Source organism: Excalfactoria chinensis, chromosome 10 (genome assembly GCF_039878825.1).
Source record: "Excalfactoria chinensis isolate bCotChi1 chromosome 10, bCotChi1.hap2, whole genome shotgun sequence".
NCBI classification, from domain to species: Eukaryota; Metazoa; Chordata; class Aves; order Galliformes; family Phasianidae; genus Excalfactoria; species Excalfactoria chinensis.
This window is the reverse complement of record NC_092834.1, coordinates 18,452,504-18,938,561: the sequence shown is the minus strand read 5'-3', so window position 1 is coordinate 18,938,561 and position 486,058 is coordinate 18,452,504. Positions and strand designations below refer to the sequence as shown.

General features: G+C 48.5%; 17 protein-coding genes, 1 long non-coding RNA gene, 11 other non-coding genes and 2 pseudogenes across 54 annotated transcripts; 16 read left to right on the top strand and 15 right to left on the bottom strand.

Annotated features, from left to right (window-relative positions):
- The first annotated feature begins 21,133 nt into the window (after positions 1 to 21,133).
- Positions 21,134 to 25,213, top strand: LOC140256787 (uncharacterized). The gene is made up of 5 exons (XR_011904856.1): positions 21,134 to 21,513; positions 21,888 to 21,943; positions 23,834 to 23,908; positions 24,250 to 24,402; positions 24,876 to 25,213. It is a non-coding gene; the product is annotated as an uncharacterized lncRNA (long non-coding RNA).
- A 1,834-nt stretch (positions 25,214 to 27,047) lies between these two features.
- LOC140256750 (ciliary microtubule associated protein 1A-like) lies at positions 27,048 to 32,760 on the bottom strand. 7 transcript variants are annotated; one of them, XM_072345530.1, is made up of 11 exons: positions 32,463 to 32,760; positions 31,322 to 31,459; positions 30,769 to 30,906; positions 30,492 to 30,644; positions 29,842 to 30,147; positions 29,547 to 29,676; positions 29,096 to 29,296; positions 28,613 to 28,714; positions 28,162 to 28,283; positions 27,854 to 27,994; positions 27,048 to 27,316 (listed from the first exon to the last, which is right to left on the bottom strand). In XM_072345530.1, the coding sequence occupies exons 6-11, from the start codon at positions 29,662 to 29,664 to the stop codon at positions 27,233 to 27,235; spliced, it is 768 nt and encodes a 255-aa protein (XP_072201631.1). In that variant the 5' UTR covers positions 29,665 to 29,676; positions 29,842 to 30,147; positions 30,492 to 30,644; positions 30,769 to 30,906; positions 31,322 to 31,459; positions 32,463 to 32,760; the 3' UTR covers positions 27,048 to 27,232. The 7 variants fall into 7 exon arrangements, with proteins under 7 accessions (XP_072201631.1, XP_072201630.1, XP_072201632.1 ...); XM_072345529.1 differs by having other exon boundaries at positions 30,781 to 30,906; XM_072345531.1 differs by lacking the exon at positions 30,492 to 30,644.
- A 19,795-nt stretch (positions 32,761 to 52,555) lies between these two features.
- Positions 52,556 to 71,648, top strand: LOC140257017 (uncharacterized; annotated as a pseudogene).
- Positions 71,649 to 81,355: 9,707 nt separating this feature from the next.
- On the bottom strand, positions 81,356 to 81,427 carry TRNAQ-CUG (transfer RNA glutamine (anticodon CUG)). The gene has a single exon. It is a non-coding gene; the product is annotated as a tRNA-Gln (tRNA).
- A 19,921-nt stretch (positions 81,428 to 101,348) lies between these two features.
- On the top strand, positions 101,349 to 101,420 carry TRNAQ-CUG (transfer RNA glutamine (anticodon CUG)). The gene has a single exon. It is a non-coding gene; the product is annotated as a tRNA-Gln (tRNA).
- A 3,242-nt stretch (positions 101,421 to 104,662) lies between these two features.
- Positions 104,663 to 104,734, bottom strand: TRNAQ-CUG (transfer RNA glutamine (anticodon CUG)). The gene has a single exon. It is a non-coding gene; the product is annotated as a tRNA-Gln (tRNA).
- A 14,322-nt stretch (positions 104,735 to 119,056) lies between these two features.
- TRNAQ-CUG (transfer RNA glutamine (anticodon CUG)) lies at positions 119,057 to 119,128 on the bottom strand. The gene has a single exon. It is a non-coding gene; the product is annotated as a tRNA-Gln (tRNA).
- Positions 119,129 to 130,492: 11,364 nt separating this feature from the next.
- TRNAQ-CUG (transfer RNA glutamine (anticodon CUG)) lies at positions 130,493 to 130,564 on the top strand. The gene has a single exon. It is a non-coding gene; the product is annotated as a tRNA-Gln (tRNA).
- A 3,242-nt stretch (positions 130,565 to 133,806) lies between these two features.
- Positions 133,807 to 133,878, bottom strand: TRNAQ-CUG (transfer RNA glutamine (anticodon CUG)). The gene has a single exon. It is a non-coding gene; the product is annotated as a tRNA-Gln (tRNA).
- Positions 133,879 to 148,203: 14,325 nt separating this feature from the next.
- TRNAQ-CUG (transfer RNA glutamine (anticodon CUG)) lies at positions 148,204 to 148,275 on the bottom strand. The gene has a single exon. It is a non-coding gene; the product is annotated as a tRNA-Gln (tRNA).
- A 9,782-nt stretch (positions 148,276 to 158,057) lies between these two features.
- LOC140256907 (olfactory receptor 6B1-like) lies at positions 158,058 to 159,020 on the top strand. Its single transcript, XM_072345794.1, has one exon. It carries the CDS (start codon positions 158,058 to 158,060, stop codon positions 159,018 to 159,020), a length of 963 nt encoding a protein of 320 aa, XP_072201895.1.
- A 2,509-nt stretch (positions 159,021 to 161,529) lies between these two features.
- Positions 161,530 to 168,456, bottom strand: LOC140256844 (olfactory receptor 12D2-like; annotated as a pseudogene).
- Positions 168,457 to 176,652: 8,196 nt separating this feature from the next.
- Positions 176,653 to 177,600, top strand: LOC140256970 (olfactory receptor 5F1-like). Its single transcript, XM_072345907.1, has one exon. The coding sequence runs from the start codon at positions 176,653 to 176,655 to the stop codon at positions 177,598 to 177,600; it is 948 nt and encodes a 315-aa protein (XP_072202008.1).
- Positions 177,601 to 182,538: 4,938 nt separating this feature from the next.
- Positions 182,539 to 183,432, top strand: LOC140256613 (olfactory receptor 10A7-like). Its single transcript, XM_072345233.1, has one exon. The coding sequence runs from the start codon at positions 182,539 to 182,541 to the stop codon at positions 183,430 to 183,432; it is 894 nt and encodes a 297-aa protein (XP_072201334.1).
- A 6,787-nt stretch (positions 183,433 to 190,219) lies between these two features.
- TRNAI-AAU (transfer RNA isoleucine (anticodon AAU)) lies at positions 190,220 to 190,293 on the top strand. The gene has a single exon. It is a non-coding gene; the product is annotated as a tRNA-Ile (tRNA).
- Positions 190,294 to 190,485: 192 nt separating this feature from the next.
- On the bottom strand, positions 190,486 to 190,557 carry TRNAM-CAU (transfer RNA methionine (anticodon CAU)). The gene has a single exon. It is a non-coding gene; the product is annotated as a tRNA-Met (tRNA).
- Positions 190,558 to 192,570: 2,013 nt separating this feature from the next.
- LOC140256977 (mitotic-spindle organizing protein 2-like) lies at positions 192,571 to 199,829 on the bottom strand. 2 transcript variants are annotated; one of them, XR_011904894.1, is made up of 4 exons: positions 199,653 to 199,829; positions 199,447 to 199,583; positions 197,003 to 197,193; positions 192,698 to 192,834 (listed from the first exon to the last, which is right to left on the bottom strand). XR_011904894.1 is itself a non-coding variant. In XM_072345925.1 (3 exons), the coding sequence occupies exons 1-3, from the start codon at positions 199,784 to 199,786 to the stop codon at positions 192,677 to 192,679; spliced, it is 429 nt and encodes a 142-aa protein (XP_072202026.1). In that variant the 5' UTR covers positions 199,787 to 199,829; the 3' UTR covers positions 192,571 to 192,676. The 2 variants fall into 2 exon arrangements, 1 of the variants encoding a protein (XP_072202026.1); XM_072345925.1 differs by lacking the exon at positions 197,003 to 197,193 and having other exon boundaries at positions 192,571 to 192,834.
- Positions 199,830 to 203,580: 3,751 nt separating this feature from the next.
- SHF (Src homology 2 domain containing F) lies at positions 203,581 to 220,067 on the bottom strand. Of its 3 annotated transcripts, XM_072345470.1 has the most exons (7): positions 219,343 to 220,056; positions 216,053 to 216,182; positions 214,958 to 215,176; positions 213,452 to 213,589; positions 210,922 to 211,093; positions 210,552 to 210,671; positions 203,581 to 207,638 (listed from the first exon to the last, which is right to left on the bottom strand). In XM_072345470.1, exons 1-7 carry the CDS (start codon positions 219,808 to 219,810, stop codon positions 207,452 to 207,454), a joined length of 1,434 nt encoding a protein of 477 aa, XP_072201571.1. In that variant the 5' UTR covers positions 219,811 to 220,056; the 3' UTR covers positions 203,581 to 207,451. The 3 variants fall into 3 exon arrangements, with proteins under 3 accessions (XP_072201571.1, XP_072201572.1, XP_072201573.1); XM_072345471.1 differs by lacking the exon at positions 213,452 to 213,589 and having other exon boundaries at positions 219,343 to 220,067; XM_072345472.1 differs by lacking the exons at positions 210,552 to 210,671; positions 210,922 to 211,093 and having other exon boundaries at positions 207,481 to 207,638; positions 219,343 to 220,067.
- A 9,645-nt stretch (positions 220,068 to 229,712) lies between these two features.
- On the top strand, positions 229,713 to 229,784 carry TRNAH-GUG (transfer RNA histidin (anticodon GUG)). The gene has a single exon. It is a non-coding gene; the product is annotated as a tRNA-His (tRNA).
- Positions 229,785 to 230,280: 496 nt separating this feature from the next.
- TRNAH-GUG (transfer RNA histidin (anticodon GUG)) lies at positions 230,281 to 230,352 on the bottom strand. Its single transcript has one exon. It is a non-coding gene; the product is annotated as a tRNA-His (tRNA).
- A 179-nt stretch (positions 230,353 to 230,531) lies between these two features.
- Positions 230,532 to 238,425, top strand: LOC140256736 (sodium/nucleoside cotransporter 1-like). Of its 5 annotated transcripts, none has more exons than XM_072345500.1 (18): positions 230,532 to 230,808; positions 231,672 to 231,793; positions 231,886 to 231,980; positions 232,095 to 232,186; positions 232,439 to 232,628; positions 232,737 to 232,878; positions 233,511 to 233,624; positions 233,985 to 234,062; positions 234,333 to 234,413; positions 234,697 to 234,777; positions 234,923 to 235,048; positions 235,844 to 235,974; positions 236,139 to 236,307; positions 236,439 to 236,636; positions 237,079 to 237,160; positions 237,519 to 237,617; positions 237,974 to 238,085; positions 238,228 to 238,425. In XM_072345500.1, the coding sequence occupies exons 2-18, from the start codon at positions 231,725 to 231,727 to the stop codon at positions 238,343 to 238,345; spliced, it is 1,977 nt and encodes a 658-aa protein (XP_072201601.1). In that variant the 5' UTR covers positions 230,532 to 230,808; positions 231,672 to 231,724; the 3' UTR covers positions 238,346 to 238,425. The 5 variants fall into 5 exon arrangements, with proteins under 5 accessions (XP_072201601.1, XP_072201600.1, XP_072201603.1 ...); XM_072345499.1 differs by having other exon boundaries at positions 231,668 to 231,793; XM_072345501.1 differs by having other exon boundaries at positions 230,788 to 230,804; positions 231,668 to 231,793.
- Positions 238,426 to 238,811: 386 nt separating this feature from the next.
- On the bottom strand, positions 238,812 to 268,833 carry ALPK3 (alpha kinase 3). The gene is given in 15 exon segments (XM_072345404.1): positions 238,812 to 240,276; positions 240,436 to 240,484; positions 240,695 to 240,912; positions 241,150 to 241,238; positions 241,566 to 241,840; positions 241,948 to 241,983; positions 242,102 to 242,229; positions 242,936 to 243,083; positions 243,757 to 245,590; positions 248,427 to 249,450; positions 250,549 to 250,666; positions 256,579 to 256,700; positions 259,790 to 259,828; positions 268,597 to 268,769; positions 268,771 to 268,833. Coding segments are annotated over 15 exon segments (4,638 nt in total). The 3' UTR covers positions 238,812 to 239,954.
- Positions 268,834 to 274,767: 5,934 nt separating this feature from the next.
- LOC140256991 (mucosa-associated lymphoid tissue lymphoma translocation protein 1-like) lies at positions 274,768 to 300,447 on the top strand. 6 transcript variants are annotated; one of them, XR_011904900.1, is made up of 16 exons: positions 275,350 to 275,720; positions 275,881 to 275,969; positions 276,694 to 276,812; positions 277,107 to 277,260; positions 277,950 to 278,170; positions 279,427 to 279,523; positions 282,389 to 282,415; positions 283,211 to 283,414; positions 288,025 to 288,202; positions 291,510 to 291,584; positions 292,177 to 292,304; positions 292,575 to 292,706; positions 292,848 to 292,999; positions 296,975 to 297,100; positions 297,612 to 297,719; positions 298,473 to 298,591. XR_011904900.1 is itself a non-coding variant. In XM_072345945.1 (16 exons), exons 3-16 carry the CDS (start codon positions 275,960 to 275,962, stop codon positions 298,788 to 298,790), a joined length of 1,941 nt encoding a protein of 646 aa, XP_072202046.1. In that variant the 5' UTR covers positions 275,351 to 275,504; positions 275,626 to 275,720; positions 275,881 to 275,959; the 3' UTR covers positions 298,791 to 300,446. The 6 variants fall into 6 exon arrangements, 5 of the variants coding, with proteins under 5 accessions (XP_072202047.1, XP_072202049.1, XP_072202050.1 ...); XM_072345945.1 differs by lacking the exon at positions 297,612 to 297,719 and having other exon boundaries at positions 275,351 to 275,504; positions 275,626 to 275,720; positions 298,473 to 300,446; XM_072345946.1 differs by lacking the exons at positions 275,350 to 275,720; positions 297,612 to 297,719 and adding an exon at positions 274,768 to 274,852 and having other exon boundaries at positions 298,473 to 300,446.
- A 13,645-nt stretch (positions 300,448 to 314,092) lies between these two features.
- ZNF592 (zinc finger protein 592) lies at positions 314,093 to 349,973 on the top strand. Its single transcript, XM_072345340.1, has 10 exons — positions 314,093 to 314,188; positions 314,940 to 315,051; positions 318,800 to 321,147; positions 331,688 to 331,866; positions 335,446 to 335,622; positions 336,420 to 336,579; positions 341,759 to 342,037; positions 343,312 to 343,424; positions 346,727 to 346,862; positions 348,177 to 349,973. Exons 3-10 carry the CDS (start codon positions 318,808 to 318,810, stop codon positions 348,690 to 348,692), a joined length of 3,900 nt encoding a protein of 1,299 aa, XP_072201441.1. The 5' UTR covers positions 314,093 to 314,188; positions 314,940 to 315,051; positions 318,800 to 318,807; the 3' UTR covers positions 348,693 to 349,973.
- A 518-nt stretch (positions 349,974 to 350,491) lies between these two features.
- Positions 350,492 to 364,385, top strand: SEC11A (SEC11 homolog A, signal peptidase complex subunit). Its single transcript, XM_072345342.1, has 6 exons — positions 350,492 to 350,754; positions 350,843 to 350,952; positions 355,130 to 355,279; positions 359,896 to 360,015; positions 360,870 to 360,927; positions 361,103 to 364,385. Exons 1-6 carry the CDS (start codon positions 350,704 to 350,706, stop codon positions 361,151 to 361,153), a joined length of 540 nt encoding a protein of 179 aa, XP_072201443.1. The 5' UTR covers positions 350,492 to 350,703; the 3' UTR covers positions 361,154 to 364,385.
- Positions 364,386 to 371,555: 7,170 nt separating this feature from the next.
- Positions 371,556 to 374,835, top strand: NMB (neuromedin B). 2 transcript variants are annotated; one of them, XM_072345835.1, is made up of 3 exons: positions 371,556 to 371,713; positions 372,149 to 372,351; positions 374,559 to 374,835. In XM_072345835.1, exons 1-3 carry the CDS (start codon positions 371,578 to 371,580, stop codon positions 374,604 to 374,606), a joined length of 387 nt encoding a protein of 128 aa, XP_072201936.1. In that variant the 5' UTR covers positions 371,556 to 371,577; the 3' UTR covers positions 374,607 to 374,835. The 2 variants fall into 2 exon arrangements, with proteins under 2 accessions (XP_072201936.1, XP_072201937.1); XM_072345836.1 differs by lacking the exon at positions 374,559 to 374,835 and adding an exon at positions 372,444 to 372,861 and having other exon boundaries at positions 371,560 to 371,713.
- Positions 374,836 to 380,063: 5,228 nt separating this feature from the next.
- DUOXA1 (dual oxidase maturation factor 1) lies at positions 380,064 to 385,356 on the top strand. Of its 2 annotated transcripts, none has more exons than XM_072345498.1 (7): positions 380,064 to 380,147; positions 380,618 to 380,771; positions 381,493 to 381,550; positions 382,248 to 382,382; positions 382,515 to 382,728; positions 383,499 to 383,588; positions 384,232 to 385,356. In XM_072345498.1, the coding sequence occupies exons 2-7, from the start codon at positions 380,625 to 380,627 to the stop codon at positions 384,383 to 384,385; spliced, it is 798 nt and encodes a 265-aa protein (XP_072201599.1). In that variant the 5' UTR covers positions 380,064 to 380,147; positions 380,618 to 380,624; the 3' UTR covers positions 384,386 to 385,356. The 2 variants fall into 2 exon arrangements, with proteins under 2 accessions (XP_072201599.1, XP_072201598.1); XM_072345497.1 differs by having other exon boundaries at positions 383,374 to 383,588.
- A 2,112-nt stretch (positions 385,357 to 387,468) lies between these two features.
- Positions 387,469 to 392,481, bottom strand: DUOXA2 (dual oxidase maturation factor 2). Its single transcript, XM_072345732.1, has 6 exons — positions 392,335 to 392,481; positions 392,138 to 392,195; positions 389,296 to 389,430; positions 388,889 to 389,102; positions 388,129 to 388,343; positions 387,469 to 387,674 (listed from the first exon to the last, which is right to left on the bottom strand). Exons 1-6 carry the CDS (start codon positions 392,479 to 392,481, stop codon positions 387,469 to 387,471), a joined length of 975 nt encoding a protein of 324 aa, XP_072201833.1.
- Positions 392,482 to 399,248: 6,767 nt separating this feature from the next.
- DUOX2 (dual oxidase 2) lies at positions 399,249 to 416,249 on the top strand. Of its 2 annotated transcripts, none has more exons than XM_072345522.1 (33): positions 399,249 to 399,312; positions 399,837 to 399,920; positions 400,369 to 400,533; positions 401,380 to 401,567; positions 402,536 to 402,737; positions 403,198 to 403,364; positions 403,437 to 403,497; positions 403,601 to 403,697; positions 403,830 to 403,917; positions 404,606 to 404,705; positions 405,602 to 405,765; positions 405,983 to 406,146; positions 406,334 to 406,452; positions 407,147 to 407,284; positions 407,386 to 407,499; positions 408,335 to 408,537; positions 408,653 to 408,838; positions 409,198 to 409,423; positions 409,896 to 409,989; positions 410,217 to 410,392; positions 410,555 to 410,621; positions 410,938 to 411,030; positions 411,894 to 412,072; positions 412,825 to 413,055; positions 413,242 to 413,341; positions 413,468 to 413,517; positions 413,598 to 413,725; positions 413,902 to 414,055; positions 414,630 to 414,862; positions 415,200 to 415,358; positions 415,519 to 415,674; positions 415,756 to 415,884; positions 416,127 to 416,249. In XM_072345522.1, the coding sequence occupies exons 1-33, from the start codon at positions 399,249 to 399,251 to the stop codon at positions 416,247 to 416,249; spliced, it is 4,602 nt and encodes a 1,533-aa protein (XP_072201623.1). The 2 variants fall into 2 exon arrangements, with proteins under 2 accessions (XP_072201623.1, XP_072201624.1); XM_072345523.1 differs by having other exon boundaries at positions 399,264 to 399,312; positions 410,555 to 410,612.
- A 989-nt stretch (positions 416,250 to 417,238) lies between these two features.
- SORD (sorbitol dehydrogenase) lies at positions 417,239 to 433,721 on the bottom strand. Of its 5 annotated transcripts, none has more exons than XM_072345963.1 (9): positions 433,535 to 433,721; positions 429,848 to 429,881; positions 428,998 to 429,162; positions 427,329 to 427,488; positions 425,025 to 425,143; positions 424,514 to 424,579; positions 419,141 to 419,316; positions 418,441 to 418,562; positions 417,239 to 418,176 (listed from the first exon to the last, which is right to left on the bottom strand). In XM_072345963.1, exons 3-9 carry the CDS (start codon positions 429,146 to 429,148, stop codon positions 418,011 to 418,013), a joined length of 960 nt encoding a protein of 319 aa, XP_072202064.1. In that variant the 5' UTR covers positions 429,149 to 429,162; positions 429,848 to 429,881; positions 433,535 to 433,721; the 3' UTR covers positions 417,239 to 418,010. The 5 variants fall into 5 exon arrangements, with proteins under 5 accessions (XP_072202064.1, XP_072202062.1, XP_072202063.1 ...); XM_072345961.1 differs by lacking the exon at positions 433,535 to 433,721 and adding an exon at positions 433,225 to 433,400; XM_072345962.1 differs by lacking the exon at positions 433,535 to 433,721 and adding an exon at positions 433,225 to 433,320 and having other exon boundaries at positions 429,838 to 429,881.
- Positions 433,722 to 449,023: 15,302 nt separating this feature from the next.
- Positions 449,024 to 469,708, bottom strand: RBPMS2 (RNA binding protein, mRNA processing factor 2). The gene is made up of 8 exons (XM_072345595.1): positions 469,398 to 469,708; positions 461,873 to 461,950; positions 461,187 to 461,225; positions 460,725 to 460,787; positions 459,831 to 459,981; positions 459,257 to 459,405; positions 449,559 to 449,628; positions 449,024 to 449,334 (listed from the first exon to the last, which is right to left on the bottom strand). Exons 1-7 carry the CDS (start codon positions 469,455 to 469,457, stop codon positions 449,566 to 449,568), a joined length of 603 nt encoding a protein of 200 aa, XP_072201696.1. The 5' UTR covers positions 469,458 to 469,708; the 3' UTR covers positions 449,024 to 449,334; positions 449,559 to 449,565.
- Between the last annotated feature and the right edge of the window lie 16,350 nt (positions 469,709 to 486,058).

The window sequence follows — 486,058 nt, the reverse complement described above, 5'->3', positions numbered from 1 at the left end:
TTGCTCACCTGGATACCTCACAAAATAATAAATCCCCTTGCGGTGGGCTTCCCCGGGCTCTGACAGCTCTGTGAAGAATGAGAGAAAGGCAAAGTCTCAGCACGGTGCAGGCACAGAGGAGGCAGAAGGACGAGGAGGCTCCCTCTATGCCACTGCGCCATCTGTGAGTCAGCGCATCTCTCTGGGCCTCAGTTTGCAGGAGGGACCCCGCTCCGGGCTGCTGGTGTGCCTGGAGCCTCAAGGGAGGCACAGCAAGCTCTGGAATGCAGGGACTGTGTGAGGGAGGTAAGTTGAAGGCTCCTATTCCCTCTCATCTCTGCTGAATGTGGTTTTGGTGGCCTTGTTCCCAAAAGGACAAAGTTCCTAAGTCCCTGGGAACTGGGTGCAGTGGGAGGGGAGCAGCCTCTAAGCATGGCCATGGAGCTCTACCGGCGGCCCTTACCTGGAGTGACAGCTGCGTGCGTGGCCTCTCTTTCTCCCAGAGGGATGGGCAGTGTGCGATGTCTGCCTTGCTGAAATGCATCCCTGTGAGCAGGCTCTCCGTCAGTCCCTTTAGAAAGGAGGGAAGAGAGCAGGGCTGTAAGTAACTGCTTCTCATCAGGAAGATGGGATCTTCAGGAGGAAGGTGATGCCGCAAGCCAGTTCAGACACAGCTCTGATCCGTCCTTTCCCGCTGTGCACGCTGCAGTTGCTCCACGTACACATCTAGAAACTCAGCTTCCCAGGTCTTTCAGTGGAAAGACTGAAATACACGCACCGTGTGCCGCCTTCTCCTTTGTGATTTTCTTTAGCATATGGGAAAGTCCCTGCGGGTATCTTCCTCTTCCCAACGCCTCTTTCTGTCTCTCAGGACCTTAACAGAAAGTATTGAGATCCATTTCAGACAAACAAGGTATTGAATTCAGCGAAGTCAATGGAGACAGCAGCCACTCCTGGGATGCCTGTGGGGCTCCAGCACAGGAGGCAGCCAAGTGTTTGGCACGGCCTTCCCCGGAGGCACTTCAGCACCCAAAGAATGGGAACTTTCCATCGCACACTGCAACCTGCACAACTGCATCACTGAGGAGCAGATGGTGCCAGGGGGTCGTGCGAGGACAGGGCACGCGCACACAGGTGTGCGTTCTCACTCACAGCTGCAAACATGCCTGGCTGACATGAGGGCCGTTAGCTGGCATCTCTCACAGGAAGCAAAAACTCACAGCATACCCTTAGGAGTTGCTGGGGCTTCTGTCCTGGAGTTCAGCAGGGAAGCTGGATCCCATCCAATGCTACCCACACCTGTCAGCAAACACAGACAGAGCAGCTCCTGTCAGATGTGGCCGGATGGTTGTTTAACCTGGAATGGCAGCACTGCTGCACAGCACACTCCTTTCACTGCTGCACTGCAGCATCTGGCTCACAGTTGCTGGGTGCCTGCAGAGGCACCGTGCCCGTCCAAAAAGGAACCGTGTGTGGAACTGTCTGGAGAAGAAAAGGGGGTGGAAGGAGAAGGGGAAGATCTAAAGGCCCTTTCCTGTGGGATTGCCCTGAGGCTTATGGACCAGATTACTCTGAGGCTTTGGCAAGGCACTGCTTATAGGCACAGCTGTAATCAAGCAGCGATGAGAAACATTCCCACTGTGCGTTGTGATCTCTCTCTTCCTTAGGGACCTGCAGTGACTGGAAGGGGCTCAGGTGATGTGGCACCCAGACCTGGATTGCAGGTTGCAGAGGGGCCAGGTGGGCAGTTGGCTGGCAGTTGGCTGGCACTCAGCAGCTTTGCAGATACTCTCTCCAGGCCACGTGAAACAATCCTCAGAGACAGCATGGAAGAACATTTGGGTTTTCTTACTAGAGCGATCTCCGATGGGCGGAGAGAAAGCCAACGGGACAGCGGGAGCACACAGCACCCAAGGAACAGTGCCTACCCAAGCTTCTCATGGAGAAGAATCCAGCAGGCAGCCAAAAGCTGAACCCTTCCTGAACTTCCACAACCAAATATGAGCAAAGATGATGAGATGAAGACTGGTGACTTACCTCTGGCATCCACCCCAGGCTCAGGGACAGGACTCCACTCTGGTAATCCACCAAGAGGGCCTGCAGGCACAAGCGTGATCAGACACAGGTGAGGAGAGCTTCCACTGCACACTGGGGTCTGGTTTTTCTGCAGTGACCTGCAAAGACTGGCAGCAGGTCGGGGAATGATATGGCCCAAACAGAAAAGCCAAAGGTTCTCTCCTCCAAAGAGTGGCAAGGGCTGCCTTCCCACTGCAATGTGACAACTCTCCAAGTAAAGAACTACTCACAGCTGATCTGTGTACGGCCTTTAAGGAACAAAGAGACTTGAAAGACCTTTGGAAGTTCTTAAGTACCTGAACAAACTATTACAGCGCTCATTTTTCTGCCTTCAGGGAAACAGACACAACTTACCTCTGGGTTTCCCCTGAGGCACAAAGTCAGTATCCACCAAAACATCTGGATAAGGAACTCCAACATCATCACCTAAAATCAAGAACAGATGAGAGATGTTCCCACTGCATGTTGCGCCTCCTCCCTTTAGTGACTGGGGACTGGTCAGGTAATGGGATGGGAGACTCAGGCTGTGATTGCCAAAGCTACAGAATGACCGTGGTGACCTGGAGCCTGGCACTCAGCAGCCTTTCAGATGCCCTCTCCAGGCCACTTGCAACACACCTCTGGGACCGCACGGAAGGGTATACAGCCCGTCAGGGCTTTCTTACTGGGAGCTCCCTGCTGGATCTCCCACTTAAGCACCAGAGGAAACGATGCCTGTTTCTTCCTCTGGGCTCCAGCTGGGTGTCTGTCACGGAGTTCTCTCTAGAGCTCGCTCCGTGACAGGGGAACAAACCCAGGGGAGCAGGAACAAAAGTGCCTCCCTTCTCTAACAGCGCGGTGCGGCGCGGCGCGGCCCGGCCACGTGCGCTCCGGGAGAGGGGAAGGGAAGGGAGACCGCGAATGGGTCTGGGAGGAAAAAAAATGAAGAAAGAAAGGATGATCTGAGAACGAACGGCAGTTTAATAAACCCAGTAACACTAAACAACAACGAGAGAGTTTCAACAAGGAGAAAACCAAATCCCGATCTCACCGACGGGCTGCGGGAGGCGGGAAGCTCCGACCACGCTGTCTCCTGGCAGGGAGCCGGGCCAGAAACCCCGTCCCCTTCCCGACCTCCCCTCCGGTGCCGCTCCCCACATGCCCATTTAAGGCAGTCCGCAGAAACAAAACAAAACAAAACAAAACTTGTCCCCTTAACTCCCATTATCCTGCATGGTGTTTTGATGTGGAATACCGACACCAACCAGATTACAAAACCATAATAGTGTCTCTGATGGGAACTGGGATTTGCCTGTGGGGAGCACCAGCACTCTCCCATAGGACATCTCCAGGGTGAAGGCCGGGCTCAGTCAGCCCTGGGGGAAGCGGTGCTTCCACAACCCACATCCTGCTCCTGGGGTGCTGCCTGGCCCCCTTCCCAACAAACCCCCGTGGAAAGGCAGCCCCGGGGCAGCGTGGCATGGGGCCACAGGGACAACAGCCTGGGCCTCTGGCCTGTGGTGCCGCTTGGTCCCATCTCTGCCCACCCACCTGCTGCTGGAGCTCGCCACGGTGCAGCACAAGTCTCCTTGGAACACATGGCCATCAGAAGGAGGAGGAGAGCAAGGCGGGCTGGGGACACGGCCCCCCACACCCGTGCCATGCTGCCACTACCACCGCTGTAGCCACAGCAAGTGCTGGGGCCAGCACGGAACACCTGGGGTGCACACACTGAGCACTGTGACCTCATCGAGCACAGCAGGCGTTGTGACCTCACGTCCCCCCCAGGATGCAGATCTGTTCCGCTGCCAGGGCCAGGTTCCCCCTGGGCTTGTGTGCGCTGTCGTGGTGGGAGGGGATCGGCACTCATCTGGAGCAGCAGGAGGCCACAGCTGAGGTTTCCACATTTACAGCATGGAAACAGAATCGTGGAAAGGCTTGGCTGGGAAGGGATGCTGGAGACCCAGAGATGCTGTCAAAGGATAAAGAAAATCACTGTAATGTTGCTTTTATTGCTTCATACAGGTCCAGAGATTTACTTTTGACTTTCAAGGGCACCAAAGAAGCTGTTTCTTCAGTGACGCTATATTTGTTATCAGAACCTCTAACCAAAATGGCAAATTGAGCTGTATCTGTAGCACCAACAGTTCCATCGATTGCCAGAGCATTCTGATGGGTTGATTGACAGATTTTCCTATTTCTTCAGTCTGCCTGGATCTAGTTTGTTGTAACAGAGCAATTTTAGAAAAACCCATTTGTTTTTTCACGACAAATGATATCTGCCATGCCGATTTTGGTCAAAATATATCATAAACTCAATTTCAGAGTGAGAGTGTGTCACAATTTCTGTTAGAATATGTCAATAACTCTATTTTGGAGTGTAAGAATGTCGCCTCCTGATCCGACGACAAGTCAAGGCTGCCGTGTGAAAGTACCGTGCCTCAGTGCACGGGGAACAGACGGGACTCACACACAGTGCGTAACGCCGAAAGTACCAGTTTAATGCCTAGCAACAAACCCTATGTAGTGGTACAGGTGACCTCCCTGACTCCACCCCAGGTGCACGCAGGCACCACCTACCCAATACCCAACATCTCCCCCATCTTTATCATCTGCAAGCCCCTGTAAAGGTTCCCCCGCATACTCCCTGTTACCCCAAAGGTGATTCTCACATTTAAGGCTATTCCGCAAACAAATCAAACATATTGCAAAAAACAATTAAGCCGTCACAATAACATACCAAAGAGATGCAGCTGCAGTGCCTACAAACCTGAAAACACATAACAACAGCTATCTGCCTAACAGTTTTTGAAATGCTGTATGGCAACACCTAGTCAACTTGAAAAGAACAATGCATTCAAGTTCAAGATAACAGCACAGTACACATCGGAGTTACAGTTTTTCCAAGTTCAGTGTAACACTATTGTACAGAATCCTCATGACATTCCAGTTCAGTCCAGTGTGCATTACAGATATCACACTCCATAACCAAATAACAAGACAAAATCATATTGGTTGTGCAGAATCGTTCCGAATGTCCACTGCTGGGGGATTATCCAGGACAAGGTCTCCCCCGCTCACGAACTATCAGTCCGGCATGAAGGCTAGATACCTAGTTCGTACTGACTTGCGGAAACAAGCTCTATAATCTAGAGATTGGTTATAAAGCAGGTATGTTTATTCCAGCGTTGCGCAGCGCCAGGTGCAAGGGGATAGCTCCTCCAAACTTGCACACCGACTTGTAAAATCGTGACACAGATAGAGGTACACCTCATACATAGTCAATGATTTCCTGGAATTCTAATACATATTCAATAGTTCTTTAGCATGCAGACCCCCTCTTGTTATCACCCATCTTATCAGGGAGATGCAACTCCTCTTCTGATATTTCAACTTCTAATCCCCTCCTCGACAGTTGTCTCAGGGAGATCTCACTCCTTATCTGCATCCTTCCTGCTCTCACAGACCCGTTGTCTCCATTCCTTGTTATTCTAACTAACTAGATCATTCCTTTTCCCACCTACAAACTACATTTAACTATCCCCCTTTATTCTAAATTCCAACAGAGCCTCTGCTTCTTGCTTCACTGTTCAGTTCGTCTATTACATTATCTTGATTGCTCCGTTTTTCACTCACTTTTGCAATGGCTGAACCGCAAGCTCGTAGAAGGGTTAAATGTAACTTGAAGTCTTGAAGTCTATTATAGTCAGTTTGTTTGTAAGGGGTCTTCTTTCCCCTCTGCCATACATTGCTGCAAATGTACTGACATACCTTTCTGGTGCAGTCTTTGTGAAAATATGCCACATATTTGGTGTACACATGACTCTCTCAGGATCATGCTCTTGGGAACAATAAACAGCAGAGGAGGAGTGAAGATGCGGGTAAAAGAGCGGTGAAGAAAAGCAATAGAAGAAGATCATAAATGGTGGGCAGAGGCAGAAGAAACAGGAGTGAGGAAACAAGGATGGAGAAAGAAAAGCAGAAGAGGAGTGTAGGTGCAGAAAAAAGATGAGGGAGGATACAAGGAGGAAAGGACAGCAGAAGAGGACTGCAGCCGAAGGTGAATGAGCAGTGAGAATACAGGGATGAATAATTATGAGTGCAGATGTGTCATGGGTTACCTAGATTTATCTGTGCCTGTGACAGGGGGCAGCCACCCCGTAGGGCCCCCGGCCTGAAAGGGAAGGGAAAAGGGGAATGGGAAAAGAGAACAGCGGTGGCAATCTGAGGAGGAAAACTTATTTTATTAAATATGATATCGGAATACAAGATAACACAATATAATACAATATAATTGAGGCCAATAAATCAAACAAAACAGAGAGGGCCTGGCAATGTCTTCTGCTGTCCGATGGCGACAATTAATTCTGTTCTCTGCAGCTCGTGCTGGAAGCAGACGGTATCCTTGTGTGAATGAAGGTCAGTGTAGCAGCAGCTGCTGATGGAAGGAAGGAAGTCAAGGCTAATGAACTCTGCAGCATCTCCCGGTATGATACCAGAGGAGGCAGGAATGACATTGCAAAAGAGTGTGAGGAGCTCCCCAGCAGGAAGTCACAGACCCTGCAGAAAGCTGCAGGAGAGTTGGAGCATGTGTGGATGCCCAGGAGGAAATGCAGCCCCAGTGTCTGAGCAGCGCCTGGCCACGGTGCGCTGCGGCCCAAGAACAGAGCTGTTGTGCCTCTGCCGAGCCGATGTGCCAAGAAAGACTTGTCTGTCCTTGTAGAAAGCAGAGGGCTGGTTTGTCCGAATGCTTGCTGGTTGCTTGGGAGCTCAAATCCTTCTGGCCTCCAAGCTGGAGGCAGCCTGGGGGCAATGCCTCCTTGGTCTGACGGTGCAGTAGCCAAGCAAGCGCTGGCTGCACAAGAGTCATCTGAATTTCTCTCTTAGTTTACCTCAAGTAAGCCCATTTGGTAACCCTGCTGTTGGTTTCTTAGAATTTGGTTCTAGGAGGTGACTGTTCTTTTTGCCTATGATGAAAGCCCAGAAGTGATGCGGGCACAGGCTGAGGTCACAGTCACCACTGGGGTGGGAGCGTTTGTCCCACAGCTGGCAAGCAGAGCTGGTGCTCTGGTGAGCATGCTGCACGCAGAGACTGAGCTGTGAGCCATCCTTGAGAGAGATCACCCTGTGAGAGCCCATCAGAAGCAACGCCGCGTGTGTGTGAGCTGGGCACAGCTTGGGCTGAGCAGGCCGAAGAGGTGAGCTGGGTTTGGTGCTGGGTGGTTGCTGGGAGATGTCTCAGCAGAAAATCTGGGCCGGGATGGCACGCTGCATCTGCCCTCGTACAGGCTGGCGGTGAGACCAAGGGAGTTTGCTTCATGACAGCAACAGCAGCCATGAGCTTCAAGGTGTATGGCTGTTGAGGGGATGCAGAGGGACTCTCGCTGTCAGAAATGGTGGCAACTGTCTTTTGGAGATGTGTTTTGGGGTTGGTTCTTTTAACTGGCTGGTTTGGAGACATTGCTTTGTTGAAGAGTCTGACTGCTTAATAGAAGAAAGCTGAGGAAATGCTTCTTCCTCACTATTTTTCACTTGCAGCTTCTTTCCTCAGGAAAAGAAGCTTTTATTCCTCTCTCTGGTTTGAAGGGGAAGGGGTGGAGCAGGGGGAGCCCTCCTCGTCCTCTGTTGCCTCAGTAAGCGGTTGGGTTGTGTGCATGCTGCAACAGGACAGCATTGCTAGGCTCCTTGAGCTGCTGGGGCAGGCTGGGAGCAAAGAGCAGGCACTGCCCTCTTGCCAGCTGCGCCTGGTTATGGTTTGCCAGGGCCCTGCTGCCCTGTGTTTCTCCTGAGAAGTTTGTTCCAGCTGCTTGCAGTAGTAAAGGGTGGGGAAGAAATGGTGGTCAAGAGCTAAGGCTCTGCACAGTGGTTTTGCGTGGACTGAGCTGTGACATCTGAAGACACTGTTTCCCTTGGAATAATTATGGCATCTTGCAGCTGTGTTGGTTTAACCCCCTGAACTGATGTCTGAGAGCACCTGTCTTCCCCACTGGAACAATAAGCAAGCTGAATTTCATCTTTTTTCCGTAATGTGATGCTTTCTCCCCAAAATACACTTTTTTGTCTCAAATACAGGACTATTTCTCCCCTTAATATCAATTTATGTAATAATTTCAACAACTATTCCTATTGAATGTCACAATTTATCCTAGAAATAAGACATTTTCTCAAATATCACACTTGAACCCACCAAAATGACATTTCCTTCCCAAAACTGCTTTTCATCATGAAAAAAAGACAATTTTTACAAAAATATTCTCTATTTAGCACAGTAAGTCACTTTCTCCCCAAAATAATATTTTTGACCCGATAATATGACAATTTCTCCATTTCATATCAATTTATGTCAAAATTTAAACATTTTTTCCTTGAATATCACTACTTATCCCATATATAAATGATCTCACTAAAATGTCACACTTTATCTTAGGAAAAAGAATTCTTCTCCCCAGAACACTGCTTTTCATCTCCAAATGAAGACCATTTCTAAACAAATTTCATCTTTTCAGTGCAATATGACGCTTTGTCCCCAAAATACACTTTTTTGTCTCCCTTAATTCTACCCTTAATATCAATTTATGTCCAAATTTAGATATTTTTCCCCAGAATATCACTATTTCTCCCAAAAATAAATAATTTTCTCTGTTAAATATCACACTTGATCCCACCAAAATGAAATTTTCTTCCAAAAACACTGCTTTTCATCCCCCCTAAATACACGTTTTCTACACAAAATTCTTCTTTTTAGCAAACTATGTCAATTTCTCCTCAATATAATATTTATGCCTTGAAAATGTGACAATTTCACCATTTAATATTAATTTATGACAAAATTTACAAATTTCCCTCCCAAATATCTCTCTTTACCCCAGAAATAAAACATTTGCTCTGACAAATATCACACATGATCCCACCAAAAAGACATTTTCTCCCAAAAATACTGCTTTACATCCCCCAAAGAAGGCATTTTTTTACGAAAAATTGCTCTTTTTAGCACATTACGACAATTTCTCCCCAAAAGTAATATTTTTGTCTCAAAATTGCCACAATTTCACCATTTAAGATCAATTTATGTCAAAATTCAGGCATGTTCCCTCCAAATACCACGATTTATACCAGAAATAATGCGATCTCACACTTTATCCCTGGAAAAAGACTTTTTCTCCCGAAACACAGCTGTTCATCCCCAAATGAAGACATTTTCTACACAAATTCCATCTTCTTAGCATAATATGACGCCTTTTCCCCAGAAAGAGATATTTTGGTGATGAAAAGCAGTATTTTGGGGAGCTCAAGTGTGATATTTAGCAGAGAAAATGTTTTATTTCTGGGATACATTGTAGTATTTGGGTAAAAATGTCCGAATTTTTTTATATATTAAGTGGTGAAAGCGTCATATATTGGAGACAAAAAAAATGGTATTTAGGGGAGAAAGCGACATATTATGCAAAGACGATGAAATTTGTGTAGAAATGGTCTTCATTTGGGATGAACAGCTGTGTTTTCAGGAGAAAAAGTCTTTTTCCTGGGATAAAGTGTGATACTTTAGTGAGATCGTATTATTTCTGGGATAAATAGTAATATTCAAGGGAAAACTGTCTAAATTTTGACATAAATTGATATTAAATGGTGAAATAGTCGCATTTTCAAGACAAAAATACAATTTTAGGGAGAAACCGTAATATTGTGTTAAAAAGAGATTTTTTTTGTGTATAAAATGTCCTTCTTTGGGGATGAAAAGCAGTGTTTTGGGGAGAAAATGTCTTTTTGGTAGGATTGAGTGTGATATTTGTCAGAGCAAATTTGTTATTTCTGGGATAAAAAGTGATATTCGAGGGAAAAATGTCTAAATTTTGACATAAATTGATGCTAAGGAGAGAAACTGTCATATTTTGGAGACAAAAATGTGCATTTTGGGGTGAAAGCGCCATATTATGTTAAAAAGAATAACTTGGAGTAGAAAAATGTCTTCTTTTGGGGATGAAAAGCTATACTCTGGGGAGAAAATGTCTTTTTGGTGTTATTTTTAACAGATAAAATGCTTTATTTCTGGGATAAATTGTGATATTTGGGAAAAAAAATGACAAATATTTCTGATAAATTGATAAACTGACATAAATTGATATTAAGTGGAGAAATTGTCATATATTGGAGAAAAAATGGTATTCTGGGGAGAAAGCATCATCTTACGCAGAAAAGATGAAATTTGTGTAGAAATGGTCTTCATTTGGGGATGAAAAGTGGTGTTCTGGGGGGAAAAAGTCTTTTTCCTGGGATAAAATGAGGTACTTTAGAGAGATCATAATTATTTCTGGGATAAATAGTAGTATTCGGAGGGAACATGCCCAAATCTTAACATAAATTGATATTAAATGGTGAAATTGTGGCACTTTCAAGACAAAAACATAATTTTAGGGAAAAATGTTCATATTGTGCAAAAAAGAGGAAATTTGTGTAGAAAATGTCTTCTCTGGGGGGATGAAAGGCAATATTTTGAGGAGAAAATGACACTTTGGTTAGGTGAAGAGTGATATTTGACAGAGCAAATTTGTTATTTCTGAGATAAAAAGTGATATTCGGGGGAAAACTGTCTAAGTTTTGACATAAATGATATTAAATGGTGAAATTGTCTTATTTTCAAGACAAAAAAACAATTTTGGGGAGAAATGGTAATATCGTGTTAAAAAGAGAATTTTTTTGTGTATAAAATGTCTTCGTTTGGGGATGAAAAGCAGTGCTTTGGGGAGTGTTTCCCTCTACAAAATAAAGACATTTCCACCCTAATGAAGTATAATTTTCATTCAAAAAAATCAAGCTTTTCATCCCTAAAAATAGCATTAACTCCACAAAATGCTGGTTTTCATCTCCAAAAGAGGACATTTCCTCATCAAAATGATGCTTTGTAGAATAATATGACGCATTGTTTCCAGAATATATTTTCCTCTACAAAATAAGCGCATTTCCATCCGAAATATCAATTTCTGTCAAAATTTGAAGATTTTCACACAAACATCACTTCTTATCCCAGAAATAAGAAGTTCTCTCTTAAGTATCACTCTTTATCCTTGCAATAATATAATTTTCACAGCAAAATATTGGTTTTCATCCTGAAAAATAGAATTTTTCCCCAAAATACTGGTTTTCATCCCCAAAAGAAGACATTTTCTCTATGAAATCATGCTTTTTAGCATAATATGACACATTGTTTCCAGAATACCTGTTTTCCTCTACAGTGGCAGCCATTGTATGCTGTCATGCTCTGCCTGGACAAGCAGGCTTCGCTTGCCTCGGTCATTCTGCGGCAGCGGCCAAGGTTCTCTGCCGTGCCATGCTGGTATGCGCAGGCACGGTCCACCCGGCCTTATCGGGCTCTGCTCAGCTTGATAGCTCTGCAATAGCAGCCAGTGGTTGCTCCCATGACAGCTTAGCTACACCAGCACGGTCTAACCAACTCTGCGGTGGACACTAGTGGTCAATGCCCGACCGCCTCGGCTGTGCCAATTAGATCTGCCAGGCTCCGAGCAACAGTTTGCCATATGTGCCAGGCAGCTGACAGTGCTGGGCAGCTTGCTGCTTACGATCTGCCCAGCCCCAGCAGGCTCCAATCCTCTTGGTCATTCTGCGGCAGGGCAGCAACCAGGGGATGTCGCTATGATGGCTCGGATGGACTGGCACAGTCTTCCTGTATCCAAGCGTCAGGCACGATTTGCAGCAGCAGCAAGGGGTCACCGCCCAGGTGGCTGGTGTATGTTACCACAGTCTACACGGCTCCGCTGTGGATGCTATATGTAGGTGACTGACTGGTTTGGCTGCACCGGCGTGTCTAGAAAGCCCAAGCGGAATATGTGCAGCTCGGTAGCTCTGCAGCAGCGGAAAGGGGTCTCAGCCGTGGCAGCTTGTTTGCACCAGCACAGTCCACTAATCTATGGCAGGCTCCGCTCAACTTGATTGTTAAGTGATGGTGGCCTGGTGTTGCTGCTGTGGCAAATCGGCTGCGTCAGCTCAGTCTACCTGGCTACGTCGCGGGTGCTAGAGATCGCTGACTGACTGTCTTGGTTGCACTGTTACAGTCTACCAAGCTCCAAGCTACCGGTGCATTTTGTGGCCGTGGCCAGGGTTCACTGCCCAAGTGACTAGCATAAGTCAGCAAGGTCTACCCGGCTCCACCGCGGATGCTGGAGATTGCTTCCTGACTTTCTCGGCCGTGCTGGTATGGTCTGTTAAGCAGTGAGCGAGCGGCACGCTCAGCGGTGGAGACCAGGGGTCTCTGCCCGGGCGACTAATGTTAGTCAGTGCAGTCTACCCAGCTCTGAGCGACTGGCGAGCTGAACCTTGGCTGCTTGAAATCTGTGCCCAGGCAGCCCACGTGCACTGGCACCATCAACCAGGTCCGGGCAGGCTCCACTCTGCTCGATGGCCGTTCCGCAGTGGTTGTCAGAGGTCACTTCCGTGGCATCTCAGATGTGCCAGCACAGGCTATCTAGCTCTGAGTGTCTAGCACTCCGCGACTCGGAGACCAGGGGTCTCTGCCTGGGTGGCTGGCATACATTGGCACAGAATACCCGGCTCTGCCACAGATGCTAGAGTTTGATGTCTGAGTGGCTCGGTTGCACCAGCCCGGTCTAATGGGCTCTGAGCAACCAGCGACCTTTACCGCTGCCGCTTGCGGTCTGTGCCTGGGTGTCTCATGTGCAGTGGCACTGTCTAGCCAACCCAAGCAGAATCCGCTCAGCTCAGTGGTTCCGTGGCTGCAAACAGATTTCTCTACCATGGCAGTTCAGGTGAGCAGGCACGGTTTGCTTGGGCCTGGCTTCTTCCGCTGAGCTTGGTTGTTTCGCTGCAGGGGCCAGGGGTCTTGGCCATATCGGCTCGGTTGTGCTGGTACGCTACACTCGATCCAGGCAGGCTCTGCTTGGCTTGGTCATTGCGTGGCGGCTCGGGTGCACCAGCATGGTTCACTTGATCGGCTGGGCTCGGCTCAGCACTGTTTCCATGGCAGTAGCTAGGGGTCTCATCGGTTGCAGCTGGCGTGTGCCGATAAGGTTTGCCTGGCACAGTGGGTGCTGCGCAACTTGGTCATTCCGTGGCAGTGGCCAGGGGTCTCAGCCATGGCAGCTTGTTTGCACCAGCACAGTCCGCCCAACCGCGACAGGCTCTGCTCAACTTGATGGTTCCGCACTGGCAGCCTGGTGTCACTGCTGTGGCAGCTCAACTGTGCCAGCTCGGTCTATCAAGCTCCACCATGGGCACAAGAAATTGCTGAATGACCATCTTGGCTGCGCTGTTATGGTCTACCGAGCTCAGAGCTACTGGTGCGTTTCGTGGTGGTGGCCAGTGGTCACGGCCCAGGTGACTAGAGTAAGTCAGCAAGGTCTACCCAGCTCCACCACGGATGCTGGAGGTCGCTTTCTGACTATCACGGCTGTGCCGGTACGGTCTGTTAAGCAGTGAACGAGAGGCATGCTTTGTGGCGACAGCCAGGGCTCTCTGCCTGGGTGACTAGCATTAGTCAGTACGATCTACCCGGCTCCAAGGGACTGGTGAGCTCGACCATGGCTGCTTGAGGTCTGTGCCCAGGCGGCCCACGTGTGCCAGCAGGGTCAACCCGGTCCAGGCAGGCCCTGCTCTGCTCAGTTGTTCCACAATGGTTGCCTGGGGTCACTTCCGTGGCGTCTTGGATGTGCCAGAACAGCCTATCCGGCACTGAGCGCCTGGCGTACTGCACCTCGGAGGCCAGGGGTCTCTGTCCAGGCAGCTGGCATACCTTGGCATGGAATACCCGGCTCTGCCGCGGATGCTGGAGGTTGCTGTCTGAGTGGCTCGGTTGCGCCTGCCGTTTGCAGTCTGTGCCTGGGCGGCTCATGTGCAACGGCACTGTCTAGTCCACTGAAGCGGAATTCACCCAGCTCAGTAGTTCCTTGGCAGTGCCACTGTGGAACCAGAAAGTTGAGTGGAGGCCGCCGCGGTTCTGTGGACTGTGTGGGTGCAAATAAGCTGCCATGGCCTGGACCCCTGGCCGCTGCCATGGAACGACCAAGGTGAGCAGGGCCCATTATGGCAGGCCAACCTTAGTAATGAACACCATCTGCAACTGAAAAGACCCCTATCTATAGCTGCGGAACCAGCAAGCTGAGCAGTGCCCACCTGATGAAGTGAACCATGCTGGTGCACCCAAGCCACCACACCCAAGAAACCTGTCTGCCACCGCGGTATGACCGAGACAAGCGGAACTTGCCAGGACCAAGAGTGACGTGCCAGCGCAACCAAGCCGGCATAAACAAGCTGCCACAGCCAAGAACCCTGTCCGCTGCAACAGAACGTCCAATGCAAGCAGTGGCCGCTATGCATGGGAACCCTGACCTGCGCACGCCAGCTGCAACTGACGAGACCCCTAGCTAGCTCCGTGGAACCATCAAATTGAGCGGAGCCAACCTGATCAAGTGAACCATACTGGTGACCCGAGCCACCACACCCGAAAAAACTGCCCACCACCACGGAACAACCAAGCCCAGTGCAGCTCGCCAAGACCGAGAGTAACATGCTGGTGCAACCGAGCCGATATGGAGAAACCTGTCCACCACCACAGAACGACCAAGCAACGCAGAGCTCACAAGAACCAAGAGTAACGTGCTACTGCATCCAAGCCGACACGGCCAAGACCCCTGGCCCCTGCAGCGGAACAACTGAACTGAGCGGAATAAGCTAGGCCCGGGCGGACTGTGCCTGCACACCTGAACCACCATGGTAGAGAAATCTGTCTGCCGACACGAAACTACTGAGACAAGCAAATTCCGCTCAGGTGGGCTAGACAGTGCCATTGCACATGAGACACCCAGGCACAGGCCACAAACGGTAGTGGTAAAGCTCACTGGTCACTCAGAGCCTGTTAGACTGGGCCGGCGCAACCGAGCCACTCAGACAGCAACCTCCAACATCTGCGGCGGAGCTGGGTATGCCATGATGGTGTATGCCAGCTGCCTGGGCAGAGACACCTATCCTCCAAGGCGCAGTGCACCAGTCGCTCAGAGACGGATAGACTGTGCTAGCACATCTGAGACGCCACGGAAGTGACCCCTGGAACCTTCATGGAACTACCCAGCAGAGCGGAAACTGCCGGGACCAGGTTGACCCTGCCGGCGCACGTGGGATGCCTGGGCACAGACCTCAAGCAGCCACTGTCGAACTCACCAGTCACTCAGAGCTGGGTAGACTGTACTCACTAACACTAGTCACCTGGCAGAGAACCCTGGCCGTCACTGCAAAGCGTGCCGGTGGCTCACTGCTTAACAGACCATACCAGCACAGCCAAGAAAGTGAGGAAGCAACCTCACAACCAGTCGGTTGGAGCTGGGCAGACCACAAAAGTTGCCACAGCTGAGACCACTGGCTGGCGTTGTGGAGCAATCGAGCCGAGCGGAGCCCTCCAGGGCTGGGCAGACCCTGCCAGTGCACAGAAGTTGCCACGGCCAAGACCTCTGGCCAGCATCATGGAACGACTGAGCCGAACAGACCACGTAGGGGCCAGCTAGACCGTGCCAGCTGTCATGGGTTTATAATTTTTGCTATTGGTATTCCACATCATAACATCATGTGGAGCACAGAGAAGAACTACACATCCCAGAGGACCTCATGGTTGGAGTGGGAAACACATCATGGAATTGACGCTCGCTCTCTCTTTCACAGCCTGGCAGTGGGTATGGCTGTGCTTCCAAGCCATAGCACCTTCAGTTTCAAAGTAGGCTTCTCGGTCTTTGGAAACCACTCTTTCTCTCTCTCATTTTACTTAAGTTATTAGCCTCAATTCCAATTAGATTGTATGATATTGTGTTATCTAGTATTCCAATATCATAGTTGGTAAACTAAGTTTTCCTCCTTAGATCATTTGCGCTTCTCTGCTTCCTAGAGCCCAGCTCTCCCTACCCCTTTCCCTTTTTCCCTTTGCATTTGCCAGAAGCCAGGGGGTCCATGGGCCTACTGCTCCTCCTGTCACAGACACAGACTGATGTAGATAACTCTGAGACAGTTGTTTGGTGACGAATGCGGGCATAAACATAAGATTTGAACATTACTTCGAAGTTAGGAAAAAAAAAAGGGCCAAGGGGCAGGGCCACGGTGCCAAGGGGCAGAACTGGAACATTAACGGTTTAACTCCTGGTGCACTACATGATGTTATGATGTGGAAAACCAGTAACAAAAAATCATCCAGCTATGACATTCCACTCCTTATTCTACATCACTATGTCGTGCTTAATATACACAAAGAAACCACAATTAACAAGGGTTAAACACATGCACACAGAAACCTATACGTATTTACATGCAATTACTGACTGCACTCCCCCAACATCAAATTCCCTTGTGGTACACACTGACTATCCCCATTTTTCTGCATCACCCACCAAGTGGACCCAGGTCCCTGGACAAAAACAGTTCCACGAAGAGGCTTACCCTTTCCAGAAGCTGGAAAGACCCAAATTGCTTTTCCCAAAATGTTCTTTGCATGTACTACAGGGACCTTATCTCCCTTGACAGAGTGTAGGGAGCTGGCACGACCGTTGCGATTGATAGATCCTCGGGTGTTGACCCACCAGGTGGCTTCCACCAAATGCTTCTCCCAAGGTTAAAGTGTTCCACCACCCATTGCTTTCAACATGGCTTTCAACAACCGATTGTATCATTCAGTTTTACCAGAAGCTGGTGCATGGTAGGGGATATGATAAATCCATTCAATGCCATGCTCTTTTGCTCAAGTGTTATTAAGGGGATTTTTGAAATGAGCCCCATTGTCTGACTAAGTTCTTTCTGGGATGCCATGTCGCCCCAGGACTTGTTTCTCAAGACCCAATATGGTGTTTTGGGTGGTAGCATGGGGGACTGCGTATGTTTCAAGCCACCCAGTGATTGCCTCCACCATGGTAAGCACATCACACTTACCATTGTGAGAGTGTGGCAAGGTGATATAATTGACCAGCCATGCCTGCCCATATTTGTATTTTTGCCACCACCCTTCCTCCGAGAGAGGTTTCATCCTCTTGGCTTCTTTAATTGTGGCGCATGTGTCGCAGTCATGAATAACCAGTGCAATAGCATCCATAGCTGAGTCCAGCCATCTGTCTCTAGCTCGCTTGTATGTTGCATCTCTTCCTTGATGGCCTGAAGTCTCATGGGCCCATTGAGCTGGAAATAATTCACTCTTATGTTGCCAGTCCAAGTCTATTTGAGCCACCTCAATTCTGGCAGCTCAATCTATCTGATGGTTGTTTTGTTGTCCTCTAATAGCCCGACTCTTGGGCACGTGTGCATCCACATGATGCACCTTTACAACCATATCTTTTGTTTAGGCAGCACTGTCTTTCCCTAGTCCAGCAGCCCAAATATGTTTACCCCTTGCTGCCAGTTATTTTGTTCCCACAGCTGTAACCACCCCCATAAGGCATTTGCCATCATCCATGAGTCAGTATAAAGATACAGCATTGGCCACCTCTCCCGTTCAGCAACATCTAAGGCCAGCTGGACAGCCTTTGCCTCTGCAAACTGACTTGATTTCTTCTTTACCTTCACTGGAAGGACAGTCTCCCTCATTATATTTATTAGCTTCAGTTCTAATTATACTGTATTATAGTGAGTTATCTTGCATTCCGATACCATATTTAATCAATTAGTTTGTATGTACTCAGATCTTTGCTGCTGTCTTTAATTATTTTGTAGACCCCTGTTTCCCTTTCCTGGACGCATGGATTTTGCAAAATCCCTCTGCCCCACTAGTCACAGAACTGAGCAGGACCAGACCGTAAACCATCGACATTCAGCCAACGGTACCCATAAAACAAAAACAAAGACAAACCGCGCCTTCCTCCTAAGCACCACCATTCCTGCACAGACTCCCATCACTCCACACATACCAACTGCCATTCTCAGCTTGACTAAAGCACGAGGAACTGGGCCCAGGCAGTCCACAGGGGATGAAGCCAGAGAGACCTCCTTACAACCAGCCCACAACCCCTCAAGTGCAACCCTCAACCCAAAATGGCCACTGTAGGCAACACAAGAGCAGACACAGTTTTAAATAACCCAAGAAACACTAAGGACTCACCCAGTAAATAACCACAGAACTGCTTACCCCTTTCTGAGGAACAGGACACACAAAACACCACCCAGGAGCAGACCTCCAAGCACAGCTCCCTCCCTGCGGGCAGCCAGCCCTGAAATGAGGCTCCGGAGGGCTGGAACCAGGCCACACGCCTTTCTCATGCAAGTGAATTGCTGCCACCTGCTCTCTGCAGCACGACAGGGTTTGGTGAAGATTCAAGCCTGCAAAGTCTAAAGGAGAACTGCCACGGTGCTTTCTCCTTTGTGTTATCCAACTGCTGTTTGACCCAGGTGCACTTCCTATGTCTTGCTCACAGAAAATAATAATAATAATAAAACCTCCCAAAGGAGCAATCTCCAGAAATAGATCCTTCCTTGAGAGCTGCAGCCAGGCTGCACCCCTTCCAGTCACACAGAGGAACTGCCTTTCTCCTGCGCTCCCACAGCTGACTCAGGGCTTGCCTCAGCTGGTCAATCAGAGGTTCAGGCCATAATTCAGCAGTTCCCATACACCTGACTTTTAAGTTGTACCCACTTTCTGTTGTGTGAAAAGCTCCCCTTTGTTTTGCAGCTTTCTGTAGAACACTTGGCTTTGTTAATTCTAGGATGGCCTTCATGAGGCTGTGATTCTATCAGACAACTATCTTTGCAGAGATCTTGCTTATGAGGACACCTGGATGTGGATGTCTCACTGTAAACATTCTGCTACAATGCAAACGTTCTTATTGTTTTGTTTGTTTTCTTTGTTTTATATATATATGAAAAATGGATATCCCTACCTAACTGAGAGGTTACTTCTGCTATTTGAGGCTAGGAAGCCCATTCCATGTTAAGCTTGTCATAGTGTAATGTAAGAGGCAAGAAATGTAAAGGAAATTGAACAGCTATTGATTTTCCTTTCAGCGTTTGGAAGAGGCTGGGCTTGAGGTCCAAACTCTAGGAAGAGAGTCCCTAGAAGTTGTGGGAACGTTGTATAGGATCTGCAGAGGAGAGAATAAATTCTCCTGCGTTGGTCTAGGATATGGTGTGATCTCTAGGGACTAAGCACCATCAGTGAATGTTGCTGCTGCCCCAGTGCACCAGCTGCACTGCATTGAACTTAATTTGCTATCTGATAGCTAGTGATAGAAACAAAGCCAAAGTTGGAGGCAAAGCCCTACTGTACAGGAAAAAAGAAACTCCTATAACGTGCCTATGACTCTTCTGAGTCAGAGAGAAGTTGTTCACTGAGGGGGAGCTGAGGCCCTGGCACTGCTGCCCAGAGAGGCTGTGGGTGCCACATCCCCACAGGTGCACTCAACTCAGCTCCTATTGCAGTGAATGGAGGCACGGGGAGGGATGTGGCTGATGACACTCAAACACGTGCTGGCATTGCAGGGCTGTGGTGCTTTGGCTCCAGAAAGCCACCCAACATCCCCCAGCTCGCTGTCTCCCTTCACACATCCACCTGACACAGGAGCACAGGGGCTGGCAGGGAGCTCTGCAGATGAGCACAGTACAGCCTCCCCACAGAGCAGCTTCCCTGCTGCAGTCGCACAGGGGAGTCTGCCTTGAGCTGGGGAGCCCAGAACCGACCCAGCATTCCACACGTGCCCAGTGCTTCTGCGGCCCTCAATAGCCTCACAGGGCCACCAGTCTTGCCAAGTGTCCCCACGTCAACACACCCGATGCTTAGTACGTGACCATCTCCTTCCCCAGTGTCACGGTTTAACTGAAAATCTACCTGTGCCTGTGACAGGGGGACAGCCGGCCTGCAGGCCGCTATCCCAAAAGGAAAAGGGAAAAAGAAAATAAATACAGTGGCAACGATCTAAGGAGGCACACTTATTTACTAAATACTATATTGAAATACAGGATAACACAATATAATACAATATAATTGAAATTAGTGCTAATGAATCAGGTAAAATAAGAGAGAGAGTGAGTCCCGAAACCGAGAGGCCTACTGAAACTCTAGGCAAAACAGCTGGAATGCTCCCACACGGCTCACCCCTGGCTGGCAAGATCCAAGAGAAAGTCTGGCCCCAAAGTCAGATTATATAGCGTCCTTGTCATATGACTTATCCCTGACCGTGATGTTCTCTGGGATATGTAGTCTTCTTCTGTGAGCTGCACATTTAGTTAACATTATTCATTCTCACATGATGTTATGATGTGGAACACCAATAGCAAAATTACAAAATTGCAAAATCATGACACCCAGGCACAAAACAAGGCAACAGGGACAACGGCAGCAGCAGCCGTGATGGCAGACTGTCAGTGAGGAAGAGCTTGAGGAGCTGCAGCTCCTGGTTCACCGCAACCAGCCCAACATCCCCCAGCCGCTGAACACACTGTACGGGACAGGCACCTCTGGGCGTGCGCTGTATGGACGTGCTCTGCAGCCTGCCTAGCGCACGGCAGGGGAAGAAGCACGGTGGTGGCAGCGCTACGGGGAGACCTGCCGTGCTGCAGCGCGTGCCTCCGGTCCCGCTGCCGGGCACCACCGGGTGCGGTCTGGCTCCGTCCTCTCTGCACCTCCCTGCGGGCGCCCGCCTGATTCTCTGCCAGGCTTTCACACGTCTCGATCCGTGGGATCGGTCCCTCTCTTTCGGGGCTGCCCGGCTCAGCCAGGAGCTGCTCCTCGAGACCGGGCGCGTTCCGCCGCTCGCGGTCAGCCGCCGCTTCTCACCGCCCAGCAGCGCCCCACCGCCACGCTGACTCCGGAGGACGGCTCAGTTCTGCCCCTGCGCTGGCTTCGCCTGACCGCCCGGCGTCCCCCGAGGCACGGCACAGGCGGCGGCGGCGGGGACGCGGGGCGGCGGAGCAGCGCTCGACCCGCGCGGAGCTCCGCAACTCCGGCATCGCGGACCGGCGCCGTCATAGCGGACCGGCGCCCGCAAGCGCTATTGGCGGAGAAGCCGCGCTCGGCCCCGCCTCCTCTGCGCTCCCATTGGTCGGTCCGCCGAATGGGGCGAGCGCTCCCTGCTGGGGTCTTTCCCTTTCGCCGGTGAGGTCGTCGCGCCCTCGTGACGTCATCACCGAGGCGCCGCCCCGCGCCATGCGCCTGCTCTGCAGCTGCTGTCGTTGAACCTCATGCTATTGGTGGGCATCGGTCGTCGACCAGCCCGTCCGGATCCCTCCGCAGGGTCTTTGCGTCCTTAGGCAGATCGTAGGAGGATGCGAGAGCTGAGGGGCGATGGGGGGGAGGAGCATCCTGCCGTGGCACCGGGAGCCTGGGGACAACGTGCTTTGGGTGCCGGCACGAAACTCCTCCATCCGTCAGCACAGGATCAGCAGTTCTTGCTGCAGCTGCGGGAACTCAGCGCAGCCCTGCAGAGAGTGGCCCAGAGGCACAAGAAGAAGATGACATGCATCGAGTGTGAGCGCCCAGCAGTGTCTGTAGCCTGCGAGGTGAGCGGGGCTGGGAAGAGGAAGCTGTAGGAGTCCTGGGGAGGGACGCACAATGGCAGCGTTAGTGGCAGGATGAGCTGCTTCCTCCTCCCCTCCTGACACCGTGCGTTGGTTTCCTTGGAGAAGCACCCCACAAGCCAGACCCCGCTGTCACATCTGTGACATGGGGACGCCGTGTGCTGGGCTCATGGCAGCAGCACTCAGGCACTGTGGGCAGGACGAGGGTGGCGGTCTGCTTCTCTTTGTAACCTCTGCCAGGCTGTCACTCTCGGGATAGAAAAAGCATTTCTTAGCCATTATCTGCTTGTGCACCCCATCCTTCTCTCACGTAGAGCTTTGCTAAAAACTCCTTCTCTTTCTGTCTTTTATTGCAGTTGCCAGCTGCTGGCGGACCTGAGCCACAAGAGACTGAGCAAAACCTCGAGTGATGGTGAGTGTGCTTGTTTGCTGTACCACGCTGTGCCAGGCATTTGCTCCATTCAGATAAACATAGGACGTGTAGATGGGGCAGGATTAGTCTGTCTTTTTTTTTTTTTGAGTGGTGAATTTATAACTTCTTTCCATTTCCTCCTTCTAGAAGATATTGCCCCACACATCTGTGCTTCTCCTGCTTGAGAGTGAATGGAAAACGCAACTGAATGTCAGTTCACAGAGGAAGTATTTTTCCAGATAAGCTCTCTGGGCGTACTGCTCCCTCCTGGTTCAACCCACAAGGTTCCACCCATGCAGTGGTTATTCCTGTGCCTGTTTTCCAAAGCCCAGGCTCCATGAAGGTCAGCGCTGCGTTGGTGTTGACCTTGACTGGAACAGAGTTGGATCGTAGGAGGCAGTGTGATCCCACAGAGATGGCACTGAGCAAGAGGCAGGAGAAAGCTGTTTGTGAATGGCCAGTTTGAGCCAAACACAGCATGTCGTGGTGTGTTGCAGAAGCACGGAATGATTGGTGTTGGAAAGGACCTCTGGGCCCATCTGGTCCAGGCTCTGCTGCAACAGGGCCAGCAGAATTGGTGCCCGGGGCCACATCCTGGGCTTGGAGATCACCTAGAGGAAACTCTGCAGCCTCTGTGGGTCTCTGTGCCAGTGCTGCAGCACTTACACAGTGCAGGAGTGCTCCTGATGTTTGGTGGCAAGCTCTGGTCCTGGCACTGGGCTCCACTGGATGCAGCCTGGCTACATTCTCTCTGTTCCTCCCTGCATGGATTGATGGCCATGGGTGGGATCCTCCTGAACTCCCCTTCTCCAGACTGAGCAGCCACTTCTCTCAGGCTGTTGTCATAGAAGACGTCTTCCAATCCCTTCACCATCTTGGTAGCCCTCCATTTCCAGTGTGTTGTCACGGGGTTCTCTCTAGAGCTCCCTCGTGACAAGGGAACAAACCCAGGGGGGCAGGAACAAAAGTACCTCTCTTCCCTAACAGCGCGGTGCGGCCACGTGCACTCCGGCTGAGGGGACGGGAAGGGAGACCGCGAATGGGTCTAGGAGGAAAAAAAAAATGAAGAAAGGATGATCTGAGTACGAACGGGAGTTTAAGAAACCCAGTAACACTAAACAACAACAAGCGAGTTTCAACAAGGAGAAAACCAAATCCCGATCTCACCGACAGGCTGCGGGAGGCAGGAAGTCCCGACCACGCTGTCTCCTGGCAGGGAGCCGGGCCAGGGCCAGAAACCCCGTCCCCTTCCCGACCTCCCCTCCGGTGCCGCTCCCCACGTGCCCATTTAAGGCAGTCCGCAGAAAAAAAACTTGTCCCCTTAACTCCCATTCTCCTACATGATGTTTTGATGTGGAATACCAACACCAACCAGATTACAAAACCATAACATGTGTCCAGCTGTCTCTTGTACTGGGAGCCCAGACCTGGACACTGTTCTCCAGGTGCAGCCTCACCAGTGCCGAGTAGAGCAAAAGTAATGGTGCTGAGTAATGTTCCTTACCTGCTACAAGAGAAGTAGCTAGGGCTATGATGGGAGCACACTGCTTTATGATTGACATGGAGAACTGCTAGGAAGAAGGCCTGGTGGGACTGAACACAGATGCAAGGTGGTCCAGCTTTTGTTTCACTGCAGACTCTGTGGGCAGCAACATGGAGATATGTTCTCCATATAGTTGTGCCCCTGTGGCTTCTTTCTGATGTGCCTGGGAAGTCCCCCTAGAATAGACTGCTGCATGAGACAGAAGTCTGATACAACATCACTTGTGTGGGTGGAGTTTTACTATCTCTGTGTTCACATCTTTTATGTGCTTTGTTTTGTTTTAATTCAACTCTCTGTGTGCACGGGTGCAAGTCTGCCTTTGCTAAATCCTTTTCTTGTGGCCATAGGCAACAATCAAGGGGATCTCGAGTTTCAGCGCTGAGCAAGAAGCACAGCACTCAGGAAGGCCATGAAGAGCTTTGGTAAGTTGATCTCCCTCCGCAGGTCAAGTTTATTTGTTGTTTTTTTTCCCAGCACTGGGAATGGCTGCTCTGGTGGCTTGTTCGAGGGAAGCGCAGATGCTTGTATTGCTCTGCTGCACAACTGCCCTAAAAATAGTTGGGAAGAGGAAACACAGCTGCCTTTCTGATGTCCTGAAATACGGCTCCTCTGGTGGAGTGGGTCCTGGCAGCTTTGTGTGCATGGATGTAGTCCTGGGGCTGTTGAAAACTGGCTGTGGAGGGGACTTGGGGCGGCACAAGACCAGAGGGCAGTTCTGATTCTTGTGCAAGCAGCCTGACTGGCTTCCATTTGTTTCTTGCAGGCACGGATGAAGATATCATCGACATCTTGACCAAACTAAATGTTTCCCAACGTCAGCAAGTTCTGATCACCTAAAAGATCTACAGAGATGTGTGAAGGTGGTTGTGTCACTTGGGTGAAAAGTGACAAAGGACCCAATCTCCATAAGAGAAAGGTCGGTGGAGAATTTCCTTGACCAAGGAAGTTTTGTTTTTGTTCAGTTCAGAGCAATTGTTGATGCAAGGAGGGTTAGAGCCTAAAGAGAAGTGGTGAACAGCTCGGTTCTGTCTGTCCTGGAAGGCCGTACCTTCTGCCACCTCCTTCCTCCTCTCTTGGCTTTCTAGGATTTGATTGGTGACTTGATGTGGTTGCTGAGTGGGAATTTTGAGAGAGTGATGGTTGGGATGATGACTCCCACCGCCACGTCTGATGTGCTTGAACTGAGGAGGGCTGTGAAGGTTTGGAAATCTTTCTTTTGTATTGTTGAAGTTCAGGCCAAGGACTTACTGCTTCACTATGAATGTCATCTTAATTTATTATTAACTCTTAAAGAAACCTGATTGCATGTCTGGAGCTGCTGTTGGTATCCAGTGTTGCTTCCAGTAGATGCTGTGGTGAGCTGTGTCTTCTGTCCTTGTACCTTTGCAGGGTAACAGAGATGAGGGAATGTATGTGGATGATGCCCTTGCTCAGCAGGATGCTCAGGTGTGTAGGAATGTGCTTCTTTGCAAGAGCAATCTATTCTTGTGCATGTGATGTGTGGTGAAAAGAAGCCAACCCGTGAAATGGGAATAAATGGGTTCTGGTCTCGTTTGCAAGTCTCTAATGAGAAGCCTGTAGGTAGACTGGTTACTTGGCAGGGGCAATGACATTTCAGCTGTGAGTTGCCGTGCCTGGTTGGTGCTTGTTGGAAAATACCCATGATCTGGACAAGTATGTTCCATCAGTTCTCTAGCACCAATGAATTAAAGATCTCATGTATACCCAGTCTTCTCCATGAGCCTTACTTTGTCATCCATAATAAGTGCCTGTACGAAGCGAGGGAGAAGAAATGGGGAACAGATGAGGTGCAATTTATGTCTGTCCTCTATACATGGAACAGGCATCACCTCCTGAGAGGTAGGACCCCTCCACAGCGTCCTGGGTTTTTCTTCCCTTCCTTGTTTGTGTGTGATGCTTGTGTAGGAGCTTCATAGGTGTTGAGTAAGTGCAAGCTCTTCTGGGTCAACAGGTGTCTTAGCGAGAGCCCCATTGCATCCATTCCCTTCGGTCTGTTTTATTCCCTTCTGAGACTGGAAGGGATTTCAGAAACCTAAGTACAATTTGCTGCTGCTCTAGCATGGAAAGCAGAGATCGTGGAGTGTGACCACCATTGGGGCGGGGGGGGAGGAGCTGAGAAATTCATCTGCCAGGCCTTGAAAATGGGAACAGTTGTAGGCCAATTAGTAAGCATGTTAGCAATGGAAATGAATTATTCTAGTGGGAAGGTCCTGATTTAGCTGGCAGTGCTGCAGGAATGATAGGATGTTCATGCAGCACGTGAGGAGCTTGTTCTTGCAAAGTGGTCCTTTGGATCTCTCTGACTCACTACCATGGACTCTTCCTCCTAGTTTTTGATGTGTACAGAGGCATTGCTAACAAGGACATAACAGACAGTATTAAATCTGGGAGGTCAGGAGACCTGGAAGATGCTTTGCTGGTTGTGGGTGAGCGCTCTGCTTTTAAACCTTGCACGCAGAGTAATGAAATGATGAGAGGTGCTGTGTGTCCCCTTGAGTGGCTGTTACAGGTTTCAGGGGGTAGACGTGGTTTGTCTTTGTTTATGTGCACAAAGCCAGGCTGGGTGGGACTTGGAGCTCCCTGGTGTAGAGGGAGGTGTCCCTGCCTACTGCAGGTGGTTGGAACTGTGTGATCTTCGAGGTCTCTTTATACCCAAACCATTCTCTGCTCCCAGCTTCACACCTACTGCCTGCCCTTCTCTGTTCCCTGCTCATGCTCTCCAGGCTTTTCCTCCCCTTGCTGAGCAAGGCCATGCCCGGTAGCTACCCTGGATCCTCCTCCACTCTTTGCCTTCCTCCACACGGATGCTTGCTTCTGGCCAGCACTTCAGCCACTGCCAAGCCTATGCACCTCATCTCTTGGGGAGACAGCAAGGTGGCCTGGAGCGGCCCACAGCTCCTCCCGGGCATGGCTTCTCAGCTGTGCTTCAAACCCAGAACCCAAAGGAGTTCCTCTTACATTCTGGCCCAGGTTCTTTTCCTCCCATGCAGCTCCTGTGGCAAGCAGGGGCACAGCTCTTCCCCCATTCCTCCATTCCTGCAAGTTTGCTTTTTTCCATTCTTTGCCTTGCTTTGCTTTGCTTTCCTTTGTTGTGCTGTGGTTAGTTTTCCTACTTGCTTTCTCTGTCTTTGTTGCTATCCATTACATTTTATTCTCTTTTTGCCTCCGTGTTTCATTATTTTCCCTTCAGCCTTTGTTCCAGGAATGTCTTTATGGCCAAGCCAGGTGTTGTCACAGGTACAGGAAATGCTGCCCATCCTGTAAGCTGGCAGGTGATCACCAGCAGGTGTTTAAGTCACCCAGCCCCAGGCATCTCACTGACATCTACCTGATGGCGCTGGAAGGGCTGCACTGCCCACGGCCGGCCTCCCTTTGCTATTTGCTGCATTGATTCCTTACTTCAGCTCATGGCAGACCTCAGTACTGCAAATGGCTGATAAAGCATCAGTGGTTTGCAATGCGCTGATGTTAGAAAGGCTTCAGGGAGCGGCAGTGCATTTCTGTGTGCAGCGGTGAGGAAAAAGGAGTAACAAGAAGGTATACATAAAGGTACTAAATTAATTTATTAATGACTTACTCCTAACACTGACATTAACAGTATAGTGGGCAAAAGCCCAACTGGATGAAGGGAAATGGAATCAGAAGGAAACCGGCAGTTGGCTGCTCTTTCTTCTCCTCCCCTCCCGTTCCAGGAAAGCAATCACAGCCTTCCAGACTTTGCTGTCTTATTCCACGATGAGAGGGGTTGTGTAGAGGGAATGCCGGATCCCAAAAGTGGAGGCAGGTGCCTGGGGCTTGATCAGCGTCACCTGGAAGGGCAGGCAGAAAGGCAGATCAGCAAGGGCCCTTCTTTGCTGCCCTTGCTCCCTGCTGTCCTGCACCCCTCCCAATCCCAGACAGTCCGTGGTGCCTCACTGGGAAGGGCTGAGCGCCAGTGCAGAGCCGGTGTGGTTCCCTGCTAGAGCAGAGCTGGCTCAGGGAGGTGTGCTGGCCTTACATGTGCTCTTATGGGCCCCTCATGTGCACCTGGGACCTCACAGCTAACTCTCCTATGCTGGGGGTGTGCTGCTTGGAGCCCCTCTGAGCTGCATCCCCCCCGAAGAGCTTGTGAAGGACCAGCACAGCCCATTGAAGGGAAATGGAGCAGAGGGAGGAAAAGCTGCTTGCTGTGCTGTTCCTCACTTCCTCTACTTGGAGGTGGCACGAGGGCAAGGAGCAGGCCTGCTGTCCTGCACTTGGTTCCTGCAGCCAGAAGCTGTTTGGCTGGATGAAGCCTCAGAGAAAGGGGGAGAGGCATGAAGGCTGTGCTTGTGAAGCAGAGGGGAAGAGCTGAGCAGCTGCCTTACCCGGCCTACGCTGTAGTCTGCTGGCCCGGGCTTCACTGCTTTGCCCTCTCCCTGTTTTGGTCGGGCTGGCATCGTGTATGCGGGCGCCCTGGTTTTGTACACATCCACAGCCACTTTGGGGAGCGCCGCAGGACCTGGAGTCTGCAAGAGAGGCATGGCCACACGGGGCTGGGGTCACATTCAAGGCTCTCTCTTTCCCTGGAAGGCTGCATTAAGCAAAGTTGCAGCAGGGTTGGAAGCCCCTGTGGCTCAGGGAGAGCAGCCCAGGTTCAGACACTAACATGGAAAAGAGGAGCAGCGGAGCTCACCTTGGCAAGGTCCTCATCAAAGCGACCGCGCTGGCTCCTTCCCCTCATGGAGTAGCAGGGGCTGGCCGATGTGTAGGCTGTGTTGGGCCCCATCAGCCTGGGCAGTGTGTAAGTGCCAGGACCTGCAGAGAGTGTGTGCGTGAAGGGATGGAGGAAATGGAAGCAGCAGCGAGGGGCAGCCTGCCCAGCCCGCTGGTGGGAAGTGGAGGGACATCTTGCCCCTCTGCCAGTTCCTGCCTCTCCTCTGACACAGGGCCAGTGCCAGCAGCTTCGAGCATGAGCAGCTGGAGACGCTGCTGGCCGAGAGGTGGTGGTCATGTAAGAAAGCTTGTGGCCCGGCACCACATCTTGCAGCACAGGCCATGCAGTAGGCCCTCTGCTGGTGCTGAGCAGCAGCCCATTCCTGGAGGATGCTCAGGCTGAAGGGTCTGCCTTTGCCAGGGTCACGTACCTGGAGGGCGGTCTGTCCGGAGGGGCTCCCGCCGGAAGGCCATGGACTGCACCGGTGGGCACTTGAAGACGTGCCTGTTGGCAGCTTCGGTGCGGTAGTCACCTGGGACAGAGGAGAGGAGGAAGAAAGCTGTGAAGGGCTGGTCTCCTTCTGCAGCCAGAAAGGGTCCTCTGAGGAGCTGCAGAATTGCTGGGGGACACAGGCAGCACGGCGGGGACACTTCTCTGTGCCCCGCCACTATGTCCTGCCTTGCTGTCCCTCCTGTCAGCTCCCTGCTCCTTGTTCTTTTCAAACATGGGGGCCTTGTGCCCTGGGCCCATGGTGCTGGGCAGCTGTCCTTCTCCGAGGGCATTTATCGCTGCTCAGAGCAGCTCATGCTCTCTCAAAAAAGACCTACAGCTCCATCAGGGCATGAGCTGACCCCAGGCAAACGTGCTGCGTGCTCGTGTTGTCTGGGAGAAGTGCTGCAGCAGTGCTACTCACTCGGTCCGGGGGTGACGGTGGTCTTTGTCGTGGGTCGTCCCCGGAGGTGGGTGCCTGGAACCACGTACTTGCCATTCCTAGTGATGGCCGGCTCCACAAAGTAGCAGGGACCTGGCCCACAGCTCTCTGCCGCAGGCCGTTTGGTCCCTCTAAAGGTGTACGCGGGGGCACGGTTTTTGGTGGGGCTGTGGCCCACGTAACCTAGGAGGAAAAGCAGAAGAGAGCACACCCCTGTGCAGCTGCATGTTTTGAGCTCCTCTGGACCCAGACCAGAAGCAGGCCCCTTTGTCCTCGGGTCACAAGGAGCAGCGCCAGCAGCATTGGCCTTCCTCGGCCAGGCCTGGCTTGCAGCTGTGCCAGAGCCAGGAGGCTCTGACAGAACAGGGCAAGGCTGGGGAGCTGCTTTGCCCCGTGATGTCCCCAATGCGCCTCACAGGGATGGTCGCTGTACCTGTTGTCCCCGGGATGGAGTACTGGGGCCCGGGGCTGGGGAACTGGGCCGAGATGAGGCCACGTGGACGATGAGGTCTCCAGGTCCCCACCCAAGCTCCGTCCATGCTGGCAGGCATGTGCCTCCAAACCTAAAGGCAAGAGCACAGCAGTTACTGACGGGAGTTCCTGAACAGGAAGGTGTTCACTGCCAGTCCTGCCAGTCTCGTGCTACACGCCCCTCACACACACTGCAGCCAAGCCCGCATCCTGCAGCTGGGCTCTGCAGCCTGAAGTGTGCAGGAGCTCTCCCTCACCTCTCTGAGCCTTGGAGGACGAGCGCGATGAGGCTGAGCTGCTCTGCTGCTGGGGCTGCTCTCAGGCACAGGGCACGGCGAGCGGCTGCGGACAGCACAGCTCACAAATGAGGTGCCTGGAGCCAGTGGCCGGCTGTCCTTGGGGAGGGCCCGGCGTCGTCATGGCAGCGCACTGTGACAGCACACAGGCTCCGGGTGATGCCATCCGTGCTGTGACATCTCCTGGCTGGCCTGGAGCCGCGCCCTCCACGCCTTCTCGGCCTCGCACCCCAACCAGTAAGAAGTCGTAGCTCACGCTGCCGACACCTGCAGATGGACCGAGCTCTTAGTTAGATCACACAGCAGAGCTCAGCTAGGTCCTGCTGGCTGTTCAGATTGGTAGTTTTTCTCTCGTTTTCTTTTTAATTGACGGAATAACACGTGTGAATGGGAACTGCTGTGCAGTCAGGATTGGTCAGTTATGGAAATGTCACATGCCCAGAAGTGTTATGAAAACGTTTGTCCAGGCAGTGAGAGGTCCTGGTGGGACAGAAGGTGCAGCAGAGATGAGAATTTCCTTTAGTGAGGCTGGAAAGGAGGAAAAGAGGAAAGAATGCAGCAAGAACAGGGGATAGATTTATCTCCAAAAAATTCAGTAATCTATGCATAACCTGTCACGTGTGATGTCTGCATATTCCCCTAGAACATGCAACAATTTTCTGCTTCTTGTTGTTTGGAGCTCTCCTATGGCTTGATCAAGTTAGTCTTGATGCCAGCCACGGGTGCACCTTTAGCCATTCTCAGCAGAATGGTAACAGAGGTTGCTGAAAGGGAGAGAGGAAAGGAGGAGCTAAACTGAAGCCAACACTTAGTTGCAAAGAGCTCTGCCTGCATTCCATGTCAGCACCCAGACATGAGCCGTACAGCCCTTGCTCTCAGCACACACACCTCTTCTCTTACCAGCTGCTTGCATTCCTGCGCAGCGCTGCTCAAAGCCCTCCTCCAGCTCTCCCTTCACAAAGCAATACGCAGTCTCTCCCCAGCCATGAGCTCTGGGCTGTTTGATGCCTGTGCCATCAGCGGGACCTACAGAACAAACCTTGGCTTCAGAGCTTGAAGGAGACAAGCGCTCTGTCTAGGAACATTCACCATCTGAAGCACTTGAAAGCAGCGGCTTCTTGAAAGCCCTGGATCTGTGTGACACACCAGGAGATGCTCAACTCAAGCCGCAGCCCTCTCCACAATGGAAGGGCTCTTCACAACCGGCTGGAGGGGGAGCAAAGACGTACAGAGGTCTGACAGTTTTGAACCAAAGCAGGGCAGCTGCTGCTGCTGCAGGCAGGGCTTCCCGTGCCTGCCCAGCCTGCAGTCAGCAGACAGCGTTGGCGGCCGCCTGCTGCTCAGATAGAAGCACAAGTGCTGCTGGAGAAGCAGCGCAAAGCACAGCCTGAATCGCTGCTACCTTGCACTGAGGAAAGGCTGAGATGCACCACAGCCTCACCTGCTGCCTTCTTGGAAGGGGAGGTTCAGCAGCAGCTCTACTTGTCTGCAAGTTCTCCAGAAACTTCCTTCTTTCTTCCTGAGCAGGAGACTGGATGCTGAAACCTTCTCCACAGTCATTATTAAACAGTACCTGGACCTGAAGCCCCAGGAGAAAACGCAGTTCAGATCCAAGACCACAAAACAGTCATATTCTAGTCCAATACAATTCCAATTCTGATTTAAATTTCGGGACTAGCTTTTCACCCACCCTGCTATGGAAGGGGGAAGGGAGGGGGAAAGGGAAAGGGGAAGCGAGGGAGAGCCTTCTAGCCCCACATGCCCCTATAACCCACTTTGTAGCCCCATATCACCCTATAGCCCCATACATCCCCTATAGCCCCGTATCCCACTAGAATCCTCCTATTGCCCACCCACAGCTCCCTAGAGACACATATCCCCCATAATCCTCCTATAACCCACCCAGAGCACCCTACAGGCCCCTTTTAGAACCTTATAGCTCTCCCACAGCCCTATATAATATTGCAGCCCCCCAGCTCCCTATAACCCCATGATCCCTTGTAGCCCCCCACAGCCCAGCATCAGCCCTGTATCCCCTCCACAGTCCTCTATATCCTCCCCAGAGCCCCTGCTGTCCCATATCCTCCTATACCGCGTCAGAAGTTCCAGACAACTTTCTATAACCCCATATCCCTCCTATGGCCACTGTGAAGCTCCCCATAGCCCCATATACACCTACATCTACCCCTGCAGTCCCCCTAGCTCCCTACAGCCCCATATCCTCCTATAAACCCCGCACTGCTCTATATCCCTCTATAGCCCCCCAAAAGCTCCCTATAGCCCCAGATCTCTCCCAATAGCCCCTCCATACCTCCACACCCCCCTACATTCCCACAACAGCTACCTACATCCCCACATCCCCCGACAGCCCCCATATTCCTCTCAGAGCAACCCAATTCCTCATATCCCTTGGTATCCCCCCACAGCCCACTACAACCATATATCCCCCACTATTCACCCCTAGATCCCTCCCACTGCCCCCCACAGCCCCGTATTACCCTATTCCCCGCCCCCTCCCCCCCCCCCGTACCTGCATATTACTCTATACCCTCCCTATAGCCCCACATTACCCCACAGCCCACCTCAGCCCCGGGAGGCACCGGGAGCAGCTCTGGACGGCTCGGGGGGGACGGCCCGGACGCGGGCAGCGGCGCTGCGGCGGTGGGGGCCCCGAGTCCTTCAGCCGCCCCAAATCCCCGCATCCCACGCCGGAGGGCAGGGCGGGCCGCTTCGGGCCGCGCACGGTTCCTCTCCCCGGCCCCGGCCCGGAGCCGTTCTCCCGCACACCTCCGGCGCCGCCGTGCTCAGCACCGCTCCCGTCGTGCCGCGGTTCCGCCTCGGGGCTGCCCGGGCAGCCTCAGCCAATCGGAGCCGGCGGTGCTGCCGCTGACCAATGAGAAGTACGATCGGGACGGAACTGCCTCTGACCAAAGAGTGGCCGGGGGCGGGCCGGAGCTGCCCATGACCAATGAGAGAGCGGGGGCGGGGCGGAGCGGCGGCAGGGGCGGGGCTTGGGATGCGTTCGGATTTGACCGGGGACGGGATGGGGGATTGGGATTAGGAATGAGGGATTGGGATTAGGAATGAGGGATTGGGATTGACAGGTGGGAGGTGGGTTGGAGATGAGGGACTGGGAATGAGATTGGGATTGGGCTGTGAGATTTGGGATTGGCACGTGGGCTGTGGGGATGTGGATATGCGATGGATACGGGATGGGATATCGGAAATGGGATAGATATGGGCTGGGCTCTGGATATGGGATGGACTTGGGATGCATTTGGGATCATGGAATCCTAGAATTGCTCCACCTGGGGAAGAGCTTCGAGGTCCTGCAGTCCAACTGCAGCCCAACCATCGAATCAATGCGGTCTCTCCAGCTCCTTTCTCCCCTCCAGCAGATCAGCACTCCGTCCCAGCTCGGTGCTGTCTGTGAACTTACTGAGGGTGCACTCGATGTCCTGGCCGAGATCCCTGATCAAGGTGTTCAATAGGAGCGGCCCCGGTGCCGAGCCCTGGGGGACACCACTGGTGACCGGCCGCCAGCTGGAAAAGGCTGCTCTGGGTGTCCAGGCTTGTCTGAGTGCCTGTCTGAAGACAGACCTGCCAGGCCCCGAACGAGGCAGAGGAGCCACGATGCCATGTGAGGTATCTTTATGCCTGTCTGTGTATCTGCACGGCAGGCCCAGCTGCCCCTGCTTCCCCCCTCCATGGGAGCTGCCCCTACTGCTGCTCCTGGAGCCTCTTCTGGCCGCAGTGACCCGATGCGATTCCCCTCAGCTGCCCGTGCCCTGCCTGGTGCCCATCCCCACAGCGGTTCACGGTTCCGGCACGGGCAGCACGGGTGAGCTGTGCTGAATGCCCGCTGCATCCGGCTGCACAAAGGACTGCAGGGAGAGAGGAGGGCTGGGGCTGGTGGTAGCAGCTGAGAAACACGGCCAGCTCGGAGGTGGGCACGGGGAGCTGGAGGGCTGTGACACGGCACAAATGGCTGCAGGCAGAGGGATACGGCAAAGGGAACACAAAGCGTTTAATGACCCATCATTTAAAATGAGTAACAGAAACAACAGTATGTCATAGTTTTGTGGTGCTGCTGTCAATATTCCACATCATAACATCATGTGCAGTATAGATCATCCATACTCCAGTTCCATAGAATAGTAGCATCCCAGGTGCTCAGCTCTCGGAGAAGAACTACATATCCCAGAGGATGCCACGGCAGAGATAAGTCACGGGAGGAGGACATATATAATCTCACTCTCAGGCTGGAACTCTCTCTCTCTCGGACTCTCAGGGAGTGAGAAGCATTCCTGCCGTGTCGCCTAGACTTCACAGTAGGCCTCTCGGTTTTCGGGGACTCTCTCTCTCTCTGTTTTGTTCGATTTATTAGCCTCAATCATTGTATTCCAATATCATATTTAGTAAAATAAGTTTTCCTCCTTAGATTGCTGCCACTGTTTTATTTTCCCTTCCTTTCCGGGGCCCCGGGAGGGGAGGGAGGGGAGGCCCTACGGGGCGGCTGCCCTGTCACGGATACAGGTAAATCTAGGTAATCCGTGACAGATTATTGGTGGAGAATGCGGGCAGATTGCCAGCAAAAGTGGGCATAATTTGGGCAAAAGTGGGCAGGAGCTGCTGTTTTTCTGCTTTTTCCTTTTGGCTTTTACAGAGCTACGAGTTTTTTCTCCTTTAAGGAGCTATCTAAAGTTTACGTTTCTGCGCCTGGGAGCTTGACCTTGAAATTCCAGGCGAACTGTCAACATTCAGGAGTAGCTGTACACTCTGAGCATTGCTATCTTGCTTTCGTAAAGAAAACAAAGAGATTCTCTTGCTCTCTAAGAGCACAGCTAGCTGGCTCTGACTTTCACAGTGTCTGCTAGCCACTACCAGCTATGAATCTACTCTCCATTCCAGCTGCTCTGTTTAAGGGATTCAAAGCAATTATGATCTTCTCAACATATTGGCCATTTGTCCATCCCATGATTTTTTGTTGTGGAATTATGTATATATATAACCTAATAAGGGCACTGATGGAGACACCTGCCTGGTATTTATATGTGATATGGTATAATTTGAATGTTGGCACTTACATCCCAGATGGAATGGTCAATTTTTCAAGCACGTGCTTCCCAGATGGAATAGACAATTTTACAGACACCAAGATTCTCAATCCAGTGTACAGGCTGTACTCTCAGATTGCCGCACATTTTTCAATAGCCGAGTTAGTGCTCATACTCCTGTTCATGTTATCAATATCAATGAATGTAATCCTATGCATTCGTTCTATACGGAAGTCTCCTCCAAAACCAGAGAATGCTGACTGGCAGGGAATATGGAAAGGTTTAGGAAAAATCTTAGAAGCGTGGGGACCCGCAGTGTCGTGGGATTTCACTCTTGAACACCTGAGGGACCCTGAGAAATTAAGTGAGTACTTGGGTCAGAAATCTAAGGAGGTAAACATTATTTGGGGTTTGGCTTATGCATACCGTGCTCTGTATAATACTATTCTGGAGAGAGAGAGTTTCCGATCTGAGATTCAAGCCAAAAAAGGAAAATCCCAAGTCAACTCTGATCAGTCACAGGAGGCACCAGTAACAATGTCAGTTGCCCCTGTGGAAGGCAAGAAATGGAAACGGGTGTCCACGCGTCTAGAACGAAGAGAAGGGGTCTGAAGAGTGCTACACTCCAACTGAGAAGGAGATCTTAGCCGCATATGAGGGGGTTCGGGCTGCTTCCGAAGTAGTTGGTACTGAAACGCAGCTCCTCCTGGCACCTCGGCTACCAGTGCTGAACTGGATTACTAGGATTCCCATCCCACAACAGTTGAGCACCCAGACAGCGTCCCATCCCACGGCAGTGCTGACTTTAGAGGACGGCTCTGTTCTGCAGGGTAGGAATGGGGCCGCTGCTGGTGCCCCTGGAACGCTGTTGCTGCTGCCTGGTGCTGCGGGGCAGGCGAGGAGCACAGGGTTACGGGTAGCCATACTTGTGGGCTATGGCCATGTCTACCTCCCGCTGCACCAGGAACTGCACGGGGCTGATCTTCATCTGCTGGGCCGCCCGCTGCTGCTCCTCCTGGGCCAGCCTCTTCATGCACTCCCACTCGGGCCGCTGCTCGGCTGTGATGGGCAGCAACTCCTCCAGCACTATGGGTGCCGCACTGCCACCCACCTTGGGCCCTACACAGGGCACAAAGTCCACGGGATGCTGTGGCCGAGGCTGCTGCTGGTGCAGCTGTGGCAGTGGGTCCCTGCACAGCACTGAGCTCCTCCATGACAATGGGCGCAGACAGCTCGGCGCCGTCTTCTTGGTAGCGTCCTCCTCTCGCTCTGTGCTGCCTGGAGGTGCCGGCGCTGCCTTGTCTGGGCCTCTGTCTTGGGGCTGGAGGGCAGCAGGGCCGGCGCTGGGTGTGGGTTGGGGCTGCACAGAGGGTGGCTGGTGCACCAGCCCTGCCCTGCAGTCACTCTCTGCCCCAGCGGGTGCACGGCCTGGATGGATTTATTGCCACTGGTCTGGAAGGCTGTTGTTGGCATGAGATCTGCAGACAGTGAAGAGCCTCAAGGCAGGTGGGGGGATCAAGCCAGTGGGAAACTCCCTTCTCTAACGGACTTGGTTGAATTTCCTTGTAGCTTGCCTGTGCAGTCTGCATGGTAGTGGTCGGGCTGCCGGTAGAGGAGAGGATCCAGCAGATGCTTCCTCACCTCCTTCCAGGCCTTCTGTGTCAGATCAGGAAGGTGCTGGGGGAGGAGATGCTGCTGCCTGCCCTGGGATGTCAGAGACAGTTCTGCCACAGTGTGCCAAGGAGCGCAGCCAGACCACACAGGTGAGGGGACCCAGAATGGAGGAGGAAGTTGGGGAGGCTGTCCTTCCCCAGCTTGGTCTGTTCATTAATGATTAGACGAGGGCTACAGCCTTCCCATTTTCCCCATGCATAGGCACAGGTTGCCCACATTTATTTGGCCTGGCAGTGCATCTCTTTGTGTTGTTTTTTTTCCAGGCCATACTGTGAGGCTCTGGAGCTGGTGCTGAGCAGGTACATGAAGAAGAGGCAGACGCTGCTGCTGTGGAGGCAGAGCATGTGAGTGTCCTTGGAAAAAGTCCAGGTTCGTGCAGATGCCATGTGTCTTCTGACCAGATGAGACCCCGGGGCTCCATCTCATCATGTTGTGGATGGCTGTGCTGAGGGAAACAGCTGCCAGGACCCTTCCCACACACCAGGGGGAGTTCTCCCATGGGGCAGAGTATCGCCTGTGTTGGAGCAAGAAAAGTTGTGAGTCATTGCCTGTGTCATTCCTGCTTGACCATATGCCTCCTGCTTGTGCTCTGTGTGCAGTGTCCTTCTCCACAACCAGCTCATCTCAAGGGCTGTGATACGGTCCCTGTTCCGGTGACAGATATTTCATTTTTTTCCTCCGTCATCTGAGAAACTGTAGCAATGCAGAAGAAGAAAAACGAAAACTTTCAATATGGTAGGAAAAACACTTGGAATAGTACTATGGGTTGTGCTTTCAGCAAGAATAGAAGCTGAAGTCTTTTTCTCACATAAATAACACGTTTTATCACAAAATGAGACTTCTTCCACTTTCAATATCAATTTTTATGCTAATATATTTTCTCCCTAAATGTCTCTTTTTCTCCTGAAAATAAGACAATTTCTTCCTAAAAATCATTTTTCATTTAAAAAAAAGACATTTTCTCCCCAAACACCAAATCTCTTGCAAAAAATGAGGTATTTTCCTCCAATACACACACAGAATCACAGAATGACCCGGGTTGGAAGGGACCTCAAAGATCATGTAGTTCCAACCCTACTGCCTAGCTGGGCCACCAAACATACACATTTACTAGGTCAGGTTGCCCAGGGCCCCATCCAACCTGGCCTTGAACACCTCCAAGGATGGGGCATCTACAATATCCCTGGGCAGCCTGTTCCAGGGCCTAACCACTCTCCTAGTAAACTTTCCCCTAACATCCAACCTAAATCTTCCCTCCTTCAACTTGGATCCATTTCCCCTAGTCCTGCTATTGTCAGCCCTTTCAAAGAGTTTACTCCCCTCCTGGGTGTAGGTTCCCTTCAGGTACTGAAAGGCTGCAATGAGGTCACCCCACAGCCTTCTCTTCTCCAGGCTGAACAAGCCTTACTCCCTCAGCCTGTCCTCATAGGGGAGATGCTCCATCCCCCTGATCATCTTCGTGGCCCTCCTCTGGACCCTTTCCAAAATCTCTATGTCTTTCTTGTACTGAGGGCTCCACACCTGGACACAGTACTCCAGATGGGGCCTCACAGGAGCCGAGTAGAGAGAGTGTGCCCCGGTGGCGCAGTGGTAGAAGTGCTGCTTGCAACACCGAAGTCCCCCACCAGGACAAGAGCCCGTGAGCCATTTTTGGCATAAAAGTGATATTTACAGGAGAAACTGTCTTCTTGTTGGGATAAAAAGCAGCATTCAGGTGACAATTAAGTCATTTTCTTTCCTAAAATACCTCACCTTATTCCAAAAGAACACATTTTCACTCCAAAATACAATTTTTGTCCCAAAAATCAGATATTTGCTTCCTCAAATGTCACCTTTTTACCCCAAAGTAAGACATTTCCTGCCCAAAATACTGCTGTGTCTCAAAAATATGACTTTTTCAACCCAAACCGACTGTTTATCCCAAGAGTATGACATGTTCTCCCCAAAACACTGTTATTTATCCCAAAAATAGAACACTGTCTCCCAAAATATGGCTTTGTGTAACAAAACAAGACATTTTCTACCCAAAATACTTCTTTTCATCCCCAAAATAAGACATCTTCTCCTCAAAATGTAGATTTTTATCCTAAAAATAAGAAATATTCGCCGTGAAATATCACTCTTTTTTCCCAAGAATAATACATTTGGAGATAAAAAGAGGTATTTTGGGGACAAAACTTCATATGATTGTGATAAAAAGAGATATTCAAAGGAGAAAATGTTGATGACATGAATTATATTATAGAAAGAAAATGTCTTATTATTGGAATAAAAAGCAGCATTTTGTGAAGAAAATGTCTTTCTTTTGAGATAAGTGATATTTAAGAGACAAAATGTCCTTTTGGTGGATAAAGATAGATATTATGGGGAGAAAATATTTTTTAGAAAAAAAACAGTAAAGTGGGGGGAAAATGTCTTAGTTTTGTTTCCTGACACAAACAGCTATTCCCAACACATTATTAACATGTACTACTGGGACATTATCTTGCGGTTTCAGACTTTACATGTAGATGGATGAAAAACTTTTTCTCTCAGAGTGGTCAGGGACTGGTATGGATGGCTAGGTAAGGAGTAGAGTCACCGTCCCTGGCAATTTTCAAGAGGCATCTGGATGAGAAACTATGAGATATGGTTTAGTGGCTTGTGGTAGCAGTGGTTATGGAAGGACAGGTGGACTAGATGTTCTTGTAGGTCCTTTCCAAACTTGTGATTCTATGAATCCATGTGATGTAGCAACTGCACTAGGAAGATCATGAGCCTTAGAGGCCCAATCAATGAATGCCAGGAGTTAGATTATCTGCATTTGACTCAGGGTGTATAATGGAACAGATTTCACTGACTAGGGCACGCAATTTCTCACTTGCCAGTAGTGGTCATGCTCCTATTATTGTAATAATGGATAAACTCAGTGTTTTCAGAAAGACCTTGTGTGCGTAAAAGTCTTGGACTCTGAACATTCCTCACTTAAGCACATAAGGTTTAGCATTGCATGTTTGTGGCAAGGTGATATAATCAACCTGCCACACCTCCCCACATGTATACTTCTGCCATCACCTTTTCCCCACATAGTTTTCATCCTCTTGGCTTGTTTAATTGCAGCACTTTTGTAACAGTCATGAATAACCTCTGCAATAGCATCTATAGTTCAGTCCACCCCTTGGTCCCTAGCCCACTTATATGTTACATCTTTTCCTTAATGGTCTGAGGTCTTATGGGCCCATGTCTAGCTCCAATTTCTAGGAGGGAGAGGAGAGTCATTTAATATATGTATATATGACAGTGAGATGAAGACACAACAGGTCAAGTGTTAGCCCAACCAATTAATTACAAATCCTAGTCATTTAGGGAGATAGGGAAGGGAAGACAGGCATTAGAAAAGATAGGAAAAGGAGGCTTTGTAGGAAGAAAGAGGGAGATAGTCACCACTATGGATTTCAGCACATGGTTCAGACATTGTTCTTCAGTAGTGTTGGGTCTTCATAACCCTTCACAGGTTGTTCCGCTGACAACGATTACAACAACTGAACAAATTAAAAGGCCAAAGTGGTTGAGTCAGTTATCTCTGGAATGGAATCTTCTGGCTTTGGGATCTCAGCAGAAATTCCTTTGTTCCCATCTTCTGTGCCTTGCTGGCAGATAAGAGTGAGCAGGAAAGTGCCCACCTGCATCCGGTTTTTCACAGGATACTATGGTATCATTCCCCAGTCTCCCATACCAAAAGAGTTATTTGGTCACAGGCTATTTCTTCCGCCAGTAAGCAATCATGATTTCAATGGCAAACAGATCCAAAGAAATGCTTTCAAATGTAAAACCGTGCACACAGTGATGCCACCTTCTACATGGAAACAGCCACCTCTCTTCTCCAAGATAAGTCAGAGTCTTATAGCAAGAAATGCCTCAGAAAGCAGGCTTTGAATCAAAACCATAGAGTTTCAGGCAGCCCATTGTTACCAGTCCAAGTCTATCTGAGCCACGTTAATTTTGGTGGCTTGATCTACCTGATGGTTAATCTGTTGCTCTTCAGTAGCCTGACATGAGCATCTATATGACGCACCTTCACAACCATATTCTTTGTTCAGCCAGAAATGTCTTTCCACAGTTCAGCAGCCCAAATACATGTTCCCCTTCTTTGGCAGTTGTTTTGTTCCCACTGCTGTAAACACTTCCATAAGGCACTTGCCAACACCCATGAGTCAGTATAAAGATTAAGCATCGGCCACCTCTCCTGTTCAGCAACATCTAAGGCCATTGGCTCCTTTTCCTTTAGTGGCCTCTGCAACTTGTCATGTGGGGCTCCACACAGCAGATTTCCATCTGTGATGCTTCCCTACAAAATGACACTATAACTGTCTGTGAACAGGGCAAATTTATTTTCATTTTCAGGTAGTTTGTTGTATCGTGGGGCCTCTTTAGCACACAATACTTGTGCTGCTGTTGTTACAATTTTTTTCCTTCAGGCCAGTCCATGATTACCTCTAGGATTCCTGTACGGCTGAAGTTCCCCATCTGAGCTCACTATGTAATCAATGCAATCCACTTAATCCAAGTAGCATCAGTAGGATTATGGGTGGAGAGGACCTTTCCTTTAAAACTGCCAGTTGAGATGCCAGAAGGAGCTGTGTTAGAGCCAGTTATTTCAGAAGCAGCCCAAACCACCTCACACATGGATAAGATCTCCTTTTCAGCAGCAGTGTAGCACTCTTCGGACCCTCTGTATGCTCAACTGCAGAATCCTGGGAGTCAGACTCAGGTCTCTCCTGAAGCCCTCTTTACCACAGACTCCAAGTGGGACCTTTCTCTCCAGCATCAGTGAAGAATATTCACTGTCCCATCCATACTAGCCCTGAGGCCACAGCTTGGGCTATCTCCTACTTGATTTGTTCAAAAGCCTGTTGCTAAGGGCCCCACGAAAAATTATCCTCCTTCCTCATCACCTGACAAAGTGGTCTTACAATGAGGCTATAGTTTGGGGCATGCATTCTCAAAATACCACTACATCTAGAAAAGATTGTGTTTTTGCCTTACTAGTTCTTTGAGACATGTCAGTGTTATTGTTGACCACAACCATTGGTATGTTACAACACTCATCTTGCCATTTTACTCCTAGTAATTGAATTTCTTGTGCAGGTCCTTTCACTTAGTTTCACTTAAAAGCTAAACCAGTATGCAGAAGGATCTTGATTATTCTCTCTCCTTTCTTGAAAACTTCCACTGTTGTGTTGCCCTGCACAATAATGCCATCAATGTACTTTAAGTGCACAGGAGCACCCACCCTGTTCCAGTGCAGTTTGGGTCTATCCATGGCAAATGGTTAGGCCATGTTTCCACTCCTAGAGCAAACAGTTCCAGGTGTACTGAAAGTCCCTGCAGGTAAAAGCAAACTGTGGCCTACAGTCTGGGGGCCAAAGGAAAGGAAAAGAAGGCATTAGCAATGTCAGTGGTGGCATGCCTTGGAGGAGCATGTTTTGAAGGATGACTTACAATCAGGCAACCAGTCCCAGACACAAGACAGTGCCAGGAGCTCTGGGTCAATCTCTCTATTGCAATAGAAGAGTCCTTTCTTTACTCTGGACTCATGTCGTTTAATGAACAAAGGCAAAGCCTTTTCGATTAACACCTCGACTCCATTCTGAGTCTTCATTCACCGGGATTGGGATCTGTTGGGTATTGGGTAGGTGGTGCCTGCGTGTACCTGGGGTGGAGTCAGGGAGGTCACGAGTGTCACACAGGGGCAGTCACCTGGACCACTATATAGGGTTTGTTGTGAGGCATTAAACTTGTACTTTCGGCGTTACGCACTGTGTGTGAGTCCCGTCTGTTCCCCGTGCGCTGAGGCACGGTACTTTCACACGGCAGCCTTGACTTGCCGTCGGATCAGGAGGCGACAACTGGTGACCCCGTACGTGATGTGGTGAGAGTGGTCCGGACCGGTGTGTGTGAGACAGCAACTCCATTATAGTTCTGATTATGGGACAGTGGGTGAGTATGCTGTGGGGGATGGCTTCACGGGTGTGGTGTGAAGTGGATGATGAGGACCTCGATCCGCTTATTAAGTAGATGATGTGGAGAGGTCTGGCTGACGAAGTTTCTCACTGTGTGAGTCGGCCGGCATTAGAGAAAGCAAGCAAGGAGCTCTTTGAGCGAGCTTGTGCAGGGGACGAGGAGGCGCAGAAGCTGCTACCCGCCCTTGGCGCTCTTAGAAAGTTAACTAGATCGGCCAAGGGGGAGCGGGAGCTATGGCGAGCCATTAACACCTCGTTGGGGCCTATTGATTCCGAGGGGGAGGAGGAGGAGAAGACTCAGCAACAGGAGCTAGGTGATCGAGAGGAGACAAAAGGGGGAGACTCAGTAGAAGAGGTAGAGAAACAAAGGGCCTCAATAGCTGAGGAGAAAACCCCATTATTAGCCCCATTACAGATTCCAAAAGCCCCCTCTGCTCCCCCCATGGGACATTTGAAGTGGGGGGAGGATGAGTCGGGAGGGCTCTGGGCTATGGGGGGGCGAGGGTTTATCTACTTTCCAGGGGAGAAACCGCCAGGACTGGTGGCGGACGCGGCTGCCCCTATTCAGCCGCCTGTGTTCTCCGCTATGCCACCCCCGTACCCTCAACTAAAGGTCTCTGAGGAAACAGAGAAGAGAGGGGAAGCAGAACGGAGTGGCGCCGAGGAGTCCTCGACTAGCGAGGAGGAGGCAGACTTTGAAACGGAGTTAACGCAAATAGGAAAGCTGTCAGCCTCAGGCAGTGAGGCATCCTTGCGCTGTAGGAATAAAGCCGTTAGGAGTCCGAGTGATTGGGACTTGGGGAGGGAAGCGGCAGAGGCTGCTGAACGCTGGACCATCAAAGCACAGGAATGCATTCTGACCGGGTGCAATCTGATTCCTGAGATAAATGCTCGTAGATTGTGTTATTCAGTGCTAGTAGGTTGCGGAGCTGGGGGTCTCCGGGTCTGCATACACATTGTTGGTTTGTTGACCCCATACGACCCTGGAGTTTCTGGTGCATACTGCTGCAGACGTTGCCACACTCCCATTGTGATCTTGGCCTGGAGAGTGGCCGCTGGAGCCAACGGTGCACGTCCGGGGTTGTGGGGGAGAATCAGTGTGCTGGTGCCGCTTGCTGCATGGCTGCGGTTGGTCTGTGTGCCGCTGCTGAAGTGTCACGTTGGCGGTTCCAGCAGTCAGCATGGTCACTACACAGGATGTTTTACATTTCAGTTGTTGTTGCACGTGATGTTGTACAGAATTGCCCAGGTTGCCATTCGGCTAACATGTTTCCTGCAGGGGTGAACCCCAGATGTTTCACATTTCAGTTGTTGTTGCATAGGTTTGAGACCAAATAAGGTTCGGCAGATGGATGTCACGGGTTTCCCAGAGTTTGGGTGTTTCCATCACTTGCATGTCACAGTTGACACATGTAGTGGTTTTCTCTGGGCTGTGGCACAATCTGGACAGACTGCCATGCAGTGCATAAGAGTGTTGCACATGGCTGTCGCTGTCATGGGTGCACCTCAGGAGTTAAAGACTGACAATGGCCCAGGATATAGAACTGCATGTTTTGGACACTGGTGTACAGCTTGGGGCATTAAGCATACCTTCAGCATTCCTGGCAACAGCACTAACAAATCTATTGTGGAGCATGCACATCAGACCTTGAAGGGGCGTCTTCGTGCGCTTAAAGAGGGGGGAGGGCTAGAAGGGCCTGAGCTGTGCCCACATGCTCTCCTCCTGCGTGCACTGTTTAGTTTAAATCATCTGGAGAATCAGATGGGAGACCATCAGCTGACTGAACGGACTCCAATAGGTCAGGTCCTGATCAGACCTGATGGAGGGCCATGGCTCCCAGTCTCTATGCCACTCCTTGTCATGGGCAGGGGATACGCCTGTGTCGGGACCCCAAGTGGGCCCTGCTGGCTGCCAGCACATTGGGTTAAGCCGGCACCAAACGACGAGCCATCCTGCGCACCGTGAGGATCTGAACATTTCAGCACAGGTTTTGGTCAACGTCTCCTTGGATAATGTCTGCAGTGCAGCCAGTGATTTGACGTCAACACTGGCCAGCGGCTTGCTGGTAACGGCACATGAGACAGCGTTGCTCCCATTGTGCCTGAAGGTACGAACTGGGAATCTAGTCTTCATGCCAGACTGATAGTTCGTGAGCGGGGGAGACCTTGTTCCTGGATAATCCCCCAGCAGTGGACATTTGGAACAATTCTGCACAACCAATGTTTTTGTCTTGTTATTTGGTTATGGAGTGTGATATTTGTAATGCACACTGGACTGATCTGGAATGCCATGAAGATTCTGTACAATAGTGTTACACTGAACTTGGAAAAACTGTAACTCCATTGTGTACTGTGCTGTTATCTTGAACTTGAATGCATTGTTCTTTTCAAGTTGACTAAGTGTTGCCATACAGAATTTCAAAAACTGTTAGGCAGATAGCTGTTGTTATGTGTTTTCAGGTTTGTAGGCGCTGCAGCTGCATCTCTTCGGTATGTTATTGTGATGGCTTAATTGTTTTTTGCAATATGTTTGATTTGTTTGCGGAATATCCTTAAATGTGAGAATCACCTTTGGGGTAACAGGGAGTACGTGGGGGAACCTTTACAAGGACTTGCAGATGATAAAGAGGGGGGAGATGTTGGGTATTGGGTAGGTGGTGCCTGCGTGCACCTGGGGTGGAGTCAAGGAGGTCATGAGTGTCACACATGGGCAGTCAGCTGGACCACTATATAGGGTTTGTTGTGAGGCATTAAACTTGTAATTTCGGCGTTACACACTGTGTGTGAGTCCTGTCTGTTCCCCGTGTGCTGAGGCACGGTACTTTCACACGGCAGCCTTGACTTGTCGTCGGATCGGGAGGCGACAGGATCTATATAATAAAACTACAAGACAATACAGATAGCAGTAGTATGACTTCAGGATGTATGCAGCCAAGCTCTGGGTTTGTTCCTCTTTTGTACGGCTTTGGGTTGTCTGCAGGGAGAGCTCTGCCACTATCTTGTATGATAGCAAATAATCTCTAGCATCCTGGCTGCTGCACATAATTCCAGGCCTCCTGGTTGTTGTTTTGTGATGATTTTTTACTCTCTTCAGTGGGTATCAGTGGTCATCAGAAGGTTTTGTTGAATGTCAGAAAGCCCCACTGATCATTAGAGATCTTCAATGACCATCAGAGGCCTTCACCAATCAACAGAGGGTGTAATTGGTCATCGGAGAGATTTGATGTGCCCTAGGGTGGGGATCTGGGGACACCAGTTTGAATGATGGTAGAGGGGAATGGGGACTGAAGGAAGAGGACTGAAGCAGACCCAAGTGGGGGACAACTGTTTGTAATAACTGGGGGAGGGGGAGAGCAGAAGGGTTAAAAGAGAGTGACCTAAGGACACCATGGCCATGGAGAACAGGTGAAGGGTTTGGGAATTTGGAGAGAGCAGGGAGAGGGCTGCTTGTCGGTGTGGGATACTCCATCCTTTATGCTTCTGGAGGAAATGTTGCAGAGGCAATGAAGAGGCCCATGAGTGCAGAATAAGGGGTGCAGAGCATGGAGATGGGGACCCCTCCCAGCAGTTAGGGGTGAGATCTGCCAGGCAGGGACAGACATGAGCAGTCTCTGCTGAGCATGGGGACAAAAACGCAGACACACAAATTGTGGTTTTGATTAGGGCTTTCTTGTTCATTGGAGGTTGTCACTGCCAGCAACTTCTGTCCCCTCACTGGCAAGACAGGGTGAGATGCTGGGAAACTGAAATGTCCTTGGCTCTGTGTGGCACTGCTCAGCAACAACAACAACATCAGCCTATTATCAACACAGGCTTTCTCCTCAAGCCAGATACACATCATAGCAGATACTACAATTAAAAATTTCTTTGTCCCAGATGAAGCTACGACAGACAGTAACAGGGTTTCCCCAAAGAGAAAGGAAATTTTGGAAATTGTGTGCCTCTGGTGGTGCAGTGGTGTAAGGTGCTGCTTGCAACACCAGAGGCCCAGGGTTCAAATCCCCCCTGTGGTGCAAGTGGCAGAAATGCTGCTCTGCTACACAGAGGGGCTTGAATCCCGGGAGTTGGACTCGATGATCCCTTCCAACTTCCTAAGGTCCCTTCCAACTCGCACGATACTGTAATACTGTGATACTGTGTAAATGGGACATGTACAGAAAATCCAGAATGGTATCAAGGAAAATATAATAATGAAATACCACAAAACTTCTGATAAAGAGAAAGTTGTTCCTTTCAGGAATATTTCAAAGCCCAGATACAAAGATGCATGTAAATACTCAGGCTGAACTCTCACAGCTCCTGTACCAGACACCAAGCTCACAGTCCCAGCTCATGCAAACCCACCAGAGCAGTTACTTTCCCTTCAGTTGCCATGGTCAGAGTTGTGGTCTGTTGTGGGAATTGTTCCCTGGGACCCAACTAAACATCCTCATGTCACTAGTTCACTATCAGATCAGGGAGATAATAGTTTCTGTATTAAATAAGGAAAGAGATAAAGAAATGCAAATGATAGACCCCTTTTTCTCATATCATTCTCTCACTGTGAATTTGGGTTTTTCCTATGTTTTAGTACATTTTATCCAAGACTGTCTTAAAAAAAAAAAAAAAAAAAAAAAAAAGTGCTTTTGTTCAATGTTACCTGTTGTAGTGGGAATCAGATAGTCACAGTCATCTTAGACTCTTGCTCTCAAAGTTACATAAGAACATCAACCCTCAAAGAAGAGCCACGGTCAGAAGGTGGCACTGCAGTCTCTCACCAACTCTGATTGCCGCTGTTTCTGAGGAAGGAGAGCAGTACTTTGGGTGCAGAACAGCGGGGATCAGTGCAAAATAAAGATGCTGTGTCCATCACAATATTTCTCCAGGGGGCACCAAGGGCAGGAGCGCAGCACACCATTGCTCTGACAGTAAGTTCTGTGAGTTAAACTATGTGAGCCCTGCATCATCCCCAGTGGGTCAGTGTTTTGCCACGTTATCCCAACTCTCACGTTCTCTGGACTAAATATAAATACACCGTTGTGGAGATAAACGCTCATATCCTCAATCCCTGCAGCTATTTACCTTTTAGTTGAAACATTCAAAACACAAGAGATCTGATGTCACACCTCTGAATGGTGAGCTGTGCTTTACAGCTCCCTCTAAATCTGCTTCAGTCAGTTAAATGATGTGTGTTGGGAAACTAAGTTGTCTTTGTAAGGATTTAAGAGTGCATACAGTAGTTCTGAGTAGACAGTGTTCTAGAATAGCTGAGTTACGGCCTGTAGGTTAAGAGTTAGTGGGCAGGAGGTTTAGGTAGGTGTGTGTATAGGTCCTCTCGTGTGCATCAGGTTTTGCATACTGGGTGTACGCGTCTGTGTGGGAATTAGGATGGTATATAAGGAGTATGACACAGCAATAAATTGAGAGAAGACCTCATGGCATCCATGACTACATCTCTCTCCCCCAAATGGTCGAGGTCCCGGGATAAGTTGGGTTAACTGGCAGTTACGTCAGACATGCTTAAGACACAGATTCTGATCATCAGTAAAGTTCTTCATAAACAATGCTGCTACAAGTTAATTGCTTCTGGAGACCCACATGCAAGAAAGACGTGGCTGAGTGCAGATGGCCTGCTCCACGTTCTGCTGGAAAATCCTGGAGTCCTCATCTCTCAGTATCTCACAGATAAACTCACACAACATTGATCGAAAATCAGTATTCTGCCTCCAGAGGTGGCTGGAAGCAACTGGAGTATTCAACATAGGGCATTCCTTGTGGGGAGTGCAAACAGACCATGGTCACATCAACCTTATTTCCTTAGGAAATCAGGAATCTGTGTGCCTGTATCAGATGTCTCTGGCTGCAGAGGCTCTTCCAGAAGAAGAATAAGGCAGCAGAACCTTATGTTCACACTGCAGTACAAATAATACAGAAGCAGAAACAAACTGAGAAGCTCTGGGTTCTTTCTGGGAAGGCAAAACAGCACAGAGATGCAGCAACTGTGTTTGGTAGCACCCATTCCACTCAGCTTTCCTGCTCCACCACTCCTCATCCAATCCCACTGCTGAGACAGGAATAATCTACCCAGTGCTGCAGGGCAACGGGCAAAGCCACACTGGGATCTCCCCGATTTCCTAGATGATAGGTGATCTATGCTACTAACTGACACACCCTTGCTGGTTGGCTTGGTGACTGCAGAGTGTAAATTAGAAATGGAACCAGAATCTCCATTTCAGTGGAGATTAGTTCCACTTAGTTCCACTTCTTCATAGTGTTCCAGCCACTGTTAATTGAAGACAAAGATACACTGGACCTTTTCATTTTCATTCTAGTGTCAATTTGACAAAAGTGCTTTGATAAACTTTGGTAAACTATACAACTGAAAGGTTCTCATCAGATATATCATTTATTTCAGTATAATTTGTATTAACGCTCTAATCTTCACTTTCCCATCTCTCAGGATGTTTATTGTCTCTTAGGGCTGGGATAAGCTTTTTTAAGGTTCTGTCAGTTTGTATGCATATGCTCATGTTATCCCAGTCATCATTAGTTGCTTTTAAGTATTTCCGTTGATTTTCCCCATTGCCTTCTCCTCATTGTCCCAAAGTCCTGAAGTACTTGTTGATAACCCTTGACCCACCTGTAGATGCTTCACCTCTCCTTGTATGGAAAAGCAGTAATGGGTTGTGGCCACTTTCCTATACCAAGCTAAATAGTTTTTCCCAGTGACACCCCTCACCCAAGACCCAGGAAGACAGCAGACTTCTCTAGGAAGAGGGTATGCTCGGCATATTGGACATTCAGTTTCCTGTACGGAGAAATTACATACAACCTGCCTCTTCTTCAATGATGTAGCCTTGATTTTGGGGGAATCACAGAATCACAAAACTCTAGGGTTTAGAAGGGACCTGTAGAGATCGTCGAGTCCAACCCCCTTCCAAAGAAGGTTCCCTACAGCACCCTGCACAGGTAGTTGTCCAAATGTGTCTTGAATATCTCTTCATAACTGAGACTGCACAATTTCCCTGGGCAGACTGTTCTAGTGCTCTATCATTCTCTCTGTGAAGAAGATCTTTCTCCTATTGCTGAGGAACTTCCTATGCTCCAGTTTATTGCCGTGTCCCCTTGTCCTGTCCCCACAGAACACTGAAAAGAGGTTAGCCATGTCCCTTTGTCTCCTAAACTTAAGATATTTATAAATATTAATAAGATCCCTTGTCAGTCTATTTTCCTCAGACCCAGGTCGCTCAGCCTTTTTCTCATAGGGGAGATGCTCCAGGCCCTTTATCATCTTTTTTGCCCTCTGCTGGACTCTCTCTGAGTGATCCCTGTCTGTTTTGTACTAGGAGCCCAGAATTGGATACAGTACTCCAGGTTAGGCCTGACCAGGTCAGAGTAGAGGAGGAGGAAAGCCCCAATTGCCCTACTGACCAGGAATTCATTGGCCTTCTTGGCCACAGGGGCACACTGCTGTCTCATGGCCAACTGCTGGTGAACCTGAAGGCAAAAGGTCAGAGAGCTAGGACAAACAGCCACACAACAATATGGTTAAATATAGCCACGTCCATTTATTGCCCAAAAATCCATACTTTCATGGCAGACAGACGAGGGCGTTCAAAAATCACACACACTAATTGGAGGAAAGCTACTGCAATAACAACCCTAAAACCCCCCTTCAAAGCCATGAGCCATTCATTCTTTTCCTTGAGGTGTCCTGTTGTAGATGCTAACGAGGCTGAACCTTGTAGTACAAGCATATAGGCGGTAGCGGGGCTTTTTCGGGATGTGACGGTGATAGTAAACCAGCCTCTTCCGTCCCCTATCTAGTGATGTACTTTGGGCGTGCGCATTTCAAACGTGCCCTAGGGGGCGTAGACGAAGTAGTAAGGTATATAAGGTATTGATTACTCCTAATAAACGCCATTTTGCCACCTTTCTTGATGAGTCACGGTGGTCCTTTTGGCCCTAGCAAGGGTCTCGCTAGCACCTGGGCAAGTATGGGGTTTGGATTATAATTGCGCACGGCAACAGTGTCCTTGGTTCTCATGCTGTTTATCCTGCTCTGCAGCTGCTGCTCTGTGAAGTCCTTATCTTGAACCATAGCTGCTGCTCTGTAAAATTCTTCTTGTATTACAACAGCCAACCTATCATTCACCAGGATTCCCAGGTCCTTCTCTGCAGAGCTCCTCTTCAGCCTGTACTGATACTTGTGGTTACTCCTTCCCAATTGCATGACTTTACAATTGCTTTTGTTAAACCAAACCTGGTTTATTGCAGATCAGCTGTCCAGCCTGTCTGGGTCTTGCTGAATGGCAACGCAGCCTTCAGTTGTGTCAGTCACTCCTCCCAGCTTTGTATCATCAGCGTGCTTGGTGAGGGTAGACACCTATCCCCTCATCAAGGCTGCTGATGAAGATACTGAACAAGACCAGACCCAGAACAAATACCCTGGCAAACACCGCTAGTCACAGGTCTCCAACAAGACTGCACTGCTGATCACAACACTCTGAGCTTAGCCAGTCAGCCAGTTCTCAACCTACTTCACTGTCTACTCATCTATCCCCTGCTTTCTCAGCTTTCTTATCAAGATGTTGTGGGGGACAGTATCCAGGCCCTGCTGAAGTCCCATGCTCTCCTCTACCTAAGCAGCTGGTGATGCCATCATAGAATGCTACAAGGTTCATCGAGCACCCCAAACTTCACATCCCTAACAAGCACATTCCTGTTGGAAAATCAAGGTCCAGAAGCACCCACCACCTTGTCAGCTTCTCAACCACCTGCATCAGTCAATTATCTTCAGCACATTGAAGGAAACGTCTGTGCAATGAGTGCCTGGTCGTATTGCTTACCCAACAGATATCTGGATGATTTAGAGAACCAGTGCTCAGGATTGCAAGTTTCTTTTAGAAGACCTCATCAACTTCATCCTCCTGATCTGATGACCTGTAGTTCACACCCATGATTATGTCACCCATACCTGCCCATCCCTTAAATCCCACCCACAGACTCTCTACACGTTCCTCAGCCTGCCCCAGATGGAGCTGGATATGTTCTAGTAATAAATGAAGTAATCAAGTCTTTTCCTACTTTGTTTTTGTTAGTTTATCTCGATTGAGTGGGCTTCTATCACCCACAGTTGAGCCTTCCCCATCCAGGGTACCTGTTGTACAGAAGCAACCAGGGGGAGGAACAAGCAAGGAGAATTTTCTTCTGCAGCTTTGAGCACATATTTGCCTTCATCCACTCCTTTTCTTTGTGTTTTGCCTCCAGCCTGACAAGACTTTTCCTTATCCTGGTGGGATACACGCTGTTTGTTTGGGGTTTTGTGTTTTTTTTCCTTTGAAATAACCTGTCCGTGAATGAGTGAATTGCGATTTCCCTGCTCCTTCTGTTTGTTCCCCATTACACTTTTTAATCAGTATATTTCATCCTGTAGCCTCTCCACAAGTCAAAGCAGGTCATCTACCTGCTCACACCCCACACAGCTCTTCAGACCGTTCTAACAGCTGTTTCCCATCATCCTTCTTGACCTTTACAAAGCCTTCTCTTTTCACCATGCTTTGGTGCTTGTGGCCCAGGGGTATGGCAAAAGTTTTTTATCTTTGATGGGGGAGGAAGGTTTTGATTGCATCTCACTTCCAGGAAGAAAAACACTCTCCACACTATCAGGCCTTTCCCACTTACCTGTTTAAAGGGCAATAACTTCTTACAAAGACAGCTTTGCCAGGGCCCTAGGGAGTTAACAACGGTCCATGAGTTTCCTGTGCAGACTGAGAAATGTTCAAAAGGAAATGTGGCTTCCTCTCCCCACCCAAGACACCAGTGACAAGTACCTAAAACTCCTTATTGTATAAAGTAACTGCAACTGCAAAGCAGCTGCTCAGTAGAGGCTGCAAATCTGTCTGCGGTTGGAAGGAAATCTGAGTCTTCAGCACTGGAAGGCATTGGGTGTTTCTCTTCTGCTTCAAAGAGAGGAAGTTCTGAGTCCCTTGCAGCCTTGCTTCCCTGCCTCATCTTGCACCATGACAGTTCCTCTGGAGAAGCCTGCGATGCTACTCTGGCTGCTAGTCATCACCTTTACTGCAGCCCCCAAAGGTGAGATCCCCAGTTTTCCTGGGTTAAAAACAAGGAAATGGGTTTTGTGCTCTTCCCTCATGGATGGGAACTGTTGAGTCACAGCCTGAACCACTGATTGATCACTTGAGACAAGGAGCGGTTGAGCCTTGGGAGCACATGTGAAAGTAATTAACCTGTGCAACAGGAATGGAGCATCCTAACTGTGCTACTCTACCAACTGTACACCTCACAAGGGCACATCCATAGCCCAGGACATGTATCCTTTCAGAATTAATTTTCAAAGGTGAAGGCTGGCCACTCAGCAACCTCCTTCCCCCCTACTAGATATCATGCCCTGGTTTGATGGACAGTCTATCAGTTATGACAAGGATGAGGAGCACAATAAGTGAAGTAGTAAGGGGCTTTGGGGACTCTGCTCCTGTCCCCTTGTTTGTTACTGTTTTCATGTGTCTTTGAAGAGTGAGCACTCAGGTACAGCTTGTGAAGGGTAGGGAGGGATTGTAGCCAGGGCTGGTGTTCTCAGTGGTCCTGGGGTTGCTAGAGGGACTACAGACCCTTATGGTGGGCAAGAACTGGGCTCTTTTCCTCACTGTGTCCCTTGTGGGTTAATTTCCCTCCTCTCTGTCCTCAAAGCGGTGAAATTATTGCATAGAGAATGGTGTTACTTCATCCTGCCCAGCACTGATAGGAGGAGAAAGATGAGAGACCAGGAGTGAGCAGGCCCAGGTTTCCTCTGCTAGCCTCCATTTGCCAAAATCTAAATTCCACTACATTTGATGAATACTTGCATGGAGATAATACTCCATTTTCAGGTGGGGGAATGCTACTGCAGCACAGAAGAGTGTTTTTTTCTGAGATTTTTCTAAGCATGAATTGTGAGAAAACAATGTCAGTAACTCTCCCAGGGAGCTGTGTAAAATTTCACTCTGTGCAACCTTGGGATTTTCTAGGGGTAAGCCATTTTCTGGAGATGCATAAAGAGCCCCATGCTTCTTGATCCTTTGGGATTCATGTGCTACTGGCAAACCAATTCCCCATGTGTCTATACCTGCCCCATCCCCTGTGCTCACATATGTGAATCCATATGCTGCTGGTGATAGAATATTTGGGACTCAGAGGGGCTAGGAACTCCATGCACTCCTTCTGCCAGGACTCTAGATTAATGTTTCTGCCATGTTTATCAGGCATTGCCAGACTCTAATGGTTCTCCATCCTCAACAATCCTTTGGTTCTGGAATGTCTGAGCAAACTGCTCCTAAGGGAAAACTTCTAGAGTTAAAGACCTCTTTTTTTTTTCTTTCTTTTTTTTTTTGCTCCCTGCAGCTCTGAGACAGACTACTCAGACTACTTCACATTTTCTCCATGTCTTTTCAGGTACCCTTTCCCAAATAGAAATGGTGATATCAGGTTCCAAGGTAGGGACAGCTTCTGGATCACTCCTCTTCACCTGCACTGTGAAAGGAGCACCTCTGGATAGCCCTTACTATGACTGGAACTTTGTCCGTCTGTCTTCAGGAGGGAAGCTGAAATTTCTAGGCTGGATCTATCCTTTTGGGAATAACACAGGCTATGCCCCGTCCTTCCAAGATCGTGTCACCATCTCTGCAGATAAAGCCAAAAACAAGGTTTTCTTGCAGCTGCATGCCCTTAGAGCCACAGATAGAGCCACCTACTTCTGTGCTAGACAGCACACCATAAAGCCAATGGAGGAAGTGACAACACAAAAAGTGAAAAGACTGTTGTGGTGATATGTGGGAATACAAGAAAAGCTGTTCAGAGCAGCAGCTGTGGAGCAAGATAAACTGCATGAGAACCAAGGACACCTCTGGAAGGAGAAGAAGGGACTCACAGCTCTGATTGGATATGTGCCTGCATGGACAGTTGAAAAGTGTTTGTAGAATGCTTTGTTGACATGTAAAGGTGGTTGGGAAAGTTGTAAGGGCAGATGGGAAAGTTAGAAAACAAAAACTTGTGAAGGTATATTAGGGATGTGAGAACTTGTAATAAATAATTTGGATTGTTCACATCTGAGTCTGTGCCTCAAATGCTGCAGTGACAGGACTTCTTCTCATGATGACAGTTACCTGTACAAGGTCTGTGAAACAAGGATAAGGTCTAAAAGATCTTGGAACTTCCAATCAATCCATGTGTAACTGATTTTGAAGTAAAGTTTGACATTGTAAAAGAAGTTTGAAATTAAATCTCATATATGTGTAACTCCCATAGGCATCTCAATCCCCAGGGCTTTTACACTGCATAGACTTTTTGCCTAATTCATAAAATACAGTATCTGCACTGTCCTCACCTCTACCCTGTTGTTCCTTCAATCTCAAGAGAGTAAAAAATGTAGGCCAACACTCAACTCACCACCTCAGGGCCACTCTCAAGGTGGGGATGTGTGGAGTTGCTGTAGGGGCTGCAGCACGTGATTCTTCCTGTGTGCAGCACAAATTGTCTCAAGCTACCTGTCTACCCTTTTCCTCTGAAGAGAGACTATACCCTTCCTATGGAGGTAGTTCACTGTCGTATCTCTGGGAACGTAACAGAAAAGGTAGGTGTTTGCTTTGTTGCATGCTAGATCTGGAAATTGGGCCTGAACAGTCAGTCAGTAGCTGCATGTTTAAAACCTCCAGCCTTGCTCATGATATAACTATTTGTATCAGTTTTCCCTTTCTGTAGAGAGACAGGTATCAGGACAGTGGGCCCACCTGGTACCTCTGCATGAGAGCTACCATAGCAGGACTGGATTTTCCTTCTAATTCTCAAATCTGTCCCACATCATTCCAGAAGATTTATCCATGGAAGAGCCACTGATGAAATGTTTTCTGGGAACCTACTTACCCAAAACATTTCTGAAGAGACATTTATTTTCTTTGTGACACCAAGACATTGTGAGATGAAGACTTTGTCAGTCATCTGAGAATATCTACAAGACATAGTAGAATTTGATCTAAAACCGGTTTCATATACTATTACCTATTCTTCAAAAAGACAGTTACCACTGTTACAAAGCCAAAAGCAAGGAATCTCTACAGCTGCATGGCCTTACAAACACAAAGTCATTGCACAATGGAAAAGGCTGTTGGTCTCACAACACTTTTGGAGTCAGAGGAGCTTGTGAACAAGGGACCATTAAGAGAGAGGAAGGTGCCACTGAGAGAATGGAGGTGATAGAGGAGACGAGGAAGGACAGGAGAGATTTCCTTTTTTTTCCTCTGGTTCTTGTAGAGTAAGGAAAAAACTAGCAAGAGGTTGGACAACATGGTGAGAGGAAAAGAGTCACCCTGCCCTGCAGAACACATGGAGTGAAGTGCGGATAGCAAACTCCATAACCACAAAGTAGTTATAAAGCAGGTATGTTTAATGAGTGATATGCCTACACCCTGGTGCAAGGGTGAATAGCTCCACCTCACTTGCAAACCATTAGGAGAAAGTGTGCTACAGATATAGACTGAACTAATACATAATCAATAGTTCAGAGAAATTTGGCTACAAATTCATTAAATTCCTGAGACACCATTAGTATGTGGTCCCCCCTGCCTTGCGTGTGCATAGTGAGTCATGAGGGTGGTTGTGGGATGATCTAATACAAGCCTTCTTGGTTTCCTGGTGGACACACCTGGCTCATATTAAGCTAGCTGTTTACTACCACCCTCAGATCTTTTGCTGCTTTCCAGCTACTCTACCCCAAGTTTGTAGCAGTGCATAGGGTTATTGAGACTAACATGAAGGACTCAGCATTTTGTCTTGTTGAAGCTCATACGATTGGCCTCAGCCCATTGATCCTTCCTATCCAGATCCCTCTGTAGGGCCTTCCTATCACAGAGGAATTTGACACTTCCTTTCATCTTGGTGTCATTTGCAAATTTTCTGAGGGTGCACTCAACCCCCTTTTCCAGGTCATGATTAAACATAAGAAATAGGGCCAGTCCAAATACCCCCTGAGGAACCTCTCAACCTCACTTAACACCATCATTCTCTGGGTCCGCACATCCAGCTGGTTTTCAACTCAGCATAGAGTACAGCAGTCCAAGACACAGTGTTATGGTTTTGTAATTTGGTTGGTGTTGGTATTCCACATCAGAACATCATGTGGAATAAAGAGTGTTAAGGGGACAAGTTTTTTTTTTCTTTTCTGTGAACTGCCTTAAATGGGCATGTGGGGAGCGGCACCGGAGGGGTGGTCAGGAAGGGGACGGGGTTTCTGGCCCAGCTACCAGCGAGGAGACAGCATGGTCAGAACTTCCCACCTCCCACAGCCCGTCCGTGAGATTGGGACTTGGTTTTCTACTTGTTGAAACTCTCCTGTTGTTGTTTAGTGTTATTGGGTTTATTAAACTGCCGTTCGCTCTCAGATCATTTTTCTTTTCCTTCATTTTTTCCCTCCTAGACCCATTCGCGGTCTCCCTTCCCTTCCCCTCTCCCGGAGCGTGCGTGGTTGGGCCGTGCCGTGCCGCACTGTTAGAGAAGGGAGGTACTTTTGTTCCTTCTCCCCCTGGGCTTGTTCCCACTGTCACGGAGTGAGCTCTAGAGAGAACTCTGTGACACACAGGCTATTTTCTCTAGGAGAATACTGTAGGAGACAGAGTCAAAAAAAGCTTTGCTAGAGTCTAGTTAGATTACATCCCCAGTGTTTTCCTCATAGAGTAGGTGAGTCACCTGGCCAGCAAAGGTGATGATATTGGCCAAGAAAGACCTGCCTTTCATGAACCTATGCTGGCTAGACCCGATTGCCTGATTGTCCCACACATGCTTTGTGATCTCACTTAAGATGACCTGCACCATGACCTTCCTCAGTACTGATGTCAGGCTGACATGCTTGCAGTTCCCAATATCCTCCATTCAGCACTTCTTTTAAATAGGTGTGACATTCACGAGCCACCACTCATCTGGGACCACCCAGGTTAACCAGGATTGCTGATAGATGTTGGGAAGTGGCTTGGCAGTCACTTCTGCCAGCTTCCTCAGTACTCTTGGGTGAACCACATCAGGTCTCATGGGCCTACATTAATTCATTTTTTGTTAACATTTGCAATTCTGGCCTAATTAAGATCTGACTTGCTTTCTGCATTTCCTAGTAATATCCTTCTGCTTTTCCTGAGCTGTCTGCCCCGGTGGTGAACCTTTTTTTTTTTTTTTTCCCCGGAGTCTCAGGGAAAATTTCTCTTCAGCTATTCCAGTCTTCTTTCCTAACAGCTCATCCTGCAGCACACACAAGTGGTCTTCTCCTGCACCTTTATGATATCCTTCTTGAGGAATGTCCATCTTTCCTGGATTCCTTTGCCCTTCAGGACTGACTCCCAAGAGCCTCTCCCAAACACTATCTTTAAAAGTCCAAAGTCTGCCCTCCAGAAGTTGAAGGTAGCTGTCCCTCTTCCTAACTTCAAGAACACAGAAGTCTGTCATTTAGTGGTTGCTATGCCCAATATGGCTTTCAGCAGCTATAACTCCCTCAGCAAGTTCAACAGGGCACCTTACCGGATATGACAGGAAGTTATCTCCCACATATTCCAGGAACCTCCTAGACTTTTTCCTCGCTGTTAACATTGTGTTTCTGGCAAACGGCTGTCAAGTTGAAGTCCCCTTTGAGAAAAAGGGCTAGCAATTGTGTGCCCCGGTGGTGCACGTGGTAGAAGTGCTGCTTGCAGCACTAGAGGCCCAGGGTTCAAATCCCCCCTGTGGCACAAGTGGTACAAGTGCTGCTCTGCTACACAGATGGCTCGAATCCCAGGAGTTGGACTCGATGATCTCTAAGGTCCCTTCCAACTCGCACAACACTGTGATCCTGTGACTTCTGCCAGCTGCTTATAGAATTCTTTGTCTGTCTGTTTTTCTTGCTTGAATATCTTTCTATAACAGTCTCCAACCAAGATACCACTCTTAGCCTGCCCTTGATCCACACCCATAAGGACTTGACTATATCACTACCAGCATTTATCTCAACAACATCAAAATGCTCCCTAACAATGAGAGCATGTACACGCCACTACCCCACCTCTCCTTCTTTGTCTATCCCTCCTAAAGAGCTTTTGGCCCTCCATTGCATCACTCCAGGCATGAGAATGATCTCACCATGTTCCAATGACAGTGACCAAACCATACTTTTCCTGCTGCACAGTTTCTAGTTCCTCCTGTTTGTTGCCTAAGTTACATGCACTGGTTTACTTGCACTTCATCTGGGCTGTCAATCTCACCCCTGACCCTGGAATGCTGCCCCTGGTTTCACTTCTTTTGTGACTGCTTTCATCTCCTGCCTCCTTCAGATCTGGTTTAAAGACCTGTCAATGAGTCCCACCAACTCCTGGCCTAGAATTCTTTTTCCCATTTGAGAAAGGTGAATCCCACCTGTTGTCAGTAGGCCTGGTGCTGTATGAAACATCCCATGACAGAAAAACAAAATTCCACTGATTGAGCTAGCCTGTTAGCCATGAATTTATCAGGTGGATTTTCCTGTTCCTTACTAGAATAGTCCTGATATGTAAGACATAGTCCTGATATGTAAGACAAAATTAAGCTGACAGACAATGTGTCTGGATACAGCTGGTCTCTGGCATAAATACCCTAATTAAAGCTCTAGAAGTTTATTAAAAATTTGTCAAGAATCTATTTCTTTGAGTGAAAAGGGTTATGACAATCTAATGCAATTTCACAAACTCGGGACAACATTTCATTACAAGAAGCATATTATTACCTTAACTACCATAAAAGGAATACTGACATTATTATTTTAATTTATAGCAATTGCTCTGTGGTTTGACTATTCAGGAACAAAAGAACAGAAAGTAAAAACACAGCATTCTAAAGACATCAAACAGGGGATGTCAGATGGTACTGAAATGAAAACCAAGGTTTTTGTATTATTGTTCATTACTGTGTGGTCTAGGTATCACAGTGATTGAAGGGAGCTGAACCACCAAACACAAAGTGACTTCCTGAAGAGTCCAATTATCACAGAATCACAGAATTGTAGGGGTTGGAAGGGACCTCTAGAGATCATCGAGTCCAACCCCCCTGCCAAAGCAGGTTTCCTACACCACGTCACACAGGTAGGCGTCCAGGTGGGTCTTGAATATCTCCAGAGACAGAGACTCCACCACCTCCCTGGGCAGCCTGTTCCAGTGCTCCGTCACCCTCACCCTAAAGAAGTTATTGCACACATTTGTGCGGAACTTCCTATGCTGAAGTTTCAGCCCATTTCCCCTAGTCCTTTCCCCACACACTACTGAAAAGAAACAAGCCTCACCACTATGGCTCCCACACTTCAGGTAAAACCTGGATCAAATCCCCTCTCAGCCTTCTTTTCTCAAGGCTAAATTATGTAACATATTCCACTTCACAGTCTTGAAGAACAAATTTGGTTCTGATAATGTTTCAAGCCTGAACCTCTGATTAATCATCTGAGGTGAGCAATGAGTCAGCTGTGGGAGCACAGGTGAAGGTAATCCAGCTGAGCTCTCAGAAGGGGTGGAGTTTGACTCCACTTCTCCTAGATCTCATTTAAGGGCTGACCACCACTAGGGCAGGCTCTCTGGAGATTGCTTCTGTGTGGAGTTTTGCAGTGAGCCTCAACATCAGTGACCATCTATCTTTACAGTGAGTCTCAACATCGGTGAGCATTTATCATTATATTGGCAATTTCCTGTTAACATCTGACTCATTGGAGGCAGTGGGACAAGCAGCAGATTTGTTAACCACCTATCAGCAAGAAAGAGGATGGGCTATAAATCCTCAGAAGGTGTAAGGTCCAGGCCTGTCTTAAATCAGGCAGAAGTCAGAGATGACAAGTTGGAAAATGAAAATCAATTATTGAAAGACCATATTGAAAAGTTAGAACAAGAACTTTGCATATTAACAAAGACCACCCTTATGTTCCCCGATGGCCCAGGTCTGTATTATTTCAATGGATAACAACCATATCTCTGAAACAATGGACCTGGTTGAACAAGAAAATAAAATCACTAAAACCAATTTAGAAGTGCCTTTTATGATGGATTCCTTGGAACTCCATCCTATCATAATTCCCCCCCCTCAAAAAAAAAAAAAAAAAAAAAAAAAAAAAAAAAAATTCAAGATAGACCAGCAAGGGTGCCTCCTGATCAATGGCCTCCTGCCCAAACACATTTTCATGTCACTGCCCTACCAAGCACAACAACAGAACTAATGGATCTGGTACAGCGGTTTTGACAGAAACCTAGAGAGAGTGTACCAACCTGGCTATTGTGCTTATGGGATTTGGGGGTGGAAAGTGTTACAGTTAGTGGACCTGAAATATCTAAGTTAGCTACTGTAACTGTTCACCCTGCCCTTAGGCAAAGATGATATGCTGGTACCCAGTTTCCAGATGAAGAACATTCTATTTTAGATTGGTTAATGGCAGCATGCCGTATGGTTTGGTTGAACAAAGCAGACATACCATTACATGCAGGGTTGTGGTCCTGCATGGAGGAGCTTCAAACTTATATTCAGGAACTGGGTATGAGGGAGGCTATCTATGAAGATACCTTTGATAGCCCTGATATGGTAAAACTCTTGGCAGGAATGAGTAGAGCCAGAGGAGTAGTCTGTCTTCATCACTGCTGAAAGAAGAATTACAGAAGATCCTGAGCCCAGTGACGTACTATAGTGATGCACCAAAAGAAACATTGGTTGCTCCACCAGAGAAGAGTCCCGTTCAGGAAGGAAAATATCCTATTCCTGAAGATGCATGGTACACAGATGAATCCAGTAAGGGCAATCTGAGCAAGTGGAGAGCAATAGCATATCACCCCTCTGCCAAGACTACTTGACTTGATGTGGGGGACAGTCAGTGCAGCCAATGGGCAGCATTGCGAGCCCTGTGGATGGTTACAACTAAGGAACCTGGTGATGGTATCCTGAATGTCTGTACAGATAGTTGGGCTGTGTACCAAGCTCATTCTTTCGATTGCACAGTGGGCCACCCAGGAATGGACTATGCACACCCAACCAAACTGGGGTAAAGATGTGGTTAGACATATGGAATGCAGTTAAACACAGGACTGTACATGTCTATCATGTCTCTGGTCACCAACCCCTACTGGGTCACTGGGAGATGATGAAGCCGAAACACTGGCCCGAGTTTGACGGATTGAGAATTCAGTCTGAGAACACTGCCCGTTGGTTACACCAGGAAACTACGGCATACTGGACAAAAGATAATGTGGGCAGCTGCTAAGGCATGGGGGCTGCCTGAACAACTGTCTGACATCACCCAGGCATGCGATGCTTGCTCTAAGGTGAGACTGAAATCATTGCCTGAAACAATGGCCCACATTGCTAGAGGACACAATCCTCTCCAGCAATGGCAAGTTGATTACATGGAGCCCCTCTCTTGGTCTGAGGGGATGAGATATGCCCTGAACTGCATTGATACTGTAAGTGAACTACTGCAGGCCTATCCAGTGCCAAAAGCAAATCAGACACTTAGTAAACTGATGTCTGCCTACAGGACACCTCAAGTTATCGAGAGCAACCAAGGAACTCATTTTACTGGTGCAACAATACAGTGCTGGGCAGAAGAAAACAACATCGTATGGCGGTTCCACCTGCCATATAATCCAACAGGAGAAGGCCAGATTGTAAGATATAATGGTATGTGAGACAAAACTGTTTTTCTTTTTTGTCTCAAAGCTTGTTTCATGAGGCCTTTCTGGTGATAAGACTCTAACTGACAACTGCTAATTATCCATAGAGGTGAATGGTGGGTGTCACCATGCCACAATACCTCTGCTTATGATTGTAAAGATAAGCAGAAGCAGGACAAGCAGTCTTTTTTCAGGGGTGCCGCTTGAAGGAGCTGACCACTGCAAAAGTAATTAATGCTTGCTCACAGCAACGGAGGCACCACTCCCTGCTCATTTATCTGTTGGGCCATGAATGTCACACTAAACTGAGAGAAAAGAAGAAGTAAACAAACAAACAAACAAACAAACACAGAAATGGGGGATAAAAGGCCTTGCTAAACTAGGGACTTTGGAGACAAACTTCCAAAGTCACCTTTGACGGAGAATTTCCTGAGGGGTAAACCGCTTCGGAAGAACCTCCCGAGGCATGCTTACTGTGGAGCTGTACTGGCTTTATTCCCCTGTGGTGATCAGATGAATTCCTGAGATCAACGGACCTCCTGTGTACCTCGCTGGACCCACAGTGGTGACTATCTCTTTTGCCCTCTACAGAGACTCCTTGCTTATATTTCCTACCTTTCCTATCACCCATCTTCCCTTCCCAATCTCCCTTAATGGCTAGGACTTGTAAAAACTGGTTGGACCAACATTTGAACCATTGTTTCTTAATCTAACGCCGGGTATACATATATCAAAGAACCTTGCCTCCCTCCTATAAATTGGAGCGAGACACCGGGGCATGCCCCAGTACAAGCTGAAGTGTTGACCCAGTATAGAAATACGGCCTGTATCTTGCCCTGGAGGGCAGACCTTCCCCTCCTAGTACCTTTGAAACATCTGTATTACTCCCCCTGAGTATCTGGGCTTCCAGGGCCACAGGAAGGAACAAGTGTGTGCCCTCGGTGTCGCACGGTGTTAGAACCGCCGCTTGCAACACCGGAGGCCTGGGTTTGTATCCCCCCTGTGGCGCAAGTGGTAGAACTGCCGCTCTGCTACACTAGAGGGCTCGAGTCCCGGGAGTTGGACTCGATGATCTCTAAGGTCCCTTCCAACTCGCATGATACTATGATACTATGATGATACCTGATGATGATCCACATGGGACTGATGAAACATAGATGAATGTTCACCTCATGATTGCTTGTCTCCAGTACTTGTCAAGCACTGGCCCACAGAAGAATGTAAACCTTCACCAATCATTTTTCGAATTGTGTCAGCATACATTATGATGGGAAACTGTATAAACGTTGCAATGTGTTGGATCTTTGTAACAAGGGAAAGCTCACCTAATCATTGGTTCACACTGTGAAGGGGTGGATTGTATGGGAAACTGTTGATCACAGCCTGAACCTCTGATTAACCTCCTGAGGCAAGCAATGAGTCGGCTGCAGGAGCACAGGTGAAGATAATTCAACTGTGTTCCTGGAAAGGGTGGAGCTCAGCTCCACCTCTCCTAGATCTCATTTAAGGGCTGACCACCACTAAGGCAGGATCTCTTTCTGGAGATTGCTCCTGTGTGGGGTTTTGCAGTGAGCCTCAACATCAGTGAGCATTTATCATTTATTCTCTCTCTATCCATAGCCTCTGTTTATCCATCAACATTATAATTGTTCAGTTGTAACCAAACATTCATTTCTTTTTGAACATGGAATTATTAGGTCCAAGTCAGCAGGCTGGGTTTCTTTCTAAGTTAGTTACTGTGCCCAAATTGTAGCCATTAGAGAGAAGAGCGTGGAGCTTGACTAGCCAGACACTTCTAGAACTACTGTGGCATTTCTGTAGGACCAGCACCCCTGTCTGGTTGCCAGTCCTGCATTGCAGCACACACAAATGTAAGAGAGTCTGAGAATACAGAGAAAGTTAAGAGAAGATTCGGTGAGAAAAAAATAAGACTATAGCAGAGACCGTAGTGTTTAGCCATAGTACCCAGTCAGACAGAGCATACCAGCTGGTGTTATTTTATGCATGCATATCTTCCTTCCTTCCTTCCTTCCTTCCTTCCTTCCTTCCTTCCTTCCTTCCTTCCTTCCTTCCTTCCTTCCTTCCTTCCTTCCTTCCTTCCTTCCTTCCTTCCTTCCTTCCTTCCTTCCTTCCTTCCTTCCTTCCTTCCTTCCTTCCTTCCTTCCTTCCTTCCTTCCTTCCTTCCTTCCTTCCTTCCTTCCTTCCTTCCTTCCTTCCTTCCTTCCTTCCTTCCTTCCTTCCTTCCTTCCTTCCTTCCTTCCTTCCTTCCTTCCTTCCTTCCTTCCTTCCTTCCTTCCTTCCTTCCTTCCTTCCTTCCTTCCTTCCTTCCTTCCTTTTTTTTATTTTTTTTAATTTTTTTTACTTTAAATCCTGCTTCCCCTTGTGCATCCCTGCAGCTTTGCAGAACTCTGCAGCATCATCACCCTCTCACTCCAGAGCTGACCTGGTTCAGCCCATCAGTGCAAGTCCAGGTTAATCTTTCTGGAAGTAATACCTGTATTTTGACCACTCATCAATTAATGTGGCTGAGAGGTACATGTCATTGTCTCCATTTATTCTTTTTACAGATTGTGTTTGGCTCATCACTAACTTTAATTTGGTATTTGGACTCATGATGCCCATTTAAGAATCTTCTCATGGAAATGTTTATGTATATCCCTACAGGGATGGTACCCACATTAGCCAAGCAAGTGAACAACTGTGGAAGAGATATTCAGTATCTAAGGGAATTAACTGTCATGGAGGTGATGTGTAATACTGACATGAGCAACAGTCAATTATCCCAAAATCCAGATAGTCACACGGATTGCATGCTCTTTACACTGAAATTAGTAAAGAGTTCGCTACTGTCATAGGACAACTCACTGTCAGTAAAGACCTGGAAAGAGTTAGAGGAGTAAACAGTGGGTGAATTGCCTGAACAACTCTGGCAATGCGAAAAGAGTCTCTCTTCTCTAAGAGCCTGTGTCATGGCTGTGGAGAAACTAGTTTAGCTGATTGAAGAGGAAGAGGTTTTCATCTACACCTGTGCAAATCAGTACCTCAGATAAGAAAATTAAGCATTCCTTTGTTCAAGACAAAGACTGTTGCAGGTACACCACTACATGCCATCCTGTGGTTTTACCTGGGTGAGCATTGTCCTAGAGGCATGGGTTGTGAGATGCAAGGGAAAACAATCACAAGAGTGAGTTCTTGTAGAAAAATGGCAGCTCCAGTTTCCAGTGGGCAGTTCCCCTGACAGAGTAGATGATCTTATTTCTGAGTTTGGTAATGAACTTTTTTGTTCACACAATTAAAAATGAGAAATGAATACAATAGCCCAGGCTAGCAGGGCCCTGCCTCAGCCAGGTGGATAAATGGATATATAGGATTGTGTGGATTTGATGGCCTGACACTTTAATGTCCTGAATTTATATAGGGCCAGACCTGTCTGTATTTCTGGAGTGATAAAGGGATCCCAAGAGCGTTGTTCCCAATTGTGTTGCCGCCTTTGTGGCAAAGGTACCCTGTTGGGACTGAATCACAGGCTCTATGCATCCCTCATATAGATTATCTCAGGACAGCATGTTTCCAGGACACAAAAGTATACTGGTGAGTTTTTGGTATTGCTGCCTTGGAGATAAAATGCATCAAGTAGTTGTCTACCTTGCCCTCAAAGAACCCTTCTATTGTGGGGCTGCTAGGAGAAGAAAAGTGGGTGCAGGATGCTAGCACAATGGTGCACTGTGGTAATATTGCACCATCAGATACCCCCTGATTCCCTCACAAGCTGATTTGTCAACTGGAGGACAAAGGACTTATCAGCAAGAATTTCCTCACTCTCTAATAGTTAGTCTCATATGACCACTAAGTTGGTAGAGATGGTGGGGAGCAGAAGTGAAAAACTGTGGTGCCTAGCTACCTGCTGGGGATCTTGTATTACAGGATTGTGACCTTCAGTCATCTGACATTATCTGATGCAAGTGTCAGTCGTGTCTCTCCAGTGTTGCTGGTCTGTGAATACAGACCATTTTTTAATGAATAGCCTATCCAAATTTCAGGGGAGGACACTGCCTGGACCATTCACGAGCAACTGAGTGGGTGAACACAGCTGTTGATCACTTGTGAACAGTTCATTGATATCTTTAAAAGCCACCATGCAATAAATCACTGATTTATTTATTTTAAACAGATTGGTTATATATTACATAAGTATTCTTCTGCTTTATTGTTTTAAGCCATACATGGGGAAGGGAGAATCTCACCATGCCTACACATTGAGGAATGTACATACATAAAGTTCATCTTTCTCTGAACACAACTCTTCAGAGGCAGGTGGTACTAAGTATGCAGAATCTGACCATCATGCAGAATTTGATTAATTTGTTTTGTACCATCCACGGTGAAACAGTTATTTAATAGCTCCTCCCATAGCACAATATAACTCTGTGGGAATACATAAAGGACTGTACGGAGCAGAAGCTGTGGAACAAGATAAACAGCATGAGAAACAAGGACACCTCTAGAAGAAGAACAAACAGCTCACGGCTCTGATTGGACAAGAGCCTGCATGAACAGTTGAAGTGTTTGTGGAATGTTCTGTTGACATGCAGGGGCGAGTGGGAAAGCCAGGAAAAGAAAACCTGTGAAGGTATATAAGTGATGTGAGAACTTGCAATAAATGATTTGGATCGTTCACATCTGAGTACATGCATCAGACACAGCATAAGTCTACCAAATAAAAAACTTCTAGCAAATACGTTGCTTCCTAATGTACTAAATCACCTTGGGCCATCCAGAAAGATAACTTTTCTAAAAGCCCAGAATGAGAACATTCCTCTTCTTTGTTGCCAAAAACAAATATAAATAAGTAAATAAATATTCCAAGGTGAGAATACAAACAAACACCAAACCCTGTATAGTTTTGCTAATTGTTGTAGAGTCATCCTTACGCACCTTTTGGTTTTTCACTAAGCTAAAATCTGTGAGTGCTCCCAGGGACCCATTACCATCCTGCAGGTCCCAATCAGCTTCAAATCCCCTCTTCTAACTCTGCTACAGGTTATTTCTTTGTGTGATACATGTGATACAAGGTACCCCCATATGGTACATGACTATCTGTCTCATCGTAATTGCTGTGAAGTAAAAGGGAAGGAAGAGGCACTTTTTGTAAACAAGTATTTCAGTGTGTGGAGAACTTGGTGTAGCACTGTGGTGCAAACACTCTAGAACTCAATGCAAAAACCTGAGACTGCAAAAGTAAGCAAACATCTCAAAGAAGAAAGAAGGAAGTATTGAAAGTATTGAAGGAGAAAACTGCACAGTTCCTGTAAGTGTTTGTTGTTGTTGTTGTTGTTTTTGGAATTATACTGCTTCTCGAGCAAGCAAAAGAGAAAAGATGGCTTTAAAAGATTTGGTTGAAATCATGCTACTACAAAAACACTGTCTTCTTCCCTCATCGATTTGTAGAGTTTTCATGGCGTTCCATTCGCAGATCCTTTGGAGTGTCTGTAATTTCATTCTCTGATTTTATATACCTTAGACATGCAGCAAGAAAAGTGGTTTTTTGACTGTACAGAAATGCTGTGGCAACAGACAAGCTCGTATTTGGAAGTGGGATCACTTTCTCAGTTGAACCAAGTAAGTTCTGCTTGTTTTTGCTACTAATTCTTCATTTTGGAGTGGATAAAATGGGTAGTGGGATACTGCGGTTTGAGTTTTCTGCCTCTCAGGATCTCTTGAACACATACTTTCCAACCAGGTGTCTGGGTCCTGACTTCAGCTTGACAAATATTTTCAGGAGCAACAATGTTGGTTTCTTAGCTCTGTAAACAAGCACTGCTCCACAGGTCTCCAACCCCAGCACTCCTCCACTCCTCCTTGCCCTTCAGTGGCTGCACTACTCAATTTAACACTATTAATTATAGCCTGGGGAGAGGTGGGGGGAGGGGGGGGGAGAGGGGGTGGAGGGTTGTGGTGGTTTTCTGTCCCAGCTTTAGTATGAGATGAAAGTTGTATAGAACCAAGGTGTATGGAAAGGAGAAGGGAAATGTTAAGTGCTTCAGGAGAAAAGAGGTCCTATGGAAAGACAGGACACAACATTTTTAGCAATAAATGTTTGAAATGTGATAAAGCACTGCATATTTGGAAATGCCACTCTCCAAAAGGTAGTCTTTGTAAGGATATTCCTCTTCCCCAGATTTTGTGTGGCAATGTAGAACTTAGGGTAATAGATAAGTTTATTGGGTTAATTTATATTGTTCTAAAATACTCATTTACCTACCATCACCCTCCACTTGCCTTCTGCCCTACCCTGATTCACATACATTGTTTCAATGGTTCCATGGTTTCCAGGTACTGAAACAACTGCCCAATGGCAGGCAGAGACTTGGTCTCTAGCACCTCCATGACTGGAGGACCCACAACTCTCTGGGCAGCAGTGTCAAAAAGGTTTTTAACATTTAAACTGAATTTCCCCTCTATTAGTTTAAACTAATAATAATAAGCCATTTCCCCATGTCCTATCACATTCAGACTGTGTAAAAAATTGGTCCTCCTCCTGCTTATAGGCTCCTGTCAAGCCCTGGAAGGCCACAGCAAGGTATCCTGGCAGCCTTCTCTAGGATGAGCACTCCCAGCTCAGCCCATCTCCATAGCAGAAGTGCTGCAGCCCTCAGAGCTTAAACATTTGAGATGTCAGGGAACAGTGGGTTTTCTGATCTTTAATGGATGAGAGCTAAGAATGACAGCAAAGCCAGAACTTGTTACGCTGCTGAATGAGTAGGTTAGGTTTGGGTGCCCAAGGTATGAATTCAAGTCAGTTCTCAAGTCAAGGCCCAGATCAACAGGGCCCATAGAAACATAGATTCACATAGAATCACAGAACTGCTTGCATTGGTAGAGACCTAAAAGATTATCTATTTCCAATGGCCATGTCAGAAAATGGACAGCTCCCACTGAATCAGGTTGCTCAGAGTCCCATTCAACTTGGTTGTAAACACCTTTCAGCATGGGGCATCCACAACTTCTCAAGGCAACCTGTTCCAGTACTTTACCATTCTTATAATGAAAATTTTCTTTGTAATATATAAGCTAAATTTACAGAGGTTTTTTTTTTTTTTTTTTTTTTTTTTTTTTTTTTTTTTTTTGTTTGTTTTGTTTGTTTGTTTGTTTGTTTTTTTAACTTTTAAGCCATTATTCCTTAGCCTATCACTACACTCTGATCTAGAGTCCTTCTCCAGCTTTCCTGTAGGTCCTCTGTAAGTGCTGGCAGGCTGCTATTTATGTCTTCCCAGGTACTTCTCTTCTAGAATAACCTCAACTCTCTCAGCCTCTCTTCATGGGAGAATTGCTCCTGCCTCCTGATCATATCACAGAATTTGATTTCTTTTTCAGAAAGACAGAAAGATTCTACACCAGAAGTCATTGCACTTAAATCAAAGGAGTGCAAACAATATGCCAGTGTTTCAAACGTAGCTTGTTTGGCAAGAACATTCTACAAGAACATCAGTCTTGATGGGCCCAAGGGTGACATTGTGTATGATCTGAAGGAACCTATTCTCACATCAGAGGGGATGTACAGTACCTTGAAAGTAGTCGGCGTAAAACCAGATACAAAAGGGACCTGCAAAGCTGTGTACAAGGGGAACAAGACTGTAGCAAGCACAATCCTGCCAGGTACAAACACAAACTGATTCTGTTAGACGGCTCTTCCAAGATACTTTTTGTTCTCTGAGCACTTAGCAGCAACAATTTAGGTACAGTCAGAAAGATTTTTTAGGCGCTTAGTCATGTGGAAACTAGATATTGAGAAGAACCCAGTGTAGATTATCTTAATTCAGCTATATAAGAATTTAGAGTTTTCTTCTCAAAACACAAAAAGGAAAAACAGCCAACCAAACAACAGTAACAACAAGGAACAACAAGCAGAAGCTAAAACCAAAACCATTAATTTTGGGCTGCCTACTTTTATTTAAGGCAAAATAGATAGTTCAAGTCATGAGTATATGTATAACAGTAGAAAGTCTGAAATAATTTTATGAAAACAAAAATAAGAAGTTTGATTTTTTTTTTCTCTAAATCTTTTGTTTATTTTTTACTTTTCTTATGGTAAAGTGCATTTCCAAAAGGAGATAAAATTCTTAGTGGAAAAATCCTGGTGGATTTTTCTAGCAATCACTTGTAAACAGCCAGTATTTCTCTTCATAATAATTTCAGAATTAGTAACCTGCCTTCCATCTGATAGTCCAATTTTACTGTTGGGAAACAGGGTATAGGTGTGCTTTGTGTAATTCTTGTTTTATCTAGTTTACAAACAGTTTATCATTCTCAATCATTCAACAGAAGATAAAGATGAAGAACTGGCAGCAGAGAATGCTTGCAACTTTACAGATGCCTCTAAAAAAGGTTAGTTACCTCAAATAGTAATACTGTCAATGCGCTTTACTGGGGATTCAGTAGCATCAAATGGAAACAGTACAGAAATGTTTGAATTGTAGATACTGGTTAAGCAATAAGTTTCACTTCAAAAGGGCATGAAGAAAATGCTTTTTCTGTTGCAAAAATGACAGATTACAGAGTAATAACATGGCATTTCAAATTAACAGGTTAAATAGATGACAAAGTTCAGTGAGAGAAATAAAAAATGGGTACTAGACTCTTCACCAGAACAGCATCTCCTCCTCCTATGAATATACATTTCTTTGCCATCTTTCCCTGTGTTCATGTTTCCCTCTTTCATCTATGATGTGTGAATTTTCATTTATTTATTCATTTATTATGGTAATGTCAAGACTGCAATCTCTTCCATCTTTTTCTTTTTCTTTAAGATGTCAAAATGGAGAAAATGAATATGCTGTTCATGGTTGTTTTGGGTTTGAGGATTCTGCTGGCAAAATGCATCGCCTTCAACACACTCATGAGTATCTGTCCATTCATATTCTGAGGTTGAAATACATCATTCAGCCCTTGGGAGCATAGTAGTCAAGTGAAGGAAGTGTAGACCAGTTGGCTTTGCATCCTTCTATAATCCCACCATGAGTGATATCTGCTCTGTTTTTCCATCTTCCACTGATTTATTCAGTGTTTCCAGTGACTAATTAATTGGCTGCTCATCAAACAGCTTATAGGTCAGGCTAGTCCAGTGTACCTCAGATTATACCAGTGGTAGAGCACAAAGTCTGGAGAAAAGTCCAGATCCACATGGACTATAAGAGAGTAATCCCCAAACACAACAAATGTGAAATCAGGAAGGAAAACTAGGGAGGGAGAATTTTGAAGAATAAGTATCCAAAATGACCAAAAAGATTATCCAGTCCAAGTCCATTCCAAATTAACAAATCTCATTAAACAAATGTTTCTCTTTCAGGTATTAGGTAAGTGAGCCAGCAGTGGGCTGAAGAAGGAGAGAATATATAGCAGTATAATTTAAATTCTATGGCTCAACTTTGCTGACAATAAGCATTTAAAAAAAAAAAAAGAAAACAAAGAAGCAACCCCCCATTCCCAATTCCTGTAGATATACATCCCATCACTTCATGATGGTGCACTTCAGTTAACATCATCTGAAAGCTATCTTAAACTGTTAATACTGTTGAACTCTTGCCTTTTTCAGTTTCATTAATTGTTAAAACAACATTTTGTTATTTCTTATTTCCATACAAAATTTCCTTCATCCTTACGCTAAGCAGGAATACATCTCTAACTTTATCCAAACATCCTAGTTTTGAAAGTGTTAAACCTGAGCTTATTTACTTACTATGCTTTAAAAATAACATCTCTCTTGTCATATTGCAATGTCATACTGCTTAGGGATCCCTAAACATAAAGAAAATATTGTATGGTCTTTTTTATTGTATTGTCTTTTTAAAAAACTTAACGAGTGGTAATTTTCTAGTGTATGTAAACTCTATTGATCTCTGCTAGATCTGAAGGAACCATCTGTAGTCAGATTTATAGTAGGACTTCCATTTGTTTCTCTTCTTCAGAACATTTTACTCTTTGTTAAGTATGTGGACCCTGAATTTTAGGTTTCCTTAATAAAGGTCAAAATAAAGTTTTATTATGTTGAAGTGTTGTATGGTTTCCACAATGTTTTTACTTTTGAAATCAGGTGGTATCATCATCATCATAGTATCATAGTATCGTGCGAGTTGGAAGGGACCTTAGAGATCATCGAGTCCAACTCCCGGGTTTCGAGCCCCCTGTGTAGCGAAGCGGCACTTCTACCCCCTGCGCCACAGGGGGGATTCGAACCCAGGCCCTTCGGTGCCACAAGCAGCACTTTATACCACTGCGCCACCGGTGGTAATTGATATTTAGTTGATAATATTTAATTGATATATAGTTGATATTCAACTGTCCTTTCCAGTGAACACTGAGAATTAGAAAATCATCTATCATGAGATACACTTACCTTAGATTTATCCTTTTTTTTTTTTTTTTTTTTTTTTTTTTTTTTAACATAGATAGCAACTGCTTACAACACCTCAGACTCTTCAGGAGGAGTAAGAAATGTGACTCTACTGGGTTTAAATTAATTTTAATTATTCATGCCTCTTTCAAATTCCACAGCTCAAAATTATGAACTGTAATAAAAAAGAGAGATTAGTTAAGACAGGAGTCAATATGACAATAAGAAATGAAAGTATAGACATCAGAACATGCAAAAACAGGATACCAATTTTCCACTCACCGATGCTGGGAAGGGGCCAACAGGAAATACTGTGGATTGGTTTGACAGATAAACTAGCATTAAAAAAAAAAACAAAACACAACAGAGACATCCCTCTGTTGACTTTTCTCTCAAGCTTCAAGTTTTTACACGCTTGAAAGAGGATACTGTGGTTAAAATGTATGACTGCATCACATTATTCAAGAAAAACAAAAAATCCTCTTTCTTTTAAAAACATCTTAACCACTTCCTGAGGGGGAAGGATATGCAGTGTTTTTCAGATGACAACTATCTGATTTCAAAACTGCTGGCTTCAAAACAGCCCCAGAAAGTAATCATGGCAAAATCTGTATAACTAACCTTGCTAAGATTTTCCTTCAGACCCTCAGTCTTGCCCAGGATGTGACCTTTCTATAGTGTCTTTATGTCCTGCAGAGCTGTGGGTTAGGTCCCAGAAGCATACAGTGAAGTGTGGAGAACCACAGTTGTCCTGACTGTTTCCTATGCATCTCAAGGACCAGGACATGTGGAGCCAGCTAGACTATGAATGTACCTCAAAACAATCTCCCTACCAGCCCGCTTAAGCGGGACATACCTCCCTTCTGCAATCTTAGTGCAATCTTAATGACTCAGTCACTCAATCACATTAGGCTAGATTACTTTTACAGCACCTAATTTCTACTTCTAATTTCTACTTCATTTCTTCCTTTCCTCTCTGGCTGGTGAGCAAGTAAGGTAGAGCCCAGCACCCCAGTCTCCTTCTCTCCCCAGACATGGTGCTTTCCTCAGCAGTTCTTTAGCATCCACCTACTAGTTGGATAGCTGCTGGATCAGAATGAACTGTGTAGCATAGACAGTGATGAAGCAGTGAGCTGCCCTGCAGCATCGCTGTGAGCAGGGATCCCTTTTTGCTTCTGTGGCTATTCTCACCTAATCCTGTTCACTGATAAGGCTGTGGACTGAAATATATGGCTAGAAGCATCTGCCCCAAAAAGTTGCCTTTAAGAGTGTCAGGCAGCAGTCCATACCATTTACATCATGCTCAGGTCTCATACTTTCCTATACATCTCAATTAATTACCATCACCTTTCCAGCTTTTTGCTATATACACACTGGGACTGATCTTTAGTATCTTCATCAGTAACAGTGACAGTGGGATCAACTGCACCCTCAGCAAGTTTGCTGATGACACCAAGCTCTGTGGCATAGTTGGCACACCAGAAGAACGGGAAGCCAACCAAAGGGACCTAGACAGGCTGAACAGTGGGCCCAGGTGAACCTCATGAGGTTCAGCAAAGCCAAGCACAAGTTCTATGTCTTGGTTGTGGCAACCTCCCACTATCAATACAAGCTGGGGGACAAAAGGAATGAATAGAGCCCTGATTAAAAGATCCTGGTGGACTGCAGCTAGATGTGAGCCAGCAATGTGCCTTTGCAGGGCAGGAAGCCAATTGTATCCTGGGCTGCATCAGCGGTGTGAGAGAGGGGATCCTGCTCCTCACCTGGACTATTCCATTCAGACGTGGAGTCCTCAGTACAGGAGAGACATCGACCTGTTGGAAAGCATCCAGAAGAAGGCCACAAAAATGATTCCAGGGGTTGAACACCCCCCTACAAGGATAGGCTGAGAGAGCTGGGACTGTTCAGCCTGGAAAGGAGAATGCTTCAGGGAGAAATGAGTGTGAGAGCAGGGAGGGGAAACATGGCAAAAGGTTCAGGGCACTGGATAACGCCCATATTTCGCAGAATCATAGAATCACAGAATCACAGAATAGTTAAAGTAGGAAACGGTCTCTGGAAGTTACCTGGTCTTGTACCCTGCTCAAACAGGGATATCTGAAGCATGTTGTCCTGGATCATTTCTCAGCATCTTTTCAAGACCTCAAGGAGAGAGATTTTCTTTATCTCTCTGGGCAGCCTTTTCCAGTGTTGAATCAGACGAATTGAACAATGCCATCCCATGCTTGAAACACAATTGCCATGGTACCACAGACAAGGCTTTTGCAGGCCTACAATGCCTGAGCATATTAGGAATGCCCTTCTCAAGTCACAGCTGCAGGCTACACTGATATCCTCTGCAGCTCATGTGCAAAGATGAAAGATCTCTGCTCCCACCTCTCCCACATTCCTTTCCCACTGCGATTTGGTACAGGCTGCTAATGTTTCTCTGGAACAGACCTGCTGGAAAGGAGCTCTGTGGAGAGCAATCTAGGTGTCCTGGTGAATGAGTTGGCTATGAACCAGCACTGTGCACTTGGGACCAAAAAAGCCTGGGCTGCATTAGGAAGATCATTGCCAGCAGCTTAAGAGAGGTAACCCTCCTTCTCCACTCAGCCCTGGCAAGGCCTCATCTGGAATACTGTCCAGTATCTGGACCCTGTAATACAAGAGAGACATGGAGCTCCTGGAATTGTGGGAGGACCTGCTGCTGGCAAAATCTTTTCTAATGAGAAATACTAGTTGGTCTTCTGTGATACCATATTTAAGAAATGGAGGAAAATGCATAGCAAAGCAGCTAGGAAAAAGAAGTGAGAAAATGTGAAACAACTCTGTAGAAACCAAGGTCAGTAAAGAAGGAGAAAGGACTAAGTGTTTCAAGTGCTGGAGTAGAGGTGATCCTGCAGCCTGTGGTGAGGACCATGGTGGAGCAGGCTGTGTCCCTGCAGTCCATTGTGTACCATCACAGAGCAGATATCTGTACTGCAGGCCTTGGAGGACCCCATGGTGGAGCATGTGGATCTGAATTCAAGGAGGTTGCAGCCAATGGAGATCTCAGGCAGAAGAAGCCTCTGGGACAGAACTGCAGACCATGGAGAGGAAACCTTGGTGGAATATGTTGCCACTCATGTGTAACCCATGCTAGAATAGTCAGTTCCTGAAAAATAGATGGTATGGCATGGACCCATACTGGAGCAGATATTGAAGAACTGCACTCTATGGGGAGCTCACAGTGTATCAGTTTGGAAAGGACTAGATTGTGTGTGATTGTGGAACAGAGAATAAAAGTGATAATGAAGAAAAAGCATTGATAAAAACATCGCTGACTGACTGCCACCCCAAGCTCCATTCACCTACACTGCTTGCAAGGAGTTAGAAGAGGGTGGATAATGGACAGGTGTTTTTTAATTTCCTTATTCTTTTTATTCTTCCATTCTGTTAGTAGTTAGCAATAACTTATCTTAATCTCCCTTATACTGAATCCATTTTGTCTGTGATCTCTCTGTTCCTGTTGTGTGTTATAACTTTTTTTAATCATCTCATATTATAGAGCCCTTCAAAGATTGAAGTCAAGCTCAGAAGTCAGATACAGAAGTGTTGTGGTTTTGTGATTTCTGTTGCTGGTATTCTACATCAGAACATCATGCAGAGCAGTGGCAGTTAAAGAATTAATGTCCTGGTTCCGTGATACCACCATTTTGGGCATTTGGGGTTCCCGGGGGGGAGGGGTGGTATCCCCGAAGAACTTGGCGCGAAGAGGAAGCGGGATGGGACTCGGGACCGGATTCCAGCTTCTCTCTGCCTCTGGCCATCTCAGCTCACCCACGGAGCAAAGCACATGCTTCCCTCTCAGTATCGTGGTTTGACCCCTACTTTGGGTACTCTTCTCTGTCTTGTTTGATTTGGTTACATTTAGTAAATTACCATTCCTCCTCAGATCGTTGCTGTTGTGTTTTCTATTTGTTAAAACTATCTGCAAATTCTCTGCCCTTCCCCCTCTCCGGGTGCTGGCCGGTGCTGGCCGGGTCCCAGCAAATCCCTTCCTTTTTTTTTTTTTTTTTTTTTTTTCCTTTGCTCCTTTGTCTCTCCTTTTTCTTTTCTCGGGGCCTGTCACGGTCTTACCTCTAGTAAGTAACCCCGTGACAAGAAGAGTTCCCTATAATTGAATGCTAGTAAAGGCATACATGGGAAGCATGAAACTTGGGGTGAACAATAGCTGAAATTCCACTTTCTGTCCTCTTCCTGTTTTGCCTATTATTTCTCCTTTCCTTCCATGTCTCCTTTTGCTCAACAATGAAATGGATGTTTACAAGAGACAACAGAATTTCCTGAAACCTTTCAGGGTGTGGCACAGCAAAAAACCAGCAGAATTGATCTGACTTAAGTTTCTTTGATCATTTGGCAGAGGTTGAAATGAGGATGCCCTAATTATCCAAAAGATGGCAGCAAGAGAGCATCCATGGAGCTTGCAGTTTATTCTACCCAAGCTGTTGACTTTGAGGTTGCTCTTAGGAACTGTTCCTCCAGGTGGTCCGCAAAAAAAATGCAGTTCTCTTCAGGACAGAAAGAACACTCAACCTATGCTTCCTGAGGCTGCTAAACCTCCATGGAAAAAGCAGAAGGAAAAGGAGACGTAGTTGCTAGGGAGTGAAAAAGTTTGTATTGGTCAAATTTGTTTATCCAGAGCTATTTCTTGTCACTGACAACAGAACTTTAATTTCTGAGTGGGTGCAGAAAAACTCCCCTCATACCTAGTTTCTATCTATGCCTCACAACCAGATACTTCAGCAAAGCTGGGAGAGCAACCTCACCTCTCTACTAAATATTGGCCACAACAATACAGAGACAAGACTCCTCTCTGCAGAGTTTAGAAAGCAAAGGTATCCTTTCTGAACTTCATTACTCAATGAGAGTGCTTCTCAACTAGCCACTCATCAGACTTGTACCCCTAATACAACATTGGAGTTAATGTGGGAAGTGATTGCCTCAGGGAGGCTGAGTGGCAATAGCGTACTGAGGAAATGGAAGGAGGAGGTTGCAGAGTTCATAACCTGCACAAGTAGGAGGTTATAATCGGTACTATATTGGTAAGTGTAGCTGCTTTCCAAGCAGCAGGGGTTTGATTACCAAATATCACAACCTGAATTTTCTTCTATCAAACTCAACGCAGTACCTTCAGTACTACTCCAAATCCACCCAGTTTCCTCCACAAACACTTCAGGGCATTAAGCCACTCACCTCATATATGGCCTTGACCTATGGCCAGACCCCTTCAGACATCTCCCAACAGATAGAGGTAAAATTAGAGTGGAGAGTCTGAAGGGGAAGTACTACTGATTTGAACTGTGCTTTCTAGGAAGAAGAGAAGCATAAAGCAGCTGCTTGGCCAGCAACTCTACTTGTCAGTGTCAAGTTGTACTTGTCAAAGGTGGGCTTATAGACAGAGCTGTGTCCTGCTCCTCCTAGTGCCTGCAGCAGCCATTCCTTCTTCTCTCTCCATGCAGCTTCTGGCAGTCATCTCAAAGTCCTCCAGTGCAAACACCTGTGTCTGTTCCCAAGCATGTGAGAAACACCCAATCTGTGCTTCTATGTACTACAAGATATCCCCAGGTTCTGTGAGTCCCCATTGTTAATACTCATGCTGGTGTGATCAGAGCATCCCAGATGGAGGGAGGGTGCTGTTTATATAGACCCATAGCTGTTAAGAGTCATCAGTCCCTGTTGCGTCCCTCTCTTCCGTCCCAGGATATCTCTTGATTTCCTAAGGCAAGGTCTATCCAGAGGCTTTCTCTTGGTCTCAGTGTAACTTAGTTTCCCGCCCAGAGCCACCAAATGAGGGTGCTGGTGAGAAGTGCTGATGCAGTGACAGCTGTCCCCAGGACAGTATTTTCTGACTACTGGGACATTTGTAGGTTGGGCTTCTCAGTGGTACAGGGGTCAGAGGAGACAGATTTTTGACTTGGCCAAGAGCTGAATCTTCTGCTAATGCTGTTTGTGCTGTCTGAAAATCTGGTTGTTTGACATTTTTTTTCTGGCTGAGGTATTTTGCTCAAGGTTGAGATTCTGCTGCAAGTTCCATATGTCCTTCTTATCTAGGATAAACAACCTTCCTGAGATGGAATGTTTCTAAGGATGGTGTATGGGAAACTGCTGATCACAGCCTGAACCTCTGATTAACTGCCTGAGGCAAGTAATGAGTCAGATGCAAGAGCACAGGTGAAGTTAATTCAGCTGTGCTACCGCAAGGGGTGGAGCAGATTTAAGGGATGACCACCACTAAGGCAGGTTCACTTTCTCTGGAGATTGCTCCTTTGTGAAGTTTACTGTGAACCTTCAACACTGATGAGCATTTTCCATTTACCATAGATTATCTTTCTATCACGATAAACTTTCATGTGAAACCTCTGTATGGTTATACCTATGTTTATCTATTGACTGTATAATTGTATAACTGTCATAAATGAGAAACAACAAGGACAGTTATCCATGAGATGAGGCACAGGTCCAAAACAGCAACAAATCAGAAGAGATTAAGTGTCTTTGTGCCCAAATTCAGATAGCATAATAAGCATAGAGAAGCAAGGAGTGGGATACCTCCCCAAACAACAAACCAAGACCCCCATACAAGTGGAAAAGATTCAAATATGTTATGAAACCTTGTACTTACATGATGCAGTGCTGATGAACATAAGCCAAAGCCTGAACTCATCCCAAAGTCTGTTGTGTCACTACAATGATCAAAGGTAAAAATATCCACCTCACAAAATGAGCCTGAGTGCCTTCACTTAGAGCACATGAGAGGTAAGTTTTAGTGTTCTTCATGGATTAATTTAACTGTGACCAAGTGCTTTAGAATACAATCCACTTCATGGTGAGCATAGCTACCAGACACAGCAACATCACCATTGCTGCCAGAAATTCCAATCCAGTCTGTAGGTGAGATGTCACAACTGCTGTCTATGCCAGCAAAATAAGATGCAGAGTCTTTCATAGCATGGACCTAGAAACAAAATGGAAAAGCATCAAAGTATGTCAACTGAGATATTGAAGAGAAACACAGAATAGTCTCTTGCTCTGTGTTTCAGCTTTGCCTCCCTCAGCAGGGAGACATGGGAAGGCCATTAGAGAGAGCCCCACATTAGTTGTGGTGTCCAACACGTCAGTCCCTTCTCAGGTGGAAGTGTTCCTATTTGGCAGGCACGTGCTTCTTACCTCACAAAAGCAGCTAATAGATAAATCTGTCATCAGGGGAAATTGACTAAGTGACTTGTATGTGATTGCACTTCAGGGTTTGCCCCAACTCTTCTGGATCACATTGACTGATAGGTGCACTGGGAGGCTGATCACATGTGCCTTTGTACTTGGAAATGTGTGGAATGGGATGTTGCATCCCTGGCCCACAACAAAGAGCCTTCAGGGTTTGGCTCCCTGCCCTCTTCCCTTCTCAAAAGCAGGCCGTTCAGGCCTCTGGACAGTGGGATCAGTGTGCTGAGCAAAACAGGTCAGTTTGAGCGTGGGTCAGTTTTGGGGACGGACGCCGGCATCCCTTTGATCTCACTTCTGTACCACGATTTGATGGCTTCCAACAGCCTCTACACTGCGCAGCCCAAGCTCCCTTCCCACGCTGGAAGAAGCACCACTACGTGGTCAGTTTCACCAAAGCGCATGGTCATGGACGTCTAACTCAGGAACTTTGTGAGATAGAAGAGCAAAGAGCCTTCAGGGTATGGAACACTGCCCTCAGTCCCTCCTCAGTAGAGTGCATCCAAGGCCTCAGGACAGGGAGAAAAGCTGGCCAGCCTGAGAGTGAGTAAACCTCAGGGAAAGATCATAGGATCATATACCCATGCAATATCCCAAGTTGGACGGGACCCGAAAGGATCATCGAGTCCAGCTCCTAGCTCTACACAGGACCGTCTGTAAATCAGATCATCCATCTGAGACTGTAATCCAAAATCGTGAAATGGTGCCTACTCTGCTAGACGTGCCCTCTACGGGGTCACTCCTGTAAAAACACTAACCATTTACTGACAGGAGACAACTGCGGGCATCAGGTTGATCACACGCCTCCAGCTGTGCCTGAAACTTCTTTACTCCACGTATACAGCCTGTATACATAACGGTGAGTGTGATGTGCATAGAAAATTTGTGTTTAATGCCTACAGAGGGAGCAGGGACAAGTGGAAGAAGCACGAGACAGGCGGTCTCTTCTCATTGGTGCCCCTGTGAGGGGACAAAAAGCAATGCGCATCAGTGGAAATCCACAGAACACAACACACGGTATTCCTCGTGTTCTGTGAAGATGGTCGAAGGTGGGAATGGGCTTTCCAGGCATGTTGAGGAGTCTGTCTCATTGGAATAAACTACATACTCCCCAACATGGCTCTGAACAGCCTCCTCTTCTCGACCATGCCGTGAGCAGTCCTTGCACTGCAGGGTCTGCATCTCATCTGCTGTGGGATAGAGTGACCTACAGCTGGTTTCCCTCACAAGGGAGCAGCCATCAATCAGAAGGCTCCAAAGAAGGGTCAGGGCCTGTGCTCACTAAGCTAGACAGGTGTGGAGGGACCATGTCAGGGGAAGGCAGTTGCGTGGCTAAAAGCTCGGAGAAGGATGGACAGCAAGAAGGATGACTGGAATGCACATTCATGCAAGTTCAGTTTCAGACCTAGGTGAATGTCAGCTGTGGGCAAAGGTTTGGGAGCCCAAAAGTAGAGGTCTCACTGAGATTTGAACTCAGATCGCTGGATTCAGAGTCCAGAGTGCTCACCTTTACACCATGAGACCAGCTGCATACTTGCTCTGTGCCTTCTCAGCAACAGAACGGACAGACAGGAGACTTCAGCGGAACGCTGAGCTTGCAGGAAGACACAACACATCTTCTCATGGTTCCCACAGCATGCAATGGCTGCCTCTGATGGCACTCAAGAGGAGGATGTGAAGCCTTCCTGAGGGACCTCAACAAACCGGAAAGGCGAGCTCACGTGAACCTCCTATGATTCAACACATTGTCCTATCACTATCTGGCTGAGTAAAAAGTTGATTCCCCTCCTGATTAATTAACGAAAATAATAAGAAAACAGAGGTTATTCCCTTTTAAATACTGGAAGGCTGCAATGAGCTTCCCTCTCAGCCTTCTCTTCTCCTGGTTGAACAAGTCCAGCTCCATCAGACTGTCTCCACAGGGGTGGTTCTCCAGACCTTGGATCATCTCCTTGACCTTCTCTGGACTCTCCAACAGCTCCTGTACTGGGGGCCCCAGACCTGGATGCAGTACTCCAGATTGGACCTCACAGGGGCAGAGTAGAGAGGGATGGTCACCTCCGTGTCCTGGCTGGCCACCTCTTCTGATGGAGCTCAGGATACAATTGGCCTTCTGAGCTGCAAAGCACACTTCTGGCTCATGAACAGATTTTCATCTTCCTGGGCTCCGAGATCCTTCTCCTCATTGCCTCTCTCAAGGAGGTCTTCTCCCTGACTGCATATACATCTGGGCTTAGTCCAACCTAGATGCAGAATCTTGCACTTTGCTATGGTGAATCTTAGGAGGTTCACGCGGGCTCGCCTTTCCAGTTTGCTGAGGTCCCTCAGGATGGCTTCACATCATCTTAATGTGCCAACCAAACCGCTCAGCTTGGTGTGACTGGCAAACTTGCTAGGGCTGCACTTAAGCCCATCATCAGTGTCACTGATAAAAATGTTGAAGACCCCTAAGGAAAACTGCCCGTCACCAGCCTCCACCTGGACAGACTGCAATGATGGACACCAGTGGTTAGCTCTCAAGTGCGTTCGCTGTAAGTTCTCTGTCTAAATCTGTGAGACGTTTCTCTCTGTGCGTCATCAGAGATGTGCTGTAGATGGTGCTGGAAGCTCCATTAAAACATTAAGGCTGCACAGTCCCAAACGGAAAAGTTAGGCCCAGATTAGCAGGGCTGCAGCAGGGGTAGAGGCAGAAGTGAAGACCTTAAAGGCATTGCTTGTACTCAACATATGCTTGCAAAAAATACACTGCTTGGTTTTTGGTTTGTTTTCTGCAAAAGGAATGGCAACAAAGTCTGATTCATAACAAGGAAAAGTATCACTGGGAATGAGATGCTCCTCTCGCAAGAGGCTGCTGACGGGGAATGTCTACAGGCATGTCACATGTTCCCTGTCATCTCTGAAGCATCACTCTGTGCTTGGTTGAGCATGCCATCATGCTTTTACCAACCAAATGCGTACTGCCAGCAGCCTCATTGAAAGTGATCAATGAAATATAGCAGAGGTCGCCTCTGAAATGCTCTCCATGCAGAGACATGCAGGATGTGGTGTGCTGTGCTCAGTCAGAATGTCAAGATTGAACAGTCCCAAATGAGAGAAAAGACCCACGTGTCTATAGATGTTTTCAAGCTCAATGGCATGGAAACACTGTCTGGAGCTAGAGGAAATCCCCCGGTAACCAGCACTGAGGATAAGAAGTATGTTTCCTATACTCATCATGCTAATGTTCATGCTCTCCCAACATCTTGATCAGCAACGTAGTCAATAGAATTGGGTGTGCCCTGGGTAGGTATGCTGATGACTCTAAGCTGAGTCTGATGGTGAAAAGAGAAGCCCTCTTTAAACCAACTTTAAACCAGAAGAGGGGAGATTTAGGTTTGATGTTAGATAGCACATCTGAGAGTGGTGAGGTGCTAGACCATATTGCCCAAAAAGCATGTGAAATAATGAAAACAAGGAAGAGTAACTTGAAGAGTTAGGCACTTCTCTCTCAAGCGGATCCAGAATTGTAGCGTTTCTCAGTGTTCCAAAAGTTCCTTGCCTCATGCAGAGAGAAGGACATTTTGTACATTCTTTTATCATTTCCTAATGACAATGAGGGGCAGGGATGGAATAGTCCACCTCTTGCACTTCAAAGCACCAAGTAGCAGAGCATATTGTCAGCCTCCCAGTGCACCTGTCTGTCTGTCGTCATGATGCTGAAAATGTGGGAACAGCCCTGAACTGCAGGCACACATGAGTCACGCAGCTGTAGAGGACATTGGAAACAGTGCCCCGGCCTCAGGCATGCCAGGAATAGCAGAGCTCTTCAGATCATTCCTCCCAGAGTGTCACTTGACATTAGTAAATGACATTACTAAAGGGCTTTGAAACTTTCCTGAAACAAGAGGTACTTTCAGACAGTCCAGTGCTGCTTCCATTGAAAGCACTGCCTTTGTGTGACTAGTGCAGATCCTATGTGACTCGGCTTGTCTTGGACAGGATATGATCCACTCCAACCCAGTGTATGATGAAAGCTCACCCAGGTGGTGCACAGATGGTCCTCACTGTTAATGCTTAAAGGAGGACATCTGACAGCAGTGGGTCCCCATGGATCTTCCCTGAGGCCATGGGGCTTTGCTGGCTGACCTGTTCCCAGACCTTGCACACAGAGTGATGGAGGTTGTGTCCATCCTCTATTCTCCTCTGGAGAGGAAGAGCAAAATGACATGTGGTGGAGTTAGTGGTTTCTGGTGACTATTTTATACTGCCTAAGGTACTTACAAGTGTTCTGGAAAGGAGGAGGGGGCTCCTCAGTGCCTTCTTTCAGTCCCGTGTCTACCAGCCTAAGCAGTAAAGTTCCTGTGGAGAACATGGTACCTGACTGTATTGGGTGAAGTGAGAAAAGGAAAAGGGATGCCTGGAGGGTACCTGATGAGAGAGTGAGGACTAAGAGGATGTGTGGTATACCCGTGCTGGTACATGGTTTGTCCCCTGGAGTAGTGCTACTGAAAAGAACAGAGCAGCAGAAGGAGATGCACAAGTGCTCACCCCCAGGCTAGAGACCTTGAAGAAGGCAGGTCATGTCCCCTGCACATCCTACTAAAAGTGTCCTGTTTTTCATTTGTCTTATGTGCCTGGCTCATGTGTGGAGACAGGGTGTGTGGATGGCCCAGGGAAGCCACAGGCAGATTCCAAAACATGCAGGTCTCAGCAGGTCTCAGCTAGCTCTTGTTCTCCCCAAACAGGCTCTACCAGCTCAGCCTTCCCCACACCTTCCTCGGCCTGCTGCCAGCAGCTGAGTCTGGTCCCCACCCATGGCAGGTAAACTGGGGCTGCCCTGGGAGCCCTCACCCCCAACAGAGCTGGGTAGGGCAGGCACCGCTGCAGCATCAGGAGTTTTCCCTGGCTCTCTGCCTCTGCCTGTCCTAGCTGCTCGCTGAGAGCTGGAGGGTAGCAGCAGTCATTCATTGTGTCTGGGGCTGTCCCCTTCAATCTGCTCCATTCTGCTCTCATTTGTCCCTTCCTTGCCCAGCACCACTACTCAAATGCTGTGGAGCAGCACTTGCAGCACAGCACTCAGCTCTGCCTGGGAAGGCCGGTAGTTCAGGGGGAAAGGGGCTTGTGCTAGCCAGGCTGACGCCACAACGGGTGCACACAAACTTTCACACAAGCATGGGCGTGCACAGGGAGCACAGGTCTGAGATGGATGGAGAGCAGCACCAGTGGGAGCGTTCAACAGGCAGTTGAAGAAGGCTTCAATTCCAGACGGTAAACTTAAAATCTCTGAACCCAAGTCAAAACCTGTCCTAAAGAGAACAGGAGTCTAATTCATGATTTAGAAGGGAAGAGAGCAAGCTGACAGGTGGGTGCACACCCAGATGGACACGTTTTCATGCCCATTAGTATTTTATGAAAATTGGTTACAGGGGAAGAGAATATATTGGGCAAACCAACATTATAAAGAACAATAAAGAATAAAATAATCTAGCAGGTGGAAGTCCTGCTAGATTAAAAAAAAAAAAGGGGGGGGGGGAGGGGAGGAGGGGGGAGAGGGGAGAATTGAAGGATGATAGAAGGCCCCAACAGTAAGGGAGAGAAAGGGACTTCACAGAAACTGGGACAGGGGTAGTGAAAAGATAGTTTATGTAGAAGTTGTTAGAAGAATGGGGATTGCAGGCACTGGTTCTGGAATAACAAGGGGGATGATGGCCATAAAGATAAGAGTGCAACAGTCCAAGAACAGTGGGGTGATTAGATGTCCACAGCACTAGCAGGAACCAGTCTGAGGGGTGCCCCTCCAGCAGGGTTGAAAGTTTACAGTGAAGAAGATGATGAGCCTTCATCCCACAACCAGCCCCATGATTCACTGCGCACACGCAAGGGGGGAGGGACCGCATGCAAATGGGGTCTCAGGAATGTAATGAACATGTATCCAAATTCCTGCCAACTATTGATTATGTATTAGTTCAGCCTAAATCTGTAGCAGGCTTTCTCCTAACAATGTGCAAGTGAGGTGGAGCTATCCCCCTTGCACCAGGGTGTATGCACTTCACTCATTAAACATATTTCTTCATAACTAATTTGTGGTTATGGAGTTTGATTCCACAAGTCAGTCCCAGATGTAGGGAGGAGGAAGGATTAATTCCCAATTCTGCTGTCTCCATCTCCTCCATCTGTGGTGATAACTACACAACCCTAGGAGCTGCTCAGCACCACTCTTGGTATCCTCACTTGCAAGCACAGGAAAGTCATCAGACAGAGACTGGTGTCCAACACATCTGCCCCTTCTCAGGTGGAAGTGTTCCTATTTGGTGGGCATGTGCCTCTTACCTCACAAAAGTAGCCAGTAGCTGAACCAGTCATCAGGAGAAATTAAGGGAGTCCAGTTATGGCCAGGACTTCAGGAGAAATGACTCCAGAGCTCTGTTTACCCCAGTTATGAGTATCATGTGTGCTTGCAGTTCAGGGTTTTTCCCAAGTCTTTCACAAGAAGATGACTGATAGGTGCATCCCTGGCCCACAGCAAAGAGCCTTCAGGGTTTGCTGCCTGCTCTGTTCCTCTCCTCAAAAGCAGGCCATTCAGGCCTCTGGCCAGTGGGATCAATGTGCTGAGTAAAGCAGGTCACTTTGACTGTGAGTCAGTTTCAGGGAAGGATGATGGTATCCCTTCGATCACACACAAAGCCACGCACCAGGAAAGGGGGAAGGGGAAAAGGAGAATGGGTATGGAGATGGGCCTAAAACCAGAACAGCGGCAACAATCTGAGGATGGAAGTTAATTTACTAGATGATATTGGAATGCAAGATAACACAATGCCATACAACATATAATTGGAATTGAGGCTAATCAATCAAATAAAATGAGAATACAAAGGCCTTGCTCTGAATTGAAGGCAAAACGTCTGGGGAGCAACCCACACACTGCCAGGCAGTGAGAAGTGTCGTGACTTGACAGGAGCTTTACTTTTCCCTCTGAATGTAAAGACCTCTGGGGTATGTAGTTCTTCTCTTCCAAGAGCCAGGTATTCAGAAAATCTGTGATCCCCGGAAGTGGGGCATTAACTCTTTAACTCCCAGTGCTTTACATGCTGTTCTGACGTGGATAAGAAAATACCAATAAGAAAAATCATAAAACCATGACAGTGGCCTATTGTCCAGGACACGCTGCATGGCAGCACAGCTGCTCTCTTTGTATGCTACATCATCTGCTTCTCCCAGATTTGCTTCAGCTGAAAACATGATCAGATTTTTATACCCTACCCCATCATCCAGATCATCAGCAACAACGTTAAAGAGGATGGGACCCACAGCTGAATCCTGAGATAAATCACCAGTGACTGGCCTCCAATCAGATTTTGAGCTACCGATAACCACACTCAGGTGGCGAACCATTCAGGCAGTTTTCAGTCCACCTCAATGTCTGACAACTCAAGCCATTGCCATGGTTTTGTGCTGTTGCTGTCAATATTCTACATCATGACATCATGTGCAGTATGAATCATTAACTGAGGATCCAATGAGACAGACTCCTCAACATGCCTGGAAAGCCCATTCCCACCTTCGACCATCTTCACAGAACACGAGGAATACCGTGTGTTGTGTTCTGTGGATTTCCACTGATGCGCATTGCTTTTTGTCCCCTCACAGGGGCACCAATGAGAGGAGACCGCCTGTCTCGTGCTTCTTCCACTTGTCCCTGCTCCCTCTGTAGGCATTAAACACAAATTTTCTATGCACATCACACTCACCGTTATGTATACAGGCTGTATACGTGGAGTAAAGAAGTTTCAGGCACAGCTGGAGGCGTGTGATCAACCTGATGCCCGCAGTTGTCTCCTGTCAGTAAATGGTTAGTGTTTTTACAGGAGTGACCCCGTAGAGGGCACGTCTAGCAGAGTAGGCACCATTTCACGATTTTGGATTACAGTCTCAGATGGATGATCTGATTTACAGACGGTCCTGTGTAGAGCTAGGAGCTGGACTCGATGATCCTTTCGGGTCCGGTCCAACTTGGGATATTGCATGGGTATATGATCCTATGATCTTTCCCTGAGGTTTACTCACTCTCAGGCTGGCCAGCTTTTCTCCCTGTCCTGAGGCCTTGGATGCACTCTACTGAGGAGGGACTGAGGGCAGTGTTCCATACCCCGAAGGCTCTTTGCTCTTCTATCTCACAAAGTTCCTGAGTTAGACGTCCATGACCATGCGCTTTGGTGAAACTGACCACGTAGTGGTGCTTCTTCCAGCGTGGGAAGGGAGCTTGGGCTGCGCAGTGTAGAGGCTGTTGGAAGCCATCAAATCGTGGTACAGAAGTGAGATCAAAGGGATGCCGGCATCCGTCCCCAAAACTGACCCACGCTCAAACTGACCTGTTTTGCTCAGCACACTGATCCCACTGTCCAGAGGCCTGAACGGCCTGCTTTTGAGAAGGGAAGAGGGCAGGGAGCCAAACCCTGAAGGCTCTTTGCTGTGGGCCAGGGATGCAACATCCCATTCCACACATTTCAAAGTACAAAGGCACATGGGGTCAGCCTCCCAATGCACCTGTCAGTCACCGTGATGCGGAAGAGCTGGGGAAAACCCTGAAGTGCAGTCACACACTAGTCACGTAGCTGTGGAGTGCAGAGCTTCTGGACTCGTTTCTCCCACAGCGCTGCTTTCCTCATCAAGGTCATTTCAAAGGTTCTGTGTGCCGTTCTTGAAACAAAGAGCATCTTACACACTCTGGTCCTGCTGCCACCCAAAGCCTTTCCTTTTCATTGCTGGTGCAGAGCTTGAGTTACTCACGTTGGATTGGAAAGGGCCTTTGGAGATGATCTACTCCAACCCACTGTGTGTTGCAGGCACACCTAGATGAGGTTTCTAGGTGGGATACGTCACCCTTTGTTGATCTCACCCACTACATGGGTGTTTTCACGTAAGTCCTGGCCCTAACTGCACTCTACTCCTTCAATTTCCCCTGCTGACGCGTTTACCTATTGGCCGCTTTTGTGAAGTAAGAGGCACGTGCCCACCAAATAGGAACTCAGTCACCTGAGAAGGGGCTGATGTACTGATGCCACAACTAACGCGGGGCTCTCTCTGATGACCTTTACATGCCCACAGGTGAGGATTCCTGTGCAGCTCCTCCTGCTCCCAAAGCGGCCATCTTCCTCCCCCAGCACTTCAGTTCCAGCTGCCAGGGGACATTAAAGCATTCGCTCTCCTCCTCAGAGCCACAGTGCCGCTTGGTTTCTTTCCCAGGACACCCACGTGAGGGCGATGCTGAGAACTACCGGGGGAGATCTGTCTTCTCTGGTCAAAGGCTTCAAGACCAGTCTGTCTGATCTAGTCTCTCTCTGTCTCAAGTGAATATTCTCTCCATTCTCCCCCATGCTTTCCACCTCTCTATGCTGGCTGGCCAAAGGAGCAGATTCTGCTTTGGAGAGGATGCTGATGTGTATCATGCTCTGTATGCAGAGCACAGTGTTATTTCCTGAGAAGTAGTGTGGCTTGGCAACAGACCATACAAGACGATGTCACTAGCTGCCACGGCACAAGGAAGGTCTCCCTCCTCTGTTTCCAAAGATAAGAGGGAATCTGCATTTATTAGTTGCCTGCGTGGGTAACGGAGGCAGGAGGAAAACAAGGCAGACAGCCTCCAGCTGTGCCACACAACGTTTTTAATGAGAAGAAACAAAGGGTCTTTAATACAGATGGGAAGGAAACTGCTGACAGTCTTCAGAGGGGTAGAGGCAACGATGCGCCCATATACGCTTTTGCTTCTTCCTCCCATGCACCCTCTCTGTGCAGCTATTAAATACACAGACGGGAAGCCCCCCGAGCCATCTGTTCTTCACGCAAGCAATTCCCTGCTCTTCCTGCCTCTCCTGATAGAATACATCACAGAAGCACAGTGCGGTTGCGACTGGGAGGGACCACAGCAGGACATGTTATCTTTCTCTTGCCTGGGAATGGCCTCGCTGCCATGGGAGACGGCAGGTTCTCCCTCTACTGTTTCCAGTGATATCAGGCAAGCTGAGGGCAGTGCGCACTGCTTTACTTATCAGAGCAGGTGACCAATGGCATCAGGAAGAAAAGAAATCACAAGTCCCAAGCTGTGCTGCACAGTCTTTAATGAGAAGGAAAAAACAAAGTGGCTCAGTACAGATGGGAAGAAGATTGTTTGCAGTCTTCAGAGAGGTAGAAGCAACGATCCACCCATATCCGGGATGTGTTCTTCAAATGGAATGATCCATTGGCTTCAGCAGTTAAAAGTGCAGCGTGGGCGAGGCAGACACAGCCCTGAGCCCCCCAGACCAAGGGAGCCCCCAGAAGAGATGGGAACGCCCGCGGTGCTGAGGGAGCTGCCAACTGCAGCTGACAGAGAGGATCCCACGGCTGTGCTCTGAGGGAAGGAGGTGAGGATGGGGCCCGGCAGCGTCACCACCACAGGGGAGGCCTCGATAACCACAGTCGAGTCAGCGCAGCGGGCGACACATGGCTCACTGCAGCTGCTTGCCAGTGGGGTTGGCCCACAGGTACCGCAGGAGGATGGGACACAGGGTCTGCAGCACGACATCTCTTGCTGAGGGAGGCAAAGCTGAAACACAGAGCAGGGAGGGAACATGGACCCTAAAGTCGGTCAGGCTTTCTTTTCTCCTGCTCTCTCACCCGCACCCCTTGCTCCGCTCCGGCTCTGTTTTTACTTCCATGCTCAGAAAGAGGCTGCAGCTGATTTTGCTAACAAACATAATAGCTGTGCCATCTCACCTCTAGGCTGTACTGGACAGACTGGCAGAAAATCTCTGATTTATAAGATGCTTGTTGCACCAGGGCAGCCTCCTGCGTATCCGCGTGCCAAGACTGCACTTCGCTGTCTGGTCAGTGCCATCTGCTGCAGGCAATAACTCTGGAGGGCATGCACCCTCGCAGCTGACCTCCGTTAATCTGACTTTCCTTGAAAGATCCCACGTCTTCCCACCTCTACACCCCCATCACTCTTCCACAGGAAAAGAGTTTGCAGTCCTGAAACGTTTGGATTGCCACGCCATACTGAGGCAGCCTATATCGCAACCAAACTGAGGAGCTAGCGTGACAGCAGTCAAGCCCACGGGGGGAGTTTGGGTGAAGGGAGGCTTACCTCGTTCCTGGAGGAAAGCGAGGGAAGCAAAGACGATGCTGAGCCTGCTGCAGCACGAGCTTTTATGCTGTGTTCCTGACGCACGTGAGGACAGAAACATTCCATGGTCATGAAACATCAAAGCAGCTAGCGGTTGGTGATTGCATAGGCCTTGCTAGTAATTAATATCTTGCTTCTTTCTCCTGAAAATTTTTGCTGCAGATTCATACTGCCTCCCATCAAATTAGTTCATCTGTATTCCTTTGTCCTAAGGCCAATTGACTGAGTTGGAGTTCTCCGTTTAGGTTCTCGGGGATTTCCATCGAATTTCCGTCATACGGATGTCATTTGTTGCATTACTTTGTTCCTGGTGAGCACGGCCAGCAGTCACTGTGAACGTCATCCATGAAGGACACCAGTGGTTAGCTCTCAAGTGTGTTTGGTGCAAGCTCTCCGGCTAAATCTGTGCGACATTTCTCCCTGTGCGTCATCAGAGATGTGCTGTAGATGGTGGAGGAAGCTCCATCAAGACATCAAGGCAGCACAATCCCAAATGAAAAAAGAGGCCCAGATCAACAGGGATGTTGAAGGGATGCAGGCTGCAGGAAAGACTCTAAAGGCATTGCCTGTACTCTGTATGCACTTACACAAACTGCACTGTTTTTTCGCTTTTGTTTTACCAAATGAAAGGCAATGAATGCAGATGTATAACAAGGAAGAACAGAGATGAGAGCAAAATGCTTCTCTCAAGAGGTTGCTGACCGTGAAACTTGTAGCCACGTCACATGTTCCCCGTCATCTCTGAAGCATCATTCCTTGGGGATTGTCCTCGTGCTTTTACCAACAAGAAGAGCACGGGCAGCTGTCCTGACAAAATTCCGTGATGAAGTGCAAGAGAATTCACCTCTGAAATGCTCTCTGTGCAGGCAGTCTGAAAGTAACGCTATGAGACTTTTCTCCTTGTGGGCAATCAGAGACATGCAGGAGGTGGTCCAGTGCATTCAGACAGAACATCAAGATTGTACAGTCCCAAATGAGAGAAAAGACCCACGTGTCTATGGATGTTTTCAAACTCAGTGGCATGGTATAAATGCTTGGAGCTAGAGAAAAATCCCTGTAAGCTGCACTGAGGTCTGCCAGTCCATTTCCTGCACTCATCGTTCTAATGTTTGTACTTTCCGACAACTTGATCAGCAACATAGTCAGTAGAACTGAGCATGCCCAGAGTATGTATGCTGATGGCTCAAGGCTGAGTCTGGTGGTGAAAAGAGAAGGGGGAACAACTTTAATCCAAAAGAGGGGAGATCTAGGTTTTATGTCATAAAGAAGTGTTCTACTCTGAGGGTAGCGGGGCGCTGGACCGGGTTGCGCCAAGAGCGTGTTAGGTAATGAAAGCCAAGAAGGGTAACTTCTGTCTCAAGTGGATTCTGACTAGGATGTCTGTAGCCGTGTTCCGTGGCATTCCAAAGGTTTCTCTTTCAGGCAGAGGACTGCTTGTACACTCATCATTCTTTTATCTTCCTGCCGTCTTCCTTGGAGACTTGACTATGTTGTCCTACTTATTCCAACCAGGAACAGATATCAGTTTGAGCAGTGGAAAAGCTGTTGGAACTCACCAAATCTGCCTGTGGGAGTCAGATCAAAGCAAAACCAGCGTCCTTCCCTGAAACTGACCCGTACTCAAACTAACCTGCTTTGCTCAGCAACACATTAATCTCTTTGACCACAGTCCTGCATAGCCTCCTTTTGAGGAGAGGCTCAGGGCTGGGAGTCCACTCGATGCATTTCAAAGGTCAAAGTGACAGAACAGCAGCCACCCTGCCATCATGTCATCATGATGGGGAAGAGTTGGGAAAAACCCTGAACCGCATACACACACGAGTCATGCGGCTGTGGAAAGCTGTGGAAATGATGTCTTGGCCTCAGGTATGCCAGGAATAGCAGATCTCCAAGTGTCATTCCTCCCAAGTGCCACTTTCCTCATCACAGACATTACTGAAGGTCTTTGAACCATTCCTGAGACCAGTGGAATATCTAGTGCTGCTTGCTTTGAAAGCGCTGCCTTTGTGTGACTAGTGCAGATCCTGTGTGACTTGGCTTGTCTTGGAAAGAACTTCTGGATATGATCCACTCCAACCTGGCTTATGGTGAAAGCTCACCCAGGTGAGATTTCTCAGCTGCTCACCAGCGAACAACTTCTTGGTGCTCCCCGGTGGTCCAAGCTTGTGTGTGTCCCGTCTTCCTGACAGCACTACTTGATGGCTGAAGAGGAGAAAATGTGAGCCAGTGTCAGAAATGGGGAAGAAAGCCAGACTGGAGAAGCAAGGAAAAGGCAATGATCATGTGGAGCGTATTCACAGTGTGACCCCTGGGATGATCAGAGGCCTGGTGCTCCAGCCCTGTGAGGATAGTGTGACATTGCGACAGAGAGTCTGAGGAACCAGGGTTTTCTTAGCTACAAGGCAAAATGTTTCTGCAGCGCCTTGCAGTGCCTAAAAAGAGGATGGAGTTGGCAAAGGATTGCAGAGGAATGATTGAGCCCCAGTGCCAGTGGGAAAGAGGCTGGTGTGCAGCCCATGCTGTGGACGAGGGTGACGAACGGTGCCATCTCTGAGAATTGCAACTTTGTGGAAGGAGCCTGAGTTCAGGGCATCTCAGGTCGACTGGCAGTCCAAGAAAGAGTTACAAGTGTGGCTAGTGCAGAGCAAGGGCGCGCTGCTCATTAAGTGGCCCTGCTGAAACTGCAGTTTGAGAAAGCAAGTGGGAAGATTCCTAAACTTCTTTCTGCTTTTTTGTGTGCAGTTCCTGTGGTCCTCAAGCAGCCCGTTATGTCTTTGTTTAGCACTCTTCAGCCCAGGGAGGAGTTCACAGTGCATCATATGGATCTGGACTGAAGGAGGCTGCAGGCCATGCAGAGCAGACTCTGGGCCAGAACTGCAGCCCTTGGAGAGAGAACCCCATGGATGAGCATCTGACCTGGCAGGAGCTGCCACGAAGCCGTCATTTTGCTGCACTCCTTTCCCTCTCTTACCCCCACGGTCCTGGATTCCTGAGGGGCAGTCTAAGCTTTGAGACCTGAAGCAAAGAATGCGTTCTGCATCTCTGCCTTCTCAGTGTTCCCTGTTACCACATCACCCGCCTCATTCAGAAGTGGACCCACATTTTCCCTGCTGTTACTTCTGCTATTGAGATACTTTAAAAATCTTTTCTTATTATTCTTGATTTCCTTTGCTAGACTGAATTCCAAGTGGGCCTTAACTTTCCCTGTTGCATCCTTGCAGGCTCTGTCAGCACTCCTATCTTCCTCCCATGTGACGAGGCCCTTTTTCCACATTCCATAGATTTTCTTCTTGCCCTCGAGTATATCCTCGAGTACCTTGCTCATCCACGCAGGCCTCCTGCCACCTTTCTTGACTTCTTACTCTTAGGGATGCATAGATGATATTATGTTCTATTTTTCTCCACAGACAGCCAGTATGTGATGTTGTCTACGACTTTACTATCTGACTAATTTCAATTCTTTCAGCATGAACAGTCAACTGAAGTTGCCTATTCCCACTTTCTCAGCATGCATCCACTCTTTTAGGTTCTAAGTTTGTGCTCGGTTTCCTTTGTTGTCCCAATCTTCAGGCTAGCTTTTGTTCTCAGGTGTCTTCTTCAAGGACACCAGCTGCTTTAGTCACAATTTCTGCCAATTCTCAGGACAGATTACCTGGCCAAATTCCAAGGCTAGCAGCTTCCAGGCTGAGAATCGTTACCACTGTTACTGTTCAGCAGCCATTTGATGCCAGTTTGTTGGCATGGTCTGATAATATGCATAACCACTCTCATCACAGAAAAGGACACAGACACGCTGGTGGTATGGTGAGCACAGCTGCTGTCAAAGCAGTTAACATGGATCTGGGGGGTCCTGACCAACACAAACAATTTCTTCTGCTAAGTGTCCCTTGCATCTCCTGCAGGTCATCTGTCCTTGCCTCCCTTCAGCCTTGCTGTATGGCCAGGCTCCATGGCTTTAGCCATGTTAAATGAAGACTTACAGGGATGCTTAGTGACCATAAGGATTTTCTTAAAGAAATCTGAAGCACTGAGCAGGTGCCCAAAGAAGTTTGGGTAACTGGTTCTTGGCCTAACAAACTAACCTCCTGAGATGCCTTCCACTCAAGATCCTTCCACTCAAGCTCCTTCCATGAAGCAACAAGTCTCATAAGCATCTGTGTTCTCTTTCCTCTGCAGCACCGTCTGCACATAAGCCTCTTCCCCACTGGCTCTGGAGCTCAGTCGTTCCTCAGCACTTGGCATATCCTCTGCTATCTCTCCCTGGCTCTAGACCCATTCCCATGCACTGACTCCTTGAGAGTGACACAGTCTTATCCCAAGGGTTCATGTGGCAGAGCCCTCACTGCCAGCATGCTGGATCTCATGGTGGAAATAACTGTTCCCATAGAAATGAGCCACACAGTAGCACAACAGGCCAAGTGTTTGTCTTTTCATCTCCTCTATGCTGTGGGGAGAAACTAAAGGATTCAGAGGAAGAGTACGCTGTGCCTTAAGCCCCTTGGCAGCACACTGGCATGTGCAGAGCTACCACTCGCTAACAATTTCTTTGATTCCTTCCATGAAGTATGTACATGCTCCCCTGTGAGCTCTGCTCTGCAGCCTGCACACCCCATGTCTTAATTCCTGGGGAAAGAGCGTAAAGAGCTCAGCTCAGGAAATGCCCTCGCTCAGGCCAAGAGGGACAAGGAAGGTCCAATGACGTGACCCCGTGGCCAATCCACTGACACTTTTCATTCTTAAACTCACATTCTGCATTATCATAGTATCATAGTATCATAGTATCGTGCGAGTTGGAAGGGACCTTAGAGATCATCGAGTCCAACTCCCGGGATTCGAGCCCTCTAGAGTAGCAGAGCGGCAGTTCTACCACTTGCGCCACAGGGTGGATTCGAACCCGGGCCTCCAGTGTTGCAAGCGGTGGTTCTAACACCGTGATATTGCTTTGGCAGTCAGCAAATGGCTTGCCTAAAATGATCATCTTTTTTAGACTCATCTGAATACCTCCCACGAGATCTCCTTCTCTTAGGGAGAACGTATAGCAAGGGGTGTTTTCAGGAAGAATGGACACACATAGGCTGGGAAATGTTCAAATATCTGGATGTCTTGAAGCTAGAGGAGAGATGACAAGGGGGCTCACTGTCTTCCACTGCCTAATGCATGCTCTGGTGAGTGGACAGCAGCTTCTGGTTGGAGATACTCAAGAGAAGATGAAACTGAAGTTCCATACAGTACCAGGAGACTAAAAATCTCAGTGAGACTGGGTTTTTGTTTGTTTATTTATTTATTTATTTATTTATTTATTTATTTTCCTCAGGGACACACTGATTCTCCATCTACAGCTTTTTCAAAAGTCAGATGGGCAAAGCTCCCACTAACCCCTATCTTGGCAGTCAGCCCTGCACTCAACTGGAGGCTGAATTACATTCCTGCACTCTGCCTTCCAACCTCCGCTTTACTTTGTTGTGCTTTATGGTTTGGGCTTGTGGGATTTTTCTGTTTGCTTATTTATTTGTTTGTGGGTTTTTGTTTTGTTTTGCTTTGCACTTGTTGCAGTTTTAAGTAAAAGCCCGTGATTCCCTGTGAGAATCATAATTTGAGATGATGAGGATTCATTTGAGATGAATTATTGTTCCTATGTGGTTTTGGTGGGTGATGGTTATTCACTGCAGACAGACCACTCTGTTCCAGTGATGACATGGAGTTCAGTATATGATCTTTTCAGAAACGCCTTTGCTCATGGGTTTTTTGTTAGACAGAGGATGGTTTGAATGCACACATCCCCATGGTCCATATGATGACACCCCAAAACACCCATTCTCTCATGTTGAGCTCTGTTGCTTCATCTAGGTGTGAAAACCCACACCTAGTTATTTCTAGGAGTGATCACCACGAGCCAAAGGGCCGGACTGTGCTCCACGGCAACACAAAGAGCATGAGAGCTGGACACTGAACACCACTAGTTCTGCATTACACTTGTGTGCCACTGACTGGAAAGCTCATCTGGGAAGAAATGATGGACTGAAAAAGAAAAGTCTGCTCCAACAGAACTTTCCCAGCCAGTGCTGGAGTTCTGAATTCCGCTACTTAATTCCCTTTACACCCAAGACCTTACCCCACATCCACAACCCTGGGGATTGCTCACCACCACTGCTTTCATCCTCACTGCCACTTCCTGGTGTCCGACTTGTGGCTCTAGGAAGGTCAGCTGAGAGAGCCACTGGATAGTTGTGGAGTCCAGCACTACATCCCCTTCTCAAATTGAAGTGTTTCTATCTGGTGGGCACGTGCCTCTTACCTCACAAAAGCAGTCAATAGCCGAACTATTCAGGAGGAAAAATAAAAGTAAGTAAAACGTTAGGGGCAGGGTGGAAGGAAGGGATGCCATTCAGTGGGACCTCGACAGACTTGAAAGATGGGCCCAGGTGAACCTAATGAGGTTCAACACAATGAAGTGCAACGTTTTGCACTTGGGCTGGAGGAATCCCAGGCATTTATACAGACTGGAAGGACCAGCCCCTGAGAGTGGCCCTGTGGAGAAGGACCTTGGGGTCCTGGTGGATGAAAAACTTTACAAGACCCAGCAGTGTGCTCTTGCAGCTTGGAAAGCAAATGGTATCCTGGGCTCCATCAGAAGAGGTGTGGCCAACAGGGACAGGCAGGTGATTGTCCCTCCCTGAGAGCTGTTTGTGCTAGGCAAGATCTAGAATGGGTGATGTGTGCCACACAGAAACCTCATCTAGGTGAGCCTGCAACACACAGGGTGTTGGAGTGGATCATCTGTAAAAGTCATTTCCAATCCAGCATTGTGTAAGGTAGGCTGTGCACCAGCCACCCAAAGGCATTGCCTTGAAAGACAGCAGAAGAAGAACGTGTAAAAGCACCAAGAAATATCAAAAACTCTTTAGAAAAGGCCTTGATGAGGAAAGCAACACTCTGGGAGGAATGACACAAGGAGCCTGAGGCCAGGACACCATTTCCACTGCTTTCCACAGCTTCATGATTCGTGAGTGCCCGCAGTTCAGGGTTTTTCCCAACTCTTCCACACTGTGATGACAGACAGGTGCTCTGGGAGGCTGATGCTATGTCCCTTTGAACTCTGAAATGCGTGGAATGGGCTGTTCTAGGCAAAGTCCTCTAAGAAGAGCCTTCCAGGACTGTCTCCCTGCTCTGAGCCCCTCTTCAAGAGAAGGCCATGCAGGACATTGGTCAGTGAGATGAATGTGCTGAGCAAAGCAGGTAAATGTTAGTGTGGTTCAGGTTCAGAGAAGGATGCCAGCATTACTCTGATCACAGGTCCACAGCAAGACTTGTTGATTTCCAGGAGCTTCTCCATTGTACAATCTGAGCTCTGTTCCCTGGTTAAAAGAAGCAGGACAACACATTTAGGACACCGAGGAGGATGGCTGTGGACATTCTAATCAGGAGCCATGAGAGAGAGAAGTGCCTAAGTCTCCAAAACGTTCTTCCTTGTTTCATTACTACCTCTTTGGGCATAAAAGTCATCAGTATGAGTAGCAAAGATTCAAAGCACTCAGTGCTGCATACAGGGGGCTTCCCTCGAGCTCAAAGCACTATTTCTATGCCAATGAGTCTGAAAAGAAATGTGGAGATATAGGTCTATTAGGTCATTTGAAAGCACACAGTCTTGGTGTTCTGTCTGAATGCACTGGACCACCTCCTGCATGTCTCTGATTGCCCACAAGGAGAAACGTCTCATAGCGTTACTTTCAGACTGCCTGCACAGAGAGCATTTCAGAGGTGAATTCTCTTGCACTTCATCACGGAATTTTGTCAGGACAGCTGTCCGTGCTCTTCTTGTTGGTAAAAGCACGAGGACAATCCCCAAGGAATGATGCTTCAGAGATGACGGGGAACATGTGACGTGGCTACAAGTTTCACGGTCAGCAACCTCTTGAGAGAAGCATTTTGCTCTCATCTCTGTTCTTCCTTGTTATACATCTGCATTCATTGCCTTTCATTTGGTAAAACAAAAGCGAAAAAACAGTGCAGTTTGTGTAAGTGCATACAGAGTACAGGCAATGCCTTTAGAGTCTTTCCTGCAGCCTGCATCCCTTCAACATCCCTGTTGATCTGGGCCTCTTTTTTCATTTGGGATTGTGCTGCCTTGATGTCTTGATGGAGCTTCCTCCACCATCTACAGCACATCTCTGATGACGCACAGGGAGAAATGTCGCACAGATTTAGCCGGAGAGCTTGCACCAAACACACTTGAGAGCTAACCACTGGTGTCCTTCATGGATGACGTTCACAGTGACTGCTGGCCGTGCTCACCAGGAACAAAGTAATGCAACAAATGACATCCGTATGACGGAAATTCGATGGAAATCCCCGAGAACCTAAACGGAGAACTCCAACTCAGTCAATTGGCCTTAGGACAAAGGAATACAGATGAACTAATTTGATGGGAGGCAGTATGAATCTGCAGCAAAAATTTTCAGGAGAAAGAAGCAAGATATTAATTACTAGCAAGGCCTATGCAATCACCAACCGCTAGCTGCTTTGATGTTTCATGACCATGGAATGTTTCTGTCCTCACGTGCGTCAGGAACACAGCATAAAAGCTCGTGCTGCAGCAGGCTCAGCATCGTCTTTGCTTCCCTCGCTTTCCTCCAGGAACGAGGTAAGCCTCCCTTCACCCAAACTCCCCCCGTGGGCTTGACTGCTGTCACGCTAGCTCCTCAGTTTGGTTGCGATATAGGCTGCCTCAGTATGGCGTGGCAATCCAAACGTTTCAGGACTGCAAACTCTTTTCCTGTGGAAGAGTGATGGGGGTGTAGAGGTGGGAAGACGTGGGATCTTTCAAGGAAAGTCAGATTAACGGAGGTCAGCTGCGAGGGTGCGTGCCCTCCAGAGTTATTGCCTGCAGCAGATGGCACTGACCAGACAGCGAAGTGCAGTCTTGGCACGCGGATACGCAGGAGGCTGCCCTGGTGCAACAAGCATCTTATAAATCAGAGATTTTCTGCCAGTCTGTCCAGTACAGCCTAGAGGTGAGATGGCACAGCTATTATGTTTGTTAGCAAAATCAGCTGCAGCCTCTTTCTGAGCATGGAAGTAAAAACAGAGCCGGAGCGGAGCAAGGGGTGCGGGTGAGAGAGCAGGAGAAAAGAAAGCCTGACCGACTTTAGGGTCCATGTTCCCTCCCTGCTCTGTGTTTCAGCTTTGCCTCCCTCAGCAAGAGATGTCGTGCTGCAGACCCTGTGTTCCATCCTCCTGCGGTACCTGTGGGCCAACCCCACTGGCAAGCAGCTGCAGTGAGCCATGTGTCGCCCGCTGCGCTGACTCGACTGTGGTTATCGAGGCCTCCCCTGTGGTGGTGACGCTGCCGGGCCCCATCCTCACCTCCTTCCCTCAGAGCACAGCCGTGGGATCCTCTCTGTCAGCTGCAGTTGGCAGCTCCCTCAGCACCGCGGGCGTTCCCATCTCTTCTGGGGGCTCCCTTGGTCTGGGGGGCTCAGGGCTGTGTCTGCCTCGCCCACGCTGCACTTTTAACTGCTGAAGCCAATGGATCATTCCATTTGAAGAACACATCCCGGATATGGGTGGATCGTTGCTTCTACCTCTCTGAAGACTGCAAACAATCTTCTTCCCATCTGTACTGAGCCACTTTGTTTTTTCCTTCTCATTAAAGACTTTGTGCAGCACAGCTTGGGACTTGTGATTTCTTTTCTTCCTGATGCCATTGGTCACCTGCTCTGATAAGTAAAGCAGTGCGCACTGCCCTCAGCTTGCCTGATATCATTGGAAACAGTAGAGGGAGAACCTGCACCCTCCCATGGCAGCGAGGCCATTCCCAGGCAAGAGAAAGGTAACATGTCCTGCTGTGGTCCCTCCCAGTCGCAACCGCACTGTGCTTCTGTGATGTATTCTATCAGGAGAGGCAGGAAGAGCAGGGAATTGCTTGCGTGAAGGACAGACGGCTCGGGGGGCTTCCCGTCTGTGTATTTAATAGCTGCACAGAGAGGGTGCATGGGAGGAAGAAGCAAGTGAGTAGCAGCCTCTTCTCAGCATTGGAATGAGGTCAGGGATCAGCATGCAGATATGTCTGTAGCCAAGGCACAGGAAAGTATTCAGACACATGAGAGTGGTAGGCTTTCCTGATTGGCCTGCAGGGTAAGGAGTTAACCACAGGAGAGTGTTGTCTTGAGTGCCATCAGAGGCAGCCATTGCATGCTGTGGGAACCATGAGAAGATGTGTTGTGTCTTCCTGCAAGCTCAGCGTTCCGCTGAAGTCTCCTGTCTGTCTGTTCTGTTGCTGAGAAGGCACAGAGCAAGTATGCAGCTGGTCTCATGGTGTAAAGGTGAGCACTCTGGACTCTGAATCCAGCGATCTGAGTTCAAATCTCAGTGAGACCTCTACTTTTGGGCTCCCAAACCTTTGCCCACAGCTGACATTCACCTAGGTCTGAAGCTGAACTTGCATGAACGTGCATTCCAGTCATCCTTCTTGCTGTCCATCCTTCTCCGAGCTTTTAGCCACGCAACTGCCTTCCCCTGACATAGTCCCTCCACACCTGTCTAGCTTAGTGAGCACAGGCCCTGACCCTTCTTTGGAGCCTTCTGATTGATGGCTGCTCCCTTGTGAGGGAAACCAGCTGTAGGTCACTCTATCCCACAGCAGATGAAATGCAGACCCTGCAGTGCAAGGACTGCTCACGGCATGGTCGAGAAGAGGAGGCTGTTCAGAGCCATGTTGGGGAGTATGTAGTTTATTCCAATGAGACAGACTCCTCAACATGCCTGGAAAGCCCATTCCCACCTTCGACCATCTTCACAGAACACGAGGAATACCGTGTGTTGTGTTCTGTGGATTTCCACTGATGCGCATTGCTTTTTGTCCCCTCACAGGGGCACCAATGAGAAGAGACCGCCTGTCTCGTGCTTCTTCCACTTGTCCCTGCTCCCTCTGTAGGCATTAAACACAAATTTTCTATGCACATCACACTCACCATTATGTATACAGGCTGTATACGTGGAGTAAAGAAGTTTCAGGCACAGCTGGAGGCGTGTGATCAACCTGATGCCCGCAGTTGTCTCCTGTCAGTAAATGGTTAGTGTTTTTACAGGAGTGACCCCGTAGAGGGCACGTCTAGCAGAGTAGGCACCATCTCACGATTTTGGATTACAGTCTCAGATGGATGATCTGATTTACAGACGGTCCTGTGTAGAGCTAGGAGCTGGACTCGATGATCCTTTCGGGTCCGGTCCAACTTGGGATATTGCATGGGTATATGATCCTATGATCTTTCCCTGAGGTTTACTCACTCTCAGGCTGGCCAGCTTTTCTCCCTGTCCTGAGGCCTTGGATGCACTCTACTGAGGAGGGACTGAGGGCAGTGTTCCATACCCCGAAGGCTCTTTGCTCTTCTATCTCACAAAGTTCCTGAGTTAGACGTCCATGACCATGCGCTTTGGTGAAACTGACCACGTAGTGGTGCTTCTTCCAGCGTGGGAAGGGAGCTTGGGCTGCGCAGTGTAGAGGCTGTTGGAAGCCATCAAATCGTGGTACAGAAGTGAGATCAAAGGGATGCCGGCGTCCGTCCCCAAAACTGACCCACGCTCAAACTGACCTGTTTTGCTCAGCACACTGATCCCACTGTCCAGAGGCCTGAACGGCCTGCTTTTGAGAAGGGAAGAGGGCAGGGAGCCAAACCCTGAAGGCTCTTTGCTGTGGGCCAGGGATGCAACATCCCATTCCACACATTTCAAAGTACAAAGGCACATGGGGTCAGCCTCCCAATGCACCTGTCAGTCACCGTGATGCGGAAGAGCTGGGGAAAACCCTGAAGTGCAGTCACACACTAGTCACGTAGCTGTGGAGTGCAGAGCTTCTGGACTCGTTTCTCCCACAGCGCTGCTTTCCTCATCAAGGTCATTTCAAAGGTTCTGTGTGCCGTTCTTGAAACAAAGAGCATCTTACACACTCTGGTCCTGCTGCCACCCAAAGCCTTTCCTTTTCATTGCTGGTGCAGAGCTTGAGTTACTCACGTTGGATTGGAAAGGGCCTTTGGAGATGATCTACTCCAACCCACTGTGTGTTGCAGGCACACCTAGATGAGGTTTCTAGGTGGGATACGTCACCCTTTGTTGATCTCACCCACTACATGGGTGTTTTCACGTAAGTCCTGGCCCTAACTGCACTCTACTCCTTCAATTTCCCCTGCTGACGCGTTTACCTATTGGCCGCTTTTGTGAAGTAAGAGGCACGTGCCCACCAAATAGGAACTCATTCACCTGAGAAGGGGCTGATGTACTGGACACCACAACTAACGCGGGGCTCTCTCTGATGACCTTTACATGCCCACAGGTGAGGATTCCTGTGCAGCTCCTCCTGCTCCCAAAGCGGCCATCTTCCTCCCCCAGCACTTCAGTTCCAGCTGCCAGGGGACATTAAAGCATTCGCTCTCCTCCTCAGAGCCACAGTGCCGCTTGGTTTCTTTCCCAGGACACCCACGTGAGGGCGATGCTGAGAACTACCGGGGGAGATCTGTCTTCTCTGGTCAAAGGCTTCAAGACCAGTCTGTCTGATCTAGTCTCTCTCTGTCTCAAGTGAATATTCTCTCCATTCTCCCCCATGCTTTCCACCTCTCTATGCTGGCTGGCCAAAGGAGCAGATTCTGCTTTGGAGAGGATGCTGATGTGTATCATGCTCTGTATGCAGAGCACAGTATTATTTCCTGAGAATTAGTATGGCTTGGCAACAGACCATACAAGACGATGTCACTAGCTGCCACGGCACAAGGAAGGTCTCCCTCCTCTGTTTCCAAAGATAAGAGGGAATCTGCATTTATTAGTTGCATGCGTGGGTAACAGAGGCAGGAGGAAAACAAGGCAGACAGCCTCCAGCTATGCCACACAACGTTTTTAATGAGAAGAAACAAAGGGTCTTTAATACAGATGGGAAGAAAACTGCTGACAGTCTTCAGAGGGGTAGAGGCAACGATGCGCCCATATACGCTTTTGCTTCTTCCTCCCATGCACCCTCTCTGTGCAGCTATTAAATACACAGACGGGAAGCCCCCCGAGCCGTCTGTCCTTCACGCAAACAATTCCCTGCTCTTCCTGCCTCTCCTGATAGAATACATCATAGAAGCACAGTGCGGTTGCGACTGGGAGGGACCACAGCAGGACATGTTATCTTTCTCTTGCCTGGGAATGGCCTCGCTGCCATGGGAGAGGGCAGGTTCTCTGCAATTATATTGTATCATATTGTGTCATCCTGTATTCCAGTATTATTCGTATTTAGTAATATAAGTTTTCTCCTTAGATTGCTGCCACTGTTTTTGTTCATTACCCTCCTTCCAGGGCCAGCAGCCTCTATCACAGGTAAATCTAGATAACCCGATTACAGACCTACAGCTGGTTTCCCTCACAAGGGAGCAGCCATCAATCAGAAGGATCCAAAGAAGGGTCAGGGCCTGTGCTCACTAAGCTGGACAGGTGTGGAGGGACCATGTCAGGGGAAGGCAGTTGCGTGGCTAAAAGCTCGGAGAAGGATGGACAGCAAGAAGGATGACTGGAATGCACGTTCATGCAAGTTCAGTTTCAGACCTAGGTGAATGTCAGCTGTGGGCAAAGGTTTGGGAGCCCAAAAGTAGAGGTCTCACTGAGATTTGAACTCAGATCGCTGGATTCAGAGTCCAGAGTGCTCACCTTTACACCATGAGACCAGCTGCATACTTGCTCTGTGCCTTCTCAGCAACAGAACGGACAGACAGGAGACTTCAGCAGAACGCTGAGCTTGCAGGAAGACACAACACATCTTCTCATGGTTCCCACAGCATGCAATGGCTGCCTCTGATGGCACTCAAGACAACACTCTCCTGTGGTTAACTCCTTACCCTGCAGGCCAATCAGGAAAGCCTACCACTCTCATGTGTCTGAATACTTTCCTGTGCCTTGGCTACAGACATATCTGCATGCTGATCCCTGACCTCATTCCAATGCTGAGAAGAGGCTGCTACTCACTTGCTTCTTCCTCCCATGCACCCTCTCTGTGCAGCTATTAAATACACAGACGGGAAGCCCCCCGAGCCGTCTGTCCTTCACGCAAGCAATTCCCTGCTCTTCCTGCCTCTCCTGATAGAATACATCACAGAAGCACAGTGCGGTTGCGACTGGGAGGGACCACAGCAGGACATGTTACCTTTCTCTTGCCTGGGAATGGCCTCGCTGCCATGGGAGGGTGCAGGTTCTCCCTCTACTGTTTCCAATGATATCAGGCAAGCTGAGGGCAGTGCGCACTGCTTTACTTATCAGAGCAGGTGACCAATGGCATCAGGAAGAAAAGAAATCACAAGTCCCAAGCTGTGCTGCACAAAGTCTTTAATGAGAAGGAAAAAACAAAGTGGCTCAGTACAGATGGGAAGAAGATTGTTTGCAGTCTTCAGAGAGGTAGAAGCAACGATCCACCCATATCCGGGATGTGTTCTTCAAATGGAATGATCCATTGGCTTCAGCAGTTAAAAGTGCAGCGTGGGCGAGGCAGACACAGCCCTGAGCCCCCCAGACCAAGGGAGCCCCCAGAAGAGATGGGAACGCCCGCGGTGCTGAGGGAGCTGCCAACTGCAGCTGACAGAGAGGATCCCACGGCTGTGCTCTGAGGGAAGGAGGTGAGGATGGGGCCCGGCAGCGTCACCACCACAGGGGAGGCCTCGATAACCACAGTCGAGTCAGCGCAGCGGGCGACACATGGCTCACTGCAGCTGCTTGCCAGTGGGGTTGGCCCACAGGTACCGCAGGAGGATGGGACACAGGGTCTGCAGCACGACATCTCTTGCTGAGGGAGGCAAAGCTGAAACACAGAGCAGGGAGGGAACATGGACCCTAAAGTCGGTCAGGCTTTCTTTTCTCCTGCTCTCTCACCCGCACCCCTTGCTCCGCTCCGGCTCTGTTTTTACTTCCATGCTCAGAAAGAGGCTGCAGCTGATTTTGCTAACAAACATAATAGCTGTGCCATCTCACCTCTAGGCTGTACTGGACAGACTGGCAGAAAATCTCTGATTTATAAGATGCTTGTTGCACCAGGGCAGCCTCCTGCGTATCCGCGTGCCAAGACTGCACTTCGCTGTCTGGTCAGTGCCATCTGCTGCAGGCAATAACTCTGGAGGGCATGCACCCTCGCAGCTGACCTCCGTTAATCTGACTTTCCTTGAAAGATCCCACGTCTTCCCACCTCTACACCCCCATCACTCTTCCACAGGAAAAGAGTTTGCAGTCCTGAAACGTTTGGATTGCCACGCCATACTGAGGCAGCCTATATCGCAACCAAACTGAGGAGCTAGCGTGACAGCAGTCAAGCCCACGGGAGGAGTTTGGGTGAAGGGAGGCTTACCTCGTTCCTGGAGGAAAGCGAGGGAAGCAAAGACGATGCTGAGCCTGCTGCAGCACGAGCTTTTATGCTGTGTTCCTGACGCACGTGAGGACAGAAACATTCCATGGTCATGAAACATCAAAGCAGCTAGCGGTTGGTGATTGCATAGGCCTTGCTAGTAATTAATATCTTGCTTCTTTCTCCTGAAAATTTTTGCTGCAGATTCATACTGCCTCCCATCAAATTAGTTCATCTGTATTCCTTTGTCCTAAGGCCAATTGACTGAGTTGGAGTTCTCCGTTTAGGTTCTCGGGGATTTCCATCGAATTTCCGTCATACGGATGTCATTTGTTGCATTACTTTGTTCCTGGTGAGCACGGCCAGCAGTCACTGTGAACGTCATCCATGAAGGACACCAGTGGTTAGCTCTCAAGTGTGTTTGGTGCAAGCTCTCCGGCTAAATCTGTGCGACATTTCTCCCTGTGCGTCATCAGAGATGTGCTGTAGATGGTGGAGGAAGCTCCATCAAGACATCAAGGCAGCACAATCCCAAATGAAAAAAGAGGCCCAGATCAACAGGGATGTTGAAGGGATGCAGGCTGCAGGAAAGACTCTAAAGGCATTGCCTGTACTCTGTATGCACTTACACAAACTGCACTGTTTTTTCGCTTTTGTTTTACCAAATGAAAGGCAATGAATGCAGATGTATAACAAGGAAGAACAGAGATGAGAGCAAAATGCTTCTCTCAAGAGGTTGCTGACCGTGAAACTTGTAGCCACGTCACATGTTCCCCGTCATCTCTGAAGCATCATTCCTTGGGGATTGTCCTCGTGCTTTTACCAACAAGAAGAGCACGGGCAGCTGTCCTGACAAAATTCCGTGATGAAGTGCAAGAGAATTCACCTCTGAAATGCTCTCTGTGCAGGCAGTCTGAAAGTAACGCTATGAGACGTTTCTCCTTGTGGGCAATCAGAGACATGCAGGAGGTGGTCCAGTGCATTCAGACAGAACACCAAGACTGTGCGCTTTCAAATGACCTAATAGACCTATATCTCCACATTTCTTTTCAGACTCATTGGCATAGAAATAGTGCTTTGAGCTCGAGGGAAGCCCCCTGTATGCAGCACTGAGTGCTTTGAATCTTTGCTACTCATACTGATGACTTTTATGCCCAAAGAGGTAGTAATGAAACAAGGAAGAACGTTTTGGAGACTTAGGCACTTCTCTCTCTCATGGCTCCTGATTAGAATGTCCACAGCCATCCTCCTCGGTGTCCTAAATGTGTTGTCCTGCTTCTTTTAACCAGGGAACAGAGCTCAGATTGTACAATGGAGAAGCTCCTGGAAATCAACAAGTCTTGCTGTGGACCTGTGATCAGAGTAATGCTGGCATCCTTCTCTGAACCTGAACCACACTAACATTTACCTGCTTTGCTCAGCACATTCATCTCACTGACCAATGTCCTGCATGGCCTTCTCTTGAAGAGGGGCTCAGAGCAGGGAGACAGTCCTGGAAGGCTCTTCTTAGAGGACTTTGCCTAGAACAGCCCATTCCACGCATTTCAGAGTTCAAAGGGACATAGCATCAGCCTCCCAGAGCACCTGTCTGTCATCACAGTGTGGAAGAGTTGGGAAAAACCCTGAACTGCGGGCACTCACGAATCATGAAGCTGTGGAAAGCAGTGGAAATGGTGTCCTGGCCTCAGGCTCCTTGTGTCATTCCTCCCAGAGTGTTGCTTTCCTCATCAAGGCCTTTTCTAAAGAGTTTTTGATATTTCTTGGTGCTTTTACACGTTCTTCTTCTGCTGTCTTTCAAGGCAATGCCTTTGGGTGGCTGGTGCACAGCCTACCTTACACAATGCTGGATTGGAAATGACTTTTACAGATGATCCACTCCAACACCCTGTGTGTTGCAGGCTCACCTAGATGAGGTTTCTGTGTGGCACACATCACCCATTCTAGATCTTGCCTAGCACAAACAGCTCTCAGGGAGGGACAATCACCTGCCTGTCCCTGTTGGCCACACCTCTTCTGATGGAGCCCAGGATACCATTTGCTTTCCAAGCTGCAAGAGCACACTGCTGGGTCTTGTAAAGTTTTTCATCCACCAGGACCCCAAGGTCCTTCTCCACAGGGCCACTCTCAGGGGCTGGTCCTTCCAGTCTGTATAAATGCCTGGGATTCCTCCAGCCCAAGTGCAAAACGTTGCACTTCATTGTGTTGAACCTCATTAGGTTCACCTGGGCCCATCTTTCAAGTCTGTCGAGGTCCCACTGAATGGCATCCCTTCCTTCCACCCTGCCCCTAACGTTTTACTTACTTTTATTTTTCCTCCTGAATAGTTCGGCTATTGACTGCTTTTGTGAGGTAAGAGGCACGTGCCCACCAGATAGAAACACTTCAATTTGAGAAGGGGATGTAGTGCTGGACTCCACAACTATCCAGTGGCTCTCTCAGCTGACCTTCCTAGAGCCACAAGTTGGACACCAGGAAGTGGCAGTGAGGATGAAAGCAGTGGTGGTGAGCAATCCCCAGGGTTGTGGATGTGGGGTAAGGTCTTGGGTGTAAAGGGAATTAAGTAGCGGAATTCAGAACTCCAGCACTGGCTGGGAAAGTTCTGTTGGAGCAGACTTTTCTTTTTCAGTCCATCATTTCTTCCCAGATGAGCTTTCCAGTCAGTGGCACACAAGTGTAATGCAGAACTAGTGGTGTTCAGTGTCCAGCTCTCATGCTCTTTGTGTTGCCGTGGAGCACAGTCTGGCCCTTTGGCTCGTGGTGATCACTCCTAGAAATAACTAGGTGTGGGTTTTCACACCTAGATGAAGCAACAGAGCTCAACATGAGAGAATGGGTGTTTTGGGGTGTCATCATATGGACCATGGGGATGTGTGCATTCAAACCATCCTCTGTCTAACAAAAAACCCACGAGCAAAGGCGTTTCTGAAAAGATCATATACTGAACTCCATGTCATCACTGGAACAGAGTGGTCTGTCTGCAGTGAATAACCATCACCCACCAAAACCACATAGGAACAATAATTCATCTCAAATGAATCCTCATCATCTCAAATTATGATTCTCACAGGGAATCACGGGCTTTTACTTAAAACTGCAACAAGTGCAAAGCAAAACAAAACAAAAACCCACAAACAAATAAATAAGCAAACAGAAAAATCCCACAAGCCCAAACCATAAAGCACAACAAAGTAAAGCGGAGGTTGGAAGGCAGAGTGCAGGAATGTAATTCAGCCTCCAGTTGAGTGCAGGGCTGACTGCCAAGATAGGGATTAGTGGGAGCTTTGCCCATCTGACTTTTGAAAAAGCTGTAGATGGAGAATCAGTGTGTCCCTGAGGAAAATAAATAAATAAATAAATAAATAAATAAATAAATAAATAAACAAACAAAAACCCAGTCTCACTGAGATTTTTAGTCTCCTGGTACTGTATGGAACTTCAGTTTCATCTTCTCTTGAGTATCTCCAACCAGAAGCTGCTGTCCACTCACCAGAGCATGCATTAGGCAGTGGAAGACAGTGAGCCCCCTTGTCATCTCTCCTCTAGCTTCAAGACATCCAGATATTTGAACATTTCCCAGCCTATGTGTGTCCATTCTTCCTGAAAACACCCCTTGCTATACGTTCTCCCTAAGAGAAGGAGATCTCGTGGGAGGTATTCAGATGAGTCTAAAAAAGATGATCATTTTAGGCAAGCCATTTGCTGACTGCCAAAGCAATATCACGGTGTTAGAACCACCGCTTGCAACACTGGAGGCCCGGGTTCGAATCCACCCTGTGGCGCAAGTGGTAGAACTGCCGCTCTGCTACTCTAGAGGGCTCGAATCCCGGGAGTTGGACTCGATGATCTCTAAGGTCCCTTCCAACTCGCACGATACTATGATACTATGATACTATGATAATGCAGAATGTGAGTTTAAGAATGAAAAGTGTCAGTGGATTGGCCACGGGGTCACGTCATTGGACCTTCCTTGTCCCTCTTGGCCTGAGCGAGGGCATTTCCTGAGCTGAGCTCTTTACGCTCTTTCCCCAGGAATTAAGACATGGGGTGTGCAGGCTGCAGAGCAGAGCTCACAGGGGAGCATGTACATACTTCATGGAAGGAATCAAAGAAATTGTTAGCGAGTGGTAGCTCTGCACATGCCAGTGTGCTGCCAAGGGGCTTAAGGCACAGCGTACTCTTCCTCTGAATCCTTTAGTTTCTCCCCACAGCATAGAGGAGATGAAAAGACAAACACTTGGCCTGTTGTGCTACTGTGTGGCTCATTTCTATGGGAACAGTTATTTCCACCATGAGATCCAGCATGCTGGCAGTGAGGGCTCTGCCACATGAACCCTTGGGATAAGACTGTGTCGCTCTCAAGGAGTCAGTGCATGGGAATGGGTCTAGAGCCAGGGAGAGATAGCAGAGGATATGCCAAGTGCTGAGGAACGACTGAGCTCCAGAGCCAGTGGGGAAGAGGCTTATGTGCAGACGGTGCTGCAGAGGAAAGAGTAGAACACAGATGCTTATGAGACTTGTTGCTTCATGGAAGGAGCTTGAGTGGAAGGATCTTGAGTGGAAGGCATCTCAGGAGGTTAGTTTGTTAGGCCAAGAACCAGTTACCCAAACTTCTTTGGGCACCTGCTCAGTGCTTCAGATTTCTTTAAGAAAATCCTTATGGTCACTAAGCATCCCTGTAAGTCTTCATTTAACATGGCTAAAGCCATGGAGCCTGGCCATACAGCAAGGCTGAAGGGAGGCAAGGACAGATGACCTGCAGGAGATGCAAGGGACACTTAGCAGAAGAAATTGTTTGTGTTGGTCAGGACCCCCCAGATCCATGTTAACTGCTTTGACAGCAGCTGTGCTCACCATACCACCAGCGTGTCTGTGTCCTTTTCTGTGATGAGAGTGGTTATGCATATTATCAGACCATGCCAACAAACTGGCATCAAATGGCTGCTGAACAGTAACAGTGGTAACGATTCTCAGCCTGGAAGCTGCTAGCCTTGGAATTTGGCCAGGTAATCTGTCCTGAGAATTGGCAGAAATTGTGACTAAAGCAGCTGGTGTCCTTGAAGAAGACACCTGAGAACAAAAGCTAGCCTGAAGATTGGGACAACAAAGGAAACCGAGCACAAACTTAGAACCTAAAAGAGTGGATGCATGCTGAGAAAGTGGGAATAGGCAACTTCAGTTGACTGTTCATGCTGAAAGAATTGAAATTAGTCAGATAGTAAAGTCGTAGACAACATCACATACTGGCTGTCTGTGGAGAAAAATAGAACATAATATCATCTATGCATCCCTAAGAGTAAGAAGTCAAGAAAGGTGGCAGGAGGCCTGCGTGGATGAGCAAGGTACTCGAGGATATACTCGAGGGCAAGAAGAAAATCTATGGAATGTGGAAAAAGGGCCTCGTCACATGGGAGGAAGATAGGAGTGCTGACAGAGCCTGCAAGGATGCAACAGGGAAAGTTAAGGCCCACTTGGAATTCAGTCTAGCAAAGGAAATCAAGAATAATAAGAAAAGATTTTTAAAGTATCTCAATAGCAGAAGTAACAGCAGGGAAAATGTGGGTCCACTTCTGAATGAGGCGGGTGATGTGGTAACAGGGAACACTGAGAAGGCAGAGATGCAGAACGCATTCTTTGCTTCAGGTCTCAAAGCTTAGACTGCCCCTCAGGAATCCAGGACCGTGGGGGTAAGAGAGGGAAAGGAGTGCAGCAAAATGACGGCTTCGTGGCAGCTCCTGCCAGGTCAGATGCTCATCCATGGGGTTCTCTCTCCAAGGGCTGCAGTTCTGGCCCAGAGTCTGCTCTGCATGGCCTGCAGCCTCCTTCAGTCCAGATCCATATGATGCACTGTGAACTCCTCCCTGGGCTGAAGAGTGCTAAACAAAGACATAACGGGCTGCTTGAGGACCACAGGAACTGCACACAAAAAAGCAGAAAGAAGTTTAGGAATCTTCCCACTTGCTTTCTCAAACTGCAGTTTCAGCAGGGCCACTTAATGAGCAGCGCGCCCTTGCTCTGCACTAGCCACACTTGTAACTCTTTCTTGGACTGCCAGTCGACCTGAGATGCCCTGAACTCAGGCTCCTTCCACAAAGTTGCAATTCTCAGAGATGGCACCGTTCGTCACCCTCGTCCACAGCATGGGCTGCACACCAGCCTCTTTCCCACTGGCACTGGGGCTCAATCATTCCTCTGCAATCCTTTGCCAACTCCATCCTCTTTTTAGGCACTGCAAGGCGCTGCAGAAACATTTTGCCTTGTAGCTAAGAAAACCCTGGTTCCTCAGACTCTCTGTCGCAATGTCACACTATCCTCACAGGGCTGGAGCACCAGGCCTCTGATCATCCCAGGGGTCACACTGTGAATACGCTCCACATGATCATTGCCTTTTCCTTGCTTCTCCAGTCTGGCTTTCTTCCCCATTTCTGACACTGGCTCACATTTTCTCCTCTTCAGCCATCAAGTAGTGCTGTCAGGAAGACGGGACACACACAAGCTTGGACCACCGGGGAGCACCAAGAAGTTGTTCGCTGGTGAGCAGCTGAGAAATCTCACCTGGGTGAGCTTTCACCATAAGCCAGGTTGGAGTGGATCATATCCAGAAGTTCTTTCCAAGACAAGCCAAGTCACACAGGATCTGCACTAGTCACACAAAGGCAGCGCTTTCAAAGCAAGCAGCACTAGATATTCCACTGGTCTCAGGAATGGTTCAAAGACCTTCAGTAATGTCTGTGATGAGGAAAGTGGCACTTGGGAGGAATGACACTTGGAGATCTGCTATTCCTGGCATACCTGAGGCCAAGACATCATTTCCACAGCTTTCCACAGCCGCATGACTCGTGTGTGTATGCGGTTCAGGGTTTTTCCCAACTCTTCCCCATCATGATGACATGATGGCAGGGTGGCTGCTGTTCTGTCACTTTGACCTTTGAAATGCATCGAGTGGACTCCCAGCCCTGAGCCTCTCCTCAAAAGGAGGCTATGCAGGACTGTGGTCAAAGAGATTAATGTGTTGCTGAGCAAAGCAGGTTAGTTTGAGTACGGGTCAGTTTCAGGGAAGGACGCTGGTTTTGCTTTGATCTGACTCCCACAGGCAGATTTGGTGAGTTCCAACAGCTTTTCCACTGCTCAAACTGATATCTGTTCCTGGTTGGAATAAGTAGGACAACATAGTCAAGTCTCCAAGGAAGACGGCAGGAAGATAAAAGAATGATGAGTGTACAAGCAGTCCTCTGCCTGAAAGAGAAACCTTTGGAATGCCACGGAACACGGCTACAGACATCCTAGTCAGAATCCACTTGAGACAGAAGTTACCCTTCTTGGCTTTCATTACCTAACACGCTCTTGGCGCAACCCGGTCCAGCGCCCCGCTACCCTCAGAGTAGAACACTTCTTTATGACATAAAACCTAGATCTCCCCTCTTTTGGATTAAAGTTGTTCCCCCTTCTCTTTTCACCACCAGACTCAGCCTTGAGCCATCAGCATACATACTCTGGGCATGCTCAGTTCTACTGACTATGTTGCTGATCAAGTTGTCGGAAAGTACAAACATTAGAACGATGAGTGCAGGAAATGGACTGGCAGACCTCAGTGCAGCTTACAGGGATTTTTCTCTAGCTCCAAGCATTTATACCATGCCACTGAGTTTGAAAACATCCATAGACACGTGGGTCTTTTCTCTCATTTGGGACTGTACAATCTTGATGTTCTGTCTGAATGCACTGGACCACCTCCTGCATGTCTCTGATTGCCCACAAGGAGAAAAGTCTCATAGCGTTACTTTCAGACTGCCTGCACAGAGAGCATTTCAGAGGTGAATTCTCTTGCACTTCATCACGGAATTTTGTCAGGACAGCTGCCCGTGCTCTTCTTGTTGGTAAAAGCACGAGGACAATCCCCAAGGAATGATGCTTCAGAGATGACGGGGAACATGTGACGTGGCTACAAGTTTCACGGTCAGCAACCTCTTGAGAGAAGCATTTTGCTCTCATCTCTGTTCTTCCTTGTTATACATCTGCATTCATTGCCTTTCATTTGGTAAAACAAAAGCGAAAAAACAGTGCAGTTTGTGTAAGTGCATACAGAGTACAGGCAATGCCTTTAGAGTCTTTCCTGCAGCCTGCATCCCTTCAACATCCCTGTTGATCTGGGCCTCTTTTTTCATTTGGGATTGTGCTGCCTTGATGTCTTGATGGAGCTTCCTCCACCATCTACAGCACATCTCTGATGACGCACAGGGAGAAATGTCGCACAGATTTAGCCGGAGAGCTTGCACCAAACACACTTGAGAGCTAACCACTGGTGTCCTTCATGGATGACGTTCACAGTGACTGCTGGCCGTGCTCACCAGGAACAAAGTAATGCAACAAATGACATCCGTATGACGGAAATTCGATGGAAATCCCCGAGAACCTAAACGGAGAACTCCAACTCAGTCAATTGGCCTTAGGACAAAGGAATACAGATGAACTAATTTGATGGGAGGCAGTATGAATCTGCAGCAAAAATTTTCAGGAGAAAGAAGCAAGATATTAATTACTAGCAAGGCCTATGCAATCACCAACCGCTAGCTGCTTTGATGTTTCATGACCATGGAATGTTTCTGTCCTCACGTGCGTCAGGAACACAGCATAAAAGCTCGTGCTGCAGCAGGCTCAGCATCGTCTTTGCTTCCCTCGCTTTCCTCCAGGAACGAGGTAAGCCTCCCTTCACCCAAACTCCCCCCGTGGGCTTGACTGCTGTCACGCTAGCTCCTCAGTTTGGTTGCGATATAGGCTGCCTCAGTATGGCGTGGCAATCCAAACGTTTCAGGACTGCAAACTCTTTTCCTGTGGAAGAGTGATGGGGGTGTAGAGGTGGGAAGACGTGGGATCTTTCAAGGAAAGTCAGATTAACGGAGGTCAGCTGCGAGGGTGCGTGCCCTCCAGAGTTATTGCCTGCAGCAGATGGCACTGACCAGACAGCGAAGTGCAGTCTTGGCACGCGGATACGCAGGAGGCTGCCCTGGTGCAACAAGCATCTTATAAATCAGAGATTTTCTGCCAGTCTGTCCAGTACAGCCTAGAGGTGAGATGGCACAGCTATTATGTTTGTTAGCAAAATCAGCTGCAGCCTCTTTCTGAGCATGGAAGTAAAAACAGAGCCGGAGCGGAGCAAGGGGTGCGGGTGAGAGAGCAGGAGAAAAGAAAGCCTGACCGACTTTAGGGTCCATGTTCCCTCCCTGCTCTGTGTTTCAGCTTTGCCTCCCTCAGCAAGAGATGTCGTGCTGCAGACCCTGTGTTCCATCCTCCTGCGGTACCTGTGGGCCAACCCCACTGGCAAGCAGCTGCAGTGAGCCATGTGTCGCCCGCTGCGCTGACTCGACTGTGGTTATCGAGGCCTCCCCTGTGGTGGTGACGCTGCCGGGCCCCATCCTCACCTCCTTCCCTCAGAGCACAGCCGTGGGATCCTCTCTGTCAGCTGCAGTTGGCAGCTCCCTCAGCACCGCGGGCGTTCCCATCTCTTCTGGGGGCTCCCTTGGTCTGGGGGGCTCAGGGCTGTGTCTGCCTCGCCCACGCTGCACTTTTAACTGCTGAAGCCAATGGATCATTCCATTTGAAGAACACATCCCGGATATGGGTGGATCGTTGCTTCTACCTCTCTGAAGACTGCAAACAATCTTCTTCCCATCTGTACTGAGCCACTTTGTTTTTTCCTTCTCATTAAAGACTGTGCAGCACAGCTTGGGACTTGTGATTTCTTTTCTTCCTGATGCCATTGGTCACCTGCTCTGATAAGTAAAGCAGTGCGCACTGCCCTCAGCTTGCCTGATATCACTGGAAACAGTAGAGGGAGAACCTGCCGTCTCCCATGGCAGCGAGGCCATTCCCAGGCAAGAGAAAGATAACATGTCCTGCTGTGGTCCCTCCCAGTCGCAACCGCACTGTGCTTCTGTGATGTATTCTATCAGGAGAGGCAGGAAGAGCAGGGAATTGCTTGCGTGAAGAACAGATGGCTCGGGGGGCTTCCCGTCTGTGTATTTAATAGCTGCACAGAGAGGGTGCATGGGAGGAAGAAGCAAAAGCGTATATGGGCGCATCGTTGCCTCTACCCCTCTGAAGACTGTCAGCAGTTTCCTTCCCATCTGTATTAAAGACCCTTTGTTTCTTCTCATTAAAAACGTTGTGTGGCACAGCTGGAGGCTGTCTGCCTTGTTTTCCTCCTGCCTCCGTTACCCACGCAGGCAACTAATAAATGCAGATTCCCTCTTATCTTTGGAAACAGAGGAGGGAGACCTTCCTTGTGCCGTGGCAGCTAGTGACATCGTCTTGTATGGTCTGTTGCCAAGCCACACTACTTCTCAGGAAATAACACTGTGCTCTGCATACAGAGCATGATACACATCAGCATCCTCTCCAAAGCAGAATCTGCTCCTTTGGCCAGCCAGCATAGAGAGGTGGAAAGCATGGGGGAGAATGGAGAGAATATTCACTTGAGACAGAGAGAGACTAGATCAGACAGACTGGTCTTGAAGCCTTTGACCAGAGAAGACAGATCTCCCCCGGTAGTTCTCAGCATCGCCCTCACGTGGGTGTCCTGGGAAAGAAACCAAGCGGCACTGTGGCTCTGAGGAGGAGAGCGAATGCTTTAATGTCCCCTGGCAGCTGGAACTGAAGTGCTGGGGGAGGAAGATGGCCGCTTTGGGAGCAGGAGGAGCTGCACAGGAATCCTCACCTGTGGGCATGTAAAGGTCATCAGAGAGAGCCCCGCGTTAGTTGTGGCATCAGTACATCAGCCCCTTCTCAGGTGACTGAGTTCCTATTTGGTGGGCACGTGCCTCTTACTTCACAAAAGCGGCCAATAGGTAAACGCGTCAGCAGGGGAAATTGAAGGAGTAGAGTGCAGTTAGGGCCAGGACTTACGTGAAAACACCCATGTAGTGGGTGAGATCAACAAAGGGTGACGTATCCCACCTAGAAACCTCATCTAGGTGTGCCTGCAACACACAGTGGGTTGGAGTAGATCATCTCCAAAGGCCCTTTCCAATCCAACGTGAGTAACTCAAGCTCTGCACCAGCAATGAAAAGGAAAGGCTTTGGGTGGCAGCAGGACCAGAGTGTGTAAGATGCTCTTTGTTTCAAGAACGGCACACAGAACCTTTGAAATGACCTTGATGAGGAAAGCAGCGCTGTGGGAGAAACGAGTCCAGAAGCTCTGCACTCCACAGCTACGTGACTAGTGTGTGACTGCACTTCAGGGTTTTCCCCAGCTCTTCCGCATCACGGTGACTGACAGGTGCATTGGGAGGCTGACCCCATGTGCCTTTGTACTTTGAAATGTGTGGAATGGGATGTTGCATCCCTGGCCCACAGCAAAGAGCCTTCAGGGTTTGGCTCCCTGCCCTCTTCCCTTCTCAAAAGCAGGCCGTTCAGGCCTCTGGACAGTGGGATCAGTGTGCTGAGCAAAACAGGTCAGTTTGAGCGTGGGTCAGTTTTGGGGACGGACGCCGGCATCCCTTTGATCTCACTTCTGTACCACGATTTGATGGCTTCCAACAGCCTCTACACTGCGCAGCCCAAGCTCCCTTCCCACGCTGGAAGAAGCACCACTACGTGGTCAGTTTCACCAAAGCGCATGGTCATGGACGTCTAACTCAGGAACTTTGTGAGATAGAAGAGCAAAGAGCCTTCGGGGTATGGAACACTGCCCTCAGTCCCTCCTCAGTAGAGTGCATCCAAGGCCTCAGGACAGGGAGAAAAGCTGGCCAGCCTGAGAGTGAGTAAACCTCAGGGAAAGATCATAGGATCATATACCCATGCAATATCCCAAGTTGGACGGGACCCGAAAGGATCATCGAGTCCAGCTCCTAGCTCTACACAGGACCGTCTGTAAATCAGATCATCCATCTGAGACTGTAATCCAAAATCGTGAAATGGTGCCTACTCTGCTAGACGTGCCCTCTACGGGGTCACTCCTGTAAAAACACTAACCATTTACTGACAGGAGACAACTGCGGGCATCAGGTTGATCACACGCCTCCAGCTGTGCCTGAAACTTCTTTACTCCACGTATACAGCCTGTATACATAACGGTGAGTGTGATGTGCATAGAAAATTTGTGTTTAATGCCTACAGAGGGAGCAGGGACAAGTGGAAGAAGCACGAGACAGGCGGTCTCTTCTCATTGGTGCCCCTGTGAGGGGACAAAAAGCAATGCGCATCAGTGGAAATCCACAGAACACAACACACGGTATTCCTCGTGTTCTGTGAAGATGGTCGAAGGTGGGAATGGGCTTTCCAGGCATGTTGAGGAGTCTGTCTCATTGGAATAAACTACATACTCCCCAACATGGCTCTGAACAGCCTCCTCTTCTCGACCATGCCGTGAGCAGTCCTTGCACTGCAGGGTCTGCATCTCATCTGCTGTGGGATAGAGTGACCTACAGCTGGTTTCCCTCACAAGGGAGCAGCCATCAATCAGAAGGCTCCAAAGAAGGGTCAGGGCCTGTGCTCACTAAGCTAGACAGGTGTGGAGGGACCATGTCAGGGGAAGGCAGTTGCGTGGCTAAAAGCTCGGAGAAGGATGGACAGCAAGAAGGATGACTGGAATGCACATTCATGCAAGTTCAGTTTCAGACCTAGGTGAATGTCAGCTGTGGGCAAAGGTTTGGGAGCCCAAAAGTAGAGGTCTCACTGAGATTTGAACTCAGATCGCTGGATTCAGAGTCCAGAGTGCTCACCTTTACACCATGAGACCAGCTGCATACTTGCTCTGTGCCTTCTCAGCAACAGAACGGACAGACAGGAGACTTCAGCGGAACGCTGAGCTTGCAGGAAGACACAACACATCTTCTCATGGTTCCCACAGCATGCAATGGCTGCCTCTGATGGCACTCAAGAGGAGGATGTGAAGCCTTCCTGAGGGACCTCAACAAACCGGAAAGGCGAGCTCACGTGAACCTCCTATGATTCAACACATTGTCCTATCACTATCTGGCTGAGTAAAAAGTTGATTCCCCTCCTGATTAATTAACGAAAATAATAAGAAAACAGAGGTTATTCCCTTTTAAATACTGGAAGGCTGCAATGAGCTTCCCTCTCAGCCTTCTCTTCTCCTGGTTGAACAAGTCCAGCTCCATCAGACTGTCTCCACAGGGGTGGTTCTCCAGACCTTGGATCATCTCCTTGACCTTCTCTGGTCTCTCCAACAGCTCCTGTACTGGGGGCCCCAGACCTGGATGCAGTACTCCAGATTGGACCTCACAGGGGCAGAGTAGAGAGGGATGGTCACCTCCGTGTCCTGGCTGGCCACCTCTTCTGATGGAGCTCAGGATACAATTGGCCTTCTGAGCTGCAAAGCACACTTCTGGCTCATGAACAGATTTTCATCTTCCTGGGCTCCGAGATCCTTCTCCTCATTGCCTCTCTCAAGGAGGTCTTCTCCCTGACTGCATATACATCTGGGCTTAGTCCAACCTAGATGCAGAATCTTGCACTTTGCTATGGTGAATCTTAGGAGGTTCACGCGGGCTCGCCTTTCCAGTTTGCTGAGGTCCCTCAGGATGGCTTCACATCATCTTAATGTGCCAACCAAACCGCTCAGCTTGGTGTGACTGGCAAACTTGCTAGGGCTGCACTTAAGCCCATCATCAGTGTCACTGATAAAAATGTTGAAGACCCCTAAGGAAAACTGCCCGTCACCAGCCTCCACCTGGACAGACTGCAATGATGGACACCAGTGGTTAGCTCTCAAGTGCGTTCGCTGTAAGTTCTCTGTCTAAATCTGTGAGACGTTTCTCTCTGTGCGTCATCAGAGATGTGCTGTAGATGGTGCTGGAAGCTCCATTAAAACATTAAGGCTGCACAGTCCCAAACGGAAAAGTTAGGCCCAGATTAGCAGGGCTGCAGCAGGGGTAGAGGCAGAAGTGAAGACCTTAAAGGCATTGCTTGTACTCAACATATGCTTGCAAAAAATACACTGCTTGGTTTTTGGTTTGTTTTCTGCAAAAGGAATGGCAACAAAGTCTGATTCATAACAAGGAAAAGTATCACTGGGAATGAGATGCTCCTCTCGCAAGAGGCTGCTGACGGGGAATGTCTACAGGCATGTCACATGTTCCCTGTCATCTCTGAAGCATCACTCTGTGCTTGGTTGAGCATGCCATCATGCTTTTACCAACCAAATGCGTACTGCCAGCAGCCTCATTGAAAGTGATCAATGAAATATAGCAGAGGTCGCCTCTGAAATGCTCTCCATGCAGAGACATGCAGGATGTGGTGTGCTGTGCTCAGTCAGAATGTCAAGATTGAACAGTCCCAAATGAGAGAAAAGACCCACGTGTCTATAGATGTTTTCAAGCTCAATGGCATGGAAACACTGTCTGGAGCTAGAGGAAATCCCCCGGTAACCAGCACTGAGGATAAGAAGTATGTTTCCTATACTCATCATGCTAATGTTCATGCTCTCCCAACATCTTGATCAGCAACGTAGTCAATAGAATTGGGTGTGCCCTGGGTAGGTATGCTGATGACTCTAAGCTGAGTCTGATGGTGAAAAGAGAAGCCCTCTTTAAACCAACTTTAAACCAGAAGAGGGGAGATTTAGGTTTGATGTTAGATAGCACATCTGAGAGTGGTGAGGTGCTAGACCATATTGCCCAAAAAGCATGTGAAATAATGAAAACAAGGAAGAGTAACTTGAAGAGTTAGGCACTTCTCTCTCAAGCGGATCCAGAATTGTAGCGTTTCTCAGTGTTCCAAAAGTTCCTTGCCTCATGCAGAGAGAAGGACATTTTGTACATTCTTTTATCATTTCCTAATGACAATGAGGGGCAGGGATGGAATAGTCCACCTCTTGCACTTCAAAGCACCAAGTAGCAGAGCATATTGTCAGCCTCCCAGTGCACCTGTCTGTCTGTCGTCATGATGCTGAAAATGTGGGAACAGCCCTGAACTGCAGGCACACATGAGTCACGCAGCTGTAGAGGACATTGGAAACAGTGCCCCGGCCTCAGGCATGCCAGGAATAGCAGAGCTCTTCAGATCATTCCTCCCAGAGTGTCACTTGACATTAGTAAATGACATTACTAAAGGGCTTTGAAACTTTCCTGAAACAAGAGGTACTTTCAGACAGTCCAGTGCTGCTTCCATTGAAAGCACTGCCTTTGTGTGACTAGTGCAGATCCTATGTGACTCGGCTTGTCTTGGACAGGATATGATCCACTCCAACCCAGTGTATGATGAAAGCTCACCCAGGTGGTGCACAGATGGTCCTCACTGTTAATGCTTAAAGGAGGACATCTGACAGCAGTGGGTCCCCATGGATCTTCCCTGAGGCCATGGGGCTTTGCTGGCTGACCTGTTCCCAGACCTTGCACACAGAGTGATGGAGGTTGTGTCCATCCTCTATTCTCCTCTGGAGAGGAAGAGCAAAATGACATGTGGTGGAGTTAGTGGTTTCTGGTGACTATTTTATACTGCCTAAGGTACTTACAAGTGTTCTGGAAAGGAGGAGGGGGCTCCTCAGTGCCTTCTTTCAGTCCCGTGTCTACCAGCCTAAGCAGTAAAGTTCCTGTGGAGAACATGGTACCTGACTGTATTGGGTGAAGTGAGAAAAGGAAAAGGGATGCCTGGAGGGTACCTGATGAGAGAGTGAGGACTAAGAGGATGTGTGGTATACCCGTGCTGGTACATGGTTTGTCCCCTGGAGTAGTGCTACTGAAAAGAACAGAGCAGCAGAAGGAGATGCACAAGTGCTCACCCCCAGGCTAGAGACCTTGAAGAAGGCAGGTCATGTCCCCTGCACATCCTACTAAAAGTGTCCTGTTTTTCATTTGTCTTATGTGCCTGGCTCATGTGTGGAGACAGGGTGTGTGGATGGCCCAGGGAAGCCACAGGCAGATTCCAAAACATGCAGGTCTCAGCAGGTCTCAGCTAGCTCTTGTTCTCCCCAAACAGGCTCTACCAGCTCAGCCTTCCCCACACCTTCCTCGGCCTGCTGCCAGCAGCTGAGTCTGGTCCCCACCCATGGCAGGTAAACTGGGGCTGCCCTGGGAGCCCTCACCCCCAACAGAGCTGGGTAGGGCAGGCACCGCTGCAGCATCAGGAGTTTTCCCTGGCTCTCTGCCTCTGCCTGTCCTAGCTGCTCGCTGAGAGCTGGAGGGTAGCAGCAGTCATTCATTGTGTCTGGGGCTGTCCCCTTCAATCTGCTCCATTCTGCTCTCATTTGTCCCTTCCTTGCCCAGCACCACTACTCAAATGCTGTGGAGCAGCACTTGCAGCACAGCACTCAGCTCTGCCTGGGAAGGCCGGTAGTTCAGGGGGAAAGGGGCTTGTGCTAGCCAGGCTGACGCCACAACGGGTGCACACAAACTTTCACACAAGCATGGGCGTGCACAGGGAGCACAGGTCTGAGATGGATGGAGAGCAGCACCAGTGGGAGCGTTCAACAGGCAGTTGAAGAAGGCTTCAATTCCAGACGGTAAACTTAAAATCTCTGAACCCAAGTCAAAACCTGTCCTAAAGAGAACAGGAGTCTAATTCATGATTTAGAAGGGAAGAGAGCAAGCTGACAGGTGGGTGCACACCCAGATGGACACGTTTTCATGCCCATTAGTATTTTATGAAAATTGGTTACAGGGGAAGAGAATATATTGGGCAAACCAACATTATAAAGAACAATAAAGAATAAAATAATCTAGCAGGTGGAAGTCCTGCTAGATTAAAAAAAAAAAAGGGGGGGGGGGAGGGGAGGAGGGGGGAGAGGGGAGAATTGAAGGATGATAGAAGGCCCCAACAGTAAGGGAGAGAAAGGGACTTCACAGAAACTGGGACAGGGGTAGTGAAAAGATAGTTTATGTAGAAGTTGTTAGAAGAATGGGGATTGCAGGCACTGGTTCTGGAATAACAAGGGGGATGATGGCCATAAAGATAAGAGTGCAACAGTCCAAGAACAGTGGGGTGATTAGATGTCCACAGCACTAGCAGGAACCAGTCTGAGGGGTGCCCCTCCAGCAGGGTTGAAAGTTTACAGTGAAGAAGATGATGAGCCTTCATCCCACAACCAGCCCCATGATTCACTGCGCACACGCAAGGGGGGAGGGACCGCATGCAAATGGGGTCTCAGGAATGTAATGAACATGTATCCAAATTCCTGCCAACTATTGATTATGTATTAGTTCAGCCTAAATCTGTAGCAGGCTTTCTCCTAACAATGTGCAAGTGAGGTGGAGCTATCCCCCTTGCACCAGGGTGTATGCACTTCACTCATTAAACATATTTCTTCATAACTAATTTGTGGTTATGGAGTTTGATTCCACAAGTCAGTCCCAGATGTAGGGAGGAGGAAGGATTAATTCCCAATTCTGCTGTCTCCATCTCCTCCATCTGTGGTGATAACTACACAACCCTAGGAGCTGCTCAGCACCACTCTTGGTATCCTCACTTGCAAGCACAGGAAAGTCATCAGACAGAGACTGGTGTCCAACACATCTGCCCCTTCTCAGGTGGAAGTGTTCCTATTTGGTGGGCATGTGCCTCTTACCTCACAAAAGTAGCCAGTAGCTGAACCAGTCATCAGGAGAAATTAAGGGAGTCCAGTTATGGCCAGGACTTCAGGAGAAATGACTCCAGAGCTCTGTTTACCCCAGTTATGAGTATCATGTGTGCTTGCAGTTCAGGGTTTTTCCCAAGTCTTTCACAAGAAGATGACTGATAGGTGCATCCCTGGCCCACAGCAAAGAGCCTTCAGGGTTTGCTGCCTGCTCTGTTCCTCTCCTCAAAAGCAGGCCATTCAGGCCTCTGGCCAGTGGGATCAATGTGCTGAGTAAAGCAGGTCACTTTGACTGTGAGTCAGTTTCAGGGAAGGATGATGGTATCCCTTCGATCACACACAAAGCCACGCACCAGGAAAGGGGGAAGGGGAAAAGGAGAATGGGTATGGAGATGGGCCTAAAACCAGAACAGCGGCAACAATCTGAGGATGGAAGTTAATTTACTAGATGATATTGGAATGCAAGATAACACAATGCCATACAACATATAATTGGAATTGAGGCTAATCAATCAAATAAAATGAGAATACAAAGGCCTTGCTCTGAATTGAAGGCAAAACGTCTGGGGAGCAACCCACACACTGCCAGGCAGTGAGAAGTGTCGTGACTTGACAGGAGCTTTACTTTTCCCTCTGAATGTAAAGACCTCTGGGGTATGTAGTTCTTCTCTTCCAAGAGCCAGGTATTCAGAAAATCTGTGATCCCCGGAAGTGGGGCATTAACTCTTTAACTCCCAGTGCTTTACATGCTGTTCTGACGTGGATAAGAAAATACCAATAAGAAAAATCATAAAACCATGACAGTGGCCTATTGTCCAGGACACGCTGCATGGCAGCACAGCTGCTCTCTTTGTATGCTACATCATCTGCTTCTCCCAGATTTGCTTCAGCTGAAAACATGATCAGATTTTTATACCCTACCCCATCATCCAGATCATCAGCAACAACGTTAAAGAGGATGGGACCCACAGCTGAATCCTGAGATAAATCACCAGTGACTGGCCTCCAATCAGATTTTGAGCTACCGATAACCACACTCAGGTGGCGAACCATTCAGGCAGTTTTCAGTCCACCTCAATGTCTGACAACTCAAGCCATTGCCATGGTTTTGTGCTGTTGCTGTCAATATTCTACATCATGACATCATGTGCAGTATGAATCATTAACTGAGGATCCAATGAGACAGACTCCTCAACATGCCTGGAAAGCCCATTCCCACCTTCGACCATCTTCACAGAACACGAGGAATACCGTGTGTTGTGTTCTGTGGATTTCCACTGATGCGCATTGCTTTTTGTCCCCTCACAGGGGCACCAATGAGAGGAGACCGCCTGTCTCGTGCTTCTTCCACTTGTCCCTGCTCCCTCTGTAGGCATTAAACACAAATTTTCTATGCACATCACACTCACCGTTATGTATACAGGCTGTATACGTGGAGTAAAGAAGTTTCAGGCACAGCTGGAGGCGTGTGATCAACCTGATGCCCGCAGTTGTCTCCTGTCAGTAAATGGTTAGTGTTTTTACAGGAGTGACCCCGTAGAGGGCACGTCTAGCAGAGTAGGCACCATTTCACGATTTTGGATTACAGTCTCAGATGGATGATCTGATTTACAGACGGTCCTGTGTAGAGCTAGGAGCTGGACTCGATGATCCTTTCGGGTCCGGTCCAACTTGGGATATTGCATGGGTATATGATCCTATGATCTTTCCCTGAGGTTTACTCACTCTCAGGCTGGCCAGCTTTTCTCCCTGTCCTGAGGCCTTGGATGCACTCTACTGAGGAGGGACTGAGGGCAGTGTTCCATACCCCGAAGGCTCTTTGCTCTTCTATCTCACAAAGTTCCTGAGTTAGACGTCCATGACCATGCGCTTTGGTGAAACTGACCACGTAGTGGTGCTTCTTCCAGCGTGGGAAGGGAGCTTGGGCTGCGCAGTGTAGAGGCTGTTGGAAGCCATCAAATCGTGGTACAGAAGTGAGATCAAAGGGATGCCGGCATCCGTCCCCAAAACTGACCCACGCTCAAACTGACCTGTTTTGCTCAGCACACTGATCCCACTGTCCAGAGGCCTGAACGGCCTGCTTTTGAGAAGGGAAGAGGGCAGGGAGCCAAACCCTGAAGGCTCTTTGCTGTGGGCCAGGGATGCAACATCCCATTCCACACATTTCAAAGTACAAAGGCACATGGGGTCAGCCTCCCAATGCACCTGTCAGTCACCGTGATGCGGAAGAGCTGGGGAAAACCCTGAAGTGCAGTCACACACTAGTCACGTAGCTGTGGAGTGCAGAGCTTCTGGACTCGTTTCTCCCACAGCGCTGCTTTCCTCATCAAGGTCATTTCAAAGGTTCTGTGTGCCGTTCTTGAAACAAAGAGCATCTTACACACTCTGGTCCTGCTGCCACCCAAAGCCTTTCCTTTTCATTGCTGGTGCAGAGCTTGAGTTACTCACGTTGGATTGGAAAGGGCCTTTGGAGATGATCTACTCCAACCCACTGTGTGTTGCAGGCACACCTAGATGAGGTTTCTAGGTGGGATACGTCACCCTTTGTTGATCTCACCCACTACATGGGTGTTTTCACGTAAGTCCTGGCCCTAACTGCACTCTACTCCTTCAATTTCCCCTGCTGACGCGTTTACCTATTGGCCGCTTTTGTGAAGTAAGAGGCACGTGCCCACCAAATAGGAACTCAGTCACCTGAGAAGGGGCTGATGTACTGATGCCACAACTAACGCGGGGCTCTCTCTGATGACCTTTACATGCCCACAGGTGAGGATTCCTGTGCAGCTCCTCCTGCTCCCAAAGCGGCCATCTTCCTCCCCCAGCACTTCAGTTCCAGCTGCCAGGGGACATTAAAGCATTCGCTCTCCTCCTCAGAGCCACAGTGCCGCTTGGTTTCTTTCCCAGGACACCCACGTGAGGGCGATGCTGAGAACTACCGGGGGAGATCTGTCTTCTCTGGTCAAAGGCTTAAAGACCAGTCTGTCTGATCTAGTCTCTCTCTGTCTCAAGTGAATATTCTCTCCATTCTCCCCCATGCTTTCCACCTCTCTATGCTGGCTGGCCAAAGGAGCAGATTCTGCTTTGGAGAGGATGCTGATGTGTATCATGCTCTGTATGCAGAGCACAGTGTTATTTCCTGAGAAGTAGTGTGGCTTGGCAACAGACCATACAAGACGATGTCACTAGCTGCCACGGCACAAGGAAGGTCTCCCTCCTCTGTTTCCAAACATAAGAGGGAATCTGCATTTATTAGTTGCCTGCGTGGGTAATGGAGGCAGGAGGAAAACAAGGCAGACAGCCTCCAGCTGTGCCACACAACGTTTTTAATGAGAAGAAACAAAGGGTCTTTAATACAGATGGGAAGGAAACTGCTGACAGTCTTCAGAGGGGTAGAGGCAACGATGCGCCCATATACGCTTTTGCTTCTTCCTCCCATGCACCCTCTCTGTGCAGCTATTAAATACACAGACGGGAAGCCCCCCGAGCCATCTGTTCTTCACGCAAGCAATTCCCTGCTCTTCCTGCCTCTCCTGATAGAATACATCACAGAAGCACAGTGCGGTTGCGACTGGGAGGGACCACAGCAGGACATGTTATCTTTCTCTTGCCTGGGAATGGCCTCGCTGCCATGGGAGACGGCAGGTTCTCCCTCTACAGTTTCCCATGATATCAGGCAAGCTGAGGGCAGTGCGCACTGCTTTACTTATCAGAGCAGGTGACCAATGGCACCAGGAAGATTAATGTGTTGCTGAGCAAAGCAGGTTAGTTTGAGTACGGGTCAGTTTCAGGGAAGGACGCTGGTTTTGCTTTGATCTGACTCCCACAGGCAGATTTGGTGAGTTCCAACAGCTTTTCCACTGCTCAAACTGATATCTGTTCCTGGTTGGAATAAGTAGGACAACATAGTCAAGTCTCCAAGGAAGACGGCAGGAAGATAAAAGAATGATGAGTGTACAAGCAGTCCTCTGCCTGAAAGAGAAACCTTTGGAATGCCACGGAACACAGCTACAGACATCCTAGTCAGAATCCACTTGAGACAGAAGTTACCCTTCTTGGCTTTCATTACCTAACACGCTCTTGGCGCAACCCGGTCCAGCGCCCCGCTACCCTCAGAGTAGAACACTTCTTTCTGACATAAAACCTAGATCTCCCCTCTTTTGGATTAAAGTTGTTCCCCCTTCTCTTTTCACCACCAGACTCAGCCTTGAGCCATCAGCATACATACTCTGGGCATGCTCAGTTCTACTGACTATGTTGCTGATCAAGTTGTCGGAAAGTACAAACATTAGAACGATGAGTGCAGGAAATGGACTGGCAGACCTCAGTGCAGCTTACAGGGATTTTTCTCTAGCTCCAAGCATTTATACCATGCCACTGAGTTTGAAAACATCCATAGACACGTGGGTCTTTTCTCTCATTTGGGACTGTACAATCTTGATGTTCTGTCTGAATGCACTGGACCACCTCCTGCATGTCTCTGATTGCCCACAAGGAGAAACGTCTCATAGCGTTACTTTCAGACTGCCTGCACAGAGAGCATTTCAGAGGTGAATTCTCTTGCACTTCATCATGGAATTTTGTCAGGACAGCTGTCCGTGCTCTTCTTGTTGGTAAAAGCACGAGGACAATCCCCAAGGAATGATGCTTCAGAGATGACGGGGAACATGTGACGTGGCTACAAGTTTCACAGTCAGCAACCTCTTGAGAGAAGCATTTTGCTCTCATCTCTGTTCTTCCTTGTTATACATCTGCATTCATTGCCTTTCATTTGGTAAAACAAAAGCGAAAAAACAGTGCAGTTTGTGTAAGTGCATACAGAGTACAGGCAATGCCTTTAGAGTCTTTCCTGCAGCCTGCATCCCTTCAACATCCCTGTTGATCTGGGCCTCTTTTTTCATTTGGGATTGTGCTGCCTTGATGTTTTGATGGAGCTTCCTCCACCATCTACAGCACATCTCTGATGACGCACAGGGAGAAATGTCGCACAGATTTAGCCGGAGAGCTTGCACCGAACACACTTGAGAGCTAACCACTGGTGTCCTTCATGGATGACGTTCACAGTGACTGCTGGCCGTGCTCACCAGGAACAAAGTAATGCAACAAATGACATCCGTATGACGGAAATTCGATGGAAATCCCCGAGAACCTAAACGGAGAACTCCAACTCAGTCAATTGGCCTTAGGACAAAGGAATACAGATGAACTAATTTGATGGGAGGCAGTATGAATCTGCAGCAAAAATTTTCAGGAGAAAGAAGCAAGATATTAATTACTAGCAAGGCCTATGCAATCACCAACCGCTAGCTGCTTTGATGTTTCATGACCATGGAATGTTTCTGTCCTCACGTGCGTCAGGAACACAGCATAAAAGCTCGTGCTGCAGCAGGCTCAGCATCGTCTTTGCTTCCCTCGCTTTCCTCCAGGAACGAGGTAAGCCTCCCTTCACCCAAACTCCCCCCGTGGGCTTGACTGCTGTCACGCTAGCTCCTCAGTTTGGTTGCGATATAGGCTGCCTCAGTATGGCGTGGCAATCCAAACGTTTCAGGACTGCAAACTCTTTTCCTGTGGAAGAGTGATGGGGGTGTAGAGGTGGGAAGACGTGGGATCTTTCAAGGAAAGTCAGATTAACGGAGGTCAGCTGCGAGGGTGCATGCCCTCCAGAGTTATTGCCTGCAGCAGATGGCACTGACCAGACAGCGAAGTGCAGTCTTGGCACGCGGATACGCAGGAGGCTGCCCTGGTGCAACAAGCATCTTATAAATCAGAGATTTTCTGCCAGTCTGTCCAGTACAGCCTAGAGGTGAGATGGCACAGCTATTATGTTTGTTAGCAAAATCAGCTGCAGCCTCTTTCTGAGCATGGAAGTAAAAACAGAGCCGGAGCGGAGCAAGGGGTGCGGGTGAGAGAGCAGGAGAAAAGAAAGCCTGACCGACTTTAGGGTCCATGTTCCCTCCCTGCTCTGTGTTTCAGCTTTGCCTCCCTCAGCAAGAGATGTCGTGCTGCAGACCCTGTGTCCCATCCTCCTGCGGTACCTGTGGGCCAACCCCACTGGCAAGCAGCTGCAGTGAGCCATGTGTCGCCCGCTGCGCTGACTCGACTGTGGCGATTGAGGCCTCCCCTGTGGTGGTGACGCTGCCGGGCCCCATCCTCACCTCCTTCCCTCAGAGCACAGCCGTGGGATCCTCTCTGTCAGCTGCAGTTGGCAGCTCCCTCAGCACCGCGGGCGTTCCCATCTCTTCTGGGGGCTCCCTTGGTCTGGGGGGCTCAGGGCTGTGTCTGCATCGCCCACGCTGCACTTTTAACTGCTGAAGCCAATGGATCATTCCATTTGAAGAACACATCCCGGATATGGGTGGATCGTTGCTTCTACCTCTCTGAAGACTGCAAACAATCTTCTTCCCATCTGTACTGAGCCACTTTGTTTTTTCCTTCTCATTAAAGACTTTGTGCAGCACAGCTTGGGACTTGTGATTTCTTTTCTTCCTGATGCCATTGGTCACCTGCTCTGATAAGTAAAGCAGTGCGCACTGCCCTCAGCTTGCCTGATATCATTGGAAACAGTATGCAGCTGGTCTCATGGTGTAAAGGTGAGCACTCTGGACTCTGAATCCAGCGATCTGAGTTCAAATCTCAGTGAGACCTCTACTTTTGGGCTCCCAAACCTTTGCCCACAGCTGACATTCACCTAGGTCTGAAACTGAACTTGCATGAACGTGCATTCCAGTCATCCTTCTTGCTGTCCATCCTTCTCCGAGCTTTTAGCCACGCAACTGCCTTCCCCTGACATGGTCCCTCCACACCTGTCCAGCTTAGTGAGCACAGGCCCTGACCCTTCTTTGGATCCTTCTGATTGATGGCTGCTCCCTTGTGAGGGAAACCAGCTGTAGGTCTGTAATCGGGTTATCTAGATTTACCTGTGATAGAGGCTGCTGGCCCTGGAAGGAGGGTAATGAACAAAAACAGTGGCAGCAATCTAAGGAGAAAACTTATATTACTAAATACGAATAATACTGGAATACAGGATGACACAATATGATACAATATAATTGCAGAGAACCTGCCCTCTCCCATGGCAGCGAGGCCATTCCCAGGCAAGAGAAAGATAACATGTCCTGCTGTGGTCCCTCCCAGTCGCAACCGCACTGTGCTTCTATGATGTATTCTATCAGGAGAGGCAGGAAGAGCAGGGAATTGTTTGCGTGAAGGACAGACGGCTCGGGGGGCTTCCCGTCTGTGTATTTAATAGCTGCACAGAGAGGGTGCATGGGAGGAAGAAGCAAAAGCGTATATGGGCGCATCGTTGCCTCTACCCCTCTGAAGACTGTCAGCAGTTTTCTTCCCATCTGTATTAAAGACCCTTTGTTTCTTCTCATTAAAAACGTTGTGTGGCATAGCTGGAGGCTGTCTGCCTTGTTTTCCTCCTGCCTCTGTTACCCACGCATGCAACTAATAAATGCAGATTCCCTCTTATCTTTGGAAACAGAGGAGGGAGACCTTCCTTGTGCCGTGGCAGCTAGTGACATCGTCTTGTATGGTCTGTTGCCAAGCCATACTAATTCTCAGGAAATAATACTGTGCTCTGCATACAGAGCATGATACACATCAGCATCCTCTCCAAAGCAGAATCTGCTCCTTTGGCCAGCCAGCATAGAGAGGTGGAAAGCATGGGGGAGAATGGAGAGAATATTCACTTGAGACAGAGAGAGACTAGATCAGACAGACTGGTCTTGAAGCCTTTGACCAGAGAAGACAGATCTCCCCCGGTAGTTCTCAGCATCGCCCTCACGTGGGTGTCCTGGGAAAGAAACCAAGCGGCACTGTGGCTCTGAGGAGGAGAGCGAATGCTTTAATGTCCCCTGGCAGCTGGAACTGAAGTGCTGGGGGAGGAAGATGGCCGCTTTGGGAGCAGGAGGAGCTGCACAGGAATCCTCACCTGTGGGCATGTAAAGGTCATCAGAGAGAGCCCCGCGTTAGTTGTGGTGTCCAGTACATCAGCCCCTTCTCAGGTGAATGAGTTCCTATTTGGTGGGCACGTGCCTCTTACTTCACAAAAGCGGCCAATAGGTAAACGCGTCAGCAGGGGAAATTGAAGGAGTAGAGTGCAGTTAGGGCCAGGACTTACGTGAAAACACCCATGTAGTGGGTGAGATCAACAAAGGGTGACGTATCCCACCTAGAAACCTCATCTAGGTGTGCCTGCAACACACAGTGGGTTGGAGTAGATCATCTCCAAAGGCCCTTTCCAATCCAACGTGAGTAACTCAAGCTCTGCACCAGCAATGAAAAGGAAAGGCTTTGGGTGGCAGCAGGACCAGAGTGTGTAAGATGCTCTTTGTTTCAAGAACGGCACACAGAACCTTTGAAATGACCTTGATGAGGAAAGCAGCGCTGTGGGAGAAACGAGTCCAGAAGCTCTGCACTCCACAGCTACGTGACTAGTGTGTGACTGCACTTCAGGGTTTTCCCCAGCTCTTCCGCATCACGGTGACTGACAGGTGCATTGGGAGGCTGACCCCATGTGCCTTTGTACTTTGAAATGTGTGGAATGGGATGTTGCATCCCTGGCCCACAGCAAAGAGCCTTCAGGGTTTGGCTCCCTGCCCTCTTCCCTTCTCAAAAGCAGGCCGTTCAGGCCTCTGGACAGTGGGATCAGTGTGCTGAGCAAAACAGGTCAGTTTGAGCGTGGGTCAGTTTTGGGGACGGACGCCGGCATCCCTTTGATCTCACTTCTGTACCACGATTTGATGGCTTCCAACAGCCTCTACACTGCGCAGCCCAAGCTCCCTTCCCACGCTGGAAGAAGCACCACTACGTGGTCAGTTTCACCAAAGCGCATGGTCATGGACGTCTAACTCAGGAACTTTGTGAGATAGAAGAGCAAAGAGCCTTCGGGGTATGGAACACTGCCCTCAGTCCCTCCTCAGTAGAGTGCATCCAAGGCCTCAGGACAGGGAGAAAAGCTGGCCAGCCTGAGAGTGAGTAAACCTCAGGGAAAGATCATAGGATCATATACCCATGCAATATCCCAAGTTGGACCGGACCCGAAAGGATCATCGAGTCCAGCTCCTAGCTCTACACAGGACCGTCTGTAAATCAGATCATCCATCTGAGACTGTAATCCAAAATCGTGAGATGGTGCCTACTCTGCTAGACGTGCCCTCTACGGGGTCACTCCTGTAAAAACACTAACCATTTACTGACAGGAGACAACTGCGGGCATCAGGTTGATCACACGCCTCCAGCTGTGCCTGAAACTTCTTTACTCCACGTATACAGCCTGTATACATAACGGTGAGTGTGATGTGCATAGAAAATTTGTGTTTAATGCCTACAGAGGGAGCAGGGACAAGTGGAAGAAGCACGAGACAGGCGGTCTCTTCTCATTGGTGCCCCTGTGAGGGGACAAAAAGCAATGCGCATCAGTGGAAATCCACAGAACACAACACACGGTATTCCTCGTGTTCTGTGAAGATGGTCGAAGGTGGGAATGGGCTTTCCAGGCATGTTGAGGAGTCTGTCTCATTGGAATAAACTACATACTCCCCAACATGGCTCTGAACAGCCTCCTCTTCTCGACCATGCCGTGAGCAGTCCTTGCACTGCAGGGTCTGCATTTCATCTGCTGTGGGATAGAGTGACCTACAGCTGGTTTCCCTCACAAGGGAGCAGCCATCAATCAGAAGGCTCCAAAGAAGGGTCAGGGCCTGTGCTCACTAAGCTAGACAGGTGTGGAGGGACCATGTCAGGGGAAGGCAGTTGCGTGGCTAAAAGCTCGGAGAAGGATGGACAGCAAGAAGGATGACTGGAATGCACATTCATGCAAGTTCAGTTTCAGACCTAGGTGAATGTCAGTTGTGGGCAAAGGTTTGGGAGCCCAAAAGTAGAGGTCTCACTGAGATTTGAACTCAGATCGCTGGATTCAGAGTCCAGAGTGCTCACCTTTACACCATGAGACCAGCTGCATACTTGCTCTGTGCCTTCTCAGCAACAGAACAGACAGACAGGAGACTTCAGCGGAACGCTGAGCTTGCAGGAAGACACAACACATCTTCTCATGGTTCCCACAGCATGCAATGGCTGCCTCTGATGGCACTCAAGACAACACTCTCCTGTGGTTAACTCCTTACCCTGCAGGCCAATCAGGAAAGCCTACCACTCTCATGTGTCTGAATACTTTCCTGTGCCTTGGCTACAGACATATCTGCATGCTGATCCCTGACCTCATTCCAATGCTGAGAAGAGGCTGCTACTCACTTGCTTCTTCCTCCCATGCACCCTCTCTGTGCAGCTATTAAATACACAGACGGGAAGCCCCCCGAGCCGTCTGTCCTTCACGCAAGCAATTCCCTGCTCTTCCTGCCTCTCCTGATAGAATACATCACAGAAGCACAGTGCGGTTGCGACTGGGAGGGACCACAGCAGGACATGTTACCTTTCTCTTGCCTGGGAATGGCCTCGCTGCCATGGGAGGGTGCAGGTTCTCCCTCTACTGTTTCCAATGATATCAGGCAAGCTGAGGGCAGTGCGCACTGCTTTACTTATCAGAGCAGGTGACCAATGGCATCAGGAAGAAAAGAAATCACAAGTCCCAAGCTGTGCTGCACAAAGTCTTTAATGAGAAGGAAAAAACAAAGTGGCTCAGTACAGATGGGAAGAAGATTGTTTGCAGTCTTCAGAGAGGTAGAAGCAACGATCCACCCATATCCGGGATGTGTTCTTCAAATGGAATGATCCATTGGCTTCAGCAGTTAAAAGTGCAGCGTGGGCGAGGCAGACACAGCCCTGAGCCCCCCAGACCAAGGGAGCCCCCAGAAGAGATGGGAACGCCCGCGGTGCTGAGGGAGCTGCCAACTGCAGCTGACAGAGAGGATCCCACGGCTGTGCTCTGAGGGAAGGAGGTGAGGATGGGGCCCGGCAGCGTCACCACCACAGGGGAGGCCTCAATCGCCACAGTCGAGTCAGCGCAGCGGGCGACACATGGCTCACTGCAGCTGCTTGCCAGTGGGGTTGGCCCACAGGTACCGCAGGAGGATGGGACACAGGGTCTGCAGCACGACATCTCTTGCTGAGGGAGGCAAAGCTGAAACACAGAGCAGGGAGGGAACATGGACCCTAAAGTCAGTCAGGCTTTCTTTTCTCCTGCTCTCTCACCCGCACCCCTTGCTCCGCTCCGGCTCTGTTTTTACTTCCATGCTCAGAAAGAGGCTGCAGCTGATTTTGCTAACAAACATAATAGCTGTGCCATCTCATCTCTAGGCTGTACTGGACAGACTGGAAGAAAATCTCTGATTTATAAGATGCTTGTTGCACCAGGGCAGCCTCCTGCGTATCCGCGTGCCAAGACTGCACTTCGCTGTCTGGTCAGTGCCATCTGCTGCAGGCAATAACTCTGGAGGGCACGCACCCTCGCAGCTGACCTCCGTTAATCTGACTTTCCTTGAAAGATCCCACATCTTCCCACCTCTACACCCCCACCACTCTTCCACAGGAAAAGAGTTTGCAGTCTTGAAACGTTTGGATTGCCACGCCATACTGAGGCAGCCTATATCGCAACCAAACTGAGGAGCTAGCGTGACAGCAGTCAAGCCCACGGGGGGAGTTTGGGTGAAGGGAGGCTTACCTCGTTCCTGGAGGAAAGCGAGGGAAGCAAAGACGATGCTGAGCCTGCTGCAGCACGAGCCTTTATGCTGTGTTCCTGACGCACGTGAGGACAGAAACATTCCATGGTCATGAAACATCAAAGCAGCTAGCGGTTGGTGATTGCATAGGCCTTGCTAGTAATTAATATCTTGCTTCTTTCTCCTGAAAATTTTTGCTGCAGATTCATACTGCCTCCCATCAAATTAGTTCATCTGTATTCCTTTGTCCTAAGGCCAATTGACTGAGTTGGAGTTCTCCGTTTAGGTTCTCGGGGATTTCCATCGAATTTCCGTCATACGGATGTCATTTGTTGCATTACTTCGTTCCTGGTGAGCACGGCCAGCAGTCACTGTGAACGTCATCCATGAAGGACACCAGTGGTTAGCTCTCAAGTGTGTTCGGTGCAAGCTCTCCGGCTAAATCTGTGCGACATTTCTCCCTGTGCGTCATCAGAGATGTGCTGTAGATGGTGGAGGAAGCTCCATCAAAACATCAAGGCAGCACAATCCCAAATGAAAAAAGAAGCCCAGATCAACAGGGATGTTGAAGGGATGCAGGCTGCAGGAAAGACTCTAAAGGCATTGCCTGTACTCTGTATGCACTTACACAAACTGCACTGTTTTTTCGCTTTTGTTTTACCAAATGAAAGGCAATGAATGCAGATGTATAACAAGGAAGAACAGAGATGAGAGCAAAATGCTTCACTCAAGAGGTTGCTGACCGTGAAACTTGTAGCCATGTAACATGTTCCCCGTCATCTCTGAAGCATCATTCCTTGGGGATTGTCCTCATGCTTTTACCAACAAGAAGAGCACGGGCAGCTGTCCTGACAAAATTCCATGATGAAGTGCAAGAGAATTCACCTCTGAAATGCTCTCTGTGCAGGCAGTCTGAAAGTAACGCTATGAGACGTTTCTCCTTGTGGGCAATCAGAGACATGCAGGAGGTGGTCCAGTGCATTCAGACAGAACATCAAGACTGTGCGCTTTCAAATGACCTAATAGACCTATATCTCCACATTTCTTTTCAGACTCATTGGCATAGAAATAGTGCTTTGAGCTCGAGGGAAGCCCCCTGTATGCAGCACTGAGTGCTTTGAATCTTTGTTACTCATACTGATGACTTTTATGCCCAAAGAGGTAGTAATGAAACAAGGAAGAACGTTTTGGAGACTTAGGCACTTCTCTCTCTCATGGCTCCTGATTAGAATGTCCACAGCCATCCTCCTCGGTGTCCTAAATGTGTTGTCCTGCTTCTTTTAACCAGGGAACAGAGCTCAGATTGTACAATGGAGAAGCTCCTGGAAATCAACAAGTCTTGCTGTGGACCTGTGATCAGAGTAATGCTGGCATCCTTCTCTGAACCTGAACCACACTAACATTTACCTGCTTTGCTCAGCACATTCATCTCACTGACCAATGTCCTGCATGGCCTTCTCTTGAAGAGGGGCTCAGAGCAGGGAGACAGTCCTGGAAGGCTCTTCTTAGAGGACTTTGCCTAGAACAGCCCATTCCACGCATTTCAGAGTTCAAAGGGACATAGCATCAGCCTCCCAGAGCACCTGTCTGTCATCACAGTGTGGAAGAGTTGGGAAAAACCCTGAACTGCGGGCACTCACGAATCATGAAGCTGTGGAAAGCAGTGGAAATGGTGTCCTGGCCTCAGGCTCCTTGTGTCATTCCTCCCAGAGTGTTGCTTTCCTCATCAAGGCCTTTTCTAAAGAGTTTTTGATATTTCTTGGTGCTTTTACACGTTCTTCTTCTGCTGTCTTTCAAGGCAATGCCTTTGGGTGGCTGGTGCACAGCCTACCTTACACAATGCTGGATTGGAAATGACTTTTACAGATGATCCACTCCAACACCCTGTGTGTTGCAGGCTCACCTAGATGAGGTTTCTGTGTGGCACACATCACCCATTCTAGATCTTGCCTAGCACAAACAGCTCTCAGGGAGGGACAATCACCTGCCTGTCCCTGTTGGCCACACCTCTTCTGATGGAGCCCAGGATACCATTTGCTTTCCAAGCTGCAAGAGCACACTGCTGGGTCTTGTAAAGTTTTTCATCCACCAGGACCCCAAGGTCCTTCTCCACAGGGCCACTCTCAGGGGCTGGTCCTTCCAGTCTGTATAAATGCCTGGGATTCCTCCAGCCCAAGTGCAAAACGTTGCACTTCATTGTGTTGAACCTCATTAGGTTCACCTGGGCCCATCTTTCAAGTCTGTTGAGGTCCCACTGAATGGCATCCCTTCCTTCCACCCTGCCCCTAACGTTTTACTTACTTTTATTTTTCCTCCTGAATAGTTCGGCTATTGACTGCTTTTGTGAGGTAAGAGGCACGTGCCCACCAGATAGAAACACTTCAATTTGAGAAGGGGATGTAGTGCTGGACTCCACAACTATCCAGTGGCTCTCTCAGCTGACCTTCCTAGAGCCACAAGTCGGACACCAGGAAGTGGCAGTGAGGATGAAAGCAGTGGTGGTGAGCAATCCCCAGGGTTGTGGATGTGGGGTAAGGTCTTGGGTGTAAAGGGAATTAAGTAGCGGAATTCAGAACTCCAGCACTGGCTGGGAAAGTTCTGTTGGAGCAGACTTTTCTTTTTCAGTCCATCATTTCTTCCCAGATGAGCTTTCCAGTCAGTGGCACACAAGTGTAATGCAGAACTAGTGGTGTTCAGTGTCCAGCTCTCATGCTCTTTGTGTTGCCGTGGAGCACAGTCCGGCCCTTTGGCTCGTGGTGATCACTCCTAGAAATAACTAGGTGTGGGTTTTCACACCTAGATGAAGCAACAGAGCTCAACATGAGAGAATGGGTGTTTTGGGGTGTCATCATATGGACCATGGGGATGTGTGCATTCAAACCATCCTCTGTCTAACAAAAAACCCATGAGCAAAGGCGTTTCTGAAAAGATCATATACTGAACTCCATGTCATCACTGGAACAGAGTGGTCTGTCTGCAGTGAATAACCATCACCCACCAAAACCACATAGGAACAATAATTCATCTCAAATGAATCCTCATCATCTCAAATTATGATTCTCACAGGGAATCACGGGCTTTTACTTAAAACTGCAACAAGTGCAAAGCAAAACAAAACAAAAATCCACAAACAAATAAATAAGCAAACAGAAAAATCCCACAAGCCCAAACCATAAAGCACAACAAAGTAAAGCGGAGGTTGGAAGGCAGAGTGCAGGAATGTAATTCAGCCTCCAGTTGAGTGCAGGGCTGACTGCCAAGATAGGGGTTAGTGGGAGCTTTGCCCATCTGACTTTTGAAAAAGCTGTAGATGGAGAATCAGTGTGTCCCTGAGGAAAATAAATAAATAAATAAATAAATAAATAAATAAATAAATAAATAAACAAAAACCCAGTCTCACTGAGATTTTTAGTCTCCTGGTACTGTATGGAACTTCAGTTTCATCTTCTCTTGAGTATCTCCAACCAGAAGCTGCTGTCCACTCACCAGAGCATGCATTAGGCAGTGGAAGACAGTGAGCCCCCTTGTCATCTCTCCTCTAGCTTCAAGACATCCAGATATTTGAACATTTCCCAGCCTATGTGTGTCCATTCTTCCTGAAAACACCCCTTGCTATACGTTCTCCCTAAGAGAAGGAGATCTCGTGGGAGGTATTCAGATGAGTCTAAAAAAGATGATCATTTTAGGCAAGCCATTTGCTGACTGCCAAAGCAATATCACGGTGTTAGAACCACCGCTTGCAACACTGGAGGCCCGGGTTCGAATCCACCCTGTGGCGCAAGTGGTAGAACTGCCGCTCTGCTACTCTAGAGGGCTCGAATCCCGGGAGTTGGACTCGATGATCTCTAAGGTCCCTTCCATCTCGCACGATACTATGATACTATGATACTATGATAATGCAGAATGTGAGTTTAAGAATGAAAAGTGTCAGTGGATTGGCCACGGGGTCACGTCATTGGACCTTCCTTGTCCCTCTTGGCCTGAGCGAGGGCATTTCCTGAGCTGAGCTCTTTACGCTCTTTCCCCAGGAATTAAGACATGGGGTGTGCAGGCTGCAGAGCAGAGCTCACAGGGGAGCATGTACATACTTCATGGAAGGAATCAAAGAAATTGTTAGCGAGTGGTAGCTCTGCACATGCCAGTGTGCTGCCAAGGGGCTTAAGGCACAGCGTACTCTTCCTCTGAATCCTTTAGTTTCTCCCCACAGCATAGAGGAGATGAAAAGACAAACACTTGGCCTGTTGTGCTACTGTGTGGCTCATTTCTATGGGAACAGTTATTTCCACCATGAGATCCAGCATGCTGGCAGTGAGGGCTCTGCCACATGAACCCTTGGGATAAGACTGTGTCGCTCTCAAGGAGTCAGTGCATGGGAATGGGTCTAGAGCCAGGGAGAGATAGCAGAGGATATGCCAAGTGCTGAGGAACGACTGAGCTCCAGAGCCAGTGGGGAAGAGGCTTATGTGCAGACGGTGCTGCAGAGGAAAGAGTAGAACACAGATGCTTATGAGACTTGTTGCTTCATGGAAGGAGCTTGAGTGGAAGGATCTTGAGTGGAAGGCATCTCAGGAGGTTAGTTTGTTAGGCCAAGAACCAGTTACCCAAACTTCTTTGGGCACCTGCTCAGTGCTTCAGATTTCTTTAAGAAAATCCTTATGGTCACTAAGCATCCCTGTAAGTCTTCATTTAACATGGCTAAAGCCATGGAGCCTGGCCATACAGCAAGGCTGAAGGGAGGCAAGGACAGATGACCTGCAGGAGATGCAAGGGACACTTAGCAGAAGAAATTGTTTGTGTTGGTCAGGACCCCCCAGATCCATGTTAACTGCTTTGACAGCAGCTGTGCTCACCATACCACCAGCGTGTCTGTGTCCTTTTCTGTGATGAGAGTGGTTATGCATATTATCAGACCATGCCAACAAACTGGCATCAAATGGCTGCTGAACAGTAACAGTGGTAACGATTCTCAGCCTGGAAGCTGCTAGCCTTGGAATTTGGCCAGGTAATCTGTCCTGAGAATTGGCAGAAATTGTGACTAAAGCAGCTGGTGTCCTTGAAGAAGACACCTGAGAACAAAAGCTAGCCTGAAGATTGGGACAACAAAGGAAACCGAGCACAAACTTAGAACCTAAAAGAGTGGATGCATGCTGAGAAAGTGGGAATAGGCAACTTCAGTTGACTGTTCATGCTGAAAGAATTGAAATTAGTCAGATAGTAAAGTCGTAGACAACATCACATACTGGCTGTCTGTGGAGAAAAATAGAACATAATATCATCTATGCATCCCTAAGAGTAAGAAGTCAAGAAAGGTGGCAGGAGGCCTGCGTGGATGAGCAAGGTACTCGAGGATATACTCGAGGGCAAGAAGAAAATCTATGGAATGTGGAAAAAGGGCCTCGTCACATGGGAGGAAGATAGGAGTGCTGACAGAGCCTGCAAGGATGCAACAGGGAAAGTTAAGGCCCACTTGGAATTCAGTCTAGCAAAGGAAATCAAGAATAATAAGAAAAGATTTTTAAAGTATCTCAATAGCAGAAGTAACAGCAGGGAAAATGTGGGTCCACTTCTGAATGAGGCGGGTGATGTGGTAACAGGGAACACTGAGAAGGCAGAGATGCAGAACGCATTCTTTGCTTCAGGTCTCAAAGCTTAGACTGCCCCTCAGGAATCCAGGACCGTGGGGGTAAGAGAGGGAAAGGAGTGCAGCAAAATGACGGCTTCGTGGCAGCTCCTGCCAGGTCAGATGCTCATCCATGGGGTTCTCTCTCCAAGGGCTGCAGTTCTGGCCCAGAGTCTGCTCTGCATGGCCTGCAGCCTCCTTCAGTCCAGATCCATATGATGCACTGTGAACTCCTCCCTGGGCTGAAGAGTGCTAAACAAAGACATAACGGGCTGCTTGAGGACCACAGGAACTGCACACAAAAAAGCAGAAAGAAGTTTAGGAATCTTCCCACTTGCTTTCTCAAACTGCAGTTTCAGCAGGGCCACTTAATGAGCAGCGCGCCCTTGCTCTGCACTAGCCACACTTGTAACTCTTTCTTGGACTGCCAGTCGACCTGAGATGCCCTGAACTCAGGCTCCTTCCACAAAGTTGCAATTCTCAGAGATGGCACCGTTCGTCACCCTCGTCCACAGCATGGGCTGCACACCAGCCTCTTTCCCACTGGCACTGGGGCTCAATCATTCCTCTGCAATCCTTTGCCAACTCCATCCTCTTTTTAGGCACTGCAAGGCGCTGCAGAAACATTTTGCCTTGTAGCTAAGAAAACCCTGGTTCCTCAGACTCTCTGTCGCAATGTCACACTATCCTCACAGGGCTGGAGCACCAGGCCTCTGATCATCCCAGGGGTCACACTGTGAATACGCTCCACATGATCATCGCCTTTTCCTTGCTTCTCCAGTCTGGCTTTCTTCCCCATTTCTGACACTGGCTCACATTTTCTCCTCTTCAGCCATCAAGTAGTGCTGTCAGGAAGACGGGACACACACAAGCTTGGACCACCGGGGAGCACCAAGAAGTTGTTCGCTGGTGAGCAGCTGAGAAATCTCACCTGGGTGAGCTTTCACCATAAGCCAGGTTGGAGTGGATCATATCCAGAAGTTCTTTCCAAGACAAGCCAAGTCACACAGGATCTGCACTAGTCACACAAAGGCAGCGCTTTCAAAGCAAGCAGCACTAGATATTCCACTGGTCTCAGGAATGGTTCAAAGACCTTCAGTAATGTCTGTGATGAGGAAAGTGGCACTTGGGAGGAATGACACTTGGAGATCTGCTATTCCTGGCATACCTGAGGCCAAGACATCATTTCCACAGCTTTCCACAGCCGCATGACTCGTGTGTGTATGCGGTTCAGGGTTTTTCCCAACTCTTCCCCATCATGATGACATGATGGCAGGGTGGCTGCTGTTCTGTCACTTTGACCTTTGAAATGCATCGAGTGGACTCCCAGCCCTGAGCCTCTCCTCAAAAGGAGGCTATGCAGGACTGTGGTCAAAGAGATTAATGTGTTGCTGAGCAAAGCAGGTTAGTTTGAGTACGGGTCAGTTTCAGGGAAGGACGCTGGTTTTGCTTTGATCTGACTCCCACAGGCAGATTTGGTGAGTTCCAACAGCTTTTCCACTGCTCAAACTGATATCTGTTCCTGGTTGGAATAAGTAGGACAACATAGTCAAGTCTCCAAGGAAGACGGCAGGAAGATAAAAGAATGATGAGTGTACAAGCAGTCCTCTGCCTGAAAGAGAAACCTTTGGAATGCCACGGAACACGGCTACAGACATCCTAGTCAGAATCCACTTGAGACAGAAGTTACCCTTCTTGGCTTTCATTACCTAACACGCTCTTGGCGCAACCCGGTCCAGCGCCCCGCTACCCTCAGAGTAGAACACTTCTTTATGACATAAAACCTAGATCTCCCCTCTTTTGGATTAAAGTTGTTCCCCCTTCTCTTTTCACCACCAGACTCAGCCTTGAGCCATCAGCATACATACTCTGGGCATGCTCAGTTCTACTGACTATGTTGCTGATCAAGTTGTCGGAAAGTACAAACATTAGAACGATGAGTGCAGGAAATGGACTGGCAGACCTCAGTGCAGCTTACAGGGATTTTTCTCTAGCTCCAAGCATTTATACCATGCCACTGAGTTTGAAAACATCCATAGACACGTGGGTCTTTTCTCTCATTTGGGACTGTACAATCTTGATGTTCTGTCTGAATGCACTGGACCACCTCCTGCATGTCTCTGATTGCCCACAAGGAGAAAAGTCTCATAGCGTTACTTTCAGACTGCCTGCACAGAGAGCATTTCAGAGGTGAATTCTCTTGCACTTCATCACGGAATTTTGTCAGGACAGCTGCCCGTGCTCTTCTTGTTGGTAAAAGCACGAGGACAATCCCCAAGGAATGATGCTTCAGAGATGACGGGGAACATGTGACGTGGCTACAAGTTTCACGGTCAGCAACCTCTTGAGAGAAGCATTTTGCTCTCATCTCTGTTCTTCCTTGTTATACATCTGCATTCATTGCCTTTCATTTGGTAAAACAAAAGCGAAAAAACAGTGCAGTTTGTGTAAGTGCATACAGAGTACAGGCAATGCCTTTAGAGTCTTTCCTGCAGCCTGCATCCCTTCAACATCCCTGTTGATCTGGGCCTCTTTTTTCATTTGGGATTGTGCTGCCTTGATGTTTTGATGGAGCTTCCTCCACCATCTACAGCACATCTCTGATGACGCACAGGGAGAAATGTCGCACAGATTTAGCCGGAGAGCTTGCACCGAACACACTTGAGAGCTAACCACTGGTGTCCTTCATGGATGACGTTCACAGTGACTGCTGGCCGTGCTCACCAGGAACGAAGTAATGCAACAAATGACATCCGTATGACGGAAATTCGATGGAAATCCCCGAGAACCTAAACGGAGAACTCCAACTCAGTCAATTGGCCTTAGGACAAAGGAATACAGATGAACTAATTTGATGGGAGGCAGTATGAATCTGCAGCAAAAATTTTCAGGAGAAAGAAGCAAGATATTAATTACTAGCAAGGCCTATGCAATCACCAACCGCTAGCTGCTTTGATGCTTTATGACCATGGAATGTTTCTGTCCTCACGTGCGTCAGGAACACAGCATAAAAGCTCGTGCTGCAGCAGGCTCAGCATCGTCTTTGCTTCCCTCGCTTTCCTCCAGGAACAAGGTAAGCCTCCCTTCACCCAAACTCCCCCCGTGGGCTTGACTGCTGTCACGCTAGCTCCTCCGTTTGGTTGCGATATAGGCTGCCTCAGTATGGCGTGGCAATCCAAACGTTTCAAGACTGCAAACTCTTTTCCTGTGGAAGAGTGGTGGGGGTGTAGAGGTGGGAAGATGTGGGATCTTTCAAGGAAAGTCAGATTAACGGAGGTCAGCTGCGAGGGTGCATGCCCTCCAGAGTTATTGCCTGCAGCAGATGGCACTGACCAGACAGCGAAGTGCAGTCTTGGCACGCGGATACGCAGGAGGCTGCCCTGGTGCAACAAGCATCTTATAAATCAGAGATTTTCTGCCAGTCTGTCCAGTACAGCCTAGAGGTGAGATGGCACAGCTATTATGTTTGTTAGCAAAATCAGCTGCAGCCTCTTTCTGAGCATGGAAGTAAAAACAGAGCCGGAGCGGAGCAAGGGGTGCGGGTGAGAGAGCAGGAGAAAAGAAAGCCTGACCGACTTTAGGGTCCATGTTCCCTCCCTGCTCTGTGTTTCAGCTTTGCCTCCCTCAGCAAGAGATGTCGTGCTGCAGACCCTGTGTCCCATCCTCCTGCGGTACCTGTGGGCCAACCCCACTGGCAAGCAGCTGCAGTGAGCCATGTGTCGCCCGCTGCGCTGACTCGACTGTGGCGATTGAGGCCTCCCCTGTGGTGGTGACGCTGCCGGGCCCCATCCTCACCTCCTTCCCTCAGAGCACAGCCGTGGGATCCTCTCTGTCAGCTGCAGTTGGCAGCTCCCTCAGCACCGCGGGCGTTCCCATCTCTTCTGGGGGCTCCCTTGGTCTGGGGGGCTCAGGGCTGTGTCTGCCTCGCCCACGCTGCACTTTTAACTGCTGAAGCCAATGGATCATTCCATTTGAAGAACACATCCCGGATATGGGTGGATCGTTGCTTCTACCTCTCTGAAGACTGCAAACAATCTTCTTCCCATCTGTACTGAGCCACTTTGTTTTTTCCTTCTCATTAAAGACTTTGTGCAGCACAGCTTGGGACTTGTGATTTCTTTTCTTCCTGATGCCATTGGTCACCTGCTCTGATAAGTAAAGCAGTGCGCACTGCCCTCAGCTTGCCTGATATCATGGGAAACTGTAGAGGGAGAACCTGCCGTCTCCCATGGCAGCGAGGCCATTCCCAGGCAAGAGAAAGATAACATGTCCTGCTGTGGTCCCTCCCAGTCGCAACCGCACTGTGCTTCTGTGATGTATTCTATCAGGAGAGGCAGGAAGAGCAGGGAATTGTTTGAGTGAAGGACAGATGGCTTGGGGGGCTTCCCGTCTGTGTATTTAATAGCTGCACAGAGAGGGTACATGGGAGGAAGAAGCAAAAGCGTATATGGGCGCATCGTTGCCTCTACCCCTCTGAAGACTGTCAGCAGTTTCCTTCACATCTGTATTAAAGACCCTTTGTTTCTTCTCATTAAAAACGTTGTGTGGCACAGCTGGAGGCTGTCTGCCTTGTTTTCCTCCTGCCTCCATTACCCACGCAGGCAACTAATAAATGCAGATTCCCTCTTATCTTTGGAAACAGAGGAGGGAGACCTTCCTTGTGCCGTGGCAGCTAGTGGCATCGTCTTGTATGGTCTGTTGCCAAGCCACACTACTTCTCAGGAAATAACACTGTGCTCTGCATACAGAGCATGATACACATCAGCATCCTCTCCAAAGCAGAATCTGCTCCTTTGGCCAGCCAGCATAGAGAGGTGGAAAGCATGGGGGAGAATGGAGAGAATATTCACTTGAGACAGAGAGAGACTAGATCAGACAGACTGGTCTTGAAGCCTTTGACCAGAGAAGACAGATCTCCCCCGGTAGTTCTCAGCATCGCCCTCACGTGGGTGTCCTGGGAAAGAAACCAAGCGGCACTGTGGCTCTGAGGAGGAGGGCGAATGCTTTAATGTCCCCTGGCAGCTGGAACTGAAGTGCTGGGGGAGGAAGATGGCCGCTTTGGGAGCAGGAGGAGCTGCACAGGAATCCTCACCTGTGGGCATGTAAAGGTCATCAGAGAGAGCCCCGCGTTAGTTGTGGTGTCCAGTACATCAGCCCCTTCTCAGGTGAATGAGTTCCTATTTGGTGGGCACGTGCCTCTTACTTCACAAAAGCGGCCAATAGGTAAACGCGTCAGCAGGGGAAATTGAAGGAGTAGAGTGCAGTTAGGGCCAGGACTTACGTGAAAACACCCATGTAGTGGGTGAGATCAACAAAGGGTGACGTATCCCACCTAGAAACCTCATCTAGGTGTGCCTGCAACACACAGTGGGTTGGAGTAGATCATCTCCAAAGGCCCTTTCCAATCCAACGTGAGTAACTCAAGCTCTGCACCAGCAATGAAAAGGAAAGGCTTTGGGTGGCAGCAGGACCAGAGTGTGTAAGATGCTCTTTGTTTCAAGAACGGCACACAGAACCTTTGAAATGACCTTGATGAGGAAAGCAGCGCTGTGGGAGAAACGAGTCCAGAAGCTCTGCACTCCACAGCTACGTGACTAGTGTGTGACTGCACTTCAGGGTTTTCCCCAGCTCTTCCGCATCACGGTGACTGACAGGTGCATTGGGAGGCTGACCCCATGTGCCTTTGTACTTTGAAATGTGTGGAATGGGATGTTGCATCCCTGGCCCACAGCAAAGAGCCTTCAGGGTTTGGCTCCCTGCCCTCTTCCCTTCTCAAAAGCAGGCCGTTCAGGCCTCTGGACAGTGGGATCAGTGTGCTGAGCAAAACAGGTCAGTTTGAGCGTGGGTCAGTTTTGGGGACGGACGCCGGCATCCCTTTGATCTCACTTCTGTACCACGATTTGATGGCTTCCAACAGCCTCTACACTGCGCAGCCCAAGCTCCCTTCCCACGCTGGAAGAAGCACCACTACGTGGTCAGTTTCACCAAAGCGCATGGTCATGGACGTCTAACTCAGGAACTTTGTGAGATAGAAGAGCAAAGAGCCTTCGGGGTATGGAACACTGCCCTCAGTCCCTCCTCAGTAGAGTGCATCCAAGGCCTCAGGACAGGGAGAAAAGCTGGCCAGCCTGAGAGTGAGTAAACCTCAGGGAAAGATCATAGGATCATATACCCATGCAATATCCCAAGTTGGACGGGACCCGAAAGGATCATCGAGTCCAGCTCCTAGCTCTACACAGGACCGTCTGTAAATCAGATCATCCATCTGAGACTGTAATCCAAAATCGTGAAATGGTGCCTACTCTGCTAGACGTGCCCTCTACGGGGTCACTCCTGTAAAAACACTAACCATTTACTGACAGGAGACAACTGCGGGCATCAGGTTGATCACACGCCTCCAGCTGTGCCTGAAACTTCTTTACTCCACGTATACAGCCTGTATACATAACGGTGAGTGTGATGTGCATAGAAAATTTGTGTTTAATGCCTACAGAGGGAGCAGGGACAAGTGGAAGAAGCACGAGACAGGCGGTCTCTTCTCATTGGTGCCCCTGTGAGGGGACAAAAAGCAATGCGCATCAGTGGAAATCCACAGAACACAACACACGGTATTCCTCGTGTTCTGTGAAGATGGTCGAAGGTGGGAATGGGCTTTCCAGGCATGTTGAGGAGTCTGTCTCATTGGAATAAACTACATACTCCCCAACATGGCTCTGAACAGCCTCCTCTTCTCGACCATGCCGTGAGCAGTCCTTGCACTGCAGGGTCTGCATCTCATCTGCTGTGGGATAGAGTGACCTACAGCTGGTTTCCCTCACAAGGGAGCAGCCATCAATCAGAAGGCTCCAAAGAAGGGTCAGGGCCTGTGCTCACTAAGCTAGACAGGTGTGGAGGGACCATGTCAGGGGAAAGCAGTTGCGTGGCTAAAAGATCGGAGAAGGATGGACAGCAAGAAGGATGACTGGAATGCACGTTCATGCAAGTTCAGTTTCAGACCTAGGTGAATGTCAGCTGTGGGCAAAGGTTTGGGAGCCCAAAAGTAGAGGTCTCACTGAGATTTGAACTCAGATTGCTGGATTCAGAGTCCAGAGTGCTCACCTTTACACCATGAGACCAGCTGCATACTTGCTCTGTGCCTTCTCAGCAACAGAACGGACAGACAGGAGACTTCAGCGGAACGCTGAGCTTGCAGGAAGACACAACACATCTTCTCATGGTTCCCACAGCATGCAATGGCTGCCTCTGATGGCACTCAAGAGGAGGATGTGAAGCCTTCCTGAGGGACCTCAACAAACCGGAAAGGCGAGCTCACGTGAACCTCCTATGATTCAACACATTGTCCTATCACTATCTGGCTGAGTAAAAAGTTGATTCCCCTCCTGATTAATTAACGAAAATAATAAGAAAACAGAGGTTATTCCTTTTTAAATATAGGAAGGCTGCAAACAATCTTATTCCTATCTGTACTGAGCCACTTTGTTTTTTCCTTCTCATTAAAGACTTTGTGCAGTACAGCTTGGGACTTGTGATTTCTTTTCTTCCTGATGCCTTTGGTCACCTGCTCTGATAAGTAAAGCAGTGCGCACTGCCCTCAGCTTGCCTGTTATCATGGGAAACAGTAGAGGGAGAACCTGCCGTCTCCCATGGCAGCGAGTCCATTCCCTGGCAAGAGAATGACTGGTCTCTCCCAGTCTCAACCGCACTGTGCTTCTGTGATGTATTCTAACAAGAAAGGCAGGAAGAGAAGGGAATTGTTTGCAAGAAGGATAGATGGCTCAGGGGCTTCCCGTCTGTGTATTTAATACCTGCACAGGGATGGTGGATGGGTTGAAGAAGCATGAGAACGGCACCCTCTTCTTATTAGTGCCCCTGTGAGAAGTCAAAAAGCAATGCACATCAGTGGTAATCCTCAGAACACCACACACATTATTCCTTGTGTTCTGTGATGATGGTCAAAGATGGGAATGGACTTTCCAGCGATATTCTGTCCAATTGGAATAAGCTACATACACCCAGACATGGCTCTGAACAGCCTCCTCAGGAAAAGACATTACGTCCCATGCCTGAGATTTCTTACCCTATCACTTGGAGTTTACACATCTGTAAACCACATTATGCTGTGTTACCTTGCAGAAAAGTATTGAGTGTTCCATCCCTTCAACCTGAGAAATAAATGCCTAACTCTCCACTCTCCTCTCCTTCTAATTAATCTCCCTATATTGCCTTAGCATTTTGCAAAAGCACACATGATCGTGATGAGAGTAGGAAATGGCTTCGTGGCTCTAACTCCTGTCTGCAATGGACTTTCCCTTAGCTCATATCATTCTGTAATTACTGTTGAGCTTGGAACCAGCCATGCGGATATGGGTGCTCTCTATTCTTAGGAATTGCTCTGTGTTGATCCTACACCCAAATTTAAGCCATCATCTCTCAAATTTCTCTGTTACCCCAAAGGAATGAATCATTCTCTCAGCCTCACTAAGTCCTGCATTTTTTTAATTTCTCTCCTTACTGTGCCACTACATTTTTTTCTTCTCATTAAAAACTTTTGTGGGAATTTGTGATTTCTTTTCCACCTTCATTCATTAGGGACCAGCTCCTCAAGGAAAGTGTGTGGTAGTAATCTGCCAAGTCTTTAGAAAGCGTGGGACTCTGTCTCCCACTGCATTCCCATAGAAAAGAAGACAGGTACTCTTTCCTATGTATAAATCATAGAAGTAAAGAATCACCACCTTTGGAGAACACAGATATGGTTGGATCGTTCTCTCGGTGTCACAAGATCAAACAACTATTTTACTTCCTCTCTGTACTGAACCCCTACATTTTCCTTCTCATTGAAGACATTCTGTAACATAGCTAGGGACTTGTGATGTTTTTTTACTCCTGCTGCCATTGGTCACCTGCTCTGATTAGAAAAAGCAGTGCCCACTGCCCTAGGCTCACCTCATATCTTTGGAAACAGAGAAGGGAGAACCTGTCCTCTCACACAGCAGTGAGTCCATCCCCAGGCAAGAGAAGGATAATGTCCTGCTGTGGCTCCTCCCAAGCTCTACCACTTTGTGATTCTGCAATGTGTTATAACAGCAGAATCTGGAAGAGCAAGGAATGGTTTCTGTGGAGGACAGAAGGCTCAGGGGGCATCCTGCCCATGTGTCTAATACCTGCAGAGGTAGGGTGGACAGGTGGAAGAATCTCAAGAGACTCAGCCTTTTCATAGTGGTACCCTTGTGAGAGGACAAAAGGCAACGCACATCAGTGGGAATCCACAGAACGCCACCCAGTATTCACTGAATTTAAGACAGACAAGATGGCAATCAGCTTCCCAGGTGGAATCTGTCTCACTGAAATCAGTTACATACACCCAGATGTAGCTCTGAACAGACTCCTCTTCTTGACTATGCAATGAGCAGGCTTTGCACTGCCGGGTTTGCAACTCATCTGCTGTGGGATGCAGTGACCTACTGCTGGTTTCCCTCACAAGGGAGCAGCCATCAATCTGAAGGGAACAAGGAAGAGTCAAGGGCCTGTGCTAACGAAGCTAGAGAGATGTGGAGAGACCATGTCAGGGGAAGGCCATTGTTTGTCTAAAAGCACAGAGAAGGAAGAATGGCAATATGGAAGATTGCTGTGAATAAAGAAATGTATACCACAAGACAGCATCTGCTGTGGAAAACTGAATGGGAACCCAGAAGTAGAGGTCAAACTGAGATTTCAACCTCAAGCACTGGATTCAGAAGCACTCGCTTACCTTTACTGGATAGGACTGGCTGCACGCCTGCTCTATGCACTCTGTGAGCAGCAGAACAGACAGACAAGAGGATTCAACAGAAGGAAGAGTTGGCAGAAAGGCAGAATACACCTGCCCACAACTCATGGTATCTTCCCCTGTTGGCAGACAGTTCTCTTCACAATGGAAACAGAGCAGGAAAACACTGCTTTCCCATGCCTATGAGTTGCTACCCAACCATCAGGCCCTGACACATCTGTAAACCAAGTTATGCTGTGCTACCACACAGAAAAACAGTGAGTGCCCCACCCCTGCAGGTTATCCAGGACAATAGGATGGGGCCCTGGGCAGCCGGACCTGGTGGGAGTAAATCCTGCCTATAGCAGTGCAGTTAGAACCTTCACCTCTCAGCCACAACTACTTACTGCAGCCAGTTATGCTGGGTTCATCACAAGCCCTGAGCAGTGGCTGACACTCAGGGATAGGTAGCACTTAAAGCCCAATGAATGGGACCAGCACTTGTGGGGGTTCAAGAGAACATTCAGAAAAGAGACTGAAAAACAAATTTGATAGGGTGTGGGAGAAGACACTGAGAACAAAGGCTGTCTCCAGGAGACAGGAGCAGAAGGCAAGTGCAAAATCTTCCTGTGGTGATGACCCTGACTGGAGAAATAGTTCACAAAAGCAACTTGTTGCTCTGATAAGATGAGCACTTAAACGGTCAGTTAGGGTCTAGACATGAAGGAGACTTGTTAAGTGTTCCATTGACATGTTGAGGGGGGTGGAAAGTTACAAGAGAGAACTTGGATATAAGGGATGTTAGAACCTGCAATAAAGAATATGAATCGTTCATGCATCTGAGGCTGTGCCTTCAGACATTGCATGCACTGACCAAATCAGACACTTAATTGTAGGATTACATAGGCACTGAGAGAGCGAACAGCTAGGCTGCACCTGCACCTCTCAGCATCTTAGCATCACACTGCCATCTGGCTTATCTTGCCAGAGAAGCTGGTTTCACTCTTGTTACATTTTTACAATTTTTGTTATCCGTATTTCACATCATAACATCATGAAGAGCTCTGGGAGGTAAAGAGTTAGTGCTCCAGTTCTATTGACTGCCAATTTTATGTGTACCTGGTTTTCAGAAGCGAAGAACTACATACCCCAGAGGACTTTGCTTATCCATTTTCCGTTCAAAAGAAAAGATAAAACTGCTTGCAACTCATGAGACAGCCCTTGCTTTTGCTGCTCATCTCAGCAGTTCATGCTCCCCAGCCATTTCACCTTCAGATTTAGACTAAGGACTTCAGTTTGGGACATTCTCTCTCACATTTTATTTGATTTATAAGCCTCAATTCCAATTACATTGTACTATATTGTGTTATCTTGCATTCCAATATCATATTTTGTTGAACCGGGGCTACACGTTCTTCATGCTCTGCTTTGTGTAACTGACCAATCACCAGGTCAGGACCAATAACTGCATATGGACACCAATTTGGTGAGCAGTAAAAATTGGCTTTTATTGTCTCGTGGTGTTTGTTTATATACAGGCTCTTCTTCATCTACACCCCTTAAGCTATGCGTAATATTAGCTAGTCACAGAGAAGGGGAGGTCCTGTCACATCACAGCCGGAGTGTTTGTACACGCCTACTACAACAATGTTTTGTTTTTAGGTCCATCTCCCATCTCCCTATCCTTGCCCATTATCCCTCTTCTCCTTACCTAGGGTGTGGTTCTGTGGGTCCCCCTGCCCCATTAGTCACAGAACCAGGCCAAACCGGTTTGTAAACCATCAACAACACCTTCCCCCATCACCCCCCACCAGCCCCATCCCCCTTTTTCAGGACAGAAGGCCTGAGGGCCTGCTGTTCCCCTGTCAAAGACACAGATAGATCTAGAGATAACTCTGTGAGGACTCCAAAGATAACCTCACTGCTGCTACCAAGAAAACAAGGGCAAGGGCAGCTCTGTGGAGACAAAAACTGATGGTGGTGTTTGGCAGCTGGAATTTTAGTCCCACTTTGCCTCTTCCCTACAACTACCATGCCAGTTCTTGCTGTGACTGTTGCAAAAGTGAGAGAAGTCTATGGAAAATGCAAAATGGAGACACAATAGACAGTGCTCATTGGCTGAGTCTTGGAGAGGGACAGGTCTATTTTTCAGAACTGGCTTTTGTTGATTATTGAAAGCTTTTGTGAACACCTCTCACAGTATCCATCCCTGCTATCAAAACCTTGCCACACAAACCCAATACAGGGACTGGGATTGAGACCAGAGGGAATAGGCTTGTTTAGAGTTTTTTGCCACCACTGCAAGGGATGCCCAGGGCCTGAGAAAGGTCCAAAAAGCCAGATGATGTACAAAAGCACTTGGTGCAACAATATTTGGATGGTGCTGTTGAGCAGTCAGTGTGGAGGTGGTGGTGATCCTGGCACTGGCTGAGCCTATAGCAATGCTAAGAAGTGGTCACAGTTGAGAAGGTGAGCAGGAGGGTTGTGACAACTGTCACCAATTGGAAGTGCACTATGATAAATAAGACCAATATGCAGAAATGATAGATGACAATTTATTTAAGAGTTTTCCATCTGTTACCTACAGGTTATCAGTAGCAAGGACATGGAGCCTGTCCTAGAAGTGGAGGAGAAGCAACATCAAAAAGGTGCGTTTAAGATAACCAGCAAAGTTTTGACCCACCTAAGATCATAGAATGATGGAAGTATCTGCAACACCTCAGAGAGAGAAGCACTGTTGAGGTTAAAAAACACAAGATTCGTATATCATGTGCCACCTGTCATATTCTGTCACAGGTAAGGTATTTCAGTCACCACCTCTCTCTCTCTGTTGCTTCCAGGGAAGAATCAAAGGCAGTTTTGTGTTGGTAATACTCAGGAGAGACGTTAGTCTCCAAATGCTTTCCCTTATATATAAGAAAACATCATGGTTTTATGATTTTTGGTTACTGGTATTCCACATCATAACATCATGTAGTGCACTGGGAGTTAAAGTGTTAATACTCCAGTTCTGGGTACCTGCCTGGAGGAGAAAAACTATGTTCTCCAGGGGGCTTTGTGGTCAGAGAGAAGATAGAACTCCTGGCAAGGTCACCTGATTAGACTTTTCATCTTGACGGTCTTCTGCTGCCTGTCCGGAATGCACGCATCGCTTCAGTATCAGTGTAAGGCCGTCATGGCTCTATGTCTGGGTGGAGGTCAGTAACGAGCGGTGTCTCCCAGGGGTCTGTCTTGGGACCAGTGCTCTTTAACATCTTTATCAATGACATCTATGATGGAATTGAGTGCACCATCAGCAAGTTTGCTGACAACACAAAGCTGAATGGTGCGATTGATACGGAGGGAGGAAGGGATGCCATTCAGAGGGACCCCAACAGACTTGAAAGGTGGGCCTGGGTGAACCTAATGAGGTTCAACATGGCAAAGTGCAAGGTTTTACACTTGGGCCGGAAGAACCCCAGGCATCTGTATGGACTGGGAGGAGTGATTCTTGAGAGCAGCTCAGCAGAGAAGGACCTGGGGGTACTGATGGACAATAAACTTAACATGAGCCAGCAGTGCTCTTGCAGCTCAGAAGGCAAGCAGTATCCTGGGCTCCATCAGGAGAGGGGTGGCCAGCAGGGACAGGAAGGTGATTTTGAATAGTGAAAAAGGACACCATAGTAGATGAAATGGGAACACTTTGCTACAGAAAGGGAAAAGGGGCCTCATTAAGGCAAAGGGTAGTTACAGATAGATAGTTTATGTTAAGGGGGGGCAGAGAGAGGGGAATTGCAGACACTAAGTTTGAGAAAACAAGGGGATGAAGGCCATGAAGATAAGAGTGGAACAGCCCGAGAACAGTGTGGTGATTAGATGTCCACAGAGCAAGCTGGAACCAGTTTGGGGGGTGCCCCTCCAGCAGGGTCGAAAGTTTACAGTGAGGAAGATGATGAACCTACGTGAGGAAGATGATGAGCCTTCATCCCACGACCACCTCCACAACTCACTACGCACGCGCAAGGGGGGAGGGACTGCATGCTTAATGGGGTCTCAGGAATGTAATGAATATGTATCCAAATTCCTGAAAACTATTGATTATGTATTAGTTCAGCCTATGTCTGTTGCACGCTTTCTCCTAACGGTGTGCAAGTGAGGTGGAGTTATCCCCCTTGCTCCAGGGTGTATGCGCATCACTCATTAAACATACCTGCTTTATAACTACTTCGTGGTTATGGAGTTTGATTCCGCAAGTCAATTCTCCCTCTTTACTCTGCTCTTGTGAGGCCATCTGGAGTACTGTGTCCAGGTGTGGAGCCCTCAGTACAAGAAAGACGTGGAGCTGTTGGAAAGGGTCCAGAAGAGAGCAACGAAGATGATCAGGGGACTGGAGCACCTCCCCTATGAAGACAGGCTGAGGGAGGTGGGCTTGTTCAGCCTGGAGAAAAGAAGGATGCAGGGTGACCTCATTGCAGCCTTCCAGTACCTGAAGGGAACCTATATCCAGGAGGGGGGAAAACTCTTCAAAAGGACTGTTAATACCAAGACAAGGGGAAATAGATTTAAGTTGACAGAGGGTAGATTTAGGTTGGATGTTAGGGGGAAGTTCTTTACTAGGAGAGTGGTAAGGTCCTGGAACAGGCTGCCCAGGGAGGTTGTGGATGCCCCATCCTTGGAGGTGTTCAAAGCCAGGTTGGATGGGGCCCTGGGCAACCTATCTAGTAATTGTGGAAGTTTGGTGGCCCTGACAGGCAGGGGGGTTGGAACTTCATGATCCTTGAGGTCCCTTCCAACCTGGGTAATTCTGTGATTCTGTGATTCAGCTTTTTGGACAGTCTCACTCTCATTATATTTGATTTATTAGCTTCAATTCTAATTATATTGTATTATAGTGTGTTATCTTGCATTCCAATCCATATTCAGTAAATTAATTTGTTTCTCCTCAGATAATTGCCGCTGTTTTTAATTACTTTTGGGGTCCCCTGTTTCCCTTTTCTGGAGGCACAGATTTTGCAAAATCCCTTCACCCCACTCATCACGGAACCAGGCCGGACCAGCCTGTAAACCGTTGACAGAAAAGATTAATAATCTGCTGTGAGCAGTGGGGTGGGGACTCATGCTAGAGAGATGGTAGCACATCCAGATTCTTTGGAATGTAAGGTGGTAATAACTTTTGATAAAAGCCTACATTTGCCATGTAAGATCCTGGTGCAGAACTGGAATAGCATGGGAACACTGGAGAGATAATACAGAATAGATAGATTTGGACAGACAGCACCTGAAATTCGAACAGTGCCACTGTGTATTGAACAAAGACCTGTCACTGATTCAAGCATTTTGTTTTCCATCTCATTAAACAGCTACTGGGCCTCTCGGATCTTAGAACTGCCTACAAACACAAATGTGGTGATTAACACAACAGGGGAAGTTAAAAAGTCACACTTGCTGCCATCTCTCCAGAGACCAAATCCTTCAGGGAATGGTCTGAAAGCTTGCTGACTAAGTCTCAAGAGCCTCTGTGTAGAACTGTGCTCCTGTATACAAAAAGCAGTCACAGCCTGGTCTAGACTGCCTGAGATTTAACAAAGATTGTAGAGCCATGACTATTTTAAGACATTTCCAATTTCTCTTCCATGTATGATTTCAAGAACAAGGGAACACAAAGACTTGGAGATGAATCAAAAGATGGATCCAATGAACAGCTGACTGATTCTTAGACAACAAGTCTCAAGTTTTGGCTTCCTTCCACCCTGCTTCCGTACTTCACCAAGACTAAGTCTGGTAAGCTACTGCACACAGTTACCATGGTTTCATTTTGGAGAAATGGTTTACGTATACTCCTACCAGGCACAAATGAGGAGATGGGTTGGTTTGTTGAATGCATTTACAGAAAGATGCTAAATCCTGTTTTGTAATTTCCATGCTTATCAGTTACACATCTGAGATACATTTTGATATAGAAGCTTATACCACATGGATGATATTCAAGCAAAACTGTGAAGTGAAAACAGGAATATTATCCATGTTTCGATGTTAATGTTAAAATGTTCAAACAGACTTTATAAGTTAACAGAAATTATTGTAATGTGAATTGTGCTGAGGCTGCTCCTACCTTTCTGGAAATAAAATGATGACAATGCAATCACTGGAGCTGCTAATGGTCTAATTGTTATTGGGCCCTTTTAAAAGCAATTCACCTGATCGGAAAAGTGAAAATGTCTACATTTCAGCTGAAAGTCTAAAAATTGTACTATTTGGTAAATGGGGAGAAAAATCATAATTAAATATTAATTTAATGGACCAAAAAGTAGGTAGGAGTGAATCCTGATCTACTGAGTAACCCAGCCCCTGGATATATACAGCTTCCAGATGCGGGTTTGAACTTTGGAGTCCAGCAGATCTTTGTGAAGCAAGTGTACCATCCATTGAGAGATTTCAAGTCAAGCTTCTTCGGTCATATGCTTTTGGTTGCTTTTTTTTTTAATCGGCAAAATCTGTTTTTCCACAGAATTGCTTTTCCCAAATGAACTAACAGGATTCTAATTATAGTTCTCATGAAAGTAAATTATGATGAAAAAGAGACAAAATACAAACCTGTGGTCAGTATCCACAAAGAATAATGTTTGTGTCATTGTTTAACTTTTGCAAATATTATTAAATGTTATTTAACTTTGCAAATTGTTTCAACAGACAAAAATAATGACGGAGGATGATCGATTCTTACGTTCAAATACCTTCAAGATCACCATTCTGAGATGGGAGAATCCCAAAAACTAAGTGGTTGGGTTAGCTGCTTCTCGTTAACGCCTTTGAAAAACTGACCAACAATTTAGGCAACAACTGGAATGAAGATGAACTGTGGAATCTGGGTCTGGATGCATTTGAATTTACTTTAGATGGCTTCTGCATAGATTCCTACACCTATATCAGCCATGTACATTCTCCTTCTTGTTATTGAACCTCTATTATGGATGTTCTTAATGTCAGGCCAAAGACGATAGGTCTCCTTGTTTTCATTAACTAAGAGAGGGAAACAACAAGGCAGGCTTATAAAGCTTAATCACAAAATTCCCATTCCTACTCCTATTCACGCAATTCCCCTTTTTGCTTTATTCATTTTCTTTTTTCCTGGTCTGTATTTAATCTACAATGCTTAGCTCTACACTTCGCTGAATGGAGAAGAATTCCACCCAAATCAACATCTTTCACTTGCAAGGATTCCCAGGCCGTATGGACTGGAAGGTATCGCTTTTCATAGTATTGCTGCTGACGTACATTATAACGATTGCAGAGAACGTGCTCATCATTTCCCTGATCAAGGCAAACCATGAACTCTGCAAACCCATGTATTACTTTCTTGGTCAGCTGTCCTTCATTGAGGTCTGGTACATCTCCGTCACTGTCCCCAAACTCTTGGCAGACTTAGTTGCGGAAGATGGGAGCATTTCCTTTGCCGGATGCATGACCCAAGTCTTTTTCTTCAGTTCTTTCTTGTGCACTGAATGTGTCCTCCTCTCTGCCATGGCGTACGATCGCTATGTGGCCATCTGTCAACCACTGCGCTATCTCTTCATCATGACGTACCAAATGTGTGTATGCCTAATAACTCTCTCCTGGTTCACTGGGTTCACTGTGTCCTTGATCAAGATTTCCTTCATCTCTCAGTTGGAGTTTTGTGGTTCCCGTGTTATTAACCATTTCTTCTGTGATATCAGCCCAGTGCTAAACCTTGCCTGCACTGATATGTCAGTGGCAGAGATGGTGGACTTTGTGTTGGCCTTGATTATCCTGCTCATTCCCCTCTTCATCACTGTTGTTTCCTACCTATTAATTATCACTACAATCCTGCACATCCCCACCACTGAAAGTAAGAAGAAAGCCTTCTCCACGTGTGCTTCCCACTTAACTGTGGTCATCATTTTCTTCTCAACCACTCTCTTCATGTATGCACGGCCCAAGAAAATCACTTCTTATGACATGAATAAATTTGTGTCAGCTGTGTATACTATTGTCACACCCATGTTAAACCCTTTCATTTACTGCCTGAGGAATCAGGAACTGAAGAGAGTATTTAAAAAAACTATCTCAGTAAAAATCACTGAGTTCTCCAGAACCATTCCTTCTCTTCAAATGTAAGGATAAACTCTACATGGTCTGGAGCTGATAAGCAGCATACTGTACAGATATCTGACCAGTGGCAGGACTGGTCAACCACTGCATCTGATTACCACATCCTGTCCTACTTTCTGTTTAATTATTTTCCCTCCACAGAATCACAGCATCCTTGAGGTTAAAAGGGGTCTCTTGAGTTTGACTGGTCCAACTTCCACTTACCCAAGAAGGCCCATCTAGTATCAGTTATCCAGGATCATGACCAGATGGCTTTTGAATATCACTGAGGAGGGAGATTCTGGGTATCTCTTCAGCAATCCATCATTGCTCACTGTCAGTAATGAAGTGTTTCCTGACAGACCCTTCTTTGTTTCAGTTGATGCCTCTTGCCTACCTTCCTGTCTCTGGGCATTGCTAGAAAAAGCCTGGTACCAACTTCTTTGCACAATGTCCTGCCTTGAAATAGGTTGTCTATTTCCTGGCATAAGTTTTTCCCTTTGATCTGTGCATATGCATATGTAAGTAGTGTGGTAGTGAACATAAGGCCATTGTTTATGACAAGAGGCCTGAAAACCAGACTCTGGAGTGACAGACTTGTAGGGGACAAGAACTGGAGCAACCAGTGGGAAAATGAGTCACTGGTGAGGCCATGAGTCCAATGTCCAGCTACCAAATACATGGGAAGGACTCTGCAAGACAGACCTTGAAAAGATCAGTGGCTTGGGAGACCATAATTGCAGAGACCCAAGGTCTAGACTGATAAGCTCGTAAAGGGTATTTTCTCTTAGTAAAGATAGGCATTCACACTGTCTGTGTTATGTGGAAGTTTGTAAATAGTGTGTCCTTCTGTCCATGATGATCTGTTTGTGGCTCTGTGTGTGTGTGTATATGCAGGCACCCACTGGGAATTCATGGTCATGTTCACCACTAGCAAGGAAGGGAGATGCGGATAAACAGCAATCATTCCACTCACCTGCCCAGGACTGCAGGAACTGCCTATTTCTTCTAGTACACTGAAATGAGCTACTCCTAACACACACTGGACCACAGCTCTCGGAATCTCTTGAAATACAACCAAGGTGAAGTTGGCTATGTCAGACGCAACAGATAAACCAACAGCCATTGACTACAGTGCAACAATATTGTCATTAGAAGTGCAAAAGTCACAAGCTCTGTTAGGTGACATAAGCTCAGATAATTTGGTTCTAAGTACCCCTACTTAGAAAGTGACTTTTTTCCAACCACTTTAGTGTGCCCATGGCATAGCATCAGCAAAAAGCAAACTGAATGTGAACTTCAGGTAGGTGGAAACTGTTCCACAAAATAAACAAAACCTAGGTCGTTCTAAACTTCCATCTTCTATCTCTGTTCTTATCCACTCCATTCCTACTACAGCCTAATAAATTCTTAGATACTCATTAAGAATCTCACTCAATTTATTTTTTTTTATTATTATTATTATTTTTTTTAACGAATTCTCAAACACTCTTCATTTCTTCATGTTACACACAGGGACACAGGACACAGATGCTGGATGACATGTAGTAGAAAACTGAAAATCACCTTCCTCTTTTGTATTGAAATGAGTATTATACAAAAAGCATTCACATTTTTTTGGTTGTACTCAGTGTTTGCATACAAGATGGGACCTGAAAGAAATCCAATATAGGCAGTGGCAGTTTAATCCCGTGGGCACCTGAGTATCACCCAGTCATTCACTCACTCTGCCCACAGGAGGACTGGGGAGAGAACTAGAAAAAGAGCAACTCATGGGGTTGAGATTAAGACAGTTTAATAGCACTGAAAATAAAGGGTAAATAATAATAACAAAAGAATATACAGAAGAAGTGATACACAATGCAATTTTTCTATCCCCACAGCGGGGGGGTGGGGTGGAGTGTTTCAGCAGTGGTAATGTTAACAGTTGGTCACTCACGCTGGTGCCAACTTTTACAAGGAGGACAGCACACAGGCTCTTGATCGTCGTCATCGAGAATGAATAGCTAGTGGTGATGACGATGAAAAACAATGCTTCATAGCTGAGAATTTACTCTATCAAATAGTGTTAACATGCTCGTTCTATTTGTTGCACTTGTCACAAGAAGAAGCAGGAGGCTTTACTTTCAGAGCAACCTACCTGTCTTTCAGTGGGCAACAGCCATTTTGCACACCAAGTGAGAAAGAGAGATAACTGTCGTGTTTGGACCACAAAGAAAGCATATATATAGCCTGGTGTTACTTTTGGAATTGCCTTCACTGTTGTCTAAACATGTGCTGTACATGCTCCCCTCTGTTTTTACCTTTACATTTAAAAATGGATTCATTAGTAAGGCTCCCCTTACACTCAATGAAAAGATACAGATGCCTCAAAAGGGTTGACTCAAGTCAAATGTAGACAACATCTTTCCCAGTCTAGGCAAGCAACATGCTTGCTTACTTGGGATATCCAGTGTTTGGATGGAAGGAGATTTCATTCGGCTTCCTAAACAAAGCTATCAGGTAATAGTTCAATTCCTTATTTTATCCAGAACAACTACACGGGCTGTCTGCTTTTGCTCAGGTTCTGCAAGAGATACACATCCTTCTCTGGAGGCTAGGGATCAGATTGGTTGCAACAGGACATCTAAAATGACAGAAGAAACATCAAAGTCTTGACTATCTCCCAGCTTAGATCTCAGCAATAAACTCTTAATTAATTTCTACGTGAGATAATGAGTATTCTTCAGTCTCTTGTAAAACAGAGTCTTTTTGACCTCTTCTCTTGTAAATATTGGAAGTGGAGTAACCACGTTATGAGTCTTGTCCTTGCCAATTTCCACCAGAAAAAAAGCTTTCTTCCTAACTTTTTGTTCAAAGTAGATCTCACCTCCTGATTCGTAAGAGTGTAGATCAGGTGGCTGAGAGCTGGAGTGATGGCACAGCACATGATAGACACTTGCATGTCCCTTTTAGTGGAGCTGGATGAAGACGGAGGTGTATAATTAAGAACAGTGGTACGTGCAATAGTGTCACAACAGTAAGATGATAGGCACAGGTGGAGAAGGGTTTCCATCTACATTCCTGGGACCTGACCCAGAGGTCAGAGAAGAGGAAGATGGTGATGTAGAGGTAGGAGAGGACAATGAGAATGAACGGGCCTACAGCAATTGACAACACTGAGGAGAGTCATGTTCAGGCTGGTACTAGTGCAGGCCAAGTGGCTTGACATTGCAGAAAAAGTGATGAACACGGCTGTGCCCACGGAAACTCTGTTGAGAAATCATGATTGAATGCATCATGGCATGTGCAAAACCAACAGACCAGCTGGCCATAGCCAGCAGCCGACAGGTCCTTGGGCTTATGACAGGGGTGTAGCACACAGGCAGCAAATGGCCATGGTGGCCAGGATCACAGCTTCAGTACTGCCCAGGAACTGGAAGTATTGCCGGGCCAAGCACCTGCCAAAAGAAATGGGCCGACGCCCAAAGAGAAAACCAGTCTGCATCTTGGGAACAGTAACTGTAGAGTAGGAAGGAAAGGTTCCCCAGGAAGAAATATATTGGTGAACTTGAAGGCAAAAGGTCAGAGTGCTAGGACAAACAGCCACACACCAAGATGGCTAAACATAGCTGTGTCCATTTATTGCCTGAAAAGCCATACTTTTATATCAGACAGACAAGGGCGTTCAAAAATCACACACGCTAATTGGAGGAAAGCTACTGAAAAACAACCCTAGAGCCCTCCTTCGAAGCCGGGAGCTATTCATTCTTTTCCTAGAGGTGTCCTTGGTTCTCATGCTGTTTATCCTGCTCCGCAGCTGCTGCTCTGTGAAGTCCTTATCTTGATCCATGGCTGCTGCTCTGTAAAATTCTTCTTGTATTACAACAGAAATACATCGGTGTGTGGAAAGATATCACTGTGGTCACAATGACACCATTTTCCAGAACACTAGTCAGGTAGAATAACAGGAAGGAGATGAAGAGAAAATACTGTAGCCCTTGGATGTCATTGAGGCCCAAAAGGCCCAAAAGTCGCTCACCTCTATGTGGTTCAGCATTGCTAAAACAAGAAAAACAAGAAAGATCAAAGGCAAAATTCAAGGTTTTACAGCGTGAGGAATACTGGTATTGCAATGTTTTGTTTTGTTTTGTTTTTTTTTTATCTTTTAATACAAAAATTGCAGAAAAGAGGAAAACATAGCACATGTAATCCACGATAAGTTCACGTAGAAACATGAGAAATTAAAAACAAAAGTAAGTAACTATATTTTGTTCTTTCTGTCTAGAACCAAGAATGAAGAAGTTGCAGGAAGTAAGTATTAAAGCGTATTAAAGTCTTCCATCTGTGCAGAGTGGAAGAATATGTAAGATAGGAAACACTGCTGCTTCTTCATTTTTGGCCACACTTCTAGTTCAATTATACACAACATCCAAAGGAGAGCATTTTCTTTTTCCCCCACTGAGCATTTCAGGTGCTTCCAAACCAGTTCACAGCTGTGGCAAATTAAGGGGAGATGTTTTCTTTCAAATGGATTAACTCAAAGAAGTAATTTGTTCTTTACTATAAGGGTGGTGAGGCAGTGGCACGGGTTGCCCTGATAGGTAGTGGATGCCCCATCCCTGCAGACACTGAGGATCAGGCTGGATGGGGCTCTGAGCACCTGATGGAGCTGCAGGTGTTCCTGCTCACTGCAGGGCAGTTGGACCAGATGGTCTTTAAGCATTTCTTCCAACACAAATGATTCTGTGAAGTGAGACACATCCTATACCTACAGAAAGTCCAGAATGACACTGTTGATTAAAACACAGACTCCATTATATGTTCATTTTATAGGGATACAATTATAAATTATATCTCCCAACTTGGTGTTTTCTGCAAGCTTACTGAGGGTGCCCTCAGTCCCCTCATCAAGATCATCAACGAAGATGTTAAACAGAAGCAGTCCCAACACTGAGCCCTGGGGGACGCCACTCATGACTATCTGCCAACTAGATTAAATGCCATTGGGCCCAGTCATCCAGCCAGTGCTTCACCCAGCAGAGTGGGCCAGACCATGGGCAGCCAGCTTCTCCACGAGAATGTTATGGGGGCCTGTGTGAAAGGCCTTACCGAAGTCCAGGTAGGTCACATCGACAGCCTTACAATGACCGTATGGGGTTATGTTGTCTATCCAGCTTCTTCTATCTTCTTTGTCTCTCTTGTCAATTCTTGGGATTTCTCATTTGGGTCCAGTGATCAAATGCAACAAACTCTTCAGCTGCCTAAATGGTTCACAAATATATAAGTTTTTTCAAAGTAACCTTTTATTTGAAATACAGTTATTGACTCACTTCTAAGAGAGAATTGTCTTGGAAATGTCAAAATACACAAAAGGAATAAACATCAATATCTTCCCTGAATTTTAAATTTTAATTTTGCTGTCCAGAATGATTTTCCAAAATTGACCAAAATCTTGAAAATATTCTCCTTGCTTCTCTATTTTTTAGTTTTAAAAAGGAAGACCATGCACACATGGTACGTGTTTGTATTCTTAATACTTTCTATGGATAAATATCCACTGAATTTTCTTCTACTCTCTTCTCCATTCGTACAAATGCCTACTTCTTGACTGATTACCTACCAAACTTTTTTTTTCTATCAGCTTGATATTTGTACTACCTAATCGTTGTCTGTTTAATTCTTGGACAAGGATCAGCTGTAATTCCCATCTCTAATTTCTCTGTCATATTATGGAGCTTGTATCTACATACTGGTTCACATGTCTTCTGATCACACACCTGTTTCTAGCAGTGCAGCTTGCGTTCACTGTGTTGGTGTATCTTGCAGTCAGTGTTCCAAAGGTTTCTGAGTAATTTTACACATAGCATGAGTTTTGGCAGTGTTGTTTCTTCTAAAGAAGGGAAAGTCAGCAGGGGCGTTACTGAGAGCTTTATGCTCCAGAGAAACCACTGAAGACATGCAGTCCACAAGATACTTCACAAAGGTAATGTTCACTTGAACAAAGATAATGTTCAGTTTGTGTTGCTAGCATCAGCCTCTACCAGAAATGGACACTTAATAAGTTCACTTGGAACTCATTAATTTTAAATACAAAAAAAGAAGTACTGTGTTGCAACATGTGCTTGTTAAAAGCCTTTAAGTCTAGCAACACTTTTCCTCAGAGATTGTTTCACCTGTCAACTCCCTCATGACTGTACAGAAAATTAGCAACAATAAATAAAAATAAAAATAAAATAAAAAATCTTGTTATACATTGCTTGGTCTAACGAGCCTAACAAGTTTGAAATTATAGTGCAAAGAGCAAACTCAGAATTGAAGATTCCTGGTGTTTTAATGGGGCCTTCGGAGACTATTAGTGATGGAGCTGTTGCAGGAGATCTAAGTGGTCCTCTGGAGAGGAGCTGATTAGAAGTAGAAAATCAGAGCATGTCTAGAGGCAAAGAAAGGAAGGAACAATGCATTTACAAAGTGACCCCATGATGTGCCCTGTCATGGAAAAGGGGCAAGGTGCTGATGCCCAGCATTACCTTTGCAGCCCTAGCTTGAATGAAGTTTCATTACAGTCAGTATGGGGCATACAGAACAGGTTGTCTCCACATACATATGCTCCTGGAAGGGGGGCAGAGGAGGACAGAAAAGCTGCCTGAGCAAAGGTTCCCTCCTGCTCTCCTTGTTACTGCAGCAAAAGCTAGCCAAGGCTCTGGTAAAGGGACAAAACTCCCTGTCACAGACCCAGTGTTATCTTCTCTTTGAGAATCATAGAATCATATAATTGCTCAGATTGGGAAAGACCTTAAAGATGATCAAGTCCAACAGCAGCCTAACCATAGTGCCCTAACTCTAACAACCCTCTGCTAAATCACATCTCCGAGCACCACATCCAAATGGCTCTTAAACACATACAGGGACAGTGACTCAACCACCTCCCCGGGGAGCCTATTGCAGTGTTCAACTACCCTTTCTGTAAAGAAGTGTTTCCTAATGTCCATCCTAAACTTACCTTGGCACAACTTGAGGCCATTTCCCCTTGTCCTGTCACCTGTCAACAGTGAGAGGAAACTTACCCCACTCTCACTGTAAGCATCTCTCAGATACTGGAAGACAGCAATAAGGTCTCCCCTCAGCCTCCTTTTTCCCAGATTAAACAGCCCCAGCTTCCTCAGCCTCTCCTCATAGGGCTGATTCTCCAAGCCCTTAATGAGCCTCATTGCCCTTCTCTGGACCTGCTCCAGTACCTCCATGTCTTTCTTGTACCAAGGTGCCCAAACCTGTACACAGGACTCGAGGTGAGGCCTCACCAATGCTGACTACAGGGGCAGGATAACTTCCCTAGTCCTGCTCACCACACCATTCCTGATACAAGCCAGGATGCCATTGGCCTTCTTGGCCACCTGGGCACACTGCTGGCTCATATTCAGCCGACTGTCCATCAGCACACCAAGGTCCCTTTCCATCAGGCAACTTTCCAGCCACACCTCCCCAAGCCTGTAGGGTTGCATGGGGTTGTTGTGACCAAAATGCAGGACCCAACACTTGGCCCTATTGAAACTCATGCCGTTAGCCTTGGCCCATCGATCCAGTCTATCCAGGTCCCCCTGTAGTGCCCTTCTTCCCTCTGGCAGATCAACACTCCCTCCCAACTTGGTGTTGTCTGCAAGCTTACTGAGGGTGCACTCAGTCCCCTCATCAAGATCATCAACAAAGATGTTAAACAGAAGCAGTCCCAACACTGAGCCCTGGGGGACGCCGCTCATGACTGGCTGCCAACTAGATTAAATGCCATTGGGCCCAGCCATCCAGCCAGTGCTTCACCCAGCAGAGTGTATGCCCATCCAGACCATGGGCAGCCATTTTCTCCACGAGAATGTTATGGGGGCCATTGTCAAAGGCCTTACCGAAGTCCAGGTAGGTCACATCAACAGCCTTACCCTCATCCAATGAGTGGGTCACCTTGTCATAGCATTAAATCAGGTTTCTCAGACAGGATCTACCATTCATAAACCCATGCAGACTGGACCTGATCCCCTGGTTGACCTTTAATTAGTCCATGATGGCTCCCAAGATTATTCTTTCCATAACCTTCCTGGGCACCAAGGTGAGACTGACATGCCTGTAGCTACCAGGATCGTCTTTCCAGCCCGTTTGAAGGTGGGCATCACATTTGCCAGCCTCCAATCTACCAGGACATCCCCGGTTAGCCAGGACTGCCAAAAAATGATGGAGAGTGGTTTGGCAACCACATCCACCAACTCCCTCAGCACTCTAGGGTGCAATTCATCCGGCCCCATGGACTTGTCAGAATCCAGATTTCAGAGCAGGTCCAAAACCATCTCATCATGGATCATGCAGGGCTTATTCTGTTCCCCATCCCTACCAGTGCAGGGAGCTGTGTACCCAGGGAGTAACAAGTCTTAACTATTAAAGACTGAGGTAAAAAAGTCATTAAGTACCTCAGCCTTATCCTGCTCCTTGGTGACCAAGGTGCCCTTGGCATCCCTCAAGGGATGGAGATTGTCCCTAGCCTTCCTCTTGCTGTTGATGTGTTTATAAAAATATTTACTGTTCTCCTTTACCTTAGCGGCCAAGCTCGGTTCTAGCTGCGCTTCGGCTTTTCTAATTTTCTCCCTGCACAGCTTCACTGCTACACACCTGTAATCATCATAAGTAGCTGGCACGCTCTTCCAGAGACTGTAAACTTGCCTTTTGTTCTTGAGATCCAGCCAAAGGTCTCTGTTCAGTCAGCCTGGCCTCCTTGCCCATCAACTTGTCTGCCATGACTTGGGGATGGTTTGCTCCTTCACCTTTAAAACAGTTTCCTCAAAGTATTCTTAGCCTTCCTGGGCTCCCACGCTCTCCAAAGTTACCTTCCAAGGGACCCTCTCAACCATGACCCTGAAGAGGTTGAAGTCAGCCCTCCGGAAGTCCAAGGTGGCAGTTCTGCTGACTTCCCTCCATGGTTCAACAAGGATCAAGAAATCTAGCATCTTGTGATCACATTGCTCCAGACGGCCTCCAACTTTTACATCCCCCAACAGACCTTCTCTGTTAACAAACAGCAGGTCTAGGATTTTGTTTCCCCTCATCGGCTCCCTCACCAGCTGTGTCACACACTCTCGAGGAACCTCCAGGACTGTTCCTTGTCAGCTGTATTATAATTCCAGCAGATGTCTGGGAAGTTGAAGTCCCCCACCAGAACATGGGGGAGTGACCTTGAGACCTCACCCAACCGTTTATAAAGCATCTCGTCCACCTCTTCATACTGGGTGGGTGGCATGTAGCAGACTCCCACAATAACGTTATTCTTGTTGGCCTTAGCTTTTATTCTGAGCCATAAGTTCTCAACCCTAGCATCACCATCAATGATTTCCACACATTCACAGACCTTTTTAGCATAGAGAGCTACACCACTGCCTTTCCTACCTAGCCTGTCTCTTTTGAAAAGTTGATCACAGCAGTCCAGCTGTGGGAGTTGTTCCACCATGTTTCCATGATGGCAACAATATCAAAACTACCCAAACACACAATGGCCTCCAGCTCCTCTTGTTTATTACCCTTGCGGCATGCATTAGTGCACAGGCACCTGAGCTTGGCCTCCTTGTGAGTGGCAGTAACCCTAATATCTTCATGACCATACTCAGGTGCTTCCACAGCCACCAACCTCACACCAGCCCTCGTGTTCTTCCTACAAAGGGGTAGAGAACAACCTCTGTCCCATATCTGCCATGTCTGCAGGCACACCATTGGTATCAGTGTGGCCTACACATCACTGCTGTCCCAGCCTTGGGACTACTCTCCTCTCCTGTGCTCATATGCCTCATACACTGTTGCTCAGTCCTGAAACACAGCCCTTAACCTCAGTGTTCCTCTCCCCAGGCCCCCAGCAGCCCAGCCTCACAGAGGCAGTAACCAACTTTTCCACTTGGTCTCTCCTGCCTGTGACAAGATCCCCACCCCAGCAGATGCCCTTATTTTAGTGGTGTTTCACAGACTGCTCTTGCAGCTCCTGAACTTCCACTTGCCACAGACTGTTCCCCTGGCTTTCAGGGAACAGACGGCTGAAGAGCATCTTCTCCCAGGTGATGTGACATTTCTCCATCTCATTCTGCAGTTCACAGTAGTCCCAGCCCTGCCCTTCAGCTCTGCTCAGTGGATATACAATCTCCCATTCCCAGTGTCGTACCCTCTCCCCCATCCCAAGGCTTCAACCTGAAATACCACCCCCTCCAAGTCCACCCACCTCAGCAGTGCACAGTTCACCCACTGCCTTCATCAAACTGACTCCAGTAGCTGGCACTACTCCTTATGGCATCCAGCAGCTCCTCACAGCAACCTGCAGCTCCTCACAGCTCAGCACTGATCTCTGCTCTGTGGTGACCATGACAAGACCCACATCAGCGGCATGAAGCTGCATCAGGGGAGGATCAGGGTGGACATGAAGAAAAGGCTAGGATGGCATGTGGGAAAGACGTTTGTGGCACTGCACTGACTTCTGAGGAGTCCTGGATTCTTGTAAGAGGCTTAATTCAACACAGAACATATACTCTTCTTGTGGCTTTTGATTCCCAAGTAACTTAAATAATGAGGAAATGTGACAAATACGTTTTCAGTTCATTCAGAATTATTTTTTAGATTGTTTTTGTCTTGATTTTCCAGATCGTTGTTGGTTTGTTTGCTTTGTTCTTTTTTAATAGGCCAATTTGAGTATTAACAACCACTCATCTCTCCTTGTGACATGGTATATCACCGCATCAGTACCATATGCTTGCTGTAGAAACCACCTCCAATAGCTCATATCTTCATAGCCCAGCCTCAGAAAGTCACACAAACCATAGTTCTTGATATGTCATCTATATAAACATGCAAAAAAATCTGAGTTGCTTTTGCCAGGGCTTTTTTTGACTTCCTTATTCCTTAACATGTAGATAAATGAATTTATCATTAGAGTCACCCCAGTGTAGAAAATGGAGAATAACCTTTTAAAAGCTTTGAGGCTGTAAGTTTTTGGTTGTCATGGTTTTGTGCTGTCAATATTCTACATCATGACATCATGTGCGGTATGAATCATTAACTGAGGGTACAAATAGTGGTAAACCGTTTTGGTGGTATAAGAAAGTGTAACAGAGGGTATGTGGAAGTGTAACAGAGGGTATGTGGAAGTGTAACAGAGGGTATGTGGAAATGTAACAGAGGGTATGCGGAAGTGTAACAGAGGGTATGTGGAAATGTAACAGAGGGTATGCGGAAGTGTAACAGAGGGTATGCGGAAGTGTGGAAGGTTCATGCTCCAGATCTGTGGAATGGCAGCATCCCGAGTACTCAGCTCTTGGAGGAAACTACATATCCCAGGGGACAACGCGGCCAGAGACGAATCACCAGAGGAGGAGGACACATATATAATCTCGCTCCCAGGCTGGAACGTCCTTCTTTTCGCCCTGTCTATCGCTTTGGAGCGCTCCATCCCTGCCGTCTCCCTCTATCAGCAACGTTCCAGCCTGTCGCCTAGAGATTGCAGTAGGCCCCCAGTTCTCAGGGACTCTTTTTCTCTCTTTCTTTTTCTCTGCCTTGTTTGATATAGTAGTTGTAGTTATATTGTATCATATTGTGTCTCGTATTTAGTAAAATAAGTTCTTTCCTTAGATTGCTGCCGTTGTTTTTGTTCATTTCCCCCCTTCTAGGGGCAGCAGCCTCTATCACGGGTAAATCTAGATAACCCGATTACATTGGTATTGAATGTGTAAATGGGTCTGGTAACATGAAAGGAATGCAGGAATGCTGTCAGGGCATGCAAGGATGCATCAGGGAAGGCTAAGGCCTGTTTGGAATTTAACTTGTCAAGAGAAGTCAAGAAAAACAAGAACTTCTTTAAGTATATAATCAGCAAAAAGATGGCTAGGGCCTGATGCTGAATAAGTTGAGTGCCCTGATGACAGAGGATACTCAGAAGACAGAGTTACTGAATGCTGCCTTTTCTCAGCCTGTACTTTTAGAACTGCCTGTTGGCAATCCCAGGCACTGCAGTTAATAGAGAGAGTCAGGAGAAAAGACTACACCATGGTTGAGGAGGTTCTGGTCAGAGATCATCTAGGCAAACCAGAGACACACAAATCCATGAACTTCAACGGGATGCACTCACGTGTGCTGAGGGAGCTGGCATACATAAATCCAACTAGTGGGATTCAGTACTCCAGATCATGGAACACAGATAAGAAATGTGCTGGAAATTAGTGCAAGATCTGAATAGGAGAGAACACAAAGAGGATTTTTAATGATCTCTTTGAAGCCTCCAGAGTGATAAGTTATCAACAGAGAGTGTCTGTGTGACAAAGATGTAAAACAAGATGTACTTTGTGACTGCCAAACCACTCTATCATTTTTCAGAAAGGTCACAGAGAACAAAAGAGTTACCTGAAGACTTGAAAAAAGCCAGTGTTACTCCAGTCTTCAAAAATGTTAAGTACTTGGGTCCAGGTAACTACAGGCCAGTCAGTCTCACCTCTGTCCTTCAGAAGGTAAAGGAACAATTTATTCTCTATGCTTATCTCCAAGCTCCTGGAAGAAAAGAAGATTATCAGGAGTGGTCAACATGGATTCACTGAGAGGACATAATGCATGACCAGTCTGGTGGTCTTCTATTTGTTGGAGCACATCCAGAGGAGGGCCAGAAAAACAACCCAAGGGATAGAAATCTCCCCTATGAGGACAGGCTGAGAGACCTGGGGCTCCTTAGACTGAAGAAGGCTCCAAGGAAACCTGATAGCAGCCCTTCAGTATATAAAGGGGAGCTATAAGAAAGAAGGGGACAGACTCTTTAGCAAGGCCTGTTGTGATAGGACAAGGAAAAATAGTTTCAAACTAGAACAAGGGACATTTAGATTGGACATGAGGAAAAAGTTCTTCATGGTAAGGGTAGTGAAGTACTGGAACGAGTTGCCCAGAGATGGGCTCAGAGCCCCATCCCTTGAGATTTTCAAGATCAGTTGATCGGTCTAGACAGGACTCCGAGCAACCTGGTCTGGCTGTAGATGTTCCTGTTCACTGCAGGGGATTTGGATTACATGATCTTTAAGGGACTTTTCCAACTCAAACAACTATATGACGACTAAGATTCTCATGACCAATTGGATAGATAAGGTTAGAGCATTGGATGCTGCCTACCTTGATATCAGCAAAACTTCTGACACCATTTCCCATGACGTCTTCATAGCTGAGCTTAGGAAGTGCAGGACAGAGGAATGGACAGTGAGGTGAATTGAGAATTGGCTGGCTGGCAGAGCTCAGAGAGCTGTGATCACTGGCACAGTGTCTAGTTAGAGGCCTGAGGATAGCAGTGTTCCCATGGGTTCATAGTGCATCCACTCTTGTTTAACATACTCATTAACGCTCTAGATGAAGGGGTACACCCTCCACAAGTTTGCTGATGGTACAAAGCTGGGAGGAGTGGCTGACATGCCAGAAGGTTGTGTTGAATTCAGTGTGACCAGGGCAGACTGGAGAGTTAGAAGAAGTACCATATGAGATTCAATAAGGGTGAGTGTAGAGTCCTGCACCTGGGAAGTAATAACTGCATGAATCAGTATAGGTTAGGGGCTGACCTGATGGAAAGGAGCTTTGCATAGAAGGACCTAGATGTTCTGGTGGAAAACAGGGTGATCATGAGCCAGCACTGGACCCCTGTGGCCAAGAAGGCCAGTGGTAATCTGGAATGCATATAAGGACATCATGGCCAGCAGATTGATGGAGATGATCCTCCCCCTCTGCATGCCCTGGTGAGACCACGTATGGAGTAATGTGTCTGGCTCTGGGCTCCTCAGTTCAAGGAAGACAGGGAACTACTCAAGAGTGTTCAGCAGAAGGCTACAAAGATTATTAGGGGCCTATAGCATCTCCCTTAAGAGGAAAGGCTGAGAGACCATGTTTGGACTGGAGAAGAGAGGACTGAGAGGGATCTTATGAACACTGACAGATATCTAAAGGGTCAAGAGCACAAGGTGGTACCCAGTGACAGGATAGGGGGAACAGGCTCAACCTGCAACACAGGAAATTCCATCTGAACATGAGGAAAAACTTCTTTCCTTGGAGGGTCACAGAGCACTGGAACATATTGCTCAGATAGGCAGTGGAGCCTCCTCCACTGGAGATATTCAAAACCCGGGTGCAAACTTTCAATTCAAACTGCACTCAGGAACCTTCTGAAGTAGGAGGGTTGGACTAGGTCATGGCTGCTCAACCTTTTGGCTAGCTTGGGCCACGCAGAGTGAAGAGGAATTGTCTTGGGCCACATATAAATTATATAGTATATTTAATGTACATTAGACACAAAACTTATTTTTAATATTTTTAGTATTTTATATAATATTTAAAATATTTAGTATATTTTGATAATTAGACACATTTTTATTTTTAATATTAAAATATTTTTGTATTTTTTAATATTTTTAACAGTGAGAAAAAGAGAGCAATAAAAATTTTAAACTAGCAAGGTGGACATGTATTGACTAGACAATCTTCAGAGGTCCCTATATCAACCCCTATGATTCTAGCATTCCTTCATATTCTGGACTATTTTGATTACACTTCCATCTAGTGGTGTTTGAGTGGTATCACTTCTCTTTCTATGTTCGGAGAATTTCACTTTTTGGTTGTATTTCTGTGTTTCCACACATGCTTTTTTTTCTTTTCACAGCTTAACAAGCAGATGCAAAGCAGTGCTAGTCTCCCCATAAATTCAACCGTCCTTCAGGCATTTCCACAAAGATATCTGAAAAGCTGTCAGAGAAATTACAAACATATAAAGGTAGACATTGCCTTTTAAAGATACCTAGCCTGATCACTGTAGTCATTTTTCCATCTGGAAGGAAAGTGTAGACTAGTGCTTGTTTTTAGCTGCCTACCCACCACATTTCCCTTATTACAATTTTTTTGCTGGCAAAATGTGAATTTTCATAGAATAATAGAACCACTTGAGTTGGAAGGGACCCCAGGAATCACCAAGTTCCAACCCCACTGCCACAGGCAGAGCCACCAACCTCCAGATCTGGTACTAGAACAGGTCGTCCAGGGCCCCATCCAACCTGGTCTTGAACACCTACAGGGATGGAGCATCCACAGCCTTCCTGAACAGCCGCTTCTAGCACCTCACCTCTCTCTCTGTAAAAAATTTTCCTCTGACATCCAGCCTAACCCTTCCCTCCTTGAGCTTAAAATGTTGTTTCTGTTTTGAGATAGCACTCACCAAAAGAAATTCAATGAATTCTTGGTGATGATTAAATGAATATTGAATAAATTTCATTTGGCCACTGTCTGTTTCCTAGAGAGTACATGTATGAACATAAAAAATGACAGTGCCAAGAGGCATTTATTCATTAGCTTCTTTCTGTCTGACCCTGAAGACTAAGTAGCCTGAACCTTGACTAACAAACTAGAGTATTAAATGCAAGGTAGGAGGTTGAGATTAAAAAAGAGGACCTGGATCAATCTCACTCCTTTGTGATAACAGTTAAGAAAACAGTCAAACTATAGGGGAAAAAAAAAAAAAAACAAAAAACAAACAAACAAACAAAAAAAACCAACAAACAGTAGAGTAGAATCTTCAGACTGAAATGGCTGGCATTCAGGTAGGCTGTCTGGCACTGAATGCAGGTCATAGTGAGTTCTAGACTTAAACACTTGTATAGTGCAGTGGGAGCACTGACTACAGAGAATGGTGATCATCCTAGAAATCTTTCACTCCAAAATAAACAAACTATATGCTAACAAGATACTAATTCCAACCAAAGTGTGAAGAAAAAGAATAGCTGTTTATGTACATTCAAGGTGGATGAGAACAACCTCCCTAAGGCTTTTGTTTAGTCAATTACCCCTGGAGTGGTTCATTAGTCTCCACTCTGAAAAGGCTTTTAAGGAATGAGGTGAAGGAAGGAACATTTTGAACTGACAGAACAGAAAACAAGAGTTGATATGTACTGGTTAAATAGAGGAAAACATTAAAACATTAAAATTATTGGGCATGGAGAAGTCCTTGCCAAGCAGAGAGCTGTAATTCTTTTTTTTTTTTTTTTTTTTTTCATGTGAAAATAAAATTCCTGGGGGGGGGGGGAAATAGTTGGATGCCGAATCTTGAGAAATGGGAGGCTGTTGAACTGTATTTCAACATTCCTGACCTTTCAGGTAAGAAACAATACTGGTCCAGAAACTGTGGTAGTTGGCACAGAAATGAGACACGCTTTCCACAGTTTGAATTGTCAGAAGTTAAGTATCAGGGTTTTGAATTATGATTTTAATAGGAAATTTTATATTAAATATGTGGAAAGAAATGTTCAGTCTTAAAAAGATATGCCATCGTAAGTATTCTAGATTTAAGTTACTAGATGGGTGTCTTCACATAGCCTATAATGCTATAGTACCTAGTAATCTCTCTGTAGCGCCTGCAGGTGATAAGTAATATCAGAAAGGAAGTGCTGACTTCTGAACTAACATCTAAATTCCTATTCTTACCAGTGGAAAGAAACAGACAATGTCAGTAAATGAATTTGTTCATACAAAGTAGACTTAGAAAACATGCTGAATGGATTACAGTCCAAAGCACTCTCTTCTCTCTGTAGACTAGAAACGGAGACAAAATCTGATGGCATGAATAAGGAGTGATTGTGAAGCCAGGGATACTTTTCTCTGGTATATTAGAGAAGCCTAGTAAAGAGACATACTCAAATTTTTGAGTTGAATATCTCATTGCAACTCTACACATTCCATTTGAAAATTCACAAATAATGAATGTATTTATGTTGACTGAAGCAGACATTGGTGGCATAGTGGTAGATTGAACTTTCCCACCAATAGTCCATTGTGTTTTCTTGCCATGTAACAGATGGCAACAGAAGGGCACTCTGACAAAATGGTGTCTAACATGGTGTCTTAGTTTCAGCTGGGATGGATTTTTCTTCAGAGTCTCTGGAATGATGTTATGTTTTGGTTCTAGTAAAAAAATGGTGTTAATAACATACCAATTCTAAGCAGTGTTGTACTGAGTCAAGGCCATTCTCAGCAAAGGGACTAAGGAGCTGGAAGGGAATGGAATTAGGACAGCTGACTTAAACTGGCCAAAGGGGTATTCCTTATATATTACATCACATGGAAAGAGTTTTGAAAAGAGTGAAAGTTCATCTGGCTCTTGTGCTGCTCAGCGGCTTAGCTGGGCAATGATCAAGGGGTGGTAAGGAATTGCTTGTGTGTCAATTGTTACGTGCATTTATATATATATAAGTATATATAATTATAACTATTATCTTTTTCCTTTTATCTTAGAAAACAATTTTATATCAAACCATTTTTACTTTTGTTCTTTTCCAACTCTCTGCTCCATCCCACTGAGAAGCGGGAGTGTGAGTGAACAACTGTGTGGTACTGAGCCACCCACCAGGTTAAACCACAACACATGGAAGTGTATTCAAAGCAAAAGTGTATCACTGAGTTCCTCCATACAGAAAAAAAAAAAAATTACCCACTGACATTCATCAATGCGTCCTGAACACTTATGGAGACCAAACAGCAGATGTGAGGACTGTGAGGCAGTGAGTGGTGCGTTTCAGAAGCAGCAGCATCAACAGTGATTCACCTCTGCTGGTGCAGATTTTCACAAGCACAGCATGCAGCATTTCCTTTGTCATCACTAAAAAAAGTTATGTCACAGCTAGAATGGAAAAACAAAACATTTGTTACAGAGTTTATTCTCCTTGGATTTGGAAATGGTCCTGAGCTGGATTGCCTTCTCTTCCTAATGCTCCTGATGACCTATATTATGACCATAACAGGGAACATCTTCATCATTGTGCTGGTGGTGACTGAACAGTCTCTTCACACCCCAATGTACTTTTTCCTGGGCAATCTGTCTTGCCTGGATATCTGCTGCAGCTCAAACATCTTGCCAAGGGTGTTGCTCAGTTATCTGAGTGGAGACAGAAGCATATCATTTGTCAGTTGTTTTACACAGTACTATTTCTTCGGTTGCTTGGCAGCTGCAGAATGTTATCTTCTAGCAGTCATGTCTTATGATAGGTACCTAGCAGTGTGCAAACCCCTGAACTATTTATTCCTTATGAACCACAAATTCTGTCTCCAGCTAGGTGCTGCATCTTGGGTAAGTGGTTTTCTGTCTAATTCTATATTAACATTCCTGATCTCAAACTTAGATTTCTGTGGCCCTAATGAAATTGAACATTTCTTCTGTGACTCCTTTCCAATGATGAAACTATCCTGCAGTGACACTCACATGTTGGGACTTGTCACTTCTTTTGTGGCAGGTGTATGCTCCCTGCCTCCGTTTCTCTTGACCTTCTCATCCTATCTCTACATCATTATCACAGTCATGAGAATTCCTTCTTCCACTGGAAGGAAAAAGGCCATTTCCACCTGTTCTTCACATCTTCTTGTGGTGTTACTTTTTTACTGGTCCATATTGGCTGTCTATGTCCTTCCTCATCACAGTATTCAAATATCTCCAAAGAAATTCTTGTCTATTTTTTATACTATTCTCACTCCCCTGGTCAATCCTCTTATCTATAGCCTGAGGAACAAAGAAGTAAAGAAAGCTCTGCGAAAAAAGACAAGTACATTACTGAGTTTCAGATAGTTGATTTGAACTTTAAAAATAAAATGAGGTAGTCCTTGATGACTTAAAGGTACAACTTCATGGCATATGGATAAAGTTATTTTTTAGTACAACTTGAGAATACATCACTGTATATCTAAAAAATAAATAAGATACAAAATGTGTGGATAGTCATGCTATCAGTTTGGGGTGACAGGTATTACCAAGAAAGAGAGAATATGTAGTGAACTCTGTAAAGTAAGCAAAAATAAAGCTATGAATCAATAGATTATTGCACATAGTATCTTCTTGCCTACCTATCTTCTTTTCATCTCATTACAGCTGAAATTCAGAATAAGCTGAAACTCAATTTATAGTCGAAAAAAAACAGTTCTTTACTAATGTTATGTTCTAGATTACTTTTACTTTTTTCGTCTGTGTTGTCAGTGTTTACAACCCAGAGAGTTATCTAGACTCTCTCAACTGCAAATAATAAAGTGAGAAAATTTGTTTGAGGGTGGTTTGTTTGATCCATTCTGTATGCCTAGTTTTCAGATATATAAAACATCAGGGTTTGTAACTCAAGAACTCTGTCACATTTGCAGTAGGTCAGATTAGCTGGACTGGGTGCCAGCTACTGGAGTCAGATCAGGGTATGGGAAGCTCCAGCCTATGATGTCTACTACTCAAGTGGAGTACCCCCCTTTCTGGCAGGAAAGGTGTGTGCTTCCAAACCAGCTGCTGAAGGGGATCAGCACAAATGAGGCAAGTGTGGGGGTCAAACCAGTGGCTGAAGCTGGGCTGTTGGTCACACCCCTTGTGCATGGTGCCAGCTGCTGGGGGACAAGTGTCTGTATCTTCTCCTGTCCAGCATGCAAAGAATACATGTGTGTATTCAGTAGCAAAATTCTAAGCTGAAATAGCCAGCAAAGCATACAATAGAATCATTAAATTGCTCAGGTTGGAAAAGACCTTAAAGATCATCAATTCCAGCCACAACCTAACCATAGTACCTTAACTAACAACCCTCCGCTAAATTATGTCCCTGAGCACCACATCCAAACAGTTTTTAAACACATTCAGGGATGGCGACTCAACCACCTCCCTGGTGAGCTCATTCCAGTGTTTAATGTTTCTGTAAAGAAGTTTTTAACAATATCCAATCTAAACCTCCCCTGATGCAACTTGAGGCCATTTCCCCTCATCTTGTCACCTGTCACCAGTGAGAAGAGACCAACCCCGCTCTCACCATGAGCACCTTTCAGATATTGGAAGAGAGCAATAATGTCCCCCCTTAGCCTCCTTTTCCCCAGACTAAACAGTCCAAATTGCTTCAGTCTCTTCTCATAGGGAGTATTCTCAGTCCTTCATAAGCATTGTTGCCCTTCTTTGGACCTGCTCCAGCACCTCCTTGTCCCTGTACTGACGTGTCTAAAACTGAACACCCTACTTGAGGTGAGACATCACCAGTGCTGAGTACAGGGGCAGCATTACTTCCCCAGTCCTGCTGACTGGACCTGATCCCCTGATTGACCTTTAGTTGATCCATGATGTCCCCTGAGATTATCCATTCCATAACCTTCCCTGGCACCGAGGAGAGACTGTAGCTACCAGGATCATCTTTCCAGCCCTTTTTGAAGGTGGGCATTTGCCAGCCTCCAATCTACCAGGACATTCCCGGTTAGCCAGGACTGTCAAAAGCTGATGGAGAATTACTTGGCTACCAGATCCACCAACTCCCTCAGCACTCTAGGATGTGAGAATGTGTGTGGTTGTGAACCTAGAGAGTGCTATGTGTGTGTCTTCACTAGTGAACTTCTACCACTACCAGCCATAGAGGAAATGTCTACATTTACATAAGTCCAGTGCATAAGTGTTGTTGAAGGCAGCTCTTCTCCAGGGCAGCCTTTCTGGCTGGTCGTGTTAGCATCCCCTCTATGTCTGCCAGCCTGTATGACACGTGCTCAGCTTTGCTGTCAACTGAACATTCAGAAGGAGAAGTGGCAGACAGCCTGAGCAGAGTCTGGTTTCTGGTCCTATCTGCTGGACAGGAGCAGTTCTGGGCCAGAGCAGCCAGGTGAAGCCACCACACTCACATCACTCTTTACCTCCCTTAACAAACTTTGTTATTTCTATACGTTAAAAAAAAAAAAAAAAAAAAAAAAAAAAAAAAAAAAAAAAAAAAGACTCACACAACTTTCACTAAGTTATGTGGTTCGTAGTCTACTTCAATACCAGGGGAGATGCTTTGTCTTCTGAGTATACTCAGTAATTAATCCAGAGAGGAGTTCAAATCTCAGAAAACAATGTAAGACACCATTCAGAACAGCCAAAACTCTCCTTCTCTACAGGATCCATCACAAAACTATTCACAAATCTGATGTGTTGCCTGAAAGACTGAAGAAGGTGTCCCAGAAGCTAAAATCATGAATGGAGGCATCATATCATAAGCTTCAGATGACTTCTCAAAAAAATTGAGGTATACTAGTATTTTATTTCCTAGCCTTTCTGATAGCAAAAACTGTCAAGAAAATTTTTACTAGTATAGATGACTCAGGAAAGAACAGTTTACATTTTAAAGAGCAGAATACTATGCATCTGAACACTACATACAAATATATTCAATGCATACACTAATGACCAAGCAATATTTATTATTTTATTTATATTACTAAATCTATTATTTTCTATATATTACTAACATATACATTATATAATTAATAAGATTTTACTTTGAGATGGAAGCTAATCAAGTATATCTGACAATTAGCATATTTTAAATTACTTCTGAAGGACGATCAAAATAACACCTGAGTGTTCTTGTTCTTATTCATAGATTGTAAAGGAAATTCAGATTCTGCTGGTTAGTCATATGAATGCTTGCAGAAATAATACAAAAGCATTTCTCAGTCATTCAGATAGTGAGTGTGGTAGTGATGAGCAGCCACAGGGGAGAGTGATGATTCTTGACACAATAGCCTTGTGGCCAAAATGAGAAGATAGAAGCTGGATGAGAAAAATAATACATGAGTGAAAATACTGCCTGGACCATCAAGCTTTCACAGGTAGATTCAATAGCCTAGTCTAGGTACTATCTGGCTGTGAGAGGCATTCATCATGGGTTGATCTGGAGTAATGCTGCTTCCCATCTCCATCAGTGACTGGGAAGATGTGATGGAGAACATCTTCAGGAGTTTCCAGAATACAACAATTGGAAGATAGGGGATAGTCCATATGCAGGAACTTTATGAAGCTAGAGCAAGACAAATGCCAAATTGTGGCTCTGGCACAAGAGGTGAATCAGATTGATGTTGGCAGTCTGGGGAATAGCTATTCAGAAATAAATGTGGAAATCTCAGTAAAGCTGAGCATGAGCCTACAGAGTGTCCCTGCAGAGGAGAACAATAAACTTTTCTGCAGCCGAAACAGCTGTTGAAGGGAAGTACTCATTTCCTTCTGCTTTTCATTTGCTAGGTCACCCATGGAGAAAGGTATCATAGTATCGTGCGAGTTGGGAGGGACCTTAGAGATCATCGAGTCCAACTCCCGGGATTCGAGCCCTCTGTGTAGCAGAGCGGCAGTTCTACCACTTGCGCCACAGGGGGGATTCGAACCCGGGTCTCCGGTGTTGCAAGCGGCAGTTCTTCCACCGTGCGCCACCGGGGGCACACACAAAAAAAGGAAGTGATGACAGGGAACGCGGACAACGCCGTGTGGAGGCCTCAGCGGGCGCCGAACGAAAAGGGTGTTCCATTCTGGTGTCCCTCCATACATAAAAGAGACCGTTAAATGGAAGAGTTCAGAATAGGGCCACTGAGATGATCAAAGGAAATAAGGTGGTAATATCCTGAAGGGGTATAATTTGTATAATTTGACTGTGAAGATACAAAAGAAGTTCAGTCAGTGCCGATAATCAAAGTTGATGTTGCAAATTGTCAGGTATAGACTTCCTCAGGTAATTTTGCTTTCTGCAATTCAGAGAGGTGCACCTTTCTGTCCTAATGAATAGAGATAGGCATTCCCAGGCAGTGATTCCAATGAAGATAATTAGACTTGATGAGAAATACAGTATAGGTTTCTGACTTACTTTCCAGCTGGTGCAAATGAGAAGGTGCTTCAAATTTCTATACTGAATGTGGACATCTACATTTTAGATAGTTGAATACAGGCTGGTAGGTTGCAGATGATCTAAAAGAGAAAAATGTCTTACAACAATGAATTCATTAAAAAAATGTACAATGGAACTGAAAAAAGAGCAATGCTATATTTAAGATAAATAAATAAATAAGCAGGTCATTGTTTTGTATGTTAGTAATGATGAGGGTAAATAGTAACATACAAAACTTTGTACATTCAACAATTTTATTTGTCCTCGTTTATTTGAAATCTACGTATGTATATATATGTGCTTATGTATGAGAACAGGGAAAATAGATTTTCAAAAAAAAAAAAAAGAAAAATTTGAAGCAGAGAATTTAGTTGGATTGCAGGTCAGCATGAAATAAACTCTTATTTCACACACTGAAAATGAAAAACACTAATTGTTGAGAAAATTACGTTTGAGAAAATACCAGTAGAATTGAAATATGAAGTAGAGGTGGCAATATTTAGGCTTAATTTAGAAGGAAAGCAGGCAGACATTAGGGGAAATCCTAGCTCTTCTGCTTATTGTTTCTCTTGTTACCTTGTTTCCATGACAAGTTACTTTTCTAGTGTACCTCTCAAAATGTTATATGTCCATTTAGAATTGTTTCTCCCACATAATAATGGAATTGATTTCAGAGAAGCTCACTGCTTTATATTCATCTTCATAAAGAGTTTTCTTCTTCATCTCTTTTTCATTGGCTGATGCAGGCTGGGTTCCTCTTTGACATGGAAGCTGATGAAGAACTGGGGCTCAAAAACCAGACATACTTCACCTTGCAGGGGTTCTCCTGCATCGCTTCTCTTCAGGTTCTTCTCTTTCAGGGAATCCTCCTCATGTTCCTAATCACAATGACAGGGAACTTTCTCATAATTTTAGTAGCAACTGCTGATCCTGCCTTACACACCCCAATGTATTATTTTCTCAAAAACCTGGCGCTGATCGAAATTTGCTTTACATTAAACATAGTGCCCAGGATGCTTATGGATTTGTTGTTGGAGAGAAGACAGATCTCCTTTTCTTCCTGTGCCCTGCAACTTTACTTTGTCATATTCTTTGTCACTTCTGAGTGCTTCCTCTTGAGTGCCATGGCATATGACAGATACGTGGCTATATGCCATCCCCTGCACTACACCACCAGCATGAACAGGCGAGTGTGTTTTCATATGGTCGTAGCATGCTGGATTGCTGGTATTCCATTTTCCGCAGGACTCACTGGCTGGCTATTCAGCTATCCCTTTTGTGGCTCTAGAGAGATTGAGCACTTCTTTTGTGATATTGCTCCTGTTCTAGATTTGGTCTGTTCAGACACGTACTTATTTGAGCTTATTGTGTTTGTCGCTACTGTTACAATTGTTTTGATCCCGTTTATCTTGATAGCAGCCTCTTACATCCAGATAATCCACACCATCCTCCAAATGCCATCTTCCAGAGGAAGAGGCAAAACTTTCTTCACCTGCTTTGCTCACCTGGTGGTGGTGACGCTGTTCTACTGTACAACTGGCTTGATACATTTAAGACCAAGGTCCAGATTCTTGGTAAAGAGGAAACTGGTGGCTCTTTCTTATACAGTAGTAACTCCTATGCTGAACCCAATCATCTACAGCTTACGAAACAAAGAAGTAAAGCATGCTCTAAGGAAGATATTTGGAAGGAGACAGTTCAGCAAGATGCCTCTGCCCAGAGGGTTTCACTTATTTTCTAAAAGTCGCTCACAGTTTAAAGGTTGAAACAGGACAATTAACGCTTTCCTCAAAGTCTGGACATTTCTCAAAGTTTGGAGATTTTACTTCTTACTGGAAAATACTGAGAAATGTACATCATCTATGTACTGAATAAATAGGTTTCATGAAACTGTCCAAAATATTACAGAAACTACAGAAATGAGCCACAAAGTCAGTGTATTAAATATGATATGCTTAAGCCTTTGTCCTTTTTCTACATACTGGTTTGCTCTCAAGCTAGTACAAAATAAATCACTGTCATAAGAACGCTTGACTCCAATATACAGAAATCTAACATGTAGCAAAATTCCAGTTAAGTCAGGAAAAAATAAAATAAAATAAAATAAAATAAAATAAAATAAAATAAAATAAAATAAAATAAAATAAAATAAAATAAAATAAAATTGACAGATTCAGTAAGAAGATGCCAACAGATGGCTGGCATAGTAACGTGATGTGTTCCAGAGAAATCATTTCTTCCCACCACAGTGTAAACATGAACCAGATAAATTCAGCTGACTAGGTAGCTGGATGGAACTGAGTTCAAGATTATGTCATCTGACTGTAGGTATCTATAGGTAAGTCAGTATCCAGTCAATTCAATTATTGATATTTCAGGAGTGATTTGGTTGAACAGTTGAAAGAAGCTTGATTTGGTGGCTTGAAGACAGATCTAGCATTTCTATAAAATTCTTACTTCACCCTATTTTGGTTCCAACATAAAAAGATGTAACTTTTCCATAAGCCCAAATGAGGTAAGAAGTCATAAAAACACAGAATGGCTGAGGTTAGAAGGGATCTCTGGAGGCTGTTTGGTTCAACCCACCTACTTGTGCTGGGCCACCTGTATGTGCTTGCCCACCATGTGCAGATGGCTTTTGAATCAAGGTGATGCCACAGGCTGTCAGAAGAGAGTATTGCTGTATCACAGAATTACAAACCAACACCAGGAAGAATTACTCAAGACCAGTTCACAGCTGCATCAGAGATGAAATGCAGCTCTAGGCACATCTGTGTAGTAAGGGAATATGGAAATGAAGGAAAATGGTGTTTTGGAGTGTAGCAATAGAGTGATAAATCACAAGGCATCACCAGGAAGATTTGTCTTAAAAAGGACTTCTTAATGAGGAGGGCTTCCCTGGGTTCTCAGACTGTGCAGTGGGAGGGACATGATGATCAGAGGGCTGGAGCACCTATCCTATGAAGAAAGGTAGATAGAACAGGGCTTGTTTAGCTTGGGTAAGAGAGGGATCCAAGGAGACCTCATTGTGGCCTTCCAGTACTTGAAGGCAATGTATAAACAGGAGTGGGAATGACTGTTTCTATGGCTTGATAGTGACAGGACAAGGGGGAATGCTTTTAAACTGAGACAGGGGAGGTTTAGGTTGGATCTTAGCAGGAAGTTTTTCACCCAGAGGGTGGTGACTCACTGGAACAGGCTGCCCAAGGAGGCTGTGAATGCCCCATCCCTGCAGGCATTTCAAGGCCAGGCTGGATGTGGCTCTGGGCAGCCTGGTCTGGTGGCTGAATGCCAATGGCAGAGGGGTTGAAACTAGATGATCTTCGAGGTTCTTTTTAACCAGGCCATTCTACGATTCTATGACATGGTGCAGACATGAGGATGTCTGCATTTGACTTGCCTGTCTGACAAAATATTGGAAGAGCACCCTGGCAAAGTGATGGGTAGAAGGTACAGTGGACAGAGTCTTGCCATGGCTTACATTCTGCACTTGATGCAAGAACTGCGTCTTCCCATGGACATGTAGAGGGCCATTGTGGTAATACAAGAAGGATTTTACAGAGCAGCAGCTATGGTTCAAGATAAGGACTTCACAGAGCAGCAGCTGCGGAGCAGGATAAACAGCATGAGAACCAAGGACACCTCTAGGAAAAGAATGAATGCCTCGTGGCTTTGAAGGGGGGTTCTAGGGTTGTTATTGCAATTGCTTTCCTACAACTAGTGTGTGTGATTTTCTAACACCCTCGTCTGTCTGCTATAAAAGTACGGTTTTTGGGGCAATAAGTTGACTCAGCTATATCTAACCATATTGGTGTGTGGCTGTTTGTCCTAGCGCTCTGACCTTTTGCCTTCAGGTTCACCGACAGGCCATATTTCATAGGAGTTCTACAGCTCTCTCTGACATCAAGTGCTACCAGAGGGTTGAAAGATTGCTGTCAGTGGACACTTGATTTGGAAATAGTAGAATTGCTGCTTGCAACACCAGAGGCCCAGGGTTCGAATCCCCCCTGTGGTGCAAGTGGCAGAAATGCTGCTCTGCTACACAGAGGGGCTCGAATCCCGGGAGTTGGACTCGATGATCTCTAAGGTCCCTTCCAACTCACACGATACTATGATACTATGATATGATGATACCTCTTTTGTGCATCCCTGCCTCTATTTTTTCTGGCCTCAACAATGTGAGAATCGAGGAACAAGTACTAGGAAATGCTTGAGACTGGACAAAAAAAAGTTAGGCAGATAAATTGGCTGGATGCTTGCATCCAGAGAGCTGTGGTCAAAGGACTTACATCCAGGTGGAGAGTCTATACTGGGACTGGTAATATTTAACATCATTAATAATGAGGCAGACAGTGGGATCAAGTGCAGTCTCAGCATGTTTGCACACAGCTCCAAGCTGAGTGGTGCAGCTGATATGATAAAAGGAAGGGATGCATGCAAAGAGTTTGCACAGTCTGGAGAAGTGGACCCACATGAATCTCACAGAGCCTAACAGAGCCAAGTGTGAAGTGCACACATCAGCACAGACTGAGGGATGAACAAACTGAGAGCAGAGAGAAGGACTTGTAGGGTCTGGTGGATGAAAACTTGTACATGAGCTGGCAGTAAACGCCCTGCAGCCCACAAGGCCAATTGTACCCTGAGCTGCATAAAAACAAGCATGGCCAGCGGGGCAACTCTGCTCTCCTGAAATCTCCCCCAGGAGTACCGCATCCATGCCTGGAGCCCTCAGCACGTGTACAGATATAGGCTTGTTTGTGCAGGTTCAGGAAAGGGGATGAAGGATGATCAGATGGCTGGAGCATCTCTTCTGCAGGGAAAGACTAAGGGAGTTGAGCATGTCAGCATGAAGAAGGTTCTGAGAGGATTTCATTATGGCCTTTTCATACCTAAAAAGGGTTATAAGAAAGATGGAAAGACTTTTCATGAGAGCACATAGCAATAGGACAAGGGGTAACACATTTTTAAACTAAAAGAGGGCAAATCAAGATCAGATATTAGGAAGAAATTTTTTGCTGTGGTGAGTGGTGAGGTCTTTGAACAGTGTGACTGGAGAAGCTGTGTGTGTCCCATCTCTAGAAGTGTTCAAGGCCAGGTTGGGTGCATCTTTCGTCAACCTGACCTAGTGGGAAGTGGTCATGCCCACGTAGAGGGGTTGAAACTAGATTATCTTTAAAGACCCCTCAGAGACCAAACCATTACATGTTTTTATGCATTTTTCTCTCTGCTGAACAGCCACTACCTTTGAGAGACAAGAAGAAGAGATAGATTAGCCAGAACATCTGTGTATCACAGATGCAACACCAATCCCTAAGAGGTCCCTCCACTTCCCTGCACCCATTTGAAGTGAGATATGGAAGCAAGGGTGTATGGGAAATCAGTAATCACAGCCTGATTAATCAGCTCTGATTAATCAGCTGAGGCAAATGTTGGGTCAGCTATGGGAGCATAGGTGAGAGTGATGTAGCTGTGCTCCTGGAAGGGGTGGAGCTCAACTCCACCTCCTCTAAGACCTCATTTAAGGGCTGACCACCACCGACTCATCCTTCTCACCAACAAGGAAGGACTCATTAAGGAAGTAAAAGTCGGGGGTAACTTGGGTTGTAGCAACCATGAGATGGTGGAGTTCGAGATCCTGAGTGGAGGTAGCAAAACAAAAAGTAGGATTGCTACCCTGGACTTCAGGAGAGCCAACTTTGATCTCCTCCAGGACCTACTTGGGGCTATCCCGTGGGCCAGGGTGCTAGAAGGCAAGGGGGCCTGTGAGAGCTGGCTAGCATTCAAACAGCTCCTCTTCCAGGCTCAGAATTGGCGCATCCCTGTAACTAAGAAGTTGGGAAAAGGTGCCAGGAGACCTGCGTGGATGAGTAAGGAACTCATGTGCAAGCTCCACAGAAAGAAGAAAGTACACGATATGTGGAAAAAGGGTCTGGCCACTTGGGAACAATATAAGAATGTAGTCAGGGACTGCAGAGATGCGACCAGGAAGGCTAAAGCCCACCTGGAGCTGAATCTAGCTAAGGAGATAAAGGATAATAAAAAAGGCTTTTTTAAGTACGTTAACAGCAAAAGGAAGGCTAGGGAGAATGTGGGCCCCATACTAAGTGAGGGGGGTGTTCTGGTAACGGGGGATGCTGAGAAGGCGGAAATACTGAACACCTTCTTTGCCTCTGTCTTTAGTGAAAGGGCTCTCCCCCAGGAATCCCAGACCCTGGTGGTTGATGAGAGAATCTGGGGAATGGGAGATTTCCCTTTAGTCAGGGAAGAGGTGGTCCGTGAGTGCTTAGGAAACATTAATGTCCATAAATCCGTGGGACCTGATGGGGTGCACCCGCGGGTGCTGAGATAGCTGGCGGAGGTTATTGCTAAGCCGCTCTCTGTAATTTTTCAGAGGTCTTGGAGAACTGGGGAGGTGCCTGAAGACTGGAGGATGGCCAATGTCACCCCGGTCTTCAAAAAGGGCAAGAAGGATGACCCGGGTAATTATAGGCCAGTCAGCCTCACCTCTGTCCCAGGGAAGGTGATGGAACAGCTTGTGCTGGATGCCATCTCCAGGCAACTGGGAGTAAAGGAGGTTATCAGGAGTACTCAGCATGGGTTCACCAAGGGGAGGTCGTGCTCGACCAACCTGGTGGCCTTTTATGAAGATGTCACTAGCTGGGTGGACAGGGGGAGAGCGGTAGATGTAGTCTACCTTGATTTCAGTAAGGCTTTTGATACGGTCCCCCATGACAACCTTATAACAAAGCTGAGGAAGTGTGGGATAGATGAGTGGACGGTGAAGTGGATCGAGAATTGGCTGACTGGCAGAGTGCAGAGGGTTGTCGTTGGTGGTGCGGTGTCTGGCTGGAGGCCTGTGACTAGCGGTGTCCCCCAGGGGTCTGTGCTGGGTCCAGTCTTGTTCAACATCTTCATCAACGACCTTGATGAGGGGATAGTGACCACCCTCAGCAAGTTTGCTGATGACACGAAGCTGGGAGGATTGGCTGACACACCTGAAGGCTGTGCGGCCATTCAGAGAGACCTGGACAGGCTGGAGAGCTGGGCAGTAAGAAACCGGATGAGGTTTAACATAAGCAAGTGTAGAGTCTTGCACCTAGGTAGAAATAATTGCATGCACCAGGACAGGTTGGGGGAAGACCTGCTGGAGAGGAGCTCTGCTGAGAGGGACCTGGGCGTCCTGGTGGACGACAGGTTGGCCATGAGCCAGCAGTGTGCCCTTGTAGCCAAAAAGGCCAATGGCATTCTGGGGTGCATTAAAAAGAGCATAGCCAGCAGGTCGAGGGAGGTGATCCTCCCCCTCTACTCTGCCCTGGTGAGGCCTCATCTGGAATACTGTGTCCAGTTCTGGGCTCCCCAGTACAAAAAAGACAGGGATCTCTTGGAAAGAGTCCAGCGGAGGGCCACAAAGATGGTGAAGGGCCTGGAGCATCTCCCCTATGAGGAGAGACTTAGGGAACTGGGTCTGTTTAGCCTTAAGAAAAGAAGGCTGAGAGGGGACTTGATCCAGGTTTATAAATACCTGAAGTGTGGGAGCCATAGTGGCGAGGCTGGTCTGTTTTCAGTAGTGCATGAGGACAGGACTAGGGGAAATGGGCTGAAACTTCAGCATAGGAAGTTCCGCACGAATGTGCGCAAGAACTTCTTTAGGGTGAGGGTGACGGAGCACTGGAACAGGCTGCCCAGGGAGGTGGTGGAGTCTCCTTCTCTGGAGATATTCAAGACCTGCCTGGACGCCGAGCTGTGTGATGTGGTGTAGGGAGCCTGCTTTGGCAGGTGGGTTGGACTCGATGATCTCAAGAGATCTCAATCTCTTCCAACCCCTACAATACTGTGATTCTGTGATTCTGTGATCTCTTGGAGATTGCTCCCCAGTGAAGACTGCCCCAGCTTTTCCAGCTAAGGCGTCGACATTGGTGAGTTTTCCTTTGCAAATAACCTTTGAATATTTACCATCATCTTTGTTAACATCTTTATATTCACCACCCTTCCAAAGGGGGAAGGAAGACAGGCAGTCAGTGCAAGAAACCCAGTATAAGGCCAAAACCAAGCCCCCACATTTTTAAGAAACTTGTGTATAAATGCACCTGTCCCCATTCTTTAACATTCTGCACAATTTTCTATTTTCCTGAGCTCCTACACAAAGACAAATTTCAGTAGCAGAATGGCAGCTAACACCAGATGGCCAAAAACACAAGAACATCTGAGATAGGTGTTTCTGGTGTTTAGCTTTTGGAAATATGGCAGATAAGTCTTGTTCTAGTCCCCAGGAGAAGTTCAAAGAAGTTCATGCAGCAAATGGGACAGTCATATGACGAACAGCATAGGAGTACTTTGCTGCAGCATCATATTGCATCTCACGGGGACATCCAGCGGGCAGAGCAGTGAGGCAGGGCCATGGATGAGAGGGTGAGCAGGGAGTAGCTCCCATTAGAACAGCAGAGTCGTGCAAGGGAAGCGCGCAGGACTCACGACCCAGAGATGCAAGACGTCTTCTGCTGGTATGCAGCTCTTCTTCCTATAAGGAGGGCAACAAGGTAAGCCACGCTAAGGGGCCGGTTAGCTCAGTTGGTTAGAGCGTGGTGCTAATAACGCCAAGGTCGCGGGTTCGATCCCCGTACGGGCCAGACAATAAGTTTTTTTTGTTGATTTTTTTTTTTCCCCTCCCCCCGTTTTTTCGCCGTTGCTCAGCCGGCGGGCGGCCTCGATTCGCACTACCCTACACCAGTTCCTCGCAATCAAGGGTGTGCAGGGAAGAAGAACATGGTGAAGCAGTTCTTTAAACTAAAACTGCGGGGGAAAAAAAAAAGGAAAACCTTTAGCAGAGGATGGTTTCGATCCATCGACCTCTGGGTTATGGGCCCAGCACGCTTCCGCTGCGCCACTCTGCTGCTCGGGTACTGCTTATAGCCTTTTATCTAGAGATTACTATTTCCTGCCTGCACTTCACGCTGTTTTGTTAACTGCTTTCTAGGCCACCCTACTCCACCAGCTGCTTCATCACAAGCACACACACACGTGTGCACATACAGCAGGTCTCGCAACTGACCCCAAAACTCCCTCAGAACAAGCCCTTCTGGTCCTCCTAGCACCCAGACAGGAACTGGGTATGAGTACTGACTGACTTAGGGTATATGCAATACCCAGCCCACAAGCCCCTATCCCACTCAACAGCCGACCAAGCTTGACGTTCACAACCAAGCACACATGGACATCATCCCTCAGCAGTAATCCTCCTCAGTCCAAATGGTGAAGAGCCACTTCCATTGACCATCATGACAGGTGTCCATGGGATAGGCATGAATGCAGCCAGGTAGGCAATTTGCTGGCACTGAGATGATTCCCGGTGTCCACTTGCTTATACTTCTTCCTCCACTCCTCTTCAGTCTGGAGATGAGCCATTAATCATGTCACCAAACATGTCCCATGCAGGGAAGCCCATCTGCAACCCACTTCCAAGGGGATCCTTGCCTTCCCACACAAACACAGTTTCCAAGGAATGCTCCCCTGTGGGGGGGGAGGTCTGCAAAGCTTATACCACAGACATCTATTACCATGCCTCCTTGCAGCCTCAGGATTGTGATTCCCCAAAACACCCCTTATTTCTGCAACAAGGACAGCCCCAGTCCTTCCACTTCCCCCAGTGCCACAGTTCTGGAAGAGAAAAAGTCAAGAAAGACCAGCATTAGCTCTTGTCACTACCACCCCAGCCTTCCTTGCTCCTCTCCATGCTAGTCCTTTCCAACCATAACACTTTTCATCCCTCATGTGGTCCTGGCCCTCCTAGCATACCCCATGCACCAGCTTCAGGAATAAACATACTGAGTAAACACATACTTAGGACTGATCCTTTCCTACCAGTCTCCTCTGTTCCTCCCTCTCCACCTCTCCCTGCACACCTCCACGGCTTTGCAGAGCTCTGCAGTTTCTTTACCCTCACAGTCTGTTCCCCCTTGTTTTACAGTCAACACTGAGCATTAATAAATCCACTTAGCTGGACCTTACACTAAGTGATGAAGGTTTCTTTTCACTGAATCACAGAATTTTCAAGGTTGGAAAAGACCTAGAAGATCATCTAGTCCAACCATCACCAATACTTCCCAGCTAAACCATATTCCTCAACGAAACATCCAAACGTTTCTTGAACACCCGCATGGTCAGTGACTCCACCACCTCCCCGGGCAGTGCATTCCAATGCCTGACTACCCTTTCCGAGAAGTAATACTTCCGAATGTCCAGCCTGAACCTCCCCTGTCGCAGCTTGAAACCATTCCCTCTAGTTCTATCACTAATTACATGAGAGAAGAGGCCAACCCCCAGCTCACCACAACCTGGCATAATACTTCTTTAGCCTCACTCATCAGGCAATGAGTTCAGTAACAATGAGTAATCACATTAGCATCATTAGGACTACTGTATCACCATGCTGTGTGAGGGGCCAAAGTGGTTTTCAGGGTAAGATGCTAAAATCCACCTGAACATACACATGAAGTGATGCTAAAACCCACCTGAACATACACATGAAGTGACAAGGCCATCATCAACTAAAGAACAAGAAAACATCCCCATTGGACAGTCAGGTTTCCAGTGCAAGCTACCATCACTGCAAGGCTCTTTATTTAACAATAAATGACCTACTGTGACATTACCCCACTCTTCACGCAGCCCAACAGACCATAAAACTAGAAGGAATATATTAAACTGAGTCTTAGGGAATGAGGCAGTGAGAAGCACCAGGTTGTAAATGAGTTATGACCACTCCAGAGCAACTTCAGCACTATTTCAGGTATTTCTAGGTGTCCTGCATCTTTCTTCATACCAGGAACCTTCACAGAGCACCAAGTAGCCTGCATTGTCAACAGAATTTTTGGAAATAAGAATAAATAAAAAAACAGCCATAATCAATGAGTTACAAATAATGTTTGCCAGTTTAATAGATACAACATAAACAATTTCATAGGCACAGCTCATATACACCTTCAAACATCAAAATTAATTGTTTCCAAGGTCTTAGCTACTGTTGCCTCCGCTGTTCTTTCCAGAAGCTCCCGCTTTCTGCAGCCGACTTGCACTTGGCTGCCGAGGCATCCTCTGGGCAGATCCTTCCTGGCCACTCCTTTCCATGAGAACCTGGGTCCCGCTGACAGCAGAACTGCTTTTATTTCTCCCTGAATGAATAAAAGCATACATTAGCATCAGCCCTGCGTGTCACCCATACAGCACCTAAGCTGCAAGCATCCTTTAAGAAATCATGCAAAAGGCTAATTAGATTAGATGTATTAGATGTCACAGCATCCAACATAGAAAGCAAAATTGTGAAATCAGGGCCACAACAACAAAATGAGTTGCAGTAGGAGCATTAGAAATTCAAGTTTTAATCTACAAAGTAACGAGCCACTTTGTTCTTTAAATACTTGCTTTCATTTGGCACAGGAAGACCAGCACTGCAAGCAGCAATTCAAGAACAGGAAGAGCATCAAACACCTCAAGTCTGGGATAAGTGAAATGATGTGCCACTGCTCACTTCTTTCTGAAGCCTGTAGTCACAAAAATTCTGGAGGTAAGGAACCCTTCTGCTCACATCACTTGTGACTTGATGCACAAGTTCAGGTTTCCTATCACTGCAGTTTCCAGGAGCCCAGATGCCTCTATGATGAGCTACTCTCATCTTTTCTTACTGTGTTAGGAAGAGCTGCCCTTCCATATACAAAAATGACCATCTCTGTCTTCTGTGTAATGTGACAGAACAGAGAAGCAAATGGCTAGAAAAGTCAAAGTTGAAGAAAGCAAGGGCCACACAGTCCACCCTGCCAGATTCAGCAAGAGGGAAAAGACTGCAAACCAAAGGTGTGCTGCAAACCAAAGGCACAAGGGGGTAAGTGAGGAAGACAAACATTTGCTGACATCAGAGGGAATTACTTCAGATGAGAAGTGATACTTGCATTAAGAAAGATAAAAACAAAAGAACAAAGAAACATAATGCAGAGGGCTACAAGAGCTACACAGCTTTTATTAAGGACAGTAAGTTCCCAAAAGCATCACTAAACATGAACAAAATCAGGAGGAAACAAGCACAGGAATCCAGTCGGCTGTTTTCCTCTCAGTATCCACAGTTACATGCATGTAATGAAAATGAAGAGCAACATTTAAGTAATTCTATCAGAGCAACTTCCAGAATGCCACTTCCAGAATGTGTAGCTTCTGCACACACAGGAGTCTCCATGTCTATCTGGATCATCCTGGAACATCTGTGCTACCAAAGGGCACAGACTGGAGGTACATCTTCTTTACTTACCCAACTGTCCTATCTCCTTGGAGTAGCTGAGAACAGCACTCACATCAATACCACAAGCTAACACCTCACAGTACAGGAAAGAAAACCTGAGAACTTCCAAGCAAAGAGTATATGGCCCCAACTTATCTGTAAAATTTAATGGATTACAGTAGCAAAAGAAATAAATTCACTTATCCCAGCTAAATCAGGTGTTCTATAATGTCTCTTATTGTAAATCCCACTAGTGATCTACCAGCAGTTATCAGCCCAAGCCAGCCAACCAGACTTGCATTTTTTCTTTGTACAGCTCAAGCTTGTAAGCATGTCAGCAGTTTGAGTAATGTGAGTACTGTCAATGGAAATAAACAAATTGCACAAAGGCAATACATGATCTCATGGTATTTAAGAGAAAAACTGGCACAACGGATTGGAGTTCACTGTGATGCTTTTAGCAGTCTAGTACATCTCTATGTAAATAAGGGTTCTCCCCTTCCTCATATGCATACATTCAGACTCTAACCACATCTGTGTACAAACGATTGTACCATTAGCACCACCAGAAGCCAGGCCCTGGATCTTCTGACCTAGCTGAAAAAACTTGGGGAGAAAGAATCTCTTTGTAAAAGAAAGCTATTCTCAGACAACACACACGCTGCCTTCCATTCTCTTAGCCTTGAAATCACAATAAAACAAATCAGTTACTTCAACAGCATAAGAACCAACTGTATTTTTGGAAGCATCAACTCTAGAAATGTGCACCAAACCAGAGCAGCCCATAAAGTACGCAACAACAGACGTGGTTGGTGAACCTGCCAGTTAAAACACTATAGGTGATACCAGAAGAAGTTTACTACCAAAAACTCCGCAACTCAAGTACGACAGACTAGCAAAAGGATTCCACTGATAGGTAGCTCGCTGACACAAGATGCCCTCATCCTGAATGTGTCTCACCATCCTGCAACAACAGTAAACCAAATAATGAATGCAAGCCATGCCAAATGCGAGACAAGTCAAACATGTCTGCCCAAATACAATCCCCAAAAAAGCAGCTGTATTTGCACCTTCTCAAGAACCTGACACAGTACGAGAAGATGTGTGTGCCCCATTTAGTTCAGTGCTAGCTCTCTCCCATTCAAAAAGGCCAGAGCAAACTCTGCTTGGGCTTTAAACTCCCCCAAATTCTGCTCCTGTTCTTGTCTCACAGTAGGGCTTTCATGGGACCCAGCAAGCAAGCTGGTCTTCCTCAAAAATTAAGTGTGGATGAAAAAACAGCTTGTAAGAGTGGAAATCCCTCTTTCTTGCAATCACGATGGACTCAACCAGGTACCAGGACTCAACTTTTGCCCACCCACTGGAGGTGGGAATAGTGATGAGACTTATACAGCTATCCCTCATTCTTCAAAGCAGTTTTAGTATATTGCTATGGCTCTTCATTCTTGATCTGCTGGGTTTTCAGGTCTCCAAAGCTGCTGAAATATTCCTAACAGCTCATACTTGTGTGTCGTGCGGGGCTTTTTCCAGAGCCAAGACAGCATCCCTGTTGAAGCAGCCTCCCTGTAAAGACACAGTCAGGAAGCCAGGAAAGATTGGTAGAGTATGTTTCAACTAATCCATTGGAACAGTCTTGAAATCAAGGAAGAGGAAATATAGTTATCAAATACACCTGCTAAAACAGTTATCTAAGACAGCATGCATTAAGCTAAATGGAGGAGTGGGTTTTTAACACATTTAAACACATGCCTTCTCTTGCACGCACACACATCTGAAAAGAAGTTGGAGAGGTAACACAAAGCTGACCTACATAGGCCACAAAAGACCTGAAGAAAGCTTACAACTTCAAGCCAGGTATTCAACTGGACTATTAGACAGCACTACAATTGCAAGCTTAAATTAACATACCAAGTGCCAACTTCTGTTCAACAACCTTCAAGGAATAGGATTTTAGAGCATTTCTTACTGAACAGTAGCCTGTTCAAAACCATTAGCTTCTGTTTCTCTCACTGGGGGTCCTTACAACAACAGTGGTCATCCTAAAATGCCAAGCACAGCTGGAAAAAAATCCAGAAGCCTTGGGACAAAAAAGCAACCTCATGTTAATAGCTCATTTGGTACTAAAAATGAATTAGGCAAAGCCCTGGAAAGCCACTTTACAAAATACACTTGGACTGGAGAGAGGGGAAATGCAGAAAACTAGATGAAAAGACTGTGAGGGTCATCAAAAAATATTCATTAATCTAAGGGAAAGAAAGAAAAGAGCAGGGCATTGACAAATGCCTGTCAATAGAGGTAGAAAATCGCAGAGAAACCACCGGTGGCTTGAGGGTAAGGTGGCACAATGTGAAAAGCAGCCATGGAAACAACATATAAGGAAAATTACATTTAAATAAATAGTAAATTATACACAGACTAAAACCAGTGCCACTGTCCTTACAGGTGTGTACACATCTCCCTGCATGAATAGGAAGAAACTGCCCAAAGCACATCCTTCCCCTTTAAAATAAGCACCAAGTCAGTTACAGTGACAAAGCTCTGAATGCAGCCTGCAGGAGGCTGTACCTAGCAAAACACATCAGACAGATGCTCCAGTATTCAGTTATTTTGAGACAGCTATGAATTGTCACCAATGAACAATTCCAAGCAGAACACCACAGTTTAAAGCGGTTATATTCTATGGGAAAACACAATACAAAGTCATTTGTACTAGATTCCCAGCTGCTTAAGAGCAAGAAAGCTGAAATAACTACTACAAAGACGACAGGAAGGAAGCAATGCACCTTCTCACCCCTATTCCAGTCACACTGAGCAGCAAAACAATCTTGACCTGCTTTGAAAAACCTCCCTGCATCATGATGAGCTGAGAAGCCTATGCCAGTACCTTGCTGCTACTGATAAAACTCGGAGGGAGCAGCCTCAGTGCATGTTTACAGGACCTCGGTTACTGCAGCTGCATGTCTGTCTTCTGACCAAAGAGGAAGCACAGCAGAAAGGGCAGACAGGCAGCACCAAAGAACACTGTGCAAAGCAGCTTGGCAAGCTTATAGAGGACAATCACTGCACTCTACATCAGCGCAAGGAGCTCTGGCTTGGTCAGCAGACAAGCCTCAGCTAAGCAGTGGGCATCTCCCATTTCCCAATGCCTTGTCCTGTGCAGAAGCCACACCATCCTCTTCTTAAACAGAAGGAGCATCTTCTAACAGGAGCTGGCAGGGCACGCAGCAGATACAGCTTTGGTTCCATTTCCCCGCAGCAGTTCCTAAAGGGAGAGGAGGCAAGGCAAACCAAACGCTCCTGCAGAACTGACCCAGCAAAGAGGATACCCCCAGTCACCCTGTTAGCACTTACCCCAAACTCTTGAACTGGGCCACTGATGATGGACTGTGCCCAGAACCAGAAAGCTCATGGAATGAGGAAGCCTGATTCCGCCTCCTCTTCAGTTTGAGCTAACTAGTTGCTTCCCCAGTTTAAGGAGAGAAAATTAGTAAAGGTCAAAGGTGCAGTAAAAGACACACAAGGCTGGCACTGTCGGCCTACTTCTGCATTACACCATCACAAATCAAGACCCTGTCTCTGGAAGTCTGTTTTCATGACCTTCAACCAGAAGTATTAAACATCTTCCTCTGACACTACAGGCACATTGCTCCAAGTATGGACATCACCTGTGGTGTCTGACACAAGTCATACAGAAGTGCAACTGTGTCTGAGGTCAGGGTGAGCACTGAGCTAAGGCAGCCCCTTTGTGGCTGAGTGGCAGTAAGGACAGACATCTCCTACCTGAGCAGCTGCATAAATACATCCTCAAAAGGAGGTCCTGAAGGGGGGGGGGGGCGGCAGGTAAAAGAAAAATAAGAAAGAACTATGTCCACTTTTCTCAATGTTAAGGAGATTTTCTAGTCACAGAAATAAGGGTGCTTGCAACAAAACGCTGCCATGACAAGTTCTGCCCAAAGAATTTTCTGAGGGCTAGCCTGTCAGTGGTGATTTTAGTCACAAAGAAATTAGCTGTTGTTCATCATCATTATGTCTGGCTGTTGGCAACCTTGCTTGGGCTGACAGAAACCAGAAAGAGTTCTCATTCAAAGTTAGCTCCTGCTCTGAGTTCTGATGCAGCAAAGCCTCCCAGAAAACTAAAAAACAAAAACCAACCAACCAACAAAAAAACCTAAAATCCAGATGCAGCTGGTAAAACCGAGCCTTCCAGCAGCACAAGCGCTGCCTACCAGCATTTGTGGTGGTGAGGCAGGAGACCAAAGCATTCCTCTGCCAGAAGCACTGAGCCCAGCATTCACTGCAGATACACAACAAAACACTGGAACAGTGGCTTGATGGGCACAATCCTTCTGTGTTAGTAAGCTGCGTGAGATCCAGTGATGCAGCGCATCAACTAGCCCTGCAGGTATGTTCCAGCCTCATGAAATAACGCAGAAATATGAAATAAAGCAGCAATGAGACACAAAAGACCAATTTAATGCTGTATTTCCCCCAAGTAACAGAGCTAGTGCCATCTCGCCCTGAGCTTCCCCTGCACTGGAAGGCAGGTAGCATAGGGACACGGAGACCAGGCAGCACCTGAACAGGAGATGCTCCTGCATCGATGGAGAAGGAACTGACTGAAGGCCCTGACACTAACCCCTGGAAGTTTGCTATTTCTTTAATACATTTCAGCACCTCGGGCTGACAGGAGGCAAGTGATAAGGGCAGACCAAGTTTATCCTCGCAGCACTGGCCCGGCACTAGAAGAACATCCAAGTGCTGTACCTCCCTCACTTTGCTCAAGAAGTCGTCCTCTTTTTCCCCTGTGTATATTAAAGTCACCCCGCAGCCACACACAGGAGGCTGTTAAGTGTCCTCTCACCGGGCAGCCTGCAACCGAGAGCATCTTCTCCAGCAGGAAGGAGGTACCCATCTGCAGGGCACAGGCCACACCTGGCAGTTCTCTCTCAGAAACACCGAGAGCGAGGGAGAACAGAACGCAAGGACAGCATCCAGCTTGGCCTCCTCCGTCCGCGCAGCCGAGCGCTCGAGCCCGGCCCCAGAGCGGAGGCCGCAGCGCCGAGCAGCGAAGCGCACCGTGCTATTTCCCAGCGCACACACCGCTTCTCGGCCTCGCCACCAGCCGGCCGGGCCCGCGCCCCTCCGTGCTACGCCCTTCAGCACAAGAGGAGCGAGGGCTCCGCCACTGCGGATCCGGGCACAGCCCGAGGAGCCGCGGCGGGGCCGGGCCCGACGCCTCACACGGAGCGGGCGCCCCGCGCCCCCCTCGGGGCCGCCTCCCGAGCCGGCAGCCGCAGCCCCCGCCGCGCGGCCCTGACCCCCCGGCCCTGCGGAACGGCCGCCGGAGCGCCGAGGGGCGGCCCCGGGGCGGCGCGGGTGACGGGCGGCGCCGAGAGGCAGCGGGGCGGCCGGTGGGCGAAGCGCGGAGGCCGCAGGGCGGAGAAGAAGGCGGGCGGGTCCCCGGGGGACTCCGAGGGAGACGCGGAGAGGAGAGGGCCCGCCGCTCGGCCCCTACCTCGGCTGTCGGCGAGCGGCGCGGCGGGTGGAGCGCTCTCGGAGCCCGCCGGCAGCCGCTGCCCCGCGCACATGGACTTCAGCACCTGGAAGACGGCGAGCGGCGCCACGTTCATGCGCAGCAGGTCCAACAGCACCCTGCGGGCGGGGCGGGATCAGCGCGGGGCCAGGAGGCTCATTCGCTCCTCGCCCCGCACCGCCGCTCACTTGAACACCTCCGGGTCCAGCCCGCTGCCCGCCGCCTGAGCCAGCTCGAACAGCTCCGCCTCCTCCGCGCTCAGCACCTTCCGCCGCGGCCGCGCCGCCGCCGCCGCCGCCTTCCCGAGCGCCGCTCCCGACATGGCCGCCCCGCGCTGCCGACAGACCCGCGAACCGGATCCAGAAGCCCCGCCCTTCTCAGCGCAGCCGTGCCCCTCCATCGCCCGGCCCCATCCCGGCCCGGCCCTCCCGCAGCCGGCAGGCGGCAGCCGAGTCTCGCCCGGCTGGTGCGGCGGTCTTTGCTCCGTTTCCTTCGATCCCCGCTGAAGGGAGCTGGAAGGTTTCTGTCTGTGACTTTGGAATTCCCTTTGGTCTCCTTTGCAGCGGGCTCTGAGCTGGCATACCGTCTTCTCCTGGACTTTGCCTCCCCTCGGTGGCAGATGCCACCTTGTTCCTGAGCAGCGCCTTTAATAAAACCACAGAATCACAGGACTGTTTGAGTTGGAAGGGACCTTTAAACATCATCTGGTCCAACTCCGTGCAGTGCGCAGGGAAACTCACAGCACATCGGGTGCTCAGAACCCTCCAGCCTGGTGCTGGGTGTCTGCAGGGATGGGACACCACCACCTTCCTGGACACCCTGTGCAAGTGCCTCGCTGCCCTTAGTGTAAAAAACTTCTTATATCCAATCTAAATCTGCCCTCTCCTAGTTTAAAACCACTTCCCCTCATTCTGTCACAACAGACCCTGATGAAGAGTCTGTCTCTTCCTTTCTTACAACCCCTTCAGATACATTAGTGACAGGCCACTCTCAGGTCTCCTCAGAGCCTTCTCCTCTCCAGGCTGCACAGCCCCAGCTCTCAACCTGTCCTTGTATGGAGGTTTTCCATCCCTTGGAGCATTTTTGTGGCCCTCCTCTGGGTGTGCTCCAGCAGTTCCATGTTCTTCCTGTGCTGAGGACTCCCCATCTGGATGCAGAACTCCAGGTGAGGCCTCAGAGCGCAGAGCAGAGGGGCAGATTCCCCTCCCCCCCCCCCCCCCAACTCTGATGGCCACATTTCATTTGATGTAGTCTAGGATATACAGATACCCAGAAAGGCTGTGAGGGCACAGTGCTGGCTCATGTCCAGCAGCCTTTTTGGCAGGACTGCTCTCAATCCTTTCACCCCCCAGTCTGTATTGGTAGTGGGGGTTGCAAGGTGCAGATCTTGCACTTGGCTTTGTTGAACCTCATGAGGTTCTCCTGATCCCACTGCTCAGCCTTTCTGGGTACCTCTGGATGGCATCCCACCCCTTGGGCTCATAACCATGCCACACATCTTGGTGTTATCCACAAACTGATGAGGGTGCACTTGATTCTGTTGTCAGTGTCATTGAGGAAGATACTAAACAGCACTGGTCCCAGGACTGACTGCTGAGGCAGGGCAGTGGATGTCAGCGTGTGTCAGGATCCATGCAGCCACATGTGCAAGCTGCCCCGGGGAGCTAAAAATGGATAAACAGCTGTTGACTGTCGGGGGGTTGGAGATTCGTGATCCTTGAGGTCCCTTTCAACCCAGGCCATTCTGTGATTCTGTGATCATTCTTGTGCTAGCACCTTAAACGTGTCTCAATTCCCAAGCCAGCAGAGAGCATCTGGCTTCACACAATGAAGCAAATTGGAAATTCGGGTCTTGAGTTGCAAGGAGACATCAAGCTGAGATTGAAATTCCTCTATCTAAATGGAAATCAGCATCACTTCTGCCATCAGGGAGGGATCACCTGCTCCACTCTCCATGTGGCAGAGACTGCTGGCATAGCAGCTGCACTGCCGAATGGATGGCAGAGCTGCGGGGAGCACATTCCACATGCCAAGAACCCTGCAAGCTATCAAAATCAGCCCCCACTGCAGAGGTGCCGCTACAGACGTTCAGCCTCAGTAACAGACATTTACCAGAGCTGCCAAGACAGGAATGAGATACTTTGATAAAAGGATCTTGCTGTTAATGGTCCTGGGCAGGACCAGCCCAGTGGGGACAATTATCACAGCATTGATAGCAGGAGTAGCAACTGCAAACGTGAATTACCATTCAGTCTGCAGGCAGACAGGGCCACCGCCACAGGGCCTGAAGATGGATTTTGGAGAGATCTTCCACAAAGAGGGGCACTTTGGGGGACTGCACTGAGGACATCCCCTCAGCTTAGTCTCCTGCCTGCTCTGGAATATGACGTACCACTTTCTGGAGTAAAACCAGAATCCACATTCTCTGCACCAAACTGCAGGAGACACAGCTCCTCCTCTCCTCATCCACTCATCAGCTCCCCTCCAGCTGGCAGCTCTCCACACACGCTGTCCACCATTATCACAACCAGGACTACAAACCTTCCCGGGGCAAGTGATAGGAGACCCCGACTCTCCCATGCTTCCTTAACAAGCAGTTGTATGCCATGGCTGGGAGTCACACCATCCTCACTTTCCCTGGAGTGAGCCTGACTGGCACATTCTGCAAGTCTTCAAGTGACAGCAGTTAACATTGTTGAACATGCGTATGGTCCATTCTGCCCTCTGAAGCATTTCTGTGTGTTCTGATAGGACACTTTCCCTTTTGTTCTCCCAAGCCAAGGGTGCTCATTGGCAGCCTATTAATATCCTCTGAAAAGACTTCACTTTCTGGTGCTGCAATCTATGGCACCTGGTGCTCTGGAATCTGAATCCGACATTCACAGGACACCACATCTTGCTGCCCCTCTGGAGACTGGACTGTAACACCTTTGCAGCCCACAGTTTCCAGAGCAGGCCATCAGCCAGGGTAGCTCAGGGTGGTGGTGTAAGGCTTGTGAGGCATGGTTACAAGGGGCAGAGCAGATGGCCATGGGCAGAGGAGGGTCAGACAGGCGCCATGTGTAGAAAGTAAAGGGAATTCCATGCAGCACAGAGCCCGCAGTCTGTACCATAAATTAGGAAGTGGGGGGGGGGGGGGGGGGGGATGCTCAGATGTCAGAACACAATGACAGTGCTTGCACACATGCAGATAACAGCACCACACTGCACCTGTGTAGGGGCTGCACAGCACTCCATGAGAAACCAGGACCTGCCACTAAGACAAGTGCAACAGATCAGGATGTCGTGAGCACACAGAGGCCATGCTACACCACGTGGAGTGCCCATCCATTGCAAGGTGGTAAATTGGAGACCACCTTGTGCACAAGTGGCCAGTTGGGCAGACTGTGCCTCTTGGAGAGAGGCAAAGGCACACGTGAGCAGCGAGTCAGCCAAAGAGGTGGAAGAGCCAACATTATAAATAGGGCCACGCTGTGCACTGCCAGAGAGGCTGCACTGAGCACAGGCATAAAACCAGACGAGCTGCGAATGTGCAGAGAGGTAAGCATTAATGCCTGCAGTAAATCATGACATGCTGTGCATGCGCAGAGAGGACGTAATGCTGCATATGGGCAGTAAATCACAGTGCACCATATCTGCACAGCAAGCCTACCCCGAACACACAGCGAGGACGTGCATGTGCAAAGAGCCACTGGTCCCATGCTGGCACAAAGCAGGGCTTGCTGTGCACTGCCATTTAATGGAGAAAAATTCAGCATGCATACTCTTATCCTGGAAACAAAACGTTGGTAGCTGTGCAGGTCACCAGGCTGAGCAGGGCATGAGGGACGGCACCCCAGGCACAGCCATCAGGTGAAGACACGCTGCCAGTGCATGAGATGAGGGTCAGGCAGGAGGTACTGCATGAGATAAAGGAGGAAAGGAGCAAGGTCACCTCACAGTGAGAAAAGGACCAAATTTAGGATAACCTGAAAAGACCTTAAACAGCAAGCAAATTCAGCTGACATGCACCCCAGAACAGAAAGAGATTCAAACATATCGACTTCAGAGGCTCTGAGAAGGTTCTGAAGGAAACCCAGCTTAAAGATTGGAAGGCGAACGAAAATAATTTATCACAAATACATTCTGTCCGTTTAATTTAATGATTTTATCTCATAAGTAACTTCTCAGACAAGATTATGCAGCACATTTAGGCTGGTTGGAGAAACAGGAACCAGTTTCCAATGATAGGAGTACTGGGTATGGTTACAGTGGAGGAACCAGCTAATCAAGTAAACAATGGTTTGTATTAACAAGGGTGTCTCTGAACAAAGAGGTATTTCTAGGACTTTTTCTCCACCCCTAGTATTAGAGTGACTCAGGGATGAGAGCAAGGCTGAGTTTTCAAGAGGGAGAGCTGCATCAGTAGCAAGGCACTGGGAAGATCTCGCCCAACAGATCTGCCCAAGCACACTGCTTTAGAGACAGCCCTCCAAAAATCTGCACAGGAGAGAACTGTAGACTGAAATCTAGGTGGAAGCATACGAGCACAGATGTTTTGGGACACTTTTCAAAGAGGACACCAGGAGCAAGTAGCTGCTTCGAGATGATGCTGGGGAAGTACACCAAAGGAACTGAGCAAGGGTGGCCTCTCAGTCAGGAGCTGAAGCTGCCCCTTGCGTCAAACACGTTGGTATCCACAAGATTTGAAAGGAGGTATTCAGCCACACCATGTGCAGGCCATGTGTGCACAACACGTGCTACACTGCACGTTTTGCTGGTAGCCTGCAGGGGTTGGGAACAAATTTCTCCACTTTGCTATAAACTTTGGCAGCTGAGGTTTTTGTTTGATCCTTCTCCTGCAGCACTGAAGACTGCTGTGGCTGAAACAGGACACTGTTCTCAGAAACATCCAAGCAACTCAGGCATCACTTGTAGAGCTGGGGTTTAAACTAATCACTAGTCTTAGGTTTAACAGGACTTCTACAGGCCAGAGGGGCAGGGAGGGGGCACTGCTGATGGACAACTGCCTGCATGGGTTTTACCCAAACCCACAAGGAGCAGCTGTTGGTGTTCAGGAGCTGTGAGGACTCACGCTAGGAGGGGTCATCACCCTTCCCAGGCTCACATCGGGCTTGACCCTAACCAAAGCACTTAATTCCTAGCAAGCAAGGGACACTGCAGATGCTAACTCAGCTTCAGCAAACATTCCCATGTCCAAGGAAGGCAGGCTCAAATTCAGGCCTGAATCAGCCCTCCACTCCTCTGGGATGCCTTCCTCCTGCAGCACTGTGTCTTTTGGCCAGCAAAGTCCTGTGCAGGAGTGAGCACAGACCCAAGCTAGCACACAACCAGGGAGAGCAGCATGGGCCTCAGGGCACTGCAGCTCTAACCTGACCTCCGTGCAAGAGCACACTCCTAGCAGCACTAATCCAATTACAAAACAAACTTCTTTCCTTCATTATCACGGCCTGCAGTATGCTAAATCAGTCTGGCAATTATGGAGGGCTTAGCAAGGAATTAGAAATCAGACAATAAATGGCAAAGGTCCTCACTGACAGAGAAGGGATGGAGAACAGGCAGCTGGGGCTTATGGGGGATTGCTGGGACAACAAGTGGGTTGGGAATTGCTACAAAGAAAGGTCTCTTGACTACCTTCATGCCTTCAGTGGGGTTAATCTCAAAGCCACATAAGGCTGTCAGGTCTTCATCCATCCTAGAGTCAAGCTCACTCATGAATGCGGATCTCCTGCCAGAACACTAGCCCCGTTACACACCCGCCCTTCTGTTATTTCCCAGCAACACTCATTTCACTCACAGGAGAGCAAACACAGCAGTGAAGTACCATTCAAAGAGAGATTCAATCCATCTCAATTTTAGGGGAAGCCCTTGAGCATCACAAGGAGGGGATGCAACAGTACTCCAGACCCAGAGTCATGCTCAGAGCAATATGCTTTCTGTGGGAATTCCTAAAGGATACCCCAGATGCTCAGGGCCTGCATGGATCTGCTTGATTTGAGAAGCTCAGGCCCAACCCCTGACTGAGCACGCTTGGGGAAACTGAGCATCTCCTTCCAGCACATCAGGCCAAACAATGCAGGTGAAATCCCCCACCAAAATCAGGCTTTTGAAGTAAGGGCCAAAAATCCCCAAGGAAAACAAAAGGAGGGGAGTGCCAGGAGCTACCAGTGAATGTCCATAGAACACCAGCCTAGTCACACCTTGTCCCTATTTTTAAACTAGATCCAGGTGCTCACTGTTTGGCAGGGACACCTAATATGCAGCCAGGCTGCATAGGCAGGATTACACTGACAGCACACAAGCTCGCTGGTACAGGCAGCTGCCAGTCACTTTGCTCTTTGCAGCTATTTCTCAAGGGAGAAAAACAACCCAGAACCCAGGTGAAGCTCTCTTGTGCCTTTCTTCCCTGGCTGCATGGACTCAAGTGGCCTCTGCTTTCCTTGCCAGCCACTAGGAAGGCAGTAGCAAGACAAAGAAAGAGCCTGTTAAAGCCTTTTCAATGTAGCAAGGACATCTAAGAGCATCTCTGCAGATGCATTCCAGCACCTCCAACCATTTTTGCATGCTCTGGTATCCGCAGAAGCAGCACCGGGAAAAAAAACCCTCCAGCCAGTTGCTCCATCCCCACTGGTCAAGATGCCTTTCTGGGCTGGGGAGAGGCAGCCAGGGCTGCCAGCAGCCAAACGCTGCTGTAAGGAGACACCGAGCACCCGAGATGAGCTCAAACAGCAGCCTTTTAAGGAGTGGTGGAGGCTGAACATTGGGGAACAAAGTACCACGGCTTTTGCAACTCCATGCAGCATGCAGCCTGTGCATAATGGCCCCCACACCAGCCCAAAGCCATGATGGGCCACTGAAGCAGCAGTTCCTCAGCTATGGACTGAGTATAGAAAATTTCAAGAGCCTGCATAAAGTCCTCATGGTCTCACAGACCACCTCCATCATCCCACCAGAGCAGCAGGATCAGCTTTGTCCTGGGAGCACATAACTTCAGACATTGGAAGAGGAGAAACAATCTGCCCCAGAGACAATGTGTCCAGAAGAAAAAGAACACGGCTAGAGCCACTGGACATCCAGGGCAAGAGGGAAATTCATGTGATTTCACCTAAGGTTTACAAGATGTAAAGCAAAACAAGCCAAAGAACCTCAAGAACATCCCCCTCAGCAAGAAGTAACAGGCAGACCCAGCTTATTGCTGTCCACAAAGGATCTCAAAGACATACTTAGGACATGAAAGCTATCTTTTGTCCCATGTCACTGATGACTGTGTTGAACAACTCAGTTCTCTGCATGTGAGAGTGAAAAAAGAAATGATTTTGCTTAATAAAATCCCCTTTCTGCTGTTTAGCAGGGTTTTGCCATGCGAGCCTACCACCCAAGCTTTTGGGATGAGGGCAGAGTCCCTGCAGAGCAGGTGACTGTGCATCCATTGCTTTATTAGGCAGTGGTGCTGCATGCACGGCTCTGACTGGTTACTATGTACATTTGGCAAATGAAAGTGAGGAGCACCAAGCACCCACACGAGTGGGAGCCCCAGCAGTCTACCCCTCTGTGCCTCACTGTGACAGCACTGGCCTCCTTGCCAGAGGGTGCAGGGGTGTTCTTCTCTGTCACGCAGGACATGGACAGAGCCAGGTGCTCTCAGGAGACATCCCAGGATGCTTCCTCCCTCCTTTCCTGCACCTCGCTCCCCCCATGTCCTCTCCGAGGCCTCAGTTTCAGTCCTTTCTTCCCAAGGGGGTGAGGGCAGCAAATGGCTGCTCCCACTCAGCTCCTTTTCCCTGTTGCTATCCCAGCAGGCACACAGGAATCCCACGAGAGAGCATGATGAGCAGTCTAGCTGCCAAAGTCCCCAGCAGCACTGCCCGTGCCCAGCTCACTGCTCCAGTGCCCATTCACTACACCAGCAGTACTGTCTGCACAGGCCCTGCAGACAGGCCACCTTCAGGTCCACACAGCCCCGAGCTCGGCTTGTGCACGGTGACAGCTATAGAGTGCGGATAGCCACTGGGTAAAGCAAGGACATGTGTTCAGCCCCCTTGATGGGCAGCTTGCGGCTGGCGTAGTGATGAATGATCTCTGGCACGCTGTCAAAGGGTGGGCTGTGCTGACCTAGCACATACTTGTTCTCCTGGGTCCGGGATAGTTTCATGTGCATGAAGCCCTGGCTGCTCCTGTGAGGAAAGACAGAGGCAGGGTTAGAGGAGACAGTGGGCCCTAGACCACCACCCCCACAGCCACAGCCCTTCTCATTTGGCCCTCTAATCCTGCATCTCTCAACCCAGTGGGGGTGAAGCCCTTATTACAGCCACCCCAGCTCACACAGCAGCTATGCCAGGAGGAGTCAGGCTGGTGCATCCCCAGCCTTGCTGATGCAAAGCAGGATTTTCTCCTTCAGCCTGGGACCAGCCACAAGTGGGCTCATGCCCCCCTCCCTGCACCACCACTGCAGGCCCCATAAAAACCGCTCAGCACAGCAAGGCTGTTTCCCGGCACAGTACAGGCACTGAGCCACACGCGGCTGCGCAGGCACATACTGCCATGAGCGCTGATTCCAAGTGACGGGCTAATGGCCCTGTTGCTATTAATTTGCGTCTCTGAGGAGAGCCACAGCCTGTCTGCAGCGTCTGGAATGCACATTACGGCAAAATATTGATGGCTTAAAAGCCGACAGGACCTCATCAGCAATGCTGAGCAGTATCCAGTGCTGTGCAGGCTGGTCCCATCCCCCCCAGCTGGAGACAGTGCTCATAATGGACAGAGCAGCTGCATTAGCAGAATGGGTCTGCAATCCATTTAGGAGCTGAGAAGCAGGGAGCCAACTCTGCTGGGAAAGGGCTCTCTGGGAGCACACAGAGGGATCCAGTGCAGGATTAGTGCTGGATCCAGAGCAGGAGGACAGCACCACACAAAGTCCATAGCAAGGTGGGTTTTGCCTGAATTGCTCCCTGGGTTTATACTGCAAGCTCAGGGATGTGACTGAGACCGGAAATACCAAGGGAGGACACTGAAAACCTGGCAGACACAGCCAGCAGCTGCTGCAACCTCTGCACCATGCAATGGGCACCTACAGCCTCCAACCACAGCCTCAGCTGCCCCCAGGAAGGAATAAGCCACCACTGTCTCATCCTCCAGGCAGTTAATGCAGCACAATCCTGCCCACAGCACTCAGAGGGGAAGCACAGCTAGAGTGGTTTAAACCTCCCAGCTACCTGGCAGGCTCCTGCTGCTCTCTTTTGTGCACATTTTCCTTTAAGGCTATACAAAATAACTGGGCATCAGTACCAGAGCTCCGCTTTCAGACCATCTCCTCAGCCACTCCTCCTTCCTCAAGAAAGAGCTAAAAAAAATTAATAAAAAATAATAATAATAAAAGAAAAGAGATGCAGGCAAGCGGCTTAGAGCTTGATAAAAAGTATCCCAAGGGATCTTCCTTGAAAAGACTCTAGAGAGAAAGGTAAGAGTAAACATCACATTCCTGAAGCTATGCGCTCTCTGCAGGTGAAGACCTTGGACACTGCCTGAGCAGCTCTTGGATGGGATGCAGCCCCCTCTGGGCAGAAGCACACTGCTGCGAGGCTAAGTCCCACTCACGTGTGGCATTTGAGAAGGGGACTTGGCTATTCTTGCCATGCGGCTCAGGAAAAAAAATCCAAACAGATGACTGCATTGTAGGGAAGCAGTGAAAATGGGGAACTATGCAGCATCACATTTCCAGCTGACCTGTGGGGTAGCCACACTGGAGAGGGAGGGAGCCCCACCAACCCTGATGCCACCTCTCAGACACATGTAACAGCTTACTGGTGGCTGAGAGGACATCTCATGGCCTCCAACATGACTCACTGATCAGCAGAAGCTTTTGCTTCAGAACAGCTCATGCCCGAAGGCAAGGAAATATTACTGTGAAAGCTCAAGCATCAGTAAAAATTTCAACAAAGAAATGAAAGCGAGGAGCTTTTGCAAGAGGTTTGCTGTCTAATCTAAAGGCTACAAGCACAGGAGGAAGGCTGTTTGTTGGTTTTTTTCAGCTTAACATCTGCCCCACTTTGGTGCTGAAGGCAGCAATAAAATGAGAAGGAAAAAAAAAAACAAAAAAAGAAAAGAAGAAAAGTGAGATGGAGCAATCTAATTATCTAATTTGCAATTGTAGGAAATAAATGGGGGCAGGATGAATCTGCCAGAGAGCAATGCAGGTACAGAGACCGCTGGAAAAATATTGGGTATATTGAGAAAAGGACACCTGGGCTGTTGTCAGGCAGAAATGACTGAAGTGTTCAATACTTTTTCCTCTGTGTCAGAAAGAAAGTTAATGTACTAGCCTTGCAGAAGGACAAGAAAGTATTTGCTAATCCATCATCATCCTCAGGACAGAATCAGCTTTGTTTTTGCAGTCTCAGACTTCCCTGAGACTCCCCAAGGGGCTGGGCAAGGAGCTCTGCACACGTACCTCAATGCTTCACACGGCTTTGGCTCTCAGGGAAGGTGGAAAATTTGGGGGAGGTGCAAAGATCCCCCCAAGACCCAAGCAGAAACCCAGCCATGCTGTGGGAGTGAGGCTTCTCTGCTGAGAAATCAAAGCAGCACAGTGCCTTCTCTACCACGCAGCTGAGGAACAGCTTCAGTGGCTAAGAGGGCTGGAGAAGAAGGGATGGGTACATTTCCATAAATAACAGGATTGTAAGGACTTTATTTTCTCATGAATTTCAGCTACAAAAAGGGGCAGCAATAAGCCAGAGCTGGAAGCTGTAATCACACACATTCAAATGAGTAATAGGGCATATCATTTTATCCGTCTGAGGGATTATGAGCACTGCCAAGGGGAAAGCAGCGTGCCTCTAGCTCTGCAAGTCTTCCCAAGAGACGCTTCTGCCAGACAGCAAACCAAACGTCAAAAGCCTGTGCCACCCCACACAAAGAAATGCAGATCTCATATTCCAAAGCCCTGCCATTGTCTCTGAGCAGCCCTGTGGAACACGGTGTTCCAAGACCCCAAAGCACCGGGGGTACATGCATGGCACCACCTCCACTGCAAAGACAGCGCAGCCCAGCCCCAGCTGCAGCCCCCCAGTTTGCACAGGCTCACTCACTTCAAGGAGAGGGAGAAGTCATTCTTGCTGGTCTCGCTGTTGCGCACCAAGTAGCTGGCTTCCTTGCAGAGCCTCAGCAGCGTCTCTGCATCTGTCCGGCTGATGGCCCCATGGTACCAGCTGCGGAGATGAGAGGGATTTGGCTACATGCATGCTCTAAGCAGCACAGAGCCTCATGGCAGTAGCAATGCCAATCTCCATGCCAGGGGTAAGGGATGTGGTTGGGAAAGGGTGGCAGGGGACAGGAGGAGCCTAAGGAGGGCAGTAGGGACAAGTAGCAGGTGGCAGAAACACGGTGCCAGGGAAGAAAGTGAAGGCAAGAAGACAGCAATGGGGATACAGAAGAGCTGCTTGAGCAGATGGAACTCACCACTGGCTCTCCAGGGGCAGTGCAGGGTCAATCCTCTCCCCAAGGAAGGGACCAGGCTCTGTGATCAATGTCTTGGTGCTCTTGAGGCTGCTGGCACCATGTTTAAGAGCTGCCCTGGCCTTCTCCTCCCTGCAGGGTGAGGTGCGGCCATAGCCCAGACCCTCTGATGGCCCTGCAAGACAGACAAACATCACAGCAGTGGCAGGGACAGGGCAGGGACAGACTGTGAACAAACCCAGCTCTCCCCATGCAGAGGGAGGCTGCAGAGACAGCGAGAGTCATGCTGCATCACACTGGTTCCCCTCTCACTGCCACATCCCCTTTCTCTAAGCAAGGACAGCGCAGCACAGCTCCCTGCAGCACCCACCACCAGGACTCAGTGTAGACCAGGGTGCTCACCATGCCCCAGCCCCTGGAAATATTTTCCAGGGAGGTTTCATAAGCTCTGAGAGCTTACATGTGCTGCTAATATAACAAGATTTGGTGGTTGCAGCATACAATTAGGCATCTCCATCAAGAGAATTAGTACTGAGAGGCTCTCCAATCTTGAAAAGAAGAAAAGAGGAGTGAAGAAGATGGAGTTGAAGGAAGAAGCAGGATTAACTGAGATGTGTCCTGGGGACCCAGCCTCCCACCGAATGTTATTTCCGTGCAAGATGATTTCAGCATTAATAATATTGTTTCTCCCTCCTCCAGAGAGTTCATTATTGCTCCCCTGCCAAGCGAGCACCCTCGCACAAATTACTTATCGATCAGCAGAGCTGCTGGCAGCAGCTGCTGCAGAGCACAACTGCCCCAAGGGTGTGTGTGCTGAACCTGGCCCTCGGGATGAGCAGCTTCCTGTTCCTTGGGAAAGTTTTTTCAGTCCTCTGCAAATACCACAGCTCAAATTCCCCCAGGAGGAGCAGGGGGATGAGGTGCTCAAGCCATGCCTCAGCAGAGGTTCAGCTTTTACACAGGCTCGCCCTCGACTCTAACAGCCAGGCTTCAATTTCAACTCATAAGCTTAAAAAATTGGGTCAATCATTAAAAAGTCATACAATCAGAAGGCTGAAGTGTTTGCTAGCAGCACAAAGTCATCATATTAGAGGCTCAAAGAACTGACAGAGAACAGCAGAGGCATGTATATGATTAAACAGGATATTAAAAACAAGCTCCCAGGATGGAGAAGACATCCTTCAAGAAGTTCAAGGCACCCCAGACAGGGACAGTAGAAAATAACACAAAACTCCGTTGAGATAAACTTAACACAACAAAGCAAGTCAAAATGAAAATGAGCGTTTGTGTTGCTAAAGTCAGGAAAAATGACAAACTGATGTCTTCAGAGAGACCGCAGGGATAACAAACGACAGGGGAAGGAGGAGGCTGTGCAGTAAATTAATTCTGCATGACACCTGCATTCGTTGTACAAAGAGAAGCAGGAAGTTTCCCATTAGGTCCTTCTCCTTCTGGGATAAGCTCAACTTGTGGCCTCACCAGGACGGCACGGGGGGCAGTTGCACTGCTGCAGGCTGTCCCTACGAAGCAACATTGGCCGTCACACACAGCCTCGTGAGGAGCCACTGGGGTCTGCACAAAGCCCTGCAGGGATCTGGGTAACTGCAGATAAGGAAATCAAATGTCTGCAGCTGGCATGTCGCAGCATCCATCAGGAACAGCGTTTGTGATGCACGGGTGGGCACAGCAAGCTGCAAAGTCATGTCTCACAGACTGGTCTCATGTGAGCAAGGCCAGTCCAGCTCAGACAGCCTGTGCGGGTTCTGACAGAAGCCCTCTAGATGATGCTCTTGTAAAAAAACCTTACTACAGAGCAAGGTCCTTAAAAAATTAATAATGGGTCAAAAGAGAAGCCACAGTCATCAGCTTCCGTATGTGAAATGGCCAACAGAGCTCAAAGAGAATTTAGCATGGGCTCTGCCTCCCAACATGCACAAAAAGGGCTCTGCAGCAAGGCAAACCTGAGATGATAAAGCGTGCCTGGGAGATGGAACTCTTCAGGATAGCGAAAGTGAGAGCTGGAAATCCAGAGGGATCTCCTGCCACTGAACAGCAAGGCAGGGAAACAGCAGATGAAACAGAGTGGTGCTAAATGACAAAGCAATCCACTTAGGGAAAAAATATCCCCAAATTTCAGTGGTGGGATCTGAATTACCTGGTACTGTGCCAATAAGGGACTTGTGTATTAGGAGTCACAAGAAAACATCAACTAAATGCTCAAAAAGAAAAGGTAAAAGCAGCCATCAAACACTGGGAATTTGGAGGCAAAGAGGAGGGAACAAAATAGCCAATAATAACTCTGCCTCTGAAAAACCCCCTGGTGCAGCTCAACCACTGCAGGCACAAAGGTATCATGTAATGGGAAATGTGGAAGAGGCAAGGACAAACATCTGCGTCATGCCCAGGACAGGCAAGTAAAGATGGAAAAGGAGGAAGCGGAGGATGGGGTGCAAAAAGGGACCTGCAGTGCGTGGCAGTCCCAGCAGCCATCGGCCACAGCCCCCCCAGGCCCTTGCTGTCATGCGACACCCACCGTTGGCGTCTTCATAGCTGTGCAGGCTGTGCTGCAGGGGGACAGAGGCACTGGCCTCACCGTCCGGGGGGGTTTCGCCGCTGTCGAGCTGTCCCACTGGTGGCGGCCATGGCAGGTCTTTAATGACCTTGATTTCAACTGGATGTGAGGAGGGGTGTGGGAGAAGCAGGAAGAGAGAGAAAAAGAAAGAGAGAAAGAGAAGGCTTAGAAAAAAATATCAGCAACACCAGACCTTGTGAGAAGAACAGCAGCTGTAGGGGTAGAGACTGAATTCCCAGGAGCCCTGTGCTGGTCAAGGGGACCCACAGCCACCACCAGCAGAGACTGGGCTAAGGGAGGTGGCAGGAGGAAGAGGGGCAGAAGGGGGAAGGGTGCTGGGTGCCCAGACAAGCATCCAGAACCAACAGAGTTCCTGGTGACAGCCAGGTTCCTGGAGTACAAGAAGACTATGATGAAGTGGCTACAGGCAGTCTGCAGCAGCAGGGAAGGGGGTGCAGACACGGCTCACAGTGGATTAGCCTACTGCCAGTACCACTGTGTCTCAATGGGGGGACTAGCAGGGAGATTCCAGCATCTCAGGATGCTCCTGAGATCCTACAGGCAAGCCACAGCACCACAACTGGCTTTGCCATGCATTAATTCCCTCCAGACTCAGAGACAACCTGGAGCATCCTGGGCAGCATCCATTCATGAGCCAGATGTGTGAATGTACCTCCTCCACCCAAGGGCCATGAGCAAATCCCCTACACAGCCACCTCAGCACAAACCCAGCCCAACTGAATCCTCAGCTCAGGATGCTGCTGACATTGGTCCCACAGCCAGCATGCCAGGACCCAAATCCCAGCCACCCACAGGGACAACCAGACACCACAGTGTCACATTCACCCAAAAGGTGAATCACTCCCAAGCCCCAATCTCCATGCCTCTCCAGTGCCATCACAGGCTCATGCCTTGTGCACACCAACAGCAGCATGGACACACACTGCTGTAATTCAGATTCATCCTAGATAAGGGCGTGGCAATTAGCCATTGCTGGCAGAAGAGCCAGCACTAATGCACAGCATGGATTTCCTCATTAACAAACACAAACACAATCGATCCTGCAGCATGAATAAATATGTCAGGAGGATGGACATTTGCCTGGACAAAGCCCGTCAGGGACAGCCCAGCCCTCGTTCCTGCAAAAGGAGGTCCCAAGGAAGGAGAGTTCTTCCTGAGCTGGGGATGGAGCCCTAGCCCTGCAACTTGGGGTGGGAGACAGGAGTCACCTGGCACAAGAGATGATGATCAGTCAGGCAGCTGGAGATGGCACTGGACAGACTGCCAAGGCAGCTCCATTGCCAGCCCACCCAGCCTGGCTGCCACAAGCCCTGCTGAAGAGAAACATCACTCCCTGACACACAGAAATGCAAAAGCTGACACCGCCATCCCAGCTTTCCCACTGCAAAACACTACACAGCATCAGCAAGCACTTCTCAAAACTCAGCTGCCTCCATCCCAGCTCACCTGCAAAGGCTTTGGAGATCCTCTCCTTCTTCCACTCCCAGGGCTGGTCATACTCCTCTGGTGGCCGCTCATCATCCTCGGGCAACCGAGATTCCCTAGGCCTGGGGCAGGCAGGACGGTCAGTGTCCACATCCAGCCCTCCAGAGATGGGCTCGTAGGGAGTGTCGTAGAGGTGAAGCGGCTGGGTTGGAGCCTCCCGTAAGCCTTTCTGGCGAATCTCTAGCAGAAAATGGAATGGAATGTGAGCTTCTCGCTTGGCCACGGTCCTCAAAGCCAGACAAAAGAGCTTGGTTTCACCTCAGGGTGATGTAGGGTGGAAAGCATGAGGGCCCCAAACCTCCAGCAAGTGCCTGTCACAAGAAGCTCAGCTGCTGGACAGCAGGGTCCTGAACAGTTCCCAGCATCAGGATACCCTTCCCCCAGCGCAGCGTTTCACTAAATGCCTTTCCCTTGAGCAGAACAAAAATCTCTCCACAGACACAAGAAAACTCCTTGTCACCTGCTGATTTTTCCAAGAAAGCAGCAATGCCCTCCAAAAGCTGAGTGAGCTTTACAGAAACCATTTGCTCCAGGAAAACTACAGGAGCAGAAAGCAGAGCCAGAGCCTGGAACATGCAGCCCTGTGTGCACTGCAGCAGTCAGAGTAATGCCTCTGGGAGCACGTGCTCTCACCTCGCCTGCTTTCAAGCCATAAACAAAACCATGGGGGACCCTGCTGCTGCACAGACAATGGCATGCTCTGCGCCAGCCATAACAAAATTAAAAAGCTTCCACATCCATCTTGCTCTATGCCAGATGCATCGAATGTCATGACTCTCCTGGCTCAGCCTCATGGGAAGCACTGCAAGCAGAAATACTGAGGAGCCCTTAATACTCATGTAGCCTTTGCAAGTGCTCTGTCTGCGGCCAACTCATCACACATGTAAATCTGAGAAAATTTGGCTCCTCTGCAGCCATCCATCTGGATTTGTTGTTCACCCCTGGGAGATCTGGTGCTATCACAGGCTGCAAGGAACAGAGCAGAGGCCACCAAATTCACACAGCAGCAGGGAATGGAAGAGTGCAGTGGCCCTTGCACAGAGCTTTCCACCTTACCAGCCATCATCTTCTGGGCTTCATATGGTTCCATATACCCATCATTCTCTGCCACCTTCTCCATCCCTGCCTGGCTACCAGCCACCTGCGCGGCATCAAAGGGGTCTGCGTAATCCTCCAGGACAGCCAGCTGGAAAAGGGAAGGACAAGAGAAAGGTTAGGCCATTCCCTGTCTTTCCAGTTAGATAGGGACTGGCTGACGCCCCTTGAAATGCCACCACCTCACCATGAGGAATACCCGGAGCAGCAGCAGGGACCTCAGACCCCATGGGGACAGATGAGCATCCAAGACCTGGAAGCAGGAGCCCTGGGTTGCTGCCACTCCACCTGTCCCTTTTGTATATCCTTTTGGAGGAAGCCTCCAAGTGGGCACTGCAACCCTGCACAGCAGGTGCTGGCAGCCCACAGCTTTCCAGGCACCCGCACAAGGCTCTCAGCAGTGGAAACACTCCAGCCTTTGTCCCAGAAGCTGGGCCAGAGCCAAGCAGAGCAGAAGGCAGCCTGGCCTCTTCTGTTAGCACCAGCCTGGGACCAGCAAAGCCACTGGTGCCCACGCAGATGCCCCAGCAAGGTTGTTTCCAAAAGCAGGGCTCTCAGCTCGGCCGTGTTTTCTGAGGCAGCCTCAGTCCCAGTTCAGGGACACTGGCAGACACTGATGAAACTGGGAGCTCACTGGTTATCTGTCAGGGCCCCTGCAGGCACATCTATAGACATATCTTAGCAAAAGGACTATGAACAGCTTGTAGCTTCCTCTCAGCAGGAAAAAGGGACAGGAACTGCAACACCCCAGCAGCTCCTCAGTGCCTTGTCCATCACCCATCTCCCTCCAGGGCCCACTGGGCAGCTCCTGTTCATCCAGAGGCAACACTCCCACAACCAGCAGAGCAATCACCCCCAGAGCAAACCCCAGCAGTCATCAGGAAATGTGCAGTTGCTGGGCTGCCCGCAGTCCCTGGGAGGTTTTCTACCACCAGAGGCACCATGCCCAGCACTCCCTCACCCCCTGCAGTGAGCTCTCTGGCTCTGTAAAGGCAACAGAGTCAAGAAGGGGTTGCCTGCTTGCTCTTCTGCCAAACCTGCCTGCATTATAGCCTGCCACAAAGCCCATTTCCTAGATGTGTTTTACTAGACAGTCTAACACCTGGCTTGCTGCTGGTACTGCTCCCAGAGCCTCCCTCTCCCACTCCATCAGTGCAGAGCAGACTCAGACGAAATGGGACACCAGCACAGCAGCTCAGATGCTCCTCCACATGCAGCACCTTACACTGGAGCCACTACAAGTTATAACTTCACCCAGTTCATTCTCTCCTTTGGGTGTAACATTTCTCTAATTTTACCTCTGGGACCTTTTCCCCAAGGAAATCACCCAACAGCTCAATTTTGGCAGACACCAAAGCCAAACCCAAAAGCAAAACAAACGTTGGCCATTGGAGAAGGGCCTGGTTCCCTGCCCCAGTAGCCAGACACAGCTGCACCCAGGGCACAGGAGGTGCGGGGAGCCCAGGACAGACAGCACAGCATCTCGCAGGATGACTCAGTTAGGAGGCTCTGGCAGGAAACACACGCCCAGGAGCTTCCTGGCCAGGCGTTCCCACACGCCGCGATGTTGACCCTGCACTCCCAGCAAAAGCTTCATATCAGGAGCTTCGCATCTCAGGGCTGGCCCTAAGCATGTTGGCAAACCCGGAGCCACACGTGCCTGTGTGGCAGTCTCTTGTCCCCATTGGGACAGCCCAAAGAGGAGATCTCACAGCAGGCAAGGACAAGGTATCACCTGGGCTTAGGCACAGCAGTGTCAGGAAGGGATCCCTCAGTAAGGACAGGCTGGATCTGTCCCACGTGCATCAAGGGAAATCCTGGCAGTGCTGTTCCTCACATGGCAGAAGACACATCTCAAGAGCCTGTCCCTCGCTCAGGCCGTGGAGGATGGAGCACAGGGACCAAGCAGAGGGAGGACCTGTGCCAGTCCCCAGCACCCCCAGAACACTTTTATAATGCAACACGAGCTGCTGCAGAGCGTGCCCTAAACACGTCATCACAGGATGCTGCCCATCCCACAGACTGCTCCAAACTGTGACAGTTCACCCGGTGCCACGTGCTCCAGGACACCCCGACACAGGCAACGCAAGCGTGAGTAAGCTTCCAGTGACCATCCTTGGTCCTCCTGGGCCACTTCCACAAAGGACACCGTGAACAACCCAGCCATGCTGTAGGCAGGGAACCCTCCCACTGCCCAGCCCAGCAGACAGGAGCTGGAAAGGGTGCCCAAGCTCTGCAGAAGAGCTCCCTATCTATGGTGGATGCTCCACTGCTCCTCCAGGGAAATGGCTTTAGCTTTAATGGGCTCACCTAGCCCTTGGAGCACTACTTCGTCCATCATGAGAACCCTAAAGAATGGGAAACCTCCTCATCAATGGGGAGGTCTGGAGATAACTTCACCACTGCCTGCCTGGACGATGATGAAGGGCCTCCTTTGGACCCATGCTGTTACCTGGGCTTCCCCAGCCACCTTCAAGCCCTTGGCTCTTCACCACACTTTCCAGCTTCTCACTGCACTCCAATGGATACAGCCCAGTCCCTGTGCTGCAGCACCACGTGCCCCCCTGCCATCAGTAGGAAGAAACCTCCGAAGGCCCCAACAAACCGAACCCCTGCTCTGCTGCACTGCTGAACGGGCCCCGCTACAAACCTTCCAACAGCAATTATGCACTAAGAGCAACTTCCCGAGATCCACTGGCGACAAGTTGCATGCCTGCATCCAGCATTCCCTGACCGGGTTTTGTTCAGCGTGCGTTTCCCAGGACCGTCAAGCGACACCAAGCCCGAGCCTGCGACTTCTGTATCAACAACTCCCTCCTTTCCTTCAGCAGGCCCATCTGCAAGGAGTTCGCCCAGCAAGCCCCATCTTGCAGCACCGCCGGGCGCCCGCGAGCTCTCCTGCCTTAATTTGCGAGGTCCCCCGTTGGACTCTCGCCCGCGGCCACGGGTTCGTCCCTGGCAGCGTCTGCGTGCCATCGGCCCGGGAACCGCTCTGTCCTCCTCTCCGTCCCCAGCTCGGGGGCGGCAGACAAAGAGGCACGGCCGCTTCCCGACAAAGCAGCTGGCAGAGGCCGGGCAGGCCCCGGCAGACTCACCGCGCTGCGGGGAAGGAGGCCCGGGGAGGGCGACCCGGCCCTGGGGAAACGTCCCGAGCTCAGCCTGTCGCCTCCGCGGAGAGCGCAGCGCTAGGAGGCGCGGGGAAGCCGTCGGAGACGCGCCGGCAGCCCTCGGGTTACCGCCGCGGCACTCACCTCCTGCGGCGGCTCGTCGGGCGGCTCGTGGCCGGCGGGGGGCGAGCCGGGGGCGGCGGGGGGCGGCGCGGGGCTGGCGGGCGGCTTCTCGGCGGCCTCCACTTTGATGAGCCGGTGCTTGGGCGAGACGTAGCGGGGCCCGTCGGGGGCGGCGGGAGGAGGCGCCCCGCTATAGGGGTCCTCGAAGTCGCGCTCCTTCTGCAGGCGGTACGCGGCCACGATGTCGGGCTGGGCCGAGGCCAGCGGCTCGGCGGCGCCTCCCGGCGGCGGGGGCGGCTGCGGCGGCCCGGCTCGGTAGTCGGGTTTGGGCGGCGCGGGCGGCGCGGGCTTGGCGCTGCGGAAGCCGAGGTGCTCGCGGAGCCAGCGGGCCATGGTGCCCACGCACTGCGGCGCCCCGGGCCCGGGCCCGGCCCCAGCCCCGGCCCCGCCGCCGCGCTCTGAGCCGGCCGCCGCTCCGCTCAGCAGCATCGGCGCGGGCGGACTGAGTGCAGCGGCGGAGACCGGGCCGGGGCGGGGGGGGGAGAGCGGGGGAGGCAGCCGAGGGAGGCGGCCAGTGCCACCTGCTGGAGCTGTGGTGCCGGCTCGCCGAGCGGGGCTCCGAGCTGCGCGCCCGACTCGTCCCCCGCCCCCCCCGAGCCCGGCTCCCACCACGCCCCGCTCGCTTCGCCCGGGTCCGCCCCGCTCCCCCGGCGTCCGACCCGCCCTCCGCGGGGCCCGTCCCGCCGCCACCCGACCTGCCTTGGCGCCTTGGGCTCCCCCCCCCGGTGCGGGATTCATCTCCACCGGGTTATCCGCGCTCCCCTCCGCACGGGGGGGGAGGTCCGCTGGGGGAGCGAGGAGTGGGAGCAGCCTGAATGTATGGGAAGGCTGCGCTGAGTGGTGCCTGCTGTCTGGTGAGGCTGTTAGGAAAGCAGTAGCACACGCTGCTTAGTTCTACCCGAGAAATCCTGCCAGATTCCTAACCAGACAGCACCCAGCAATCAAGACTAGGGAATTCAAAGTGTACCGGGTACAAAATACTTCAACAGGAGAAAAGCTGCCTGCCACACACAGGTTGAGCACTAGGCAGCATTTGAGATTGGGCAGCCGCTGAATCCTGGCTGATGGAGATGATGAAATAGTTATTAAAATGCAGAAAAGACAGAGGTTCTCAATCTGTCTGTCTAGCAGTGGGAAGGAAGCAGGATGCAGGGCTGATGGCACATGAGTGACAGTGCTTCCACTGCCTGTCAGTAGCCAAGGAGGATGTTCAGCAACATCTGCTACCAGAGGCTCTTGTTCAGTCCTCAGGCTGGCAAAGCACACTGCATCCTCTGGGAGGTGGACAAGGAGGGACCAGCTTTTAAAAAAATACCTCCATGCTGGAGGAATGGTAGTGGCTGTTCCTTCCTGTCCTGCCCTGTTGCATCCCTCCTTGGTGAGGCAGCCACAGGAGCATCGAAGAGGAACATCCTGGGATCCACCTGAGCCTTCAGTTTGGGGCAGTGTTGGCTTCCCCTTCTTAAGAGAGGAGCCACGAGCAGCTCGACAGCAGTGTGGTGTGCAGGGTGAGTAGGGCAGAGCACGGTGGGAGCCCCTCGGGAGATGCCTTTGTGCTGGAAGAGGTCTGAAGGGTGCTCTGAGCTCTGCACCTCACGTGGCTCAGTACAGGCATGGGCTGTTCATATTTTTTCTGCAGTCATGACAAGACACAGGTGACATCTCTCCATTCTTGGCAGGCTGTTTCATGCTCTAAGAAGCAGCTACTGCCTGCATTCACACTGCAAAACTGAGCTCCATCTGCATCTCGCTGCAGCTGGTGTTGCTCCAGTGCCCAAAGTCCTTATATCCGTCGTCTCTGATGCACATTGGTACTCAGGGTTGATGCCTGCACCACAGCAAGCAGCCCTGGTGCCACATCCGTGGCCTCAGTGCCACTCCATCTGCGAGGCCACATGTCCAGGCCCTGCGGCAGATGGCTGTCATGTAGCATTGCCCATGCAGGACTTGGCAGGGGTCACAGAGCTGACAGATGGGAGAGGACCAAGAGCAAGCATGTGTGCGAGACTCAACATTTTGTCTGCTCCCTGCAAGCAGCCTCTGGCAGGATGCTGTCCTGGGCCACAGGGAAGGTGGCAGTGAAGCCACCATTTGCAGCCTTTGGCTGGGAGGTGAGCACGCTGTGACCGCGCAGAAGTGACGTTTGGTACACGGGGTACTAAAAGAGGTGAGATGGAAGGTCATCCTAGAGAGGCCTTGGTAGGAGCTCTGCTCCCATCCTCCATCTCCTGCCATCTGCCCCCATCTCAATAGGATCCAGGAGCTTTTCCCTGTTGCCTTTGGGCCGAGACTCACTGAATGGCCCTTTCTCTTACCATTTCCTTTGTAAATGCTTCCCAAGCAGGTTTGAGCATGCACCAGGAAGAGAAAGCCAGGTAAAGCCTTCTGGGCCCCTGCCAGCCCTGTGCATGCCCTCCTGGCTGATGGGAGGAGCTGCTTCAGCCGATCTGAGTGCTCCTCAGGCTCATCTGCAGCTGGGGAAGGGAGCCCTGTTCTGCTTCCCAGGCCAAAAAACAGGACGTAGGACCTTGTCTGGGGTCTGGAAGGGCCCAGGCTGCACAGTCCTCATAGTTTCCTTGGTGCCCTTCCAGTTTAAGTGGCTGTAGCTCAGCATCCTGCAGGTTCCACAGGCAGCAGAGGCCTGGGTTTAAGTGCCCAATTCATGACTGTGGGTTTTTGGTGATTCAGAGGGGAACATCTCTGCCCGCATGATGTGGAGGAGACACAAGAAGAGGATTTGTCTGCAGGTAATGCAAGGCCTGGATTTAGTATTTTACACTTGCCACCATCATCACTTGAATCAGGCACTGAGACCAGCACCTCCATGGATTGCAGGGGGGCATGTGGTCCTGTAAACCTTCAGGTGCATCTTCCACAGCTTTGAATAAAAGCCCGTGAATGTCTGTAGCATCTCCAGCTCCATTTGTCCTTGGAGACACCATATACAAGCAGAGATGACTGTGTATTTGCCAGCCATACAGAGCTTGCCCTGAGCTCTGGGTACAGCAGGGGACACGAGGACTGGGAGGGGAAAACTACGACACAAAAAATGCTTCCTAGGAGGCAGCCAGGGAGCCACAGACTGAGAAATGACACATCTGTTCTCTGCAAATGAACAAAAACTGGCATAAGGAGCAGGAAACTGGCATTGCCAGGGGACAGATGGGTAAATATGACATACTGGGGAAGAGTCAGCACAGCTCTTTTAAAGGAGGTTTCTTGCTTCCAAAGCTAGCGGCTTTCATGGAAAAAGCAGCAGGCGCCTGAGAGAGATCCAGCTGAGAGGTCACCTGCATTTCCATGAGCCAATCCTCTGACGATAGATCAGTGGAGAAGTGACACAATCTGCTAATAATACTGAATTATTCTGGGTACTGCCGACGAGTGCAAAGAATGGTAGGAAAACTTTGGAGAGCCTGAGCAGCTTGGCAATAGAGTCAGATGAAAGCCAGTGTCAGTGAAGTGACACGTGGGGAAACCAAGCCTGACCTCAGTGTCTAAAGTGATGGGCTCTGAGGCCAGGAGATCTGACAGCTGTGAAAATGTCCCCTCAGCACTCAGTGAAGGCCAAAACTGCAAAACTTCTCAGTCAAAACTGATTTGGGAAGAGAGAAGAAAAGGGAGAGGATGTGTCAGAGGCATCACTATTCTCTGGGTCAGACCCAGCTCCCCTTGTGTGGTCCTAGTCCTCCCCTTCCAAGAGTACAGCAAAGTGTGCAGAGAAGGGCAACAGGTTCTATGCAAGGGGTGTGTGATGGATTGAGGCTCTTTGGCATGGAAAAGAGAAAAACAGGGGCACAGGGCAGAGACCTGCACAGCTCGGGGGGGTGAGGAGAGAGTGGAAGATGAGGGGTAAGCATGAGGAGATTAGTCTGCGCTCAGATGCCCTCCTTCCATGGGCTGCTGCAGGTGCTACATGGTTTAGGAACAAAATCAGACAAAATTTAAGAACAAGTCTACAGAAAGAAATCTCTCAGTCACAGAATCACAGAATCACAGAATCACAAAATTGTAGGGGTTGGAAGGGACCTCCAGAGATCATCGAGTCCGACCCCCCTGCCAAAGCAGGCTCCCTACAACACGTCACACAGCTCGGCGTCCAGGCGGGTCTTGAATATCTCCAGAGAAGGAGACTCCACCACCTCCCTGGGCAGCCTGTTCCAGTGCTCCGTCACCCTCACCCTAAAGAAGTTCTTGCGCACATTCATGCGGAACTTCCTATGCTGAAGTTTCAGCCCATTTCCCCTAGTCCTATCCCCACGCACTACTGAAAACAGACCAGCCTCACCACTATAGCTCCCACACCTCAGGTATTTATAAACCTGGATCAAGTCCCCTCTCAGCCTTCTTTTATCAAGGCTAAACAGACCCAGTTCCCTAAGTCTCTCCTCATAGGGGAGATGCTCCAGGCCCTTCACCATCTTTGTGGCCCTCCGCTGGACTCTTTCCAAGAGATCCCTGTCTTTTTTGTACTGGGGAGCCCAGAACTGGACACAGTATTCCAGATGAGGCCTCACCAGGGCAGAGTAGAGGGGGAGGATCACCTCCCTTGACCTGCTGGCCATGCTCTTTTTAATGCACCCCAGAATGCCATTGGCCTTTTTGGCTACAAGGGCACACTGCTGGCTCATGGCCAACCTGTCGTCCACCAGGACGCCCAGGTCCCTCTCAGCAGAGCTCCTCTCCAGCAGGTCTTCCCCCAACCTGTCCTGGTGCATGCAATTATTTCTACCTAGGTGCAAGACTCTACACTTGCTTATGTTAAACCTCATCCGGTTTCTTACTGCCCAGCTCTCCAGCCTGTCCAGGTCTCTCTGAATGGCCGCACAGCCTTCAGGTGTGTCAGCCAATCCTCCCAGCTTCGTGTCATCAGCAAACTTGCTGAGGGTGGTCACTATCCCCTCATCAAGGTCGTTGATGAAGATGTTGAACAAGACCGGACCCAGCACAGACCCCTGGGGGACACCACTAGTCACAGGCCTCCAGCCAGACACCGCACCGCCAACGACAACCCTCTGCACTCTGCCAGTCAGCCAATTCTCGATCCACTTCACCGTCCACTCATCTATCCCACACTTCCTCAGCTTTGTTATAAGGTTGTCATGGGGGACCGTATCAAAAGCCTTACTGAAATCAAGGTAGACTACATCTACCGCTCTCCCCCCATCCACCCCGCGAGTGACATCTTCATAAAAGGCCACCAGGTTGGTCGAGCACGACCTCCCCTTGGTGAACCCATGCTGAGTACTCCTGATAACCTCCTTTACTCCCAGTTGCCTGGAGATGGCATCCAGCACAAGCTGTTCCATCACCTTCCCTGGGACAGAGGTGAGGCTGACTGGCCTATAATTACCCGGGTCATCCTTCTTGCCCTTTTTGAAGACCGGGGTGACATTGGCCATCCTCCAGTCTTCAGGCACCTCCCCAGTTCTCCAAGACCTCTGAAAAATTACAGAGAGCGGCTTAGCAATAACCTCCGCCAGCTATCTCAGCACCCGCGGGTGCACCCCATCAGGTCCCACGGATTTATGGACATTAATGTTTCCTAAGCACTCACGGACCACCTCTTCCCTGACTAAAGGGAAATCTCCCATTCCCCAGATTCTCTCATCAACCACCAGGGTCTGGGATTCCTGGGGGAGAGCCCTTTCACTAAAGACAGAGGCAAAGAAGGTGTTCAGTATTTCCGCCTTCTCAGCATCCCCCGTTACCAGAACACCCCCCTCACTTAGTATGGGGCCCACATTCTCCCTAGCCTTCCTTTTGCTGTTAATGTACTTTAAAAAGCCTTTTTTATTATCCTTTATCTCCTTAGCTAGATTCAGCTCCAGGTGGGCTTTAGCCTTCCTGGTCGCATCTCTGCAGTCCCTGACTATATTCTTATATTTTTCCCAAGTGGCCAGACCCTTTTTCCACATATCATGTACTTTCTTCTTTCCGCAGAGCTTGCACATGAGTTCCTTACTCGTCCACGCAGGTCTCCTGCACCTTTTCCCGACTTCTTAGTTACAGGGATGCACCGATCCTGAGCCTGGAAGAGGAGCCGTTTGAATGCTAGCCAGCCAGCCAGTCCTGCAAGTCTTTGTATTTAGACCAAAATATTTGTTGGGAGAAGGCAGCAGACAACATGGGCCCACACCAGGTCCCTTATCTGATCGGATGCGTTGCTCCTCCAAAGCAGCATGACACAGACATCTCTGCACCTATGCTCACACAAGCAATGCAGGCTTGTGTTTTCTAAGTGCATTCAGATGCTGTCTGTCCAGGCATGCAGGATATGCCCAAAACAGTCACATTTAGTAAGTGGAGCAAATCTGTGCAGATGTTTTTTGCAGCTCCCCAACCTTTCTGTCAAAATAAATCATTAAGCAGTTGATAATACCATTGAAACGATGCTAATTGACCAAAAGAAGTGTCAACAACTCATTGACAGACATCTGCCAGCAAGGCACATTGCTCTCGCCCCACCACACATGTTCACCGCCTCTGCTTACAGCATGGACAGCCCCCGGCACATCCACAGCTGAGAGCTTCACAGCTGTGCTCTGGTGTGCCCAGTTATTTCATTAGCACTGGATGAGGTGTGGAGAGCCATGGGGAGATTTCATTTCTGCAGATCTGGGTGCTGCACCCTGGAAACTGGCCAGAAAGAGAGCTAGGTGAGAATGGCAGGAGAAAGATGCCATGGGAGCAATGGACGCTGTGCAAAACACTTCTCTCATCACCAGGTGTGGGTCTGAGGGAAATTTCTGAACATCCTCTATGTAAACTCTTCGACATTATTGTTTTCCTGTAAAATCATCATGCAGGGGCTCAAGCCCTGGAGGGCTGCAGCTGCATTCGCTGCCAGTGGGGTTGGGAAGTCAAGCCATGGGAGCATTCTGCAGCTACCTTTGGTATTTCCCCAGCAAAACGAGGCTTATGACAGGAAAACTTCTTGGCAGATGCTGGCTATGTGACAACAACCATCGTGCTGACACTTTGGTGCTCTGAGTCCTGGCGCAAATTCAGGCCCTTCAGCGCCAGGTCCTGAGTGTGGCAGGGTGGGCAGGGAGAAACAGCTGTATTTGCAGAGCTAGCTCTGCAAAGGCATAGCAGTCTCCAAGTGGGATGGACTGCCCAAATTCCTCACCTGAATGAACAAAGGAAGGTGGGAGAGTGTGGATCTGAACCTGATATCAAGCGGTAAAGTGAAATTGATCAGAGCTGCCCGCACTCATCGATCCAAGGCAGGGCAAACCAAGGCAGAGCATTTGCAGCTCAATCAGCATGATATGCTGGGTGGAGGATGGTGCTCAGGAGCTGCCAGGGGACCTGAGCACCCCAGAAAGTATTAATGATGTTGAGCACGGGGCAGTGGCTGCACTCATAAATCTGAGTCCATCCGCACACAGATGCTCCCTGGCTTTATATTGCATAGGAGCTGTGAACTACCTTTGGCATCTTCCCTGTATCTCTTAAAGGGGCCGTCATCAGCCATCAGGGATGGGCATGGTGCACAAGGGCAAAACAGGGACCTTTCCCCCAGTGCAGGTGATTTTGCCACCAGTCAGTCCTATGTTTCCAAAAGGCAGAAAATGAAGGTGAACTCAGAGGGGAATGCAAGTGGCGGGGAGGTGAGTGCAGGGCAGGCTGCCTGGCAGCAGATGCCTGCCTGTTTTCTGCCCTCTCAGCACCAGAAAGAGGGATGAAAAGGTGGCTGTGTGAAGGCTGTACATCCGTGCTGCAGGAGGAGGCTCCCGCTTGTGATGCAGACAAAGGCAGAGCGAGAGCTCAGGCTGGCAGCTGGAGCCAAGCAGACATGTGGCAGCATTTATATAGTGCTGGGGCACAGCTCATTCTCCCCTGGGGTACTTTTATCACGTTCCATCTACAGCTGGATGTTGAACCCACCAGGAAACAGCTCAGTGTGCTTTGTGTTCCCTGCAGGTCAGAAGTGACAGCTTTAGGTAATCTCTGCTCCGTGCATTTTGGGCATCATTTTCCTTTATCTCTGGAGGCTGGAGACAGGCAAGAAGATCCCAGAACATAAAAAAAGCATAAAATCCACCTGTTATAACCTGTGTGTTTGCCCTAAGTAGTGCTGGCAGATGGGGAAAAGAGCCAGGAGAACATATACCCTGCTGTGGGCTCATAAAGCCTCTTGAGAGCGTCACAGCTGAAAATTCATGTCAAGAAAAGCTTGAGTGTTTATCCTTCAGTCCCTGGCATGCATCACAGAACAGCTGAAGTTGGAAGAGACCTCTGGAGGCCACCAGGTCCAACCCCCTGCACGAGCAGGACTCCTAGAGCACTGCCCAGGTCCATGCCCAGATGGATTTTAACGGCCAGAAAAAGAGTCCTGATCATGTCAAACATGTAACCTTTGCCTGAAACAAATCTAAATTATACAGACAAGAATCTCTGAAAGCAATCAGATCTAACGTGAAGATATTATCCAACCGTAGGGAACAAAAGTCTTGATTTCATGAGGTAGAAGAGGATGGGAAGAAGGATGGAAGGGCCAGAGCCGTGTCAGGTTGCTTGTGCCATACCACACAGCTCAGATGTGCTTTCTTTCACCCCAGATACCACCTTAACCTTTTCCTTTAAAGTCAACCCAGACCTTTCTCCTTGCCCCTGCATCCTGCCCAGCAGTGGCCATAGGTATGGAAACATGGGATATAGGCCTACGTGGTAGAAGTCAGTGGAGATACTCTGATTTCCCCAGGAAAGAAGGTGGGCTGGCAGCAGCAGAGCAAATTTCTGCATCTATGGCCTCTGAGTATGGTGGTGCTGGCCTGTACAAGTGCACAGTTTTGTATCACCAGTAGAAGCCAGAGTGCCTGCTTGCAGCCATGAGCATCCATCCTGCCCTCATAGATACCAGCACCTTTCCCAGGGAAGTTTTAGGAACCCAAGACAGCACCAGGACTGAAAGAGGCAGCCGTGGGGATGGCTTTGCCTCCCTGAGGTGGAGAAGTGAAGCTGGGAGCTGCCCCATTGAGAGCTGGAGAGGCTGCTCAAGGGGCTGAGCAGCTAAGACAGCAGCACAGTGATGAATTGCTCCTGACCCTGTGCCAGCCACAAGATTTATGCACACACTACAAAGTGGCAATGTCTGGGCTCAGCTGCACTCTCTGCCTTGCTGCCCCAGCACACACTCTTACAATTCCACTGAACAATCCACAGGCTAGGAGGAAAGCCACCAGAGGACACAGAGGGTGGAAAGAGCAGAGGAGCTCAGCATCCTGTCCAGGTGCTGAGTAGAGCCCAGAGGGATCAGACCACCCAAAAGATGGACATGATACCACACATCCCTTCTCCCTCACACATCCTTGCAGGTCCAAACTACCAGAAACACCTTGTGGACAAAACCATGCAGGAAAAGACTGCTGGGGTCCTGAAAGCTGGGAGTGATTTCAATTAGGAATAATCACATCCAAATCCCATTGGGGAAGGCAGCCCACTGTTAGGAAGCAGTGCTGGGACAGGACCAGCAATGCAGGCAGTGGATCACAGCAGCTCCAAGCCTCTTCTTTACACACCAGCCAGGCCCTCAGAACTTTTATCTCTGCATCCACTTGTCACCTCTCTGCTCTCTTCCATGTTAGGCCAGATCATCCTTATCACCACAATGTTTATCTTCACAGTTCCTGTTCCAGCAGCTGAGGTCATTGCTATTCTGATGGCTAAGCATCCAAAGCACGATCCCCATCGTGCATACCTAAAGAGAAAGCAGCTCCGTGTGCACTCAACGTGCAGTGCCCAGCACACAGTCAGGCAAACACCGTGCTGAGCTAAGAACCAGGATCAAGGCTATGGCAGGCACTGAGCTCAGCCTGCGAATCACAGAAACATAAAATGGCTTAAGTTAGAAGGGACCTTACAAGTTCCAAAATCCCATCTGCCCTGACCAGGATTGCCACTCTTCAGATCAGGCTGTGCAGGGCTTCATGGGACACCCACAGCTCTTTGGGCAACCTAAAGGGCCGAGGGAAGGAAGAGATGGATGCAGGAGAAGAGAGGTCAGGAAATGTCCTTCGCACCTCCGAGCCCCCCGGGACCCGCTGCGGGCGAGGTGAGGAGCGGAAGCGGCAGCAGGATACAGAGGCGGAGGGCAGATGTCTGGGAAGGGTCAGACCGGGTCCCGCGACGGAGCCCGCGCAGGTCGGCGGCCGATTGGCGGACGGAGCTGCCAATCACTCTGCATCGCCATGGAGACAGCGCACGACCCTCCTCTGTCAAAACACCACGGAGCTGGAGCAAGGCGATGACGTCACGATGACAGCAGCCTGACTTTCCCGTAAGGGCTGTGCAAAGCGCGGCTGAGCGCAGAGCCCCGGTAGCGCGCCGTGATCGTATAGTGGTTAGTACTCTGCGTTGTGGCCGCAGCAACCTCGGTTCGAATCCGAGTCACGGCATCGCCTCCGCACGGCGGTACCACGGCACACGGGCTTCTCTTTTTTTTTTTGGTCGTGCACTCGCCCCGCGGATCCCGCTTCGCTCCCTCCTCGTCTCAACCTTTTTCATTTCATTCTCCCCTTCCTCGCAGCACACCACACCCTGCTTGCCCACCCGCTGCGGCTCTCGGCAGGCGCCGTGCGGAGTTAAAAGGAGAAGAAGGGATGAAAAAAAGAGCAGCGAAAGAGGAAAAGAAAGGGAATTTAACAAAACGAAAACGAACAGCAAAACAAACAAACGAAAATCAGAGGAGGAAAAAGAAGAAACAAAGAAAGAAGGAAAAGAGATAAGAAACAGGGAAAAAAAAAAAAAAAAAAAAAAAAAAGGAACTAGATAAGGAAAATGGGAAAAAAAGGAAAAGAAAAAAAGGAGGAAAAGAAAAAGAAAGAGGAGAAAACAAGAGGGAAGAAAAGAAAAGAGGAGCCCGTATGCCGTGGTACCGCCGTGCGGAGGCGATGCCGTGACTCGGATTCGAACCGAGGTTGCTGCGGCCACAACGCAGAGTACTAACCACTATACGATCACGGCGCGCTACCGGGGCTCTGGGCGCTGCCGGCGCCAGCGGCGCTCTTAAGGGCTGTAGGAGGACCGTCCGCACGGCTCCGCGCGGAGCAGAGCCGCAGTGTCGTGTGGCAGCGCGGTGTGTGACCCCCGAACATCCACACGGCGCTGCTCGTCGCGCTTCCGCTGAACAAACACTGCCGGACTTTGCTCGCGTCCGTCCCGCATCCATCTGCGTGGTGCAGCTTTGCACCACCACGTCCCTTTGCATTGTGCAGTTTTGCTCCGCTGAGGCGTTCCCCCAGTTTTATTTCTTCTTGCAGCGCTTTTTTCTTTCTTTTTTTTTTTTTTTGTTTGTTTGTTTTTTTTCAGCGGGGCGGGAGTACACGTGCGGTGCTCCAGGGCCGGGCGCCCGGCATAGCTCTTTGGACCCAGAGGTTAACCGATAACTGCGGGACCGGGCCGGGTGCTGCGGGACGGTGTGTGAGTGCGGGGACGGGACGTGGGGGGCGAGGGGGCAGCGAGTGGCCGTGCTCGGGGGAGGGGAGTGCCACCAGGTTGGTGATGGGGCGCTGGGGGGTGCCCAGGGGGCTGCTGGGTAGTGGATGCTGTTCGGGGGTTCTGAGCGCTAGGACTGCTCGAGGGGCTCTGCTGCCCACAGTGGACCCTCACTGCAACAAAGTGAGTCCCCGCGTGAGGATCCTTCATGCTCCCCTCTGTCCTCCCGCTGTTACCCATTGCTTTCCCTGAGGCTGCTCTGCTCTTCTCCCATCCTTCTCCAGGCACAGGTATTGCAACAGAATGCTCCAGGAGCTCTGCGCTCGGCTATCGCTGCTTTTTCTTGCTTTGCTGGACCAGTTCTCCCATCATGATCCTACTTTAAGACCGTCCCCATGCAAATCTCTGCTTATTCCTACATGTTCCTCCTGCTCTCTTCCACTTACCAGCATGAAAAGTCTTTCTTCCTTATTCTCAACTGAAGGGCACTTGGTTTCACTGGGAGCTCTTGGTGAAGGAGGCAGCCAATTCTAGTTTGTACAAAATCTCCCATTTTTGTAAAGGACTCTGCCCTGGAGGAGGGGTGCTGGCTCTCCTCATTGCATCACTTGGGTCTGATACTTTCCTGTAATCCTTAAGAAGCTGGGGAGAGCAAAGACCCTTCCAGATGGCAGGGAACACCCAGCCCTGCGGATGGAGGACCCTACAGGACGGCCCCTTGATGTACTGGCAGAGGAGCTGTCTGAATCTCTCCTGCAATGGCTGTTCTCCCCGGAGACCCCAGACCCAAAGCTGGGGGCAGACATTTGTCCATCTGGCACTGACCCAGGCTCTGTCTCTCCAGGCAGTGGGTCTCTCGCCATGCCATGTCTAACAAAGTGAAGCATCGGCACGCCTAGAGATGGAAGGAAACCAGATAACCCTGGACAGCCTCGAGAAGGGCACAGACAACCCTGCTTTCAGCTCCCTGGTAAACCTCCCCATTCAATCCCTCCTTCTCTCCCCTCCTCCCTCTGGGGCACAAGAGCTGCTTGGGGCACTCCAGCTAATGATGTTTTCCAGGATGAGGAGGAGATCTGTGAGGAACATGATGGGCCGCGTGGTGGGAATGAGAAGAACAGACGAGAAGTGAATGGGAGAGTTGCTTCGTACTGCAGGTAGGGTAATCCCCTGGAGATGCATGCATGGAAATATCTCCAATGGTCACAGCAAGCTCAAACTTGGGCTGATCTTCAGGATCCACCTGCACCACTCATGTCCACTCTCCTCAGGAAGGCCCTGCAGCCAGCCTCCATGGCAAAGAACTTCTGCAAGGTTCATGCCAAGGCATTGAGGAAGGTCTTCTGGGGGATCCTTGGAGCAGGTGAGGACTTCCCACCACCTCCACACCCCTTTGGCTGCCCATGCAGCATCCAAGCATTGCCACCTGCATGGAAGCTGTGTCTCACCAGCCCACGGTCTGCTTCCTTCTCAACCCACACACAAAGGAGAGCCTCTAGGGTGGCCAGGGGAAGGATGTTTGGAGGAAGAAGACCTCATTGTTGTCCCCAGTTAGTGTTGTGAATCCCCGATCCCACGATCCTCGTGTTTCTGACCCCCTGCATGCCTTCCCCAGCCTACCTGTGCTACTTCATTGTGGCATGTTGGCTCAACTTCCAGCGAGCCCTCGCCTTGGTGGTTATCACTGCTGTGGTCATCTTCTTCGCGTGCTGGAGCCTCTTCAAGAAGTACTGTGGGGCGAAGGTGTTGATGCTCCTCAGCCCCCTTCGGAAATGCTTGCTGAAGTCCTGGCCATGGCTCAAGTGGTGAGTGGGGAGGAGGCAGGACATCTCCCACACAGTCAACTCCTGCTCTCTCCGAGCTGCTCCCTGTGGGGACTGCCTCTCTGTGACAGTTTGGGAGTTCCTTTGCAGGCTGCTGTATGTGCTCCTCCTGGGAGGCCTGGTGGCGTGGCTGTCTTTGGACACGGCCAAGAATCCAGAGCAGCTCATCTCCTTAGCCGGCTTCTGCGTTCTGGTGCTCTTCCTGTTTGCCTTCTCCAAGCACCACAGCGCAGTACGTTTTTCAGGTGTGGCTTGGCCATTGCTCCCCTCACAGGAGGTGGCAGAGGAGAAATCCATGGGCTCTCTGCAGGAAGTAGAAGCTTCCAGGGCAGATCTGGATGCAGCATGGGGAGCAGAGCTGGTTGCTGCAGCCCCAACACCACTCCTCTCCTTCCCAATGCTCAACCCAAGGCTCCCCCATGGTACTTCTGTCCTATTTTCCACCACACTTCTCATACCCAGACCCACGACTGTGCTTCAGATGCCTGTGGGCTGAGGAACATCCTGGTGGGCTGAGCAGAAGTGACTGAAGTCCCAGTGGCTTTCAGTCCAACCTTTTCCAATGTTTTGGACAGCATCTCCAGCCCTTTCCTCCAAAGGGTTGGTGAGCATGCAGTAGGGGATTTGTACTACTAGTCATGCCACCAGAAGGTCTTTGTGCTCTTCTCCTCCATTTCACCAGCCGTTTCCTGACTCCCACCAATTTGTCTTCCTCCCCTATTATTTACCCCAAGTTTGTGGGTTTCTGTGATGTTTTATTAGCATGACTGTCACCCAAGAGCCACTGAATGGGCAGGAATCCAGAGAGGTAAGTCTGAAGGCTCTGCTAAACACCTCAGTCACCATTCTGCTGTTGGTCTCCAGGTGTCCTGGAGAGCTGTTTTCTGGGGTCTTGGCTTGGAGTTTTTAATCGGACTCTTCATCCTTCGAACAACTCCCGGCATCCAAGCTTTCCAGTGGCTGGGTGACCAGATCCAGGTACTAATCCTGTTCAACTCATCCCATGCTTCAGCCCTCCATGTAGGTTCTGAGACCAGTAAAAGGAACTGAGGGTGGTACAGTCTGGAGGAACAGCCATCCCCTTGTATAGCACTAGAGAAAAGCCAGCTCTTTCCTGGTTTTCTGGCACAGCCCAGGCCCCTTGGTGTGGGATCACTTGCAGGAGCTGGAGCAGTGTCCCATTATTCAGAAACACCATACTAGGTATTCCAAGCTTAGGTTGTCTGCTGGGGCGAGGGAGCTGTGGGGTGAAAGGGCACTCCACTGCTAGGAAAAAGAGATACTGGGGCAAGAGCTCATGGAGATCTCCCTCCTACCATGTAATATCTCCATTTGCAGGTCTTCCTGGGCTATACCAAAGCTGGCTCTGGCTTCGTTTTTGGGACTACACTCATTGAAGATGTCTTTGCATTTCAGGTCAGTCTGTGGAATGGGGTGTTGGGAAGGAGAGATAGCGTCTAGTTTTCTTCTGGCCTTGCCCAGAGTTTGACCAGCTCAAGAATGCTTTGTGTGCTCCCATGGACCTTTTGCATGCCCTGGGGTATTTGCACTGGCCCCTGTCCCTCTACAGTGTTGTAGCACCCCAGTAGTGTGGGGTGGCTGTGCAACATCATACCATGCCCAAGTGTACTCTAGGTGTGCTGCTCAACATCCGTTTAATCTCATACCCCGGTGCCTTGTCTGCAGAGTCTGCCCATCATCGTTTTCTTCAGCTGTGTGATGTCCATCCTCTATTACCTTGGTGTCATGCAGTGGCTCATCCTCAAGGTAGGGCCTTGCTTTTTGATGGTGGTGGAAAGGAGATGGTAGTTCCTATGAAAAGCTGAGGGATGTCCCAAGAAAACTGGGGTGGTACTAATTTGTGCTGATTTGTCTTGCTAAAGTGATAAGACACAACCTCCTTTTTCTTACCCAAACCTGGGGCCGATGATACTCCCTGGTCTGTGGGCTCTTGGACATCACCTCCATGCAGCTTCGAAAGGGCAGGCTGGAGTGACCAGCCCTGTGGGGCGGATGCCTTTGTGAACACAGTGTCTTTGTGTTCCCCCAGATCTCCTGGCTCCTCCAGGTCTCATTGGGCACCACCCCTACTGAGACATTGAGCGTGGCAGGGAATATCTTTGTGGGACAGGTAAGGCTTGTGGTAGGTGACATGCCACAGCTCCTAAATGGCTCCTGATCGCAGCGGAGTGTGCTGCAGAAAAAGGGTATTCTCCTTCCTTCCTAGGAGGCCTGCAGCCCTGTGTGGTGCTAGCAGAGGCTTTTCTTTCTCACAGACTGAAGCCCCACTGCTCATCCGCCCATACCTTGCAGACATGACCCATTCTGAAATCCACGCCGTGATGGCTGGTGGCTTCTCCACCATTGCAGGCAGTGTGATGGGAGCCTACATATCCTTTGGGGTGAGAACACAAGCAGCTATATGCTTCATTTTCCCTGCTCAAGGGTCCTGGCATGCCAGAACTGCCCTGGGCATGTGGTATAAGAAGCCCCACTGTGGCTCTCCTTCCATAAATGAGATGAGGGCAGCTCCATGCCCTCATACTGGCCTGGCCAAAACCCCAGACTCCTTCCACAGCAATCAGGGCAAATTTCACTGCACCATGGAATAATGTAGCCTGGAAGGGCCCTCTGGGGTGGGGTCTGCGGTCCACCCTTTTGCCTGAGCCCTTAGTGATGCTCTCACCGGTTCCTCAGAACTGTGATATCTGGGCGTGCCTCAACCTGCTGGCTGAGCTCCTGCTATTTAAACATTAATTAGTCTCCTTAAACAGGGAGGCAAGGGTGAAAGGACAGAGAAATGAGAAACTGCAGTGCAGAGGGCAGGGGAGGGGTGATGAGGTTATGGCTGTGATACACTGCTCCCACTGGGAGCTCAGCTGCTCGTCACCAGGTAGAAGTCAGCAATGTTCTTGCTCTGATACTGATAAAAGGGACAAAGAGGGGGCAAGGATCATCAAGTTGGGGTCAGACAAGAGAGATTAACATCTCTGAGGTTATGACTGCTATGGCTCTAGCAATGTCTCCATCCAGATGAGCTACCCTACACATCCTCGGTGGCTAAGATGGGAAAAGCAGGCACATCTTCCCACTATGAGCAAGCAGAGCGCCCTGGATTGCTCCAAGCATTGCTGGCCATGTGCTTGGGCACCCTGTGCAGCCTCACACAGGGTCTGAGCCCAGTCTGCCTGTTGCAGATAGATGCATCATCGCTGATCGCAGCCTCTGTGATGGCTGCACCCTGTGCCCTTGCCATGTCCAAACTGGTCTACCCTGAAGTGGAAGAGTCCAAGTTCAAGGGCAAAGAAAGCGTTCGCATTGCCAGTGGGTGAGTGGGAACAGAGGGGATGGCACAGGGCAGCTGTGGGTGCATTTTGGGCACTGCAGGTGGCACAAATTTGGGAGACTCTGTAGTGAGGTCTGCAGAGTGGGACCTGCTTTACATGGGAGATGCTCGGTCACATCATCCTGGCAGGGTTTCTTTCCTCCCAGGGAAGAGCGGAACATCCTGGAAGCTGCCAGCAATGGGGCTGCCGCCTCCGTGGGACTTGTGGCCAACATTGCAGCCAACCTCATTGCCTTCTTGGCTGTGCTGGAGTTCATCAATGCTGCATTGCACTGGTTTGGGGAGATGGTGGAAATCAAAGACCTCTCTTTCCAGGTACCCCCAAGTTCCCCACCCATCTCCACCTCTACCTGTTACCTCCTTAGACCCCTGGCAGTAGATGCCCAAGCTAGGGGTTATACAGAGGTTCAGCTCTCAACTTTTTCCTCCCGGGATGCTCTTCCCAGATGATCTGCTCCTATGTCCTCATGCCCATCGCCTTTCTCATGGGGGCAGATTGGGCAGACTCACCGGTGGTGGCCGAGCTGCTGGGGATCAAGATCTTCCTGAATGAGTTTGTGGCATACCAGCAGCTAGCCACGTACAAGAAGAACCGGCTGTCAGGCCTGGAGGAGTGGAGTGAGGGCAGGAAGCAGTGGATATCTGTGAGGGCAATCACCACCTTGCTGGGTGTAGGGCAGGGATGGAACTGAAATGGGGCACGGAACCCGGCCAAGCAGGGTGGCCAGGCACCAGGGGGAGGGGCATCATTATTCTGAGGATGGGGGGTCAGCTGTGGCCATCTGGATTGGGACATCACTGGTAGGTGTGGGGTCATTCTGAAGGTGATGGTGAAATTATGTCCCACTGTCCCTGTTCTCCAGAGGGCCAGACTGTGATGCTCTAGGGCCTCTGCCATGCTGCCAGTCCATCTTCTCTCATGGGAAAACTTCCCCTCGCTTGTCTCTTGCTCCTATTAAAGCTGAAGGAGAAAGGATTGGGATGGGACATTTCTCCATCTCAGCTGGCTGGATTGGGAGTTACAACCTGGTGCTATGGGGCTGCTGTGGGGCCAAGGTGACCATCCCCTGCATCTGTGCCCTCCAGGAGCGTGCTGAGAGCATCACCACCTTTGCACTCTGTGGATTTGCCAACCTAAGCTCCATTGGGATCATGCTGGGAGGCCTGAGTGAGTGTGACCCATGTCCTGGGCACCTGGGTATAGGGCAGAGGGATCTAACGAGCGGGAGGGATTTGCTGTCTTCAGGCTCCAGTGTTCAGTCTCTTACTAGCATGCAGGTAAGAAATGGGGCTTGCACAAGGTGATGTGGATGATTTTGCCCCACATCCATGGGCAAGGTCACCTGTACATCCCACACACTCACCAACTGAGCCACAGGGCACAGAACGGAGGCTCCAGAGGGCTCTCTGAGCAGTAGATGGCAGAGCCACCTTGGGACCTGGGACTTGTCTCTTATCTGTCCCTACCCCCAGGTGGAGCCAAAGCAAGGATCTGACTTGCCCCAGCCTCTGTTTTGTCCCTGCAGCCTCCATGGTTCCTCACCGCAAGAGCGAGCTGGCCTCCATTGTGCTGCGAGCCTTGCTCACGGGCATCTGTGTCTCCATGCTCAACTCCTGCCTGGCAGGTAGGTCCCTGTCCACTGCCACGGGGCAAAGAGCTGAACACACCTGTAAGTGCTGCTGTAGGGATGGGGAGGGCTGGCTGTCCTCCCCATGGCTCTGTTAGGGTCTCCAAAAGCTCTGCTCTCCATCAGAACTCCCTGGATCCCATTGCTCTGCTGAGGCTTCTCACCCTCATCTGTGCTGCAACTGGGACATTTTGAGGGTGGCTGTTAAAGCTTTGGGAGGAGCTCCCTGGCGTCACTGCTGCAACTGGCAGGAGTGTGGGACCTGCAAGCACAGTGTGGGGATGGCACTGGCCGGGTATGGGATCGCAGTGCCCTATTCCTCAGAGCCCCAACCAGGATGGCTTGTCCCCTAGGCCTCCTCTATGTACCAACAGAGATAGGCGACTGCATGACCATCCTTAGCACTGCCAACTTCACCTCTACCAACTATGCCATATACATGTGCTGCAAGCAGCTGTTTGCGAGGTGGGTGTGTAGCAGGGAGACGGGAAGGCTCTGGAGCTATGCCATCCTGCCTGGGGACTGAGGTGCACAAGCATCTGAACCATCACTTTTGGTGTGGGGTTGGCAAGGCAGCTCTTGCCCTAACTGTGCCTCTCCCCTCCAGCACAGTGCTGGAGAACGGAACGCTCTCCTTCACTGGAGCCTGGGCCAGCGTGCCAGAGAGTGTGATGCGCCTGACACAGTGCTGCGGGCATTACAACCACACGTCTTGCACAGCATGAACCCAGAGACACTAGCCCCAAGGAGCACTGCGGTCTGCACAAGCTGGCCTCAAAGGCAGAAAAATCCCCATCAGATTGACAGAAAGCACTACGTACCTTGCAACCAGCATCCCTGGGTGCTGGCCTCATGGACAGAGGGGAATCGATCCCAAATAAACTACAGAAATCCTCATGCACGTGCTCTGCCTCCTCTCTGGTCTTGACTTCAACTGCTCTATAGGCACAAGATGTGGGATGTCTTGTTGGGGCTGCACCCCACTGCTGGAGCTCCCCATAGCCACTATTTGTTAGCTACCTTGCAAGCCAAGCCTCAATCAGGTGCCTCCTTAAAATTGGCCACCCTCTTCTCCCTATGGCAGGCACGGATGGGGTAGAGATGTCACTTGAAGCCAGTTCCTTTCCCAAAAATAAGCTGTCCTATCCTGCCATGCTTCAATGCATCTCTTCCACAGGAACCACAGGGGGGAACAGGCCAGTCCTTGCTTTATTGCACTCAAGCACCCCCAGTCACCAAGGTGGACACATACGTACCCTGTTATTTTACAATGGCCCAACAACAAAGCACCAGGGCCCCAGAGTACACCATGCTCCCTTCCCTCCTTTGCCAGGCTGCAGCAAGCCAGTTTTAGATTCCATCACTGCTGCCATGCTTAGAGTGGCAATGGTGTTACCCGTGTTCTGCGGCGAGACAAAAGAGGCTAGACCCAATGCAGGGAGCTTTACTTCACAGTGTGAGCACCACTGCCTGACAATTGCTGACTCCAGAACTGGCCTCCATCCTGCACCAGGGATATACCACTGGGGTACATGTGACAAGTGGGGAGGTGACACTCGTGTGACAGCGGTGCCCCACTCCTGTGCACCCTGTGTGAGGTAGAGCATTCTTACCCATAGCAGCACTGCAGCCCTCAGCATCCACCTGGGCAGGGGAGGCTGGGAGGACAGGTATGCAAGCCCCCACCCCATGCAGCCACCAACACTCTGCCATGGGGCCGACCCACACCCCAGAAGCCCAAGCAATAGCAGCAGGCAAGCACAAGTGCTGTAGCTCTCTACTGAGCCTCATTGCAGTGAAATGTTTGCGATCAGCATGCAAGGGACCAGTGGGACTCTGCTTTGGTTCACATCTTGGAGACCAAGCACTGGTTGGGCTTTATAGAGGACATGAAGAGGGACAGGAGTAGCAGCATGTGTCAGGGCAGCATAAAAAAAGCTGTGAGGAAGGAGACCCCATGCTCCCAGTCAGCTCAGGGAAGTTCTGGGACACTGGCAGGAATGGGGCATGGTGCTGTCAAAGCCCAAGGAGCCAGTCTGATGGCTCATGCTTCAAGTGCTCAAGCAAGACAGACAGAAGGAGGTGGGAGAGGAAAAAAAAGCCCCACTGCAGGGGTGTGCACGGCTCCATGGTCTGCACAGCTGGCAGCAGCTTCTGTAGAGAGGCCTGTGAGAGACCCCCACAAGAAGGCACCTCGATGCCCATGGCTGTGCTGGCTCTGCTGCAAAGGCAGCTGGGTGGCTCGCACTAGCACACATCACACAATGCAAACGTCAAGAGGAGTGCTTCCGGCCTGTTTGGGCACAGCAAGGGTCCCTGCTGACGTAGCTCCAGCTATTGTGGGCAAGTAGGCCTGCTGGCCTCACCAGGCCTGATTTTGGAGGCTGCCTGGGCCTCCGCAGCTTCTGCCATTCTGCGGGCACTCCTGGGGCTCACGGTAGTCTTGCGGGTGCCCTGGGGACTTGCTGTCCCCTTCTTCTGAAGTTGGGGGCTGGACTGGGCCGACTTCCTGCCCATGGAGGGGCTCTTGGAGCCTTTGGGCTTGACTGGTTCCAGAGTCTTCAGGCCCAGGATGTCACAGTAATGGTTGCACTGGTGAGTCGCAGCAAACTGCTCCAACAGGGAGGGGAACCAGCTTTCCTTCAGCCCCTGGTACCTGCAACACAGCCACACTCAGCTCCCCTTCATACAAGGAGGTGTCCTACCAGCTGGCGAGGACATCGGCCAGCTGCACTCAGTTGTGCCCCATCACACAAGCAGCAGAGCTGGGGTTGACGCAGGGACAACCCACACTAGCAGTTGGAGGGTCACTCACCCTTTGAGGTTGGTAGCTATCCGCACATTGGTCATCTTCCAGCCCACTCCTGCAAAGAAAGAGAGGACAACCAGTTCCTGCCCAGGCAAGGATGAGCACCATAACCACAGGCTGACTTCACTCTTGGAGCAGGGCTCCAAGGCACATGGGGAAACAGGCAGGAGGGCAAGGATGGAGGTATTTCTCATCCTTCTGCAAGAGTGGTGAAGAGCCATGGCTATCAGGTGGGAATTATAGAATCATTGGAGTATCCTTTTACCTTCCATGTCAGTCACAAGGATGTTTCCATTCGTCCACTGGTAGACCCAATGCTGGAAGGTGCAGCATTTAAGCACAATCTCTGAGGTGCCTCGAGCCACCAAGCTGCCATCTCTCTCAGTGACACAGTACTGCTCACAGGGCCCACCCAGGTCCTCCTCCATCGTGGCGTAAGGGATGTTGTTGGCTGGTCGGTAAATCAGGTACAGAGGAACTATCCTGTGTGGCAGCACACAGCTGGGGTCAGCTGCTAAGCTTTTCCATCTCAGCAGAGATCTGCACCTTGGTCTGAACACTATTTTTTGCCTTCCTCCCCATATCCCTCCTCCATGAAAGTGGGAGAAGAAAGTGTTGCCCTTTGGGATGTCCCCAGTGCCCCACAGGGGAGCCCTCCCACCATCTCCCTAAATTCCCTGCTCCACTGTCAAGCCAGCAGAGCTTCAGCACCCTACTTACTCAGGCACTGCTCCAAAACCAGGGACAGCACGGGCCTCAGCAGCAAAGATCTTGCAGTACTCACGACTGGAGTTTTGGATTTTACATTCCTGGAGATTCAAGCAGGAGAGTCAGAACCTTGTCCTGCTTTCTGTCAACAAGCCCACACCAAAGTTGTGAGACCCCCCTCACTAGAGAAAGCAACCATCGGGATCACTGCCAACTGTTCCTCTGTCCCAGCAGCCAAAGGACAAGAGAAAGATCTGAGCAGCTCTGCACTGCTCAGAGAGAAGGGCTGAAGAACATGGATATTGCCAGGGACATGGCTTAACTCAATCAGAGCATTCACAAAGTGGAAAGAAATTAAGAAAGCTATGATACAGACAGATGGAGAAAACCGGGGAAGACCCACAAGGGCTACAGCCCACAGTGCCCACCTGGATGGTGATATCATAGTTCTTCTCGATGAGGCTGTTCTCGTTCTTGGTCCCAAAGACAATGAAATTGTGCACTTTGATGATGCAGGTGCAGCCAGACTCAAAGACAGGCTCCAGGCCATAGATGGCTCTGGCACGGCAGGCTTTGCGCAGGAAGCCAGCACCCAATTCCATGTCCTCACTCATCACACGCCCGAAGAACTTATCTCCCCAGTAGCCCGCATCAGCCAAGCCCTTTGCGAACACCATGGGTGTCATCTCGATCTCCTCTCCAACTGATGGAGGGAAGAGCTGGTGAGGAGGGACAGCACAGGCACATCCTGCCCATCCCACAGCAAAGCCGGGTGGCCAGGGCAGCAACTCATCAGCACGTCATCCTTACCTTCGATCTCTTCCCGCAAGATAAATCCTGACAACACTGGAGGAGACACAAAGCAGGAGAAGAGTCAGAGTTCTGCCAAGATCTCGCCCTGCCTCAGGGCCAATCGCACAATCACACAGCTGCAAGAGCCACCAGGTAGCTGAAGGCACCTCACCTTCTGGGCTGAGCAGGAAATCGGTGGAGTCTGTGCCATACTCATTGCTGATCACACACCGGTAAACTCCACAGTCCTTCTGGGACGCCTGCACAATGGCCAAGGCTGCCTGGCCTTCATCGCCAGCACTGGAAGAAATCAGAGTATGGGGTCAGCCCTGTGCAGCTTGCAGAGGCACTTGGGGCCCTGGAGCTTTTGGAGTGCAGGCATGAAAAGGAAGCCAGCCCATGGGCATGCGGGAAGGCAGGAGCACCCCAGCTGCAATCCTGGCACCTTGCAGCAGCTCTACTGTTCACGTTCTTAGAGGTGCAAAATCTCTAGCCCTGCAAACTCAGGCTGGGGTTGGGCTACATGCTGATAAAGGTAGTTGTCTCTAAGGGCAGCGGGGTCAGGGTCGTAGCTGCACCTTGTTTGGGTGGGATGGCTGGAAGCCAAGGAGTCACAAAGGTGTCCTGCTTCCTGCTACGTTTTCAGGCTGTCTACAAAACCACGACACAGGCATTCAGGGGTGAGGGCACACACTCTTCAATGAACCAGTAAAGCACAAACTGTGCATCAGCAGAATGCCAGACTTCTCTAGCCTGCAGCTCTGGGCTGGAGGTTCCTCTGGTCAAGGTAGCAGACAAGGCACAGTCAGAGCTTTTTTGTTGTTGTGATGACAACACAACCAGAGTCCCAGTTCTGTGGTTTGCTCCCAGCTCTCAAGCTTTGAGTTGGGCACAGCACCTTCCCTGCCCTCTCCAGGTCTCTACTAGTCAAAGCATCAGCCCTTGAGCCAGACACAAACTCAGGGCAATGCACAAGAATTACAACAAAGTAGAGCTGGAAGATTACCTCCTTTGTGCTTCTGCTACAGGGATCTCATCCTTGTACCACATCAGCTTAGAATCCCTCAAAATATTGAAGAACTGGCACCAAAGTTTCAGGTTTCCTGATGCATCAGAAAATTGTTCAGCCCTGATCTTACGAATCACCTGCGGAGCTAAGAAGAGGGTGCAAAGAGATGGATGGTGAGAAACATGATGCTGGCTGCAGCTCTGAGGACAGGCCAACCTTCCCCAGTGCTGCAGCTTAGGACTTTGGTGTTAAGTATCATGAGTACATCAGCACAGTGTCACCTGGTACAACATCACCTTCCCAGGGAAGGTCTTAGAACTCTAAATACGATGGGATGTAAGTGGTACAAACTTTCTCAATGGCTCAGCACTGCACTGCTTAGAGGGGCTCAGCCAGAAGCAATTCAGAACAACACTAGGCAATGTAGCAGGAAATGTGGATCTACTGTATTAGGGATTTACCAAGATGATGTTTACTTTTGCGTGAGTGCTGATTTCTGTGTGACTGGCTCCAGTAAGCACCTCAACACCAGAATGAAGTCTCTTCTAAGTCATTATAACCATGGCTCAAATTAGCAATGTGAGGTCTAGTGGTTTTGCTACAGGAGACGTGTTTGTGCATCTCTTGCACTTGGACAGATGAGCGTCTGGCTCAACTTACCCAGCACATGCTTGGGATAGACTATTAGTTTTCACATTGCTAAAGGGAGATGCTGAAAACCTTGCAAATTTACAAAACTCATATGACCCCAATTGGCTCTTACTGGCCAGGGACCAGGGACTTTTTGTAAGCATCACGGGGCTTACATCTTCCCTTACCTTTGAATGGGTTACTTGCTTTCTTGGACTCTGCTGGTTGCTCTTCCAGCTTAGCATCTTCAGGGACTTCATGGTCTCTGCTGCTGTTACCTGTGGGCTCCTCGTACAACTTAGGAACCTCCAGTGTGGCCATCTTCTTCGTGAGTGTAGGTGAGTGCTTCTCTGTGGGAGGGAATGAAGCTAGGGCAGGTGTCTGCAACAGGGCTGCACTCTTTTTGGATTGCCGTGGTGAAACAGTAGGGCTTCTTGCATGCCCCTGGCTCTCCGGGTTTACTTCTTCTTCCTCCCCAACTTGCTTGGTTTTTGGCAGGTATATTTTGCGCCGGGCCCCGGAAGCAAGTTCCTCTGGCGTGGCACAAGGGAGCACTGCCTGAGGGTCAGCAGGGCTCTCTTTCTCGGAGATCACAGGAGGCAAACTGGGTACACTGTGAGGAGGCTGCCCCACTGCTGCTACTGGCACACTTCCCACCACGATGGAGGGCACAGACAGCTGAAGTGACCCCTCTGCCTCAACAGCCATCTTGGTACGTCTCTTCGGTGGCACAGGCCTGCAAGCCAGCATCTCCTTGCTGGTAATGAATTCCTCATTAATCATGCCTGTGATCCGCCTGGATGTTCTGGGGGTCAGAGGCAAGTTCTCTGCTGTCTGGAAGAGCTGATTGTTTTGTACCTTTTCCAAAACCCTCCTTGAGGTGTGGGGGCTCAGGCCTGCGATGCCTATTGCTGGGAGTGGGGCTTCCTCTGCAGTGGATGGTTCCTCAACCTTGGTCTCAGCATCTTCTTTCATGGCATCCTTACTGCTATCTGACAACTGTAAAAGCAGCAGGAGATAGTTCTTCAAGGAGGAAACAAGGTTTTTGTGCTGCGTTTTCTCCTCCAAAGTCATTTCTTGAGGTCTCTCAGGGCTAGGCAAGATGAGTGGTGCTTGTGGCTGGACCTCAGCACCTCTTTCAGAAATACCCAAAGGTGCTGCTGGTTGCTGGCTTGGAGCTGTGGCCAGCTGCATTCCCCCTTCTTCCCTCTGAGGTACCACAGACACCGGTTTGGCATCTGCCTCCCCCGAAGTGCTGGTTGGAAACATCTGCATGGCAGCTCCATCTGCCTTTTTCATTTCTGTGTCTCTGCTTGCAGGAGGCAGCAGCTGGATCCCAGATGGAGCCTCCCCTGCTACAGTCTCCGTTTCTTGGTTGCTGCAAGTTGCAGGTCGTGCCTCCTGCACCACCAGCGTCCCCTCTGCAGCAGTAGGAATTGGCTTTTCCCCAGCCACACAAAATGAAGCAGTAGCTGGTGTTTCAGTCTCCTGAAGCCCCAAAGGTGTCCCTACCATCTCAGGAGACAACTCTGCTACACCACTTCCTCCTGCCTCTGCACAGGTCTTGCTCCCAGATGGCTCTACACCTTCCTCTTTGCTCTTCTCATACTTTACTGCTGCCTGATGTGTGCTTTTCTCATGAGGAGTATCTTCTCCAGGCTCTGAAGGGCTCGATTTCATGGGCAACGGCTCTTTAGTACCTTGGCTCTCGACTTCTTGATTTGACAGTCTTCGCTGGGTCTCTCTGTCCTCAAGAGTATGGGAATGTCCTTCTGCCTGTGCCCTGGAGTCAGGCTGCTCCCTGCTGGTCTGAGCATGGTCTGCAGAAGGAGCTGGTGGCTTCGGTGTCTCCTGAAACCTCAGCCTGGGATTTGTTCTTTTCCCAGTCCCCCTGGTTTCCTGGGAGACAGATGTCTCTTTCCTGAGCTTCTCTAACTTGTCAGCTTGCTGACTGCTGTCTATCGCTGGGCCAGACACTGGATGTTTTATGTCACTTGCAGATGGTCCTGCTGTTGCTTCAACCTAGTCAAAAAAGAAAACTGGAAGTGAAATACTACTTCACTACCTGTGTCTGTTTAGTGGTGGTGCTTACAGCCCATCTATACCATGCAGCACTGCTCAGCTTCTGCCTGAATCACAAGTCTTCATCATTCAAATCCAGCATCACTGGCACTCATTCATCCAGGGCCTCATGGTTTTGCCATCATCCCACAGCAGCACCCTGTCACACTGCACAAAATGGTTTTCCATTCCATTTCATCCACTAACTCTGATGCCTTTCAGTGCCTTGCTTGTGTACAGCTAAGAAGCAGGACATTCAGTGGCTTCAAATACAACCTCCTCCGACATGGTGACTTTCTGAGGAGTAAAACCTTCCTATTTTCACCAGCCATTGCTGAGGCCTTGTGTGAAACTCATCATGCTCCTTTTGAAGAGTCAGTACCCTCCTGACACTATATCCATTCTGAGATGGGGCAAGTGGCATGTTGCACAGGATCTGGATGAGGTTGCCCAAATGATTTGCAACAAAATTGTACATCCCGACGTTACCTGTGCTATTTGACCATCCTGTTCCTTTGGCATTCAGGAAGCTCAGATGTCTCTGACTGCAGCTGCACAGCAGCAGACATTTCAGCAAGCTGCCTGCTGCTACTGCTGAGCTTTATCCTGAGGAAAAAAACTGGTGAAATCTTCCAGACAAGAGTCACTGTCTATTTTTGTAGGATAAGGCTCACAGGAGCCAGTGATAACACCGATACATGCTGTGCCTGACCAATGCTCAGCTCAACATCAGAACACACACATAGGAACAGGTTGTGCACAGTCTCCACCTACCCTAAGCAAAAGAATCTACAGGTAGGAGATCCCAGAGGACCTGCTGCTTAAGTTTTTTTCCCCAAAGGTCTCTACTGGTTCACAGACAGACACACAGAGTGAGCTCTGTGCCATGCTGCTGGCCAGCAGGGACATCTCTTTGGGCTGAAGAGGAATTGAGGTTTTGGGGTGCAAGAACTAAAGCTTATTCAAAAGAGCTTTTTGGAAAAGTGCCTTTCCTAAAGCAGCAGTGAAGCAGTCTGTCCTGGTTTCAGCCGGCACACAGTTAATTTTCTTCGCAAAGGCTGTCATGATGCCACGTTTTGGACTTAGAGAGAAAACAAAGGCTGATAACACACCCAATCTGAAGGTATGTAAAAGAAATATGATAAAAACACTGTTTTCAACATTATGCAAGAACTACTCCAAGGGTAACCTTCATTCAAATCCACTTCTACTGCTACCCTTGTGCACAGGCAGTTTCAGAGCCTAGCAACTGGCTCACGTTTTGGTAAGTCCTTCTGCTGAAGAACCCAAAGAGAAGTCCTAACCACAAGGCCCAGCTATACCCCAAGAACGGGAAAAAAACGCTGCTAAGACTGTCTGGTTTACAGGAAAGATTAGAGCGAAAAAAATAATCGTTGTCCTAGAGAGTATAAATAACACACTTGGAGTCAGCTTCAAAAGGTTTTTATATGACTCATTTGGTAACACAAAAGCCTGAGTACTTCCCCAGCACCACCAACTAGCTGAAGCATTCAAATTCAAATCTGAAGCGTTCCCTTTCGACTACTCAAAAAACACACTGGCTGACAAGTTACAGGTTTCCCTCTGTGAGCAGATTTTTTGTAAAAGGAAAATACCTTGATATATGTCAAATGCTCGGGGATGCCACACACCAACAAATTCCACCCTCCTTCAGAGCAAGGGGCAGAATAAGACAGGAGAGACAGAAAAAGAATGACTTGTCCCTGGGTGTGCACCACAGTGATAATTTATGCTCCTGCATGTGTTGCTGACGTGTCATGTTAAAGATGGGTTCGGTGGGGTGCACTGCTTTAAGCCCAGGTCCCAGTCTGTGTCACACAGCAGGATTCTTACCAGCAAAGGGTGCTCCTAGCTATGGCTAAAGAAACCTAGAAGAGAAAGAAAGGATATTCCTCCCTGGAGCAGCCAGTAGTCCCACTTTCTTTATCATGGCTATTTCCAAATGCATAGGCACTTCCTCTCATACTGACACTGTACACCTACCCTTGCTCAAATGCCAAATGCTGATGGCAACTGCAGATTGGACTCAGAGAACCTTTTGTCTGAGAAGGTGTCATTAAAGGGGAAAAAAAGAGAGACCCGTAGCTTCCAGTCTGATATTTTGATGGAAAAATGCTTCAGGTTAAGTGACAAAAATAGAAGTTGACTAAAAGATGCAGTGAGGGTCAGGAGCAGGTGCAGCACTCTGGCTCTGCATTGCCACTGCAAAGAGATTTGCAAGACTTTTTCCAAGAGAGAAGAGCCAAAAAATAGCCCAGGTCTACTGTATACACGTTGCACTGTAAACAAAATTCAGTGCCCTGCCCAGAGTGGCTCACGTGGTGTACCTGGCACACTGCGCTCATTTGCATAGGGGGCTCATTAAACACCAGCTGAAGCTCAGGCTCAATTGCTAAACTGGACAGATGTCATCAGCCTCAAGTACACACAAGGCATCCACCCCCAGCTACAAATAACCATTCACTGCTCCCTGCTGAACTAATTTGGGAACATTCTGCATGAGGTCAGCTTGCCAATTAAACTGGAGGGCTTGCAGCACGCCCTGGACTGCTCACAGCCCAGCTGTCCGGCTGCACGGTCTGACGTACATCTCTCCTCACCACCTCATCTGACATTTATTTAGAGACTGAAGCTCAGCTCTTTGGGCACAACAAACCCAGGCAGGCTGTTTTCCAGGTGCTTTTGCTGGAGGAGACCTGCAAAGCCAGCGGCAGCTTCCTTGGGGTATACACAGTGATGCAATGCTGCCACATCGGCTGTGATCTGTTCTAGTTACCTCTGGACCAATGACTTTGTGCCCCTCAGACTTCTGTGCTGTGTGCTGGTCATTCTGGCCCTCGGACATCTCAGGTACTGCATTTGAGGATGATGAAGCATCCTCCGTCTGCCTGCTGACACTCACAGGCCGTGGGGCAGCCTCACTCGCAGCCTCTTCCTTGGTTCCCACCTCACCTTTCCCCGCTGTCTCTTTCACTTGATTATCAAAATACAATTCTTTCAAAGAGAAGTGCATGTCACCATTAACTTTAGTGTCCTGATTGACAGCTTTCACAGGCTCATTCATCTTTGGAATATTTTCCTCTTCTTGATTGCTTGCCACCCTCATATGCGCACTCCTGCGTAATGGGACAGGAGGGGCAAACCTTGGATTTGTTGAGGGCTTCACCCTGTCTCTCCCACTTTCTTCTCGCTTTGAAACTTCCTGCTTTGCTGCTGGAACATCCTCCACTTTCTTTTTCTTTTTAGCTGCAGAGTCTTTGGCGAATGGCTTAGACACGAGATCCTCCACTGTCTCATAGATGTAGGCAAGAAAGCCATTCCCATTCTCTTCTACAGTCTCCAAAGAGGCGTCTCCATTGGTGGTCACCTCTGCTTTCAAAGGTGTTATCAGTTTGCTTGGTAAGCCTGTCATCGCATTTATCGACTTTTCCTCTGAGTCAGCTACGTCCTCTCGTAATCTGGACTTAGAATCAGTGACATGCACTTTTGCTGCATCCTCTTTCTCCCACAGAGAGACTCCTGATCGGAGATTCAGATCTCTGGCCAGCCTCCGCTTTCTCTGCAGCCGATCTGGGCTCATTCCCCGCAAACACTCCACCTCCACATTCTCTTTCCCTCGTTTCTTGCTCTGTTCTATCTCTTTTAGTTTTTCTTCAGCCTTTCTCTTAATTTTGGCAAACCATTTCTGATGAATTTTGAATTCCGTCATGGTTCCAACTTCCAGCACACCAGAGCAGGACACGATGCCTTTGGTATTTCTAGCAGAGGCCTGGTAAATGCCTGCATCTTCCTCTTGGCACCTGGAAACCAAAAGCTCTGCATGAGACCTGCCCATCCTCCCCAGTCCCTGTAGCTCTACACATGTGCCCTTTCCTACTACTTGTTCTGAGGGTCCAGAAGATGAAGATGCTGGCCCCCATCCCTGGGCTCTTCCTGCTCTCTGCACTACCAGATAAGCAATTCACATGTAAATCAGTGCCTGGTTCCCTCTGGGCTGCAACTCTGATAACAGCACCAGGCTTTTTGACTGTTCTCAACCACAGTCCTTTATGGGATCTTCTCCTCTCAGCCTGTCATAGCCTAACTTTGCTTCTTACATTCCTGTTCCACCTTTACCCTACTGCCTTACCAAAGCCTTCCTATCTTGTTTCAAAGGCACAAAGCACATGGATGCCATTTCTGCCTTCACCCCTGGACTCCCGGCCCACAGAGCTCCATGCAAGAGTTGAGTCAGTCCCCCATGCAAACCTGGAGCAGCAGAAAAGTCCTCACTGGAACCACAAGGATCACAGGACTGTGAGCAATACTGGTTTCTGTTTGACATCCCAAATCCAAGACTCGAGATGCAGCCAATCTCTGCTCTCTGGGGACAAGGTGTGCCTGGCTCTCCAGAAACACAGCCCTCATTTAAAGATAAAGGAAGCTGGCAGTCTGGGCATCCCTTCCCTTCCCTAACCTTGCAGTGGAAGCTACCAAAGAGCAAGGGCTGCATCCCTTTCCCCTCTTTTATCCTTGCTCAGGACATTGCTATGGACTACTTCTGTCCTTGTACTGCCTGATTCCTGAACGCAGCCAGTGCTTTCCCTCTGCTCACTTTTGGTCAGTCTTATCATTCTGCTCGTGACTCTCACTGTGATAGCACACACTGTTACAGCACTGGGAGACTCCAGGGAGAGGAATTTCTCCTGACCTTCCTCTTGCCTCCAGCACGGCTGCTATCCCTGTGTTCAAATCTCATCCTGATGTGATCTGGAGAGAAAAGCTGACAGGGGAGAGACAGTCAGGAACACTGCAACAAGAAGCACTGGCACTGGTTCGCTACTGACAGCCAGCTTCTCCAAGTAATGAAAATGCACTCCCAACAGCAAATCCAACTACTCTCCAGTTTCTTTACTCACTTGTACAGCTGCAGGGTGTGGCGATTTCCATGATGGAAAATCTGGTACTTGGGTAAGCCACAGTAGCGGTCCATCTCTTCATTATCCTTATACCATGTCACCTCTGGCTGTGGGTAACCTGGGGAGGGGAAGGATGGACATCAGCATAAGGAATGCTGGACCAAAGAGCACAGCAAGGGACAAGGAATTAGCAGCAAAACAAAACACTCTGGCAGAACAGGATACATGTTATTCTGGGCTCATCACATTCTTTAAATCATACAGCAGAGAAAGTACTGTGAGTGGAAACCTGAGGGGCTTATCCAAAGCTTTTATTGCTCCTAGGAAGAGAGCTATTTTTGAGAAAAAAATCCCAGCACTTCATTCCTGAACAGAGGAGAGTGAATTACATGGCCGTCTCCTGTAACGCTGGCTGGGTGTAGAAAGTGAGCACACTGTCACTTTTATGTGAAGAGGCATGTTTTGCTGAGATTAAGGATTAGGTTAGAAAACAGGCATTTGTTCCGCCATGGAGCTCACAACATTTTGCTAAGTGCCACAGCCTGTAAACCGATAGCAAAGTTTCCACTGAACACAACCGACCTTGATTGCATCACAGCCAGCTTGATGTCCTACAAATGTCACTTGACAAGAGATGTCACCTGCCTTTTCAGTAGAATGACATCATGATGTGTGTGACTGGCTGGCCAGTGAGCTGGGCACAAGGCCACACATTGCCCACCACACTTGGTGGTGGTAGATCAGCAGAAGGGCATACAGGGATCAGAGCTCTGGTCTCTCACCCACAGCAGTTCCAGCTCAGAGCAGCCGATTTTTCAGGGGAAAACTGCCTAAGCAAGCAGTCACCATTCATCTCTCTGCTTCACACATGGCTCCTGGCACAGCCCAGCTGACCCTAAGGGCATGGGATAAAAGTTTCAATGATCATGTCATGTCCCAGTTTAAGTAAGTGCAGTCAGCAGCTGCTCAGAGCCCCAGGATGGGTATCTAAAGCTTATCCCCTGCCAACAACCCTGTGCTACTGTTGCGAAGGAGGCCAGCACACTGATCTCCACCAGCACCCCCAAATGTGGTCTGCACATCAATCTGCTCCCACAAACAGCACTGGCCAGGACCCAGGTTATGCAGGAACACCCAAAATGCCCAGCCCCAATGGCTATGATGTATGGAGTGGGCAGGGACAGGACACCAACAGCCTACCCAAGATACTTCCCAGTTGCTAGCCCACTGATTTCAGGGCTGGCAATCAAAATGTTTAATTGAAAAGCTCCAGGAGCCACCTGCTTGCATCAGACTGAAGTGCCAGGAGCCATCAGCAATGCCCAAGTCCAGCGTACATCTGTCTCTGTAAAGAAGGCCCCACAGCAGGAGTAAAGCAGCAGGAGTGAAGATTCTTCGGTAGGAATCGGCCCTGGTGTTGGCTGGTATGTAATGCCTTTGACCAGAAGGAGCTAAAGCAGCACATGTTGAACCTCCTCCCCTGACCAAGGGGAGATAAAGGACTACTCCAGCAAAGGGATCACCACAGACTGACCCTGCTGCTTTTATTTTCCATACATATTAGCTACTGATTACACTTCACAGCAGGACCCTGAGCCAAAATGAGCGTGCAGTGATTTTCTGCTGCTCCAGGGACAAGGAACAAAACAGTTTTCATGTACAGCTCACACTTCATTCAGAGCAGTCCTACCCTTCCTCAGAGCTGTCTGCACACAAGACCTTCAAAGGCCCCAAAGCTATTACTACAGCTAGCTGGCAGGTAGATTTTCCTAATACTCTGTGAACAGCCATCACAGTACTTCATTCTGGGAAATGCAAGCATACCATTTCCAAGAAACCCTGCAATGTCCCCCCCTGGCCTCTGCATCTGATGCCAATGCCCAGCTGACATCTGCTGGAAAGAGCTGTAATTCCTACAGCTGCTCAGTGCCTTGACAAAAGGCTTTTTTTCTTATTAAGCCTGAAATCTCTCTGGCATGTTGCATTTTTATACCTGCTCCCCATCAGACAAGTGGTGGTGGCTGCAAATAGCATATTTCAGAACAGAGCAGCCATTCATAAAACTAAGCATTCACCTTTCCTAAGCCTGCCCCTCCTGCAGCCCCCCTTGCAGCTGGTGCAGAGAGGGATCTGCTGGCAGCTGGTCTCCTGCATTTAATCAGCAAGCACCCCACTTTTACAGACATGCATTCCTGTGGAGGAGGACAGGCTCCTGTTGCATTCCCTAAGCACCTTCAGGATCAGCAAAAGCTTTTGGGAAGTCCAGCAGCATTGCTCTACCATGACAGCCGAGCACTGCATGGTACAGGAGACCTTCTAAGCCCAGGTTTTTCATAGAGAAATTGCCAAGTTTAGATCAAATACTCTTTTTTTTTTTTTTTTTTTCCTGAAGCCTGAGAAGCTTTTGTGAACTCATCCAGAAACATTTGCATTAAGCACTTTTAAAGCATTAAACATTAAAGGTGTTTACAGCAATTTCAGCTTTGATTTTATGGGGCAGTAAACGGGGAAGTTGAGCTTCTGAAGCTTGGTAAGGTGAAAAGAGTTTGAAAACATCTTCATATGATCTCTTTGGTTTGCCATTTCTCCTCTACACAAGCTGTCTCGGGGCTTGAGGCAGTTTTAGGAGGAAAAGTCACGGTAAGATCTGATCCCGTCTGGCCCATGGACTCAGCAATGCTGACAGAAGGGCCAGACACTCACTGAGAGCAGCATCTCTCCATGCCACTGGCCTTCAAGTGACACTCACTTCTCTTTCCTCACTCCCTGGCTGCCCCAAACTTAGGCACTGCCATCTTCTACCACCCTGCTCATGACCTGCCCCATCCCTAAAGCCACAGCCTCTGTGTCCCCCCACACATTCTCCATCCAAGGAATTCACTCTCTTGATTCAAACATTCCCAGAGGTATTGTCCGAATTTCTGGTGGCCCTGTGTGGAGCTGGGAGTCACTCTCAGTGATCCTTGTCAGTCTCTTCCTAAGGAGGGCTGAAATGGTGCTGAACAAAACTGCCTGTAAACTGGTAATACCTGATACTGATGCAATAGCCCTGGCTAGATACAGTCACCACCTCTCAGAGCTAGCCTCACTCCCGGAAAAGCAAACACAGACCCATGCCCCTTCATCCAAGCCCCTGTGATTCATCAGCCTGCATCTTCCCTCCCCAGCCAACACTATATGGAGATGACTGAGAAGTTGTGAAATCCTTACAGCACCTCCAATAAGAGCTGCTCACTGTCAAGAGCCCTATAACCCCTCACAGGAGAGGCTCTGAAGGATGAGACCCCTGAGGTCTCTAAGTCCAGTCAGACCCACCAAGGAAGCAACTTGGTGCAAAGAAGCTGAGTGTGCTCCTCTCCTCTTTGAGAAACAAAGAGGAAACACAACACAAAGAGGAAACAAACACAACAAAATCGTATCTTGCTGTTTTCTTCATTCTCAGAAAATAAAGGCTAAACTAGTTTTGCCTAAAAATGAAAACATGTCATCACTGATGCACGACTTGACCCAAAACAATCAAATAAGATGTATTAGGCACTCCAGCAGCAGGCAGAACAAAGCTGCAGAACCAGAAGACGGGAAAAAAGCAGCGGTTGTGGAGCTACCCAAGAGCATCAGGAGGCCTGCCTCAGACTTTCTTTCCCGCTGCTCCCAGAACATTCTGGAGGCTGGCTCTTCAAATGCTTGCATTGTGTTGCTTTCCTAGGACAAGACCAATGAGTCTCTGGTATTCACAGATAAGGTGCTGCACTGGAACTCATTATCAGTCAAGAAGCAGCAAAAGAATGTCATCGTAAATCATGTAACTGCATATGGGGCTTGGGAGTAACAACAAGAGTAACTGACAGTCTTGCCCTTTGCCTCCTGTAAGGCTATGAACCAAAGTGCCCCTGGATTCCAACCAGAGCAGCAAGACTGAGCTAGTACCACACTGGCCACCGGCCAGGGATGCAATCATTACTTCTCCCTTCACTACCTCCTATTTGAATATAAACATCATGGCAAGGGGGAGATATCTGAAAGCCTGATTAGACTTTAGAAATGGACTTTACTCTGCACTTCATGCCCCGTGTCCCAAAGAAATCTTCAGCTCCTACAGCAGGCCACAGGACCACAGCATATTCATACTGATCACATGGCACAGGTGTTCCAGGCTGTTTAAGGACTTTACTATGAAAATTCCTAATTCTGGGAGGAGTCTTTTAATCTAAATGCACAAATATATCCTCCTGTCTAGCTTATTAAGTGTGAAAATAACTACATGCTGAAGACGCTCATTTGAAGCTCTCCTTCACTTCATTAGAAGTGACACCAGTATCAGTTTTTCAACACGGTGTAAGACATCAGGTTGTGCTACCCAGTACCAACAGCTGGAAGGTAGCCTTCTGCCTACAAACAGCTAGGAATGGCTACAAATTGGATAGAGAGCGAATCTGTCTCTAGATATACTCTGACATGTACAAGCAGAGGCATTCCTTGTCTGCATGTCTCCTTCACAGTGAGTAGTTTCTCTTTTCTCCAGGAGAGATGTTGGCCCTTATAAGGCTGACTGAAGTACCCTGGCCCTCTTACATAGAGCTGATGGTACTGTTTGGAGTCTGGAAGAGAAGAGGCCTTTCAAAAGAAACTATCCACCCCAAGGTGCATCTGGGGATGTCTTAAGCCAGGACTAGGCACTGTAAAAGAAAATTTGAAAGGGAAAGCAGTGCTTTTGTATGCTTCCATGCAAAGCAGTCACACTCTGGGCTCACACCGCCATGACACTTTCAGGTGAGGAGGAGAGAATGGCATCTGATGTTACTCGAGATCTCATAACATATCCGAACAGAACTCATTTTTTGACCTCCAACACTCTCAGCTTGTAAAATGATGAGTTACATGCCATTGCACAACATGTAAAGCTTTTCCTCTTAATAAATATGATCAGGAAAGCCCTTTTAATGAAAGGGTATGGCTTGGAGGCAACCCTAGAAGCCCAGTTTTACCACAGAAGCAGGAAGTCATTTGCTAAAGATAAGTACCAATGAAGTCAAGGTACCAGCTGTGGCCCAACAAGTTCAGAAAGCCAGACCTGTAAAACCTGTGAATCATATGACAAGAGCCAAGAATTCAAAGTAGGAGGCTTTCAGAAAAGAGGTTCAGTATGTTCTTCTTTGCATACAACTTATTTACAGCATCTTTATAATGCCAAACTGGATTCTCTAAATCTTAGGAAAGTCTTGGTACTAGAGGTATGAGGCTCATTGGAAGTACTCTCCTCATTAGAAAGGTAACAAGCTTTTTCAGTGAATCTCACTAAGTTGTCAGTATAAGTAACTTACACAATAACAGGAAGGATCAGTGTTCTAAACAGATAATTACTACGAAAAAAAAAAAAAGAAAAAGACGAGAGAGAAATTTTAGCATTCCTATATTTAAGAGGCAAAAGCTCATCAGCAAAGGAGTTGCTGGCCTTTCCATCAATGCTTTGCCATGCCTCTTCACCACAACACCTCTGCACTAGCAGTCTTTCAGTCTTCTCAATCTCTCTCTGTACTCCTTGGCCTAAATCTTTCCTGCTCATGGTTAGATTTTAGCTCACTGGGCAGAAACTGGTCTTTATTTCAGATACTGACAGGTACATGTTTATCACTGATGCAAATCGATAGTCAGCAGTGAGAGCTAAGGTTGGTTCCAGTGTGACAGTCTTCAAAACTGCATATTCTTGAGGCGTGGAATCCAGGATTAGAGAAGCACGGATTAGGACAATAAAGTATCACTTGCCCAAGCAGTAATCAGCATATTCCCCTTCCTGGTCTTTAATCTGTATTGCTTGAGATGTTTGGTTAGGCCCTTGCTTCTTCACAATGTCAAACGTTTTCCCCTCATTTCCCCCATCAAATTAAAGCTGAAACTGTCATGCAATTGATGAATCTTTACTTGTCAGTATGACAATGTTGGACTTGTTCTGTTATTGTTTGCTCCAGACTTTAACTAGCACAAGTCCAGCAAGAGAGACAGGACCAGGTTATTCACTGAAGGCACTGTTACCTGTCACTATGCACGTGAATTTAGCATCAGAGTCCTCGGACACAGAACGAGATTCGATAGTGGTTTCAAATAGTGGCTGGGTTTCCTCCGTCAGCTGGGAAATGATTGCGCAGAAGGTGCTCCTGGAAGATTCAAGAAGCATTTCTTAGAGATCAAAGTACTAGAAAGAAATCAAAGGGTTCCCTTCCTATCTCATCTCAAAAGCCTACCTGTGCTGTGTTCTTGTTAGACATGCCCCCCTTCCCTCCCATCATCTCTACCACAGGTTTTTCACAAGTCAAGTCAAGAGCTGTGGTATTTGACTGTTTTTTCATCCCTAAGATGATTATGTCAATTTAAAGTGTCATTTGGGACACATCTCCTTTGTCTATGAAGCTGTTAGGATAATGAATGTCAGGAATAATTTTAGTTCTGGGTCACATTTGAACATGTCTTTGATCAGCCAGGAGGCTCAAAACATGACACTAACAAAGCAGCTTTGCTCTCCTGGTACTGCGCTATCAGTTAATTCTCTCCACTGAGATTTTATTTTATTTGTGAAGATTTCACATTGCAGTTTCAGGCCAAGTGTGAACTGAACATAGCTCATAAGCATATGGCCCTTGAGCCTGGCTTGCACCTTTCTGTGCTCAGGAATTACATGACATCTGCTTCACCTCTTACTACTGCAAGTAGGCACTCACAGTACACACTCCACGAGTCCATGCACTGACCCCCCAAGTTCAGGCTGCAAGGTCCAAACAGAAAAGACCACCCAAATGGCCAGTGCTATCTACAAATCTCATAAAAAAATGGATCTTAGAGTCTCCAGGTACTTTTTTTTTTTTTTTTTTTTTTTTTTCTTTTAAAGAAAAGAAAGGGGGAAAAGGATTTAATTCCAAGTACAATCTTCATTTGGGTAGTGCTCTGGCACTCTTGGAAGGGAAGAACTTCTTTCATTTTCTCCTCTGCAATTAAAACACTACATGTTCACACTGGGAGAGAGGATCCCAAGGTCTCAAGTGCTAGGACCTTAGGAGAAACAGCAAGGATTGCAATGGAACTAGTGGACAGCAGCTCTGCTTAAAACACTTTCAGCAGTGGAAGACACATTCCTTAAACAAGTGATCAGCTTTTAGAGACATGCAAGAGGTGAAACAAACCCCGAGACCACTCCTGACACAGTACCACTATGAGCAGAAGGGCTCTCAGCGTATGGTGATGGCTGAGAGGAGGACACCAGCCTCACAAGCAGCCCCCACCTCGCAGGCAGGAAGCTGGCACTGCTGCTGCTCATGCTCTACCTGCTGAGGAAGCACTCTGGTTCAGGAAATACCAAAATCCACGCTTAGCATGAAGCCAGCTAGGTCAGGCACTGCAGCAAGGACTGAACCACACACAGCTGAAGGCACCAGAAGAGCTCCAGCCACAGCAACTGCTTGTTTCATCCATCCAAAAAAACTTACCTGGGGGCTGCAGTCCTACAGCTTTCACTCCAGCTTCCCATCAGCCTCAGTTTATGAGAGATGCAGGGAGGTGGATCCCTGAGTTACAAAGGGCTGGGGGGCAGCACGAGCCTCACCCAGCTCCCAGGCACTTGGCATCAGGGAAGGGGATGGAAGATGGGCCTGTTGCAAACTTGACTTATCTACTGAACAAGGGTTATGAGCTATAGGCAAACAGGTATGGGACAGGAGGTAAAAAGTAGATGCCATGGCTTGGGCTCCTTTCTGTGGAAAGCAGTGGTCCCCGGGAGACTGGTCCTGGAAGTCACCCCTCCCAACAGCCACAGGGCCAGGAAAGGGCTGTGTATACTAATAACTGTCAAAGCAGAGAAACCTTCCCATACGCCAAACCCAGGAGACAAAAAACTCCCATTTCCAATGAGCAGGGCAGAAAATCCAGTGCTGAGGCAGTTGCTGGTGGGGTTCTGATGTACCTTTCATTAAGGTTCCCCAGTCCTAGATGAGTAAATGCCTTACAGATCCACATGGTGAAGTCACAACTCCCCAATCAATGACCATTTCATAACCCAGTAAGAGAGCAACAAGTTCAGCATCTTCAACAATAAAAACAAGTGATGTGCACAAACACAGTGACACTCAGGACCGAGTTTAATCCCAGTGCCACATCACTGCAGCACTGGGAGTGAGTCTGATCCTTTCAGTGCAAACCCCAGAGCCAGGAGAAATACCACAAAGGCTACTGAATGCTTCAAGAAAGCAGCAGCACCAGAAGCTGGGGACTCCACAGGCACAGCAGATGAATGTGACGAGACATGCTCAAGGAACACTTGGCAGTGAGCCCTGGAAAGTCTCTTTAATCTTTCAAAGTAACTATTGTATTAGTCACAGGCAGGTTTTAGAGACTGCAGTGCTGTGGGGCTCTCAGCTGACTCATTCCAGCTGCAATGCGATTTCTCCAATTCAAATTGTTTTCTAAACCAGTAACTCAGAGCTTTCAAGAAATCTGATACAAGGCAGCAGCCTCTCTTCCTATGGGCCTTCCTGAAGGTGCATCTTTGTTGCAGAAAAAGCCCTACAGATCAGGAAGAGGACACTAGCAATTCAGTAGCCTTTTTAAAATTAAAGAGGGATTTCCATACAAAAGCAGTCTGCAAGAAAAGGAGATTTGAGAATTGATTTGCTTATTCTTAATCATGATTTGCTCTTCCTGACGTTTTGGTTAACAATCCCAGAGCTACCAAGGTGTTCTGGAGAGGCTTCTCCTTCTACCATCCTCTACCTGCTTCTGTGGCAAACCAGTAATGCCCACTGACTTCAGGATGTGCTCTTTTGCCAGAGGCAAGGTCCAACCATGCAAGTGCACATCGTGGCAGAGTCCAAATGAAGGAGGATCCTCATAGTAAAGCACAGGATGGTGGGAAAGGAGAAAATTTCTTCTTTGATAGCTTCAGGGCGGGCACATTTAATTTTTAATGTCTCTGTATGGAAGTCTCACTTTAATATCACTCAGTAGCTGAACAAACTGTACACCCATCCTTTGGCCACAAAAGGTGAATATTTCTTGCACCTTACCACAGGAACTACAACTAACATTCACTACGCTGTCTGCAGTTCAGGCAAGTATTAGGAACGCAATCATGCAGAATAAGTTTGTTAGATCACCCCAAGGCTCTCTTTAATTAGTACCTAAACATTACAGATTAATCATATGCAGTCAGATTCAGCAAAGTGTTTGGTCAGAGAAGTTTAATGCAATGTAGTTTTACCTTCCTAAACTGGAGAGAGAGAATCTGCTGCTTGGTAAGCTAAGCAAAAAAACAGCATAAAAAACATTAGATAAAGAAGCATGAAAAGGAGCTGAAATAAACTGTTATAGAGACGTATTAATATGAGCTGTTTTGCGCAGGTCATAGGTCCTATTAAAAGAAGGTACAGCTGCCTTACTCAGGCTGACTGCCAGGATGAGCAAGCTACATTGTAAATTGAAGTCAAAGGCTGTAAAAATGAAACAGTCGTTAACCACAGAGAATAAGTGTAAGGAGACTTATACAAGTAGGTTTCCAAGAAGCAGCACCTGGGCCTTCCATGCACTGCCCACAGCACTGTGCTCAAAGCAGGCAATTCCACTGGGGAGCTACTTGGTTAAATGGTACTTGAGAGTACAGTTCACTGCATGCCCATGTCTCTGGAGGTGGCCCCAGCTTGTCACCTCTGTTTTGCTCAGGACGGAGATACCAGCTTTTCTGAGAAGCTGAAAATGCTACAGTCATTATATGCTGCTTTCCAGTTTGCTAGCCAAATCACTAGGATCAGGCAAAACAAACAAACAAAAACCAAAACAACAAAAACCACTGAACACTGGAATTTACAGGTATCTACACTTTATTTTCTCTGCAGAAATGTGGTGTAGCATTAACCATTTCAGGGAATAAAAATCAAATACAAATCCTACACAAGGCACCTGGATGAGTTACTTACCAGCAGCAGTCCCAGAGGAGCATCTTCAGGGACCCACATCCGCCATGCTGTCATTTTGTGGCAGCAGCTCCTGAGGGCTGTAGGACCCTTAGCAGTCAGGAGGGTTTCACCAACCTGCCCTGATCTCATCAACAAGGGAATCAGAAGTCCAACTAAGTAGCTAACAGATAGCCAGCACCATGCAAGCTTAGTGTGACCCAGTAGGATTGTTACATACACTACAGCCTCAACATACTGCCTCAGAGGTGACTGCAGCACAGGCAAGTTGTCTTTTGGGATGTAAGAAGTCATACTCCAATACTGGTACGTGCAGATGGACCAGACCTTCTAAGCCTGAGGACCACTGCTGAACAACCAAACTTTAGTGCTTTACAACGCTGCTACAGGAGGAGATGCAGAACTAAGAAAGGCACAAATCTTCAAGTCTTCTACCTAAATGACCTCATCCCAGCTCCGTGCAAGTACTAATTGCACAGATGTCAGCATGACACAGAATCTCACCCCTACAAGTGACTATAGAGGGTCTCAGAAAACTCTTGCTGCCAGCCCTGTAGCACTTCCACCTGTAGCACTTCTCCATACCCACAGAGAAAAGAACTGAAGAGGTAGTTCTGCAAAGGCGGATTAGGTAGAAGTCTGAGGCAGTTGCTCAGGAGCAGCTCTAACCCCAAAAACACTGGGTGGCACTTGCCCTTTTGGCAGCAGCTTCACTCTCGGTTCTCAGGCACATGATATTGATCCCTCCCCAAAGCCAACACTGCTGCTCATGCATCAGATCAGGAACTACCCAGCAGAAAAGAATCACACAGCAGCCAAAAAAGGCTGACGTTCGGCTACCCGATCCATTTTGCAAGCACTGAGCTGCTCCTTGGGGAAGTCTGAGGAACCGCACTTTTGTCTTTCCAGCTGAGCCCCAGCATCTGAGACATCCCTTTAAGCCCCAGGCCAGACCTGTCCTTATATTACCAGTTTTACTGACATCCTGACAGCTTAAGAGAGCTGCAATTCCACTTTAGCTGCTCACTACCAGAGGGATCAAGCTCCCTCCCACCCACAATTATCCTACTAGTCCCAGGTGACCTCACACCACAACCCCACAATGCCCCTAATTCATAGGCATACATAGGCTCACCTCCCCTCTTTTTCAACAGTAAAATTGAACGTTGCATCTCATTACAAGTGAAAATGTCTCCTTATGAGGAATATAAAGGACACAGGCATCACTTGAGGAGCCAGAAGGGAAGATCCTAAAATATCCACTGGAGAACATGAGCATAGGTGGAACAATATTTTAAACATGCTTTATTTGCCTGAGACAAATGCAGAGGTGTCTTTTCTCTTAATCACAGAAAAGACTAGAGCCAGAATGAAGAATGCCTGTGCCCCAACTCCTTGTGTTCACACATGCGATCAAGTGGTGAACACAGTCAATGCTTTGAATTCCCGGCGCTGAGCATGCAGCCCAGGCTTTATTCACTGCATGTCCTGAAACATTATGCTGAACAGTAGACTGCTGGTCTCCTGAGGATCCTTCGTAATATCAAAAGAAAAAAGTCACATGTGTTAACTAAAGTTTAACCTCAATATGCTAAAGAAGTAAGGAAGTCTTTTTTAAACAAACTAGTGATTTAAGGACAGAGAAAGTAAGATCACATTCCGAAAGCTACAGCTACAACAGCCCTGCCTGCAGGCAGCTGGCATTTCACTTCATTTTAATTAAGTTTACAGCATACCCACACAGAGCTGCACCAGCATAACTACATCAGACTCTAAACCAAACCTATTAACTTGGAAATGTGGAACTCCTGCACAAAGCATGACAGATGCCCCAGCATGCCTAGTCTGATACGCCTTGGGATTGGACCATCCATATCCTCAGCTCTCCAGAGACTTGTTAGTGTACACAGTATGGGATTCTGCTAATTAAATGCAGCATCTACAGTGGATGTGTATCCTCTGAGCAAGCTCAGGGGCTGATGGATATAGGCAGAAGCTTAGTTTATCCTTACACATCTAAAGCAGGCGAATCAAGGGCTAAATGTGCAGGAGAAAGGGGATTCTGCATGCTTAGGTTGGAGAGTTCTGCTCTCCACAAATCCAACCACGGTGGTAGGAAATCCTCTGCAGGTATCTCACTTATGAAATAAGGGACAGCTTGTTAAAAGCTAGCCCTGAAAATACAGATCTGGTTGTTAACCACTGTTGCACTGGCCCATGGGAATTACACCCCTCTGTTGTTCTTCCATGTGGCTTCTACCTGCCTCAGCTCTTCTTCTTTAAATGCCAGTTCATCAGATGCTTTCAACATTTTTCATCCTCTCAAAGCTTTTAGCCCTTCAAATACTCATAATTTCCTTTGGAAGTGAAGATGGTCTTCCCCATTTTTCATGCATTTGCCTAATTTCAGTCTTGCTGCAAGGACAGGAGGCAGAACTGTCAACAACACTCATTTCCTAATCACTAAAAATATCACTCAAGCTGATGGTCTGGGCTCGTACATCACCCCACTGGGACTGAGAAGGCAACTGCTTTAAAAACTTATGTTAAATGATATTAAATCCTGCATCTTTCCTAATCCCTTTCATGCAGTTATTGCTCAAAATTCTTCTTTATTTCTTGCTAGAGAAATAATTTTCCTTCCAGCTCAGTACCCCACGTGGCAGTTGGCAGGAGCTTAGAAGATGAAATACGTTTTACATTGGTTCCTTCCTCACACATCCAAGTGTATGGACTCGATCTACTTGAGCTGCAACAGTCATTAATATATTTCAGTGCTTTTCCACAGCACAAAAACTGAGCTGCACTAGCTGTCCAGTGCAGCAAGTAAACAGAGAAATGCATCAATGACACCAAGTCTGAGACCTCCAAGTTATGCTGTGATGGAAATAGCACCACAGAAAAACTCCACAGAAGAACCCCAGAAGAGGGGAGCAGAACATCCCCAGGACAGAAGGACTGCTCCAACAGTCCTGTGCAGACATTCCTGCCTGCTGTCACTCTGCCCGTGCAATTATTGGGCTTGTTTTGTACATACAGGCTTCTAAGTATAACATTCCATCTGAGCTTTTCTGCCTGCAAGGTTAATGCAGCCTGAGAAAAACACAACCCACTCAGAGTATTTTCTTAGCTGTCGGTAGCCACTCATTTCATATTTTTCAAAGCCAGCAACTAAGTCTTCATGTCCATGTGATTATGTTTAAGGCCTCTTTCCTGCCATGCGTCCTGCTTCTTATCAAGCACTTCATGCACACATGGAAAAAGTCTGTGTTTCATGTACCGCTGAAGTAATTATCAGCAACCTGGTGATAAAGTAGCTGCAAGTGCTATGGAACTGCACAAGACACATTCTTATTTTACTGACTGGAAAATAGAGTCTCTACTTGTCAAGGTCACAGAGTAAATTGTTGCTAGGCTGAAGAACTGTGGTGTTTTTCAGCAGGTAATTCATGCTGAGTTTAAATGAACATGGACTTGCATGTAACCATTTAGAGCTAGATGCCAACACAAGAGAAGATGGAAAACAAACTATGTTACGTGTTCCTCCATCAGCCACAGTAACACTCAGGAGGATGATTCAGATCTTGCACTTTAACTCCGCAGTATAACTGCCTCTATTGTCCAAATTAACTAGTCACAAGTTGAAAAACAACAAGGAACGTGGAAGGACAAAGAGCAGAACAAGTGTTGAACAACAAGACACCCAGCTAAGCTGACGTCTCTCTGGTGTGTAGATTTCTGTGTGTGTGTAGATTTTCATTGTGTGAAGATTTCTGTGACTGTGGGTTGGAAAAGAAGAAACGTGAAAGTAGAGGTTTTTTGTAACTTCTCTTCTAACTTCCCCCTTGGGGAGCAGCTGATGCTGTGGGATACAAGGCACAGTCAGTGGGAGAGAACAGCCTCATCCATCCAAGAGCTTCCTTCCCTAGTTGAGGTAGGAGGAGGATGGAGCACATTTTAATTCTATCTCCTGGAAACTGCCTCTGTCTTCAAGGAAACCATGCTACTACCCATTGAAATATGATATATTTTGCTTTTTTACACTGCTCTTGAAAGGCGCTGTTTGTCCAGCTCAGTGTCCTGATCTCCCAGCCTGGGCTATTAGTTCACCTCTACTTGACTTCCAGCAGATATCAACTGATTGCTGTAGAAAGGGTTGGAGAAAAAAAATAAAAAATAAAAAATAATAATAAAAAAAAAATCTTGGGATTATTATTCATAGTGTACTACTGACAAGGAGCCCTACCCAAACAGGGCCCTATTGCTCATATAGGGGAATAAGCCTATGGACTGGAGATCAGCCCATCAACATCTTTGCTTTTGTCTTTTGAGTAAGCACTGGATGCGTCTCCTTTCAAAATCCATCAGACAAGATAGATGTACTGAATTCCCTCAGATGCCACAGCTGGTCTCTTATTGGGGATTAGCACTGTTTACTGCCAAAAACAAGGTGCCACAAGAAGTTACAGATGCCCAGGTGCTAAGGAGAGAACTCCTCTGAACTAAGAAAGCTAGCCATGCTTTTTGGGAATTAAGCAGCCCTGAGTTTACAGCTCTCATTATTACAGCAACCGACCTTTTCACTTTCATTTAATATAAAGTACAAAGCAAGAGATACAAGACTGGGAACTGTTCCAAGCCAGAAAAGCCAGATGCATAGAAAAATTATGGCAAGGCACTCTCCTGAGCTCACTTGCCACCACAATCAGAAAAAGCCATCCAAGAAAACATTGGTGGCAATGTCGATATGCTCTATAAATATCTGCATATGACAAAGCTCTGACAGTGAAAAGATATTTAAGCAAGGAGGCAATGCATCAACAAGACCTAGAAGCAGTTATTTGCATTAGATGAGAGGTACTGATTGCTTCCAACAGAAGAGAAGGCCTCAAATGCAGATGAAGCATTTGCCATTTGTTTTTACAAAAGAAATTGTATCCTAAGGTATAAGACATTCTCCAAAGTTGTCTTGTTCTTACAGAAAGGGAAAGCCTCTTCCTAAAGAACAGTTCCCAAGTGCACAGAAAGTAAATATCCCAAATACTCAGTCTGATAAGGGGATAGTGTTCTTTACCCTGTGGTGCATCAGGTCAAGGGAAGGAATTGGCCTGCTCTGTTCTGGTTTGGTCTCACCTCCAGCACTGCATGTGCTTTTGAGCACTGCAGTATAACAACATAAAGTTATTAGAGAGCATCCAAGGGGGAGCTATAAAGGTGGTGAAGGCTCTAGAGAGCAAGACACGCAAGCAGCAGCTGGACAGTCAGGTGGGGCTAGAAAAGCTCTGCCCCAAGCTGCTGAGCTTAGGGAGCCTCAGAGCACTGCTCTCAGCCACAGGGTTTGAGTGGTACTGTGTGGAGACAGGAAGTGGAGCTGACGGTCCTTGTGGGTCCTTTCAAACTCAGGTTATTCTATGACTTTATGAATATACAGCCATTTTTAACAGCCCTGATCTTCTGGCCTTTGTAACACTACTCCCAACAATTTCTCCCATGTAAGAAATGGAAAAAGCATATCCCAGACTCCAAATTAGTATCCTTCAATTTGCACGACAGCCCTTTCCTGCTGTAGGCTCAGGGAAGCCAAGAAAGACTATCCATGTTCTCTACATAGCTCATTAATGCATGCATACAGTTGAAATTTCTCCATGAGCTGTCCCAGAAGTGTTCCTAACCCCTGTTTCTTTCCATGAGGATATTCTATCATGAAGATATTTGCCACATCACTATTCCTTCTAGTCCTTTTCTTTGAGAAAGAGAGAAGAGAGCAGGCAAGTAATCAGCTAAATGCTCTACAAGTACATACAGAGACACAGCAAAAGATAAATCTGAGAAAAAAATACCACACTCTCTTCGGATTTGAATATCCATTTTCGTTTTCCAACCACCACAGCAGCCTCCCTCTGCAGTTGTGTCTGTATCACTTGCCCCATGTTGGCCAGCTTTAAAGCCACCACATTCAAGTACCTCTGTGTTAAAGAGAACTGCTGAATGTTATCACTCATCTTGCTTTTCCAGTTCTCCCAGGTAAGCTTTCCAGATGTTTCTGGATTTAATTAAACTCTTAATTGCTTTCAGAAAGTCTCCTTACTACACCATCCCACTCATCCACTTTCCAGAAGTGGAAGTTCTAATTACTTAATTACAGGACAAAAGGCCCCACTTCATTCAAACCTTTGCCCTGCATCATAGACAGCAACGCAATTTTATTGTTTGTTTCCACACATCTTCTCTCAAATCTGCACTCAAGGCAGTGCAGGAAACAGGATTTTTATCTCATTTATTCCTTAGAGAACCTGAAAGATGCCCTGAATACAGGGAAAGGTGAGTCTCACTATTTAGCATATCTCTCTTACAACAGAAGGAATAGCCACTGAAGTCAAACAGCAAAATGAAATCACTTTGTCATACGCTGATAACCAAGCTTTTGAATGGGTTGAAAAGGGCACTGTGGGATTTGTGGAAAATGAATCCACTGCCACTTTAAGCACTGCAATACAGCATTACTTTGTATGCAAAGGTGTAAGACTCCTACCTACAAAACAGGAGTGCAGACAACATGAAGTTCTAGTGTGCCAAGTTCAAGGTGTTTAAGGCTTGGAGCTTAGAAGATGTGGGCTGGAGTCACTGTGCTTGAGATGCAGAACTCATGCATCCAGAGGACACCGGGCTTACATCACACCACTGTGCATCTTTCTCAATGGCTTTAAACAAAACTTCAATCTGGGGAGGTCAGCTGAGAACACTGGAAGTATTACTTGAGGACTGATGAAGCCTCTTTCAAGCCAAACAGATTAAAGCTGCAAGTTGAATGTATCTGGCAGTGAGGGAAATAGGGAGTCAAGCTCTAGGCAACCAAAAGGCCTCAGAATCTTATTTACTAAAGATTCTCTATCTGTGATCTCTAGAACAGAAGTGCTGGATGCAATTACAGCTTTCCTTTGCACCACTAAGCACAGTCTGAGGTCATAGATTGGCTGTGAATGCTGTATCTACATTCCTGGTACTGATGATGCTATGGTACGCAGCCAGATTGCAACTAGATCACACACTACGATAGAAGCACAAAGCAACTGAACTAAGGCAACTTAACTTTGTCACTACACAGTTTTAACATCTGACCATCAGGCAGCACATTTCTCTCTCTTTTGGTGTCATATTTATTTTCACAAAACTCAGCTTTTTTCAGGTCTCAACCCTTGACCTGCTGGAAATGGATTATTTATAACTCATCAGTAAGGAAAGATGCACACTCGTTTCAAGGGCTTACAGGTTGAAGAGCACTCCAAGAGAATTCAAAGTAATTTAGAAGCTTTCTTTTGAACGACTATTGCTATAACCAACACCTTTGCCTTCCCTGGCATGTTGCCTTGTATTCATTAACCTCAACCACTCTGAGTTGACAGCATGTTTATCGTACCATCCTCCCTCCCCCCTCTCCCCGAGAACAAAGCCTCATTCCTATCCCAGACCTCCCGCCTCAGGCCGTTTCTAACCCAGGAATGTAGTTCTCGTCACTCCTCAGCCCGTATCTACATTGTAGAAATACCTTTTTGGCAATAAGATAAGGCACTCGCACAGCGGGCCCCTTGCTCGGAGCCTGGTGTAGATAACACAGGCAGCTTCATTGTAGGGAAAGGGCAGAAAGGGCAGGGCAGTATCCTGCAGGCAACTTTAACTCAAGGATTAAAAAAAAAAAAAAAAAAAAAAAAAAAAAAAAAAAAAAAAAGACAGAAGCTCGTGTCTGTCAGGATTTCACAGCAAGACAGTCAGCTCAGCCCTGTTATAAAAAGACGCACGACGCCGACAGCCCCTGCAACAGCCACAGAAAAACTGTCCTTCCTCAGCGAAGCAAGGAGCTGGCCCCTCCTGCCTTGTAGAGGACTGCTCCGATAGCCCGAGCACATCCGATAGCCCGAGCACATATTTCCACCGCTGTGCATCGCTCGCCTTCAGCAAGGACGGGGCCCCGCTGCCAGACGGCTGGGCTGCCGCCGTGCTCCGTCGGGGTTCCCCACCGCCCTCCGACGCCCACCCCGAGCGCTGCCCGCTCGGCACGGGGCTCTGCCGGCTCGCACTGCCGCCCCCCGGTCCGCCTCACCTGTTCTGGGGCCGGATGCTGAGCAGATAGCTGCGCCGATCGGGCCGCGAGGCCCAGGCCGCGCTTTCCGCCTCCTCCGCCCCCTCCACGCTGCCCCTCCGCTGGGGCGGCGACGTCCGCCCGTTGCCCGTGTAAGAGTCGCTGAGCCCCCGGCGCGGCGAGCCCATGACGGCCGGCCGGGCTGCGGCTGCCCCTGCCCGCCGCGCCGCTGCCGACCCTGCCAATCACCGCCGGCATTTATAGCCGCCCCACACATGCCGCTGTCACTCGGCGGCGGGGCTGTGACGCGGCCCGGGCCCGGGGGCCTCCTCCCCACGGCACGGAGCCCTGCGGGCAGCGGGAAGGTGTGCTCGGCCCGGCCCTGAGCCGCTCGGCGGCTATCAGAACGTAACGACGCTGAAGCAAGTTTGCTTCGTGATATCCTCAGGGGCACAACTGGGGATCTGGGACTCCTTGAAGTTCTCTCGAGATGGGCTGTAACATTCCCAGCTGCCCCAGAGGTGCAGTATTAGTGCTTTGCCAGCAGCATTATCAGTGCCACCAGAGCAGTTGCATCCCAGTGTCTGCCCCAGGAGCACTTCTTAGGATCACAAGATCGTTTTAATTGGAAGGGACCTTTAAACATCATCTGGTCCAACTCTGTGCAGTGTGCAGGGAAACTCACAGCACATCGGGTGCTCAGAGCCCCCCAGCCTGGTGCTGTGTGTCTGCAGGGATGGGACACCACCACCTCTCTGGTCACCCTGTGCCAGTGCCTCGCTGCCTTTAGTGTAAGAAACTTCTTATATCCAACCTAAATCTGCCCTCTCCTAATTTAAAACCATTTCCCCTCATCTGATCATAGTAGACCCTGATAAAGAGTCTGTCTCCTCCTTTCTTACAGTCCCTTTAGATACCTTAGCAACAGGCCACTCTTAGGTTTCCCTGGGTCCTTCTCCAGACTGAACAGACCAAATATCCCCTTGGCAGCTATTTTTCTCCAGGATTCCCAAAGAAAGCCCTGTGCTGGCAGTTACTTGTTCTCCCTGAAGAGGACAGCACAAAACAGGGCTGTAAGAGGTGAGCATGTGTCACAAAAGATTACCAAGAGCGACTTAATACCAGATGAAAACATAACCCATAATAGAATCGAATTTCCTCTTGTTCCACCTTCATCTTGCCGTCAAGCTGTTGTATCGCATGCCGCAGGCACATCGCCAGGGACAACGCAATGCTCCATGAAGGACTGATGGATGGAGCAGCCTTGCTGTGCATCGGCTGCCTGCCCATGGCTGCGTGCCAGCAGTCTGTGAGAAGAGAACAACAGCAGGTGTTGCTGCAAAAGAGATGAGACTCTGCTAGAGAGCTCCCAAGTGGGAAAACAACGGGGCTTTGTGCTGATCCCTGCCTGAAGAGGAGAGAGAATGACTACGACAGCAAGCAGCAATGCAGGTGATGGCTGCACACATCACCTGCATCACAGAGGACTTCTTACCAAACCACGTGGTTAGAAATGGTGTTTAATTAGAACACTGCTGAGGCATGACTATACTGGTTTAGGTGCAGCCACCCCCTTTCACCCTCTTACTACCCTATGTTTTCCTATACTTGCCCCTTCTCAGACCACCCTGATCTCTCCATTCCCCAGCCTTTGGTTCCTCCCTAGGCATCCCATACAAAGTTTTGCACAGTGCCCATATATTTCTCCCTTGCATCCCATGAGGAGTCTCCTACCTCTCTGCTTACTTGCTGCCACCCCCAGTCCATGAGATAGGTGGCTGCCCCGTGACAACTCTGAGAGGAACCAGGTCGAGGGCTCCTGGCTGGCTGATTGGGGCAGAAAAGATCGTGCTCTGTAGCCCTGTGCTGGAATGCTATGGATGATTGACTGCTCCAGAGGTCTGCAGTAGAAACACAACACTGGTGTGCATGGCATGTGAAAGACAGAAGTAAACAGGCCTAAATCAGCCATGAGCCCCAGAAAGGACCTAGTAAACAGCGAAAAGTGCTGGGAGACACCAGGGCACAAGGCCACAGCACAGACAAGCAGATACAGATTGATACAACTCAACTCAAAACTTTAGCTACTTGTTAGCACTGATGTACCAAACCTTGGAAAACAAGTGGAAAGGGAGATTTGTGTGAGGAGAAATTGATGTCCACCAAGAAAGCAGTCAAATTCAGCAGATTCCCAAGCCCATGTAGAAGGGAAGACAGTGAAATCTGTGGAGCATAAGGCTGGGGGGAAGGGTGCAAAGGAACACAGTGACTGTGGGGAATCCAGAATGCAGTCCAGCAGAGCAGCCCAGTAGACAACACTAATTTGAAAGCCAGTCCCCCTGCTTTCATATAAAGCTTGTTGGATCCTGCTGGCCTGTCAGAGTCAATGTATAATGGATCAACAACTTAAACTTGCATAAGATGTACTAGTCCAAAGCAATTGAGCTTTGGATGTATCCAGTTGCTTGACAGTGTCCTGATCAGACTTGCTGCTCTTCCACCCAAGATCCAGTAAAATGCTTATTTTAGCTCTCAGGGCAGTGTTTTGGAAGGGGTCCTACATCATTTCACATGTAGGTATTGGAGTTTATTTGCTTTTTGCGGATCACTATCACAGGTGATTGTACTGGCAAGCATGCAAGTAGCTGAAACTGTGATATCAGAGAGGATACTTTGTCTTGGTGAATGCAGAGATGGAACTCATAGGGCCTCTGGGTTTGTTACTAGGAAATATGGGGAGGATCACCGCAGAGACTGAAGATCCCACCTGACCAAAAGATCTCACCTGACCAAGCAGTAAAATAGCAACAAAAGTCCATGATTATGAATGTAACACAATTGATAGAGGAAGTAACAACACTCCTTTTCCATATGAAGCAACAGAGTCACAGGAGAGCAGCAAGAATGATCAGAGGCCAGGACAGCTGTCACATGGTGAATAACTGGGACTCCTCAGCCTGGAAGGAACAGAGGTATACACAGTCCTGAGGGACAGGGAAAGAATGTCTTTCAAAATAATACCAGGGGCCTTAAGTGATGTTAGAAGATGGTACACTCAGCAAAATGGAGGTGCTTGCTCAGACCCTTTGGCATTAAGATGCTTCTACTCATTGTTGCTGCTGCTGTGTGTCAGCAGAAGTTGAAAAACAAAAAACAAAAAACAAAAAACAAAAAACAAACAAACAAACAAACAAAAAAGAAACATAGGAGAAATTGGTGGAAGGAAAGTTTACTGAGGCTTCCTCAGGACAAATATATTAGTTTTGCTTTAAGAAGCCTCCGAGCTACAAAAGGATACATATTCTGTGCATGCCCCAATCTCATGCCTTGTGCTGTTGCCCTCTGTGAGAGGCAGGATGCTGGGAGGACCTGTTGTGGCATACCTGACATACAATCTTTATAACAGGACTAAATAGAGACTTTCCTGCTGTGTTCAGTACCTCACTGGTTGCAATCAAGACAGAGCCAGCCATGTCCCGGAGGCACAGAGTGACAGGCAACAAAGACAAGTTGCAGTGAGGAAAATTCAGATCAGATCTGAGGAGAGAAAAAAAAAAGTGTCCTGTCAGGGGGATGAAACAATGCAACAGGGACCAGGAGGTGGGCAATCTCTGCCTGTGGAGATGGTAACATGTGGATGGACAAGCAGCTGAACAAGTGGTTCAGATCCTGCCTGGACTGGGTGGCTGGACTAGAGATTTTCAGATTCCTTTCACACCCCATTCACACTGTGGTTCTGCTTCTCCCCCCACTACTGACGGGAAAACTGGAGGGCCAGAGCAGGCTTAGCACTACCAGCTTCAGTGCAATGGGGTGAATCCTGCTGTAGTGTTTGAGCCTTCCCTCAGACACATGATGTCTTTTTTTCCTGACCTTTCAGGCTCTCAGTTGGTTCATGTGCCTAGTTATCCCGCTGAGGCAGAGATTACTTTTGCAGCATGTCTGTTTGCAGAGTGACAGTGCCCTCTGCTTCTGTCTCCATTTGGAAACTTGCTCTCTCACCATTTTGTTTTTGAAGTCTAAGCCAGTCAGCCACAAGGCTTCAATCCTTGTTAGCAAAGCTTTCATCCTCTGCCTGCAAATCCAGTGCTGACTCGCAGTGAGTCACAGATATTTGCTCACTCCTCTAACACAACCCTTTCTTTTCCCATCCTGTCCATATACATGCAAGTTCCTCCCTTTCTAAACAATAAGCTTTTTCCTGCTCTCCAATGCAATATCAACAAATAAACACCACTGGCTTGGAGAAATAAATAAATAAGTAAAACAAAGCGTACTCTTTGCCACATGTTCACATAGAAGGGCTCATATTGATCTGAGGCAAGCTCAGTGGACTTCTGACAAGGTACATAATAGAAATGCAGAGGACTCTAGCTGATTAAAAAGCTGCTGCATCAAGCAGAAGTGTCATCTTTAGCTCCTGGAAAGTGTTGGGGTTAATTTAATGATCATTTTTATTAGCTACCTGCACTGCATTTATAGCTACTCAACATCAGAGATGTGACAGAACTACTGGAAAACATTCAGACAGAACCTTCATTTGCAATCTATTAATATGTTTATTAACAGATGTAGGAGTATATTTCAAAATGCTTGGCTGGACCCTGAGTTCTGTGCTAAGTCTGTGTGTTCTTAGAGACAGCTTGGAAGGTGAGCAGAAATGAAGTACCTGTGACTGTGCTGAGCATCCTATTCCTGAATCCCCTCTGCTCACAAAGACCATGTGAAAGGTTGCCAACTTTGCAGGAGCAGAGCATGACTGTCCCATTCTGCACAGAGAAAATGATGTGGAGGAAGAAAATCCTTCCTCCATCCTTCTCCTGTTCTGGTTTCTGCTTTTTCTATAGTCTGCACACTCATCACTTTTAAGAGAAAAGCACTGAGGTGTGAGGGGGGGGGGGGGGGGAACTAAGCGGTGCTGTGTTCTGCCAGCCTTGTGCCATGACTCAGCAGTGTCCCTTGCCTGGGGAAGTATATGGAAGTGGTTCTGCTTGCACCATTTCATACATCCTGCCCACCCCTTTACTCTCAACCATAACTGCTTCTCTCTGCCATTCAGGGTCTGTCTGTATCCTGAAGGTAACTGACATATGTGTGGAGGGAGAGAAAATAGTAGAAATTTGTCCCCACTGGTCCTAAGCCCAGACCTGCTTCAGCCCCATTGGTTTAGTGTCACGTTCTTTGCCTGCTCATGTCAAAGAGTAATGTAAGGTTCTCTGGGAATTATGGTCACTCCTTCTTCACCCTCTGCTCAATCCATTCTCAATTTTGTGGGCCACCAGCTGCGACCTCTGGCTGCTTTCCGCTTGGTCTGGTCTTTTGAAAGTTCGTAAGTGTGGATTCAGTGAGTCTGTTCTTAGATAGGCCACTGCAGATCTCACATTATCTCCCTCATCCCTTGGGTACCCTCTCTAACACTACACTTCTGCCTACAAAGAAAGGGCAACTAGCCCTGATGTGGATGTGCCATAGAGCCACATAGCAAAATTAAATGTAATGATGGTGAATACTGAACATTTCATTGCCCCAGACACACTTAAGGCCTCACCTGAGATGCTGGTGGCAGAGAATACTCTGCCTTTTGTGCTCTGCAGATGGAAGTCACGGTGCAGTGATAATGAATCCTTATATTCACCACTCTGTTGTTTCTAAAAGCGCAGCCCGTGTGCGAGCGTAATTAATTTCATTAAGCTGTAGCTCCAGAAGTGCCCAAAGGATCTCTCATCCTGGCATAAAGGACTGTTTGCGATAGAAATCCGACAGGCACAAGTGTTCTGCTCCCAGAAGATCTCTCTGAAATTAACTCCTAAATCAATTGGCCGACTTATTAATGAATACTCAGACCCATTTCCGCATCCGGCAAGGGAAATTTCAGGAACCGGGGGAGCAACTTCACACTTCTCCTTCATATCAGAAAGGTTAAGTTTGGACTTTGAGTAGAAAATCAAATGACTCAGAGCATGCCGTTAGGGCCTGCTCCAGGGCTTATGGTGCTGTCCCAACAGCTGGGCTGCGTGAGCAGGCTGTCCCCAGCTGTCACCCTTCTGCCATCCCAAAGGGGCTTGTGCAACCTTGAGGCGGGCTGGCCCTGAGCCACTTCCCCTGTAGCCCTTGTGATGCCTGGCCCAACTGGCAGGGGATTTCTTGGCGGAAGCAGCCTGACAGGTTGTCACCACCTCGTGCTGGGGCTCACCTCACTACTCCCAGATAAGGAAAAGGGGACAACACAGCTGGGGCTCCACCATGAGCCTTGGAGCTTCAGCCCCGCAGACAAGAGGTGAGCAGTGAAGGATGGAGGGAAGGGTGGCATCACAGTGATGGGGAGGAGGGTGGCTGTGGGGTTGGGGATGAGAGCAAGGGTGGTCGTGGGGATGGGCAGGGGAACCCACAGGGATAATGGTGAAGACTTGTGTGGGTGTGAGGATGTGGACGCTCACAGGGACATGGTGAGGACACCTATAGAGATAGCGGTGAGGATGCTCACAAGCATGGAGGTGAGGATGGCCGTGGGGATGAGGTGAGGACAGCCACGGAGGTGACGGTGAGGTCAGCTGTGGGGATGGAGCGATGACCCTTGAGGGGATGAGGCAGGGACGCCCATAGCGCTGCTCAGAACATCAGGAACAGGGGTGAGGATGCCTATGGGGATGTGGGAAGCACAGCAATGCAGACAGAGGCCACCGGTGGGGCCGGGTCTGAGGCTGCCGCTGGGGCCGCTGTACAGACACCCGCAGGCACCGGGCCGAGGACGCTCAGAGCAGCGGCGGACACGCCGGGGCCCCGCGGAGCAGGCCGTGCCCGGCCGCACAGGCGGCCCGAACCCCGGGCGGAGTCGCTTTCGGAGCGGGGCGACGGGGCGGGTCCGGCGGCACGGAAGTGCGGCGCTGAGCGCCGGCGGGGCTTTCCCCGGGCGGCGGGGCCGGCGGCAGGTGAGTCCGGGCGCAGACTCCGGGCCCGAGGGGAGACGTCCGACCGGCCCCGGGAACAAGCCGGAAGAGCTCGGGGCCCGCGGCAGGTCGAGCCCCGGTGAGCGCCTCCGCCTCTTCGCAGGGCCTGCGGGCTGCCGGAGCCCGGCGCTGCCCCCCGAGGACGGCGGCTCCCCGCAGGCGACCATGGCGGCCCGCAGTCGCCTCCTCCGCCGCCAGGTGAGAGCCCCGCACCGCGGCGCGGCCAGGCCCGGCCCGGCCCGGGGCAGCCGCCGTGGGAGCGGGGAGAGACGGTGGCTTGGGCTCCGCCACGCTGCCCGGGGCCTGGGCGGGCCGGGGACTCCTCACGATCCCCGGCCGCTGCTTTATCCTCTTGCAGGTGCTCGGCGGGGCCAGGAGCCGCCGGCTGAGGGCGGCCGGGGCGAGCGAGCCACGGCGATCGGAGCGCCGGTAGAGCGATGCAGACAGGTGAGCCGAGGCGGACTCCTTGTGGTCCTCGTGGTGTTCGCGCTGCTCGGCGATTCTCGGTGAGCCGTGCAGGAGGGCGAGTCTGGCGCATCGGCAGCGGTGATGCTCAGGAGCAAGAGCGACCCGACCCGATCGGGGATGTATGTGCTCGTCCCAATGTACTCGGTGCTAGTGAGGCAGTAGTGCTGCGTTCATTGTTGGTCACCTCACTGCCAGAAAGACATCGAGGTCCTCCAGTGTATCCAGAGAAGGGCAATGGAACAGTGAGGTGTCTGGAGCACAAGTATTAAGGGGAGCGGCTCAGGGGGCTGGGATGGGTCAGTCTGGAGAGAAGGGGGGTCAGGAGAAACCTTATCACTCTCTATAACTCCCTGATAGGAGGTTGTGGTGGGGTGGGAGGGGTTGGCCTCTGCTCCCAGGTGAGAGGATAAGAGGCGATGGCCTTAGATTGCATCAGGGGAGGTTCAGGTTGGATATTAGGAAAAAATTATTCTCTGAAAGAGCGGTGGTTCATTGGAACAGGCTGCCCGGGGAGGTGGTGGAGTCACCATTCCTGGAGGATGGTGGATCCATGGAAATGTAGTGGGAGATATTGGTGGTAAATGGATGGTTGGACTAGAACTAGATCTTTGAGGTCTTTTCCAACCTTAATGATTCCATGATTGTGTGACCCATTCAGTGCCACCCTTGCTTGTGTTGAAAACCCACACCTGTTTCCCAACAGCCATTGTGATCACCGAGCAGCCAGTCTCTGTCTCCGTTCCTGTTGGGTACACTTTCACTCTGCACTGCAGAGCTGAGGCCCGCACCTCCCTGCAGTACCAGTGGTTTTGTCAGTGCCAGGTAATGTTGTGAGCAGGGTGACTTTCCTTGTTGCACTGGGCCAGCTCCATGCCAAGCGGTGAGGGGAGCTGGCCCTCTGTGAGTAGTGTGGGTGGGCTGAGGGAGGCTGGAAAAGAAGAGATGTGATAATACAGATGTGCTTACCAAGGGTTTCCACTGGTTTGTTCTCCCTTGTGAGGAGGTGACACAACCAGGGATTCTAGCTTTTCCTGCCTTTAAAGGGGCTTGCTGGTGCCTTCTGCTATCAGCAGTGATGGGGGGACTTGCTGTCCAATGCCTGTGTTTTCCCTGTAGTCTGTCCGCTATCAGATTCCTGGTGCCACCAAGCAAGATTTGCCCATCACTGCACAGCAGACCCAACTCTACACTTGCAGAATTAATGACCTCTACAGAAATGTGGTCTTCTCTGACTGGGTGAAGGTGGAGGTTCATCCATGTGTTGGCAGAGGTACGAACACATCTTCTAGCTTTGCTCTGCTCTCTGCTTTGCACAGACATTACTGGATATCACACCAGTGGTCCTTTGTGGTTTCTGGGGCATTGTATCCTCCAAGCTCAGGTCATTATATGGGAGAATTGCTCCAGTGGTACGGGTCTAAGCAAAACCACTGTGTCTGTGCTCCAGGTATTCCAGATCCCTGTCACGATCCTGGTAACCCCAGCTGTATTTATGCTCTTGCCCTGCTGACCGCTCACTGTGGGTTTACCAGAAGGAGGTTATACTGGGTGTTTGTTGCTAGGTATTTGCACAGGGCAGAGGGACTGGATGAAACAGTCTGTTTTTTTCATAGCTGGGCAAGGTGACTTAGGGTGTGCCTGACCTCAGAATGTTGGCTGCACCCTTAGCAGGAAAGAGTGGACATCAACAGGAGTCAAGGCACGTTTGGGGGAAGCAAGAGGGCAGTGTTTTGTTGTGTCATATACCGTCGTGGTTATTGCTTTCAAGGATTCCCTGCTCCTGGAGCAGAAAGGTGCATCAGTGACACTGTGAGCACAGCCATCCTGTGGAATGGCATCTCCTGGTGTGGGTGGAAAAAGTTGACTTCTCTGTCAAAGCACGCAGACTGCACAGAGAAAAAGAAATATTGTTTTCTGTCCTTACGGAGGGAGTACTAATTCCTTGCCACTGTTTCACAGAACTGCTCCCTCAGCTCTGGCAAGGAGAACCAATCATCATCCTCAACCCCACTGAGCAAAAGGTGGAAGTTGGGAAACCACTACAGCTGCAGTGTGCTGCCATTGGGGTCCCAGCCCCCAGCTACCAGTGGTACCAAAACGGGAACCTGCTGGAACGCCAGAAGAAAAAAAAACTCTGGGTAACATTACGTTGGGATGGTTCAGAAACTTTGGCTACTGAGGTGGGTGATGGGAGAAGCCCAATGGGATGGTGTGCATGGGAGAGCTTCAGAAGCCTTGGAGAGACTGCTGAAAAATTTATGCTGTTGTCGTTCTCAATGTGAGGATGACACAGTCCTTCGCTCTAGCTCTTATCTGTGTGCCTCTGTTCAGGAGTGCTTTGATCTGTGTGATCAGGTGAATGCCAGCGGAAAGCTGTCTCTCCTTGCCTGTCTCCCTCTCTCTTCTGCCCTAGAGAAGCAGCCTTGTGCTCAGCCAGTTGCCTGCGCTGCACAGATCCCCCCTGTTACTTTGATAGCCCTGACTGAAGGACTAGGGTTGAAGAGGGAATACATTTTATGGGCTTCCTTAAAAGCTGTGGATGTTTCTCCAGGAAGTAAGAGATTCACAGATGTGCCAATGTTAAGGGCTCTCAGCAGGCCTCTCATACCTTCTTGTAGAGGCATAAGAAGAGCTTATTGTATGAATATGCAAGGTATTGTGGGCATGGAGTGATGAAGCTACGGGAATGGTGTGTGCCTGCAGGAAAGCTAGAAGGAAAAGCAGTTATTCACAGCAGGAGAGAGTCAGAGAGTCAGCAAAAGGTCTGATTTTATGGTGGTTCATTGGCTGAGCGTAAGTCAGCACTGTCTTCTTGTTGCAAAAAAAGGCAGATTTCTTCCTGGGATGTCACTTGAAGGGTGATAAAGGCAAGAGATCCAAGCTCTTCTCAGATGGTGTTATGAGACAATTGAGACAATGGTCTCAAACAGCACTTTTCCCAGGGAAGCTCAGTCTGATGACTAGGAAAAGATTCTTCCTTTGGGGGGTGGATGGCGTAACAGTGGAGTACAGACCCAGAGAGGCAGTGAGATCTCTGTTATCAGAGATTTTCAAGACCTGTCTTCACAAAGCTGCAGCTGACTTGACGCAGTTGTGGCTTTAGTTCCTCTCTGAATAGGAGGCTGGGCTGGAGAACCACAGAAGTCTTTGCCAGCCAGGGCTGCTGGGGTGCTTGACTTCCTTCAGGAGGGTTGGATACAGATGGGAAACATACTACATGATAGAAATCTAGAAAACGTCACTCAGGAGGAAAATTGGAAACCTTCTGGTGTTGGCAACGTGCTGTCCTGCTTGTGTGGCTCTCAGGGGCAGAGTTTGGCTGTGACAGTTTCAGGGCTGCTGGATAAAGAAAGGAGAGCATTTGGGCAGAGCACTTTTGCTCTTTAGAAGAAAACTGTCACCATAAATAATGTAATTTAACTTTTGGTCTATCTAGATCACCCACACCAAAGTCAGCGACTCTGGCACGTACCTCTGCTGTGCCTCCAACGGCCGTGGAGAGCACTGGACCAGCGCAGTGGATGTTCACATTGGTGAGCAATGCTAAACCATGTCTGCTTTGCAGTAAATAATTTTCTAGCATGAAAAGGAACTAGACAATTTTAGTGAACTTGCATGGAAATACCAGGCTGGTAGATCTTCGAAGTGCTGAGTTGTTATCTTAGGGCTCACTTTCTGCATGGGAAACTGGGTTCAGGGTTGTGGGATTAGGAGAGCTAGAATGCATAGCCTTCCACAGCTTTAACAGACTTTGTAACAAGAGAAAAAGAAAGCCACTGGTTCTAAAGACCGCTTCTGTGGGGAGCCAAACGTGAGAGTGGAGCAGAGTTCTCAGAGTTGCAGGAGTATCCTGGTAGTCCTGCAGCAGGTGTCATGGGAACAGCCTGCAGAGCACAAATTCACACTCTGGATATACTGGATGATCTCAGCAGAGCTGCACGTGCACCCCTGAGCTGGGGACACAGGAATCAGTCAGCACTGTGATAACTTTGGGAAGGTTCAGATCCATTGGACTGGCAGCCCAGGGTTGATTCTGCATGTGCTGTGCAACCTGATGGATCCTGGGGAGTAGATGGATCTCAGGAGCATTGGGCATGCTCTGCCTCCAGTGTGACGGCTGCTTTGGCTGTGTGCCTTTGTGGTGCTGTGAGATGAGAATAGTTTTGTGGGCTCTTTACTCCACCTAGAGAATTTTCTATGCCATAAGCTTTTCATCTGGAGTTTTTCAGTGGCATTAAAATCTCGCCAGGGCGCAAAATGATCCTGTGTAATCTGAGAGCCTTGTGTACTCTCCTTGCCTCTTTGCAACTTGCAAAGCAGTGCCCTGGAGTAACAGACAGCATGAACAGACGGGGTCGGTTTCCAGATGTTATGGCAGGACAGCTTTAAAATGAGACAAGCAGCTCTGTCAGAAAAAAGACAAACAGGTTTATTCTGGTGGCTTTCCAGGCATTCCTGGAACACCTAGGCTGTCACAAACCCATGGGGCCAGATGGGATCCACTTGAGGGTGCTGAGGGAGCTGTTGGAAGTGCTCATAAAGCTGCTTTGGACCATCTATCAGCAATCCTGGCCAACAGGGGAGGTCCCAGGAGACAGGAGACTGCCAGTGTGACTCCCATCTACAAGAAGGGTTGGAAAGGGGATCTGGGGAACTCCAGGCCTGTGAGCCTGTCCTCGGTAAGGGGAAGGTCATGGAGCAGATTATATTGAGCACAATCACTCAGCATGTGCAGAACTGAATGCAAGTGTGATAATCCAAGTTGGGAGAAGTGCTGATGTGCGGTGAGGTCAGGAAGGCCCTCCAGAGGGATCTGGGCAGGCTGCATCAAGGGCCATTGCTGAGGCCAATGGGATAAGGTTTAACAAGACCACGTACCAGGTTGTAACCACCTTGGTTACAACAAGCCCATGCATCGCTACAGGCTTGGGGCAAGCTGTGCCGAGGAAAAAGGGTCTGGGAGTGCTAGTCAAGATCCATGAGCCAGTGGAGTGCCCAGGTGGGCAAGAAGGCAAATGGCATCTTGGCTTGTATCAGAAATAGCGCAGCCAGCAGGAACAGGGAAGTGATTGTCCCTCTGTACTTGGCACCAGTGAGGCTGCATCTCTAGTGCTGTGTTTATATTTGGGCACCTCACTGCCAGAAAGATATTGAGATCCTGCAGTGTGTCCAGAGAAGGGTAATGGAGCAGTGAGGAGTCTGGAGCACAAGTGTTACGGGGAGCAGCTGAGGGAGCTGGGATGGGTCAGTCTGGAGAGGAGAAGGCCCAGGGGAGACCTTATCACTCCCTACAACACCCTGAAAGGAGGTTGTGTTAAGGCTGAGATCAGCCTCTTTTCCTGGGTAAGAGCGATAGGATGAGAAGTAATGGCCTTAAATTACACCAGGGAATGCTCATGTTGGAAAATTGGAAAAATTTCTTAACATGATGCCCAGGGAGGTGGTGGAGTCATCATCCCTGGAGGTGTTTGGGACATGGTTTAGTGGCCATGGTGATGATGGGTCCACAGTTAGACTAAATGATACTAGAGGTCTTATCCAGCCCTAAAGATTCTGTGATTCTTTAATTTGCAATACAGTCATTGCCGTGTATTCAGATGCTGAAGGTCTTCCAGACCTCTAAGATTTATGCAATTAAAATATGCCCTTACTTTTTTCTTTTTTTTTTTTTTTTTTTTTTTTCATTTAAAGCCTGTAGAGTTTCAGGTTTTTCACTGAGCTGTATTGGTTTTTATGGTAATGATGATTTTCTGAGGCTTCATGCTGGGTATGCTTAGGGGTGGGATTTCTGCATGGATAACCTGCTGCTCTTTGGTAGGGCAGCTGATGGAGTTCACAGATGTTTGGTGTGGCCTTTTTGAGCTGGAACAGCTGAAATTCAGGAGAAGGCAAACTAGGGTGTTGAAGATGGTGGGAATGTTATCACCACCAAGAGCAAACAGTCAGCCTCCTTCCTGCTTGTAGGGAGTAGCTCTCTATTTTGAAGCTTATGTTGACTTTGTGGAGGCATTCTGTTTCCTCTGCCTGGCCTTTCTCCCAGCTCTGCTTCCCAGCCACTTGCACATAGTCACTCTTCTCTCCTGCAACCCCTGGCCTTCATCCCCAACCACTTGCTGTTCCCCTTCGCTGCCAAAATGGGATTTCAGATAAATTCCAGAGGCCCACGCAGATAGGCTCCTTGAATGAGCAGACTGTAGAGTTAACAAGGAAGTGGCAAAAAACTTGATTGAGGAGCAGCTTGTTTTACTTCTGCAGTTGCAGAAGGGAAGCAAATGCACATGTGATCCAACTTAGCATTGCCAGGGGCCATGGGAACAGGTTCCAGATCTGCCATGGGAGCTGGCACTGGAATGCTGCATGCTGGGCACTGACTTATCATTCCCCTCTTTCTTTTCCAGGCACCTGTCGCTCTGAGAAGTTTTTTGGTGAGTACTGTCTTCTCTTCTTGAGAAATTATTCCCTTAATTAAAAGTCAGGCTCCAAAGTGGATGGGAGGGGAGGGCATGGATGTGTTTTTCCTGCTCAGGACATTTCAAGCTTTTATGGCCATGCTGCCACAGGCTCTACTGGCTCTTTGCTTTGTGGATCTGATCTGTGAGGCACAGGCTGAGTCTCGGCCTGTGCCAAGACCTCATCTGTCTCGCCCAGTGGAGTAAGATTAATTCCTAATGAGTAACCCAACCTTAGCCTCCATGCCAGCCAAATGACAATGAAGTCTGCTTTGCACAACTCCTTTTCCTTCTTTGAAACTCCTTGTGCCAGGTCAAAGCACAGCTGAAACACACTAATCTGATTTTCCCACAGGGGTAGCTGGGGGTTAAAATGAAAGCAGGAGATGGAGTTTCCTTCCTTCAGCCCCTTGGGGAAAGGTCTTTCTGAAACTAGCTCAGAGCTTTCCTCTCCCACGCGCCACCAGTATGCGAGACAGACATGACAGGACCTGTGCCAAAAATCCTCAGTAGCGCTGATCCTCTTCTGCTCCTGAAGCTTTGCTTCCTGAGTGGAAACTTTTCAGGTCTTTCTTTCAAAATGATGCCTTGTGTATTTTATTCAAGTGTTGAAAAAGCTGAGGGCTTTCTGGAGGGTGCTTCAGGCTCGTGGCAGGTTTAACCTTCCTTCCTAAAAGTGAGAAAGGATTTCCCCTGTCCTCATGCCAACCAAAGGAAGTTAGATCTTGCCATCTGCTGAGCACTTACAACTTTGTCACTTGTTTCTGTTAGCTACAGGCAAGCTAGCACTTTTAGTGGGCAACAACCATTACCAGCATCATCCAAACCTGATGGCTCCTGTCACAGATGTGTTTGAGCTGAGTCTTCTTCTAAAGCAGCTGGGCTTCCAAGTTGTCTCTCTCCTGGACCTGAACAAGGCTGAGATGGTGGCAGCAGTCAGTCGGTTCCTGCAGCTCCTGGAGAAGGGAGTCTATGGTAAGGCAGCAGTTTATGTACCAGTGGCAGCAGTCAGAGAAAGGGAGGAGCAGAGATTTGGCAATTTTCCTAACAGCTATTGTATTAAAATAACAAAAATAAATTAGGGGCTCTGCTAACCTGCTTGTCTTTATGTGGGTTAGGGTATCCCTGCTGCGCAGTCTGCAGTAGTGCCAGGCTTGGCAGAAATCCCAGGTAAACACGAGGTTACACGTAGTCAAAATAGGTTTTTCTCCATCATGTGGCTAACCTCTGACTTGATTAGCATGGTTTTGTGCTGGGGTTTGGGGAAGCCAGTGCTTCTGATGGTGAAAGGGAGAGGGTGTTGAAATTCTTCCTTAGATGACAACGTTTAAGAGGTTAGTTGCGGATGCCCCATGCACTCTTTTGTCAGGACAGGATCTCTGATTGGCATACAGCTGACCATGATCTGATTTGCTTATTTCTCATTCCTGATGTTTGAGCCTCTGACGGGCTTTTTGCAGAAGTACATATTCCCAGCTGCAGACAGGTGGCTTTTGGGGTTTAACTTCCACGGGAAGTGTTCCGTAAACACAAAACCAAAGGGTGGATCTTGTGGGTCTTAAAGCAGGTGTTCAGATTTTTGCGGTGGAAGTAGCTTCCTTGGGGTTTCTGGGATTCTTCCAGCATGATGGATACCCCAAAAGCACCTGGCAGATGTTTGTTGGCTTTTTGTTGTTTGTTTTTTTTGTTTGTTTGTTTGTTTTTTTTTTCCATGCTTTGAAACCTCAACATGAGGCACAGCCTGCTTTGAGCAGTGCTTATCTTCACCACCCTCTCAGCTAAGTGGCATACTAAGGGAGTAAGGCAATAAAAGTCAACACAGGGCCAATTTTATTGCTTACTGTGAGGTTAGGAGTTGTGCAATGGATAGGGATGAGGCCCCAAGTGAAACACTGCAAAGATCCCTCATTCCCAGAGGCTCTGACTCACCCAGGGAGGCTGAGTTAGCAGGAAAAGGCAGCAGGCAGTGCCTGCTGCTCCAGCCCTGTATCATCTGACAACAGCATATTCCTGTGACTTTACCTGCAGATTCTTTTTCTGGTTGCTCTCTGAAATCCCTTTGCATCTCAGGCTTTGTCCCCTCCTCTGGATGAGAGAATTCCATGGGGAGCTGCTGTGCTTTATCCACATCTGTGTAAGGCACCGCTGCTCTGCCTTGTATGTGTAGTGCCTTGAAGACCAAATGGTGTTTTTTTTTTTCTCCATGGTAATTCCCCTGTTTTCATAAGCAGTGGAGAGGAAGAAGATTGGGAAGTGGCAAACCTTTCATGCTGTCGTGCCTTATTTAAACTTCTAGTACTTTTCTGCTTTTGTGGCCATTGATCCTTCCTGGCAAAATTGGTTTTGTGAGCTGGCAAGGAAAACATAAACAGCTGAACTACTGAACCTTGATAAGCCTCAAGTGTTTGCTTGGCATAGCCTGCCTCAAATAATGGTTTTCTTTACAGCTTTCTAAGCTGAGCAGTCTGTTATTTGGAGGCAGTGAACCTTGGCATGGGCCATTCTCAGCACTGTGATCAAGTGGAAGATGTTTGCTGTCATTGTGTGGCATCCAGACTTAGGGTGGAGTGTTCAGTCTGTCTGCCTGCTTATTGCCTCGGGTCTTCTGAATGATGCTGCCTCTCACTGTGATGCATCTTCTAGCAATTTTTCACCTGTTTCCTTGCATGAGATTTAAAGGACCAGGTGAAGCGCAAATCCTTGAAATTAACTTGTTTTTTTAATAGAAATGCATGTTTAGAGGAAGCCAACAACTCCTTCTAAACACTAAACACTGTATATCCATGTTTTCAAGGCAGTAGCTCCAGGATAAACATGTAAAGCTGATTGAGAGATTCAGTTTTGACATAACTCACACAGATGGTGGTGAGACAGCAGCTTGTTGCCTCATGTCTTATGGTCTTTGCTGATGAAGGGAGCTGGGCTTTGTTGTCTCCCATCTCTGCCCCTTCTTCTTCTAGGCCCTGGAACCCAACAGCTCAGTAGCTTCTACTGGCCTTTTTCTTGCTTCTTGAAATGAAGCCCCTAAAACTGGACATAGGACCTAAGTGGAGTCTCCTTAGGGTTAATGGCAGTGCTGACAACTTCCCTTGCTATGCCATTCCTGTGTCTGCTAAGGTAGCTCTGTTCCCAGGTGCTGGCTTATCTTTAGCACAGTGGCTGCTGTATTTCCTCTTCCTTATCTCTAACGTTACTGTTCAACCAGTGCTCAGCCCCAATCAAAATGTTGCCTGGTGTTACCTGTCCGAGTTCAGGAATTCATGCTTTTTGTTATTCAGCCTCATCACAGGCTTCTCAAACCCAGAGCAAAAAAGGTTTCATTTCAGGCAGATTGGTATTGCATGTGTGGATGTTTGAGGTGATCCAAGGGCTTCTGTGGCTGCAGTGGCTCATCTGACTGCTTTTCCTACAGCTTTCCTCTTACAAAAGGTGCAATGCATTTTGAAAGCCCCAGACATTCCCTGAATAATCTAATTATACAGACAAACAAGGAATCTCCCCAGTTGTTATTTCAAGTGTCCTAAAAAGTCCCGAGTCAAAAATGTCAGAAATGCAACAAAAGCAAAAACTTACAAGTGAAATAGTAGGAATATGCCGTCATGCGTTAATTAAGCTGCATGTTGACATTTCCTGTACTATAAGCAGTGCCCGGAGCTTCCCCTTTTTAATTTGGTACTCGGAAGCTTGCCTACGATCAGCAGTTTTTGACTCACAAGATGTGGGCAGAGTGTTGAAATGTAACTCGGAAAAAAAAAAAGCCAAAACGCCTTTTCCCCTCTGGGCAAAATGTTGACATTCCTGTTCAGGAAGAGCCATTCAATCCAGAAGAGATTTGCAGCAGAGTTGTTCAGTTCCATGTGAAGTTCCTGTCTTTCTCTTTGAACTCAAGTCACAGCGGCTTAAATAGCATAGGGAGCATTCAGAGGTACAAAACGAGCCCCCCAAAGTTAGGAAATTTGATAATTTAAGGATTCTTTGTGGGTTTTTCTGTAATATTTCAGTGCTTTACTACTTTAGGATCCAAACCTGAAAGACCTGTATCTGTTTTTTCCACAAGTCTTCCCATTTTATACTCTTTTATATTCTCGGAGGAAGCTTTTGTGGCTTTGATTTTCTAGTTAGGAAAGTTTCAAACTTGTGCAAATCTGAATCCTCTGTTTCTGGCTGTTGATCCCTAAGAAGAGGAATCCAAACCTCATGGGCACCTGTGAAAGCAGCCATTTGAGTAACTTTCCATTGTCCCCTGAGAACGGAAGCTCAAGATGACTTTAGGCCTCATTTACTATGAGGTCATGGTTTCACTCCTTATGATGAGGTCATGCTTTCCATCCTTCAGCTCCTGCCTCATTCACTGCATCCCTTCCAGCAGCAGAGATCAAAGTGAGTTTCTTGCAAACTACGGGGGCAGGAAGAGTAGAAGAAAATAAATATGAGATTATTCAATGAAACATGGGCTTTGGCAGAGAATCTGACTTAAGAATTTCTTCTACTTTTGCCTCATAGCCACTTGTTCCCATTTCTGACCTCTCATTCTTCTCTGTAGCTCAGCTGCAGTAGTGCAACTGCTTGCATTGCCTCACAGAGCTATTTTTAACAGATTTCAGTTCCCCAAGTTGTCTTTCAGCAGCATCCCCCAGGCAATTCTATCAGTGCTGGGAAACCAACACACAGCTTCCTTTTGGAAAGCTACAGCCCACCCAGGGATCCTTGTGCAGAAGGGAAACCCTTCAGTGAACACGTGTAGGGGTTGGAAAAGCACCAGCTTTGGTCATGCCATGCTTGTCTGTGCTGGCTTTCCAGAGTGGATGTTCCCACATTGCTGTCTCTTGTGAAGTTAGAATCCACTGTTGTTTCTTGTGCTCCAAATCAAAATTGACATTGGATGTTGGACTTGCCACCAACACTTGGATGAGTCTGTCTCTTCTCCCACCTTACAGGGCTGGTGTCTGTTTTGAGATTTTGAAGCACATGGTCCACATGTTCTGGACATCTTTCATCTCTCTCTGTTTTTCTCAATGCCATTTTTCACTGTCTCATAGATGTATAAATACTAGCAGACCTTTGTAATGCAGAGAATATTTCCCATCATCTGAGCCTCTGTGAGTCTATTCTGAACTAGGTAGCTGAGAAGCTTCTTCTTTAAAAGGTTGTTAAAGTATTGTTGGTCAGGGCGAAATGCTTTGTCTATTGTCACATTCTTGCAAAGAGATCACTTTTTAGCCACATATTTGTTCAGAGGTGGTATTCAGCCTGGCAGATACCAAGCCTGGATATTGTTTCACAAATTATTATGGGTTAGCAAACCTATAAACCTGGTGACTTTGGTGTCTCTTAAGGAGCTGCTGGAAACAATGGGTACAAGAGAGCCTCTCAGGGCTTCTGCCTGCTCCACTGAAGGGCATGGATTTGAAAAAAATGAAATCTTTGAGGTCAGGGTAGCTCAAGTTGTGTGCCTGGAATTGCTCCTAGTGTAAGTGTCCAACCCAGTATCCCTACAGGGCAAGAGGTGGGAGATGGCCATGGAGAACTGGCTACAGACCTGCAAGCTTGCATCATGACTCATCCTCTCCTCTCCATGTTCCCAGCTATATTCTACTATGCCGGACATGGGTATGAACATTTGGGGAGGAACTACATGGTCCCTGTTGATGCTCCACAACTGTATGCCCCTGAGAACTGCATCAGCGTGCAGAGGATCCTTCAGAAGATGCAGCAGCAGCAGACAGCCCTGAACCTGATCCTGTTGGACACCTGCAGGAAGTGGTAGGTGCTCTTCTCCCTTCCTCTCCGGGATGGGCGGAGCGTGGCATTTCAAGGGGTTGGGGAAACCCTTCAGCAGTGGGTTCCTGCACAGCTACGTGAGATGCTCTTACGGATTTTCAAGGACACACACATCCTCTGTTGCGCTGCCAAGGTCTCTGTGAAGGGTTATCCATCTGCGTCATGAAATCAACAGGGCTGTCAGGTTTTGCAGGATCTCCTGGGAAGCCCAGTTGGTCACATGTTAGATGCAGCTTTGTAAGCATCAGATCCTGTCTGATACGTGCTGGAGAGAAGGGAGATGAAAAAGCCTGCCAAATGCAGGCTATTTGGGCAGGTCACCTGGAGTGACTCATCTCTTTCTGTCATCTGTGTTTTCGTTACCATCTCAGTGAGAAGTATGCAACACTCAGGAAAAATATTTCAAGCCATGCTAGTTGGTTTTACTTCCTTAAAGGCTACTGAAATCACACTGTGAAGTGGGACCAAGGCTGGTGCTGAGGGCAGGGATCAGCTTTTCCCCTCTTAGTGTGGAAAGCCCATTCTTCCATCCTGCAAGCTTGTGAGTTGCAGAAAATTGCTAGTTGCCCATTTTCAGCAGAGGTAGTTAGGCTTATCCAGTAGAAGTTGTCATCATTTATTTATTTGGGGCTCCTGAGATTAATTTACAGGACAGGAAGGATGTGGAAGCTGAAGGAAGAAGATTGTCCTTCTTCTTTCTGTGGTTCTTCAGTGAGCAAAGGAAGGACAACTTTTGATACCACTGCCCTGGAAGAGCTGCCAGGTCCTGCAGAGACTCTTTGGCATCTTTTAGCTGCAGAGGTTGGAACAGGAGCTTTGAATAGCTTACAAGCTATTCTGCGTAGCACTGAGACTTCTCTGCCTTCTGCAGCTCTGAACTATCAACAGTGGTGGAGCCTGCTCTCCTTTGATACCTGCCCCAAATGCTGTGCTCCCTCTGCAGCTCATTGCTGTTGCATGGAGGAGAGAGCTTTGGTTCCCTGTACCAAGGCTGCAGAGAGCCATTGCTGAGCAGAGCTGCTGAATCATCAGCACAGCTCCTGCCAGATCTGGTGGCAGAGGTTAGCCTAGGAGCTTGTCCAGATGCCAAATTTTGTGCCTGAAAATAGCCGGGCAGTATGTGATATGGAGGCAGCTTTGCTACATGGAGGCTGTCCTGGGAATTCTAACACAAACAGAGGCAATCTATAAAATAGTTCTGAGCTGATGCCTCCTTCCTTGTTGTTGCTGGCCATTTATGTGCTCAGTGAATTTTACTGTGCTTTGGAACATGATGTGATGTTAGAACTGCTCTGATGTTATGTGGCTGTTTTTTTTCTCTTCTTCCCCCAGTCTCACACTTCTTCCCTCCCCTTTCCCACAGCAAGCACAGCACAGCACTTTGTGCCGTAGGTGTTATCACTGTGCACACGAGCGGTAGCTGTGGAAGCTCTCTGCTTGGGCTTGTTTTTCTCAAGAAGTCACTGCGCTTTAGCTCAGCAAACTGTTTGGATTTCTTAGTTGTGTGTGTTCACAACACCCAGTAAAACAGGGCTCCTGGGGCCTCCTTCCCTTTCTGTTAAATTGCTGTTGTGAATTGCAGATGGCTGTTGCCTTTCCATGGCTTGCCCAACTGTGCATGGACCAGAAGGAGCACTCTGTGTGCTAAGGGGGATTTCACACCAAGTATCTCTTTTCCCCATGTGTTGGCATCAGAAATACCAAGGAAATGAGGAAGGCCTTCTTCCTTTGCCAAGTGGTAGCAGATGTTCAGCTTCAGCACAGGAGGAACCAGGAACATAGAGCCTGTGCGTAACCTAGTACATTCATGTGCTGATTTTGGGTGGATACGATTGCCTCTTCTAGGAATTCCCTGATTTATGAGGGCTTCTGGTGTGTGCTGCTTAGGGCAGGAAAAGGATACCATCTTCTGTCTGGGATGCAGATGAGAAGTGGACTGCATGAATGCAATGTGAGTGCAGTACGAACGAACCTTTACTGGAGCTCTGCCACGCTCTCTGATATCAAACTTCTCCCTGCATTTGGTCACGGTCTGGAAATGCCCTGCTGAACTTTGTCTTCTTCTAGGGCAGAGGACTGTGGCCATTATTTCCACTGCATGCTTTAATGGTGCCATCACAAAAGGTTTGCACCAGCCTCTGTCTGTTCAGCCTCAGGTCACTGTCTCCAGTCAATAGTACCTCAGATCATTTGGAGATCTGATCTCTCGTTCCTCCTTGGACTTGGAATTTCAGATTTCTACACTCATTTAGTAACATCTAAGGGGCAGATAAATCTCTCTGATCACTGTTCGTATTTAGATACACGTCTGCTTTCCAACATTTTCTCTTTTCTTGGTCTTTAGAAAATTTACACAAGCCAGATTAATGCTGCCATTAAACATCTTCTGCAGACTGTTGCACCTGTATTAGGTAACTTTCTGGGTGCTGGCAATGCATTGGTCCCTTCTGCTCTTCTTAGTGTGCCAACTTCAGCCCCAGCAAGCTATTCTAGAATTGAATAACACCGAGTAATACCACCTCTGTGCTCTTTTCTGTTTGCAATTGGGAACATATCCATATTACTGGCATAGGTCTCCTGCCTCAGAAGCAACCATTCCCCATGTTCTTCTGTCTGTCTGGAGTCAGATTTGCTCCTAGGCAAGGCTTGCCATGAGTGTTACCATGACATCTGCTTTAGTGGAAACTCAGACTATCACTCCTGATATACCCGACCTTGGAAATAACAGGTCTGTGCTCACTGAGCTGGATTTAGACCAGGGTTTCAGAACCAATATTAAGCTCTGAGATGTTATTGCATATATTGATCCCACCTGGCCATGTATCAGCTTCAATTTCCTAGGGCACGAGGTATATGCATGGGCTAAAAGGGAGCTGTGGGGCACCCCAGAGCTTTGGGACAGACAGTCAAGGTGTAACAACAAGCTGTGCTTCTGTGCACACCTCTGAGTCCCCTTGAATTTCTGAAAAATTAGCCTCAGGTGGGGGAAGGCAGGGTTGTGCCCACAGCTCTAGGTTCATATGCTGTGTAGAGAGGAGATCACTGGTGCAGATAGGTCAGAGGTGGCCCTATCTGCTCATTTGCCCCTGGTTTTATGTTCCTGGGACTCCTAGCTTTAGCCTGTTGCTGCCCTGCTAACATGAGTGCTTGTTTGTTTTTTTTTTTAATGAAGGCTGTTGTTATTGTCATCCACAGGAGGTGAATTTCATGGAGCACACTGTCTCTGCACTCCAGGCATGCTCTGATAGATGCTCTCAGTACTGAGTGGTACCTTTGTCTCCTCTTACAGGTACAACCCAGAGTGTGCCCTCTCCCAGGTACAGCCACTGGAGCCCTGGGGCAATACTGTTTATGGCTATGCCACGTAAGTGTATTTTGCTGTGCTCACATCATGACACAGGAATAAATACTGACTATTTGCATACCTTCATGCTTGGGGACTTTAGAGGACTGAGAATGCCTTTCTTATGTTTTCTCCATCTCTCACCCTTTTATCTCTAGTATTTCCCATTCATACACTTCTTTTTTTCCTCCTAACTTTGCCATTGGCAGCTGTTCATCAGTTATAGGCTACTTGTGAAGGTGACATCAGCTCCTGTCATCTTTCCCAGGCCTGAACCCGATTCCCAAAGTATGTGTGCCACAGGCATGACATCTGGAACCTCCTGAGTCAAGAATAAGCATTGCTTACCGCTCCAGCTCTAGTTCCATAGGCTGTTCAGCTGTTGTCACCCAACAAGGCTGGCAAAAAAAGCAATACTCTCCTCTTCTGACCCCTTTCTCTACTTTTTTCCCATCCTATTCCCCTCCTACCTTCTCTTGAGCTAACATGAAGCACTTTGCACCGTTGCATGAGAGGCTAATTCACACTCAGCTGGCACAGCCTGAATGGAGTCAGCAAGCCCTGACTCACTCCCAGGACTTCCTCCCGTCTCAGAAAGTCATTCCCCTTGCAGGTGCGAAGATGCAGAAGCCTATGAGTTGCAGGATGGTGAGTTCAGCGCTGGGATCTTCATGAAATATTTGAAGAAACATATTTTGCAGGAGAAGAAAGTTACACACATGCTGGAAGATGTACTAGAAGGTAAAGGAGTGGTTTGTACCCAAGCTGGAAATGTATTTCCCTATGAAAAAATGAGGAAAAAAAATATCAGCAGAAACCAAATCCCAGCAAAGGAGAGAGGAAAGATCAGCAGCCCTATTCTTCCTCCCCAGAAATGAAGTTGCAGACTGTACCCCACTCAAGGGTTTAGTGATCTGGCAGCATGGAGCAGTATGTTGATGTAGTGTGAAAGGCAGGATGGTAAATAAGGAACCTGGAGTGACACTTGTGCCACTAAAATGTCTTTTCCAGACCTCGGCCAGGATCCGATGGTCACTGGGAAGCAGGTGATGGAGATCAAGCACACTCTGAAGGAAGCCCGTTCCCTGACAGACCCCGTCTGCCCCACAGGAGCAGCCGCAGAGCGCTGGGGATGCAGCCACGGTGAGCTGTGTGGGGAGCTGCCAGGCAAGGCAGGAGGGAGCAGGGGGACCACATGCTTCTCACAGGCACCACTCTGCAGGGAGGTGGCAGCGGGACTCCCACAGGAGCTGAGCACTCACCCCGCTCTGGTTTCCCTTGCAGAGCCCCCAAGCGAAACAGTGACGTTCCCCTGTGGGGTGCAGGCAGAGCTTCACTTCCACCGGCTTTTCTCCAACGTGCTGTCTGTCTGCGCCAAGCTGCAGGACCTCCCGGCCCTCATCACTGATGCCCAGCTCATGCTCCGCCAGCCCACTGTGAGTCCTTTGTAGGGGGATGCTGGGCCCATTCCCCTTGATTGCCTCTGCAGCAGCAAAGGGAGGGAGATTATAGTGAGCCTGAAGAGTCTCGGGGACCAGAAAGGGCTGAACCTGCAAAAGGATCTTAATGCTGTCACTGCCTTTCTGCAAGTGCTCTGTGCCTTTTAATTGCTCCCTCCATGTCTCAGTGGCCTGCCTTGCTCCAAATGCATTGTGAAAAGGATTTAGTGCTGGTTTCAGTGCTTTTAACCAGTTATTCCTCAGGATGCTTTCTGGCCTGCCTGATTGAACTATTGCATTTAATCTGATTGAGATGAAAAGCCTGTCTGTTTTCTGTGCTTGGAAGCAGATCTGGCTTTTTGAACGATGATGTTTTAACCCACTGTGCTAAAATAACTCCATGCAACAGTACATCCTCTTGCATTTGTTCTGTGTTGAGGGGTACCAGCTTCCATGAATCTTTTCTGTAAGAGCTCTGGTGGCCTCCACACTGTCTCTAAGGATTTAATCCTCTTTGCTGCTCCTTTTTTGCTAACAGTCTTCCTCATTATCTGTAGTTCCTTTGCTGAAGGATAGCATGGTTATGACTGGATATTTCCACCCTTGTTGCTTGTGGAAGGATGCTGCCCTCAGATATGTTCTTGTCGTTGGTGTGGAGCAGTGCGTCCAGCGGAGGTCAGGAGTCTGATCCTACCTATCACCAAGCTGAAGCATCATTTTTCCTTGTGAGCACCCCTTAACATGCATGAAAATTGTGTACATGTGTATGCACATCCACTCCACAGCAGCACATGTGGGGAAGGGAGGGACCCATATGCTTGCTTCTGCATCCAGGGCTGGCACAGGAGAAACTCGGTGCAGACCAGAACGGGACCCAAGAGAGCAGGTGGGATCAATCCCGTGTTCTTGTCCTTTTCCACGGCAGTGATAGCTCACACTGACCTCCAGTGGTGTGTGCTGACATGGCAGCACATCCTGGCACTGGCTTGCAATTTGTCTGCCCCACTAGACACTAGAGCTAAGGCATCCCCATTCTTTAGTCTGTACTCTTTGAATGTCTACTTTCTGTGTTGGATCTCCATATTTTGAACTTAAGTCACTTGCTTCGGAGCTGTTGGACCTAATGGCCTCCCCAGTCACATTCCTTCCATTTTTGTAGAATCGTAGAATCACTGAATTTGGAAAAGGTTTCTAAGGTCACCTAGTCCAGCTATCAGCTCCGTCCCCATCGTGGCCACTGAACCATGTCCCTCAGTGCCACATATCCAGAGTTCTTGAACACCTCCAGGGACAGTGGCTCCACCACATCTCTGTGCAGGTACATGTGGATAACAAGTTGCTGTCAGCAAAGGAGCTTTGAATCACACATGTCAAGACTTCAACTGATTCCTTGAGATGAGATTGGTCCTTGCCCAGATAACTGTCTTGAAGGTCACTGATCTCAAGAGCTGTTTGTTTTTTGTGAGTGTCAGCCCTGGGGAGATGAGAGGTCCAGGAAAGCTGGTGGATTATTAAGGATCTCCCTCTTGGGTCAGGGATCCCATCGAGCAGGAAAGCAGGCAAAGGCAGAGGGAGGCCTGCATGAGTGTTCTGGGAGCTCCTGCTTGATCCCAGACATAAACAAGTCTGTGGAACCTGACAGAGTGTACCCTCAGGTGCTGAAGGAGCTGGCAGATGTCACTGCGAGGCTACTTACTTTTGTGGCGGCCAGGGGAGGTATCTGAACTGGGGCAAGAGAGACCTGAAAGTGTCCAACAGAGGGCTGTGCAGGTGCTGAAGGGCTTGGAGCATCTCTGCTACAAGGAGAGGCTGAGAGAGCTGGGACTTCAGACTGGAGAAGGGGAGGCTCAGGGGGATCCCATCCATGTCCATAAACACCTGCAGGATCCTGTAAAGTGGCACGGCAGTGCAGGGTGCTGAAAGATGGGACTGGATTTTAGAAAGATGCAATCTGATGGCGAGGCTGTTACTTAGCAGGTGGCCTGCACATGGGCAGGAGCAAGCAGTAGTTATGCTGTGCATAATGGGGGAAATAACTGGGTCATTATGGTCAGTTCACAACCACTGGTGCAACCAGAGCAGGGCAGAAAACTGCTGAGATTACAAGCAAGATCTTCCAGATTTGTGTGAGCTCTCCTGTGTTGCTGAGGCTAAAGTTCTGAGTTTGGGACCATTTGCTCCCCATATCTGTGCCAGAGAAGCAGCACATCTCTTTGGGATATCCAGCTTTTGGGACTGGCTAGGTACCACTCAGGGACACTATGTGGTTAATGCAGTCTAGATTCCTGGTGCTGCCTGGCTTTCCATGCACCATGTTCTGTCTTGTAATGGAGTATTGCTATATTCATGCTAGTCATGCCCATAATATGTTGATTTTTTTCTTGGGATAAAAATGGGGTATCACAGTTCAATTGCAAACCAATAGACCGACACTCAGGAGAAGAGTGTAGTTTGCTAGAACAGATCTGAGCATCCCTGCCCTGCTAGCTGGAACCAAACTGTGATGTTAATATCTGAAGGTTCACAGTGGCTGGTAATGCCATTGCAAAAGGAGGCACTTAGAAGTCATCTGATCCATGGCCTATCAGTGCTTGCAAGGAGAAAAAAGGGGACGCAGCCCAACCCCAGCTTCAACTGGCACTTTCCTAACGCTACTGAAAGCTCAGGCACCACCTTTAACCCAAAGAGTTGATGATTTGCTTGTTGCAGGGACTGGCAGGCTGCATGCTCATCCTGTCTTCACCTAAGTGCATACTGCAGCACAAGGTCAGCAGTGCTGGGTGAGATGGAGCTGGCTGGGTGCTGTCGGAGCACTCTGCTCCTTTTTGCAGGAGTCCTGCTGAAGCTCTGCATCAATGATGTCCAGGCTGATTTTCCTTATGCTTCTGTTTTGTCAGCAGGTTTAGTTTAACCCAGCTGTTGGGCTGGGCATAGAAATGTCCATCCATGTTTGGAATCTGGAGCAGATACCTGATGCAGTGAGCTAAGCAAGGAGAGGGCAGGAGAGGGCAGTGTTTGTTTGCAGAAAGTGCTCTGCTTTGCACTCCCATTTCAGTTCTGGCTGGCCAAAGACTCCTTGTGCAGGACAGCTGCTCCACCCCCCTATGAGGTGTGTCTGCCCTTTGTTGGCACATCCACCTCTCTTTTTGCCAACTCTATTTGCTGCCATGATCTATCCTAAATGCTTTCCAGTTTTTCTTTCCAGTAACAAGTTGCCAGGCATGGAGATGGAATTTGACTTTGCTTTATGCGGAGATAAGTGCTTTTCTTCTGCCTGCCTCTAATGAACGTGCTGGATCAGCAGCAGTGGGACAACTTTTACTCCCATTCTGCCAGCCTTGCAGGCAAAAGTGACTCTGATGCCTGCAAATCCCAGCCAGCATTTAGGATCCAGCATTTTAGCTTCCACTGCCAGTATTCTCCTGGCCAGAAGCAAATTGCTTTGTGCTTCTGCAGGCAGCAGTTCAGGGGAGGTTCCTGGAGATGAATGTTATTGTTGAGGATCTTAGAGAGAGGGAGCTGTTCTGGGAAAGTTTGAGTAATTAGGCAGGAAATGGCAGGGGCTAACTCATAACCCAGCACAACTCAGATCTCCCTCCATCTATGCTCCTGGGAAGCTCCTTGCTCCCTCCTCTACAGGTCTCACACTACAGATCATTGTGATACTGGCTTTTGCTCCTATCTACACTACCAGAAATCCCATAACACAGATTTCCTGACTTCAGAGGCTGTTTGGCTAGGTTTTGCCACCGATCTACTTGAGATAAGTATGTAAAATCTGTATTCCTGCTGCTTGCATTCTTTAGTACTTCAGTTAGAGTACACCACACTGCCACCAGACCAAGTGTCAATAGCACAGGCCAGCCTCAGGCACTGCTGTGTAGGGAGGCAGCATGTTTGATGAGCAGTTGTGCCTCCAGGCCCAGGCAGATACTGAGATTTCCTCACATTTCCTTTGTTTTCCTGACCTAGGAAGTGGATGATGTGACTAATCTGGAAGAGCGCCACCCAGACCAAATGGATTCTCTGCTCACCTCTGTTTACAGGCAGGAGAAGCTGGACTGTGTCTTCCAACTCTGTGGACTACAGAAAATCCAGGTAGAGTACAAGTACAGTTTCCTGTGGTCTCGCACAAGCAGTACTTCCCAGTGCTGCTGGCTGTACCCCTCTGACCATGCAACTTTTGGCTCCATGCAGAACATGCCTAGCATCTGAGGTGTCAGCGTCTTGCCCAGATCCATGTTAGCAGAGCTTGCTGGTGGGCACAAAAGCTTGCTTTTCTCTTGCCTCACTCTGTATTTCCACTGCCTGCCCAGAGAGGCTGTTCCTTGCCTGTGGCAGCTTTACAGAGGTCTGAGTAGCCCACATGTTGTGAGTGCAGGATGTCTCACTAAGCACTGTGCTTGTCTGAGCAGCAGAAGAGATGATTTCCTGCTGTCAGAGAGCCTGAGCCAGACTGCCTCCTTGGCACTCTTCAAAAGACTATTTAAAGACCACATGAGACACAGTAGTACTGTTCCCCTGGCTTGGATCTTCCAGCAGATCCTTTCTCTGCAAATAGCAGCATGGACCTTGTTTCTCCCTTAGTTTTTTCTCCTCTAGCACCCAGCCAGTGAGTCTTGAAAGGTGCTTATCTGCTGGGCTCCACACAAGCTCACCCTGAACACTGCTCTCAAACTGCTGTGTGAATTTTCCTACAGCAAGCAGCATTAGCCAGGTAGGATACGTGCATCAGCATATGACAGCTCTTTCGGCACTTGATTGTTTCCGAAGTTCTTTCCTTGAACCCTTCCCAAGCTTTTAAATGCAGATATGTGAGCTGGACCCTGTTGCCTGCCAGGCATGTAGGAAAAATCTCCTTTGTGCTGCATGTGCCATCTCCCTGCTTTGTACAGCCAGGCATCTTGGGCACAGCCCCACGCTGGGGCTCCATATTCGGGAGGCAGCTGCCACAAGCCTGTTATTTTCTGAGTCCTTCACCATATACTATAGAATCCAAATGGATCTTTGCAGAGTGCTGTTTGTCCTTGCTGTTTGAAACTGTTTTGTTTTTTTGTACTGTGGCATGTGTGCTTTAAGTGGTTTACATCCCTGCTCTTGTATGCCTTCCTCTTGTGTGAGCAGTGCTGTGCTTTGGCAAGGATGGACATGACTGGGATGAATATCATGGCATTCCCGCTGCCTTGAGGCCTCAGTGCTCTCAGTGACCTAGTCAGTGAGGTCTCCGGTGAGGTGGCCTGGTCTCAGGACAAGTCCTGAAATCCATAAACTGTGGCTCAAGCCCATAGATGCTGTGAAGGTACATAGCAGCTCACTTCCTGAGGCAGCAGCACTGCCCTGGCACACCACAGCATGGGGCTGTGAGCCTGCAGAATGGCGGCTGAGCCCATTGAGTGTTCTGACGGAGCAAACAGCCCTGCTTCAGCTCTTCTACCCATTTCACTTTGTGTCCTCTGTTGTTCCATTCCAGATGGATGTGGTCCTGCAGTTGGATTTGCATTACACCCAGCTGAGCACAAAGCAGAGGACTTCTGAAAGCCTACAGAAAATCATCCCAAAACAGCTGCTGGGGCGGTTTTTCACCCAAAGGAACTACACCTGGGCCAGCTCTGATGGCACTCCAGCCCAGGCAGAATCCGGGGGGGCCCTGAGGACAGGCACTGGCCGCAGCTTGCCCAGCAGCAACCCCTCCAAGTCCAGGAGTGAGCCAGAGGAGAACGATGAGCGCAGCATGAGTGAGCTCTGCTCAGCCCTGCTGCAGGCTGGCCCGGGGCAAGAGCACAGCTGACTCCATGAGCTGGTATGCACAGCCTTCAGATGTTAATGCAGCAGAACTGAGCTGCTTTCCAGCCTCAGCGATCACCCTGTCCAAATGAAATTTCTGCCGACATCACCAAGGTGTCATTGTCATGCCTGGCAGAGGACCTGGCCTCTCGACAAGTCATAATATTGGCAGGTGGCACCCAGCAGTGCTTATATTCAAGGGCACAGGCTGATATTTTCTGCAAATCAGGGTTTGCTAAGCAAGTGCCTGAAAGCAGGATTTGCAGTATTAACTGTGTTGAGAAAGCCACAAACACTACAGTCCTGCGCTTCAGAACAGGCACCGTTTCAAAACCCTCAACTCCTGACTGTTACTGCTTGTGCAAGAGGCACAAGGAGTGACCAAGGGACCCAGATCAGACTGGGTCAATGTGTAAGCTTTCCCCTGGGGTTGCACTAGAGTTTTCCTTCCTTGCAAGTTCTGTCTGTGTCAAAGCAGGTTTTAAATTGCATGTTTATGTATTCTACTGAATGTATTTATACTTGGGGCAAGAAAATTGTTTGCTCAGAAAAGCATGCCCCTTCTAGTCTATTACATGGGGGCATAACATGGAGTTAGATCCTATGTGGTCTTGAGTTCCTCTGACACAGATTCCCCTATGTGTAGGGGATGGAAAAGACCAAGAAGGAGGGAAAAACCTCAAAAAAAAATCATTATTAGTGCAACTGTTTTTTTCCAAACTCCTGCCTTGGTGTGCGTTCACTGCAGGCAACTCGAAGCACTACCTTCTGTAGAGAACCAGCTGTCTGGGGAGAGCCATGGGTGAGGAGGGCCAGCCTGATTGCTGTTGAGTAGTGACTTAGGCGGAACTCTGCAGGGGAGGGCAATCCAACGGTGCCTGGGAGAACAGTGACCCCATTGAGGTGTTGGATCTCCATCCTCCATCTTGGAGGTCAAAGACTCCTTGAGAAGTCAAGGTTGATGGGATGGGGAATAAGTTCCTGAGCTCTAAAAGAGGGTTGGAGTGAATGTTTTGTAAGTTTTGGTTCTTCTTCAGCAGTGTATATCCACAGTGGGGACTGTCTGTTGCAGCATGGAAAAATATGAAGTGCTCCTTCCAGATAAACCATCCTACAAATGCTGGAAGCCAGTCCAAAGAGAACAGAGGAGGCTTTTATTCTTGCAGTGAGTAGAGCCAAGAGAAAGAAGAGAGGCCCCATCTGGCTGAAGTTGAAAAAGTCTCCTAGGAAAAAATGTAAAGCTCCAATAATAATAATAATAACAACAACAACACAGGATGTAGTTTAAATAAGATGGACTGATAGAGAAACCAAACCAGAAAATAATAAACTAATTGAAGGGAGAACTGAAGATTAAGTCAACATCAGCAGAAACTTAAGACAGGTCAGTGGTCAGTGGGAATTGCTGTGCAGGCATTTGGGAGGAGTAGGGTACTCAAAGGGAAGGATTATACACACCCTTCTGTACCACTGGGGCAAAATGTGTCTCTGGCTCTTATAATCATAGCAAGTGTCATCTACTGTAATTAGTAATCTAATTCATAGGAAAACTTTTTTTTTTTTTTTTTTTTTCCTAAATAAAACACTACTGGTGTTTTTGGATGCATAGTTTCATGTGTCTCTAAGTTAACAGTTTTTGTTTTTCCTTCTAATTGCCAGGGTGTGATTTAATATTGCTCTAAAGCTCTTAATGCTTTGAACTCTAGATTCTTGGCTTTTACTCCTGAGGATTGTTTCTTTTAAGCAACTATGTACTTAAGTGAGGATTTAGAAGGTGGATCAAATGGCGTTAACTAGGCTGAAATAATGTCCAGCAAAATGTATAGATAAAATAATGCCAGCATTCATTGTGAACTACCCACAGTGTAAAGGTCCTTGGGTGGCTGGACCAGGCTTAGGAGGTCTCCTTCCTGTTCCCAGCTGCCAAATAGGACCTGTCCCTCTCAGCAGCATTTCTGAATCTTCGAGGAGACCCAAGCCCAGCTCTTCCACCACATTTCTATGTACCTCAATTGACCTTGTGTTTCTGCTGAGACAGCAACCATTTGCAAAGCTGAATTGCAAAAGCCAAGTTTCACTGCATCCTGGGCCTGTCTACAGTAGCTTGCTGCCCTGCCACCAGTTCTGATAGCAATCAGCCTCAGCAACCTGAAGATCCTTCCAGTCTACCTATTCTTGCCTACACTGGGAGCTGAATTTTGTGAGCAGCTTTTTCAGGTCTGCCAGCGCTTTGCACTTGCCCTCAAAGAGCTACTTCATCTGTTAGCCCAGATACCAAGGTTTGATGGTGACTCCTTCTTGGTCATGGGTTCATTGTAAGAAGGGATGAAGGTGTTTATGCCTTCATTGCCTTACCTCACATAGGAAATCCCGTGGTGGGATAAATGTTAAGTGCCAGTAATTTTCCCTTGAATTGGTACTTCTATCACCCAGCACAGAATAGACAACTCATCCAAGACAGCTGTGCTTCTCTTGACTATGCGTGTCTGATCTTCAGCAGTCGTCCTTGGCCTCTCCAAGGAGAGGAAGGAAGGATCACCCATCTCCATGAATGCACCCACATTTCAGACACTGCTCGTGGTATGGCCATGCAGAGTAGTGGATGATACCTCCAAGCTTAGAAACGAGGGAATTTTATGTTACCCCAATGCATTTCTTCACAGAGTCAAAGCCTGGACAGATCCTATGGCTAGGCAGTACAGATAGGCTCATGTTATTTTATGCTACTAAGAAAACCACCCCAGTAGACTGATCCTTCCAGAAGGACTACAAAACCCATTGAAGGCTGAGACTCCTTCATTAGCTGCACAGTTGCAGGCAAGGTGGGGCTACAAAAACTCAGCTCCAGTTAACTTCCCTGCCTTTGACAAGCACCAGATTAACAGAAGCTTTAAACATTAATCTCTGATGAAAACAGTAATATCTAAATATTTGGTATTTTGGGGTTCAGTCTTCGCTTTTTAATTTCCTCTCTGCTAATGGAAACCTGTTAAGAGGAAGGACCATGGCCAACAGCCCAGTGTGCTCAGCTTGTTCTGCAGAGTCTGAGACTAATGCTCAGCTCCTTGGCTGCTGCTGGGCAGTTTCTGACAAAGCAAGGAAACTCACCCAAACTGGCAGTGCAAGTTAAGGAAAATGCCACTGTGTCTGTTTTATTTAGTGGCTAGAATATCACTGGCCTGGTGTGAAGCTGAGAATTATGTTACATGTAGGCTGGCATATATACCCAAACCTGGCACACTTCCATTGGCTGTAGATTCTTCAAGATCTGGTCTCTGGTAAGTTATTAACTTACTTATAACTATCAAACTTACAGGCTGAAACTCTCCATGCCACGTGCCAACCCCATGCTACTTTCTGGCCTTTCCTACCATAACAGCATTGGAAACACAGTTCTGACAGACTGCCCCTCTGCTGCCCTCTGTCACACAGCAACAGTATGTTACGGGATACTGCTGAAAAGGTTCGGTCTCAGCTGCTCTACCATCAACATGCACCTCTGACATCTTGGGCCAACATCATAAAACAGGAGATGTTACTTTTGGAGCAACTCTCATAAAACATAAAATTAACAAACAAACAAACAAAAAATACAAACAAAAAACCCCAACAAAAAACAAGGACATTGCTTCAGCTCAACTGGTTTTAAACTTCTCTTGTACAGATTCAGTTGTTCCATGCTTCCCCAAGAAGACTGTTCAGTAATGAAGCCAGGAGAGTGGGTTTAAGTAAAAAGAGTGAGTGAGGTCATCCAACATGAAGGCAATAAATGTAAGATTGCTCAGATTAAGAGGGTCAAGCTGTGCTCCATCAAGCTCCCTTTCTGCTGACTGCCTGGATAGATCGTTGGAAAGCAAAGATAGGAGTAGGAGTGGTGGTGTGGTGAAGCTGGCAGGCTCAGACTATTAACACTGAGAAAATGACTGATAGCCTCTTCATACGGTTGCAGAGTTCTCTCTTCTATCAAAGATTATTTCAGTGACTGCTTTGCTGCTGTTACTAATCACTTGAAATTGGGCCGATGACATCATGTAACATTGAGGAGAACATATCGCCGAACAAATGAGACTCCTTGAAATGCTTGAAGTTGCTTCTTATCTTCACAGTTTGGATAACCTTTTGCATAATAATCAACAACTTCAAATGTCTTGGTCATATCACCTCCTAAAAGAAATGGAAGGCACTCTTTGAAATTACAGGCCAGACTGCGTATACACGAGAAGCACTGACGTGGTGTCACATAGTGACGATGAGCAAATGTCTCTTTGATAAAGCTGTCTTCACCAAGTTGGATTTTCTTGCCACACTGTCAGGAATGGTTGATGAGACAGACGTGTTATTAAGTGGTAGAAATAAACAGATGGAAGAAGCAAGTGAGAGATTTCAGCAATGACTTTCCAGAATGTTTCAGCAAAGAATGACCTAATTTCCATTCTTTAACGGAAATAAAAAACATGAGGTACTTATGCAAGCAGTTGTAGATCTCATACGTGAGTATACCTGGCACCCACTGCAGCGTCTTTGCTGGAAGACTGATCCTCAGCTGAGGAGCAAAGAGGGTCCTGCCAGGTAGAGATACAAGTCCCATCAATTCCAACCTGACCGCGACCATGAGACTGAGCAGTAAATAGACACGGAGAAGGTGTTCTGGCCCAGACTTGCTGCTCCTCTGGGTGTTAAGCCATGCTAGTGGGGTACCAATGAATGCTGACGTGTGCTGGCTGCCTTGTTTTCCACTGGGTGTCACCACCTAATTTTGAGCCTCCTGCCTCTTTTCTTGCTCATCTACATATATCCACGGCATCTCGTCTCATCAGTATTCCACTTTGTCTCACCCTTTCCCACCGTGGAGGACATTGAAGCTGGGCTGTTGCTCAATCTGCCCTCCAAGGGGAGGACAGACGACCACAGGCAGGCTGAAGGCATTTCCTTCCTTTGGACTGCAATGGTTGGAGCATTGTCTCCTGCAGAGATGTGGCACTGTAACAGCACTCAGTAGCAGCATGGTGAGCATGGAGGAGCCTGCCTTTGCAGAGAAGAACAGCTGTGCTCTGACCTGGACATCACACTGCTGGAAAAGCAGAGCAGTTTCTGCCACATCACCACATCTGTCTCCTGCCTGCCTGTCACATCCTTTCTGTTGCTTAATATCAAGTATAAAATATTAAATCAGATAAATACCTTTGGCCTTTCTGGATGATAAGAAAATACATTGTTCTCCCTCCTATAATGCTGTTGTTTTCACTGGAAATGCTAATGGGATTGTGTAAAGGTTATTTCTGCCTCCTCTCCAGTTCAGAGATGTGGCAAAATGTTCACGATGCCCTTTGTTTATGTCTTTTTAATGGCAGCTTTTATCTCCAGGAATCTGAGGTGTCTCCATCTTTCCAGCTGCTCACCTGCAGGGTCCTTGGGCTCCTTTTGGGGAAAACTTCCTGGAGAAGATAAATGGACCTGCGCTGCCGTAGGCGGCTCTGCTGGAGGAGAGATGGTGCGGCAGAGACCTGGGGGTCTGATAACAGAGAAGAGCAGAGCATCAAGATAAATGACCATAATTTCTAGCTCCAGAAATATCAGGAAATGATGGGTTTTCACTGGAGAATCTCCAACCCATACTTCTGCATGGGCTGATAGATGCATTTCTGTGCACTGGTACTGCTGTGAGGGCTGGAATCACAAACCTTCCAACATCAGGCTTTGAGCTTTGAGCAGGAAGTTGGCATGGGGACTTCCAGAGGGTCCTGCATCCTAAATCCTTTAAGGAATCAACAGGAATTACCTCAGAAATCAGTTTGGCTGCTGTCTTCTGCCATTATATGCTCTTCTGGAAGCTCATTTTTAATGAGGGGTTAGATAAAACCAAAAATGTGGCCAATGCAGGGATACCCTTCCCTGCCCACACCAGCACAGGCTTCACATCATTTTGGTCTTTTGCACCATTGGAGGCAGGGGACAGACATCGTGCTGATACCCCAAGGGCTGCTGGAGCAGTTGGATGAGAATTCATATCTTCTCCTAAATATCTTGTAGCTCCCATGGTACAGCTGGTAGAGGGGAAGAATGGTACTTTGGGAGCTGCGGTTCTTAGTGCGTTAGCAGACTAATTTGAAGGGAATATGAGGTGGTCCCTAGAGAGCAGAGGGACACATCAGAACAGCCAGGACTGCATCTTTCAGAGTTAGAGGATGGAGAGAATTGAATGCTACATGTTGAATGCTATGGCATTCAGCAGAGGGCCTGGGCAGAAATATGAGTGCATCCCTGGGGTTCAGCAGAGAAACGAGTTGTAAATCCTGCTGCTAAAAGCTGTAATTATCTCTTTCTTAGTTATTTTGCAGGTGTCCTTGGGGGATTGTGCCTGAGAGGTCAGAGGCAACCAAGAGCAGTTGTGCTGGGAAGACAGACCTCTGACTGTGGATGGGGATTTCTGCTGCACATTGGTTATGCAGATCCACACAGCAGCTTTGGTTTTCTCACCTCATTTCAGTGGGAGCATTCAAATCCTCCCATGCTGGAGAATGTCACAGTGTGGGAGGCACACAGAGAAGTCTGATCACAGCGTGACATGGTAATTGTGGCCATAGCTGCAGAGATGGATGTACTGGGCTCACAGGCTATGATCTGGTTTGGGTGACTGCTTTGGTGACATTTGGAGGCTTCAGGGGACAGCTCTTTTTCCAACACCTGCGGCATCTGCATAATGTATTTCTGGTAAGGACCCAGCTGAAGGTGGCACAGGACAAGCAGATGTGGTTCAAGAGAGGAGTTTGTACTTTCCCCAGCGCTATCAGCCTGTCTACTGAAATTCATGCTAAATTGATAATATCATTCATCACACTGTTCCCCAGAGTCTCTCTGCTGTTGAGTTTCTCTCATCCTCTCACTTTCTATACATCTTTCGTAAGAGTCTCATTGGTACCTGCATTAATTCAAGAAAACCTGACATTTAATTTCTAGCACAACTTTTTTGCAGTCATCTTTAGACTCTGTGACCCTTGTTGGTCCCTTCCAACTCAGGGTATTCTATGATTCTATGATTTCCCTGTGCACTGATGACATAGCAGAACCTCTGGATTCCCTCCAAAGGGAAGCAGTGATGGTAGAAGTGTTAGCAACAACATACTCAGAAAGAACTCAGTGGAGTTTGGGAGGAGTTGTCACAGGGAAATGAGATTTGGCAATGGGAAGGGCATTCACCCTCCATTCCTCCATCTCAGTTGTCAACTACAGCACAGTGACAGTGACAGGGCAAGATGCTCCAGGAGAAGACCTGAGAAACCTGCCACCTCCCACACGGACAAATTCCCCTATTGCTCGCTTCATTCCTACCCCAGAGCTGTAGGTTATAATTTTACCCTGTTTATTCCATCATAACTTCTACTCTTTGTCTTAATCAAAACTTTAATGAGTCCTATTCGGCCCTCTTGTAGGAAGAGGGTTATTGGTTTTCGTTGTGGTTGTGTGATTTCTGTTGTCGCTATTCCACATCAGAACACCATGCAGAACAGTGGCAGTTAGAGAGTTCATGTCCTGGTTCCGTCTTACTGCCACCGGGGGCATTTTGGGTTCACAGAGGGGAGGAGAGTTCCCAGTGGACTTAGTGCAAAGAGGAAGCAGGGTGGCTGTCTCAGCTCTCAGCACATGCTGCCCTCGCACTGCCGTAGTTGACTCATACTTTGTGTGCTCTCATCTCTCTCGTTGTGTTTGATTTGGTTACATTCGGTCAATTCCTGTTCCTCCTCAGATCACTGCCGTTGTGTTTTCCCTTTGTTAAAACGATCTGCTGGCTCTCCACCCTTCCCCATTTCCTAGAGCTCATGGCCAGGGCTGGCCAGGTCACACGACAAACACCTTCCTTTTTTCTTCGTTCCTTTGTCTCTCCTTCTCTTGTCCTTTTCCCAGACCCTGTGCCCCCCTGTCACAGACTGACATCTGGTGATAACCCTGTGACAGCTTTCTTTAATCCAGCAATGAAATAAGGCTGCTTCTTCATTCCTGGCTCCTGTCCACAATTCTCTTGCAGGAAACACTTCTGCTTCCAAGTAGTCTGCAGTAAGAGTGTGCAGCACATCTTTCTGCTGCACTGCTATGAGTCAACGTGAGTTCAACCTTTGGAAAATCATGTCTTGAAGGCCAGAGGCATTTGTTTGTCCTCTCCTTAAATGTCTTTCAGTGACCCATCACAGCACTGCAGCCCATCACTGAGCACCCTGATGGCCCGGTGAGCACCTAACAGGATAAAAAAGAACACAAAATACTGCGATGTCCACAGCAATGGGGTCAAAGGAGGTCTGCTGGAGACAGCTTCATCTTCAGATGACTTTTGACTGTGCTAGTACAGTGCTTTGTTATTATCACAGGCCCTAATATTAAGGTGTAAATGATAATAATAATTTTTCATGGTGAATTCTACAATTGTTTGGTTTTGGTTTTCTTTTTGCTGTTGTTGATAGGTTGTAGATTTTTTTTGCTGTTTTTTTTTGTTGTTTTTTTTTGTTTGTTTGTTTGTTTGTTTTTTTTTCCTGAAAAGACTGTTTGTCACGGACTCTTGTAGTTTCCCGTCTTTCTTAATCTTCATGGTTTGAGGCCTTTGACTCTGTCCCCCATAACATTCTCATGGAGAAACTGTCTGCCCATGGTCTGGATGGGCGTACACTCCACTGGGTACTGCCCAAAGAGTTGTGGTCAATGGAGTTGAATCCAGTTGGCAGCCAGTCACGAGTGGTGTCTCCCAGGGCTCAGTACTGGGACCGCTTCTGTTTAACATCTTCATTGATGATCTTGATGGGGGGACTGAGTGCACCCTCAGTAAGCTCGCAGACAACACCAAGTTGGAAGGTAGCGTTGATCTGCCAGAGGGAAGAAGGGCACTACAGAGGGACCTGGATAGACTGGATTGATGGGCCAAGGTTAACGGCATGAGTTTCAATAGGGCCAAGTGTCGGGTCCTGCATTTTGGTCACAACAACCCCAGGCAACACTACAGGCTTGGGGAGGTGTGGCTGGAAAGTTGCCTGATGGAAAGGGACCTTGGTGTGCTGATGGACAGTCAGCTGAATATGAGCCAGCAGTGTGCCCAGGTGGCCAAGAAGGCCAATGGCATCATGGCTTGTATCAGGAATGGTGTGGTGAGCAGGACTAGGGAAGTTATCCTGCCCCTGTACTCAGCATTGGTGAGGCCTCACCTCGAGTACTGTGTTCAGGTTTGGGCACCTTGGTATGAAAAAGACATGGAGGTACTGGAGCAGGTCCAGAGAAGGGCAATGAAGCTTGTGAAGGGCTTGGAAAATCAGCCCTATTCGGAGAGGCTAAGGGAGCTGGGGCTGTTTAGTCTGGGAAAAAGGAGGCTGAAGGGAGACCTTATCGCTGTCTTCCAGTATCTGAGAGGTGCTTACAGTGAGAGTGGGGCAGGTCTCTTCTCACTGGTGATGGGTGACAGGATGAGGGGAAATTGCCTCAAGTTGTGCCAAGGTAAGTTTAGGTTGGAGATTAGGAAACACTTCTTTACAGAAAGGGTTGTTAAGCACTGGAATGGGCTCCTCAGGAAGGTGGTTGAGTCATTGTCCATGAATGTGTTTAAGAGTCGTTTGGATGTGGTGCTCAGAGATATGATTTAGCAGAGGGTTGTTAGAGTTAGGGTACTATGGTTAGGCTGCAGTTGGACTTGATGATCTTCAAGGTCTTTTCCAACCTGAGTAATTCTATGATTCTTAAACAAAAACAGCAAATAATCAGCCTCCTGCTTCTGTACGAGATTTTCACTTTAGCATGTCAAGCATGATGCCAGAAGTGGTAGGTTCACTTCAACATTATGAGGGAAGGGACAGATAATTCAGGAAGAGCACAAGGATGTTGCTGGAGTATGCAGAGGAAAAATTAAAAAGGCAAAAGCTCAGCAAGGACTTCATCTGGCCACCATCATAGTGTTTTTACAAATATATTCACAGCAAGAGAGGGACAAGGAAAATCTCCATCCTCTATAGGACATGGTAAGGAGTATTATCACTGAAGATTAGAAAAAGACAGAGGTGCCCTCTTCTATCTTTAATGGTCAGAATAGTTATCCTCAGGGAATTCAGCCCCCTGAACTGGGAGGCAGCAACAGGGAGCAGAACAACCTCCACACCGCTCAGGAGGAAACAGCAACCTGCTGCTCCCATCTGGGCTGCCACAAGTCCATGGGGCCGGATGGGACCCACCCAAGGGTGCAGAGGGTGCTTTTGGAAGCATTCACCAAGCCACTCTTCATCATACATCAGCAGTCCTGGTCAGTGAGGGAGATCCCAGGAGATAGGAGACTGTTGCCTATGAGACACCCATTTACAAGAAGCATTGAAAGGAGGATCCAGGGAAATCCATGCCTGTCAGCCTGGCCTCGGTAAGGGGAAGGTCATGAAGCAGATCATCTTGTGCATGATCACTCAGCATGTGCAGGACTGAATGCAAGTGATAATCCAAGCTGGGAGAAGTGTTGGTGTGCATGAGGGCAGGAAGGCCCTCCAGAGAGATCTGGGCAGGCTGCATCGAGGGGCTGAGGCCAATGGGATGAAGTTTAACAAGACCACGTACCAGGTCCTGCACCTTGGTCACAACAAGCCCATGCATTGCTACAATGGCTGGCAAGCTGTGCAGAGGAAAAGGATCTGGGGGACTTTATGTAGAAAACCCAGTCTGCGAGTCACACTGAGCCACCCTGTTGCTGCCCAACCTGTGGTTCTTACCCACAGGCCACCTCAAGCCCAAAATGCACTGCTTACTGAACACCTATGCGAGCAACACATTCATCTACATCTCTTTGTGATGGTGTGAAACAGTTTTTTGAAGTTTCTTGGGGATGCTTTTTGAGGTACAACCACATTGAAATGGCTGCAAGGGTGCTACAGCCTATTTAGGACATGAAGCCTTCTAGTAGCTTTTCAAGCTTTGGTTAAAACTTCCAGCAAAGCTCATGAGAGCTTTCAGGAGTGATGTGGGCCATGGCTTGATGTTGCTGGTCTTTCTGCCCCAACAGATGGTTCCCACCTACTTGTCAGTCACCCCACTCATTTTTGCCCACACAGCTGTATATGGGGCTAAGTGAAAGCCAGTGAGGGAAGCACTGAAGTTTAATTTCTTCCCCAAAGAGGTTTATGGTGTCTGGATCAGATCTCTCCAGGCCACAGTGTGATTGCATATGGTGACTGTGGGCAAAGGGATAAGAGCATACCACAACCCTAGGGTCTCCGTAGGAAACATGGAGAAACTATGATGGCCCCTGGACACCTCAACCAGAACTGCAAGCACAGGAAACGTTCCAGCAGCAAACACCTTGAGAAGCTCCTCTTGCCCCAGCTGCCTGCTTCCCGTCATGCTGAAACCTGGAGCGTGGATGTGAGCCTACCTGGAGCCAAGACAAGAAGAAAGGGGTCATCCTGAACCTGCTTCAGCAATCAGGGTACTGCTATCAGCATGGAAGATTGTGCAAAGGACCTTGCTTGCCCAGGCTTTGGAGCATGTCTGTGCTGCACTGGAGTCTGCAGATCTTGGGGTGAAGAAAACTGGTTCTCTGGAAGTCATTTCTCCATTTCCCATTGCATAGTAAAATGGATTTGCTGTTGCTCGAGTGAAAGCTGGTTGGAGAATGCTGCAGTGGTGCCATTGCAGCAGCAGATCTTATCACATCTCCAGCCCCAGCAAACAGGAATCAGAAGAACAGCAGGGCACAGACTAATTATTCCCTAACCCTAAAATTGAAGGATTTTACCAAATTAGGGTTCTCACTGCAATTCCCAACCTCCCTGGGACACAGAGCTTTGTTGTGTTCAATCTGATGCAAGGATGGATGTGGGCATCTAGAAGGATGCAACGATGGAAACGTTGCAAGAACAGAATTTTGTTGGATCAATGGTCATATAGGTGAATCTTTGTTGAAGAGTCATGTTGGCTTATTGACTTACATGCCAATAAGCCAAAGGGGGGGAAATCTGTTTGGAGCAATGCAGAGGGCATGACCTTGGAGGCAGGGAGCCCAAACAGCCAGAGAGAGGTGCAAGTGGTTTTAAACGTATACAGATGGCATCTGTGTAATTAACTACTCAGATTTAAGTTACACCCTTTTTGTGTGTGTGTGTAGATAATGCCGACGGCTACACTGTTATCTTAGAAGAATGTTTGTGTCTGGGGATTCATTCTCATCCTGCCAATAATAAACCTTCCCCGCAGTTTCTGAAACATTAATTACAGTTTTGTAACACGCAAGTTTTGCAACCAGCTCAAGGTAATTCTCCGTAACAACCAAGCTCCGACAGAAACAAATTAATTGCTGATTTGAGAACTGGCAGTTGCCTAGGCATGAGCACTCAGGGCTTTCTTACGTTTGTTATGCGTAAATAACATCGGTCTCACCATGCTTGCCAGCTCGCCTGCCTGCATACACACACTGTCTGACACAACTAGTGCCTGGGAAGAACCCATTTCCCCCAGCTAAAAGCAAGCTCGAACAGCCCCATACAGGAGGAAGAGTTGAAAGCAAGGATCTCAGGCACAGCTCCACAATGCTTGCAAGTATTTAATAAAACTGGGTTGGAAGACTGCTTGATTCATGAGTCCACATCCTCCAAGTGCAAAAAAACCCATCCCAAATCTTCCTCCTCGTCTTGCCCTCTCCAACCAGCTCACACTGCTGTGGGAAGGATCATTCCCTGGGGCAGGACATTACCCATGTCCAGCAGCTCCCATCCAGGGGCCACCAGAGCACCTCACCCAGCTGCTACCCTACAGGCACTGCTTCTTGCAGCATCTGTTGAGCCTTTTTGCAGCTCTACTGACTTGTGGAGGGGAATTACCTCCCAGCCAGGCACTCAAAGGCTGCCGTTCCTCCTTGGCCATTTGAGATGGAGCTAAATTCCCACTGGCATTATATTTCTTAATTAGCACAATCATTCAAATTACAGTGGCTTTCCTGCAAGCCACAACGTGTTTTGGACTGTGGCAGGTCTTCATAAACACATGAAAAATGTCAGCTATCCTAGAAGTTACAGCCTGCAGCTCACAAACAGCTTTTCAGAGAGGCATGCTACAAATACAGGTACAGGTTGTGATTTTGGAATTGTTTCCTCTGTACAACTTGCCTTGTCCTTTCCTTCCTCTTGGACCATCATGTCCTGCGCTCCAGTTCATGCTCAGCACCTCTGGTCCTGGTGCTGTTTCAGCTGACAGGAGCCTAGCTCTGTCTTCCCTGCACCTCCCTGCAGGCATCTATGGACATGGATGGGATCTCCTTGAGCTGATCTATGGACATGGATGAGATCCCCTTCCAGGCTGAAGGCACAGTCCCTCCTCACAGCAATCAGGCTCTAGTTCTTCCATCATCCCCATCGCCCTTTGCTGGGCTTGCACCAGGGAGCAGACCAGGCATGGCCTCACCAGTGCTTATGAACACATCAGCAATCACAGACAACACCAAGCACAAGCCATTACAATCGACTTCTTTTTATTTTTGTATTTCTTATTTGCAGGAGTTAAGAATGTGTACCCAAGTGTTTTATAGTTAAGAAAGCCACTGAGCATCAGTAGTCAAGGAATCCTACAGAAGCTCCAGAGAACCAGGGGAATAAATCTAACACCTTACTTACATTTGTGAAAAGAAAGCTTGAAGATGGGAAGTCCATATCCTGTAATATAACAGAGTCGTAAATAAAATTATATAAATGGTGCTGTGGGATATGATAGTTAAAAGAGAATTAAGAACTAATTAGCAGTGGGCCTTCTGAGCGTACAGGTTTTTTGCACAGAAAAATTAAAGAGATGCAAGGCAAGAAGTGGAGATAGGGATGCTCACAGCTGGGTCACAGTGTAGTGCTGCCAGATGTGTTGTCAGAACCACCAAGTCCTTCTCTGCTGTGCTGCTCTCAAGGAGTTCTATCTGTACTCATAACCTGGGATTGCCCCAACCCAAGTGCAGCACCCCCACTTGGCCTTGTTGAACCTCATTGGGTTCACCTGATCCCACCCTGTGAGCCCACGCAGGTCCATCCGGCTGGCATCCCTTCCTTCTGTTGTACCAACTGCAGCACTCAGCTCAATGCCATCAGCAAGCTGATGAGGATGCACTCAGTGCCATCATCTGTGTTGCCAATGAAGATGATGAACAGCACCAGTCCTGAGACAGACCTCTGGGGGACACTACTCATCACCAGCCTCCACCTATATATATGGGGGACGTAGAGCTGCTGAGCACAGCCTTCCAGCTGCAACCATCCCACAGAATCACAGAATCACAGAATGACCCGGGTTGGAAGGGACCTCAAGGATCATGTAGTTCCAACCCCCCTGCCTAGCAGGGCCACCAAACATACGCCTATACTAGATCAGGTTGCCCAGAGCCCCGTCCAACCTGGTCTTGAACACCTCCAAGGACGGGGCATCCACAACCTCCCTGGGCAGCCTGTTCCAGGACCTAACCACTCTCCTAGTAAAGAACTTCCCCCTAACATCCAACCTAAATCTTCCCTCTTTTAACTTAAAACCATTTCCCCTAGTCCTGCTGTTATCAGCCCTTTCGAAGAGTTTGCTCCCCTCCTGGGAGTAAGTTCCCTTCAGGTATTGAAAGGCTGCAATGAGGTCACCCCGCAACCTTCTCTTCTCCAGGCTGAACAAACCCAACTCCCTCAGCCTGTCCTCATAGGGGAGGTGCTCCAGCCCCCTGATCATCTTCGTGGCCCTCCTCTGGACCCTTTCCAAAATCTCATCCCACCTTCATATCACAGAATCAGAGAATGGTCTGGGTTGAAAAGGGCCACAGTGACCATCCAGTTCCAACCCCCTGCTGTGTGCAGGGTCACCAACCAGCAGCCCAGGCTGCCCAGAGCCACATCCAGCCTGGCCTTGAATGCCTGCAGGGATGGGGCATCCACAGCCTCCCTGGGCAGCCTGTTCCAGTGCGTCACCAGCCTCTGGGTGAAAAAGTCTTATTCACTGACTAAGGAATTATAAGAGTCCACCTTTCAAATTCACCTTTCTCCAATGTACAAGCAAGTCGCTGCCTTGCAGGTCCCGTCCGCCCCGGGATCCGCCGCGCCTCGGTGCCTGAGGTGACGCAGGGAGGGAGCAGCGCCCGCGGGCCGGCAGAGCACGCAGAGCGGAGGCAGGCCCTCTTTCAGGCCCGGCCCGCTCGGGCTTCGGGAACCCCCGGCGCTCCCTGCGGAACCCTCGCGCTCGGCCCGCCCCGTTCACCCCGCCGGGCCGAACGGGGGCGGCGGCGGCGGCGGCAGCTCCCGGAGCTGAGGGGGGAGAGGCGGCGCCGCCGAGCCCCGGTCCCGCCTCCGGCCCCGCCCGCCGCCGCCATGTTGCGGCCGTTGGTGCCCGGTGCGGGGTGAGGCCTGCGTGGGGCCGCGGCGGGGCCCGCCGAGAAGCGCTGCGTGGGTGAGTGCCGCCCGGCCGCGCCCCGGCCCGCCTCCCTGTGCTCGCCTTCCGCCCTTCCCGCGGGCACCGCAGTCGCGCGCTGCCGCCCCGCAGGCAGGGCGGGCGGCCCCGCCGCCGGCAGCCGGAGCCCCGTGTTCCGCCCGGCGCCCCGCCGGCGGCAGTTTCGGGCCGCGCCGCCGGTTCGTCGGGGCGGCCTCGACGGGGAACGGCTCCCGGCGGGCGAACTTCGGCGGGGCCTCCCACGTGCGGCCGCGGGGCCGGGGCCGAGCTGACAGCGCGGGGGCGGCGGGTCGGGGCCGCGCCTTTGTGTCGGGTGGGCCCGCGCGTGGGGCGGCTGTCAGCGGGCGGGCGGCGGAGCGGGGCTGGGCGCGGGCCTTCGCGTAGTGCCACGAGTGACCCCGCTCCCCGCGCCGCGTTCCTCCGCAGGGCTGCGAAAAGTTAGGCGCCTTGCGAGCGCTCTGCTGCGCGGGTGGGAACACGGCCGGAGGCCCCGCGGCTGGCCGCGCTCCTTCTGACAGCCCGCGGCCGGCCACGCTCCCCTTTTTCCACCCGGCGGTCTGCGTCTGGCCTGCTCCATCCCCAGCGCTCCCCGCACCTCTCCAGGAGATCCCTGCCTTCCCTCGGCCCGTGGAGCCCTCAGTAGAGCTCTTCCGTTGCACCTAACTGTTTTCTTGCAGCTCTATAAATATTTATTGCGTTCTTTCAAGGCGCCCAACCTTGGTGTAATTGCAGTTTCATGCTCTCCTATTAGGTGGCAATCTTGAACTTCCTCCTCGAGCAGTATGTTACACACTGGTGTGAAGTCTGTAGAGGAGCTGCTGCGGATCTCCCAAAGCCCACAGGAATAGCACTGCGAGCAGAAGGTCTGTACAACGTGGGACTCTGGGCTTATGGAGAGGTCAAGCTCTTATATTGTGACTGGGAGAGCTCCTTTAGAGCAGCACTGCAGGGAAGGACTTGGTGGTTCTGTTGGATGAAAAGCCGCACATGAGGCAGCAGTGTCCATTTGGGTCCTGGAAGGTCCAACGGCACCCTGGGCTGCAGCAAGAGGGCTGGCAGCGGGCAGGGAGGGGACTGTCCCCTCTGCTCTGCCCTCATGATGCCCCACCTGCAGGACTGAGTCCAGGCCTGGGGTCCCAGCACAGGAAGGGTGTGGAGCTGCTGGAGCGGGGCCAGAGGAGGGCACGGAGATGCTCCGAGGGCTGCAGCACCTCTGCTATGGAGACGGGCTGAGGAGCTGGGGGTGTTCAGCCTGGGGAAGAGAAGGCTGCGGGGAGACCTCGCTGTGGCCTTCCAGTATTTATAGGGAGATTATAAGCAGGAGAGAAATCAGCTTTTTACAGTAGGTGGTGTTAGGACAGGGGGGCATAGAGGGGGATGTAGATGAGATGCCAGGGGAAGTTTTTCTCTGAGAGGGCAATGAGGCCGTGGCACAGGCTGCCCTGAGAGGCTGTAGATGCCTCAGCCTTGGAGGTGCTCAAGGCCAGGTTGGTTGGGCATCCTGATCTGGTGCTTGATCTAGTGATTTGCAGCCTTCCCTATGGCAGGGTGGATAGGTCTAGGTGATCTTTGAAGTCCTCCCTCCAATCCAAACTGCTCTCTGAAGCTTGGCTGAAGCAGAAGGCATTGGGCTTTGCCATGACAACCAGAGCAAGTTTGCAGGTTTCTGTGATGGCGTGGAGATCTCTAGGTTCTCTGCCTCCTGAAGAAATGTACTGTTCTGAGGTTGTACCATGAAATATATGTACTTTCTTCTGTGAGTCCTACATCACTGCTTCCTTTAGTGATCTGTCCCATTGCCTTGCAAGTCTTGGAGCACATCCATGTCTTTTATAGGCAAATAGAGAGAGAAAGCTGGCTTCTGAGCTTTGTTGTTAAGGCGAGTCTTTAGCAATGGAAGGATGGAGTAAGGATGGGAGTCCTTACTTCCTGCTTTTCACGTAAGCCAGTTTGTGGAAGGTTTGGGCAGAATTTCTTCAATGTACTTTTTCTATCTAAGAGAAGTCTTAGACAAAGTAGTCTCTTAATGGGCCTTAAATATGCCATGCAGAGCCTGAAAGTGCAGTTTCTTCCAAGAAAACCTTATTTTGTAATGCTGCAGATACGTCAGGTTTGTTTTGTCTTGTGTTTTAACATACTAATTCATCCAGAGACGTGGTTAGGTATGTGCGGGTGAGAAGGGAAAGGTCAAAAGTCATTGGCAAGCTGATTTTATTTTTATTTTTTCAGCATATAAAACTTGGGTGTTCCTGGTTACAGAATGAAATGTCTTCCTCATACAGGGATGTGGTGCCAGAAATCCCAGCAGCTGAGCGATGCCCAGCTCTTGCCCAACTCACACGTTTTCCCACCCAAAGAAAAGGGAAGTTTCAGATCCATTCTCTTTGCCAACTGCAATAATGTGTGCTGTTTCTGAACTCATTATCAACTGCTGATGTTTGGAAGCACATGGATAATCTTCTGAGTTTCAGGGGCTTAACTGTAAGCACTGTTGCCCTACCTTGCTGCAGGGTGTGACTTGTAAATTGCTGCAGAGCCCTCTATGGACATTCATATTTGTGGTTTAATTTAAGAATGAGAACAAGTTTAAGCTAAACCACAGCGAGCTACTTTTAAGCCAAGTAAATCTCCGTAGAGTGTTTTGGAGTGGATTAACCTAAGCAGCACCTCCAAGGCTTGTCTGTAGGCATGGCTGAACTAACGCTCCAGGACCAGCAAGCCTTCCTGTTCTGTACTGTAGTGATTTCTCCTGTTCCTGTTCTAGAAATTGTTCCCAGCACTAGCAGCCTGCCAGGTAGAATTACGTTTTGTTTGGTTTCCATGTGCTGTTTGACAAATGTTATTTGTGACTGAGTTTATTTAAAAAAAAATAAAAATAAATTGAAATTTATTGTGTGCCCCGGTGGCGCAGCGGTAGAATTCCCGTCTGCAACACCAGGGGGCCCGGGTTCGAATCCCCCCTGTGGAGCAGGGGGTAGAAGTGCCGCTCTGCTACACAGAGGGCTCGAATCCCGGGAGTTGGACTCGATGATCTCTAAGGTCCCTTCCAACTCGCACAATACTATGATACTATGATGATGATGATGAAATCAGTGACTTCCAGCCTTTTGGAAAGGTATCAACAGCTGCTTTTCTCCCCCCTGCCTTGTCCAGGCCCTGCTTTCTGCCTGTACCTCTGCTCCCAGCTCTTCCCCTTCTTTTGGGCTCTTGTCCACCCCCTCCATCTCCCACACTTGCTACTGGCTTTGGTGGTGCTGATGCAACACAAATCAAGTGAGTGTGGCAGGAGTTACTATGTCCGTGGGTGCTCCTTGACTTTTTTCCTCCTTGTATACGTCAGCTCATACAAATACGGTTTTAAAATGAAATGTCTTAAAATAATAACTTATTAAATGTTCAGGAAGTCTATATATTGCACCAATATTTTGGTTAGGTGTGCATACAAATCCAGTATTCCTTACAGTAATGAAATGTTCAAGCGATTCTGTGCTGTCAGTCTTCATCATGGATCTGCTCAGAGCTTGATTATTGTTGTCACAGGTCTCTGTGGCCAGTGTTTAAGCTTCACTCCCTTCTGGAGGACTTGTGATGAGAGCTGTCTGCAAATGTAATTTCTTGTTATGTTTTGGATAGTATCTTTTACTCTGTCTGTGGGCAGTTTTGTCCGGTGGCATCATTACCTAATTAAGGATTGCTTCCTTGTTCAGGTAACCTCTGCTTGGTTTACAGTGCTTTGAGCTGTAGTCTTGTTTTACTTAAATCACCCTGGGTAGGAAGTAATCTCACCTTTCAGGATTATTTCTTATGGGTCACCTGTTTACTTCCTGCTTTCTTCCTCAAAAGAGGACTGAGTTCTTCACATACAACAATCTCTTGAGAAATCAGAAGTCACTGTTGCTTTCCCTTCCTTTCCTGCCCCTTCTCCCCCCTCCCCCCCCCCAAAAAAAAAAACCTAAGACAACCCCAAATGCAGTAATGCACTTTAGAATCTTTTCTTTTGAAGTTTATGATGACAGTTCTTGGAGCTGTAAGGTATGGGTGAAAGAATAGAGCCATAAGGGTGGAAGAATTTCCTCTGCACGGACTTGATGTACATGGGTTGGTGAGGTGCTACTGTCTCCCACTGTTTTGCTTGCAGTGCCTTGAACAGCTCTGGAGGAAACAAGTTGTGTTGCAGGACAGGATTTGAACAGCTCCTGTCACTTGTCACCTGCCTCTGCAACTTCAGGGTGAGGACAAAGGCAGCAGTTCAAAACTGAAGCTAGTGGGAGACCCTTGGTTGGGTGAAAATAGTCTGATGGCTGCAGCTTGAATCGGTACCAGCTGTTGGTAGGCCTGCAGAAGACAGAATGTGATTTTCCCCATCCCTAGCGAGCTTTCTTGCCCTGAATACCTCTGTGCTAAGGCCCCACAGAACTGGTATCTTTGTGTGTAAACTGTCAGTCTTGGAGTAGCTGAAATGGAATCTGAAGTGTCTGCAGCAGATGTCCCTGCATGTGTTAATGTTTTGGGTACTTGTGGTTTTTATGTTTGACTTACTTGCATCAGCACCTTACAAAGTTTGTCCTTGAGAGAAATATACCTGACAAAGTATTTTGCTTTTAATTGTAGCTTTCATCATGGGGGACATGAAAACCCCAGACTTTGATGACCTCTTGGCTGCTTTTGACATCCCTGATCCTACTAGCCTTGATGCCAAGGAGACCATTCCATCAACTGGGGAGGAGAACGAGAATCACCTGAAGTCATCAGGAATCTGCATAGATGAGAACGTGTCCTTATCCCACTCCTTGCCCCCCTCTGATGCTCCTGTTGTGAGTGTTATTGTGAAGAACACAAGTCGCCAGGAGTCCTTTGAGGCAGAAAAGGAGGGGAATCACCTCGGGACTGGACTGCTACACAATGGGTTTCGTGGGTCTGATCTGCCATCAGAGGCTCATGCTTTGGTGCATAATTATGGGAAGTTTGAGTCGACTTTTATTAATGGTGATAGCTCAAGAAGTTACTCTGAAAAACTGGACCAGTCCAAGTCAGAGCCTTTGCCAACTTTTAGTCAGTTTAGCCCAATTTCCAGCCCTGAGCCAGAGGATACATTCAAAGAGAATAGTATTGGTGATAAACCCAAACATGCCCAAACTCCGTATTTTCCACCTCCTTCAATGTACATGCCAACAGGAGCTTCAGTATTGGATCACTTCAGGAAGGTACCAGAGCCTGAGTTAAGCATGTTTGATCAATATTGTAAAAAGGAACAAAAGATGGAGATCCACTTCCAGCCAGAGAGCAGGCTGGAAATGGGCAGGAGAGAGCAAGACAAAGCAACTGAGAGGTTTGTGGAGTCAGGCAAGGACTTGGTAGATACCAGTAGCTTCCTTGCAGAAGGCTTGGTGTTTGGAGAGCTCCCTCACAGTAATTTAGGAGACGATAAAGGGTCTGTGCCTGAGCTGAACTTGCCTTCATCAGTACCACCTCGCCAGAGGTTAAAGCCAACTCACTCAAAGTTGTCATCCTGCGTGGCTGCGTTGGTAGCTCTTCAGGCCAAAAAGGTTGCATGTATTCCCAAAGGCGATCAGCCAAACCTTATAAAGGATCCTGGTCCTTTTAAAGATGGGACGAAGGGAAGTCCAAAAATGCCCAAGTCACCAAAGAGTCCACGGAGCCCCTTAGAGGTTGTGAGGAAGGCCAGCAAACAGCCTGAGAGTCCTCGAAGTGTGTGCAGTGACAGCAGTGGGAAGGGCTCTCCTTCCATGGCAGCCAGCTCTCCACCAGCTATTCCCAAAGTTAGGATCAAGACTATCAAGACATCCTCTGGTGAAATTAAAAGAACTGTAACTAGAATTTTGCCAGAAAGCGATGAGTTGGGCAAGTCTTTGGAAGAATCGTCTCTGGAAACTTCATCTGCTGAAGAATTTATCAAATCCTTCCCTTCCCCTGACACTAGTGCAGTTATGGAAAGCGAGGCTAGCAAGAATTCAACCAAAAATGGGGCTGCCGTAGCTATCCAGCTGTCAAACATAGTGAGCCCTTACACAGATGGCTTGAAAGCAGATCTTGCTGCAAATAGCACGTCTCTTGTGTCTTTATCTCCACTGCCAAACTGCAGTGGTGGTGCCATAAAAGTTGGTGTTGTGGGACAGCAGCTGAACAAGAAGCAGCACCAGCAGCAGGGTATCGTGGTGCAGCCATCCAATGTGACCACCTCCTCCAGCCTCCTTCCCAAAGCTGTGCACTTGGCAAATCTCAATTTAGTTCCCCACAGTGTTGCTGCTTCTGTTACAGCAAAGACATCTGCACAGAGGCGAAATCAGCCTCAGGTGACGCAGATGTCTGTGCCGCTGGTGCATCAAGTAAAGAAAGCTGCTCCCATCATCGTGGAGGCATTCAACAAAGTGCTGCACAGTGCCAATCCGGTGCCAATATATACTCCAAACCTTAGCCCTCCACCTGACACCAGTATTAATTTACCTGCCTCTGGGTACTGTTGCCTGGAATGTGGGGATTCATTTGCCTTAGAGAAAAGCCTGACTCAACACTATAGTAGGCGAAGTGTTCATATTGAAGTTATGTGCACTCAGTGTTCAACTATGCTACTTTTTTTTAATAAGTGTAGCTTGCTTAAACATGCAAGAGATCACAAGAGCAAAGGCTTTATCATGCAGTGTTCTCAGCTGGTGATGAAACCAATTTCCTTAGACCAAATGTTTTCACCTTCTGCGAGCTCTTCAGCATCTTCTACTCCTCAGACTTTGCACTTATCCTCTCCTTCACGTAAACCCAATGCTACTTCAGGAAACGGGGTAGGAATTTCTACTAACACACAGCCAGCCTTGCCTCTTTACCCGGACCCATTGAGACTAATCCGTCAAGGACTTAAGTGTTTAGAATGTAACAAGCAAGCGCAGGATTATGTTGCTTTAGCCGCTCATTACCAGAGAACCTCAGAAGATAATGAGAGACTGGTAAGTTGTCATTTTAATGTTATTAGTTAAATCTCCTAAGTATAAAGATACTGTCCTCTAGGGTAAAAATAGGAATGGTAGTGGCAAGTGAGTTGGACTGCCTAAAAGAAGTGCTTGTGCGAAACATTTGAGGTATGTGCAGGCCCAGGTGTGTGCATCTTGAAGAGGTGTTTTAGCATTGTTTGCTTTCCTTCTTTGTACTCTTTGCCAGCAAAAAGGGTGTCTTTTATTATGGGAATGACAGGAAAAAGATAGCAGGGAGACAGTGTAGACCCTTGAACATAAGGGAAGTTGTTGTTGGAGATCAGAGACCCCATGAATGAGTTGTATAAGAGTACCAAGTGGTGTTCTAAGATTGGCTGGAGGAAATCTGGCACAACAGAGTTTTCCCTTCCCTAGAACCTTCACCAAAGTCTTCATGTAACGCTTTGAACATTGGGTGCTGTTCTAAAGACTGATAAAATATATATGGGAATAGCTGAGAGGATGACAGCATGGTATGTGTGGTGGGAGGCTATTTTTGGTGTTTTTTTCTCTCCTTTTGGATGGTAGAGGAACGAGCTGGTGTTGTGTTACAGTAAGAAGTGTCTGCTCATTGGCTCATGAGCACCACCAAGGTGGTATCCTTGCTCTAGTGAATACTGCACTGTTATGGCCTCTATCAATCATCTTCCCATTCCCTTGGAGGTACAAATGGATCTGGGTCCCCTCTGAAAATCCATCTGATGAATAGGAAGGGGATGATCTTCATTATGTACCAAGACCACCAGACTCTGCCATGGCCGCTGTAGTTCTGCACCCTCCAGAGCCGCCCTTTACTTGTTAAATGCCTACCAGGAGTATCAAGGCCATTGGCATGGGTGTACAGTGGCCCTTTATCTTTCTCTTAAATTCAGCAGTGGCAAAAATAGATTGTGGCTGAATGGGTTCTGTGGTGAAAAATAGGAAGGCCGGAAGGGTATATGTGCTGTGGTATAATCACATTTCTTACCTTAGGCCAGTGAGCTCTGTGCTCTGTCAACACCATAACTTGGTTTTGCACTGTGATGCATTTCTAGGAAATGTCTGCAGTTTGGAATGAAATACTTTCAGGTGAGGGAATACTGAGTGCTCCTAAGTAAGCTAAAATGTTAATCAGTCACATTAAAAATTTATTTCCAGGTTTCATTGTGGGATTATCAATTTAAGAGCTCCGTGAAGAGAAATGTCTGATTGTATTTTTAGACTAGTCTAATAATTTATTCTGTAACTTAACCAAGAATAGAGTTTTGCCTTTCACTTCAAGTTAGGTTTGCTGGATGCAGCATGACTTTTGAAGGATTTTTCTGAATATAACTGTTGGGGGGGGGAGGGGAAGAAAAAGGGAATATTAAAGCTTGCAAAGCCATCTCCTCCCTTTTTTATCTTAAACTCAAAGGTGTGTTCTCACTACAGCATTGTGCTGAGTCCTTTTTCTGTGTATCTGCTCTCCTACCAAACACATTCTCCTGAAATTGGGTGGTGTTGGGGGGAGTCCATGCTCAGCTTTTCTGAGGTGTTAAGCACGTTTCTGAGGTCACAACTTTCATTTTGGTTAAAAGAGGAGCACTGATAGGAGTTTCACAAACACTTCCTTAGGTAGTAAGAGAGGTTAGGAAATACTCATGTGAAATTCTTGCCCCTCTTGCAGGTAGTGCAGAAGCATAAATCCAACATAAATTCCATATCGTTCACTCAAGCAAATTCAGCACAGTCGTAGTGATGTGCTCCAGAACAAGAATCTCAGTTGCAGGGCGGTCCACTGGGGTGGTACTAACAGTTGTGAACAGCCTCAGATGCAGACCACATCCCCACATCTCAACAGACTTATTATCTAGAAGATAACTCTAGAAGAGTTTGCTTCTGAGTTCTGGAATGGAGAATCTTGATAAATTGAAAGTAAAGCTGTGTTTTGGATTGCATGTTCTAAAGTGCTTTGAAAAGTACTAAATTGTTGTAACTTTGGTTGTAGCAGAGCAGATCCCCAGTGGGTTGTTGCCTGAAGGTTATCTTCAGTGACTTTTTTGATGTCTGCTTCTGGATTATTTCAGGAAGATGGATTCTTGAGCAAGGTTGGTGGAAGCAGAAGGGAAAGAGTGTTGTTAGCTGACAATGAGGGGTAAATGTGGAGTATTTGCAGCTTCTACGTCTATACTAGAAGATGGAGACCCCTTACCCATGAAAGATAAGCTATGTTAGTTTTTGTTTTTGTTTTTTTTATTATACTAAATCTATAATATTAACTGTGAAATATGCACACCTAGTGTGAACAAAGCCTGAGAAAACGAGCAGGCTTTGAAGTACTCAGTTATGGTGCTTTTACCTCAGATGAAAAAACTTACAAAAATAATTAAAGAAAAACAACAACAACAAAACACTTTCCAGAGAGCACAGAACAGAAATGCCACATTGTTTGGAATTTACTCATTCAGTTGGTTCCAGGTTGCAGTGATATGACCAAAGGGTGAGCAACCTGCAGTGAGAGGCAGTAGTGATTGAACTGGAGGAACAGCTTAAGCTGGCTTTGTTTCACATAGAACTTATCCTATTTATCCATACTTAAGACTTCTCACCTTAATTGGAATTTCTTACCATGACTTGGTGAATTACTTTGATGTACTTGAGTTTCCTCTGTCTGTTTACAGGGGAAGTAAGGTGATTGAGTTTACTGTTTGTTCCTGTCAGTGGTTTGGAACAACCTTCGTATTATCTCTCTGAATGGCCTTGGGTAAAGTCCATGTTAATGGGACTGATAACAGGTAAATGAGTTTCCTAGGTGGGGCAAAAATGGGAATGACCTCAATGTATCCCAGCTCTTTTGGAAGAAGGAGGGGTGATGGATGTGGTCTGGACAGTAGAGGAAGGAGGAGATGAGGAGCAGCTATGAGGTAGAGAGGGTGACCATGCTTGTGAAGGTGGAGTGGAAAGACCTTTAGAGAAATGGTTGAGAGCTTTACCATAATGTTATGTTTTAGGCCTTTGGTAGTTACATTGTGTTTTCAGTGGATCAAATCAGTGGATCATTATCATTTCACCTTTTTTGGGGACTTGTAAGACTTGGAATTTTCGAGAGCTTGATGGATCTGTTTACTGCTCTGCTGTTCTTTTGCAGAATCACAAGAAATGGTATTTCTGGTATATATAAAGTTCAGTATTTGGTAGGTTGGATGTTGTTCATCAGATGCCGTACGGCCGTTAGATATTATGTTGGTTCAGATGTTCAAAAGATGATGGCAGATGTTTCTCGTAACTTCAGATCTGTTTGATCTGACTACTGCAGTGTTATGTCTGAGAGCAAGATTTTGTTTTTTTTTTTGTATATACAAAAAAAAAAAATATTAAAAAAATATATATTTTTATGTTAGATTATGCCAAATTAAGCTGATTAACCAGCAAGATAGGAAGCTATCATGGAAAGCTGGAAATATTTTACAGGAGGATTTAGATGACCATGAAGACAGAGCAGTAACAGGATGAAGCAATTGAGAATCAGGATGTTTGGTCTGAAGAAGACTCTGGATGACCAATACCATGCAAGGGATTTGTGTAAACCTGCAGTACCAGCTGGAGTCTCATTCATGGTCCCTGTTCAGTGTTTACCAGAAATAAAGTGGAATAAGAGAAAAATGACCAAGGAAATGGAATTATGATGTTATGAGGGGAAATTAAAAGACTTGGAAAAGACATGATAAATTATGATGGCTCTCTTTCAGCACCATATTACGCACAATGTTAAGGTGAGGGTTGGGACTTATTTTCTTCTAGAAATTAAATCTTCAAAAATGAAGAATTTTCTCTACTCGCAGGGATCGCCAGAAGTGGCTTATTAGCATCAGACATCTCCTGTAGCCTGTTCAGAACTGATCTCAAACTCCAGTTGAAGAGAAAAGAAATCATGCAGCTCTTGATGTGCTCAGTATAGATTTGCTTTTCCTTACAGCAGCCTCATGCACACTTGCACTGTGTATTCAATGCGATGCTTAAATAGCGGAGCTTTTTTAAACCTATGGGCTACATTGATATGAGAATGGACTCACATCACAGAATAATCTGTGCAGCAATTCAAGGTGATTATCTTGACCATCATAATCCATCTACTGGTAACCAGAGAAGGTTCATACGCATTGTTTTTCTTTTGTGAATTCACTACCCAAAATCCACTGAGGTAGCTAAGTACAAAATGTGAACTAAGGACCTCTGAATTTTCTTTCACCTTTGTGCTTTTCTTCTTTTTTTTTTTTTTTTTTTGCATTTTATTTTGTCCAATAAGATTTTTTCACTGAGTCATGATGTATCCTGTTTATGCACCACCTACACTGTAGTTACTTAAAGAAATTTTATTGCTGCCTTTTTTGTTTCTCCTTCCTTCCCCCCTCTTAAATCAATGTTTTATAATTTATTGGCTAAAATGTGCCAGAAACTAGTGAAACCACTTGCTGCAATGGTAATTCCTCAGCAGCAAAGGAACATGTAAGAAAGCAGCCATATCTCTGCTATTTATTGTTTTTCTTTTTCTCCCTTGGTGCTCATGTTTTAATTTGGAAAGCAAGAGGATTGAAAGTCAATAAAAATTCCAATGGTTCTGGGAAGCACTGCTTTTTCCATCTCCCAAACAAAAGGCAGCGAATGCAATTGTTAGGTACTGATTTTTGTTTTATATTGATGTTTTTCCTCTGTTTTTTATGGACGCAAAGGGCTGGAGGATGCTATGATGAAAGCATGTTGAGGGAAGGAAGCAGAGAAAGATGAAATGTCAGGATAGGAGTGAGACTCTGTGCCCGGAGGCTAAGGCAGTGCATTGGGATGAGGAGGAGAGGCTGGGGGAGAAGAGGAAGTCCGGAAGCCGGTGTATTATCCCTCTCAACTCTGCTCTTATGAGGCCTCATCTGGAGTACTGTGTCCAGGTATGGAGCCCTCAGTACAAGAAAGACATAGAGCTGTTGGAGAGGGTCCAGAGGAAGGCTGTGAGGATGGTCAAGGGTCTGGAGCACCTGCCCAATGAGGACAGGCTGAGGGAGCTGGGCTTGTTCAGCCTGGAGAAAAGAAGGCTGCAGGGTGACCTCATTGCAGCCTTTCAGTACCTGAAGGGTACCTATAATGAGGAGGGGTGTAAACTCTTCGAAAGGGCCGATAATAGCAGGATGACGGGAAATGGTTTTAAGTTGCAAGAGGGAAGATTTAGGTTGGATGTTAGGGGGAAGCTCTTTACTAGGAGAGTGGTGAGGTCCTGGAACAGGCTCCTCAGGGACATTGTGGATGCCCCATCCCTGGAGGTGTTCAAGGCCAGGTTGGATGGGGCCCCGGGCAATCTGATCTAGTAAACATGGAAGTTTGGTGGCCCTGCCAGGCAGGGGGGTTGGAGCTTCATGATCCTTGAGGTCCCTTCCAACCCGGGTCATTCTGTGATTCTGTATTCTGGCAACATAAAGAAGGCTTCCAATGACTGGAGTCCTGTGATGGAGGGGTGTGGGCCCTTTTGGAAGGACAGGGTGGCAAGACAAAATGAAGGAGTCTTCTTTTGTGAATACATGAAAGCTCTGCCTGGTGGTGGGTTAAGACTAACAGGAAGACTGGTAGGGATGATATGGTAGTGGCTCTTTGCGATAGGTTGATTGGAAGAACAAGCAGACCCTGTACCAAGTGTTAGAAGTAGCCTCACATTCACAGGACCTGGGCCTTGTGAGGTACTGCAGCTACCTGAAGTCCCTGGGTAGCATCAGTGACAATCACCTGGCTTGAAAGAAAGGGGAGCTGGTGAGGAGAAACACTCTGGATTTCATAATCATGAATGATGTGGAAATATAAAGGTTGCTGGAAGCCTTGGCTGCAACATCTGCCAGATGGTGGAGTTCAGGATCCTGAGGGCAGAGGGAAGGGTGAAGGACAAACTTGTTGGACTTCATGAGAGAAGACTTAGGCCTCCTCAGGGATCTGCTTCAAAGAGTCACAAATCATTTGGTCTGAAAGGAACCACTGGCTCACTGTTCCTGCCCCAGCAGGTACCCTAGAGCAGGGTGTCCAGGCCCATGTCCTGGCTTTTGAAGGTCTCCGAGGAGACTCCACAATCTCTCTGGGTACCCTGTGCCAGTGCTCCATCATCCACATGGCAGAGGAGTGCTCCCTGATGGTCAGATGGCACCTCTGCTCCCATGTGCATCCAGTGCCTCTTGCCCTGGCACTGGGCACCATGGTAGAGAGCCTGGCTCTTCCTTCTCTGTACCTTTCTGCAGGTGTTTATAGATGAGACCCCTCTGAGCCTTCTTTTCCAGGCTGAAGTTGCAGCTCGCTCAGCCACTCCTCACAGCTGAAGTACTCCATGCCTTCTGTCATCTTGAGGGAGAAGAGTGCATCTACTTTCTGGAGGGAGGGCTTAAGTCTTATTGCTGGGATTAGCAACTACTTGACTGGTCATGGATGAAGGGAGTTGGTGAAAAAGCAAGGTAATTGATAAAGATGCTAGCAGAAGTGACATTTGGACAGCTGTGTCTTTGATAGGATGCAAGGTGTAAGGAAAGGTGAGAAAATAGAAGCAGAGCTTAGAGTCTGGTAGGCATCTCTGCAAAAGATGGGCAGGGTGGAGGGCTGTCATTAGAAGAGAGAGGGGACGTGTGCTGTGTAACCTTAGGGGTTGTAGAAGTGATTGGAAAGTGAGGATGTGAAAGCCCAGTGTCATCCAGTAAGGGATGATTTTAGCAACTGCGAGTTCAGGTTTTGCAACACAAGGGGCACAGGAGGCAGATGGTTTGTGAGTCAAAATAAATGACGTAGAAACTGAAATTCTTAAAATTATGGCTGAGGTTGTAAGGAGAGAAGATTATAGACTGAGAAAGTTGAGAATTGATTTACTTGATGCAGCACTGTCTATATATGGGATATTATGCCTGGACTTGATGCATGTTCCCTTATTAAAACTTGATTGGTTTTAGGTATCTGTTTGGATCTGTATTTTTCTTTTAACTAATAACTGAGTTTTTATTATTATTTTTCATCTGTAAGTTTCTGCTAGTGAAATGATGCATGTATTTAGAGAGAGCCTTGGGAAGGGAGCTTAGCTATCGTGAAGCCCACTGAAGAAATTTTTTGCTGGCCATTTCTGCGCACACTGGTTATCAAAATAATCCAAGCCAAAATAGCTAAGCAGACTGGTTGGCTGTAGGGTAGGACAGCAAAGAGATGTGCCAGTGGATGATGGGCAGGAGGTGCAGAGCTGGTGTGCTGGGGCTGCACATTGCTGAAAGCTGTGCTGCCAAAGCTGTGTCACCCAGCTCCACACTGAACGTGCTGGAGGGTGCAGGCTGCTGGTCCTTGTTCTAGTGGGGTATTAAGGGAAAGCTAATGCAGAGATTAAGGTGAGCTTTTGAAGCAGTAATTCCTTGATGATTTTTCTTAGAGCAGAAGCATCCTGGTAATCTCCATCCCAGTCCTGTAACTGGGATGCCTCGGGTGCCCTTTCTGTATAAAAGCTTTCAAAAGGCTGGGTGTGGGAAGGGCTGGGGCTTGGGGGGGGGCTCTGGTGGGGGATTTTGGTTTGAATATATGAAGAACAAGGGCTCTTTAAAACATTTGCTTTCCAAAAATATCACTTCTGTTCTTCTTGTGTTTCAGTCTGAGGCCTCAATCTTTTTTTATTTATATATATATTTTGTTGTTGTTGTTGTTGTTGTTAGCCTCTTTCAGTTTCTGTAGTCCAGGTTCCGTGCCTTACTGTCAGCATAGCTCCATGTTCTCTGCTGCAGCTCTGCGGTGGTTGTGTTCAGGACGACTTCTGTAGTCTGGGGACATCTCTTAAATGTGAATTTTGCCTACATCCCTTAACTTTCTGTAGCAGTGAAGAGGATCTAAAGCTAATGTAAATCACCTCTACTTGCGCTGAAGCTGGTTCCCTTTCAGTTTGTATCAGCAGTAAGTGAAAGCGAAGGGTTTTGTGCCCCAAGTTCAGCTTCCAGTGCGGTGTTAATGGGGATCCTGTCATAGCTGGATGCAGCTGAGCGAGAAAATTGGCTGTGGGCATTTCATGGTGATGCCTGTATGTGAGAAGGGAAATTGCTCTGAATTTCTGCTCCAGTGTGCTGTGCACAGCTGGGCTGGAACTCTTGTAAATGGATCTGCTTTGGCTCAGAGTTCATTCTGCAATTGTTTTAGGGCAGCGGAAGGGTCAGTGGTGTAATCTCTTTGCAGGCACTTTTCTGAGCCAAACTGGGCCTTAACTCCAGTCTTTGTGATTCACAAACACCTCCATGTTCTCTGGGGTTGTGCTTACCACTCCAGAAGGGTTGGGTTAATGTGGCTTTCTGTCCTTCATTCTGCTTCAGCTGCTGTTGGTTTTGTTGGCTTCCCCCCCAACCCTTCTGAAGAAGCTAATAAATAGAAATGGGAATAAAATGAAGTGTTCTGAAGTAGGAGAGCTTCTGAGTGTTTTTCTGTCTGTGTGAATGTGACTTCTGGAAGAAGAAAAAGCCTGAGTGTTGTGTGGCAGGCAAAGTGGAGTTACATAAAACTTGCAGCAAATAACTCTTGATTAAAGTGTAGGTTATGGGAGCATATGAGAAACACAGACATTACACAATTCAAATCATATCCTCGTAACATGCTTTAGAAATAACTGACTAATGAATGTCTCAAATTGCTGCCAGACTTCTTTGAAGGATCACGGAAGACTCAGGGAGAGATAAAAATGTGACATCTGGAACCAAGTTACAACTTCTCGTACAAAGCAGGAGTGTTGCAAAAGGAAGAAAAAGCCGCACAGTCTCCAAGATGACGATGATGTTTTGGTGTTTGTTTTTAAATGTTATTAATTCCTGACATCTGATTTGCTGGATGTGATTCTGCTGAGTCCTCTGATGCTTCTCTCAGAAGCACAGGATCTGTTCCTTGTGGTGGCAGCACTCAGCAGGCGGGCTGTCACTTGGTGCGTGCCATGATGACTGCTCTTTCCTGTGTACATCACTTGGGCTCTATAGACAAGTAAATACAACCTGCTGTTGTGTTGCCTGGCCACTTCGTGCAGTTCTTAGTGGTCAGCCCCTGCTTGTAATACAGAGGATTGGTGTTCCGTGCCCCTGTGGAGTGCTGTGTTGAGGCAGGTGTTTCTCCAGCTGCACCTTATTCTCCCTGTGTCTTCCTTTTTATTCTCACGTTGCGTGCTTCTTGCAGAGCCTGAAGAAGTTAACAGTTGGTGTTGATGCCCCTTGCTAGCTGAAATCAAAATATAACCAGCCTCAACGTGGTGATTTTTTTGGATCTGGTGAGAAAGTACTTCTTGCTCTGCTACAAGGGCAAAGGTGCCTTCTCCTCCTGTTTGTGCTGAGTCTGCTTTAAATACTGGGAGGGATCAAAGTTGAGAAGTTCTCTTCTAGCCATGCCAAAAAGCTTCATTTCCCAGCACAAATCAGTTAGGAAAAAATGCCATAAAAGACAACAACGACAGCTCAGACTGCCCTGAATGTTAATTCCTACTTGTAGCTCACCCTTTAACTGCTGACCAAAGCGCTCTCAAAATATTCCTTGCCTAGAAGTCCTGGAGATGCTTTAATTTCCTATTTATGGGTTCAAATGATGGTTCACTGGTGCTGAAGTTCCTTGTTGGAATCAGGGGCTCCTCCAGCATTTGGGAAGGGCTGAGGTTGTCCTGACATCAGTGTGTGTCCTGCAGCAGTTTCTTCTAGCCAGTTTCTTCTCTCCTACAGAAACTTTTTCTGCTTCAGATTCAATCTGCAGCACTTCAGATCATGGCTTTCAGATTGCTTGGCAGGTTCTGAAGTTTTCTCCTTCCTCTGGAGCCTGATTTCTTAATCTCTCCTCTGCTCACAGTGAACCTTCTTGGACTTGTTATAGCTTTGTGTTTTATTATAAATGATGTTTTCTATTACTCACAGTATTTTGGACAGTGCAGAAGAAATTATGCAGTTCAGTTTCACACTTTGATAATCCGTCATTAGCTGCTTGCTGCAGCTCGTTCTTATGGTCAGATTAGGAGCAGTGGAGCATTTACTGATGGCAGAGCTATCCACGTGTGTACTGATGTGGTGCTGAACTTTACGTATTAAGTAAATGAGGCTTCTGCAAATCTGTACTGCTGTTAAGAGCAGCCCTTTCAACAGCAAGATAAAAAAGGGCACTGAAATGGAGAGAAAGCATCTTTGCATTGTTTGTAATGGCAGATTATCAAGAAGTGTCTCTAAGGACATCACTGAACGTGTGGCCTGTGCTCCTCAGAAGTTGAGATTCAGTCTGGTTCAGAGAAATATTGTGAAAGGCAGGAATGTGGTTTTGGGGAGAAGGCTGCCACGCATCAGTGCTGCGCTGAGTTCATCAGCATGCGTTTTGAGTTTTAGGACAGGAAGGTTTTTCTGATTGTTGATGATTTTGATGCAGTTTGGTGGTACTTTCCATCTCAAATGTCTCGTTGATAGAATGAAAGCAGTGACTGAAGGGCAGGTGGGCAGGAGAAGGAGCTGGGTGCTCCTCTAAACTGGGTAGATTCCTGGAGAGTAACTAACTAATGCAGCCTTTCTTTCAGACGTGTCAGGTGTGCCAGATGATGTTGCCCAACCAGTGCAGCTACTGCGCCCACCAGAGGATCCATGCTCACAAATCACCGTACTGCTGCCCCGAGTGTGGGGCTGTCTGCCGCTCTGCCTATTTCCAAACTCACGTCAAAGAGAACTGCCTGCATTACTCCCGCAAAGTCGGCTTCAGGTTTGTGCAAATTAAATGCTGAAGGGGCAGGAGGGAGTGGGAAACTGGATATAGGTTTTGGAAATCTTAAAGCAGAAACTGAAGAGAATGTAACACAGAATTGGTGTAGTTTTCTGTGGAATGAAGCGCATTTGAAATGGGAAATGACTAAGTGAATTTAAGGGGAGGTTTCAGAGAGTAGACATGATTTTGAGGCAACTTTAAGTTGAAAGGTGCTGGCATTACCTCCAGGTCACAAGCGGTCCCCTTGAGATTACTCTTCACAGCCAAAAGATGGCAGATCTTGATCCTCCACATCTCTCTGAGGACTCAGCGTATGTCAGTTGTCACGGACCGAGGGATGCACTTTGTAGATTATTTTATCTCCAAACTCTTCTTATGAGCTGAGAGAAATGGGGGAAGGCTCCCAAGGCTCTGGATGTGCTGGTATATCTGCACTTGCGTTGTCATTGCTGCAGCCAAACTGATTGCTTTAATAAAAGATATTATGTTTTCCCACATGCTTTTCCTCATTTTTATGTGTAGATGAAGATGATTTACTTGGGAGATGAGTGATGGACTAGCTGACCTTTTAGGTTTCCTTAGAATTCAGCTTTTTCTTCGTTTGCCATTAAATACCATGATGTATAAAGGGAATGGGACAATTTCTGCTTTGGAGCTGTTCTTTTAAAATGTTTGCCATTTGAGGAAGCCTGCACCGTGTGGTTTCTTCTGAATTTTTCAAGGGCCGTTTCTTTCAGTCACAGAGAAAAGAGACATATCCATCTGATTTTGAATTTAATTATATACAGACAGAGTTTTTGGGTATTTTTAATGTGGGATCTGATTAGAGGAGGCATAGCACACAACAAAGAATTAATTCTGTTTCAAATTAAATGGCTGTGATACTGTGGCTGTTTGAAAATGGAATTAATGTTGGAAAAGGAGGAATGCTGAAAAAGAGGGATGGGAGAAGATGTCAGAAAACGAGCCCTGGCCAGCTGATGGGCTCTCAGTCTACAGCAGAGGCTGGTCCTGCTTCTTAAGTGTGTGCCCTTGCATTTTTTTTTGAAAGCATGATTAATTCCAGATTTATAGCATCTTTATAATGCCTCCTTAATCCTTATCAGCAATGTCAGCTTCCATCCATCCACAGATGTCTAGCAAATATTTGCTTTTTGTGCTGGGAGAAGTAATGAATGTCTGAAACAAGGCAGGGTTTTAGCTTTTACCGGCTTCTCCAAAAGTTACATTTCTCTTCTTTAATAAGCTGGTGCTTATCTTTGGCAACTGAACCCACCACGTAGGGGAGCACTGGCTGTGCCTTCCCTGTCGTCCTTCCTGTCTCTGCTGCCAGTCTGGCATTATTGCATTCCTTCAAAACAGAAGAAATAAATTCAAGTTGTAGAATCAAATCTAGATAATCCATGGCATCTGTCCTATGGTCACGTAGCGACTTTTGTTCTTTCCTTTCCTTTTCGTTATTTGCAGAGCTGAAAAGCCAAGGGTTTATTTTAAATCCTGTCCAGGGTCAGCTCAGCTTTTCCTTCTCCATGGTATATCTCTGCTTTCCTTGAATTTCTGACTCGTGTTTTGCTTTGTTTTTCTGATCAGCCCTTGTTCCATCTCCTTTTCTTCTAATATCTCAGCATGTCCCAGGTTTGGGGTAGGATTGTTTGAGTTCAGGTTTTAGTCATGCCTAGCAGTTGCATTGCAGTTGAGAAGGGTCTTCTACATTTTAACATGAAAATCAACAAGCCTGCCCAAAATGCTGTCAGGTTCCAAGTGTCACCTCCCCATCTTTCCCACACTGACCATGTGGCACACGTTTTCCTGCTTGCTGCTGTTTGGAGAGTTCAGGAGCTGGATGCTGGCAGAGGGTTAAGACAATGTCTTGTAGCCTTATCTTATCTCGTAGGATTCTTTCCAAGACTCATACAGCACCCTTCCTTGCCCTGAGGCTATCCTGGACTCTTCTCCTGCAAATTATCCCCTTGTGCTTGGATTATAGTGGGATTCACAATTTACAAAAGTTACATGGCAAGCCTGTGACATCCTCCATCCACTTTGCTCTGCTAATTAGTTTACTTTATTGAAGTTCATCTTTCTGGCCCTGAGATTCTTGATTACAAAGTGTCTTTTGTTTAAACTTCCATTTTACTATAAATTAAATTAACCTGTGATCATTTGACCCTGAGATAGTAATTATTTCATCCCCTAAATATTTATAAAGTGTTTCATGCTTGCCAAAACGGAGTGTAATGCAGAGCTGTCTCTGGTTGATTTGAGAAGTGTTTATGGGGGAAGCCTATTGAGTATTCCTGGTTGTACTGTCTGTACCTTCCTGCCAGGATTAGGGCTTTCTCTCCCATTTATTCTTGGAGATCTGTTCTTCCTGATAACGGAGTTCTTGGTGCAACCCTAATGGAAGTCTCTCTCCCCAGCTGACATGGCTGAGGTTCGGGCTCCAAGGCTGAGCAGAATATTTTCATGTTTTCCCAAGGATGACACTGGCTGTTGTCACTGCTTCCCTCTTGAAAATGAAGAAAGGAGCATTTCTGTGCATGTTTTGGGGGAGAGGGTTTGTCTCCTTTGGGCTGACTTTTGCCTAATGAGCTTTTGAACTATAACTTCAAAGCACAGACTTGTTTCCTAAGTGCTGTCAGGAGGCTCATTTGGAGGGAAGGATAATCTAGCAAACGTCAGAACAAAGGGAAAAGCAGTCCTACAGCTTAACTCCAGCCCCACTGGGGGAAACCATCTCTCACAGCTATTCCAGTCCCAGGCCAGAGGAGCACTGGTAAGGAGATGGAGCCTCATTTTCCCTCTCCATGCTGGTGCGTGGCTTCCCGTGAGTTGAGCTGTTGGATGTGTGCTTGGGAGAAGTATTCAAGTTAAATATAGGACAGCCTCAATCAGATGTTGCTATCATGGGAGAGGGCTGTTGGGAAGAGAGGGGTCACCCTGGCTTTGTTTGGGGCTACAGGGAGGAATCCTTTAGCTCCACCTGCAAGCTCTTCTTCCCATCTGTTTTTATGGAGCATCCCCAGACAAACACTATCCAGGCAACACCTGTGTCTTAATAGTTGCAGTGAGTGTAATTGCTTTCTGTTGCTGTTTTCAGTATCTTTGCTGCTTCTGTCATTATCGTCCTTTGCTTGGTATGGTATGGTGCAGGGTTGCTGAAAATTTCCTAGCTGAGTGTTCTTTTTTAGTACATCTGTTATGCTGCTTGGTACTACCTGGAGACCTCTTCAAATACCTTTATTTCAGTTCTTCGCTTGCACCTCTGATAGAATTGGCTTTCAGGGGTACAAGGCAGCATTTTTATATAGCATATTTTGCCTTCTTCATTCTGGGTCATTTTGGTCTCTGTAAATTTCCCTTATAAATGTGCTCCCTTGCTGATCTGATTCTGCCCAGATGATGAATTCCTGTATCACGTTCCTCCTTGATTCCTCTGCATTGTTACTGAAGAGACTAAACAAGGACCTGCTGTAGCATGGTGCTTGTCTCCTGCCATGCTGTCTTCCATTGGTATGTGCATCTTGGAAGCAGTATTGCAGCTCTGATTCAGCTCTCTCCTTCTGCATCCCCTAGGTGCATTCATTGTGGAGTTGTCTTCATGACCCTGGCATTACTGAAAGTGCACATTCACGAGAAGCACTGCGAAGTCTTCCACAAGTGTTCTTTTTGCCCAATGGCCTTCAAGTCAGCAGACAGCACCGTGGCTCACATGACCAGCCAGCACCCAGCAGAGCCTCACAAGACTACTCAGTAAGTATTTCATTATTATCTGCTCTTCTCCTTTGCTGGGTAGCTCCACAACTGCCTCTGCTTTCCATCTCAGTTGGTTTTTCTTCTTTCCTTTTTTTTGTTGTTGTTTGATTCTGTCCTCATATCAGAAGAGCTGCCCCTTTGTCTGCTGGCAGAGGTTCGTTCCTAACCATGGCGTGCTCTCCTTGATACAAATACTGCCTCCTTGGGTAGGAGAAGAGGAGTTTGGGCAGGGAATAGTGAAACATCTGCAAACCGATCTTAATTGTCACCTTCTGGTCTAGCTGGAGCCGGAGTGGCACCTCTTGATAGGTAGCCTCAGGGTAACTGCTGATTTTGGCACTCCAAAGCAAGGGGAGAGTTGTGCTGTGCAGTATTGCCCCAGAGAAAATCACTAGAGAGAAACCTTTTGTTGTTTCCACTCTGCTGAGCCCTGAGCTAATGCCAAAAATGCGTGCTGTAAGGGAGGGACCATGGAAAAGTGGAACCGAAAGGAATACATAGCAAGTGTACTCTGAGTCTGCACTTAATGTCACACACGTAGGTGGTTATGCATATGCATGTAAGTAAACTTATTTTTAGCAAGTTGTGGTATGTGCCGGGGGCTTTTTTTTTGTTTTTCCCAGTTGAGATAATAGTTCAGTGGTCCACGTGGTTGTATGTTGTCAATGCATTGAGAGAGCACAGCCCTCATCAGAAGCCCATCCCTTTTCGAAGTTCCTGAGATGACTTCTTCCACTGCCTTCTCAAGATAACTAATGAAGAGAGAGTGAGTTTTCTTTTTTAAATTGTTCCAGGGTGATCTACAAATGTTCTTGTGAGACTGTCTTTAACAAGAAGAAGCTGCTCCAAGAGCACTTCCAGCAGAATACCAACAAGTTGTTAGTGGGCGTGTTTAAGTGTCCACAGTGTCAGCTGGTGTATATGCAGAAACAGCAGTTAATGCAGCACGTTAAGGTAGGTAACTCCCACCACTTAATGATATGAGGTCCTAGTTTCTGAGTTCACAGAGAGTTTGCTTTGACTAAAGAAATAGAATGTTCTTGAGCAATACGTTAATAGAAAAACAGACAGCAAAAATTTATGTTATTATCTGGAAAAATCAGTTGAGCACTTTGGATTACTTGGTAACACTGCAGGTGGTTACTCTCCTCCTTGTCTAATTTAACCTTGTGACAAAGGCTTACTTTCTACAGATAAATCTTTCTGATTGTTAACTGTTTTGTATTAAACCCAAGGAAGTGATTAAGCTTTGGGAAGCAGGGAGAAGTGTTCTCTGCCCACAGTACTACTGAATTTGTGTAAGGAAGGCTGGATCTCCCTCTTCTGTGTGCATGCATAAAAAAGGAGGGCTTTGGTTCCTTGTCCCTTTTGCAGCTGCCTCCAAGAGAGGCGGCACAGAATTTGACACCTGCTTCCCTAACTTGCCTGCAGAACCAAAGGAGATTGCTAGAGGAGAATGACTGAGGCAGAAGGTTCTGCCCTGGAGGTGCCAGCCTTCAGGAGGTAGCTATGTTAAACTGTCACGTGAAGTTTCTAAGCCACTACCAATCATACTTGAGAAGTTGTGGCAGTACAGTGAAGCTCTGAGTGACTGGAAAAGGGAAAATATAACCTTGTTTTTAAAAATGGAAGACCCAGGGGACTACAAGGCAGTCATTCTCATATTGTATCCAGCAAGATCATGGAACAAATCCTCTTACAAAGTATGGTAATGTACATGGAAAACAGAATGGCTTCACTAAGGGAAAATTGTGCCTGAAAATGTGGTCTTCTATAACATCTTTACAATAATGGTGGAGAAGGGAAGAGCAAATTATGTCATTTATGTGGAGGTTTGCAAAGCATTTGACAGTGTCTCATGTGACATCCTGATCTCTACAGTAGTCGTGCATTTGACAGATGGAACACTCAGGTCACTGGCTTGATGTCTGCATGCAGAGCAGTGATGACTGATGATCGTCCTGGGTCATTAATGAAACCATTGTTATTTAACATCATGTCAGTGACATGGACAGTGGGTCGGAATGCACCCTCAGCAAGTTTACTGGCAACACCATGCAGTGTGGTGCGATCAACACCCTGGAGGGATGGGCCAGAGGACCTCAGCAGACCTGACAGGTGGGCCTGTAAGAACCTTATGAGGTTCAGCACGGCCAGATGCAAGGTCCTGGGTCAGGACAATCCCAAGTACAAATGCAAGCTGAGCAGTAAGTGAATACAGAGCAGCCTTATAGGGAAGGACTTGGGTGTCCTGGTGGATGGAAAGCTCAACATGAGCCAGCAGTGTTCACTCATAGCCCAGAGAGCCAACTATATCCTGAGCTGCACCCAGAAATATAGCTGGCAGGTTGAAGGAGGTGATTCTCCTCCTCTGCTCTGCTCTTCAGAGACCCCACTGCAGCACTGTGTTCAACTCTTGGACACCCAGCACACAAATAACGTGGAGCTGTTGGTGCAAATTCAGAGGAGAGCCACAAAGGTGCTCCAGACCTCTGAGCATCCCTGCTATGAAGACAGGCTGAGAGAGCTGGGGGTTATTGAGAGACCCTGGGAGTGTAGTGACAGGGCGAAGGGGGAATGGCTTTAAACCTAAAAGGGGAGATTTAGATTAGATAGTGTATGAAAATTCTTTACTCAGAGGGCAGTGAGGTGCTGGCACTGCTGCCCAGAGCTGTGGGTGCCCCATCTCTGGAGGTGACAAGGACACAGGTGGGCCCTGGGCAGCCAAATCTGGGGGCAGCCAGTCTGTGCAGTGGTGGAACTGGGTGGGCTTGAGGGTCCCTTTCAACCCAACCTTTTCTATGGTTCTGTGAAACATATGGAAAGCCTGTTGTCCATTTGGTGGATGTTCTTGGCAGAATGTGTCTGTGGGCTTGCAGATCTGATTGTCTTGTAACGTGTGAACGCCACGTTTTCCAGTTGCTTCAGTCAGTATATTTCTGTGCACACTAACCACACTTCTGCAGAAATCCTCTTAGATTTCCTGGTTGCATTCTGAAGAAAGGGCATGCAAGCCTTAGTTCTCTTTGATCAGAAAAAACAGTGACATGATTTTGTTTTTTAAAAAACAGTGCTGTTTGTTTTGTTTCTATGTAAAAGGCCAGGAGTTTCAGTAGCTCACTCCTAAAAGAGGAAAAAGTCACAACTACTACTTCGCTCTTTCCCTCCATGCCTTTAAATTGTAAATCTGGAAATGCTCTGCATGCGTTAATGAATTAAAATTTGAAACCCTCCTGTGAAGCTGATGATTGGTAATCTTACTGTATTATCGCTGGGAAAACAGAGTTGAGATTAAGACTGGGACCTTCAAAGCCCCAGTGCTTGTAGCTGGGCTTCAGCTGAAGCCAACCTCATTTGCAGGTTCCAATCCCAATAACTTGTCCATAGCAGTTTCTGCACAGGCTGACTGATGTTGGCACAACAGAACTTTCTACATTTTAATCACTGGGCTGTATTTGGCCATCAATTGAGATTGTAATAGAAGGCGGCTTTTTGGCCGTGGCAAGGTGATAATTGCATTAACCCATCCATTTTCCTATCAGATAGCACTGCTTTATGCCATATGGAGTTTATAGGAGTTGCTGTCTGAAAGTCAGCTCACTTTCTGTGCTCCGTTATTCTTTTTTCCTTCCAGTGGTGTAATAACAGCAGGCATGGAGTAATGGGTGATAATGTACTCTCCACTTATATAACACTTGAGATTTCCAGATAAGGAGAAAGGGGAAGTGTTTGTGTAACCCTAAATAGCGAGCGGTGCTGTGCCCTGCTATTACGTCAGAGCTTCTGTAGGCATCAGTTGGCTCAGGTGCAAAGCACAAGCTTCTCACATCAGACCTTGTGTTTTGAACCTTGTTTTGTGCCTAACCCAAGGAAAGGCTTCCAAGTGCCCCGGGGCCTTTGTGTGTTGAAACTTTACCCGGTATTAATTACTATGCACAATTAAACCTCTAAATTATCCTTTTGTGTGGATGAACTATTGTTGTTGCTAGGGGAATTTCCTAAGGTTTTTTTCATATGTTGTTGTTTTATTTGTTTTTGCTTTCCCACAGCTCTTCAATTCTTATTATTTTCTTTATGTTGATTTTTCTTTGTTAAAATAACTTTTTGGGGGACAGGGATTTTGGCCTGTTGAACAAGCAAAGAGCCTGAAGACACGTTCCATATAAGGCTGATATCTGGCTTTGTGCTTGCTTTTATTTCTCAAGCTTTTAATTCTGAAAATGTGAATAGCAGTAGTCATTGAATCATAGAATCACAAGGTTGGAATGGACCTACAAGATCATCTAGTCCAACTGTTCTGCCATTACTGATGTGACCACAAGCTACTAAACCAGCTCTCATAGCTCCTCATCCAGACATGATCATGAAATTGTAGAATTCTCTGTTCTTGGAGATGTCAGAAGGGAGACCAGCACAACTTGAATGTCCAGAGGGTGGACTTTGACCAGCTCAGGACGCTTCTTGCAGGGGTCTCTTGGGAGTTGCTCCTTAAGGGTAAGAGGGTCCAGGAAGCCTGAACACTCCTCAAAGTAGAAATCTTAAAGGCACAAGAACCAGGCTGTCCCTGAATGCCACAAGGTGAGATGTATCACAGTATCACAGTATCATGTGAGTTGGAAGGGACCTTAGAGATCATCGAGTCCAGCTCCCGGGATTCGAGCCCTCTGTGTAGCAGAGAGGCAGTTCTACCACTTGTGCCACAGGGGGGATTCGAACCCCAGGCCTCCAGTGTTGCAAGCAGCAACTTATACCACTACCAACGGGTAGTGGTTAATGGAGTTAAGTCCAGCTGGTGACCCATTACAAGTGGTGTCCCCCAGGGGTCGGTACTGGGGCCCATCTTGTTTAATATCCTCATTAATGACCTAGATGAGAGATTGAGTGTACTCTCAGTAAGTCTGCAGATGACACCAAGCTGGGAGGTGGTGTTGATCTGCCTGAGGGTAGTGAGGCCCTTCTGAGGGATCTGGACAGGCTGGATTGCTGGGCTGAGTTGAATGGGATGAGGTTAGCAAGGACAAGTGCTGGATCCTGCACTTTGGCCACAATAACCCCATGCAGCTCTATAGGCTTAGGGTTGAGTGGTTGGATGACTGTGAAGAGGAAAGGGACCTGGGAGTGTTGGTTGATGCTTGGCTGGACATGAGCCGACAGTGTGCCCAGGTGGCCAAGAGGGCCAATGGCATCCTGGCCTGTATTAGAAATAGTGTGACCAGCAGCAGGGAGGTGATCATCCTTCTGTATTCAGCACTGGTGAGGCAGCACCTCAAGTTTGTGTTCAGTTTTGGGGTCCTCACTCCAATAAAGACATTGAGGCCCTGGAACGTGTCCAGTGAAGGGCAGTGAAACTGGTGAGGGGTCTGGAGCACAAGTCTTATGAGGAGCGGCTGAGGGAGCTGGGATTGTTTAGTTTGGAGAAGAGGAGGCTCAGGGGAGACCTCATTGCACTCTACAACTTCCTGAAGGCAGGTTGTGGTGAGGAGGGGCTTGGCCTCTTCTCCCAGGCAACGAACAGGACCTGAGGAAATGCCCAAAAGTTGTACCAGAAGAGGTTTAGTCTAGACATGAGGATAAGCTTTTTATTCTCAGAGGGTGGTCAGGCACTGGAATGGCTGCCTATGGAGTTGGTGGAGTCATAGTCCCTGGCAGTGTTCGAGAGTTATCTGGATGAGGAGTGACCATGACAGGAGCTACAAGTGCTGGTTTAGTGGCTTGTGGTAGCAATGGTAATGGGAGGACAGTTGGACTGGATGATCTTGTAGGTCCTTTCCAAACTTGTGATTCTCTTGATTCTTGAAGTAATGACAGTTAGCATTTCTCTCTCACTTTGTCTTCCCTTTTTATCTTGAGTGCTCAGGTCTCATACAAAATGTTAAACAGATAGCGCTGAGGAGTTCCTGTTGTCACACAGGGAACATAAATAGAAGCTTCATGTTTATTGGGAATGTCTCTTACTGAGGGAAGTGCTGTGGTCAGATTCGAGGAGAAATGGGAGGGTGCACAGGGGCCAGATGTTAACTTAGTGTTTGGAGGGGGCTTTTATTATCTATTTAAATGTGGTATTTATACATAACAGTATGCTTACAGATTACAAATAGGTGTTATGTTTGATGCTCTTATTTTTGTTTTCCAGGGTGTTCATGGAGTCCCCCAAAATCCTGAGGAACTCTTAAACTTTCGGCAGAAGTCTGAGAAGACGTCAAGGAACCAGGTTCATAACCCACAAAAGGAGCTGTCAGTGGCCAATGGGACTTCCCACTCACCTCTGCCAAGGAAAGACATGAGGATGGAAGGACACAATCCCGAATCCAAGTCCAAGCTGAGAAGAACTGGTTGGACTTGCAAGGAATGTTCGCAGTGGTTCCCTGATCGGGAAACCTACGTGTCCCATATGAAGAGAAGTCATGGAAGGGTAAGGACTCGCACAAAACATTTTATCTTTGTAATGAGATACTTCTAGCAAAAGAGTTTGGTGACCATTAATATCTGAGGCAAAGAGAATCTGTTGGCCAGTTGACTGAGGAGTAAGAGCAGAATGCTTTCTGTCCTTGCTTATATGCTCTTCAACCTTATGTAACTTATCCATTTTGTTGTTCCTTCTCCCACTGCGTCTAATGGCAGGCTTTCTCCTGTGCTTGTTTATGTAAGTGGACAGAAAGTCCACTTCACCAGCTGTTGGTCCAACAGGTGGTCTAAACAAAGTTTCAGGACGATGTTGAGTTCTTAATGACACTGTATTATTTGGTAGATACAACAGGTATATGGAGTGCACAGAGCTGTCATTATAGGAACTGTAAACTCTCAGTTTTTTGGTTTTATTCAATTCTGGCCTTGCCCCATGACTTAGTTCTGTCAAGTTAAGCCTTACTTGCTGACAGAACGTAGGCCAAGATGTGTGTGCCAGATTTCTCAGTACCTTGGTATCAGGACTTCTTGTTTGAGTCACCCTTCTTGAATCCCATGAGCAGACACTGTGGAAATGTGGTTCACTGGCCTCGATGCCTGCTAACCTAGTGTGGGGATTGCTGGGTTGTACACTTAAATATCAAGATGTGGGCAGGGTGAGGGTGCTGAATTTTCCCATTTGAATTCTATAGGAGGAGGAAATTTGCCAAATTTTTCAGTTTAATACATAATATGTCTTTGTTGTTTAAGATGATTCTAAGTGGACTGCACACAGGGTATACAAAGGAGAACATGAAAAGGAGAAAGCTAGCTACAGGGCAGAGTTTGGTATCATAAATGGGTAACAGGTGGTACTGTATGATGCTCTCTAACATACTGCCCTTCTATTGTGCTGAGCTAGGAGAGGGAAGCTGTACTTCACACTGGGTCCTGCCATCTCCTGGTTGAGAATAGACCTTCTCTTGAATTAATTCTGCAGAGTCCTACGGCAAAATGACTGCACAGCAAAAGCGTCTAATGCAGTTCCTATCTTCGAAAAAAAAAAAAGCAAGCATGTGGCTTAACTAGTTTAATAAGACCAGTGCTCCAGTACTGTTATTAGCCAACTGCTGGGCTGAATGTAAGTGAAACCCCAAAATTTCAGTTGCCTTTATCAGTGGAGGAGGGTTGTTTTGCACCCAAGAGGTAAGGTCCAGATGAGCAGCAGGGGAAAGTCAGAATAAGGAAGTCAGTGCCTTTTTGTCTCCATGCTACTGAAAGATGTTTCTGTTCTTCTGCTAGGCTATGAAGAGATATCCCTGTCGACAGTGTGAACGCTCTTTTAATGCCTCCAACAGTCTGCGTAGACACATCCGCAACAATCACGATACAGCAAAGAAAGTTTACACTTGCTGGTATGTACTGAATACCACATTTCAAATTTGTACTTGGTGATGGGCTAACCTTTCATGTTTGGAAGCCCTTTGTAGTATATCATGCCTACTCATCCTACACCAGGCTAGAAATGACTGAGGGAGAGTGAGAAGACAAATATTTTAAATGTAAGCAACTTGGTGGCTAAAATAAGTCCTTGGGTTGGACTCAACAACGCCCTTTTGGAAACTTAGGGTAAGGTTTGATTTGAGAACTGCAGGTCCAGCATGACATTTATAACAGCCTTATGGAACAGCCAAGAAAATACTGATCTGATCTTTGCTTCTTGGTTTCAGTAGTTATGCATTGTGCTTGTGTCTTCCCAATGGAAAAAATGGCACAGAAGGTGTATCAAATGCTAAGGGGTTGGGGCTGTAGGCCCTTTTATGCTGGTAGAAGTGTCTGCACAAGCTGCAGCGGAGAATCAAGCTCTCTGGATTTGCTTGGGAGGATGCTCCTCAGAGTAGGAGGATGGATTTGGAGATTCCAGATGAGCTGCGTGAATCAGCAGTGAATGAAAACCTTGGCTGGTGAACATATTTTAAATGAGAATACAGTGTCAGTTCAGGACAAAGCTCAGTGCTTACAAAAATACCCCTGCAACTGTTCTTATCTGCTGTTGCAGAATAAGTCATATGCTGAATGATCACACAAGCTTAGTTCCTGTCTCAGATTCTGAGGCATTTTCTTTAAACAGAATTCAAGCACATTTGTGTTTGAAAGGACGTTTGCACTAATGTAGATTAGGGGATTTTTTTGTTGTTGTTCAACTGAAATTTTGTATGAATGCAAGTGTTTCTGAGGAATGTGCTTTGGATTTTCGCACTTAGATGACCAGAAAATGGCTTTGAAGTGTACCTCTTTAGTGTGCTCTGTTCCTGTGGCCCACATGGTGAACTGCGGTAGCTTTGAGAAAATGGATGAAGTATTGGTGTCATCACCACTAGAGCCTGATACGAGCAAATTCCCAATGCATTTTCAGCCAGAATTTCTCAGCTTCCCTTTTCTTGTAACTGCACCATGACTTGCACCCTCTGGAGGAGGTGAAGCATTGGTTCCCAGTACATTTCATTTTGTTTTAACTTTGTGGGTTGTTGGAGTTACGTGCTCCTGGTGTGTATAAATCTATTCTCTTTTGGATCAATTGGTTTCAGAGTGGGGTGTATCAGAATCAAAATAGTATGGAAGGAGGATTTGTTTAGGAATAATGTCCTGGGATATGCATTAGTTTTACAGAGCCTAGGGTCCAGTTTTTCCTGTTACTTTTCAGAACAATGTGCAGCTGTAGATCTATGGTTCACCTGTGTGTTCATGGTCATGCATTATTTGCAGCAGAGAAAACTGAGCTACAAATTCCAGTGAATTGTGGTTGTGTTTAATTCTCAAGCTTGTAGTTGCTTCTTCTCAAAATCTGCTAATAAGGTCTTAATGAGAGAGTGGTTGTGCCCTCTTTAATCATTATATTTCAGTAAGTCTTTCATGAACAACACATTAAGCCTTCTTAAAACACTTGTGCCAATATCTTCAACAGCTGCTCTTTGTTTGGATCTCAGGGCTTCCGATTGGTCTTCCCTTCAGCTAGGTGACCTGAGCATGTCTCATTACTGAGCCTTCCTTTTAACAGACCCTGCAAGTATCAGTCTTGGTGTCTTAACTTTGTGTCATCCTCTTGTCTTGGATTTTCCCTTGAAGACCAGAAGCATGAGTAAAATCTGTCACAATAGTCTGGTATTTCTGTGGCTCCAGGTGTTGTGTCTTGTAGTTACCCTCTTGCATCTAACATTTGGAACTGTGATTTGCACTTCTTGCCCTGCTTAGGTCTCAGCCTTGTGTTAACTTTCTAGGGTGAAACCAGTGACAGAGGACTTGCTTAAGCTCCCTCCTGCCAAGTTTGTCACTGATGTAATTAGGAAAGCATCATTTAGCTATTCACGTGAAAAGAATTCCAAATTAGAACAAATGTATGTATTTTCTTTCATAATTCACTTGGTAATTGTGCTCAGACCTTGCTCTTATTTTCCCAGTCTTAGGTATGAACTGTCTGGTACACTTGATTTTCAGCATGTTTGTTTTTGATAAATACTGCTTAATAACCTCTCATCTTGCCTCCCTGAAGGAGAAAAATACATCATAATTAAATACTGATTTATCTTTTAAGCAATTTCTGTTTTTAAAAAATAAAATAAAATAAACCAACAGGAATAGTCAGTGAGTACATCTGTGTTTTAACATCATTACTGACCATTGCTTAATTCCTATCTAGTAGAGAAGCTGGAAGATCAGTAAGAATCTTTTTCTCTCCTGTTAAAAAAGGCCTTTTTCTCCCAGATACGCGTCACCCTCGATTTGCTGCTTTTCATCCCCTGCTGCCTGTGTTTCAGCTTGCAATTTGTGCATTGCAGAGAGATCTGATGTTAATTGCCTCATCGCTCAGGTTGATGCATAGCTTGTGGGCCTTCCCCACATCACACTGGCAAACAGCAGAAGAGTACAAAGTCAACCTTGGCTTTCCTGATTGCTTTCTGAGTGCTCTTTGCACCCGACTGTGCTACAGAGAGGTGTTTTTAGGTTCCTGCGAGACCCAGCATTTATTTCCAGTAGACCTTGGTCATCTGAGAGGGCAAGTTAATAGCTGGCTCTTCCATTTCACATCTCCTTTTGAAGCTTCAGCGTAGCTTCTGGCATCTCTTAAATCCTTCTGGGTTTTAATGTATTTACTTCCACATAAATTATGCATTTGTGAGTGCTTTTGGCCATGTGGGCTGGAAGTTCAGAGGTTTTGTAAGAATTTCAAGTGTGTCGTGATAAATGGTCCTGTGGATGTGATACTGCACTGGTTGTGGGACCTACAGGGCTCAGGGCTCCTCCTTGATACACACAAAATGAGGTTTCTCTGTGCATTGCTGTCCCGAAAGCTGCTTTTCTCCTGTTCTTCTTTCATCTTGATTACTTACCTTGTGCTTGTGCAGCATGTATCACAGCGGCCCTGATCTCCAGTCATCCCTGTATTTATTAAGTACTGTACTGTAAGTAATATATGCCCTACTTTCATCCTTGTTCATCCTTACTGCAGTAAACTTTTATTGTTTTTCTGTCAGGGATAATATTTTATTAGTAAAATGGTGATTTCCTGTCTCTTTTGGTAATCTAATAGTACATTAGTCAACAACTTCTGTCTCCTATGACACCTATTGGTTTGATGCATAATGAAGAGTTGTTTGGATGAAAGAGCAGTTGGGCATTTCCTCTAATAAATTCTCTTTGTTTTGTTTTTATTTCCAAGGTACTGCACAGATGAAAATCAGACTTTTCCTCAGCTGTTCATGCTGGAGAATCACATCAGCCTCATGCATGGCATCAAAAGCCCAGACTTATCCCAGATGGCCAAAGCAAAAGCTCCAGAGAGAGACACAGCAGAAGTAACTCATGCATTTTCATTGAAAAATAAATGTACCTGGCGAGTAGCAGTCCACATGGGGTAGTAAACAAGTGGTATTTGTGGCAGTAAAGCCCTCTCACTTTGAAATATGACAGATTTCCCCTTCTGTTCTTCAAATTCCATCTAGTTTGTTTCTAGCACTGTCATGATCTGAACTGAAAGTGCAGCTGAGCTGCAGCAGCACTGGAGCAATGCGTCTTGCATTTTTCAAGATGGTTTTGAACGTATGGCCCTGTGTTTACCGGCCTTTTTCAGTCCACTTCGCAACTAGAACTACTTTAGGTTTGGTTTTTACCCTCGTTTTCCCATGCCACTGTGCTGTTTCCTTGAGGTCTGAGAATCTGGTACACTTTTTCTGCTTTCTCCCTTTCTGCTTTTTTGTTACTACTTACACAAAGGTTTCTGGTTTAACTCATACTAGATCTGTTACATATGAGCACTGTATTCCTTCTCAGTGGGACCGTGCCATTTTTTTTTTCAGCAATGGTAGCTGTTCAACTGATGTTATTTTGGGTTGGTTTGGAGTGGAAGGTTGGCAGGTTGAGCTCCTTGTTCCATTTAGTTTAAGAATAGAAGGAATATAAAGGAAATTCTGTTACTGTTTATCCACCACCAGTACTGTAGCACTGAGGGATTGCAATGAATACCCTTCTGTATTTGTGTAGTGATCCCAGGCATGGAGAAAGGGAAACCTGGAATTCACTTCTGTGAGCTGGTGGCTGCTTCCCCAACACAGATCTATGCACCTGGGGAGCTGGCTGCACACCGCTCTAGCTGTGTTTCAGACACAAGCCAAGCTGTATGCAAAACAATGTCTGTGAAGTACTTCTGGATGAGGAGATAACAAAATGACACAAAGGGACACATGATTGAGCCATCCTCATAGGAGGAGACCGTGCTGCAGGATGATGTGGTAGAGGGCATGAGACAATGAGAGATGGTGTGAAGAAAAAGAGTAGAGGGAAAAACATTCAGCTTCTCCTTCCCATAGTTTTCCTGCCTTGCCAGCCCCTCCTAGAGCTCCCATCTCGCTTTGCAGGGCAGCAGTTGGCATCCTGTGTATTGTGATGATGGGAAGAGTTGGCATTGATGTAACCCTGAGCTGTTTGGGTTTCGATAGGAAAGACAATACAAGAGGAGCCCCTAGGCATGCTGTTGTTTAATTTGTAACAAAGTACCTATGTGTATTCACCCTCAGATGCCTTCAAGTGTATGTGTGGGATTTAGCAAACTAAGACGCTTATTATTCTGTGGGCTCAGACAGAGAAGTAACTCATTAATCTTATTTTTTAAGGCAAGATCTCCAAAGAGGATGGCAGTGAACAAGCTGGATCAGGCAGAGACCACTGCAGGTTCAGACGCACCGCCAGCCAAAAAACTGAAAGCGCATTGGAAATGTGCAAAATGTGGATTCACAACAGACATCAGTACTGAGTTTCAGGAGCACATACCTCAGCACAAGACAGACAGCTCCACATATCAGTGCTTGTTCTGTGGCTTGTGTTACACATCTCAAATCTCTCTGAACAGACACCTCTTCATTGTTCACAAAGTAAAAGATGAGGAGGAAGAAGAGGATGATGAGGAGCAAGAGGAGGGAGAAGAGGAGAGGGAGAAGCTACGAGCAGAGACGAATGAAAACGGACATGAGGGGTATAATGGCGAGATGATCACTACGGCGGAAGAAGGAGGCCTGGAATGCAAAGAGTGCAAAACTGACTCAGCTCTTTGTGAGCACAGGCAGACGTGTGGTGTGGAGGGTCCTCGCAGCACCTCTCAGAACAATCATTCGAAGTCTCTGAAGACTTAGAAGCAAAACAAAAACTTTTTGCTCTGTCGGGGTTTTTTTCTTTGGGGGTTTTTATTCAAAATACTTGGTGGGGATGGGACAAATCATCGAAACGTTCTATTGGTTTCTTGGGATGGACGTTGCTTTCCGTTAACTTCCATTTGTAAGGGAAATTTGGGAAGAAAAAAAAAAGTACCCTGCCATTGCATCCTGAGCACTAACTCTCTGCCAGCTCAGAGAGCTGAAAAGGGAAAGCAGGGCTGGAATCCTTCCTGGAGCTTGTCCAACTCCTGAGGATCAAGGAGCACTTTCTGCACCTGCAGTTCCCTAAAGATGAGCTTTCCTCCTTTGAGTGCACTGCCTCAGCCCCTGCCCACAGCCCCAGCTTTGCCTTCCCCATCTCCCTTTCTGTCTCCTTCTATTTATGACTTACGTTTCCCATTCTGCCTTTTTTTCATTCATTTTAATTCATAATGCTGTCTCAGCAGAGCACGCCTGTCAGGGCCGCACTGACTGACCTGAGATTTTCTGTGTTTAATGGGGACAGGCCTGGGTTGTACTCAAGCTTGCATTTAATTCACTATGCTGATAACAGTCATGTTTTCCAAAAGGTAATTTAATGAAGCATCCTAGTTCTTAATCACCCTGAAACAGAATAGCCCCTTCTTGGGAGAGCACAACCACAGTGAGAGGGAGGTGGATGGGTACAGCACTTCTCTGCGTTAAGGCATTATGGTCCCAAATACAAGACCTTCTCACCGGGGCCTGTGGGGTCCTGGCAGGGAGGCGGTGGGGGTTCCTACAAGGCTGGTCTACAAGCCACCATCCCATTGGCAGTGCTGCTCCCCTCCTGCCTCAGTTTTCCTTATCCCTTTGGAGACATTTATGTCCATGTAGTCATATTGACTCTGTCCGTGCCGTTTCCTCATTGTTTTCCCATCACACACGTTTCATGTAATATAATTATCTTCTAAACTTTTTTTTTTATGTTGAGTCAGAATCCTGCTCGTTATTGTTTACTATGACAATGTTTAAATAATTTAAGAACTATTTATCTTATTGCATATGAATTGCTCACTTTCTTGTCTCGATGTGTTTTGATACAAACAGTTTGGACTCTTTGTATTTTTTGATACTGTGTACATTAGCCTAGGGAATGTTTTACAAGGTAGCCTATGTAGAGTAACAATAGCAGGGGGCCCTCACTCCCAAGCCATCACATATCTATTTAACCTGCAGTGGCATTTGTGCCTTGCTATAATGTTTACTTCAAAGTATTTCAAATAAAAGCATCCAACAGTGCTCGTGGTGCCGTGTTTGCTTGCCGAGGGGAAGGCGGTGGGGCTGGAGGTGACTGGAGCTGGAGGGGCACTCCAGCCGGCGAACACAGGGCCACAGCCCGGAGATTCCTGCCTGCCTTATCCTCCGTGTCACCACGTGTTCCCTCCTCCTGCCAGCATCTCCTCCCCATCCCCTCCATCTCCTTGTTGTCATCTTCTGACCCTTCCAGCTGGGCGGCATTAACAGAGGGGGGCTGCTGGGCTGAAGGAGGGCTATGGAGACGGGCTGAGGAGCTGGGGGTGTTCAGCCTGGAGAAGGCTGCGGGAAGACCTTATTGTGGCCTTCCGGGCCTCGAGGGGAGCTTACAAGCAGCAGGGAGAGCGACTTGGTACGCAGGCAGATAGCGACAGGCACAAGGGGGGTGACGTTAAACTAACAGCGGGACGTGGAGGTGAGCAGCGAGGAGGACACCCAGAGGCGGCGAGGCGCAGGCAGTGCTGCCCAGAGCTGTGCTCCCCATCTCCGGAGGCGACGAGGACGCGGGTGGGCCCCGGGCAGCGCGGCGACAGGGCTGGGATCCCACGACTCCCCGATCCCATTTCCCTGCCCCTCCCCCCCTCCGGTTGGCTCCGCCCCCTTCCGCTGCCGCCCCCGGGGCCGCCTCGCTTTCCTCGAGCGGGGCCGGACCGGAAGCGGCTGAGCGCGCGGGCGGAAGCGGAAGCGGCGCGGGGCCGTCGCCGTAGTGCCCGCGATGTTGTCGCTGGATTTTCTGGACGATGTGCGGCGCATGAACAAGCGGCAGGTGTGCGGCGGGGCGGGCCGGGCCGAACCGGGCACCGCCAGGACCCGGCCGAGCCTGACCCCGCCGCCCCCTTCTCCTTCCCTCCCAGCTCTACTACCAGGTGCTGAACTTCGGCATGATCGTCTCGTCCGCCCTCATGATCTGGAAGGGGCTGATGGTGGTGACGGGCAGCGAGAGTCCCATCGTGGTGGTGCTGAGGTAACGGCGCGGCCGTGGCGGTGGAGGTGGGCGCGGTGCGGTTGGTGATGATGGCCGTGGCCGTGGCCGTGCTTTGGTGATGGCGGTGCCCGCCTGTCCGGCCCTCTGGGCGATGTTCTCTAGGGACGTGGCCCCTGCGAACTTCCCAGCTGGGAGGTCCTGGCTGGGCAGAGCCCATCTAAGGATCTCCAGTCTCAGTGGAAGACAAGGGAGAGGATGAATTATAGAATCATAGAATCGCAGGGTTGGAAAGGACCTACAAGATCATCTAGTCCACCTGTCCTCCCATTACCATTGCTACCACAAGCCACTAAACCATCTCTCGTAGCTCCTCATCCAGACACCTCTTGAGCACTGCCAGGGACAGCAACTCCACCACCTCCCTGAGCAGCCATTCCTCCGGTCCTGCTTGTTGCCTGGGAGAAGAGGCCAAGCCCCTCCTCACCACAACCTGCCTTCAGGAAGTTGTAGAGTGCAATGAGGTCTCCCCTGAGCCTCCTCTTCTCCAAACTAAACAATCCCAGCTCCCTCAGCCGCTCCTCATAAGACTTGTGCTCCAGACCCCTCACCAGTTTCACTGCCCTTCACTGGACACGTTCCAGGGCCTCAATGTCTTTATTGGAGTGAGGACCCCAGAACTGAACACAAACTTGAGGTGCTGCCTCACCAGTGCTGAATACAGAAGGATGATCACCTCCCTGCTGCTGGTCACACTATTTCTAATACAGGCCAGGATGCCATTGGCCCTCTTGGCCACCTGGGCACACTGTCGGCTCATGTCCAGCCAAGCATCAACCAACACTCCCAGGTCCCTTTCCTCTTCACAGTCATCCAGCCACTCAATCCTAAGCCTATAGAGCTGCATGGGGTTATTGTGGCCAAAGTGCATGACCCAGCACTTGACCTTGTTAACCTCATCCCATTCAACTCAGCCCAGCAATCCAGCCCGTCCAGATCCCACTGAAGGGCCTCCCTACCCTCAGGCAGATCAACACCACCTCCCAGCTTGGTGTCATCTGCAGACTTACTGAGAGTACACTCAATCTCTCATCTAGGTCATTAATGAGGATATTAAACAAGATGGGCCCCAGTACCGACCCCTGGGGGACACCACTTGTAATGGGTCACCAGCTGGACTTACCTCCATTAACCACTACCCGTTGGGCACGGCCCTCTAGCCAGCTCCTTACCCAAAGGAGGGTAGACCTGTCCAGGCCACGAACAGCCAGTTTCCTCAGGAGAATACTGTGAGAGACTGTGTCAAAGGCTTTGCTGAAGTCTAGGTAGACTACATCGACAGGCTTTCCCTCATCTACCAGTCTGGTCTGGTCACCAGTCGTAGAAGGAAATGAGGTTGGTCGAGCAGGACCTGCCTTTCATGAACCCGTGCTGGCTGGACCTGATCCCCCGGACACCACGCATATGCCATGTGATCTCAGCCAAGGTGATTTGTTCCATAACTTCCCCTGGTACTGAGGGCAGTCTGACAGGCCTGTAGTTCCCTGGATCCTCCTTACGGCCCTTCTTGTAGATTGGAGTCACACTGTCAAGCCTCCAACCCTCCAGCTCCCTCAGCACCCGAGGGTGGAACCCGTCCGGTCCCATGGGCCTGTGACAGTCCAGGTGGAGGAGGAGCTCTTTAACTGTCTGCACCTGAATCACTGGGGGTGTATTCTGCGTTCCATCCCAGACTACCAGGTCAGGGCGTAAAGGGCCCTGAGGATAACTGGTCTGCCAGATGTAAAGAAGGCGCTGAGGACCTCAGCCTTCTCCTTATCCTCACTGGACACTTTTCCCCACTGCATCAAGTGAAGGGTGGACACTTTCCTTGGTTCTTCTCTTACCATTGATATACTTGTAAAAGGTCTCCTTATTCTCTTTTACTGTAGAGGCCAATCTAAATTAGAGTCGGGCTTTTGCCTTCCTAACTTCCTCCCTGCACACCTTAGCAACTTCCTTATAATCTCCCCAAGTATCCTGTCCCTGCTTCCAGAGGACATAGACTCTTTTTCTTCTGGAGTCTCAACAATAGTTCCTGGTTCATCCACACCGTCTTCCCCTACATCTCACCTTGTGGCATTCAGGGACAGCCTGTTCTTGTGCCTTTAAGATTTCTACTTTGAGGAGTGTCCAGGCTTCCTGGACCCTCTTACCCTTAAGGAGCAACTCCCAAGATACCCCTGCAAGAAGCGTCCTGAGCTGGCCAAAGTCCACCCTCTGGAAGTTCAAGAGAGCAGTTTTGCTGGTCACAAAATGCCTGAAGGGATGGGACAGGTGCTGCTCAGTGGTGCTGGTGTGAGGACAAGAGGCGCTGAGCACAAACTGGAGCACAGGAGGTTCAGTTTGACCATCAACCTGCATTGTGCAGGTGATGGAGTACTGACATAGGCTGCCCAGAGGGGCTGTGGAGTCTCTGTGGGGATGTTCAGAAATCACCTTTTATGTGACCGTTTCTCTCTGGGTGTCCATGCTGGGCAGGTCTGGGCCAGATGGACACCGGGCTTCCCTCCAACCTCAGCTGTTTGGTGGTTCTGTGAAGCTTGAAGGCGAAACTTACCACCTTGTGTAAAAATAGCATCTTCTGTTTCTGTCAGCTGTTGAATATGCATATTGAAGGGGTGGTCCTGGAGGAGGGACTGAAGGAACTAGAGGACACTGAAGAGCTCAAGTGCTTCTGAGTTCTGTCCAACCTTGTGGAGAAACACTTGGCAGCATGGGTGAGGCATGGAAAAGGAAGACCTGGTATTGGCGATGGATGCACTGCTTGGGGCATTACTGCATGAAAGCAGTGTTTGTGGCAGGGACTGCCTTGTCACTGAGGCTGCAGCACATCCCACTGTAGAGGCCATAGCAGCAGAGCATTGCAGCACAGTTACTTCTTGTTGCTGCTTCGTGAATGGTTGCAGAACGCAATGACTCTTGATTAATGAACAAAGAGGTTGATGTCTTTGAGATGCTAGCAGATAAATTCTTACAGGGAAGAGGTTTTTTTTTTTAAATAGGGCCTGACTTGCCACTATGATGAGTGTTATTACATGTTATGTTGTATCCTCATTGCTATCCATTAACTGTGTTTTTCACAGCTGCTTATTTTTTTTTCCCTGGTCTTCTAGTTAGCTAGGAGAAAGGGAGCTAAGCCATACCCTCATACATGTGTGGCTGAAAATAAGGGATATCACCATAACTGGATATGTTTCAGATGTTGTGTGTTGCCTTGCAAAAGCATGATGCCATGGGTACCACCCATGGTATGCCCTACTTGTGTCTTCCTTTCTGGGTCAGATTCCTCCTGGGTGGAGTTCTTGGGCAGTGACTGGGTGCTCCATGGGTATCAGTGCGTTTTTACGTCATGGTTAATTACCGCATGCCATTTAACAAGGCTCAAAAAGAAACGACTTAAAAGCAAGTGGCAGTCTTGATGGATCCCTTGAAGCTCAGGGGAGATGTTTTGTGCTGCTCTTCCCAGTGAGTAAGATGTGGGCCGTTAGGTCACATCCTCTCTTCTTATCTCCTGAACAGCAGCTTCTCTACTGTCTTGAGATAAAACAGTTAAAGTTCATTGTTTCCTGTTGTATTGCATTATTTATTTGGAATTAGGAAGGTTAAGTATTCGGTAACAATTGCCATTTACCAGACAGGAGAAAAACAACTTGAATAGCAGTGTCTGAAATGAGATAGTTAAGCAAAGCGATGAATAAAGAATTTTTAGCACGTTCGGTCTGTTTGTTCCAGATGGGAACATAAGAGCCCATGTGTTTTCAGCGCTTTGTTCTCAAGGACTGTCTATCTACCTGTGAAAAAATAAAATGTAAAAGCTCCCTCTCCACCACTGCAGCATTGCCAGCATAGCACAATGAATTCAGTGCTTGGAGTGAAGATGCTGCTCGTTGCCAGCCCTGTTATGAAGAAGGGAGCATAAAGACTTTCCTGTTGGTATGATTTTAACCCTCACCACTGGCGGTGATCTTTTTCCACCATGTCCAAGTTGCTGCTGGTATAGAGACAGAAAATCCGAATGGAATAGGGATTATACGCATGCCAGTTCTCCAAGTCTGTGCCATTATGTTAGGCATTCTTCTTTAAGGACACTGCAAGCTTTCTCTTAATAGGCTATAAATGTTGAAGCCTGATTCTTGGTGTTTAAATACTGCTCAGTTGTTCCTCTTCTTTTTTTCAGTGGAAGCATGGAGCCTGCGTTTCACAGAGGAGATCTCCTGTTCCTAACAAACCGAATTGAAGATCCAATCAGAGTGGGAGAAATTGTGGTCTTTAGGATAGAAGGAAGGGAAATTCCTATAGTCCATCGTGTCCTGAAAATTCACGAGAAGTATGTTAAGAGTTCTGGGGGGCTTCTATTGCAGTTGTTGAATTAGTTGTCTTTTTCCTCATCTCCTTGGTTAAGTGAATGTGTGGGACTTCATTGAAGAGCTATCCAAGTGTTGTAGGAAGCAGCAGTCCAGATCTATCCCCTTTGGTTTTCTTATGAATATCAGCTGCAGAGCTCCCAAACTGGGGAGTCTGTCCCTGTATCCTGAACTCATTCTGTCATGTAGCATCTCCTGTCATTTCCATCCCAAATTGCCTCTTAACTTTGCTGTGTTGTCTCCTCTAGGTATGGATACAGTGGGTGTGTTAAGTGACTATCAAAGTAAAACTTTATGTATAAAGAGCATTTTCAGTGCAGCATGCACCATTTTAAATTTTGAGTGACCTAACCAGGGGCAGGGTGATTTTTGTACAGAGTTTTCTTCTCTGTAGGAATCATTGTAGCACCATTATGCTCAGAGTATCTAGATGGACTGCTCTATCCTTTGTATTCAAAATCTTGAGCAGGGTGCATGTCTGAAGGATTGAAAGAAACAGTCATTCAGTTTGATTACTGAACAGGGTATGGTTTTCCAAGCAAGACTTTCTCTTCAGTTGTGAGCCTTCTTATTTGTCTGTTTTGAAGTACCTGGGACTGCTCAAGGTCAGCAGTCAGTGAGGATGAGATCCCTGTGAGAGATGTGAGCAAAAGCTACTCCTTGAACTGAATCCCTGTTCCTTCAGGCCAGCTCTGAGAAGAGATCTGAATGTGTAACCCTATTTGAATGGGGTCCCAGCATCTTTTTGCTGAGTAAATGCCTACTGCATTAGGAATGAACTGGAGCTGTACCAAGGCTCAGAGATCCATTTTTAGATTTAATGTATCACTTGCATTATATGTAAAGGTGGCATTCAAGGGTTATCATAGAATAGAATGGCTTAGATTGGAAAGGACCTCAAGGACCACAAACTCCAACCCTCCTGCTGCAGGCAGGGCCACCAACCTTCATATCTAATACTAGACCAGGCTGCCCAGGGCCCCATCCAACCTGGCCTTCCAGGGACAGGACATCCACAGCCTCTCTGGGTTGCTGTAAACCAATGAGGTTGAAGTGATAGAGGTTCTCCCTCAAGCATTTGTGGCAGCCACAGCTGCTGGCACATCTAGACTGCTCTCTTGGCCAAACTCAAGCTCAACCAGCTTCATGCACATAAATAGTTTGGCTAAAATCTTGACTGCGAGAGTGTTGTAGGCATAGCAGATTGTTTGCTGTACATATTGATTCTACCCCCAAAACCTATAGTGGGTTAATTGTTTTTCAAAGTATTGGTTCTTGATAGCATTAATTTAAAAAATAAGGTTGGTATAGGCAGTTAATCTGCTATCTAACACTGCTCACACACTTTTTGAGATGTCTTGGGAACTCTTTTAAGTGAAATACTACTTTCCTTCTCCCTTATTGCATGCAAAAGTCTCATCTGGGCTCCAGTGCTGCTGCTTGGACTGGTGATTGAAGAGGTAAGAAAAGTCAGGGTATTCTCTGTCTGCTTTCAGCCACTTTTTGGGAAGGAGAAGCAGAAACATGCTCTCAGTGTAACAGTTTGTCTCCAGACATTCTTCACCCTGTTTTTTGCCTGGCTTTATCTAGGCACTAGGTATCGAGTGCTTTTTTGTTTTTATTTTTTAAAGTGGAACCGTAGTACAAATCCTAGGTTTTTTTGAAGTCAAGCCATTCTTCAGTATTTTTGATTGCATTAAAACAAACAAACAAACAAAAACACACAAATTTGATCCTTATGTTAGTAAGAATAAAACCGAAAAATGAGTACTGTGGCCTGAAGCTGAGCATTGGAGGCAACTCATACTTTGAGGTATCAGTTGCTTCTCTCATTAGTTGAAGAATATTTTTCTGGTGATGGTTGTGAATTTAGGAATTTCCTCTGGATGGCTGGAGTCCAGTTTGTCTCTGTAGTTATGGGCTGAGAATGAAAATAATGAACAGACTCTGTGAAAGCTAACAAGAGCGTCAAAATGAAGAAAAACAGAATACCCTGTTGTCTGCTGTTTTGTGGCAACTGGGGTTCCAGTTCATGTCAGTATTGTTTCAATGATAAAAGCTTTTTCTACTTGCTAGATTTTTCTTCATTGTTCAGCATGAAATTCAGTTCGTTCCTTATCACTAAACGCAGTCTGCCATCAAAACTGACACAGTGGTTGTGCAGGAGGGCCAGCCTGGCTTTCTTTTCTTTCCAACAGCAGAACAACTCTGCTGTGGGCTTCTCACACAGGTTCGTGATACAGCACAGAAGCGATTCAGTAAGATGGTGTGCTCCTACACCGTCAGTCTTCACAAATGAAACTCTATTATCTGTGTGAATGGGAACTGTTGAGTCGCAGCCTGAGCCTCTGATTGACCACCTGAGGTGAGCAGTGGGTCAGCTGTGGGAGCACAGGTGAAGGTGATTCAGCTGTGTGACCAGAAGGGGTGGAGCCTGGCTGTACCTCTCCTAGACCCCATTTAATGGCTGACTGCCACTGGGGATGGCTCTCTTTCTGGAGATTGCTCCCTGTAGAGTTTTCTCTGAGAACCTACAACACCAGTAAGCATTTCATTTATCTTCGATTATCTCTTTCCACCACAATAATCTTTCTAATTACACAACCTGTAAAATACCATCCTAACCACACCACTCTGCTAACTGTACGTTTGTTGATTGTAAACTGTGCCTTTGGGTATCTTTGGTTTTTTCCAGACTCTGTAAGTAAGCTGATGGGTTTTTGCTATTTCCGTACTGTGAGCCAGATGTGCTTTGAAGAAAGATCTGTTCTATTTTTTCCCTCTTTTCCCTTCCAAGGCTCTCCTATCATGTAACACAGATTGTTGTTTGGCTGTGATGAAAACAGCAGGGGCTCGAGGATCCACGTGCTTTCCTGTACAATTCTTGACCTGTTGTTTCTCTGAGGAAGCCAACAGAATTGACAGCAGGAATGCTCCTGCTTGGCATCTGCCTCCACATACCACAGGGAGGCAGTGGGGATGGCCAGTACCCAAGCAGTGGCACCGACCGCTGCTTTGAAACAGGTGTTGCTGGCTGTCCATCTAGCCAGGTGGAAATGCTTGGAGAAGGGAGTAAAACAATATGTAAAGCAAGACAGCACTGTTTCCAGGTCAGAGCAACAGTTCAACTACTCTGGATCCTGGTTCTGATGAGTTAATGAAGGAAGAGTTAGTTAAAGGAAGGATTAAATTAGAAGAAATGAAAGACTAAAATGAATGGAAGAATTAAAGACCAAAGAGAACATACAGCAATAATTTCCGTGCTTTCTGTAAAATATGGTTTCAATCGAGATTTGATAGTTCTGTATTAGTAGCCCCATTTTCATTTTGATGTGGGTATCTGGTCATTTAATGATGTCATTCTTTGCCATCCCAAATACTCTGTCATTGAGATACAGTTCAGTTTGTACCTGTTACCACTGATTTTGTTGGTATCTGGGTGCTGTATGAGAAGAGGCAGTGAAAAGCTGTTTGTAGCTCTCAGTGTCACTTACATGGAACTGCTGTCATATCTCCTGTCAGTTCTGTCATTTCCAGGCTGAAGAGCCTTGGTCTTTTCTTTGCACAGAAGTGGTTCCAGACCTTATTAACCATTTCTGAACCTTCGCCAGGTCTTCTCTCCAAAAGGGATGTAGAGAGTTCAGAGCTTTCAAGATGTAGGCACATCCTGGGTTCATGTCATATCATAAAGGGATTGTTTGTTCTGTTTTGTCCCTTTTTCCTAATAATTTCTGTGTTTCAGCTTGTTCCTGACCACTGCTGAGTAGAACAGTATGCTCCAGAGCCTCTTTTTCATATAATCATAGAATGGTTCAAGTTGGAGGGGACTTTTAAGATCACCTAGTTCCAACCCCTCTGCCATGGACAGGGTTGCCAGCCACTAGATGAGGCTGCCCAGGATCCCCTCAAACCTGGCCTTGGATGCCTGTAGGGATGGGGCATCCACAACCTCTCTGAGTAATCTGTTCCGGTGCCTCAGCACCCTCTGAGTGAAAATCTCCTGTGTTTTAGTTTAAAGCCATTCCTTGCCCTATTGCTGTCAAACCATGTAAAGTCAGTCCCCTTCCTGCCTATAAGTTCCCCTCAAGTCCTGAAAGGCCACATTGAGGTCTCCCCGCAGCCTTCTCTTCTCCAAGCTGAACACCCCCAGCTCCTCAGCCTGTCTCCATAGCAGAGGTGCTGCGGCCCTCGGAGCATCTCCATGCCCTCCTCTGGCTGCACTGCATATTCTGTATGGTAGTACAGAGCCCAGAACTCAGCATTTGTATAGAATGGAAGAGGGGCACAAGAGAGGTCAAATGCATAGGCACAGTAGCTGCACCTTCACTGGAAATGGCTGGTTCTGTTCTTAAACCCAGCAGGAAAGGTTGCCTGGTGCCAGAATTCATTCTTCTGTTTGCATTTTTTTTTCCCCAAACACAGTCTTCTTTCCTTTGCGTTCAACAGTTTCCCTCTTTCATCCTGCTTGAACATCTAGGACATATTTGCTTTTAGTATCTTTGTGTTAGTCTCAATATGGTTATTCTAGTACAGCTGTAAAGAAGTTCTTTGACTTATCTTTCTGACTTATCTTTGCCAGGCAAAATGGCGACATCAAATTTTTGACAAAGGGAGACAATAATGCTGTGGATGACAGAGGGCTGTACAAACGAGGGCAGCACTGGCTGGAGAAGAAGGATGTAGTAGGAAGAGCAAGAGGGTAAGTAGAGCTGAGAAAAATGCAGCTTTTCGTAGCTCTTCCCCAGTGCTGCCTGTTAATCTCCCTCTCCCAATGAATCCCACTGGATTTTTGTGACCTGCATGAAAGCATTCCAGCTGGTACCATGGAGAGTTAAAAGACAAATGTAGTTGAGTTCTGAGCTTGGCCCAAGTGAAGGCATCAAGCTGTGAGCTGCATCATGAGATTTTGGTGCTAAACACCAATGGAAAGGCAGTGTGTGCTCAGGCCTTAAGGAACAGTGAGAATTTGTGTCAGAATTATTTTTGCAAGTCACAGTCCTTCCAGGCACAAGAGAACTGAACTTCTAATGTGGAACCCCTGTGCTCATGATAAGGTTCTCAAGTGGTGCAGGTTTTCAGCAGAGCTGTTAGAAGCCTGACAGCCTATTTGCTCAGTAATTCCTTCCTCATGGGAGGAAAAAACCACTTGTGTCCAATCTTCATATCTTGCCTGGCCCCTTTTTGTTGAAGTTCTCTTTCTTCTTAAGGACCTTCTTTCAATTAGACAGGACAGTTCAAGTACCCAGATGTAATCTGTGCTTCATCTTCCTGATAACTGCGTGTGCACACACACAAAATTCCACCATTAAGCATTTTTTTTGTATTCCAAATCATGCATAAGAATGTCACTTTAATTAATTAACTTTAATTAATCTTTTCCTAGCACTGCTGAATTAGGTTCAATTGCCACAAGGCACCACTGGGCCTTGAGCACCAAGAAGGTTGATGCTGACATAGGAACAAATCACCAGCTACACTAGCAGAGCTTATGTGTACCCTTGAATACTCTTTTTAATTATTATTTTTTTAATGATAGAATCTTTATTCTTGTAGGTTTGTGCCCTATATTGGAATAGTGACCATCTTAATGAATGATTACCCAAAATTTAAGGTAAGAGTTCTTTCATTTTCTCCCCGACCAGCTGAGAACTTTATGAGAACTCATAAAGTTACTTTATGAGAACTTTATATGCTTGGGCAGAACTGTTTGCCCAGTACTTCTGATCTTGTTGCTGCATCTTTAGAGATGAGTGTGCACTCTTTGTCTCTTCTGCTTTATCTTACAGTATGCAGTCCTCTTTCTACTGGGTTTATTTGTGCTGGTCCATCGAGAGTAGCCTGTTGCACTGAAGTACGTAGTGAAGATTCCATGGATTTTGTAGATGAATGTTTTAAGTAGAAGATGATGGTCCGATGTGCCGGGAGGAAGAAGAAAACGTACATTTCAAAGCTTCTTTCCAGTTTGGGTTTGTTTTGTTTTTTACTGCCTAAGGGTGAATGTTTGTCACAGTATTTCCAATGGTTTGTCACATTTTAGCATTTTTAGTGAGTTTTTTATATTAAAACTTTAAGCCAAACTGTTCAGTGTTTGTACTTTGAAGCTGAGCTTCCTCTCCAAGTGCCTTCAGGACTGTGTCCTTTTAGTCTGTGCCTCCGCTGGGCAAGCGTGACCTCTCCCCTAGCTGACTGAACTGTCAAAGTGATCTGTGGAGGTGATGGTTTTTTTCCAATTTAGAACTGGAATAAAGATTTTGCATCTTGCCCAGCATCTTGACACGTTCTTCGTTATTGCCCAGCCTCGTTGCCAAGTTTCCCCAGGGAAGGGGGTAGGCTTTGTCATTGCAAATGGACTCCTAGAGCCCAGTGAATTATGTTATCCTCTCCTTTAAGAGTAGCAGCTGCTCCTCTCCTTTCTTTAAGCAGTCCTGAGCTGTAGTATTCAGTTTTTCTATGTTACTGTAAATCACACTGAAATAGTCTGCTTCAGGACTGTAAGGTGATCTGGGCAGAAGATAGCAAAGAATTAGTCCTAGGTAATAGAAGATTTGGGAGGGGAAACAGCCATGGCTGTTTGGCAGGGATGAGTTTAGTAGGATGCAAGTGTTGAGTTTTTTGGTTGTTGTTTTTGCATTTTGGAAAGAGGATTAGGGTCCCCATAGCTGGTCACATCTTACAGCTCATGTCAAAGCTACTTTTTGTCTGAACCCTCACTACCCAGAGGTTTTAAAGAAGCTGCCTCTTGTCGTCACATGCAGCAGCTTGTTTTGTGAGCTTCTTGGTCTGGTTAGTGATCTTGTTTGTGTGGATGTGGTGTCAGAGGAGAATCCAAGACACAAGGCAGAAGCTCTGGAGTATCTGCCTCTATGCACTTATACTGATTGTGTGACCATTGTAACTTGCATCTGTGCTGTCTATGCTGACTACTGGAAAGATTTTACTTCCCCTTCATTAGCACAAATCTTCACAAGAACAGGCATTGGGATCGTGGTGCCTTTGCTGCCTCCAGCTGAGGCTGCCTGACCCTTCTTGTGCAGTTGTCCCTAGTTGTGTTGCTTGGCATCAGGAGCAAAGCTTTCCTTGCCTGTGTTGTCCCAGGATTGACAGCTCTCCTCTTGATCTTGCAAAACCTACCAGCAGTTCAAGGCCACTGTGTGTTACTTCAGTTGCATTTCACTGCATCCTTTATTCTCTTCTTCTGACTGCTCCCACATTGCCCAGCAACAGGGATTATTGAAGGTGATTACTGCTGTCACACACACAGCTCGTGTAGGGTAAAGCAGTCTGGAAGGGCAGACCTCATTTATGTTCTATTTTTGTTTTCTTGCATATGTACCTTGTTACGCTTGTGCAATCTATAGAGGTGTGATGTCCATGAGGCCATTTTGTGTAATGCTCAGCAGCTGTGCTGACCTGCTGTATCCCCACCTGAACAGAGCCAGTTGGTTTAACTGTGTGGTTTGTTGCCCAAGTAGAATCATAAGATCCTTAGATCTATTCCCTTTGAGAAGGGACCTCTGAAGGCCATCTAATCCAACTCCCCTGCAGTGCACAGGGACACCACAGCCAGTTCAGGCTGCCTAGGGCCTGATCCGGCCTCACCTTGAAAGTCTCCAGGAATGGGGCACAACTACAACTCAGGGCAACCTGTTCCAGCGCCTCATCGCCCTCACTGTAAAAGATTTTTTCCTTGTATCTAACCTAGATCTTTCTTCTTCGAGCTTGAAGATATTTTCCCTTGTTCTATCAAAACAGATCCTGCTAAAGAGTCTCCCCTTCTTTCCTGTAGCTCCCCTTTAGATACTGACAGGCTGCTATCAGGTCACCTCACAGCCTCCTTTTTGTGGCCTTCCTCTGGATGTACTCTAGCAGGTCCTTGTGTCTTCTGTACTGAGGGCTCCCCATCTGGATGCAGCACTCCAGGTGAGGCCTCACAGTGCAGAGTAGAGGGGCAGGATCACCTCCCTTGCCCTGCTGGCCACGCTTCTTTTGATGCAGCCCAGGATATGGTTGGCTTTCTGGGCTGTGAGGGCACATTGCTGACTCATGTCCAGCTGCCATCCACCAGTACCTTCAGGCAGGGCTGCACTCAGTGCTTTCATCCCCCAGCTTGTATCATTAGTGGGGGTTACCTTGACCCAGATGCAGACCTTGCACTTGGGTTTCTTGAACCTCATGAGGTTCTCCCGGGCCCACTGCTCAACCTGTCTAAATCCCTCTGGATGGCACCCTGTTCCTCTGGTGTGCAACCCAAAACTTGGTGTCATCAGCAAACTTGCTGAGGGCGCACTCAAACCCCGCTGTCAGTGTCACTGATAAAGATATTAGAATATCAGTACCAGAACTGACCCCTGGGGGACAGCACTCACCACCAATCTCCATCCAGACATTGAACCGCTGACTGCTGCTTTTTGGACTCAATCCTGCCACCAGTTCTTCATCCACTGAACAGTGCACCCATCAAGTCCATATCTTTACAATTTGGAGAGAAGGATGTTGTGAAGTGAAGCAAAAAAATTGTATTTGGGCACTGCATACAGTCTACAAACAGACTCAGCTGCCAGCAACAAGCCTTGTGCCTGCAGCCCTTTGAGTAATCCTAAATTACTAAGAAAAAAACAGTAATAAAAAGTTGCATTTGCCATGTGCCAGTTTTCTTGGAGCACTTGAGAAAAGAATTTGGATACAGTTTGTCAAAATATTGGAGTGAGGGATGGGATGTTTTGTCCTGTCCAGCCCGGGCAGCAGTGAGACAGGCAGAAAATGTCTTTGAGGGCTACTGCCAACATGGAGCACCTTCCCAAGGACTTTGGAGCAATGTTTCTGCATTTGAAAGTAGCACTGATGCTGGGTCTGCATTCCCTGCTTTGCTTTTGTCTTGAACTGGTTTTTGAATTCATTTAAGTTTATTTTAACTTGAGATCATATGAAGGGCTCAGTTGAGCTCTTCTGAATTCTGCTAATCAACGTCTCTCAGTGAAAACTTGCTGGAGCTGCTGCAGGTGCTGTACTCTGAGTTCTCTCACTTCCACACCTCACAGCAGCAGTTGTGTTGCTGTCACTGAGTTAATTAAACAAAACAAAACAAAACAAAAAAAAAAGGAGGGGGGTAAAACACAAAGGGTTTCTGATTGTAAGGGATGCAGAATTAGCTCTCAAAGAGCACCTGATGAACCCCAGCTCCATGAGATGAGAAACGGTCCTTTTAGATGTCTGGAAATGGAGATGTACCAAGACGTACCAGCCCTGCCTGCAGCACGGTCCCCCCGCTGGCGATGCCGGCTACTGGCAGCAGGTGTCAGCAGTCAGCGCGGCTGAGGATGCGCTCCCTGCGGATCTGGGTGTAGGAAGGCGTTTCCCGGCTTTGCACTTGCATGGTGGCCCGCAAATAAGCAGGAAGAGTTTGAAAAGTGCAGGGTGTTTTGGGTTAAGTGGGGGATAGTTCCAGCCCAGCTTTAGTGCTTGTCGGGGCTGTGGTATGATTTGGGAAATGACCTCTACAGGCCATCTGCTGCCTCTTCAAAGCTTGATGTAGCTGAGAACGTGGTTTTATGTTATCTGAAGCCATGAAACGAGGTGTTGGCTCTAATAGGAGTGAGGATTCGCACAACGAATCCACTTGCAGCTCCAACACCCACAAACTCCTGTGCTACCTCCCATATCACCTTCTGTATCCCTCTAACACCTCTCTTGCCACTGCAGGAAGGGAAGATGGTGGGGATGAGCCTGCAGAGGCTGCAAAGCGGGAGCGTGGGGGCAGGATGACAAAGAGCCGATGCTAGCTCCATTCCCCAACTCTTATTCTGCTTTGCAGAGCAGAAAAGCTATGGAGCATACAGGATCTCCGGTTCAGCTGGTTGCTAATGCTGAAAAATCTGTCGAGTGCCGCCGTGCTCCAACAGAGCCAGGGGTTTTGCTGTTTGGATGGGCCGAGGCTTTGTGTTTTATTTCAGTTTTATTCTTTTTTTAAAGGTGAAGCTGCTGCAGGAAAGCCTTCGAGGCTTAAGGATCTCTGGGTGGCTTAGGAAACACGGAGACCTTTGTGTCACAACAGGAATGGGATTTGTTTGTAAAGCATGTGGGTGTTGAAAGGTCTGGTTTATAAAGACAGAAAACAAAAAAACAACGGGGGGAAAAATTCAGCCTGGGCTAAGACTGCCACGGGCTCTGTTGTGGTTACAGCCAAACACAGCAGATTTTCTGGTAGACAATGTCATTGTCTAATTACTGCTTGATGACATCCGCAGTTCAGGGCGCAGCTCAGCATCCAGTGCACGGATTCCGTCAGGGGCAGAAGCTGCCTCAGAGCAAATCAATGCTGCAGTGTTTCTGATCATTGCTACAGTTCTGAGGCTTGACTCTTTTTTTCACATCAAAGGCATACAAGCAAGTATGATGGATGGGCAGTGAGCTGTAAGGAGTAACGTGCCGAAAATTGAAGCTCTTTGAAATTAAGGCTGTCTTTGTGTGTTTATGATGCCTGAATGCACAGTCATCGGTTAAACAGCGATGAGTATTACCTGTTTTCCTCTAGATCTGTCACTGCATATTGCTTAAGCAGGGAGTTTCTAGGGACTGCATTTGTAAGACAATTGGCTCATGCTTTCCTTAATAAAACTGGATGATCTCATGGTGGTTTTACTGCCTTTATAATCAGAACACGTCAACCTTATGTTTTCCAAGGAGAAGCTGTAAGGCAAAGCCTTATCTGTGCATGGTTAGGAGACCACTTCTTGCTGGAGAAGCACACAGTGGCAAACCCAGCATACAGCTCCCAGGATGAGCCTAACAGGGATGCCAAGGGAGGGGAGGTGGCTTAGGCAGAGGTGTCTCCTCTGCTGCAGCAGGAGAAACACAGAGCAGCCGTGTTCATCGCCCCGGCTAAAGGCCAGTACAGCACGGGTGACTCAGGGGCTGAATCAGAGGAGGGGGTGTTCTGGTTCCGGTCTTCTGACTGCCAGGTGCACCCAGGCAGCCACAAGCTTCAGCTCCCATCCGTGTCAGCAGCTCCTGGCACTGCTCAGTGCCCTGTAGATGGCTGGTCCGCTCAACTTAGCTCTGGGGAAGCAGCACCTATATTGCATCTTAAGGCAGTTTCCTGCCTCCTTTGCCTTCTGCTCTCCCTTGCAGTGATTCCATCCCTTTCTGATCATGGGGCTGTTCATGCTCGTGTTCATTTCTAATAGGTCTTCTGAATGTTTGATCAAGCAGAGTTCCCCAAGCCTTGGAGGAAATCAAAACTGCGCACAGATCTGTCTAATTAGAGACAGATTAGAAATGCACCCTGTATGATCCAGGGTGACACAACCATGCTCTCTTGCTCCTTCTCTCTCTGCCTAGCTCCACATCTCTTGACTTTTCTGCTAGTTGTCTTTAATAATTTAAAAGCACTTCTTGGAATTCTCTCTGCTGAGTATCTTGCTATCGCCTTTGCTCTCCAATTTCTCATTCTCCTATAGAACCAGCCTTGCATGGTTTCAGTTTCCAGAGAGGCCGAAGTAAAAATAATGTGGAGAAAATGAACTTCAGTTTAATTTCTCTAAGCCTCAATTCACTCAAATAGGGACGTCAGTCTTCCACCATGTAATTCTGGTTGGGACACTTCTGATCTAGGCATGAATTTGCCTGCAAGAAAACACAATTTTCTTCTCTAAGTCTTCTTACAAAGCTATTATTTGTACTGTGTCCAGCAGTGTGGAATGAGTGGGAAACCTCAGGGAAAACCACAACTCCTTTCCTGCTTCAATGAAAACTGAAAAGCAAGATGTGTGAGATTTCAAATTTTATCTTTTATAAGCAACCATTGTTACCTGTGGAAGAATGAATGTAACAGCGAGATTCAATCTTGGTAAACAAGAGGCAAATGCATCCAAGCAGATCCTGGGGCGTATGACAGGGCCTTAAGTTTGACCTGGCATTGGGGAAACAGTGAAAAGCTGAAGCAACTCAGCTGCTGCTAAGAGTTTTATTGGCACCAGGAGCTCTGTGAAAGAGAAGCACAGGGGGTTTGAGGCCTTTGCTCTTTGTGTTTGTTTTTTATTAGCGCTGTTGGTTTCGAGCATGCACTTTCCTGCCCAGTGGATACTGCAGCACTAGGAAGCATGTCCACCATGTTTCTGGAGCTCTGCAGCTCAGAGTCCCTCCCAGGCAGCTCTGGGAGATGCATCCGTCAATGTCAAGGTCTCAAAGCATAATTCAGCAGTGAGGAAACAAAATGGACCTTGTTTTAAGCCCTATGAACTACAGCATTTCCAGATTACTCTGTCAACTTTGCTCGCTCTTACCTCAGTGTTAGCAAGGCTCTCTGTGCAGAGTACGATGTGTTTATTTTGCAGAGCTAGAGGAAAGTCTGTTTTGCTTCACTTTTAGGTACGTTTGGATTTGTTAATAGTTTCACAGGTCTGTTAGTGCTCCCATCAGCCCTGCACAGGCTGGAGTTGCTCACTGATAAGGAAGGAGACACCCCCGGTGTCCTGTGGTGCCATCAGCTCCTGGAACCATCAGTATGAGAACTTGCATAAGAAACCAGTGAGTGAGAGGACAATAACAAACCCCAGGGTCTGGTTGGAGATGATGTGGGAAACAGACCTGAAAACACTGAGCTATTTGCGTGCCCTGAAACACCCACCAGAAGCACGAAGGGACTTCTGGTGAGCTGGAGATGTGGGGACCTTTCTTCACCTGGGCTGGAAAGGAGTAGGACCTAATCTACTTAATCTAATTCATCTTGGAGCTCATTGAAGGATTCAGGAAGTGTGGGGACAAGGTGAGCCTGCTGGGATCATCCAGCTGCATTTCCCAAAGGCAGTTGGCAAGGGCCCTCAGAGAAGGCTCCTAAAGAGAGGAAGGAATATGAGAGGAGGCCCCTACTGGGAGAAATCTTTTGCTACAAGGTAGAAAGAAACTGCTTCTGGAGCAGAAAACACCAAGGAGCTGTGCAGAGATGGTGTGCAGCGCACTCACAAATGATTGCAACAGGAGGCAAATGCTGAAGTTTGTTGTTGATAGAAAGTTTTTCAGGGTTGGTGTGGATGAAGGCCAACTGTGCAGAGATGAGGCAATAAAAAAGATGAAATTCAAATGTACATACATACAAAATTTTGCACAGGGGGAAAGAACAATTCTAACTCTATTTATAAAACAGTGGGTTCTGAGTTAAGCATTACCATCTGGAACGCTGGGGTTGTAACAGACTGTGCTATGAAAATGTCATTTCAGTGGTCAGTAGTCATCAAGAAAATAAATTGCAAGTGAGAATTAATAGGGAAAAATAGAGAGTAGAATGTAGCATGGCAGTTTCCTCCAACTGGAGGCATCCAGAGAAAACCAGTGGTTCAAGCTGAAAGATCCCAAGATCCTTTAGGCTGCTTTGGGTGAGAAGGATTGGTTCCTGCAGGTAGGAAGGAAGGGATCCAGCTGCAGAGAGGTGGCTGCAGGCTGCTCTGGCCCAGCCCCAGGGGTTAACTCCACTGGGAAAGGGGACTGTGGGCTCCGTGCAGACACACACTGCCTCAAGGGCAAAGCCAACTATCAGAAGTCCAGCCTATGCTGAGTCACCTCTGTCCTTCCCCGGCTCCACTGCAAGGAACAGAGTGGCTGACAGGCGACTCTGCTGTACCACCCGCAGAAGCCAACATGGTGACCTTTGCTGGCAAAAATCAATTTCTGAAATAGAATTTGTAATGCCTTTTGTAAAGCATATTAGCTGGGAAGATTCCTTTGGTGGCAACAAGCAGTTGGTAAGGTGAACTTCTGAGCTGCAGAAAGCAAGCTGTGGAGGAGCACCGTAGTGACAGTTAGTGCCCCAGGTCACTCGGGTCATTGAACCTCTCCCAAGCAGGAGAACTGAAGTGTGGGTGCCAGCTGTTTTTCCTGAATTAGGAACGTCATGTTTTTGCAGTGAAGGTATGGATTAAAAAATCTGGTGGAAATTAGGTCTCCATTTGCAAGCACGGTCACTTTTGCTGCAGCCACCTTTCAAGCTATGCTTGTTCATTCTCAGGGTGACAGTGGAGGGAGCAGCACTCTTGCATGCTCAGAGGGTAATTTGGCTGCATTGTGATCATTGCAGCAGTTGTTATTCCCAGGTGTGGTAAAACACTCTCTGGATGGACCCAGACTGTTGAGCACCCTGCCCAGGGGCTGCTTAGCACCTGTACAACATACACTAGAAATTGTGCTTGGCCGTAACTATGCCACTTAAGAGGATGAGCTGTGCTAAGCTTCATGTCTGCGGTCTGTGTTTTGGTGTTGGGAGCTCCATTTTAACAAGACCACTGCAGAGGAAAAAAACGGTATTCTCAGCCCATGCCTGCACATCTTCCTTTAGCACCAACTGTGCTGTTCAGCAAGCAGCGGGCTTGGGTCTATTTCACTGTTTTTCATACAAGCCCACCGGCTGCCCAGAATCAGGTACCCACTTCCAGCCTGCACCGAGTCCCTGAGCAGCTATTGTGTTGATTTTCCCCAGCTTGAAACTGAGGTTGTGAGCCCTTGTTAATCAAATCTCCCTGCGCCCTGCCCGGCTAAGCCTCTGTGTCCAGCAATTAAAGCAGTGTACCCTCAGCTTCTGAGCATTTGTCACAAGGCTGAGACTGAAAAGCTCCCCACTTTCCTGTTCCCAGCCTGGCTTGCAGTCCCTCATCACATCCTGGAAGACAGAAACAGCTGCAGCTGTCAGCTGAAAAAGAGGAGAGATCTGTGTTGGGTTGGTTGTGTTTCCAGCTACAGTCAGATCAGAACAAAAGTCTTTGCCCTGCTTTAAATGCTGTGCTGGCTCTTGTTGCTTGGACAGTCCTGGTCCCTGGGGCTGCCTTCTAGGAGCATTGTAGGGCCAGGCAGTAGCAGGACTTAACCCTGTCACACTTCAGTAGGTGCTGTAATTGCCCAGAACTCATTTCTTCTGCCCTCTCTGTAATTGGTATCATTTCATGTTTCCTAATCCTACAGGAAACCCTTTGCCTTGCTTATCCTCACCGCTGCTCGCATGCAGTGGCACATTGTCAAGAGCAAGACCCAGTCCTGCAGCTACTGAAAATCAGATCAGGGTGGGATCTCAGGCATCGTGTCATCTGACAGGGGTGAAACCTTCCCACAGGACCTTGTGAGCACAGGAGGTTTTATACTCCTTTTTTTCCCCCCTTGTAACATGAAAGCTATGTTTGCAGTTCAGACCCTACCCCTGGCTGAGGGAGGAGTGAACTGCCTCATGACCTTTTCTATCCACCAGCAATAAACCCTGAGAAGGGCAGGGTTTTCAGAGCTGTGGGTTGGGCAGGAGCCCTTGAAGGCACCAGTAGACCCCAGCGGCTCCCAGTTGGGCCCACAGGCCTGGGGCAGGCTGCAGCTCAGCCCCATCTCTCCTTGAGCTGTGAGCACCGGTCCCCATTGGTGCCCAGTGGTGGTTTGACGTCCTCGTTTGACCTGAGTCACTCCTTAATTGCTATCAGCATCTTGGGTCATTGATGGATTATGGTGCTGGTTACCCTCACCAGACCTCATCCTGACACAGAAGGAGACAAGCTGACTGGAAACGTGATTAATGCATGCCTGGTTTGGCCGTGGTAATGAAGGGATGGTGGTCATCAAGATCCAACCAGGAGCCAGTCATTGGTGTTTGGGCAGCTGGTCAGTGGCATCCCGTGGGAAGCAGCTCCAAGGGTGAAGGAGCTCAGGAGGATCGGCAGGTTTAAGGACAGCATCTTCCAAGGCCATCCCAGTACTGAGGTAGGTGAAGGGTACAGGGAGGATGGGAGGAGGTTCCTGGTGTGTGAGCCTGGCAATTCATGGCTGCATACCGAGCCATTTTGTGGCCTTTTGGGGTTGTTTTGGTGCCATGTGGGCCATCTGGAAGTCATTTTGTGATTATTTTGGTGCCATTTCAGGTTGTTTTGGGGTTATTTTGGGATCATTTTGTGACATTTTGGGATTGTTTCAGAGTCATTTTGATGCCATTTGGGCTGGTTGGAGATAGATTGTGGGTGGTTTGGACATCATTGGTGTCACTGTGGGCTGCACTGTGGTCACTTTGGCGTTCTTTTGGGATGATAGTATAGACAAAGCTGCAGCGTGGGAGCTGACGGTGAGACAGACTTGGGACACGGAGGGCGTGAAGGGGGGGGGGGGGGTAGGGGGGAGGCTTGAAGAGGGGGCGTGGCTTGAAGAAGCCCGGCCCCAACTCCCCCCTTTCCCCTCCGCGCGCTCTATATAAATGGAAGCGGCTGCGGCGGCCGCTCCAGGCGGGAGCGTGTCCCGCTGTGCGGCGATGTGTGCGCTGCGCTGCTTGCTGCTGTTGCTGTGCGGCGTCGCGCTGGGACCCGCCGTGCACCTCGACTTCGCCGAGCACCGCAGCCAGGCGGCCAAGATCAAGGTCAACCCCCGCGGCAACCTCTGGGCTACAGGTACCGCGGGGAAGCCGGGCGAGAGCAGGTGCTTGAGGCTGTAGGGTCAGGACCGGCACGGGGGTCCTATTAGGGGCGGCTGGGGCGGGCTGTGCTCACGCTGTCTCTTGAGGTCTCCTTTTGCCGTGAGGAGTTCGCAGACCCTTCGGAGCCGGGTTGTCCCGGCTGTGCCCGGCGCTCCTGCGGGCAGAGCTGAGGGGCACGGTGCGCTTTGCGGCTTCTGGCGCCGACCCGCTGGTCCGTTAGTCCTAAAGGTCCCATCGGCAGGAGGGCCCCTCTGAGCGAGGCCCCGGGGCCGCCGGGCTCTTCTAGGTGTTTGGTTTGCTTGGTGCTTCTTGTCTGGTTGTCAGCGTGCGGTACTGATAACAGCTTGGTCATCGGACAGCCCCGATCCAGTGCCAGGCGTGTGGGGCACACGAGCGTGCTGTGTTGCAGGTCACTTCATGGGGAAGAAGAGCGTGCCGGGCAGCCCGCAGCTGGATGCGCTGGGACAGCCGGTGGTGCCGATGGCTTTCAGCCCGTCGCTCAGAGCTTTGCTGGAGGACGTGGTGGAACTGCTTACTCGGGAGCTCCTGAAAATCCTCTTGCAAGAAAGACTTTTGGATGAGAACCAAGGAAAATATGATCTCACTGACCAGGTGAATATTGGCTGGCATGGAGGGAGATGCGGTGGAGATGGAGGCACCTGCACTGCCGCTGGAGGTTTATTTTCTGCTTCTGCTCTTTCTAGGATTGTGTCCAGCTGAATAGGGGCTTGTTGTCCTGATGTTTGGAGGGCTGAGCAGGGGATGAGGTGATCTCCAGCCCGGGGGTTGTTAAGGAGCATCTGGATCCTCCACTGATGCAAAGGAGGGTAGCTGGCTGCTACAGCTGCCGTTTATGTCCCTTTATCCAGCTGTGATGAGGACAAGGAGTTCAAATCCTGACTCTCCTCTCAGAGAAAGATCAAGGGGGTCACTGCTCTGTATGTGCAGGAAAAAGACACTGTCCTGCAAAAAGGTTTTAGTCTTTTAGTTCCCCTTTTTGGGGCTGTTTTGCTGTAGTTAGGGTGCCATGAGGGGGCACACAGTGTTGTTAGTTTGGCCTGTGGAGAGGTGAGGTGTGTGTTATTTTGCTGCAGAACAGGTCTTTGGGAGCAGTTGTGTGCTCTGTCCACAGCAAGGGCTTCTGTACCGCATCAGCAGATCCTCAGCTTCTTCTTTTTATCTCCTTGGTGTGGCTCTTCCTTCAGAGATTTCCCAGATCCTAGTGGGAAGTTAGCCCCTGGGAGCAAAGCATGCACAGATGCTCAGGCAGGAGGTGGAGATGGTACTGCTTGGGCTGTGTGTTTCTGCCCGTTTGCTGCCTCTTGTGTGTTTCCTTGGTGTCTTGCCCTTTCTGTTCACAGCAGGAAGTAATGGAGAGCCTAGAAGGGATGAAATCCTCATAGGTGTGTCCTGTGTGTGCTCCCACTGAACTGCCATGCTTGAGGAGCCATTCAGTAGCTGAACACAGGTAAAGCTGCTTCTGTCATCTAGAAGCACTTCTCAGGCAATGCTTGCTCCTGTTTGCTTTTTGGGATAGGCACAGGTGTGGAGCTGCAGGGATGTGAGCCTGAGTGGTACTGACTGCTCAAGGTCCTCCCTGATTCAATTTCACCAGGCTTAGGTAAACTGAGGAACTCCTAGCAAACTAATCCCCTTGGGACAGAAGATACAGCTGGAGATGGAGCCAGAGCTAGCACCCGGTGCTGGACATCAGCCTTTGGTGTGTGAGCTGCCCAGTGCCTATCTGGTGCCTGGGTGTGAGGTGGCACCCCATCCTGGGTGTCTGGCTCCTACCTCACACCAGCTCCTTCCAGAACCCCATAGCTCTCCTGCCGCAATCTGCAAGAGGGTACCTTGCTCACTGCTGGGTGTTAGATTTTTTTCTATCCTTCAGGCACCCTGAGCACCTCTGGACTAGCTTCTGCCTTCCTGCTCCTTTTTTTTCCCCACCACTCCCCCCTTTGGGCATCCATGCCTCTGAGCTGCTGGTTGATATTAATTCTCCGTGATGCCTTTGAGTGCTGTTGTTGTTATACTTTTCTGTGGGACCTTTACTTCTTTTGCTCATGTTGGGGTAACATGACAGCAGCATAAATTCCTTCTGCTGCTTCTGCTTTCTGTCTCCCTGTGGCTGTTGCTGGACACCTGGGGTCAGCAGCCAGCTCGTGCTTGAGCTGGTGTGTGTACTGTGTTTGCCACCTGCCTGAGAAGCTGCTTAACAGCTTTGTGCTGTGAAAACTCTGTACACCCTCTTCTAAGGGTCTGTCACTTCCATCCTGAGGCAGTTTAGAAAAGCAAAGATACTTCTCCCTTCCTTGGGGCCTGTTGGTCAGCAGGGCAAGAACTAATGTGCTAAGCGCTGTTCTGGTGCTTCGGCACAAGAGCTGTGCTTTGCTGCAGGGTAACTGTCAAGGGGATGCTGACTGCTGTTCAAAAACAGAGCAGGCCTTTTACTTTGAGGCAGTATCAGTGATCATTCATAAACTGGTTCTCCCTTTCTGTGGGCTTCTATAAACATTAAACAAATCCTTTGCTTCATGTGGTCTGGTCCTGCCTGCTGCCAAAGGGATTTGTCTCAAAACGTCCTTCCATAAAGTAGGAGCCCATGCACCATTCCATGCAAGCGACAGAAGTCTCACAGAGCAGGAGGGGGTTGCAAACGGGGATTCTTCTTCATCTTTTTAACCGTATGTAGTAGGCAGGGCTTGGTTTGCAGTGTGCTGGGGCTTCTTGGTGTCACCCCAGGGACATGCCTGCATGTGATATCAGCTGAGGTGGCACAGGGGACTCATAGCTCACTGTTGTGCTTTTTCTTGTAGGAGACTGGGCTTCTAACAAAGGTGCTGGAGAAGTATTTTTCAAACTGAAGGAGCAGAGCAGTGAAGGATGAGATCAGCGGGCTAAGTTGTGCATGGCAAATGGAGGAGAGCATCATCCTTGTGGGTTACTGTAGCAACATCACTTTTATTTATTCTTTCTGTAATACTGTTAATAGTGATTGCTTGTATGAAACGCAGATCCTCCCTGTATATTTCCTGTATGTTTTATGCTTCCTTGATGTGCCTCTGTGAATAAAACAAGCTCTTTGCAGATGCTAGCTCAGACTTTTGCTTGGGAGTGGAAAGACAGACCCCACGGCTTGTGCAGGAAGAAAGCAGAGTGGAGGGAGGCTCCTGCCTCTCATCAGCCAGGAGGCAATAGACTGTGCTCCCTGCAGCCCCTGCTCATTGATGTAAAACAAAATTACAAGCTTGAGTAAGTTCTTACAGCACTTGCTACTACAGCAATCCTCTATAAGCCCTCCTTGTTGGAGTGTACTTGCTGTAGAATGACTGTGTGATGTGCTTGCAATGTGTGCACAGGTGCAGCCCCAGGGTCCCCTGGGACAGCAGAAGAGGGCAGGTTGTCTTTTTATTAACTTTGTAATGATGTGCTTAGAACAGTGAGTGCACTGTCTTCAGTGGTGCTGAAGGCTGGGGAACAAGCAGAGAAATTTCAGAATCAGGTTCTGTACCTTCTCAAAGTGCTGTGCATGTACTGTCCCACAGCTGCCATAGGCATGTCCCCAAGCAGACTGATTAATCTGACTCTAGGTGCCTCAAGTGAAGCTGTAAGTTCTCCCCTGCATCCTTCTGATGCTGCATTCAGCATTGACCTCTGCAAGGGGCTGCTCTGAGCTCCTGCTGAGAGGAGAGCCCTTCTCCCAAGTGCATGCAGACTGTGTTGTACCAAGGCATGATCCAGCAGAGTTGTTGAAATACCCCAGTGCTGGGATCCTTTAGCCTGCAGGGGAGTGGGACCAAGTTAAGTGAAAGTTTTCCAGGCATGTCCCGCTCTTCAACTTATTTTTTCCATACACTTGTTGCTGTGTGCTGGGAGATGAACAGCCCCCAGCTTGCCTTGTTAGCCATAGCAAAGCCTTGGCTTATAAACTAATAATAAGCAAGAAAAATAATGGCACAGCCTATAATATTTGATGCTGGAGCAGACCAGATGCCTGAGAGCTGGCATTATGATGGAATGGCAGCTGTATGGGATTTCTGACCTGATACCTAGCTGTCTTATGATGTGCCATATTGTGGGACTGCCAGCTTACATCTTGCTCAGGGAGGTTTAAGGGAAGACAGACAGGTTTCTGGACGTCACAGCAGAAATCTGCTATGCAGCACCTAAGTGAGATTCTTCTTCTTTAACCCACCTAGCAAGAACTGCCTGTTTTGCCTGTCTGTCTGTCCCCATCTCCCCAAGTCCCCGAGGTAAAGATGAGTAGGTCATTTAGCAATTACTGTCATGGGCAAAACAAACTTAATTTGGGGAATTTAATTTATTGCCAATTAATATAAATATAAAGTACTGATTCAGGTGCTGAGCGGGCTCAGAGTGAAGATGGAGATGGTGATGATGCGTCCCTGCTATGTGTAAGACTGGTTATAATGGAGAAAACCATGTAGTTTAGTGCTCTTAGAGCTCAAATAGACCTCAGTCATGTCCCCATGACCACAGTTTTGCTGGGTCTGAGTGTGTTTGTAGTGTACCCACCTGCTCAAAGAAGGGTCAGTGCAGAGATTTGTCCATTTGGGTCTTAAAAACCTCTGGGGCTGAAGGCTGCAGAGCCTGGTGCACCTACAGCTCCATCACTGGGCTGTTTCGTTCTCTCTGCTATACTGCCAAACACCCACTCAAGTTGATGCCTCGAGTCCCCCGTCAATTTAAATTATCACAGACCTTTGGCAGCTGCATCAGTTCAGAACATGAGTGGCTTCGTGACGATCGTGGCAGGTATCCTGGACTTCTCTGTGGCCATGGCATGACTGCAGAGATGGGAAGAGAAAGTGAAACAACATAAGAGAAAGGGAGATAAACTACCTTCTCCACCAGCATTTGTTTCCTTTCAGTTGTGGGACAGCCTGTTGAGGAGAAGCAGATTCAGACTGATGTGGTTGAAGGTCCACTGCTACCACTTGGTGTCATTAGTGTCCCAGGGTTAGTGAAGTGCTCCCGGCCATGCTCGGTTGCGTAGGACTGACTCTCCTACGCCCTCAGCGAAGGTGTCAGCCTCAGGTTGCTGCGTTCATTCCTCTGCATCATTGTGCACCCTCTCTCGAGTAGAAGATAGCAAACAAGGCAGCGAAGTAGAGGAAGAAGGAAGCAGAAGGGAAATCGGCTTGCTGTCAGGAAGAAAAAATTAGGCTCCTAAACATCTTTGCCATCCGCCATGCTTCTCCAGGGTTCCTCTCATCCTGATATGGCCTGGTAGCTCCATGGGAAGGTCCATTTGTGTCCCTGCTGTGTGTGCACCAGGTGCTGCTGCCCAAGGCTAGGAAGACAAACCACCCACCTACAGGCCCACAGAAACTTTCTATGGATTGCACTTGCAGCATCTGTTCCCCAGCTTTCTGGCTCCAATGGATAGAAAAGATCTAGAACAGCAAAGACAAAACCAGCCCCAGAGCCAGGTAAGTGCCTACCTGCAACTGGACCCTGACATCAGACTCCAAAATCCATCACAGTGATGATGTACAGAGAGGAGAGGTCTGACATGATGTCACTTCCATTTTTTATGTGCTTATGACACAATTAACCTCCATATGGTGGTAAGAATCAAGAAGGGAAATAAAATATTCAGGGGTGAATTGGTGCTTCAAGCTTGTTTATAAAACATCATGGGTAGGATAAATGTGATGTAACAGATGATAACTGCTTTGTACAGTACTGGGAACTGCTCCACTGTTGCCTTCACTCCGCTGCTGCTGACTCCACCACCTGATGCTGAGACCTTACTGGGAGCTGTAGAGCTGGCCGAGTTACTGCATAATTGATGCTTTTTATAACATATATGTCTTTTATAAAATATATTTATCCCATTTCTACAACATCGAGATATTTTCCCAGTGCAGGAAGCCAATCAAAGCAATAGTTCAGAATTGCTTCTTCCTCAAACAACAGACAGAGGCATGTAGAGTAAGATCCCTCCTGAAAGTGAATTTAGGACATTCCTTTCTCTCGATAAGGAGACAAACAAAACTCCCAGTGGAGCAGCCCCCAGGACTTTCCACAGCTTTGGAGAGAGATGTGTGTTTCCCTATTACACCATGTGCTATTGGCCTTCATCAGAAGAGAGACCTTCATCCAAGGTTGGGTAGCACAGCTCTGTGCGTTAATTTTAAGGATGATGTGGAGAGATGTTAGGCACAGGACTCCATGGAAAAATGGGTATTGCTTTAATCAGACCTCTAAAAGCAGGGATGAAGAGAGAAAGCTTATCTCTAAATTGCAGCCTGGGACTGTTAATTATCGTGCAGTACATAAATAACAAGACCTAGAAAAGCTTGAGAAGGGTCAACTCCCTCTTCTGATGTCAAACTGAACCCCTGGAAGGGACTCTCCAAGCTGAGACAGTAAAATCTACTTCAAGGCAACACTTTACTCAATATGAACACTGTTTGCAGCTCCTATGGGGTAAGACATAGAGTCTGTGGGTAAGGACTGAGATATTAAGGAAAGCAGCCAGGTTGCTGTGATCTGGAGCTCCAAGTGCACATGCTGAGAGCCTGAATGGAGCTGAGCCTTGTGGTGATCAGGCAGCCCCAAGCATGGTGGACTTTCTGGCACGCGCCTCTAAAGGTCCCATTGGTGGCCTATTCCTCTTCTGCACAGTTTCGATGACCCTTGGAAGGAGCAAAGTGCTGGATACTCAACACAATTTCTGGATGAAGTATTCCTGATAGCATAATTGAAGTCTCTCCTGTGTCAGTTCTCACTAGGAGGATTGTGGCACCCTATGGCAATCCTACTCACTGACAGCCTTCTTTCCTATCCCATCCCTCACCCAACTTGCTAACCTTGACACTTTCCTCAAAGTAATTGAGCAAAGTAATTGTTCAGGAAGATTTTGGTGCAGTGGTTGACTTTTCCCAGGCCAAGGACACACACCTGAGCATTTGAACCTGCTCTGCTACTGGCCCTGCACAGGATAATGCTCTTGCTTCCAGAGTTTTGCACTAAGATGAACAATAAAACAACCCAACTCGGCTTGATTTACTGTTGACATTCTGGGTATTCCCAGCTCGTGAGCCAGTAGGAAATGAGCCTAGTTTATCAGACTCCTGAATGTGGAATGTAATCACAGGGATAAAGTGAAGCCCTCAGAGTGATATGTTTAATTGAGGCATTTCTCCTCTCCCTGGCCAATGACAGTACCCAAGCCAGTAAGGCCAGGCAGTGGGCAGACCTGGCAGGAGCTGCGAATGGTGGAAGAGGTGGGTGTTTACTCAAAGCTGCTCCCTGTGTCTTCAGGATTAACACCCCAGAAGTGGGTGGGGAGGGATATGACCTGTAGGATGACACAAGTTGCAGGTGCGATCGCTCTGTTCCTCAAACCAGGCTACTGGACAGCCCTGGGATAAATCTGCTGAGGATGGAGGCCTGTCAGGAGCTGAGCCAGGCAGCAGTCACAGGGAGGGGAGAGAAGTCATGCTGTGCCCTGTTCTCTCAGCCAAACTTGTTTTACAGGTCTCACATGCTGAGATGTCAGGTCTTTTCCCCCATCTTTGGATCCACAGTGTCTCTGGATTCCCATCAACTTCAGCGCCCTGTGACAGATACGCCTTTTCTTATCTGGTGGGCACCCCATCTCATTTCACATGGTCTGGAAAATGTGAAACCTTTTTCCTCTGCCACCCAGACCTCTTCCAGTGACAGGATGTTGGGTGGGGGGACACTGATTGTCTCTACCTCAAAGTGCCCTAGCTTAATGCCAGATCTATGCTCAAGAACATGACTGAGGGGCAATGGGAACAACCAGTGGAACTCCTGAACATTGACTGCATCGTTGGCACCAAGGGGATGGATATAAATCCCTATTGGAGGTCTTCTGGGCTCTGCTGATCCCCTGTCCTACTTCTGTGTCACTGTCACCTTGCCTAGTAACCAAGGGTTTGGATGGGACCTTACTGGGAAAATTTCCCTGGAGATGGACTCTGGTGCATGGTCAATGGTGGTAGGCATCCCAGCAAGGGTGCTCTGCTGGATCATGCATTTTATGGGCACAATGGCACTTATGAGGACTTTGCTGCCTTCCCAGGGAGCTTGGTAGCCCTGCTGTCTTCCTGCCATTAAAATAAATAAATAAATAAAACAAAATAAAAGAAGGCAAAGCCTCTCAGGACCTCTCACTTCTGCAGCTTTATGAGATGCCACACCACTCCTTCGCTCCTTGCATTCTGCCTGTCCTGGGGTTGGCAGCAGTGTTGGAGGAGGCGGGACACAGCGTACAAATTCAGGAAGAAACACGCCAAGCTGGCTTCTCTCCCATAGCCCTGGAGGCAGCGTGGGAAAGTAAAGGCAGCAGCTCAGAGCAGGCACTGGCCCAGGGATCGGTGGGTGCTCCGGTACTGGCCACAGCAGAGGTAGGTGCTGCATGGGGTGCAGGGCTTTCTGCTTGACTGGTCACTCACAGACAGGGGTGTTGTTGGGCAGCATCTTGGCCAAATCAAACCTGAGGCACTGCAACAGAGAGGCTCTCTCAGAGAGGCACACTGAGGCACTGCAACAGAGATCCCTGCAGTTTGGACATTGTCTGGGCAGAAGGGAGGGCTCCCAGGGGCCCCTCAGCTCACAGTGGTGGTGCTCATAGAGAGGGACTGAGGTACTTGCCCCTGTACAGACACAAAGAGGGAGGGATGGCCATTCAGAAGAACTGGCACAAACCACTGAACCCCCCACCCTCCTTAGAGGTGTGCACTGGGGGTGGTGCCCAACACCCTGGGACAGGAGATGGCTCTGTGGGGCAGGCTGGGTCAGAGGAAGTACGGGCAGATGACGTATCCATCAGTAGTGTGCTCCTGGAGGCTCTCAGTACTGACTTCCATCCCTGAAGCAACAGGATGACTCTTTGGGATGGCTCCTTCCCCTTCTACCCTGGCACCAATGCTTGCTTCCCCTTCGATACCACCTGGGCCATCATTGCCTCTGTCTTTCTCTCCGCACTGGTCACTTGCATCATCATCCTGCCAGGAATCCGGGGAAAAGGGGTAAGTGGAGGAGCTAGGGGAACTCAGCCCTGTGTTGGGTAGAGCCTGACTGCCACCTCCTTCCTCTACAGCAGGCCTGTGGACTAAATGTGCCTATGGGGCAGGGACCTGCTGATGGCTGGGGCTGAGGGATCTCAGACACAGGGATGAGTTACAGACTCTGGAGAGGCCAGAGTTCACCACCCCAAATTTTCAGTCGGCTCAGATCTGAGCTTGGCAAGCTCTTGGCTAGATTAGCCTGAATGATTTCACTGGGTGAGGCACAAAGGGCTAGCTCCACCTTTCTGAATCCCCAAAAAAACAGATGGTATGCAGTGTGCATGCCTCAGCACCACTCACTGAGCCCCCTGGGGATGCCTGGCAAACTCACCTAGCCCCAGGAGCCTGCTGGAGAGGCATTTCCCACATCAGGTTTGGATAAGTGTGGAAACTTCAACTCAGGACTATTAAAGGGAGTGTCTATATTCTTCCCAGAAAGGGGATGGGCACAGTTTTCTCAAATGGGTTGGTCTGACCTTCTTGCTCTGCCTCAGCCTCCATGCTGGCCATAACACGGAAAGGATGCCCAAGCCACAGGTCCTTCCCCTGTCCTACTCACCTGTGGAGCCCATGGGATTGCTCCCCAAGTGCAGGAGGGGTCTATTTCTGGTGGGATCTAATAATAGCTGAGTGCCCTGTCACAAAATCTGAGTGTGTTTCCAACTCTGCTTTCCACTTGCAGAGGCTCTTCTGGCTCCTGCGGGTGGTGACAAGCCTCTTCATTGGAGCAGTGATCCTCAGTGAGTATGGAGGTCTCAGTGTGTTCAGAAACAGATGGGAAAATGAAAGGACGGACAAGGAGAGCATGGAGGAGTAAGGTGGGAAGATGAACAGAACAGCTGAATCCATCTTGCAAGATGAGCTCACAGGGAAGACCAAACCACCCAGGATCTGAGCCCAGCAGGACAATCATAGTGTCATAGAATCATAGAATATCCCAAGTTGGAAGGGACCTGCAAGAGTCATCTAGTCCAGCTCCCAGCTCCACACAGAACTACCTGAAATTCTAATCTTATATCTAAAGGCTTCTTGCATTAGCAATGATAGGAAGCACAGACACTCAGCTACTTCCCTTCCAAAAGTTGGTGGACCGCTGCTGGTTTCCTGTCTGCCAGGAGACCCAGACAAGCTGGCTGCAGTTAGAGGAAGATCAGTGCCTGGATGGCACTCGCACACAAGTCCCATTGCCTCTAGGGCTGGGGACTGAGCTGAGCATGAGGAGAAAGAATCCCCAATGGGGCTTCTGGGGAAGTGGGTAGGTGTTAGGGGAGGTACATGCATGGACCATGCTTCTCTGCTCATAATCCTGCTTATTAACCAGGCCTTGCCTTTGGAATGTTGCTTGGGCCATGGAGGCGCACACAGTATGTCCTTCCAGTGTACATTGTCCCTAAGATGTCTGGCCACCAGGACAAAGCTAATCCCTCATCTTTACAGCCATGCAGTTCACGAGGGACTGGGAGAGCGGCTGGGTGACAGCAAACACCTCCTACAAATCCTTCAGCCTCACCATGGTGAATGCAGATATTGGGCTGCACATCGGCCTGGCAGGGGTGAACATCACACTGGTGGGTGAGTGCGTATTGCAACCCAAAGAGATTGGACACAAGTTTGGCCACTGTCCACTCAGGTGTGGGCATGTGTACTGGGAAACCTTGGAGTTGCCTCCAAGGCTGGGTGACCTTAGTCCTCTTCCTCTGCCAGGAAACCCAGTGAATCAGGTCAACGAGACCATCAACTACAACGAGCACTTTGCCTGGAGCTTCGATGCAGACTACGACCACAGCTATAGCGAAGGCCTGGAGAAGGGACTGCCCAGCCCCATCCTCTACGTGGCAGAGAAGTTCACCACACACAGCCCCTGCAACGTGCACAGGCAGTACCGCATCTCCAGCTGCTATGCGTCCATTATGCTGTGGTAAGGTGGAGCAAGAGGTAAGTTCTGCTAAGCTGTAGGTAGAAAGGTGTCCGAGCATCTCTAAATGTCTCAGAAGTCATGGGAAAGATGCTGCAGAGAAGAGTGGTTTGACATTCCTCACAGGTGTGTCAGTAGCCAGGCCCAGCCCACATCTCCTTTACACTCAAGAAAAATAGCTGGCCATGCCCAAACCTCCCTGTCATTGAGAAGCTGGTTATCTCAAGGCAAGGATGTTGATTTAAAATTATTCTGCCTCGTTGTTCTTGGATTCAGAACAATTTCTTAGACTCACCTCCCCAGAAGGCACTATGCAGCTGGGCTCACTCCAGCTGCTGAATCAGATGTGGGCAGGGCCCATGGTATGATTCTTCTGACAGAGGTCTCCTTGGCTGTCCTTTTCCCCTTGAATAGACAAGAAACACCTGGGGCTGGCCAATTATGAAGGACCACAGGGTCAGAGAAAGATACAATCTGAAGGAGGCCTCTGGGGGTCTCCACTTGAGCCCCCTACCCAGAATGAACATATCAGAGTCTCACGTAGTTCAGTGCTGAATGTCCCCAGGTATGAAGCGCTCTCTTCACCATTGCAGGAACTGACATGCCCACATAGAATGCTATCAGCTCAGTTTTGTGATTCTTTCCTAGGATGGCCTTATGCACCTGGCTCATTTCTATCCTGCTCTTCTCCATGCCCGTCCTCCTTTATGGCGGCTACATGCTCCTGCTCACTGCCATGTTGATGCTTTTCTCACTGCTCTTCTTCATCACAGTGAGGAACATCCCAAAGTGTCCCATCCAGTTTGGGTCAGCCTCCCTGAAAACAGATTACGGCAAATCTTTTTGGCTGACATTCACAACAGGTGAGTGTTTAACTGGGGCTTTTGGTCTTCATTCCTGCAGTAATAATCTCAGTGGTACTTCATCCACACTCATATGAGTGACCAAAATCATCTCTGTCCTGAGACATAAATCAGGAAAAGACTTGGCCTAGAAGAACCTTCTGGGATCTCTCATGAAGCAGAGTTAATGTCAAGGCCTCATCAGGTTGTCCAGGGCCTTGTAGCTGATGTCAGGCTTCTAGCTGATGTCCCCATGCATCAACCCTCTGCCTTTCAGGACCATGGAAGGTCTTCTTCACCTCTCAGGGTCTGTCCCACAACTTTTCCACTCACTGACAGAAGGTGTCAATTAGGTCCCTCTGACGGCTTCTCCTTTCCCCGCAAAACAAACGTACTTCCTCCAACCATTCCCCATACATGGTGGACTTTAGACCTAACTGTCTGGGCCCTCTGCCACAGCTTTTTGTACTGGAGAGTCTAGTTGTGTCCAGCTGTGAAGCTGCTGTAGGAAACTGGGAGCAGAAATAATCCTTTCTCTTGACCTCACATGTGATGCCACATCCCATTGGCCTCTATCCTCTCTAGTCTTCATCCCTAGGTCTGTGGCTGGATGGGCCCGGAGTGCATTTGGGGCCAATGCATCTCTCCATGCTGTGTATTTCAGGGCTGCTCTGCCTGCTGCTGGGGCTGGGTGTGATTGTTCTCAACTCTGTGCACCCGCAGAAACTGAAGCTTGTCTTCAACCTGGAGGAGGGAACGAGAGAAGAAGTAGATGGGTGGGACAAGTCCCACCTGCCAGCAGAGTCCAGCTCCTCTGAGCAGGATGTACTGATGGTGCCCCTGGGTGAGCTCTGTGAGGTGACAGCCACTAAACTGTAAGACAAAAACAACATAGTCTTGGAGGTCTCCTTGATATGGAAGCTAAACCAAAAGAAACTGGAGAGGAATCAAATCTATATAATAAACATATAAGTATGAACCAAAGGAGAAGCAACCCCTACACACATCCCAATAGCACACTCACCCAAAAGGTCCACAAGAAGCCCACTCTGCCCAACAGTGCTCTTCCCAACAACAGGTAGAGAAGAATGAGCAGAGCTCTGGACAGTACAATACCCGCAGCACCTGCTCTTGGTCTGGAGTGAAGGAGGGGTTAGCAAGGAATCCCACAAATTAGCAGGATGTTGTTTGTACCAAACTTTGGAAGTTTCTTCAGTGTTGGAAGCACCAAACGTTGGAGGCATCCTAAATGTTGGAGGCACCAAGTCTTGCAGAATTCTTGCGTGTCAGAGATACCAAACCCCAGAGACCTCCTGGATAGCAGAAATACTAAATCTTGGAGGCTTCCTGGATGTCAAAGATACATATCAGATGTCAAAGGCAGAAACATCAGTGATGATCACAAAATGTGAACTACCAAGACTCTTATGGCCTTCTGCAAGGAAGATAATCTGTTTTGGTGGGTGGGAAGGAGAGGAGAAGGAAGGAATGGAAGTGCATTCCCCAATGCCCCAGTCAGTGTCTGTAAACAATTTGCAGGAGGAGGGTACCTAGGTTTGGTTTCATGCTGCTTACTTGCCCACTTGTTATGGGGCATGCAAAGATGTAATCCTACAGACCCTCAGTGGATGTGGCCAACCACTCCTGGCTGCTGGTAGCTAGCAGGTACCTTGGTCATGCAGGGTGTGTATTTCAGGTTTGCATCCCTTTAACTCTGTGCGGCTTTGCAACACCATTTCTCTGTTTTGTACTCACTTACTGTCCCTTCTGCCTCAATAAAGTAATCTGGACCCAGTCTTTCTCCTGTATGACAGTAAAAGAATCCCTCTGAGTCCTGATAGGCTGGGGATATGCTGATCCTTTGACATGATCATAGGAAAGGGAAGAAGTGACAGCCTTGTTGTGGCCCCACATGGGACATTTGACAGTGGCTAAATAGTTCAGGGACAAATGGTAAGTAGAGTATCAGAGAATCCCCAAGTAAATAATCAACTAGGATATGGGAAGGTTTGAGTGACCCTGAACATGAGGAGGTCTTGTTGAGTGCAATCCCCAGACCAACAGAGGGAAGGCCTGGTGCAGGGCCCTTGGGGATGGGGTACTTAGCAACTTGTCCCATCCCTCTCCAGATGGAAAGTCCTTCGACAAGGACCTCAAGGCATTTAGAAATAGGTCAGAATGGAACTCCTTGGGTTTTCAAAACCTCAGCTAGGACATTCCCTATGACAACTACTAGGAGATACTACAGCCTAAAGATCCGAGGTGAAACAGAAGTCTTTTAAACATAGAATCGAATTTCAGCCCTTATAAGCCTCTGCCCTTACCAGCATGTCTCCACTTACAGCCCATCCTTCCAGCAGGGCAGTTGCCTGCTAGGTGGTGTGAAGGCTGCATGTCCCAGGGCACCGTGTGCCTTCAGGCATGAAGGCCATGATCCTTGCAGAGCCCCAGGGATACTTTGTGGTGTTTACTCCATTTGCTGGCACAGACTGTCTGGCCAGATTCCCTGTGTCCAACAGGCCAGGTCTGTGTAGTGTGGGACCAGAAAAACCTGGGCTTTGATGGCAATTACTTCATGTCTCATTGTCCAACAGCGTCTTGGCTCAGCCAGGAAACTGGGATCTGCAGTGGGTGGAAGAGGCAGAACCTGCAGCAGTACAGCCCAGGAGCCACACAACCCCAAAGTTTATCAAAGGCATCTTTATCCATGCTGAATCTCACCCTTCCTGGGGGTACCTCCATCAGGACAGTCATCCCATGGAAGGATGCTAGTGGTGGGTATTCACAGGCATTTGCCTGCAGACAAGCTCCACATCTCCCATTGAAGAAACCAGCCACAAAACGTTTCCAAGAAGTAGTTTTCAGTAAAAAATCATTAAAATCAATAATTCTTGCCTGCAACAAATCACACCAAAGTGACACAAATATCACATGAAAGGAGAAAGTAATCTAATGAAGCAGCAAGAGTCCTTCTTCAGCATCCAGATATGACTACCTCCTTGCACATAAGTCTCATGGGGCCGGTGGGTTTAGTGCCAGAGTTCATCTTTTGTTTGCAATCACATAACTTGATGCACTCAGTTTCTCACCTTGGCTACAGGCAGGCTGGGGTTGACTCAGGGATGCATTTTGTGGTAAGTTCAGCCAGTCCAAGTGTGCTCCACTTGGATGGAGCCCATCCAAGAGAATGGGTGTAATTACACTCTCCTTTCTCCCATCTTTCCCGTGGCATCTTTTTGGCTTGTGTTAGGCTACAACTCTTATCTAATAAAACCCAAGTCTGAAAGTGAAAACAATCACATCACCACATTCCCACTGACAAGCTCCTTAGAATGTTTGCTCAGTCTTTAATTTTGTAGCCATCTTTTATACCCTGGCTCACACAGCATCCAGCCTGGGTGAGTTTGGGTCTGTGCCTGGCTTTCCTAGGAACATCTAAAGGTCTACACTAGATGTCGGTGCTTGGGAAATAAATACTGTGTTTGGTTGCTGGCTGTTGGAGTAGTGGGCACCCTCAAAGAGAAAGCTTACCAGTATAGGAAATCCCACCCACTGGTATGGGAACTGGCCATCAGAAACCCCCTGCACCAAGCTGTGGCAGGGCATAGATCAGGAACAGGAGTTACTTCTCAGACAGGGATCTCCAGGTGAGTTTGCAGCTCAGGTTGCAGGTCTGAAGCAGCACAGACTGCCTGCTGCCTGCTGGCTCACTGCAAACCTGCCCTTGTCCGGCAGAGGACAATCAGGGATTGCAAAGGCAGTTCTGAGCAAGTCCTCATCCTAACATGGACTTGTGCACTCTTCAAAGGCAACTAGATGGATAGATGAGTCTCAGGAGATATCAAGAAGTGTCAGTGCTCTGCACTCTTAGGCCCACCTTCAGGTAATGAGTAGGAAAACTTTACTTTCTGATGTCGTTAAGGGTAAGTTCGGAGGGTTGAGGAGGAGAGAGTGTACTGTTCATGAATCGAAGGTTGACATGCACTTCAGTCATCTCTCGATAGTCCTCTGCTTTGTCTTCATGGAGATCAAAGAAAGTTTTCAGTAGGTGAGAGTTGAAGTAGTGCAGTGCAACAACAGTGATTCCAGCCACAAAACAGATCAAGCCTAGAAAACAATATGTTCTCCATGAGCAATCCTGTAAACATCAGTACATTTCCCACCCCATATCCTTACTACAATGGCACCCAACCAAGGGACACCTTCTCTTAAAGAAGATGGCCTTCCACTCCATGAGGTGCTTTCAGCTGCTTGTGCTGACCACCATAAAATCCAAGAACTTAAGTCTTAAAACCCAGACAACTGATCCCCAATTCTTTGCACTGCTGCAACTCAGGAGCTAAAAATCTCTTCAGCACCCTCAAGACAGTGATGCTTCTCCCAGTTCTGCCAGCCCTCTCTGTAACTCTGCTGGGAGCTGCTGCATCAAGCCACACGGTAAGCTTAAACTGGGCTGCAGTCTCAAGCTCCCTCACTTCCACTGGGGAGGAGAAAGCCCTGGGGTTCTTGCACACCCAGGGGGGACATGGTGGTGGGACCTAATGTAGCTTGATGTACTTACCTACTGCTAGTGTGAGCCAGAAAGATCCCCCATAGCCTATCTGCAGGGATGTGGTCCCAAACTGGATTGGGCACACCAGGGAGTTCCTCACAGTGGAGAAGGAGATCAGTGAAAAGATCATAAAGGCCCCTGTGACCAGGATCATGTAGCCTCCATAGAGTATAACGGGTGTGGAGAAGAGCATATTGGAGATGAGCCAAGTGCAAAAGGCCACCCTAGAGACAAGAGAAGACCAATGAACAATATGTACAAGTGCCACTGACTAGGATGCTCTACCTAAGGATTTCCAGGAGGGAGAAGAGATCTGGGGTCTTGGTTGCACTGCATGAGGTCAAGAAGCTCTGTGGGCAGGCTGGGGTGATCCCTGGTCTCCCAGGCTGAGCAGGGAGATGTGTAATGCTCACACTGCCATGTCCAGAAAGCAAAAGCACAGATAGCATATCTAAACCTCTACACCACCTCAGCTCCCTGCCCACCTAAGTGTGGTGCAGGGTAGACAACAGAGAGCAGCACATGGGACTGAGAAACCTGTAGAAGTAGGTATGAGCTGTTTGCAGTACCTTGGTAGGTTACAAGGGAAGCCTTCAGCTGTGGTCCAGGAGCTCTTGCTTCTTGCATGGGGCCAGTAGTCTAAAAGCAGACCTCAGAGAGCCCCCTCCACACACATGGCTCTCCTTATAGCAGCTTGCAATTGCCACCCACCACTCACCACCCTGACAGTCCTAGGAACAAGGCCACATCATTGTAGATAAGGGCTCACCAGAGACTGGCTGATGTGTAGTGGCTGGAGATGCGGTACTGCCTGTGCACGTTGCAGGGGCTGTGTGTGGTGAACTTCTCTGCCACGTAGAGGATGGGGCTGGGCAGTCCCTTCTCCAGGCCTTCGCTATAGCTGTGGTCGTAGTCTGCATCGAAGCTCCAGGCAAAGTGCTCGTTGTAGTTGATGGTCTCGTTGACCTGATTCACTGGGTTTCCTGGCAGAGGAAGAGGACTAAGGTCCTGCTGTGGCCCAATAGAATGGGTACTGACAGCCAAGAGCATCTCGATGACAAGAGGTTTCCCAGGATCCTCTCGTAAAACCAAGGCTATCAAAAAAGCTCTCAGAGAGCTCCTATGGCCATGGTCTCTGCAGAGCTGTGACTGAAGAGAAAGCGAAATAGCACTCACCCACCAGTGTGATGTTCACCCCTGCCAGGCTGATGTGCAGCCCGATGTCCACATTCACCACGGCGTGGCTGAAGGATTTGTAGGAGGTGTTTGCTGTCACCCAGCCGCTCTCCCAGTCCCCCGTGAACTGGACAACTGCCAGAAAGAATTTGATTAGGGTTAAAGAGGGTTCACTCCAGGGCTTTACTGAGCTCAGGGCAAGCACAAGCTGCTGCACTCCCACTGCAGCACTGCAAGGGAGTGTAAGAAGGGCAGGAGAGATGACTCAGCCACAAAGACGTGCCACAACCAGCCCCCCACGCCCTGGCACAGCTCTTGTCCTCCTCTCGCTCAGCATCCACTCCCTCGGTCCTGCAGGTGGGGAGAGCTGATCCCCACAACCTGAATCCACTTTGACCATCCTCTTCGGCACTTCCCCACACGCTCCCCACCATGGCAAGCACCACAGCGCTGGGAGACCGGGCTCAGAAATGAGCTCATTCCTCAGCCTCAGCAGCAGGGTGAGTTTGATTGCCATTATTAAGCTCTCTGTTAAGCAGCTGATCACGCTGTTAGTGAATAATAAAAATTCACTGGAGTTTTTGTCAAATAGCAATGGTGGAGAGGGGTGGTCAATGCCGCCATTTCAGCTGGGAGAGAAGGAAGAGTTGGAATCCTTTTCTATGTTTTCTTGTTGTTTTTTTTTTTTAAGTTTCTTTTCTGAAACACTTTCACTTAGTGATGGACTTAATTTTCTGGCAGTTATAATTAAGGGTGAGGACTGAACCTCAGGCTGCCAAGACCTTTCAAAGCTGCTGGGTCAACTTGTGAGAGCACTGATCCAGCAGCAGCTCTGCGGGGACATTCCCTGGCTGCAGCACTGAGTGTGCCCTGCTGCTTCTAGACAGAAATCCCGACTCTGGCTTTAAAACAATCAATTCTTCTTGCGTACCCAAGCAGCACCTGGCTGCATCCTTGTCCAGGGAGCAGTGCTGGAGGGTTCTCCAGGGCTGAGCCATGGCTGAACTACTTCAGGCTGTGGAGCAAGCTGCTGTCCCCACCCCTCTGCCAGCTGCAGCCCAACATTTCTGGTAGCATCTCCCAGAGCCTGGACATTTCCAAGCAGAGGGTGACCACTGCAGGCAGACCAGGCCCTGCAACCCACGTGTCAGACAGCAGAGTGCTGTGGCCACTCACATTCTGGCTATGTTCTTCTATCCTCGAGTTGACCTAGGGCTCATTTAGGCTGTGCCTCATCATCTTGCTCCAAGTAGCTTTTTGCTATCTGCCCTGGCCTTTAACGCCTCTCCTTAGAGGGCTCCTGGACAGTTTCCTTGATTTAGGGTCAGGACCGGTTGCACTTCTCACCCATCATCCTCCCTCCCCTCACTGCGGCTGATGCTCACACACCCCACAGCTCTGTCCAAATTTGAGATGCCCACAGCCTGGACCCTGCTGGTTCCAAGTATCAGTCCCATTAATCACAGATTTCTTGCTCTCTGCCCAATCAAATTCTCTCCTGCCTTGCTCCTTGGAAAGTCTCTACCCCCTACTTCCATCCTGACTCTATTTTGTTTTCTCTTGCTCTCTCTACATCACTGCAAGGCTCCAAATTTTCTGGCTGCAGTCCAAGCTCCTTATCCATGCTCTCTTGGCACTAGGCTGTGCAGCTGGAGGAACATGGAGCTCCTCAGTGCCATTAGAACAGGCAGAGACTCAGAAGTGCACACGGGCACAGCAAGTGCTCACAGCCCCTGTGTTGGGGTCAGTATCGGGGCCAGCCCTGTTTTACATCTTTATTGGTGATCTGGGTGAGGGGACTGAGTACACCCTCAGTAAGTCTGCTGATGACACCAAGTTGGGAGGAAGTGCAGATCTGCCTGGGGGCAGAAAGGCCCTACAGAGGGATCCAGACAGGTTGCATTGATGGGCTGAGGCCAATGGGATGAGCTTCAACACGACCAAGGGCCGGATCCTGTGTTTGGCCATAACAACCCCAAGTACTGCTACAGGCTTGGGGCAGAGTGGCTGGCAAGCTGTGAGAGGAAAAGGATCCAGGGCTGTTGTTCAACACTCAGCTGAACTTGAGCCAGCAGCATGCCCAGGTAGCTAAGAAGGCCAACAGCATTCTGGCTTGTGTCAGAAATAGCGCAGCCAGCAAGAGCAGGAAGGTGACCATCCCCCTATAGTCAGCACTGTTGAGGCTGCTCCTCCAGAGCTGTGCTCAGTGTTGGACCCCTCACTGTCAGAAAGACACAGAGGCCCTGGAATGTGTCCAGAGAAGGGCAACAGAGCTGTGAGGGGTCTGGAGCACAGGTGTTATGGGGAGCGGCTGAGGGAGATGGGATGGTTCAGGGGAGAGCTTATCGCTCCCTACAACTCCCTGAAAGGAGGTTGTGGTGAGGTGTGGGTCAGCCTCTTCTCCCAGGTAACAGTGATAGAATGAGAGCCGATGGCCTCACGTTGCACCAGGGGAGGTTCAGATTGGATATTGGGAAAAAGTTCTTCTCTGAAAGAGCAGTGCTGCACTGTAACATGCTGCCCAGGGAGGTGGTGGAGTCACCATCCCTGGAGGTGTTCAAGAACCATGCAGATATGAAAGTGAGGGACATGGTTAGTGGGCATGGTGGGGATGGGTTGATGGTTGGATGAGATGAGCCTAGTGATCTTTCCAACCGTAATGATTTTATGATTCTATGATTCAAATGGTAAGGAAGCCCACCTGAGATCTGCATTGCTGTTTTGTGCAGCAGGGGTAGGGGAACCAGCTCCTGCCAAGCCACCAATCATGCTGGACCTGGACCCTGCCCCAGGGCAAAATCTTACTCTCAGAACTGCCCTTGGAGGGGTGCGCAGCACTTACCAACAATCACTGCTCCCACCATCAGGCTGAAGAGAACACGAACCATCCAGTACAGTCTCTGTGTGGAGAGAGATGGGATGTCAGGCACGGAGAACAGCCCCTGGCTTTCCTCCTGCCTCACCCTGAGCCAGCCAGAGTCACCCTGGCATCAAAAATGAGGAGAGTGGATGCTTATCCCTGGAAGAAGGGTCACGCACCGCCCGTCCACGGATGCCTGGGATGATGAGCAGGAAGGTGGAAGCCAGTGTCAGGAAGACGATAACCACAATGATGGTGTTGACATCGAACACAAAACTCTTCCTCTGCTGTGTGTAGAAGGGGTAGATGCCATCAAAGAGAGTCATTTTGCACTTCCAGGAGATGGTGGGAGAGGTGGTGACAGCACAGGCCTCAGGCTGCCTCGTTGGCTTCTCCAGTCTGTGGTCACCAGTTCCAGCTCAGCTCTGGAAGAACCAGCTGTGAAAGGATGGCCTCAATTTCTTGTTCCAGAGGGACAAGAAAATGTAACGCTGCAAGGAAATAAGCCCAGTGAAATACTGTCCAGCAGAGGAGTACCCAAAGCCCTCAGGGGTGGAGAGGTGGCTCCTGGCTCACTACTTAGCCAGGGTTCATGGCAATGTGAGGAACCACAACCATAGTCTGTGGGGAGCAGCCCAAGCCCAGAAACCTGCTGAGCAGCTCCTCCCCAGGCAGAGCCGGGTATCCCCTTCCAGCTGATGTGGCCAGGGCCTTCCACTTTGTGGTGTGCCCTTCCAGGAAGTCTGCAAGCCAGCAGGCATTGCTCCTCTGAGCTGGCACATGCAGCATTCCTCCAAAATGATGAGGAATCACTGAGAATGTTAACTTAACGGAAGCAGAATTATCCCAGCCAGGGGCACCAACACGAAGCAGAGCAAACCCACCACCTCCATTTCTACCCCCTCTCCTCAGAGGCTTTTCCCAGGAACTGCAAAGTACAGTCCTGGGATATGGGTCCAAGAACACAAGGCACTGGAGCACGTAAGCATCAGGAACAAACTTCAGGGTGTAGCAGACTGAGCTACATGAGACCAAGCAGCAGACGACCTGTGCAATTCCCACTGATTACTTTCAACTCCCACTAACGCTTCAGTCCTAGCAATTACTGATCTTCCCCCATTTCTGAATTAGATCTTTTCCACTGAAACCAATTACATGCTTCGTCCTTTCATTTTCCTTATTTAATAGCATCTCTGTATGCTACTACCCTGGGAAGTCTTCAGAAGTCAGGGAATGCCAGAGCTAATATGACTCATGGTCAAATATAATTTCATTCTGTCCCTGCATGGAGGAGTTGATTTTATTCTTATTTTCTGAAAACAATAATAATCATATTTTTAGGTAAGATCCAACCGAAAGCAATTCAGCCACAAAAGTGTGAGTCTCAAATCCCCTGAAGTGGGAGGGAATTACACTAAGGGTCTTACATCAGTTTCTTGGGGGCAGCAATACTTTGTTTCAGAATTCCTCTCTGTCAAGAAACAGAGACCATTATAGCAAACAATTTAACAGACACTTGGTTTTGCAAGGAAATTGCCTGGCTCACATCTGCTCCAGCTCTCATCTGGACACTCAGTTCCAGAGTAACAGAGCCACCAAGCATACTTATAAAGCTCAGCTTGCGTTGTTTGGCTGTAACTGTTCCAACATATTTCCCTGGACAGCTAAGCACAGAGATGGCCAGCCTTGCAGAACGATTGCCACTAGGATTAGCTGACAAGAAGGAGCTGTAACTGAGTTCCAATATTAGGTTGAAGTCCAGTCAGAGGGTTCCATCAAACATACACACAGACAGTCTGTAGTCTGAGATAGGAGTCTAATAGAGCAGAAATAACTCATTTAGACTACAGCTAGTCAAATCCTGATATGGCTTGAATGTCACTCTTCCAACTACATCTTTGACCTGACTTCAAAAAGTGCCTGGAGGAAAGGAATGCTTTCCCTGACTGCATCCACCAAAACACAACCCTTTGCCAATTAAAATAAACTACAAGCAGCAAGTAAGAACTGAAAACCCAGCACATAATGTGGAAAATGTTTCCATTTTGATCTAACTTTAACCTTCAAACAGTATCAAAGGATGCATGCATTTCTTCTACGCTTCTGAGAGCAGTTCTGGGGGGAGTTTCCAGGGAAATGGTGCTTTCTGTTGCTGCCAGCCCAACCATTCCCACTTGAATTCCTGCAAAGACGACCAATTCCCTGGTATTTTCACATCTTTTAAGTGGAAAACTGGGACCTGCAGCTCAGGGCAGAAGAAATGGAAGTTTCTGCACCTTGGAAAGCATCATCCAGTGCAGAAGCACACATGCAGCTCCAGAGCCCCTGCCATCTCCTCTGTCATTGTGCAGAGACAAAAAGATGAAAGATTTCTTCAAGGAAGAGTTCAGTCATTTAGTAGAAATTGACATTTAAAAAAAGAGTTTATCTTTGGTTTAAAATATTCTGTACTGGCAAGGGTGAAGGGCTAGGGAGGCAGAATGTTGGAACCTTAGCAGTTTCCACTGACAGAAATCATATTTTCCTGCCATAGAATGTGTCAGGCTGGATGTCCAGTCCAAACCTTGCAGCAGAGTCAGCAGCAATCCCATATAGTTGCTGAGAGCTGCAGATTGGTATTTCCCACTAAAACTTCCAGGGCCATCCCTCACCCTTGGAAACTGAACAATTAGTGCCGCAGTTCAGGGATGGAGATATTCTTTATTTTCCCACCCTCGGAAGAGGGTCAAAACGAGATAAGGAATAACTGAATTTAGGGAAGCGATTCGTCCTTTCCTGCCCACGCTCACCTAGCCGGGAGCCATATAACCGCGCGGGGGGCACCAGCTCCCCGGAGCTGGAGAAGGGCTGCGGACGGATCAGGGCGCCCCAGCGGGGAGCGGCGGCGGCGGGCAGCGGGACTCGGGCGGGGCGGCGCGGGGCGCGGCAGTCATTTTCCAGCAACTTACCTGCTGGCGGCGGCAGTAGCGGCGGCTCTCGGGTGGCACCGTCCCGAGCACGGTTCTTATAGGCGGCGGCGGGCTCGGAGCGCTATGTAAATGCCGGCACGGCCCGCCCCGCCACACTGCCGTCTGCACCTCCGGACAGGTGAGTGCCGCGAGTCGTGTCCTCCCCTGCGTGGGGAGCCGGGGGGTGTTGGGGGTCGCTGCCTGCGCGGAGGGACGGGGATCGGTTCCACGCGTGACTCACATGCGCGGGGGGTTGGATGGTGCCGGAGCCAGGGCGGGACATGTGTGTCCAGTGCAGAGTCTGAGGGATCAGAGCTCTGCTTATCCTTGCCCGCGTGGGGTCCGAGAGATCCGGGATGCACCTGTCCCTTCTGCATGGGGGGAGATAAGCTTTATGGCTGTCTGTAGGGAGTGGCGAGGTCAAAGGGTTGTGTTACTCCTCTGTCTTCTTGCATTGAAGACACTGCCTGATGGGTACTATGCATGTCCCTGCTTGTGTGGTAAATGGAAGGGGTTGGGCCACACGTTTTGTGCCAACTCGATGGACAGGGTGGGATGGGGACATGGCTCCCCACCTCGTTGAGCTCCTAGTGGCTAGGCCACTGGTGTCATTTCCTGCTTAGGGAATGGTGAGATGGGCTTATATGTCTCTTTCTGCATGGGGGACTGAGGGATGTGGGCTAGTGCCCTGGCCTGCTTGGAGCACTCACCTGTACGGGGCACTGGGGAGGTTGGTCCCTGCCTGCATGGAGGACTTGGGATGTCAGGGTCATGAGTGTCCATACCTGTGTGAGGGCAGAGTGGGATGGGGTCAGGCATGTCTCCCTCCTGTCTCCTGTGTGGTGCAATGGAGCCACGCGTATCCCTGTATGTGAGGGTTTGCAGCCATAGAATAGGGTAGGCACAGGACATGGAGTTTGGGTTATGCATGTCTGTGTGGGCACAGGGCACTAAGTGGGCAGGTAGGAACCCCAAGGGATTTATGTCTCACCTGAGGAGAGAATGTCTCATGTACACTGTGGTGGCACTGGGGCATCTGGTCCCAAAAGTGTTTCTGGGTGGGACCAATCCCTGTGTGAATGTCATCCACAGTGTGTTCCCAGCTTTGTTGTTTTCAGGATAACATCCAAGGCCAGAGAGATGCAGCCAAACTCCAGTGCTGGATGGCTAAGTGTCAGTCCCTCAGTCTGTCCCACCAGCGTGGGAGGGGAACCAAGAAAAGAATTTGTGACTAACTGGGACCATAGGAATCAGGCTCCAGGCTTCACAGGTGCCTTGAATTTGCTCTTTTCTACCTACATGATAACACTTAGCCAAGCCACAGGGCTGCCACTTCTCCAAGATACTGATGGGCCTCACAGTCCTGGCTGACACATGGCTCTGGAAAGGCCTCCGGGGATGTTTAGAGGATAAAGATCTGACTCAGGGGGAGTCAAATCTGCTGAGATCAGGTGGAGCTGGATTCCCAGCTATGGGAGGAAGCCACATGCTTGTATTATCTGCATCAGGGTTTCAACATACTCAGAGGGACGTAAAAGTTCAGTTTTAGGCCACAGGTTTCCTCTCTGATGGGAGAAGACAGGACTGAGGAAGCTGATCTTTGCTTCCATTGGGTACAGATAGAGGGAGTAGTTTTCCCAAGGTGGTGCAGGGAATCTGTGGAACAGCAAAGCCTGGAGGGCTCATCAGACCTTGAAAACTTGCTGATATGTTTTACAAGTCTTTGGAACCAAACCTGGAAATCTTTCAACCAACAAACTGCTCCATGGGCTTCCAAGGCAGCTCTCAATTTCATTATGTCAGGGTAACCACTGGGTAGTTTGGGAGGCTTGGAGGCACTTGTGAAAAGAGGAAACTCTTTCTGGAGAAGCCAGGCAACTGGTCCTCAACTCATGGAAACCATACCAGGAAAGCATGGGAAGGGAGCTGATGGGGAAAGCTGAGTACTGCTCTTGGAAGATCCATCTTCCTTGGACATGGGGTCCCAAGCCTAGATGTGTATCTTCCCCTTTTTGAGGATATCCTGTAAGGATTGATGTCACTCAGCCTTGCCTTTGAAGGGGTTCCCAGCAATGGCTGGAGAAAGACAGACAGGAGACATGTGTCAGTGCCCCCCACGTCCGCACAGTCCAAGTTCTGTTGTGAAGAAGTGTTCCTGGGAAAGATAGATTGCACTTGAGGATTGTTTGGGAGAGACACACTCTAGATATGATAATAATTCATGGGAAAGCACAGAGGTAATGGAAAGGCATGACATGGAAGTTTCACACTGTTGGAAAAGAGTGCATGGTCCAGGATCCTATTGGCCAACCTACTGCTTGGATCAAGGCAGCCACATTGATTGTATAATACTGGCCTTGAGTCCGTCTGCCCAGGGCTCGAAGTTCTTCAAGGCCTTCCCAGAGTCTGGGATGGACTGGGTGATAAGAGATGAGAAGTGCACAAGAGCCAGCCTGTTGTCTCTTGTCTGAATCAAGAGTAATTCCTTTAGCTGAGAAAATGAGAGGTGTGCTCAGAGACAGAAGGAATTCTCAAAATTATTTTCTTCTCACACTCAGTGAGAACAAGCAAGGGGAAGGGGAACAGGTGCTGTGCTGTACCTGCGGTATTGTGCTTTGGGTCATGGCTTTATGCCACATTTTCTGACTTTGGTAGATCTTCACCTTCAGGCCTCAGCTGTAGATGAGGGTTGTGACTCTGTACACTGTGGGTGAGCAGGAGAGAAATCTCGCAGGAGACGAATCACGTGGTGATGGTGAACGGGTTCTGCTGCTCCTGGAACTCCAGAGATCTCTGATGGCAGTGCATTAATTCAGGTTTCTATGCTGCGTTCACAACCTGGAAATAAGTATCCAACTTCACAAGTGCAATTAACAACAAATGGTAAATCTCAGCCCACTTCATCAGGCACATTGATAAATATACTTACTGACATAGGCGCTATAATTGTGCCACTGATAATAATCAGTGAAAAACCTCTATTGCGATTAGCAGAAGGTCAAAAATAAAACCTGCAGAACTGCTGGCAGCCTTTCTGAAACCAAAGTTGCTCATAAATTGATTCAAGTAATTGGGGGGGGTGAAAAACAAAAAGGCTAAAAGGGACTTTTGAATTGTGATGGTGCAATGTAGGAAAATCTGGGAAATCTGCATATCTCCATATTTCTTGGTAACGCAACTCATCCAAGATGATGTTAGCCTTCGGATACTCACCCACAATGCTGTCACTTACCCATAATGCTGGACCAAGTGGACAAAGACCATATTTAGTGGAAAACTCTATTTTGGAGTCATATCCAAGTCTGGTATTCCTGTGCATGGAAAGCTGGTGGCAGCATTATATCACTTGTGATTTTTAAAAACGATAATCTTTGCTGTTTATGGCCAGGAATCCCTCTGTACAGTCAGATGTTGGCCAAGGATTTGAAGGTTCATGTCCCGTTCATGACATTTGCTCTGGACTCAAGGTCTTTGTAGGAAGTAATATAGTAAGGCGTCACAAGAAAGACTGGTCCCAAGGGTGTCATCAAGCATTTGCAAGAAGATAAGCTGAGAATTGACACAGAGTTAACTGCAAATTTAGCACATTTGGGGGTACCTGACTGCATGCTGTAGTTGTTCCCATTGTGTCCACAGCTTAGTTTTGTTTGGATAAAACAATGTGAGTGCAGAGAAACCAGTGGTTTAAATGTCTGTTTCTGTAAGGATGAGCTTATTTGTATTAGCTGAGTTGGCAGAGCTTAAGGCCGTGGATAAGGAACTGAGAACATACCGTTGGGGCTACCTGGTCCTGCTTCAGCAGAAGGACCATCTCAGGCCAGGTTGATAGGCACCCTACTTCCTTCCTACAGCCCAAACTGGGTAGTACTGATGACGGATGGCAGTAGTAGACACTACAAGAGGGAGTGGACAGTATGGTGTGTAGATCATAGGATCCCAGAATTACTTAGATTGGAGAAAACCTCTAAGGCCATCAAGTCCATCTATTAATTTAGCACTGACAAGTCTGCCACTAAACCACGTCCCTGAGCACTATATCTACGCATCTTTTGAATACTTCCAAGGATGGTGCCTCCTGGAGAAGCCAGATCTAGCTCATTTCTCATCCTATTTGCAGATTGCTTCTTCAAAGGAACCAGAGGCAGATGCAGCACACAGAGATGATGTTGAGTTTGACAATGGTTCTACTGATGTCGTGGACCTTGGGTGGTAAGAGCAGTTTCTGGGAAGGGTGTCCAAGGGTAAAGCCTGGATCCAGCAGAGTTTCAGGGGGTGCTTTATCAGAGGGAAGATGATTCATTTTGTGAGAAGCTAAGAAAATGGAGCAAGATCCTGAGTGTGTGGAGCCCGCAGTCTTGGAGACTCCTCTATTGCTCTGTTTGAGTGCACAGCTTGTTAATACACAGTGCAAAGAGGAGAGCATAACCCCAGGTGGTGAGAAGTAAGAGAGGATTTTTGGAATGGAGAGGAGAAAATGAAGATCATTTGAAAGCAGAGTGGTGGGAGCCAGAAATCATATGCATTGATTTAGAAACATCAGGATCCCAACCATTAATTTCTACTTCATACATAGATTATTCCTCAGAAGAGGGCAAAACTTCTCAAAATACCTGTTGTACAGAAGGTTTCAGAAAGAATATGGGGAAAATATAACAGCATAATATGATTTTATAGTGGAAACACTCCTTCCATGCGTTACTTTGCTGCTCACCACGTAGGTTTGTCTCTTCCAGGAGCCCAGAAGAACATCCCCTGGGAGGTGCAGCGCTATGATGGCTGGTACAACAACCTGCAGCACCACAGCCGCGGCTCAGTGGGTGCGTGCCAGGGCTGGGGATGGCAGTGGAGGGTCTTTTCGAACCCTTTGGTGTGAAGTCAGGGTGTTTCTCATCTTCTCCTTTGTCTCTGTGCCCCTCTGGCTGTTCCTTCCTTCTTCCTGCAGTGTGAGCAATCCCTGTACTTACACAGTAAGTCAACACAGGCAGCTCAGTATCACTCCAGTTACTACATGCAGCACACCACTGAGCTCTCACATAAAGCAAAGGGATTGCAGAGGGAGAGGAGAAGGACAACAGGAAGGGAACATGCCCACACAGGATCTCTCTTCATTTTATAAGGACTTGATCCCAGTGTTGCAAGAAATATTGGGAGTAGGCCTTAGTACCAAAATTGCCTGTTTCCTTCTGTCTCTTTCTTCTTGTTCCTTCACACACATGGGTGTACCCTGCTTCTGGGTGCCGTTGGACCCATGCTCTGGTGTCACAGGTTCCCGGTTGCTGCGTCTCCTGCCAGCCAACTACGCGGACGGTGTCTACCAGGCCCTGCAGGAGCCCCATGTACCCAATGCTCGCCAACTCAGCAACACGGTGGCACGGGGACCTTCTGGGCTGCCCTCCAAGAAAAACACAACTGTGCTGGCTGTATTCTTTGGTAAGAGCTGGGAACTGCCAAGCTGGGGAAGACATTTGTTTTTCATGCCCCCAGATGGTACATCAGAGCTCTCCTCACACCCGCTGATTCAGTTCAAGCCCACATTCTAAAGGCAGAACCTTGCTTGTTGCCCTACCAAAATGCTGTCCATGTGTCATATGACAGGCATGCATTTTTGGTGACCTTTGACAAATACTGATATTTGTCACTTAGAAACTTCCTCATTTGTTTTAGCAGTAGAGTTATCTGATTGTAAAACAACTGACAGATCTGATAAGAGCCGCATGGTGTGTGGTTGCTGGGCAGAAGTGCTACAAGCCAGAGCAGTTTCTGCTGTTGCTCCAGGGGGGTCTGGAGCCCCTGGGAGCTGCTGGCTCACTGAGGAACAGGCTGAACTTGTCAGAGATGTGGAGACAAATCAGCTTCACGCAGCTCAAAGTTCTTATAGGTCCCCAGATGGCTTCATGAGGGTGCTCAGTGCCGAGATGAGCCATTGGAGGGGTAGACATTGGTGTGGTACCATTTAACTTCTCCTTGGAGGCACATTTTCCCATCCCACTAAAGCTCAAACAGGCCAAGAGTCACTGAGCTCAACCTCATCAGCAGCCACTAGTCTTTACAAGGACATCAGCAAGGGGGAGTTCAGAGAAGTAATGGCTGAGCATTGCTCCTGGAAAAGTAGTGGCCTAAAGATGGTCTCTGAACTCCTGTCTGAGTTCCTCCACCCCGGTCCATGAATACCCTTTCCTTACTCATGAGGTCTAACCAGGAGTACCTGGAGCATCATCTATTCCAGGTGCTGGTGACTGTCATCCCAACAACTGCCCACGTTTGGCTCTCTGGCAGGTTTCCACGTGCTTTCAGACATCCTGGGGACAGAGAAACCTGGCTGTCCTGCTGAGTTTCTGAACATCCACATCCCAAAGGGGGACCCCGTTTTTGACCCTGCAGGCACTGGAGATGTTGTCCTACCCTTCCAGCGTATCCACTGGGCACTGGAGACGGGGCAGAGCCCCAATAGCCCCCGAGAACAGGTAAGAGACTGCATTTCCTTTTCCCTTCCTTTTTCAGCTAAATTCATCTTTATCTGGAGTTTGGGTTTATGGCATTTCCAAAGAAAAGGGCAGCACTTTCTCAGGTGTCTGAAATTGCAAATGAACCCAAAGCACAACCTGCAAGGTGCTGGTTTTCATGGAGCAATAACTGTGGTTAGTCAAGATTAGTGTTTTTTTGGCCAGAAGAAAACTTGGTTACTCTAGATCTGCCTAATTTTAATGCACATTTGAGTGCCTTGTATGCTTTAGAGAGAGCAGAAGAGAAAGTATAAAGGAGCAGTTCTAAGTCTTCCTTGTCTATTGGAATTTTTGTTGCATCAAAATAAGCGTAGATAAGTCTGCTGGTACTGGATAAGAGCAGTCTCTAGCTGGTGAAAAAATGATAACCGGGACCTTTTAATGATAAAGAATTTCAATACCAGATTTCTACACTCAGACCACTGTAGTAATCAGTTTAAGACATGTAATTTAGGCAACTCTTTAATAATTTATCATGGAAATGAGCTGGTACTGTCATAAGGCTGTAAAGCTTCTGGGTTTCCACAAATGTCTCCATGTTCTGCAGTGCTGGATGCATTCCAAAGTCAGTGTGCTGTGGGTTGTTTTTTTTTTCATTCTGGAGTGTTTCCCAACAAAAATTGCTGAAGCAAAACTGCCCTGCCCTATCTAAACCTTTCTCATGACAAAGCATGATGAGACCAGATTAGCAGGTCACGTTTTAAGCAGTTTCAAGCCTTAGAAGAATGAAAACTTCTGCATGCTTTCAAAAGATAAAGCATTCCTGCAGGAATTAGTCCATCAGATTGCATGGGGATTGGCTGTGATTGTACTTGCACCCTGGTAGTTCTTGCTAAAACAGGGGATGGGGTGGCTTGCAAGACCAGACAGGTCAGGATGTGACTTTTCAGACATCTTGCACCTTATGACACCCATTGTTCTCACCCTAGACCAATGAGGTAACGGGCTGGCTGGATGGCAGCTCCATCTATGGCCCGTCACATTCCTGGAGTGATGCCCTGCGGAACTTCTCAAATGGACGGTTGGCATCGGGACCTGGAGGGCACGTCCCCAGGGAGACAGATGGGAAGGTCCCCATGTGGAAAGCTCTGGATCCGTCCACTGGACAGGGCGGCCCTCGTGGAATCTACGGTAAGGGACAATCTGCAGCTTCCTTAGTGGTTGTCTCATGGTTACCTAGATGTGGGAGAGAAGGTATCGTCCTAGACTGAGGGGGAGAAAGATGTGCTGTGAACTGAAGTTACTGTGTCCCCTTTGGGTCATTTCCCAGAGACTGGTAGGTGCTCATGCCTCAGATTTGAAACCATCTCCTGTTGGGAAAGGGGATACAGACAATAAAAACAGTCTCAGCTTGCCTTGAATTCCTTACTCACCTTATCCCTGCTCTGTGCTTCAGGCCCATGCTGCCCACTTGCTCACAACCACAGGGAGAAACAGTGAGGGGAAAAGAGCAGGGGGTAGGGAAGGCTGGGTTTCGACCATGGGGCTGGGGGCTTCTTAGCCACAGATACGGCAAGCCCCTGGATGGTGAGCAGGAGGTGAAGGCATGGGTGTCTCCATCCCCCTCTGATGTCTCTGGTGGCTCTTGCAGACCTGGGGAATGCCTGGGGAAACGAGAACCTCTTCCTGCAGGCCATGAGCATTGCTTGGTTTCGATACCACAACTACCTGGCTGCAGAGCTAGCCAAGGATCACCCTAGATGGTCTGATGAGGATATCTTCCAGCACGCTCGCAAGAGGGTCATTGCCACCTTCCAGGTGAGGGACAGGACCTTGTGGTCCCCGGTGTTTTCCTTGATCTTGTCTCTGACCTGGTTCCCTGTGCCCTAGAGCATTGTGCTGTATGAGTGGCTGCCAGCGCTGCTGGGGACACCTGTTCAAAACTACACAGGTGAGTCACAGTGGGCAATGGGGCAAAGGAGCTTGGGGTCAGGGCTCCATCTCCTCTCCCTCCATCTTGGGTGCTGGATCCAGCCATTACTGCCTCCCTGCAGGTTACCAGCAGCACATGGACCCCAGCCTCTCACCAGAATTTGTGGCAGCAGCGAGGATTTTCCTTGCCACCATGGTGCCACCAGGTGCCTACAAGAGGTAGGAAGAGCATGAAGCCAGAAAAGGGGACACCCAAGCTTGAGTCATGGCTGGGGAGAATCCTTGCCTGGCCTCAGCCTGGGGACATCCCTGGCCAGGGTCTAAGTGTCCAGCCCTTCTCTGATGTCTTAGGGACCCCAAATGCCATTTACGAAATGTGTCCAGCTCTGGTGGTCCATTTCCAGTGGTGCGGCTCTGCAACAGCTACTGGAGCAGAGAGGTATGGAGAAGGATTCCAAGCATGTGTTAGAAGTTCTGTTTCCCCACGGACTGTCTTTTCCTTGGGAGGAGTCATTTCCCACAAAGGGAAGGAACCTATTGTCCCTTCAGCTGATGAGGTCAGGGATGTGAAGACAGAATCTGTTCTGGACACTGAGTCAGTCTGCAGAGTGGTTACTGCTGTGAGAGAGCTGGACTGGAGCTGCTCTGCCTCTTATCCCCTTCTTTGGGCTTATTTTCTAGCTTGATCTATTCTGGTTCCTGTTCAGCTCTGGTGGTGGTGGCAGGATCACTTTCATGCTAACAGCTACTGGTCTGATTGTGCCCCAAGGCTCTGCAGGAGGACACGTGCCATGGCCAGGAAAATCCACTAGTTGCTTGGGTTGGTGGTCGGCTTACCCTAGGCTTCATTCAGTGCTTTATGTTATGGAGGACTGCACAGGGGATGAAAGGGAAACTGGGCACAGTGTATGATTAGAGTAAGCAAGGAGAGTGAGATCCTCCTCATCCAGACAATACCCAGGTGCCTTCTTCAGGTTCAGCAGGCTTAGACCTCAAGGTTGAAATGATGCAGGGGAGATGAACCTGGAAGACCCATAGATCCCCTTAGTCCTTCGGGTGCTGGGTTCAGGGATGTGGGGCTTTTCTACATCCTTTGATCTGAGGGGAATCACCTAATCTTCCCTCAGAGCACTGGGATGCAGCAGGAAGATGTGGATGACCTCCTGCTGGGGATGAGCTCGCAGATTGCAGAACGGGAGGACAGCATCGTGGTGGAAGATCTCCAAGGTCTGCACTCCCATACACCCAGGTGGCACGTTGTGGGGCTGTGTGTGGGCCGAGGTGGGGAGGCTGATGCCATCACGCTCAGACCAGATTCAGCCCCGTGCAGGGCATGCTGACCACAGCCTTCTGCCCTTCATCACAAGAGCATGGTGCTGGTCCCCATGTTCATGTCCAGAGAAGGATAACAAAGCTGGTGAGGGGTCTGGAGTACAAATCCTGTGAGGAGTGGCTCAGGGAGCTGGGATTGTTTAGTCTGGAGAAGAGAAGGCTCAGAGGAGACCTCATTGCACTCTGCAACTTCCTGAAGGGAGGTTGTGATGAGGAGGAGTTTGGCCTCTTCCCACAGGCAACAAACAGGACCTGAGGAAATGCCCAAATGTTGTACCAGAAGAGGTTTAGATTGGACATAAGGAAAAGCTTTTTCTCTCAGAGAGTGGTCAGGCACTGGAATGGCTGCCCAGGGAGGTTGTGGATGCCCCGTCCTTGGAGGTGCTCAAGACCAGGTTGGACGGGGCTCTGGGCAACCTGATCTAGTAAAGGCGTATGTTTGGTGGCCCTGCTAGGCAGGGGGGTTGGAACTACATGATCCTTGAGGTCCCTTCCAACCCGGGTCATTCTGTGATTCTGTGTGTGATCTGTGTGGTGGAGTCGCTGTCCCTGGCAGTGTTCAAGCGGTGTCTGGATGAGGAGCTATGAGGGCTGGTTTAGTGGCTTTAGTGGTAGCAACGGTAATGGGAGGATAGTTGGACTAGATGATCTTGTAGGTCCTTTCCAGCCTTGTAATTCTATGATTCAGCATGGCCTATGGCAGAGAGACAAGGCCTGCCAGGCACCCAGTACAGTTGAGGCTGCCATGTTAGCTCTGCCATAGCATCACGGTGATTTGATTCCACCTGTAGATTACTGGTATGGACCTCTGAAGTACTCCCGTACCGACTATGTGGCCAGCTGGCTGCAGCGCGGGAGGGACCTCGGCCTGCCCACCTACAGCCAGGCCCGGGAGCGGTTTGGGTTGGAGCCTCTGCAGGACTGGGCAAACCTTGCCCCACACTCTCAGCAAAAGGTAATAGGAAGCTGGTTTGGATAAAGAAGCCATGTATGTTGGAGCACCTCAGGGCCTTCTAAGCAGTAGGTGGCTTCTCCAGCAGTGTAGGGAGGGGGTCAAACGCCTGGCTGAGCACCCTCCCAGCCAACTTCCCTCCCTCTTCTGGGGGCTCACAAGGATTTTCTGGTGAAGTTTTCCCTCTGCTCATCTGTGCATGGTGGGGGTTTCTGGCCAGGTCCTGGAGGTTGCTGCCTTGTACGCTAACAGCACGGCCCGGCTGGAGCTGATCCCTGGAGGCATGCTGGAAGATGACAGTTCCCTCTTCAGCACCATCATCCTGGACCAGTTTGTGCGCCTGCGTGATGGAGACAGGTTCTGGTTTGAGAACACCAAAAATGGGTAAATGCCTCTTCCTTCTTTGTGTGCAGAGCCCTTGTAACATACAGCAGAGATGGAGAAACCATCCTCCATCTCCCTATGCTCCTAAATCAGCGTGGGGAGCAAGCCCCAGCTGCTACAGATGAGGTCTGTGGGGCTGAGCATTGGCACCCCAGGGCCATCACTTGGCTCCACATCATTTCACCAGGCTGTTCACAGCAAAGGAGGTCGAGGAGATCCGTAGCACCACATTCCGTGATGTCCTGGTTGCAGTCACCTATTCACAGCAGGCAGAGCTGCAGAACAGTGTATTTGTGTGGAGCAATGGTGAGTGCTCCATCCTGCACCAAGCTGGGACATGGGAGAGAGATGCAGAACATGTGAAATGCAGTGGTTCTTTGTAAACAAGGCAGGCAGCACTGATGTTGAAAATGGGCTGAAGCCACAGCATGAGCGCTGCAGGACTCCTGCAGGGATGTTCTTGATGCCCTGAAGTGTTCTGGGGTTAAGGCTTGGCCTCTGCCTACCCTACATTGTGTCACTCTCCTCACTAGCATGTTCTTTATCTGCTTTTATATGCAAGCACACATGGGTCGGTAGAATAAATGTGAAGGACCTGAAATCATTTTATCTGGCACATATTCTAGCCCTTGCAAGATGTTTTGGTTCCTTTGGCATGCACTTCTTGCAATTGCTCCCTGGGTTTACGTCCCAGACAAGCAGAAGCTATGAACCTCAGCTTGCAAAGGGTTCTTCCTCAGCCCATCCCATGGGACAGGTGATAGTGCTGAGCTCCCCAGAGCATGAGACCAGTTCTGCTCATGGTTGATGTGATGTGCCAAGGTTCAGCCTTGAAAACAAAGCTTGTTGCTTAAGATCTCAAGCATTCCAGTTTAGCATTGCTCCCTGGGTTACTTAGCAGTGAATCCCAAGCAGCATCTCATCTGGAGGTTCATGGAGATGATGGAAGTTGGAAAGGTAAAAGCCCCATGACTTTCACAGTCTGTCTTGTCTGATGCAGGAGACCCATGCCCCCAGCCTCAGCAGCTGACAGCTCAGCTCTTGGCCAACTGCACACCCATGACTATGCTGGATTACTTTGAAGGCAGTGGTGCAGGCTTTGGCATCATCATCATTGTCCTCTGCTGCTTGCCTTTAGGTTTGCCACTCCAATTCTTTACCCATCTCCTTTTCTACAAAAGAAAGCCCAGGAAAAGAGCTTTGTGGTACCTCATGCCTCTCTCTCCCATGTGTCCCCAGTGAGTCTCTTTGTTGCTTGGATCATTGCCATTCTCCGTGAGAGAGATTTCAAGAAGCTGCAGAAGCAGAAGAAGGCCAGTGTGCGGAGGGAGGTGACCGGTGAGGCAGTACAAGGTGAAGTAGCATTTCTGATCCTTTGATGGTGCCTGGTGATGCTGCTGAAGTCAGGGCACATAACCAGGCAGCACTGGAGGTCACACTTGTCAGGCTTGGAGCTAATATCCAAACTGAATATAAGAAGAAAATGTTTGCCTGGGATGACAGGGTGCAGTCTCCATGCTGTCTGAGATCTGACTGGATAAAGCCTTGAGCAGACTGGTTATAACCGATGTTCCTACCTTGGGCAACATGAGGTTCCTTCTAACCCAAGTCATCCTGTGAGCCAGATAATACCTTACCAGAAAAATCTATGTAAAGCAATTGCACTCATAGGACAGGGTATTTACCTCCTTGCTCTGGACACTGGAGAAATCCTGTCTCCTAGCTCTGTGATCTGTATTCTTGTGTATTTGTGTACTTGAGTTCTGTGGTTGGGAGATCATTCTTCCCTTAATATGTTTGGTCTCTTGGCAGTTGTGCTGCCAGCAATTAGAGAATATCATCGAGCCTGAATAACATGCAAGTCTAGATTGAATTTCAGAAATTGGATGGGAAAGGGAGAGCTTAACTCTGGCACAGCTAAGACTCAGACACACTTGTGCTATTGCGGAAATGATGGCATAGTTATTGCAGCAAAGTCAGGCTATGCAATAGAAAACTCCAGCAACCCAGGTGACCTGTATTGTATTTTCTGTGCCCCATCTGCATTGTACAGCATCAGCAGGGAAAGAATGAAAGCTTTCCATCCCTTGTTGCAAACCCAATGCAGTCACTCCCAGGGGTGAAGGAGGTGCTGGGTTAGAACCACAGACACACATTTCCAACTGAGTGCTGTGCTATTTCCCATCAGCCATGGAGTGGCATGGTCCCAAGACAGACAGCTCCCTTGTCTACATTCAGCTCCAAGCTGACAAAGTGCTCAAAGTGCTGGATGGGAGAGGTTTGGTGCTCCGCTGTGTCAGCCTGAAAGCCCAGCAGAAGGTGGAGGTGATCCTCTCCAGCAACAAAGGGAACAAAGCTCTGCTGTTGAAAAGCCCGAAGGAGTATGACCTGGTGAGTACCATGATGCCTGGAGAGAGCCTCCTCTGGGCCTTCCAACATCCTTACATACACACCGCATCATTTGGAGCCTCTGCCACTCACAGCCATTTAATGGGGTCTTCTGCAGGTGCTGTTTTTCAGCGAGGAGGCAGAGAGGAGCAGCTTCTTTGGAAAGCTCCAAAATTACTTGAAAACAAGCTGCCTTGAGCTGCATGTGTCTGAGATGAAAGAGCAAAGCCTGCTGAAACGGGCAGTCACCCAGGAGCAGAGGAGACAAATTCTGGAGACTTTCTTCAGGCACCTGTTTGCTCAGGTATGTAGAGGTGTGGCAGACTCTGATGCATCAGGGAAGGTATTTCTGTATTGACTGAGCAATGAATGATGCTGCTGTTGGCCTCTGTAGCAGCTGGTAAGCCATGCACAAGGAAGCTGCCAATAATTTGAGGACCAAGGGACTTTTTCCCTTGTAGAAAACAAAGGGAGTTTGTAATGGTGATACAGATGTTTCGAGTTGCAAAGAAATGTTTGGATGATGGAACTGTCGTTTCCATCATGTGGAGGAGAAGCATGGGGCATCCTGTACTGAGAGCCAGCTATCTCTGTACAAGGTGAGCACCAGCCTTCTGTTCCAGAGGCACTCATGAGTTTTCTTTTGTGGGACACAACTTGTAGATGCTGGACATTGACAAGACAGATGCTGGAGAGCTCAACTTTGAGTCTTCACAGAAAGCAAAGGAGTCCCTGACATGCGAGCTGAGCAGGGCTGAGTTTGCCGAGGCCCTTGGGCTCAAAGCCAACTCCATGTTTGTGGACTCCATGTTCTCCCTGGCTGACAAGGATGGCAATGGCTACATCTCCTTCAGGGAGTTCCTGGACATCTTGGTGGTCTTCATGAAAGGTGGGAGCTGGTGGTGGTTGGTGTCTTCATCTGTTGCCCAAAGTCCTTTTTCTGGACTCACTGACAAACAAGATCCATCCAACAGGTCAACCTGTTAACACTTAACAAAATTCTCTTATGACAGCTCAGCTTGAGTTGCGAGGCAATAGCAATGTAGTGATATTTTCTGTGAGACTGTTCATGAGGGGAGCTATCTTAGAGCAGCAATTTGCTGATCTGTCACCTCCAATATACAACTATTGTTTGGTACCTATTTTTTCAACGCACCCTTGAGAAAGTCAAACAGAAGTGCAGCACAAGGATCTGGAGATGGGTTCAGTTACCATTCAGACTGAGTAGCAGTGTGAGTTCACTCTCTTCAGGGCTGGATGAGACTTCACTGGTGCATGTTCAGACTCTTGAAGACAATGTCTGAAAGCAAATGTGCTGGTGAAAGTAGATCTTGCTCTTACTTCCTCTTCTGTGCCACCAGGGTCCTCAGAGGAAAAGTCCAAGTTGATGTTCAGGATGTATGATATTGATGAGAATGGGTTCCTTTCCAAGGAGGAGTTTTTGAGGATGCTCAGGTACTTCTCCTCTGCCCAACAGACATTTTCGCAGTGTCTGCAGTTACAGGTGTCTTCACAAGTAGCTCACTGCTTCAGCAGTTCAGTCACCAAGGAAGCTATGTGAGAGCCCATGGGCTCAACACTCACAACCAGGAGCTCATTTCTACAGTGAAACTTCTCTGGGGCTCTGCCCAGTGTTATTGCAAGGACTCAAGCTATGGTCTCTTCTTTCCTTCTTGCTCCAGGTCCTTCATTGAGATCTCGAACAACTGCTTGTCAAGAGAGCAGGCGGAGCAGGTGACAGAGTCCATGTTCCATGTTTCGGGGTTTCAGGACAGGGATGAGCTGACATGGGAGGATTTCCACTACATGCTACGGGACCATGACAACGAGCTTCGTCTCACTCAGCTGTGCATCAAGGGTCAGTAGGGGGAGTGGATGAGAGCTCCAGGTCACCTCTGTTGGCCTGGAGGGGATGAGTTACACTTAATTCACAGCTTCCAAATCTTGTTCCATCCCAAATCAATTTCTCCAACAACTCAACCACTGTAAATGGCCATTTTGTTCTTTTGGCTTCTGAAAGGCGTCCCTGAGGTGTTCAAGCAAAACGTACACAACCGTGTCTCCTTCATCAAGAAAGAGCCCAGAGGGTAAGTGCTTTCGCTGATCCTGCTGACATTTCTTCATCTCTTTCTGCCCCTGGGCATGTCCATCCTTCACCTCAGCTTCTCCAGCAAATGTTCTTGAAACGCGTTGCTTTTGGAGTGAATCTGTTTACTGTACCAAGCAGATAGAGTTCATGCAGGCAGGAGGACTGGGATGGCTTCTCAACTGAGTCTGAGATGGAAAGTGTCTATGGGGCTGCAATGGGGAACATTTTGGAAGGGCCAAATTAGTTGCTGACTGACCCACAGCCCTTCCTGCAAGGACAGTTCTAGCCAGTATGTCTCTCCCTCTTTCTGGCAGAGCCATTTCAAACAGGGAGGACCCAAACCTGGGCGTGATGGCCCATTGCATGGATCGAGAAGGGCTAGAGCTGAGGAAGAGACCAGGCAGAAAGTGAGTAAGCTCATCCCCTTGTTGGGTTTCTCACATCTCTGCATAACATATAGATCAAGTGGTGCTGCTGTGAAGAGTAGCACAACATGGGGAGGGGATGCAGGAGTAGATCTGCAGGAGATGCTTGGCCCCAGCAGGCAAACCAAGCCCTGGAGGAGCACCTACAATGAGGGTGGTGCAGGGCTGGCTACTTTCCTTCTGCTGGGGTGGTGTGGATGTTTCTCTGAAGAAAAAAAATAAAATAAAAATAAAAATAAAATAATAATAATAATAATAATAATAATGCAGTGGACAAGTTTGTAGACCATGACAGTGGATTTTGGGGTGTATGCCTCACCCACGGGCAGGAGCATTACACAGCAGTCCCTACCTGTGCTCCTCTGTCCCTTGGATTCATACATGGGCTGCCTGCAGGTGTTGCAAGAGAGGCTCCAGTCCTCACTGCTTTATCACTGGCAAATATTTTCACAAGGCAGCAGTTAAATGGCTGGTTTTTATGGCTAGGAGTAATATATTTTTCTTAATATCCCAGTTTGCCTTAACAATGTCAAGGACTTTTTCTATTCTGGGATGTTTATGGAGGTTTGAATATAAAAATGCAAATTATCTTTTACGGTCCCTATCGTGGTTTTATATATGAGTCGCATGACCTGCTGAGCTGCTCTCATCTTTCAAGTAGACCAACCAAGTGACCTGAGGTCACCCACTGACAACGCATCCCATGGGTCACTGCAGCGATGGGTGTGCAGAGCTGTTTGCAGTGCTGTGCAGGGAGGAAGACCAAAATCTATAAGCACTGCAGCATGCCACACAGACCAGGAGGACCCTGTACATTAAATCTATTGTTCTTTTTTTTTCACAAGGGCCAATCAGTATCAGCTGCATCTGTACACCGAAGCACAACGGAAGAAGTACCAGCAGAACAGAGTTCAGCAGAAGATCCAGGAGTTCAAGCGCTTCATTGAGAATTACCGGCGTCACATCGTCTGCGTGGTCCTGTTCTCTGCCATCACCACTGGCTTGTTTGTGGAGAGGGCATACTGTGAGTGACCCTACGCACTCATTTTGAGGAGCTGCCCATTGTACGGGGCATGCTGCAAAAGAACGAGGACAGTGGCACTGGTCCTTGTGAGGAATCACCATAGAATCACTGAGGTCAGATGAGACCTCTGCAGGGTCAGAGCAAGGGCAGTTTCAAAGCTGAAGGTCCTATCTAGAGAAGGCCTGAAGAGCTCTGAAGTTGGGAATGGCACCACCTCATGAGCCTGGGACAATGTTTGTGACCGTCTTCCTTGTTTTATGTCCAACTTGAATATGCTTTCGTGAAAGTCATGCAGTTGCTTCTCTCCCTTTCTCTATGCAACTCTGAAAAAGAATTTGGCTCTGTCCCGTCTATAAAGCCCACCAAAGGGGACCCCCCTTCCTACTGTCCTTTAGCCTGACCAAGATTTCCTCTACCCTCCCCCTGTGTAAACATATCCCAATTCACACCTGTCCTGGTGGATTTTGCTGGACTTGGTCTAGTTGATGCCTCTTTTATGTTGGAATGTCCGACTCTGGACATAAGGTGCAGATTCACAGTGTCCCACAGAGAGCAAATGCCTCCCTTGACCTCCAAGGACACCCTGTACTCAGCAGCAGCAGCATACACAGCAAATCATGTCTCTGTGCACATGCAGCCCCATCTGGATGACATTTCCTTGGCCACACAAGTGGCTGTCCCTGTGGGGCAGAAAGGGACATGGTGTCTATCACCATGCACATGATGCCCACTCTGCTTTTTCCCCCTAACAGACTACGCCTTCGCATCCCCCAGCACTGGAATTACACAGACCACCTTTGTGGGGATCATCATCTCACGGGGATCAGCTGCCTGCATCTCCTTCATGTACTCCTACATCCTGCTCACCATGTGCCGCAACCTCATCACCATCCTGAGGGAGACGTTCCTCAATTGCTACATCCCCTTTGATGCTGCTGTGGATTTCCATCGCTGGATTGCCATGGCAGCCCTGATTTTCTCAGGTAGGTGGGCTGCTGGGGTGTAGGGCAGGAAGATCAGACAGCCATGGCATGGCAGGACAAGGTGAGAAGCCTGAAGACACCAGAGAAGATGAGGAATCACCATGTCCTTGGTCACATCAGTGAGGTCTGTCACATCTCCATCCACAGCGGTGGTGATGCTTTTCTCTCCCCATTTCTCTCCTACAGTGCTCCACACTGCAGGTCATTTAGTAAACGTCTACATCTTCTCAGTCACACCTCTCAGTGTGTTGTCCTGCCTCTTTTCCAGTGTCTTTATGAATGATGGGTAGGTGAAATTTAACATACAGTCCAGGCAGAGCATCCTGGACATAGAAAGGAATGGAAGTAGAAGCTGGGAGTTTGTTTGCTCCCAGTGTTGGCTATGCCATGGGTTAATTTCTTGTCCCTCTAGGTCACAGCTCCCTCAGAAGTATTACTGGTGGTTCTTCCAGACCATTCCAGGTGAGAAAACACAGTAGGGCCCAGCCCAATGGAGTCCCAATGGGGCAGGCTTGATCCCCTCCCAATCCTTCCTTTCACAGGCATGACAGGAGTGCTGCTGCTCATCCTTCTGGCTGTGATGTATGTCTTTGCCACCCACCATTTCCGTCGTGTTAGCTTCCAGGCCTTCTGGATCACCCACCATCTCTATGTGCTGCTCTATGTGCTGGTAGAGGTCATGGGACGGGAGAGGGGGGATGATGCCTGTGGACTTCAACCACATGAGAGGTCCCTGGGGACCTGGTGGCCTCAGTTCCAGCTCCCTGCTGCTGCTGAGCTGCCACCAACCCAGTAATGTCTGTGCTGAGTGTTGTGCTGATGGCAGCCATCCCTGTCCTTGTCTAGGTTATCATCCATGGCAGCTACGCTCTGATCCAGCAGCCCCGCTTCCACATCTACTTCATCATCCCAGCTCTCATCTATGGTGCAGACAAGCTGCTCAGCCTGAGCAGGAAGAAAGTGGAGATCAGTGTGTTGAAAGCCGAGCTCCTGCCATCAGGTACCGTATTTCTCTGGTTGTGCAGTTCCAGGTCAGCCCAGGCCCTTTACAAGAGGATGGAGGCTGCAGGGGTGGAGGAAACACATCTTCCCCAGGGCTGGATTTTATGGGGTGGTTTCGTGGTAGCAGTTTCCAACCCAGGTGGTATACAGGTACCTGTGGCCCCGGAAATTGGCTTGCTGGTGGCCCCAGCACCTCCAACAGGGAGCCATGTTCCATTGCACACAATCCTCTGCATCTTTTGCAGCACACTGTGTGGTAAGGATCTCCTGTGCTTTCCTCACAACTAGGGAAACTGAGGCAGAGAACTCAGGCCATCACACCCATAGCCCCTCCAGTTTGTTCTCAAGCTGTCCCACCTACCATTAGCAAAGCTCAAATGCTCTTTCTTTCCTTAAGCCTTTCTACCAATTGACTTATTCACTTTAACAAAGGAAAAAATGAAGTCCTAGAATGATAGACTTGTTTGAGTTGGAAGGGTCCCTTGAAGGCCATCAGTCCAACTCCCTGTGCTGAACAGGGACACCTACAGCTCCATCAGGTGCTCAGAGCCAGGTCCCTTTCCCCTCCGCAGGTGTCACTCACCTCCGGTTCCAGCGGCCACAGGACTTTGACTATAAGTCTGGGCAGTGGGTGCGCATTGCCTGCATGGCCCTGGGCACCACTGAGTACCACCCCTTCACGCTGACCTCGGCCCCTCACGAGGACACACTGAGCCTGCACATCCGTGCCGTGGGGCCCTGGACCACGCGCCTGCGGGAGCTCTACTCCCCTGAGAGCCTGGCCCTTATAGGCAAGCTGCCCAAGGTGAGCTGTTCCTCCAGGGATGGGATTAACAAAGCTGAGAGCACCTCAGTGCTGGAAGGGGAGAATTAGGCTGGGTGTTAGGAAAAGGTTCTGTACCAAGGGATGGTGGGCTTAGAATGGCCCTGAGCTGCTGGAGCTCTGAAAGCATTTGGACAGTGATTTCATACATGAGGTTTGGGTTTTGGGTGGTTCTGTGCAGAGCCAGAAGTAGGGCTTCATGATCCTTGTGGGTCCCTTCCGACTGGGGATATTCTATTATTCTGTGAGCCCTGAAGGTGAACAGCCCCTGGGCAAGTGGAGGATATAGATGCTGTACTGATGGCTGGCTCCTTCCTAGCTCTATCTGGATGGACCCTTCGGGGAGGGCCACCAGGAGTGGCACAAGTTTGAGGTGTCGGTGCTGGTGGGAGGAGGTATTGGGGTGACACCTTTTGCATCCATCCTCAAAGACCTGGTCTTCAAGTCATCCATCAACTCCAAGCTGATGTGTAAGAAGGTAAGATGAAACACCCAGAGGGCAAGAGCCCTCCTGAGATACCTTCACCTGGTGTTGGCATCTCTGGGGATAAAATCCCCCACAACCCTACTGGGAAGAGCCCCATGAATGTGTGCAGAGGTCCCAGTCCCATGCTGAGCCTCATCCCCAACTTCCACAGATCTATTTCATCTGGGTGACGCGCACACAGCGGCAGTTTGAGTGGCTGGCGGACATCATCCGTGAGGTGGAGGAGGCAGACAGGAATGAGCTGGTGTCCGTGCACATCTACATCACACAGCTGGCTGAGAAGTTCGACCTGCGCACCACCATGCTGGTGAGTCCCATGCCGGGAGCAGCTGTGGGGTGGCTGCCACGCCGTGGTGGGCTGTCTGACATGCAAAGGTCTCTCTTGCAGTACATCTGTGAGCGGCACTTCCAGAAGGTGCTGAACAAGAGTCTGTTCACGGGACTGCGCTCCATCACCCATTTTGGCCGCCCCCCTTTCGTACCCTTCTTCGATTCACTGCAGGAGGTGCACCCTGAGGTTAGTGCCACCGGGCTGCTTGGGGACAGGACGGGGACACCCACCTTCAAGCTTGAGGGACAGCGACATCCCCATCCCCAGCCTTTCCTCAAAGTCCTGGAGACCTTGGTGGCGTAAGGAAGGGCATAAACCCCCACGCTGCTGTAGCTGCTCACAGAGATGATAACCTCAGGGCCACATCCATGAGCATGTGGGCTGGGGGGAAGCTGCTGCTGACCCTTTTGGCCGCCCTTCTTGCCCAGGTGCACAAGATCGGGGTGTTCAGCTGTGGCCCTCCTGGGATGACAAAGAGCGTGGAAAAGGCTTGCCAGCAACTGAACAAGAAGGACCAGGCCTACTTTGCACATCACTATGAGAATTTCTGACCCTGCTCCCCTGCCATTTTAGTCCTGTGTGCTGCAGCATTTGTGGGAAAGGTGTATTCAACCCCAGCATCCATTCAAGCCAGGCCTTGGGTGGTCATGGTCCCATGCTCCCACCCACTGCTATTCCTAGAAATGCACCTGTGATTGTGAGCCCAGCACTCAGAGCACCACATTCCCAGTACACCCTGCCTGTCCTGCTGCAGGAAACCTAGTGCTGGATTCAAACCTGGCTCTGCAGCCTTAATCCTGCACCTCAGGGGTTGGCTCTGAACAGCTTTTGGAATGTGGCACAACCCAAATTCACAGCACTTTGCCTACAGACCCAGGTAGCAGGTCATGTGGAGGCAGCAAATGGGCTCAACTTCTCTAACGCGCTCATTCGTGCCTGCTCATTAGTGCTCTGAGCCTCCCCCAGGTCTGTTTAGGGCCTGTGTTTGCACTGACTTCTTTCAGCAGCATCACCATCCTCTGATCAGGGATTATTTATGTCTGTTTAACTAATGCCCGGCTATGCATTGTTGGGCTGCTGCTCGCCTGAGCTATGAAAAAGCAATAGGATTTTATCTTTGCTTAAATAAAGCTGACTGAAGTTTAAATCATCTTTTTGCCTTCTGTGATGAGTCTTAGTCACCTGCAGACTTGCAGTACTTGTTGCATCATGCTGGTGTTGCTCCCATTAGAGTATTTGCACCATCCCACCTAGAAATACATTCAGCAGGAGTGAATTTCCCCTCCACTCAGCATATAGAAGGGCTGAGGGCAAGAGGGACAAGGACATAAGGCTGGGCACAGCCCCCAAAACTGTGCCCTGTGGTGCCCCTGCAGTGCCAGTGCTTCCCTGAAAGACCTTGTCTAGGGGGTGCCCACAGAGGCTGTTTCATTTGGGTCACTGAGCTCCCACAGCCTGGTGAGGACCAGCAGCACAAAAGCCCAGAGGACAGCACAGTGCAATAGTCACAGACCCCTTCAAACCATCCACCACACACCTCAGAGGACACAGAGACACCAGGATTTATTATGGGAAGTCCAGTACCGGCCCAAGAAAGGGATCTCAGAGTGATCTCCTATTATTAAAATTAACACAACTGTAATCTAAGATTAGATTATCTTCAACCTGCTTCTTGGCAAGTACCTCATTCATGGCTCACTGACTCAGCAGGAAGGGCTGATATCCCAAAGAAGTTACAATTCATTCACAGTGGTATTAGTGATGCTGCTCCCCTGCTATGCTTTTCCCCATGCTTACAGTAAGCCGCACTCCCCACCAGCAGCCCCATAAAGACCAGGATCTGCTTTCCCAGCCAGAGACAAGGCAGCTTCCTTCAAACACATTCCAGCCTGCTCTGCAGCAGTCCTTTCTGCCCCACTGCTGCTGTGGGGTTGATGACAGGGAAGTTATGATCCCAGCTAGCCTCCAAGCCCAGCTTCACCAAAAACGTGCTGGGCTTTCAAACCTGCAGTTTGCTGTCTGTGAAGAGCATGGGGTGAACAATGTTCAGCAATGTTCAGATGCTCCCTGGCCAGGTTTTGTTCCACAGGCTGTTATAGTCCCTGAGCACCCCCAAGGGGATGTGCAAAATCATGTATCCCTCAGTGCCATTCACTTTCATTATCATTTGATTTCTTAGCTCTATTACAAAACACTGCCTGCATAAGGTGACTGTGTAAACATGCAACAGCCGTACATCGGCCTCTCGTGGCTTCATGCTTTGCGTCTCAGGCAGGCGGTGCAACAGGGAGAGGGCCGGGCTCTGCAGCATCTCAGGGGTTCTGGTTAGTGGGGTCACATTTCAGCATGACTTTTACCCCTTCGCCCCTCTTTGTGGTCTCAAATGCCTCAAGAGCCTTTTCCAGGGGGAAGCGGTGTGTAACCAAGGGCTTGACGTTGATCCGCTTGGATGCAAGCAAGGAAATGGCCACAGGCCACCTGTAAGGGAAACAGCAAGAAGTGAAAGCTTGGAGCCTCAAGGAAAACAGAGGGAGGAACCTGGCTTCATTACAGTAATTTGTTCAGCCCAGGCAACCAAGGGAATTCTGCCCACAATCTTCCATGTAACAGGAAGGCAAATGCAGCCAGCTTTTCACACAGCTGCTTAGGATCTCCCAGCACAAAGGGCTGAGAGCAAGTATCAATCTTCTCAAGGATGTTGGGAAGGAAAGCCATGGAGACACCACCAGTGGTGAGACTCACGTGTTGCAGTAGCGGAATATCCCCCGGATATCGACCTCCCGCACCGCAGCATTCACAATGGGCACGGTCACCATCTCAGGGCCCAGCCCCACCAGCACCAGTGTCCCTCCAGAACGAGTGGCCTGGAGAAAAGACACACTAATATATTATACTTTGCCATCTGTCTAAAAATAAAGGTGCTCTTTGTGGCTGTGATGGATTGCCTGGGCACAGTGAAAGAGCTGGGAGAGGCAGGATGCTGCCAGGAGACCCCAAGTGTGAAACACATGATAAACAAGGTACTCTTTCAAAAATCCCTGAGGGATTTTGTTATCTAAACCTCATTCTGAAAAATGACTGGCGCTTTTCTAAGTCCCTCTTTACTGGGACTTAATGAAAGATTCTGTTCTATTTGTACCAGCTACATTATGCTACTGTGTAGCCACACCTGGGTTTCACGGTGCTCCTTTAGTCTCTGTTAAGCACACCTAGCATCAAACCAGACAGTTATCTCAGTGTTGTCTGCAAAGGCTGACTTTTTAATCATCCCTTGGTGGATAATTTGTCCCCAGTTTGTGGATTTCCAGTCATCTTCTCTCCCCTGCGCTAAGCCCACTGAAACTGAGGGAACGGTACTGAAAGAACTGTCATCCATCACCAGGTCTCAGAAAGGGAAAGCAAACACCAGTACTGCTCTATCCCAGGGACAACTGGTACTCACATAAATGCCGGCCTGGATACAGGCTTGGACTCCGGTGCACTCGAGAGTTTTCTCAGGCATGCAGCCAAGCAGACTTTCCACTTTGGCAGCCACCTCCTGCGGGGTCTCATTCTTTACCTGAATGGTATAATCTGCCCCCACTTCCTTGGCAGTCTGCAGGCGAGAGGCAGATAAATCTGTGGAAGGACATAACATGTCAGCAACAGTTCAACACACAAATCAGAGGGGGAGCAAGAACCTGAGCTTGCAGTCTGCTTCCTACCCCCATCTGACATGCAGAACCATCCTGTTCAGTGTCCAGCTCTTACTACCTCAAGATGAGTTGCATGAATTTCTGTAGCCCACCCAGGCCAAAGAGTTGCCCAGCCTTGATGCAAGCAGATGACTGCCATCAAGGAGGCTGATGGAAGCACATGTGGTTGAGGCCTGAATACAGGCTCACTGTGCACAACCAGGAAAGGGTCTGCATCCCCTCTCTTGAATTCACACAGGCTTCAGTGAGGAGGTAGGGAGAAAACGTGCTCATTTTTAGGGAAGGCAGTGAAGAACAAGCAGAGGAATCTGTCAAGAAAAAGGCAAAAGGCAGCCTATTGTGAAACAAAATCCCAACACTTACTTCTTCTGTATTCTCCTTCCATGGGTTAGGTTTAGTTAAGGGCTATTGCTGACACCCCCAGGGATATCTTTCAAAGGACACCTGCAGACAGAGGCTTTGATTTGAAACCCAATGGCCCACAGATCACCCTCCTACAGACAGCACAACACCTAGAAGTGTTTCTGGTCCATGATCTGTATCTTGGACACTGAGTGTTCTCTCTTCCACATGACCCCAAGCCCCACTGAGGACAGGGACATCTCCAGACAGGAGGAGCTGGACACTAACTGTAGTAAAAAAGAAAGAGAAGCAAATGATCGAGAAGGCAGTGTGGTTGGACTTGGTGATCTTTAAGGTCTTGTCCAACCTCATCAATTTCACGATTCCATGATTTCCATTTAGGAATCATCTCTTTGCCTGCTAAAGCCATGATCTGCAGGGGCCCGTGTGTTTGCACTGGGAAAGAAGTCTGAATCAAAGGCAGAGAACAGGAGTGAGGACTGGTGAGTCCACTGCTCTGATGTGAGCCGCTATGAGTCAGCCAGAGTGCTGGAAGGATGCGAGGCCAGAGAATGTGCCCTGCCCATCATGCAGGAAACATAACCTTACTGCCAGGATAGGTGATGGACATGTCCCTGCTGGCAATGAGAAGGCTCCTAGCCAGGTGCAGGCACACCCAGAGATGAGCACCCAGGAGAGCTTCGGGGGAGTTTCAAGAAGGAAGAACAAAGGGTTATAAAACACCAGAAAATGATGAAAAGCCAAGGCTGGAAACTCAGTGCAATAGCACCCTGGAAGCCCCAAAAGGTGAGGCTGCAGGAGTCATGAATCACCTCTATCCTTCCCAAGCTCTGAGCACTATGGCCAGTGTGTACTGTCACACTTGGCACCAAGCTGCACTCAGGGACTTCCCAAACAACAAAAGCTGCTAGTTTTCAGGCACTTCAAGAGCTAAGCCTGGCAGGGCTGGTGTCTCTCAAATCTCAGTGTATGGGAGCAAAGCCCAAGGAAAAAAAACACACACTTCTCCTGCAGCCAGTGTCAGCTTCCTCATCTGCTCAAAGGAAGTCCTTGCACAGGAAAGGAATGCAGGAAGAGAAGCAATACCATCAGATTCAGGCCTCTGGTAACATCTTAGTGCACTTGGCCTGTGTGAATCACTGTTAAACATTCACTAAAGCTGCCAGAACTGCAGGTTCTCCAATCCAAAGACTACTGTTTTGTCCAGCACCTGTGAGTTTGTAGGACCAAGTTGTTTAGATTTTAAACCCCACGTAACTCTTGGAGGTAAATGCTCACTTAAAGAATTACAGGGCTGCCTCTTGCCTTTAGGCAGAAATTAATGTTCACTTCCCAGCCAGAGATAATCAGTGTTCTCACTGCCACTCTAAGTAGCCCAGTCTTGCATCTCTAATCCCACAGAAGTTAGAAAATCACACTTAAGTTTCTTATAAGCCAGTTTAACTGGGAAATGTTCTTGAAGCTCTCACGTGTTCTGTGTTGATCGACCTTCATAAAGGAGCTGAACCTGGTCAAGTTATTCACCTTCCCTGACACCAAATTCCAGGGTTTCCAGAGGCACCAGTACTCAGGACTTGAGATTTAAATAGCACAAGGGGAAGAACATCCCTTAGGCAGGAAATACCAAGTGTATTTTAAATGATAGAAAAAGGCAAGACAGTCCAACACTCTCATAGAAATATCTGACCACTGCTTCACTTGCTTGGGGCATAGGGCTGCTCTTCTACACATCTTTAAGGACAGAAGGTTATCAGAAGCACCAGTATTTTGTATCAGGTAAGCTGCCATAGTTGGTAGGAAAGCCAAGCTCTGGTGCACACGAGGAAGGGTAGAGCTGAGTGTCAGTCTCTAACTACAGTGCTGGAGTTCCTTCCGAAGCTTTCCAACACCTGTTGGCTCCAGCTCTGACAGCAGCCATAAGAGGTGAGTTCTGCCAACACTCAGGGAAAGCTCTGCTAGCAAGTTATGCACTCATGCATAGTTTTCCAAAACAAACATTTAAAGCAATGAGCTTCCAGAGTGCTGTGCAAAGTTCTCCACGGACAAACATAAAACTTGTGTGAGATGAACTAAATGAATTTGGTGGCAGACGACAAAAAGGTCTTGTTGATCAGTCATCTCACAGGTATCGGTTCCTAAAGCTGACACCAAAAGCAGTTCCTTGAGAAGCACAGCAAAATCCCCAGACACAACAAGGCAAATGGAACCCTTTGCTCAGTTCATGTCACATATAAATATTAGACAACAAGTCAAATGGAACCCTTGACTCAGCTCATGTGCACAAATATTTGACTAGAGGCAGCACCTGCGTGGGTATCTCAGAGTATCTCAGCCCCAGGCGGGCAATGTGCAGATATGTGTAGGGCAGGATCGTTACCCAGACCTCGCTCACCCTACAAAGCAGGTACCAAGAACTCCCTACGGTCACCTGGGACAGATGTTGCACAGATCTCTAGTTTACAGACAGCAGCTCCCTGAGCTACAGGGAAGACCACATTGGAGCAGGATCGGGGCACTGGGGTGATCCAGCAGCCTGAGCCCCACCAACCCCTGCCAGCTCATCAGTCTCTTCCCCACCCATGGACTGGGTCACCCACCAACCTCTGCAGTAGCTCAGCTCTGCGGCAAAGGTATGATACAAGAGATCAAGCTGACCTTCCTGTTATGGCAACCATCATCCTTGGATGACAACACTTAGCAAAATCTAAGGCCTGAATTGATTACATCCAGCAAGCACACCCTGCAGGGTGGGGCCAGCAGAGCAAAATATGCCCTTGACTCGGCAGAATGAGCATTTTGGGAGGAGAAGGCAATAAGCAGCCTCTGGTTTTGATGCAAGCTATTACTGAAGGATCCTTCCGGAAAAACAAAAGGGTGGAACCTTAATTTTGTCTCTCAACTTGAAGACTGAAAAACAATAACCAAGAAGTCAAAAAAAGCTGGTCCAAAGTGGGGAGATGAAGCAACAGCCTTCTGAAAGAACCATGTTGGGGCTTTGGCCCAGAACACTTTGGCTTGCCGCTTAGTGAGATCTCCACACTCAGAGGTTTTCCAGACCCAAACAAATAGATGTTGGATTGTATCTCTCCAGGATGCAGTTAGGCAAGGATTTCTGAAATGCAGGATTCCTGAAAATACCATTTTGGTCACTAAGAGTAATTAGTGGAGAAGGCACTCCTTAGCACAAAAGCAGCTAGACAGGCTGCAGAGGGACATGTGTCTGGACACAGAAATGACCATGACAATACTTTCTCCAGACCACCATCTAGAACTACAAGAGGGAGGAGAACAGATTGCCTGGAGCAAAGCACCAAGAAAAGCATCAAGGAGGGAATAAAATACACTGAGTTTGCTTGCCATCAGGGTAAAGATTAGAAGCAGACACAGTCAATGTTTATAAGCATTATAAGGGAAGAGAAAATCTGATAATCAGGACGCCTTGTTTTGTGAGTCAACAGCACAACTTAAACCAAAACCTGAAAGCTGAGGTCAGAAGAACTCAAAACAGAAAGAAACAAGCAGTGAACAGAGGCAGCAGAAGCAAAAAGAGCATCTGCAACTATAACACTTGTAATGCAGAAGCACTGCCTCTTCTCAAGAGACCTGCTCAAATTCCAATGGAAGCTTCTAGGGCTTGATCTGATAACCACTCATTGGCCTCTGGTTTATTCCCCCGGAAGCAATGCAGCTATTCCATTTGCACAAGCTACCTCTGCTAGGAAGCAGGTGTAATTACCCTGGTCCAAAAACCTCGCAGAGAAGCAACAGTTGCAACCTGTATGCTCTATAGATTCTAATTAGGGCAGAGATTCATAGAATCACAGAATCACCGAAGTAGAAAAGACCTACAAGATCATCCCGTTCAACTGTCCATCACCAATAGTTCTCACTAAACCATGGCCATTACAAAATGTCTAAATGCTCCCTGAACGCCTCCAGGGTCTGTGACTCCACCACCTCCCTGCGCAGCCCATTCCACTGCCTGACCACTCTTTTAGAGCAGCAGTATTTCTTAATATCCAGTCTAAATCTCCCCTGGCACAACTTGAGGCCATCTGTCTTATCACTACTGACACAAGAGAAGCTGACACCCAGCTCACTACAATCTCTCTTCAGGTAGTTATAGAGAGTGATAAGGTCTGCTCTGAGCCTCCTCTTCTCTGGACTGACCCATCCCAGCTCCCTCAGCTGCTTCCTGTAACACTTGTGCTCCAGACCCCTCACTGTTCCACTGCCCTTCTCTGGACACGCTCCAGGGCCTCAATGTCTTTCTTGCAGCAAGGTGCCCAAAACTGAACACAGCACCTAAGGTACAGCTTCACCAGTGCTGAGTACAGAGCAACAATCACTGCCCTGTTCCTGCTGGCAACACTATTTCTGATAAAAAACAGGATGCCTTTGGCCTTCTTGGCCACCCGGGCACACTGTTGGCTCATGTTCATCAATCAATACCCCCAGGTCCATTTTCTCTACACAGTCTTCCAGCCACTCTGCCCCAAGCTTGTAGTGTTGCCTGGGGTTGCTGTGGCCAAAGTGCAGGACCTGGCACATGGTCCTGTAGAACTTCATCCCATTGGCTTCAGCCCAGCAATCCAGCCTGTCTGTCCTGGAGAATGAGATATTTATTAAGATACCCTCCAAAAAAGCACACTACTAGTACATTCAGGGACAGGCATGAGGTGTCCAAGCAGCTACCCTGAAGTAAAAGCAAGGTATCATGTGAAAGAAGCATGCTTCTAAGGATTGAAAGGACTTACCTGTAACTACCACTTCTGCTGCACCCATCATCTTGGCTATAATCACACTAACAAGGCCAATTGGTCCTGGGTACAAAGGGCAGAAAAAGTACATTTACAACTGTCAGACAGCACCAGCTGCAAAATCTGAATGTGCCTAGAGCTGGGCTCTGCCTGTGCTTCCAGGTGGGCAGCTCTTGGATCACAGCGTCAACACAATCTCAGCATAGTGAGAACAGATGTGGAGAGCAGCTACTGCTAAAGGAGGACTCTGAAATGAAAACTTCACCTGGTCCTCTGCTCCCTTGAGCTGACTGGCACAGCATGCCTTGTACTTTGCATTCCGGCTTCTTGGAGTGCAGCTCTGCAGTGCAGCATGGGCAAGGACAGCCTCAAGGTCTCCCCTGGCACTGCCAACACTCTCCCATAACCCACACTTACATCTGAGTCTAGAAGCATAGCCTGCACCCTGTCCATCCCCCTCTGTGCCACTGCTGTCAAAGAACACAGGGACTGAGGATTTCTACCATACCTGAGCCACTTACGAAGACTTTGCTTCCCAGAGTGACTCCTGCTCTTTTGCAGGCATGGATTCCCACTGAAAGCGGCTCAATAAGGGCCCCTTCTTCAAAGGTAACATTATCTGGAAGCCTGCAAGAGTCAGACACAGGGCAACAGTCACCAAGGAGGTTTTTAAGAGTGATGAGAAAAGCAGTGATACTTGAAGATTAAACAATGAGTCTAATTAACCATTGCAAAATACATTCTTACCTGAGAAACGTACGACTGGAAGGCATTTCAAGAGGTTGCATTGCCTAAGTACCCAACACAGAGACCCACAAACTTCTCCACACTACCTGTAGGTTGCCCTACAGCTGCGACCCACCAGTGAAACCCCCGATCCCTCATCTAGGTAGAGCCACGTAGCCCCATCAAATCATAGAATCTTCTGAGATGACAGAGACCTTTAAAGATCATCTAGTCCAGCTCCTCCATGCTTCAGGAAACACCTTGCTACCTAGCACAAGCCAATGGTGATGCCACATAAAGCAAAGGCAGCCAGAAGCAGGGCTCGTCATCATGCCCTGGACATGATACATGAAGTGTTTCAACCAGCGGACTGGTCCCTGAAGAAAGCACGGATGCATACAAAGGGTATCAAACACCTTTTGGACAGAAACAGAAGCATAAGGCAGATAGCAAAACTGCTGGAAAAAAAAAAAAAAAAAAGCAGAGGAAGGGTGAATCCCTTCTGCACTGCTGACGGAAATAAATCCCAGACTTTCAGAAAGCCACCAGCATGGCTGCACAGCGAGTGCTGGGACAGCATTGGGAAGCTCAAGGTCAGAGCTCAGCCAGGCCACCATGAAGACAAAGCAATGGAAATGAGAGTTGTGGGAAGGCAGCTGTAGTACATCTCTATGTCTCTTATCTCCAGGAGGTATTAGGGGGCTGATTCCAAGAGTTTGGATGCCTAAGAGTATGGCATCACATCTTGCAGAAAGACGGAAAATACTTGCCCAGATGTGCAAATGCCCACTGAGCTCTGCCACCAGCTTTTCTTGGCAAATCTGTGCTGACAGAGCAACTTCATGTACAGAATCACCTTCTACATCACAAGGCCATGGTGCTGCTGATCTGAACCCAGGAGAACCAGGCTGTGTTTCAGGTTAAGCAAAAAAATAAATAAATGTAATTAACCAAAGTAATATCCCCAGATATTCAAAGCAGGAAAGAGAGCAGACCTCTCCCTAAAATAATACAGATAATACAGCCAATTCCTCCCCAACAAGAACCTGTGATTTGTTTTCAGAAAATATTATTTTAATGAAGCAGGCAAAATCAGTGATAGCAGGTCTGCATGGCAAGAAGTTAGGCCCATACAGAGCAGCATCTCATTCTGTCAGCAGCTGCTTGGGATCCAGTTTGAAAGGACCTTCCTGCCTGAGGACGCTCATGAGAAGAAAAAGCATTCAGATGCCTCCTTCAGAATGATTTATCCTGAACACTGTCTCTGCAGACACCAAAGATCAGCTCTGGTGAAGTCTTTGCTTCACACAGACTGAGAAAGAAAAGCTCCAGATAGAGACCTGTCTCAAGGGACCAGAATCTTACCCTAATTTTACCTTCTTGTGTAAATGCACTTACACGGGTATAATACCGTACAGGTTTATGCAATCTTTAGCGTAGTAATTTGCTGGAGTACTTAAACATGGGTTTGCTCTTAAGCAAACATGTCGATCCTGCCACAATTAAGAGTACACTCAAGTTTGATCAAGTGGATATGAAAACAGGTGTGTAATACTGGCAGCTCAGTGGGGCCATTCAGTGCCACATAAGAAAAAACAGCTTAGTGGGGATGCTGTTTTCTCTTCCTGTTCTGCTATAACCAGGGTGACTGTTTCAAATGCCAGAGTGAAGCGTCAGCAACTGATGTGGTGCTTCCTGAAAAGCAGCAATAATACTGGAATCAAAGACCTGCAGGCACAGTTGTAGGAAGGCAAGGATATAAAGAGACAAAAGACTCCGAGAGCAGGGACCATGCGGGGAAAGGAAATAATTATAAGGTGAAACAGCAGTGACACTGCACAAAATATGCAGGAAACGTCTGCTGATGTCTGGCGCCAGAGGGGACAGCTACACCTGCCCGATAAACACTTTGCAAAGTGGCTGCCGTCCCAGCCTTTACATGTCATTCATGGATCAGAAAGCAAAAAAACCTGTTGTGTTCAAGTAAAGAGCGCTCACTGTGATACTCAAAAGGGCCAAGGGTGACTGCTTCACCTAATCCCCCTGCAGGGACTACACGTTTGTCTGCAAAGGGTGCAGGACTGACCTGTAGCAGTAGCTGGCACTGTGCTTGTAGTAGCGGCACAGGTTCCCATCATCAGGAGGTGTTGCACAGAAGAAGATGGTTGGAGACAGGTTGTAGCGGCCAGTTTTGCAGAACTCATCGGTTTCTCTTGGGACACCAGGCTCAATGGCCACACGGTCACCTGCCAGGGGTGAAAGCAGAGTGTGTTACTGAGAGGGAAGGTGGGCACATAGTATGGGGTAGCTCAGAACAGCATGAAACCCTGGCATGGGAGAAGCATGAAAGACATCTGTTAGCTGAGAAAGATCACACTGCTCACAGCAGGCAAGTTCCCAACACTTCCTTTACAGAGGCCTCCTCCCCAAGACCTTTGCAGTTAGATGAAAAGAACTGGGGTTTCAGAGGCACAGCCACAGAGCAGATGGAGGCTCAGTCACATACAAATCTCTCTCCAGCTGCACTGAGCCTCAATAGATGAAAAGACAGTCCTCAGCCTAAGCAATCCCACACTGATCAGATCTCATTCAAAATGTCTCGCAATCAGAATAAGAGACAATTAAGACAAAGCAGGAAAATTCTGCCAGTCACTAAGCTGGAAAGGAACTCAAGATGCAGAGGTAACAACCAGGAATGAGGCAGGACATATCAGAGAACAGAGATAGCTTGATACCAATGATAGCGTATTCAGGGTGGCTGGGAAGACACACACTGCAAAACAACAAATAATAATTTAAATGTACCTATATGGTAGAACAGGCTACAAGGAAAAAAATGGTGGGATCACATTATAAATACACTAGGGACAGAAGACGGTTCCTTTTTATTTGCCAGAGAAAGTCAGTCAGTGCTAAACTCTCTCAGCTCTCCAGCAAAAGGCTCTTAATTAGGTACAGTGACAAACGAAAGGAAGGACTGATGTGAAGATCTGCTCTAGCTCACTACGACATATCTGTGATAAGGCACCCAGGGAATGTCCAGGGGAGAGCAGGACAGGACATGCTGAATGTTTTCCCAGCCTCCCATTACATTCAGTTTTGGGAATAACCAGGCTGTATGTGGTTTCTCTGCACTTCATAATCTGCAGCAATTTCTCTTCCTCCTTCATCTGCACTGAATTTCATCTGCATCCCAGCACCCATGTACCCTGCTACCTCCCTCTAGTCCTCCTCTCCAACTCTGCTTAACTCATAGTCATCAGCAAATGGCAAAGTTTGCTGCTAAGTCCATTTTCTAGGACATTTCTGCAAACTGCAGAGGTCACAACGTGAGGCCTCATACAGTTGCTCCAATAGCCCTCTCCACTGCAGGAGGCCACTTGCTCCTTCATGCACACACACACTGAAGAAACATTAACAGCAGGTTGTTGGCAAGAGCAATGCGTGCGGTTTCTGAAGCTTTCTCCAGCTTTCTCAAAAGGCACCTTTTATCAGCACACATTCTGACCTGCAATAAAAGGAAATCGGGGCAGATCAAGGTAACACAAGGTACTGAGATATTCCTAAGAAAAACACAAACCACAGCAGTCAAGTTGGGTGATACATAGCACCGTGGCACTCTCAGAGGAGGGTCAGACTGTGTGACCCACAGCCCATAAAAGCAGATGCATCACTGCAGTGGAAAAGCACAGCCTGTTATCAATTTACTCTCAGGAAAACAAAAAAACTCCAAAGACAGACTCGATTCTAATCACCTGGTTTCAGATGTGTCACTCCCGCTCCCACTTTGATGACAGTCCCGGAAGCTTCGTGCCCCAACACCATGGGGTCCTTCACAACAAAATCTCCAATTCGACCGTGCTGCCAGTAATGAACATCAGAACCACAGATCCCAACAGAATGCATCCGCAGGAGGACCTCTGCCAGGAAGGGAAGAAAGGTTCCATGAAGAAAAACACCCTCTCTGACGCCGGGAAAGAGACACATTCACTGTCCTACAACCATGGTCAAACCAGCTCTGAAATATCCAGATGTACTGGAATTAAATAGATGCGCCAGAACTGCATATAAATGCTTTAAGGGCAGATGGCACATCCATGAGACATGCTGAAATACTCCAGGATTTTCATTTCAGGAAAGCTTAAAATAGGGCGAGATCCCTGTCAATAAAAGCTAAAAACAAGCTGAGACGGGCATGCTGACTCCTGAAGCAAACACAAAAGAGCAAGTACATTTAATTTCTCCTTCTCCCGAAGTTATAATTTCAGTCCTGGAGAGAGCAGAGGATCAAATTCCCATTCACCCACACATCTGGCCTGTTACTGTTTAGCCCTTCAGTAAGATCCTCTGGTTTGTCCCAAGAGCAGCGTAATGTGAAATACATGAAATAGGATGCAACAAAAGCCAGACACTTGGCTCCTTCTGAGACTGCTCCAGCTCTTCTTTTCAAAGGGAAACACAGCGCTATCAGCTGCAGATTCTTTTTTATTATTATTACTTTATACTTTCTCAGCTGTTTATACTATCATGGAGTGACAAAAGAGAATGAGAAAAGAAAACAGAGCAGCAAAGGCGACAGGCAGAACCAGCCATACCCAGACCTACCACTGGGACCCGGTTCCGGGATCGGACGGTTTTCCTGTGGACAAACAGAAAAAGACAAGAGGGACTCAGCTGCTTGTTGCCCCGAGACATGGCGGATGCCCTGCCCCTTGAATCATCCAAGGCCATGCTGGACAGGGCTCTGAGCAACGAATGTAGCTGTGGATGTCCCTGTTCACTGCAGGGAGTTGGACTAAACAATCTTTAAAAGTCCCTTCCAACTCCAAGGATTCTATGGTTCTGTGATCATACTACAAAGAAACTATTCTTACTACAGAGCAATAACTAAATGTATAGGTCACTTGTAAATGCCACTGTAAACCATTTTTAAAGTCACATCCACCAATATGCATGAACACCTCTTCATGAGATGAGTAATAATTGCAGGCTTCTGAAAGTCACCACAAAGTGCTGGCTGTTGGCCACAGGTCATCCTTCCTCCCAAACAGTCTGTAAGCCTTTGCTGATCTCCCCCAGTTACTTCAAAAGACAAAGGAAGAGTTATGTTGGGTCTTACAACACTGAGATGGAACGATGCAGTGTCACTCCACTGCATGTTGTGCTTCCAAACATCCCTGAAGTCTGGGGTCAAGAACACAGAAAGGGCACGTGAACATCCCACCTTTAAAGAAGCTCTGCCATACATTCCTTCTCTGTGTTAAGAAAGTAAAGGAAAGAAGGTTACGTTTATTTTCCTGTTAACAATAAGAAATTCACCAAAAGCCCACCTTTAGGGTCACGCTTCTAAGAAAGCCCTCACTAAAGCAGTACGCACTAACCCTGCTCTCTGCAGATCCCACTTGCTGCTCAAATTTTCATGCATCCTAGAGCCCTTTGCCCAGAGGCCTAGACTGGGCATGTGTCCTCTGAGCAGATCTGTTCCCAGAGCTCCTGTTAAAACACAGCAGCTACTAGGAAACATTTGGTGGACATCAGAGAATAGTGAGCCCACAGCTGCTGTTTGCTGTTTGCAGTGCTTACCTCTGGCTGTATCTTCTTGCAAGAGTGCCTGCAGTATCTAGCTAGCAATGAAAGATATCCAAATTCAATGGACAAAAGGAAATTTTCCGGAAAGTTTCAGTAACAAAGTGAAATTTAATGAGTGCAAACACAGATATGGAAATCCTGAAGCTCATATGTACATAACCCCGGTCACAAAGCTGTAGGCTTACAGACTACAGGGGTACTGCATCACAGGTGGGAACTGGGGGACATGCACTGGGGCAAGGCGAAGGGAAGCTGGATAGAAGTTGACCCAGGCACACATCTCCCCCAGCATATTCAGTACACCTACTGAATAACCAGTCAACCCAAATTCTGTTGACTGCAGTGTGAAGTGTGCTGAAGTCAATTGACTGAAACTGACAATGAAAGGTATTTATTTGGGAGGGAGGCAGCTCTGTCCCACCAAGGACACATTTGTTTTTAAATAAGTTGATCTTGACACAAGCCCTAATGCAAAAAATGCCTAACATGTGCAGTCTGGTAACACATCGTCTCAGCTACCCCAAAGGGATCAAACAGTCTTTTGTCAATGGCTAGAGATAAAAACAAAGCCAACTTTCAGCTGACACTGTGTAGGTGGGGTTCCTCGGTCCAAAGAAAAACACTTCATTTTTTTTTTTTTCTTTTCAGTAACAGCTGTGCCAAATGACAGATGTTTTAGTGGAAAATGAATCCTCCAGCTTGATTTGTTAAAAACATAATGACCCAAAACTCCACATTTCTGGCCAAACATTTCTGTCCATTGCTCATGGTGAAGTCCAGTGACAGCAATAGGTCTGACTGAGGCTTTGAAGCGAGTGCAGCATTTTGTTCACTGAAATAAGATATATTAAGAGAGGAAGGATACAAACCAATATACCTTGAAGTGGCAGAAAACAGAAAGCTGCTCTAACTGTACAAGACTGAAAGAAGAATTAACAAAAATATATCAATATATTTTCACATAACATAGATCAGAATCTGAATTCACAACTGTCCCTGTGGAAGACAGGTTTGGAAGGCTACGGGTATCATGGGAAAGACTATCTCACCTAACTCTACCCATCAGTGATGCCAAAGTTTCCTATTCTATCTCTTAATATGGCCAGTGGGGCACTGCAACAAGAGTACTGGGGCAAATAAACACAGAAGTCCAACCCCCCTGCAATGAACACTGACATGTACAGCTAGGTCAGGTGCTCAGAGCCCCATCCAGCCTGACCTTGAACATCTCTGGGGACAGAGTATCCACCACCTCTGGCAGTGGGCAATCTGTTCCATCACATCAATATTCGGTAAAACACATTCTCCTTACATCCAACCTAAATCTTCTCTCTTGAAGTTTGAAACAGTTTCTCCTCAACCTATCAAAACAGACCCTGCTAAAGAGCCTGTCCTCTTCTTTCTTACAGCCCCTTTAGGTACTGAAGGCCACTGCCAGGTCACCTCAGAGTCTCCTCCAAGCTGAACAGCCTCAGCTCTCAACCTGTCCTCCTATGGAGGCTTTCCATCACCTGGAGCATTTTCATGGCCTCTGCATGCACTCCAACAGCTCCGTGTCTCTCCTGTATTAAGGACTCCCCACCTGAATGCAGCACTCCAGGTGAGGTCGCACAGCACAGAGCAGAGGGGCAGATTCCCTTGCCCTGCTGGCTGTGCTGCTTCAGATGCAGCCAAGATACAGTTGGCTTTCTGAGCTGGAAGGGCACACTGATGGCTTATGTCCAGTACCCCCAGGTCATTTTCAGATGCAGGATTAGAGCCCAGACATAAAAATGGGATGAGCCAGCATCTACCCTCACAAGCCTCGTGCACCTTTCTGAATGACGGGACCTTGGGAACACGTTCTTGAACCAGAGACACCAGCTTGCTCCTCACTCACTCCGGGCAGCAGACAGGCTGTTGCTGCATGCCCTCGCAGCGAAGGCAGCATCAGGGCCGAGCTGCAGGGAGCCACGCAGGACTCCCCCACGTGAGCACCGCCCGGCCTTCGGTGTGCGCTCCGTGTGCTGCGCAGGATCGGCCCCGCTCCACCCCGCGATCCCACACCAGCACCTCCCGCAGGTCTGACGCCCTCCCGATGGTGACGGCTCTCCTGCCAGGCCTGTTTGTGCAGACAGCCACCCAGCACAGCACTCTGCCCACACAGCGATCCGCCCGGCACAAGGCCGGCACGGATGGGTTTGAAGCGCCGCTTAAAAGCCGGCACCTGCAGGGGCACGCAGACTGATGCACGTGTCCCGTTCGGCGCTCTCAGCGCTCCTTCCCAGCCATTAAGCAAAGCGTCACCTGCAACTGCCGCTTTCTGGGAACGCCTTGTCTCGGCAATCCCCGCCGGCTGCGCGGCCCTCCCGCCTGCTTCCCGCTCCCTCCGGCCCCCCTCCCCCGGCCCGTACCAGCCGCAGGTCCCCGGCTCGGTGCACTACCACGGCCAGGTTCTGCCCCAGCTCCGCCATGGCTCGGCTCGGCTCTCGGGTCCAAGGGCCGACGGCGGAGCCTCCCCCCGCCGCAGGGCCGCCCTCTGCCCCCAGCCGGCCCGGCGCCGCCCCGCAGGCCTCGCTCCCCCCGGCCCCGCCGCGGCCGGCAGCGGCCCGGCCCAGCCCACCGCCTGGCAGCCCCGCTCCGCCCTCCCGGTGCCCGCGGAGCCAGCCGGCCGGGGGCTGCGGGCCCGGTTCCCTCTTGGCCCCGTCCCCGCTCTGCGCGCACCGTAAACACAGCAACGTCTGCCGCGCAGCGTGGGGAGCGGGCGGCAGGCCTGGGGCCTTGCAGCCACACGGCGCCTGCTCATCGTTTCCCCGCAGGGAGGTGGGATTCGGGACCAAAGCTTGAGATTTCAGGCCTTCGAGGTGGCAGGTGTGCTTTCTGTCTGAGATCCCGTGCGGCCAGAGGTGTCTAAGATCTCCACCTCATTCACCCCTGTGTTTCCCCGAGCAGCCTGAAGCTGAGAGTTTTTGAGCCTTCGAAAACTCTTCCTTTGAAAAACAAAACAAACCAGTCAGGATGTGTCATGCAAGAGTTGCCAGAACCACTTAAAAATAGCTTCAACTCCGCATGTTGCTACTTCTTCCTGCTGCATTTGTTTGCTTGCATGAATGGGAGGCCCGAACTTCCTTTTCTTTTTTTACCTCGCAGCCAGGCGTGGGCTGAGGCATTTCTCTGCATCGGGGTCAGCTGCATCTGTTGTTCCCAGTGATGTTTGTCGGAGGCAGGGTGGAATTAGTGGCCGCAAGCTGACCTGTGGTTACAAGGGCAGGGGAAGGAGCTATGAGAGGGAAGCTGTGACAGGACTTGTTACTCAGTGTTTACACAGCAGTACACCTCCCTTGATGAAGCCCCAGTGTTTACACTTGTGCAAGTTGCAGGACAGTGAGTGGCTTGTCTCCTGAATGTGCTAATTTGCTGGAGGCACCTGCTTGTGGCTCTCCTTTATGGGACATGTCGCAGCCAGCCTTCAAGCCATCCGACAGGGCAGGCCGTCCTGCGTTCCAGAAATGTTTAGATGTGGTACTGAGGGATGTGGGTTAGTGGGGAAATATGGGCGGTAGGTGGACAGTTGGACTGGATGATCTTGGATGTATTTTCTGACTTTGGTGATTCTGTGATTTTATCTGCTGATTTTCAAGGAAAGCCCTAAGTATGCAGAGTTGCCCAGAATTAAGCCTCTCTGGGGATGCTAATGATTCCCATGCAGTCTAAGCTGTGCTTTGAATAACCCAGCAGACCGAAAGCTTGTTCTTCCAGCAGAAACTGGTGGTGCTGTCTCTTCTCAAGGCACAGCAATGCCCTTGGCCAGCACAGCCACGTGGCTGGACAGCTTCTGCTCCCTGCCCCGCTGAAGGAAGGCAGTTCCTTGGCAGCATTACGGCAGACAAACAGCTTTTTGTTGAGGCAGAACTGGTCCCTTCAGCTCTTCCACCCCTCCCTGCCAGGACTGCCAGCACTCCAACTTCCTCTCCTTCTCTTTTCAGCTTTTCTTCTGATTCCACTTCATGTTTTCCATCTGTATTTTCTCTGACAGTACTTGCTGTACAATGTGGGTCTAATCCTTAAATATCACAAGGTCTTGGCCAGCTGCTATAAAGTTCCTCTGAGACTCTGGTTTAGAAGAAGCTTTGGAGCTCCTATCATGGTTTATTTCTCATTGTTTGCCTTTCAGTGCTACCTGGCAAACACTTTTGACCACCAACCAAAGAAAGCTACAAATAAAAACTACTTAGGACCTGATCGTTTCTTTTTTGTTTCTTTTCCATGCAAGCTGGTAGGCCTCAACAACTTCTGACCACAGAGTGCGTGCATATTTCCCTCAAGCGTGGTAGTAGCAGTACTGTAAATGTCATGTCATAGTCATTAGTTTACAGTGCAAAATAGTCCGTGTTGGCAGACCAGCTTCACTTTACATCAGCTCAACAAAAATGTGTTTACCTAAAAAGCTGATGATCAGGATTGTTGTTCCCTTGCTAAGTGAGAGGACAGGTGCCTTGCTGACACGGATGTAGCTCAGTTTACTTCTATCAGGCAGACTCAGCATGCATTTTCAAGACATTCACCTATCTCTGTGCCTACGTGCCACCACTCAACCTGCCTTCTCCACCTATTACATAATTGAATTAATAAGAAATCTCCTAAACTGGTGGTTATTTGCATAGCTTACTATTACGGTTTCTTCAGAATCAATCCTCAGTTGCTTGCTTCATTTTTCCTGCTCAAAGGGCATCACGCTTTGGGTACTCCCATCAATTTGTATCTTATTTAATTTTCTTCGCAACAGTGATGCTTAGTTGATCATTCACCATCTGCTTATGAGAAAAGCATCCGGAGATCTTTCATCAGATTTTCAAGAGCATGGAGCACTTCCTCCTGTCCAGGGAGAGGTGGCTGTACCTTTTGTGTTGCTCACTGGGGCTGTCCTGTCCCTTGGTTCCATGTTTACTCTCAGAAATACAGAACTCACCACCAGCCTTTGTTACCAATGACTTTTGTGCAGATGGGGCATTTGTCCACACTTTCGTGCCATTGCCTGGAGCACTCCAAGCCCATGTACACTGCAGTGTGAGTCACTTGTTCTGCTCAAGAACAGGGGCCGAACTGCCCAGGAGTCACTCAAGGTAATTAGGTGACATGTAGGGGTCCAGGCAGGGCTGCTACTCGGAGAAACTCTACTCCACACCTGTCTCCTGCATCATGTATCAAGAAACACCTCTCTTCAGCCAGATTTCTCCTGAGCCTCTGGGTGGTGGCAAATCTGTCTACATTAACGTCAGTGACGGGTGGTTGAAGCTCTGGCTCAGGTACAGGAAAGTAGGGGTTTAAACCCCAGGTTCTATTCTCAGTACCTTAGAACAAAATGTTCTTTGGGGCATCTGCAGTTGCAAAACAGCTTTCCAAGCAGCAAGATATGTTTGCTGGTGCATTTCAAAGACTCTTGTACTTCTTTCCTTGCTCTGACATTGTCATAACAAAAACATTTCCGTACAACAGCATGTGTAGGTATCTGACCCACTGCTCCAATCTCCTGCTTTCTGAAGTACAGTTTTACTGACTTCACAGTCATTTTTTTTCACACAGGGAACTGCTAAATCTCCTCTAGCCATTGACCCCCCACCTCAATACCATGTGTGGGAGTTAAAGGTGGGAGCCTTGTCCAGCATGTGACTCTTGGGCTGCAAGTCCAGTGGAGTCATCTGGATTAACTGGTAACGTTTAAGCCATGGCTCCTCACATGCTATGGCCACACAGTGCCCTACTGAAATTCCTGCATGAATTCAATTCTGATATTAACCCTGCAAAGTTGTGCAGTCAAGTTGTTTGTACCCTGTGAACCCAGTGGCCTCTGCCCAGATCCTCCTCTCTAGTCTGCAACACATCAAAGTAACAAAATGAAACCTAGGTATTTGATTTTTTCTGAGCCTTATTCACTGAATTAAGATGAAGTAAGCAGGGCAGAGAAGTGCCATCATCAAAGGTTAGCATCATATAACAACAGATAGATGTAACGTAGTGGGAACAACTGTGAGTCTTATATCCAGCTCCTGTCCAAAGAAGGATTAACTGTGAAGTTAACCTAATCAGGCTGATCGGAGCCTTATCCAGTCTGGCTGGTGATATGTTCATGGCTGACGATCCCTTAACATATCTTTGTGCCTGTCCCATGGCTACACTGTACATGGAGTGTACATTATTTTCCTCAAGTCCAACTGGTGTGTTTCTAGTGCAATTTGAGCAATCGCTCGTTGTCTTTTCTATGGGCACCTCTGAAACGAGAAAAGTCTGATTCTATCTTCATAGTATCATAGTATCATAGTATCGTGCAATTGGAAGGGACCTTAGAGATCATCGAGTCCAACTCCCGGGATTCGAGCCCTCTAGTGTAGCAGAGCAGCACTTGTACCACTTTGCGCCACAGGGGGGATTCGAACCCGGGCCCTCCAGTGTTGCAAGCGGTGTTTCTTCTCTATATCCAGCCTCTACATAACAGAAGACAGCAATAACATTCCCCAGAAACCTTCTGTTTTCCAGGTGAAACAAGCCCAGCTGCTTCAGCATCTTTTCTTATGCCATGTTCTCCAGCTTTAACCAGGTCGGTGACCCTCTGCTGGACTTTGCAGTCAACCAGTCTTTCCTCTGGAAGGATTTACCCAAAGCTTCCATGAACACAGGCAAAATCTAGCAGTCACTGGAATTACTTCCCCTCTCTTGTGGCGTCTCTTTCTTTGTGTAGCACCCTGAAGCTACGTGTCTTTATAAGTATAGTTATTGTGCACCTTTCCTCTGTATCTTCTGTTCATACACCATTGGCACCTGAATGGTTTGAACTCACCATGTGGTACTTGGAGGTACCCATAGAGAAACAGCTTGGCACAGGCTTGGCAGTACAGTCAGCAGCCTAAGTTTTGGGCTGTTTATGTCATCATCTTTTTTGCCTAAGAAAGTATTTTTTCTAGAATGGCCTGGGTTGAAAAAGTCCACAGTGACCATCTAGTTTCAATCCCCCTGATATTTGCAGGGTCATCAGCCATCAGACCAGGCTGCCCAGAGCCACATCCAGCCTGGCCTTGAATGCCTCCAGACTTCTAGTGATGGAAGGATACAGAAGATTCCTGTATGCTTTTCAGAGCTTTTCCCATACTCATGGCACAAACCTTTCTGAAATCACCATTAAGTCTTCATAGGCAGCTGGGTATGATCCATGCAGGAGAGATGAGGCTGGCTTTAGGGCAAGAACTTTCATTTCTAGAGGACTGGCTGGTGGAGCAGGAAGATGGCAAGTGGAGCAGAGGTATGGGGTATCAGACCACCAGATGAACATGGCTTGATGAGAGATGCAGAGAGGTACCCAGAGAATGAATAGCTACAAGGAGGCTCTGAAGACAAGGAGGGAACCATCAGCCATACTGTGCTGAAGACAGTAAGCGTGGTAAGGAACAGCAATGGAGCTTGGATAATGCATAAGGAAGTTAGCATACTGAGGAACCAGGCTATGCAAAAAGTCAAGCTATTTGTTGTCAGGGATCAATACCCCAAGACAGACTGTGTGTGGGAGCAGATTTTGCATGTTGTATCTTCCTCATTCTGGGTCATTCACCGCAGTGTGTCACTGCAAGAACCTGGCCTTTCTTATCATGTGTGGCACTGGACTGGAACCAGTTGTTTGCTTTGATTTGCACTCACCTCAAATCTATGCCATCACCATTTGTGGTGAAGACTGATGCCATTACAAAGAGATTCTATTTTCTTAAAAAATCACTTATTTAAACACATCTCATATAACTAAGTGCTGTGGAATGACTTGCAAACCACACAGATGAGGAAACAGACAGGAATAAAAACACCAAGAGTATCACGGAAGGTTGGTACCGGTTTATTGCTCTGCCTCTCAGGATTTGCCTCAAAAGTGTTTTTTTTTTTAAGTGTTGACATTACATCTTCTTAAACAAAGTGAGCTATGTGCAATGAACTCAGCCACCCAGGGCTAGAAATGAATCCTGCATCTCACAAGAGAGTGAATAACTTCCTCTTCTCAAGAAGTGAAGGTCTTCTGTCTAACCTGGCATGGGAACCCATGTTCTGAGACCAATATGAACAGGACAGTAAGTATTGGCCCCAGTGGAAGACCCGTATTTTGGCCATATGGACAAAATAGGTTGACACTTCAAGAAAACAAATTAAGAGTACGTAGGTAAATGTCCAGCAAAGCAACAATGAAGAAAGAAATAAGCTCTGCATTGTGAGCAGATGAGGTGAATATAAATGGCCTGTGCTATGAACATCCCCAGGAGCAGGGGGCTGGATACTGCCTAGTGTTGGGTCTGAACACCTGCCAACTAATGGGAAGTGACGTATGAATTCCTTTGCTTGATGGCTTTGATTTACCTGGTAAACTGTCTTTAACTCAACCTGTGAGTTCTGGCACTTCTACCCTTTCATCCTCTCCCACTTCCAGGAAGCACGAGAACTTCCTTTTCAGTGGTGTTCCAGGAAACTTGGAGAGCCCAGCAGTAAGTATTCCAGGAAGGTTTTCCATCCTGTTAATTTCAGATGCGGCACTCTTTCTTTCTCTGCTCTTCCAGGGAAAAGATTAACCAAATGCCACCTACGGTAACCATTAGGGTGGGCTGCAGTGGTCCTAACCTCTGCTTCAGTCAGAGGCTACACATTACTTTCATGTAAGGTATGTAGGACTTGCATACTCACCTTGATACTGTGAGAACCTGGCATGATCTGGAGCATCATTTTTGGACCAAACAACTGAAAGTTGGGTGTGGCTGGAAAAACAAGCTGGGCTTGGTGCACACAGCTCATGGTCCATGTCTTTTCAAGGTCTTTTCCAACCTGGGTAATTCTATGATTCTATGATTCTATGTACAAATGGCATTCCTTCAGGAGTGCAGTGGAAAAACAGCTTCTGGAGTAGGAGGCTGAGCATAGGAAAACCAGCTTGAACTGAACTGGGAAGGAAAACCTAGCATGCTAGGATGTTAAAAGTCCCCAGTGCAGAGAGCCAAAGAGGGTATGGGATGACAGGCTGGAATACGTGGTAGTCCTTCTGCACACATCCAAAAGCAAGTGGGACTCTAACTGATGAATGCTCAGCTTTTTGCAGTGTGTGGGCTTCTGAATTCCTTTCAGTAGCAGAAGACATCCATGGGTTATGACTCCTCTGCTGCTGTATAACTGAACTCCTACACGAGCAGAGTGATGCATCCTACTCCCAACCTTGCCCTGTAGGTCAATACAACAGCATACATCTGCAAGGCTTCCTCCAGGCAACACAGAGCACTGTGTGATTTCTTATTCTCATTTTTCACATCATGTCCTTTTTCAATTTCAGCCTTTCTACTTTGATTCCCTTTAGTTGGACAGTTATACCCATATCTTCATGGGATGCTGGGAGCTCTGAGATCCACCCCAGTGGTTTGGCTGACTCAGAATTTCAGCATGTCTTGGCAAGAAGTAGAAGCCCAGAGCCTAGAAAGAAATAGGGTGATGCTCAAGAAACCCAGCAAAGAACTTGTGTGGTGGATTGGTGACACGGGATGGAGGCTGCTCTTTTAACCCTTGGCAGATGGCCGACTTTTATATCCCTGGATGGAAAGAGGCCAGGAAGATCTGGCCCTAACTTGCAGGCTGTTGGTAACTGGTTGGGCTTTAGGATACCACATATGACCTGTTCATTCCCTTCATCTTTCCAGCATAGCTTATACATTAGAAGATTCCAGAACTGACTCACTCATGTATTTCCTTGTCTTCTAAAACAGTGACTGAGTTGGAAGTTGCTGCTGTTTTCTACTGAAATGCTTGGCATGTCTTTTTGCAAGACTGTGGGCTGTTGTGACAGAGTCCACCTCTGCTTATCACTACCACATCTGTAACTAGCAAACTAGAAATCATTACCTCTTTCTCACAAGCACATTGACGGACACAACTGTTAAAAAGCTAATAATCACTAACAGTGTGCACTGCCAACCCATTTTGGCACAGCCGTGCAACTCCTTTGCTAGAGCTGCTCATTTATGCGCTCTCACAACATTAACCATGTAGGAGAGGAAAAAAACTCTCTGACCATAATCTTGGGGGAAATGTATTTTTCTGACCCTTTGGCATTATGTTGTCTGTTGGGTTTTTTTTATAGTACTGAATAAAAGTGTACTTTCATGTTCTTTGGGATGAATATCGGTGGCAGAGAAAGCGTAGTTTTAGCCTTGACTGTAGTAGGATTAAAATCTCAGTCAAAATGAGCACATCTAGATTCATCTATCCTGCTTTGGATTCTTCATGACATTGGCAGCAGCTCCAGCTGTACAGTGCTTTTGGCAATTGGCTTCAAAAACCTGCACTGAGCCTCTGAAGGAATTGTAACTTGAGATTTATTTAGCTTTTTCTAGTGTAGAAAATTGTTTTTAATTTCCCTGCCAGGAATCCTCTTGGATTTCACAGAATCATAGAATGGCTTGGGTTGAGCACAGTCCAACAGTTCCACATCTCGCTTGTGCTGGGGGCCCCTGGCCTAAGTGTAGCACCCTGCACATGGCCATTTGGAACCTCATCAGATTTACATGTGACCATTTTTCAAGCCTGTCCAGGTCCCTCTAGATGGTGTCCCTTCCTTGTAGAGTATCAACTGCACCACTCAGCTTGGTGCCATCAGCAGACTGCTGAGGGTGCACTTAATCCCATCATCTGTGTCACTGATGAAGATGCATGGAAAGCACTGGTCCTGCGATGGTCCCTTGGGGAGCATTGCTCATCACCGCCTCCAGCTGGACCACGATGTTCTGGCTGTGACCATCCAACCAATTTCTTACCCACTGAATAGTTCATATCTTTCCAATTTATAGATGAGGTTGTTGTGTATGGATGTGGCTTTGCACAAGACCAGGTCGACAACATCAGTTGCCCTCCCTTTCTCCTCTGATGCCATTAGTCCATCACAGAAGGCCACTGATTGGGTCTGGCACAACGTTCCCTTGGTGAAGCTGTGCCGGCTGACTTAAAACACCTATTTTTCTCACATGCACCTGAACGTGTCTTCCATGATCTTCCCAGGCACAGAAGTGAATGTCACTGATCTATAGTTCCCTCAGTCTTTCTTCCTCTCTTTCTTATACATGGAAGTAATGTTTCTCTTTTTCTAGTCACTGGGGGCTTCACCTGACAGTCTTGACTTTTCAGATATGACAGAGAGTGGTCTGGTGACCAAATCAGTTCCTTCACATTGTCCAGCTTCATAGGCTTGTACATATTCAGCCTCATAAGAAGGTCTCAATCCTGCATTTCTCTAACACTTGGAAGGTTCTGCTCCCTAAACCCCTGCTTGAAGATTTGGATCCCCACATACCGCTGACCAGCTGAGAGGTGGAAGAAGATTGCAACAGGACAATAAAAAAGAATTTCACAAACAATGAAACCTGGAATGCCACAGGACAAGCTTTGTTTTCTGTTCAAGACTTTATGCACTGATGCTTCTTGCCTAAACAGATTGACACAGACATATCCAGGGTTGTGGTTCTTAGCTGGGAAGCAGCTGATGGGGAGGGGGAACCATGAGTTTCTGGAGGAGCAAGGGGCAAGGTGAGGAAGGATCTCAGAATGCAAATGAGCTGCTGTGTCGGAAGAAAATGAGATCTCAGAGCCATGAATCAGCCTAGGGCCCTCCCTGCTGCTGGAATAATACAGAAGACTTCAGCTGAGGAAAGCAAGAGGATTCCAGTTTTGTTGTTGGCAAATATGACTCAAAGGGAAAGGCATGGTGTGGCTCCATGGGTGGAGGATGGTGCTTCCCTTTCAAGATGAGAGCAGAGAGTTTGTGGTTTCTTCGTGATTTCTTTTCTTCGTGTTACTGTAAATTGGACTGAGTTACTCCTTGTTTTTGTTGGACTGAAAATGAAAGGTGGTTTTTGGGCCACAGAATCACAGAATGACCCAGGTTGGAAGGGACCTCAAGGATCATGAAGCACCAACTCCCCTGCCTGGCAGGGCCACCAAACTTCCACGTTTACTAGATCAGGTTGCCCAGGGCCCCATCCAACCTGGCCTTGAACACCTCCAGGAACGGGGCCACGTGAAGAGCAAAGCTACACAGAAACATGCTGAATCACCTGCAGCACTCAGAGTGCTCCTCTGGGGCAAACGAAACCCAGTCCTTTAGTTTCATGGGGTTTTCTACTGAGAGACATCTGTAGTAGCCACTTCTGTGTGTTGAGTGTGACCTGGGTCCAATACAATGTGCCAGGGCAGCCAGTTCAGATTCTTCTCTCTACTTGAGATCCTGGTGCAATTCTTAGGAGAAATCTGATTTCAGCACACAATGAATAAAATGCATTCTGTGCTTTTGATTTTACTTTTCTATATTTGTCTTTTTACAGGATCAGTTTAATGAGCTTATTTAGCAACAGGTTGCCCATGTAGTGTTTCTTTACCTGTTTTCCTGCACAGCAACACTGATTTGTTCTTTAGCCTAGGCTTTGCTCCCAGCAATCTCTGTCACAAAAGCACCAGTGCTGATATAAACTCTTTATTAACAGTTTCCTAAAAGAATATTATTAAAACCATTTAATACTACTGACATCATTTTCTCCCTGCAGAGAGTTAATACACATTTTAACAGGGACCAGAAGCAACTTACATTATTATCCATACAAAAAGATTCTACTGGGATAACATCAGGATCCTCATTTGTGTTGCAGCTTTACACTGATCCAATATGCAAACAAATGCTTATGGGAGATCACCTTTCTCTTAACCACAGAATATTTTCCTTGGACACCCAAGGCACTTGCTGGCTTTGGATTGGTGTGTGCACATGTAATGATCTTTTTTAAGAACACAAACAGTTTGAAAAGCTTCTAGCTTCCATTTTTCCTTCGTACAGTGCTTTCTTAAGGGCACACACGATGAGAAACAAACACTAAGAAATGAGATCTATTAAAAAGAAGTGGTATTAAGTGATAAATGGCTTCCTACTGAATGTGACCAGAGTGAACTTCTTAACCAGACGTCTTCCTTCTCCTATTCAACGTCCACAAAAATTGCAAGAATCAGAAGAAGTGTGAGGGCTCAAACCACCCTCCTGCTCCAAGTTATGGTGGGATGCCCAAGTGCTTCTCCAGACATGAAAGTCTTCTAGGTTGGCAATCCCTTTCTACTACTTTGTCCCTTGTCCAGCAGCTCCACCACACTCCGTGTCATCTTTTTCACTTATATCCAACCAGAATTTTCCCCCTTTCTCAAAGGGGATTGGTTTTTCAGGCAACATGACCAGTTTGTTTTAAAGATACAGGTTTTCCTGTGTCTGTTTAACAAAATCAAATCCATCATAGGAACTCCATGCTTCCTCCCAAGTTATTTTCCATTCTTTAACTATTTTTTTCTTTAACCATTTTTTTTTTTTAAACTATTTTTTTAGACGAGAAACAAGGACAATAGGCCCAGGGGTCCCTGGGATTTCCAAGTGAGCCTTTTGTAGGGGCACAAGATGTCCACGTCACAGCGCTCAGCTCAAGCCAAGAGATGGCTATTTTAAGATGCAGCAGTTGGAAAATCCAGAGGTTGCATTTCAGAAAGACACCACCACACTGAGTCTGGTCTGCATGAGATAAATGGTTTATTTTAGGTCCTCCTGCCTGCCCCAAAACCACCTTTATAAAAGAGATGTTCTTACAAGTGGTAATTTCCATGGAAAATCAGGGTTTTGTTACTGATTCCCAGCCCACCAGAGGGGTAACCCAAAAATATGGCAAGGAAATTAAAATGTAATAAGGTTTTCCCCTTTTGTCAGCATTTTGATGTGCATGGGACACAAACACAAGGAAATAGGATAGTCGTGACTTGTGGTCAGTGATTTACTTGGGAATGTTTTCCTTGCAGAAATGAGCTCTTGGGATTGGAGATACTCTTGTTGATGAACATCCCCATAAAGACTCAGCTATTGGGCACAGGGTGGTGGTGGTGAGGGTGATAAATGCATTATTTCTTGAGGAATAGCTTTGTTCCATTTGTGGGTGAAGGCAGTGATGTGCTTATCAGGCTCTCTATCAAACCATTAGATGCCCTATCAAGCCAAGCACACTGAAGCAGTGCTGCTTGATGTTGATTTTGGCCAAAAATGATGCTTAGAACTGCAGCACCAGAACCTGTTCCCAAAGCAAGGTGCTGGGATGAATCAGCTGGCATCTACCAACAGGGACCTTATACAATGCCATGTGTAGGCTGAGTGACCCCTCCTTTGCATACATCCTTGCATTGGTTTTCACGTGAAGGACTCTGTGAGAACAGATGAGAGTTTTTAGAGGTTGCTCCTGTTATGCTTTGCCTCTGTACATTTGCAATCCGGTCAGCTGACCTACTTGGTGTGGTACTCTTTGATAAATAGGTGTTCTTTCAAATACAGCCTTGGCCATTCTCAAGATATTTCCATCCCAAACCCTCTGAGCTTACTCGTTCCCTTCCGCTTTCTCTTCTCTTTCTTGGGCAAACAGCAGGGACATTTGGTTCCCAGTAGGTTTCCACTCACTCCTGGGAGCCAGAGGATGCTATAAGGAGAGTGTCTATCCCAGCAGCATGAAGCCCACCAGATGAAACCCAGCGCATGAAACCAAACAGAAAAAGCTTTAGAGTGAGTCTACTGTGCCCAGAGAGTGTAGACAATAGGGAACCTCCTTCCTAGTGGCACTAAGGTTTGTACTGGGCTGATACTTGCACAGGCTGCCCAGGGAGGTGGTGGAGTCACCGTCCCTGCAAGTGTTCAAGAAACATGCAGATGTGGCACTGAGGGACATGGTTAGTGGGCAGTATTGGTGGTGGGTGGATGACCTCTAGATGATCTTAGAGGTCTTTTCCAAACGTATGATTCTATGATTCTACAATCCCAAAGATAGCTTCCTATCCGTCCATGCATCCTGAACCACTCAGTTCTTCTTGAGATGGTCTTCTAGTGCCATCTGCTGCCTCATCCCAACACTGTTGTAGATTGGTGGCTTCCCCACCTGCTCCATATTAGGATGGTTAGCATCACACTCCTCATCCTCGGTTGCCGGAAGCCCAGACCCCCTCAGCAAGCCCGTTGGGATGCAGTGGGGTTTTTCTATGTGGATGCTATAGCTGATGAAAAGATGGGATCTCCCTCTACTAACACAGAATGACTTTGACTGAAGTGCCTACACTTTACATTTGTTTACATCCCGATAAAGAGAAAGGTGCATAGCAAAATCCAGATATGTTTCATCTGCTATCCCCAGCTGCAACCTCCTCCTAAGCTGCTGCTTGGGAAACCACCCTGGATCTGTGTGCTCAGGTCTTGGATGCCACCTCCTGGCTTTCCCACTGTACTGTGCAGCCCGTCTCAAAGCACACTGCAATGAGCCTTCATTCAGAGCAGCTTCTATTTCCCAAGGCTCTGATCTGAGGTATTTCCCCATATAATAACTTTCACCGGTTGTGCAGGGTGCAATTGTCCCTACACACTTGGATCACACCTGTGTCTTTTATATGTCTCCCATGTCTTTCTTCACTCCCTCTCTGGGATATTGGGTTGCTGTTTCCAAGTGCCTTTAGGTGGATTTGGGGAATCATTTCAGAAGTGGGTGGTTGGGGGGAATAGCAAACCGGGGATTTGTTGAGGTCTGATCACTATAAACTCCCATGGAGTTTGGCTTTGTGGGCAGCCACCTGGGAAGGGTCTTTCTGCAAAGGACTGGAAGAAGCAACGCAAAGCTCAAGCTGGAGCCATCCATCCTCTCCTCAGAGATGCACAGCAATTGTCCTCCAGCCTGAGATCACACCTTCAACCATGGAAGACTTCAGCCTGAGTGAGAAGGGATGCTCTGGGGAGACGAGGCCGTAGCAGAGGCCCTTCTGCCTGCACTGCTGCCACAGACCAGCAGGTGGAAGCTGCTGGGCTTTGCAGGAGCCATTTTAATCGTCTGCAGAAGCTGCCTGAGTCGCTTTCATCCACAAGGATAGGATGAAGGTCCCCGATTCTGCAACCTGCACTGCTGAGCAGCACCCGGGCATCCTCCATAACCAGCAAAAGTGTGGGACCAAGAGAGCCTTGCCTCTATGGGATGTCCTGATCTCTGATCTCCATGCTCCAGCTGGTCCTGGGGGAACACAGCATTAAGCACTTGGTCTCCTGGCCTACAGTTTCCATTTTGAGTAAGGACTGAGTTTTGTATCTGGGCTTCCCACTGGCTTCCCTTGCTCGCTGCTTGCCCAACCTGTCCAAACAGGGGCTGGGATCCATATCTATCTGTGGATCTACAGACATCTAGGTATGGATATAGACATGTATGTAGATATCTGTATAGTTACAGATGTACCACTATAAATAGATGTATCTACAGACACCTACATGGAGAGACATACGTATATACAGACAGATAAACAGATCTGTTGGTAGATATAGATGACTGGATAGATATACATTTTATATAGACATATAGATACGTAGGTACATCACCCCTGGCTGCTCCCTGCCCCCAGGGGCCCCTTTGCATGGTGATGATCAGCCGTGGGAGGTGGGCAGGGTCAAGGCAGGACTGCAGCTCTGCACCCCTTACACCACAGCTGCCCGCAGTGGTTTTTGGGAGCAGACGTGACCTACTTCAGCTCCACTGCGCCCGCTCCCGGTGTAAAAGCTTAATAGAGCCGAGCATCAATTATTCATCACCTGGCCATGTTAATGCATGTGCTAAAGGCCTCTTTTTTGTGGGTTTTGTTTTTTGGTTGTTTTTTTTTTTTCTTAACAACGGAAAAAGTCTCCTCTATAATTTAAAGCCTCACACACTCCCATCACTGCGGATGCTCTCAGAGGTGTTTCTGCTCTGGTGAACAGCAAGCAGGAACCAGGAGGGGGCCCTCAGCCCCACTGCTATACCCCACGTCAGCTCCCATCCCAGGCCATAGGGAATTCAGGGTGACCCCACACCCTCATCTGTGCCCAGACCACTACCCCAGTGGGACTGCAGCACCCAAGGGCCCCGTGCTGGGGTGGATGGGCATGTGGAGATAAGGGCACAGCAGCCGCTCACACTCACAGTCATGAAAGAGCTGGGCCACAGTGCAGCTCCAGCATGTTTTGCCTTCTATGGACATCTCTGCTGCACAAGGAACAGTGCTGGCACAGATGTGAGGCCACCCCAAGCCCAGGAGAGGGGGGGGGGGGGCAAAAAGCAGAGAGCCTTCCTGGCAAAAAGCTCCACGTCCTCCTCAGGGGGGTGACCCATACCACCCCCAGCCCCACAAGAACACAGCACACAGCAGCAGAAAGAGTCACAGCAGCCTCCGGGTATATATATATTTTTTCCTTTTGTTGCATTTCATATATTATCCAGTTTCACATTCTCATAGGATCAGCAAGTATAGAGCAACTTATTCTCAAATCTTTTAATACAAGCGAGACAGCCATGGTCATATAATACTTAAAGCACTTCAATACCAAGCAATAAGATGCTAAAACAAAAATTGCACAATTTCTCATTTACGATGCCTGAATCATTAGTACAGAAGACAAATCTTCTCTTTTCAAGCTTTTAACTAAACATTAACTTATTTTACAGGATTACAATTTCTCTTTTAATAATAATAATAATAATAATTAATTGCACACAAACACACAAGAAATTCTTTATGATGCATAAATATTTCCTTATTACACATGGTACAAAAATACTCATACTTTTTTTTTTTTTCTCTTTTTGTTCGGTATTCCCATAAGGATGGCTGATTATTTGGCAGGACTGGATGCTCTCCAATCAGAAGGATGTGGAAAAAGAAAAAAAAAAAAAACAACAAAAAACAAAAACAAAAAAAAAAAAATCAACCAAGAAAACAAACAGAAAAAAAAAATGTTAGATAGCTTGCAGCCTTTCTATATATAGAAGTCTGAAAAAAGAAATAATATAATAACCCTGATTTTAAAACCAGAGGATGGATGAGAACAGAAACCCAGTGCATCATACTTGGAGGAAAGGGGGGGGGGGGGGCAGGGAAAAAAAGAAAGAAAAAACATTTTTCAAATTCTTCTGGTCGTACTGGGAAGGGGGAGGGCAGAGGTGGGGAAGGGGTGAGGCAAGGACAGTGCGTATTTCTCAGAGCCAAGTCTTCACCGACGCAAGATGAAAACCTCGATGGATCAGTCCGTAGGACCAGTTGCTAACGGTTACACAAACGCTAGAACAAACAAACTTACACTCACACATACACAAGTTAAGTGTTTTAATTCATGCCAGAAAACATGCAAAACCCGATTTGCCTTTCGTTTCCTTCAGCTGAGCCTGGGACCGAGCCCCCACTGGGTGTCGGCACGGACGGATGGTGAAGCTCAGCATGGACAGATGGATGGAGGGATGGAGGTGGCGTGCGGCAGCTTCACAGTCCAGAGAGGAGGGGATGCGCCGGGGCTGGGCGCCTTGTCCGCTGGCCGCAAACCAAAGCAAGAGGTGGGAGCCATCATCCCTGGCACGTCCCTCCACGGAGAGGCAGGGAGGAGGAACAGGAGCCCAGGAGAGACGCTGCAGGAAAGAGGACAGTGAGCAGGGCTGGTAGGATCTGTGGCTCACCCTGCTCCCCCTGCGCCCACCAGGGTGGATGTGATCCCACTGCCCATCAGCCAAAGCCAACGTTATCCTACATGGGGTGTACGGTGTGGGTAACAGCTCCCATCCTTCACCCCCGCAGGAGCTCAGGGAGCCCAAGGACAGATAAGACAAGGCTCCAGGAGTAATTAGTTACTTACTAACAAACTAACAAAACTGACGAGACTTCCATCCTTGCTGGGTAGCTTCAGAAGGAGGATACCAGCGCATCTGGAAAAAAAGAAAGCCACGCCAGAGGTCCGTGATCCAGGATTATTTCAGCTTGAGCCCAGCTCCTTTAAGCCACCTATGAGCAGAGATGGCTCCAGTACTGGAAAGGAGGCACCAGGATATACCCCAAAGTAGCACCCTAAGTGCTGGCACCACCCAGCCCTGCACTGGTGGCTCATGAACGTACAGACTGAGGGTCACCAGGCACTGGGACCTGGGCAGGTTCTCCCTTAAGGAGGGCAGAAGGATCCCACACACTTGAAGGGAGCCAGCTCCCCATCCCAGGGCTTATCTCAACACCCCAAGTATGTTCCATAACCAGCAGACAGCATCCAAATTCACACCCAACTCACTACCATACATTGAGCATCACCATCCAAGCTGTGTGTGAAGCATGTCACTTTGGAGGTGTGCAGATAGAGGGACTGCTCCCCCAGCCACACTCACACACTCCCAAACATCCCATATTTACAGTTTTCCCTTCCTTAAGGCTCAGGTAGGGAAGAGGAGGTTCACACCAGGCAGCCATCACCTCTACATGGTGACAAGTCTGCCCTCAGCCAACAAAGAAGATGTCACAAGCCCACACACTTAAACCAGAACTCTTCCACTTGACTGAAGTAAAACCTACCTCCTTCAACACAAAAAAGACCCAAAAATGCTTTCTAAAAAACTAACCCAGCCTTCAGAACAGGTTCTGGGCAAACCATGCCACAGAGACAAGCAGCAGAGTTACAAACCAGCAAGCACCTCTACCACCCAGGGCTGCTGTGCAGCAAGGAAGGAACCAACAAGCAGGTATTGGTACAGTAACCAAAGCAAGCACTGTCCAGGGACTGTGAGCAAGGTTTTCTTGAATGCAAGCCTCCTTTGTAGTGAAGAAAGAGCCACAGCTGCTAAGATGGATGCTTTGGTAGCAGAAGCTTCATGGTTCATCCAACTCGTAGGTGGCCATGCAGTATTGTCACGTCACCAATGATCAACATCTGGCCTTGCCACAGGCTGTAAGCAGACAGTAGACATGCCAGGCTGCTCTCCATCATATTTGAGAAAATACTGCTGTCAAGTGAAGTCCCCAGTGAAAAAGGGAATCACTCCTAGTTATAAGAAAGATCTGGGGAGCTACATGCCGGTGAGCTTCATCTCTGTGCCTGGGACGATCAAGGAACAAATCCTTCTGGAAGAAATGACATGTGCAAGCAGAATAGGTGATCCCACACAGCCAGCATGTCTTCACCAGGGGCAGGTCAAGTCTGACCTATATGATGGCTTGCTGTAACAGCAAAACATCATTGGAGGACAAAAAGAAGGCGACTGATGTCATCTATCAGGACTTGTACATGGCATTTGGCATGATCCTGCCCCACATCCTTATTTCTAACTTAGAGAGAGACAGGTTTCATGGCTGACCCATTCAGTGGATAAGGAATAGGTTGGATGGTTGCAGCCAGTTAGTGATGAGTGGTGCTGCCAAGTGGTCCATCTCAGGACTGGTGCTGTCCAACATCTTCATCAACGACCAGATGACAGCATTGAGTGCACTCTCACCAGCTTGCTGATGGCACTGAGCTGAGTGCTTCAGTTGATAGGACAGAAGGAAGGGACGCCATTCAGAGGGACTTGGGTGGGCTCACAGGGTGGGACCACATGAACCCAATGAGGTTCAACAAGGCCAAGTGGGGGTGCTGCACTTGGGTTGGAGCAAGCCCAGATACGAGGACAGACAGAACTCCCTGAGAGCAGCACCGCAGAGGACTTGGTGGTTCTGGTAGATGAAAAACCGCAAACAAGACAGCAGTGTGCTGGAAGGTCCAACAGTATCCAGGGCTGCAGCAAGAGGGCTGGCAGCGGGCAGGGAGGGGACTGTCCCCTCTGCTCTGCCCTCATGATGCCCCACCTGCAGGACTGAGTCCAGGCCTGGGGTCCCAGCACAGGAAGGGTGTGGAGCTGCTGGAGCAGGACCAGAGGAGGGCACGGAGATGCTCCGAGGGCTGCAGCACCTCTGCTATGGAGACGGGCTGAGGAGCTGGGGGTGTTCAGCCTGGGGAGGAGAAGGCTGCGGGGAGACCTCAATGCGGCCTTCCAGGACTTGAGGGGAGCAGGAGGGAGAGCGACTTCGTACACAGGCAGGTAGTGATAGATAGGACAAGGGGAAATGACATTAACAGAGAGGATACTGAGGTGAGATGTGAGGAAGAAATTGTTAATCTGAAGGCAGTGATGTGCTGGCAATGCTTCCCAGAGCTGTGTGTGTCCTGTCCTTGGAGATGCCCTAGGTAGCCTGAGCTGAGGGGAAGCACCTAGCCCACAGCAGTGGTGGGAGAGTGCTGGAACTAAATGCTCTTTAAGGTCCCTTCAAATTTAAGCCACCAAGAAGGCCACTTTGGGTTGAGATAGCAGCTGGCAATGCCAGGGAACTACGGGTGGCTGTTCTCTAAGCACCTTGCACACTGCTCTATAGTACACTGCATCACACATGCAGCAGTAGTCCTGCTGCAAAGTCACCCAGCAGTCCTGTAGTCCGACCTCCAAAGGACATCCACAGGTGTTCAGAGGAAACAGAGCTGAAAGCTCATTTATCCAGAGCCAGTGATAGCCTCAGCACTGTACTCCAAGCTAGACACATCCCTGTTCTAACCCTACTTCCTTTGCCCCTGGAAGAAGGAGATGTCTGTCACTTGGCAGAAAGGCCAGTCTTCATAATGAAAACAGACAGCAAGTGCCAGGACCTTGAGACAGCAACCTCCTGCCAGGAGCTGGAAGGGACACCAAGGTCACACCTCCCAGAAAACACAGCTGCCTGTGACAGCTGCATCCTCCTTCTTCCAGTACAAGACCTGGGAAGCCACAAACTGAACAACCCCAAGGTAGAACTGGAGGGCTGAGATCCTTCTTGTGATGCTTCCCACAGGGAGAGCCCTGCCAGCTCAATCAGCTACGCAGAGCTGCCGGATCCCAGCCATCCAAACCCTACAGCTGGGAGGTGCTTGCTCAGCACAGCCACATCACCACATCTTCTCATCCAGCACCCCTCCCCTTGACAGCTGGAAGCAGTTTCCTCCTGCCCTGCAGCAACAGGAAACTCCCCCTTCCTTCACAAGGCCAGGCACTTAACCCAGCAGCAGCCTCCATCCCACGCACTGAGCCCTTGGCGTGATCAGGCAAGGCAGCAGGGCACGTGCACCCAGCCCAGCCTCCAGCCATGTCCCCAAACCTGCAGGCTCTTCTCTCCTTCTCACAGGGTCTGAGCCACCTCCTGGCCCAGATGTGCACTCCAGAGCTTCTAGCACCTCTGTTTGCCAACAGAAATCCCATTCTCCTTCTGAAGAATGGAATCATCTAGCCAAGAAAACATGCTCTTTAAGAAACTGGCATTGTCAAGGCTCTGTTTTCTATTATTATCTTAACATCCCTCAAAATGCCTTGCTTTTCCCAGGCACTGGGAGCAGATGGCTCTCGGAGCTGCCTGGAAGGAGAGCAGCTAGGCAGGAGGATCTGTAGGGCTTTCTCTAGAGGACCACAAGGCAGCAGGTCTGCCAATACAACCATCAAGGATGGGAGCTGAGAAAGACTGGATGGGGCCATCCAACACTGGAATGGGAAAGCAGAGCAAGAGAGGCTTTTACTGAAAGACACATCATTGCTTCTAGAGCTTTATTAACTCACAGCTGGAAAGGAGTTCAATGTCAACTAGCATTTCTGTTGCTTGCCTTCTGTATTGAGGTCCTGCCACCTCCCTGCTGCCAGAAAGCCCTCCCTACACACGACAGGACAAAGCAGCCCTTCCCTCCGTTTCTGGGAGCTGGTAGGACCCCAGCAGCACATTCCAGAGCTGGAAACAGCTGATGGCAGCACAGCCCACAGAAGGATAGGTCAGACAGGAAGACACTACCATCACCCAGCAGCACTCTCTAGATACACATTCCCAGTTCCAACAGCAGGCACCTCACTCACAACTCCTGCTTCCAGGGCCCTGAGCTGAGCTGGTAAGCAGGCAAACCCTAGCACAACATGCAAGACCTAAGCAGCCCAGCACCAAGGAAATCTCAGAGGAACTGAAGCAAGCACTCCCTAGCCAGCAAGAGAGCAGCACATCCTATGCCATAAGCATGCAGAAGAAGATAGGATCCACTCCCATTTCTCAAAAGGAGGGCTTCAGGAAGCATCCAGTGCCTTGAACTGCTCGGCTTTGAGGCAGCTCATGGAGATGCTCAGCTCACAGACCTCAGCTTGCAAGTTGGGAAGTCACTGTTGATGGCATCTTGGTCCAGGTCACTCATCCAGTGATGCTGGGAGAATGGGTGATCCCCAAGGAGCAGAGAGAATCTCATATCTGCTTTTTTCTGCTAACAAGAACTTGTGGAGAGCCTGCCTTAGTCAGCCTGTGCCAGCACTATGCCTCTGGAGATTAGGTAAACACCACAGCCATGGAAGCCTTTGAGAATCATAGAATCATAGAATTACCCATGTTGGAAAAGACCTTGAAGATCATCAAGTCCAACTGCAGCCCAACCAGTACCCCATCTCTAAAAAACCTCTGCTACATCATATCCCTGAGTACCACATCCAAACGGCTCTTAAACACATCCAGGGATGGCGATTCAACCACCTCCCTGGGGAGCCCATTCCAGTACCTAACCACCCTTTCTGTAAAGAAGTTCTTTCTAATATCCAACCTGAACTTGCCCTGGCGCAACTTGAGGCCATTTCCCCTCATCCTGTCACTTGTCACTAGTGAGAAGAGACCTGCCCCACTCTCACTGTAAGAACCTTTCAGGTACTGGCAGACGGCAATAAGGTCTCCCCTCAGCCTCCTCTTCCTCAGACTAAACAGCCCCAGCTTCCTTAGCCTCTCCTCGTAGGGCTGATTCTCCAAGCCCTTCATGCTTCACACTGCTAAGGACATATGCCCTGAAAAAACAATCTTGGTGAGTCCTATGTGACAGCCCCAGGGAACAGGCAACAAGTTACAACAACACACATCTGCTGTCTCCAGACTCCCACCTCAGGGAGTTCCGTCAGCCGCCACAACGTGAAATGCAGGAGATCTTGCAGATAGGACCCCAAGGCTGCGCCAAAACTCAGTACTATACAGAGGTAGGATCCTCATGGTCCTACAGGTCATTGGGGTGCTTCAAAACTGCCCATTAGTGGCACCCAGCTGATCCCATCCCAACAGGAGGCAGGTTCTTGAGGAGGAACGTTCATCTGAGCATACCCTGTACGCCCAATTATTTAGGGCCAGCAGCAGGTCACACCCATCAGCACCAGCCTTATGTCCAGCCACTACAGCACAAGACACCCAAACTGTCTCAAGCAAGCTCAGGCAGCTCACCAGAAGGAAAGGTGAGAGATTTAGCAGAGCACTGACCTCCCTTTCCATCGATGGGCTCTGCCTCAGCTTGGTGTTGGGAATCCTTTGTGTCCTGACAGCCTTTGCCATGAAGCAGAGCTTGATTGCTCCTTCCACTTCCTTGGGCTGATCCCAGATTCAGAACCCCACCCTCACCATTCCCAGCAAAGCCCCCAAACTACATTTCTGCTGCTGGCAACCGTCTGAAGGCTCTGGGAGCACCTTGGGCAGACAACCCACCAGGATGGGCAGCTGGAAGCTTCCAGTCCATGATCCACTCCCTGCCTTGGGAACATCAGTCACCGCCTTCTGGGTCCTGGCTACTCAGCCTGGTCTCCTACATGCACCATATAGTGACTACCACCAGCTTCATCCATTCCTCTATCCCAGCTGCCAAAGAAAGTGCAACCCTCAGGTGCAGAGACACCTTGAAAGCATCCCTTTATAGAGGTGCACTAATAGTATGATAGGAACCCCATTGTCTCCTACTGCACACCCAAAGCCTGGCTTAGAGATGCTCCAGAACACACAGTTTCACAGCAGAGACACAACACAGCCCAACTTGATCACACAGATGCTAGTTGAAACATTTCATGAAGGTCTAGAGGGCTCAAGACAAGCTGTTTCCATCTTTGTACCAATTCCCTCTCTTCCAAACTCACACATTTGTGCAGTCCAGAGTCTTCCAAGGAAAAAGGCAGACCCAGGCCCCCATCTTTGATGACTTCTCTCCCCAGCATCACTACCCACTACAAGGAGAAGCGATCCCAGACTCAATTACTTCACTTAGAGCTGAACATGCAACCATTCTTCCACATTCCCTCTTCCCAAATTCCTGGTTTCCTACACAGCTCCCTTCCATCCCCAGTCAGATGCCCTTCAGTACAGCTCACAAGAGCTGCATCCTGCCTGTGGTTTCAGGCTGCAAAGAGTAGACAAGCTCCAGACAGGAACTTGCTCCATTTCCAGTAACTGGAGAGAAAGAGGTGAGTTTAGACCCATGACTAAGGGCATGGTCTGTCCCGATATGCAATTCTGGAATAAAGTGACCGCCAAGTGCTGTTGTCTAAACGTGCCCGATAGAATTTAGTTGTGTGCTATCGCTATCACATCACTCACTTCCCCCATAGTGTGCTAGGAGTGAGGTCAAGGTGTATTTCTGGACACCCTTGAAGGGTTGTGGATGGGGAGAAACCAGGTTTCTGTCACACCAAGTGGCAGGGTCATCCCTGCCCCAGCTTAACCAGGCTGCTCCCCTCCCGCCAGCAGAACCTGGCCAAGCCTGGCTCAGCTGGGAGGAGTTGATGTAAGATGGTGCCATGCTGTGTGCGCCATGTCATGTGCTGCCAAGTTGGAGATGTGGGTTAGAAAGAAGGCCTGGTATCTCATTCTCCAGGCTCTGGTGGGTGGGTAGCGTGAGGCCCATGCACTGGGTGGGCAAGGAAATATGGGCTACAGAGATGGGCAGAAGCTTGCAAATCCCATGGTGCACCTTGGAGGAGAGATGGTTACCTTACCAGTCTTTCCAGACGGGGCTGCCATCATGCTTAACACTTCTAGGAATGGAGCTGTAGCACAGCCACTCCACTAGCTGCAATAAGGCATCACTAGGGTGTCCCATCTCCAGGGACAGCTCTGAGCTTCAGGGCTAGCCTGCGCTGGCATCATGGCTGGAGTTCACTAGGGACATCAAAGGAGGGATTTGAGAGAAGGTGGGAGGAAGGGAAGGCACATGGGACAGTCTTAAAGTCAGTGGAATCCCCACACAGAGAGGCTTTTAGCAGTGCAGGCTCGGGCCACAGTCACACCTATGGCAGCCTGGTGCCTGGAGGGCCCCAACCTCCGTGGCATAGCGGCTCAGCAGTGCCAGAACAGCTGTCATCCTTTTCTGCGAGCAGCTCACCAAGACCTCCTGGCACCTGAGCCAAGGCCAGGCCAGCCTCCTGCCACCTCTTGCCAGCCCTCCAGCATGGCAGACACCTACTCACCTACTTTCTACCTGGATTGAGCACAGAGCTGTGCGAGGATGAGTGCTTCAAGTTTCAAGCTTTTGCAGCAAGCTCTCTGTTCATCTACCACCTCCAACTACATGCTCCCTGCAGGGCAAATGGCTCATAGAGCTGCTCCAGCCATCCCCATGAACATCCTCCAGCCAAGAAGAATCCCAGGATTAGGAGCTGCTGCTGTTCTGGAGAACAGCTCGTATGTCCACCACACCGCCAAGCCATACCAGTGAGAATGAGGGCTCAGCACACCAAAACCAAGGTTACAGCTTTTAGCCCAGTTCGAGAGCAAAAGTCACTTCATACTGCCTTAACTCCACCCTGCCTCAGCTCTGAGAGGAAAAGGGCTCCAGCCTAGAGATGAGGCAGAACAGAACTGCCATCCTGAGTAATGTTTAACCCCATAAAACTTTATTGGTAATGTACGCTGCACCAGAATGTCTCCCTGTGAAATCACTGCCAACTCAAGCACAATACAGCAAGGAGCAGCTGTAACTGCCCAGCCAGCCCAGCCACTCTTCATCAGCATGGCCACAGCTCAGAAGGGCCACGCTAACTCCCCTGGACATACAGGAGCATCACCCATTAAGGACCTTCTCGGGCAGGGCATCCCGTGTCCTCCCAGGATCTCCCTGGAGCCAAAGAGTCTCTCTCCAAGCTACAAGTCCTCTGAGAGTTAAGCTGTCTGTCCAGCACAAGTAGCTTGCCAGCTGGAGGGCTTAAAACTAAAAACCCAGATGGAGAGAATCTGACTGAAGGCTTCCTTTTATCCTGGGAGAACAGTTTTTCTTCTTCCCACCCTACACACCATAATGTTCTGGTGTCTGACCCTGCTACTCTGGATCCCTGTACAGTCACTTTGAGTGTGGAACCACAGTAATGGTTCCACGCTCCTCAGTTTTCCCAGCCAGGATGGAGAGGGCATTCCTGGCTCTTACTACTAGGGGCAGCAACAGCCCATGGCTCCACCACCCTACATAAGGGAAGGACAGATATCTGCTCTCCTGGGCTGCACAGTCAGATGCTCCTGTATTTGTGGGCACCACTGCTAGCTCCTGGAGAACATCAATACACACAGCTCTCAAACTGGAAGCAACCCAGTGAAGGATCAGCATATCAGCCTACCTAGAAGACCAGGCCAGTGCCTGATCCTGTCCTGAGCCCCACGTGCCTCTTGCCTACCCTGCAGGAGCATCAGCCCAATGCTAGGTCACCAGCAGGACAAAAGCCGCAGAGGACAAGTCTGTGCAGACTAGAAGCTTGCATCTCCTTCACACTGCATTTGGACACAAGCTTGGCTTGAAGCCATTAAGCTATGGTCAAAACACTTGCAGGAGCAAGAAGAGGCTAAAGGGACAACTCAACTGTTAGCCAAGTGGGTAAGGTGTTGGGACATTGTTCTTCTTCCTCCCAGGCTAAGCAGGAAAGAGCAGAACACCCTGCTCAGTGGGGCAGTAGTTAAGTCCTGACACTCTGGGAACAAAGCCCAGGGCCCCACTGCCCTGGCCCCCCAGCACTACTATGAGAGCAGAGACTGAAACAGGCAGAGCCCTTGGTGACATCAAGCAGGGTATGTTCTCCTACACAAGTGCTCCAAAACAAGCACCTTTGCATGGAATTCAGACATAACCTGTACTTCAGCTTTCTTTTTGCATTTCTGTCATTTCAGGGGTGGTTATGCTCAGCAGGGGTTTGTGGCCTCAGAAGAAAATCATGCTTTTAAGTACTAGAATTCCTAGCATGAGTAGAGGTATCCCTACACCTCCAACTGTCAGGAAGCACAGCCCCTGGGACAGCAGGCAGTGGGATGCACCACCAGCATCTCCATAGCCTATAGCAAGTGGCTGTGCTGCACCCATGGGGTCCAACACCTTTGTTTCAAGGAGGATGTTTCATAGTTACACTTGCTGGCACATAGCATATCCTCCCTGCAGGCACACAAGAAGCTTCTCTGGCAATGGGGACCAATGCCAGCCAAAAGCTGAGCACTCATCCCAACCCTCCCCTTTCCCCAGCCCAAGAGGCAAGCTGGGCCTGCAGGGTAGGAGAGCAGCAGAGTCCCAGCTACACTCATGTCACCCACTTATTCCATACCCAGCAGCTCCGCCACCTGCCCTGCAGCCCACACAGGGCCTGGAGCAGTGGGAAGAGCTCTGCCCAGGAGCAAGGTGCAGAGGACGGGGGAGAACCAGCTGAGTGGAGACCCGAGGGAGGAAGTTCCAGGGGAAGGAGAGAGTGCAGCTCTTGGCAGGGGCTGCAGGGAGAGACTCACCTGAGCGTGAAGAGCAGCAGCCGCAGCAGCAGCTGCTGGGTACGTGAAGGCGGCATGGGGGATGGCAGGGGTGAGCTCCGTGGTGTACAGTGGGTAGGGAGCCCATGCTTCTGGGGACGCTGGAATTAGAGCCGCTCCAGTCAGGTCATCTAGACAAGGAGACAAGGGGACAGCAAGCTCAGAGCTGGAGCAACAGCCTGCTTTCAGGGACAGGTTCTGCATTTTCCACCCCAAGCTAAAACTCTGAGGTTTAAGGTAGAACATCACTGCTCTGCACCCCACCAAGGCATGTCAAGGCTGCAATGGCACAGCACTGCCCCTTCTTGCTTTGCATCTAGTGATGATTTAAAGCCTTTAGTGATACCACTCCACCTCCTCAGCACTTACAGGGCCAGAAGCCTTAGCAGATGCCTACTGTTCTCCTGCAACCCCAACCTGCTGCCAGATGTCAGCCAGAAGACAGCTTTCCTTCCCACCCTGGCTGCAGGCTTAGCTGCACCAAGCCCTGCCACCAGCATTCCCAGTGCCAGATACCTCCCAGGCTGGCCCTCAAGTTGTGTCCCTGAATACTCACAGGGGTCCCGTGCAATGAAGTGTGCGCCCAGGGCAGGGTGGATATTGGTGGGGTTTGGTGTGGCCATCAGCTTGCTCTTGGCCATCTTGGTGTTGGCTTTAGCAAACTCTAACCGCAAGGTCTGAGGGTTCTCTGGGTCAAAGCGTATGCCCTGTGACAGGAAAAAGCAAAGGAGTCTCTCAGAGAGGCTTCCTTTCCTAGCACTGCCTGCAGCTATTCATGTAGCAAAGCCCAACAGGGGAACAAGGGCCATCACCCTGCAGTCACATACCCAGGGTGTCACCTCATGCTTGTGTTTCCCCATTTAGCTAACCTAGGACCCACTGCTTCCATGTTGAGGGGGCACTGCTTTGCTCATTGTGTGCAGTTCACCAGCCAGCAAAGCACTGACAGCGGTCAGGAAATATCCATCAGCTGGAACTAAGACGTCCTGTCTACCCTGGACCACTTATCTGTGGTGCTTCTACATCTATACCAGCCTGGGCTGGATGAGAACACACCCTGAGACTCAAGGTGAGCTCTGCAGCAGTTCAGAAATGCTACAAGTGCATTCTGTTACCTGTATCAGACAGCTCTGGCCATGGGAGCAGCAGCATGGGAAGGCTGCTTCCCCTACACTGCATCTTTCTGGAGCAGGTTCATCTGGCAGCAGAACTCCTGGAAGGTCAGAGCCAAGGAGAAGGACCTGCCCAGACTTATAGCACCCTTAAATACAGCCAGCTCTCCTGCATGGCTGTTGGGAAATGACTAGATAACTATCATCCATGTTTGAGGGTACAGCTGGGACTCCTTGACTCTACCTATGCTAGGGACAAGCCAAGCATTGCTCACGCTCCAGACCAAGTGACATCAGCGTATATGGCCCCCAGCCCTCCCAGTACCTCCAATACTCACATTTAAGGCATTCTTTGCTGCTTCAGCACCAGCCCGGCTGTCAAACGTCACAAAACCAACCGGCTACAAGAAACAACACTGATTTCACTTTGGAAATACCTTCCAGATCCACTACCTAACCTGCCACCCTTTCTGTCCCAGATAGCTTACAGCAAGCAGAAGAGGTCAAAGTTGCACTGAGCCTTCAAGCAGAGCTTGCTGCTAGATTCAGACTAGGGGACTCTGTTGCAGGGCTGAAGCACCTGTTCTCATCCAGCCCCCACAACCCCAGCCAGTCACAGGCAACAAGGAGACATCCAGCACCTACTGAGAGCTTCCAGCCACCAGGACAGGGGCAATGAGCTGAACCCCGGTGACTACCTGATGCTGAACACTGTGAAATGGCATCTGTCCCCACTTCCCATTGAGCGAGAGGGAGAAGTACCCAAGTACTAGAAAAAGAAAAAAAAAAAAAAAAGGTACCTGCTTTGATGTAAGCTTGATCAGTGACCCTTCATAACCCTAGAGAAGGGAAGAAAGCAAGACAACATCAGGTTCCTGAAGGAGCCTAACTAAAACTTGGCTGTGATGCAACAGCTCTAGGAGCTCCTGCAGCACCAAACCCTACAACACAAGACAGGCTTTGCAGCAGAGGGAGATCTATTAACCCATCTCCAAGGGTGCCAGTTTTCTCTTTCCCGCCTAAAGAGAAGACAGCCACAAAGCAAAAAAGGCATCTCATCTCAACTAGTCTATTCTGCCTCCCTGTGAAGAAATCCAGATCTTTGCCAAGCTGTTAAAAGATGAGTTCCCCACTCGAGTGCTCGAGGGCTCCAGGGAAGAAGTTCATTTTGATGATCCACCCATGCCCTCTTCCTGCACCACAACTAGGAACAGCAGGTTGACTTATGTGCATCACATTACTTAATCAGTACAACACATCTCCTAGCCCAGGTACATCAAGCTTACCTAAACACTTAAAATCAACCTCCTCTCAACACATGCTGTATACTGCAGAAAGGCTTCCAGGACATTAGGACCAGACCACCCAGGATCCCCAGAGCTTTAACAGAAAGCTTAGCTCCTCACTTCATTCTTGCTTCCATCAGAGAGTTTTGCCACAAGAGAGCATCTTTCCCACTAGAGACAAAACACAAAGACTTTCTTACCTTGAATGGTCGGAAGAGTAGGTAGAGCTCTCTGGGTTTGATGTCCACAGGAAGGCCACTGACAAACAGTGTCCGTACCTAGGAAAGAGGTCAATGAAGTCTACTGAAAGGAGACACTCAGTACTGTGGTGGGAATACAGCACAGTTCAAAAGCAAGGTGCAATAGGGATTAGGACATCCTGAACCAATGGTGGCCTTGCAGGCACTAACATTTCCATGTGTTAGAGGAGTGTTGTCCTGGTTAAGATGCAATCAGGCCTTTTCTCCTTCCCACAGTGGGATTTAGACCTTCACAAAAGATTCAGGCTCTACGAGAAGAGCTTGGGTTGAATAGGGCAGCCCCACAGTCTTTTAACAGACCATGATGCCAAAGACTTGAAGTCTGCTAGATGACCATATGCTATCAAAAGCACTAAAGGAAAGTTTGACACATCACAGCTCCAGAAGAGGCAACCTCAGCTATCTCTCTAACTCCCTCTAGAGATACGAAGTGTTTGATCACTGAATGTCTTACCCCTAGCCCATTCTGGTACCTCAGTTCAGCCACTAAATCAAAAGACAGCCCTCAGCTTTCAGAGCCTCATAACTACACAAGTATCTTTGACTTCAGAACCCCCAGAACATCACCACAAGGATGATTTAGTATCCATCCCAGCTTCTTCCCCAACACATCACATCTTTCAGGAGTCACTCTCAAACCACACCAAACCAAGTCTAAGGATGCAACTGCTCTTCCAAGCCACAGAATTCATAAAACAAAACTAACATACATACACTAACTAACATAGCACCAGAAGACAACTTCAACAGGTAGTGGTAGAATGCACACAAATAGCCAGAAATGTGAACCAGTGCTAAAGGCTGGAAGAACACTGCTGGGCTGCTCTGGGAGATGCTGGCTGCCAGCCTATTTCCATAGGAAGCAGCATGATGAAGCTGCCAAGACTTCTTGTAAGTCAGCATAGAGCTAGAATAGGAAGTTATGTGCTACACAGGTGACCAAGACACCAGTTGTCATTGAAAAGGACTGGGAGAAAATGAGTTCAGCTTGATCAGGAGTGAGAAGCACGAGAAGATGGAAAAAAAGGCTATAGGAACAAGATGGAAATATTTGTTCCTTGCTTTCAAGTCACCTGGGCATCCCTTCCACTGAACTAACCCCAAACATGCCTATGGAACACTGCAAGTACGGAAGGACAGCACCAACACCCAAAAGCCCACCGGCAACAAACCACACTAGCTACATTTAAGAAGGACACACAGCAGGTCCAAGAGCATGGAACCCATCTCCTGACCCACTTCCAGCCCACATCCCTATCACACTTCCATGGCATAAGCATTTTGAACCCACACTTTAGCCTTGCTTGGCCATCTCCCCTTCCTTAGAAGAAGCGGGTTGCACCTGACACCTCATTAAATCACTTTTCCCACTCAAGTGAGAAGAAGCACAAATGTTTCTGTTGTGGCATCCTTATTCTCTCCCCATGTCCTCCCCACCAAGCCCAGCACCTCATTTCATGCTACAGTGCATCACTCCAGAACCATCTCATGCCCAAGCAGAGCGAGCAGTGGCAGCCAGAAGCCAACACCACCTTGATAACTTCAGGCTTCAGCATGGGCTATATGGAGCAGCTGCCACGCATTCCCAGAAGACACACAGCCATTTCTTGCAGGGAAATGCTGCATGGAGTGCAACGGCACATGTGCCTGAGCCACGTGAAAGCACCATCCCTTTTCAATATTTCAGGATTTGAGTGCGCTCAGACCCCAGAAATGGATGTTTCTTCCAAGCAGATAGAAATCTGCATCCCTGTTGGGTCTCTAAATGGTCCCATGATGTGCAGCACAGTAAGTCCTTGCGACAGGCATGACAGAATGGAAGACATGCAGTTGCTTGGGGAGGGAGAAAGCCAGCTATCCAAAGCCCTTACAACAGCCTGAACAGAGCAATGCAGGTGCCCATGAAAGCTCTTTGTTGGAGGGAACAAGCCCCTAATGCTAGACAGGAACAGGAGACATTACTCCAAAGCTTAAAAGCTTTCCTTGGCCTCCAGGTACAGTTTGTAACAACACACAGATCTAGAAATGGGGATTCCAGTTAACCCACAGCAGCTGGCAAGGATGTGCATCACCCCAAGAAAGCCCAGGCAATCCCCAGTGCCACCAGTAAGGATCTCCAAACAATACATGCCCAAGGATCACCAGACAGACTAAGGAAGGTCCTGACTCAGAAGAACTCATTAGGAGAGGAGGTGGGAGCTTGGGCCAGCCTCCTACATCCAAAAAGAGCAATTACAGGAGAGAAACAGTAAGGGATCTGGGAAAGCATCTTCCAGTGGGTTAACTTCCACGGGGCTCTCCAAGAACCTTAAAACCTTCAGGAGGCCACCAGAACCAACTCATACACTTTTCTGCCTTCGTCAACTTGTCCCTCTTCAATTCCCTGCCACCCAGCACCAGATCCACTTAAACATTCAGCTTCCCCACAGAGGCAGCTAGAAAAGCCAAAGGACAAAAAAAAAAAAAAAGAAAGAAAGAAAGAAAAAAGGTTATATAGATGACTTATATATTCCCCTCCCTGTCCCAGCCCCCTCAGGGGATGTCCCTGGTGCAAACACCCGGCAGAGATGGAGGAGAGCCATGGAAAACAGGATTTGTGCCAGGGCGGACAGGACCATCTAGGCCATCGCTTGAAGAGGGAGGATCCCAGCATAGCTTCCCACACAGGAGCAGGGACGGACAAGGATGAAGCCATTAGTGCTGAGATCCACAGTGGCTCTAAATCCTTCCTTACACTCCTGAGTGCCCCAGAAGAGACATCTGGTACGAGCACAGCCAGGTTCTCAGAATCAAAGCTTCAGGTCCACATCTCCTGGCCATGTTTGCTTCAAATAAGCTTGAAGGGGAGTCTTAAGAGCAAGCAGATACTGCCCTGCAGCCCAGCAAGGGTCAAGTTATGTCAAAAATGCAAAGGCACAAGCACACATCTCCTGCAAGGCTGCTCTGGGAGGTCTCCAGGCTTTCGTCAAGAGATGGCTCCGAATCCTCCCACAAGTGAGCAAGGCACAGCCTCCCCTTCTGTAGGACGCAGCTTTGACATCCATTTCCCTCCCTGCTCTCACAAAGCTGAGACCCCACAAAGTCAGTCAGGTCCCAAATGCAGCCCCTGCTGAAGACAGCCAGGTCCATTATCTGTCCCCAAAGGGTACTGCCACCCCGTAGCCCCCACAGCAGCTCCTACAGAAACACATCCCACCAGCACTCTGCCTGCGTACGCAGCACCCCAAAGATTGGAGCTCTCGGGACGCAGCCACTTGACATGAGGCTGCTGGAATGCAGCAAGGCTGCAGACAGCCCCAGGAGCCGGGACTTATAAGGCATGGATGGGAAAGGCGGGGAGCCAAGCGTGCAAAATGTGGCTGCAAAGAGGGAAAGGCTCAGGAACACCACTGCCAGAGCTAAAAACCCAATGAGGCCACTCCAGATGGGCTACAGGGCTCTTGTTCCTGTGGTCAGGGCAGGAAGAAGCTCGAGCAAAGGGGGAAGGAGGGAGAGGTAGCAACAGCTGCCTGAAGCAGTAGGAAGCACATGGTCGCCGATAAGCCCTGGCACAAGGCAGCACCCAAGAATAGGACATGGTTGGGGCAGAGGAAGCTTTGCTAGCTTTTATCCCAGTGGGGCAGCTCCACAGCAGTTGTTCTGGTGGGAGATGAGTTCCAACCTACCAATTCTTCCCTGAGCATAGGATGCAGGTCTGGATGCAGGACCCTCTCCAAGTATGCCACCCTCTTGGGTCCTCATCCAAGATCACAAGCTAAGTGACAGCAAGCTGAAAGTTTGCAGCAGCTCTCTGCTGTAGCACTAGTTACAAGCGTCACTTCAAATTACACCTTTGGGGACACTGGTAGGATGCCAAGCAACCACAAGACTGAACCACCATTGCATTAGACCAGTTCCAGGCAAGACAGAACTACAACAAAGTGCTACACAAAAACAGACCCTAAATGCCAACTCTAACCAGCACCAAGCCCTGATCCTCCTCTGCACCATATGGCACTCTTCCCAAGCACACAATTCAGCCCAGAGGACAGGGGCAGGGCAGATGTAAGCTCATCATCCCCCAAGGGGAGCATGGGGAGTCAAGCTCCAGAACAACAGCTTTGACCCACAAAGGCAAGCAAAAGTCTCACACCTACACCCTGCCTCTGTGTTCTACCGCAGTGACAACATCTGTTCCTACAGGGCACACAGCAGAGGTTAATAACCAGACAGGAAAAGGCTCCTTGCTCCCAGTTAGGGCACAGCTCTCCTACAGAGAAGGTGCCGAGCACACTCACACCCTGGGAAGGCTTTGAGCTGAAGCCTTTATTCTGGGCACTCAGAGCCAGGACACTCCATGATCCCACGGCTCAATCTTCATGACTTAAAGCCTAGCACAGCCAAGACCTACAATCCCCAAAATATCTTCTTGCTTCAAAAGTCTTCTCTACCTGATCTGAAGAGTTACGCTTGGCTTCATGCAATGCCAATTCCTCTAGCAACGCCAGGAGCTCTTAGAGCTGCATTCCAGATGCTCTAGTAGCATCCTTTCTATTTCACCCATCTTGGCAAGGAAGATTTGGGGCCTTCAGACCCACGCACCACTTAAAACCATTTTCCATTATGGAAAGCTCTGTTCTACAGCTCCTGTGGCTAGCCAAGGAGAGAAACTCGCTTCCAAACCCTGGTCTTGTTTACTAGACCAGCAGGCAAGAAGGAAGAACAGTTCTCACATCATGGAGATCAGCTGGGGTATTGATACTCAAAGCAACTCGGATTTGAGTCTAAGAAATGTAGATTTGAACAAGCAAGGAAGGAGAAGAAAGCCATTCCATAGGGCATATTTACAGGGCCACCAGGAGACAGACTCCAACAACCCTCCCCCTTGGTAAGAGCAGCCCATTGATAGAGGAAGCCTGGGAACGTAGCAGTTCCCAGGACCTTTCCAGTGTCCTTCTGGGGGAGGAAGGTTTAATATCAGGCTTCCAAATCCCAACCAGAGCAGAAACAACACCTCTGCATCAACAGGACAGACCCACAAGGTGTGTGGTAAGCAAGCAAGCTCCTTGGGCTGCTGGAGAAAGCAAGGAGGGTGCACAGGGCCCCTTGGGATGGGTGCTGTCACACAGATCGGCGGCTGCCTGGAAAACTAAACAGAAGATAGCAGAAGTGGGGAGGGATCAGCTTTGGGGAGGTGTCTAGTGAGGAACAGCAGGGCTGACAGTCAGCCTTGTTTGTTTAACATTCCCATTAGCGACCCAGAGAGGAGCAAGAGGCATTCCTGTGCTCAGCATGTCACCAGGCAGGAAGGGGCTGCGAGATGTGGGGGCTTGAAGATTAGATAAAGGGAAAGGCTCAATTTGGGAGCTTTGGATCGCCATATCTGGGGCACGTGGTGCCCTTCTGGGAAGCAGCAAAGTAGACTCATGGAGAAGGGGGGTGAAAAACAGAAGAGGTCTTTACAGCTCCAGGATCTGGCGTTATTCTCTGTGCAGCTTGGGAAGACATCCCAGCACACTCTCTGCTTGCATTGGGGTTGAACAGTTCAGCTCAGTAATTAAACATAATTACTGCTCACGGGGAGTGAACTGACACCCAGCAATGGGAGCTTGGGGTGAGAGCTTGAATTTGGGTTGGCTACAGTGTGGCAGAGTCCCCTGAACATGAGGTCGTTCCCGGTCTCCATGCCACTATCAGGATCCTCAGCAGAGAAGCACAGCTCCTGCTTAGCTCGGTAAAACTGTCCTGTGGAGGGATCCTGCTGAGGGTCACCACAGAACCCCAGCCAGTGTCAGGATGGGGACATCCAACCAGTCCCAGCATCACCTCCAAGCATCCCCAGCCACCACTGTGCAGAGCATCTAAGAAGTTAAGCTGAGCCATTCTGTGTGCAGCGCATTGCAGGGGACACTTCTGTCACTCAACCATCCCCGCTCCCCACAGCGCAGGCCCTGAGCCCCATTCTCCAAGTAATGAGCATCATGCTGGAGAAGATGCTCTCTCCAAACAGCCCAAACACCAGAAGGGCGCAGCACCACTGCAGGCCAGCAGATAACTGGAGCACACAGCCGCAGCGAGCTCCCTGCGCAAACAGCCCACGGAACCCCCCCCACTGCTGAGCCTCCCTACACCCAGAACACAGCACGTGGCCCCCAGCACCCATTATTCCCCCAGTGCCACCCACTGAGGTGAGACACATTCCCAGTGGTGTGACATCACGTCACCTCAGCTTCACTCAGCACAGCAGAAGGAACCCCGCAGCCAACACCTGCCCATCCATTCCACCCCATTAGACAGGTCCCCAGGACAGAGGGCATGCTGGCCCCGAGGCAGCTGGCGCACAGGGACCGTATGGCCCTGGTGGGCGGCAGGCAGCCAGCCTGGGCGCCATGTTGCGGCGGCGTGAGCGCACGGCGCGCTGGAGGAGGGCAAGGGGAGGGGGCTGAGCATCTCCTGCTCCCCTGGGCCAGATGCAGAGGACTGCAGCAAAACGCTGCATTTTCCTCCAAGACGGAGGAGGGCAGGTGACCCTGCTGCACCACCACCACCACCCCCAAGGGTCATGGGATGGTTTCACAGGCAGCAGCACAGGGACACTTGGGAGCCCTCCCATCATGGGGTCTGTCTCATGATGACCATCTAAGAGATGGGGATAGCTGCTAGGGCGGCTCCCAGCCCCACCAGCCCCAGCTAGGTTGCTGGCGCAGTTGCCATCACCACAGTCTACATTCGCCCCTATCACCTATACTGGCATCTGGATGTCAGAGCCTGGTCACTCCAACCTCAGGGGAACAAGGTCCTTGACCCACGAGACTACAAGATCACCCAATGCTCACCAACACTGCAGCCAGTAGTCAGAGACTCCCAGCCAATGCACACCGTACTGCAGCCCTGGATCTCTGACATCCAAGCCCTCCAGCTCTTACAGTTGGACCTCAACTCTGCAGCCCAAAGATGCATCAGCCTTCCAACCCCGTTCACTTACTCTGGGTCTCCAGTGCCACAGCCCTTGCACTCCTGATCCCCTACACTCTGAAGCCATGGTATCCCAGGTCACCGCTCCTGTGAGCTCCAAACCCCAAGGCCCCAGGTCCCCAGTGCTCCTGAGTCTCACTGCCTTGAGTCTCCGGTGCTCTGGGTCCCCGCTGACAGAGCTCTGAAGCCCCCAAAGTCCCAGCTCCCAGTGCCTTGGGTCATCACTCCCACAGCTCCAGTGCCTCAACATCACAAGTCTCCAACACTGCAGCTCTCAGGACTCTGGAACACTCAGGTCCTCAGCGCTCTGCATCCCCACTCTTAGGGCTCCCAAGCCCTCATGCCCTGGGTCCCCAGTACTCCAGAGCAATAATGCCACCGGTTCACTGGACCCAGGGTGCTCGGTGCTCTAGTTTCCTGCTCTCGGGACCCCAAAGCCGGCACTCCAGCCCCTACACCTGGCTCTCCAAGCTCCAAAACGTGTTCCCTAACGCGTTCCACGAGCTCCCACCTCCTCCTCGACGTTTCCTCCGCCGTTGGTGTGCTCGGTGTCCTTATTGAGGTTACTCATGGTGGGGGGCCCGAGGGGGTGGTGTGTGAAGGGGAGTGGAACAGCAGCTCCGAGCGGGGAGCGGGTGCCGTGCCGTGCGGTGCCGGTGCGCGGTGCGGGGCTGCCCTCCCAGCTCACATGCGGTGTCCCGGGAGGGGGGAGGTCGGCTCCGCCGTTAAGAACCGGGCGGAGCGGAGCGCAACGAGCCGCAGCTGCGGGGCTCTGCCGCTCCCGGTGCCGCTCCCGGTGCCGCCGCCGCCGCGCACGGAGCAGCGGGGCAGGACCCGCCCGCCCCCGCCCCACCCGCCCGGAGCCGCCCCCGGGCCGCCCGCCGCCAATCCCGGCCCGGCCCGCCCCGCCCCCGCGGGGGGGTAAGGGGATGTGGGGTTGGGTTTGGTTTTTTTTCCTGGGTTTGGGGGGTTTTTGTGTTGCGCCTTTGGGGTTTCTTTTTTTGCCTTTTTTTTTTTTTTTTTTCCCTCCCTTTCCACGAAAAACTTTCTCAACTTTGGTGAACTTTCGGGCTTCAACTTTCTTAAAGGGACAAGCGAGCCCAGAGCGGGGGGCGATTCCTGCGGGCTTCTCCGAAGGCTCCAGGAACCTCAGGGCTGCAGCCCAACGGCCCTGCGGCAGCAATGCCGAAATCCCCCGCTGAAAGCCGCACCGCAGCCCTTGGGGCTCAGGATGTGGGTTCCGTGGGGCAGAAGCCCCACGTCGTCCAGAACATCAACCCTCCATCCCCCAGGACGTTATCCCCATGTCCTTCAGAGCAGTATCTCTTCATCCCCCTGGACGTTGTCCCCATATCTTTCTGAGCAGCATCCCCACACCCCCCAAGGCAGCAGTCCCTCATTCCCTGGTCCCAGCAGCCCAAGTCCTCCCACAAGAGCAGCCCTGTGTCCACCTTCTGCCCTTCTCCATGTCCACGCGGGTCCCTGGACTGCCCCCACCCCAGTGAAGAAGGCAGAGTGATCTGAGCTGGTAGCATACACAGTGCTGTCTACCTGCTCAGCCCCAGGATTGAGTGAATGAGGAGGAAAACATCGGCTCTATGTTACCCTCGTGGTCCCACTGCCACCCCAAAATGGAAAGGCAATGTGTGCCCCCAGCCCTTTGCTTCCTCTTTTCCATGCTAAAGTCCTAGCTCTCAGCTTCTCCTATCAGGGAGGCTGCTTCTGTCCCTTGATGACCCTGGGGGTCTTTGGTGACCATCACCTCCCTTTTCTCTCCAGCTCAGGGTCTGCCCTTGTGGGGATACTGTGGGTCACACGCATCTCCTCCTTCACCCGTCCCCCATGGTCATCTCCCCACCGTGACCCCATTCCTTCCTCTTCAGACTGTGCTGCCCCAACAGAGCTGAACTTCCCTTCAGAATGGAACTCAGTCCATGAGCAGGACACCTGCTGTAGGTCAGGGACGTTTTGTCCACATGCATGTCACAAAGTGAGTGAGGCTGGGTGCAATCACAGTTGACTCCTCCGCTCACACCTGGCTTTTGGTGTCCTACTCAAGCCCTGTCCCAATCTGCTTCTCCACCTGCTCACACTGGGAACAAACTGCCCTGAACTCAGCCACCCCAGCATGACCAAGGAGCTCTGGATCCAGCACCAGCACTAAGGTGGATCCCAAAATTAAGCAAAGCTTGACCATGTCTTCACAGGAGGTATAATGCAGTGGGAGCATTGGCATTGCATTTCTTTGCTATCTAGGCTGGGACTGCAGCAGCTGCAGCCGTGTATACACTGCACAGAGGATTTGCACATTGGGCTCTTATACGGATGGTGGCAAGGCAGCTGTTTTTCTAAGGCTGCATAACGAGCTGCTAAGCCAGAGAGCCCAATCCCTGCCAGGTTGTTGTCCTCAGGGAAGGGAAAAAGAAAAAGCACTTTTTAACTAAGAAACCAAATACCTCATTTTAAATGTTGTTCTACAGGGGGCAGGGGGGCTGGATTTTCTGGACATCTTTCACACCAGGAATACCCCTCAGCCCTGGCAAACCCAGAGGAGAGACCCCAGCTTGAACCCAGCCACAGGGCCACAGTGGGACGAAGGCTTCTCCAGCCTCCAGCAATGCAGTGTGAGGCTGTCAGGAAGACATGGAGCCCACAGCAAGCAGAGGACACAACGGGGTGGGAGTCAAAGAAACAGGAGAGAACTGTGAAAATATGTTGCCTGCAGAGATTCAGGCTGAGGGCTTTTCTTTGGGTTCTTTTGCAGTCCCCACTTCCACACAGAGGTGCGTGGCTTTAGCTGCAGCATCTAAGAGGGTGACCCTGGTTCAGACCAAGTTTCTCCGTGCAGTATGTTTTCACAGCGGCACTATTTACCCCAAAGCATCTCCCACCCAACAGCATCCTCCTCTGCAGCTTATTCTGGGAGTGAAGGCTGTCAGGTGTTCAAAACCACTGATCAGGCCCTGGGTAGCTATTGCTTAAGTCCTTTTAGTGAAAAACAGGTTGCAATCAGCTGAGAAATCAAGGTGAAACCTGATGAAGTTCATCAAGAAGCACACAGTCCTGCAGCTGGGGAGGAACAACCCCCAAGGCCATGCTGGGGCATCCAGCTGGAAGCAGAAATGGCCCCGGGGGTGATGGGGGCACTGAGGTGACTGTGGGCCAGAAATGTGCCCTTGGGACAAAGGAGTGAGCAGTGTCCTGGACTGCACTGAGCAGAGCACTGTCAGCAGATGGAGGTCCTCTCCCCAAACATTTTTATCTGTCTTCCCATCTCCCATGTTGGTACAAACCCCACTTGGCTTGCTGCATGCACTGACAGCACCCAAAAGGGTCTGCAAGATAAACACGCATCCACCAGCCTGTAGGGAGGCAGAGTTTCCTTTGGGGGATCATAAGGCTGTCACAGGGGCTGGCTTGCATCCTTGCTAGCCCCAAGCCCGTATAGGCTGCACTCTGGAGGAGGTGCTGTGCTGTTTTGCTGTTTCTCGCAGCTTATCTGGAAGCTGAGCCTTGGCACTTGTCCCAGAGCATAGAGGACGTTCCCGTGTCGTTTCCAAAGTGTTTAAGGGATGATGATGGGAAAGTGTGCATCCTCCAGGCACAATATGGGTTTTCCTCTGCTCACTGCCAATGCCGATTTCTCCTCCTCCCACTCTTGTATGGGAAGTCTCACATCTCCAAAACCACTGCTGGAGTCACCAATGGCAATTTACAGGACCTTAAATCAGGTCTCAGAGATCTTTCTGGCCAGCAGCTGCAGTACGCTTTAGGGCTGAGGTGCTGTTTTCAGTATGAATCAGCATCCAAACATCTGGAGACCCATTATAGCATTATACGGCGTTAGTGGACAGAGCCTCCATCCAACATCTTGCTCACAGTAGGACTGTCAACAGTGCTGGATCAGGCCAGTCCTGGCTCAAGAACCCCCAGGCATGAAGCCCCGCCACCTCTCCAGGTTCCCACCTTCCTGCAGGGAAGAAGTCTTCCCTAACACCCAGCCCAGTCATGCCAAGCCACCATCTGTGACCACAATACCACCTTATTTCATCTACCCCTACCAAAGAATATGTAGGTCCACCATGTTTCTAGTAGTCTAGGAGCTGTAAGTGCTAATATGGACACCTTTGGACCTCCGTTTGGCCAAACTACCCAGCCCAGATCCTAGGTGACCCCCCTGCAGTTTCTCCACCCCCCATTCCCATCTCACAGCTCTCACCCCAGCCCCACAGCCATTTCCACTTCTCTGTCCCCAGGCAGTGGTGACAAAGCTGAAGAGCAGCTCCCATTTTACAGATGGGAAAACTGAGGCCCAAAGCACCCAGAATCACTAAGCCAATGAGCAAAAGTGCTTTGTCCCTTCAGAGACCTACATTGTGTTGGATTTGAGGACACTGTACACGACACACGGGCTCCAGAGCAACAGAAGGATATGCAAAGGCAGCGCTCAGGGTGCTTGGTGTCAACAACGTGCAGGTATTGAGCTCCCCTCTGCAGCATCCCAGTGACTCCAAGGCACTACTAAAGAGGAAAATCAGCACCAAGGATGGCTGGGATTTGAGGGGAGCCGGGTACCAAAAGATGGGATGCAGACGGCTCCAACACACAGGATTTGGGGTGTCCCATAAGGCACAATGGGGAGACACCAGGGCTCATCCGACATCACATGCCTGCAGCAGCTACTCCGAGCGCTTTCAAACTTTAATTCCTTCCCGCACGTCATTGCCCATCTTCTCCGGCTCTGCCTTGCCCCAGGAGACGCGCTGAAGCTAACTGAGTAAGACAGGGGCTCGGAGGTGTGTGCAAATGCTTGCTCAGACGCACCAGATCGCTGCAAAGCGGCTTTTATGGGCATTTCGGAGCTGCTCCTGGCAGCACTGCCGGAGCGGAGAGCTGGGGCCGTTCCCTGCTTGCCGCGCCCCGTGACGTCCCAAAGCCGCCCAGTGGGCTTCGGACCAAAAAGGGGCGAGGAGAGCTCAAGTTTAGGAAATCTGAATAAAAAATGCACCAAACAGAAGCGCCTTCTCGGAGCCAGGAGTGCGAACAACATGCCCGCAGGCTTTCTCCCTGACGGACTGCAGATGCAGCACGCCTGCAAGTCCCCTGGTGCAAAACTCTGCATGGCTTTTACAGTTTATTCGCCTAGGAAATTCACCTGGCTTTAGTCTGCCCCAAAGCTCTTCTTTTTCTCACCCTTTTTTTGCCTTGAAGATGAAATACACAGGGAAAAAATAAATAAATAAATAGATCAGCATACTTCCAGGCTTGTGCAGCACAGTAACAACACGCTGCTATCCTGTTAGGTTAATAATGTATTGCTTGCACTGTCATATTAATTATGGGTGAATAAAGCAATGGGAATCTTTTCTACGGTTACTTATGAAAGGTCCCAGAGGTAGCCCTCCCTGCAACCAGCTCTGGCACTTGTGCCACTTCCAGCTCACGTGGAGCAGAGGGACAGGACAGGGCTCAACCAGAGCCATTGGGAGGTCATGCTGTGTCACACTGTCCTCATGTGTTGGAGCATGCTGGGTGTCACCATGCTAGGACACCTCTGAATATCAGCATCAGGATCCCTCCCTGCCCTTGAGATGGCAGCGGATGGAGCACGTCCCAGCAGCAGTTCTGACTCCAGCCATCAGTTCCAGTCCTCCATCCTCTTACGTCACCTTCAACCAACAGACATCATGGCGCATACAGAAGGATGAAATGCTCCCAGAATTTGCTGTTAAGCAGCTACAAGTCAAGAAGGGCCATGTGATGTGTTCCCTGAACATCTCTGAAAGCACGACCAGAGCTCTTCCAAGAAAAAAAGAAAGCCCATGTTCATGCAGGGAATTAACGTCCAGCCCTTCTATGTGCTGGAGACCTTGGAAAACAAAACAAAAGGACTTGTTGTGGTTGAATCCTTGGCAACACGGCCAATGTACACACGACCTCCCGACTTGCAAAACAGATGGCCAAAAACCCAAGCAAGCAGCCCCAGCACACGCAGCATTGCTCGGCTCCCTAGGCACCACAGTGCTCCATGGTTCAAGGGATGGGACATGCGGGATGGCTGCTTCTCCAGCCTGGATGCAGTGCTTTCTCAGCAGCAGTCACTAGCCTGGAAAAGCCCTTTATCAGCTCTTTTCTGTTTATTATGTCCTTCCTTGGGATTCTTGGTGCTCCTGTGGGATCCCTGAACTCAATGTACATGCCCCTGGTGGCCTCCAGGGTAGAGAAGGAGCCTCCTCACAGCTTTGTTCCTCCTTGCTGTTGTTCTGTAAGGACTTGTTGGGCTGGGAAATGCTGAGCGTCGCTGAGGACACTTAGTAATCAGGCTCTACTTTCTATACCCTGTCCTGGGGGAGACAGCAGCCCACCAAGCACATGCAGAACTCTTGGTGGCTTTGGCCTCACAACTCCAGCCTGCCATTCCCTGTGCAGAGCCGTGCCCTCCTCCCAGAGCCAGCTCTCCCATCCAAGGGCTGTTTGCTGCTCCTCTGTCATGTGGATAATGAGGGATTAGTGAATCAGGTGAGGATGAGATCTAAATGAAGCATTACCACCCCAGAAGAAGCTGCTCTATTGATCCTGCTGGAGTGGGTGGCCCCCCAGAGTCAGGAAAGCCAATGCTATGGCAGCACCTTCCCACAAGTCCTGTTGCCATCCCCGTGCAGAAGATGCTCACCACGGCTTTGCCAAGCCTACAGGGCTTTTGAGGGCTTCATGGCTCGGCCAAAGCTAAGGTGTTCCAAACAGGATCAGGGAACATCCCTGTCTCTGTCCCCAGAACACCCCAAATCTCTCCCCTCAGTGTTTCAAGCTTTGGCAGCAAACCAAAGCCATCCATCTTTCCAATCCTTCATCCCAGAAATGCCAGACTTGTTTAAACTGGACTGTTTAGATGAACCCGCTTATGTTGGTATGTTGGACATCCAGCATGAAGGAGCTCAGCTCACAGTTAATGCTTGGCACAGCTTGGAAACCGCAGAAAACAGAGTTATATCATGGGATGGTTCCTAGGATGAGCTGCAATTACTTCTGCTCTGCTTTGACCACAGCGTGTAAACACTGAGCACTGATCACTTCAGATGATGGGACCGACCCCAGGCTGCACGCTGCGCTGGTGCCTGAGCTCCAGGCATTTCCCCAAATCCCACATTCCTGCAAGCACTCGTTGCATCACTGATCACTGATGCTGTGAGCGCTTCCAAGAGCTGTGTTTGTAACAGATCCCCGCCACCCCTCCATGGTTCCCAATCCATGGTTCCCCATCAGCTCCAACCTCGCCATTTCCCCTTCCTCCCACCCATAAGTGCTTACATGCTTCCCAGGAATAATCCGTCTTCAGGAAGGGGATATGGCCTGGAAAATTCCAGCCTCAGCACAAGTGAGGGGCTATGATGGAAACTGTTTTGCAACTTTTGTTTTTCTACCCTAATGCTGGCAACCCCAGAATTTCATCAGCTCCCACATGCAACCCCCTCCCCACCCTGCATCCCTGTAATCTCTCCTCCTACACCCCAAGGAACCCTAAAAGCTCCTGACTGAGCCCCAGAGCTCGGGGGTCCAGCGAGCCCCCTGCACGCACGCGCCCTGCCAGGCAAGCCCTGGGAACCGCTGATTTATAGGCTCATGCCTCATTATGTTTACGCCAGGCGAGTTATTTAAAACAAGGAGAGCGAGAGGAGCTGGGTTTTGTTTAAAGTCCAGAGAGGAGATTTGCCTTAAATAGTCAAGAGCTGAGATGGGAGGGAGGACGGCAGTGGTGCAGACCTCCGGGGTGAGAGTGGAGCCGGGCACCAACGGGGGAACTGTGGGGGAGAGGTGGCAGTGGGCTCCTGGTTAACCCTTGGGTGCTGCTCACACCCACAGCAGGTTTCCCCGATGAAATTCTCAAGGAGAGAAGGGGACACATGAAATGGCAGCCCTGAGAGAAATGCAGCTGGCAGCACGCATCCTGAAGCTTAATGATGGCAATTCACACAGCAGAATATGCCAGAGCAGCCCCTCCGTGCCCACTCTCAAGGAAGCCCCGCTGCCTGGCACTGATCCAGCTAGCAGCCCCCAGGCAGCAACCCCCAGCTGCCTCCCTCCTGCCCTCGAGGTCTCCGTGAAAAGGCCGCTGCTGTGGGAGCATGGCATGAGCTGGGTTTGCTCGGTGCAGAGCACCGACATTATAGCTCTCTATAAATACATCCGGGGTCAGCAGCAGGGACGGGACAGAGCTATTTAAACTCAAGGGGGATGCTGGCAAAAACAAAAGGCTATATATAAACTTTCCATCGGCAGCGCCAGGCCAGAGGGAAGGTTTTAACTCCTGGAGCAAGGAGGTGGAGGAAGAGCCCCCACTTCAGTGGGGCAAGGCAAGTACTGGGAACATCCTCGTTTGTCCCCATCCCCAGTGCTGAGCAGAGAGGACATGGCTCCCATCCCTGTCCCAGGCAGGGCAGTGTGGGTCGAGGGACCTCTCAGTGATCTTTCCACACTCTTGACTTATTTGGTCAAAACCACTGATGAATTGATTAGAATAACAAGCAGCATTATGCTCGGACGGGGGAAGCCAAAGCTGCCTTTGTGCCCTTTGCTGATCCCCGAATCCTTGCTCCTTCTGAAATACTGCAGCTGGGCAGAGGGGGCAAGGGAACACAGCACCAGTGTATGAACAGGCACTGGGACACATCCTGGTGCTGCATGCACACAGTCTGGGGAACTCAGAGCTCTGTGGTGAGCACTGAGACCGGCCCCATTTGACCTCTCTCCCTCTTCTCCTGCACTGTCACCCTGCTGATGTTGGTTCAATCTGCTCTGTCCTTGCTCCACCAGGAGGAAGCGAAGTGTGGGCCTTTGCAGGAGGCTCCTCAACATTTGCAGTCATAAATCACAGTAGAGCTGTTTGAGTCTGCCATGCTCCCAAATCCCCTAAGCTGCAGCCCCGACTGCAGCTCCACCAGTATGAACAGAGTCACGTCCCCAGTGAGAAGTGAGGAGGGCATGCAAAGGGCTGTGAGCACTGAGATGCCGCACCCCAGCATGGGCTAGCATCCTGACGTCCCTCAGACAGCATGGAATGTTCTCTCTGCTCCCCAGAATGGCTTTAATTTCCACTGTGGTCCAGCCAGCTCTGCGCTGTCCCCATTCCTGTAGCCAAAAGGGGTCTGTAAGTCCTTTGGGTCACCCCCGCAGGGAAGATCCTCGCAGCTTCTCTTCCAGGTCTGGTGTGATCCCATGGGTCTGGGGCCCCAACAGCAAAATCTGGGGCAGGCAGCATGGCTGTCAGTGCAGCCACTGCATTCCTCAGGGACAGATAAAAGCACCAGCCAGCAGGGTCCTTGCTACCCTAAAAGGGTTGTCCTGTCACTTGGGCTGGTCTGGCTTGTGTTAGCATTGCGGGAGGAGCCACGCGTCACTCGAGGAGTGGGTGCCATCGCAGCCCTGCTGGCTCAGGGCCACCTTATCTGTGTGGTGGGGGCAGCTGGAGCATCCTTGGGCCACGTCACTCACGATGGAGATGAGGATGCTGAGGACAAGCCCAAGTGTGGCCGCACACCCGGCTGGAGCCGTCGCATCCCATCAGGCTCAGCCAGCTATAACAGCTTGGAGATGCCAGAGCCCCCCGCGCTCTCAGAATTCCCCTCCGTCCCTTCCAGTCTGCAGTTCCCCCTCTGTGCCCGGCTCCCTCAAGCTGACATCTTCCAGCTGCTGGCCCAGCGCTGCAGAACCCTGCCTGCCCAGCTTTGCAGGGCTCAGTGGGGGGACGTTGCATCCTTCCATCCCTGTTTTGGTACAGCCATGCTCCATGCCAGCCCCTCCGCTTTTCCTCAGTGAGCCATCAAATATTCATGGCCCTGCGTGGTAAATAAGCATTATGAATTCATGACTTGCTGAATTAAATGGGGTCTGGTTTGGGCCGCTCAGCCAGGCAGCAGGAAGGGCAGCTTTGCCAGCAGCAGGCAGGGAAAAGTGGGGACAACCAGGATGTCTATGTGTTCCCTGCACTATGGGCTCCCCCAGGTTATGCTGCTACGTCCCCAAAAACCAACATCATGAGCTCTGAAGGAGTCTCAAGTCCCAAAGTGATCACAGTGCTGCAGTCTCCAAGCCCTCACAATGGGGCTCAGTCACCCCTATGAATCCATCTGGGATCCACACAGTCCTGCTTGCCCCCAAGATGCTTCAGGAAAGGGGGACCCAAGGCCCAGGTTTGTGGCCTCGAGCAATATTTAGCCAAGCACTATGGTTACGAGACTAACTCGGGTTAATGGATAACACTGCAACTCTTCACCTGGTGCGGGAAACAAAGTGCAGGTAGGTTTTCTCAGAACACAGAGGATGGGATCCCCAGGTCTGACATGACATGCAGCACAGGAAAATACATCAGGCGTCACACAGACCCCTCCTCATGCTATTGGTTCCCATCACTGATGGCTCCCCACTTCCCTTCCACCTCCTCCATGGGGTCAGGAAGTTCCCACATGGTTTCGCCTGCCCTGTGGTGGCTTTCACATGAGATAACAGCAGAGCCGGACCGCCAAGGATGCTCTGACCCACTGACTCCATCCTCTCATCTGCCAGGGATGAAACCAGGGCTGGTTGTAGGGTGACCCCAAGGCTGAGCTGACAGTGCAGCAGCACCAAATTCCCTTTCTGGCTGGGCTGGGCTGCAGCAAGAAAGTGTTATGAGGTGGAGGGCACGATGGAAGGGGCCAAGATGAGTGAAAGGCTGGGGAGAGAGCTAGGGAGGCAGCAGACAGCTATCCCTCAGCTTTGGGGTGCCCAGCAGGGGACAGTAACAATGGTCACAATGGGAGACAAGGGGATGGATCCAGCCGCCGTGAGCTGCACAGTGCTGCACAGTGAACAGATCCCAGCTCCCTCACTGGATCCAGACTCGGAGAAATCCAGGTGGCTCACAGAGTGTTTCAGCAAACTTCTGAACCCACAAGAAAAAGCTACTTGCGGCACACTTCCGCTATCAAAGATGTTGCTAACTTTTTCCAGGGAAGGCAGTCCCAAAAGTTGAAATCCCGGTTGGGCTTCAGCGGGACGCGAGGCTGAGCTGAAAGCGCTCGTTGTGAAAGAGTGACCCCAACCGTCACGCTGGAAGGAAATCTACGCTGCTCTCAGCCTGCAGGAGCGAGGCGAGGCGTCGGAACACCGCTGCGGGGAGATGCAATGCAAGGACAAAAGCGGCTGGGTGGGTGAAGCAGAGCAGCTCCAAGGTTCGCTCTGGCTGGAGATTTGTGCAGTTTGAAGAGGCAGGAAGGGCTGCAAAGGGCTGGTTTGGAAAGGGATCTGGTTTTGTATTCAAAGGTTTGGGAACACAGCTGTGTTCCCAGCCCAGGGCTCCTATGGTGGGATGGGGGCACCAGCGGTTGCCAGCAGAGATTTTCAGAAGGACTTTGTAAATAGCTCCCCCCTCAAAAACAAGCTAACAAACAAAAGCTGGCTGATCCAAATTGGCACTTTAATATTTTCCCAAATATTTTTTAAGGTTTAGTGTTCAGAATAGGCTCAAATCATTAAAAAAAGAAAAAAGAAAAAAGAAAAAAAAAAAAAAAAAACAAGAAGGAAAATGCTGAAAGGCACAGAGGATATTTTGCCAGTCCCTACAAATCCACCCCTTTGCCCAGCAGGTCCCCGATGTTGGCCTTGTCCCAGAGTCACTCCCTGGGGCCACACCAGGAGGTGGATGTTGTTGCTGCTGGTCCCTCCCAACGCCGTTTCCATCCCTGCACCCAGAGACAGGAGGAGGCAGGGTGCTTTCCCTCAGCCCTGTTTGCATGCTGAGGACATGCAGAGGCAAACACGAGCTGGGATCCGAAGGATCCAAGTGACAGCTGCCCCTTGGAGTAACTTCACAAGTCCTTTCAATGGCACACAGTGCCCTACATTACTTCATTCCGCAGGTTCCAGAGGGTCTAAAAATGCTATGCAAACACTAAGCACATGTGGGAGCTTCAGTATCATGCAGACATTGTGGTGTGAAGCTTTCGATGCCCTGTTTGGGAAATTCCTCTGTGCAGGTATCTCACTAAGCATTTCAAAGAAGCATAGGAAACCGGCTCAGGAATCCCCTGCACAGCTGTTTGATGGGCATTTCCTGAAGTTCTTCCTTAGGAAATAATTAGACTTTTCCCAAGCTTGGGTTTCCTCAGTGCCTGCAGTTGGAGCCCCAAGCACTGCAGGATGCACAGGAGGACAAGGGCACGGTACTGTAAATAACTGCAGATGTGGGCTCTTGAGGAAGAGGCTTTTGGTTTCCATGTTGGTGCCTGATGCACCTGCAGCACAAAGGTGTTGGAGTCCCTAGTTATGAGCAAAGCTGTGCAGAGCCTGGAGAGGCCCTTTTCCTGCTTCCCCCTACTTTTATTTCCTCTCTCCATTCTTCATGTGAAGCTTTGTTCAAACAACATTTCCCTGGAACAAGGAGAACTGGTAGGTAATCAGCATGAAAAGTTTTGGCATCTGAATGTGTTCCAAGCTAAGAAATCCATACCAGATTCCCACTGCTCTCCTAACAATGCTGGAAAACAATGTGCAGCACACACCCCTGCAGAGAACCCGCCAGGGAGAGCACTCACACACAACAAGGCAGGAGCTGCACGTCAGGAGGATGCGAGCAGGAGAGCACCCAGCACCATCCTAGACACCCATGGGCATCTCTACAAGACAAAAAAGGGAGAAATGGGCAACAATAACATCACAGAGTTGACAAAAGGGGAATGGGAAGTCCTGCATTCGGAGAAGAACAACTGTGCTGGGGAACCCAGCTGGAAGCAGAAATGGCCCTTGGGACAAAGGAGGGAGCAGTGCCCTGGGCTACATTGGGCAGAGCACTGTCAGCAGGTGGAGGTCTTCCCCCTAAACCTTTCTGTGCATGTTCCTGTCTCCCACAGGTTTACACACACTACAGCTTGTTACGCATGCCGAGAGCCCCAAAAAGGGCTCATGGTCTTCCTCACGGGACAAAAATCCAGAGCCACTCATCATCTACCTTAAAAGGAGCCTACAGAAGAAATACAGAATTTACCCCTCCAGAATACAAGAGGTTTCTTCCTCTCTGCACGCCCAACAGAGATTTCTGGGTCTGTTTCAAATAAAGAATGAGTAATTTAAATAGCACCTAAAAAAGCCCCACAGAATGCAGCAACTTTGAAACACTACTGAAGCGAAATAGGCGCTTTTGAGACAGCCAATAGAAAAGGTTGCACGTTTCTACTGCATCAAGCAATTTAGCAATCCATGTCACGAATAAACAATCGACCTCCAACTCTTGGCAAAATATCCATTAAACCTCAAAGAAGAAAATTCTAGGAGACAAGTACCTGTGCCCATTTATACTCACTCACACTGAAAATATCCACAGAGCAGTCTCAACAGTATTTGGAACACATACAGAAGGCCATCACAAGAAAACCAGCAGCTTCAGGTTGATGAGTGTCCTGGGTTGTGGTTGAGATGCAGGGACTGCAAAGTCAGAAGCCGTGCCTCAGCTCCCAGGCTGCAAGCGAGGCGCGTGGCTTTGCAGGACAGTGTTCTCTTTGCCTTCATTCCCAAGCAGTCTGGAGGGTGAGCACACAGCCAGCCTCAACGGGGAGCCCTGAGCAGTTTCACTGAGCCTGAAAATTCCTGTGGGACCACAGAAACATCGGCTTTATGAATCCGAACACATGGGAATGGAAAGACAATGCAAGAGCAGAAGCCCTTGCACTTGCAGAAAACCATGGGAGAGTCAAATAGGAGCATGAGGTTTGTAGAGAACGATCCCAAGCCCAAATGTGTGCAAGCAACATGAGAAAGAGGAATGGTGCTGCCTCTCCCAGCAGTCCGCAGGATGGGACAGAGGCAAGATCAGATTCGGGAAACATCTGGATACCAGACCTCAGCTGTCGCCTCCAAGTGATCCAGTGGATTAAAACAGGCCCAGACACATTGTTATTGAGGGTGTAGAATTGAGAAAGACAGTATTATTAGAGCAAACAGAGAAGGTGTTTTGCCTGGACAGGTCTGTGAGCTCCTCAGCTCTTCGTTTCCAGCGGCTTCAGCAAGCAGGAGCTTTGCAGCCCGGAGCAAATCCATGCTCCTGGACCACCAGGCTGCTCAGCCAGCAGCCAAGGCAAAGCCTCCAGCATCACTTCACAACATGCCTGAAACCCAAACACCAAAACAGAAAAAAAAAGGCAGCTCCTGAGTGAGCCTGGCTGTGCTGGAGCAAGGCACGCCAGCAGTATTTTGGCTGACTTCAGACAGCTCTATCAGAAACACCTCCAGCTCCATTCAACCCACCATCACACAGTGCTAAAAAGCAGCCAAGACGAGATGCCCCAAAAGTGCCTGCTTATCTCTGAGCACAGCAACAGAGCTGCTTGTTTCCAGCTCACATGCAAAGGGCTGAAGAGAGGCGCGACAAAGCCTGTGTCAAATGAACAAGGGAGAGGAGGTGTGCCAGAAAGAATGAGCTCATTGCAAAAGTAATTGAAAGGGCTTTTACAAAAATCAATACAAAGACCTCGCAGGATTCAGATGTGCAGTGTGTCAGAGCAAGACAGCTCCTCACAGCACTTCTGCTTTCCATGTCACATCCACCAGCCCTTTTGCTTTCTAACAGCCACAGCATTTCCTTTGCACCCATCAGTGTGCCACAAAACAAGGCACAGCTTGTGTTTGTCTGCACACTCGGAAGCATGTTCCTGCTTTTATGTTTTAAACACAATATTTAACTGCCCAAAGGCCTCCTTTTTCCCAGGCAGGTCCCTCCAGCAAAGCACTCCTCTCTCTTCATGAGCAATTTGTCCTTAGATATCTCCCCAGGGCTGATTTTTGGCATTCGGTGCCACTCATCAGAGCCTGCACTGGCAGGGCTTGGCTGTATCCCACAGCATGAACCGACTCCACAAGCAGACAAAGAAAAGGGCTCCGGGCATAGAGGAACAGGGAGGCCAAGATGATGCAGAAAAGAAGCTGTGAGCATCCTCCCATCACAGCAAACAGAGGCAGAGAAACACAGATGTCTTTATTCTGACCAGGGGAAGCAAGCTGACGCAACCACAAGCTGGGAGCCACATGCCTGAACCTCTCACTTACACACTCCTGCCTTTGCTGTAGGCTTTGTTCTTTGTGGCTTATTTTTTCCATCAGATCTCATTTCCAGGTGGTGCTACGCCAAGTGATCACAGACAGAGGAGGTATCTTTTTCCAGTATTTGAGGTAAAACGCTGCCTGCTTCTGCAAGGCAACCCATCCTGACACTGTGCAGGGTTGCTGGGGATTCATGTGTCTTTTGCAGCAGCACCTCACCCCATGACCATCCCTCTGATGCAAGCCCTCTCTGATGCCTGCAAAGGCTTGGGGGCTGGCCTAGAGCATCTTCAGAGCATACTGCTCATTGGTGACATGCAGAACTACAAAGGACTGATGGACTGGCTACTACATCTCATCACCAGCTCTCAGCCCCTGCCCATGTTTCTTTTCTCTGCCTGCTCAAGACCTTGGATGCACCAGTATCACCTCTGCTAAGCTTGAAGCTCAGTGTGCTCTGAAACAACATGTTCCTTGACCTGCTTCTCTCTCATCACTAATTCACACCTAGCAGATTTTCAACTTAGCTCATGCATGAACTCTGCGCTGACACCACTTAATGGCTAAGTAACGAATTCTGACAGAGGTCATTAAAAAACAGAGAGATGTGGATGGCAGCAGCATGCCTCGGCAATGGCACCCAGCTCCAGGCAGGTCTGCCAGGGAATCAACTCATTCACACACACAGAATCACAGAATGATCCGGGTTGGAAGGGACCTCAAGGATCATGAAGCTCCAAACCCCTGCCTGGCAGGGCCACCAAACTTCCATGTTTACTAGATCAGATTGCCCAGGGCCCCATCCAACCTGGCCTTGAACACCTCCAGGGATGGGGCATCCACAACATCTCTGGGCAGCCTGTTCCAGGACCTCACCACTCTCCTAGTAAAGAACTTCCCCCTAACATCCAACCTAAATCTTCCCTCTTGCAACTTAAAACCATTTCCCCTTGTCCTGCTATTATCGGCCCTTTCAAAGAGTTTACTCCCTTCCTGATTATAGGTACCCTTCAGGTACTGAAAGGCTGCAATGAGGTCACCCTGCAGCCTTCTTTTCTCCAGGCTGAACAGGCCCAGCTCCCTCAGCCTCTCTTCATAGGGGAGGTGCTGCAGCCCCGATCATCTTCATGGCCCTCCTCTGGACCCTCTCCAACAGCTCACTGTCTTTCTTGTACGAGGGCTCCATACCTGGACACAGTAGTCACTGTGATGGAAATATGAAGGAACAGTAGAAAACTGTATCAGCGTGGCTTGCTTCAACCATTAAAGCCCATCCCCAAGATGGACAATCACATTACAACTCTGAGATACGATTCCAGCCTCACAGCCCTGCAGGCTGATTGGCTTTCCTGAGCACATCCACAGCTCACACAGAAGCATGGGAAGCCAAAACCAGGTTTCAGGAATGCTGCTGGTGCTGCAGCACTGGTAATGCAATACGTGTCAGCCCAGGGAGGCCAAACTGGCAGCCTGAGAGGACCAAGGCATGAAAACAACATTTCTTGGCAGCCTTCCATTTTGTATTTCTTTTCTCCTTATCAAAACAAGATCCTAACATAGAAGAAGAGCAATCACAAAAGCAGGGTGAAAAGACTGCAGCTGAAGACGTAACTGTGTTCCCAGATACGTTCTCAGCTCTAGAAAATTTTGAATGGCACATTTCTAGACTACTTTAAATAACTAAAGGGTATTAATTCCTTGGAAAGCTACGGACCTTTTCCTATCTTTAATTTGAAAGCTCTGATCCTAAATGTTTTCCATGAGGCAGCACCCCTCTGACACAGCCAGCTATGTGGTACTAAGGGCTCTGAGGTTCTGGTTGCAATGGTGGGGGCACAGCCAAGGGAAAAGCATGCAGTACTCACTATGGGAGCAGGTAGAGGGAAAGGCTACAGCTTCCCTAGTGCAACTGGCTCTGCACCAGCACTGGTTTCCTTATCTGAGGCCTGCATGGCTGCGAGGTCAGCAGGAGAGTTGATGACAGCATTGCCACGGAGCCAGACAGAGGAGCGAATGTGCTTACGGCCATTTCTCACATAGACTTGTGGCCAGGACGGGTGACAAGGAATAAAGCAGAGCAAACGTTTGAGAGATGGTCCCTTCCCA

Excerpts from the sequence above, each read along its gene's own strand:
- LOC140256750 (XM_072345530.1), bottom strand. The coding sequence starts at position 29,664 with ATGCCTGCCAGCATGGACGGAGCTTGGGTGGGGACCTGGAGACCTCAT. Across the intron at positions 28,284-28,612 it reads CCGGACAGACCGCCCTCCAG|GTCCTGGCACTTACACACTG; the intron begins GTACGTGACCCT and ends CACTCTCTGCAG. Across the intron at positions 27,317-27,853 it reads CAGACTACAGCGTAGGCCGG|GTGACGCTGATCAAGCCCCA; the intron begins GTAAGGCAGCTG and ends CTGCCCTTCCAG.
- LOC140256907 (XM_072345794.1), top strand. The coding sequence starts at position 158,058 with ATGGAGAAGAATTCCACCCAAATCAACATCTTTCACTTGCAAGGATTC.
- LOC140256970 (XM_072345907.1), top strand. The coding sequence starts at position 176,653 with ATGTCACAGCTAGAATGGAAAAACAAAACATTTGTTACAGAGTTTATT.
- LOC140256613 (XM_072345233.1), top strand. The coding sequence starts at position 182,539 with ATGTTCCTAATCACAATGACAGGGAACTTTCTCATAATTTTAGTAGCA.
- LOC140256977 (XM_072345925.1), bottom strand. The coding sequence starts at position 199,786 with ATGTCGGGAGCGGCGCTCGGGAAGGCGGCGGCGGCGGCGGCGCGGCCG. Across the intron at positions 199,584-199,652 it reads CTGGACCCGGAGGTGTTCAA|GGTGCTGTTGGACCTGCTGC; the intron begins GTGAGCGGCGGT and ends CCCCGCCCGCAG. Across the intron at positions 192,835-199,446 it reads GCCGCTCGCCGACAGCCGAG|GGAGAAATAAAAGCAGTTCT; the intron begins GTAGGGGCCGAG and ends TTATTCATTCAG.
- SHF (XM_072345470.1), bottom strand. The coding sequence starts at position 219,810 with ATGCTGCTGAGCGGAGCGGCGGCCGGCTCAGAGCGCGGCGGCGGGGCC. Across the intron at positions 213,590-214,957 it reads GATCTCCAAAGCCTTTGCAG|TTGAAATCAAGGTCATTAAA; the intron begins GTGAGCTGGGAT and ends CCTCACATCCAG. Across the intron at positions 207,639-210,551 it reads GACTTCTCCCTCTCCTTGAA|GAGCAGCCAGGGCTTCATGC; the intron begins GTGAGTGAGCCT and ends CTTTCCTCACAG.
- LOC140256736 (XM_072345500.1), top strand. The coding sequence starts at position 231,725 with ATGGAAGGAAACCAGATAACCCTGGACAGCCTCGAGAAGGGCACAGAC. Across the intron at positions 231,981-232,094 it reads AGAGTTGCTTCGTACTGCAG|GAAGGCCCTGCAGCCAGCCT; the intron begins GTAGGGTAATCC and ends CACTCTCCTCAG. Across the intron at positions 235,975-236,138 it reads AGCGTTCGCATTGCCAGTGG|GGAAGAGCGGAACATCCTGG; the intron begins GTGAGTGGGAAC and ends CTTTCCTCCCAG.
- LOC140256991 (XM_072345946.1), top strand. Across the intron at positions 283,415-288,024 it reads CCTGGAGAAGGGAGTCTATG|CTATATTCTACTATGCCGGA; the intron begins GTAAGGCAGCAG and ends CCATGTTCCCAG. Across the intron at positions 293,000-296,974 it reads TCATGCTCCGCCAGCCCACT|GAAGTGGATGATGTGACTAA; the intron begins GTGAGTCCTTTG and ends TTCCTGACCTAG.
- ZNF592 (XM_072345340.1), top strand. The coding sequence starts at position 318,808 with ATGGGGGACATGAAAACCCCAGACTTTGATGACCTCTTGGCTGCTTTT. Across the intron at positions 335,623-336,419 it reads GAGCCTCACAAGACTACTCA|GGTGATCTACAAATGTTCTT; the intron begins GTAAGTATTTCA and ends AAATTGTTCCAG. Across the intron at positions 346,863-348,176 it reads CAGAGAGAGACACAGCAGAA|GCAAGATCTCCAAAGAGGAT; the intron begins GTAACTCATGCA and ends TTATTTTTTAAG.
- SEC11A (XM_072345342.1), top strand. The coding sequence starts at position 350,704 with ATGTTGTCGCTGGATTTTCTGGACGATGTGCGGCGCATGAACAAGCGG. Across the intron at positions 350,953-355,129 it reads CCCATCGTGGTGGTGCTGAG|TGGAAGCATGGAGCCTGCGT; the intron begins GTAACGGCGCGG and ends TCTTTTTTTCAG. Across the intron at positions 355,280-359,895 it reads GTCCTGAAAATTCACGAGAA|GCAAAATGGCGACATCAAAT; the intron begins GTATGTTAAGAG and ends TATCTTTGCCAG.
- NMB (XM_072345835.1), top strand. The coding sequence starts at position 371,578 with ATGTGTGCGCTGCGCTGCTTGCTGCTGTTGCTGTGCGGCGTCGCGCTG. Across the intron at positions 371,714-372,148 it reads CGGCAACCTCTGGGCTACAG|GTCACTTCATGGGGAAGAAG; the intron begins GTACCGCGGGGA and ends GCTGTGTTGCAG. Across the intron at positions 372,352-374,558 it reads AATATGATCTCACTGACCAG|GAGACTGGGCTTCTAACAAA; the intron begins GTGAATATTGGC and ends TTTTTCTTGTAG.
- DUOXA1 (XM_072345497.1), top strand. The coding sequence starts at position 380,625 with ATGACTCTTTGGGATGGCTCCTTCCCCTTCTACCCTGGCACCAATGCT. Across the intron at positions 380,772-381,492 it reads CAGGAATCCGGGGAAAAGGG|AGGCTCTTCTGGCTCCTGCG; the intron begins GTAAGTGGAGGA and ends TTCCACTTGCAG. Across the intron at positions 381,551-382,247 it reads CATTGGAGCAGTGATCCTCA|CCATGCAGTTCACGAGGGAC; the intron begins GTGAGTATGGAG and ends TCATCTTTACAG.
- DUOXA2 (XM_072345732.1), bottom strand. The coding sequence starts at position 392,481 with ATGACTCTCTTTGATGGCATCTACCCCTTCTACACACAGCAGAGGAAG. Across the intron at positions 389,431-392,137 it reads GGTGGGAGCAGTGATTGTTG|TTGTCCAGTTCACGGGGGAC; the intron begins GTAAGTGCTGCG and ends TCTTTCTGGCAG. Across the intron at positions 388,344-388,888 it reads TACACATCAGCCAGTCTCTG|GGTGGCCTTTTGCACTTGGC; the intron begins GTGAGCCCTTAT and ends TCTTGTCTCTAG.
- DUOX2 (XM_072345522.1), top strand. The coding sequence starts at position 399,249 with ATGCAGCACACAGAGATGATGTTGAGTTTGACAATGGTTCTACTGATG. Across the intron at positions 402,738-403,197 it reads CGGCCCTCGTGGAATCTACG|ACCTGGGGAATGCCTGGGGA; the intron begins GTAAGGGACAAT and ends TGGCTCTTGCAG. Across the intron at positions 407,285-407,385 it reads CCTCTGCTGCTTGCCTTTAG|TGAGTCTCTTTGTTGCTTGG; the intron begins GTTTGCCACTCC and ends ATGTGTCCCCAG.
- SORD (XM_072345960.1), bottom strand. The coding sequence starts at position 430,417 with ATGTTTGGAAGCACAACATGCAGTGGAGTGACACTGCATCGTTCCATC. Across the intron at positions 427,489-428,997 it reads AGTGACACATCTGAAACCAG|GTGACCGTGTGGCCATTGAG; the intron begins GTGATTAGAATC and ends CACCCCTGGCAG. Across the intron at positions 418,563-419,140 it reads GTATCCAGGCCGGCATTTAT|GCCACTCGTTCTGGAGGGAC; the intron begins GTGAGTACCAGT and ends TCTTTTCTCCAG.
- RBPMS2 (XM_072345595.1), bottom strand. The coding sequence starts at position 469,457 with ATGAGTAACCTCAATAAGGACACCGAGCACACCAACGGCGGAGGAAAC. Across the intron at positions 459,406-459,830 it reads CTTCATTGCACGGGACCCCT|ATGACCTGACTGGAGCGGCT; the intron begins GTGAGTATTCAG and ends CTCCTTGTCTAG. Across the intron at positions 449,629-459,256 it reads CTGCTGCTCTTCACGCTCAG|ATGCGCTGGTATCCTCCTTC; the intron begins GTGAGTCTCTCC and ends CTTTTTTTCCAG.